At 56.8% G+C, this 562,161-nt stretch overlaps 4 protein-coding genes, 1 long non-coding RNA gene, 1 other non-coding gene and 1 pseudogene across 20 annotated transcripts; 2 read left to right on the top strand and 5 right to left on the bottom strand.

Annotated features, from left to right (window-relative positions):
• Nucleotides 1-8,478: 8,478 nt before the first annotated feature.
• LOC113907862 lies at nt 8,479-8,863 on the bottom strand (annotated as a pseudogene).
• Nucleotides 8,864-17,045: 8,182 nt separating this feature from the next.
• ENPP7 (ectonucleotide pyrophosphatase/phosphodiesterase 7) lies at nt 17,046-24,891 on the bottom strand. 2 transcript variants are annotated; one of them, XM_027567557.1, is made up of 7 exons: nt 24,853-24,891; nt 24,487-24,777; nt 23,049-23,194; nt 21,613-22,239; nt 20,725-20,974; nt 20,077-20,175; nt 17,046-17,782 (listed from the first exon to the last, which is right to left on the bottom strand). In XM_027567557.1, exons 2-6 carry the CDS (start codon nt 24,752-24,754, stop codon nt 20,093-20,095), a joined length of 1,374 nt encoding a protein of 457 aa, XP_027423358.1. In that variant the 5' UTR covers nt 24,755-24,777; nt 24,853-24,891; the 3' UTR covers nt 17,046-17,782; nt 20,077-20,092. The 2 variants fall into 2 exon arrangements, with proteins under 2 accessions (XP_027423358.1, XP_027423359.1); XM_027567558.1 differs by having other exon boundaries at nt 24,487-24,774; nt 24,853-24,890.
• Nucleotides 24,892-42,065: 17,174 nt separating this feature from the next.
• Nucleotides 42,066-42,171, bottom strand: LOC113908344. The gene has a single exon (XR_003515425.1). It is a non-coding gene; the product is annotated as a U6 spliceosomal RNA (small nuclear RNA).
• Nucleotides 42,172-109,172: 67,001 nt separating this feature from the next.
• Nucleotides 109,173-512,899, top strand: RBFOX3 (RNA binding fox-1 homolog 3). Of its 9 annotated transcripts, none has more exons than XM_027567998.2 (15): nt 109,173-109,216; nt 209,202-209,348; nt 333,478-333,593; nt 390,000-390,039; nt 490,447-490,701; nt 496,907-497,044; nt 498,937-498,990; nt 499,823-499,915; nt 501,377-501,437; nt 504,642-504,695; nt 504,952-505,084; nt 505,549-505,729; nt 506,622-506,683; nt 507,826-507,904; nt 509,532-511,188. In XM_027567998.2, the coding sequence occupies exons 5-15, from the start codon at nt 490,480-490,482 to the stop codon at nt 509,574-509,576; spliced, it is 1,122 nt and encodes a 373-aa protein (XP_027423799.1). In that variant the 5' UTR covers nt 109,173-109,216; nt 209,202-209,348; nt 333,478-333,593; nt 390,000-390,039; nt 490,447-490,479; the 3' UTR covers nt 509,577-511,188. The 9 variants fall into 9 exon arrangements, with proteins under 9 accessions (XP_027423799.1, XP_027423796.1, XP_027423800.1 ...); XM_027567995.2 differs by lacking the exon at nt 109,173-109,216 and adding an exon at nt 109,462-109,788; XM_027567996.2 differs by lacking the exon at nt 109,173-109,216 and adding an exon at nt 185,480-185,639.
• A 2,801-nt stretch (nt 512,900-515,700) lies between these two features.
• ENGASE (endo-beta-N-acetylglucosaminidase) lies at nt 515,701-524,790 on the bottom strand. 4 transcript variants are annotated; one of them, XM_027568487.2, is made up of 14 exons: nt 524,585-524,790; nt 523,163-523,227; nt 522,797-522,998; nt 521,735-521,883; nt 521,064-521,221; nt 520,238-520,386; nt 519,796-519,961; nt 518,916-519,019; nt 518,451-518,559; nt 518,088-518,278; nt 517,414-517,562; nt 516,787-516,892; nt 516,318-516,432; nt 515,701-516,155 (listed from the first exon to the last, which is right to left on the bottom strand). In XM_027568487.2, the coding sequence occupies exons 1-14, from the start codon at nt 524,689-524,691 to the stop codon at nt 515,736-515,738; spliced, it is 2,190 nt and encodes a 729-aa protein (XP_027424288.2). In that variant the 5' UTR covers nt 524,692-524,790; the 3' UTR covers nt 515,701-515,735. The 4 variants fall into 4 exon arrangements, with proteins under 4 accessions (XP_027424288.2, XP_027424287.2, XP_027424289.2 ...); XM_027568486.2 differs by having other exon boundaries at nt 516,787-516,895; nt 524,585-524,788; XM_027568488.2 differs by having other exon boundaries at nt 516,787-516,895; nt 522,797-522,994; nt 524,585-524,656.
• Nucleotides 524,791-524,905: 115 nt separating this feature from the next.
• On the top strand, nt 524,906-531,183 carry LOC113907997. Of its 2 annotated transcripts, none has more exons than XR_003515333.2 (3): nt 524,906-525,010; nt 526,206-526,389; nt 527,464-531,183. It is a non-coding gene; the product is annotated as an uncharacterized LOC113907997 (long non-coding RNA). The 2 variants fall into 2 exon arrangements; XR_003515332.2 differs by having other exon boundaries at nt 524,951-525,103.
• A 3,228-nt stretch (nt 531,184-534,411) lies between these two features.
• On the bottom strand, nt 534,412-557,047 carry C1QTNF1 (C1q and TNF related 1). 2 transcript variants are annotated; one of them, XM_027567848.2, is made up of 4 exons: nt 550,740-550,758; nt 542,735-542,897; nt 540,262-540,401; nt 534,412-539,650 (listed from the first exon to the last, which is right to left on the bottom strand). In XM_027567848.2, exons 2-4 carry the CDS (start codon nt 542,881-542,883, stop codon nt 539,100-539,102), a joined length of 840 nt encoding a protein of 279 aa, XP_027423649.1. In that variant the 5' UTR covers nt 542,884-542,897; nt 550,740-550,758; the 3' UTR covers nt 534,412-539,099. The 2 variants fall into 2 exon arrangements, with proteins under 2 accessions (XP_027423649.1, XP_027423648.1); XM_027567847.2 differs by lacking the exon at nt 550,740-550,758 and adding an exon at nt 556,689-557,047 and having other exon boundaries at nt 534,413-539,650.
• Nucleotides 557,048-562,161: the final 5,114 nt, after the last annotated feature.

The raw sequence follows: 562,161 nt of genomic DNA, 5'->3' as shown, positions 1-562,161 counted from the left end.
GGGAGAGGCTGGCGGCCCCCAGGAGCTGAAGAGGCAGGGAAGGGTCTGCCGACACCGTGATTTCAGGTTATGGTGCCCGGAACCACGAGGGACTCATGTCCTGTTGTGCAAGCCACACAGTTCACAGTACTTGGTCACGGCAGCCCCAGGAGACTCACACGGAGGGTTCTGACCTTCTGATGGTAGTGACATTAGGACGGGTGGAGGGAAGGGATAGGCCATAAAAGGTGACAGACTAATTGGTAATCCTTTAGGGAAAAAATAATAATGTTGTACTCCTTACATCGACATAAAAATTAAAAAAAATCTCCTGGTTTTGGCTCAGGTCATGGCCTCAGGGTCGTGAGACCGAGCAGCGGGATATTTCTGAAGCTCCAATTGTTGTCATTCCTTGAGAACCGTGGAAGGCAGGTCTCCCTGGGCTGATTTCTCCACGGGGGCTCCGGAGTGCACCTGCTTTCTCTCTTTCCGACTCCCGTCTGCTATTCTGGACGTAGGGGCCTACCCAGCTCCTGACCTCTGGATGGAGGCCCCCATGGAAGTCGCCACCAGGAAGACTCTGGGCGTCAGCAGGGGTGGGTCTGGGCCCCCAGCAGGCCTTAGATGTCATTATTATGTTACTATGTGCCCGCTCCAAAAATAGCCTGAGTCAAAGAGCAGAGGCCAAGAGCAGGATGTAGTAAAGAAACGTCAGAGCGTAGGGCGGAGCGTAGGGCGGAGCGTAGGGCGGAGCGTAGGACAGAGGAGCGTAGGGCGGAGCGTAGGGCGGAGCGTAGGGCGGAGCGTAGGACAGAGGAGCGTAGGGCGGGGCGTAGGGCGGGGCGTAGGGCGGAGCGTAGGGCGGAGCGCAGGGCGGAGCGTAGGACTAGAAGGCCACAGATGTGGGGACCACAGGGCTTCCATCCCACCCAAGGGGCTACCGGATGCTCGCAGGCAGATAAAGAGGCTTTCTCCTCTCTTCTCCACCCCAGGGAAAGGGGTCTTTTGCCCAGGAACTGGCCACACGGGTCTTGCCCAGCAATGGTGACAAGCTGTCCACTCCCTGAGGTGAGCGCAGGGTTGGATCGGGGAGCCCCACCTCTGCCTCCGCAGAAGGTCTGTCCTGAGTAGTGGAGGTGGCGGGAGGGGACAGGTGACCATCATCCTGGTCTTTCTGGGACCGATTCCATCCTGGTTTTTCTTCTGCTGGAGTGAGTTGACTTGCGTCCTCCATATTTCCAAGTTCTAACCCTTGGGACCTGTGAATTTAATCTTATTTGGATAAAGGGTCTTTGCAGTTGTAATTATGGCAAGGATCTCAAGGTGGGATTACCCCAGATTTAGGACCACCCTAAATGCAATGACACCTGTCCTTACCTGAGAAAGATTTGAGGCAGGCACAGGGAGAATGCCACATATGGAGGCAGAGACTGGCATGTGTCTACAAGTCAAGGGATGCCAAGGATCACAGGAAGCTGAAAGAGGCAAGGAAGGATTCTCTCTCCAGGTCTCTAGAAAGAATCAACCCTGCTGGCATCTCGAGTTCAGACCTCTGGTCCCCAGAACTGGGACAGAATACATCTCTGTTGTGTTAAGCCCTCCAAATTGTGGTAATGAGTTATGGCGGCCTAAGACACATGGCTACCCAGTATAGGGGATTTTCAGTGCCAAAACTGCGAGAATCTTGAGCGAATCGGGATAGCTGGTCAACCTAGCATTTGAAATATCGGCCATACTTTTTGAACTCGAGTCAAAACACATGAGTCAGCTTTGGCTCACATAGCATTTGAAGTTTCTCTGGGTCACGACCGGTAACTTTCTATGTCACAGTTTCTACCCTGTCTGTCCCTCTGGTGTCAGCTTTGTATAGTATTTGGGGCCTTCTGCCTTGGTGGGCGTTGATAGCAGGAGGTAGGAATGGGCAGGGGGTGCCCTTGGCCTACTCAGCAGCCCTGTGTGCCTTTGGGGGAAGGGGGTGCCCTTGGCCTTCTCAGCAGCCCTGTGTGCTGAAGCATCTCAGCTTCTCCTCTTTTGGAAAGAGGAGATGCTCCCAGCCTGGCCCTCAAACAGCTACGTGGATAACCTCTCTTTCAGCGGAAAGATGCAGCTGGACGACAAAATGCCAAGTGGTCCTCACCTTCCCGCTGCTTGCTCCTGAGCCGGGAGACACTGGTGGGTTCACCTAAGAAATTGCCAGCATTTGGGGGGCAGCAGGAGTCTGGAAGCTTCATCCTGGGAAGGGAGTTGGGCTGTCCTGTGGAGGATATCTACTGGTTTCCTTTTCCTTCTGCTTCCCTGTTTCCGGCTGGACCAAACCAGGGGACCCACTGATTCTCTAAGCAGTGAGACGACTGGAAAGAACACAATCCCCATCACCTGCTGGACCCTGTTTTCCTTGTTACGGATATAGGTGCTTGGGGGCCTGCAGTATTGACCCCGGAGCACTGCTGTGGGCACCTCCTACTCCCTGACCCCTTGGGGCTGACTCTGCAGCTGTAAAGGAAAAGTCAGCTTTGTCTTGACACCGTGGGAGCCTTGCCTGGATTCATCCTGAGCTCTCCTGCCTTCCCACAGTGGTCAATCACAGGAAGCCTCCTCTGATGTGCTGAATGCAGCCCAGGAGCCCCCCAGAACCCTTCCCACGGTCTTTGGCAATGCAGAGCCCCGCGGCTCAAGATGGCGCTGCCCGCGGGGCCAAGGCCTGCCCCTGGACGTGACCTCTGGAAACACAGGCCAAGATTCTTTTTTTTTTTTTAAGATTTTATTTATTTATTTCACAGAGAGGTAGAGAGAGAGCACAAGTAGGCAGAGTGGCAGGCAGAGGGAGAGGGAGAAGCAGACTCCCCGCCGAGCAGGGACCCAGATGTGGGGCTCGATTCCAGGACCCCAGGATCATGACCTGAGCTGAAGGCAGCTGCCCAACCGACTGAGCCACCCAGGTGCCCAGGCCAAGATTCTTTTGATCTCACAATTTCTGGAGTGCAAGTATTTAGAAATGTCTTCCATCCCAAAGCTGGGGTGGCCAGGTGCCAGGGAGGGGAGTCAAGACTGAGGAGGGGGATGGGCTGTGGACAGTCCCCAAGAGGGGACCCGTTTGCACGTGGAGGGGCTGGGAGACAAACTTTCTTTTCTTTTTCTTTTTTTTTTTAAGATTCATTTGTCCATTTTATTATTTTTATTTTTAAAGATTTTATTTATTTGTCAGAGAGAGAGAGAGAGAGAACAAGCAAGGGGAGGGTCAGAGGGAGAAGCAGGCTTCTGGCTGAGCAGGGAGCCCGATGTAGGACTCGATCCCAGGACCCAGGGATCATGACCTGAGCCAAAGGCAGATGCTTCACCGATGGAGCCACTCAGGTGCCCCTTATTTATCCATTTTAGAGAGAGAGAGAGAGAGCGCACGCGCGAGAGCGTGGGGGGGCAGAGGGAGAGAGAGACCCTGAGCAGACTCCCCGCAGAGTGCAAAGCTGGACATGGGGCTGGATCCCACCACCCTGAGATCATGACCTGAGCCGAAATCAAGTCGGATGCCCAACCCACTGAACCCCCCAGGTGCCCCGAGACAAACTCAAGAGGCTGGTCTTCTATTTTCCTCACATACTGTGTTGTCCATATAAAATAATACACGTTCCTAGTAAAAAAAAATATATTTATATTTTGTGTTTTCATATATATTTAAGATACTTTAAACATGCTTTTGTATATTGTGTTTTCCATATATATAAAACATACGCTCCCAGGAAAAGCAGCTTATAAAATTGAGCTCTAACTTACATTCAATAAAGGATACAGATCTTAAGGAGAGAGCTCGGCATATTTTCACGTGTGTTGATGTCCGTGTAGCTACCACTCTGAGAGGCACAATGGCGTGGGGAAGGCCTCCTCCAGCCCCCAGAGCTCACCTCTGTTCTCACTTGCAACCCCACAGATTGGTTTGGCTGTTTTAGGAATCTGTATAAATGGAATGGTACAGAACGTGCTCTTTTCTGTCTGGCTCATTTCAGGTAGTATGCCGTTGAGTGTCTACACCGCAAATTGACTCCTTGTTCTGTTGAATGGACTTGGCTAGTGTCACGTGGGAGACACCCCAGGTAGCGCTGCGGTAAGCTCCGCACGGGAAGTGGGAGCGGGACAGCAAATAAGAGACTTTCCAGATGTGAAATCTGTGGGTCAGAGACCAGCCGCTCCTCCCGAATCCCTGACCGACAGGCGGCGGGAGACATTAGGACCCTGTATTTGAAAGGCATGGAAAGGAAATAATTTTATACCTACAGCAAAACAGGCAGATATGTTTCTACTGATGTGAGTTTTGAGACTCAGCGGCTCAATCAGGGCGTTCCTTTGCTTACATACCTTCATGGCACCATGTCAAAAGGAAACGTTTGTTTGGTTTTGGTACGCACTTTAGAATAAAAACCCCAGAACCAGAAGGCGCCATCATTCTCCATCTTGTTTCTCAGGCCAACTGCACCAACTTACCACAGCACCCTTGCCTTCTGAGCCTAGACTGGACCTCAGAATCCTTCCTACCCAAGAGCTCCCTGCAGTCAGTAGTGACTTGAGTTGGTGTGAGTTGAAGCCTCTCCGCCCCCATGATGGCATGCCATCTACTATTGGGTTGAGGAGAGGGTAGAGGTGGGGAGGAGAGTGGGGGAGTGGGTTGGGTTGAAGAGGGGAGTGGGAAGGGGGGAGGGTGGGCCAGGAAGTTTCATATGATAAATATGGAGATCCAGTTATTGGAGCAAGACCTGCATTGACCATGTCTGTTGGTTCCTCTCTGTGCTTGTTGACCCCTCAGGTAGGCTAGTTTGGTGACGAGGTTGGGGCCTCCCCAGAACAAAAGAGAGAGGGGCAGGGGGTGGGGCCGGGGTGACAATGGGGAGCAGCTGCTGTTCCCCTCCCCAAAGTCTCTGATGTCTTGCTCTAGGCTGGGCTGGCTGGGGCTTGGGTGCAAAGAGCAGACTCTTCAAACACCTGGTATTTGAAGCTGAAGATCTTTAACAACTGGACATTTTCCTCTTGTCTTTCCTTTGAAGAGCAGCTTCCCCCTCTGGCTTCGGGTGGCTTTGCATTTGAACTTGGACATGCTGATGCCTCTTCCCACAGTCCTTTGCGCATCCTTCCAAATAGCTCTCTGGCTCTGTGTCCCCCAACATCCTCTCTCTCATCCCTCTGAATAATGAAAGGTTTCTACATAATCCGAGGGAAGGATTTTTTTTTTTAAGATTTTATTTATTTACTTGACAGAGAGAGACACAGCGAGAGAGGGAACCCAAGCAGGGGGAGTGGGAGAGGGAGAAGCAGGCTTCCTGCTGAGCAAGGAGCCCGATGTGGGGCTCGATCCCAGGACCCTGGGATCAGGACCTGAGCCGAAGGCAGACGCTTAACGACTGAGCCACCCAGGCGCCCCTCGAAGGAAGGATTTTAAGGTCCAGATGACCAGAGCTTGCAACCTGAATGTCTGGGTAGCTAAGTGGGTGGCATTAGGTGCCCCGGACACTCCTCACCCTCTCGTCTCCTCCGTGTGTGTGTGTGTGTGTGTGTGTGTGTGTGTGTAGGTTCACACGATTCTCTGTGCACACAATCCCTTTGTACCGTACGTACACCACAGACACGGCCCTGAAAAGCCGAAACATCAAAGCTGTGTTACATCTCAAGCACTGAGAGCCTGCTGGGGGGACAGGTGGTGGCCTGGGCACCAGGGGAACGCCAGCAAATAAGACAGGGTCGCTGCATTCAAGGAACTTTGCCCAACTCCCAAACTGGCAGGCATCCTTTGCCATCCAGATGTGATGTGTGGCCAATGATCAGCCCAAGGTGGGTCTTTTTTTTTTTTTTAATTGTGGTGAGATGTACACAACATAAAACCACTAATTCATCATCCCAAACTGACAGTGTCCCCATGGAAACTAGCCCCTGACAACCTCTCAGCTTTCTGGATTCGACGACTCCGGGTACCCCACATAAGTGGAATCCGAGAGGATCTGTCCTTTTGCAACTGGCTGATTTCACCGAGCACCGTGTCCTTGAGGTTCCTCAATGTGTAGTCGGTGTCAGAATGTCCTTCCTTTTTACGGATGAATCAGATTCCCTTGTCTGCACAGACCCCATATTGCTTGTCCGCTCATCCATCAATGGCAAAAATGGGGTGCTTCTGTCCCTTGACTGTAAGTGATAGTGCTTCTGTGGACATCTGTGGACACGGGATGTACACATACTAACCAGGGCTTTTAAATATATTGAATTGTCAACATTTAATACTTGGGAGATTTCACCCTCCAAGAACATCCTGTGTCCAGCTTCTTGTGAAAAATAGGGTGTCGTGGCCACACTGGGCTGTGGACCTGTGTGTCAGTGACCGGCAGTGAGCAGCATCTCATCCCGGGTCAGTGGCATCCGGACACAGACCAGAGGCTGACTGCCGTATGTTACTGTGCTTACGTTGTTGTTTTCCTTTTAGTCGAGTTAAGAAAAAAGCGAAATATTTCCATTACCTGCGTCTCTATCAAGCGTGGAAAATAGGAAACAGGTAGAAAGGTCTCCATGTTTCGGGGAGAGAAGAGTATTCCTGCGTATGGAGTATGCATGCAGGGTAGGTCTGCGGGCCAAGGGTTCAGCAGATCTGTTCCATCCCCAGCAAAAGGGTCCCTCTCCCGTTTTGGTTTCCCGCAGGCATTTTAGTGGACCTCTGGCTCGGTTCTGAATGAGGCTCAGTTCCTGCTAGTAGGTCACTAAGTCATCTAGGTCATGATATCCTAATCATGGGTTTGATTTCTGATCAGTGAAACCCTAATCGCCCCCACTGCGAACTTGTTAGGCATAGAAAGCAGGTGTGGAAGGTTGAGTGGTGGCCCCCTGGGAAGACATGTGCAAGTCCTGACCCTCCTTACCTCTGAATGTGAGCCTTGATGGAAGAAGGGTGCTTGCGGATATAATTAAGGATCTGGAGATGACATCATCCTGGATTAACTGAGTGGGTCCTAAGTCCAGTGACAAGGGTCCTTCTAAGAGACAGAAGAGTAGAAGGCCCAAGCAGGAGGGGAGGCCATGTGACCACAGAGGCAGAGACTGGAGTGAACAGCCACAAGCCTACAGGTTCAGGCAGCCACTGGGAGCTGGAAGAGGCAGGAAGGATCCTCCCCTACAGCCTTTGAAGGTGTGGCCCAGGCCGACTTCTGAGCTCCAGAGCTGTGAGAGAATGAGTCTGGGTTGTTTTAAGCCCCCCGGTTTGTGCTCATTCTTATTGTGCCCACAGAAAGCCAACATGGCCGGTGGCTAGATTCTCTCTGTGGATAAAAGGGAAGCATGGCATCCTTATGGATAGAGTGACACAGAATACGAATGCTTTGGTTGCATGGTGGCCTCTGTGGTCAGTATAACAGGACAGGAGGCCTTGCTCAGCCTACATACTAGCAAAAGGGCAAAACTACATGAATCCCCATTTTAACCAAGAGGAAAGTGGGCACAGAGAGGATGCGATTTGCCCAGGGTATATAATCCATGGCAAAACTGAACATGGGATCCCCACCCCCCCCAAAAAAAACAAAGAGCAAAGTGTAGGTTGTGATGATGAATGCTTCCCACTCAGGGGGAGAGGAGGCAGGAAGGCCCTCGCTTTGCAGGTTATCTTTCAAAAGAATTTTCAGGTCCACATAGCACCTCTTTGCAGTTGGGAATTGTGGGTCTTTAGGATGAACATCAGTCCCTGTGCTTGCTTATGGGCCATTTGAATTTCTGAGAACTGACTGTAACACGTTTCATATGAGAAGAGCAAACTTCTTTTGAAAATGACATTAAAAAAAAGAAAATGACATAAATAGGAAACACTACTTGTTTAATGAAGTCTTAAAAGTAGTGATATCAAGAATCACATGACCAAAAGCAAACCCGGAGCCAGAGACTTCTCAAGGCCAGTCCTCCCTCGCGGGTGTGGCGCAGGAGAAAGGACTCGTCCCGGACAGACACGCCGTCCTTCCCATTGCCAGGGCCAGACGCGGCGGATTCCGTGCCAGTGGCAGGTGCCGTCACCTGCCTGTTTACCTGAGGCTTTCACACAACACACCGGCCTTCCCGAGGGCTTTTCTCTGTGGTGTGGTTGACTCAGAAAGGCTGGTTCTTGTATTTGTTTTCCAGAATGAGTTTCTCACAAGGAGCTGCTGGTTAAAAGAACCCCTTCCCTAGTTAATTCCAGATGGGGAATACATTCAACCTGCATATTTTATGAGGAGGGTAGGAGGTATCCGTTAAGGTGTTTTCTCTGTTTAAAAAACAAGCGATCTGAGGATTGCTTCAATCTGATGATTGAAAAGGGTTGTTCTGCAAAGTGAGCCAGCAGGAGGCACTTCACCAGGATTTGCCCCCCTGCGGCAGGCCCCCCCCAAAGCCTTTTTTTTTTTTTTTTACTGCTCCAGGCAATGAAAGGGAAACTTTACTGAGGCCCCAGGGCCTTGGGCTTGGGCAGGAGGCCACCCTGCGGGCAAAGGAAGAGCCAGTCGAGGGGCCTTATTTGACCTCTTTGGGGCGCGGGTTGTTGGTGTGGCGCAGTTGACAGCCCGGGGGATGCCAGCGAGCAAAACACTTGCCGCGAATCGTCTGGTCGCAGTTGTATTTCTGGGCCAGTGGGCGGAGGGAAGGCTCGATGATGATGCCAGCCTGCAGATGAAGCACCAAGTGCAGGGTGGACTCTGTCTGGATATTGTAGTCGGACAGTGCCACCATCTTCCAGCTGTTTGCCCACAGAAATTAGATGCAGCTGGGCAGGCAGGATGCCCTCCTTGTCCTGGATGTTGGCTTTGACATTCTCAATGGTGTCAGTGGGCTCCACCTCAAGGGTGATGGTCTTGCCCGTCAGGGTCTTCTCAAAGATCTGCATGCCTGCGTCCGCTCGCGGTAGGGAGAAGAGGACTTAACGCTTCTAAGAGGATTGGCGCACTGTATGGCCCGGAGAAAAGCTATAGCTTCATACCCCTCCTGCATGAACTCGGGTTTGCCCAGGAAGATCATCCACACCCCTAAGTTCTTGTGGGATAGCTTGAGCTGGCCCAGAGGACGGGCCCCTCTCTCAAAGGCCGGTTCGCCCCCCGGGACCAGTTCAGCCTCAGAATCCTGGCCCCACATGCCCAGCTCAGCAGACCCGGCCGCTGTGTGGAACCTGGTCCGTGTGGACAGGCTCTGGGTCACCCCCTCCCATACCTGGACTCTCACAGCCTCCTGCCCAACCAGTGGGCCGAACTCTCAAGACAGCCCCAGCAAAGCCTTAAGAAGAAGGCTGGTGCTCACTGGAGCGTCCCTGCCCACCTTCCCTGAGCCTCTCTGATGGAGGATGGGGGCTTAGCCAGGCTCTGGGGGTGGGGGACACACACCCAAGCTGCTCCTCCTGGCTCCCCTCCCCCAGCCCAGCCTTTGGGTCCCTCCCTGGCGGCATATTTATTAGCCAACCAGAGGACCAGGGCAGCTCTGGGGAAGCCAGCTAAGCCGGCTGAGCCCTGCTATTGAGGCTCCCTGGCCTGAAACACAGCCCCTATTTGTAGCCTCCCTGCTTTTTGTTTTGATTTTTGGTGGGGTCCCAGAATCTGTTTTTTCAAAAATTGTGCTAAAATACACAGAACGTGAAACTTACCATTTTAACTCTCTCAAGTGTATAATTCAGTAGCATTTAGTACCTTAGGATGTTGTACAAGCGTGACTACTCTCTGGTTCCTGGACATTTTCATCTCCCCACAAGGGAGCCTATACTCACTCAGCAGCTGCTGACCACCCCCCCACCCCCCTCCCCCAGCCCCGCCGCCCTCCACCGCTTCCTGCCTCCTAGGATTTGTCTATTCTGGACATGCGGCAAAAAAGGAATCCTATGATTTGTGGCCTTTTGTGTCTTTCTTCCCTTCCGCGAGTTTCCGAGGGCCATCCACGCAGCGGGGGGAGGGGGAGCGGGGGGGGACTTCCCTCCTTTCCAGGGCGTGTCATGTCCCGTGGTGGGGACGCACCACACTTTGCTGATCCCTGCTTCTGTCTCTGCCTGGGCTGTTTCCACCTTTTGGCAATTGTCAAGAATGCTGCTACGGACATTCGTTCTTGGGACACGCACCAGCCGTGGCACCGCTGGGTCACCCGCGCCTGTGAGGAAGCACCAGCCTACTTTCCGCGTGGCTGCCGTGCCACATCTGCAGAGGCACCTGTCACTTTTCTTTCTTTCTCTTCTTTTATTATGATGGTCCTCCTTTGGGTGTAAGGAGGCATCCTGTGGCTTGGACTTGCATTTCCCAGGTGAGTGTCCTCTCTGCGCTCCTTGGTGGCTTGCTTGTCACCGACACCTTCTCCGATTCTTGGGTCCAAAAGGAAATAGAACTAAGTCAGCGGCCTCCAAGCTGCTTTGTCCATGGAGCCCCTGCAAGAATTTGGAAAAATGCCCTTTTGGTACCTTTTGAGGTTGGTATCTACTGTGTTTTGTCATTAAGTTCACAAGGGTGCAAAGGATGGGATTTCTGGTGTATTGTAAACACGAACTTTTATTTTATTTTAAGATTTTATTTATGTATTTGAGAGAGAGAGAGAGATTGCAAGGGCAGGAACACAAGCAGGGGGAGTGGGAGAGGGAGAAGCAGGCTTCCCGCCGAGCAGGGAGCCCGATGCAGGACTCGATCCCAGGACCCCGGGATCATGACCTGAGCCGAAGGCAGAGGCTTAACGACTGAGCCACCCAGGCGCCCCAAACACCAACTTTTAAACAACAGAACAGTTCCTCGCTCGATAGAAGCAAAACCTGACATTCTGTCCTGCTTTCAAGGTCATTGAGCAAGTCCTGTTCTTCAGTCTCAGACAAACCAAACCAGCAAACCGCTTTGCACCCCAGGATAACCCCAAATCTCAGCATCCCCCAATAAGAAACTCCTGTTTATTTCCTGTGAACCTCTGATAATCAGAATTTTAGCCCTGACCTTTGCTCTTCCTGTCATGTGTCCTGACCTTTAGGATTAGCATAATCACGTGAGAAAGTGGCCGCTGGAAACTTGGTTTTCTTGTGACTTTTTTTTGCCTTTTAAATACTTGATGGTGTTTTTTGTTTGGTGAAGTCAGCCTCCCCTGCACTCCTTGCAAGAAAAGGTTCTTTTCTTTTCCTAAATGCAACTGCCTCCCACTTCCCTGGGCCATTCTTTTAAATATATCAAATGAAATGTAAATAATGTAGTGAAGTGACCTCTGAGACCAGAGAGATAGACAAATTCTTCTTGCTTCTTTTCTCTTTCACCTTGCGGGGGCGGGGGGGGGGTCCTGTCTCACTTCTTCCCCTGAATTTTATTTTAATAAAAACATTTTTATGTTTGAAAGTAATTCACTAATCACTCAAGCATAGGTTTCTGCAAGAAAAGCATAATTTAAATTTAACGTGTTATTTCCAGCAACTCTAAGGCTCTATTAAAAAAAATTATTCTGGATTGAATAATGCAATTAATCAATTGACCAAACGAACATAAGTATATTAAATTGTGGTATATATTTATTATATATGTAATATATAATATATAAATACAATATATATAAAAGTCAAAATTTTGAACTGCATCTCTTAATGAGATGTATGGGGCTGCATGTTTTCAAATAATTCATGTGTCTTTGGGTGAATATTATTTATTTCCTAAGACTTGGTTCATTCCTGTTTTTCATTTATTAGTGTAGACTATGAGAAAACTTGTTTATATAAATTCACACATGATAATGGGAGAGTTTTGCTAGGGCTATGTCCCTCCTCTTTCTGAACTTTTTTTTTTTTAAGATTTTATTTATTTATTTGACCGCGAGCAGTGAGTGAGCAGGAGGGGGGAGGGGCAGAGGGAGAAGCAGACTTCCCGCTGAGCAGGGAGCCCAGAGCCAGATGCGGGCTGGATCCCAGGACCCAGAGATCATGACCTGGGCCAAAGGCAGACGCTCAACCTACTGAGCCACCCAAGCGCCGCTTTCTGAACTTCTTTGGAGATTTAAGTCAAAAGCCACGCAGTGATTTATCACCAAAAACAAAATTTAAAAAATTGACTGGATTAGGTTCTCCTCCGCATGAATGAGATACCGGGCTTTCTGGGCACTCTCGGTATGTGAGTGGCCCGAGTCCCTTCCTGGTGCCCAGACTCTCCCACCCTTCTCCTGCCCCTGCTACGCGGGATGGAGGGATGAGGAAACGGAGGTGTCCCCGAGGTCGCGGGTCCCGAGGCTCAGCGCCTCGCCGGTCCTTGCTGAACGAGCGGCCCGGACCTGGTCACCTTCGGACACCGCCTGCTGCGCTTTGGCCGCGCCTGCCCCGGAGTCCCCGCGGATGGCGGCAGGTGTCTGGGCGCTCCCGGTAGGGGTTGGTGGTGGGGGACCCGGGGCAGCCGCGGCGACCTTCCTGTCTGGGAGTGCGTGCCTGGGAGGCCACCCCTCCTCTGAAGTGACCCCACAAGGTGGATCTGCAGAGAGGGTCACAAAGGGGAGGGGTGCACCAGCTTGCTGCGCGTGCGCGGACCGGGCTGCGACCCTCGGCGGGCTGTGCTTGCGAGTGTAGACGCGGGGGGGCCTGTTCCAACAGCGCATCTTCCGGTGTCCGGGTCCCGAGTGGGTTTAGGGTGTGTAAGCGTGTGTTGTACGAGGATCACAGTGTGTGTGGCTGGCATGGGAAGTGATGCGTACAGCGGGGGGTGGATGCGGTGTGTGCAGAGCGAGTGAGGCGGGAGCGCGTGTTACGTGCGCGCGTGTGAGTGGCGTGTGTTCTGTTGTGTGCGGGTGTGTATACGGTGTGTAGGGGTGGGATGTGACAGGGCAGCGTGTGTGTGCGGCGCGCGCGGCGTTCCGTGTCCCGTCCTGCCTGTGCCCCCAGGTCCGGGCTCAGCGACTGCGCACCGCCTGCGGCTCTGGCACCTCCCGCGGCGCGGAGCGGTGCGCGGCGGGTAACCATGGCAACAGAAGCTCCCGCAGCTCCGCGGTCCGGGTGAGGGGCGCTGCGCTTCCCGGGCGGCGGGCGTGGGGGAGGGGAGGCCGCTCGCCCCCAGAAACGCGCAGACGAGCGGGGCTGCCCTCCGACACACCCTTGCGAATCACCTTTCGTTGACACCCCTCCTGATGGGGCGCCCAGGCCCATTCTCGGTCCCTGCTGCTTGCCTGCCGGACCCGGACCCCTCGCTTGGGTCCTCCGCGGGCCTGGGGCTGGGCGCCGAACGAACGAGTCCAGCTGCCTCGCCTCGCAGCCAGTAGATGCGCAAAGCACTTAGTGCTGTCAGGTGCGAAGGCGCAGCAAGGCGGTCCTAAAGGTCCATCCTAAAGATGGCCTGGACCGCAAGCACAGCTGTGGGGTTATATGATTGGCAGGTGCTCCTGTTGGGTCCCAGGCGGATGGGCCAAAGGGAGCCCCCGCGTTTGACACAGGATCCTCTTCAGTGGGGAGGAGAGGATCTGGGCCAAGCAGTTCCCTGGGTTCTGGGAGTATCTCAAGTAAGAATAGACTTACTTGCATCAGCAGAGAGCACCTGAGAGAAAGGGCTGGCCTGGCCCTACTGGGATTGAACCTGGAGATACCTGTGGTCCCCTCCCACTTCCGCTCAGGGTTAGCTGGTGGCTGAGGCTGCCTCAGTTCCAATCCTGTTTAACCTGAGGAGGTTGGGCCAGACCAGTTTCTAGTCATTCATTCATTCATAACCTTTATTTTTATTTTTTTATTTTAAAGATTTTATTTATTTGACAGAGAGAGAGAGAGAGAAATCACAAGCAAGGGGAGCGGCAGGCAGAGGGAGAGGCAGAGGGAGAAGCCGGCTCCCTGCTGAGCAGGGAGCCCAATTCAGGGCTCCATTCCAGGGCCCTGGATCATGACCTGAGCCAAAGGCAGACGCTTAACCGACTGAGCCACCCAGGCGCCCCATTTTATTTTTTTAAAGATAAATTTTATTTATTTATTTGAGAGAGAGCACAAGCAAGGAGGAGAAGCAGAGGCAAATGGAGAAGTAGACTCTCCACTGAGCAGAGAGCCCCACACAGGACTTGATCCCAGGATCCTGGGATCATGATCTGAGCCCAAGGCAGCCGCTTAACTGACTGAGCCACCCAGGTGCCCCCATAACCTTTATTAAGTGTGACGATTCTCAAGTATGATACTGTGGCCAGGAGCATGAGAATCCTCTGGGAACTACTCAGAAATGCAGGTTCTCAGGCCTACTCCAGACCTCCCTATCCAGACGTGTGTGTGTGTGTGTGTGTGTGCGCGTGCGCGCACGCGCGCATGCTCAGGCTCACCTGCACAGCATCTGATCGAATTGAACAAAGAGCTTGGGAGGCACACAGATCCAGAGTGGCCTTTGTGTGTAGCATGGGGCTACATGATCCATTCCCTCAATGGATCTGAAAGCAAACCTGATTTGGAAAGTTCTACTTCTCTTCTCTGAACAACCGGCATTCCATTGGGGCTCCATCTAAAATTTGGGGAAATGAATACTCCTTGACCATGCCCCTAAGGTTGATGTGGTTATTTTGCAGGAGCTGGGGAAGGAGAAACTGGAGGAACAGGAGGTCCTGAATTCCTATTTCTTTTTTTTTTTTTTTAAAGATTTTATTTATTTATTTCAGAGAGAGAATGAGAGCTAGAAAGCACGAGAGGGAAGAGGGTCAGAGGGAGAAGCAGACTCCCTGCTGAGCAGGAAGCCCAATGTGGGACTCGATCCTGGGACTCCAGGATCATGACCTGAGCCGAAAGCAGTTGATTAACCAACTGAGCCACCCAGGCGCCCTGAATTCCTATTTCTGAAGCTGCTTGAGAAAGGCTTCAAGGGGTGTTGAAGAGCCCAAGAGTGCCGCCTCCTGGTGACAGCATGCAGGGCTGGCTCTACAGGGGCGAGGCCTCCTGACAAAGGGGGCTTTCACTGTCCCATTCATACACCCTGTCACTCTTGACCTGGCCAGTCAGTACTTGGATGTCCCACTCATTACTGCCAGCCCCTGGACTGGCTCAATTGAACAAAGGCTTTGAGCTGACAGACAGACAGCAGTATGTGGATGGAGCCATCAGTGTCAAGTGTCAGTCACCTCCATGTGGCTCCAGAATGCAGTGCTCTGCTCTGTTTCAGCTGGAGTTTTCTCCTGACTGTTTTAGTTAGGCTGATAGTAAAATGAACTTTGTACGGTGAATTACAATGTTAGTTTTCAGTAGTGTCCTGAATTCCCCTGGGGGGAGTCTCTGGACACCTGCCCCAGGGAGACCGAGTGCTGCCCTCCAGAAGCTTCCGGGGCTGGCCACCTGGTTGGGAGCGGAGAGGAGGCAGTTGAGAGCAGGGGTGGCCTCCAGTGGGTTTGTCTCTGGCTCCCCTCCCTTACTATTTATACATTCTTTCCTGTCCACCCGCCAACCGCGCTATTATGTAGTCGACATTTTTCCTTTAAATTAACTCATCCTTCCTAAGTTAATTTTCAAAGGAAAAAAATGGGAATTAACAGATATAAATGCAAAAATCAGTAGTTCTCACCGCAAACTAAAGGTGATCATAACAGCCAACACAATGCAGAGAGACCCGTGGGGTAACATTGTACCTTTTGATACATTGCCCACCCCAGCTCCGAGCCTGGGCCCTCTCTGTGCTACAGCAGCGAGGCATTTAAGGCTTGGTGTCACTGACCCCAAACTTTCTGGGAGAGAAGCAAGAGGGCCTGGAGGGGAGCTGAGAAGAGAGCAGCTGGGACTTTCTCCCCAGTCATTCCCCGCCTCTTCATTAAGTCCTAAAGCAGAACATGTGGTCTGAGGCCGGGTCCTGTTCTAAGCGGTTTGCAAGTAACAACTCATTTAATCATTCGGACCAGCCTATGAGACAGATACTGCCATCGTTCCTGATTTTACAGTGAGGAAATGGCCCAGGGGTTAGCAACTCGCCTGGGGCCACACAGCATTGCATTAGTGAGTGTGAGGGTGTGGGGGCTCAGGGTGGTGCCCTGCACTCACCCCACAGCTGCACAAACGGGAAATTTAGCCTCACAGCACCGAGCCCTGATTATTTTTCTCTTTGAAAAAGTCATTGAGCGATTCTTGAGAGTTATCTGTTGGCCCATCCCCTGGAAAGTAAACTAGGCTGAGCAACCTAAGGGGGGGCTCTCAGAGGAAGGCTGGGTGTCTTGCAGACGTGCGGGTCATGGTGGTTACACTGGCACCTGTGTATGCTCACTGCTCTGCAGTTAGGAATGCACGGGGATACCCCCCTGGCCCTCTCCAGCCAGATGGGGCCGACTCCCGAGGGCCAAGACCGGATCCGGGCCTGTCCAGAGTCAGAAGGCGGTGTGAGCAGGCAGGCTGGTCTGGGTATCCCAGGGTAGGCTGCCATGGGGATGGGGCATTTCTTCTAGGAAAATTACTGGATGCAGGGCCGGGGACACAGGGCCTTTAAGGCCAAGGCAGGACTCCAGGTCCGGGTAGCTGGTCGGGCAGCTGCCGAGGGTGAGCTGGGATGGATCCTGGAGATGGAGGTGGAGATCAAGTCATAGACAGAAGAAGCCCAGAGAGGGGAGAGGGGGCTTCGCAGGCAAGGAATAGGCGGGTCCTGCAAACCCATCTGTCAAAGGATGCGTCTCACACTGTTACAGCTGGATTTGTTTTCCAGAGCTGCACTGGACAGGTCAGCACCTCTCACAGCAGTTCTAACCGTGCCCATGGCTACACCGATGGGGCACTTGCCTCCACGCATTATCCTGGGCCGATCTCAGGGAGGCGCGCCTCTCCTTACTGCCCCGTGTTTTCAGATGAGCCGACTGAGGCTGGGGAAGGGTAACCACCCCTCCAGGGTCACAGCATGTGGGTAGGGACAGACTGGAGTACGAGCTGCTCTGCTCCAAAGCCCGTGCTCTTAGAAAGTGGTCCTGAGATGCTCCGGTCTGCACAGTGTTCAGACTAGGGGGTGCACAACATCCTTCTTGCTCCTGGCCTGGCCACCCACTGCCCTCTCTGGAGCCGGTCACTGCTCTCCTGGTGCTGAGAGTTCTCCAGCGGTATTTTGATGTCTAGAGATGCAGGGGTGCACACACCCTCTCCCCCCTCCCCTCCCCACTCCCACCGAAGGTGTCTACTATTTGCAGTGCTTGCACCTTATTTATTTATTTATTTTTTTGGCGGAACAACGTGGCTTAGAGATTCTGGCTCCCTGTGAGTCCACAAAGAACCTTCTCATCCCACCCTTTGTGGCACCTCTCCCTGGCAGGCCCACCAGAGGCTCGCCCAGGGGTTGTTAGGCGGCCTAAGGCATCAGGAAGTCATCACACCCTGGGGCCAACTGGTAAGGCTGTTAGAAAACCCAGCAGGCTTTGGAGCAAAAGGCCCGCAACTTACAGCTGGCCCCTGTGACTGCAGCGACCAGGCTGTCCCTCATCCCCACCGGAGCTGCAGCCGGCCAGCCAGGCGGGGCGGGCACCAGGGCGGAGGCGTGCGGCTCGACGAGGCAAAGCGTCCCCGCCGCCCGCCCTGCGCCCCCGCTGGAGCTGGAGACCAGGGCCGGGTCGGTCTGAGCCGGGGAAGGGCCCGACCTTCCCGCGCGGGGCTCCCGCGCGCCCCCGCGTGGCCGCGGATGGCACGGCTCTTGGGGCGGGGCCTGTGGGAAGACGGGGAGAGGGGAGGCGGGAGGCAGGGGGAGGGCGACCCTGTGTGTTCCCAGGCCTAAACCTGGGCAGCGGCTTTATTGCCAGCACCTAACGACTGAGCATGGGCTGGGGCTGGGGGATCACTGAGGTCTGTGGCCAGGTGGAGAGACGGGCTCATCCGTGTCCAGCAGACTCACGCCGTGAGAGGGTAGCTTCTGGAGGCTTCCTGGAAGAGGCAGGCCTGGAAGAACAAGTGTATGTTGGCTGGGGGGAGGGGCTGGGCAGGGTGAGGACAGGTCTGGGGGGAGGGGAGAGGAAGCAGGGCTGCAGGGAGGTTGGGAGTGGTGGGCGGTGGGCTGGGCAGACAGTGGGGGGGGGGAACACGACACGCACATCAGGTTGTGAAGGAGAAGGGCCCCTGTGGGGACTCCAGACCCTCCGCTGGACCCAGGACGGCATGTGGGGGTGGGGGTGGGGGTGGGAATTGTTGGGGGGTTACACCGTTCCCCCACACTGGGGGCACGTTCCTGGGCCTGGCTGGGGGTCGCACACTGCAGACCCAGAAGGGAGGAGAGCCTGAGGTGCCTTGGTTTCCCCTGACACTCCGCCTGCTCCCGCCTGGGTAGAGAGGATCTTAGGTCACGGTGAAGGGCTGCCCCGTTTCTCAGGGGAGCGACAAGTCCTTCGGGCACTGTGTTTGGAGGCAAGAACCTGGCCAAGACAGCGGCCCTCGTTCGGAACTGGATTCAGCAGCCGTGATGACCAGCCCGACTGGGGAGGTTGTCCCCACGGCTCTGAGCTCCGCGCTGGGCGTGGGCTCCAGCCCGAGGGCCAACTCTTTGGTCTCTTCTTGACCTGGCCTTTGCGACCTGGTTTTGGGAGCTTGAAATTGGCCTCAGTGGGCGCACTTACGCCACAGAGATGGGAAAGGCCACACCTCGGGACTTTTACTGCTTTTGGTCTAGAGAGTGGGTTTGCTGGCAACGCCCCTGCCCCAACCCAGCGCAGTCACAGGGTCTTCGCGGTCAAGCTGCCGTTTCCTCGCCTGTGAAGCCTGAGCCCACCTCTCGGGTGTTGTGGAGAACAGGTGTTTGCCGATGTGTTTTAGAGGCTGGAGGCCTGGGAATCTTATTACATCACTGCCTCACGCAAGGACGGCTCCCCCTGAGCACAGAGAGCCAGTGATGGAGGCAGCTGGAAGGACTCCAGATGAGGACGTAAACCAGGGTTCAGACACAGCTCTGTCACTTCCAGGGCCCCGGGCTAGCCAGCTAACCTCTCAGGCTGCAGCGTCCCGTCTGCGTAAGAGGGGGTCTGCCAGATTGTCTCCCTGGGCCCATCCAGCTCCACCATTTGGTGGCGAGAGCCCCTGCCCCACCACACACCCCTGCAGCCCCTCCCCACCTCGGCTGCCACGTCCCTGTCTCTCCTCGGGTCTCAGTGAGTGGCTCTGTCCCTCCCCGGGCAGCCCAGGCCCCCGCTGCAGATGCAGTCTTCGTATCACATCTGTATCTGCCCCTGCTCACAAACCTTGCAAGGTATCTTGAACCCGTCCATTTTGCACCATCTCCGCTCTGCCCCCAAGATGTTCTGCCCAGACCCCGAGGGACTGTCCTGAGTTGCTGTCCCTCCTCCCGAGCCTGGCGGTCCTGTGTTCCTTTAGTCATTGGTGTCGAATCAGGTGCATCCCCGTGTCACTTGGCTGGGGGTCCCCGCTGCCTGTCAGGGAAGCCTGCTCCCTCTGTCCACGGAGAGCTCATCATGTACTGTCCTCGCTTACCAGCCTCCAAGCACGGGCCTCCCTTCTCGCCCGCAGACACGAGGGCCAGGCCCCCCTCGGGGGCTCTCACGTGCCCTCCCCTGCCTGGGCCCTCATCCCCGGCTGAGCGGGGCTGGCTCATCCCCCTCATTCAGGTCTCCCACTCCCTGCTGTGGCCCAGTCCTCTCTCTGCCAGTGACACCGGACCCGGTCCGTCACTGATTTGTTCTCTTCCTGTTGTCTGCCCTCCGTGGCCCCTAAATTACAGACTCTGGGGTGCAGGGCCCAGGCTGCGCCATTCCCTGCAGATCCCCAGACCCCAGACCAGAGCCTGACACCAAGCAGGCTCCCACTGTGTGGTTTGAGAAGGAATGGATGATTTGCTTCTGCTTTGGCTGGAGGGCCATGGCAGCCCAGGGTAGGAACAAGATGGGGCTGTCACACAGCACGCCGAGTCCTTCGAGCTGGCTCCCCAGATATTCCAGGACCCCTGCAGCTCCCCCCACACACCTGACCCCGATGGCTTCTGGGTTCTCCCTTGCCCCCCGAGTACTGAGGCCTTGCAGGCAAGGCAGCGAGGAGGCTGGGGAGGGTTCAAGTCTCACGGGCTGTCTGTCTGCTTTGGAAAGACCTGCTGCAAGCCTAGAGGAGAGCGGCTGGAAGGGGCCTGTGGGGGTCTCGAGGACTGACTCCCCTCTGCCGCGGTGTGGGGCGCGTGAGGCTGGAGCGGCAGGGAGCCCGGGCCCACCCTCCCCTCCGCCTCCTGGGCTTCTGACCTGGAGCCGTGGGGCATTATGCGACCTTGACCAGAAGAATCACAGCCACCAGCAGTCCCGTCACCAGGGGGTGCTGGCCACTTGGCAGGAGGGCAGAGCCTGAGGGAATTCAGAGCATCCAGTGAATGAGAGGAGCGGGAGCAGGTCACTCAGCCCTGCTCCTCCATGGTGGGCCAGGTGCCCTCCCCCCTGCCGCCCCACAAGCCCCCTCCCCTGATGAGCAGGGCCAGCACACCTCCAGCCAGGCCCCCACTGGGGTGTGCCATCTTGTCAGCTCCCAGGTGACCTCTGGCCCTGGGATGGGCCAGGGTGGGGGTGAGGGCGTGTTGGGGGGCGGCCGATAGAGGAAGACTCCCGGAAGGAGCCTCACATGGCCATGCGGGAGAGCAGGTCACGGGGAACCAGGAGCCTGGAGGTGGACTTCACCAGGGGGCCTGTCCTGTGGGCAAAGCACCTGCTTCTCTGGCCCTCAGTCTCCCCAAGGCTGCTCACTTCCACCTGCTCTCCCCTCATTGCTGCCAGGGGCTTGAGTGTCAGGGGCTTGAGATGTTTCCGGGGTCCAGGACAAGGAAAGAGAAGGCGGCCTCACGTGGCTGATGGCGCTCCTTGGTCTGCAGCGGCCTGCTGGCGGAATGGGCAGCCCCTTACCTGAGGGGGTGCTTGGGGGCCTGCTGTTGGTTTCCTGGAGCATGGGCAGCAGGGTGCTCAGGAGCCCGTCGTTGGCCTCGGGCACGATGCCCAGCAGATGGCACATGAGCTCGTACACGTGGATGCTCTCGAAGGGCTCCACCTCCAGGCCCGTCTTGAAGCTGGGGCCCACGGCCCGGAAGATGGTCTTCATGTCCATGACGTCGTTGTGAAAACCGTGCTCACCCTTGTTGAACTGCACGCTCAGTCTCTGCCGGGGAGGGGAGGTCCTGAGCCTCTGCGGGGACTCCCAGCCCAGCCCCGCTCTCTCCGACAGCAGCACCTCTGTGGGGGCAGAGGACCCCTGGGAGGGGTTCACAGGTGGGGGCAGGAGGGTTTCTCTGAATTCTGAGCCCCCAAAGATCCGTGGCCCGAGGGAGGGCCTCGGGGAAGACCTGGTAACCCAGGGGCAGACCCCAGGCACACGGGGTGGCACCTGTTCTCACCAGCACTTCCTTTCCCGAGCCCCTCTCCCCTGCCTGCATCCTCCTTCCCCTTCGGCACCCCTCGGCTCTCCGCCGACCACGGACGGCAGAGTGGGCTCCTCGCCCTCACTTCTCTTTCATTTCTTATGGCCAGTCTTCCCACACTTTACCCTACACGCATGCACACACATGCACACAAAGCATGTACAAAGCCCATATGCACACAGATCTCACACATTTGCACCCATGTATACTACACGCACACACACTCCGATTGCATAGTGATGGGTGTGTCCCTTTGGTGGCCAGTGCCCCTCCAACTGGGGACTAGTGAGAAATAGGGGGCTTTTTACAGAAATGGAAAGAGACCCAGCCGCCCAGTGAAGGAGTCTGTCCCAAGCCGGGCATTGGGCAGGCAGCTCACCCCATGGATGACGTAGCCAGGGTCACTGTACATGAGCAGCGGGGTGATCCTGGGGTTGTTGGCGTAGTGGAGGGATGTCGGGAACGACTCCTTCTTGTAGACGTGGAGTTTGGGGTGGGCATCCTTGAGGACCTCATACACCTTGTCCAACATCCCTTCCTTGGGGAGCAGCATCCCGTTGGGCCCATAGTCCAGGAGCTCAAACTCGATGTCCTTGAAGGTGAAGTTGGGGAACTTATGGAACTCCACCAGGTCCGGGGCCTGCTTTTTGACGGTGGTCATGCCGTGGTCGGACGTGATGATCAGGTTGAGGCTGCCCTCCAGGCCGCTCCTGCTGATGCTCTCCCGAAGGTAGCCCACCGTCCTGTCCACCTGCATCACCATCTCCTTCCTCTGCTGGGACTCGGGGCCGTACTTGTGGCCCGTGGAGTCTGGCTCCCCAAAGTAGAGCGTGACCAGGTCCAGGCCGTCCTCAGTGAACCACTTCATCACCGTGTCGATGTCGGCCCTCCACTGCGTCTCATTTTTGTAGTTGTGCAGAACGCCTTCCTTCCGGCTCATTGTCACCGCTGTGCCTTGGTAGGTGACGTTCCCGCCAGGGTAGAAGAAGGAGCCAGTCTTTAAGCCCTGCCAGGGAAGGTGGCGTTAAAGCCACAGGCCTCCTTGGGCTAGCCCCCCGCCCGCCCGCCTGCCCGCCTCCCCCCCCCCCCCCCCCCGCCGGCTCACTCAGCCCTGCTCCCGGCGCGGGCACGGGTCTTTGTTTTGGGGGAGGCCTTTTATAACTCTTATGTTGCCACGGCTGATACTGATTTTATGAAGGAGAGAGCGGGTGTCCAGTGGACCCAGCACTAGTGACATAATGGATCTAAGTGTCCCCAGATATTTGGTATCCTCGTTGTCACCATGTGACCTTGTTGAGGAATTGGCACACCTCCAGGGCCAGGAATCCCCCGGAGCACTGCACGATGGAGGGGTTCCTGGCTCAACACTACAGCCCACCCCTTACTTATCTTTCACCCTCTGGAAGTTAGCGGCCCAGCCCGGAGAGGAATTCAGAAGGGGGAAGGCAGAAAGCTGTTTTATTGTTAGGTGCCTTTTGGTTGAGTGACCTTATGTTCCCTGTGTGGGCCCCACTCCCAGAGCCAGGGGCCCAGGGGTGCCGTTTTCCTTCCCGTTGGGAGGATGGAGCCCTCCCTCTGCGTCCCGGGGCTGCAGGGAGGATTGGGCAGGGCCACGGAGCCTGCTGGTGGATGCTCATCAGCATCCAGCACCCACCGCCCTCGGGGCTCCACTTAATACCCCTCCATGTTGGGAGCCCAGGATTCCGGGGCGGGGAGTAGGCCCGCCTGGGTCTCACAAGGTCACGGCTTTTCTGGGCCAGGTCCTCCCTTCCCCTGTCCCCCGACTGCCGTCTGTGGGCTCAGGGCCAGCATTACCTGCCGTTGGGCTGTGATCCAGATGGGTATGCTGCCATTGTCCCACCACCTCTGGATGCCCAGCGTGGCGTGGTAGGGCAGCTTCACCTTGCTGGTGGTATTGTAGTACATGTTGTGAACCACTCCGTGGTTCTCGATGTATTTGCCTGTGTGTGGGGGGGGGGAGGCGGGGAGGAGATGGCAGAGGGGAGGTAGGAGGTGGGAGGATGGAGGGAAGCGGGAAGCCTTTCACACACGCGGCTGGGGGGAGCCCCCGTCCGGGGTCACAGGCACATCCTCTCCAACCCCGAGGTTCTACGACCCGTTCCCGTGGTGTCTCCAGCAGCTAAACGTGCACACAGGGCAAACGCATGTGTGTGCGGACGTCATCTGTAGCCTCGTGGGTTTTAGCGAAGACCGGTAGCAACCCGGATGGTTATCGGGAGGGAATTAATGAGACAGCTATGGCCCAGTCATAAAGCAGAATCCCAGGCAGACATTTCAATGCACCACGTGGAGCTCCATCCGTGAGCTATTTTCTAAAATTCACTTTTTGCATGGGACACGCATGCACTCGTGCTCAGAAGCCACAGGAGGAGGGACGATGAAGAACGTGCTCCCTGCCCCCCCTCATCCCCATGCGTGATCTAGTAAGGAAACAGGTGCCGTGCAGGAGGGGAGAACCAGATGTTTGCAGCAGGGGGCCCTGGTCACAGAATGCTGGCATGCGGATGAGCCGTCTGTACTGAGTAGGGTCTCCCCCCAAGTTCACGTGGGCCCGGAGCCTCAGCACGTGACCTTGCTTGGAAATAGGGTCTTTGCAGATGTGATGAGTTAGGTTAAGATGAGGGCAGTCTGGGTCACGGTGGGCCCTACGTTATGGATGGGCATCCTCACAAGGCAAGGAGAGACACACAGGGGGAAGACAGCTGGGGCTGGAGAGACAGGCCATGGAAGGGCCACGGAAGTGCCATGGAGGCTGGGAGCCGCAGGCAGGGTCCTCTAGAGTCTCCTGAGGGAGTGTGGCCCTCCTGACACCTGCCTTCTAGACTTCCAGCCCAAACAGAGCCATGGAGGGTTTGAGGGCATCTCGGGGCCGCAGTGGGAAGAGCAGGAGCCTCAGGGTCATCTCTCCTGCCTGTCTGGAACCCGGCCACGCTCACTTCCTCCAGGAGCCCTCCTGGGTTGCCACCTTGGTTGGGGGTCACTATTTAAAACGGGACCGCTGGGCATTTTGATGCCTTGTTTAAGTTACCGCCAACAGTGGGGCTTGCTGATGACCCCCTCCCTTGGCCGTGCTGTGTCTCCCAGGGACAGCGTCCCCTCCTTGGTCTCCTTTGTCCCTGTGTGGTCCCTGGGGGGACGGGGCTCTGTGCACACACCGAGCTCCCTCTGTCGGTCCCGCTAGATGCTCAGCCCCCTCCCTGCCCCCAGGCCCCAGCCCGAGGCTGACGCTCACCAGTGACCAGGGTGAAGTGGCAGGGGCTGGTCAATGTGACAAAGGCTGGCGTCATGTAGCGGGCCTTCACTCCGTCGAGCGCCATGGCATCCAGGTTGGGGGTTTGTGTGTCCTGGTCATAGTTCCAGCGGAAACCGTCAAAGGACACCAGCAGCAGCTTATTCTGGGAGCCCTTCTTGCCGAGCGGAGCCCCTGCCCCTGCAGCCAGGAGGGTGGCCAGAGCCAGGGCCAGGAGGACAGACCGCCTCGTGATGGGCTTTCCAGACATGAAGTCGTCCGGGTTGGTTCCTGCTGAGGAGCAAAGTCCCAGGGTCAGCCTGGACGGTCTTGCCCTGTGCCTCTTTCAACACGAGACTGTGCACATACCTGATTCTCACGAGGCAGCCTGGGTTGCCGCGTGCCTGCCACCCTGGCCCAGCCCTCGGACAGGGTCTGCCTTTATTGCCTGCAGAGCCTTCTGGGCGGGCTTCTCCCCACCCCCCACCCCCGCCCGTGCACACGTGTCCTCGCAGGGAGGATGGGGACCAGTCTCGGAGGTCTGGAGAGCAGAAGGGACCACTCCATCCTGCAGGCCTGTGTCCCCACTCCACCTCTCCTAACCACTCTTGGCCCCTGTGCCCTGCTCACCCTGACCCCAGGGCACTGGGAGGGGGCCCTCCAGCTTGTAAGTTAGGGAGAGCTCTGGGGTACATGGGTCCCAGGCCTGCCTGGGTCAGGGCTATGGTGGGCTTCCCAGGACCTGGGAGCCAAGGGCCAGCAGCTCAGCCCAAGGCTGGCTTTGTCCGTGGGAGCCCCAGCTTGGGTGAGCCCCCTTTCCTGCCATGCCCATGAAGGCGTGTCCTGGGATGGGGCAGCCACAGCTCCAGCCTGGTGCCCGGATTAGCGCCCACTGCACCTGCCTCTTTGGGTCCCGTGGAACCTCAGAGAGGCTCACAGATGCAGGTGGTCTCACTTGTGGACTTCATCACACAAGGCAGTCAGAGGGGGTCCCTTGTTAACTGTGCTCATGGGGGTGGGTGTGTGCAGGAAAGGGACCCCTGAGTTTAGTGTGTGCACCCCCCCCGTCTCTGTCTCTGTCATACGAAGCATGTTCTGTGAGCCAGGCAGGCACGGTTCTCAATTCGGAGGACACAGCAGTGAATGAGACAGATGAGTGAACAAGTAAAACGGTAAAATAGTGAAGCTGCGGAGGGGCAGCACCCCAGATGGCGGCCAGGGTCAAGTCAGAGGATGACATGGGTAGGAGCCAGGGGAGTGGGGTCAGGGGCGGGTCCTGGCTCCTGGTGGGCTGTGGTACCTTATGCAGGGCAGGGGGGAGGCAAGGGAATGACAAAAAGTGATCCAATGTTTGGGACTTCTTTTAATTTATTTTTTTTAGAGAGAGTGAGAGGGAGCAGGGAGAGGAGCCGAGGGAGAGGGAGAGAGAATCTCAAATACGTTCCACACCCAGCATAGGAGCCTGATACAGGGCTCCATCCCACAGCTCTGAGATCATGACCTGAGCCAAAATCAAGAGTCAGCTGCTTAACCAACTGAGCCCCTCAGGCGCCCCTCCCCTAACGGTGTTTTAAAGAAACAAGCTGCTGCACTTGCAGGACCCGGTGGCCTGAGGAAGGGGTGGGCTGGGGGCTGCACAGGGGGGCGCCTGCCAGTGTGGGGGCAGGAGGTGGTGGTGGCCCGGAGCAGGGTGGCTGCTGTGGCAGTGACAGATGCCACGGGCATGAGGGGGCTGTGCTGAAGGGCTTTGCTGCCAGACTGCAGGTGGGGGAGCGGCCGGGTCTGCCCCCAGCAGCCGGGTGATGGGGTGTGTGTGCACACCCGCAGATCAGAGCCCAGGTGGAGGGTGAAGGACGGAAACGAGCATTCCCCTTGGGCCACATTCCGCTGGAGGTCCTCCCGGTGGAGGTGTCCCCAGTAGGTGGTGTGAGTCCCGATTTAAATTTTTTTCATCTGTGAACCTGCCAACAGCCGCCCTACCTTACTGCTTTGGCTGCAGCAAGCGGATGTGCTCACCAAGCGATTCCCAGCTCACTCTCGCCACAGGAGCATTCAGAGCCTCCTCTGAGGTGTGGCCCGGGGACCACGGGTGCAGATTCTTGGGCCCTACCCCCGAAACCTGCTGAAACACATCTTGGGGAGGAATCCTCGTACAGCAGCGGGCCCTGAGAACCGGGACAGGCGGACCGCGTGGTCTCCTACAGCCAGCGCGGGAGGGGTGGGGCTGGGGTGGGGCTGTCGAGCGGTGGGCCAGGGCACAGCAGGTGCAGGACTGCGGGGGTGCGGCACCCTCCCTCCCACCGCGCAGGGCCCCAGCTCCAGGGAAGGACCGGGCAGCCGTGTGCGAGTGGGCTCAGGTGCCTTGGGAGAGCGCAGGAGAGCGCGGCAGGGCCGCATTTACACCGGTGTTGGGGGGCAAGGACCAGGAAGGCTGCTCTGAGGGTCTGACATCCCAGGAGTCCTACTGGATGGATCGAGGCAGCAGAGTGAGGTGGAGGAGGGGCGAGGTCGGGCTGGAGGCTATAGGGCAGGTCATGGAGGAGCCTAGATCTTAGGCTAGTTGTCTTCCAGAGTAAAATGGCTGCCAAGCATAAAGACTACATTTCCCAGCATTCCCTTCAGCGAGGTTTGGCCATGTGACTCCGTTCTGACCAATGGGACGAAAGAAAAAAATGTCACGAGACAGCCCCAGGCTCTTCCTTGTGGCGTCTTCTCCGCTGGCGCCTGCCCCAGGCTGGACGGTGAGGGGCTCCCGGGCAGCGCGGGTGTGCGCCGAGGGGGCGGTCCCCGAGGGCGTCCTGGGCTGCGTGGCCGGCCCGGCTGCACCTCGCGGGGAGACGTGCACGCACCGTCTTGCTTCTGTTGCCTCGTTTGGGTTTTCTGTTCGCCTCAGCGGGACCCGGTCGCAGGCTCAGGGCGGCCTTGCTGGGTTTAGGCAGGGAGGTGACCTGAAATGCAGGCTGCTGCGTGGGCGGGGGGGGGGGGGGGGGAGGCGGGAGAGGTCAGACCCGGCCTCGGGCAGAGGTGCACAACGGTTTGGGGCCCGCCCTGGTCCTGGCGGCAGGTGCGTGCAGGGGTGCGGGTGAGCGAGGCCTCGGTGACGTGTTCTCGCCGCGCACTTTCTCCTGCTGGCCCCCGTGGGCCGTGTGTGGATTCAGGTCCTGCTCACCCTCGCCTGCCGGCCTGGGCCTGGCCTGGAGATGGCAGGAAACGTCTGCTCCTCGCCCTCGCCCTCCCCGACGTCTCAGCCCGGCATTTGCCCCTCTGAATCGCCCTCGCGGCTCACCCTCCATCCGTTTCCTTGCCCTTCCGTGGCCTCCGACCGCACTTCAACAGAAGGCGAAAAGGCGGGTGTCCTCGCCGACTGTAACCGGCAGTAACAGGGCATTTCTATAGACCAAGCACTCGCTTTACCCAGGATCTCATTCACGCTTCAAGGTGGTTCTGGAAGGCAGGAGTTAGCAATATGCTCACTTCACGTGTGGGGAAACGGAGGCAGAGAGAGGTTTCAGGTCACTCAGCAGGTGGAGGAGCCAGGGTCCACGACCCTGCTTTGACCCACTTCTTTTTTTTTTTTTTTTAAAGATTTTATTTATTTATTTGACACAGAGACAGCGAGAGAGGGAACACAAGCAGGGGGAGTGGGAGAGGGAGAAGCAGGCTTCCTGCGGAGCAGGGAGCCCGATGCGGGGCTTGATCCCAGGACCCCAGGATCGTGACCTGAGCGGAACACAGACGCCCAACGACTGAGCCACCCAGGCGCCCTGCTTTGACCCACTTCTAAATGCCATCGACCTACCAGCCACTTAGGACCCTCTTGCCCGGCTTTGGGGGGCTGTTGACTTCTTCTTCTTTTTTTTTTTTAGATTTTTATTTATTTGGGAGAGAGAGAGAGCACAAGCACAAGCGAGGGGAGCAGCAGAGGGAGAGGGAGAAGCAGCCTCCCCGCTGAGCATGGAGATGCGGGGCTCCATCCCAGGACCTGAGATCATGACTTGAGCCAAAGGCAGACGCTTAACCGACTGAGCCACCCAGGTGCCCTGTTGACTTCTTTTAATCATGGTGCAGCTGTGACTATGGTGGGGTATCATGGACTTTCCCCTTTTCGTTCTCATTCTTTCCTTGGGGTGCACTACCTAGGACGGGGTCCTTGGACAAGGCCAGAGAGGCTGCCTGGTGCTTTGAGCCCTCTTGCTGTCAGGAATGGCTGAGGCTGTGAGTCGCTGGTCCCACCAGCCATGAGTAGTCCTAACTCCTCTGCCTCACGGTGTCCATTGGGTTTTATTTTTTATTCCTTTTGTGTGCTTAACAGGTGTGTAATGATGTCAGAAAGCGTTACCTGAGAGAGGCTAGAAGATTTTCCATGTCACGCTTTCTTTGCTCTGCTCCCCATGGGCAGATTGTTGATTGTCTCTGACCATGGGTCAGGTGGTCCAAGCGGCCATCGAGTCTTAGGGCTTCATCAGTTCTGTATTTTGTAATATATATGTTTGGGAATCTGTACTCTGCGATCTGTTTTTCATAGGCCTTTGTCATTTCTATCTGTCACTTGTAACTTTCCCCACTCTCTGGCACACTGGTCATTTTTCGGGTAGACGGTAGACCTGAAGCTCTGCAAAGACAGGGCTTGCCATATTGTTCATCGTTGTATCCCCAGAGCCTGGCCTGAGGACCAGCCCAGAGTAGGCATCACCCTGTATTTGTTGGATGAACAGAAACGCTTAGAAGGAAAATTTGTGCAAATATCTATCGTACTTTTGGTTAGGGAAAATATTTTTTAAAAGAAACTCTTTATTGGATGACAATCTCAGGCTTAAGGAAATATTGCAAAGATGGTAGAGTTCCCACGTGCCCCGCGCCTGGTTTCCTCGGTTAGTAACATGTCAACCTTCTGTGGTGTGTTTGCACAGTGCGCCAGCAATATTGGTTTAAGTTATTATTCCGTTCAGTATGGAGAGGCCCACATTCTACTCAGATGTCCTCAGTGCCTGCCCCGCTGCCCTGGCTCTGTTCCAGGATGCTATTAGGTCATCACCATTTCCCCTACATCCCTCTTGGGTGTGATCATTTCTCAGACTTTCCTTGTTTTTGATGACATGGATGGTTTGGAGGAGTGCTGGTCAAGCATTCTGTAGAATGTCCCTCTGTTGAAATTATCTGTTGTTTTTCTCTTGATTACACGGGGGTTATGGGGTTTTGGGAGGAAGGGCACGGAGATAAAGTATCATTCCCGTAACGTCGTATCAAGGGTACATTTTATCAATGTGACTCATCACTGCTGTGTGACCTTGCTCACTTGGCCAAGAGCGCGTCTCCAGGTGTCTCTGCAGGATGGCCATTCTTTCTCGCGCTCTCTGGTCTTTGGAAGGAAGGTCATCATGTGCCACCCACACTTCAGGGGTGAGGGGTCATGCTCCACCTCTGTGGGGGCAGAGTATCTACATCCATTATTTGGAGTTCTGAGCAGGAGATTTGTCACTTCTCCCCATTTATTCATCTCTTCAATAATTTATATCAGTACAGACTCACGGATATTTCTTCCACACTGTGGATTATATCCCACTGCTATCTGGTTGATTTCGTTGCTCTAAATTGCTCTGTCTTTGGCCACTGGGAGCTCTTTCTGTGGGCTCCTGGGTCCCTTGTCATGCCCGTCGCTTTTTTTCCTTGAGCACATCCCTGGTCTCCGGCACCAGAGGATGCTCCAGGCTCCCCTCCTGTGTTTGCTGCCCCAGCCCTGGGATCGGGCATTTCTCAGGGGCCCTGGTTCCTTTTCTTGGCGCTGATATTAGAGACCAAGACCTGGGTGTGGCAAGTGACGGTGCCCTTGTTTCTGGCCGTGAGCGATGCTTTCTGCCCATCTCCTGGTACGGTGCCTGGCACACAGTGGGCCGGAAGGAAAGAAGGTGTGGGTGTCGGGAGCAGGGTTTGGGCTCTGATGGATCTCCTAGCTTCTCCTTCATCTCTATGCAGCGGTTGGAGTGATGTCTCCAAACCAGGAATCACCGTCTCCCTGTCTGGCCACCGTGTAGTCCCGGGCTGGTGTGATCTGCCAGGGAGCCCCCGACGCCCCGGCGGGGGGACTGGGTGCAGGAGCAGGTGATCTGGCCGGGGGTCGTCGCCTCTGTTGGAGGCATGGAAGTCCTGAGCCCACCCTCCCCATGTCCACAGTGACAAGTGGCAAGCTTGGGTCTAATGGGTCTCTCCCCATGCCCAGTCCATGCCCCTTTGGAGCGAAAGCGGTGGTGTTGCCGACACACTGTTTGCTGGAGAGGAGTGTTGCCATCAGGACGGAGATGAACAAAGAATTTGACCTGGGGACGTGGCAGATGACCCTTCCCCAACAGGGTCCCGGATGCCGCCGTTGCCGTGCCAGCCACCTTGGGAAGGGGTCCCTGTGAACCCCTGGCGGGGGCTGGATTGGGTGCTTCATCCTTGCGTCCCTGGGAGGCCTGAGCTGTTGAGCCTGGGACAGGTGTCTGGGGGGCAGTGGGAGGCCACCAGGAGCCACACACAGACCGGCCTGGGCTCAGCAGGTGAACTGCAGGAGGCACCGCGGTTGGTGGTGTTTCTGCGGAGAGACAGTGGCCCGAGGCTGGCGGTTCCCTCCCAAAGGGCCGCGGTGGTCCAGCGGCACTGTGGGGGGAGAAGGAACTGAGAGACCCAGCCTCCCTCCGCTCCCTCTGCTGGAAGGATTAGCAGCCTTCCGCCACGATGAGCACCCTCCCTCCGCTGTCGTGGGAGGCGGTCACCCCTGCCCACTGCCACTGGGACCTGTCTGCTGCTGGTCGCTCCCCATGACAGGGGCCTGACCCGACCTTCGAGACAGCAGGATTTTATGAGTGCGAAGATCTACTTTATCAGTTACCTCTGCTTTTTATTATCACTCAGGAGCTTTATCTCAGCGGCCACCTCGCCTCCAGCTAAATGAGGATTAATATTTTAACAGGATTATGTGCTGGGGGTTAGCAGGACTCTCTGGGGATGCCGGGTGCTCCCCTCCCTTGCAGCCTCTCCTCTGCTCCCCAGGCCTCCCTCCTGGTGTGCGGGGAGGCGGGGTCCTGAGGTCGGGGAGCTGGGGCCACCTGGTTCTGGACTCCGGGCTGGGGGCTGGGGAGAGGGCTCTGGGCCGTGGGGATGGGTTGTCTTGAAGAGCGGGTCTGTCCCAGGGTAGGGATGGCCCTGCAGGGTGAGGTCCCTGAAGAGACCAGACTGTGTGCTGGGGCCAGTGGTCTTGACCACCGTGGGGGAGAAGGGGGGATGATGGACCTGGAGCTGGGGGTGGGGGCAAGATAGGGAGGGAGGGGTGCCCACTTGCCCCGGCACCTCAGCCCCTGAGGGACACCCAGCCTCTGAATTTGCTCTGTCAGGCCTTATTGAACTTTCTCCTGGAAAAATAGTCCAATTCCACCAACATTTTATAAAAGTGAGACCGTTCCCGTCCCTCTCCTGATTCTGTCACGTAAGGGACAAAACCCAGGTTCTCAGGTGGGGCTTCCCGGATCTGTGCGCTCGGCCCCGTGGATCCCTTTTGTCTGGGGGACCCCTGCATCGATCTCCTTTCCCAGAGTCACCATCTCCTTCATAAGCAGGAAGAAGGGCCTGCCCCCAACTTGGGAGCTTTTCCCCACGGCCCCAGGCAGAGCTGGGGACCTTTGTGACTCTTCTGCTGAACTGCTTGTCACGTCTGTAATTATGAGTTGGTCTGCTTTTCCCACCACTGAGGAATGAATGAGGGAGGGAGGTTGGCTCCCTGAAGGAGGGACTGGGGCTGATATTTGCACGCTTGTGTTCATAGTGGTGATTCACAAGAGCTGAAACATGGAAGCAAGCTGGGAGTCCATCCTTGGATGAGGGTCCGTCCACACAGTGGAATATCACGCAGCCTCAGACGGGAAGGACATCCGCACACCTGCTGCGTGGACAGACTTGGAGGACATGGAGCCAGTTGGAGTCAGCCAGTCACAAAAGGACGGGTAGTATAGGATTCCATTTATGTGAGGTTCCTAGAGTCCTCGTAGAGACAGAGCAGAGGATGGAGGCGCCAGGGGCCAGGGGCCAGGGCGGGGAGTTAGTGTCCTAATGGGGACAGAGTTTCACTTTGGGACGATGACAGAGTTCTGCACATCGGTTGCACAACAACATGAATGCGAATCTCATGTTCTGTGTATTTTACTACCAGTAAAAATTTAAAAATAAAAAGACCCTGGAATCCTGGGGCCTTTCTGAGATGCCAAGGATGTTAAGGGGGAGTCAGCCATCACTGGGGAAGTCTAGATCCTGTCTGGTAGGTGGACAACCCCAGCAAGGCCCCGTCAGGGGTTCCCAGATGAGGCTAAGAAGGACGGGGGTCACCGCCCTTGGTGGAGGGCAGACCTGCACACTGAAATCATGGTCGTAAAACCTCTGCCCACCCCCGACCCCCATTTTACAAATAAGTAAAATAGTTTTAGACGTTTAGTGATAACAAAGAAGATAATTTTGGAAGTAATTCATACTCATTTCAGAACATTTGGAAAATACAGAAGAGTGTAGAGAGGAAAATAAGTATAATTTTAAAGCTCACAACCCAGGGGATTGTGGCCGCCAATGATCTTTCTCCTCGAACGTCATGAATGTCCACTTAACGTGTGGGTCGGTGTGACATAAATGTTAGTTTTGATTCGGTCTTTCTCCCTCTCGGTGCTTAGTGAGGGATGAGCTCAACAGAACATCCTCGGTGGCCAGTGTGGGGACGCTGCCTGTGGGGGCGTGCGGTGGGGGCGTGGGGCGAGGCAATTCCAGCCGGCAGGGCCCCTGAGCTGAGCACTGAGGATCGGGACGCCCCCAGGCCCTGCTGAGCCTCACGGGCCTGGGACCCCTGGTTCCCCATCAGTGGTCTTCCTGTGAGATGGTCCGCGGCCACGAGGCCCTGGGTTTAGGCCCCTTTGGGAGTCGGGGGCCTCCAGCCCTCCTCACCCATCATCACCTCCCCGCCACCCAGCTGGGCTTGGGGCTGCGCCCGGGACCCCAGGCCCCAGGCAGGCTCCGTAAGGGCCGGCGATGTCCCCTGGGGGCTGCAGGATGAGACTCTGTGGCTGTTTCTGAGCGGAGCCGGCCATTCTCTGGGGCCGTCGCCCTGCTCGGAGCCTTCTGTCCAGCCCTCCCTCCTCCGCCCCTACCCTCCCCCAGCTTTCCTGCTGGGACAGCTTGGCTCCCATCCTGGCATTCACCTTCTCCCGGCTTCCTCTTGCCCTCCGTTAGCTGTTCCCCACTGTGCTCCTCAGTGAGCGCGGCTCTCCACCGTTTATTCAGGGACACTGGCTGCCCATCATGCGAGAATGGACTCCCAGGTCTGGAGAGTGTGAGGTCTGCTCACCTTGGAGAGCTGGTCGAGGGCTGGGCTGGCTGGACGCCCAGACTCAGCAGGACCCCACCTCTGGATCTCCATTCAGGGGCCCGAGGAGGTGTCCCCGGAGGTTTGTGGGGAGCAGTGGGTCCCCTGGGCGGGGTGTGTGGCTCTGTCCATGCCCTCCCTGTGCTTCTGGCTGGTGCCCCGCGGCACCTGCTTATTTAACAAGCTCGCTTTCTGGATCGGCATGAAGGAGACTACTCCCTTCACTGCTAGACTGGCTTGGAGGACCCCAGAGGGGCTGGGTGGATGCTGACCACGAATGGGGAGCTAGCCTGGCTGGGGAGGGTGGGCAGTGGCTGAATCTGAGCTTTCCTTGGGCTGGCCAGAACCAGCCTGGATTAGCCCCGCTCTTCCTGCTTCCTCTGGCACCTGTGAGGTGAGGGGTGGGTCCCGGGTCCTTAGCCAGCGAGGCGCTGGCCCTGCATTCCCACTGAAGACAGACGAGCGGGTAGGGCTCGGTGGCCTGGGAAAGATGTGGGGGGGGGGGGGGGCGGGTCTCGGGCAGGTGGCACCAGGCCCAGCAGCCAGGCCTGGCCAGACTCTCCCGTTACTGCAGGCTGTGGCCTCTGGTGGCTTTAGGTGCTAGTTGGGATGCAGGTCACCCCTCCAGGCACACTGTCTGGTAATGTCTCTGCCACCGTCGGTTCTTCTGGATCTGTGGATTTATTTGTAAGGGCTGTGTGTGGGAGGAGAGAGGAGACACCCCAGTGCCCAGCCCACGCTTGGGTCATGCTAGGCGGCTAGTTGTGCTGTGAAGAGCTGGGGGACTGGGGACCTGTGGCCCGTTGTGTCCCCCAGCCCTGAGAATCTGCCCTGGGGAGGCCTCCTTGGCCTGTCCTGCCTTCCCTCAGTGCCAGCAGACCCGAGCAGGTCCATCCCAAGGAGGACAATGAGAAATGAGGGCTTCAGCAGGATCTGTCCTGGGCAGCAAAGGCCTGGATGGGCATCTCCCCATCTTCTCAGAGCCCTTGGCCCCCTAGAGGACAAGGCAGGGATGTGTGGGCGGGGGGGGGGGGGGCGGTCAGCAGCACTGTCAGCTGATTGGGGCAGGAAGGCAGAGGGGGACAGAGCAAGGGGACCTGAGGGTACACTCCTGCCTTCCCACCCAGAGCCCTCAGTGACCCTGAGGTGGCTCAGCTCCTAACTGTGTGTGTGTGTTGGCGGGGGGTGCGTCCACGACCCTCCCTTTCCTGGCCCTGGCTGGCCGGGCTGGTCAACCCCTTGGTCCTGTCTGTGGTTGAGCCCTCCCCAACCCCCCTAGAGGGGAGCCCACTGCTGGCTGCCACCCCCTTGCAAGCCCGGTCTCCCCTGCAGCTAATCTGTGAGGGTTTTTCCCTGGAACTTGCTTTGTCATTGTCCCCTGGGTGTTTTAGGCATAAATCTTCCCCTTTGCTTTCTTCTGAGAACTCCGGCAAGTCTGGGCCTCTGACCCCAGCCGTGGTCTCCAGAGCACCCAGGCTTGGAACCTCCCCCAAGTGTGTTTCCGGGGTGTGCTGGCTTTCGAGGCTTCCCCTCTTGCCCCAGTGGCTGAGCTCTGCTGGGCGGGGAGGGGGCCGCAGCCGGGCGAGGGGTGCGCGGAGCTGGGCCAGGGGCTGTGTCTGTCCCTCCACTGGCTCCCGGCTCTCGGCCGACCACCCTGGTGGGTGGGGGCAGGGGGCGGGTGTGGCGGTGCTGACTTTGCCCAAAGGCCAGGTCAGTCGAGGGCCCTCCTGGACGCTGGGCAGCGGGAAGAGAACAGATGGCATCTGGGTCCATCGGGGCCGCTGTCCCGGGACCTTCCCTCAGGGGAGCTCAGAGTACCTGCTATCTTCAGAACCATCTATTTTATAGCTGCTTAGATGCTGTGTATGCGCAGATAATAAAGAAGGGACATGTCAAGGCAGATAAGGGACTACCTTTGGCCGTGCTGGGCGGATAAGGGACGGCTAACATGTCACTGCTGGGGCTGTCCCTCCCAACTCCTTGCCCCCACCTGAGGGAGGATGGTGTCCCTCTCGTGCAGCAAAGGGCCTCGGGCAGAGAATGCCCTTTACGTGGGTGCTGCTGTCATCAGAATCCTTCACCAGCGGGACGCTTGGCGACCAGGGGAGGTGTGTGGGGCCGAGCCCGGGTTGCAGACGGATGAAGTCAAGAACCGCCCCGCCCTGTCGACCACTGTGACCCACCTGGGCCCAGGTCCGAGGGAAGGCGGGGGAGAGAGCGTGGATGTCCTCCTGTGCTCCGGCCGCTGAGACCCTCCAGGGGAAGGTTCAGGAAATCTCGTTTGGAGGCTGGCCTGTGTCCTACGTAATGTGGCCACAGCACGACAACCCGTTAATTTACAAACGTCTCCGTGATCCTCCATCTCAGCCTGCGTTGTCCGGGGGACCGCTCTGTTTGGCCAGCACTTGCAGGGGCACCTGCTGTGTGAAAGGCATTGGGAGAAAGACCACAGTCTTTCTAAAGACTGGTGTAGACGGGCACCCTTTACACTTTGCAGAGAGCCCCAGACACGGCCCCTGGCCCAGCTGCGCCCCCTCCCCCGCCTGCGGCCCCCTCCCCGCCCAGCAGAGCTCAGCCACTGGGGCAAGAGGGGAAGCCTCGAAAGCCAGCACACCCCGGAAACACACTTGGGGGAGGTTCCAAGCCTGCGTGCTCTGGACACCACGGCTGGGGTCAGAGGCCCAGACTTGCCGGAGTTCTCAGAAGATCTGAAACCCAAAACCCTCCCGGACAGGTTGCTTGGGGTCTGAGAGTAGGTGAGGGAAGGAGTAACCACTGAAGGCACCTGCTTGTGGGCACAGCCATAAAGCCCCCAGCATGCGGAGAGCGTGGTGCATCTTTGCTCTCAGGGATGTTGGTGGCACCCCTTGGTGGGCAGAAAGGCAGGGGGGGTTTTGGTGGCTGGAGAAAGTGCTTTGCCAGCTGAGAATTTTTTTTTTTTTTTTTTTTTAACCAACCACATCTAAGCTGGTTTCTGTGAAGGATAAGATGATGCTGAGTCATCAAATCCTTATCACCAGGGACTAACAGCTGGCTCGCTGTTCAGGGACCCAGGGTGCTGGAGCTTGTGGGGACCAGGCAGGGACTCTGCCCAGGTGCCCAGCCGTGCTGCAGGAGCCCTACGCACTCAGAGACACAGGGACTGTAAACACTAGAGATGTTCCCTCCCCAAGACAGGTCCCTGAGGAAGAGAGGAGACAGGTCAGGTATGCAGGATGGGTCAGCATCTGCGATGGTTCATGTCAGATGAAGTTTGCAGGAGACAGGACGTGTCTTCCTTTTAAAAATTTTGTATAGGGGCGCCTGGGTGGCTCAGCTGGTTAAGCAACTGCCTTCGGCTCAGGTCATGATCCTGGAGTCCCGGGATCGAGTCCTACATCGGGCTCCCTGCTCAGCGAGGAGCCTGCTTCTCCCTCTGACCCTCCCCCCTCTCATGTACTCTCCCTCTCATTCTCGCTCTCTCAAATAAATAAATAAATCTTTAAAAAAATTTGTATAATGAAAGTTTTCATAATCCCTGAAAAATAGAATACAGAATACAAGCTCCTGTGTGCATCACCCTGATCTGACAGTTACTGAGAGTCGTCACGTTTATTTATTGTTTCCTTGCTCTTTGCTGTTCCCTTGGGCTGAAGTATCCTCAAACCCATAGCAGACATTTTGCGGTTTTGCTCCCGTAAACGTCCAGGTGCAACTCTCCCAAGTACGGGAAATTTTGTGACACAATTACAGCTCTGATAACACAGTATCAAAATCAGCAGGAATTCCTACGTATGGGCTAATGCCCTGTCCGTAACTGAATTCTCTGATGGTCTCAGGAATACCTTTTTGCAGCTGGTTTGTTTAAATTGGGTTCCCAACAAGGTCCACACATCAAATCAAGTTTGATTGCTGGGCCATTTAAATCTCTCTGGATCTAGATCAGGCATCACCCCCACCCCAATTTCCCTCCTGCCGTGACTTGTAGGAGCCAGATCAGCTGTCCTGCCCAGCGTCTGCACGTTCTCCATCTGATTGATCTGATCACCTCCTGTGGCGTCACTTTGTTCCCATCTCTCCTGGAAACAGAAGTTTAGCTGTGGAAGCTTGATCCCGTGCAGGCTCATCTTTCTGCTGGAACCCTTCATGGGCGGGTGTGTGTCACCCGGAGCTCACCTGTGATGCTGGGGCCACTCAGCAGGTTTGCTGGGCATGCCCCAGCTCCTTGATAACATCTTTCATCGATGGTCTCATCCACCCACGACCGTTTCAAGAAATAATTATGTCACGAGAGCTTGCAAAATGGTGATTTCCGAATGGCATCATCCTTCTGCAGTGAGGAGCTGAAACCCTCCTGTGAATCAAACCAAACCATCCCTATCAACTGGACTTACAGATTACCCTGGAATCCAGCTCAAAAAGAGACATCCTTAATTCATTTCTTTTCACAAACACTTTTCAAAGTAGAGTTGGGAGCCTATTACGTCCAGTGGGTTTCCCTGAAATTTTGTTTTGTTTTCTCTTTTTCTACATATTTATCTATTTTATGTATTCAGTGTGTTTTTACCAATTGCCTTCAATATTCTTTTTAGACTTGATTTGTCCCTCGTTGGCCAGGGATTTCTGATTTCCCCCCACTCAGAGGTGGCAGGCCAGGGTTGCCTGTCACATCAGGAACAGGAGGCAGGGTGACTCCCTCGGGCAGCGGGTGACGGGCACGCCAGCCTTGCAGAGGCCTCATCGGGGAAAATCTCTTTATTTATTTATTTTCCTGTCTCGTTTGAAGTGCCTGGGTTGGGCCCTCTGATCTAGCCATATCTAAGCAGAATCCGATTAGAGGGCAGGGGGTTCTGATAGTCACGGAGCCCTGCTGGGAAGAGGGAAAGAAATCCCTCGCCTGAAAACTCCAGAACCAGAACAAAAAGGTCTCCTGGCTTTGTAGTCTCTGAGAGGGCCACCAGATGGCGCTGTCCAGCCACCGATCTGCTGGCCTCCTGCTCCCCCACTTTGAACCCACTTGGTTCCACTGCCGGCTGCTTCCAGCCAGGCCCTGGGGGCCAAGGGAGGACAGAGTTCCCTGTGCCCCTCAGGGTGCGTGGATGTGGGTTTGCTGGTGCTGTCCCCAACCCCAGCACGCTGGGCTCCACCCTGCTGATAGGGGCTCGGGGGTGGGCTTGTGTCTACCTGCTCCTACGAGGAAAACCCATGTCTGTTGGTTAGCCAGCTGGGGCTGGGGGGCAGGTGGGTGTCGCCGGAGTGAGGTGGCCCGTTGGTGGTTGTGGGTTCCAGCTTCCTGCCCCTGGCGGGAATGGGTGGTCCCGTGTAGGGGAGGGCAGGAAGGGGCTCCCTGCCTCGAGGGTGCCTGGTGAATGGCGGGTCACCAGGAAGGCATCCTCCATCAGGCAAAAGGAAGCTCTTCCTGGGGTCCGGCGCGAGGGTCTTGATGGATGGAAGGTGGGGCAAGGTCCCGAGCGGCCACTTGCCCCTGGGGCGGGAGAGGGGTGCAGTAGCAGCTGGGGGCGCCTGTGTTCCAGCCCCTGACTGCCTTCTCTCCTGGGTGCCGTCCTGGGGGCTGCTCAGGGCAGGATGGGGAGTGGGGGGTCCGTGGGACCAGACAGAGGGACTGACCGCCTGCTGGGCTGCCGTCCACAGCCTGGTAGGCCCCCACGCCCTGCCTCAGCCCCTCACCAAGTAGAGCTCACGCACCCCACATTTCTTCTATGGCCGAGTGATTGTGTCACATTGTGAGGGGATCCAGGGAGGACGTGGGGGCCCTGGGGGCTTTCATGAGCAAAGGGCCCAAGGCAGGGGCAGGGGCTGAGGCCCCATCTCATGACCTCTTGGGTGCCCGCGAAGCCCTGCGCCCGAGGTGGGCTTCCAAAGGCAGACCTGGCCCTCTTAGCACTCGGTTCCTCGGGAGCAAATGGCTGGGAAATTTGGGGTTGCCAGCATGGGGGCCTGGCAGCTGGGCCTCAGAGGCAGAACTGGGACTTCCGATGCCCCTCTGCCCTCACCAGTCTGCCCTTGGGGTCCTGGAGGGAGATTCCTCTTCTTCCTTCTCAGGGAGGGGGAGGCTCTGGCCAGCTCCCAGGGACCCTGGAGGACCTGCCAGCCGGTGGGGGGGGCAAGCAAAGTGGTCAGGGGAGGCCTGGACAAGGGGCCGGTCAAGGCCTTCTCAGCAGGGTGCCAGGCCTTGCGGGGAGGAGGGGGGTGTGGCTGCTACCTCCTCCAGGGGCGAGGCCCGCATCTGCCACCCCCTAGTCATGGGGCCGCCATTGTGGAGGTGGCCCTGCCTGGCTGGGTTCCTGCCGTCCCCTTCCCCTCAGGGGTGCCAGATGGGGTCGGTCTGAGGCAGCCAGGTCCGGGCTCTGGCTCCCGGCCCATCCCCTCCCGAGGGCCCTGGGGGAGCCAGGAGGAGGGCCAAGCAGGCCGGCAGATGGTGGGCCGGGAGGAGGGGCTGCCTGGGCAGATGGGTCGACTGTCAGGACAGATGGTGGGCCGGGCAGGGGTCCGGAGCCCGCCCCATCTGCTCCAAGCTCCTGGTGGGGCTTTTCTCGTCCACCTGGGGCTGAATTGGGAGGAGGCCCAGGCCTGCTCGTCTTCTGCTGGGTCCCTTCTGACCCAGGGCTCAGGGCTGGGTGTCCCTGCCTAGGACTGCTCTGGGGTCTTGTAGCCCCCTTCCCGCAGCCGGCACCGGGCCGGTGGTCACAGAGCTGGAGGGATTCCCGAGAGTCCGGGGGTGCCCGGGTAAAGCGTGTGGTACTAGGTGATGCCAAGGGGCTCCCGGGACAGGCAGATGATAAGTGCTCCCTTGTCATCAGCAGTCAGCCTGCTACAGCAGATGAGGGGCTCATGGACGAGGGTCAGTAGCCGAGGGAGGGTCACCCCGGTGGGGGGCCAGGGCTGCTTCCCATAGGACGGGATGGCTGAGCCCATGCAGGCTTCAGGGCAGGACGAGGGTGGTGGGTAGGCAGAGGGAGGCCAGGGCAGGAGGCCGGGGGGCGGTCAGCTCCACTGCGGTGGGTGCGAAGACTCTGGGCATCCAGGGGAGGCTGTGGGGTCACCTCCCATGACGACGTCAGTCCTCAGACCCCTGTGCGGAGTGCCACGGCTGTGTCCTGGGCCCGAGGGGGTTGGGAGAGTTGATCATATTGTGTTCTTACATTGATAATGATGCTTGAAAAATATCTTTTTCTTTTTTTGACCAATTACAAAGCAAAACCTTTGCTGCGCCGAGTGCGACGCACAGCTGTTTTCACAGAGCTTGGCTTCGGGCTGAGTGTTGGGGTTTTCCTATTGCCGGGAGCAGCTCGGGCGAGGGAGGCCGGTCCCCCTGCTCCAGGAGGGAGGGAAGGGACCGGGCGGGGGCGTGGGGGAGACAGGGTGGAGGAGGGGGCGTGACAGGGTCCAGGTTGCCTTCCAGAAGGTTCCCTGGATGCCGGGCAGAGTGTGGTCCTGGCGTCTGCGCCAGTGAGGGCTCAGGGCTTGGGCAGTACCCCCTGCCCACCCTGCCCGTGGCTGTAGGGAGCGCACCTTGCCCACTTCCTGCCACCCTCCTTCCTGGTTCCTTCCCAAATTCAGCTCTCCCGGAGCCAGACGGCAGGGTCCAATCCCCCTCCATACCTGCCCAGCGTCACTCAGCCTCTCTGGGCTTTGATTCCTTCAGATGTAAAAGGCGGACAGTCACATCTGTACTTGGTGGCGTCGCTGTGACGATGCGCTGACGATGGCTTACCCCCGCCCCCTCCGTCCTGCACACAGTTGGTGCCCGCTCCTATAATCACTACGTCGTGGTCTTCGTTTTCTCTTGTCGGGGTGGAACCCGCTTACGTTAGAGAAACCATGTTCAAGTCAGTGCCGTTTAGTGCCTCGCGGTGTCTGCCACCATCACCGCTGTCTACTTCTAGAACATTGTCAGCAGCCCAGGGGAAGCCCCAGCCTCTTCAGCAGCCACCGCCGGCAGCCCCCAACCTACCGTCTGCCTCTGGAGTTGCCTGGTGCCATCCTCGGGGCACCGTGTGCTCAGGGTCCATCTGTGTTGCAGGAGGGGTCAGAGTCCGTTCCTTTGCGCGGCCGAGGGATATTCCATGGTGTGGCTAGACCACATCCCGCATCTCCTTTCGTGCATCGATGTCTATCTGGACTGCTTCTACCTTTCGGCTCTTGTCAGGAATGGTGCTGTGAACGTGTGTGTACAGATTTTTATTTGAACACCTGTTGCATTTTTCTTTATGTGGAACCCTTCACAGATGTGGGTGTTGTCCTGGCACAGGGGCCACGCTAAGCATCTCCGTATGGTTTCAATTTTAGCATAGGCGCAAGCGTTCTGGTGCATGTCTTAACCTTTATTATCTGGATCCCTCCTTATGGTCCATGGATGATGATGAAGCTCTTGGTTGAAATCCTAGCAGTGCCAGGCGCCTTCTCGTCGTGAGGCTGGCTCCGCGCTGCACGTGGGGGATCCTGAGGCACGCAGAGACTCAGCCCCTCCCTGGGGTCGTCTGTTCGTCCCGTGTGTGGGCTGTCTCTGGGCCATTTCCCCCGGGCTTGCCCCCGCCCACATGTCGTGGGGCTCCTCGTCGGGTATAGTGGCTGTGGGTGTGGGGGACCCTGGCTCTCCTGCCTTCCTCCTCCCCCTCCCCGTCCTGTCTGCTCCTCGTCTGCTCTGCCGGGCTTCCCCTCCCTCCTCCTGCCTGGGATCACCCGGGACCCCCATGGGCATCCCTGGTTCTGCATGTGTCTCCTCGGGCTGCAGATGTGGCTCACTTCTGCTTGAGACCTTTCGCCTCCTGAGCAGACACAGAGCCTGAGCCTTGCTTCCCTGGCCTGGAGGGGCCCCAGTGAGTCTGGGAGCCAGGAGGGAGGAGCTCTTGTTCTCCGGGGAGGAGCTCCCTTGTGCCCAGAGAACTTTGCAGAGCTGTCCACTTAGGGACAGTGTCAAGTGGCCTGCCTGAGGCCACATAGCTGGTACTCGTGTCTGAGAATGGAAGGACTTGTGTCCAGGAATGGAAGCTCGGGGGGCTTCCACCCCTGCCCTGGTGGACATGGCTCCAGATTCCTGGATGGCAGGGGCGGGGGCTGCCTCTCTCCACCAAGGGTGGGACTGGACCATAAGCAGGCCCCCTGCACACCTCTCGCAGGTTCTGAGTCTTAGGCAGAGGGCCACTTGGACAGGAAGGCGGGCTGACTTGTCCTTGCAGTGACCCGGCCCTGCCTTTGTGAGCCAGATTCCTCAGCTCCTCCGCCTGCCCTGGGCCTCCTATGTCCTCTGAGCCATGCCCCCTTGACTTCCACCCCCCCAGTGCTGCAGCAGCGGCCCGGGCCCCTGAGGACACCCGGCCCCCTGGGGACCTCCTTCCTTTGGTGCTGTCTACCCGCACGGCTGCCCCTGTGAGGCCCCACGGTTCTCTTGGGCCACACGGAGCCCAGACTAAGGTGGAGAGAGCAGGGCCCTGGTGGGGGCAGAAGAGCCTCTCTGGCTGCCGCCTGGGGTTGAGACGTCCGTGGCTGGACACTGGTGTCCTCTGCTGGGCCCTTTCCCGCCAGTCCTGCTTAACCTGCTATCGATCGCGGACCAGGCCCTTCCCTTCTATCTCATTTTCGTGGCTAATGGCTTTGGCTGCCATTGATCTGCAGCAAAGGAGCCTCTTGATCAGGCACCTCCTTACTGCACCCTGCGGCCGGGTCTGAGACTTTATCGTACCAGCCCCTCCCCGTGCTGCCCTTGTGCCCTGCCCGCCCCTCCCCCACCCCACGTCCCTCCCCGGGTCCCTGCCCCCCTCTCCCATGCCTTGTCCCCTCCCTTCAGTGCCCTCCAGGAGGAAGACAGAATATCCACCACCCACCCCCTTCTCACCAGGCCCAGGAGAACATCTCTCCTCCACTTGCACCAACTGACTCATCTAGCTGGGTGGAGGAACTTTCTGGTGAGAAGCCTCAGGGGAGGGAAGGACGATGGGGTTCCACACCCCCCCACCCCAAGCTCCCTATTAACCTTGGGCATCAGGCTCCCACCTCTGGGTTGAACTCCTACCGGACCTGGGAAGAAAGCCTCTGTCTGCAAGGAAGGCCCCTCCCTCAGGATGCATCATCACGGAGCCCTGGGGGCTGATGGGGGAGACCCCTGAGATGGTGCCAGTGGGCAGAGGGGCCTGGGGCCAGGTCGGGCCTGTGGAGGCTTCTTGCTGGGGCTGCAGAGTCCCTGCCCCTCCCTGCTCCCCTGCCTAGGAAAGCCCTGAAGGATCAGGCCAAGCAGAATGTCACAGAAGGGACACCGTCCAGTGTAGGTGCCCGGTTGGCAGGCCGAGGGGTCCTCTGCTCTCTCCTTCCCTCCCACTGTAGCTGGGCTCCCGTCTTTCTGCTCAGTCCCCAGATGCCTGGCCCCACCCAAGATTCCAGGCTCCCAGCAGTGGGAAGGGGCAGGGGGCGCTCCCAGATTTGGCGTTGCTGATGCCACCTGGCCCTGTGTGGCCACACACCCTTGGCTCCTTCCCAAATCCTGGCTGCTGGGGAGTGGGGGGTCCCCCAGCTATGAAATAGACTCATAGCAACACAGCCAGACCACAGTGGCTACAGCTGAGACCCCCCACCACCCTCACCTGGGACCCACTGCCACCTTTCCCCCAGCACCCGGCACTGAGCTTGTGTCTGAGTCCCCTGGAGGACTGGGTAAACCCAGTTGCTGGGTCCCGTGCCCAGAGCGTCTGACTCTGTGGCGTCTCGGGCGAGGCCTGAGAATCCACATTTCATCTGGCCAATGCTCTTGGGCCCCACTTTGAGAACCACATTAACCGAGCTCAGGGAAAGTTTCCCTTCTTAGGAATGGCACCAGGACTTCATGTTTTGCTTCTTTCAGCCTCTCCTGGAAACCAAGCCAGTGTCTAAGGGCCATTGAGGGGGCAGAGGGGGTGTCTGGGGTTAGTCCTCTCCGGCAGGCTGAGAATCGGGGGGGCAATATCGTCTCACTGCTGGCAGGGACCCCCTGGGGGCCCTCTGCACATTCCGTGGCACGTGCTGCCCGCCCCTGGGCCAACACCATACATCATTTCGAGCCATCACATTAACAGGTATAAAATATTTACTTAACTCAGCTTTTTGCAAATATTCCTTTGGTTCCTTTCCCTCTGCTGGGAACATAAGCTCTGCAGCCAATGCGAGCTGAAAGGGTTGGGTGTTGAATAATACAAGACAAGCCTGTGAAGGCCGGGCAGCTCCACCTGTGTCCGGATCGCCCGCCTGTGAAGCCCTGTCCCCCGGTCACTGCACCACAGGGGCTGGAAAAACTGCCTCCATCAATGGGGGTGGGAGTGCGGGCAGGCCAGGGTGGCTGCTCAGGAGACAATTAAAATCACATTTCTAAAGCCTACCATCCACTCTTCTAGAAGCCGGTTGTCGAGACCTTCGGGAAAACAAATGAGAAATGTTTAAAAATGTATCACTGCTTTATCTTTTAATACCTTTTATTGAAATGTTTCCTTTTTTATAGGTTTTCTTCTCACTGCCATTTTGCTCCCCGCTCTCTCCTGGAGCTGCAGCTCCAGGTCCCTGAGGCTTAGTGGAAAAGCCCTAAAATAGTAAATGGATTCAGAGTGGCCCAGGGGCCACCCACCGGCTTCTCTGGGTTAGTCATGAATTGCTGCATTCCATCCCATCCTTTGCGTGGTGCTGGTGGGTGAGAGGGAGCCACCAAGCACGTGAGGTGGGGCCTCTGGAGCCCAAGGTGTGACCCGAAGCCAAAGGACTTGTCACTGTCCCAGGGGTCTGTCCCTAGGACCCTGCTGGTGTCTGGAAGGCGTGAAGAAAGCAAGCGTCTTCTCCGAGAGCCTGAGGGCGTGGGTGTCCAGGGGGCCCTGGAGCCTTGGCCTCCTGACCATCCCAGACTCATGCCTCCCAGAACTCCGAAGCCACAAGGATGCTCGGGAGGAGCCTGCTCCCAGAAGGGCAGTCAGCTCAGAGGCAAGGGGGTGGAAAAGTAGGCTTCGTGGGGGGCCGCCAGGACCTGAGAGCCACCCCAGCCATCAGCCAGCAGGAGGACATGAGGGCCTAAGACCACGAGGAAGGGAGTTCTGCCAACAACCAGCAGGAGCTTGGAAGTGGCTCCTTCCCCAGGCGAGCCTCTGATGAAACTGCACACTGGCCACCCTGGGGACGGCAGCCCATGGAACCCCAATGCGGGGAAGCCAGCTGCACCTCGCCCCTTTACCTGCGCGGACGTGGAGGTGGTAAGTGTGTGTTGTTGGAGGAAATGAAGCGACAGCTCTGCTTTCTCAGGAACATGGCTCCGTGCCTTCCTTGTCTTGGAATGAACAGAAAATAAAGTCAGATTCTGCCGGCAAAGAAGCAGCATGGATTCCTAGAATAGTTTAGGTCTTCATCGAAGAGACATGATGGATCAGTTTCTCCCCATTGTCCTTCTGCCCCTGGGCCTGTCACCCTGAGGAGGCGGGAAGCTCCTGGAATGATCAGTACTTTGTCAGGGGCTGCTGGGCCTGGGGAAATTGCCCTCAGCCCCGGGGGGGCTCTGTGTCCCCAGGATGAGACCAAGTACTCAAGCATTAACGGAGCACTGCTTTCCCCTTACACGTTAGGGCCATCCTGGGAGTCCAGAGCACGGAGAGAGGAGACGAGGTGGGGGGGCGGGGCGTTAGGAGCCAGGTGGACAGCCAGAGCCTGGCTCCTCCTTCTTTGCCCGCCTTCTTCTCGAACCCAGGGGGCCGGCAGGACGGGCAGACGGGTGACAGTGTCGTCCCACTGTTGGGGACAGCACGTGGGTGTGGACGACATTCCAGCCGGAACATTGTTCACTGGCCCCTAGTGGAGCCATGATGGCCTTACCAGTGAACTCGCTTCCAAGGGAGAGTCGAGCTTCACCCCCGGCTCCTTTTCAGTGGGCTCATGCCCTGGCTCATGCTGACAGCACGTCCCAAGCTGGGTCCAGGGGGTTGAGGGGCAGATGTGGCCCTTGGACTTGGGGCAGCAGGACTGGCCCTTGTCACCCCCCTCACAGGGCCAGGCAGGCGCGGCCACATCCAAGTCGTATGTACAGGCCCAGAACAAAGGACACTAACTCAGAGGCCATGCAAGCTGATCCACTGCCCCAGTGCTGGCTTGCACTGTCATTGAGATAAAAACAGTGAAAAGGATGAAAATGTGCTCTTTTGGCAAAAGGAAGAGGGCAGTCAGGCAGGCAAGCTAGCCCAGAAAACAGATGGTTAACGGTTACCAAGGGACCTGTTCACCTCCTTGCAGAAGAAGGCTTTGGGGGTTTGGTTTACATGCTGACACGTCATGACGTCATGGGGGGGGAAGCTCAGCAGGCCCCCTCCCGGGCAGGAGCCAGCCAGGGCAGGGCCGAGGGGCTCTGCAGCCCTACACTCCCTCTCCCTTCCCCGCACCCCTGCCCTGTGTCCCCTGGGCCTGGACCGGGGTTACCTGCAGGGGGGAGCCCACACCGGGCCCCCCCTCTCTGCTGTGGATCTCCACGGAGATCGTGAGGTCGGTGAGGGCCGGACTGTGCTCTCTGCAGCCAGCCTCACGCACGGCCTCACAGAGTTGAATGTGGTGAGTGTTTCTTCTGTGCTTGTGACCTCTACCTCCGCGTGCTTTGGTGACAGGCCGTCCCCACGGAGAACACGCTGTCTGTGGCTCCTGGGCTCTCACGCACAACCCAGGAGGAGGGCCCCGCTCCCAGCCCGGTGATGCAGCGGTGGGACTGGAGCCCGGCCCCGGGGTGCTGCCGTGGGCTCTTCGTGATCGTGGGCCCCGTCCCGCGTGAGCAAGGATGTCTCTTTATTTTCTTGGCAGGGCGTCTTTCCTTCGTGGTTGGCTCTCTCGATTTCCTGCTGGCTCCGGGGAAGCCTGTGTGCCCGCCGTCCCGCCGGCTGGGAACCGGCCCCTCAGCCCAGGGACAGCGTGGGGGGGGAGGGGAGGAGGGTGCCCACACTGGGAGCTTCCCTGGGTTTGCAGCCAAAGCCAGGAGGCTGCTCAGCGCTTTCTTCACAATGAAATGCAGATTTCCCATTAAAAGGCAAATCTTTATTTCAAAAGGTTCAATAGGATGTGACTTAAAAAAGATTTCCAGCTGGTTAGATTTAGGGCAAGGCAGCAGGCCCGGTCCTGAGCCCTGAGCTGGAGGCTGCAGCAGAGCCTCGGGAGGGGCTTGGCGGTTTCCACTCGTGGCGCCCCCACCCCCCCCCCCGCCTCCGTGGGGCTTCTTTTCTCTTCCTCTGAGTCAGACAAACATGCAGATGGCCGTGCTGGTCAGGGTTGTGCTTACTTAAAATAAGCGACATCAGTTGCGGGGAGGCCAGCTGGAGATGGCCTCATCCCGGCTGCCTGACACCCTCTGCAGGGTGACACCCTCTCTGCGGGGTGGGCAGGACGTGTCCGGCGCCCGGGGCTCTTTCTCCTCCCAGTGACCCCTGTGCCCTGCATGCAGCTGAGCTCTGGAGCCTGACCCAGCTGTTTCTTACTCCTATTCCTAGGCTCCTGTCCCTATGCCACCCCTTCATCAGGCCTCCTGGGGGGCAGGAGGAGCCCCTGGGAGTGGGAGAGTGGCCCTTAGACCCAGTCCCCTGACAGGCCAGGTGAGCTGGCTGCTTGGACCTGGCTGAGCCGGACTGACCTGTCTCCAACATGCGGGGGGCCCCCACGGTGCGCCAAGCCCAATGCCAGCCCACGAAAGCCGGCAGTGGAAGAAGCCCTATCGGTGGGACGAGGGGCCAGCCAAGTGGTGGGCATGGGGTAGCTGGGTTTGCATGTTGTCGGGTGCGTGTGTGCGCATGGGTGGGGGGCTGTGGGTAGTGTGGGGGGATTTGCATTTGAGGTTTTCACAGCCCAGAGACCTCGGGGCGAAGCTGGTGAGGAAGGGGAAGCTGGCTGGGGTTTTGGGAACCACGGACCCCCTTCAGAGCAGCTCTCAGAGGGAAAGGGTATGGCCTTGGCCCATGGGTGGCTCCTCCCCTCCTCCTCCCCTCCCACCCCTCCCCCCCCTCTCCTCCCCCTCTCCTCCCAGCCCCTCCCCCTCTTCCCTCCCCTCCCACCCCCTCTTCCTTCCCGCCCCTTCCTCCTCACCCTTCTCCCCTTTCGCTCCTTACTGGCCCCGGAGAAGCCGCTCTCCGCTGGTGGCATTAATAACCAGCCTCAGAGACCAGCAGGCCCAGGCCCAAAGGTGCACCAGACTGGGCAGGAGTCTGGGACCCCCACCATCCCAAACGTGCCCGCTGCTGGGCCCCACAGCCTCCCTCTGCTCCTCAGCTTCCCTCCCCCATTCCCGGACGGAAAACTCCAGCCACTGCTCCAGGCCCTCCCGCCCCCACCGCCTGCCCTCGTTCCTCTCTCGTTCCTCTCCTTTCAGTCTCTGCGCGCTGGACATAAAAGCAGACGGATGGGCAGAGCGTGATATTAGTGCCAGAACCTAATTTCACAGCATTTTCATGCAATACTCCATAAAACCGAACAAATATGCTGCAGTGCAAATCCAAATCAAAGGCAGTGGAGGGTCTAGATCCTAGGGTGGGTGCTGAGGAACGGGGCACTGCGGGCTCTGGGGGTGTCCTGGAGGGCTCAGCCCAGGATCACAGGGAAGCAGAGCCTGACAGGCAGGATCTTGATTTCTTGGGGAGGGTGGTAGAGTCCCCCCAGACGGGATGGACAGCCCAGCTCCCAGGACCAGCCTCCAAGGGGCCTCGTAAAGCATCTGTCAAGATGGTCTGTCCAAATGGAGGAAAGAAGAGAGGAGACTGGCTCATGGCGGTCTCCTCCTGGGCTGGAGGTTGGTTGCCTTGTGCTTGCATGCATTTGGATGCCGAGTGGGGTCCTAGGGCGTCCCTCCTGGGGCAGGTGGAGAGGGGCATGGAACAGGGTTTGGCCAAAGGGGATGGGATGACATCACTACATGCCCCTCACCCCCTGAGAGGAAAGCTTTGCAGGGAGAAAAGGCATGGCCCCTGAGGACCTTGGGTTTCTGCTCCCTCCCCACGGCCCCCAAGCGGAGGGGGTGTGGCAGGGAGCCCCACCCCGAGGCTGGCAGGTGGGAATGAGGAAGGGGGGAAGGTAGGGCCAGGCCAGGTCCGCCAGGACACTTACCACTAGCAGCCGGGCCAGCACCCCTGTCCAGCCCAGTTCAGCCCAGGGGAGAGCCCCGTGGTCACACCATGGGAGCCCCAGGCAGGAGAGCAGACGTGCTTTGCCCGTGCCGTGCTCTGGTAGGGTGCTGGGCTCAGAGATGGGCCCCCTCTGTGGGACAGGAGGACAAAGCACTGGGAGACACCCCCATCAGTGGGTGGGGGGTGCCTCCCCGGCACAGAGATCACGTGAGCAGCTCCTCACTGCCCCTGTTCTCCTTCCCTTCACTCCCTGTCCCATCATGTTAGCTTCTTGCCTTGCCTTTCTGTTCCTTGCTTGCTTTATGAAATATGCATAGACATTGAAGTGTAAATAATACATAAGCACAATGTGCCCGTGGACCCACCACTGGCCCCGAGGCACAGGCGGATGTCCTGGCCTCCAGCCCCGCTGCCCCTCCGGTTTTATTCCCTGTCCCCAAAAGGGGAACTCTGTCCTGTGGTTTTGTTTTTTTTTTTTTTAAGATTTGTATTTATTTATTTGACAGAGAGAGACCGTGAGAGAGGGAACACAAGCAGGGGGAGTGGGAGAGGGAGAAGCAGGCTTCCAGCCGAGCAGGGAGCCCAATATGGGGCTCGATCCCAGGACCCTGGGATCATGACCTGAGCCGAAGGCAGGTGCTTAATGACTGAGCCACCCAGGCGCCCCTATCCTGTGTTTTGAATTGTTCATTCGCTTGCTTTTCTTTATGGTTGTAACTACTCTGTGTTTCCTCCAAACAGCGTATTTACTTGTATATTTCTGAACTTTGTTCGAATAGACTCACACTGTATTTTCTTCTGCACCTTTCCCCCTTTTTTAAACTCTATGTTGTTTTTTCTGAGCTTCATGCATGCGAAACGTGGTTCATTTCTTTTTAGTGCCAGGTAGAATTCCAGTGTGGGAGTGCACCACAAACCCCCATCCTCCAGTTGTTGGATACGTGTTTAAGGATGTTCAGGCTGCATTGCTATGAACATTGGGTTCTGGCTGACTGACCTCTGAGGGTGCTGGGCAGAAGCCCCAGATTTGGAGGCAATCCCTAGTTCTCTGCTTTTCTGCTGTTCCAGAAACAAGCCTGCTCCCTCCCAGCACAGCTGCTCTTAGCAGTCAAGGAGCCCATGAGAGCCTGCTTTCCCAGCCTCCAGGGGTGCCCACTGTTTCCCCTCAGGAGCAGCTAGCTGGTGACATCAGCAAGAGTCACCCTGATGGAATGGTCTGTTCCTCCAGGAACTGATCCTTTCTTCCTGCCAGGGAAGTTTGTGTGCAGGTGGGGTGAGTCTCTGGTCTGCCTCCCACTGTTATGGCCCTGATTTCTGCCTCTCTCCCCAAGGCCAGGCACAGGAAAGTTACACTGAAGAACTTGATGGATTTGCTTATTCATGGAAGGCAACCAACTTACCCCGACTTGCCTGGAACTGTCCTGAGTTTTCTGCATCTCAGAAAACCTCTCTGGGGTGCTGGGCCAGCTAGGATGGTTGGTTATGTTCATGTCATCATAGTTCAATAGAGGCAATGTCTCATCCACTTATCCATCCATTTATCCATCCATCCATCCCTCCATCCATCCACTTAACCATCCATCCACTTAACCATCCATCCATCCATCCATCCATCCATCCATCCATCCATCCATCCATCCATCCACTCATCCATCCATCCAACCAACCATCCATCCATCCATCCATCCATCCATCCATCCATCCATCCATCCATCCATCCATCCATCCACCCATCCATCCATCCATCTATCCACTCATCCATCCATCCATCCAACCAACCAACCATCCATCCATCCACTTAACCATCCATCCACTTAACCATCCATCCATCCATCCATCCATCCATCCATCCATCCAACAAATGTTTCTTTGGTGACCACTGTGTGTTAACAAGACCTTCAAGTAGTGCATTGATTTGCTCTAGCACTTGTAGATTGGCTCCCCTTCCCTGGCCCCAGCTCCCAGAGCCCCACCACCCATAGCCAGGATAAGTCTGACACTTCTGTGTCCCACAACAGTGTGGAGCCAGTGACAGGATCGCCCGTACAGGGAGATGTGAAGCCACATTTTCACCAACAGAAGAGCTGCATGTCCATCCCATTCCTGGGTGTTAATTGGGAATTTTAGTTTTGGTGGTTTATCCCTTTTAGAGAGTGTGGGTTGCTGCCACGTTAGAAAAGCTGTGTAGGGATGGTTGGCAATCATACCAGGGCTGGAGGAGTCTGCAGAGAGGGAGCATCTAGTCATGGCCATGTTAGGCTGCTGGAGTAAGAACCTGGTTCCTTGTCCCTGACCTTGGGGGCCTAGGGTGAGGCCAGCATGTCAAAGCCTTTCCAGCAGGCAGGGGATGCTCATTCCCTCATGGAGCCTAGGGCCCACGAACCTGGCCCTTCTGTGCATGACTGGGAGAAAGCCTTATGGATGGGGAGTCACCTTTGATTCAAAGGCACAACGTCACTCATTCATGTATTTGTAAGTCATTTATTGAGCATCTCTTGTGTGCGAGGAACCATGCTAAGGGTTGTGCAGGGCAAATATTTGGGGGTGGCCCAAATGCAGGGTGTTTGCAATCCAGATGGGGCTGTAGGACACACATCACCGCATGCTGACAGAGCCAGGACCAGAGGAGACTGTCGTGAAGCAGGAAGTTCAGAGGTGAGAGAGGAGGGCTGGCCGGTCAGGAGAGCCAGGGAGGCTTTGTGGGAAGGGGGACTTACCCTGGGGGAGGTAGTTTGGGTTGCTGTTTAGCAAATAGTCATAGCCTCTCTCCCACTGTGGGCAGAGAAAGAAAATGATTTTCCTTTCCCCATTGATGCCAAGGTCGATCAAGTGGCCTGTGTTGGTCAATGGGATGACAGTGGACAAGGCATGAGCAGAGTGCACGCTTGGGTTCTGTGCTCTGGTGATAGGCCACGAGCAGGGCCCCACCAGCCCAGGCTTTGGATAAACACACTGGGCCCAACCCATAGCCCGGAGTCAAGCTCAAGTGGTACACAGCCTGAGACAAGGCGGCCCTGCCCAGCCCATCTTTAACTGACAGAAAGGAGATCTGTCTGCAAACATGTCAGAGTGAGGGCAAATTCTTTTGTAAGCCACTGGCTTTGTGGGTAGTTTGTTATGCAGTATTTTGTGGGCAGTAGCCGACTGATGCAGTGACTCTAGTAGAGGGTGGGTTTTTGGGGAGCTGATGTGGGGTGAGGGGTGAGGGTTCGAAGGTGTTGGGGAAGGGAGGGCTATGCAGGGGTGCAGAAGTAAGAAGACAGAACTGAGTGTGTGAGCTTAGCAGGGAGGCTGGAGAGGGTTGGAGGAGTGGGGAGGGGGAGTTGGAAAAGCACTTTGGAAGGAGGCTGTATGCACTGGTAGTGGTCTCAGAGAAGACCCCCTACCCCAGGGCACAGTCCTTCTCCCCCTTATCACGACCTCCGTATCCAAGCTTGCTCCCGAATTGCCATAGGACCTGGGAAAAAGGTATTTTCTCTGGATGACTACAGGTGCTCACCGCTCCCCACCAGAACACGTGGGTGTTTCAGTGAGGGGCTCAATCCCCAGGAGGATATTCCGAGCAGATCCAGGCTCTGGGCCTTTTTTTTTTTTTTTTAAATTTTTAAAAGATTTTATTTATTTATTTGACAGAGAGAGAGAGACACACACACAGTGAGAGAGGGAACACAAGCAGGGGGAGTGGGAGAGGGAGAAGCAGGCTTCCCGCCGAGCAGAGAGCCCGATGCGGGGCTCGATCCCAGGACCCCGGGATCATGACCTGAGCCGAAGGCAGACGCCCAGGGACTGAGCCCCCCAGGCGCCTCCCCAGGCGCTCCCAGGCTTCTGGCTTTAACTTGATTCTGGTGCCTCAGCCCTTAGCTCCCTACAGGGACACCCATCCAAGTGGTCTCTTAGGACCCTCCTTTCCAGATGCCCCAGCCAAAGAGTGGTGAACACAGAGGCAGGTGCCAGGATCAACGAGTTGCCTAGAGGGAAGCAGGATGGGCTTGGAAGTCCGGATGCGTAGCCTGGAACCCATGATGGTCTGGAGAAGAGCCACGGATGCAGCGGGCACGGGGCCCCAGCAAGTGATTGGGCTCAGAGGGCTGGCTGAGGGCGGGGGCCTGGGGAGAAGCAGGGGACAGGGGGCTGGGGAGGAGGAGAGGATCCAACCTGAACACCATGAATCCACCAAAAGCAACAACCAACACAGCAAAAAGTTTCCAAATATAAACAGCGCACATCCCCATCAACATGTTAATTAGGGCTCATTAGCCGTGAACAAGCTCTGCGCAGCCTGAGGAGGCCGCCTTGGGTGGAGGATGTCTCCTGGAACCTTCTGTCTGCCCCCGGCGACTCAAGCCTGCGCCCATCTGCCAGGACCCCCGGGCTGTCTGGCCTTCTGCCACGGCCTGCGCAGATGCCCTGCACGTCCCCTCCTGTCGGGCCTTATTGTTCTGGTGGCTTGGTTTCTGTCGGCGCTGGGGTCTGATGCGTGCGTGACTAAGGCGTGAGGAGCTGCCAACACAACATAAAAATCCATACGAAGGGTCTGCTGGAGCGGTGGTAATGGATTGGAAGAGCTGCAAGCTGCTCATGGCTGCCGGTCCCGGGTCACAGCGGGGCTGGTAACCCAAGCCCCTTGCCAAGCTCTTGTCACCCGATGAGGGCAGCATCTATTTGGAGGGGGAAAGAGGATGTAATTCCTGTCTGCCCTGCCCATTTAAATAGTAGCCATAAGATGAGCTCCACTCAGAGCAAAATAAAACAAGAAATCAATGCAGCCCGGACCCGGTGCCTTTTAATTATTGTTATTATTTGCACCGCTAAACTTGTGAGGATCCAAGGCGCCTTCCCAGAGGTTTTGGGCAGCCTGGAAGGTGCCGATAATTGCCATCACTGGGTGGGTCCCCCAGGAGGTGTGACCAGACAGAGCTGGGTTGTGTTGGGTCTCGGGACAAGGAGAGAATTTTGCCATGCTCTGGTTTTCAAGCCCATCGGGTGGGAGGATGGGGAGGAGGAGGGAGAGAGGCCCCGCCAGAGGGGTCCCTGCTGGAGAGGGTGCTACTGATGCCCCGCCAGATCTGCTGGTTTACAGCCACCCCCTCTGTGGAGCACGACCCCCCGGCCTCGCCCCCGGTGACCAGCAGGCGACAGGAAGTGCAAAGGGCTGGCCCCAGGCTGAGGTCCCCTCCTGCCACTCACCTGCCCCTCCCTCTGCCTTTTCTGGGAGGCCTCATGAGAATTGCCCACCAGGAACCCCCAGGTTGGGCGCTTCTTCTAGGGTACCCGCTGAAGACACTTGTAGGGACCTCAATTAGACATCCTATAATCATGAAAATTTCCAAGCTGCACACAGGTCTCAGCCCCCCACAGGTAATGGGCGGGTCATTTCTAAGGGCAAGGGGTATTGGCCACAGTGGCTGTCCCTGCAGGTTCCAGCTCATGCTGGGGGCTTCGCACTGTCCACCCCCTTTCACCTCTCACCTGCCAGCCACCCTCCCTTTCCTGCCACCTGCCCTGTGGACCTCACGCTCCTCAGAGAGACAACTTACCCAGCTCCCACAGTTGTGGTGGGGAGTCAAATCCCTGTAAAAGGTCCCCTTGCAAGAGTGTGTGTCCATGTGTGTGTGTGCAGTGTATGTATGTATGTGTTGGTGCATGCATATGCATGTACATGTGTCTATGTAAATGTACGTCAACGCACACGAGTGTAGTGTATATATGCACACACACGCGCATACATATTACACATTACATGCATGTGTACATCTATACATGTGTGCACGCACACACATATGCACGTGTATTTCTGTATGTTTGTGTACACACACGTATGTGCATATGCACATCTATGTGTATGTGCACACCCGTGTGCATATGTGTGTATATGTGCACAGATACAACTGTCCATCCATGTGTATATGCATGTCTTTGTTATATAACTGTGTATATGTATTTGTATGTGCAAGTGCACGTGTGTGCAAGCGCATGGGTATATGTGTGTGTGCACCCATGTGGGTGTGTACACCTCTGTGTATATGCATGTGCACGTGTATGTGTGTGCACCCATGTGGGTGTGTACACCTCTGTGTATATGCACGTGCACGTGTGTGTGCGTGCATGTGTATGTGTGCACCCATGTGGGTGCGTACACCTCTGTGTGTATGCATGCGCACGTGTGTGTGGGCACGCACGTGTGTGTGCACCCATGTGGGTGTGTACACCCCTGTGTATATGCACGTGCACGTCTGTGTGTGTGCACGGGTGTGTGTGTGTGCACCCATGTGGGTGTGTACACCCCTGTGTATATGCACGTGCACGTCTGTGTGTGTGCACGGGTGTGTGTGTGCGCACCCATGTGGGTGTGTACACCTCTGTGTATATGCGCGTGTGTGTGCGCACCCACGTGGGTGTGTACACCTCTGTGTATATGCACGTGCGCGCGCGCGTGTGTGTACATCTCTGTGTGTATGCATGCGCACGTGTGTGTGGGCACGCACGTGTGTGTGGGCACGCACGTGTGTGTGGGCACGCACGTGTGTGTGGGCACGCACGTGTGTGCACCCATATGGGTGTGTACACCCCTGTGTATATGCGCGTGTGTGTGCGCACCCACGTGGTGTGTACACCTCTGTGTATATGCACGCGCGCGTGTGTACATCTCTGTGTATATGCACGTGCATGTGTGTGTGGGCACGTGGGTGTGTGTGCACCCATGTGGGTGTGTATATCTCTGTGTATATGCACGTGCACGTGGGTGTGCACACATGTGTGTATGGACGTGCACCTCTGTGTGCATGTGTGTGTGCATCCATGTGGGTGTGCATGACTCTCTGTGTGTGCACACGTGTGTGCAGATGCATAGGCCAGTCTCCTGGGGCTCTGCTGATCCCTGGAGGGGATACGCCCTCCCATCTTCAGGTCTCAGCTGATGCTGACGTGTCTCCACCCTCGGCCTGTCACCTCCTACCACAGCATTCGGTTTTCTCCTCTTAGCTCTCAGAGGCACCTGCGGTGACATTATGACTTTTATTGCTGATGTGCTCCTTGTCTCCGCAAGGGCTGCTGTCATTCCCAGTGGTAAGCCCAGTGACTGAGCAAGGCCTGGCTCCCTTGAAGTTCGAGGCTGCCCATGGGCTTCCTCCTTGACCACAGTGGGAATCTGGACCCCTTCCTTCTCCGACCTGTGTGGCTGTCAGCCTTCTGTGTTCTTTGGGGCTGGGGACCAGGGCCGGGGCTGCGCTCCGGCCCATCAGCATCCTCGGAAACAGCTCTCTGGATGCCACCCAGACAGAAGCAATTTCCAGGCGCCCAGCTGTCTCACCAGGAAATGTTCCCATGGGTGTCCGTTTTATTCCTGGGGGGTGGCGGTGGCTGGGAGGGCACGGCTCCGGGGCTGGCCAGGAGAAGGCAGCCTGCGGGCGTGGGCTGGTCCTTGGGCCCCACGCCACCCCCCTGGGAAGGCCCCACCTGCTCCACCACAGGCTGCCTGCTTCCCCTCCAGGTGGGCTTCGAGGGCAGCAAACAGGCTGGGAGCAGCTGGGTCCTGCAGCAGAGAGCTGGAGAGGAATAGCTTTCGTCCCCACCCTTCCTGCCAGGAGGACCTCTGGGCGCTGACTGCTCTTGGGGTAAATGAACATCCTGAGGGTCTGGTCTCCAAGACGTTGCTCTGATACAGGGGGAGGAACACAGGAGCACCGGTGGAAGAGTCCTTCGCAGAAAAGCACGAAAGCCCTTTACCTCTCCCTGCTGCTAACAGATTTCAGTCGGGGCAGCAAGATAATGGGGTGCATGTGTGCCTGTGTGTGTGCCCGTGTGTCCAGGGCTTCAGGGACTGAAGTGGCACCTGGGGACTGGAGCATGGAGCCGGGGGGCTGAGCAGCTGGGACTGGGCAGCGCTGGATGCCTCCCCGGCCCCCCCCCCCCGGCCCTCTTTCTGTCCACAGGTCTGCCTTCAGGCCTCGTCACCACCGACTGTGTATCAGGAACCTCCCAAGCATTTCAGTTTGCGGAGCTGGCTGGACACGTTATATAGCGAGTGGCCGGCAGCAGTGAGTCCCAACCGTGACCTTCGCCCCGGAAGGAGGTCGCTTTATTTTGAAGGTGGCTGAGACCTGCCTTTTCTCCCCCAGCGAAGAGATTAAAATCCTTAAATGCCTTCTGGCGAAAGGGACAGCTGCCTCTTTATCCTTAAAATGCAAGTTAGCGAGGAGCACACTGGCCAGGGCCTGTGTGGGTTGGAGGAAGGCTGCCTGTCCCTGCGACCTAACCCCATCGATTTCCCCAATCTGATGAGACCTGGGCAGCGATCAATATCCGGGCATTTCTGCGAGTGAATGCAGAGGGAAGCGGGAGGCGGGAAGCTACGGTCCGGGGACACCAGAGCACGGGCCGGCCCTGCCAGCCGTGGGAGAGCCCACCCATCCGGCTGGAGCTGCACCCCAAAGGCAGGATGGTGATGAGCAATGGTCGGCCACACATGGATCACAGGACCCCAGTGGGCTTCGGGTGGATGGGAAAAATAATTCATGCGGCACCGTCTGACCCCAGCTCACCTGGCATCTGGTGTCCCCAGCAGCTGCCCGCTGGAGGGCTTTCTGCATCTGGCTTCACCTTCTGTCCGCTCCTGCCCTGGAGACGCTCAGCCTTGTTACCCACTGGCTCCGTTCAACTTGTAGTCTCAGTGCCTTGAATCCAGACCTGGGCAGCAGATTCATGCTTTGTTGAACGACTGAGTGCATTTCTGGTGGGGCTGTCCTGTCCCCTTTCGCTGTGTCTGGTCACTATTTGCGCTTCTCTGTCCCTCGTCCCTTGGCCCAGGACTTCTGTGTGGGGCATGTGCCCGGATATTTCCACTCTTGGAAATCCTCCTACACAGCCTTCAGAACCCCACTCAAATGTCACCTCCTCCAGGAAGCCTTCTGTTGCCTCCAGCTAGAAGTGGTCCCTCCCTGCCTGAGCTCAGGCTGGGTGCTTACTGGTCTCAGAGGTGTCCCTTCCAATAATGATGGCTGCTTCTTTTTTGTTCTTGCTAAATATTGCCGTCGTGGTAGACTGTCCTTGGACTCATCTGGGTTTCCTTCTGAGAGGAAGCTGGATTTGGAACGTCCCCTCATTTCTGTGCCTCGGCTGGAAATACTACTCCTGCACCAACACTCTGAAGCCAAGTCTTAGATACGACCTCTTTTCTTTTGGGCGTCCGGTGCCGGGCCTTTGCCTGCTGCGAACCCCCTAACCGTGGGGTGCCTTCCATCTTGTCTGGACTCCAAAGGCCAGTAGGACCGTTGGGTACACCTCTTCCCCCTGCCGCTAGCCACGCTCCCTGCTGCTGCTAAGGTGATAGATTTAGGGTGGGAACCTGCTGGGGGCCCTCTCCTGCTCACACCCAGCCCCTGGTGGTCCTGGCTGCCTAGCACAGCCCACGGCTCCCTGTCGCCTGCCATTCGCTGGCCTGCCACGCCGCCTAGTACTGGCCCCTCATGTGCCTCCTCGCGCCTCTGCATCTTTGCTCACCCGTGCCCTCTGCCTGGCGTGCCCGCTCTGTGTGTCTGCACCTGGCCCACCTTTAAGACCGAACTGAGGAATCACCCAGGAATCCCGAGCCGCCGGTGGGCTGCATGTCTGGACCTCACCTCACCCCCTGGGTGGTTAGTCCCTCTTGAACTCATCAGCATCCAAGGCCAAAGGCTGTGTTTTGTCTCTCTCTGGACTGCCAGATCCTGGCCCAGCCTTTGCTGAGCCCACCATGGGAGGCTGAGCGGGACCACCCTCCAGTAGCCCAGCTTGGGGCTAGATCGTGGGCTGGCCTTGTCCACGATGAGCAGGCATGACCGTGGCCCACGCCATGGGGGGGTTCTCTGTCAGGGCCGATGCCTCCCTCTGAAACCGACACCTCATCCTCACCTAGCCAGGCCGGAGGCCGCCCCTGGAGCGTGGCCTTGGCTGTGTGCAGAGATGTATCAGTCAGTCCTGCTGACCACTGGACAGGCAGTCCTCAAACGCCACTGAGCCAACACACGGCATGCTTATTTCGGTTCACAGTGTCTGCTGACCTCTTCCCCGGAGGGACTCAGCTGGCTGGGGAGGCAATGTAGGGACAGTCCATCGGGATGTGGCCACCTCAGTCTGGGAGTGATAGCACGTTCTTCCATTCCTCTCCCTTTGGCCAAAACCAGACATCTGGTCCCCCCGGCATGCTGTGGGGGTGCGGTGGGAAGGGCAGGCCCCACTGGACGCCCGGCTCTGGGGCCAGCTCACTGTCTCTGCCACGGGACTCCGGGCTCAGTGTGGGCACAGTACGTGACAGCTCTGTGCCCCAAATTTCCTGACTTTTTAAGTCAGCACAAGAAAGCTATTGTGGGGATTAATGTCCTACCATCAGGAAAGTGGCTCTCGTGAGGGCTGGCCAAGTACGTATTTGCCCTCAGTGGCCACTCGGCATTCCACGGCAACAGAAGCACCTGGAAGAGGCGTCAGTGACAGCTCAGGGTACTGCCCTCTGCTGCCGGAGCCCCAGCCCTCCTCCCAGAGAGAGCTCCCCTTGACTCCTGCTCCTGGAACCCCGGGTCGAAAGCCAGAAAATCCATGGATGCCACGCCTCGCACGTGGCACGCAGCCCAGGGTCCCACACGTGGCTTCCCTAGAGCCAGAGGGGGTGGCACCCAATTTACGGTTGAGCAAAGAAAGGCCCGGGGACTTGCTTGGATCAGGGCAGAGCGGGGCTCCAACCCCTGTTTCCGGCTTCCAGGCCCTCCCTCTGGGCTCCGCTCCAGGCCCTCTTCCCAGGGAAGAGGCCTCCTGCCCCGGCTCACGGCAAGTGTCGTCAGGATGACAAAGTCTGGGCAGAACATGTCTCATGCGCTCGTGTGGCAGAAGCTATGGGGACACAACGAGAAAACTAGATAAAAGGAGACATGAGAATGCCGATGGTGTCTCGGGGTCGCAACAGGTCTTGGGTATCCTTGTTGATTCAAGAGAGTAAAGCAGAGACTGGAGGGCTTGCAGCGTCCTGTCTCACCTGATCTTCCACCTGAAGACACAGATAACTACATTTGCATGCTAGATGGAGAAGTGCGAATATTCCCCACAGCAGCCAAAAGGTGAAGAAGCCACGTGTCCATCGACGGATGCATAAACATAGTGGGAACCGCCATACAACGGAATATTACTCAGCCTTGACAAGGAAGGGAATTCTGACACCTGCTACAACGTGGATGGGCCTTGAGATTATTATGTGGAGTGAAGTAATCCAATCACTAAAGGACAAATATTGTAAGATTCCACTGATACAAGATCCCCAGAGTCGTCAGATTCATAGAGACAGAAAGTAGGATGGAGGGGGTGCCAGGGGCTGGGGGAGGCGGGAGGGGGTTTATGTTCAATGGACACAGAGTTTTGCTTTGGGATGGCGAGGATGTGGGTGGATGGCGGTGGCGGTCGTTCAACAACGTGAATGTACTTGGTGCCGCTGAGCTGTGCACTCATACACGGGTGAAATGCTAATTTTATGTTATGTGTATTTTACTACAATTAAAAAAAAAGCAGCATGAGTGTTTCTTTCGGTTTCCAAGTCTTTCTTAGGCTTTCTCTGACCCTGGCTGGGGTGTTTCCGGTGGCACCAGGAGCCCCCACAGGCAAATGCTGAGACTCTTCAAGGCTGGTAAGTCTTCCTCGTCAGGACCTGCCTTCTCGGGAGCGGGCGTCTTCCCCCGACCCGAAGCTCTTTCTGGATTTCAGGTTTTTTGCTTCTGTTCTCTCTCGAGCTTTGTGCTCAGCACAGGGGTTTATGGGAGTTTTGTATTGTTGTGCATAAGCCCAAACTTACAAAAGGTACACTGGGGATGATTAACCAATATCATCATACTGTGTCTCCTCCTGCTAAGATTTACCGCGTAGTTAACTTCTTACAGGGTAACTTCAAATGCAGTTCGTGCTGAGCTGTGTCCACGTGCAGCAGCCCAACCTCTCTTTTTGGTGGCGGACTGAGGGTTGGGGAACGAGGGAAGGGTGACCTGGGGCGTCAGGTGCTCGCAGAATCCGCTCTGGGGGAGAAGCCCTGCTACACTCACATCTCAGAAGTCCTTGGCAAGGTCTGCGCCCCCACAAAGGACCTGGGAGGGGGACGGCCTCAGCCCAGGATGAGTTCATTGTGGAGACAGAAACTAATTCCTCTCTAAGTGGGAAAAGGCTCTTTAGCTACATTAAGAGGCTGAAATCTGATGAAAAGGCAAATAGATTCAATCTTCCTTGCACCAGTCGCCTGGGACTTCATAAGACTCAAACCGATTAGAAAAATTCATATTGAAAGCATCGTTTATAATAGACCAAAATCATAGAAAACATTTGGCTTGGAGGGAGGGAGGAAGAGCATTTCCACCTAAGCCATAATCTTTCATTATCTCCCCCTGCCTCCTTTATGGGGTCTGACAGCCCTGTCTCTTCCCCAGGACTAATCATTAGACTAATTAGTGGCTAATCAATGTTTAATTAAAACCTAGCCATTAATTACAGGAAGTGCCATGGCAACTTGAGAATAAACTGGTTGCAAGTGGGATCAGATTTCTGTAAGCATGGCTAGTCACACAGGCAGGAAACTTTCCTTCTGGCCTTTGTCGGTGCTTCTTTGCGCTTTGGTTTGGGTGGACCTGGAAGTCTGGAGAAGGGAGAAGAGGAGTAGGGAGCAGCATGGGTTGATCTGAGCATTTTGGCTTCCGGCCCCTTACCCACCCACTCCACCGGACCTTTCCCCGTGGTTCTGGCATCGCTCTTCCCACATCTCGAATTTAATCTATTTTTCTCTGAAAATCCCTTATTGGGCATCTACCTACTTGCATGTAGACTAACACTCAAACCTATTACCATAAACTGCAAGGTCCTAGATCAGTGGTTCTCAACCCTGGCTGCATGTTAGACTCACCAAGAGAGGTTAAAAAAAAAAAATAGAAATAGAAGGTTAGACAAACAGACCAATGAACAGAGTAGAGAACCCAGAAACAGACCCAGCATATATGGGTAAACAACATATGATATGAAGCAAGGGTGGTGCTTTCAAGAAGGTGGCATGGATGATCTTTGCTATCAGTGGTGCTGGGTCAGTTGGATAGCCACCTAAAAAAAAACCAGGAAGCTTGACCCCTACCTCACACCATACATGGAGGTCAATTCTACCTTCTAGAAGATAATATAGAAGACTATCTGGAATATTTTCATGATAATGAAGAGCACTAACCATAAAGGAAAAATGGACAAATGAGGTTATATTAAAATGAAGGGCTCCTGTTCACTGAAAGTCACCATTGAGAGAGTGGAAAGTTAGGCACAACACGAGATGTTTCTGGAGATATGACTTGTGAAGGGGCTCACAGGAAAACGGGTAGGAGACTTGAACAAGTACTTCACAAAGTGTCCTATTAGCCGTCAGAGAAATGCAAATGGAGATACTCTCTAACCCAGTAGGATGACTAAAATGAGTAGACTGGTGACCCCAAGGGCTGGTAAAGATAGAGGACCACGGAACATTCATACTTTGGAAAACTGTTTAGCAGAATCTCCTGAAGCTGTGCATATGCTGGCCCCGGGGCCCTGCTGCCCCACTCCTAGACATCCTCTGAGGAACGTACACGCACCTGTGCACCAAGGCACATGCTCTAGAGAGTGAGCACAGCACCATCGTTTTAATAGCTCCAAATGGGTTGCAACCCAAAGGTCTTTCAACAGGAGTAGGGCCAAATAAAACTGGTGAATTCACACAGGGGATACACAACAGCACTTCTACACTCAATGAACCTCACAGAAATAATGTAGTGTGAAAGGACCCAGGCACAAAATTGGATGTCAACTGTATTATCCCGTTCATACAGAGTTTAGGAACAGGCAAGATCATGGCGGTAATTATCTTTGGGGAGGAGGAAGGGGAAGTCACTGGGGAAGGAGGGGGCTTTCTGGGGGTCTTTGATATTCTACTTTTTGATCTCAGTGATGTGTGCATGGATGGTCCACTTTGTGACTAATCATTGAGCACACACTTATGATTTGTGCACTTTGGGGCATATGTGTTATTTTCTTAAAGAGAAAAACAAATTGAGGCCTGGCTCCGGGCCAGAATAGTTAGGTCAGAGTCCCTGGGGGAGGGTTCAGGTGACTCTGACATGTACCGGGGCTGCCCACCTGACCTGGCTTACATGGCCAACCTCTTGTCTCCCCCTCTCCCTTGCCTGCTCCTGCCCAGCTCCTTTCTGTCCCTTGAACATGCCTTTTGTTTTCGGGCACCAACTGTTTGCACTTGCCTGTGCGTTCCCTGGGACTGGAAGGCTGTCTCCTGCCTGGCTCCCTCAAGTCACGCCCTACAGTGACCTTCCCTGACTCGTCCATCTAAAATGGGCCGCTTGTCCCAGCCACTTTCTGTTCTATCATTCTGTTTATTTCCTTTGCTCTTCTTGCGGTAGAGACAAGTCATCAAATTCCATTTCATTTGCGTCTTCCTGGATTTCAAAGAAGACTGTGTTTTTCAACCTCCATTGCAGTTAGGTTGGAGCTGGTAGTTTGTGGACAGAGGTGACACACGCCACATCCAGACCTTGCCACAGAACCTCTTGTGGGACCGTCCACACCCCCTATTCCTCTTCCACAGTGACCAAGGCGACCACCTGTGTAAGACGGAAGAGCCCAGGACGTGAGGAGCCTGGAGCCCGGAGTCACCAATAGGAGGAGAGCTGCCAAGTGGGGCTGCTGAGCCACACTGATCGTAGGTGAGAAATGACCTTTCCACAACGCACTGAGCTTTCAGGCTTTGTTTGGGCCTGCGCGAGGGTAGACTATCCTGACTCATGCAGCACTTACTGCAATCTGAGATTACCTTGTTGGATTTCTGTCTCTTTGTCTAGAACGTGAGCTCCTGTTTACAGCTGTATTTCCAGCCCACGGGCACAGGCCCAGCGTGCAGAAACCCAGCAGCATTCCATGCAGGCGATAAATGATTCAGTGTCGAGAGGACTCTGGAGACAGCGATGATGTTCTCAGGGCGGGAGCGGGGAAGTCTGCAGGAGAGAGCGTGGGTCTTGGGTTCCCTTTCTGAGCGGTAGTCTCTCCATCTGTAATAGCACACAGACTTGTTGGAAGGACTGCATGCAATTATCGCTTATGAACACCTAGCATGTTGCAGGGTGGAGAGGCGGCCTGGAATACTCCCTAGGGTTGCAGATGCAGATGGGCAGACAGGGCAATCGAAGGCTCGAGTCAAGAATGGTCGGCCAGCACCTGCATTCGGTGGTGGAGGGGGCCGCGCTTTCAGATTGGGAGTGGGGTAGAGGTAGGCTCATCGCTGGGTGGGCTCGGGGAGGGGTGCTCAAGGCACTCTGCACCTGTCCTGGGTGGTGGGAGGCACCTCCAGGTGCAGAGGGTGACACGATGTTCCCCATTCAGGGAGGCAAGCTGGCCTTGGACGCACCTGGAAATCCCAGCAGGGCAGCCCTTGCACCCTTGGGTCCTCTGCCTGTCTCCTCTTTCACCTTCTGCTGCTTGCGCCCCTGAAGCTCCCCTGTTCTCTGCCTGTCACCTGGCCCAGTCTCACCTGTCTGCAGATTCACCCCGGTTACGCTGCTGAATTTCCTTTCCTGGGACCTCTGCATGTTGAGAGATGACTGCTGGAGATCAGAGAGTCTTCACACGGAATGAAAGACCAAGTGGTGATGAGGGGTGTACTTGGGGTTTTGCCAACGGCTTTTGTACACAGTGCCGGACGGGCCTGGGAGGGGCGGGAGGCTGGGCTCTACCTGTCCAGGTATAAACAGGGTGAAGAGTGGGCCATGGAGAGCCCCAGTCCAGGGGACTCCAACCCTTTTGTACCAAGGAGCCCTATGGCATCTGGGGGAGCCAACGGACCCCTTCTCAGCAAAGTAGTCTTAAATCCATAAAAGAGATTTCCTAGGGTTATAGTATCAAAATATAATTATCAAAATGTTTAAGAAATGAGACATTGTTGTATATGCTTTTTTGTTGAAGAGGAGTTCTTGTAACATAAAATGAACCTTTTAAAGTGTCCAACTCAGTGGCATTTAGTGTCTTCGCCGTACCACGCAGGCACCACCCCTGCCCACTTCCACCGCCTCTGCCCGAACCCATCGATCAGGTCCTCCCCAGTCCCCTCCTGTCCTGGTAACCTCCAGTCTTTCTATTCCGAATATTTTATAAAAATGTGGTCCTTTGTGACAGAGCATAATGTTTTCCAGGTTCATCCACGTGGTGACAGGTGTCAGACCTTCATTCTTATGTCTGAATATATTCCATTGCACGGTTACCATACTTCATCTATTCATCGCCTGATAGGCATTTTGGTTGTTTCTACTTTTTGGCTTTTGAAGGTGCTCCTTTTGAACAAATTACTTAACTCGATGTAGTGGCGGGTCTAAGAAGCACCTAAATCCAGAAATAATGACCAGGGCAGGTGATATTTTGCGATGTATGCACCATCTGGCACGTGCCACGGACATGCCCGTGTATCTGTGGCAGAGACAGCCGGGTGGGGGCTGGGGTCCGTGATTGAGAAATTGTCAGAGAGAGGGGTGTGTGGAAGGAATGAACTGTTTTCCCATTCAGGTTCCCAGGCCCTCTGGATTCTCCCCAGATTTGGGACCCCTGGTCTTGCCAACGCACCCGTTCTTGTGAGAGGCAAACGGAGCCCTGAGTGGTTATGGCTTTGCCCTGCACGGCTGGGACCCGGACCAGGGCCTGGCCTGCAGGTTTGCTGGCTTCTCCGGCTCAGCAAGACCCGGCCGGGGTGACTCGGGTGGCCCTATCTGTTCTTCAGCACGTCCGTGCCTTCCTGGGCCAGTGAAGGTCAGCGTGGCAGGGATGTGCCCCTGCTGCCTCCCAGCCTCCCCACTGCCAGACTTGCCGCCCCCCCCCCCCCCCACGCCAGCCCTCTCCTCCAGGTTCTCTCGCTTCTCCTGCTCCTCTGGGGAAATGAAGCTGTGAGGGCGGTCGTGGGTCACCTGGCACTGTCCTTTCTTGCTTTGCCTCAGTGCTTTTTCCAAAAGCCACCGCTATGGGGTGAGAAAAAGTGAGCCCGTGTTCTTCCCCATGAACGAAGCCCTGATGACATCCTGCTCATGGATGGACCTGGAAACGCGCCCCAAGAAAGAAATCAGACACAACAGGACCCGTGTGGTGCGACGGCACCTGTGTGAGATGTCCAGGACAGGTGCGTGCGGTCAGACCGAAGCGCACCGGTAGGTAGCCGGGGGCCGGGGAAGCGGGGAGGGACTGACTGCGCACTGGGCCAGGGCTCCCTCTGGGGTGCCGAGAATGTTCTGGAGTGAGATAGAGGTGGTGTCTGCACAGCACTGTGAAGCCACCGAGTTGTACACTTTAAAATGGTTCATTTATGTTAAGCGGATTTCACCTAAATTAAAACAAACAAAACAACACCTTAGTCCGGCATTTCCCCCACCCGGGCTGCTGGGAGATGTGACTTGAATACAATCCAGTGACTACTGTTAAAAGCCCACTGACCCCTGGTTGGCTGCCCCGAGGTGACCTCCCTGCTCCCAGCTGGATCTGAGGCCCTGCAGGTGCTGGGGACAGGTCTGTCTACTTCCAGTTTTCATCCCGAGGCCGCGAGCTGGGCTGAGACTGATGCAGGGCGCCCACCCCCACTTTCCTGACCCTCGGCGCCTCTCGAGGTGCTGCCGTGGGTTTCCAGCTCGGCCCCCTGCTCCCCGTCTCCTTATGCCCCTGGCAGGAATCTGTGGGCTGTTGAGTGGCTAAGGTTGCCATGTGCGCAGCCATTCGGGAAGGACCTGAGTGGCCGAGTGGCTGACATAGAGATAGGTGGGGATGGGGGTCCAGGGTGTGTGTATGTGTGTGTGTCTAGGTGTCTGAGCTCCGTACCTGGGCTGCCCTCGAGGGGCACCTGCAACCCGGAGCAGCAATGGTCAAGGGGTGCAAGCAGTGTAGGTGTGGTGGGGCACAGGCTGAGAGAGGGAGATAGAGGGAGGGAGGGAGGGAGAGATGGATGCATGGCGGAAGGAGGGAGGGAGGGAGAAAGCACGTGTGCCGCTGCGCATGCGTAAACCAGGAACTAGCGAACAGAGCGACTCTGAACTCCCTTCTAAGACTTCCTCTGTCTTTCTTTTATGAGAACTGTGAGTCCTTCCTTCTTGTAGTAGTGAATTCTCAGCTTAAGAAAAACCCATGAGCAAAGTAAGTCCCTCCCCTGTGCTGCCTGTGTTGGGGCCACTAAACCTAGGGGTCTTTTCTGTTATTTTTACAGAAGAACAAAATGTTCTTGCCCTTTGTCCCCTCTTCTGACTTGTGAGCTCGTGTGGTCTTGAGGAACTCCATCCAGAAGACGTCACCTGTGTCCTGAGACCGACCAGCCGCCCCACTGAGATTAGCCCCTCGCTGTCCTGCTGATGCGCTGACCCAAGAGCCCTTGAACCTTCTTTGAAACACCCAGGGAAGCAGCCATACAAACTGCTCAGCAGGCTTGGGATGCTCATCATGACCCCTGTGTTCTTCCTTATGGTGCAAGGCTGGTTTTTATGGTGACCTCAGTGTTTTCCACGACGGAATAATGTCGGTGCTCGGTGTCCAGGCCTGTACTTGGCGGGCTTCTAGAATCTAGCCCGGGTTGGTATGTGTGGCTGGAACACTGAGGATGCACCAAGAGTATGTGCGGTGGGGGTGGGAGGTACTTGGAGGTTTAAAGACCCTGCTATGGTCTCCCCGTGAGCGCACAGAACAGGCCACTGAGACTCAGGTCAGAGGAGGTCTCCAGTGCTCTGTGCATGCTCTCGCGCCCCCCTCACTGTCTTCCTCTTCTCCCCACACAGACCATCCCTCCACCTCCCTCAGCACCTGCCGCCAGCAAGGCACCATTCAGGAGCATGTTTCCAGATCTGCTCGCTTGCTCCGTGCCACCACATGCACGAATCTGTGGGAGGGGGGACAGGTTTGTCTGGACAAAGTGGAGCTCTCCAGGATGGAGAAGGACGTGAGGCCATTCAAAATCAAGAAACCCGTTAGCTGTGTCTTCACAGAGGCCAGGAAGCTGAACCTCAGCCCGGGGAGCTGTCCTGCTGCCATGTCCAGTGTCCTGAGCACATCACCGTGTTGTTCCGTGCAGACCATGCTTTTCTTGGAGGCTCATTTTCCAAGCATCCCCGGCCCTTGGACGGAAGGGGTTGTCATCAGATTGGAACTGTGCCTTGATTCTTGTTTTCCGCTGGTGTTCCCACTAATGAAGGGCAGCTGCAGGAGAAAAGCATCCTGGGGGCCTAGACATGGTGGGAGTGGAGCTCCGTGCTGAAGACGCCGGACAAGGTGCCACATCACTTGCTCCTTCCCATCTGAACATGTGGTCACCTGTATTTTCAAACTGCTAGCTCCATGCACCAAGAAGCAGAGGCGTCGGGAGGCCAGCCAGCAGCTGTGAGCCTGTGAATTTCCAGCCGGACCCAACTCCTTAAGAGGAAAAGGAGCGGGGCTTGGGCGCCCCTGGCGACCGTGGTTCCTCATCTTGGTGTCTCTCTCCAGTCCGTCGGCACCAGCCCTGGTGCTGCTTCTGTGGGGCCCCCTCCCACGTCTCCCTTCCTTGCCTTTTCTCTTCCACACCCCTCACCCTGCTTGCCTTACTTCCTGAGCCCTAGTTTCCAGGTACTCCTTGTCTTCTACTTGGACCATTGCCGAGGCCTCTGTTGCCCCCCAGCCCCGAAATTCCAAGCCTGTATATCTCATTGTTGTCACAGAAGTCTTTCAGAAGCAGAGCTACTTCTATGGCATGCCACTGCTCAGGAACATTCGGTGGCTCCCTGTTACCTAACATAAAGAAGTCCAGACTCCTTGGCATGGCCTTGGACCCCCTCTGATTAGGCCCTGAGTTGACTTTATGGATGTGGCCTGCCTCATTTCCCACCCTAACCCCACTCCCCATTCCCACAACTCCTAGCTGGAGTTAAACAGGATGGCCTGCTTACACCTCCCATCTGTGTCCACCCCGCATGGGCTTTGTGCTGGAGAGTTCTGTGTAGGAGACGACCTCCAGTGATCTCCCAGTCCACACTACCTCCCCTCCCCTTCCCCTGAACTCAGAGTGTTTACAGGCTGGGTCACTCTGCATCGAAATTCATTGATTCAACAAACGCTGTCCATTGACACGATGCTTTGGTTCAGCCTCTCCTGAACTTTTCTGGACAAACTCCCGCCACACATTCTCAGTCCTATGGCGTTTTCAGCTCCTTGTTGCTAGGTGTCACAAAGAGGCTACTGTACCACTTTCCAAGTCCCACCCTATAAGCACCTAGGATTTTCTTTCTTTTTTTTTTTTTTTAAAGATTTTATTTATCTGACAGAGAGACACAGCGAGAGAAGGAACACAAGCAGGGGGAGTGGGAGAGGGAGAAGCAGGCTTCCGGCGGAGCAGGGAGCCCGATGCGGGTCTCGATCCCAGGACCCCGGGATCATGGTGACCTGAGCCGAAGGCAGACGCTCAACGACTGAGCCGCCCGGGCGCCCCGCACCTAGGATTTTCTTGTCTTTCCATCCCTTTGTTCTTTAACTCACCACGTGCTTACAGAGTTCCTGTTCTGTGCCGGGCACTGGCGGTATAGTGGGGGTGAGGCGGACCCCGTCCTCCTGTTGCATGACGCGAGGCGGATGGGACCCCCCCCAGCCCCAGCACTGTGTGGTGAGCATGAAAAGGTACGGGTGCTAGGAAGCAGGTGAGGGGGGCTGTGCGGTCTTGGGGTGTCAGGGGCCCCGTCTCTGCAGAGGCGACTTTCAGCTGACATTGGAAGGGTGACTGGGTGTTGGACATGAGTGTGGGAGCAACTGGAGACACACCAGGAAGGTGTGTGAAAGGCAGGAAGCATGTCCCAAGGGACTGGCAAGGTCTGGGTGAGACACCATCAGAGTTGCCCTTTGTGAAGGTGACACTCTGCTGAATCTGGCCCACTGCCTGTTTTTCTCCATAAAGCTTTATTGGCACCCAGCTGCCAATAACGGGGCAGGCTGCGCCCATTAGTTTACGTTTTGCCAATGGCTACTTTCTAGATGTGGAATTGTGGAACCAAAGGCCACGTGGCCCGCAGGGCCAGACATATTTACGTGGACCTCTTACGAAGCACTTGCAGACCGCTCTGTTAAAAAGCCGGGTTGGGGGCGCCTGGGTGGCTCAGTCGGTTAAGCAGCTGCCTTCGGCTCAGGTCATGATCCCAGGGTCCTGGGATCGAGCCCCACGTCAGGCTCCTTCCTCAGTGGGGAGTCTGCTTCTCCCTCTCTCCCTGCCTGCCGCTCCCCCTGCTTGTGCTCTCCCTCTCTCTATCTCTATCAGATAAATAAATAAAATCTTTAAAAAAAAAAAAAAAGCTGGGTTGGTTTGGGATGTCCTGGAAGCAGCGCTGAGACAAGGGGCTTGGCACGGCGATAACGGCGGTGGGTGGAGGACGTGGGCCGGCAGGACTCGGAACTGGACGGGGCCCGGCAGGGGAGAGAGTGGATGTGAGGAGTGCTGATGGAGACCCTGCTCTGAGGGAAGGCCCCCTGTTGAGGTCCGGACAGGCCCTGACCACCTGACTATTCTGGAACCTTCCTTTCATTTCTCCACGAAACTGACTCCTGGTCTCTGCAGCTGCATCATGCTCCACAGATCTTTCCCTCCAGGGTTTGCCGACGAAACTGGAAAGTGTCTTCACCTTGCTCCCAAATGGGATATGGGGTGTGGAGACCCCACAGTTCCCGGAGCATCTGTCTCTGTGCACAAAGCATTTGTCTCCCCAGTCTGGAAGACGGCAGTCTCCCTCATCCCTGCTCACGCCCTTCAAGGGTGCACTATACCGTCCCACCAGGACACGGCACTGTGGGCAGTCGGCTGCCATTTTAATGCTGGCTCTTCTGCATTTCCACAGGCAGAGCACGTCTGAAGGGAAAATTGTACCCGTTTGTCAGGGTCTCTCCCAGAAATCACAAGCCAGAAGCTGAGCCTGGTGTGGTGGAGGGGGGTCGGTGTTTCTCCCCACGGAATGACTCTTGCCAAGTGCAAGGCCTGCAACTTTCCCTCCTCACCCCGGACAGAGCTCAGGACACCCCGATGGTCACCCCAAGCTGCAGGAAACCCAGCAGGAATCCGCCTTATGAATTCCCCATATCCCTTCACTTCTTTTTAAAAACCACTGTTATTGAGATGTGATTCCCATTCGCACAAGTCACCCGTGGAAAGCGTACAATTCAGTATTCACCGGGTGGTGCGAGCACTGACCACAGTGTTCTAGAACATTTCCATCACCTCCAGAATGGAGGACAAAAGGTCCCATCATCCCATTCCCCCAGCCTTTGGCAACCACTAATCTACTTTGTCTATAGATGTCCCTGTTTGGGCATTTCACAGACCTGGCATCATACAACATGGGGTCTCTTGTGCCTGGCTTGACTCAGCACCATGTCCTCGGGGCTCATCCATGTTGTGGCAGGGGTCAGTGCTCTCCTCCTTTGTGTGGCCAAGTAACACGCCACCTTGCTCGCCCCATCCTCCTGATGACTATCACGCATTATTTCCTGGACCAGCGACAGCTGAAAACAGAGGTTGGCAAACATTTTTAGTAAAAGGCCAGAAAATAAATATTTTCAGCTTTGTGGGCCAGATGGCCTCTGTTGCAACTGCTCAGCTCTGCCGTTGCGGCTCAGAAGTAGCTGCAGATGACACGTGTGTGAACGAGTGGGGTCGGTTCCAGTAAGACTTCATTTACAAAAACAGGTAGCCAGATTTGGTCCTCGGGCCAGTTTGGGGACCCCTGGCATAAAGGATCCTCACAAACCTCTTGAGTCTGGATGTCCACAGTGTGCACTTCCGCGTTCTCCAGCCCCGGGTCCCACCTGCCTCCGTGTTGGCCGCCCACTTCCTGGGGGAGTGTGCCCTTCTTTCTGCACGGGTCCTAGTGAGACAACTACCAGAAGTAGAGTGTGTTTGCCGGTGGTAAGAGCCCTGGGCAACCGTGGACAGGGCCAGGGACCCAAGTCTGCTGGGGCGCACGTACGCATGCAGGCTACTTCCCACAGGGGGTTGGGAAAAGGCGGCTGGGCAGATGACAGTGAAGCCCTGCGTGGGCCAAGGGGCTCGCCTGGGGCTGGGGGAGCCCGGGTGGGTATGGTGGGGGCAGGTGAAGTGTAGGATAGACGGGGCAGGCCGGGCAGAGCTGTGCAGGCCACTTGCAAAGGCCGTGGGGAGCACAGAGTCGAGTGAACACATTGGGTTGCCCCAGCTTCCTTGTGTAGCTGTGGACAAGACACTTCACCTCTCTGAGCCTGACTTTTCCTGGGGGGCTCCTCATAGTCCTGGGATTGTTACAAAGTTGAAGTGAGGCCGCAGTGTGCCTGGGGCATGGTCAGTGTGTGTCTCCACACTGATAACGTCACCCGCTGCCCGTCGAGGGTGGGGAGCCCCCACCCCAGGGACAGGGTGCCCACTTCAAGGACCTTTCTAGGAACTAATCTCTCCTTCCTTTGGATAACTACTAACCTCGGACTTATCATTCCTTCCTGGGTTCTAGGAGGTTCTTTGTTCTGGAATGTCCCATAATACAGATCTACATTTCCTTAACTAAAGTCTTGGAACTCCCTAAGAACTAGGTGGGTTTTGGGTTTTGTTTGGATTTTACAAAGACACTACATGAGTCTACTTTACATTTTGTTGAGAGGCTCAGCGGGTCTGGGGCAGCACTTTGCATTCCAGGTGAGCATTTCTGAAAAAAAGCACAGTCCGTCTGCTGGAGGAGGTCATGAGAGGATGTGACCACCGGTTGACCTATAAGCTGGCCCTGGACAATCTGAGGCTCCTCCCCGTCCCCTGAGCTTGGGATGTACGTTCCATCTCCTGTCCCACCGTTCGCCATCTGCAAGGACGTAGCCCTGAGGGAGAAGGGTGTTGCTGAGGCTTTCTAGACAGTGGCTGGGACGGAACTCAGTTACAGCCCCTCCATAAACTCCTAGGATTCTGGCGATGGGTGCGGAGACGTGTTCACCTTGTGGCGCCCAAGACCAGCCTCGTTGTAAGCCCCTTGCTTCTTACGCCGGCACCTACCCGTCCAAGTGGCCTTCCTCTTCTGGCTCCCCCTGTGCTTCTGGCATGGGCCTGCTTCAGATTTCCTCTGGCGGCTCCCAAGGGGCAAACCAACACCGTCCCAACAGTGAAGGGAGTGATGAGCTCCTGTCCACTCTGGTCGGGCTTTGGTGGTCGCAGCTCACATGGAGAACTTTTTATGTGCCAGTCACTGGGATTTCTATGTGTTGCTTCACTGAGTCCACCAATCACTCTAGGGGGTGGGTACACGGTTATTGCCCTGGGCACTTGGTCCCAAGGTCAGCTGGCTCGGGGGGTGGCGAGGAGTAGGGACATGAGCCTGGAGTCTGTCCCCAGGGCCGCAGAGGCCCTTCTATCTGCCTGCCTGCCCTGGGGATGCCAGAACCTCACCCTCTCTGTTCTGGCTGAGGTGCAAGGCTTTGCCACCAGCCCTGGGGCCAGTGCCTGGCACTGAGCTGCCTCAGCAGACCCAACATTTAAGGTGCACGCCGAGCTTCTCCTTTTGCTGCCGGCAGCCTGGCTGGGAAGCTGAGCACTCAGGCCTATGCTGACGCCATGGTCAAAATTGGTTTAGAACTTCTGGTTCAGGATCCCACTTGGATTCTAGAGCTCATTCTTTGTTTTATGGTCCTGCCATGGAGTCAGAGCTCAGTCCTTGGAGGTAGGCCTGCTTTGTGGAAATAGCCAAGAAGCATTTGCATGACGTTGCTTCAGAGAGAGGTAGGGAGGGAGAGGTGCCAATGCAGCCACAAGACCAACGTTCTGTCGTGGTTTTTATTATTTATTTATTTATTTATTTATTTATTTATTTATTTATTATTTTTTTAAAGACTCCATCTATTCGACAGAGAGAGACACAGCGAGAGAGGGAACAGGAACACAGGTGGGGGTGGGGTGGGAGAGGGAGAAGCAGGCTTCCCGCGGAGCAGGGAGCCCGATGCGGGGCTCGATCCCAGGACCCTGGGATCATGACCCGAGCCGAAGGCAGACGCTTAACGACTGAGCCACCCGGGCGCCCCCTGTCGTGGTTTTTAAATTGGCTCAGAAGCCCTCTGGAAAAGAGGTGTCCCCACATGTTTTAAATAGGTAATACTAAATGACAAAAAGTGGGCTCCCAAGGTGACAGAAGTGCTCCGAAGGACAAAATTCTACTCCACGTCTGAGTCCATTGACTTTTATTTGTTATGGCCGGAGCTCATGCGCTAGGACGAACCCACTTCCTCACACGGAGGGACTTGTGCTTAGGCTGGCTGGCCACATCCATGTTTCTGCGAGCTCCAGTCTGAGCCAAAGACTTTGGGTTAGATCCATAAAGTTTTCACCAAGGGGTCAGGCAGGTGGGGCGGAGCCCTTTAGACATGTGGCTTTTCTGCCACCTCTCTCATGGGCTCTGGGCACGTGTGGGACTAATTTTCCCAGTGTCTTTCTTTTCTCTCCCTCCACCCTGCCAGGTCATTCTGGGAACTCTTCTCACTGAGTACAGTCTTTGGAGGGTGGTCCTGAGGAATTCAGGTGCTCTGGCTACATAAAGGCAACAGGTCCTTGAGAGCCAGAGACCTGGTTGTGAGTCCTGGGCTTAGTACGTGTGTCTTGGGGGTGCATGGGGCTCAGTTTACAGATCTGTACAGTAAGTGCCCTGGGTCAGGAACCTGAAAGTTCTTTGCAAGCTCTATAATTCCATGATTCCATCTTTGTTTTATGCCCTTGCTTATCCTCTTGGCAAAACTGTTAGCCTGCTCTGGATTACCTACTGTGTGAAGCTGAAAAGAAAAAGAGCAGTATTTATTTCAAATTCATACTGTGCAGATGTTTTACGTATTTATACAAGCCACACAACTTGTACGAATTGGTGAGACTTTCCTGTACAGGTGCCCCAACATTTATTTTTGAGAAACTAAAATAACTTTAAACAAATCAAGGTGTATGACAAGCAAATCGTTTTAAAAGTCAAATAGTGCCCCAAGGTTGTAACAAACACCCACAGCACCCCTGCCCCCCTCTGCTTGCATCCCTTTCTACGCTTAACTATTTCTTCTGGCATTTACCTCCTGTCTTAGTTCACGCTGCTGTAACAAATTATCATACAGTGGCTTCAACAACAACAGCTGTTTTTCACAGCTCTGGAAGCCGGGAAGTCTGTGACCAAGGCACTGGCAGATCCCGCGTCTGGTGAGGGCCCACTTCCTGGAGTGGAGACGGCTGTCTTCATGCTGTGTCCTCATGTGGCAGAATGCAGACAGCGAGCTCTCTTGTCCCTCTCTGCAAGGGCACTAACCCCATCATGAAGGCTCTAGCCTCATGACCTGAGGACCCACTTCCTAATACCATCACATCAGTGGTTAAGATTTCAACATGTGAATTTTTGGGAACATACATTTTCAGTGCACAACCCCTCTGTATCTCTAAGCATTATGTATACACTGAAATCTCTTGACTTACCAATTTTAGACTTCATCTTTGAGCTTTTCTTTTCTTGATCATCTTCCAGCCTCCCCAAATAATATCCCAATTTTCGTTAAATCTACATACAAGTTTCTTTATTATGACTATCATAACTTCAGATTTTTTTGATACAACTTTTTGTTTATTCTAGAGTTAATAATTGCTTAGGCTTTGGTACATCTTCCAACATGCTTTTCCATGCCAACTTGCACAAGGTCACGCCTGTCGGAGAGTCTATCAGCCCTCTTTTCTCCCTGAAGATGTTGTTCTGGAGCCCTCTGACACCTGCCCCATCATGCAATTACCCTCCAGACTGCTACAAGGTTCCGGTCCAGAACTTTCCTTTACTCACTCCTGTGATGGAGTTCATGCTTCCTGGATCCTGCTGTTTTATCTTTTTATTTCCTACCTAGTCTTAGAGGAGTTCATTCTCTTGTAATATCCTCAGACGCCTCATTCTCTTCTCATGTTCAGTTCATAGTCTGCTTGAGTATAGACTCCTAGTTCTGAAATTATTTTTACCTAGGATTTCGAAGGCATTTTTTCCACTGCATTCCGGTTTCCATGCTGCTATTGAGAAGTCTGATGCCATTCAGATTTTTGATCCTGTTTTATGACCTAATTTTCTTCTCTCTGAAAAGCTTTTATCCTTGGTGTTCCGAAATGTCATAAAAGTATGCCTTTGTTCTTTTATTGTTTGGAAACTTGGTGTGCCCTTCAGTCTTGACGGCTCGTGCTCTTCAGTTCTGGGAAAGTTTCTGGTATTATTTCTTTGATAATTTTATTCTCTTGATATTCTCTGTGTTCTCATTCTGAAACTCCCTATCTGTCAGATGTCGGATCTCCTGGCTTCATTACCTACCTCTAATTAGAAAAAAAACCCTATTGTCCATTTCCTTGACTTTCTGTTCTGTTTTCTGGGAAAATTTCTTAGCTTTATTTTCCAGTGCTTCTACTGACTTAGATTTATGTTATTGTATTTGTAACATCCGGGCATTCCTGCCTCTGATTGTCTCTTGTTTCATCTGTGTCATGCCTTTCCTCATCTTACGGAAATCTTTGGGGTTTTCTCTTTGCAAAGTATGTACTTATACTAGATAATTACAGCCACATAACAAATTACCCCCAAACACAGTTTTGTGACTTAAAACAACAAATGTTTCTTATCTCACAGTTTCTGTGGGCCAGGAATCTGGTAGGACCCAGCTCGGTGGTTCTGGCCCAGGGTCTCTCATGAGTTCACGGTCAATGTGTCAGCCAGGACTGGAGTGACTTAAGGCACGGATGGAGATGAAGGATCAGCTTCCAAGTTCAGCCACATCGTTGATGGCTGGAGGCCTCTATTCCTCACCACATGGGCCTCTCCATGTGGCTGCTTGACATGATAGTTGGCTTTCTACAAAGTGAGTGATCTGGCGGCTGGGGGAGAAAGAGAGAGAGCGAGCAAGCGCTAAGATGGAAGCTGTAGTGTTTTGTATAACCTAATCTCAGAGGTAAGTATCCTCTGTTTTGCCTTATTCTATCAGTTATGCAGACCGACCTTAGTTGGGTTTTGGGGACCACCCAGAGCGTGAGTACCAGGAGGCAGCCAACCTGGAGGACACCGGCTACCGCAGCACTTGCTCTGAATTTCACCCATTTGTTGTTTTGGTTTCTGTTGTTCATCCTGGAGACTTTTCTCAAGTATCTGGTGATCTCTGTCCTATCCTATTTAAGAGTGGAAGGAAACCCCAGTAGGGTAGTGGGTTGTGGAACACAGAAGGGAAAGCCAACTGCTACAGTGTATGTTTGGAACTTGATCCTGCATAGAACTCTGAGAAATGGTGCAAAACACACTCCTCAGAATTACCCCACCTGCATGATGATGGAGCTGGGCTATGCGCTGACATTTCTGAATCATTAAGCACTCTCTGGGAGGGGAGGGGAAATGTCAGGAACTGTCTACCTGCTACAAGAGCGCAGAGCAGTCTTCTGAGGTTTTACGGACCCTCCAGGCATGAGATGAAGGCACCACTGTCGGAGTGTAAAGGAGTACTGTGTGGTAGCTAAGGTCCGAGGGGTTGGGTGAGCACTGACACTGGCCATGGGCTTTACTGCAGGATGAAGGGTGGACAACTTGCTTTTCAGTTTGATTCCCAAATGTCAGTATATTTGTAGGTCTTTTCTCTGGAGGAGCTTTTAGTCTCTCCAGAGAAGGAGCCTCTGATCTCTTGCCTAGGGTGGGGTTTAGGACTGGCTTCTGATGTTCTGGAGCTGGCAGGGGAGGCTGGCTTGGTGGGGCTGTCACCCTAGATGTGGACACTTCTATTCAATCCTCCTCTGCTTAGCACTGGGCCTGACCCCATTTTCTGTGAGCTGACATCCCTGAGTCTGGGTTTCTCTGGCTCACTCCCCCAAGAATGAGCCTCAGGTCACCCTGGGGGGGGGGCACCTCATGGTATAGAGTGTGAGAGGGGTCCACATGTCTCCTTTGGACCTCGCAGCATCTGTGCCTCACTTTGGCCTTCAAAGTATTCAATTCCCCTGATTCTGGGGAAGTTCTTTGGGGCACACCAGAGAGGTGCCACCCCGGCCCCACCCTGTAGGTCACTAGCTTTGTCCCTGTCCCTCGCCAGGTCACCCAGCCCCCCCACCCCCCGCTTCCCGACTTCCTCATGCATGGGGACTCCCCATCTCTCGTTCAGTGTGTTTCTGCTTCTCCACTTTCTTGTTTAGGGGATTGTTGATAGAAGAAGGGATCAGAAAAGTCTCATTCCCCCATTTCAAATCACGGCTGCTAAGGAAAACCCTTTCGGTCTTTGGAAACTTGGAGTGAAGTTTCCTGTATTAAAGTTGTTTTCAATAACACACAAAGAAGCCGCTGGATTAGGCAACACAGAATGAGACCAGGATCTTCTGTGCTAATGAACCCAGGCATCCCACGGCTTATCCCAATCGAGGCTTGTTCCTCACTCATGCCAAGTCTGATGTGGGCTGCGCTGCCCTCCTCCGTCCTGTGGGGACGCCACCTTGGGTGCCATTCCGCGGTGGCCATGGTGGGCCATACCGGGAGGTCTCGGTGGCGCGAAAGGACGGACTGGAACTGCCCAACCCATTGGCCATGTGGCAACGACCCGCCGCGAAGGAGGCTGGGAAACGACGATGCCACACGCGTGTCTGAAGAGCTCACGACTCTGCCCCGCCGCGAGGGTGGCTGGGAAATCACGACGACGCATGCGCGCTTGGAGAACACACGACTCCACCCCACTGCGAGGGAGACTGGGAAACCACGTTGACGCATGCGTGCTTGGAGAATCGGCCCAGAGCACGCCCGTGCCCCGCGGGTTGCGTCGCTACTTCCAGGGTGCCCTCGAGCCCCAGAATGAGGAAATTTCGCGGACCTGGGGAAGGCGGACCCCCGGTGCTGCAGGGCTCGCTGGACTCTTTGCACACACGCCCCTTCCACGGCCTCCGCGGTGTTGCTACACCTGGCGTCGTTTTCCTGCCCCGGGGTTTGCAGAGCTCGGAAAGCAGAACGTGTACCTCTGCTGCCTCATTCTTCGGTGACCTGCCATGGGGAGGACAGGGCACGTTTGGAGTCCTGACGGTCGGCCGGGGCTGCTGGCGAGGTCTCCACCACTGCACGCGACCCTCACACCGGCCCGTCCTGCGGGTCTGTTCCCGGGTCCATCTTGGCTAGGAGAAGAGCCCACCTCCAGTGTCCCCAGCGACGCTCGCGGGTCCGTCCACTTAGTTTCATGATGTCTTGTGATGCCTCAGGTTGCTGACTGTGAGGTCTGCCCTGCCCACCACCTCTGCACCTGGGGCCGGCCTTGCCCCCCACCTCCGCCCCGCACCCCGGCCGGCCCTGCCCACCACCAATGCACCTTTGGCCAATTCTGCTGACCACTGCGCACCCCCTGCAGTTAGCTGGGACCCACTGTGCAGACATGTCAAGGTAGAGACAGGTAAGGCATGAGTGATGCTTGTGTGTTTTAATGATTGAGGGCTTGCGGGATCAGCAGTCACTGAGTGGTGGTGCCAGGACACTTGGGAGGAGGGTGTGTGCATCCTCAGGAAGGCGCCGTGGGCCTGTTGGGGCAGTGTGATTGGCTCACGGTTCTGCACCATGGGAAGGACAGTCCTAGCTAGGATGCTGTGTCCCTCAGGATGGGTGTCTGGCTGGCCTGTGAGCTTGAGGTGGAGACACCTGTCCCCACTGTGGACCTAGGCACTGATGCCTGCCCTAGCCCTCAGAGGATCCTGTGGGTATGGGCAGGCTCAGGGGCGGTGTGGGGTGGGGAGACGTCCTGGCAGGGGGGAAGTGGTGGGAGAGGCATTGGGCATTGTGCCGACTGTGGCTTGTGGAGAATCTGTTTTAGACTGAGTACGGCTCTGGGGCAGGGCTGATAGGAGTTAATGATAATTTGAGCCATGTGCACTCCCCCTTCCTGAGCCTCTCCTTTTGGGTTAAGTGTTGTACTCCTCCCTTTCTGAGTCTTCCAGAAAGCAGTGGCCCCCACAGCTGAGTATGGGCTCCCCGGCCCTTCTGTGGGTTTGGGGAGGGGCCCTTACTGCTCCAAGAGTGGAACAGTGGGCAGGGCGATCAAACCTTCTGCGTTCCTTTTCCAATTTTCACGTGCTCGGGTAGGGTGAAGGGTGGTCCAGACTCGTGGAGTAGAGGAGACCACCACAAGGCCTCCCATCTTTTTGTTCAATGCTTCGTCGAGATGTAATGCACATACCATACAACTCAGCATCTGCAGTGTACAATCGAGTGATTTTCAGAATGCTTGTGGAGCTGTGCCAGGTCCACCGCGGTAGAATTTAGAACAGTAGACTTTCACTGCCACCAGGGAAACCTCCTGCGTTTTAGTTGTGACTCCCCCGTTCCCCCGCCCCGGCAATAGGCCAGTTTACTTTCTGTCTCTGGTTTGGCCTGTTCTGGATGTTTCACATCAGTGGAAGTGGTCCCCAGACTTCTCACCTTAGTTTCCTGAAAGAAATATGGGGGTGATCTTCTCTCCCCTGTGGGCCTTGCTTGTCCTGTGCTGGGAGGCCTCCACCCTGGACGATGGAGCTGGGAGGCCCCCACCCTGGACGATGGAGCTGGGCAGGAGTCAGGGGTGGGGCAGGGTGGCCCAGTTGATGGGCACGTGGGGTGGAGGGTTCCGGTCAGGGTGAATGAGCCCCAGAGACCCCCAGGCCCTGGTCTCTGGCAGCGTCTGGCAGCCCTGTTCAGTTGGGGAGGCAGGGCCTATGGGCTGTGTGGCCTGTGTGGCCTGTGCCCTCGGGGGATGTCTACGTGACCGGGGAGTCCCGAGGCTGGGAGTCAGGCACTGAGTGCAGCTTGCTGGCATCTGATAGTGACAGCGTGGGGAGAGGCAGCTATGTTTAGAAATAATTACTCTGTCTTGTGCAGAGGTATTAAGGCATCCTCCCTGGCAGTTGCAGGAATTAGCTCAAGGCATCACTGACAGAACAGCCATGACTGTTGCCGGCTTGTCCTGCTTTCGTTACAGAGATGGGCTGGGTGGAGGCAGGGAGAGGGGCAGGGAAATCGGAAGCTGTGGGAGAGAGAAAGCTATCCACTTTCAGAGAAATGTATTATCCTGAGAGCCTTTACCATGGATGTGTAGTCACTCTGCAGGCGGACACCCTCAGAGGGATGCTAACCGAAGCCGTTCGTCAAACACATGTTTACTAAAGGCGCCTGAGCTCCGGACGTGGTTCTGGGTGCCGGGGCTACAGCTCAGTCGTGAGCATTCCAGTCGTGCTCTCATTCTAGCCGAGGAGGATGAGCCCCCCTCCCCAGCAGGTGAAAACAAAGTCATTTCATGTCAGGCAGTCCTCTTTGCTAAAGTAGTGCTTGTGAAAAGACTGAGTGAGCCCAGTGAGTGACCTGGGGCAGAGCATTCCAGGAGCTGGATCAACATGTGCCAAGGCCCTGTGGCAGGAGGGTGTTTGGCAGGATGGAGGGGCAGTGAGGGGGCTGGTGGGTGGAGCGGAGCCAGAAGGGAGAGAAGATGCCAGAGGGGAGCAAATGGCCAGATTGGGTTTCACTCTTGGATCATAGAACTATGCATTTTCACTTTTTCTTCTTCTTAGGCTCAGGTATAGTTGACAAGCAGTAAAATGCACTGACTGTAAACCTGTAGTTTGATGAGTTTTGCCCCTTTATCGTCTCTCTGCCTCCCCCTGAGGTTGCCTTGGCTCTGATTTCTAGCACCAGACAGTACGTTACATTCTAGAACCTCAAGCACACGGAACCACACAGTCACTAGCTCTGTCCGCTCGGTGTAGTGTATCTGAGATCCATCCATGTTGCTGTGTGTGGCGCGTGTGTTCCCGTTTTATTACTGAATGGTGTTCCATGGTATGATGGACGGTATGTTGGACGGTTATCCCTCTTCCTGGTGATGTACACGTGGTTGTTCCCAGTTTGGGGCAGTTATGAGTGGAGCTGCTATGCATGCTCCCCCCCCCCCCCATCTTTGGCCTTTTCTCTGGGTGAGGTGGGGGCTGCTGGAGGGTTTTGAGTGGAGGAGGGACCTGATCCGACCTCGGTTTGACTCTGGCTGCTGGGTTGAGAACAGAATGCAGTGGCAGGCGGAAGCGGGGCCAACTGCACAGCACCCCTGCAGGTACCTCATGTCACCTGAAACACGTCAACAAGTGGGCCTTTGGTTTTCCCTCTCAGTTCAGGGATCTGGATGCTCGTGAGTGGTCCAGAAAAAGCCAGGGAGGGGTCCTCCATTTATTCCCGGAGTGTGAATGATCTCCCCGCCCCTCTTCCTCCAAATCACAGCCCTGGGTCCCTGCAGGGCCACCACATTCATCTCAGGGTAGCCCTGGAGTGGGCTGTGGAGCAGGGGGCCCTGTGTGCAGGTCAGTTCTGTTCTACATGTTCTGCACCCCTGCAAGGTGAATGCCATCTACTATGGTCAGAATGTGTGTGTGCCCCCCAAAGTCATACGCCAAAATCCTAACCCCCAATGGGATGGTATTAGGAGGGGGGACCTTTGGGAGGAGCTTAGGTCGTGAGGGTGGAGTCCTTGTGAATGGGGTTAGTCTCCATAGTTAGTTAAATAAGAGACCCCAGAAAGTTCCCTCACCCGTCCTGCCTTGTGATGACACAGCGGGAAGACATTGGCTGTGACCCAGGAAGCGAGCATCCATCACACACTGAATCTGCTGGTACCTTGATCTTGGATTTTGAGCTTCTAGTTCGGAGAGAAGTCGTTCTCTGATGTTTATAGGCCCATCCCGTCTGTGGTGTCCTGTTACAGCACTTGAGCAGCCTGAAACACCGTTGTTAGTAACTAATTGTAGGCCTTACACAAGAGGCGGAGAGAGAAGGGATCTGTGCTGGTCCAGAGGACCAAGGCCCCATGTGCTTGGACAATACAGTCTGCTCTGGATCTGCGGGGCTCCCTGGTGGACCTGCAGGACAGGCTGCGGGTTCTTTGCCTACAGGGGGTTGCATTTCAGGAAGAAACAGCTGGTCTTTGCTCGAGAAGAAAGGTGGGGATGATGAGCACCTACGGCCAGCACCATCATGTGAGGGCCTCATGTTCTCTCTGTGGCATCCACAGCAGACGGAGGGGCTTGGGGCCAAGGACGGGTCCTGCTGCCCGAGCCATGCTGCTCGGGGGTCCATCATTGCTGCTGGTTCCTTGCAGGAGAGCGCCATGCCTGGGGCCCTACAAGACCCAGAGGAGCAGCTGAGATGCTGAGTGTGGCCTTTGTAGGGGAACGGAGGATGGGGTTGGGGTGGGGTGATGGGCACCCTGGAGCTCCCCCCCCCCCCCCCCCCCCCCCCCCCCCCCCCCCCCGCCTGCTGCCACCTTTGTCTGTACCCTGCTTTGTCTCTTTCCTTCTAGTTTCTGCTCAGTTTCGCCCCTAGCAGGTTAGTTGGCCTGGGGTTTCGGGAGGTTTTATAATTTACACGCCCCCCTCTCCCAGGTGAATAACGGGTACTTTTCATCATCGCCTTTCCTGACAACACTTTTCAGTGCGCCATCAGTTTCTGCACAACATCTGGGATATGCAAACTCTGTTTTCAAGTACAGCCTGGGTTCAGTATATGTGACAAAAGATGGAGGGCGAGTTTCCTAAGAAACAAACCAATTGTGCATTTTGGGTATGAAAGAGCCAGGTGGAGGTTTCTTTTCCTAGGCAGGAGGTGGGGGGAGCAGGGAGGAAAGACGCTAAAAGCACCAGGCATGAGAGAGGGGAGGGGAGCGAAGAAACCAAGGGAGGGGGAGAGCAGCTCTGGATGAAAGGGGCAGATGTTGAGGGAACCACGTGTGCTGGAGGAGCGGGGACCAAAGATAGCCATGCCTCTCGCCCCTGCACACCGGCTGCTGCCCACATCTGCACTTGCTTGTCGGGGTCTGGGCTTTGCTGGGGCATCTCGCCACTCCTTCCGTCTTGCCCCATCTGCCCAGCCAGTGGGGACCCCTCCCCAGTTGATGAGGCTTTGTGGCAAGAGGCCAGTTCCAGGGGTTCCTGGGTGGCTCAGTCGTTAAGCATCTGCCTCAGCTCAGGTCATGATCCCGGGGTCCTGGGATCGAGCCCCGCATCGGGCTCCCTGCTCCGCGGGAAGCCTGCTTCTCCGTCTCCCACTCCCCCTGCTTGTGTTCCCTGTCTTGCTGTCTCTCTCTCTGTCAAATAAATAAATAAAATCTTAAAAAAAAAAAAAAAGGCCGATTCCGGTGGATGCTGGCACCGTGCCTCCCTTCACCCCTGCCCAGGTGTCACTGCGTCCTTTGTAAAGGATATCACTGTGGTCCGTGTGAGCTGGAGGATGTCGGGGGCAGGGACAGCAAAATGCCCGTGCCTCAGACCCCAAGAAGAAGAGAAGAGGCAGTACCAGAGAGTCAAGCAGGTGGGGAGCCATAGGCACCCCTCGCTTGCCCCTGGGGTCATCCTCGCTCCCGGTGGGCCTCCCCAGCACCCTTGGCTGGGCTGGGCTGCTGGTGGGCCCTGCAGCAGGAGGGCTGGAAGCTGTGCCTGAGTGAGCGGGCAACCAGGATGGGTGAGACTGAATTGGGCAGGGTCCTGGCAGTTGCCAGGAAGTGTTCAGGGTCTGTGGCTGATAAGTTCTGACCCTTACCTGGAGGCTGTGTCGGGGAGGAGCAGGCTGCGAGGTCCTGGTGGGGATGAGCTGGGCAGGGCCTCCCTTGAATCCGGGTTTTATACCAGTTTTAGAGAATTCCCAGTGCCTTTATCTACCAAGGCATAGATCTTGGTAGATATCTTTAAGCTTTGGACATGCTTGGAGCTTACACTAGCTCATTCTCTGGCCATTTTAGTTCTGTTTTTTCTCCTGCACACGTCTGTGTAAATTTGGGAACATGAAGAGATTCTCTCTTCTCTGATGCACATTCCTTGCAAAGGGATGGTTGGGGCTGCTTCTTGGAAGTAACTTTGTGTCTGTGTGTTGTCTCTCTCTCTCTGTGCTGTGGTGATGGGAGACATTCCCATTTCTTTTTTTACTGACTTGAAACTGAGTCCCCTCCCACCAACAGAAAAGTCCGTCAGGAATGCAGTGTCTCACAGAATCAACCCTCTCTCTCCCCTCCTGGGATGGTGAGCGCCAGGATTTTACTCCTCAGCAGTTTCTTGCCCCAACTAGTATGTGGGCGATAATCCTGTTCAGAACAAGGATCCAAAAAAATTGTTCTGGAGTCTGAATATTTATTTCCACAAAATGCCAGGTGGAGTCAGCCTGGCTCACAAAGTGGAACTCAAGGGATACAGCTGCATAGCAAAATATTTGACCTTGCCCAAAGAGAGGTCTGGGCTTTGCCCCTGGCCCCTGGAAGGTAATCTCTAAGACCTTGGGAAGTCCTGGTCCTGGTTTGCGTGGGGTGGGGGTGGAGGGCTTGGGCCACACCGGCAAAGCTATGTAAGGTGGAGCTTCAGTGTCATGTGACATGGGCAGGGGCTTTTGGTCACGTGGTATCAGCTTGCCCTCCAGAAGGGTTGGAGACTGGGGCCCGCCATGTGGACCCTGAATCGTGTGCTTCCATGGTGGACCCTGGTAAAGACTCTGGACACTGAGGCTTGCTGGTGCTTTGCTGGTTGGCAGTGCTCCGTGTGTGGTCACATGGTGATGCTGCACCAGGGAAGGACAGGGAAACTCTGTTGGAAGCACCCTGTGCACGTCTTCCCTTGGATGGCTTTTTATTTATTTATTTATTTATTTATTTATTTATTTATTAAAAGATTTTATTTATTTATTTGACAGAGAGAGAGAGACAGTGAGAGACGGAACATAAGCGGGGGTGGGGGGTGGGGTGGGAGAGGGAGAAGCAGGCTTCCCGTGGAGCAGGGAGCCCGATGTGGGGCTTCATCCCAGGACCCTGGGATCATGACCTGAGCCAAAGGCAGACGCTTAACGACTGAGCTACCCAGGCGCCCCGCCTTGGTTGGCTTTAACCTGTATCCTCCCTGTAACAAACCATCGTCAATGGTTCTAACAGCTTTTGGGAGCTCTGTGTGTCCTTCTAGCAAATCATCCAACCCAAGGGTGGTCTGGGGGACTCCTGACTTGCACTTGGTGTCAGAAGTGAGGGTGGTCTGGGGGACTCCTGACTTGCACTTGGTGTCAGAAGTGAGGGTGGTCTGGGGGACTCCTGACTTGCACTTGGTGTCAGAAGTGAGGGTGGTCTGGGGGACTGTTCCCTGACTTCATGCAGGCATTACCATTACAGGGGGTTCCCTGCAGTCCCTGCGCCCCTGACTGGTGCTGGATCTGGTGGCTCTCCGCCTGGTCTCTCCATTTCTTCTCACCAGCCCCTCCTCACACTGCAGCCCATGTGAGCTTCTGGAACAGGCAGTCCTTCCTTGTCTGCCAGCTGAAACCCTCCCCTGGTTGCATCTGCGCAGACTCTAAAGGTTTGTTTGTGAGCAAAACCCCTGGCATAATCGGGTGTGTGCTGGAGTTCTCGCCTCAGCTCTCGTCTACCACACTTCAGAGTTGCCCCGGCCCCCTTTGACCTGTGGAGCACACCTGAGCTCTTCCCTGCCCTGGGCCACACTAGTCTTTCGGGCTCCTTTTCCCATTTTGAGTTGCTATCAGCCTCTTTGGGAAGACTCCCACGGGCTCAGAGAGGTGTCCCTGCTCATTTGCCACCTCAGCACCTGTTTGTGGCCTTCCCAGCACCCCCTCAGTGTGGACTTGCACGCTCGCATTGTCCCCTCACCTCTCTGTCATCCGCGCTTTCCATACTGGACATTCCCCAGAGGCAGGAACCTCGGGGTTTTATTTTTTTTAATTTTAAATCTTTATTTTTTTCTTGGGGGTTTTACTTGTAGTTGTAGCTCTTGTCCCTAGACCTCAAGCCTGCACTTGTTGGAACAAGAGACCCTCCACTACTGTACCACACAGCGTACCTTCCCACATCACTAGCAGGTGCCCCAGCTCCCTTGATCAAACTCCCCCAGAGTCTGGTCCCCGGCACGCTCCTGTGGGTCCTGCTCCATCTTCCCACTCCTTGGAGGTCAAGTGGCTTTCCTTCCCCTTTCCTGGCTGGGTTATGCTGTGACTGAAGCTAGTTATAGGCCGAGAGGCCAGGAGGGTGGGTGGAGGCAGATCCTGGGTTCAGCATATGTTGTCTTGGGGGGGAGAGAGCTGTGCATTGTCTTCAAGCAAAGCGGGGTGTGCTTTTTGGTATTTGTGTTCCGTTGGGTTTTTGCTGCTTCTTTGTGGTACTCTGGAATACTCTGTCACATCTATTTTCATCAGTACGTAGTTGTTTTTCCCTTGTTTTTATAGTTTTTGTGGGGAAAATAAGCCCTGAGATGACCTAGCCAAGCAGCTGGCTGACATTACTTGAGACCCTTTTTCCCCAGTGGCCAAACCCATGATCAATCTTGGGGAAGATATTCCTTGTACACTTGAAGAGAATGAGTATCTGTAGTTGTTGGGTGTCATGTTCCGTAAATGTCAATTTGGTCAAGGTGGCTAATGGTGTTGTTTAGGTCTTGTATTTCCTTGTGTTTAGGTCTTTTTGGTTGACTTGTTCTATCAGTTGCTGAGGGAGGGGTGTTAGAATCTCCAACTATAATTGTGGATCTCTCCCTTTAATTCTTTCTGTGTTTGCCCCCTACTGAGGTTCTGTGACTAGGCCTCCGTGCTTGTTTTATACTTTCCTAGCTAGTTAGCTGTCTTCTGTCATTATGGAATGTCACTCTTTATTAATACCCTTTGTCTTCAAGTCTAGTTAATCTGTGATTACTACAAACTCGGTTGAGGGTTCTTATGTTTATTCTTTCCCTAGTGTAGCGTTTTTGACCATATTTTACTTTGAGTCTGTCTCTGAAGCTGATGACCTCTGCCTTTTTGCTGGAGTAAGGTTTAGTCCATTTACATCTAGTGTGACTGTTGATACAGCCAGAATTAAGTCTCTTGTTTTACTGTTTGCTTTCTGTTTGTGTCCACTGGTTCTTGTCCATTTGTACCTCCTTTTCTACCTTCATTGTGGTTACTTTTGTATGCGTTTGTGTTCCATTTTAATTTGTATATTGGCTTTATACCCTTACCTGTTGCACTTTTTTTAGTGGTTGTTCTAGGGATTACACTGATGATTTTTAAAGCCATGGGATCTAATGTGAGAAGTGATGTCCTTCCTATTTAGAGGGGAAGATGTCCCAGAATTGAGCCCTCGGGCACTTCAATGTGTAGAGCTTCGGGAGATGAGAAGCTAGCAAAGGTACCTGAGAAGGCTTCCGAGAGAGAGAGAGTGGTGTCCCAGGGGCCAAGTAAAGAGGGACTTCCAAGGACCAAGTGGGCTAATGACCGTGTCTACTTTGCCAAAGGGACAGGGAGGTGAGGGCTGAGGACTGATCACTGTGGTTAGCCATGTTGGAGGGGGCACTGGTGATCCTGGTGGGTTTTTGTACAGAAGAGTGGCATTAAGCTTGTTTAGAGTTACTTCAGGAGAACACAGGCAGGTGTGAAGTGGGAACAGCACATTCAGACAACTCTTTAAAGGAATTTTCCTGCGAAGGGGAGGAGCGATCGGCACAGGATCTGGAAGATCTGAGTCAAGGGGCAGTTATTACAGCTTCTTCAGATGCTCATGGGAGTGACTCAGGATATGGCGAAAAAGATGTAATCAGAGAACAGGAACCACGTATGTATGTATACACGTACTAACACACATAAACTAAGTTTGGGCAGATAAAACCCTAAATGTTACCAGTGGTTGTGCGTCAGTTGTAGGAATGAATGGTTTTTAGATTTGTCTGTATTTGAAAAATCTGTACTTTATACTTTTTTCCCCTTGCAATAAGCTCATTTAACATTAACAACAAAAAGGTGAAATGGGAGAGATAAATAAGTTTACCAAGAAAACCCTTTCTCATTTCCCTTAAAACCATTTTTCTGTTAGGGCGCCTGGGTGGCTCAGTTGATGAAGCGTCTGCGTTCAGCTCAGGTCATGATCCTAGGGTCCTGGGATCGAGCCCTAGGGCTCTCTGCTCAGTGGGGAGCCTGCTTCTCCCTCTGCCTTCTGCTTCCCCTGTTTGTGCACGCGCTCTCTCTCTTTCTGACAAATAAAATCTATAAAAAAAACCCATTTTTCTGTGAAAAAAAGTATGTTTGCTTGTGGCAAAAGCATTCAAACAGTGTAGAAAAGTTCAGAAGTAGAGAATGGTTCCTGGCTGACCCTCTCTCTTAAGTCCCTCTCTTAAGTTGCGGGTATTGTTCTGGAAGTTGCTTTTTTGGTTCCATTTCTTTTTGTGGCCGTGGTGCTGTATCAGTACATACAGCTCTCCCTTGTTTAGAAAAACGATTGCATAACACGCCACCATATGGGCACCTCATTTATTCCTCAGCAGGTGGACCCCCCAAATACACTGCTCCTGTAACAATGTTGCACGTACATGTTGTGAGCATAAGTCAGTGGGATAGATTCCTGGAAGCGCGATTGTCAGATCGAAGGAGTCTATGTCCAGAAATAAGTAAACCTCACCAAAGAGCCCTTCCAGAAGGTTTTACCAATTTAGTCCCACCTCCTGTGTGTCAGAGTGTCTTTTACTCATTCCTTTTTCAAATACCGGGTACTTTAAATATTTTTGTCAGTCTAACACTTAATGATGGTGTTTTGCTATTCGTTGAATTTCTTTAATTATGAGTGAGTGGAGTGTTTTTTCCTATGTTTAATAACCATTTATATCTTTCCATGAAGTGGTGGTTTCTCTATGGGTTATTTGTCTTTTATTTACTAATCTGCCAGAACTTTTTAATTGTGAAGGGAATCCATGCTTTAGAAGTTGTTCATCTTTTAGTCAAAAGTCTTTTCCTTTTTTTTTTGGTTTCTGTGTTTTCGGCCATCTTTAATCACTTCAAGATAATTTTAAGGGTTTTAAGATGACTCATGATGTTACTATCTTTCGTGAAAGTGACTTTCCCTCAGTTCTCCCCGATTTCATGCTCTACGCCCAGGGCAATGGTTTGGCAGCAGGCAGGGAGGGAATGAGGCCTCATCTGGCCAGGCCCTGGGCCTCCAGGACTCCTTCCCAGCTGCTGTGTCCAGCCTCCAGGAGGACAGAACATTTGGGTGCCACAAGATGCTGTTGAGACGTTGCCCCTGTTCCTGGGCCTGTGTGTGGGGGGCGAGCCTCAGGGCTGCCAGGAAGCCTTCTTGGCGCCCTCCATCTCCTTTGACCGTGACCCCCAGCCCAAGCTCCAGGCTCATCTCATCCGTGCCTCACTGTGTAGACCTGAATTACAGAAGCAGAGGGTTTTAGAGCTGGGAGAAACCCTCGAGATCATATAGGTTAGTATCCATTTTCGAGTCAGGGAAACTGGAAAAGTCAAGGAGGTGTAGACCGCAAACAGCAGGGTGAGAGGTCTAGACGCCACGTCTCTTTGTGGCCAGCGCTGACCCCTCTCACGGCTCATGTCCTCCCTGAGTCAGTCGCACTGATGACTCCCTGAGGATGGTCCGTGCCTCCTGCCTCTTGTTACCTGCACTGATTGGAACACGGTGGGTGCTTTGTGAACCCTTGTGGCTGGGTGGTTGGTTTTGCAGGCTGGGCACCATGTCCACAGCTCAGTGAGCCCAGAGGCCCACGTTGGATGCGGGTTTGAGCCTAACTTGGGGAGCAGTAGAGCAGAAGGCCATTGGGTCCCTTGGAATGGAACACAGGCATAGGGGGTGGGAGTGGGGTTCTCTCTGCTATTGGCCCTTGAGGACCTGCGGGGGTGGGGAGGTACTCCCAGCCTTTCCTGCTTCCAGCAGCTCTGATGGTGCGGTGGGCAAGGGCTGACCCATGGTCAAGTGCAGGGGGATCTGTAGTTCTTCACTGAAAACGGAACATGAAGGCAGCATTCCTGGGAACGTGGGAGAAGCACGGTGGTTCTGGACTCAGGCTCCAGGTGGTCGCTCCTCCCAGCCTCTGACCGCCGCCCAGAGCTGGCGAGCCAGGTACGCTTAGTGCCGAAGAGGCTGAGCTCCCGAAGACGACTGAAGACAGACGGGTGAAGACCAACAGAGAGAAGGGAATTGGTCCCATTTCATGGGGTTCTAGGTGCTTGAATGCGGGCTTCAGACTCACATCATCATCAGTTTGAACAGGGAACCAGGTGGGAGAGATGATGAAACTAAATCCCTCGTTTCAGGGCTCTGTGCGTCCAGCGTTGGCACATCAGGGGACTCCAGCTCCAGGAAGCTCCCGGCGTCGAGGCGAAGGGCTGGAAGATAGAAGAGAGAGGCTCAGTCGAGCCCTGAGAGCCGCTTCTGATGGTTCATGATGGAAAACCCGACTGACCCACCTGGCGTTTGGTTTATTGACTTTTAATTACAGTTATAAAGCGTGCCCAATCTCCAGCCCCTGGAGTGTGAAGCAGACAGAATCACTTACAAAAAAAAAAATCGCCGCTGAAGTCTGAGCGATGCCAAACTGGGCCTGGATTCGACTGGGCACCTCCTCGGTGCTCCTCACCTCTCAGCTGGGGGCCCCTCTGTGCATCCAGGGCCAGGTGCCCCTGGTGGGCGCCGCCGTGGCCTCTGCCTGCTCCCAGTCCCCACGGTCGGCCTCTGTCACTGTGGCTTCTCATGGGCTGGGGGAGGCTGTCTGTGTGCTGGGAGTGGGGGGCACTCGGCTGAGAGGCCCCAGTCACCCACACTCGGTGGCCGTGGCATCTGTCCTCTGCCGCCTGCCCACGTGCACTGGGAGAGGTTAGGTCAGCCGATGGGGAGGGCCAGAGAGGGGGTGGGTGAGAGAGAGTGGGCCAGGGAGAGAGAAGCATTGCTTCCCAGGCCAGTTCTGCCCCATTCGTGAGTTCCGAGGAATTCTCTTTCCAATTAAGCTGGGTGAGGTGCATATCTGTCACTTGCTGTGTGAATATTCCGACTCCACCGGACACCTGAGGGCGGAGCTGGGCCCCCTCATCTCCGCAGCCAGCCACGCTCTCGTCTGGTGTGTCCGCAACCCTCCACCTCACCGACCCATCAGGAGATGATCTTCCCCTCCTCACTGAGGAGAGTTGAACTCAGCTCCCCGTGCCCTGCCTTTCCCCCGCTTCAGGGGGCCTGCACAGCTGGCCTTGGCATTGCTGGTGGTGCACTTGGCGTTCCGTGGTGCTCCCAGAAAGGTGTGACCCTGAGCTTGTCTGCTCGCAGTGCCCAAGGCCTACCACCCTCAGCCTGGGGCCCCGCCAGCAAGCCTCCAAGCAGAGGCCTGGTGGCTGGGTGTCAGCTGCTGCCCAGGGCTCTGGAGGGCACGTCCTGGTGACCCGATGAGTGTGTGGGACGGGGCTCCTGCAGGAACGGTTTCTCAGAGGACCTTGTGGTGGTCTCCAGGCGGCATCCCAAAGCCCCAGACTCGGTATCTCGGGGACTCGGTGAGGATGCCCACTCTCCTCCACGTCCCCCATGGGACTCAGGGGTGTTTAGATCCTGCATTCCAAGGGTTTATTGCCTTCTGGACCCTCACCTGCTGTGTAACTTGGCCAACAATGACACTGGGTTACAGGAAGAGGGGAGCATGTGGGTAGATGCTAGAGACCCACAGGATCATGGGTAGCACTTCCGTCTCGCTGTGGGGGTGGCCACCGGGCCCTTCGGAGAGCTGGAGCAGAGCCGGGCAAGGTTGCAATGAGGACCTTGCCCCCTTGGCCCACTCCCAGCTCCTCCCCATCCCATCTGGCTTCCGGGAGCGTGTCCCCTGTGCAGCTGTCTCCTTCCGCGGGCTTGCCCATGGACCCCACCCAGTGTGGGCCCACGTGGCAGAGAACCCACCCATGATGTATCAAGGCCGTCCATGCTTTCAAATATTAAATCTGTTCAGAATATTAAATAAGTTCCTCTTCAATGATCCCAGTAAATTTAATTAGTGCTCTTCTCCCAATAGAGTTGTCTCCTAGTTTCTGAAATGTTGCTTCACAAGGAAGGGGGCTTAGATTCCTATGGTGTGTGCAGCTGGATTGACACCCTGGTTCTTCAGCGGCCGGGTCCCTGTGCTGGGCCGGGTGGCTGGGTGACACAGAGCTCCGTCCATCCTCTGAGGCCTGTTTGTGAAGCAGGACAGCAAGCACGTGTGGGGGTCTGGGTGGAGTTTGGGTTCCTAGGGCCCTCGGGGGCTGGGAGGGCATAGGAAGCCTGTGGCCTCCATCCCGGGACCTTCCTACTCCCTCAGATGGCTCACTCCAGCGGAAGCCAGCTGCCCAGTCCTGAGCCAGCCCCCAAAGCGTGGATTATTTAGTCTCTTGGAGACTCAGTTTCCTTATCTGTAAACTGGGGACGATAATGTTGACCTCAGCATTCTTTTTTGAAGATTAAATGAGAAAATGCATGTGAGGTGCCTAGCTCATAGTAGGAATTCAGTAAATGTTATTTATTTTGTTCTAGTCCTCTCATGAGTCATGAGCTTTAAAAATATGTATTTCATAATGGTGAAACTTCCAGAACTTCAGTTCAAAATGATCACCCTGGGTGTAGGCCTTCCGAGCAGAGGCTGAGGGAGGACCGGAGTGTGGCCGTGGCAAGGGTCGGAGAGAGCCCCCAGCGGTGTGGCACCAGCAAATCCACGTGAAGCCTGATCTGAAAGGAGCGTCAGGAGGTTGGATCGTGCAGCACATCACTGGACGTTTCCTCCCCGAATAAAGAAGCCGCGTCTTGGTCCCTCCTGTGCAGTGTGTTTTGAGTCTGGCTACCGAGCAACAAATAAAAACAACAGCGGCAAAGACACATCTCCCTGATTAGCCAGTGATTGATTTGCATAATCAGTGTCGTGTCAGGTCAGCTCCCGAGGCGCTGTGTCAGCTTCTTGGTCAAAGCACGAGAACCTTCAAACCCTGCAGGTGGCTCCCCATATTTATCAGGGATGCCTTCGATTCTCCATCCCCCTGCAAGCTGGTGCCCAGGAGGGTAAACCGCCTCTGTAACACTTCTAATCGAATTAAAAAAAAAAAAAAAAAACACTCCTTGTATTTTTCCTGATTACAAATACAGTTCGGGTCCTACGTAGAAAACTTAGGATAGACGAGAAAATTAAAAAGACAAATGAAAAACCTCCGGATGTGCGTCTACAGAGGGAGTTGCGGCCAGCCCTGGAGGGCGCGTCCTTCCAGCCCTTCTGGAGGCTGAGGACATAAAGTTGGCACTTACCGCACATTCTGGTTTTCATAAACCTTTTCATTTGATGGCTCACGAACACTTTGCAGGGCCATTCAATATTCTTTTACAATAGGATTTTTAATGAGTGCACAAATTATTTACCAAGCACCTGCAGCTGGACATTTAACTTATTCTCGGTCTTTTGATACCATAAGCTGCAAATATTCTAGTGCATAAATCTTTGGAGATAAATCTTTGCATTTGTTCCTGAGTTTCTCCTTAGGGTAAATTCCTACAAGTGGAATTGCTGAGTTAAAGGTTAAACACAATTTGAAAGCTTTTGATCCAAGTGCCAATCTGCCCTCCAGGAGGATTACCCAGCTTCGGATCCCACCAGCAAGCGTGCGAGAGGGTCATTTCCCAGCAGAAGCACGGGATGCAATCAGCAGTTTCAAAATCCAGCTGGTGGAGAAAACGGAAGTGTGTTTTTGTTTAGATTTGCATGGTTTTGGTGACTGGTGCGATTAGACACTTTCCCACTTTGGGGTCCTTTTAAAGTCTTCTTTTGTGAGTTGCCAGCTGTGGTCTCGTCCTGCACACGTGTCCCCATCTTAGGGGCGTGGGAGACGAAGGTGGCCCTGCTGGCGCGGGAATACGGTTGGAAATGTCCATGGAGGATGGTGGGGCTGCTCTGTGAGTGGAATATTTCTTCATGTTTTTCTCACCACGTGGCAATGTCATTTAGCTGTTGATCCATCTGCTTCTCCAACTCGGCACCCAGCGCCCAGATGGCAGGATTGTACCCTTTATATGCCTGTGGGTCACTGCCTGATCCAGAGCTGGGCACTGAGAAGGTGCTTGAACAATCTTTGTTGAGTCCACGAATGAAGGAAGACCCCGCATGAGGAATTACTTTCTTTGGGTAGAAGGCAGCTCGGAAGGTCCCCCAAGTGTTGATGGGGTGAGTGGTCAAGCCAAGAGGACAAGGACCATGTGACAGGCCTATTCAAGAAGCACTGGTTCTTTGGAGCAAGAATAACAGGAGCAAGTTGCATTTTATTCACCCAACTTCAAAAAGCATGGGGGTGGGGGGACAGGGAGTGGCCGCCTCAGGGGCACAAGGTCTCCTTTGGGGTGATGGAAATGTTTTGGAACTAGATAGGGTGATGGTTGCACAACCTTTTGAATGTTCTAGATGCTAGTGAATTGTACGCTTTAAAATGGTTAACTCCGTGTTATGTGAATGTTACCTCAATTAAAAAAAAAAAAAAGCACAAGGCTGTCCTCGCTGGCCCTGCTCCTAGCCCCTTCAGCCTGGTAAGTTGTGAGAGCCTGGGGCTCTGTCAGCTTGTGATGGAGCAGGAAACACACCCGCTTAGGGCTTTGCTCTGTTAGCCCTGAGGTCACGGATCAGCATGGGTCTGGCTGTCCAGGGGAGTTTGTAGAGGCAAATGAACTGGGTCTGCAGAAAGTTGAGTAGGGAGCACATCTGGGCCAGGGGTCAGCACGGGGTCCAAAGCGCTTGGCCAGGGTTGATCATCCCTTGGCCTGTCCTTGTCTGGGGGTGGGGCTGCAGAGGACCCTCCTAGTCGGTGGGATGGGGATGGGGACTGTGGCCTGGCCATGGAGGGGTTAACGTGTTCTTTTTGGAGCTGGGCAGGGGGAGGTAGGTCTGCAGGGGGCTTCTAAATGCTCAGGCAGCCCTGTTCTTGGGGACTAGGCATAGCAAGGAATCTCGAGCCGGGGCGGACGCGAGAACAAGGTTCTCTCAGTGGCTCCACCAGCTCTGCGGGGAGAAAGGGTCTCAGGCGGTGGGTGGGGATACAGGGGCGAAGGGGCCTGGTGGAGAGGCTCGTTCGCAGAGGGTGAATCCAGGGAGGCTTCTGGTCCACTGAGCCCTGACTGGGACCCCTCCACATCTCCTTGGCCCCCACATCCTACGCCTGTCACACTCATCTGAACTAAAAGCCATAGAATGCCACGTGTTCCTCCAGGCCACGGTTCCTCCAATTCCACGGCACCCTGCTTCCGTTCACTTCAGTGAACTCTTTCCCACTAACAGTTCATTAGCTTGCTTTTTGCCTAGAACAACCACAACAATGCAAGCAGTTTGTAGCCCCCCCCAGCACCCCTCTGTTCCCCAAGTTGGGTTTTCTTCTGGTGGTAACGGAAGCTCTCTGCTGTACCTGGACGCCACGGCTGCCCCGTCCTTGCACGTTTGGGTGCGTGAGAGCAAGCCCCACGCCTGTCTACCCATCTCATTCATAAATCGAAAGCACGCGTCCACACGAATGTTGATGGCAGCTGTATTGGTGATAGCCCCAAACCGGACATCACTCAGATGTACGTCCATGATGGGGGAGCCGATAGTGGTGTGTCCACGTGCAGGAACGCCACTTAGCAGTGACGAGGAGTGAGGTTTGGGTGCACAGGGCAGCATGCTTGCCTCTCTGGGGAATTACGCTATGTGGAAGGAGCCAGACAAGGAAGAGTCTGCTGAATAATGTTATTTATGCAAAATTCCAGCAAACAGGTCAGTGGGTGGCTGGCGGTGGGGGGCAGTGGGTGCAGGGAGGGGTAGGAGAGAGAGAGATCACAAGGTGCAGGGGGAAGCTTTCTGGCTGGTGGCTGCGTTCACTATGGATTGTGGGCACATCTACACATCAGACTTAGAAACTCCACCCTTTAAACGCGTGCGCTTTGCTGTATGTCAGCGATAGTTCTCTAAGGGGTGAGGGGAGCTCCTGGGGGGGTCTCTTTCTCAGGGGCACTCATCCCGTTCATGAGGCTCATGACCTAATCTCCTCCCACGGGCCCCGCTGCCTGACACCATCCCCTTGGCAGTTAGGATTCAACCTGTATGTTTGGGGGGACACACACATTTCTTCCACTGCAGCGTGTAACCACTCAGGGCCAGCGTCTGTGCCATCTTTCTCCACATGCTGAGATGTCTGAGGCTTCTGGATCTGGGGTGGTGTGCGTGCATCTGTACGCTCTCGCCCTCCATCGTGAATGACGTCGTGGTTCTGCGGGGACTGAGCCACCACGTGTTCTGCTTCGACATCTGCTGTGGGTCATGGAAGTCCAACGGGAGCCTGAGCCACCATCTCGGGCTGCCAGTAGTGTGCGAGCCGCAGGCACGTGGTGATTGGTGGCCCCTCCACCTGCTGGTGTGCGTAGTGATGCCCTGGGGCTGCCGTCACCGCGTTCCGCAGGCCAGGGGGCTTAGCTCCGCAGAAGCTGATCCCGGCGTAGATGTAGAGCTGGGAGTGTGAGATGAGCAGGCTAGGCTCCCTCCAGGAGCTCAGGGAGCGTCTTTCCTTCCCTCCAGTGTCTACTGGGCATTGCCGGCAGTCCTGGTGCTCCTCGGCTCGGGGCGGCCTCCCTCCGGTACCTGCCTCGTGTCGCATGGCCTTCTCTGTGTGATGTCCTCACACAGTCTTCTCCGTGTGTGTCTGGCCCCAGTCTCCCCTTCTCATAACAACGCCAGTCGTATTGGCTTAGGGGCCACCCCACTGACCTCATCTTAACTCGATTATGTCTGCAGAGACCCTATTTCCAGACAAGATCACATTCTGGGCTACAGGGGGATTAGGACTTGGATGGTGTCTTTTGGGGGCACAGTCAGCCCACAGCAGGGTGTATTCCACTATACTGTGAGGACAGGTTACAAGGCTGTGTTGTCCACGAGGCTGGGGTCCCTAGTCCTTCATGACCCTGTCTCCGGCCTCCTGCACGTCCTACTCCTACCCCTGCTGGTGTGAGATCTCAGGAAAGCCCCATGCTGCCAGGTCCTTAGTTGATTCATCTGTGAAAGGGGTGGTCAGAGCACCTGCTCAGGGGGTGTTTGTAGGGAGTTAACGGGGTAAAATACCAGGCCCAAGGGAAGGGCTTGGAAAGTATTGGGAAGTACGTATGAGTGGATCGGGAGATGCCAGTGAGAGTCTGAGGGCTGGACCCAGGAGCATAGGCAGTGTCCTCTTCAGTGACGAGAGGCCTTGAAGGGTTCTGCTGGGAAGAGCAGGGTGTGAGTGGTATTTTACGGGCATCCCTGCTTTTTTTCCTTTATGGGGGGAGATGGGCAGAGGGAGAGGGAGAGAAAGAATCCCAAGGAGAATCCTCACTCCTCGCCCAGCGCAGAGCCTGACATGGGGCTGGATCTCACGACCCCAGGATCACGACCTGAGCCAAAATCAAGAGTCAGATGCTTAACCGACTGAGCCACCCAGGCATCCCTAGGGGCACCCCCGCTTTAGGTGTGCAGGAGTGAAGGGGAGCAAGCTGAGGGCTTAGGGTGTGGAGGAGGGGGCACAGAGCCCAGAGGGGATGGCTGCTGTGGAGGGCGGGGGTGCCATGGAGGAGGGGAGGGGGCAGGGGTGCCGGGAACGCTGAGGCCATCCACGGGTGAAGGGAGTTCACGTGTTGAAGCCCTAACCGTAGCACGTCAGGATGTACCTATATCCGGAGATGGGGCCACGAGAGAGGCCGCCGGGTTAGAGGCAGCCATGTGGGTGGGCCCTAATCCAGTCTGCCGGGTTCCTTAGGAGGAGAGGAGCTCAGGACGCAGACGCATGGAGCGATGCCTCTGTGGATGTGGGGAGGGCGGCCGTCTACGCGGAGAGAGGCCTTAGACCACGCCCTGCTGGCACCTTTATGCCAGACTTCCAGCCTCCAGACAGAAACATGTGCCCGTGGTTCAGGCCGCCAGCCTGGGGTGTTTTGCTGCGGCAGCCCCGGGACACTGACCGACACGCCAGGCAGGAGTCTGTGCGGGCACTCCCCACACGGATGTCTTCTCCAGAGTCTGCTGGGGCCCGAGGGAGGCGGGACCGGGCAGTCTGGCTGGCGAGGGTGACCGGGGGCTGCCACCTTGTCATGGGTGACGTGATCAGGTCGTGTTTGCGCAGGAGCCCAGGAACAATGGGGTGCCTCAGGGGTCTCCGGGAGGAAGTGCATCAATGAAGCAACAATGTAAAAAGTGTCTTCTTTTGGAAGATCTGAAACCAGGGGGAATGAAATTCACAGTAAGGATGAATTCCCCAAGGCAAGAACAGTTCAGTTTTCTCCTCCCTGCCCCCTTGGGTGGCTCCTGAGCCATGTCCCGTTGCAGGATGAGGGTGCGGGAGGCCATGTGGCAGCAGTGAGCGCCCACGGGAGCTCCACGGCATACAGCCATGCATCCGTCAGCCCTCTGTGTGCACGGGAGCATTTGGTGACTGGGAAGGCGTAGGCTGCTCTTGGCCTCGAAGGGGCACCACGTCATGCCCCAGTGAAGCTGACCCTGGCCTGTCTTGGCCTCCTGACGATGCAGCCCCACAGCTGCCACTGAGAGGGTCCTGAAATCACAAGGAAAACAAAGAACGTGTCCCTGTGGGAGGCAACGGGTGTTAGCCTGGCCTGTTGCGGTGACCGCTGTGTACACACATATCGAGTCACTGTTCCATGTACCCACAACTAATACCATGTCCTATGTCAATTATATCTCAGCAAAACTGGAAGAAAAAAAGAAATCCATCGAAATAGCAAAGGTCTGAAATTTCCATTAAGGAATTCGGTATATTACAAACTTGAAGGATAAAAGCCATCCAAAATGATTTAGTGAAGCTTTCTTTCTGTGTTAGTTACTATGATTTAATAGCTGTACACTTAAAAAGTACAGAGCCATGGCCGCCCACCCGCTCTGCTGGGCTCCACACACCATTTCTTGCTGGCCTGGGTCAAGCTCTTCAGTCGTGCTTTCAACCTGGGTATGATACGAACTGAAGGACAGGCTGGTGTGTCAGAGTCAAATAGAAGGTGGGCAGTGGATTAAATTTAACAGGGGTCAGGGAGAAAGCCTCCCCTACCACTCCGTATGTTTGGACGTATATACACAGAAACAGCATGGAAGAAATGGGCTCAAAATGAAGCAGCCTATTACAGCCACTGTTAGGAGTGTCTTAGTGGAAACCCTGTGTCTGAGGGAGGGAGTTCTATCACCTCTTTGCCATTCAACCGCTGTGGGGCTGGAGCCGGGTTCTGGACACGTTCCGGGGCCTCCAGACACTTGTGCAAAATTCCAGGATGGCAGTTAGGTTGGGGAGAAGTTGTTTGAAAAGCAGCTGTGGGACTGCCTGTGTACCTCTGTGTGTGTGCACCTGTGTGCACCTGTGGGCATCTGTGTGCCGTGTGCACCTGTGTGTGTGACTTGTGCACCTGCGTGTGTGCCTGTGCACACCTGTGGGCATCTGTGTGCTGTGTGCACCTGTGTGTGTGCCTTGTGCCCCTGCATGTGTTCCTGTGTGCACCTGTGGGCATCTGTGTGCTGTGTGCACCTGTGTGTGTGCCTTGTGCACCCGTGGGCATCTGTGTGCTGTGTGCACCTGCGTTAGTGCCTGTGTGCACCTGTGGGCATCTGTGTGCTGTGTGCACCTGCGTTAGTGCCTGTGTGCACCTGTGGGCATCTGTGCGCTGTGTGCATCTGTGTGTGTGCCTGTGTGCACCTGTGGGTATCTGTGTGCCGTGTGCACCTGTGTGTGTGCCTGTGCACACCTCTGGGCATCTGTGTGCCGTGTGCACCTGCGCGTGTGCCTGTGTGCACCTGCACACACCTGTGGGCATCTGTGTGCTGTGTGCACTTGTGCGTGTGCCTGTGTGCACCTGTGTGTGTGCCTGTGCACACCAGTGGGCATCTGTGTGCCATGCGCACCTTTGTGCACCTGTGGGCATCTGTGTGCTGCGTGCACCTGTGTGTGTGCTGCATGCACCTACATGTGTGCCTGTGTGTGTGCCTGTGGACATCTGTGTGCCTTGTGCACTTGTGTGTGTGCCTGTGTACACCTGTGGGCATCTGTGTGCTGTGTGCACCTGCCTGTGTGCCTGTGCGCACCTGTGAGCATCCATGTGGTGGGCTCACCGGAAGAAGCCATGGTCACTCTTCCTTATTCCTCATCACTCCAGAAGGCAGATGTGAACTCCCAACTGGTTGAGGAGCACAGCAGGTCTGGGGGCCACATTGGAAGACCATTTTCCAGCAGTGCAGGGCCTCCCCTGGGGGGACGTCTATGAAGGGGTGTGGGGAGTGCCCTGCCAGAGTGGTGCTCAGGCGGAGCTGGGTGGCACCGTGTGGAAGGTTCCCGCAAAGGGACAGGCAGGATCAGATGAAGGCCAGTGAGTGCTGTTGTGAAGCTCGTCTGATTTCATTATTGATCCCCTCATACTACATTGAATAGTATCCCTCAAAATTCCTGTCCACCCAGAATTCCAGGATGGGGCCTTACTTGGAAATAGGGTCTTTGAGGATGTACTTGGTTAAGATGAGGTCCTGCTGGTTTGTGGGGACCTAAATTCAGTGACATGCCCTTCTGAGGAGGGAACGCTCAGAGGTGGCCACGTGGACACAGAGGCAGAGGTAAAGTGATGCTTCTGCAAGCCAAGAAACCCCAGGATTGCAGCACCCCCAGAAGCTGGCAGAGGGGCCCGGGACGGTTCCTGCCCAGAGCCCTCAGAGGTGGTGTGGTCCTGCTGACACCTTGGTTTGGGACTTCTGCCTCCAGATTGTGAGAGAGGATGTCTCTGTTGTGTTAAGCCCCCGATTTGGGGTCCCAGCAGCCCCAGGGAACGGAAGCAGCTGCTGCCTCAGCCCTGGGCACTCCCTGTGCCTCACGAAAGGGAAGACGCTCCGTCCACTTTGCCCTCTGCTGCTCAGAAGACTTTAGAGTCAAATGGGAAAAGCCTTGTCATTTTTCATGATGCCACATTTCCCGCCTTTTTCTTTTAAAAGTATCGTAGGCGCCTCGTGAATGTTCTCACACCTGCGTGCCGTGATGGGGTTTCTGTTTGCTTGGCGTGGAGAAAGCATGTGCTTCCGTCCCAGCGTTGGGAGCGCGGAGCCGGGGGTGCCTGCACCCCAGTGTTTCCCAGCTCCGTCTCCCCTTCTCTAGCAGGTCTCGGGCCACACATCCATCTTCCATCTCTCCTCCTCCTGCCTCCAGCCTTCGGAACTTGCCTGTGCTCACCTCATGCTGGAGGTGATGAGGGACATGGCGGGGAAGATTCAGTTACCATTCAGGTGTTTTGCTCCCACAGTGCCACACACCTGGCTCTTGGGAAACACGGAGAAATCAGGTTGATTTTCCAGTGTGCATCCAGGTGTCTCTCATCCTGTGGACACCCCGGCGTCTTCTCTGTCCTCCGGAGAATCTGTCTGTCCAGGCGGATGCGCTTTCCCTCTGTTCATGTCTGCTCAGATGCGGCTGAGCACATCCACACAAAAGGGACAAGTGTGCTACTTCTGTAGAGCAAGCTTAGCACAGGCCTTCTCCCCACAGGATTGCCTGGGGTTGCCTAGCAATCTGACAGCACTCTGCCTCAGCAGACACACGACTTGGATGGATTTTTCCTATTTTTAATTTGTTTTCTGGGTGGGTATTATTGTGCAATCATAGGCTGAGCTCAAAGATATGGCGTGGGTCCACTCGAAACAAGTAGGTCCAGGGAGATGGGGAAGAACCCACTGGTCCTCGGAGGGGCCTTGGCATCTGTTCTCAGAGGCTCTTGTCTCCAGCCATCGGCCCAGTTATGAAAGTTGGGTGGCACCTGGGGACCCTCTGCCCACACCCCTCACACGTTCCGCAGGCCGTCTTGGTTCTCCAGAAGCAACTGCGTTATCAAGCAGAGTGGAGAGAGAAGTGTGTGCGATGTGGACATGGGCCCCTGAGCTGCCTGGATCTCCCCCTGACATTTCCCGTCCACGTGGGAGGAGACATGGCATGATCTGCAAGGGGTTCACCCTCCTCTCGAGAAGATAAATGTCAGAACTGAAAGCAAGCGGGTACTGATATAGAGCTGCACACTCTTAAATAAAATATCAAGTCTGGAAGTGTGTGTGTGTGACATTGCAGATGCACCTGCCTGCTCCCCTGCATGTGAAGTAGGAGGGTGGTGTGGAGGGGCCAGGGGTGGTCCTGCTTGCAGACTCAGAGGCTGGGGTTAGGGTACGGGACTGCCACTCAGGTGCCCCGAGAACCTGGCAGGGCCCCTGGTGGCTCTGAGCCTCAGTTTCCTCAACCGTAATAGGAGGGGACTGTTCACAGTGACCTCTGAGCTGCTTCCAGTCGGAAATGCCGTGATGTCGTCCGGGACCGGAAGCCAGGGAAGGGGTGAGGCCGTGGAGGGAAATACTGTGAACTGGAGATTGAGTCTCCAGGAAAGCTGGTGTTTAGTTGGAAGTGAGGAAAGCAAACGGGAAGGAGGAGGCAGGATGAGCAGGAGAGCTTGCCATCGTGCAGGATCTGGAGGAAGTTTCCAGAAGGGGAGTGGATTGCAGGGCCACCTGCCTTAAGTGATGGAGTGCCCTGGCGGTGGAATGTGGACTAGTCTGGTGCCTCCCATCCCTGGAGACTCCAGGAGAGCCATTCTCTGGGGTGCCGGGAGCAGGTGGGAACTGTTGTCGATAAAGGGGAGAGGGAGGCGGGGGCCTTGGGGAGAGAGCAGTGTCTAGGGAGACTCCACCTGCTTTCAGGCTGGCAGGCGAGGGCCCTCTGGGCAGGGGGGATGGGAGAGGGGGAGGCGCCAGAGGGCTGGACAGAGAGGGGGATTTGGAAGGAGAGGGGGAGGGTGGGAGGAAGTCTGAGCTTTCCCTTCCTAGTGAAAACCAAGGTGCACTCATCTGCGAGGAGTAAGGGGGAACGTGTGGTGGCTCAGGCGTGCAGCCAGGCAGCCAGTCCAGCTGGCGCGGCCGGTGCTGAGGCCATGCGTGGGAGGAGCCCCAGCTGTGACCAGAGGTGAGGGCTGGGCCAGTGCTGGCCTCCGTGACTTCGCTGGGTAAGTCAGTGGGGTTGGAGCCTCTGATGGCAAGGTTTCATGGTGATCTAGACTTCATGGGGTCTGAGAGACCCTACAGAAATATATGCTTTTTCATGTCTGCTCCGCATGCACAGATGTTAGTGGGTGGTTTCTCCAATACGCTCCCTCAGTCCCTGGGGATCTGTCCCTACGGGGACGTCCTGAACACAGGCAGGCACCTGTCCAGCATGCTACAGTATGCTCAGACTTCGGCCCAAAGGGGAACCCAAAGTAGCCAACGGTGGTGGGCAGTGGTGGGAAATGGATGTGCCTGTGTATTTATATGCAACGTAAATATTGGTGTGGAGAGGGGGAGAGGAAGGGGGAGGGAGAGTCATTCTTAACTGGGAAGTTAGGATTGCATTAAGTGGCCTTAGAATTTACTGTGTTGAATTAAAAGACCAAACAAGGAAGCCCAATAACGGTGTAAAACGTACTTTTCACCAGCACACCAATTGGTCATCTGTGGACCGAACAAGATTGTGGAAGACCGACAAGGAAAAAGAAGTCCCCTTCTATCTTGTCTGCCTCCCACATTTCACTGTGGTGCCATCACCTACTTAAGGGCAAGGTGATTACCGCAGAGACCTAGCCACGGTGTCCTTTCTGCCATGGCTGCTTCGTGCTGCTAGTCTTGGATGGAGGGTCTGGGAGAAAGAAGACAAGGTGAATAGTTTTGGGGTCACAGTCTGGCCGGCCTCAGACTGAGTTTATAAGAGCCCCTTTTAGGGGGTCTGTGAACCCACTGGCTCCAAATGGACCACTGCATCTATTCTAGAAGATTCTTGGCACGAGGGCTTTCTGGGGAATGGGGGGTCCACCCCAGCTGGGATGTCTGGCAGGTTGATGAGGGTGCATAGGCTGATCTGCATTTTCTGTCTCTTAGCTCACCACGGCCACCCTTCCGATTCTAAGAGGACACATCTGAGGGGTGAAAGGACCTGGCCCAAGCAGGCCGGGAAGGTACAGATTAGAACCTGGGCCAGGTTCATCTGGTGTTAAAAGGGCAGCACGATGCTGGAGGCATTTTGGTGATGACAGCCCTCAACAGGTCCGTGTATGGACAGTTGGACATGTCCCCACCCTGCTCTACCCTCCCACGTTTCCCTGCCACGATCTGCCTTCTCTCCCTTCCTGTGGACTCCCCTCCTCTGCCCCTCTCTTACCGGATGCACTGTGTCATATATCCCTTGTCATGTGCTTTCATGATTTACTCCCTCGTTTTGTTGGAGCACATCCTCTAGTAGCTTCCTGAGAAACGGCGGATGGGAAATAAATGGTTTTGAAACCTTGCATATGCAAACGTCTTTATTTTAATCTCACTTTTGATTGTTAATTTGGTTAAGTAAGGGATTCTAGGCCAGGAAAGATTTTCCTTTGGCACTTTGAAGGCACCGCTCCCTTATCTCTTAGCTCCTGCTATTGCTCTAGAGACTGTGAAAGCCCATTCTCATTTGGGCTCTTTTTTTATGGGACCTGGAAACTTGCGGAAAATTTTCTTTGCCCCCAGTGTTTTGTGTATCGGTATACCTTGCTGTGGGTCAGTTTCCATCCGTTGTGCTGAGACACTGGGAAACTCATTTCTAGTTTTTGTTCTGTGAGTGTCTTCCTTCACAGCATCCTGCTCTTGGTGTATGGATGCAGGGTCTTCTCGGCTGTCTCTGTGGATGTGGAAGGTGGCTGTTGCTGATGTCTTCTCCTCTTTGACACTCTCCTCAAAGTTGTCCTCCCTCTGCCCCCGCCCCTGGCCGCTCCGCTCCAGGTTGTTTGGTGGCTCTTCTCAGGTGTCTGGTAATTTCGGGGTGTCTACTCACATTTAGGGGCGGGGCCTGCAGAGCTGACTGGAAACTCTGAGGACCGGGTGGGCTTGTCCACTGGGGCTTTTCCCTAGAGGGAGACTGGTCTGCCGTCTGCGGGGACACAGCAAGGTTATAGCTTACCTGCAGGAGGAGGGAGGGACTCTCCTAGGCCTTCCCTGTCCGATAAGGTCCTCTGGGGGCTGAGTGGGGATCTCAGCCTTTAGGGGGCAGGAAACCTCCCTGCCATCCGTGCATGAGGTCCCTCTGGCCACAGAGCCCCTGCCCCATTCTCCCCAGGGAGCACCCCTCCAGGGCAGCTGGCCATTGGTGGCCTGGAGCAGGCAGGCAGCCGGCAATGATCTGTGGGCTTCTTAAACAGACCTCTGCTGCTCTGGGCTGCCTTCCCTATCTCCACAGGCCCCTGGCCCCACTGGTTTGGAGCCTTGGAGGTTCTGTTTCTCAGCTTCCCTCTAGAGTGGAGTGAGGAGTCAGCATGGCCAGGCCAGGCACCACTGGTCCATTTGCTTTCCACATCATTCCTGTTATCTTTCCTCTTGTTCTCCAGCTCCTTGAGCTTTGTATCTTTACAGAATCTCTTTCAGTACTTTTAGTGGGGTTTTTAAAGGGAGCGAAATTAGCTCCCTTTTAGTTTCCAAGGTAAATCTCCTCTTGTTTTGTACCTGATTATTATTGCAAAGGACCGTTCCCAGCTTCTCCTCCCTGTTCTCACTTAAAAAAAACAAAAAAAAAAGCAACAAAGTTTCCAAGTCAGAGGTTTGTAAAATCTCTGATGATACCCCAAGATGGACAACCTCCTGGGTACTCCTGGTATGAGGACATACAGATTGGTCCTGATGCCCCTTGCTGGCCAGATCCCTTTGACAGTAGCTGCAGCTAGTAGGGCAGATTCCCTGGGGCTCGTCATGAGGTCAGCCTTGCCAGGGCTTGTCCCCAAGGGGGGATCCGAGGGTGCAGGTCCTATGGCTCAACCTGCCATAGCTGCCAACTTCATCCCGCCTGCACGGGAGCTGCATGGGTCTCCGGTGCTGAGTGCTGGCTGGTTCTGGGGGGAGCTTGGGAACAAGATTTGGGGCTGTCTTCAGAGAGCTTTTCTGGAATGACCCAGAAGAATGACCTATAAGGAGCTGTGCTTTTCCTGTGAAGGAAGAGGCCTGCCTGTAGGGAGACAGTTGGGTGATGGGGAGTGCGTGGGCCCAGCCAGGAGTTGGAGGCCACAGAAGCCTGGACCATCTGACAGCAGAGGACAGAGAGAGCCAATTAGGTCTTTTGAGCAGGGATGTGCCATTTTAAATATGGGGGCTGGGGAAAGTTCAATCAACCAAGCAGCTGCCTGGCTGGTAGACAAGGCATTTATCCGGTGTTTAGCTGTAGGCCGAGCAGCTTACTCGAAATTGTAGAGCATGATTCCCCCTGGCCAAGACAGATCAATGATCCAGACAGGCTGGAGGGCCAGAAATTAAAAGCATTAAGCTCGTAAGTGGACAGTAGCCACTTGTCTTGGACACTGTCTATCCTCACTCTGCAGGGAAGGCAGCCGGCGGCTTGGAGCCCCGGGCATGCAGGAACGCGGAGTCCACATCCCTTCCTCTGCTGCCTCTGAGTCTTCCAGGCCCCTAACAAACCCCAGATTCCATGACACGCTTTTTGCCTCACACAGAAAAGCAGGACAGTCAGGTACAAGGAGGAATCCTATGGTTCCAGAAGCATCATCCAGAAGTAAAAAGCAACCTGGGATGGGTTTTTCATTTGTTTTTAGATTGAGAACGTCTTTGAGGTTACAGCTCACCCCCCTCCCCCCGTGGTGTTCTGGGCACAGCATCTGTTTTTTCCTCAGAAACAGAAGCAAGGCCCTGCCCAATCCTGTGGTTCTGTTTGGGACAGCCCAGGGCCTCCTGCCTTTGGTGCTGACCTTCCTGCCCTCCATGGGTCTCATCCTGCCAGCCCATAGGGTCCCCACTCCACTGGCCCTTAGCTTTGGCTTTTTCCTTCTCCCCTCCCAGCCCCTAGACCAGGGCTGCTTCTGCCAGGTTGGGGGAGGCTGGAGTAGGAACAGGGACAACCAGCAAATCCGAAGCGGACCTCCCACACTGACAGCCCCGCATCTCCAGCAGGGCAGGGGTTTGCATAGGTTGGGTTGGCCAGTCTGGACAAACGCCCCAGCAGTGACCCTGTGTGGCCCCTTCACTCCCTGTCCAGAGGAAGGCAAGGCACTGAATTCCAGGCCTTAGTAAGGGAGTGGGGGTCTGTGGGCAAAGTGGAAGAGGAGGCAAGGCAATGCACACCAGTGGCAGAGAAGTGTGGGGGGCATTAACTTCTGCTGCCGGAGTTCCCATTCTGGGGCACCCCAGTGTTGTCCTTTCCCGGCCAGGGCCAGGGAGGTGGAAGGGCAGGGGTCCTCATGGGAGCTGCCTGTCCCCACATCGCCAGGAGGGAGAGAGGGAGGGAGGAGAGGCGGGGCCAGGGCTGGAGGGCGGTGCTCGCGGGGACCCGGGCAGCTCCGGGCTCTGGGGACCCCTGCGCCTCGCCCACTTCTCCCTTGCCGGGGCTCCGCAGGGCTGGCACTGCGGGCCGCCAGGGTGCGTCGCGCCTCCCCGCCCCGCCGCTGTCCCCGGCGGCGCGGCTGCGGGAGCCCCCTCCCTCGCCGCGCGCTGCGCGCTCCGCCCGAGCCGCCGCCGCCGCCGCCGCCGCCGCCGCCGCCGCCGCCGCCGCCGCGTGCTCCCGCTGTCTCCTCGCTCCAGCCGAGCGAGCCAGAGGAACCGGGGAGAGGGAGAGAGCGAAAGGGGGAGGAGAGAGAGGCGAGAGGGAGAGAGGGGAGGGAGGGAGGGGAAGACAGAGAGAGACAGAGACAGAGAGAGGAGGCGGCGGCGAGGGAAGAGCGAGTGTGGAGCGCCGAGCCGCGGGGCTGCTCCGGAGCCGGCGGAGCCTCCTCGGATAGCCGCCCCGGCCCCGGCCCGGGCCCCGGCCCCAGCCGCTCGCGTGGTCGGAGGAGACGCGGCCGCCGCCGCCCGAGCCCGGTCCCGCGCGCCCCTCGCCGCCGGCTCGGCGGTGCCCGCGCGGCTCCGGGACGCCGCTGCCTGCTCGGCGGTCGAGATGCAGCCGGGGCATGGCCGCCGGGCCCCCGTCACCTGCCGCGGGGAGCGCTGAGCCCGTGAGTAGCCCGATCCTTGCCGCCCGCGCATCGCCCTGCGGCGGTCATTACCTTCACGTTGCACGGACTGGGGGCGTGGGGGCGGGGGAAGCGCGACCCGGGGAGGGGCGCTCGAGACCCCACAGAGGGAGGCGGGGCTGCACCGCGCGGCTGGGGACCATCCCGTGGGCGAGGGCGCGCGGGGAGGGGTGGCGCCCTCGGGGTCAGGAGTCTCTGCGCAGGGTCTGGGCTCCCCTGGTCCCTCCCGGGCTGGGGTCGGGGCACGTGGCCCAGCCCGAGGCTGGAGGAACGGTTTTGTGAATGGGAAGGCCCCGGGGTCGGGCTCCATGGAGACGCAGGGGAGTCCCGCGCGCTGTGTGGCGGCGGTGGCGGCGGTGGCGGCGGCGGCGGCGGCGGCGGCACAATGCCCGGCTCGGGGAACTCCCCAGCGCGGGGAGGCCGAGGCGCACGGAGATCCCGGCCCGGCGGGGCGCATCCGGGGAGGTGGCCGGAGCCCGCGCGGGTGGGAGCAGGGGTTAGCGACCCCGCAGGGTGCCGTGGTTCTCTCTCCCAACACTCAGGCCCCGAGAGCCCTGGCCGAGTCCTTGGGGAGGCGGCTTCACGCGAGGAGTTGAGGACCCAAAGGAGTTGTGGGGAAGAAGGGGCTCCCACGGCTCCCTAAAGAGGGGTCCGCAGCACCGCGCGCGAGGGTAGGCAACGTAGGCGGGTGGGGGTGGGTGACGAGCGGCCCGCTGGGCCCTCCAGGGGGCGGGCTGGGGGCGCTCCCGGCGGAGTCTCCGAGCGGCGTCAGGGAGACTCCAGCCCGAACCGAGTCTGCTTCTCCCCAGCTTTGGTCGCCCCCAGGGGCCAGCACAGCCCGGCTGGGGAACCTGGAGCCGGGGCGGCCGGGCACAACCCTGGCCCAAACTTTCTGCTCCGGCGTCCCCTGGGAGGCAGTGGCGCTCGTCCCTTCGGGAGGGCTGTCTCCGTCCGCGGCGGCCCGGGCGCGGCATGAGGCCCGAGGTCACATCCTCCCCTAGGTGCGGAGCCTCCCCGGTGTGTCTCCCCGCAGTACCCACGCTGCTGGGGGCCCTCACCCAGTCCGCGCGAGGATGAGGGAGCGGCGCCTGGTTTGGAGGGACGTTGGGACCCCGTCCGTCCCAGAGCGGCCCGGGATCCAGAGTCTCACGTGGGGTGGGGGGTGTTGTTGGGAGTCTGGAACTCCGGCCCCCCGCCAGCGGGCACGGGGACCTCCGGGGTGGGGAGAAACTGCTCCGTGACAGCTTCCCAGCTTTTTGGAGGGACTAGGTTTATTTTTTAATGGTCACTTTTAAAAAGGACTCCCGCCGCGCCGCTTTTCCTTACGCGGGAGAAACACCTAGCGGTGGAGGCAAAGGATGGGGACTGAGGGATCCATCCCCCAGGTGAGCACCCCCCCTCCCAGCTAGAGGTGAAGTGAAGTAGGGGCTTCGGAGGAGCAGGGCCACTCAGGAACGCCCTGGGCGCGCACCCGGGAGCCCAGGTCACTCAGCACCAAGCAGGTTCCAGGCTAATGGAGTCAGGTCGCTGGTAATGAGGTCTTTTAGTCGGAAGACAGCTTTGGTTTTACTGGCCTGCAAAAAATAAATACATAAATAAAAAATAAATAAAAGTATAAACACCACGGCAGAACCTGCTCATTAAGCGTGCGTAGTGGATTTGGGCGGATGTCTTAATTAGGCTGCGTTGTTAACAGGGATATTACACTAATTAAAACCAGACCCTCCAGGTGAGCAAAAATTGTGGAGGGAGAGGGAGAAAAGTTGCAGCGAAAGTGCTGCTCGAAGAAAGCGAGATGAGTGCAGGTGGGGGGGGCCGTGGGGGCTTCTTGGGGCAGCATCGGGGGTGGGGGGTGCCAGCAAGGTGCACCCCCTCCCTTCCCACCTCCACCAGCCAGCGCTGAGGACTGAGGCTGCCACCCCAGTCCCCTGGGGACTGGAGGCCTCCCTGCGTGGGCACGGGCTCGCCGCACACTCCTAGAAGCAATGCTTAACCCCTCGTTCCCCTGCTGGGAGTTTCAGGGAGGGCGACGGTGTGGGCGGGGTGGGAAACCCTGGGGGTTTCGGGAGCAGAGGCACAGAGTGACACGGGGGCACTCAGGCCAGCCAGTCTGGGCCTGGTGAGGCAGCTGTGTATGAGGGGGATGGTTTGCCAGTGGCGTATAGGCTGTTTGCCTCCGAGCTGCTGGGGTTTTCTGGCATGAAGTGCCCATTTCCAACAGCGATTCCCTCCCCCATAAAAAGAGGACTTAAATGATTTATCTGATCCACCCTCCAGGGGCCTGGGGCTTAGAGAGACCTCCATCCACCTCCTCCGGGGCCTTGGTCGTCTCAGGACGCTGGGAGAAGCTGGGAATTCAGGAAGTACCCCCCAGGCCTGGGCTCTCTGGCTGCGTCGGGCCTTCTTTGTGAATGCCCCTCGCCCAGTGCCCTCCGACAGGAGCAGCAGCTGAGCTGGGTGTGTTCACTGCCCTTCCGCAGGGGCTAGAGGCCGGGCTGGAGGGAAGGCAGAGGCCTGAGCGGCCCCCTGCCATCTAGGGCGCCCTGGTCGTGCAGACTGGCGGCAGCACCAAGGACAGAGCCAGGGGCCCGCGGCCCGCTCTCCCGCCTCTGACATTGGACGGGGGCCGCTGGGGGCGCTGCAGGTGCTCGCCCTCACCCTGCTAGGGGTAAGGGGAGGGCTCCTGAGGTGCGCGCAGAGCTGGGGGAGCCCAGGGCCAGTGAAGAGGCAGATTTAGGAAGGAGGCAGGTGGGAGGACTCCTCAGTGCCATTCCAGAGTGGGCCTTCTGTGGTGTTCCTGCCACTTAACTTTGAGCGTTGCCAATGGCTTGTGGGAGAAACGGAGAGAAATTATGGAGCTTTTTGATATTTGGGTATGTATGAGACATGCATGGCAGCGGCTGGAAAAAATGGTACCCCCAGTCGTGGATCCTTGCCAGCCTGGCATAGCTCAGGCCTGTCTCTCCCTTGCCAACTTCTTCCCGGCCCCCCCTCAACCATGGCCCGGGGCTCCTTCATTCTGCGATATGGACAAGTTGGAGGCACCTTGCTCTTAAAGGCAGGCGCCAGGCTGAGTTATCCCCACCTCCTCCTGTATACGCATGCTATTTGGGGCATGCTTGTGGAATCAGCAATGAAGGAATGTACAAGTGAAGGGAGCTCCTGTCCCACCCAGAAATGTCAGCAGGTTGGGGGGTGGGCATAGAGGAGCTGGGCAGGGGGAGACGGCTCGGTGAGCCCAGCTCCACACAGGGATGGTATTTTCCCGGGGTTGCAGCGTGGGGCTCGCCTTGTCCAGCCTTTCCTCCGGCCCGGCTGCTGGTGCGTCTGCAGTCTGTGGTCAGTTGTCTCTCTCTGCTTATTTAATGCCACATTCCTCCTCGATACTCTGTTACAAAGACAAATGGAACCTGACGCACACCTGACATTTGGGAGGAATTTTTTATTCTTAAACAAGTGAAGGGGAAAAACCATCTTGAAACTTTCCCACCTTGAACAGAGATGCTCCTTCTTGGGCACCTGCCTTTCCCCAAATCCCCTCCCGTGGCAGGCCTTTCCTTCTGCACAACAGACTGGCTTTATGAACACATCCCATTTGCACCTACATCTTTTTGATGAGCTGCAGTGTCTCCCCACGTTCTTTTATAAAAGCAGCACGTTATTTTCACAGGTTCATGAAACATTCAGGCAACCGAAACATCTTATTTTCTGCAGCCCCTCTGAAGTAGGTTTTTCCCTGAACCATCACTGTCTCTTTTATTTATAACAGTCTGGTTCCATCTCCCCCACTTCTCACTGTCTGTCTGTCTGTCTCTCCTGCCCCACCTCCCTTCACATCTTTGTTTTTCCCCCTGTACTTTCTGAGTGGTGTCGGCACTCTGTATGTGACTTTCTCCTTGCATTACCTGTGAGAGTTGAGGACCACTTTCAATTAACAGTTGGATGGTGGTAATAATTGAGTACACAGTGGGGTCTGTTCTTTGTGGGGGGATCTGCAGAAGGATGAGCATCCTCACTTAAATACCTCGTGACAAGGACTGATTTGGCATATAGGATATACATTTTAATGTCAGTGCTCTAAGTAAATTACTTTGCTGTAGCAGGTTCTCCAACACATGAGCTGCCACCAAATCATACCTCAGGAAGGTGGCTTGAGATAACAGAGAGCATACAATCTGTTACTTAGTTTGTGTTTCCCTTAATAAGGGGAGGGGGGAGCTCACAGTATACAAATTACATTTTGGAAAGTGTTGCCAGTCTAGGTGGAACAGAACTGAATGCTCTTCCTCAGGAGCTGGGCGGGCCACCATGAGGGACAGCCAGCCAGTGGGGGCCTCCGGGCCTAGGAAAGACTGTCAGTTTTGTTTTAAATTAGGGGCAGAAAGATGTGCTCAACTGTGTGATAGGGACATCTTCCTCTGAATCTCCTCTCCATTCTTCCTGTGTAGCTCAGGGCTGGTTCCTGCTGACCCCACCGGGGAGGAGGGTTGTAACTTGTTAGCATCAACGTCATGTTGTGGGGTGGGGTCTTTATAGAGTCTGTGGTGTTCTCTGAGGATCAAGAGCAAAGCAGTTCTTGTTGTTAAAAAAAAAATTTTTTTTTTAAGGTTTAATGTTTAAAGCCAGAGCAACGTCTCAGCAGAAAAAAAGGAGGGAGAATATATGTATTTTTAGCAGAAGTTCACCCACTATTGTTATGGTTGGTGGCTGTACTGATATCTTCCTTCCAAGGTTCTAGAAGGACGGGGGCATGGCTGAAGCAACTGCACTGTACCTGGCCATGCCGGGCTGCTTCTGAGATCCACTCCTGGTCATCGGTGCTGTGTGCGCAGGTGTCAGCCAGGTGTCCGCCAGGTGTCTGCTGTATGCTGTGGGGAATGAGCCAACCCTTCTGGTCTGGCATAGCACTGGACAGTGACTGGGAACCAGGAGAAACCAGGAAGAGAGGCAGGTGCTCAGGTATGTCTATATTAGCCCTTTTAGAAAACAGTCCCACTTGCAGGTGAGGGAACTGCTTGGGGACAGACACCTGCTACCAGCCAGACTCTGCAGTTACATCAGCATCAGGTTTCTTGTCGGGGGCGGGGAGGGGCAGACAAGATCATAATTTGTATCTTTTGTACATAAGACAGGAGAATCCATGTGTCTTTATTTCTCTGAGACATCTTGGTTTCACTTCAGAATTCTTCCACCAAAACAAATAAGCAAAAAGTAACACAACCCCCTCCAAAAGATCCCTTCTTGCAGGGCTTCCAATACAGTTGTGTGGGCCGTGTACTGCACAAGCCTGGGGCACAGCTGGAGCCCTACCTGTGAATTGTGGAACACCGGAGCCCTGCTCATCAGTGTCTCCTGGTCTGTGACACCAAATGAGACTGAGGGGTGATGATGATAGGAAAGGTGGCCCTCTGGGGCCGAGGCCCTTCCCCCACCCCCCTGCGGTTTGTGTCTTTGGGCCCCAGGTGACTGGTGATTCCTGGGCCGGGTGTCTTGTCTCAGGATAGTTTTCTTTTAGGCCAGAATAATGAGAGCACAGAGAAGCACACTGTTCTCAGCACTGAAGCCTCTGTGTGTAAAAACGGGAACCCCTGTGAAAGCCAAGGGACATAGCGTTTACTTGTATTGAAAAGGTGGATGGGGACACCTGGGGATTTAGAGAGGAGCAAACACCCGGGTACGTTTGGAAGTAATGTCTTGCTAAACGGATAGTTTAAAATCCTTACTGAATATAAATTAGAGGTTTCCCTACTGGATTAAATAGAAAATGACTCCGAGATCTTCTGGAACTTTTCTTCCATGGATTGGGTGCAGGGTGATGCTCCCGGGGCTGTACATAGGAGCTGCTGGGCACCTTAAAACCCAAGCTCGTGCTGGTGACTTCTCCCCCGCCCCACACTTTTTTTCTTTCCTGTTGGCAGAAGCAGGAGGGGTTCTGCAGCCTATGTTTTCAGCAGGAGACGTAAAGATGGTTTTCCAGTAGCTCCCATGGGACGGTCGCACACTCCCTGTGTCCATGTGTCCCATTCCCTCGGGGCCCAAGGAGAAAAAGGCAAATCAGAAAGCGCTGTGTTCTGGCTCCTGTCAGGCTCCACCAGCGCTTGCTGCTGACTCATCCTCCCAGCCTTGCCTCTCCTGGGGGTCTAGTCTGAATCCCCGACTAGTCTCCTTGTTGACAGGGATTCCCTGAGATTGCGCGGCACTGGTGCTCCTCTCTCCCGCGGGCTGATGGTATAAGAACACCCTTCACCCCCAGGACACACCCGTTTAGATGCACATTTAAATGCTATGCAACTTCTGAACAAAGCTGTCGATTCATTATCTTGCTGGAGACCTCAAGCCCGTTGGGGCAGCAGCGTTGCTGGTCAGTGCAATGCACAGAGGAGGCGAGCGCCTGCCCACGCTGGGGTTGGGGGCGGGAATGAGGACTTCCCCACCCTGGGACTGGGGCGAGCTCGCAAACCCATTTATTCAGCTGGGCAGTAGGGAGGCAGCCGCTTTCAAGAAGCTGGCACTTAGTAGGCACACAGCAGCTGGTGGGGAGCACCGGCCTTCTCTGGGGCCACCCGCCTGCCAGAGGAATGAGCATCTCGTCTGAGTTAAGGACACAGGTGCTGCCCTGTCTCCTGTGGCCATAAGGAGATAGTTTCCAGTGGTTCCAGGTGCCAAGATGGAAAGGAGTCTGAGCATCTCTCTATAGCATTTCTTATTTGGGTGGCCAGGAGGCGCCCCCAGGAGCAGCCTGGCGGCCCATGCTCTCGTGAACAGGCCAGGGAGAGGGACAAGAGTCAAGTCCTGGCTACGGGGCTGTGGACCCAGGGATCACCCCCACCAGGGCTCTGGGAGAGTGGAGGGCTCTTGCCTGCTCATGCTGTGTTGCCTCAATGGGCCGCCTGTCTGTTCTCATGCTCCTACTCGCTGGAGGGAGGGCAATCTCAAGAACCACAGTTGGAGGGTGCTGCAACTAGGCTTTTGTCCGAGTTAAGGACACGGGTCCTAGGTCATTGCCAGCTGGGTTTTCCCTGAGTGGCGGTGAAAGGAAAAAGAATCTTGACCCCACCGCTGCCACCACCCTTCCCAGACTCCTCTGAACCTGTGGATCACCCCCGTAACACTTACTCTCAGACAGAAAGATTCTGTCCCACCTCTGCCTTCAGTATGGAGATGAGTGATAAACCAAAACATGGTCTTGCAAAAACCATTAGCAATAAACAAAGCGTGTGTCTTTCTGGAATATTGACTCTTCCTCATTGAAAGGACCACAGTGGTGCCGTTAGGCACGGCTGGGGCCTCCACTGCAGGGACAGGTGAGGTGGAACCAGGGCCCAAGGGGCTGCTTACACAGGCTTCTTGTAGACTGGGTATGGGGCTGTGGTTCACCAACTTCCCTGCTGCGCTCCCTGAGCTGCTCATAATGGACTTGATAGTGCTCGCTGCCTGCCTTGTAGGGGTGCCATCCATGGGTACATTAGTCAAGTGTTTTGGAATCTTAGCTGAAAAGAGAAGAGCTGGGGAAATCTAAGGTGAGAATTATTATTTTCAGTGGTGTAATATTATAAGCAGCGCTCGTGGACAACCCACGCCACGTCGAGTGTTACGCTGCAGGTCAGCTTGCTGGCTGAAGGGAGGGAGGGAGAGCCTGGATGATGAACTTTGTTTGCTGGGGAGCCCGTCCCCCTTGTCCTCAGCACAAAAGCCCCTGTGCCGGGGTCTGAGACAACTTTCCGGCATGACTACCAGCGAGTACATTTTTCTTTCTTACCGCAGACCTATCCTGGGACAATTAAGAAGAATGCACATAGAATCCTTCTTCTTTTGACTCTTCCAGCATCCCCTGGCCATGCCTGGGATCTCTCTGCAAGTTTGCCCTTGACTTGGAAGATACATGTGTGACTCTTTATGTGCATTGGTGATACTGCAACGATGAGCATTTGCTTTCCTGTTGTGTCCGTGCTAAATGCATAGGTGCTTCCCACAGACTTAGGTTGAAATCTCATCTTAAAAGTGTAAGTGTCTGTACAGAACAGATGGGTAAAACTGAAACCAGGTCATTGGTAATGGTGTCTGTGTTTACATGTTGAAAACATAGCACGTGGTCTCTGCCCCCTCCCACCCCAGGTTATCATGTTATTCTTTCTTGGCTGTGTGTCACCACAGAGACCAAATAAGGAAGAGACCCCCGCCCCCATCACAGACACGTTTTGTTCAGATCCTAAGACGAAAACTCATAAGACCAGACTTGGAAAATTTTGGCCCCCGAGGATAATTTTTCAGAAAGTAATGAGTACTAGAAATGAGGGCTGTAAAGTAAGTCTTTAGGTAATAATCATAACTGTGATGAGCGGTACCTCGAAATGCATTAATATACACCAACATTACAGAAAAATTAAGTCTGCTGGAAGGGAAGGAGGTGTGCTCTGGGGCCTGAGGCCGGGCCTTCTTTCCCTGCACCATGTCCAGGGCTCTGTGCTTGTGGCCTGTCCCCATCTCTTATGGGAGGCCCCCGTCCCCCCCCGGCTGGCCCTCAGGTGCACACATAGTGCAGACGGGATGGAGAAATATTGTTTCCTCCCCAGTGGGTTCCTTTCGGGGCTGTGCTGTTTTCCAGCAAGGCGAGGGAATGCTGAAACTTCCCCAGTGTCTGGCCCCGCGTGATCAGAGTCAGGCTGCTCTAGAGCTAGGGCCGGAGGGCGAGGCCCAGGGCACCCGCATGCACGTTGCACCTCGAGGCTGCAGTGATGAGTCTTCTGCAGTGCCCCACCCCCATTAACAGCCAGAGCACGCGGCCACATGTGCTCTCCTGCCCATCCCTCTCTCCCCCTCCCTGACCCCATAGCCTCTTTCTGTTTCTCCTGCCCTCCCTTCCCGCTTCCCCCCTTCACCTTCAAAGCCAGCAGACTTCTCTAGTGGGATGCAGGCGAGGGGCTGGCAATGGCAGGTCAAGCAGCGCTGAGCTCAGAGCAGCCATGAGGAAAGATTTACGGTTCTTCCCTGCCCTGCTGGACGGACAATTAAAGCCATGCACGGCTGGAGGAGAGCGGTGTCGTTAAGAGTCAGGATGGTCAGAATAAATCAGTCACCTCCACTTAGCTGGCTGAGCTGGGCTGCTTCCCGGGGCCTTTACGGTGGGAGCCCCCTTGGGTGTAGGTTTGAAGGCTTCAGGATGGACTGTTGAAGGATCTGACATACCCTGAGCACCAAAGGAATTGGGGCCTGAAGACCCCAGGGGTCTCCTCGCGTATGGGGGTTGTGCTGTCGGCCTTAGGGGCAAATTCTGGATAACGCATATGCAGGGTGTTTGTCTCCTTAGCACCTGGCACCTGCCGGAGCCACAGACTAGAATGCTTGTGGGTCAGAATAGTGGACCCCAATTTGACAGTAGAGTGTATGTGCACACACATGCGTGACACACGTGTGCGTGTGTATGGAGGGGTGCACATGCGTGGCCCAAGTGTGTATGGATGTGGGTGCGTGTGTGTGCACATGGGTGGCACACATGTGCGTATGGATGCGGGTGCATGTGTGTGCACATGGGTGGCACACGTGCGTATGGATGCGGGTGCATGTGTGTGCACATGGGTAGAACACGTGTGTGTGGATGCGGGTGCATGTGTGTGCACATGGGTGGCACACATGTGCGTATGGATGTGGTGTGTGTGCACATGCGTGCGTTGTATGTGCTCACCTCTTGGGCCCTGGCGGGTCCCACCTGTGTCTTTAAACCCACACGGCCCTGGTCAGGCTGCCGGGACTGGGCGTCTGAGCATCGGCCAAGCCCTGCGGCCGTCCTTCGTTTGTTCTGTTGTCTTATTTCAGCGCCTTCAAGACTCTGGCAGTTTCCTCAAGGAAACTTTGTCTTTGTGGAAATGAGATGCCAAGGGCTGCTCGGCCCTCCTACTGGCTAATTGATGATATGATCCCGTGTGGGAGTCCTGTCATTCCTAGAAACGCTCTTTATTTCCTGCTTTCCCCACCTCCCTGCCCGCCCTCTCCCACCTCCCCACTGGGGTCTGATCTCCATGACGGTGCTGGAGCCGCTCCATGTGAGGTGTGGGCTGAGGCATTAGTGGGTATTCAGCCAGCCAGCACGCCAGGCCTTTCATTAACTTGGATACTACAATTATGTGCACAGAAACGCTCAAAGGGCCATTTAGGATTTTTCTGCCTACAAAAAAATCATTCCTTTCTTCACAGCCGTGGTCCCAGCCCGTTGGCACCACAGCTGGGACGCGGAGCCTCGCAGTGGCCGTCAAGCTCTCCAGCGCGCCTGTCTTCCGTGTGTAATAAACAACACGCAAGCTACAGCCAGCGCTGTGGGCGGGGCTCCGGCATTGTTCCATGCGGAGGTGCTCTGCACACAGTCAAGGCAGCGTGCCTGGTGGGGCGCACTGCCTCCTGCCGTGACTTACCGTGCAGGCACAGGGCTGCGAGCGGGCTGCTGCACCAGGGGAGGTGTGCGTGCGGGTGTGCACGTCCCATCCCTACGTGAGGCCCATCCCTTGGCATCGAGAGCCTGCTTGACTTCTTCGGGGAGGACCGGTGCTCAGGGCAGTGCTCCCACGGAGGCAATGGGGGCCCTTTGAGGGTCCCTGGCATCTCTGAGTGTGGGCAGGGATGGGGTTTTGTGGGGGAATGGAGGTCACGCACAGGCATGCTGGCCCTCTGTGCATGCGTGTGTGCATGTGTGGGTGATTGTGTGCGGGGACTGGGCTCTGGCGGGGGGTCTCCCCACTTTGGAAGATGTGTGAGAGGTGTCCTGAAACCTGACTGGGACCCGAGGGAAATGGATTGCTAGTCTCCAGACTTCTGGGGTGGGGGCAGGTGCCGAGCGGGCCACTGGACCCACATGGGAGGCATGCTGGCTCAAGGTCACCCCGTGGAGAACACCCCGCCCCGAGGACAGAACCCAGACTTGTGACAGTGGTGCTCAGACGTGACACGTGCTTTCCCCCTCACAAGGTAATTAAACGTCTGGAGGCAGCTGCTGCCTTGGACGCTTACCCAAAACACTCAGAAAAGTGTTATTCAGGGACCTTGTTATCTTAAAAAAGAAGGAGAGAACCCAACCCACCCAAGCACCAAATAACAACCAACAGCTCACAAACTTATTTTTTTTTTAACTTCCCCAAAGTTGCCATGGTTACCTGCATGCGTGGTTCCCAGGTCTCTAAGTAGATTGGCTTGGAGCAGGCATTAAACCCTCTGTGCTGGGCCTCGGTGGTGTGTTCACCCATATGAAGAGCCTGTCTGTGCCCCAGTATGGAGGGAAAGGGCTGGGATAGTGTAGAGATTTTCCAAGAGCACAGAATGTGGTCTTCTAATGTAGTGCTTCTGAGCGACTGGAGACAGAATTCGTCTCCCACGCTAAAATAATTATAGCTAGGAGAACAGAGAATACATCATTCTAGGTCCTTAACAGCGAGGACTGTGTGTGTATGTGTTTGTGTGTGTGCGCGCACGCGCGTGCTTCAGCCCCTGCACAGGCTCTGGTTCCTTCGGGGAGCACACACGTGTGCCTGGCCATGTGTGTAAGGGCAGCCAAAACCCCAAGCCTCCCGCACCTGTTGCCTGCCTAGCACCATGCTGACCGACCATGCTGTCGGATGGTGAATTTCTGGAGGGGATTTTTTTGGAGAACCAATAGGGAAGGTGGGAAGAGGGTGGATCAGGGTGGGGGAAAGAAGCCAGGCCCAGATTCCTCTGGCCGGACTCCTGTCTACCCCTGCAAGAATAGGGCCCTCACAATGGGTAGAGGCCCCATCCTGCTATCTGCCGTCTCAGCTTGTGTGTCCAAAACACCAGCAAAAAAGGGAAGGGGCCGGGCTGTGGGTGAACGGTTCGCCCTGACGCCGTGCCCTGTGGGATCTGGATGCTCTTCCCCCATGGGATGGAGAGAATGGCCAGCGACTGTGTGTCGGGGGCCCTGAGGCCTCGGCCACTTGTGGGACATCTGCTCCTGCTGGCGTGTTCTCCCAGGAGGGCGAGGGGCAGCGGGGGTCGTGTGGGGGCACTCAGCAAGCAAGAGTGGATACAGGGGCTGGCATTGGGCAGTAAATTCTGGGTGTTGGGGGCCGTGGTGACAGATGACCGCATGGCTCAGGGTCAGCACCGGGGACCTCAGAGGGCTTGTTTTCAACCAGGTCTCCAGTTTCCTTCCCTTTAGTCCGGCAGAGAGCAGAAAATGCTCTGCAGATGCACGGGAGGGCCATGCCTCTCTCCCCTTGCACGGCGGTCCTTGCTCATGCCACTGGCAGCCTGAGCCCCTTGGGCACGGCTGGGCTGGCGTGGCCCCTCACGGAAGCTGATTCCCCACTTTGTGCTAGGCTCGCTCTTCCACAGATGAGAGGCAGTCTGACTGCCATGAGCCCTGGTTTAAGGGGGCTGAGTGAGTCCAGGAGCCCTGGGGTCTCTTCATGAAGTGCTTATGTACACATGGCTGGCAGTGGGGTGCTGAGGCCAGGGGTGACCCCCATTTCTCCTGGAGAATCCTAAGAGCTGCTTGGCTGGTCAGGTAGATGGTGAAGGCAGATGGGGAGCTTCTGGATTCTTCCATGAGCCGGGGGCAGAGCTACATCTGTGGCTGTGTCCAAGGTGGGTGGGCATGTGGAATGCTCTCATACTTTCACACAGAGGACATGAAGAGCCATCCTCAGAGCCGCTCCTCATGGCTCCCCCTGTCCCTGTCTTCATGGCACTTCTCTGGGAGTTGTAATTGGCACTGATGAAGAAGAAGAATGAGAAATGACAGATCCCAGTAGGTGTTTGCACATCTGTCTCCCACATTAGATCGTAAATGCTTCGAAGGCAGGGACCCTGTTTTCCGCAAAGCGCACAGGATGGTTATCTACTCACGGTAGGTTCTCAATCAGTATTTGTGGGCGTTCTGACAGCTGGGTGGGGTGGGCCGTGTGCCCTGTGAGCCCCGCATCCTGGCTGGGCTGGCTGGCGAGTAGCCTGTGTGGGTTTCCGCGCCCCATTCTTTCTGTTGCTGACAGCCGCGCGGAGTCTCGCTGGTGTGGGAGGGCATGCAGGAGGCCTGGGCCGCCTTCTGGCCGTGCCGTGGGCACACTCTGTGCCCTGGGGCCGGGGGGGAGGTGGGGGCTGCTGCTGAGGGCCCTGCTGATCTGTAGGAAAGCTACTGAGGTTCCTGGCCTGGAGAGGAAATGGACCCTGGTTCTGGCCCTGGGGTTGGCAAGAGTGAGGCGGTGCCCTGCGGGTTTGGTTGGGCTGTGCATCCAGCCATATCAGCTTCCTTCCCTTCAGTGGGGAGCAAACCTTGGACTTTGTGCCCCTTCCTCCCCAGAGCCAGGGTCGGCTGCCAAAGAGAGCAGAGTGACTCTAGAAGGGGGGTGCTCAGATGTGCCTTCGAGCTGCTCCTCTTTGCGGGGCTTGGAGTGAGGAGTGGATGTAGGGGAGGGAAAATTTCTAGGAAGGTGCTGGACTGTTCTAGAAGGTGGCAGGCTATTCTGGAAGGCAACCCGCGACTCCTCTAGGTGCGTGACCCTGGGGCTGGCTGTGTCCTTTGGAGGGCAATGTTGCCATCCACAGGGGCGTCAGCTCGTGATTATTGATGCTAATGGAAAACAGAAGTGACATGGATAATTCAAGATGGCAGACGAATCAATATTATTTATATTTAGCTTGTGAATATGCTGCATATTTCTGTGCTGGCAGATTGGCCTTCACAATTATATTTTGCGGAATCCAAGAATCTGTTGTCCGTGGGCCAAGGGCTGCCACCTTGCTCCCCCTAGGAGGGTAGTTGGAACCCACGAGGACCCTGCGTGACTTGGCGGCTGGCACGGAGGGATGTGCCAGCCCATCCCGCCCAGCGCCACCCTCCCTGCTGCACGGTGGGCACGCCTGCCTCTCCCAGGCCGCCCACTGCTAAGAAGCCCCTGCAGAAGGGGATGGTCTGAGTAGACAGCGTGTTTTGTGCTGATGCTTTAGGCGCGTGGAAGGGTGTATCCACCATCTGCCACGACAGCGATGGCGGACGGTCCGTGTAACATGAGTATATGCATGTGCCCTGCCCTCGTCTTGTCCACGCTCTTGCTGGGTGAGGGGCTGGGACTCCAGGGCAGGAGGCTCAGTTAGGGGAGCAGGCCCCTGTGTGGCTGGAGGGGCTGGTCTGGGAGCCCACGCACCGGTGCCCTGGGCTGTGCAGAACATCCCGCACCATCTGTGGGGCCCAGAAGGCTGCACCTCGGCCTGGGCACCGCTGCTCTTTGGCACCACAGTTTAAAAAAAGACCTTTGTGGGCGCCTGGGTGGCTCAGTTGGTTAAGCGACTGCCCTCGGCCCTGGTCATGATCCTGGAGTCCCGGGATCGAGTCCCACATCGGGCTCCCTGCTCAGCGGGGAGTCTGCTTCTCCCTCTGACCCTCTTCCCTCTCGTGCTCTCTATTTCTCATTCTCTCTCTCTCAAATAAATAAATAAAATCTTAAAAAAAAATAAAAAATAAAAAAAGACCTTTGATTGCGAAGGTGCCTCACATTAGACATTGTATCGATTTAAATTTTATATTTAAACCATTGGCCGTGCTCCTACTGCCCTCCCAGAAGAGCACTGTGAGGTCACATGGGCTCAGGGACAGGAGCAGGGACCGAGAGGCTTCCCACTGCTCGGGGGCCCCACGGCCACAGGCCTGGGATGGTCTCTGTTTGCTGTGCTCGTCTGGGGTCCTGGGGTGCCCCACAGGAATGACTGGCTCCCCAAGTTGACGTGTGGGAAAAAGGCCTTTGAGAGGGACTGGTTGACAATGAGGAAAAGAAGCTTCCAGAGAACCTCTTGGGATCTTGAGAAGAGACAACAGTCTATTTCATTCTCTGTCCTTCGGCGGGCCCTGCGGCCCCCCCCCCCCATGCAGAACCTTCTAGAATGAAGGCCTTGTTCCTGGACACACACCCTCAGTCTCAGAAAGCCCCTCACGGGTTTTAGGAGCATTCTGGCACACCTCAGCCGTGCACTCCTGGATCCCTTCCACTTCCAGCGACAAGCAGTGGGGGGAAAGGGGCACAGCCTCGCCCCTCTCTGGCACATAGTAGGTGCTTAATGAACATTGCTGTCCTTTTGTCCTGAGAGTGCAGCTAGAAATCAGCTCCATGATCCTCAGCTGCATCTCCCCCCGTAGCCCCAAACCTTGAAAACCTGCTTGCTCAGGAAGAAGGAGGGGTGAGGCCCGGAGGAGGGATAGTTTGATGGACGGGTCCCCAGGTGTCCAGACCCGCCCGTGTGCCTCTCTGAGTGGGCTTGGTTTTTGTCCTAGAGCCTGCTGGTGCTGTTCTCCTGTTTCCTCTGCTGGCCCTCAGGACCGGAGCAGCCTGGCGAGAGAACGCATACTGGGCCAGAGCAGATGACCGTCTGTCCAGGGCGGAGGCTGGACGCGTGCCTGGCGGGGCTGGCAGGTGCCCTTGCTGCCCCTTCCTCCTCTTGTCACTTACAAATCAAGACGCAAAACTAAAACGCATGCTGGTAGGAGACACAGTCGTATCATAGAGTTATCTAAAGCGGTCAGGCCACCCTGGTTCCCAGAAATGAGATTATTTCAGAATTCCATCAAATTAAGGGAGGATTCCTCTCCAGTTCTGTCTCCCTGCCCCTTCGTCTTTCTGTCCCTCTCCCACCCCCCCCACCCCTCCCGGCTGATGAAAGATTTTCTGGCGGTGTCAAGGAAATGTGACCTGGTTCTGTAATAAAGAGGAGGCTTATTAGAATTAAGGCCTAACAGCGTTAAAAAGCAATCTTTGCAAGATTGAGGCCACAGGGGAATTGTAAATTCTCAGCAAAGACCTCATTGAAGGATTGGAATAAAAACTTGACATGCATGTGCGGGCGTGCACACATGAAGGGATCCTCAAAAAAACAAAAGAAGTTTAGTTAAAAAAAAAAGAGCAAAGCGGGGGGGAAGGAAGTGGAGGCAGCTGGGGAAGGATGGGGGGGGGACTCTGTCCCTGGTCTGGTGTGGGGATCTCCTGGGTAGATCCCGAGGGGCTGGGCTCCCTCCTCCCTCTGCCAGGCTCTGCAGTTATGCTTTCTCTCTGGTTGTTGGTGCTGCTCAGCACTCTGTGGTTTGGGGGCTGCTTGGGCAGGTTTGCAGGGGACGTGGGAGCAGGGGTGCAGGATGGTGGGGTGTACCTGGCTTCTGGCAGGGAGGTGGGGAGGGGTGGAGAACAGGGCCTTGGGATTAAGCCCAAGGTGATCCTGCTAGTGGAGGAGAAGGTTCTGGGTATGCTGGGGTGCATCTGCCTAGTGTTGTAGTCCTTGGGGTGGCGGTAACAGCACACCACAGACTGGGGGGCTTGTAAACGACGCAGGTTGACTTCTCATGGTTGTGGGGGCTTGGAGTCCAGGATCACGTTGCCGGCAGATCCGGAGTCTGGAGAGGACCTCCTGGTTCATAGACGGGCTGTCTCGGGTGTCCCTTTTATAAGGGCACTAACCCCATTCACCAGGGCTCCGCCTTTATACCTACTCACCTCCCCAAAGCCCCACCTCCTAACACTGTCACATTGAAGGTTGGGTTTCAACATATGAATTTGGTGGTAGGGGGACACACACACTTACCAGTCAGTCCTGCAGTGACCAGTCTCATGGTGGGGTACTTGAAAAGCTGGCCCTCAGGGGACAGGCTGGGGGCCAAGGGTGGGTGGAGGGCACATGTTCTCCCGGAACTAGACAACCACCTCATTTTGGGCCTCCTGGGACTGCCTCGGGAGAGCGTGTGCTCGGAGACCTCTGGGCTCAGCTCTCATTGGCCATGGCTGCTCAGCTCCCCTGCGTGCTGGCGGCTCCTGCTCAACCAGCCGGGCTTCTCTGCCCCCGAGCTCTGTCTGGAGGGAGGGGGGCTCGCTCAGGTGCTCACGGAGCAGCTGAGGTGTGGGGACTTAATGTGCTCAGGCAGCCCTCCACCATGGGGGGCAGGTTGGGGGGAAATGCCACCCCCACCCCAGCCTCTCCACCATCCCAGGGATGGGGCTGATCTACGTGTTTCCCCCGAGGGTCCCTGATGGATGGAGCCCCAGTCGCCCAGAGGGCGAACAGTTCACTAACACTACATAAGTAAGCACACACGCACCATTCTTCCGTCCCCATCTCAGGCTCCTGCTCCTTTGCTCCGGCTTCCCAGGATCGCTCCCAAACCCTGTCCCAGGCTGTATTTCAGGGGCCCCACAGAATACCTGCTACCATTGAGGCCTGAATTCAGGAGCGGGACGGAGTGGGACAGAGCGGGACGTGGGCTTTCATCACTGGGGGCTGCGCCTGGGACACAGTAGGTGCTCAATAAATGTATGTGGACTGATGAGTCTGGACACAGGTGTCCTTGCCTCTCTGATGGGTGGAGCCTGGCTGGGAGCTCTTCCTTTTGGTGCCAGGACTGGTCATGGGGAATGGCATCCCTCCCCTCTACCCCCATCCCTAAGAATTCTAGAAGACAAAGTGTTGTGACCAGCACTTGGAAGAAAAACAAAGCCTCTGGAGCAGGTGGGCTCATTCCAGCAGGGACTCCCAAAGCCGTGGCCCCTGGCTTCCCTGCCCCCATGGTGGACCTACCTCCACGGCTGCCGGCCACTGGGACCCAGGGCAGATGTCTCTCTCGGGCGCACTCCTCGTGGCAGGACCGCATCCCCAGCCCTGGATCCTTGTCCTGGGACAGCGCAGTGGGGAGATGGGGACAACCAGACCTGATGCCACCGCGTACTGAAAATTCACCTGGGGGGAGGGACCCCTCCTTCCAGGAGCCCAGCAGTGCCTTCGGAAGTGATTTATCTTCAGGAGCTGGCCAAGGCCTACTTTGTGCCCCTGGGAGGTAGGACCCCTGAGATTTCTGGCAAGTTGGCCCCAGTCTTGCTCTGCTCGTAAGAGGTTCACTGGAGATTTTTGTGAGGTTTGGGGTGGGGTCTGTGCTAGTCCTCTTCTGTGACAGGGGTCACGGCAAGAACCTCTCTCCCAAGGCTGAGTGGGTGTCCCTGTGTCCGCCATTCCCTTCTGGTGAGCAAGGGGCCATCTGGACGCCAGGGAACGGAGATGGGGCACCAGGTGAAACAGGTGCCAGGGGCTGTTACCTGCTTCGCTGTGAGTGCTGTGTGCCCAAAGTGACCTTCATCAGTGTCCTTGACCTTCACCTTTCTTTCCTGGAGGAGCCGGCTCCATCCTCGTGGCTGGGTGACCTGCCTTCGGCCAACGTTCTAGCCCCAAAGGACCACCAGGGAAGGCAGTTTGTATTTCAGGCCATTACAAAAAATATCCGAGGGGGTTGGGAAGGAAGTAACAGTCCCAAACTTGGCAACAAATTGATGGCAATTTTTGGAAGCTTATCTGTGTGAAGAATGCTCTGCAGGAATATTCATTTGCCTCTTAAACAAAGGGCAATTATGTGCAATCCTGTGCTTTTGTGGGCTTCCCAAGAAGGACTCACTGGAGTCTCCTTTACAGTCTGTGTGGCTGTCCCCACCCGGGCCTGTCACCTGGGGTCCTTGTCCAGCAGGACAGTAAATGAGGGGTGTGTGTGCTCGGGGCAGTGCAGGGGGAGGGGAACTAGATGGGGGGGCAGGTTGGGCAGCTGGAGGGGAAGAGGAAGCAGCCCCAGATGCAGGCGTTTCTCTCTGGGGGCCCCACAGCCCCGGGGCTGCTCCCCCCCCCCCCCCAGCTTTCAGGAAACGCACAGGGAGGGGCTGCCCGGCTAGGGGCCGAAGGCACTGTCCCTGTGACCCTCCTTCTCCTTTCTTGTTTTGTTTTCAATCTGAGGACTTCATTTTCCAAAAGCTGTCATTTTACATAAACCTCTCACCGAGGCACATCCATTCTCACTGCCCAAATCTCGATATCAAACACTGGCCTCCACCATGGAACTGACAGCCCTCCCCACCCAGCGGCACTGGGGCCTTAGGCCTGGAGAAGTAGACACCCACGTGTGTGCGGGGTTATGCAGGGACTGAGCAGGGTGCCCTATTGCCGGCAGCCCGTCCCATCCCCAGTGCTTCCTCGGGCCCCCTGTTGGGATCCCCGGCTCCTTCCCGCCAGCTCTGACAGCTCCCAGGGCAGGGCACAGGAGCCGGGGGGGGGGGGGGGAGGGACGAATCGTGTCCCCTGAAAAAGCTGTGTTCTAACCCTCAGGACCTCAGAATGTGGCCTTCTCTGGAATTAGGATCTTTACAGGGATGAAGTTAAAGTGAGGTCATTAGGGTGAGCCCTTGATCTGGCATGACTGATGTCCTCGTCAAAGGGGACATTTGGACTAGACATGCACATGGGGAAGCTGACGTGAGGGCACGGCGGGGGGGAGGGCTGTGTCCACCCGCCCAGGGATGCACGGGGGTTGCAGCACAGCAGGCCGGGAGAGAGGCTGGGACAGCACGTCCCTCAGAGCCTCAGAGGGCACCACGTGCTGCTGACACGGACCTGCTGCTCCAGAGGGGGAGGCAGGGGACTCCTGGTGTTGTTAGCTCCGTACCGGTGCTACTTTGTCAGGGCCGCCCCAGGACCCTCACACAGCCAGCCTGGGAGCCACCAAGCTCAGGACTGGGTTTCAGGGCAGAGTCCTTGGCGGGCCCTTTACTTCTGGGGAAACGAGCAGCAATGGTGGGGGTGGGGCAGAGCCTGCAGATTCCTTCCTAATTCTAATTCGGGGGGCAGTTGATAAACCCATTACTTATTTTCCTGACTGGGAAGGCCCGGTGCTTGTCACTTAGAGTGGCCTGAGGGTTCTACACTGAGCCTGCCCTTGGGAAAGCTTCAGTCGGGTGGCAGGATGAAGCCCCGGGGGTGTTCTTGTAGTGAGCGTCCCTGGGGAGTGAAAGACCGTAGCTGGAGGAAGAGAACACACACGAGGGAGTGCCTGCTGGGGGCCTGGCCGCGTTAAGGCGCACAGGTGCTTGTTTATACACATTCCTGTGGGCTCGAGAGCCAGATCTGGACACCTTCCCCACAGCCCCGCCACCTGGAAACTCCTGTTTGGGCTTGAAGACCCAGCTCAGATGTCTCCTTCTTCCTGATGCGGTTCTGCCCTGCTTCCTCCAGGGGCTCCTTCCTCTGTTCTCCCGCAGCCTCTCCCCTTCCTCCAAGGGGGGTCCTTTGATCTCCTGGCAACATAGCCTATTCTTCCTCCGGGGGCTCAGAGCCTCTTCTCTACGGCCATGCTTCTCAAGGTGTGGTCCCTGGACGCCCTGCATCTGAAACAATGTGTGTCTTGAAAAATGCAGGTTCCCAGGCCAGACTCCACCCTTGGCCAACAGAGTCTGAGGTCCCAGAAGCCGAGGAGGTCCCGAAGCAGAGCTGAGCCTGGAGGGTGGGGTGGGGGGCTCCCAGGCAGGCTTCTGAGCCGTTACACCTGGCCAGTGCTGCTGGAAGAGACTCTCGGGCCGGCCCTCTGACGGGTGACTTCTGCGGTCCTGGGCTGGGGTAGGGGGGAACCTGGCTGGACGGCCCTGCACGTTGGTGGATGATGCTTGTATGCTCCTGGTCGTGACACTGCAGTGACGACCCCCTCCCCGCCCCCATCAGAAGGATTGGCCCATTAATGCGGCCAGTAGATCAGATGGCCCCACGTTAGGATTAAAAAAGCAGAACCCCTACCATTGCCTCTTGCAAAGAACAGCAGGGTAGAGGTCTTGGGAGCTGGCTGTCACTGCTGTGCCACGTGGTGTCACGCACCTCTGGCCCTGCACCCCTCACAAGGATACTCTGAGGATCACAGATGACCATGTGTGTGGGCAGGGGCGCCGTACAGTGACTCATGATGTTAGCACTGTGCCCTTCTCCTCGTTCTCGGGGCTGGTGGCGGGGAGGTCCTGGGGAATCTGTGTACCGAAGGGTGGGCGTTCTGGGTCTCTGTTGTCTGTCTTTCTGCCTTGCCTGCACCTGCCACAGAATTTTTGGGTCTGCCCAGTTGTTGAGTCGATTTCAAACGGCCTTGCCAGGACCAGCTTCTTCATCTGCAGCAGCAAAAGGAAAAAAAAAATTTTTTAACCTCCAGCATGGAATTTTCCCAGTTATTTTAAATAAGTTTCACTTATTTGTGCTTGGCATTCAGATAAGAATTACCAGCCTCGCACAGATGCAAATTCAGAGTCATAAAAGGAATATTGACAGCAATTGCAACCACATCACCATCTCTCATGCGATCAAATGCCCTGGCTGCCGTCAGAGCAAAATGGAACATTTGAAAAGCTGCAAGAGAATACACTCTCCAACAAACAAAACAAGCCTCTCTGGAGAAACCCAGGACAAGATGCTTCTGAGAACTCTGCAGGGGCCATCCAAGTGGCTCCTTCCATTTCTGATGGAAAATGCGTGAAAAGAAAAATTTAAACCAAAGATCTCACCAAGTAAATCAATTTTAAACCCTACCGGAATGGATTTAGCTGCAGGTCTCTGTTGGGTTTTATCCAGTATGGAGAAGCGGGATGAAGGCATGGGGCATCCTCATGCCTTTAGGGGGAAGTGTGTATTAGTTAGCTACTGTTGCGTGACAAACAAGTCCCCAAACTCAGTAGCATGAAACAGCGGTTGTTTCTTCTTGCTCATGAGTTTGTGGGTCAGCCAAGCACTTGTGCTGATCTTGGTCGGGCTTACTCGTGCATCTCTGGTCAGCTGGTGGGTGGGCAGGGGGTTGGGGGGACTGATGACTGGGTTCTACTTCATGTGGGTTTTCATCTTCCAGAAGGCTAGGCAGAAAATGGAAGCGAGCATAGCCCGGGGAGGCCCAGGCTCGGAGCTGGCACACCACCATTTCCCAGGTGTCTTTCGGCCCAAGTGTCAGGAGGCCAGCCCTGATTCCAGGGGTGAGGAGATAGACGCCGCCTCCTTGTGGGAGGGGCTAAAAGGTCCCATTGCAAAGGGACATGGAGGTGTGAGCAGTCAGGGGCACTTTTGCCATCAGTCTACGTCCGATGGAATACGGGTGCTGGGAATCAGCTCCGTCTTGAAGGCATGGCCTGGCTGATGGGAAGGCTGGTCTGCAGGCTTTTGGATTTGGCCTTGGGGGGTCGGCACTGCCGAGACACACGGACGCTCGGGGTGGAGGATTGTGTCCCGGCTCCCTGCTCAGCCCTCCACCGAACCTGCCCTAACATCAGCTCGCCCTTCTCAGGGCCCACTGTCCTCAGCTGCCCACACTGCACTCACTTCCTGGGCTGTTGTCTCTACTAGCCCTGTACTGTCGGGGGTCACTGGTGCCCTGACCCCCTCCCCCTGCTGTCCCTGCGCTGGGATCGCAAACGTGCCAGATCGTCAGCCACCACACCACGTAGTCCTCTTCTGCATTACATCGGAATGCCTGGGCCTTTTCCTGCACCCTCTTCAGACTTGACAGGTCCAAACAGGTGGGCCTCCCCCCACGTCTGGTCCTCTCCATTTCCAAGGATGGCAGCTTTGTCCCCCCTTCCCCATTAGTGCAGGCCAGTGGCCCGCAACTTACCCAGCATCTCTCTGTCTCTCTGGGTCTGTTTGCTTCTCCCTTTTCCCACAGACACAGCCTTCTCTAGCCTCGACTGTGTCCATCGCCTCCCACCTGCCTGACAGGCTTTGGCTGCAGAGTGGGAAGTGAATTGGGGGTGGGGTGGGCAGAGCATCTTTGAAAAATGCAAATCTGATCATACTGATTCATGGCTTAAATGCTTTAATGGCTTCCCACTGTTCGCGGGATAAAGATGAAAATCCTTAGCAGCTACTCCTTGAGCCTCCCTTCCTCCTGGTCTTGTAGTTCCTCAGAAAGGCTGCACTCTTTGGTGCCTCAGGGCCTTTGCACAGACGGTTCCCTCTGCTTGGAGTGCTCACCTTCCTCTCCCCCTTTACCTTGTCATTAGTCCCAACTCAGTCTGGCAATGTCACTTCGTTAAGGAAGCATTCCTTGACTGCCCCCGCCCAGAGGTCCCAGTTAGGTTTTCCCACACCCCTTATAGATGTCCTTGCAGCTCTGACCACAGCTGCGGTGCAATCACTGTGGTGCGTTATTTGACATGTATCTGCCCTCTGTAACGCCAGGGGTCTTAGTCTTCACTGTGTTTCCAGAACCCAGTGTGGGGCCTGCTCCTGAAAGGCTCGGCCAACTGGTTGAGATCAGTGAAAGAATGCATCAGGGACTTCCACACACGCCAGCTCAGTGGGTCCCAAAAGCAAGCCAGTGAGGTAGACACCATTGGCCCCACTTGACAGAGAGGAAACTGAGGCCCAGGAGGCCAGGGTCACAGGGCGAGGAAGGGGTGTGGGATCCTCAGCTCCTCCGTCTCTAGTGCATTCCCTCTGATGGCGGCTAGAGGCTGGGAGTCTAAAGGCACACAGCCCTTCTACACCCCTCCCTTTTGGCGGGTGTTACAAACCAGGGCGTTTGCAGCCCCTGTGGCCACAGCCATGCCAGCAGCAGTATGGGGTGACGGCGTGGGCCACAGGTGGAGGCCCTGTGCTGGGAGGACGGTGCAATTCGGGAATGACCCACCGGTCGGTCACCAGCTACCTGTGCCTCAGCTTTCCAGAAGAAGCTGTGTATCGGTGTGTGTTATTTTATGATGATGATTATTTTTTAAGCAGGCTCCACACTCCAAGCCCAATGCAGGGCTTGAACTCATGACTCTGAAACCTAGACCTGAGCTGAGATCAAGAATCAGACGCTCAACCGACTGAGCCACCAAGCCGCCCCTCGGATTATTATTTTTAAAGCCATGCCAGGGACTTCCTTTCCCATAGACGTTAGGGATTCAAGAGACATCCCAGCAAACGGTCTCTGTTGAGGGTGGAAAAGGCTTGTCCCTGTGTAGGTTTTGTGGCCCGGAGAGGGCTCCAGGATGGCTGACGGGTCCTAGCCTTCACCTGGTGCATCCAGGGAAGGGGACAGTCGTGTGTGCACACGCCCCAAGTGAGCCGCCTCCCTAACTGTGGCCTCGCAGAGGAGGAAAGGAAGGGACCTGAAGCCCAGGGGGCCTCAGGCTGGGGAAGCAAGTGCTGTGTTCACACAGTTTGCTGTGTACCTGGCCATCTGCCTGCTTGGCATTCCGACTAACCAGGAGTTATCTGAGGATAGGACTGGTGCCTGGCACTCCCCAGAGCTGGGGTGGTTACAGAGCTTCTGATTTCCCTGGACTTTGTGGTTGCTCTGGCATTGCCAAAACCCCCAGTGGGTGCGGGAGATGAGAGGGAAGCACCGAGAGCAGCCCTTTCTGTTGGACAGGTTCCCGCACTGCCTCCCTCCCCACACAAAGCCCTCTCCAACCATTTGCCTCCTGCCCGCTGGCAAGCCGGCCAGTTCCCAGTCCCAGGAAGTGAGGATACTCTGGGGCCAGGTGGAAGGGCAGCAGGATCCCGAGCCGAGCGGATGCTTATTTTTAGGAGCTTGTGGGCACTGCCGCCCATGCTGGGTCCACACAGCGGTCCTTGCAGATCCATCCCCTGTGGCAGTGGTCCAGGGCCACCCTTGTGCCAGGGGACCTACGCTGGCCATCGGTCAGAGCTTTGACGCAAAGCTTCTTCAGCCTGATGCTACTTTGGTCCAGAGAGCACCTACTCCAGTCTCAGTGAGGCTGGTCTCCCCCTGCCTTTCCCCAGCCCCTGCCACCCCTTCTGTGGGTTTCCAGGGAGGAGGCGGGTTGACCAGCTGCTGCAGGAACGGGAGCCAATTCTGAAACAGAAATGATAAGCCACAAGATGTGTGTGCCGGCAAGGGGGATCTTAATTGGCAAACCACGTGCCTATCGCTTTTAACACTGTGCTTTTGGAAACTTCTGCCTCTTATCACGGGACCTTGGCACTAGAAATACAAGAGGTCTTTTCTCCCCCCATATAATAACATTAAAATGGTTTTTAGTTGCGTTCATTTCTTCAAATTTTATGATAAGTTTTTAAGTTATCAGTTCAAAGACAGTCTCGGATGGTGTTCCTTTTCCCTGTAGGATGTTTTCTTGCCTGGTTGAGTCCACTTGGGTAGATAATGAATCCATTACCTTCTTCCATCTTTGGGGCCCTACTGCTTTCCCACTAAGGGAACCCCGTTTGTAGACCCAGGTCTCTTTGGCAACCCTACACACCACTAGGTTCTCAAATGTGTTTCTCACTCCCTGCTTTTCTGTTTTAGCCCGAATTGTTGGGAAATCTAACTTTTGGGGAGTTTAAATCCTGGGAGTGGGAAGACGGACATTTTCTGCACCACCGCCCTCTGTCCTCGTCAAAACAAGGTCATCTCTCAGGTGTTGAGTCAGAAGCTGCAGTGGGGCCTGGGGTGGGACGTTCCCGTCAGAGGGTTCTACCAGTGTGTGGGTCCTGCAGGCTTGGGCTCCCCTCCATCCTCTTCAGGCCTGTGGGACCTGGATTGGAGCTTCCACGAACCCTGTTTTAATGATGGAGAGGTGGCTGCTTGGATGGATCACACTGTGGCCAGGTGAGAGATTAGAAGCACCTGAGGCCAGAGCTGTGGGTATCTGTGCCAGTCAGGGTTCTCCAGAGAAACAGGACCAGTTGGACAACTCTGTATATTCCCACCCCCATCTCCCTCCCACCCCACTTCCATCCCCACCCCCACCCCATCGCTGTCTATATATAATCTATAATTTGTATCATTGTCATTATCCATATCAAGAGATTTAAGGAATTTGCTCACTTGATTTTGGGGGCTGGCAAGTCTGAAATTTCTCAGGAAGCCTTGAGTCATGGGGCTGGGGCTCATCTCTTTCCCAGAAGATGAAAGTGACCCCGCCCCATCTTGGTGTGAAGAGGAGGCACCCCAGTCCTGCAGGTTTTAGTCTCATTTAGACTTGGCTTTTTCAGAGGGCGAGTGATGGAGACATAAACTGCTCTTCTCTTTCTTCTTCTGGTGCAACTCAACCCATTTCTCTAAGCTGAAGTCAGTGATACTTCTAAAAAGTAAATCTGATCTTGTTACTCCTGCGTTCAAAACCCCTCCAGGGGCTCCCACAGCTTTGGGAAGATGGCTGCAGCTCCTCAAGCAGCCCCGCCACCGTCTGGCCCAACCGCCTCCCCTGCACCTCAAGCCTCTTCGCTACGTTTCTGAGACTCCGGCTCCCTGTCTTCCTGGTCCCGCAGCTTGCCCCACAGCCTCAGGGCCTCTGCCGATCCGGTCCCCTCTCCCTGTCCCTGTCCCTGGATGCCATCACCCCAACATCTGCTCATTCAGAATGTGGGACTTAGGACCCCTCCCTGTTGTCCTTAGAGCACTCCGTTCCTGTCCTCTGCACAGCCTGCACATCCGCACTCCAACAGCTAACAGTTTGGTGAGCTATTTAAAGAACCACGTTTCCCGTTACAGCAATGGTTCTTGACCTGGGTGCTTTCAGAATCCCCCTCAAGCGGGCTGCGGCCTCAGCTAACAGGTCAGGAGCTGTATGGGTGGGACCTGGGTTTTCAGAACCCCTCAGGAGCTGCCAGTATGCAGAGTTGGCGACCAGCATGCTGTTCAGGTCACCCCATCTGTCCCTCTGAGAGCTGGCGGAGAGGCAGAATCCAAGCCCCGCCCCGGGCCTGCTGACTCGGAATCTGTCCCTTAACAAGATCCCTGTGTGGTCGGAGAAGGACTCAGCTGACCAGCCCTGCCCTCTTGCTCACCACTGCTTCCCCAGCACCCAAATAGTAGCTGCTCAGGAGATCCTTGTTCAGTGAGCACGTGAGGGATTTTAAACGACCTCCCGATTCCTCCTTCTGGATGGCTCTCTTGCTCACTCCGTTCCCCGGAGCCCTGTACGTAGTCTCTTGGGCAGCGGGTCCCCGGGGGCCGGCACCCTTTCCTCACGAGCTGGAGTGGCTGGGGCTGGTGTTTCTGTTCTCTGCCTGGTTCCCCACTCCCACAGTCTTGTTTGTTCCTAGAGAATGTTGTCCTTGGCCCCGGGGGGAGGAGATGCTGCCTCCCTCCAGCTGGTGCACGTTCCCTGTTCCCCTTCATTCTGCTTTGGCTTCTCCTGCTGGCAGATTCATAAAGAAAACCAGAACCAGGGTGGGAACAGGAGTCAGGTGATGCATGGGGGAGGGGAGAGGGGAGGACTATTTCAGAGGAAGACGGGAAGGTGGAAATAATCACTTGGACTTGAAGTGAGGTTTCTGAACACATCCAGGCTGAATCATTGCTTTGAAAAATCCCAGATGTGGTCCTCTCTCCAGCAGCCATTCACATGGGGTGGCCACAGCTGTGGGACCGCAAGGGCCTGGCCTGTTAAAGGGACAGGTGCCTGTTCTCGCCGGCTGGAGGAGGACTCCTGTCCTCGCCGCTCTGCCTGGAGCACTAAAGGCCTGTCTTCTCTGGCTGGGCTGCATGAGGCCCCAAGAGGCATCCAAGCCGCAGGCCACACCTCAGAGCCCATTGCTGCCAGGCAGGTGCGTTGCCAGGATGCAGCAGGCAAGGCAGCAGGGTCCCACAAGCCAGGCCTCCCCCACTTTTCTTTATTCATGGCCTTTCTCTCTCTCTCTCTCTCTCTCTCTCTCCTTTTCATCTGTCTCAGGCACTAGGAAATACCTGTGGGACCTCTGCTTCCTTAGGACCCTCTTGGAGGGAGGGTGAACTCCAGGGTGGCCTGGCCCGGCTTGCCCTCCAAGATCCTTCAGTGGAGAGAAGTCAGAGAGAAGGGAGTGGCCCAGGTGCAGTAGAGGCAGAGGCCACGTGCCACGGAAGGGAACAGTTCCACAAAAAATCCAGGATGCCCAGGCAAACTTGAATTTTGGATAAACAGTAATTGTTTAGAGTAAGTATATCCCAGGGGCGCCTGAGTGGCTCAGTTGGCTAAGCGTCTGACTCTGGGTTTTGGCTCAGGTTGTGATCTCAGGGTGGTGAGATGGAGCCCCGTGTCAGGCTCCACGGTCAGCATGGAGTCTGCTTGAGATTCTCTTGCCCTCTGGCCCCTCCCCCACCCCCTGTGTGCTTTCTCTGTAAAATAAATAAGTGAATCTTTTTACAAAAGAAAGAATAAGTATATCCTAAATATTGCCAAATGTTGTATGGGATGTACTTCCTCTAAAGATTGTTTTCTTTCTTTTTTTTTGTCTGGAGTGCAAATTTAGCTGGCCACATTGTATTTTCACCGGCTGTGTTGGCCCCTTTACATGGGGGTGGGCACGGGCTGGGGAGGGACGTGGGGGTAGCACCCTTGGTGAGGGAGGCATGCTGTTGCTAAGCTTTCTGTTCTCCTGCATTCCCCTCCTTATTCCAGTCCTTGGAGTTGACGTAGGGAGGGGTGCCAGAAACCCCCATGTCTGAAAACCTCTGCAGGCGATAGAGAAGACAGGCTGACATCCCTCACCCCTTATTAATACTTAAAATGAGCAAACCACGGAGCAGTGGGCACCCACTAGAGACCACCTCCTGAGGGAAGAGTCCCCGGCTGCCAGGTCTTTGAGCTTGACTTAGCCCCGCCCCTGCCAGACCCCATCCCAACCTCACTGACGTGGCTGAGTGCCTTCAGGGACCGAAAGAAGGCGTGGTGGGCATGCCCCAGGTTGGAAGGGCCCGTGTGGGGGGCAATGGGAGTGACATTGGCCTCTGTGCCCGAGGAGGTATTTGACCAGTTGATTAAATTAAGGACCGAAACAAGTAGCGGACATGATCGAATTTGCTTTGTCTGAAAAGCACTCTTTGGAGGGAAGAATGGGCTGGAGGTGTGGAGGTGGATGTGGATGTCCTTGTCAACTCTGGATCTTTTGTTCTAGGTCATAGGAGGTGTTGAGTAAACAGCTATTGGAAGAACAAGCTGTAGGCACTGGGCTGCTTACTGCTCCCCTGGGGGAGGGCGGCCATGCGAGTCTCTGCTCCCCTGGCTGGGGCGCTACCCTCCCAGGGCAGGCCTGGGGGCTCATTCTGTCTGCTGGTAGACAGGGGTGTGGGCTTTCCTCGCCCCCTGGGCCTCTGTGAGTTTCGGCTCCTCTTGGGGGGGATGGGGACAGGCAGCCCGGGGAGCGAGGGAGGTCCTTGGGCTGGACCATGAGGGGCTGGAGGATCCACGTACGTCCATCCTTGGCCATGTTTCCTGAAGCCCAATTAACCAACAGCTCTCCCCTGACAACAGGCAGCAAGAGAAAATGAAGTGCTGGATGGGCCACTCAGAACTGTAGATCACAAATTTAAGACTCCAGGTGTTAATACAACCTGATACAGTTATTCTAAGACATTTCCAGTTCAGTCGGGAGTTTCTGAGATGGAAGAGAGAACAGGGAAGCCCAAGATGGGATTAGAAACACCTTCTATGTGATACGTGTGAAGGTGTCTGGCCAGAGAGGGAGACCACCCCAGGAACCAGCACATGGGGGAGGGTGGCGAGGCTGAGCAGCGGAATTGGATGGAGCCAGTTTCTCAGCGAGGACCACGGTTCACCTTTGGTCCTGAGACACGTGCAGACTGTACTGTTTTTCCTGTTTCGGGGTATGTATTTAGAACCCACAATGCCAACCACTTTAGAGAACTCAGAGATGCCAGGAGACCCCGGGATTCCTGAAGAATCTCGGATACCTCGTGCCACCAGACCATCAGTCCAGAAGGCAAGATTGGAGAAATGAGAAGCATCCTCTCAGCGGGTCCATGACAGCTGGGCCAGGCACGGATGTGGAGCAGCATATAATAACCACCTAGTAGACTGACTTCATCACAGCACTTCTGGCTCTCTTCCCCCCGCCTTTATAGAAAGTTCCTCTCCACCCCAGCCCATACCCCCATTGGGGACCCTCCTGGTCTATCAGCCAGAGTCTCTTATCTGTGATTTATAGATTTCCCCATCCTTCCTAAGACACAGCATTCTATTTATTAAAAGCAACCCACTCTCCTGCAAGCCACACAAAGCAGCTGGGCCCACAGGCCCACTTCTGGGGAACTGGGAGGCGTACGTCAGGGGTGCCTAGCCCTGGCTGATCCCCTGAACCATCAGAGAGCCCCGGACAAGTGCAGACTGCAGGGCACCATCCTCGCCTGTGGGGGCAGGGTCCCGGGTGGGACATGTAAAGTATCACTTGGAAAATGCTGTCCAGGTGGTTCTGAGGGGCAGGACAGCTTGGGAGCCGGTGGCAGTCATTCCTGTTGGTGGAAGCATCATTCACACAGAAACTTTGAGATGCAGGAAGCCCTGACCACTCAGAAATTCTTAAACTGCCCATGCCAGTCAATTAGGGGGAAGAGAGGTCAAGCAGTGGGGTAGCAGTGGTGTCTGTCCATCCATTCATCCATCCATCCATCCATCCCTCCCTCCCTCCATCCACCCTTCCATCCATCCATCCCTCCCTCCCTCCATCCACCCTTCCATCCATCCATCCCTCCCTCCCTCCATCCACCCTTCCATCCATCCATCCCTCCCTCCCTCCATCCACCCTTCCATCCATCCATCCATCCCTCCCTCCCTCCATCCACCCTTCCATCCATCCATCCATCCATCCACTCACCCATCCATCCATCCATCCATCCACCCTTCCATCCATCCATCTATCCCTCCCTCCATCCATCCATCCACTCTTCCATCCATCATTCTACCTTCCACCCTTCCATCCACCCATCCATCTATCCATCCATCCACTCACCCTTCCATCCATCCATCCATCCACTCACCCTTCCATCCATCCATCCATCCACTCACCCTTCCATCCATCCATCCATCCATCCATCCCTCCATCCACCCTTCCATCCATCCATCCCTCCCTCCCTCCATCCACCCTTCCATCCATCCATCTATCCATCCCTCCATCCACCCTTCCATCCATCCATCCATCCATCCATCCCTCCCTCCCTCCATCCACCCTTCCATCCATCCATCCATCCATCCATCCATCCCTCCCTCCATCCATCCATCCACTCTTCCATCCATCATTCTACCTTCCACCCTTCCATCCATCCATCCATCCATCCATCCACCCATCCATCCCTCCCTCCACTCACCCTTCCATCCATCCATCCATCCACTCACCCATCCATCCATCCATCCATCCACCCTTCCATCCATCCATCTATCCCTCCCTCCATCCATCCATCCACTCTTCCATCCATCATTCTACCTTCCACCCTTCCATCCACCCATCCATCTATCCATCCATCCACTCACCCTTCCATCCATCCATCCATCCACTCACCCTTCCATCCATCCATCCATCCATCCACCAAATCCATCTCTCCATCTCTCCATCCCTCCATCCCTCCATCCATCACCCTTCCTTCCATCCATCCATCTATCCATCCATCCATCCACCCATCCATCCCTCCATCCATCCACCCTTCCATCCGTCCCTCCATCCATCCAGCTTCCCGTCCACCCTTCCATCCTTCCATCCATCCCTCCATCCTTTCTTCCATCCATCCTCCCGTTCATCCATTCCTCCCTCCATCCATCCATCCACCCATCCCTCCCTCCATTTACCCTTCCATCCACCCATCCATCCATCCATCCACCCCCCCCTTCATCTAAACACCCTTAGAAGTTCACCTTGGCCACCAGAATTTCTTACATCTGGCACAATATTTGCAGCAGGCACCCCTAGGCAACAGCAAATGGAATAAATGCAGGTTGATGGATTATAGAGAAATCTACTGGCATATCCCTAAAAGAACCGAAAGCAGGGTCTCAAAGAGACATTTGCACACCCATGTCCACAGCAGCATTATTCACAATAGCCCAAGGTGGGAATGACCCAAGTGTCTGCCCATGAATGAATGGGTGAATAAGATGCGGTAGAATTTAGCCAGGGAAAGGAATGAAATTTTGACAATTGTGACAACGTGGATGAACCTCGAAAATGTGGTGAAAGGAGCCAGGTACAAGCAGACAAATACTGGATTCCATTTATGTGAAGTGCCCAGAATAGGCAGATACACAGACACAGAAAGTAGGTCGGCGGGGGCGTGGGGCTGGGGGACGAGCCTGGGGAGTTGTTGCTTGATGGGGACAGGGCTTCTGTTTGGAGGGAGGAAAGGGTTCTACAAATAGGCGATGGTGGTGGTTGGACGACAGTGTGTATGTATCTAATGCCACTGAATCACGTGCTACGGAATTGTGAAAATGGCACGTTTATGTTACATATATTTTACACAATAAACAATATTTCAAGAAAAAGAAGGCATACACTGTGACGCAGTTACGTTTCCTGGCTGTCTTCAGGAGCCAGTGTGTGGCCAGGGAGGCTAAGGAGATGCCCCTGTTGCCCCTGGGCTGGCCCTGCCCCGTGTCTGAGGTTCTGGGAGGCAGGATGGCAGGCTTCAGGTGCTCAGCCGCCTCCTGGGGAGCAGGACTGGGGGTCCTGGCTGGCTTGATTTTGGGGGTGGTTGAAGAGCGGGCTGCAGGGTCCTGGGTTAGGGACCATCTCTTTCAGAAGGAGGCTCCAATGGGGCAGAGGTGGGAAGCTAGGCTGTGGTCCCTGCACAGGGTGGATGGGGCTCCTGCCTCTGTCCAGCCCTGATGAGGAGGAGTGGCCTCACGGGCCTGTGGGCAGGTGGCCATCAGCGTGAGGAGGGACACTGAGGAAGCCAGTCCTTCACCCCGGCTTTCACTGCAGTGGGAGGTGGGAAAGGCCAGGAAAGGTTTAGTTTTGGAGACTATGGTAAAGGAGTAGAGGGTTTGTACTTTGAGTGCACTTGTTCACATCAAGTGTTAGAATTGGGTCCCAGTGCTGTTTCATAGGGGCCAAGTTTCATGTCCTTGTCTCCAGGACAAGGGGTGGCCCTCGTGTTCCTTGTGTGTGTTGCCTGGTGGGGGGAGGCTAGCAGCCGTGGTGGAGAGGTCTGCTGGGGACATGGGCCTCCTCCCTCCTCACTGCGGGCACAGTGCAAGTGTGCACGGTGTGACTGTCACTTGGAGGAGGGCTCACACTGTCCCAGGAGATCCGGACTTTTGCATCATTAATTGGGTCTGCAAACTGCAGAGGGAAGGATCAGGCAAATTCTTACATAGGAATTTCGAATTGACTTTCAAATTCTGAATCTGTCGAATTAGAAGAAAAGCGGGATTTCTCTGTAGACTCAACGTGCCAGCCCTGACTTGGAGTGAGCCCAGAGCCCAGAGCCGGGGTCCCTGGGGGATGCTGCATGACAACACCTTCCTCTGCTGGGACTCGGTAAGTTCATACATTGGACCATGAGGGGGCTCGTGTGGCCTTGTTTTATAACGAACGAAACAGGTGAGGACAAGCCAGGAAATGTAATTAAGATGAAGCTAAGCTTTCATGACAAGGTGGGTGGGAGCTTGAGCCTTTTCTGCCAGGCTTGAGGCACAAGCCCTTCGCTGGTCTACGAGCTGCCATGTGACCCTTCGGTAGCATCTGCTGGTGCCTAGGGACCATGGGTGGATGAACCACGGGTGCAGCTTCTGAGGGGTGGCAAGCAGAGCCCTCTGGGCCCTCAGGCGGCTCAGCATCTTGGTTAGGGAGGCCTGGGAGCCCACAGACCTTACCTTTTGCTGGCAGATTCTGTCCATCACAGGGAGAGACATGCCCCCTCAGCATGGTGGTTTTCAAGTGGCTGGAAGTGGGAAATGGAAGGTCTGGACTTCTCGGGTCTGGCCCTAGGCTCTGCTGTAAACCTCAGCCTCTTCTCTCATCCGGGCATCTAACACGCACGGCCCACGGATGGATGGGGAGCTGGGGCCAACTTTGGTCCTTCCCGGGTTTCCTGCATATGCCCAAGAGTCCCGTTAGATGCAGGGTGACGTCAGCGGAGAGGGGGGCTACTCAGGATGTCTGGCTCTGGCCACCTCTTTTGGTGGACAAGTGGAAGACACAGCGTGGCAAGGCTTAAATATGGAGTATGGCACCTTTTCACATACCTTTGTTCAAAACGTTCATAATTGGTCAAACGACAACTGGGAGCTGTTGACAAGTGAATGAAACATGGAGGGAGGTTTCTAGTGATGTGCCGTAGGGCTCTATCATTGCCCTCTTCCCCTCTCCCTGCTTATCATGGTGGCTGATGATGAGATGGGGACGGGTGGCAGAGTTACTAGATTTGGAGGTAACATGAAGCTGGGAGCAATGGTGAGTGCATTTCATAGACAGACCCGGGATCTACATATATCTCAGCAATTAGAATGATAGGTTGAATCTAGCAAGATACAGCTTAGTAGGAATAAATTGAAAGTACTTTATTTGGGTCCAAATGGTCAAGCTCCCTAAGTCTGCGGTGGATGAGACAGAGCTAAGTGGTGGCAAACACAAGATTTAGAAATCCATAGTGTGAGCCAGCAGTGTGATAGGGCCGCATCAAAAATCGGAGTGGTTTTAGGTTGCATTAGTAGAAGTATTGTTTCCAGAAGAAAGGAGGAGACTCTGCTCTATCCTTTCTCAGACAGAGCACTGCTGGGGTCTTGTCTTCAGATCTTTATGCCCCACTTTGAAAAGGACTTTGAAGAGTCGAGTAAGCTTCCAAAATGAATCCCATAGCCAAAAACATGATGTGCTAACTTCATCCTTTGCTACTTAAAAGATAATCTTTTCTGTGATTATAGTAAATATTTTCTCTTTGTAAAAAAATAGAGAAAACATAAAAAAGTATAATAATGGGAACAAAAACTAGTCATAATCTTCATCTTCCTACCCGGAGATAACCCTTTTAGCATTTTGGCATATTTCCTATTAGTCTTTTTAAAAATACGCATTTTTAAAAAAAGTTAGGATGACGTTTATATATAGTCTGTGTCCTGTTTTCATTTGATATTATGTGGTGAGCACCGCTGTATATTTTTAAGCATCCACCAAAACCACGATCTGCAGTGACTGCTGACTAGTCTGTTGCATGGATGTCCTGCAAATTCATAATTTGTTTCCTCCTTCCCAGAGTGTTGGCTGGTTGGGTTGTTTCCAGTTTTTTCCCTGTTATAAATAATCCTGTGATTAACTTCCTTGTACATAAATCTTGGTCTGTGCCTCTGATTATTTCTGTGGGATCAATTCCTAGAAGTAGAATTTTGGGTTCAAGGAATACAAACATTTTTAGGGCTCCTGAAATGTTTTGTTAAGGGGTCCCTCAGGAAGTTTGTCCCCTCATTAAAGTGTGTCTGTTAGCCTGTGCTGGCAAGCGAGCTGGCGAGCTCGGCTGTTATCTGTAGAAGTGATCTTCCCCAGTTTGGTAGATGGACATGTTATCCTGCCTGGTTTTCATTTGCATTTCCTTGATTGCTGGAAAAGGCTGAGTTACCCTTTGGTGGTCCTCAGCTCCCTGTTTGGTTGATGGCGTGGAGACCGATCCTCTCAGCATGGTATACGCAACGTGGACTTTCCTGATAATGGAGACTGTATCCCTTCATTTGGCCCAGAGTGCAGTGGGAAGCCTGGCTTGAGAAGGAGAGAAGGTCCGATTGAAGCTGCCCACCTCGGAGCCAGAGGGCTTTGGGCTGTGGACAGGTAAGGGCAGGAGCCAGAATCAGCCTCCCTGCTTGAAATGCTGGCTGTCACCTCTTACCTGGGTGACCTTGGGCAAGTTATTGACCTCAAGGAAGTGGGGAGGGGGGCCTCCATCTGCACTGGGGCTGAGGGTCACAGGAGGGCCACAGAGATGAGGCACATGGAGTGTTAGGCAGGGTCGGGCACAGGGTGCTCATTTAACCTCAGGTGTTTTTCTCCCGAGTATCACGTCTTCTTCCTTTGTCCACACGAAGAATGCTTTTGTGATCAGAGAACTCACTTCCTCCGTCCCGTCCTCTGTTTGGCCCACCCGGTATTTATTAAGCGCCTCCTCTGACAGAGAGTGTGCGCTGGACAAGCAGAGAGAGAAAAGACACGCTCTCTGACCTGAATTCCAGGCCAGCAGGGGATTCAGACGGGCGGTTGAAGAATGGATCGGTTTAACTCCAAAGGAAAAAAGTGCCGAAAAAGAGCACACTTTGCAAAAGAAGACACATTCCATTTGTCTTCTGTGCGGAGAGAAAATTAATTGCACACGTAATCAAACCCTTACCAACCTGATCGACGGGAGACCCCATTCCCCGTCTCATTTTAGCAAAGACTAAAAAATGCGAACACGCAGTGCTGGCAGGGGTGTGATGAGACAGACACTTCTGTAAATGACGCTGTGGGATCAGGTGTCCTCTGTGGGTCAGAGAGAGAAATAGCCTGTCTTCCTTCTGAGATGAGCAGAGAGCTGTGGGCTGTGGGGCTGCAGGTAGGAGGGTGCTGGCAGGCCCAGGGCCTTGTATTTCCTGCCTTACCGGCCATGGTTTCTGACGGGGACGGTCTCTGCTCAGCGGATGAGTCAGCCTTTGGCCTGTTCATTTTCTTCCTTCTCACTGAATGTTTCTTGGAGATTTCGATTTTTTCCCAAAGACCCATTGACTACGTTTCCCACATTTTAAACCATCTTTTTGTTGTGGTGGTTTTTGTGGGCTATTGACCCCTTCAGCTTGTTTTCTGAGACCCGTCGCGTCTCCAGTGTTCTTAAAGGGAACTTCAGGACAAGCGAGGGCCTTCTCACTCCCCCCCACCCCCGCCCTGCGCTGCCACATTTGGGCCCCCGCGGAGGCAGTGGGCGTGTGCCGCTTGGCAGAGGGCCCCATCTTCAGGTTCTAATCTGAGCTGTGATTTCCCCAGGCAGGTGGGGAGACTGGCATCCAGCAGAGCCAGGCTCTGCAGAAGGAAAAAAAAGTGCAGCTCTGTTGAGTCTTTGCTTCTGGAACACTGGGGTGGGGTGAGCCCCTCGTCTGGGCTCCTTCCCCCTTGATCTCATCATGGGGGGGGGGGGGGTCCCTGTTCCTATCACCCAGTGGCTGGGAGGAGAGGAGCGCTGAATGGAAGGCTGTAGGGTTGCGGCCCCTTCCCCAGCTCCCCTCTCCCCGGCCGGCTTGTGGCCCACCCTCCTTGGACTTCATCCGGCGCCCCTAGACACCCAGGCGACAGCAACGCTGGGTGGTGCTTGTGCTGGATGTGTATTTTCAGAAGCTGCGGGGGACGCCATGTGTGTATAAAATTAGCATTGCCTTGTTGGCCCCTTTCAGACTAATTCGGAGTGAAATGTTTTAGCAATGGTGGGCTGATTCTATCAGGAGAACAAGAACTAATTAAATTCCCCCTGACCATCAAGCAGTAAATTATTTATGTCCAGACAGATGCCGTCTAATCTCCAGCATCCAGTTCAACCCGACATGCATCCTACTTGATTTTTCAAGGGGAGAAGTAGAAGAAAGAAAGGGCCCAAGTAGGCAAGACAGGAGCTAGGCGTTGGGGAGAGCCACGGAGCCCTGGCCCAGAGGCGTTGCACCTCCAGCGCTGAGCAGGAGACCGAGGCCGGGGGAGAGGGCTCAGGGCACGGCCCCATGCCGTTCCTGGCACATGGGAATGGAAGAAAGGAGTCAACCACCCATTCGGCACGTCTTTGTTTAACCTGGTCTCAGTTGTTTGGGGGAGAGTTAATTTCACTAATGAATCTGCTAATACATGTCACAAAGACTTACTGATCTGCCCCTCAGTGGCCTTTGGTGGCCGCTGAGTAGCTGCCAGCTTGCATTTTGGGATGGAGTGATTAGCTTGGCCCCACGTGGTGGCCGTGCTGCCCTCTGCCCACCTCCTCTGTTGTTCTCCAGTGGCGGAAGGGCACCTAGGGGACAACCTGGAATTCATGGAACCAGGCACGGGAACCCCCCGCCCCTCCTCACTCCCCAGACCAGGGACGGCGCTTTGCTGGACTTGGGTGGGGATGGGAGGCTGGGCCTGCCCTGGCCTGAGTCCCCGGGCCTGAGTGCACTTCCTTTGGGAAGAGGTGAGGGCTACTGCAGGGGCACTGGTTGCTGCTTGGTGACGTAGGCCCGGACGGTGAAGAGGACTCTTTCTGCAGTGCTCGAGTTGCTGAGTATGAGGACATCTGTTTCTTGGCCGGGCAGTCTGTGCTCATCACAGACCCTGCGCTGTGTGGTGCTGGGCGCAGTCACAGAGGTGGGGCACTTTTCAGCTGTAGGGGTGACGCTGGGTGGGTGAAAAGGTGCTGAGTCGGCGGCCTCGTGTGCCGGGGCTGAGCTCAGCACGTGTCTCCTTGTGCCTGAGTTTGTGCCCCTCCCCACCGCCTCTCTGCCCACCTGTGGGGATGTCCGAGGCAGAGGGGGGTTAGGGTTTTGGGAACCCAGGGAAGGGCTCTTCCCTCAGTTGGGGCAAGGCTGGGCTCCTCTCCTGCAGCCCCAGCTCACCCTCTGCCCTGAGCACAGTAGCGGACTTGAGGCGCAGAGAGGTGCAGGCAAGTGATGGTTTTTGGCAGAAAGGCCCTTTGCAAAGCAGTCACCCTAGGGGCTTTAAACTGAAGCCTCTGAGGTACCTCTTTGGTGCGTTGAATTATGGAGATGTCAACCTTTGAGGACAGAGCTAATTTGGGGAGCAGTGCAGAGCTGCCTGGCTCTGTGCAGTGGGCACCTAGTTTCACCTCTCCTTGGGCAGGCTACTTAATCTCCGTGAGCTTCAGTTTTCCCATCTGTGGAATGGGATCAAACATCCTTCCCATCTCAGAGGGCAGTTGGGTGGAGAAAATGAGCGGTGTGTACAGGCCTCGGCACAGGCCTGAGCTCAGCAAAGACCTCGTCACAGCCAGCAAGCTGGCCAGGCTGTTGGGCGCAGGAAGGGGTGTGTTGTGGCCCCGCAGGGTGACATTGCCGTGGGCAGCACCGGCTGGCAGTCCTGGGTTTGCTGATTGGTGCTAAAGCGTGAACTGCCATGTGTTACGGTCACTTGATGTCCCTGGACACAGCAGGTGCTAGGTGGTCAGTAGCCTCTTGTTAGCTGCCCACTGTCCCCTGTAAACACAGTGAGGTACGCACAGTTTCTCAAGTACCTGTTCTGGCCAGGTCCTGGGGCTACAGTGGGAAGAAAGCAAGTGGCTGCCCTCTCAAAGCATCCCACTAGGAGGAGCAGGAGGGTACTGCATCCTTTGTGGGATGGAGGACAAAGCACGAATACCCCACACGTGTTCACTGCTGTGCAATTTACAAAGTACCTCTATGTATAGTGTTTCATTTAAGCCTGGAGAGCTCTGGGTGAGGCTTTCCAGCCTCTTGGGCCACGTTTAGCGCCTCCTATGCTTTGTTCGGGCTCAGAAACCCTCTAGTGACCCTTTCTGTCCCAGTCCTTTCTTCACTGGGTCTCCTGGGGCTGGGATGAGGAATGAAGGTTGGGGGACAGTCCTGGGCCTGATGTTGAAAGAACTGCTAAAGATGCAGCAAGGGGGTGGGGACACTCCATCCATCCATCCATCCATCCATCCATCCATCCATCCATCCTTCCATCCATCCAACTATCCATTCACCATCCATCGTCTATCCTTCATCCATCCATCCATCTATCCGGTTACCATCCTCATTCATCCTTCCTCCGTCCTCCATCCATCCACCCATCCATCTGTCTATCCATCCATCATCCATCCATCCAACCAACCAACCATCCATCCATCATCCATCCATCCATCCATCCTGTCTCCATTCAACATCCATCCACTATTCTCCATCCATCCACTCATTCATACACTCATCCACCCTCCCTCCATCCATCCATCCTTCACCCACCCTACAAATAATTACTAAGTATTTAATTATATGTAGTATTTTAGGCACCAGCAATGAAAAAAAGAGAGACAAAAATGAAAAAAACCAAAACAGACAAACTCCCTGTCCTCAAGGAGGTCACTTGCAGTAAGAACAGGAGTCATTTGCTAGAGAGTAGAGGTCATCCGAGTGCTGCTGCCCATTTGAGACTTGGGGCAAACCGTTGCCTCCCAGGCCTGAGACCAGCCTTGCAGGCCTCCTGGGGGTCACATGCTGAGAGGCTTCCTCCAGCTGCTCTGCTCCCACCCACCTGCTGAGTGGGGGCTGGTTGCATTAGGGTTAATGCCTTTGTTGAACCTGACTCAGCCTCTTGGCCTCAGTGGACCAGCTCCCAGGAAAGCTGCCCCTCGTGCCCTTCCTGCTGCCTGCACACCCGCCCTGGGCTGTGGGCTCCCACTCTCGGTTCACCCTTTGCCAGTGTCCTTCCTGTGTGGCATCTGGGCCCAGACCCCTGTAGCCCCTGTGCTCTGCCCACGCCCTGCAGGCCCCTGCAGGCCCATGCGGCCCCTCACGCCTGGTGGCGGTGGGAACGTGTGCTGAACTGGCTGACTAACCAGGCGCCACAAGGCAGCGCCAAATGGCTGCCACAGTAAATTTCCAACTGTGTCTGGGGCTGACGGCTTCATTTCCTTCCCGAGCAATGAATAGGCTGAGCAGGGAAGCCTCAGCTCTGTTCTTGCGGCCCGAGTTGACCTTCTGCCATGCTTCCCGTTGCCCGGCCTCACCTCCGCCCTGGCCGGCAAAGGGCCTGGTGGGCCTCAGCCTGATGACCCCTCATAGGAAGAGTGTGCCCCTGGCTGCCTGGGCCAGCTGTCTGCCACCGCTCCCTGACCTTCCTGACCCTTCCGTCCCCAGTGGGTTGGCAGAGTGCTGGGTGTTGGAAGGGTTCTTGGGGCCCCTGGACCTGCTGTCCTTTTGTCAATGCTGAGGCCCCTCGGAGTGAGGGAGGCCTCCCCAGGGCGGGGGTGGGGGGCCCAAGCCCACCGGCTCTCCATCTCCTGCGAGGGAGCCTCCTCCCCAGACAGTTGAAACACCCCCCTAGCACCCCAGCTTGTCCAGTGGGGACACCTGCCGTCACCTGCTGTGGCTGCTGTCCGCGCTTCCATCTCCTGGCTTTTCTCAGCTCAGGAAAGATCTGATTCACGCTGGTTTTTTTTGTTTTTCTTTTTTCTCAGACTCGATGCTTTACAGTTCGATTCAAGCAGAACCTCCTCTAACTTGGGAGTCACTTACCCCCCCTCCAGGTCATTTCTGACACCTCCCCTGCCCCAGCACAGGACTGCAGCCCGCCTGCGCCCCGGCCCCCTTGCTGCTCTCCCAGCGGATCTTCCTCATGACCTATTGGTTGTCTTCCAGATTATTAGCTCCGATATTAAACAAAATGGGGGCCTGGTGGTGGCCAGAGCAGCCTCCCTCCAGACGCCCCCTCCTGCGTGATTTGCTGGTGTTTGCCATGAGCCTTTGCTTGTGGTTTTCAAACCTCCCTTCAACCTGTGACAATGTTGAGATCAGAGCCAAGCTAGTTCAATTTGGCAAAGAAAATCTCTCCAGATCCTGCTCCAGCGATGGCTGCGAATTTGCCCGCCCGAGTGACAGTGCGCTGGTGGTCAGTGACCCCGACCTTTCCCTGGGGCCTCCCCGCCCGTCGGGGCTCCCGCAGCCCCCCAGTGCTGTCCCCTAAGGAACGACATGGGGAGGGGGCAAGCCGTGGTCAGACTCTGGTCTTCTCTGCGTCTTCAGGGCAGCGCGTCTGGGTTCCCCTTGGCCCTGGGTGGGGGCGCGCTGACTGTGTAGAGGCCGGGAGTCGGGGTGCCGGGGCCATATGGCCTGGGTCCGAGCTGCAGCGCCAGGGCCCCCTCTCCCGTCTCCGCGGAGGGTCCAGACGGGCATGGAAAACCCCCTGGCTCCAGGCTGGGCATAGAGCGAGCCCCGGGTGCATGGTGGCCCCCACAGGCGCGGAGGCCTCACTTCCGCCGCCTCGCCCGTGCCGCTGACTCCGCGGACACCGAAGGAGATGGATTCGCTGGGCTTGCACCTCCAGGCGCTTATTTGTGTGCTGCATGCTTTTCAAATATTTTCTTATTTTGCTTTTTGTCAGTAAATATTTCACCAGCCCTTTCTTGCTTGCTCCTATTTTTTTCATGCTTGCAAAGATGTTAAATTAGCATGCGTCCTTTAAGCTGCCATTAATTTCATATCTTCCCTGATTTGTACACTGAATTCCCTCCCCCCAGCCCTCAGGATGTGTTTATAACTGCTGCTCAGTGGTCGCTCACTGTTGCTAAAATCTGCGGGGGCTGCCCCTGCGTCCCCCTGCAGGCCTTGCCCTGCCCAACACCCCCTTGGGCCCACTGTGCCCCCCCTTCTGGGCCCTGGGCGGCTCCTCCTGCCCCCCAGCGCCCAACGCAGTTCCCATCTGCTGTGCGTCGTGTCACGATGTCTCTCCTGTGTTCATCGCTGTGGGTTCCATGTCGGGCCCCACACGGGGTGGGTGAGGGCATGGCAGGGAAGAGTGGGCGTAAATGCGGGTGGGAAGAGCCAGCCTAGCTCTGCGGGGTCGCCAGCAAGGGTAGGCCTTGGGCAACCTCTTTCCCGCTCTGGTCCTCGCCCTCCCCATTGGCAAAATACTGTGATTGTGGGATCCTTTCTTGCTCTGAAATTTTATGATTTTTCTAATTCTTCAACTCTGCAGGCATTTATTTGTCTTCCTAATTGGGTGTGTTTTCACTGTTAAGATGTTGGGTTTGGGTGACATTGTGATAATTGGAGTCTGGATGATAGTTATTGTGGTTGTGATCACTACCACCATCCGCACCACTACCGGCAGCTCTGAGTTCTTACCAAAGGCCAGGCATCTTGCTGAGTCTTTTATGCCTATCATCCCATGTGATTTTTACAGCAGTGGGGCGGTGGGGGGGGAGGGGGGTATGGACATCCCGTCCCCATTTTAGAGGCAAAGCAAGTGAGGCACAGGGAAGGTCCATGATCTGCCTTGGGTCCCACAGCCAGCAGTGGTAGATCTGGGTTCAGACTCCAGTCTGTCTAACACCAAAGCCACTGCTTTAGGTACTGTGCCACGTGGGCTCGCTCAGTTCCACACAGGCTGGTCTCCTTTGCCCTTCGTGGTCAATGCTTAGTGAGGGGCGCAGGCTTTGTGTCTGTGAGGCTGAGTTCTGTCAGTCTGCAGTGATGTACCACGGGGACATCCTTGACTTTTCTAAGCCCTGGTTTCTTGCCCTGTGAATGAAGAAGAGCAAAACCCACCTCCCAGAGTTGACAAAGTGGTGTTCATCTGGTGTCTAGCACAGTGCCTGGCATAGATAAATACTCACATGTGGGCTTTATAATTATAATTATTGCATATCGCCATAAAATTATCAGCCACTCCATGCTTCCTGTAAACATTTACTTTTGACTTTGATGCGTCAGATCCTGTCCTGGGTGCTAGACATGCAGGGCTGAGTAAGGCAGACTCCCTGACTCTGAGCAACCCTCTCTACAAACTGTCGACAAATACAACATGGGAGGGTCAGGCTCGCAGGGGGTGGACAGAGCACCCACAAGTAAAGGACCCTGGTTGGGGGTGAGGGCAAGTGTGCAGAGAGAAGACTCAGAGCCTTAGTACATAGTCAGTAAAAGAGAGAGAATTAAGAATACATGAATTAAGTATATGACTCAAACAGTTAGGAAAAGGACAAAAGAATAATAAACCAAAGGAGAAAAGAAAGAAGGCATTAATGAAGTTAATAGATAATGAATGAGTCACAGAAGAGAAAATGGGGCTAATAAATAAAAAGCTGTTTTTTTTTAAAAAGTGAAGACCTAAACCACTAGCTAGGTTAGAAAGGAAGAAAGCACAAGAAACACAAAATAAGAAATGGGAGAAATGTAATTTACAAAAACTGACCAAGCCCACCCCATGACAGAAGGTTTTTAAGCTGCTCCCACACAGGGATGTCTGGGTGGCTTCCCAGGAGAATTTAACCCGCACCCTTAAAGAGTAGGTACTTTCAGGGCGCCTGGGTGGCTCAGTTGGTTAAGCGACTGCCTTCGGCTCAGGTCATGATCCTGGAGTCCCGGGATCGAGTCCCGCATCGGGCTCCCTGCTCAGCGGGGAGTCTGCCTCTCCCTCTGACCCTCCCCCATCTCATGCTCTATCTCATTCTCTCTCTCAAATAAATAAATAAATAAAATCTTTAAAAAAAAAAAAAGAGCAGGTACTTCCAGTGCTAATTAAACTGTCCCACAGCAAATAAAAAAGAAGGGAAACATCTATGTAATTTTCACAAAGTGGGAATTACAATGTTTTTCAATCTGAAGAAGATTGTACAAAAATAAAACTGCAGGCCAGTCTCACTTATGAATACCGATGCAGAATTTTAAATAAAATATTAGCAAACAGAATCCAAGTGTCATGTGAAAATAATAATGTCCAATGTCCTTTTGGAGTCTATTCCAGGAATCCCAGAAGGTTCCATATTAAGAAATCTACATATACAATCCATCATGTTAATCAACATACAGAGAATTATCACATGGCTATCTTTTTTGGGACTGAAAAGCCACTGGACAAAAGTCAACATCCATTCTTGATACACACTCAACAGGAATTGATAGATGCTTCCTTAATATGGCTATATGTGATCATGTTCCAAACCCATTCTTTTTCTTAATGTGGAAACAGTAAAGCAAGAACAGAGCAAGGATGTTACTATCACCACTGCTACAATATTTCATATTATAGCAGAAGCATCAGCCAATGCAATCAGACAAGAGAAAGAAATGAGAAGAGTAAATATTGAGCAATAGGGAGTAAAAGTATCACTCTTTCCTAGGTGGTGTAATTGTGTACTTGGAAAACCCAAGAGGATCAATAAAATATATATATATATATATATATATATATATATATATATATATAATATAATAACAAATAGAGAGGTGGTAGAAAAAGTTTCTATTTATAACAACAAAAATAAACTAAAATATCCAGGAATAAACTTAATAAAAAATGTTCAGAATGCTTATATGGAAAGCATACAAGGCTCTTGAAGGACATGTTGCACCTAAATAAAGCCCAAAATGGAGCAGAGATTTAAAGTCATTCATTCAGCAAATATTTCTTGAAGGCTTTCCACATAATGGGTCCTGTTCGGGTCCTAGGGACACAGCCGTGAGCAAAACAGATAGAAATTCCTGCCTGCACGGAACTTACATTCTAGGTGTAAAAGAAGAAAAAAACAAAATAAATAATAATACTGTATCATATTTTAGATAGTAGCAATTCTTATAGCAAAATATGCAACTGGAGGTGTGTGGGGGTGGGGGTGGGGGTGTTGCAGTGTTAAGTTGGGGGAGTCATGGAAGGCTTTGCTTAGACGTGATGCTTGTAACTTGTAAGCTCCTTGCATTGCCCAGAATATACAGGCTTATAGTAAGAACTCGCTAAGTTAATCTCTTTAAAATTTCAAATCTTGAAGATTTGAATATTTGTTTTAATAAGCCAAGTTCTCTGTTTTGAATTTTGGCCTCCCAGGGTCTTTCTATTCGGCTACCTGCAAACCCTTGTTTTTCCAGAATGGAAGACTTCCTGAACTCGTATTATTTAGAAATGTGGTCTCTGTACCAGCATCATCAGCATCACCTAAGGGCTTGTGGAAAGTACAAATGTTTGAGTCCCACCCTAGACCTACTGAATTTTGGAGTCTGCATTTTCACAAGATGTTTGCGTGCTTCACGTGGACATTAAAGTTGAGAAGCATTTGCCTGCAGTCCCAGGTTTTGCAAGTTTCTGTCTTACTCAGGGAAATCAGGAAATGGAACGGTCTCAGCTTCTCACAAAGTCGGGCTTCCTGACTGCACTTGTGTGGCCCACATTCCCGGCACCCATGGAGGACCAACACGTGCAAAGGTGTATTAGAAAACTCTAGAACTGTTCTGTCCAGTATGGTAGCCACTAGCCACACGTTTAATAAAATTATTTAATTTTATTAAATTTTTAATTTAATTATTAAATTTATTTAAAAAAACTGTTTAAATAAAATTAAATATTCAGTTGCTCAGTCACACTAGCCACACTTCAAGTGCTCAACAGCCACATGTGGTTAGTGGGTTCCATATTGGATGGTGGAATATTCCCTCCATTCCAGAAAGTTCTGTTGGGCAGCATGGATCTAGAATATACAGGGTGCTAGATTTTGAGAGCTTTTGAATTGCAAAGTCATATCCTCAATGCTCCAGATTCTGAGCTCCATTTGTTTCCTTTGGTGTCAGTATCCACCTGTCTGTCCATTGGTCCATCTGTCCATCCACTTAGTCATTTAGTCATTCTGTCAGTGATTGTGGCATGAAGTGCTATTTTAATAAATATTTATGGGATAAATCATGGCACAGAAGATCTACCTGTCCTTAGCCCTGAGCGGAGTACCCGACATATAAGTGCCACGTTTCCTTGCCGTGAGTATGTGGACTTGCGTTTGGAACTTTCTGCCCTGACCTCTGGGAGCCCATTTTCCCGTTCGACTTTCCTGGGATGGAGTCCACTCCTGCCACTCTTCCCCCTGGTTAATAGGCTCACGCCCCAGGAATACGTCTGGCTCCAGGAAGCTGCCCCTCCTCTGAGAGTTGGCCCTACTGCTTAAGCTTTCATGGGGATGCTCCTGGGCATGGGGTGCCCTCTGAGCCTCTTGTCTCCTGGGCCCAGCTGACCTCTTTGCTTCAGACCTGCCTGGCCCATTTTTCTGGCATAGAATTTTCCTAGTGTAGACCCCAGGAGACAGAGGAGGAAGGTATGAATGGATAAGGGGCAAGTGGGGTGCATGAATGCTCTCGTGGGCACCCAGCGCGGACACTCAGGGCCAGTCTGCCCCGGGCTTGGTTTTCCGCAGTGTGTGTGTGCGTGCATGTGCGTGCATGCATGTGGTCTTCTCAGAACACTGGGGCTTTTTAGGCAAACTGCTTCATCCATTATGTCACCGAGCCTGGAAAATTCTTACTTTTTATGATGATTCAGCCCCTCTTATTTTAAAGTTAGCTCTGCTCCGGCAGAGGCTGTGCCCGCAGCTGTGCGGCCTCCTCAGCTCTGGAATGTGCCGACACTCACCTCCTCCCTCTCCTCCCAGTACCCTGGCCCCTCCCAAGGGGAAGTCGGCTTCCTCTTTCCTTTCTCTGTCTCATCCCTTGACTTCTGACCCCCAGCACAAGGAAAGCCCCTGGCCTGCCCTGCCAAGGCCCCCTCATGTCCCTGGGGTGCCCCTGAGCCTCCCTCTGGGTTGGAGGCCAGAGTCACTGCCCCAGCTCAACACGGACAGAGACAGTCACCATGATCTCCTTCCAGATTCTTCTGGTTGATCTAATGCTGGTGTCAGATCACTCCCCAGTCTCCATGGAAACCTGAGCTCCACCTGCATCCCTCTCCCCATCTGCTTAAGGCCAGGGGGCTGCGTGGGGCTCCCCCAGCCCTGGAGGAGCCTCTGTGTTCAGGTTCCCACCTGTAAGCCGAGCCTGTCCACCCTCACGACCTTCCAAGATCTCCCCGAAGACTTCCGAAGTAAGGCAGGCTGTGCCTGCTGGAACCCAGAGGTGCTCGTGAACCCCCAGGGCCTTTGGTTTCTGTCGCTTCCAGACGCCTCTCCTCAGCCCTTGTGGAAGGCAGGTGCAGGGTGGCCTGGCTGTGGTCGGTGGCTCTTCTGGTCTGGGGGTAAGGGACCTCTGGCAGTGCATCCCCCTGTCCTGAGCCTCAGTTTCTCCATCTGCACAATGGTGATAATGACACCACCTCACGGCCTGGAGGGCAGGAAGAAATGAGATAATGCTGAGTGCGCCCACAGTCCACCCGTGTCTGTTACTGCAACGATGATTATTGTCCCCAGTAGGCTAATGATGGCTCTTGCTAGCTCACAGGGCTTTTATGAGGATAAAACGAAATGCCACAAGGAAGCACTCATATATTCATTTCGCAAATATTTGTTGAGCACCTACTGGTGCTGGGTCCTGACGTGGGCACTGGGGCGCCATCAGTCAATGGAAGAGATACCTGAAGGCAAGTGCGGATGTGAGCAGGCTACTCTCAAGCTTACAGGGGCCCGGGGGGTATTGGGGTGCTGTGCTGGAAGGAGCTGGGTGTCTCCTACTTTACAGAGGAAGAACTGCTCCCGCAGGAGTCAGGGGACAAGCTCTGGGGGTGGTGACACTGGGCCGTGCAGGCCCTTGTGAGAGGGAGGGAAGCTGCTGTCACCCCAACGGGATGCCTCCGTGGACTTGTGAGCTGTGGAGGTCACAAACAGAAGCCGGCCTTTCTTCTCTGGGAGAGTGTGGGAGAGGCCGGGGCGCGGAGCAGGAAGGCAAGTGTCAGTGTGTTCCTGGCGGGCGGGTGGGCAGCCTCAGGTCCTGGCGCTCTGGCTGCATCTGTGACCACCTCTGGAACAACATCTGCTGTGAGTCAGGTGGGTCCTCCAGGGCCTGGCGGAACTTGGCACTTTGCTCGCAACAGCCGCCACCAGCCCCGAGCGAGGATCCGCCTGGGAACTTGGTGTTTCTGTAAGATTTGAGGACACACAAAGGAATGTTCTGAGCGGCTCCAGGCGGTTCAGACCAAAGTGAACGAGGAGGGACGCTGGTTTTCCTCCAGGGGCGGGAGAGGCAGCCGACCCCAGCGGGGCCTCCACTGCATGACTCACGGGCGAAGTGGGGGGCATGAGCAGGTCTGGGAGCTTCCTGTGAGCTTCCCGGGAGTGTCAGGGGATGCATGGATGCTCTGGACACCCCAGCACTCGGGCCTGTTCTCAGAGCAGGCCATGGCGGGGGGTGGGGGGCAGCTCCCTGCCCTCTGAGCCTTCCGAACCTCCCTGCACCTCCCCTCTGCCTTCCTCTGTCGGCCTGGTGCATCGTGCAGTTGGCGCTGGTCAGGCAGCTGCTGAGCTGGATAAACAGAATTTCACTCTCCCTTTTTCTCCCAGGACATGTCCTCGGACGATGAAGCACCCACATTCCCTGCCTGGGCTTGGGGCACCTGTTTGTTTTGGCAGGTGGGCCGAGCCCTAATTCCTAGGAGAGAGGACCAGAGAACTTGACCTGGGCCTTGGCTCATGGAGGTCCTGCCCCAGGTCCTCCCCTCATTCCCTCCCCCAACCAGATTTTCAATAGAAAGGAGAGTTGGAGGGATGTTGGCTCATGAAGTACTTTTACCTCTGGACCCCTGGGCAGCTGGGTTGCCCCTTTCCCTGTTCTGTCGTGTCACAGTAGCTGTCGGCCTGCTGGTGTCCCTAGCAGGGACGGCAGTGCCCAGCATCCGCCTTCCCCTCTCAGCCCTGAGCAGGTTGCCTGCCACGTAGAGGGCCCCAGCTACAAGGACAGGAAAGCCAGGCACGCCAGCATGTGGGAGGGATGCCCTGCTCTTGGTGAGCCTGGGGTGCCATGGTGGGGTTGTGGGCAAGCCATCAATCATCCCTCTTTAGAAAGTCTTAGAACTCAGTGTGCAGACAGGACCACATCTGGGCACTGGGACCTCAGTGACAGCATTTCATCTGATAGAGTCTATTTGACCACTTGCATCAACAGGGACGGCCGGCATGTGGCCAAAAAGGGACTCTGAAAGACTCAGTAGATCCTCTATAAGCATGCCCTTTCTTTCTGGGGCTGCTGAACCAGATCCCTCTGTTCGGGCTCTCCCATGGTGTCCTCAGAATTGTCCACCATGGGTTCACGTGGTAGGCTCCACAGTGGCAACAGGTGGGAATGGAGGTCCCGGAGATAAAAACCTCCCAAAATCCAGACCGCAGCCGAGACCTTCCCAAATCTACCTGTAGCCACTCAAAAATGATTTGCTTTGCATTTGTTATTCACATCTGCAAAGCGTGGATTTATCTGTGTTGTAGCACGATAGTTTTGCATGTGGCATAGAAGCATGTGTGCACACACCTACACACGTGCTATCTTTCCAGTGAGCTATATGGGGGTAGTCCAGGGAACCTTCCGTGCCCCACTGAGAGCCTCCAAAGACAGTGCAGCAAGCCGAGGGAGGGTGTGCGAGCGTGCACTGAGAGGCTGAACCAGACTCTTGGCGGTGGCCGGGTGTGGGAGCTGGGACCCGGCTGGTGAGGACACAGGGCAGCTGGGAACACAGAAAGGGAACCCACAGTCTGAGCGGTGAGGCTGAATTGGATAATAGGAATAGACAGCTTCTCTTGGGGAAAGAATTGCAGATTTCCCTCTTGTTTTTGTGGTTGTGTCTGGACGGGAAGGCAGGCATCGGCGACGGGCCGGCTGGAAGGACACGGGGAGCCTCCGGTTGAGCATGCTGGGCTGTCGGGAGTACAGAAAAGCCTACGGGGCTGGTGCTGAGTCTCGGGGCAGCTCGGTGGCTGCGTTCCCCTCATCCCGCTGGGAGAGGCTCCTGTGAGGTGGATCTTGGCCTCGAGACCCCAAACACGGCCCCTTCCTCTTTCCTGTTAGCAGGGCCCCTTTGAAGGTAGGGGAGAGAGGACAGGCAGGGCCCCCGCCCGGAACCCTGGACCCCACTTCCTGGCACTGAATTCCAACACCTGTCCTCACAGGCATGTGGTGGGACCTCCGGGGCCAGGACTCGCCACCGTGGGGATGTCCCTCCTCCTTTTTCAAAAATAAGAAATTGCAAAGATGATCTCAGCAATGGAGGTGAAAAGCCAGGGCAGCCCCCGTCTGCTCCCTCCCTGCGCGCCTGCCCTCAGGATTCGTTACTGTTTTTCTAGAACAAGAAGGAAAGACTTTTATTTGTAGGAGTCTTTTTTTTTTTTTTTTTTTTTTTGCCCTTAATGATGTGGTGGGTGGTAGTGGTAGCATGTTTTTATTTTATGTTATTTTTTATCCTTTGCTGCTCTGGGGGAGGGTGACAGTGTTTGAGTTTGGGGTGCGGCTGTGGGGGAAGGCGTTCTCTTGGAGAGGAATGCTATGAGCAGATGTTACACCCCCACGTCTAGAAGGTGGGGGGAGTCTGAGGCGGTGCTGCTCGGGGTGAGGGAGGACTCGAGTTATGTAAGAATGTCGAGGGGGTGGCTGGGAGCGCAGGCGAAGCCCGAGGATGCAGGCTGATGCCCTCCTCCGGGCTCTCGAGTAAGGTGGCCAGGTGTGGTCTGCTGGGAGCCAGGGGGCTGGGTGGTGGCAGGTGCCGTGTGCAGGCGGTGTCGGCACATCGGGGTCGCAGGGCAGATGGGCGGCATGGAGGGTGGAGGACTCTGTAGGAGGGGCAGACTTCTGGAAACCTCCGGGAAGACTCCACCTTTCCCTCCGTGTCTCCTCTGCATCTCCATTCCTCCACTGCCTGTTTCTCCAGATCACTTGCTGTGCACCAGCAAGGGAGGAGACAGACCTCCAGATTTCCCTGTTTCCTGCACGGCTCCCTCCCCCACCATCAGTCATCATCATGGGACAACAGGGCCGTACTCGGTGAGGGGCGAGACGCAGGCCCGCAGCCTTACAGCACTGTAAGGGCAGACTTGGGCACTGTCCCCTGGTGCAGGAAGGTCTGACCCATGAGGTTGAACAACAGCCTGAGCGGGTGATGTAGAAACAGTGACCGGCCAGCCAGGGCCAAGCTTTGTCATCTGCTCAGGGAGCCCCAGGGAGGATGCAGGCAGAGCATCTGTGGGCCTGACCTTCCCCCTTAGCACGCAGGAAGGAGCCTGTAAACGCGGGCAGGGGTCAGGATGCTGTTTACGCCCCTCTGTCCCATGGGGCCGTGCGCCAGCTTCATCCTCTTGGTGCTCCAGCTACCCCTCCTGGCCGCGTTCTCTGGCTGCTTGGGCTCTTCTGTCTCTGCTGGCTCACCCTGCGGCCCCTTCTTGCCCCACCCTGCAGACTCCGGCCAGGTCTCTCCCGGTCGACCAGTCACTCGAATTTTCACTGGGCAGTAGCCAAGCATCACGCCATGCCATGGGATCCCAGCCCTGTCTGCACTAATGAGCTAATGGGCTTTGTACCAAGTAAGACCACGATGCTGGCACGTGCTCGGCATGCGTAATCTCCGCAGCTCGTTTATCTTCCTCGGTCTGTGTTTGTTTATCTGCCTGTTTACTTCTTCCCCTTGGAGGTCCTGGTGAAGGAGGGTATGAAGGTGGCAGGAGGCTCTTGATTCTGCTCTGTATTGAGTGGCCAAAGTGAGAAGTAGGGGATCGGGCTCCTGCTTGGTTCCAAGCAGGTTCTTGTTGTCAGAAGGGGAATTCTACCCTCCGAGCTTGATAAACGATGTTTCAGTTTCCCAGTCCTTGTTGGCTCACGTGTGACTGTGGGCAGCCCCCCATCCGCACCTCCCAGAGCCGTGGAGAGGATGCACAGCACATCACCCATGTGTGTAAGGAGCTTTGTTCCTGACACACAGGATGCTTGGGGAGCTGTGGCGGTGGTGATTTTTCATTATGGCCTCACAGTGGTTTTCGAGAATCAGTCATCGTGACGGTTGCAGAGAGACATTTCTGAGAGATGGGCATATTTCCCTGCACCGGCTGGCTGCCACATGACGGGTTACGCACGGCCACACCATTGTCTTTCAGGCTTGGGATTGTTTGTAAACGACATGAAGGAATTCTGTGCCTGCCTCGTCCGAAAGCGTGGCCGCCGGCCATGCAGGAGTCCGGAGCACCTGTCATGTGGGGTCTGAGCTGTGAGGTCCTGCGACTGTACCTGTTCACGAAGCATGTAAAATATCCCATGAACAATTTCTTACGTGGATTATGTATGGACAAGATAATATTTTGGATATATTGGGTTACATGAAATATGTTATTAAAATTAATTTCACCGGTTTTTTTTTTTTAGACTTCTAAACTGTGGCTACTAGAAAATTTAAAATAACCCATGCGGCTGGCATATTAATGTTGGGCAGGCTGTTGTGAGCTGGGATGTCCCCGATCTCTCCCAGCCTTGTTTTCCTTCTCCGTGAAGACAGAGGTTCCTCCTGAGGTGCCCCAGACTAACCCTGCAGGAGTTGATGGCCTTTCTCCTGTGCTGTGTTCACAGCGTGAGGGAGCCCCTTTCCAGTGTAGACGGGGCAACTCAGGAAGTCAGAGCAGCTGCCTTTGTGAGAGGTCCCAAGCTGTCTGTCTCCAAGTTCGTCCCAGCTAGACACCATGGGGTTTTCGGGGAAACACCCTCCAGCTTTGTAAATATCCATTAAAAAAAATAAACCCATTATTTTGCCAGCCTTCACAAGGGAGCTCATAAAAAGCCTCTCACAGAGAGGTCTCGAGCATTGTACACTAAAAAAAAAAAAAAAGGGAAAAAGAAAAAAAAAGGCACAGGCACGGAGGGTTTGAAGGCAGCAGAGAACATATTTTTGTTTCTGGAGAAAGAAATGCTAAGGTGCGTGGCGGCTCTGGAGGAGACCCGTGGGCAGGGCCCGCGGGGCCACGACAGGCAGGAGGTGCCACACTCGAGCATCAGGGAGCCTTGACATGGAGGCAAAAGAGAGAACCCAGAGGAACTTTGGAGCAAGCCTGAGTTTCTCCTGCAAAGCTGCACAGTGGAGGAGCTCTAGGAATGGAGGACAGCGGGGGGCCTGCCTGGGGCCCTGGGGGCCGGGTTTCTGCTGACGAGGGTGCAGAGCCGCTGTGGCTTTGCAGCGCATGGGCTCCGGGGTCTAGCAGGAGGACCCGCATCCCCTCTGCTGTTCTTGGTCTTGGGAGGACCTGGAGCACGAAGAACAGAGCGGCTGCCTCAAGAGGCCGGGTAGACTCACCGCGCCCAGGGCCAAGGCCCCAGGCGCCGCCGGCGTTTGGCACACAGTGCAGACTGGGCGTGTTATAAGACCCTCTTATTTTTATTTTCCCATTTTTGACACTGTCCTTCACTTCCTCTTCCACGCTCCCCGTTAAGCTGTTAAATCACTCCATTTATTTAGTGCGAGTGTTTCTGAGAGCTCATTTTTATCTTGGTGAAAACCAGGCTTGCTCATGGGCACATAATGAAATTGCATAAATATACCCTTAGCTTGGAATCTAATTTATTTTTCCTGTTCATTATGGGGTAGAAGGCCATTATGAAATGTATAACTTTTTTTTTTTTTTCCCCAGCGCTGGAATTGAAAGGCTGGGGCTTGGGCTCTTTCTATTCTGATGATTTCGTCCTGATTCAATTTAAAGCTGGTTAGAGCTCAAACACGGCAAGGTAATTGACAAAGATCAGTGTGGGTTGTAATGCTAATGTCTCGTCTGTGGCTCCGGCAGCTCCGCAGGCACACCTCGAGCAGGGGGCCCGGAACTTTCCATGGCCAGTGGTCCCATTCTCCGGCTGCGGGCAAGAGTGGGTGCTCTAGGAGGGCAGGGGACACAACTGACCCCAAACCCAGAAAGGCTTAGGAATCTCTTCAAGAGCACCCACCTGGCCGCTGCTGTGCGGCTAGGGGCACCCAAGCTCTAGGAGCAACCTACAGCTTGGCCAGAGTCGCCCCGGCTCCAGCCTCCTGTCCTTGGCCCTGGTCACCTCACCGTGAGAGCCAAGGAGTAACGGGAAATGAGATCCAAGTATAGGTAGGCTGCCTCCGGAAGCAACGTCTTGGGCCGCTCTGTATGAGGTTTGGTGCACCGTGTTTGGCACCGGGGAAGAGGAAGACAGAAGGAGCTCCTGGCAGCAGGAAAAGGTCGCAAGATGCTGACCTTGGCTAAGAAGTGGGGCGTGACCCTGCATAGCAAACTGTCCAGAAGCTGGGTGCCACACGCCTTGAAGAGGGGGTGCCAGCCTCCCTCCACGGTGCACTGGTGCTCTGCTCATTGATCTCTCTGAGTTTGCTGACTGCCTTCCATGTGCCCTGCAGTGCCAGGCTCAGACAGAGAATCTGAAAGGCCGGATCCCGCTGTAGGCACTCACGTCTCCCCAGCAGGGCGAGTTTGGAGACATCCTGACTCTCAGATAGGAACTGAACTGAACATCAGCATGTGCAAGTCAAAATGAGATCCAAGTCAAAGAGTGTTCTCTTAGAGGGTGGCCAGTGATGATCAGAACGTGTGCGCGTGCACGAGTGCGCGCGCTTGCTCGGAACAAGACATCATCATGGATGTGGCAGGTTTTCATGGCAGCTGGAGGAAAGGGGTTTAAATTTGGCTTGCACAGATTTGGGGTGTTTGTTCTTCCTTTTTCCTTCCCCTGTAATTAGGGTTGCCAGATAAACCTGGGACACCCAGTTAAATTTGAATTTCAGATGAACAACAAGGAATTTTTTGTATGAGTATGTGCCAAATACCGCACAGGACATACTTATATTAAAACAAACCGTTCTGAAATTCATACTTAACTGGGCATCCCGTGTTGGCAGCCCTACCTGCACGGGAGATAGAAAGTCTTTATTTCAAAATCATTTTCTTAGTCATTTAAAAAATTCAGTCACATGAATTATAAAAGCCATGACTTATTCATTGTATTAGTTCTTCCAAGACAGAAGCGTCTAAAGTGAAATGAACAGTCTGCTTGGCTCCTCCCCAAATCCAGCTCCTGGGGGTGACCTCTGACCTCTGCTAACAGGTGGAAGTGCCCCTCCTGACCCTTCCCCTCTGCTCATACCGACACACTCGATGCATGCATGTTGTTCCTGGTACTTTCTGCCGTTTTGGAGAAAATCTCAGGTAGAAGTATCAGGACAAAAGGTATGTATATATTAAATTTTAACAACTACAGCTGGGTTGCTTTAAAGAGTTGACACTATTTACAGATCCCTCCGTCCTATGTGGAAATCCTTCATCTTACACCCATGCCAATATTGCTTGTTATTATTTCTTAAAATGTTCGACGATTTGCATCTTGACTCCTTTGAACTATCTGTTCATCTCCTTTGCCCGTGTTGCTGTGGAGTTCTTTTCTTATTCACCTCCGGGTGCTTTTTACATGTGGGCCACCTTCACGCTTTGACGATCGAGTACAGTCTTGGGTCTGCAAACATGGTCAAGCCTGTGGGTGGGGAGCCTAAGCCGCTTGGCCCAAGCCTTGTCCCATGAGTGTCCCTGTGGGGCCATCTCCGGGGACTTCACACTTCGTCTCTGTTGTCACCATGAAACCAGCAGAAAGCCTCTGCCTCCCAGTACACCCGGCCCGGCTCCCGCCTTGTCATATTTGAAGGACGTGCCTCCTTCTTAGCAGAGCAGATGTGAGTCCTGTGGGATGTTCTTGGGTTCCTGTTCCTCACTCTTCCCACCTCTGTATGTGCCACCTGTGGGTCTCTCCCCTGGGGAACAGCATGACAAAGGCCAGCTGACTACAACATCAATGTCAAAACTATCTCAGACATCTTCCCTGAGGCCTTAGTCTGCCGGGCCAGCACCACAGAAAGTTCCGGAGGCTGGAACTCTTGAGGTCAAGGGGGGAGCTCCTTTCTGGCTTGTGGACCAACGTTGGCTGGCTGGGTCTTCACATGGTGGAGAGAGGCAGCACTCTGGTGTCTCATCTTACAAGGGCACCAGTCCCACCCGGGGTAGGGGGGAGCCCACCCTCACGACCTCATCTAACCTGATCACCTCCCAAAGTGCCGTCTCCAGGTATCCTCACACTGAGAGTTAGAGCTTTACCATGTGAATTTGGGGGTGGGGGGAGCACACATGCTCAGACCATAACACCTGCAGTAGAGGGGAGGTCAGCCCTTCAGAACTTTGACGCTGTTTCCTTCTGAAGACATCACCAGCCCTGGGGAGCTGTCTTTTGAGTGTCATGTCCTGAAGTCAGAGGACATTCTTGGTTTTTTGATATTGCAGAATTTGGATTAAAGAGGAAAAAAAGGGTTTTTTTTAAAATCATATTTTTCTGTAATCGTATAGCTGATTTGTTTACAAAGGATGTTTTCCTATTTAATGCTTAATTGCAGTATTCCATGTTGTAAAATTTCCCTGTCCTCTGCTCAGCCAACTATTCTTTGGCTAATTCAGCTATTAAAAAATGATGTTGTAGAAGGATACTTAGTGATTTGGTAGAAGACACAGTTAAATGGAAAAAAGTTACAAAGTGGAATGTACAGTATGATCCCACTTGCTACCAAAAATATATGTTCTATGCATAGGAAAGTCTGGGAGGGTATATATGCTGAAAATGTTAACAGGAGTTATTTCGGGTTAGTGGGATTATGGGTTATTTTAAATTTTCTTCTTTTTGCATATGTGTAGTTTCTAAATTTTCTGCAGTAAATATGTATTACTTTTATTATAAGGACAAAATTATAACCACAGATCTTGCCAAGGGCTGCTCAGACTCCTTGACCAGAGGGGGAGCGGAGGGCGGGGGGGCCCTCCGGTGAGGTTCAGGTCCCAGGCTCACCCCGGCGTCCCCCAGGACCACACACCCAAAGCTGCCCTTCCCCTGGGACCCCGGGCTGGGCAGAGCTGACGCTGATTTTCTCTAGTGTGGAAGTGACCCCAGACCCCTTCCTGGCAGGTGGGTTTAGGACTATCCTCTCTGACCCTCTATTCCTCCCCCCTGTCCATGCCAGTCAATGGGGGTGCTGGGGGCGTGTCTGGAGGGGCGTGGTCTAGTGATCCAGGCGTGTCTGGGCGTGGCCTGAGCTGCCCAGGGGCGTGCCCGAGGGCGTGGCCTCAGGAGGATGCGGGAAGCCTGGACGCCTGTTCCTTTCTGGTTGCTGGGAGGAGGGCTTGGTTCCGGGAGCCCACTAGTGGGTGGGAAGGATGGAGAGCTCTGTCTGTCCCATCCTGAGGCCGTCCTACAAGGGAAACAAAGGTCAGAGGCTGCGCAGTAGAGTAGAAATAGCATGGCCGGTGGGACCCCAGCTCCCCTACCGACCGGTTCTTAGCCACCCCTCTGAGCCTCAGCTTCCTTCATCTGGAAAACGCGGGTGATGCTGTGAAAATAATGACATAAGGAGGGTCAAGTGTCTCGCGTGGGGCGTGAAACACAGCGGGTGCTGAGCCAATATCCATCCTCTTTCTTTAAGGAGCGTGTAATCTGGTTGGGGACCCCCCGGAACGTACACCAGTGGGGCCTGTGGGTAGAGCTTCTGTGTGTCAGTTGACGTTCAGCTCCGGAGTGCTCAGAGCTATTTCAGTAGGAGTCACTCTTTCCCCAACACACACACACACACACACACACACAATTTTTAATAGTCACTTGCTAAAAGAAAGCCGGAAGCAGGAATGGGTTCCTACAGCCTTGCTTGTGTCCCAGGATTCCAGGTGATTTGACAGTAACCACCTCTGGACAAGGCAGGAAAGCCATGACGGTGTGCCCTGTACCCCCTTTCCAGCATCATCAAGATGGGGAACAGAGGCCAGGGCCTCAGGATTGTTCCTGGCTGGTCTGTCCTATAAGGCAGCTCCAGGAGCAGGAGGAGAATCCCTACTCTCCTGAAAGTGTGGGCCCCCATCACTGACCTAGGCCACCTCCCTCTCTTCTGACGCCCCAGAGGTAGTCTACTGCCCAGTCCACTGGCTTTGGACCTTGGATCTGCCCACTTCTCTCCACATGCTCAGCACCAGCACTGTCACCAGCCTCCCTGCCTGAGCTTTGCTTCTGCTTCTGTCCTGCATCAAGAGGCTGTCCCACACCGAGGTCTGCTCATGCTGGCCCCCGCCTCCCCTCACTCTGGGCTGGCCAAGGGCCATGCACAGTCCAGCCTGGCTTTGCTGCAGGCCACCCCCGCCCTGCCTTTAGGACAATACAGCAAAGAAACTGAGCCTGCCCTCCTTTGCCCTCCCCAACTCCTTTGCTGCTCTCAGATCCCTTACACAGCACAGAGCCACTTGGAGGGGAGCTGGGGGAAGCTGATGAGAGGCAAGGGGGTAGTTCTGGTGATACCTTTCTGAAAGAAATCAGGTGCGGTCTAAGGAAGTGCCCAACCAAGCACTGTAGCATTCACATCGTGTCTGCCTTGCTTCCTGGAAACTCAAGCCCTGACACAGCAAAGTCCGGCCGTGATTGTTCAGATCACACGAGGACCCGCTTGAATGGGTGTTTGCTCAAGCCCATCACTGGTGGAGGGTTGCTGGGCAGACAGGCAGCTGGCCAGCATTTCTGAGATGAAGGTGAATCACTGAGAACATGATAGGATTTACAGAAATTGGTTTGACACAAATTTTCAGGAATCCATCTGGGCTCCATGAGAGGTAGAGCTATTCCCTTTTCTAGATTCCCGGGAAGCTTATGTTCTGGGGAAACTGGGTGTATTTGCTGCCAAAAAGGGGCTTTATTTTTAGCCAAATGTGAGAAAGGGAAGGGGGGGGCACAGGGGTGGGGGCTGAGGTCCCCTTGGTGGGGACGCTGGTGGAAGGAGTGGTGAAGGGGGTGCCCTTAGGGCTGGGATCAGGACTGGCCTCAGGGGCCCGTTACCTTTTTACTTTGGGGAAAGACGTTCCCTTCTGCGAGCTCCTACGTGGGCTGGGATGTGATGGTGCGGCCCCCAGTGGGTCTTCCCTTCTCCTCCCCCATCCCGTGTGCGAAACTGAATACCAAAGCAGCCAGCCATCACGCATTCTAAATTTACAGGGTGCTTGTCCTTCACTGGTTGCTCAAAAGTGAAGCTGCCTGTGATGAGGGGAATGCCAAAGCTGGTGTGGAGCATGGCAGCCGCCAGCCCCGCGGCCCCACCTGCTCGCCTGTGCCTCCTTCCTCCGCCTGCGCCGCAGCCTCCTCGCCTGTCCCACCCGGCCCCCTAGGAGGACGGCGAACTGGCAGCAGAATCCCCTTCCCCTAGATGCAAGCGCAGTCTGGTGGGGACTGAGAAATAGGGTCTGGGGTCTTGGAAATGACAATGGTGCTTGTCTGTGCTGCACCTGCTGGGAGGGAGCATGCTGGTTCTTTCTTCCTCTCCCCAAGAGCCTGCTAAGTCCAGCTCCCCTCCCCACCTCCCTACGTAGACAGCTCCACTACCAAACCTCCTTGCTGCTTGGAGTCTGCCCCTGAGAAATGGACCCTCTCTTGAAATGCAAATGCCTTTGGAGGAGCTGCTCCCCAAGCTCAGAAAGGCCCCAGCCTCTGGGTCTCCCTGCCCTTTGCACACACCTCACTAGGGTGCACTGTGCTGTAATTACCTATCTGGGCATTATACCCCGAGGGTTGTGTCTGACGCCCTGGGGCCCACACAGGCCAACACGGAATGATTATATGAATGGGTGAGCCCCTGGGACAGACCACCATCCACCCTGGCCTCTCTTGCCCTGGGTTGTAGGGCTGACTTGCAGGGCTGGCTTGCCTCCTGGTGCTGAATTTCATGGGTAGGGTTCCATCACAACCTCAAAATAAAATATTGGCAACTCAGGCCCAGGTGAGCAAGTGCTGTCTGCTGGGCTGAGGCATGAAGCTGGGGAAGGCAGGGTTGGTTCCAGCCACAGACATTTCATACGCTGGTGCAGGGCCGGACGTGTCCACGGTGTTGGGAGGGTGAGTGCCAGGGGGCTGTGTTGACGGAGAGCTGAGGGCCGGGGTGACGACAGGGTGAGGGATATGGCGTTGGGAGATGCCACCTCCCCCTCCTTGAAACAGGCACACAGAGCAATGGCTTGTCTCAGCCTCCACGGCAGGACGGGCTGCTGGCCTTCTCCATGCACAAAGCCCAAGGGCAGAGGGCCAGAGCCTGTGACCCCTGCCCCTTGCAGACAGAGGGCTGTGGAGAGAACAACACAGTGGGATTCAGCAAATGGGTCTAGGCCGGCTCTGCGGATGGGACCATTAGGGATGCCCGGGGCAAAAACCCACGGAGGAGGGGTCCCCAGATGGGTGTTGACCAGTCACCCTTGCCAGCCGCTTGGATAATGGGTTGTACACGTCAGTTTCTCCCTAACTTTGATTTTGACTTAAGGGTGTTTTGGTCACTTGGATTTTTTTTTTTTTTAAGATTCTATTTATTTCTCTCAGAGAGAAAGAGCACAAACCAGGGCGGGGGGAGGGGAGGGGCAGAGGCAGAGGCAGAGGGAGAAGCAGACTCCCTGCTGAGCAGGGAGCTCGATGCAGGGCTCCATCCCAGGACCCCAGGATCATGACCGGAGCCAAAGGCAGACGCCTAACCGACTGAGCCACCCAGGCACCCCTGGTCACTTGGATTTTTATCTTTATTCTGGAATTCTCTTCGTTTGACTTCCTGTCCTGAATCACGTTGGGAGCATTCTGCCACTCCATGGCACATTCCCTCCCCCGAAAAACAGGTCTGAATCAGGTCATGGGTGCAGGTGCCTCACCCTAGCTTGGCTTCCTGGGTTTGCCAAGTGCCCTGACTTTGTCGCTGAAGTTTCTCTTGGGGATGGGTAACAGACACTGCTGGCTTGTTCCTCCTCTCCATGGGGTGCTTGCAATGTCTTGGCCTCCCATTAAAAAAATGCTCCTCCCTAGGCTTTGTATAAGTTTAGACTAGCTCCCGTACAGTTAATCTGTTTAGAGCGGGGCTTTGCAAACCTGTCCCGTCAAGGGCCAGGTAGTCAATCTTCTAGGGCCAGAAGGTCTCTGTCACGGCAACTGCACTCAGATGTGGGCATGAAAGCTGCCACAGATCAGACATAAAGAACGAACATGGCTGAGTTCCAGCAACACTATTTGCAGAAACAGGTGGTGATCTGGGTTTAGCACCCCATCTGTAGCTTGCCACCCTGTTCCAGAGTTTCCAGGGATGCCCGTCTCCCCCTTGTTGGGGATGAGCTGTGTTCTGGCTCTCTGTCCCTTTCGCCTTCTTCCCTGCACCGGGAATGCCCCTGGATGTTCACCAGCCTCTCCTGCAGCGGGGTGTCTGAAAGTCTAGTTCACCGTCTCGGATGCGAGGTCCCTCCTCGTGCACAGACTTGGGTCCCCTACCAGGTCTGTGGCCACTGGCCTCCCCTTGACTTTACACTAAGCCCCCACCTCCCGTTCTCAGGCACCGTGGTGCCCACCACCCTGTGCACTTCAGCATCGGCCACCTCCAGCACTGGGCACCTCACTGGTGGCCAGCTGGCCTACCCCCACTCCCACTGGGCATCCCTGAGCCTCTCCTGCGAGCCAGAGAGCTGGTGTCATGGCTTTTGAAAAGGTAGCTTCTAAGTGACAACTCTCTAGCTTCTCTTCACCTCTTACTGGGAGTCAGACTTCACTTCGTGAATCTCAGACTCAGGGCCACCTGGGGGCCAGGTGATGGGACAGGAAGGGGCAGACCCTTGCTGGGCTTTGCAGCACCTTGTCAAAACAAAAAGAAAATGGGCTTTTTTTTTTTTTTTCCTTTAAGGCTTTTTATTTTGAAATAACTATAGACTCGGAGGAAATTGAAAAATCAGTGCCTGAAATCCTGGGCCCACCCTTCACGGGAGTGAAAGTGAGCTTTGTTGGCAAGAGAGCCCTTTGGGTTTACATGAAGTCTTAGTAGAAGTAGGATGGGGCTGGCACTGAGGGGTGTGTTCATGCCCACCTGCCGCCTGCTCGCTGTGCGACCTGAGTTAGCCCACTTGCCTTCATCCTGCCAGGTACCTGTTGAGCACCTGCCCCGAGGCCCCGAGCTCCCGAGTCAGGGCTGAGGGCACAGTGGGCGGCAGAAATAGACAACCTCTGCCTATAAAGGCTCCGGTGGGAAGGAGAGGCGTGGGGGACATCACCCTGTCTGCAGCAAGGGACAGAACCTGCAGTGGGGAGGTGTCAGTAGGACCCCACTCCCTCTGAAATCCCTAGAGAAGCCCTCTCCTCACCCCTCCTGGCTCCTTGTGGCTGCCAGCCGTCCGTGGGGGCTCCGTGGATTGTGGCCACCTCGCTCTGGCCTCCTCCCTGTGGGTCTGTGTGTCCTCTCTTCGTCTTGTAAGAACACCATCAAAGTGGATTGGATGCCCACCCTACTCCAACATGACCTCCTCTGAACTTACATCTTACCTGCAAAAACTCTATTTTTAAATAAGGTTGCATTCCGAGGTACCAGGGTTTAGGACTTCATTGTATCTTTTTTTTTTTTTTTTTTAAGTTGTGGGGAGGACACAAGTCAACCTGAAGCAAACCCTGAGGAGGCAGAAGTGGGACCAGGGTTCCGTGTGCCGCTTGGCCCAGCCCCCATGCACCCCTCCCCTTCTCCGTGGAGCCCCTCCTGGCCTGTTTGAGCTAGGTGCTGCTGGGGGCAAGCTCACTGAGAGGCAGTAACAGGCACACCCCTCTATTATTGTGACTGCCAGCACTCCAGGACCAACTGGGCTTACAAAAATAAAGTTGTATCATCTGCTGCATGTACCGCTTCCCCTAAAACAGGTTATTAAGGGGAAGTGGGGAACATCGGAAGCAGATGGAGGAGTCCTAGATCTGCATAAGGTGCCATTTGCATGGCTCAGAAGGCTCTGCGGCGGCAGCAATGTATAGAAATACACATACGTAAGCCCTGGGTTGGGAAACAGAGGCGCACTGATCCACCACGAAAATAGAAGTGAGAGAGACTGAGCTGGAGGAAGGGGGCAGAAGGGGAGAGGACAAAATGCAGATCTGGCGGCCCAGCAGCACCACCAGGCCCAGGTGTGAGGTGCCCTCCCCGTGGTGTCTGGCCTTGCGCTAGGGCTTCAGGGCTGATGGGTTTTATATGAGACGGCAGGATGGGTGTTCCCACGAGACCTGGCTTTTCTTCTCTCTCCCAGAAGGGCAATTGCGGGGAAAAAAGAGAGACGGAAAAGAAGGTCACGGTTGCCAGCAAGCTGGCTTGACGGTCCTGGCGGGAAGGAGGTGGTGTGAAGCTCTCCAAGTCCCCAGGTGCAGATGGGGGACCAGGAGGAGGGGCAGACTTGCACATAGAACTAGCCGGGAGTGGGGGTGAGAGAAGACGCGATCCTGCAGGGGAGGGGAGGGCGGCCTCAGGATGCCCAAGGTGGAGGGGGGTGCCTGACCTCGGGATGGCCACTGGTGGTGGGGCGGGCGGGCACCCCGTGAATCTGCCAGTGGTGGGTCCTCCTGTGTCCAGTCCCCCTGCAGCCTGAGGCCTTGCCGGCTGCAGAGCCCTGGTGGGAGGGGCTGCGCTGGTGTCACATGGAGGTGAGACCCTATGTGCACAAAGCCCTCTGCAGAGAACCTCATGCTCGGTTCCCCTGGGCCATGACCCTTTGCGTCACACGTGCCGGGGCGGCAGGGCCCTGCAGCGAGGCAGTGTCCACTTGTGAGCAGCCACTGGGCCCTGGTTTAGCCAGGACAGAACCGCCCCCCCCACCTCCCCTCGCTCCCAGCTCTGCTGCCTTGCCATTTGCCTCTCCCGGCGTCCTCTGCCGCGACCAGCCTGCACTCTGGGCAGGTCAGATGCTTCTTTTGCGACCCGGTTCAGTAGTGGTGCTGGGGGCCCCCTCTGGGCTGGGCATCTAGGCTGCTCTCCTGCCATCGTGTCCTTAGTGCCTGTTGATGAGGCGGTGAGGATAGTGCCCACGTAACTCCTGGGGCAAGGGATTGAGTGAGGGGGCGGGGTGCAGCCCCGTGCCTGGCGGTGGCTGAAGGATGTCAGGAGCCACAAGACAGCAGAGCCTCGGCCTGGCGGCAGCTGCGACCTCAACTCCTACATGGAGGCCAGCCTTCAAGCGTGGCCAGCCTTGATAGATGTGAGGTGTGAAGGCTGGTGTTTCAGCAGCTAGACTGTCCTAATGAGTCCAGCCACTCCTTGGGCTTTTCTACCAGCTGCAGGTCAGCGATGTCCATCCTGAGTGGGGGACAGACCCAGTGTTTTGCCAGTTATCTCAAGAGATTGTGTCAAAAACCTAAGTAAAAATGAGTTTTCACCTCTTGATTTGAAATTTATATACTCAGGGTATATACTCAAACAAGAAAAGAGATTCTCATTACAAAAATCCAAGCTTAGAAAATCGATAATGATTGATATGATAATGCACTTCCCATAGAAGCCCAGCCAAGTGCCTCCAGACATGGAGCTGCCAGCAAACACGAGAACTTCAGCTCGACTGACACGTGTGTGATTAAAAGAACGGCAGAGGCTCAGGTGGTTCTGCCCCTTTGGCTGGGAGCACGCGCGGTGCAGCTCCATGGGGCAGGGCATGGTCCCTCCGGGAAGGCTGGGGTCACAGTCCTGGAAATGAGGACAGCGGTCTCCCTTTCTGGGAAACTCATCTGGAACTTGGCGAATCTGAGTCAGCATGGCCAGGGGCTGCGGAGTGTGGTGGTGGTGGTGGTGGGGTCCTTGTTTCCTGGCTCCCGGCATTTGCGGCGGCCCAGCTGCTCCCCCTCCTGACGCACCCGGCACTCAGCTTTATGGCTGCATCATCAACCGGGGGCGATCTAGTCCCCCCCAGGGACATCTGGCAGTGTCTGGAGACATCTTCGATTGTCGTGGCTTGGGGGATGGTGGTGGCGCTCTGGCATCTCGAGGGGCAGAGGTCAGGGATGCTGCACCTTACAGTGCCCAGGACGGGCCCTGCCTTAGGGAATGATGCACCCCCTAATTGTCCGCAGTGCCGAGGTTGAGAAACCCTGACTTACAGGGGCACCCGGTAAGGCTGATTAGGCCCTTTCCATGCTTAGCCACCAGAAGAATATTACTGAGGTGCCATGGCAGATGCTTGCGTGCAGGAATCCTTATTATTCGTGTCTGCGTAGATCCTCAGCACGTGGTGCCTGGGGGCATTCTATGGGGGGCTTCTCTGCTCTGAGGCACCAGGCCGACTGGGACTACCCTCAGAGGCGGTCACCTGCAGGTGGCAGCGGTCTCAGATGGGCGTCCTGTGTGCCGCTGGGGCTGGGAAGTGGCCATCCCCCACTAGAAGTGGACGTCTGGGGAGGGGGCTGTTGCTGCACATTTCTGGGATGTCGCTGCCTGGAAGTCCAGGGCAAGGCTCCTTGCTGGCCTTGAGAGCCGAGGTGTTTTGTTGTTGCCGTCTGGGAGGCTCGGCGCGGGGCTCGGGCAGAGAGGAGGCTCCATTTGATGCACAGGAACGCGCGTTCCCGCCTCATGCTGAGACTGGCTGTAAATCCTGGTTCTAGGGCGACGGCTCCGAACCCACGGTTTGTCTGCCCGAATGTTGCTTTATGCAGTACTTTCTGTCAAATTCACTTTTATCCGAATGGAGAGCAGAACCGTTATATCAGCCCAGAGCTCTCTGGAATCCTGAGTTCCCCTCCCTGGAAAAGGGGTGGAAGGTCCCTGATCACAGAATAGGGGTCTGGGGATCGTTCAATCCAACTCCCTGGTTCTGACGATGGGGAAACTGAGGCCCAGAAGGGCAAAGCATCAAGGGGTCACAAAAACAGGACTCAAGTCCCAGCCTTTCGCCCCCAGGACAACACCTCCTGCACTCGAGGGGGACAGCCCCGGGACTCCTTAGGTGTGCCTGGCTGTGTGTTTGGTGGCCCTGAGGCCAGGAGGGGAGGGGGAAGGTCAGGCTTCGGAGACCGTGGGAGGCGAGCCGTCCAGATGCTGGACTTGCTTTGGTCCTTCCCAGACGAAGGGCACTCAATAAGCACCGCGGTTCAGGCGGCCTGACTTGGATCACTTGTGCGTTTCGTCAGTTGTGTTTGATCCGCGTGCTCTCCAGACTTTCTTGCCCAGCTGGCCGGCAGCTGTCTCCTCCCTAGTTGTGCTCCCGACATTTGGGCCTTGGCCCAGGGCTCAGCGGCTCCGGGTCGAATGGGTGAGTGCATTCCTTGGTCACACCTCTCGTCAGCTCTTGGGGGCACTGGACTCCGGAGAGACAGTCAGTGATGAGAACTTCGGTCTTTTGACCAAAATGTGATGGACTGAGTGGGACCAACCCCCAATACATACACTCAAGTTGTAACCCCAGGGTGACGGTATTGGGAGGTGAGAGGTCACCTCCCAGTGGGGCTAGGGTCCTTATGTAAGGGACCCCAGGGAGCTCCCTCGCCCCTCCGCCCTGTGAGGACGCAGCGAGAACAGGGCCATCAGTGAACTCTGGCTGAGCCGGTGTCTGGATCTCGGACTCCCAGCCCCCGCCACTGTGAGAAATCAGGGTGTGTTGCTTGTAAGCCCCCAGGCCATGGTCTTTCTGTTGTGGTTGCGCTAGGGTGCTAAGACAGGGCGTGGGAGAAGAGCCAAGGGCGCATCAGTGCCAACATCTGGGGACATCTCTGAGAGCACAGAACGGCCTTTCCTAACTCCCAACCCAGTTCCAGCCCTCTGAACGCGTGGGACCCCAGCGGGGTCTGGTGGGGCCTATTGGCACCTCCTGTCATGCTCAACCACATTCAAACTTCTAAAAAATTCTGGTAAAATACACATAACATAAAATTTACTTTCTCCGCCATTTCTACTGTGCAGTTCAGTGACCTCAAGCACATTCACATTGTTGTGTGACCATCACCCCCAAAACGTCATTGTCCCGAACTAAAACTCTGTTCCTCCATTAAACGCCAAATCCCCATCCCCTCCCCCAGCCTCCAGCACCTCCCCCCCCCTTCCTACTAACTGACTCTGTGAATCTGACAACTCTAAGGGCCTCATATAGGTGGAATCCTACAGTATTGGGCCTTTTGTGCCTGGCTGACATCACTCAGCATCATGTCCTCGGGGTCCGTCCGTCTGTAGCAGGTGTCAGAACTCTCTGTTTAGGGCTGAATACTATTCCGTTGTGTAGATGAACCACATTTTGCTCATCCGTTCACCGGTCAATGGACATATCATTGCTTCCTCCTCTAGTCTACTGGGAATAGTGCTGCTGTGAGTGTGGTGTGTAAACGTCTCGATATCTTACTTCACTTATTTTGGATCTGTACCCAACAGTGGGATTGCTGCTGGATAAAACATTTAAACTTCTTACTACAACCTGTTACTTCTGTGTCTGGAAATCGGTTACTGCAGGATGTGGGAGACACAGACAGGACACTGCTCTGCCCCTGATTCCCACAGCCCCAGAGGGACGAAGCTCCTGCCCCTGGGTCTCTCTCCTCTGTCACCTCCAACATCTGTGTCTCTGGGTTCCATCTCTGTCCCCGAGATGCACGCAGCTGGAAGTCTTCCAGTGATGACATCCCAGCTTCCCCGAGTGGAGGGGTTCGAGGAACACAGCCTCACCGTGAATGAGTGAGAGGCTTAGGGTTACTCCCTGCTCTTCACAACCCCCATCACTGGCTCAAACGTTTGCTGAGTGCTTTCTATCAGTCACTTTTCTGGGGGGCGCGGGGACGCAGAAACACGTAAGGGACAGTTCTTGGCCTCAAGCAGCTCAGCGTTTAACGAGAGATAACACCCTTGCCCAGAAAGGAATGCCGGGGGGATACTGGCAGGGGTTGGGATGCACAGAGGTCAGCTGGGGAGCTGCCGTGTCACGTGGCTTCCAGGAGCAGGTGGGATCTGGATGTATGAGCAGGGGTTGCCGGAGGGTCTTCCCAAGACTGAGGGAACTGTCCCTCAAGGAACTGTGTAGCGTGTCTCCTCTTTCGGATAAACACCAACCGATCATTCTCTTCTTTACCATAGATGAGCTCCAACATCCCCGAGGCGAACCCCAGAACCTCTTGGGGAAGGAGGAGGTGTGTGCGTGTGCACATGGGCACGTGTGTGCGTGCGCGCGCGTGCGTGTGTGTCTGGGTGGGAAGACTTTACTTCAAGATGACAGATCCCGTAAGGCACCAAAATGTATCCTGAAAGTAGTTGGAGGGAACAGATGCATAAAAGGTAACCTACAGGGGTGTCTCAGCCAGCGTGGGCTGCTCTAACAAGAATACCATAGACAGGGTGGCTTAAACAACAAACATGGATTTCTCGCGGTGCTGGGAAGTCCAAGGTCGAGGTGCCTGCAGATTTGGTGTCTGGGGACGGCCCTCTGCCTGGCTGGCAGCCTTCTTGCTGTGTCCTCCCCTGGTGGAAAGACACCATCTCTTCCTATACGGGCACTGACCCCATCAGTGGGTGCGCCCTGCCTTCCCCTCAGGACTCAGTCACCTCCCCAAAGGCCCCAGCGGCAAGTACTCGTGACTCTGCGGGGACACACACATTCAGTTCGTAGCAGGTGGCCCCACAGGGCTTCGCGCCCCGATTTCAGCTCATGGAGTCAGGAACTTGTAGCTAGGAGGAGTGGCCTTTGAGGAGGGAGAGTCCTCTACACTCTTGGATGTGGGACCTGGCTGCACGGGGCCTCTGCGGTCAGAAGTTTCCAGAACAGGTGTTGGGAGCGTGGAGAGGAGCGTGACGGCCTCCAAACGCTGTTGCCAGCATCAGAGGCATACACACGTGTTAGGAGCATTTCACGCGTCCACATTCCGTTTCTGGGGCCAGCCTCCCCTGTGTCCTGGGCCGACCTCCCCCGCCTCCCTGTGGCTGAGGTCGGGGCTCCAGCGGCGGTGGGGAGAGAAACAGGAGGGCTTCCTGCCGTGGTCCTGGCACGGTCACTTCCCACGAACGCTCGGATGTCGACTTCACCGTAAAGGGGATTTGTCCGGCTGTACAATTAAAGGTTAAACTATATCAGATTTTTAATGACTGGAAATCATTTACTAATTTATATTAGTGGAAAAGTAAATTGAGGAATCGCAGATATAGAGTCCCAGTAAGACTCTGTAAAAATACTCATTCTTCAAGGTGTTCTTCGTCTAGTGGGTTCTGCGGGTATGTGATAAATTGTAAAATGGAGAGTGCCCGTGTATCCTGTAATTGTGCTTCAGGACATAACGGAGCACAGGAGTTGCTAAAAATGCCCTGTGCAAGGGTGCTCGTGTCTGCAGTGGGGAGTGGAAGTCCAGAGATGGCCGCGTGCCCCCAAGTGGGAGAGGGGTTAAATAGCCGCGTGAACCATGCTGTCGCCGAGAGGACACAGAGGCTGATAATATATTTCCATAGAACCATCTCTTGAAATAATATCACATTACAGCCGTGTCACAGGAGACGGGCTCCCAGCAATGGCGAACGCAGCTCGGTGGCGGGAGAACCAGGGACCCCTCTGCTCTGAGTGAGTCCACACGCCCAGAGCTGAGGTGCCAAGGGCAGTAAGGCAGGTCTGCCAGGAGAGGAAGAGGCAGGGAGCAGGATGCCAGCCGTCTGCCAGCCGTCCGCCAGGAACCCTCGCGCTCACCCTGCCCGGGGGAGAGTGTGGGTGGCGATGCCGGGTCTAGTTGGTGGTTTCCCAGCTGCGGGACCCTGGCCCAGCCTTGTGGCCTCTGGTGGCTTTCCCATTTGCTAATGGAGGGAGCTAGGGGGTCTCCGGGCTCCGGCCAGCTCCAGGGATCTTGGGTTCTGGGCGGGAGGGCTAAGCTGACTTTCCTGTCTACCATTTGGGGAACTGTCCCTTTGAGCTCCACCCAGGATAGCTGCCCTGTGATGCTGTGCTATTCTTTCAGCCAACCCTGGCCCCGGGCTCACTGCTGTCCGCAGGGCAAAGGGGAAGCCCCTGAGCGTGTGTGTGCATGCATGTGTGTGTCTGAATGCGTGTGTGCATATACGTACGTCTGTGTTGTGTTTGTGCATGCATACATGTGTGAGCGTGTGGGCCCGCACCAAAGGGTACAGTAAAGTCTGGGTGAGCAGTGGGTCCCTGGCTGTACCTGGTTTGAGGGGGACAAGCTGTGTGTTTTTTGAGTGCCACCCTCTCTGTGTGTCCGGAGACTTTGCCCAGATGAACACAGAGGTTCTGACCGTGGGGACAGGGCCAGCATCATCCCTGTGCCACATGCAGAGCCCCATGGGGCCCGGTGCTCGGAAGGGCTCGAGCTTGATTTACAGCTCTGCTGTCATCATCTTGAAACTTGAGCAAGGCCTTGCGTTTTCACTTTGTTTTGGGGACCACAGTGTGTGTGGCCGGTCCTGGGGAAGCCGTCCAGTACAGTGGCAGCCCCGTCTGGAAGAGGCCCTGCAGCATCCTGCGACAGCCATGGAGGGGAGCCCACCCCTCATCCCACCCTCACGCTTGGGCAGCCGAGGCCGGGTGCAGGTGCGGGCCCTCTGTGGCATGGCGCCGTCTGCCCCCAGGCCCAGGTGCCGGGCTCAAGGGACAGAGGACATGAATTGCTCACAGGCCTGCGCCCTTGTGCTTGAGGCAGGGCTAGAGGAAGCTGGTGGCTGGCTGGCATCTGGGGCAGCGAGGGCAATGCAGAGAGGGTTTTCATTCATGTTCCTAGCTCCTGCCATGCACACTTGGTGGGGGGGGCAGTTCCGTTTGCTCTGGCTTGAGGCTGCTCCCTATCTCAGCCGAATACGCTCCTCTTCACCCCTACTGCTGTCCTGGAGACAGAAGGCCTTGGCAGCCGCTCTGCTCCCCCCCCGCCCCAGTCTCTGGCTGGTGGGGACCAGCCTCTGTGCCCGTGCATTCTTAGCCTGCCCAGGGCAGAGCCTACTTGTCATGCTTGTTGACACACCATCCAGTGAGCCCCTATACTGGGGGAGGAGGTGAGAACAAAGGCTGGAGAGGGGCAGGCCCTGATCCAGGGCAGGGGCATAGGTCCCAGCTTGCCACTCATGGCTTTGCACAGCCTTGGACAACTCCCTTAATACTGGTCTGATTTTCCTCAATTGCACAGGAGAGTCGTCTTCTTTTTTAAGATTCTGTATATTTACTTGAGAGAGAGAGAGCACGAGCAGGGGTCAGAGGGAGAGGGAGAAGCAGACTCCCCGGTGAGCAGGGAGCCTGACATAGGATTCAATCCCAGGACCCCAGGATCATGACCTGAGCCGAAGGCAGACGCTTAACCGACTGAGCCACCCAGGTGCCCCACAGGAAGGTCTTTAATATGCCCTGTGCACTGCTGCGGTTCAGGGCCCCCCAAGACCACTTGCAGCTCCCTCATTTGCTATAAGGACTCAGAGCTCAGCAAAGCCACACACTCCCATGAGGACAGTCTGTTACAGTGAAGGACACAGATGGAAATCAGCAAAGGAAGGAGGTGCATGGGGCCGGGGCCGGGTCCAGAGAGGCCAGGCGTGAGCTTCTAGGAGTCCTCTCCCAGTGGGGCTGTGTACACAGGGCTCAGCTCTCCCAGAACAATGTGCAAGAATGCGCACAGAGTATTGCCAACCAGGGATGCGCACCTGAGCCTTGGTGCCAGAGTCTTTACTGGGTCTCAATCATCACTGACCACCCACGTGGCTGACCTCAGTGTGCAGCCCTTCCAGAGTCAGGTAGATACCATACAGCCCAAGCCAAGGTCAGTGAAGATGCTCTGTTTAGACAGGACCTCCCATGTGCTCAGAGGACAGGTCCTCCTCAGACAGGACCTCCCAGGAGCCAGGCCAAGGGCCAAACCTTTATTTTTGGACAGGGCTCACAGTTTGCTGCACTCCAGTGTGATTCTGACAGCACACACAGGAGAGGTAAAAGGGAAGCCGATCCAGGGGAGAGAGGGCTGCCCCCCTGCTTAGCACAGGGTGGGGGGGGCACTGTAGAGGGATGGCAGCTGGTGCGGGAGAAGGGGCTGAGCCCCAGGGCATGGGCCCCTCTCCGTCCCTTCCATTCTGTGAGGGGCTCCGTTCCCTGGGCCTGCCTCTGGGCTGGCTGGGCCGTGAAGTCAGGCCTATGATGGAATAATGCTTAGGTTTAGGAGACTGCTGGACGTGCCTTTTCTTGCCCATCACCTGGCTCGCCTCTCCTGCTTTGCTTTTCCCTTCTGGCCGTCTGTCCCCTGGCACCTGCCTGCGAGCCCGGCAGGAGGCCTCCATTCAGCGAGTGAGCCCTGGGGCAGCAGTGGGGTGCGTGGGCTCCCAGGGACAGCCCCATCTGCCCCGAGGGCTCTCTGCCCTTCAGGAGTGGAGTAGAAGTGGCCTTCGTTCCTTCCTTTTTCATGCCAAGTTCAAAGCTCAGCCTTTCCCCGACTCCCAAGCTCCTTGGGTAGGAAGATCTGTTTTCGGGGTCTTGTGCCTTTCGGGGACCTGCCAGCCCTGGGCCTTCTCTGGCTCTTCCCAGCCTGTCCGAGGCCAGCTCCCTCCTCCTGAGTGCATCTGTTCTTGGCCCTGGCAGCCCCGGGCCCCCGTTTGTTCCGTTCGTGCCTTCTTTACCTTGAGACAATGGGAAAAATAATTTTTCAAACTGTTTCTCTTGAAAGCGGGGAACCGGGAGCACGGCTCACCAGGCCTGGCGCCGGCCGTGTGGTTGCTCTGTGCTTCGTGCTTTCTGAACGCTTTCCTGTCCTTTGCTCATTGAGTCCTCGCGGCAGTTCTTGGGAGGCGAGGCAGGGCAGGCCGTGTCACCCACAACTCCCACAAAGGGGTGACTGGTTCATTCTTGCAGGTCATCCTTCCAGGGGCTTGTCCTCTGTTGGGAGAAACGGTGAAAACCAAGCCAGCTCACCCACAGACCGCCAGGCCCAAGCCCTGCTGGCCCCCGGGGACCCTTCTGGTGCGTTGCCCTGCCCGGGTGTGAGCGGCACGGACAGGCCTCTGTCTGGAGGAAGGGGGACCACGGCCCGGCCAGCCTGGGGGCTTCAGGCAGGCGCCCCCTCTTTCCCTGGCCTCTCCTGCCTCACAACAGCCTCACCTCTAAATTCTCCAGCTGCTGTAAGAGATTTTATATAGTCAGTCGGTGCACTTTAACGAGTGATAGATCACTTTCATTGCTTTGCCTCGTGATTAATTTCCCATAATAGTCCCCTCTAACACCAAGGCAAGAAGAGGAGAGAGAGAAAAAACCTACATGATCCACTTTGTGCTCGGAGTATAAATGAATTAGATTTAATTTCTGTTTAATTGTTTCCATAGCTCAACCTCTGCTGACTTCACAGGGTAATTTATTTTGCAGTCTTGGGGAAAAGGAGGCGGGCGGGAGGGGAAACAGGCTGCAGCTGAGAGCACTGCCCGTGGACACTGTTTAATTACACCTGGTAGCCTTATCTCCTTGTAATTATGGGAGGCTCCTTGGGTTTCCCTGCTGCCTCCCGTGCGCACCAGGGATCAGTCTGCTGCCAGACCTCAGACCAGTTGCTTCCAGGACGGCCAGGGATCTGCAGGGAGCATGGTGTCGTGTCAAGAACAGAAGAGCCAGTTCCTGAAGTTGCTGGTGGGAAGGAAGGCAGACTGGACTGTATCTTTATTTCTTAATGTTACCGTTACGTCAAGGACCCCGCAAAGCCCCCTGGCACACGGACGCAGCGGGCTCTTGCCGGTGCTCCCTTCTTGGAGCTGGAGCCACGGGGGCCATAGCGGGCAGGTGGGGCGGCCCTGCCCCTCTCTGGAAGGCGGTTGTTAGGCTGGTGTAGACGCCGGCGCTCCCTATGAGTGGCTGCAGCAGTCCGCGAGGGCTCGCCAGCGACAAGGGCCTCCCGTGCCCACCCTTCCCTGTCCCTCCTGCCATTTATTGCGGCAAAATAGGTGGGACATGAAATCTGTTTCAACGGTCTGCATCAGGGGCATAAAGCACACTCACACTGTTGTGCAGCCGCCACCACCATCTGTTTCCAGAACTCGTCCGTCTTCCCAGACTGAGACTCGGTCCCCGTTAACCAGTGAGCCCCCGTTGTCCCTCCCCCAGCCTCTGGCGCCCCCACTGCACTTCCTGTCCGTGAAGTCGATGACTCTAGGGAACCTTGTGCATGTGGTCAGACAGTGTTTGTCCTTCCTTGACTGGCTTATCCCGCTAAGCGTCACATCCTCCAGGTTCATCCACGCTCTCGCAGGAACCAGCAGTTTGCTCCTGTTTAGGGCTGAATAATACTCTGCTGTCAGTGTGGGTGGTCCCCATTCAGTTTATCTGGCCATGGACGCTGGTGGATGCTGGTTGTTCCAGTGTGTTTTCTGAGAATGCATTTGGAGGGGTCTGGGGTCTGTGGCCCCGTGTAGGGGGTCTAAGCTTCTCATCCAGGTTACCTGACCCTCTCACCCACCCCCCACCCCATCTCAGCAGGGAGCCAGGCCCGAGGGCCCCTGTGGTCCCCCTCTGTGGATGGCCTCTGACTTCAGGGCTCACACAGAGCCATGGTTCTCCCGGGTGCTGTGAGCAAGCCACTCTTCCTGGGCATGAATATTCATGATGCAGCTCTTCCGGAGCCGGTTTCATTCTTTAGTCCTTACTGTGGACCCATAGAGACAGAAAAGTGCCTCCATTTACAGGTGGGGAAACTGAGGTCAAGGGAGACGGGGGATCTGGTCAAAGTCCCTCTGGAAGGGTCAGCACCAAGCCCTGAGCCCACATTTTCTGGATCCAGTGCCGCCTGATCAAGAAACCAACCGTGCCTGGAAACCTCTGCGTAGCCATGAACACTGCTTGGCAACACTCCACTCACCCAGATCCCTGGGCATCCAGCTGGGGCCGCGGTGCCGATGGAGGCATGGTGGGTGCCCAGCCCTGCTCAGGGGCTTACAGTGGTGACTGGGGGCAGCAGCAGGGCCCAGAAAGGGACTGGTCATTCCGATAACAGGTCACTGTGTCTGTGTTTCAACGTCTGTTGTCCTAGACCAAGATACAAGCTAATGAGGAGCAGAAACATGTCTCACTTGTACCCCCAGTGACGGGCACACAGGAAAAGCTGAAGAAATGCCATAGACCAGACACCAGGAGAAGGTGTCGGTCCTGCTGCCTATGACTTGGTGGCTTAAACCTGAATGTGAAGGATGCTGGGCAGGCCCCATGCTTGCAGGGGCATTGGGTGAAGGAGTGTAGAGGGGAGGCCACGGGGGAAAAGGCAGGCTTAGGTGCGCTGAGAAACCTTCCCTCAGTTCCCAACAAGGACGACCACGTCCCCTCCCTCATGAACAATTCCTCTTAAATACCCACTGCAGGGGGACTGTCCTCCGTGCGTGGCTGTTTCCCTCTCTGTGTCATTCCCACTGGGTGTGCACAGGGAGATGGCTCACGGAGAAACCTCTCGGGCTGCACTCGGGGAGGCAGGACAGATGCTACCCTGGGAAGGTGAGGGTGAGAGGCATGCCCCTGTGCCCAAGAGTGGGGCTTTGGGGGTACCAGGGAAGGTGGGGGCTGGGGAAGGGCGAGGACTTGGGGGAGGGGTGGCGTGGCTGGTGGGCCTGCTTCTCCTCAGTCCAATGCCTCTTCCTTCTCACTTTGTCTCTTAAACCCTGTGGGGATGGCAGGATTCCTGGCAATGGAAATAGTTCATTTTTCTTCATTTGTTGTGTTGAATGTCGGTCGTGTCCAGGGAATGCTGGCTGGCCAGAGCTCGCTCACTCTGTTGTCCCAGGAAATGTTCTTGGCTGTGGGCACACAGGACCTTGGGCTCATGGCTGGTCCAGGGTGGGAGACCTCGGCTTTGGTCCTGGAGTGGGCGCCTCTGTGAAACCCGGGTTTCTGGAAGGAGCCCCTGCAGTGTGTGCGGCTGGGTGACGACTTTCCGGTCTGTGAGGCGGGGCAATTCTAGAACCTACCTGGTGGGCCAGTGCGAGGCCGGAGTGCGAGTGGTCATCTGCGTGGTTGCTGAGTGTGCTGCGTGTGGGCTGCTCTGGGGTCTCCCGGGTGCGAGTCTCCATGTCTGCCTCTCATGGCTTGTGCCCTTGTGAAGGCTGGGGTGAGCTGGCCTCCAGGCTCCCGGATGTGGGGCCTCAGGGTGGTGAGTGGATCCCAGCGTGTTGGCCGCGTCCTGACAGCCTCTGAGGGCTTCCTCGGCCTGGTTCGAGTTGGAGGTGGGGTAAGTGTGTCCTCTGTAGGTCTAGAAACTCCAGGGAGTGGAGGGCCCCTCCCCACTGCTCTTCAGGAAGGACCAAAATACCAAAAATACCAGGGGAGGACGCTGATTGGTCTGGCTGAGGTCCCAGGCCCACCACCTGTGGACCAATCACGGTGCCATAAGGATTGGAGGGCCGTTTGGTCAGGACAGAAGAAGCAGGGGTGACCTGGTTACCAGGTGAAGACAGGCAGTCGCAGTAGACCAGCCCCAGGGGACCCCTGGAGCATGCACCAGCAAAGACACAGAAGAAAGCCCCATGGGAAGAACAGCGGTGGACGCTGGCCCCCGGGAAGCTTGCCAAGTGGTGGCTGTGTGTGTCGTGTGCTTTCTACGAGGTGGGAGCGCCTCTCCTTCCGGTGGGCAGCGGAGGGCACTGCAGCTCAGCGAAATCCCATGGCTCGTGTGGCCTGTCTGAGGTCACACAACTGGTGTGCAGTTAGTTGCTCTGGGCTGTGAACCTAAGGCCCCACCCCTTGGCCACCCTGTTTGTGGGGTTTCACTGTGATGATGGGGGTGTGTCCGGTGGTCACACGCATCCAGGTGTGTGCTCCCTGGATGCGGCAGCGGCGCCCACAGCCAGGCACACACTCCGCAGCAGGTAGATCCCCGCTGGGGTCATGTCCTCTCTCGTGCCTTCCCTGCCCCCACCCCCATCCCACGTGGGCAGAGCCGGGGACTCCCGGGGGGCCTCCCTGGGCAGGCCTGGCCCCCAGAGCCCTGGTGCAGTTTCTGTCCCATGACTAGCTTCCTCTGCAAGGCCAGGAGCCTCTCTGGCAGGACGTTGTCCCCAAATTGTCCTTATGTCCCAGCACCTAACACAGGGTAGCTTGATACCTGAATGGGTCACATGTCACACTTTGTGTCAGCCCTCGACACACACACACACACACACACACACACACACACACACACACACGTGCTATTTTATTCGTGTGGGCCTGGGGACATCTCTGTGCCTGCAGACACTCCCTTCCCCTTGCATCCTCAGGAAAGGGTTCATCCCCAGCCCCGGGCTCCTTCGCTCCCTCTGCCACCTGAGCAGGTGTTCTCTGTTCGACCTCGCACTCTCGGGTGGATGGCGACAGTCCTGGTGGGAGCCTTTGCCTATTAGCAGGGGTGCAGGTGTTTCCCAGGGTAGGGGGAGGTGAGAGGCAGCCACGATTGCACGTGGTTGGGGCTCCTCGTACACGCGCCCCATCTAAACTTGGCTTTCGTTTGCCTCTCCCTCTCCTTGAGGTGCCGCTGCCCAGGGGCCGGGGCCGGCCTGGGGGAGGTAGGGGGAGGCCTGCCCCTCCCCTGGGGCTCGCAGGCGCTCTGCCTGAAGTCCTGGCCTCGCTCCCCTCCCCTGCGCCTGGCCAGCCCAGTAACTGCCAAGAGGAAAAAGCTCGGTGACGGATGCCAGGGAAACGTCCCCACTCTTGTCCCCTCCATTAATCACGGGCTCCTGGGGCGCCGGGCCCCTGTTTAAGACGCACTGGTGGTTCGAGGTGAGCACAGGCACACCCCACCTCCGCTGCTGATCTCCGCTGAGCCAGGCTCCCGGCCTGCTAATCACTTGCTGTAATTACAGCCCCAACTTTGCGCGGGGAATGCTAATTGATGCTTTGACGGAGGGGCTGTGCACACACGGTGTCTTTCTCCTGTGGCCCCCAAATGCCAAGGTCGTGGGATTTGGCGGGGCTGATGGCGCACAGGAATGAGCATGGAGGGCGGGGTGGCAGGCCGCCAGCAGTGTCCATGTGCCTTACCCCTGCCATGTGTGTGTGCGTGCATGCCAGACCAGGGTGGGTGGGTGGGCACGAGGTGGGCCACAGTCGAGAGTGAGGGCCGGGGCTTGGCATGCTGGGGCTCTTGGGTTCGGAGCTGAGCCCTCCGGGAGCCGGTGGGGAGGACCTCCTGGCTGTCTATGGGATGGCCGTGGTCATCCTGCCCATGGGACGGGCTCGGTGGCTTTCCCGTGTACCTCTGTCCACACCAGGCAATTCTGCTGCTCCATGCATGGCTGGAGACTTGGCTGGCTGGTGGCAGGGCTGACTTCTGGCTGTCCCGTGCTGTGCGAGGCCACTCTAGCCACCACTTGGGGACAGCAGGTAATTTTATGGATGCTCCTTCTGTGGATTTCTGCCATCAGGTTTGTTTTTCTCCCACTATAAAAGGAGTAGATGCCTGGTAGAACATATCTGGCCACACCTCCTGATTTCAGGCTTTCATGCCGCACGGTAGGATGGGGAGGATTTTGCTGATCATCTGTTGCAGTGCTCATCCTGACAGTGGAGCAATTGAGGCTCAGAGAGGGACGGAGAGGCCAGCCGGGGGGGGGGTGTCCTTGGGTCAGTGGAAGTCCTGGGACCTGGGGTCATGCTTCTGCCTGGGACCCTACCCACACTGCCTGGGCTGCCTCCCCCCTCAGCCCTGACCTTGGATTCTGGCTGAGTGGTCCTGCAGGGCCCGGAGTGATGAACTTGGTGACGGGGCCAGTCCCTGGGCTCCTGCCGGCTGTGTGGCCTCTTGGTGATGAGATGCCCATCCTGCCCGGGGCACCCTGTGCTATAAAGGAAGCTAGAAGGTACTTGGGGCAGGGAGCCAGGGTTGCAGTGAACGGAAACATCCTCATAATCTGCGTGTGGCCCTTCAGGGTCCACAGGGGCCTGGGGCTAGGCAGGGGGGTAGCAGGAAGGGCTAGGAGGGCCCTCCTCATCCCTGTCCCCAGCTCACCTCCGCGGGTGCCGTGTCCTGTGTGGGCTACCTGCACTGAAACCAGAGGGGCCTGGCCCTGTCCTCCCCTACACCACTGTATCGACATTCTCTGTCCTTGTTATGTGTCCGGCTTTTGCAGGACCCTTTGCCCCTCTCCCCAGAGGTGACCTCCGCAGCTTTGTTGTGTGGTGGTCGAGCCTCACTCGAGAATCAGCCAGGTGCTTTTAAAACCACTGCCTGCTTCCCAGGATTCTGGATAGGTTGGTCTGGGGAGGGCCCAGGCAAGGGTGGCTTTCAGAGCAGCCCGGGTGTTCCAGGGACCGCGGGGCTGAGGAGGTGCGCTCAGAGGCTGCTGCTGAAGGTTGAGATCTGGGATGCTCAGGGACAGTTGAGGACTCCAGCCTGTTGCTTTCAGGGCGGGGATTGGTGAAAGACACGGCCACTGCACGTCGCCTCCTGCTGCCATGGCCCTGTCACTGTAGGCCTCCTGGAGGACGGGCCAGGCCGGGGCAGGGGTGCCTGCCTCCACGCCAGCATTGTCATTAAAACCCTGGTCAGCTTCGCCAGAGCCAGAGCAGTGCTGGGAGGCCTGAGGAGGGGGTTTACTGCAGAGAGGAGCAGGGAACAGAGGGAAGGAGGAAGCTGAGGAGAATAACAAAAAGGGACCAGCTGGAGGGCTGGAAGGGCAGAGCCACCCTCCCAACCAGAGACAGAGCCACCCTCCCTCCCAACCAGAGACAGAGCCACCCTCCCTCCCAACCAGAGACAGAGCCACCCTCCCAACCAGAGATGGAGACACCCTCCCAACCAGAGACAGAGCCACCCTCCCAACCAGACAGAGCCACCCTCCCAACCAGAGACGGAGCCACCCTCCCAACCAGAGACAGAGCCACCCTCCCAACCAGAGACAGAGCCACCTTCCCAACCAGAGACAGAGCCACCCTCCCAACCAGACAGAGCCACCCTCCCAACCAGAGACGGAGCCACCCTCCCAACCAGGGACGGAGACACCCTCCCAACCAGACAGAGCCACCCTCCCAACCAGAGACAGAGCCACCCTCCCAACCAGAGACAGAGCCACCCTCCCAACCAGACAGAGCCACCCTCCCAACCAGAGACGGAGACACCCTCCCAACCAGGGACGGAGACACCCTCCCAACCAGACAGAGCCACCCTCCCAACCAGAGACAGAGCCACCCCTCCCTCCCAACCAGAGACAGAGCCACCCCTCCCTCCCAACCAGAGACAGCCACTCTCCCAACCAGAGACGGAGACACTCTCCCAACCAGACAGAGTCACCCTCCCAACCAGAGACAGAGCCACCCCTCCCAACCAAGGGCGGGAACCAGCCCCCTCCCAACCAGAGACAGAGCTACCCTCCCTCCCAACCAGAGACAGCCACTCTCCCAACCAGAGACGGAGACACTCTCCCAACCAGACAGAGTCACCCTCCCAACCAGAGACAGAGCCACCCTCCCAACCAGAGACAGAGCCACCCCTCCCAACCAAGGGCGGGAACCAGCCCCCTCCCAACCAGAGACAGAGCTGCCCCTCCTAACCAGAGACAGAGCCACCCCTCCCAACCAGAGACAGAGTTACCCTCCCAACCAGAGACAGAGCCAGCCCCCTCCCAACCAGAGGCAGAGCCACCCTCCCAACCAGAGACAGAGCCACCCCTCCCAACCAAGGGCGGGAATCAGCCCCTTCCCAACCAGAGACAGAGCTGCCCCTTCTAACCAGAGACGGAGCCACCTCTCCCAATCAGAGACTGAGCCAACCACTCCCATCCCTAAGGACCAAAGGGGAGGCAGGTAGAGGGGGTCTAGGGCCCATGCTGGGCAGCTCAGGATGCCCCTAAGCCCCAAACAGTAGCCCCAAGTTGGAAACTTCCAGCAAGAGAAACTTCCAGTGGTACTGACACAGTGGGGATGTTCCCCGTCTGTCCCAGCCTGGTAATCACCTCACCAAGGGTCCCTTTCACCCTAAATCCATTTTGACTACAGGGATGGAACGTACATCTGAGGCTGGCTAGTAGGACTGTCCCCCCTCCCACTCCCAGTGGAGGCTGAAGATGGGCTGATGGCAACTTTCCCACCATCCTGTGGAGCCTGATGTGCCAGGTTGGGGCTGCCGGGCCAGAGCCCCATCGTGGTGGCCCCAAGGAATGGCCAAAGGTCAAGGTCCACCAGCATCAGAAGTATGGAACCCAAGCCACTCAGGCCTGTGGTGTGGAGAGGGGACCCCGAGATGAGCCTGGGATAGCTGCCACTTTCCATCTGCAACCCCAGGGCATGGCAGGCAGTGTGGGCCAGTGTCAGAGCTCTGACGGGGGGCTGGAAAGGTCCAAAGTCAGTCCCCCCACTCCGGCTTGTGTTCTTTGGGGCGGCACCTTGAGAAAGGGGGCCTGTTTGGAGTAGGAGAGTAATGGGTAGATCTGACGGGGCTAGCTGGTCTGAAATAAGAAATGAGGTTGTGGAAGCAACAACGTCTGGCTCTGAACGAGAAGGGACATAAAGCAGGCTGGACAGAGAGGTCATCTCCAGGGGCCACAGGTTGCTCCCTAGTCACTCACCAGCCCCTCGGTGGGCTTGGCTATTGAAGCCTGGGCTCCACCATGGCCCCCCACTCTTGCCAGCCAGGAGCTCAGGGCCAGGCTCCTCTGCTCCCCCCTGCCCCAGTGCCCAGCAGACAGAAACCACCCAGGGAGGGTAAGGTGGCTTCTTTAATTTCTTAGGCAGCTGCTTGCCAGCCAGTGACAGCCCAGAATGCCAGTCAGGCTCAGCCTTCACTGCAGGTCTCCTGTGAGGATGTGGCCAGTGGAAAAGTCTAGAGGCTTCAGACCCTGACCATCCCAGGCCCTGGGGAAGGGGTCAGCCCCCCCAGCTGGGCAGCATCAGCAATAGTCATCTTGGGGAATGGTCATCGTGCTTCACTACCCTCCCCTTCTGGTCCATCTCTCCGCCATGACCCGATGCTCTCATTCTGCCAAGATTCACCGAGCTGGCAGATGGGACCCCTGTCCCTGCCCCCAGCTGCCCGACCTGTGACAAATAGGACGGGGTGAGGGGCAGGGTCCAGCTCAATGCCTCCATCCTCAGCGTGGCCTTTCTCTTGCTATCCAGGGCTCAGATTCTTAGTTACTGGCTGCAGTGCTCTGTGGGCACTGCTGGGACATGAGGCTGACTGGCCCCCAGCTTGGAAAGTTTGATAACACTTGGAGCCCAAGGATGGGCCAGGATGTGGAGGTCACCCAAGCCAGCTTCCTGCTCAGTGGGCACCTGCTTCCCAGCTCCCCACGACAGATGGCCACGCAGCGGCTCCTAGCATGTTCCCATGATTCATGATTGAGTGGCCACGGGAGCCAAGTGACAACGGAGAGTCCTCTGCCTTCTCCACATCTTGAGAAGGGTCCTACAGTCCAGCCAGGCAGGAAGCTGGCACCGTGGGTCCCTCCCACTGCATGGACCCCGCTCCCGCTGTCCCCTCCGGTTCCTGCTCTGCTCTGGTGAAGCACAGCCTCCATGCGGAGACACTCGGGGTCGCTCCTTCGGCCACACAGCTGCTTCGGTCTGCAGGGACTCTGTCTATTCCCTTGTTCCTCGCCTCAGTTTCTTTCTTCCTCAAACACCTGGTTTCTCCTGGTTATCTCCATGCATAGCCTGGGAATGTTAGACCATCTGCCAGATGCATTTATGAGTGTGGGGAGGATCAGAGTGGGGGATGGGGAGCTCCGGCTCTCAGGAGCCCTGTGACCTGGCGGCCAGGTTTGGGCTGGTGTGCATGGAGACAGTAAGGGCCAGGGGACATGCGGGGTGTGGACAGGGTCTTCTGTAGACCCTCAGCTGCAGTGACGATGACCAGGCTGATGGCTGATGATGACACAGAGCACTTGGGTAGTGCCCGAGTGTCCCCCCTGATTGTCCCTCTGGGACATCTTTGGGATGGCCCTCACCATGTAGAACAGAGCCTCTCTGTCTGGTTTTAGATACCTGGGCTGTGGCTGCTTCACCTTGCTGGGGCTGGGCCTGTTCTGTTGGCACCTCCCAGAAACTCTCTCCTGTGGCACATGGCCTGCCTTGTCATCAGGGACCGAGTGTATCTGATCCAACGCATGGAATCAGATATACCCGGTTCCCACACATATATGCATGCCGACATGTTGTGGGTGTGCATCTGTGGCTGGCTGGGTAGCAGGGCCCCCAGAGATAGCCAGGCCCTAGTTCCTAGAGCCTGCGAGCGTGAGTCTCCATGGCAGGGACACATGGTGCCCATGTGGCTAAGGGAAGGATCTGGAAGTGGGGAGCACATCCTTGCTCCTCAGGCGGGCCTGAGATACAGTCATGAGTGTCCTGAGAGGGGGTACGGGAGGACGTGATGCGGACAGACCAGGGGGCCACGCGGTGGCGGGGGCAGGGCCTGGAGGACTGTGGCTGAGCCCAGGAGCACCGGGGCCGCCAGGAGCAGGAGGAAGCAAGCAGTGGACTCTTCCCTGGAGCCTCTGGTGGGCACGAGCGTGGCCCCACCACACCTTGATTTCAGGCCCCGTGAAGCTGCCTTCGGACTCCCGGCCCCCCTCCCTCTGAGCCACCAGTCTGTGCTCGCGTGTGGTGGCAGCTCGCACGGCGTCCTAGCGGAGTGCGCCACGCCAGCTGCAGGAATCCTCTCTGGTGGTTGCTCACCGACTATAAATGAGTCTGTTACGGATGGTTTCCTCGTTTCCCCCCTGCGTGTTTTGAACGGGGCCATGCCATGCTATAAAAGCTCAAGTGACCTGGCCATTACCTGTGTAGGCAGCCCCTGGTGGGGTGGCCTCAGGTGAGGTCCAGGGCTGGGGAGCCTCCCGCAGGCCCCAGTCCTAGGAGCTCTGTCGGGGGGGCGGCGCGGGGGCACTCGGGAGCTCCAGGCGAGGGGCCTGACCAACCGCACACCTCTCTTCTTTCCTCAGCTGAAACCAGGAAGGTGGGTAGGCAGTGGGAGGTCAGGAGAGCAAAGGGGCCTGCTGGATCCCACCCCTGGAGGGAGGGATTTGTGTCCCCGTCCCTCTCTAAGAGCCCCCTGCTGAGCCCTGTACCCCTGCTGGGTCCCAGAAGGCGAGCACCTTCCTTCCAAGGTTTCCCATTCTGGTGGCTGGCTGTGAAGGAGTTTGTGAGAGCAGGCAGAGGACGTCCTTCCTCCTGGTCGGCTACCACGACCCGGCATCCCTGCTCCCTCTCCCCTGATCTTCCTGGTGGATCCCTGCAAACCCAGTGGGTCCCACACCTTCTCGGTCATGGGGCTGCAGGATGTGGAGGAAACTCCGAGTGGCACCGTCCGACGGGGCCGCCACAGCCAGTCCAGGCTTCTGGTGGAGATGGGGAGAGTTTGGGCTGAGATGCACTGCATGCACATGGGACCCCAAAGACGGAGTGTACGCGACCAAGAATGTAAAATCTCTCATCGATCCCAGTTATACGGGTTACATATTGAAATGATCATATTTGAATAATTGTGTTAAATCTTAGTAAGGATCATAAAAATCACTTCCGCTTGTTCATTTTACATTTTAAAAAAATACGGCAATTAGGAAATGTAAAATTATATGTGAGGCTCATATGCTCTTTCCACTGGACCACACAGCTCAGAGTTTGGCAGGCGTTCCCACTGGCCGGTGCCAGCTCGCAGGCAAAGGGGAACTGGTCTGTATGCTCTTTCTTGGGAGGGACTTTCAAAGGAATCTGTCTGAAATGCCAGGAGAGGTTGGCCAGGGTGGTGACAGCAGTGTCTCCTCTCTCGTAGGCCTGCCTGGACCCAAGTGGACAGGGAGTCGGGGAGACTGGCCTCTCTTCTCAGCCTGTGTTCTGTGCATTGGAGCAGAAGTCCATGCTTTTCAGGCACGAGCCAGTCGTGGTGGAGGCAGGAACAGAATCATATTTTTTTCCAGTTCAGAGGCAAGATTGAGCTCTTCCAGTAGCAGAGACCCCCCCCCCCCACTGCCGCCCCAGTGCCCAAACAGGTGCTGACATGGGCAGTGGAAGCGTGAGATAAAATATGCATAATATATGACTTTCTTAATGGGGTCACAGGTGAATCATTATAACAGCACCTTGCATTTTTATAATAGTCGAACATTATTGTGGTAAGATCCACATAACCTAAAATTTACTTCCTTAACTGTGTTTAAGTGCATGGTTCAGTGGCACCCAGTGTTTCACACGGTTGTGTCACCATCACCATCTACCTCTGGAACATCTTCGTCTTCCCCAAGCAAAGCTCCATCCCCCTGAAACACCAGCTTCCCATCACCCACCGTGCCCCAACGTACCCACCGTCCACCTTTCTGTCTGTGAATAGTTGAGTCCTCTAAGCGCCTCGTGTGTGTGCAATCCTACAGTATCTGTCCTTTGTGTCCGCTGATTTCACTGAGTGTCACGTCCTCAGGATCCATCCTGTGTTGCAGCAGGCGTCAGAATATAGTTTGATGTTTTCAGAGCCCCTTCATGGGGCTAATCTCGCGCTCTTCTAACCACGTCCTCTGGACAGGCTTATTCGCCCCACTTTGCTGATGGAGGGCACTGAGGCTTATCCTCCAAGCTCACTGGGACACAGCTAGGGAATGGGGCCCTGACTGGTTCTTCAACCTTCCCTGGGCTCTGCCCAGTTCACCCTGGCTGGGTGACACCGGCACCATCCACAGCTTTGCCAACACGACCCAACCACTGTTTTGATAATGACAGGTCAGTAGAAAATAAAATCAGTTGTGGGAGAAGATATTCTCATTTTAAGTATCTCCCCCTGTTTCCCTCGCCCCCTCCCTTGAGATGAGGCAGAGCAATTTCTAAGCACGACTGCAAGGGACGACAGGTCAGTTTATAAATACTGTATAACCTGAGATCATGGGACCAATTTGAAGCCTGTTGACAGAGAGGCTTTGAAGGATGGGTTCCAGGCGGGGTGTGTGCGTGCACACGGAATACTAATCAATAATGTATAAGGAGAAGGGCATGTTATGCAAATTCAAGGTATAGGCATTGTGTCTGTCACAGTTAAATGCTGGGAAGCCACCGAGGGAGGGGCTGAGCTGTGGGGGATCTGCAGCCCCTCAGCATCTACCACTCCAGACTCATGGCTGTCCATGATGACCAGAAGCCCGCGGCATGGCAGAGGACTCAGGAACAAGAGTAGCCTTTCCCCAGGGGCTCCGGTTTCCGGGAGCTGTTGGACATCTCTGTTCTTTGGCAGCTGTGAGGGTTCTGCACGCAGGAAGAACCACCCGAATCCTTCAGATGCCTAGTCTCTGTGGCCAGAGGCTTCTAGAGTCAGCACTCGGAAGAGTCCAGGACCTTCCACCGGCTGGGGGGAGGTGTGGCGGTGGCCCGAGCCCGCCCATGTAACTGGTTAATCTGTCTGTGGACCAGCGGATATTGCTTAACCAACCTCATTACTCTTGTGCATTTAGCAGCTCGGAGGAAGATAATACCTTTCAGGTTTGACCCAATTTTAGTTTTTGTTGTCATAACTGTGGCAAATCCACCTTTGAGCCCCTCAGCAGCAGGCCCGAAGGGGAAGTGATTTACGGCAGGCGTGCACGTGGAGTCCTTAATGCATGGGCAGCAGAGAGCCGTGGCGCCCTCTGCCAGTCTTGATCTCCGCTTAGCAACATTTTCCATGACAAATCCTCATCCTTCCCACCATCTGAGAGCCCATGCCCTGGAGATCCTGAAAACTGCATTACGTTGATTTAAAAAGTAGATGGATAGACAGGGACCAACAGAGAGGCAGATCCCTAGCCCTGGCATCTGCACTGCTGGGCCCCGGACAGCCTTGCTGCACTTCCCTTGATGGGAATGATGGTCATCCTCCTCCTGCGCTGTGAGCTGTGATGTCACTTCCTGTTTCCAGTGAGGAAGCAGGGGCTGTGGGCAGGGAATTGAGGCTTCCTGTGGTCTGCCTGCAGAAGTCTCCCCTTTCCTGACTCGTAGGGGAAACATAGCTAGAAGTCACATGATGCCTCTTGGTACAGAGACAGGAGAAGGGAGTTGGGGAAACTGAAGGGGGAAACGGTGTATCAGTCAGCTATTGCTGCATAACAAATCACTCCAAAATCAGTTGCTTGCAACACCAGTCATTTCTTTTTATTTTTCACAAGCCCACAGGTCAGTCAGGGGTCAGCAGATGGACTCAGTGGCTGTGCTCCAGGCTGGGTTGAATGGGGCAGCCTTGCTGCTCCATGTGCCTTTCACCCTGTCCTGGGATCAGGAGCCCAACCATGGCAATGGTAGAGGCATAAGAGAATGAGTAGATAAATCACATGACTGAGCCCACATTGATACAGGGTGAAAAAGAGACTTTGCCTCTTTAGTAGGAAAGCCTGCAGTGACGTACATGGCAAAGGGACTTGAGTCTCATTACTGTATATGCCACAGTTGTTGAGGAGGACTATCTGAATCTGATGATGATGATGGAGATGTTGGCAGTCTTCATATCTTTAGTGCTGACTCTGGACCAGTCACTCAGCTAAGCGTTCTGTGTATGTGATCTTATGTGTTTTTTATAGTAACCTGATAAAAAAGTTGTTGTTACCCACTTCATAGGTGGGCAAATTGAGGTTGGGAAAGGTTAAGTAACTTGCTCAGAGATAGTGACAGGGCAGCCAGGATTTCCATCCAGGTTTATCTGACTTCCAAGCCCAGACTCAAAGACCCCCCACCTCTCAGTCTTTGTAGTGCTGTCCTTCAGCCCCTGCTCCTGTTCTGGGCCTTCTCCTCCCCTCACTGGGTTTACTTTGTGGATGATGGATGGATGGATGGATGGATGGATGGATGGATGAGTGGGTAGGCGGATGGGTGGATGGCTGAATGGTTGAATGAGGTATGGGTAGGTGGATGAATGGATGGTAGATGGATGGATGAGTAGGTAGGTGGATGGGTGGATGGCTGAATGGTTGAATGGGTTATGAGTGGGTGGGTGGGTAGATGGGTGAATGAATGGATGGATGGATGGATCAATGGACAGATGGAGGAACAGACAGATAGATGGCAGATGGACAGGTGGGTGGGTAGATGAATAAAGTCAATGTCTCCAGTGACTGTGGCTGATATGTACTCCTAGTTTCACTATGCCATGCTGCTCCTGGGGAGGTCTCCCTTTCATCATGGAGCTCTACCTGAGCCAAAACTCATCTGCTGGGTAGTAAGAGTGCCAAAGGACCTCAGAAGGAAAATCAGGTCCCAGGAAGGCAGGTCTCATGGCCAGGGTCACTCAGGGAGGTCAGACTGGAGGCCACAGCAGGGTACGAGTCGGCCTTGGCTTGCATAGAAAGGCCTCCTCTTTGCCAGCCTTGGTCTGTGTTCCACTCTCTGAAGACAGGGCAGGAGGTGGGCAGAAGAGCCTCTCGCCAAGGAAGCAGATCAGGAGAGAGGAAGCCGGTGGTGATGGCCCTTGCTTCCCCATCCCGCTCTCTCCCTCTGCTCTCATCTGTTCCTCAGCATCAGCAGCTGTCCCCCGTGGGTCCTCTGAGCCCTCCTGCACACTGGCTTCACCATCTGCTGCTCCCGGGGAGCCCGTCTGAGACCAGGGCCTGCTCGCTGCCGGAGGGGGAGGGCAGGCCTCTGCAGTTCTGGAGCAGCCTCTCTTGACCCGGGGCGGCCTTGGGCAGACTCCGGGTGTTTGCTTGGTGACTGATGTGGTAGCCCATGGTGCCCCACCTGTGCTGTTCAAGACCCCGTGTGCCGCGTGTTCCTTCCCGCCTGACCCTACGCGGGCGAGGCCCGCTGTAGACTCTAGTCCCTGCCCCATGAGTGCAAGGCGGCCAGCACGGGGACACGTTCCTCTATCATCATGCTTCCTCCCTTTCTCTCCTCATTGCAAGAGAGCTGACAAGTGAAGGTCCAGACTGAGGCTTTGGGTGGTGCGCTGATGGTTGCTGCCTTCCTCCCACCGCCGGGGGGAGCCCCTGGGGCAGGTGTCTCAGCCTGCGCGTGGGACACATGCAGTATCATTACCCTGATTATTGCTTCTTCCCAGACGTATTGATCGGGCTTCTGTCGCTGACTCAGGCCAACTGAAAGGCTGTGCAGCCTGTCAGAGCCTTAGGGACTGAGAGAGTGGCTTTGACTCAAGATGTATCGTCAGTCCAGAAGGTGACTTCTTTTTTTAATTGAAAAATGGGGAGTCATTTACATATTGTGAAATGTGTGGGTCTCGGTACAGTCGAAGGAGTTTTGACAGCTGTATACACTGAATAACCATCACCGGAAGGTTCCTTGATCTGGCAGGGGGTGCTAAAGTCCCTGAGCCAGATGACGTGGCGCAGGCAGGTGGACAGAGGCTGAAGCTCCAGCCTTACCGGGACTCTCATGGTGGCCTCGACCAGTGCAGGCCCATGAGAACCCAGCTCTGTTGAGCCAACAGACTGGTCGGGAGGGGGCAGCTGAGGGACAGCCAGCCGGGAGAGGGGTCCAAGGAGAAAGGGCTGGCAAGGTCATCAGCTCACTCCCCTGCCTCCACGCAGGACACACTCAAGTCACCCAGGAGGATGTCCTGTCGTAGGGCACAGGCACCGTCCTCGAGAGTGCCCAGCCCCGAGCGGGGCAGATCGGCCTCGAGCGTTGGTTCACGTGACAGTGCTGTTAAACACCCGAGATCACATGTGGGAAGCTCAGAGGTGGGCATCCCTGGGCTCCAGGTTGCCAAGGAAAGGGACATGTGACATCTTGTCCTGGGCAGGGGTTTAATGCCATGTCCTGCCAAGAAATCCTTCTGTGTTCTGTTTCTGTTGCACTCTTCTTGTTTGCCTCCTATGCTCAGGGCAGGTGGGGACAGCCGAGGACCGGTGCCCGCACTAGCACCAGGGCAGACTTCCCCTGCTGGCTAGAGTTCTCCCGGAGCGGGCCCTCGGGAACTTCTCTGGAAATGACTGTTCCGTGCAGATGCTGTTACGGAAACTGGCAGAAGGTACTGTCAAAGCAAGTTCCTGATGCAGGTTATTCTCCTGCGCTCGGGCTGGAGCCGTGCATGCCGCGCCCAGGGAGGGAGGGGTGGCCCTTCGAAGGGGACCTTTAACAAACCAGCCCGGTGGCCGGGGGTGCCCTGGGCGGCTCAGTCAGTGAAGCACTGGACTCTTGGTTTCGACTCGGGTCATGATCTCAGGGTCGTGGGATCTAACCCCGTGTTGGGCTCACTGCTGGGCATGGAGTCTGCTTAGGACTCTCTCTCCCTCTGCCTCTGCTCCTCCTCCCTGCGCGCTCTCTCTTAAACAAACAAACAAACTTGAAAAAAATAAAACCCTGCCCAGAAACACAGTTGGGCTGTGGGCAATCCCCTAGACCTGAGTATGCAGCCAGATGGAGGCCTGGGGGCCAGTTCTGAGCCCCCAGGTCCGAAAGGGGCATGTTCCTGCAACACAGAGCCCAGGAATGAGTCTCTGCCAGGCCCCTCGGCTGTCCAGACTCAGAGGCGACAAGACCCGGTCTGAAGCCCCAGCACCCCTCCCCGCATCAGCCCCATGGGCCCCCAGGCCCCGTGTTCTCGGGGAGGGCATCCTGGAGTCTCTATCATGCCCTCCCCATTTCTGTCCACTACCTAAAAGTTAGAATCCTATTAAGGTCGCGGTTCCCTACATTTGTGACATAAAGACAGTCTTGGAGAAAACTTAGGCTGTTCAGCATCAAAATCCTATTACCAAACGCCGTGTTTCCGTGCACAGACACCTGGCGGCTAGGAGATAAGTGGGAACGTGCTCCTGATTGCGGCCGCTGCGCTATCTGCCCAGCCCAGGCTGTGCGGGAGCCCAGCCCCTCCCCCCCCCGCGCCCCCCCCTTTGCTACCCTCCACCCCCCAGTGTCTGGGTAGCTTCACAAAGTCTCCCGGTGCCAGTGGAGAAAGCCACCTAGAAAGTCTGTGTCCTCGACCCCCACCGAGACCCTGGGGTGACTTCCTCTCCCTGGCCCTGCCTAGGAGGGTGTCTGTGAACTGGGGTCCCTGGCGGGCAAGGGTACCACAGAGGGCAGAAGAAGGGGGATAGGGTGTGGGGAGGAGGGGCTGAGACACTATCCTGGGCTGGGGGCTGTGCTAAGGCCCAGGGAAGCAAGCATGGGGATTAACTGTGGGGACCGTGCTGCCCCCCAAGCTCTATGGTCAGACAGCCAGGCTGAGAGGTGGGGCTCACAGAGCCAGCCCCGGGCTCCCTCCCTGCATTCTCCTGTCCCCCTGGTGAAGATCACTGACCTCCAGCTCTGTGATCCCTGGTGGGTTCCAGACCCTGCCCTAGGGCTGTCTTTGTGAGCATCCATTGGCCACCCACACTCCCCTGCAGACAGGATGGGGCTGACTCTCCATTTGGCCTTGCGGGGCCTTCAGGCCTGAGCCACCTTCTCTCCTGCCACCTGCCCTCAGCTGGCCAGGCCCTGGGGCTGAGCCCCCTCCTGCAGCCTGCCGCTCTACAGCTACTTCCTTCTGAAAGCTGGTCATAGCCCAGCCCACTCCCAGCCTTCCTATGCCCACAGTACTCTGTGCCGCAGACAACAGAGTGTATTGTAATTATCTGTTTAAATCATGGCAATGCACACCCATGCTCCTGCCCAGGCCTGGGTATGTCGCAGGTGAGAAGCAAAAGGGGGCTTGTCACCAGCTGTATGGGGGAGTGGTCCTGCTCATGGGTGAGCCCATGGCCTCTCAGGTAGGGGCACAAGGTGAGGGGACAGTCAGCCTTCAGCTTAGCCCCATTTATTTGCCCACTTCCCCACTGGACTCTGAACTACGGAAGGCCACGTGGGATGCACTCCCCACCCTTTAGGAGGGTGGGAAGAGGCCGTCTGGGTCCCCCTCAGGGTCTTCTCTCTTTCCTCACCTCCCCCTGTCCCACTGTGCTTTCCTTCACAGCCACGGGGCCCTGACCCCCAGAGAGGTGTGGGGCATGGAGGGGGACGTGGAAAGGGGTAGTTTGTCTACCAGGTCACCTGGGCCGGCAGGTGAGACTCAGGGTTTTGCTCTTTCCATTCATTTATTCATCCATCCAACGAACGTTTGAGAAGCTCGTCTATGTCGGGCGCTGGGTTTACAGTGGTGAACAAAACAGATATTCTCCAGCCCTCAAAGACCATGGATGAGTAAAGAAACAAATTAAAATATAATTATGATTTGCAACAAGCACCACAAAGGAGAACAGGGACCCAAGAGATGAGATGGGACGGGGTCTCACAGGAAGCAGAAAGTGAGATGGTCCCCGTTGGGGGGCAGGGGACCACTGGATCCCGTAGGGATCTGAAGCACCTGACGCCCTCTTGCTGGACGTAATAGAGATTGGGGTTTGTGTGGTGTCTCGCAGCCTTGGCTTCCTTCTCTGTGCGTCTCCCTATTCCCTGCACAGGCTTCTCTCCCACCCCTGCTGCCTCCCAGGGATCCTGGGTGTGCTCCTCATCACCTGTCCCTCATGCCCACTCCATCTTCTCCCCGGGTGTTCCTCTCTGTGCCCTTGGCTAAAGCCACCATTTACATCTCTCCTTGCTGTAATCCCCGTATTAGGTATCTGTTGGTCTCATGGTTACACCAAACCTTAGCAGCTTCAAACAATAGTCACTTCTTAGCCCACGCTTTCTGGGGCTTGGGAGTCTGGGAGTCCAAGCAGCTGAGGTGTCTAGCTCAGGGGCCTTCATGGGGTTGCAGTCAGCATGCTGGCTGTCAGGGGGGGCCCTAGTTCCTCCCATGTGGATCTCTCCCTATGGCCGCTTGAGTGTGTTTCCATGACGTGGTGGCCAGCTCCCGCAAGCGTGAGAGTGGGCGACATCGTTGATGACCTGATCTCAGAACTGAGATGCCCAGCCCTGGCACAAGGCAGGAGGGGACTGCAGCAGGAGACAGGAGGTGAGGGTCCTGGCGGCCATCCTAGAGGCGGGCACCACAGTCCCCAAAGCAGACAAGACCGTCTCCCAAGCCCTAGATCCTGGCAGCCAACCACCTGCCAAATACCCTCTCCCCCATATGTCCCAAGGGCTCTTCAGACACAACGTCCTAAGTCTGAACCCAACCCCACAAGCCTTGGGAAGCCTTATTGTGTAGCAGTTAGCATGTACCAAGGTGTCAGGAATACCATCGGGAGTGCACGTAAGCCTATAACAAATGCCATCACCCACCCGGTGCAAGCCCCCCGAGTCCTGCCCATCATCCCATCCAGTCTCCATCCACCTGGTGGGAGTCTCAGTTTCTCATGTGACAGCCAGCAGCTGCCTCCAGATTGAGATTCCTGCCTTAGTTTTTACCCCCTTCTGGCCTGGCCTCACAGGCACCAGAGCCAACTTCCTAAGACACAAATCTGCATAGTTTCTTGCTGAGAATTCTTCAGGTGGCTGTTGGCGCGGTGTTCAAGGTGCTCCAGGATCTGGTGCCTGACTTACGTGTCCAGTCCCAGGCCTTGAAGTCGCCTCTCTGCCCCTGTAGCGTGGTTCCATACCTGCCGGCCCAGCCGCTCCGCTGCTGGGTTGTTAGGACTCCCTCCACGGTGGGCCTCCCCCTCCGGGAAGTGAGAGCACCCTCTCAGGATGAGCGAGGTGCCTCTCTCTCTGCTACGGGCCCCACACACTGACACTGCGTCTGTGCATTCAGCCACTCACACGTGTCTGCTGAGCCCCTGTCCTGTGCCACGCACTGTTCTAGATGCACCCAGCACAACTGAGGTCTGCCCTGTGGCACTTGACGTCTCATGTGAGGCTTTATCCCTCCTCTGCTGGGTTTCTGGTTTGCTTATCATCCCGTCCTCTGTACTGCAAGCCCCTTGGGGACAGGCCTGTGTGGTGTTCTCATCTGTGTCCCCAGTCTCTAGCGTAGGAGGGACTGGATGGATGCTCAGCGCTGGAATGATGCTTTTGGGAAAGGCCAGCCTGTGGGAACCAGCTGCCCTAAAGTTCCCCGAGGGCCTGAAGCAGGGCTCTCGGTCTGGCTCATTGATTCCTAGACTCAGGAACCCAGGCTGACTCGGTGAGGGAAGCATGGAAGATGCACAGGAGAGGCTGGGAATGCTTTGAATTGTGCCCTGGGCAACTCCTCACCAATAGGTTGTACGCAACACAGCCACAGCTGGGCTGGAGTTCTCTCACATTTGGGGAGCACTTCTGCTTTGGGGCCTGGAGTCCCCCCTGGGGCCCCCACTTCAAGCCTGGCTGTCACTGGGGTCACACAGCCCCCAGCCTTTCCGCCAGAAACTGCTTTCCCCGACCTTGGGGAAAACTGCTTCCCAAATTACACCCCTCCATTTCCTAAGTGTTAAACACAGCGCAGAGGACACATAAACTGCATGAGGGCCTTCTCATTCCCGTTGGATGCGTTGAATAATGTAACATTCCAACAATACCTAAAGGTACACTGTATTATTAAAACTCACTGGTGTTAAAAAAGGAAGAAGAAGCCACAGCTCAGCTACAGTAGAATTGTCACCGACTCCCACTAGATGCCAGGATAATAAAACCCAAATTATTATTATTATTATTATTTTTGTCAGAGACGGGATTCATGAGGCATGAGGGGAGTCAGGAACAAAGCTGGTTTCTGGTTTAAAAAATGGAAGGAGGAGACTCGTGTTCAGGATATTATGTATTCCCTATCATCTTTACTCTCGTGATGGAGCGCCCCGTGTTATTCTTCCCCTGGCTCAAGAGGTGGCCGGTTTTGCCTTTTTAGCGCGTCTTGTGTCACGCCCTGGGTTTGGTCATTGGCTTGTGTTGGGGGGAAGCAGAGACCGCGAGAGGCATCAGGGAGGGGAGGAAGTGGACGGGCCAGCGCCATCACCCCAAACGGTGCCGGAGGTGGGGGGCGGGTGACAGAAGCCGGGGGAAGAGGCACGAGCGGCGGGGAGGGGAGCGCTTCAGAAGGAAATGAAGACAGGAAGCGATGCGAGTGCGGGGTCCCTGGTGGGTGAGGGCTCCGTGTCCCACTGGACCGTGTGGTCGGTAGGACAAGCAACTCCGCTTGGTCTGGATGTGTCGGTGGTTTTTAAAAAACGAATCCCAATCCTTGCCATTACGTTGAATTGGCCAGGTTTCACCACAGTACAAGTGACAGGTAGCTTTGCCTGAGTTTAAGGTGTGCGACATAATGACTCATGGTGGGTACACGCTGTGAAGAGGCCACCACAGTGAGGTGGGGTGACATCTGTCCCCTCACATGTTCACACGCGTTTTCCCAGGATGACGAATTTTGAGATCTACTCCCTTGGCAACTTTCCCATTCACAACACAGCGTCGTTCAGCGCAGTCCCCGGTCGCTCACTCACCTCCTGACAGCTGCACCCCATTCCCTGCCCCTGCCCCGCCTCTGGGAGCCCCTGGCTTGCTTTCTGTTCCTCTGGATTTCCTTGACTTCCTGCCAGGCAGAGCTGGTGGAGGAAAAGGTTCCTCCCGGCAATGAAATGAACCAGCGGAGATGTGGTTTGGGGAGAAAGGCCCCATTCTGAGATGGGCGAGCTGAGCCCCCTGGGGTTTGCAGATGCCACTTCCTGAGTCCCTCTGGGACATCGAATGGGAATGTAGACAGATGAAGGATGGCTCCGAGTTCAAGTCCTGAGCTTACAGGGCTGCACCTGCCCAGACGGGGCCCGTGTGCCTGCCGCAGGCCCAGGGAGGGGGAGCACCATGAGGGGCGCCGGTGGGGTGTCTCTGCTTCTGTGTTGTTGCCTCAGCTCGAATCCTATATGTAAAGCCACTTCCTCAGATGACCCCAGTTAGAAAGGACTATTGCCGTCCCCAGTCTGCCCTTGTGTCCCCAAGTCCAGGGCTGCCTTTCTCTTTGGAGATGTGGAAAACCAGCCAGAATGGATGCCTTGTGCTGGGGCCCTCTCTGCCCGGGAAGTTGTGAGTGTGGATCTCTGGGGGGCTCCGCTGTTCACGTGCGGAATGTGACCTCACCCCCACCTCTGGGCACCGGAGACCCTACCACCCACAGCCCCAAATGAATGGCAGTGACGTCTGCTTGCTGGTTTTCAGGTTGGCGAGGTAACGTTCCTCACCTGTGAGCGGCTCACCTAGACGCGCCTTCTCCTTCCTTTCCTTGTTTATTTAACGGGTGCTGGCGGAGCACCTGCTGAGCACAGTGCTGAGAGAGACCAACCGGGGGCTGCCCTCGGACTAAGGTTCGTCCTATTTTGATGATGATGATGATGATGATGGTGGTGGTGGTGGTGGTGGTGATTTGGCTGGGTTCTCCCCCTCCCTCGGTCCCTTCTACCCTTCTCTCCCCCTCCCAGCCTTGTAGTGGGCCGAGGACAGGGGTCCTCAGAGAGAAATGGAGGGGCCGGCTGCCCCGTCCCTCTCAGGGCTGGAGTTTGAGGGTGGCCAGAGGATCTCCCATCCATGCAGGTCTGTTCTAGCAGGAGCCTCTGCTGGGGCTGGTGCCTATTTGTGTGTTGGCTTATTTTTTGCAGAAGATACTTTTTAGAAGTCCCAGTGTTTATTTTTCTATCTTCTCTCCCTAATGGCAAGAATCGCAACAGGAGGCCTTTTGGGGCCAGGGCACCAAAGCCAGCCCCAGCCGTCTGCCCCCTTGGGAGCAGAGCTGGGAGCTGGGCTGGCTCTGTAGCCACCATGGGCCCCGGAGACTTTAATTGGTGGCTGAGATAGGGGGAGGGGTGGGAATGCCCTGGAGAGACCTTCCCTGAGACCGAACCCTCCCAGCCTGCTCCCTGTCCTTGCCCTTGGTAGGACCACGCCTGGTACCTTCCAGTGCCAGGCCCTTCCCCAGGATCACGTCCTTCTGGGGCCCCCACCTCCTGTGTCCAGCCTTCCTGGGAAACTTCAGCCTCTGTCCACCCCCAAATTATTTTGAGGGCTCCCCCATCTAAAGTGAGGGGGTTGGATTCTGAAGAAGCAGGTCGAGGGGGTAGGGAAGAGTCCTGGCCGCCAGTGAACCCATGTTCCCACTGGCCCCGGGGTTCTGCAGTGTGGGGGGAGGCCCGCCCCCCCACAGCAGGAGGCACAAAGGATATGGACATTGACGGTCAGCAGTTGGAGGTTCCCTGCTTACCTCTGGCCCCGGGCTATGCACCGGCAGAGGCTGGAACCACAGGCACCTGCCACTGTGCTTGGTGCTCGGTGGGACATGGTGAGCGTGGTTCCCAGGAGGGGGACAATGCAGCTCCCTCTCCTGTTGGACCTGAGCTGAAGGCAGACACTTAACCTACGGAGCCACATGGATGCCCCTTTTCTTTTCCCTTTTCCTGGAGCCAGCCTTGGGGCCTGGAGAGACTTCATGGCTCCTTACTTGCTTGGCCTTTTGCCTCTTATCTTTGTCTGTTCTGTGAAGATGGAGGTGGGGCCAGCCCCTTCCACTGGCAGCCAGTGAGTCCTGTGTCCCTGAAAACCCCAGGGCAGAGGCCCCTGGTTCTGCACCATGGGTGGTGGATGGTGTTTCGTCCTGCAGAGTAGGGGAGACAGCGCAGTTTCAGTCAGGGACAGGCTGTGAAATGATCTCTCATTTAAGGACACAAAGGGCAACCGGCCGTTGGTGAGGCTGGCTCTCGCCCTGGGTCCCCGAGGCCTGGCCAGGGCAGGGCTGCTTGCCCCGGCGGGGGTTGGGGGGGGAGCTCAGGGCTGCCGGTCCAGCCCCAGTGACCCCACGGCCCATATTCCCTCATCTAAGTGAGCACTGCCGGCCGTGTACCACCCAGCAAAATGAAATAAGCTCTCCTTTCTAGGCTGCGCGGCTCCCGAGGGGGGTGTGCAGAGTCGGGGCACTGGGCACACAGCTCAGCATGCGAGTGGCGGGGGGCCGGCGGGGGGGACGTGAAGGCATCACGCTGGAGAAGGTGGCCCGGATTTCAGGAAGAGAGAGGAGTTTGGGGGCTCCCTGGATTCTTGTACGGCCCCTCTCCCCTCACTGTCTTTGCTCCCTGTCCCTTGTCATCTGTCCTTCTTGGGTTTAGGTCCCCGTGGCGCTGTCCGCCTGTCCACCCTGCTCCTGTTCCTGTGGGTCTGGCGCAGAATGAGTTCAGCCCTTGCCTTCTGTGCTGGCTGCTGAGGGTCAGGCGCTTGGTTCTAAGAGAAGCCTGCCTACCTGCCTTGTCTGCCCACCAGCTTGGTCACCACCTGGAGCCGCCTCTTCCGGGGCTCCCCTTCCTCCTGCTGGGCCCTTCCCCTAGCCACCTCTCCCACTGCCTAACTTAGCACCAACCCAGGAGAACAGATCACAGACTTGCTTTTCCCATTGATAAGTGGCCTCCTGGAGCTTAGGGCCTTTTTCCATTCTCTCTGATGCCCAGCTCCTGCGCTGTGCGTGGATGGCATTGGATGGTCACTGGAAAGGCGGGCGGGATCCAGGCGTTTCTCCGCAGTTGGCGGCGCTCTGTGGGGTTGGCCCTGCCATGTGGGATGTGGGTGGTTCTCCTTTAAGGAACTGGATTTTAGGAAAAGAAACAAACTGGTAGTCTTTTCTTTCCTTTTTTTAAAGCTCCGTTGTGGGATTTCTGGGGACGTGCTAGCAGGAGCCAGTCCATGGAGGTGGGCTGGGGGAACCAGTCCCCGGCCAGTGTGACTCAGGACCCTGCCCCAGAGCCAGTCTCTGGGGGCTGACCAGAGAGGAGGTCCTGAATGGAGTCTGTGTCCCGTCTGCCTGATGGCACGCGTATGGGGTGGGGGTGAATGAAGCAAAGAAAGGACTTCCAAGGCCCAGGTACCCCCCTACCTCCAAATAGCAACTAACCAGCCCCCTTGTGTTCCCTGGGAACCCTGACTCCGGGGTGTGATAGAGGATGCTCTTCTATAGAAGCCTAATGTGTGCATAGGGAAAGGGGTCGTTCATGCCTTCGTGCCTTTAGTCCTTCACTCGACAAACACCGAGTGAGCTTCAACTGTGTGCCAGGCACGGTCTAGGCCCTGGGGATCAGTATGGAGGAAAAGAGACCCAAGTGCTTGCCCTCAGGGCGCTTGCGTTCCAGGGGCGATGCATCTGTGTGGTAGCAGATGGGAATGGTCCTGGGGGAGGTTCACGGGGCAGAGGAGGCGGGACTGCCGAGGGGGGCGGCCGCCGCGTTTGATAGGGCGTTCTGCTCGGGGTTGGCCAACGGAAAGGTGCCATATATCAGAGTCCCCAGGGAGGGAGGGGCAAGACATGCAGTGATGTAGGGAAGAGGGTCCCGAGCAACGCAGGTACAAAGGCATGGTGCAGGGGGAGGCATGTGTGTGTTGGGGGGGGCAGCCTGGAGGCCCGGGGACTGCAGGTGGTGGGGGGCACTGTCTAGGGTCCCATGGGCAGAGGAAGATTTACCAGGAGGCTATGAACCCCACAGACTGAGCAAGACCCTGCAGCTTATTTTTGCCTTCATCATCCTAGGCAGCCCCCCCAAATCATGTAAGCGTCAGCGTCCCCAAACCTGGTTTCACCTGGCGTGCTGGCCACTGTAGCAACTCTGGGCATTTTCTCCCGGTGACACAGGACAGTGTTGGAGGGATATGTCTGGAGAGTGACATCACCCAAAGAATCTTTTAAAAAGAGCGGGACCAAGGAGTTTCGGCAATGGTAGCAGTGGGGGGTCCTGGACTCTGCACTGGGTGTGGCCGGAAGTGTGTGGGGGGAGGGGGGCGTGACCAGACCGGGTGGGGCCAGCACCGGGGAGGGGGTCAAAGAACAGTTGGGGTGTTCATCATGGTGGGAGGGCTGACTGCACAGCAGGGGACGGCCCACCTGCCGTTGGGGGATAGGGTCCTAATGCTTTGTTTCCCCCACAAGTTCCTCTCCGTCCCCTGGGGTGTGATCCCTGGTGGCCACCCCCCCTCTTCTCTAGGATACTCACCCCTGTGTTTTTTTTATATCAAAAAGAGGGTATTTGCTTCAAAGGCATTTACATTTTTTTCTTTTCTTTTCCTTCAGGTTGAGAATCCGTCTCTGAGAACCTGAAGCTTTTCCTGCTGATTCTCACTATTTTCCCAGCAAACTTCCACCCAAGAAAGTTCCAGAAAGAACACCCGTGGGAGGCCTCCCTGCTACAGCGAAGCAGACCTCACCCACCACTACCAGGTAAGGCTGCCGCCGGACAGAACAGTCCTGGGAGTCTGGGCTTGCGACGGAAGAACATTTTATTGGCACAAGGGAACGGCAAGGTGGGGACGTTCTGCTCGCTCTGGTGTGAGGCTCGCCATGTTTTGGGGGGGCTCGGGGTGGGATGGGGAGCATTGGCAGATCCCTGGGAATGTGCTGGCTTGAATTTGTAAGGAGTACCTGCCGTCCGTGACTTGAATTCCATCAGCCTGGCTGCGGAGTTATTATCCCAGGAAGGAAGGCGGACGGGGTGTGATGAACCCTGTCTGGCGTCAGTGCGAGATGCTGCAGAGGCTGAGGCCGGGTCTGACCTTCCCCTGCCCAGATTTCCCTGCAGCCCCTTGAGCAGCGCTCATGCCTCCACTGGGCTCCAGAGGGGGTCACCTGATGGCTCCATTCCACTTAAGTTGTGGCAGAAACCACCCAAGGTTAGCGGGTTAGTGGCAGACCCCTGCAGGCTTGGGGCCTGTCCCCCATCAGGCCGCCCCACTTCAGATGCCAGCCACTTGTACTTCTGATGTACCAGCTACAAATTCCCATGACCTTCAGTTTTGATAATTTGCTAGAATGACTCTCAGAACTTAAGAGCCATACTGATGGCTATGTTTTTATAATAAAGGACACACGTAGCATGAGGTCTGCCCTCCCTCTGTAGGGTTAGAACAGGTCACCCTTCCAGCATATCCATGTGTTTGCCCGTCACCAAGCTCCCTGAGCTTTGGGTGTCCAGAGTTTTCCTGGAGTCCTATTACGTCATCGGCCACAAGACCGGACCCTGTCTCCTACCCTCTCTGTCCCCTGAGGGAGAAGGGAAATCTCAGCTCGCCAATCGCTGCCTCTCTCGAAGGACCCCAAGCCCGAGCACCCAGTTAGCGGGAAGTCAGGTGTGGGAATAACAGATGACACTCCCATCCCTCGGGAATTCCAGAGGCCAGGGACAAAACCAGACAGGGTCTGGATCACATCACCAGGAAGCTCAGTGCAGCCCCACTCCCTGCCGAGACACTGCCCAAAACTGGAGGGGCAGGCTCATCCGAGGCAGGGCAGGAACGACTCGAACCCCTCACCCTGCCATCCGCCTGTGTGCTAACGCACATGATGCCAACAAGAATTCTGGGCAAGGAGCCGAGCACACAGGCTGGTCTCTCTAGTACCCTTTAAAAGAGTGCACAGAATCAGATTCTGTACCGGGTATTGGGGCATCTGTGGTCATGTGCTGCTCATTTCTGCCTCAGGGTGTTTGGGGCCCTGTCCTTCAGTGGGTTGATGTGCACTGCCTGGTCTGCATGCTGTCATTCAGCCATCCTCGAGCACCTTGACGTGCTGACCCGGTGGTGCAGGCCCGAGACCGGGAGACAAAGCCAAGCCCTTGCTATTTACGTTCCAGTGGGACGAACCCACATGTAGAGTAACGTCAGGGAGTGCTGAGGCTCCCCCAGGACAGTCCCGGGCAGGCCCCGGAGGCCGCTGCTCTGGGCAGAGGCTGATGGGAGCGAGGGTGGGAACCAGCTGACGAGGCCTGGGGAGAGTGGTTCTGGCAGAGGGTCTGGTGAGTGCAAAGGCCCTGAGGCATGTTGGAGAAGTAGCAAAAAGGGCTGGGCTGGCAGGGTCGAGTGGGGGAGCAGGGGAGAAGGTGTAGGGTGTAAGTCAGAAGCTTCTGGGCCAGGAATAAGGATTCGGAATTTTGTCTTAAAGATGGTAGGAGCCATGGAAGGGCTCGGAGCAAGGGGTGGAATCAGCAGATTTGAGTTGTATGCGGATGACACTGCCTTCTGTGTGGGGATGGATGGGGGGGAAGTCGGAGCAGAAGGAGGGCGCCTCGAGGAGGCTGCTGCTTGTCCCAGGGAGGATGGCTGTGCCGTGGACCCAGGATGAGAATGGTGGGCCCAGGGACATGTTTGAGATGAGAATTCTAAACAACCACCCTTCTACGCTGAAATGACTCTGTCACCCCATTGCTAAACCTTTGGGGGCCCCTTAGCCCGCAGAGGAAGATCACACCCCCCGGCTGTACTGGGACAGAGGAGCCCAGTCATGCGCTGGTTCAGAAGGTCTCAATCCCACAGGACCTTCTGACTCCTTCAGCTCTGGGGTCCCCACGGTGTTACCATGAAACCACCTGCAGTGGGCACATGGCCTGGGGCTGACCTCAGCGTGGGCCAAGCCCCTGTGGGGTCATGCACTGTCCCCTAAATCTCAGGATCCTGGTTCTAAGCACGTGCACGCAGTGCCGCCCCCGAGGAAGGGCAGCAGAGCGCCGACATCCTACGGGCAGGTGACCCCTTGGAAGACACTTTTCCCTGAAGGAGATCGCAGGGTCCAGCCTCAGGGAAAAAGGTCAATTCTTGGGGTTGTCAAAGCCAAAAGCACTAGACCAGCCGGTCCCTGATGGCAGTTCTGGGGAATTCGGGGCTCAGGGGGGCCTTCACAAGCTACTGTCGACCTGGAGCTGCTCCCCTCTTTCCAGCCCCTCGTTGATCCAAAGGCAGGCTCTGAACTGATGAAGTGGGCAGTGGCCATTTGCATCTCCTTCCTCCCCGGGGGCCGAGTCGGGGAGAGAAGGCACCAGGGGAAGACTCTGGTGTCCCAGCCATGCCCAACAGTTTGAAGCCTGCAGAGGAAGCCGGGCTGTATTTTGCCTCCACTTCAGCCAGGCGGTGGGTCTGGGAGCAGTGGTCGGGGGAGTGCCGGCTCCTGAGCCCTGCAGACACCCTCCACCTGGCAGCGCGGCCCACCCGGGGTCCCCGCTCTTCTCGAGCGGGCCCACGCAGGGGCTCCAGAGGGAGCCAGGCCCAGCCCCGGGCGCCCCAGTGTGTTGGGTTCTGATGTCTGGAAGGAAAGTCAGGGAGAGGAGCTGACCTGCCATCCCTCCCCTACTGCGGAGGCTCCTCCCCCCACCACGGAGTACACCTTGGCCTCTGCAGAGGTGGCAGGCAGGAGGAGAGCCGGCTGGGGATGGGGGTCTGGGGGAAGCCGGGTGGGAGGGGGAGAGGGGCCATGAGGCGCTCCTGCACACCTTCCATGGTGGTAGCGAGTCACCGGGGAGGTGCCTCCTCAGAGCGCTTTGGGGTCAGTCATGGGCAAGGGCAGGGCAGGCAAGAAGCTGCCAGAGTCTCTGCTGTTCCATCCCCTTGGGCATGGGGGACCATTTAGTGTAGCTCCCCATCACACAGAATCATCCTTACAGGAGGCCTAGGGGGCTCACCTCCTCTACCTTGGAAACGGTCCCATAAATTAGATCCCATTTTAAGGCTTATCCTTTAAATATGGATTCAATTTGGATTTTACTGTAAATTCTGAGTCCCTATTAAAAACATGGATGGAAATTAATCTGCTACAAAATGAGATTTGTCTCTTATGTGCAGTGGTGGAGGTCTGGGACAGATCAGTGCTTTGGGGAGCTGGGGAGGGAACCCGCTTGCCAGCAGCCTGGAAAAACTCATGGCGAGTGTCTTGACTCTTCCGTCCCCGGCCCTCCCCTGACCCTCCGTCCCCCTTGCCATTCTCCCCTGACCATCCGAATCCTCCCAAACTGCTGAACCGCTGTGCTGCGCGTCAGGGTCACTCCGACAAAGCAGAGGGTACCACCGGCTCTTCCTTCTCCAGATGTTTGTGGGGTGGGGGGCCACCTGTGTTCTGGAGCCGAGCGATTAAAAGGTCTTCTGCCCTGACCTCCAGCCCCTCCGAGGGTGCTCCTGAAGCCTGCAGGGGAGGAGAAGGTCCAACCACAGTTCACTCTTCCTGCTCACGGAGACTGGCTTCGGGCTGGGCCAGAGGCACTTGCTCAAGTCCCTTTGAAACATGGCCATGTACGGGGACATGCGTGTGCCCGAAAGCAGGGGCTGCCCAGCTCTGGTGTTGGGGCAGAGGGTGAGCGTGTCATAACTCTGTAGGCGGTGTACGTCGGGCATTGCCCCCTTCAACACGAGAACCCATCTGTCTACCCCAGCCCCCCCGCCCCGCCTTGGGGACAGACCCCTGAGCTGCCGCGTGCGATTTCCCATAAATCATCCCCGAATGAGTGCGCTTCCTGCGCCATCCATCATGCCCCATCTCTTGTCTGCTTGTTTTTAAAAGCTGTTAAACTGGAATCCATCACATGGCATCCTCGGGGGGCCAAGCCGAAGCAAAGCCTGCCTGCTTCAGCAATATTAATGTACACAGAGCTTTTTAGAGCATCGAGGTAAACGTCTCCCCCGTGGTGGGGAGAGGGAGAGCATGGCTTTATCTAGTTGTACCAGACGCTAATGGGATGTTTTTCTGACACTTGCAGTTAATACATCCCTGCCACGCATGAGGGAGTCCCGGTTGCTGCTGGTGGAGCAGGGGATGCCACCTGAAGGGTGCGGCCGGTGCGTCTGCCTTCTCCTAGGGCCATCTCACTTCTTCCTGGACATGATAGTCCCATTTGAAGACTCTAGCTTGAGCCCATCTTTGGAAACATGGATCCTTCTAGGGAGGTCTGTGGTTCCTCTTTTCTTGCTAAATGTTTTTTGGAAAGGAGGATTCGGTTAGGGTGTTGAGATCGGCTTTAATCCTTGCTTCTGAGCACTTGCTGCTGGAACAGTTTCTGGGGATGTGCCCTTGAGGGAGAGGAGGACCTCATGACTGACAAGTACCGCCTCCCTCCGTCCCCTGCCCTTCCTCCAGGGGTGTGAGGAAGGCCTGGAACCTCCCCAGCAAATCCTTAGCACCCACACAGTTGAGTAGCATGGCTTTGCCTCCAGGAGCCCCTCTCTCTGTCCCGGGCAGGTGTCGCCGCCCTTGGAGGCAATGGGATGCGTGATCCCCATCTGCTTCTGGCTTCCCCGCTGTCCTTGTCTTTGCCCCATATTTGTTGGTTTAAGAATAAAACTGCTGTCGGCAGTGGTGAGACATTTGTAAATATAGAATGGGTCCCTGTTTTCCCCTGGTGACTCTGGAGCTGTGTCAGTGAGCAGCCCTGGGGGCTGGGCGGGTCTGGAGGGCATGGTTATAGCAGCCCCTCCGCAGAACTGTCCAATTAGAGCCCATTAGTCACTCAGTGTGTTGAAGCATTTAGAACAATTAAAGGTGAGAAGAGTTTCCAGCTGCAGCCTCGGTGCTGGTGCTGGAAGGCAGGCTCTGCTGGCTGCTCCCCACACGGAAACTGGCTGAGATGAGAGTGCGGGAGTTGGCTGCCATCCTGTGGGCACAGGCCTGGTCCCCGGGCCTCAGTGCTCGGAATTCAGGTGCTCCATGGGAGCGTCCTGGGGCCGCATCCACACAGGAGCACAGCGGAAACGGTTCTCCCAGTCCTGGAGGCGGGATGTCAGAAATGAAGGTGCCAGCCTACTCACAGATCCTGGGGTTTCTGGCAGTCGTTGGCTGGGAAACCCAGCCTCTGTCACCACATGGCCTCCCTGCTCTGTGTCTCTGTCCCTGTGCCTTCCGGGGTGTGTGTGTGTGTGTGTGTGTGTGTGTGTGTGTGTGTGTGTGTGTGTGTGTGTGTGTGTGTGTGTGTGTGTGTGTGTGTGTGTGTGTGTGTGTGTTCCCAATTTCCGGGGTGTGTGTGTGTGTGTGTGTGTGTGTGTGTGTGTGTGTGTGTGTGTTCCCAATTTCCGGGGTGTGTGTGTGTGTGTGTGTGTGTGTGTGTGTGTGTGTGTGTGTGTGTTCCCAATTTCCCTCATCCTGTCAGGACACCAGCCATTGGATTAGGCCCACCGTACTCCAGTAGGATCTCATCTTAATCCTTGATGACATCTGCAAAGACTCCAAGTCCAAATAAGATCACATTCACAGGTTCTGGGGGTCAGGCCATCAACAGATGCCTTTAGGGGACATCATTCTACCCACTGTGTCTTCCAAGATTTCCAAGCCTGTGACCTCTACATGTCCCTCGATGGGCCCCGCCCCCATGGATTTCACACGGACGCTAGGACGCTTGTCGGTCATTTTTAAGACGATGGCGAGAATGTGACTGTAGGCCCATCAGAAAGCGAAGGCCAGAATGACTCTGAGCTGGAAGGCAGGACTTCTTGATCAAACCCTTCCCCGAGGTCACAGGACCTCCATTAACCGAGAGCAGGAGGCAGTGGTACCTGGTGGTCTCAGCTGAGATCCTTTCTCATGTCCTGGATCTGCTCTGCCCACCCTTCCCACCACCCCACTGTTGAGATGAGTCTTGAGAGTGAACTAAGAATTAAAAAGCCAGACTCCAAATCCAGGCCTGAAAATGAACAGTTGGTGGGGCAAGTGTGGAGCACACATTTTTGTTCTGTGGGTGAGGGCGTCCCTGGAGGAAGGAAGGGGGGCTTGGAAGGAGAAGTCGGAGTGGGCGAGGAGGAGGCCTGGGGAGGCCATGGGACCTGGTGTTGGGCTGCGGTTTAGGAAGGAGCCGGCTCTGAAGAGGAAGGAGGCCAGCAGGGTCCAGGAGGAATAAAGTCAAGCCGCCGATGGCAGAAGTGAGAATCTGGAACTTGGGGGTGGGGCGCGAGGAAACTAGAACGAGAAACAAATGGCACTGCCACAAGGAGGAACGCAGGCAGGAAACAGAGCCTGGGGACACGCTGCATGGATATTGACGGATGCAAAAGTCAAATGTGGGCGAGGTGGCCTTCTGGGAAAACTTTGTTCCCGATCTGCCTTCCTGTGTGAGGCTGAGCGTCAGAAGGGCTGTGTCTTGGGGACGACCTGGAAAATGGCTGTCGCCATGCACAGGTGCATGGAGGGGAGGGAGGGACGATCTTCATGCTTCGGGATGTTGGTTGACGCAGGTACACACACGGGACCTGAAGGGTCCCCATCACACAGAGTCGCTGCCTGGAACTTGTGACTTAAAGATGTCCCAGCTGGAGACACAGGTGGGTTCCAGGCGGATCGGCACCCATTCATGAATTCTGTGTTCAAACTGGGTTATGATCCAGGGGCTGTGAGGGGCTGTGGGCCAGCCTCACCCAGAGGGTGACACCGTTCTCTGTGAGCCCACCGCCCGGCGGGCACCCTGCGGTCCCCTGGGATCCTCCCTTCGTTCCTCCGAATCGACACGCAGGCTGGCAGTGAACTTCACTTAAAGGGCAAACGGGCAAGCAAGGATTTTTATGGATTGGGAGAAAATTCTTTTTTTTATCCGATTTACAAGGACACATTAGGTATTCCCAGGCCTGGTGCTTTCAAAGACATCTGTGTTCTGTGGGGCAAAGAACAGAACAGGAGTGTCAGCAAATGTCTGAGGAAGAAAAATTTGGAAGTAGAGGTCGGGACAAGCCCAGCTTTAGTTCTGTGTGTGCGCGTTTGTCAGAGGGAAAACACGGAGGCAGGCCAGAATCATTTTTCTCTGCTTCTTTGGGGTGGGAGAGGAGGTAGAGCTTGGACAGATGGTGTTTTTGAGTGACCTTGTGTCACCAGGTAGAGTGTTGCTGAGTAACGGCTGGAGCTACAGGAAGCTTTGCAGGGTGTGGCCCCCCGCCGCTACCAGTGGGGATTAATTAGGATGTCAACATTACGGAAGAACCTGGAAGCCATCAGAAGATAAACCCAAGAACCCAATTCAACCAAGATCAAATAGCATGCTCCTAGAACACCTTCATGTGGGAGGCATCTGTGGGCCTGGGGTCTCTAATGCAGTATCAAAGGCGTGGAGATGGGTCAGGCAGACGTCCTGGGGTGACATGTACATGTGGGCTGTCTATACAAGGTTCCGATTGCAGGGCTGACTTGGGTCATCCCTGGGAATCCTCACGACAACCCTGTGAGCTGAGTTCCACGAGGAAACTGAGCCACAGATGAAGGATTAGCATGGGGCCATCCAGAGTTGGAACCCACAGCGGCTCTCTGGGGACGGCACTGGTTCAGGTCCCATGTTTCGAATGATCCAAATCAGAGCCAGTCAAAGTGAGGAGTATGGGCAGAGCCTGCCCATGAACTGCTGCCACTGGAGTGAGCACCGAGAGTCATTTGTAAGAGTGATTTTATGTCTCGTGGATCTATTTAAAGAGTCATTGGGCTTTGTATGTTGTCTTTTTTATTCCGTTTTTTCCAATCCCTTTTGAATAGCATATGTATTCTTTATGTACAGCCTATATTTCCAGTGAGTTAGAAGTAAAACGACCCTTCACCATAGGTACTTTGGGTAGTCCTGACAAGAGAGGGTACACAGGTCCCAGCTCAAAACCGGGGAAGCTCGAGTAAGCTGTGTTGAGGGCTGGCATGCCCAGAGTGGGGTGTGGCTTTGAGAATGTGCCACAGTAATGTCAGGTGTGTGTGCTCAGGCTGCCCTAACTGGGAACACAGATTGGGTGTAAACAGATGTACTGTCTCGAAGTTCTGGAGGCTGGACTTCCAAATTCAAGGTGGAGGTGGGGGTGGTCCCTTCTGAGGCCCCTGTCCTGGGCTTGCTGAGGGCCACCTTCTCCCTGTGTCCTCACGGGGTCGTCCCTCTGGGCGTGTCTATGTCCGCATCTCCTCTTCCATGAGAATACCAGCCATGGGTGGATTAGGGACCAGCCCATGATGTCATTTTAATGTAACGACTTCTTTAAAGGCTCCGTTTCCAGATACAGTCACATTCTGAGGTGGGGGTTAGGGCTTTAACATCCAAATTCTGAGGACACACATTCAGCCCATAACAGAAGGGATTTTTCTGTACTGTTTTTGTAATTTCTTGTGAGTCGTAAATGATTTAAAGATAAAATGAACTTTTTTTATTATTTTTTAAAGATTTTATTTATTTATTTGACAGAGAGAGACACAGTGAGAGAGGGAACACAAGCAGGGGGAGCGGGAGAGGGAGAAGCAGGCTTCCCGCTGAGCAGGGAGCCCGATGCGGGGCTCGATCCTAGGACCCCGGGATCGTGGCCTGAGCCAAAGCCAGATGCTTAACAACTGAGCCACCCAGGAGCCCCTAAGATGAATTTTTTTTAAGGATGACACTCCTCTCCCCCAAAACAGCCCAGCCACTGTGGTTCCTCTCGGCAGGGTCCCAGCGGGCATGCTGATCGTCCCGGGTTTGGGGGAATGACTCTCTGGGATGGATGCCAAGTTGGCATGGCCCAGGTCCCACCCTCTCTGTTTCCTGTCCTCTGATGCTGTCCCTCCCAGTCTGCACAGCGTTCTGTGCTATCCACCTGTGGAGGTTCTCTTGGGTCCCTGTCTCACCCCCTCCAGCAGGCCTTCTTCCTCTCAGCTTTCTTAAGGACACTGGCTTCTGCTGCTGCTTTGTTTCTCCCAGAGCTCTGCGCACGGTAGGTTTCCATGAAGGGCTTTCCGTAGGATGTCTTCGATACAACGTTCTACACAGTGCTTTTATTCTCTCTCTCGAAATGCTCTCCATTGACTCTGACAACAGTTGAATCATGGGTCACATATGGCCCTGTAGGTTTGATGGAGGGATCGTCAGATGGGGCTGTGATAGCAGGTCTGTGTCTGCATGCCTTTCCTCCGTGGCAGACCCTGTCCAAGAGGATGGGTGAGCATTCCTCACTGAACAGCGTTTACAGAGTACTTATCCATCCGTCTGTTCATCCATCTATCCATCTATGGATTCTTCATCCATATATGTATGTGTGTATGTGTATGTCCACCCACCCACCCACCCACCCATCCACACACCTGTCCATCCAACCACCTGTCCGTCCACACATCCGTCCGTCCATCTGTCCGTCCGTCCATCTGTCCGTCTGTCCATCTGTCTGTCCATCCATCCATCCATCCACCCACCTGTCCATCCATCCACACACCTGTCCATCCAACCACCTGTCCGTCCACACATCCGTCCGTCCATCTGTCCGTCCGTCCATCTGTCCGTCTGTCCATCTGTCTGTCCATCCATCCATCCATCCACCCACCTGTCCATCCATCCACACACCTGTCCATCCAACCACCTGTCCGTCCACACATCCGTCCGTCCATCTGTCCGTCCGTCCATCTGTCCGTCTGCCCATCTGTCTGTCCACCCATCCACCTGTCCGTCCATCCATCCACACACCTGTCATCCAACCACCTGTCCGTCCACACATCCGTCCGTCCATCTGTCCGTCTGCCCATCTGTCTGTCCACCCATCCACCTGTCCATCCATCCATCCATCCATTCACCCACTCATCCATCTATCCATCCACCCACCCACCCATCCACCCACCTGTCCATCCATCCATACACCTGTCCATCCATCTGTCCGTCCATCCCTCCGCCCATCCACCCGTCCATCCATCTGTCCGTCCATCCATGCATCCACCCACCCACCCACCCCTCCATCCATCCTCTCTTTCTCTCTGGAAGTCATTGTTTATTTTCATTGCATGTTATTTTTATTGCAAAGTTTGTTTTGAAAGCTTTATCCTCTTTTAATCTTATTGGGATGGTAAGGACAAATGATCATGGTTGTGTTTCCTTGCTTAACTGAGGCCTATGGCAGCTCCCAGGACTCAGCAAAGCCAAAAGGCAGGAAAGCTATGAAAAGAGGAAAGAGGGAAGCCAGGCAGAAGGTGTAGGGGATGTGGAAATATGCCAGAGGAGGTTTTGGAGTGACGGTCAGGACTGATGTGTGACCTGTGACATCTGACTCTGGCGTTCAAGGTCTGGCGCCCTTGAACTTGTCCTGCCCCCTTCCTGTGTTCTGGCTGTCCCGCCCACATTGCTGCCTCTCTGGTGGTTCTTGTCCCCCGGCCCCCAGCTGGGGAACGTCCAGCCCCGCCTTCCAGGCCAAGTGCGACGGCCTTGCCTCCACGAGGGCTTTCTAGGCCCTCCCCTAACCTCCCAGGCAGGATGGATCACCTTCCACCGTGTCCCCGACACTTGGCCATTCCGTGAGTGAGCACTGACCACCTGGATTGTGATTGCCATCCGTGAGGCTTCCCGGTCAGAGCCCTGGGTCTCACCGGGGGGCGACTGTGCCCTCCGGGGGACACTGGCCTTGTCTGGAACCCCTTCCTACAGCCCCCCACCAGCAGGGAATGACCTGGCCCAAATGTCTGTAGTGCTGTGTGGGGGTCAAGAATTCCAGGGTTACATGATCCTCCTGAGGGCAGGATCTGGCCCTTGGGTTTGGGGTGTGGATAGGGTCCTTGGGTCTCCAGGCTCCCACAGGTGCCCATTCAAGGGGATGTTCTGTGTCTCCAGTGGGAAGGGAAGCTGGCTGTCAGGGGTGCTGTGGGGGAAGCTTCCGTCTTCGGCTCGGGAGGGAGGCCACGTGATGCCCAGTCCCTGTGTTGGAGAAGGATCTCTCTAGGTCCCTGAGCCCATGGCTCCTCCGAGGGGAGAAGTCGGAGCCTGGGCTGCAGGAGAAATTGGAGGCTCAGAGAGCACCATGGGAGGGGCCCGGCGAGGGAGGACAGCTTCAGGAGACCTTGTTCAAGGTCTCCACCCAGGAGCACTCACAAAACTTAGTGGAGAGAAACAGTGAATTCTGAGGAAAGACAATAATGAGCTCAGTTAAAGTAGAACACGGGGTACAGATGTACCAGCTCATAGAGCCTGGCACGGAATGGGTCCACATGAAGTCCCATGGGGTCCTGACGATTGCTGGCCATGGAGCCTGGGGTGAGACTGATGCAGGGCCCAGGGATGGCTGCCCACCTTCGCCATTGGGGAATGGTCAGCAACAGAAGCTGCAGGTTTTGAAGCCTTTCTTTCCCAGGCAGGCAGGGCAGGGAGCAGGGATGGTAGTGCTGGCCTCGGCCTCCAGCTGGGACATGCTTCACGGACATCACATGGCTGTGTCCCCAGCATCGCACCTGCCTTTTCCAGGCACCGAGCACAGGAGCCTTCTCCTCCCTTCCTGTGCCCGGCTCCTTCCCATCTGCTCATCACCTGACAAAGACACCTTGCTTTGGGGAACTGGAGTAGATGGGGAGAGGGGTGACCCGCGGCCTCTCTTAACACATCCCAGACCCGCCACACATCCTGGAGACATGTCTCACGTGGAGGGAAGGCAGCCCTGAGCTGGGGCTCACAGACCCTGTTTCTACCCCATCAGGACGTGGCCCACATGGGTTCTGACACCACCTGCCAGCTCAGATCCCTTCCCACCTGGTGGCGTTGTTCCCCAGGTGAGGGGAGCCTGGGCCTCACTCATTGGCCGTGAGACACCTGTCTCCATCCAGACAAGCTGACCCCTCAAACTAGTCCCTGGGCCCCATAGCCGCAACGGTGCCTGTGCCCGGGAGAGAAATGAGCAAATTCGCTTGCTTTCTTTGGGGGATGTGTGTGTGGGTGTGTGGAAGAACTTTCAGGAAAATCCTTGTTTCTCGTTATAAAACAGGCTGATATTTCAGGCCCACCTTCTGGAAGCACCAAGGGCCCTCAGATTGCTGGCAGAGGGTCACCTGTGCTGTGTTGTCAGTATCCTGAGTCACTGCACACCATCCTCTGCATTACCCCCAGTCTCCAAGGACTGCTCCAGATCACCCAGGTCTGGGGAAGTGCGTGATGTGTTGGCCAAATGGTGGTCAGAGGCTCTAGTGAAGCCCGGGGACCTGGAGCTAGTGGACAGAAAACGACCACCAGGTTGCGGTCCCTCCTGACCCCTTCCAAGAGTCCCTTCCCTGCACCAGCCCTGAGCTGCAGAGCATTTCCATATAAGCACTCAAGGCAGGGAGACTTATAGACCACCCTTCAGATTTGGAAATGGAGCAGACCTCTGGGCTGAAGGGTTTGGCCGGGGTTGTTTCTGAGAGATATGCAGACAACCAGAACCTTTGCTCAGAGAGAGGTCACTGCCCCCTCCCAATGTAGGGAGCTGAAAGCAACGTCGGGTCTCTGCAGGCATTCTGTTCGGGTGACATGGCCCTCGCTGTGCAGAGCCAGTGACCCTGTGTCCACCCTTGGGGCAGGCAGATGAGAGGCCATGGGGGGCTGGAGCCTGGCCCCCACTGCGGGATTTCCCCCATGTCTTCCGTTGCTATGGGCCCAGGGGCAGGTCCTGGAGGGCCTGGGGTGGTCTGGGTTGGAGCCTTCCAGATGAGGGCTGGCCCCCGGCTGCTCCTTGCATGGCGAAGGCACAGACCCGCCTAGTTAAGATGCAGGGAGTGTTGTGCTTGCAGAAATTTAGATGTATTTTTTTTTTTTTTTGCGTGTGTGCTTTTGCATGTAAATGTGAGTAGGTGCTGTCCTGATTGATGGCAATTAGCATTTTCTAACGGGAACAGATGTTCGGATTGCCAGGAGGCTGGTACCTAACGCCCACGCCGCCATCTGCTCGCCGGGCAGGGCTGGAGGAAGCGCCCCGGCCCGCGGCCCTGCAGCCTTTGGCGGTGTGAGATTGTTTTGGGGCGGGGGGAGAAAAATAATAATAAAGATGTTTTAGGGTTATAAATAGTTCATGCTGTGTAGGACGGGATGGAGCTTTCCCTCCGCCTCGCAGTCCGTGTTCTGTGTGAACAGTGGGAGTGGGGAAGGGGCACACAGGGTCAGCCCTGCGGCCTGTCGGTGAGGGGCGGCCTGGGGGGGCCGTGGTGGAGGGTCGCCGTGCCTTGACTCAGTTTGCGGCTTGGAAGACCAGAGGAAGGATGGAGGGAACCGAGTTGGCAGAGAAGGGACCGAGGGAGAGGTGTGGGGTGGGGGGGGCTCCACTCCAGGCTTGCTCAAGAACGCCAGACGGACGGCAGCATGGACTGGGGGGGCACACCCTGTTGTCCCACTTGCTGGCCAGGGGCCTCACGAGCTGGCTGAGGCTCAAGCCCTTCCCCTGGGAAACTGGGGAAGCATCCCTGGGCTTCTGGGAGGAGTCGGGGTGAGTCACACACAGCGTGGCCTTGGGCCTAGCGCATTGCCGGGGCCGGCTGGCACGGGCCGGCCCGGTGCCCAGCTGTCCAAGGGACCCTGGAAGGCAGGCCCTGGCCTCAGCGTGCCTGGCTCCTAGCCTTCTCCCCTTGGCCAACCCAGATGGCCCTGCTGCTCTTCCAGTAGCTAGCAGAGACATATTCTCTTTCTTTCGTTTTTTTTTCCTTTTTTTTCCTTTTTGGCTTCTTAAAGCAAAACAGTTTGTTTGTTTGCTTGCTATAAAAAGAGCCCCCTCCCGCCCTCCTCCCTTCCCTCTCTCCCTCCCTCCCCTGGGTGGCAGTCAGCAGCTTGCAGTGGTCTCCCCCAGCCCGAGTCTGTAGCCAGCACGCTTCTCCTGAGGCAGATGTCTGCGGGGGAATCTGTTGCCTGTCCCCAGGCTGCCCCGACAGATGTACCAGCCTTTAATTGGGGGCCCAAGCGGCCCAGCAGCCTCCTCTGTGGGCTGAGGTCCGCTGCTCGGCTGGGCTCATTTCCTGCTCTTGGACCGGTTCTCAGCGTTGGGGGGTGTCTTCCCCCAGCCGTGGACCCTGCGGGGTGCATGGGGCAGGCGTGGAGGCCCGTCCACCGCAGACAGTCCCTTCTTCTCCGGGCCGTCGCTAATGTTTCCCTGGCAAAGTGCCTGCCGCGTTGGAAGTGCTCCGGGAGGAGAGGAAATATCCCCGTCCCCTTGATGGGAACGTGGGATCAGGGGTTTGCCCTCCACATCTGGATCTCCTGGTCCAGGTCCAGCAGAGCAGCCGCAAGCTTCCCGGACCTGGAGGCTGCCAGGGCCTCTGCGCTAGAGGCAGGAGGAGTTTGTATCTAAAGGGGTGACCCCGGGAGCCGATGGTGCCACTGGGGGCGGGGTGGTGGTGCGAAGGGGGCATGGGTGGGGTGCCTCCAGGGGAGGTACAGGTCGGACCACCCCTACACCCAGGCTGCAGAAACTCGGGGGGTTTACAGATGGCAGCCACTGAGTCAGGTCCTGGCCTCGCCTTAGAAATGCGGCCCCCCCACGTTTATCTCGTGGTGTCTGTGCTCCCACCCTGGGTCCGTGTCCTTCTGGCTCCGCTCCGTGGGCCTGACGTCTGGGTGTCTCAGCCTGGCACTGTGGACACTGAGGGCGGGATGAATTCTTTGTCCTGGGGGCTGAGCAGCCTCCCCGGCCTCCGCCCCTCTGCCCACCAGTGTGATAAGTCCCCTGACACGGCCCCCAGGGAGGCATAATCGCTTCCGTCAGGACCCACTGTTAATTTATTTTAGAGTGACTCCATTTCTGACATCTAACATTTGAGGGCTTACTGTGTACCAGGCACGTTGTAAGCCTTTACCAGCATTTACGCCCCGTAACAGTGCCACGAGGGAGTGGCTATGACTTGCAGCCCACAGAAGAGGAACCCGGGGTTCAGAGAGGTCTGGGGACTTGCCCGAAGTCACATGACTAGTAAATGATGGGGCTGGGACTCAGAGCCCAGCGGACTGACCCAGAGCCTGCGTGTTATCAGTCATTCATCTGTTGTTACTGATCTGTCGCTACGTGGTGGGCGCTGCTCTAGGAGCCTGGGACCCATCGGTGGAATGTACATTCTAGAGACGGGAGGTGGGTGATGAACGTGGTAAATTATCTGGAATGTTAGCGGGTATAGTAGTTTCCTGGGGCTACCCTAACAAATGACTGCAATCTGGGGGCCTGAGCACAACTGAAATTTATGGCTTCATGGTTGTGGAGGCCGGAAGTCCAAGATCAAGGTGTGGCAGGGTCAGCTCCTCCTGGAGGCTCCTTCTGGAGATCTGTTCCGGGCCTCTGTCCCAGCGCCTGGGGGCCACCGGTGGTCCTGGGGGTGCAGCTCCGTCACTCCCATCTCTGCCTCCGTGTCTTTACGTGGCCTTCTCCCTGTGTCTCTGCATCCACATCTCCCCTCCACTCTCTTATATAGGCACTGGCCACTGCATTTAGGGCCTGCCCAAAGCTGGGATGCTTGCATCTTAAGATCCATAGCTAATTACATCAGCACAGACCCTGTTTCCAAATCCGGCCACATTCTGAGGTTCTGGGTGGATGTAAGTTTTGGGGAGGGGGTGCCATTCAAGCCACTAGAGTAAGTGGTGCTGGGCACGGGAGTGCGCAAGCTGTGTGCTGGTGATGTGGAGTTGATGGCATGCACACGTGGTCTGTGATTCTTCGGCGGTGAAGCTCCCCCTAGAAATGCTGCCAGGGTTCATAGAAGGAGAAAGTGTTTGGAGAGGTGGCCTGTCCTCTGCACTCTCCCCTTCCTGGCGCGGCTCTCTCGGGAGGCGGGGGGCCTGCGCATCGTGATGCCAGACAGCACCCATCCCACCCATGCCCTGTCTCCACACCAGTGTGTTCTCTGCACTTATGGGTCTGTTTCTGATTCCTTTGTTTGTTTACTTTGTTTTTTAGAGTCCACGTATGAGTGGGATCATACGGGGTTTGTCTTTCTCCCTCTGACTTATCTCACTTAGCGTAATGCTCTTGAGATCCATCCACGTTGTCACAAATGGCAAGATTTCATCCTTTTTGATGACTGTAATATTCCATTGTGTGTATAGACCCCACGTTGTTCTTATCCATTCATCTGTCGGTAGACATTTGGCTGCTTCCACAGCTTGGCTGATACCGCTGTTAATGTAAGGTGCATGTATCTCTTTGAATTAGCATTTTAGGTTTCTTTGGGTAAATAGCCAGTGTTGGAGTTACTGGATCCTCTAATATTTCTATTTTTAAATTTTTGAGAAGCCTCCGTACTGATTTCCTCCTTCATTCATTCTTCACCAAATCCTGCGCCTCCTGCGGTATTTGTGGAATGAAAGGTTGCATGAGTCGTCATGCTAGGTCCTGGAGACCCCAGATGAACAGGATGTGTTTCTGCCCCCGAGGAGCTTGTTGTCTCACGGAGGAGACAGACATGCTGCAGGTTATCTGTCCTTTGCACTGAGGGCAGAGCTATGTAGAGGCAGAACAGATGCTTTGGGGGGCCAGTGGAAGGGCTTTTGAACTGGGTCTTGAAGGATGCATAGGAGTTTTCTGGGGAGAAAGAGGTGGACAGAGAACTGCATACAGAGAGAAGGCATGGAGATAAGGAAGGGCACAGCTTTTTAAGAGGGTGAGAGAGGTTGGCGGGAGTGTGGGAAGTAAGGTTGGGAGACTGGGGCCCTAGAACAGTGGTCCTGGGTGCCCAATGAGGGGAGGGGCAGCTAGACCCGATGGGGGTGCTTCCTGGGGAGCTGATCATGGTGGTCACGTGGTGAAGGATGGACCAGTGTCCTTTTGGGAATTTGCTGCCAGAGTTGGGACAGAGAGGATGAAGCTCTGGACTCGAGTGGGAGCAGGAGAGACAGAGGTGTTGACATTTCCAGATTGAGGTAGAATTTCAAAGTTTACAATTCAGTGGCATTTAGTGCATTCACAGTGTTCACAGTGCAAGCCTCACCTCCACCTGGTTCCAGAAGGCTTTTGTCATCCCACAGTGAGACACGACCATCAGCAGCCACTCCTCATCCCCATCCCTGAGCTGGCAAACGTTAGTCCATTCTCTGTCTCCGCGGATTTACCTATTCTGGACATTTCATGTCAACAGACCACCTCTGCCTTTTGGAGAATGATGTAGCGCATGTCTGCACCTCTTTTCTTGGTGTAGCTGAGCAGTTCAGGTGGCTGTGATGGTCTGACGTAAGGAGTTTCGACTTTACGATGGTGTGAAAGCAGTACACATTCAGTAGCAAACTTCCTTGCGATTTTGAACATGGATCTTTTCCTGGGCTGGTGTTGATACGTGGTCCGATCCTCTCTCGTGATGCTGGGCAGTAAGCGTAGGCCCCGTGAGCCAGCGATCAGCAGGGTCAACAGCCAGTACGGTGACAGCCATCCTGTCCTTACACGGCCACTGCTTGTCACTGTCTGTACAGTGTTCACTGAATGACACCAGATGGTCAACACTGTATGGTGAGATAGGCTTTGTGCAAGACGCTCTTGCCCAACTGTAGGCTGACGCGAGTGTTCTGAGCACTTGGAAGCTGGGCTCGGCTGAGCTGTGACCGTAGGTTCAGTGCATTAAATGCACTTTTGACTTAGGATATCTTCAATTTGGGATGGATTTAGTGGGGCGTAACCCCATTGTCAGTTGAGGGAGTTCCTTATTCCACTTTATGAATTGACCACATTCTGTGTATCCGTTTGTATGTTGAGGGACTATTGGCTGTTGTGAGGCACCACATTTTTTAGGGTAAATTCCAGCACTCAGCATGTTTGTTGAATGAGGAAATAAAACTATGCCCCTGAATCCCTTACTCCTCACCCCAACACCAGAATCTCGACATCCCACCTGCAAGGAACAGGTGTCCCAGTACCTGCTGTGTGTTGAGGGGTCTTATTGTCAGACTTTAGGAATGTGGCCATCATCAGGGGTGGCCCAGAAATCTCAGAGTCTGTGGGATGCACAGACCCACCCCTCACCTAGCGTTCCTGTGCCCAGAGCCTTACCTGCTCCTGGCACCCTTCCTCTCAGGCGGGGCACCGCTGTGCCATCACCCCCTCTGAGCTCTGACTGCCCTGGCATCCCCAGGACTCCCGGTTCCTGGAGAGACACTGAGTCTGGCATTAAAGGTGGGTGGAGGGCAGAATCCTAACCACTCAGCGCATTCTCCTTCCGCTGCCCGTGTCCCACTTGCCCCAGACAAGATGGGGAAGAATACCAGCCCATCTCCACTTCACAGCCAGCCTCAGAACCCTGGGACCCTGCACCACTGTCCCCGTGAACCTCATGAGCAAGTCAGGCCGGTGGGAGGCGATGGGAGAGGCGCTGAGGCCCCGAAACCCGGGTGAAGGCTGTGGAGGCACAAGGGGAGGGGTTTAGCCAGGTGTGGGGGCGGCAGAGACCATGCAAGTGGGAGATGGGGGAGGGGCAGGGGTCCTCTCGGCGGGGGGGAGGGCAGAGCAGGACCCTGGAGAGGGTGGTGTCCCAGGGAATCCATGATCCTCACCTCCCGATGAATCCTCTCTGCATTCGGGGATCAGCCCAAGTGGTCACACCTCCTCACCTCCAGACCCTCCTGATGCCGTCACATTGGGCATCAAGCCGCCCCCATCAGAAATCATGATTTGTTCACTAGTGCGTTGGTGGTCTCTACCCTCTGGATTCAGCCACCTGAGGACAGGGTCCCGCCCCCCCCATGCACAGCGACTTTGTTCAACACACCTTGTTTGGGAGCAGAGCCCTGCTGAGCTCCCTGCCGCCCGGTGCTGCTGCTGTCCTGGGGTGACAGGATGTTCTGACTCTCCCCAAATACGGGGAGGGTGTCTGCAGCGGGGGTGCCAGGGACCCGTGGGTGCTGCCTCCCCGGGATGAGTGGGTGGAAGCATTGAGACAGCCAGAGAGGCACCTTGAAGGAGTTGGCAGCCATGTGCCCAGCTGGGTGATTCCATGCATCTCTGGAAGTTGGCGAGTTTAGAAGGGCCGTTCCCTTGCTCATGAGCTGTATGAAGACCCCCCCGGCCCCCTGGACACCCCTACAGGAGAGGGTGTCGGAATGCTGAAATGACATGTGTCACTGAGCAGCCAAGCTGTCAGGTCCCGCCATGGACAGTCGCATCCACTCTGAAGTCATAACGAGGGCCCAACAGACCTGGTGGTGGGTTAGGAGAACGATGCGCCCAGGCTTGGGGTGAGTCAGTGTCACCTTCTGGGGGTGGGCTGGCCCTCCAAGAGCAAGGGTTAGAGGGTCGGAGGGTGCACGGGGGCTTAGGGGTGTGAGGTTGATGCTGGGGCACGCCTGGCAGCTGAGAAATGCCCTCCTGGATGGCCAGCATTGACAGGGCATTTCCTGCACTGGATGTCTTACCCCAGGACCAGGGTATCCGCTACCCAGGGCACATGGCCTGCTGTCCACCCTGGGCCTCCACGATGGTGGACCCAAGCCCCTGGGGGCTGAGTTGGGTCCCCGGTCGCCATCAGCCATAGTTTGATACCCTCACTGCACCCCTCCCCTTTTTACGAAGCTGCTGTGTGTTTCAGGAGCTGGGGGAGCAGGTGGAGTGGTGTTGTAACGGAGGGTAGATCTTGGTCCCCCTGGCACTGGGCACTGGGCAGCCCAAGGCCCCAGAGGGACAGTGTCTGTGGCTGTGATAGCTTTTCCCAAGACCCAGTATAGAGGGGTGCAGCCTCGAGGAAGGGGGGTCTCCGGAGCTTTGCTCTTGCAGGGACACGCACACGTCTGCACATAGTAGCACACTTAGGCACACGTCCGTACGTACTGAGCACACGTCTGTACACATCCACACACAGCACATATGCACACGTCCATACGCATCAGTGCACATATGCACACACCTGCACATGTCCACACGCACCAGCACACGTATGTACATGTTAGCACACTCATGCACACGTCCACAATACTGACCAACTGCACACTTCTGTACACATCCACACACAGCAAACACATATGCACACGTCTGCACGTGTCCACACGCATCAGCACACATATGCACACATCCACATGCATCAGTGCACATGTCTGCACATGTCCACACGCATCAGCACACATATGCACACGCCCACACGCATCAGCACACATATGCACACGTCTGCACACGTCCACACGCATCAGTGCACATATGCACACGTCTGCACGCATCAGCGCACATATGCACACGTCTGCACACGTCCACACACATCAGCGCACATATGCACACGTCCACACGCATCAGCGCACATATGCACACGTCTGCACACGTCCACACACATCAGCACACATATGCACACATCCACAGGCATCAGCACACATATGCACACGTCTGCACATGTTAGCACACTTATGCACACGGCCACACATACTGACCAACTGCACACTTCTGTACACATCCACGTCTTCACAACATTCTCCCACACCCCACACATGTCCTCACACTTCTGCACCGCCCACACACTCTCTCACAGTGCCCCAGGATCCCACCTCATGTCCGTGGTGACCTCAGCACAGGGGCAGGCTCCCCAGTATCACGGGGCGTAGTGGGAAGCCCTCGGACTCTCCTGGTCCTCATGCTCTTTTCAGGTCCCCTGCCCCGGGCCAGCTGCCCTCAGGCTATCCCCAGAGGGGCGAGGAGGCGCACCCTCTCCCTGCTGTGCCCACCTGAGCCACCAGCTGGCCCCAGACGCCCCAGGATGAGGGGAGTGGTCCTGCTGAGATGCAAGCCCAGCTCCTTCCCACTGGTCACACAGCTCCCTGTCCCAGAGGAGGCAGAGCGTGCCGCCCGAGGATGCTCCAGAAGGGGCTTGTTCTCTGTGCGTTGCTCTGACCCGGGGTGTGGCCACCAGGGCCCAGGGCCGGGCCACAGCCAGTCCTCCTTCCTGGGCTGGAGCCCACACGGCCATAGCTCTTCACGCTAACTGTGAAGCTCTGGTGTGACACCCTGCTCTGACCACATGCTGGGAACGTTGCAGAAACTCACTCGGGTCCTCACACAGCCCCATGAGGCGGGCCCCATTATGACTCCCATGTTATAGACCCAGAAAGTAAAGCAACATGGCTCAGAGCCTCACACCTCCTGGGGGGCTGGGATGCCCGGCCCAGAGAGGGGCAGGGGCGCATCTCCCCCAAGCACACAGAGCCCGCTCCAACCCACATCAGGTCCCGGTGGCCATCTGTCCTTCAGGGCCCCCGCCTGGCACACTGGCCTCCCCTGCAGGGGCCCCAGCGCAGACTGTGCTCCCTTCCACCCTGACCACGAAGGCTGTGGCAGAGTGTGGCCTGTCCCACACTGCTCGTGGCCTATCGTGCTCAGTTGTGGTCCCTAAAATATTCAGTCCCCGCCCTCTGGGATGTGCTTCCTCAGATCCCTCCACACGCTGGCGTCCTGTTGCCTCCCGAGAGCCCGGCATTTGCCTGGCCCCATCTCTGTGCTTCTGCTCACCCTTCTTTCACCTCCTCCTCCTCTGGGACTTCAACCATGCGGCTTCTGCCCACCCCCTGGCCCAGCTCAGGGCTCCCCGCCCCAGGAGCCACCCCCATATACACAGGGGATGTGACAGAAATCCCTCCTAGCTCTGTGGGACGGAGGGTGGGGCCACAGGTGATCTGTGACGTGGGCCTTACTGGATGGGGGGCATCTGGGCACAGAGGAAGGTGGCCGCTCCCAGTAGCTCCATTTATGAGGCACTTGCTACGTGTCAGGTGCTGAGCTAGGCTTCCATATTGTCATGCCCGTGACAATCAGATGGTGCAGGTGCCGTACTCAACACCGGTTTTCAGACAGCGGAAGGGAAGGTCTGGAGGATCAGACGGCTTGTGCAGGCTCTCGCGGCCGGTGAGGGGTGGAGGAGGGATGTGAACTCAGGTGCCCCGTGGAGGCCTCCTGAGTCGAGTGTAACTGCCTGTGGTGGCCCCCAGGGTCCTTGTTAGAGGATGGTTTCCCTCCGGTTGTTTTTGATCCAAGGGCACGCCTCACCCTGTGATTCGGGTTGGACTCGTGAGTTGTGGTCAAGGTGAGAAGTTCGCCTCCTGGGAGGATTTGAGCACACCCTGCACCGACTTCCTCCCCGTCCCCAGGATGACGCTTCCCCCGTTGCTGGTGTGCTGGTCTCCTGGCCTCCGAGCACCACCGAGCACAGCGAAGGTGACAGCTTTTTCCCAGCCTGTCTCTGCCTGCAATTGTTACCCACACTGACAGTCCCCTGGCTTCAGGTTGACTCTAATGGCTGAGCAGAATAAATTAGCATAAAACAGTTAAAACCCAATTTCCTAATACCTTTTTTTCTCATTTACTACCCAGGTGTTTAGATTCAATTTCTTGCAAATGACACCTGAACATCATTACGGCCTCTAATAATTGTGCATTTCGATAGCAAACAGACCTAATGATGCCGGGCAGGCAGCAGGAAGGGTCTAGCCTATCTGTGGGTGGAAACTTCTGGGGGGAAAATATGGCTTCAGTTTCAGTCAGGGCCCCCCGTGCTGGGGGGAGTTGGGGGCGTCTGCCCTTGGAGGAGGATGCTGTCCCAGCTTCTGGCTGAAAGCCGCCAGCCCTCATTTAGCAAAGCCTGCTTGGTGCTTTTCTAAAAGTAGGTTTTGCTTCTCAAATGTGTTTCTTTAGCAAGCGTTTTGCTTTTTCTCCCCTCTTAGGATCTATCTTTTTGGACACGGGCCTTGAGACTCGTCTTGGTCACACACAAAAACAGCACCTTGTCTGCAGCAGTTTCCTTGGTGGGTCTCCCGGAACTCTGTGGCCTTCTGTTGGGACACAGGTCCTGTTCTTTACCAGTGTAGCGCCTGGATTGTGGCCATAGGTTTGGATGGACTGCAATTCCTCTTGGAGTTTTGGGGTGATCCATTTTCCTGGACTCACCATCCTGGGACCCACATCCTGGGTGTGCTCCAAGGGGCACATCCACCTTGGCAGCTTGGGACTGCCTCTCCCTGTTTGTAGGGAGCTGTTCCTACAGTCCCTCTTCGTCCTCCTGTTCTAGGCCCAGACCTCTGGTCCTGGCCTGAGAAGCGACCCGATCAGAATTGAAATGGGACCAGCCTCTTTCCCAGTCCTGCCCTCAGGAGAACAGTGGGGTGCACAGCATCTGCACACCCTGGTGAGCTTTCGATCCCCTTGTGTCTGTGCTCATGGTCGGAGCATTCTCGTACACACGCCCTCTGCGTTACTGTGAGGCGCACACAGCTTTTAGAAACTTCCAGCATTGGTTTCTCTCCTTCCACCTTCCTGCAGACCTATTACTTGCATTTGGGGTTGGCGTGTTCCACTGCGCAAATATCTTCCCCCCTAGTGGGAAACAAGATAGCTGTGATTAGCCTAATGAGTGATTAATTAACAGGCAGGCTGGCTGGATCACAGGGAGGTGCTGACCCTGCCAGAGAGTGGCAGGGGTGGAGTGGCCCGTTGTGGCCCCATGGGCTGAGCCCACCCCTGCCCAGCCACACTGGACTGCCGCCGTGCACACGTGCGGGGCTGGGCACAGGCTGTCAGGGGGCTGGGGCCGCTGCCCACCCAGCGTCCAGAAGGCATGTCCACCAAGACCATAGGGTCTCTGCTGGCCACATCCAAAGAGTGTGTGTGTTTCTGTGTGCACATTTCCAATAAATACATAGGAATATTCGCCCATAATTACATGATGAAAATGATCTTAATTGACAATTTTGCAAAATTTCTAAATATCTCTGGGTGGAAGAGGTCGGAAGCTTCAGAATGGTTTTGTTTCATAAATCGGGCTGGAGTGACTTGGGGGGAGTTCCGGAGGGCTTGGGAAATTCTTGAAGCAATTGAGCTTCACTGGGAGAGGCTGCGGCTGGCCAGGGAGGAGGGCCCGGGACTGGCAGGCTCTGGGGAGGAGCATCGTGGGCGGGAGGAGGGAGATGGTAGGTGAGTGACAGGTCCTCGCTGCCTTCTCCAGGAGGTGCTCTGTTCTGCTCCTACTGTAATTAAATGTTAATTTTCTCCTTGGAAGCCAAAGGAAGCACCGTGCCAGAAGCAGATCCGGGGCCCCCTCCCCGGCCTCCCAGTGTGGGACCAGCGTGTGGAGGTCTTGTTTGCTCTCCCCCCTCGCTGGGAAGGCTGGGAGAGGGGCCCAGGCTTCTGAGTAACACCCCCCACCCCACTGTCTGGCAGAGCAGCCTCAACCCAGTGGCTGGCGGACACGCGAGTGACCGCAGTGGGAGCATGGCTGCCAGCACCTAGTGTGTCCCCTGGAGCCAGCCCACCGCTAGAGTCCCATCATGCTGGGGACTATCTCAGAACCCCCATGAGGGGCGTCTTGGCGGTTGCTCTCCCTTAGGCAAGGGCTGCCGACCAGCCGGGGAGGGTGGGCTTGGCAAGACCAGGTTCATGCACTGACTGTGCCCTGGGGACAGCTTTAAGTGGAAGCACTTCACCCCAGTCCTCGAATAGGTCTGTGCAAGTGTCCTGGGGCTGCATGGAGTCTCTCACAGCTCTGGAGGCCGGCAGTCTGAGATTCAAGGTGCCTGAAGGGCTGCGGGAGGATCCTTCCTGTCTCCCAGCTTCTGGAGGCCCAGGCATCCCTTGGCTTGTGGCTGTGTCCCTCCATCTCTGCCTCCATAGTCATGTGGCCTTCTCTGTGTGTCTTTCTCTTCTGTTTCTTATGTCATTGGATTTCAGGCCACTCTAGACCCTTATTTCAAAATAAGGCTATGGTCTAAGAGTCCAGGGGTAGCCCTTGGACATATCCTTCGGGGGGGGGGTTGGTATAATTCAACCCATTGCAGTGTCCGAAGGCTCAAGTTTAGGTTCCTCTGTCCCATTGTGCCCTCGTTCCCGGCACTCCTGCCCTTCTTCCACTGAACCTGACCCATGATAGGGTCATCCCGGCTGTGCCAAGCGATGCTCACATGGGCAGCACAGCACAGACAGAAGCCCTCCAACTGCTTTCCCGCTGCCTGCAAGAAAATCCTTGCACGTCACAGGTGGGGGAGTCAGGGTGGTGGCTAAGCCAGGCTTGGGACACCCAGTCCGGAGTTGAACCCCTCTCCCTTCCCTCACTCGGGAAACTTCCCCGCACCCCCATGGGTCCCTCTGTACAGTGGAGATCTGCATCAGCACCTGCCCTGCCCAGTGGACAGGAGGACGGGCCATGCCTGCATGACCCCTACACTCGGGGGTTAGTCTGTGGGATGTTTGTGCAGCGCAGTGGCGGGATGAGGCTGGATGTTTAATTTCCCTGCGGCTTGGAGCTCCAGCCCGGAAATTTGCCTGAGGGTCTCTCCGATGTTGACCGAGGCCAGAGCTGCACCCACTTGCAGAGGCTCTGATAGACTACAGCACCCTGAAGGCAGGTTCCAGAATCGAGCTGGGTTTCAAGTGCTGACTGCTAACAAGTTCACATTCTTGCCTCACACTCAGGAGGCAGTGACAGCACATCCAAGCGGTTTTGGGATAATGTGGAGGTGGCAGGGAGGTGTCTGAAGGGGAGGCCACCGTGGCCCCGCCCTCCCAAGGGGAGCTTTGGTCTTGGATCCTGGGGGTGTGGTGAGATGTGTGGAACAGCGCCACTCCTCTCCTCCCAGCCCCCATGGCTCCCAGCCAGGGATCTGCCATTTCTACTGCCTAGAGAGGAAACAGGGAGACCTGTCCTGGGCTTGAAGCTGGGAGAGAAGCCTCTGGAACTTCCTGGCAACATGGGATTCTGTGTCCTGGGAGTGTTGGGATAGGTGAGGCCGTGGTGACCCGGACCTGCAGGCTCCTGATGGGGTGAGAGTGCTCTCTCCTCGGCTGGCCAGGTGGTTGAAGCATTCAGGGACTCCTAGGGGCTGTCACCTCTGGGACTTCCCTCCAAGAGCAGGGCTTCTCAACCTAAGCCCTGTTGGTGGCTGGAGCAGAGAGTTCTTGGTGTGGGTGCTGTCCTGTTATGGGAGGATGTTCAGCAGCATCCCTGGCCTGTGCCCACTGGATGCAGGTGCTGTCCCCCGTCACGACCACCTGAAATATCTCCGGGCATCACCAGGCATCCCCCGGGGCAGGACTGCTCTGGAATGCACTGTGCGTGGCCAGCATCCAGGCTTGCCTTCCAGGACTTCGTGGAGACCCAGACTGTGCATCCATGAAGGCAGGACAGGCTGTACTGGGGGAATGTTCTGTGTGGGCCCCGAGCTGGTGCACATGGGGAGGGAAATCGTGAGGTGGGAGGGTGTGGGGAAGGGTGGTCCAGGGGCGGGCTGTCAGATGATGTGGAGCTCTAGGGACCACTCTGTGTGGGCCGTGTGCTGGGGAAGTGGAGGCAGCCCTCCCAGGTCTGCGTGGGGGGTGAGCAGAGAAATGAGTCTGTGAGCTCCATGGCACCTCTCTGTGGCCAAGCCCGTCCATTCTTTGCTGAGGCTGCTTCCATTCAGAAAACACACTTTGGATCCTTTGCTCAGCTTCTTTGGCTTTCCCTCTGGACACTGGGACCTCTTTACAAGAAAATATACTCCCTAATAGACCCGAGACCAGTGGAAATGCATCCACACAAAACAACCCGTGAACGAGTGTTCACAGCAGCACCATTCACAGTCATGAAAAGGTGGAAATGGCCCAGTGTCCATCCATGGATGAACAGAGAAACAAAACGTGGCCTGTCCGTCCAACAGGATAGTATTCAGCCTTCAAAAAGTTCTGACACAGGCTACGACACAGATGACCCTTGAACATTATGCTCAGTGAAAGAAGCCAGGTGCACAAGGCCATGTGTTGTAGGATTCCATTGATACGAAATGTCCACAAAGGTGCATCCGGAGACAGAGCGGATGGTGGCTGCCGGTGGCTGGTAGGGATGGGGGTTGGGGGGGACTAGGAACGAGTGCAGGATTTCTTTCGGGGTGATGAAAACATCCTTTATATATTTTAGATATTCTACAGAATCTGTAGATACCGTTTGGTTTGGGAGCAGATATAAACTCATCAAATACAAACCCAGACACAGGGCTTGTGAAGAGCAGACTGGGCAGTGCTTTAAGGGAGGAAGGCAGGTCACATCAGGGCACAGCGGGGAGTCCCAGGTAGCCTTGGGCACCTGTGGGGAGGTAGGAAGGAGGCTGGGCACAGAGGGCTTTGGTTGTGCTGCTCAGGGGGACAGCACACATGGGGCCAGTGCTGACCAGGACATCACGGCCGGAGAGAGGGTGTGCTCAGCCCATCAGCTCCGTGGGTGTAGATTCTTGTCACAAAGGAAGTGAGTTTGGAGCTGGTGACACATGCCCAGCCATCCTCTGGCCTTGCTCAGAAAGACCCTGTGAAGAGGTCTGAACTAGACAGGGATGGCTCAGCGTTAGTGTGATGACTCACAGGCCATGGGGGAGGTGACGGGGTGGGCGAGTCCTGGCTGGGCCCAACCCTGGTCCCTCCACGAGGTCACAGAAATCCATCAGCCCCCGGGGTTCAGCCTGAATTCCGCCAGGCGAGCCTGAGACAGGTCTGCTGTGCGGCGTGTTCCTCCTCCTCTTCCCCGTGTTTCCTCTGTCTCTGACAACGGTGATGTGCCCACCGGCTCCAGGCATGAGACCGCACTGCAGGTGGCAGAATGGAGACCACCCCCCGGCCCAGACCCCGCCACCTTGCCCCGGGCTCTTCCTCTGAGGCAGGGGAGAGTAAAAGTCCATCGTGTCTCAGAGAGGCCGTGAAGGCTCGCGGTTAGTGCCAGTGAGGCTCTCACACTAGTCCCAGCTGGCAGTGGGCAAGCACTCTGTGCTTCTGTTCTTCTGCTGTCATTCTGGGGGTCCTGCCACCTGTGGAGGGTGGGCCTGCCCTGGTGGCCATCGCCCCGGCAGGTCACCCGAGGGCCCCGGCCTTGTGCTGCCCACAGGCCTCCTCGGCAGTGCTCCGTTCCCTGGCCTTGAACTCAGTGCAGCCGGAGGTGACAGCGCTGGAGACATGCACCTAGCGGGGTCCGCAGGCAATGGGGAAGAGGCGTACAGAGCGAGCGCATGCACCTACATGTGACGCTGACCTTGAAAAAGAAAACCAGTCATTTTACCAGCAGAGATGGGTTTATTCTGGAAGGGCAGAGAATTGCATTACAAGACACAAAAGCCACTGCAGAACCACAGTCAGGTGCACAGAACAAAGCAGAGGAGGCTCTTTTATGGAGCAAAGGGGCCGCTGGGAGGGCTGTTGTAAACAGAAAGTCCATTGGAGTAAACTGGGAAATGGAAGTCTGGGGGCGCCTCATTGGCTGAGCTGTGGCAGTCTGTCATTGGCTGGGCTGTGACTCTCTCATTGGCTGAACCATGACAGTCTCTCATTGGCTGGGCTGTTGCTGGGGCAGGAGGAAACCGGCCTCCCTCCTGCTGGGTTATCCACGCGCAAGGTGCTCTATCTCCTCTTGGGTCCGCTTGTGACTCCACATGATAGGGAGTGAGCTTCTCCTGCCACCTGACTCCATTCTAGCTGAAGTGTCCCCTTATCAATTTTCACAGTGTGAGTGTGTGAGCATGAGCGAGTGTGGAGGAGCGTGTTTGGCAAACACACACACCTGCACACACATCCAGCCTTGGCCTCGCTGCTGAGCCCCAATGCAAGGGTCCAGCCCAGGGGCTTGTTGGGTCAGCAGAGGCCACAGGAGGACAGGGATCCGGTGAGGTGAGGTGTTCTCTGTCCCCTAGGCTGTGGTTCTCTCCGGAGGGTGTGTGCCCAGGCCTGCGGTCTCCGAGGAGCAGATCCAGACCCCCTCGTGCCAGGCTGCCTGTCCTGTCCCTGCTTTGCGGGGACCAAGGGGCTGCTGAGACGAGAGCTCTTCGGGGCCACGTCAGTGAGATTTTCCCTTGTGGTTGTTTGGCCCTTCGGCCGCAAGCCAGCAAGTGGGGCCCTGCGAGTCCTGCTTCTTATGTGGAAAGGAGACCCTTCAGGTCCTGGCCTCCCGGGACCAGGTTTGATGGGAGTCAAATCTCCCTTCCCCCCTCTTTCCCACGTGGCTGCCCTCCCTCCACCCACTGTCATGTGTCTGGTTCCCAGTCTCCCTCTCGTCAGCCGGCTTGCTGTTCTGTGGCTCTGTGCCCACCTCCCGCTGGGGTCCAAATGCCCCACCTTTGGTACTTTAAATCTGCATTTTGCTATAAAATATGAAAAACAGCAGCCAGTGCCATTTGGAGTACTTGCCAGATGCTTCTCACTGTTGAACACTATCTCTTGCGTCTGCCCTCCTCTCCCCTCCCCCCGCCCTCCCCCTCCTCCCCTGTCCTTGCTCTGGGCCCAGAGCAGGAGGAAGGGGGGTTTCCTGCAGCTGCTGCTGAAGGCTGGGTGAAGGTCTTCCCCACCAGCCCCTCCCAACCTCAGGTCTTAGTGGTGACAGCTGATGGGGGAGTGGGTGGGCGTGGCTCTCAAAGGCACAGGTTCTACCCCATGTCCCTTGGAGAACAGTGTCTTGTCTTCACTTGAAAGCTTCCTCAGGGGGCTCCTGGGTGGCTCAGTCGTTAAGCGTCTGCCTCCGGCTCAGGTCATGGTCCCAGGGTCCTGGGATCGAGCCCCGCATCGGGCTCCCTGCTCTGCGGGAAGCCTGCTTCTCCCTCTCCCACTCCCCCTGCTTGGGTTCCCTCTCTCACCGTGTCTCTGTCTGTCAAATAAATAAATAAAATCTTAAAAAAAAAAAAAAAGCTTCCCCAAGAAGTCTGTGGCTAGAGCCCCAAGTGAGTGGTTCCCACTGATGGGCTGAGGGGCAGATGGGGGTGGAGGGTGGGCCTGCCCTGGCCGCGGCCCAGGATTTCAGTGGCCAGTGGCCAAGGTGGGCCCTGGGCTCTTGACCTCTTGGTCTTTGCTGTGCCATCGCCATCTGCTGTGTGTCGGTGTGAGTCTCCGCGTACACCGCATCACCGAGCGGCTTCCGTGAGCTGGGCGCCCAGCGGGAGGCGGAATGGCTCAGTGCCTGGCCCTGGGCGGGCTGCACCAGGGCTGCCGTGCGTCTGTATGCGCCCCTAGGGCCCGTGCTGCTCCCGCCCTCGGTTCTCAGATAAGGACGCTGTTGGTTGCTGGGGCTGCCATAGGTAAGAAATCACAAACGACGGAAGCGTATGCTCTCCCGGTTCCGGAGGCCCCATGTCCACATTTTGAGGTGTGCGTTGTCGGCTTGGCTCTTTCTGGAGGCTCCAAGGGAGAGTGTGCCTCTGTGCCAGGCCTCTGTCCCCACTTCTGATGGTTGCTGGTGGTCCGTGGTGTGTAGACACGTCACTCCCATCTCTGCGTCAGACGCTTCACGCAGTCCTCTCCCGTATGTATCTTAGAAGGCACTGCCGTTCATTGGATTTCTGCCCCCCCCCACCCCGCAAATCTAGGAGATTTCATCTCCATTCTTATTTTAATTACATATGCAAAGAATGTTTTTCCAAATAAAGTCACTTTCTGAGTTTCCAGTGGACATGAACTTTGGGGGGATGCTATCTGACCCACTACAGACCAGAAGGCCTGAGAGGCAGGCGACACCCAAGACCCCTGGGCTCGCGCCTGAGGCAGGCACCCTGTCTGAAGCCCTGCTCAGCACTCCCCATGCCCTGCTCCCATGGGTGCCACTCTGCCTCCCACCCCTGCAGCTTTTGCCAGACCGTGTCTCTCCCCTCACAGTCTTTCCTCCGGTGTCCTTCCCTGGCATCCTGGTCGCATCTGCCCCTCTGTGTCCCTGGGGTGTGTGACCTGCCAAGCAGCCGCCCCCTGGCTACAGGGAAGTAGGGTCTACCCAGGCCCACGTGCCCTGAGCAAGTCCCCACCTCTCGGGTCCCTCGTTTATGAGATGGAGACCGTGTGGCTCCTGCCTTTCCAGAGTTGCCGGGGACAGGAAATGGGACACAGAAGGAGGCACCACTTACGGAAACCCTCGGGGAACATTGGCAATGCCCGACAGTGCGAGGCTTACCCTCAGGTCGATTCCTACAGATGGGTGCCGTTAGCTCATGATTACAGGTCAACAGCACGCATTGCTCCAGCCATAAATTAGGCGGAGCTTCAGCTTCCTTCCGTGATTCTGGCGAGCCTGACGGAGACCCCCAGGAGGCCTGGCTATGGCTGGCGGGTGGTATTGCCCGGTACTCGGGAGAACCTCAATCTGGGATGTGCGAGGCTCGGGCTCCTCACGGTGTAATGGGGACGCACTCTGCTGCTCCCCTGAGCCCTTCCCTTTGTCCTCCTTTGCTGCAGCCGCTCCGGCTTTCCTATCCCCACGTACATGGCTTTGCCCACTCCTGGACCCTCCACCTTATTCAGGTCAGACTCAAGGTCAACAGAGACTAAAGCGCTGGGTTGGAAGGAGAGCTCGGGCTCAGTCCGTCCCTCCTCGCTGGACAGGCAGGCACACACAGGTGCATGTGTGTATGCATGTACGTACCTACACATGCATGCTCACACACGTGTGTGTGTGCATGTAGTATGCTGAGAGCAATGTGGGTGTGTGCCTGTTCACTCGTGTGCACTGCGTGTTTGCAAGTACGCACCTGTGGACAGAGGGAAGAGAGCGCAGACCTCCCGGACGGCTCGCAGAACCGAGGCCTGCCCCTGCCAGGAACCAGTTGTTGCCACTGCCCGTTGGATGGAGCCCTTGGGGGAAGTTACTGGACATCTGGGCAAAGCAGAGCAGAAATGAAATAACTGCCAGATTTGCAGCATGTTACCTGTTTTTATTAAAAATCAATGACACAATAGAGCGATTCCACTCTATCTTACTTAAACAATATCTGCTGCATGGGAGCCAGGAGGGGGAGGGGGCCCTGGGGCCAGAGGGGGGCCTGCTTCCGGGGGGGAGGCCGCTGCTCTGTGAGCTGCTCTGCTTCCAGCAGCGCTCCCCCTCCATAAAATAACCAGCTCATCTCGGCCCCATCAGAGCCGGGATTTACTGCCGGGCCTGCGATTGCCTGCCACACGCCTCTCTCGGTTTTATTCCTGCTATTTATCATGCCGGGCCCTGCCTCAGCGCCAGAGGGACAGTTAATCAAGGCAGACTTTCTACCTTGTCATCCGGGATTCTGCTGGCAGAAAATGTGAACCATAAAATTAAAATCACGGGAAGTCTGGAATTTGCAAGGAAGCCGGTGGTTTGGGGAGGAGGAGAAGAAAGAGATTTCCCCAGCTCCCTGCCCCGCATCCGGACGCACCAAAACACTGAGCTGTGGGGGACTCACGGCCCCGCATTCATTTCCTCCTGCAGGCGAGCTCCCAGGCAGTGCCTCGCAGTCCTCACCCCGCCCCTTGCCTTCCAACCCTGGGCTGCCACTCTGCTCCTGCCCCCGGATACCCCTCTCCTCTGGAGGAAATACAGGTGAGCATCCTGGCTGTACCAGAGTCAGGAGGTGAGCACCCTGGGGATTAGTGACGGTGATGGTGCAGGTCCCACCGGAAGAGCAGCCTCCCCCCGCCCCCTGCCACTTGGATGGCCCTCCAGGCCAGCCTGTCCCCCTGCCCGCCCCTTGTGGTCCTGGGCCAGGCCAGGGGACATGGAAGGCCCCAGAGAGCAGAGGAGCCCACCTCTGTGGAGCCTGGCTGTGCTGTGGCATGGGGCGAATTTTCTAGCTGTTTCCAGAGGTCCCAGAGAACCAGATTAGCATTTTGAGCTGGAGAAAGCAGAGCACCTCTACTCCAGGAGGCCAGAGCCATACACAAGGGGCCTTGGCTCATCGTTTAATCTCGGAGAGCGGGGAAAATGGATTGCTTCCAGATCCTTCCAGACCTTTCTGTGAAAAATGGGGCAGATTTTATTCCCTGTTTAATTTTATTATGTGGAGGAGCTGGCTGGGGAAAGGGGACGAGGGAGAGAAAACCGGTAAAACCTGGTGCGCTCGGGCTGGCTGGCCCTGTGGGTTTAGACCTGTCTCGCAATCAGGCCAGATGCCTTCTGAGGAAGCCCTGTGGCGGGAGACAAGGGGTTTCAGAGGGCGCAGCCCAGGGCCTGCCTCTAGTGGGCATGTTTGGGGAGCCTTGTGTTTGGGAATGGGGTCTCCTGATTCTGGGCTGCCTTCGTGCCCCCAGAGCAGGTGTCAGGGCCGGGTGATCGAGGGGGTCAGGGGTTGGCGGCTTCAGTTCAGAGGTGCCCTGGGCTTTCCCGCTCTGGCGCTGCCTTCCTGCACTCGTTATTTATTTAACCATCTCTTTATGATTCTGGAGGAGCCAAGGGAGAAAAGGGGCTGGGGGGGCGGGGTTGGGCAGAGCGACCCTGTCGTCACCCTCACCCCTGATGGAGCCTCGAATGAACAGTACTCGAGTGGGCAGCTGTCAGTCAAGGCCATCTGTCCCTGAGGGCGTAGGAACCAGCCAAGGTCACAGCAGGCCTCTCAGGAGGTCTGCCGGAGTCGGGCGGGGTGGGGGGCAGCCGGGCGGTGCAGGGAATCCAGGGGGCGGCTGGGGTGGGGGGCTGCAGGGGTTTAGCCACAGATACCACAGGCACCGAAACGAAAACCCAGCTTCAGTTTAGACTGGGCTGTCTGGAACCCTCCAGTTCTAACCGAGCTGGTCCCCAGGGCAGAAGAGGCCGTATCCAGCAAGGATCCCCTTGTCATGCACCCTGCACCTGCCTCCCCCCCCAGGATGCAAAAACACCACCAGGGCCCTGGGTGGGAGTGGGGGTGCAGCAGAAGGAGTTGGCGAGCTTCAGCGTCATGGGGGGACCGCCAGCTCTTAGCCTGGATGAGGCTGGCTGAGGAGTCCAGACCTCTGACCAAGCCCTCCCCTCCATGTGCCCTGTCTGAGCTGTGCTCTCTTCCTCTGCATCCTCCGCCCTGCATGACCCGAAACCCCTGTCACGTGTCCCCTGCTCTGGCCACATGGAGATGGCCTTCGAGGGTGCCCTCTGCCAGCAGGCCTCAGTCTCTGCCCGGCCCCTCCCTGACCCCGCTCTTCTTCAGGCACGCCCAAGGCCGTTCCCGTCTGCACAGCTGCATGCACACACATACTCACGCACACATGCACTTTTGTGCTTCGGAGCTCCCGAGACCCCGAGACGTCCTCCAGTGATGTTGCCTTGGATTTGGAAAGCATTATGTGATTTAGCTGTTGTTATAGATTTACCTTCCTAATTATGTTTGGCTTAGAACAATGTTAAAATTGTTTTGCATTCCCTGGGTACACAGAGCCCGGGCGTGGGAGGAGGTGGCTGGGGATGCACGAGATGGCAGGGAGAAGCTACTCGGGATGGTAAAGGCTGTCAGGGAGAAGCCACGTGTCGGGGTGAAGATTGGTCTGTGCAGAGAGAACCTGCAGACAAACAGACACGAGCTCCTGTGGTTGCTGGCACCCAGCAGAGTGGGCAGGGGCTCCTGGGAGCAGGTTTGGAGGACCCAGGACCTAAGCCCAGATGGCCAACGGTCATTCATTCCTACTCTGCACTGGGCACTGCTTGGAGAACTTCCTCTGAATTGACTCGTTTAACGCCACAACCAGCGCAACGAGGTGTGTGCCGTCGGCGTTCTCCTTTTACGGGGGGGTACAATGAGGCCCAGAGAGGGGAAGCCCCTGGTCCAAGGGCCCGAAGCTGACATGTGGCCACGCCAGGCTTGAACCGTCTGTGTTAGGCCATGTCTGCTGAGACGGAGGCTCTGAACAAAGAGTTTCCACAGGCGACCAGCGAGGACCAGCGAGGTCAGAGTCACAGGCACATCTTACTCCCGGGAGGGGCTCCTCCTCCTTCCTTCCCTCCCGGGCCTGGGAAGTAGGGAATGTCCCCTTGCCGAAGTCAGTTATTTCAGGGGTAGCCCTTGCTGGTATGTGTGGAGCAAGGGGCACAGCTTTGGGGACGAAACCCGGGGAGACGTTTGGGACCGTGAAGTGCATGCCCTTGTTTTTCTAGAAGAACCTTAGTTTCACAGAGGTGTCCCCTCCCTTGGTACTTTTGTTCACAGATAGATGTGTGCACCTTTTGATTTAGAACTTGGATTTCTCACTTGCTTGGATGAGAGTCTGCTGCAGAAGCAGGGTAGTGCGCTCAGTCCTTCCCTGACCCCCTCGGCTCCAAAGCCCATCTCTGAAGGAATGGTTCTCTCCCCGTCAGTGCTCCTGAGCAAGACGGAGATCTCCCTAAAGATCAGATTAATATGGATTTGAAGCAACATGACTTTAATCCTCTCTTTCCTAAGTAAGATACGGAACGTATCTGGGCCCCTTTGCCCTCCTGGCTAATCCCTTATCCAAAGTCCGATGGCCAGAACCCCGGGTGCCAAGGACGGCCGAGCCCCCACACTAATTCCTGGCTTCGTGTGATCTGGATATTCCCAAGAGTGTCAGACAGGAGCAGAGCTCCTAAGGATGGAGATGAGCTGTTAATCTTTTGTGGGCTTCTCTGCGAAGCCGAGCCTTCACTGCCCTTTTACTCCCAGCTCTGGCCAGGTATGTTGTTTCCAGATGTGGATGGGGCTGCTTACTGCCCACATTACCCAGAAATTAGCACGCTCTCACTGGCAGCCCAGTCTTTGTGGTGAGAAGCCTTTTCTCTCTGCACTTGAGGTCTTTGCGTTTTGCAGGCAGATCTGGTCCTGCGCTCAGGAGCTTGGTCCAGCTCCTTTTAAGAGGACCTGGCAGGGATGCGGGCTTTCTCCCGCTCCCCACCCCTCAAATCCCAAGCCCGCTCACAGCACCCCAGCTGATGGATAGGAGAGCAGCTGCCGAGATTCTCCCCTCTAGTAGTCGAGGCAGCACGGACGATTCTGAAGCCCCTTGAGGACAGGAGCAGCCTCTCTGCGTTCTCTGCCTGTACTCCATCTACCTGGAGGCCTCAGCAGATGTCGCTCAGCTGGAGCACGTAGGGGCTGGGAAGAGGAATAGTGGACTTTTATGTCCTGCTGCGATGGAAACGTTGGGATTTTTACCCTGTTGTAAAGTCGGGAGACTCTGATTTGTCTCGTGGGTTCAGCCTGCCGTAGTGCTTTCAACAGTTCCAGATTTTTCCATCTTGGGAGATGAGGGTCCTCATCATGTGTAACAGTCAGTTCTTGCTGCGTAACCAACTACCCCATAAGTCACAGTGTTAAAACAGTAATAATTTGTAGTAGTCAAGCCTCATTTGTGGATCCTGTATTTGCGAGTTTGCCATCTTGCTGACATTTATCGGTAACCCCCAAGTCAGTACTAATGGCACTTGGGTGGTCATTCTCGGACACGTGTGGAGCAGGGCTTGGTCTGGTGCAGGTGCTCCGAGCCGGGGTCGGACAAGGGAACACTCCAACCACTTGTTTCACCTCTCGTGCTGGAGACAGGTGGTCTACTTACAGCCACGGTTTTTGCATTTTTGTTGGTGGTGACTCTGCTATTCAGAATGGCCCCAAGTGTAGTCCTGAAGTGCTGTCTGGTCTTCTGAAGCTCGGAAGGCTGCGATATGCTCTGTGGGGAAACACAAGCATCAGATAAGCTTCGCGCAGGCATGCATTATAGCACTGTTGGCGACGAGCTCGATGTTCATGAATCGGCAACATACGCTAAAGAGAGCATCTGTAAACAGAAGCACACATACAGTAGGCTTGTGTACTGATAGGCCGATGAAACGGTTGTGACCAGAGCCCCGTATTTCCACTAGGGGCCATGAATCGGTATTTAGTCATTCAGGGTTAGCGACTTTCTGAACCATATCTCCAGGAATCTAGAGAACCGACGGCGTTCTTGCTTGTCTGTCGGCAGGTTGGCCGGGTATCGGCTCATCTGGGCAGGGCTCGGCTTCAAGCTGTGGGTTGGCCAAGCATGTCCCCTTGCTCTGAGGGTGCTCATCCTGGTCCCCCAGCAGCTCCCAGGGGGCATTCTGCTGCCCACAGCAGAGGCACAGACAGAAGGACACACAAATGCCTTGAATCACATCTGCCGACCTCCCACTTGTCAAAGCCAGGCACATGGCCAAGCCCATGCCCAAGCGTGGGGAACTATGCGTCAGTTCTACAAAGTCACGTGATAGAGTGGGTACGCCCGCGTGTGAACAGTTGGGGCCATCCCTAAACACTTTGCCTAGGGAGGGTCCCCATGTCAACTGATCCAAAACCTGGGTAGCTGGGTGGGGGTGGGGATGTGGCAAAGACATCCTGGCCCAGAGGCAGGGGAGAGGAGGGTGTGCTGGGGCACCTGCTCCTCATTTGCCTGGTTGCACCCGGGTGTCGTACCGTCTGTCCGTGGAAACACCGCTCCAACAGACAGGCTTGCTGACCTTGCCGATGCCCACAGGTCGGAGGTGCCCGTGTGGGTGACCCGGCACATGCACTTGCAAGGACGGAGGACGAGGCCGGCTAATTAATGCAGGGGGGTGGAGTGGGGACAGCAGGAGAGGGATCCCGAAAGCTCCAGTGGTGTTCTGAACGTTTTATTTAACAGCATCCTTTATACACTTACCAGGTTAAGCCTAAAGTGCAGATCTGTAGGGAGCCAGCCTTGCCAGTGGTGGGGCCTGTCCTACAGACTTACTTGTCTCACGGAGGAGAGAAACTGGGCGGAATTTCTAGGATCATTCTGATCAAGTCTCCTTTGGAGAGCTTGTACCATGTTTGCTTTTTCATTTTTTTCCTTCCCCTGCCTTAGGGCATCTCCCTGGTTCCTCATCAGTAAATGAATCTGTTCCCTTCACATCTGGGACGCAGGGCCTTTGATACCAACGTGCGTGGGAAGGAAGGAAGAATAATTAACAGATTAATTAATTATCCTTTGTTTCCACTTCAAACAAATAAGGTGGGTTTTTTTTGTTGTTGTTGTTGTTTTTTTAGCCAAAAAGGTTACACGTGAATAAAGGGCGATTAGTGACCATTTTAATGAACATGTGCTGGGGATGAATGCAGACAGAGTCCCTGCCGTCCTAGAAGATCAGCACATGTGGGAACAACCCCGCTGTGGGCCGAGCTGGCTTCAGTGGCCCAAGAAGTGAAGCTCCACGTAGGTGTTTCTGTGAAAACAAAACAAAACAAAACACCCAATGCACCACATTCCACTTTTGCAAAAGAATTGAAAGCAGGGTCTTGAGGAGATGTGTGTATGCCCATGTTCATGGCGGGACTACTCACGGTCGCCAAAAGGTGGGAGCAGCCCAAGTGTCCATCGGTGGTGGATGGATGGATGAACTAAATGTGGTCCATCCACATGGTGGGATATTATTCAGCCAGAAGGAAGGACATCCTGACACCTGCCACACAGGTGGACCTTGAGGACATGATGCTGAGTGGCCAGCCAGTCACAAAAGGACAAATACCGGAGGATTCCACTTCTGTGAGGTCCCTAGAGTCATCGAGTTCATAGAGACAGATAATAGAGCGGTGGGGCCCGGGGTGACGGCTGGACAAGAATGTGAATGTACTTGATGCTGCCGAGCTGGACCTTTAGACGTGGTTAAGATGGTCATGTACTGATGAAGGGACAAAACTCTGACCAGAGGCCTGTAGGACCCTAACCCTGTGTTTGCCCAGGACAGTGGTTCAGTGTTTGCTAATTCAGTGTTTGGGGTGACTTTGTAGAGCGTAAGTTCCATGAATAATGAAACTCGCCCGTGTGTTCGAACCTGTCCTATTTCATGCTCTTTGTCATCAGGGCCCTGAATTCGTCCCTCGTGTTCGTGGGCTAACACTTGTGATCATGGGCTCGGGCCTGATTCGGAGTCTTTATACATGGCTGTGGAGGGCGATTCTCTGATTTGATGAAATTTCAAGCTGTCCTTCTGGCTGCAGATCTCAAGTAATTTCTGATCTTTGACACATGCCTGCCATGTTTCCGGCAGAAGCGAGTCCATAGGCTGATGCCCACAGGCAGCAGTCTGAGCTAGTGTTTTGTGTGTGGGTCGGCTTGCCGGCACTGACCTTGTGCCCCATGTTCTTATGAGGGAGTCTGTTGGCAGATGAAAAGTAGTATTTGTTGAGAGTAGAATAGGGTAAATCATATTTATACTTTAGGAACAAAAGTACTTTCAAAAGCGTATTTGATTTTGAAATCACCTTTCTGATTAACAGTCCCTTAAAAAGGACAGTTAAATAAACCATGGGTTGGAAAGGCTCCTTCGTGTAGACATGGTTTTCCATCTGTTGGTGTGGTGAATGGTTTCAGGCACGATACGTTTAAGCCGCTGTCATCCACTTTTTTCTTGTTTTTTTTTTTTTTTTTTCTCTCAGAAGATGTTTCAGACAGGTTCATGCTCCTGATTCTTTCTTGCCTTTGCAAAAAAAACGGCTTTCCCAGCAACTGGGCTGAAACCAAACACCTTCTTCAAAGCCGGAGGCTCCTCTGCCATGCCGGTACAGGCTGGGGAGACCCGGTTGGTGCTCGCACCTCCAGGGAGCAGGCGAAATACCAGGATGCCATCCCCGGCTGCCTCCTGGACCACCCCCGGTGGGGTGTGGAGCAGTGAAGGCCCATCTTTGTGCTCCCCTCCCTTCTGGATTCACAGAGCCCAGCTCCTGGGTCAAGGCTAAGCATTCGTGCACAGGGCCAGGGTTGATCACAAGCGTGGGTACCTAGACCGAAGGCCATGTTGAATTTTTAAACTATCCCTTTCCCCCTGAAAGAAAAGGAAAGAAGATATCACGAGGCCTGGAGCCTGGACAGAGCTGGAGTCAAACCCTGACTCCCACTCACAAAGCGTGTGACCCCAACAAGACCCAGACTGTCCTGGCCTCGGTTTGTCCTCTGTGAAATGGAGCTCCTGGTCCCCGTGTGGCAGGGCTGTTGGAGTGAGAGCCAGTGCCCACCTGAATCAAGTAGGTGCCCGAGAGGAGGCTGACCTGGGGTGGGGCCCCAGGAGGCCATCTCTATCCACTGGTGCAGGCCGGGCACCTCAGGCCCTGCTCGTGGGGACCCAGCCTCACGGCCACTGGCAACCCCCAACCCCCACACAATGTGGCGGAGCTTGGTGTGGATGCAGAGTGGTCGCTGGCCACCGTCCCTGGAGCATGCATGTGCGTCTGGGAATGTGTGCGTGTATGCACGCAAGCATGCGTGTGTGTATGTTGCACAGGCATGAGGGGTGTTGGCCTCCGCAGCAGAAGGGGACTGTCCCTGGGGGCAGGGTCTCAGGGGAGAGCTGCCGGCATGCAGAGGTGGAAGGTGGGAGGGACTTGGCGGGAACTCGGGACATTTGAGCATTTCCTGATTCCGGGGAAGCATCATCTACCCCCACGAGTCTGGCACGTCATGCGTCACGTGAAGGGTTCTGTGGATGACAGTGTCACCTGGTCCCTGACCATGAAGCCCCTCAGAGAGGCTTTGTGTGAGCGGGTCTTGCTAAAAGAAGGGGAGATTTGGGTGAACAGGAGCCCAGCCCGGCCTCTGGGTATGGTGTGTGGGGGATGGAGCCCTGCAGGGGGACAAGGGAGCAGTTGAGGCCAGCTTGGGATGGCCCCAGATGCTGGCCATGAGAGGTGGGCTGTGGGTGGCCACAGGCCTGGAGGGTGGCTCTTGGGGTGACAGGGGGTGAGCTCTGCAGGAGAGTTGCAACTAGCCCCTGCAGCTCCCCCATGGTGCATGCTCCTCCCATGCCTCACACAGTGACAGGTGTCCCCAGGTGTCCCCTCCAGCTCAGCGGGGGCTCCAGCATAAACCATGGCTCCCAGATATGACTGTGGAGACAGGGTAGTTCGTGCGGGTGTCCCCGTGGGGGAGCAGCACCTATGGGGACAGAGAGGGAGGGGAGGAGGGCAGGTGTATATGTCCTGGTGGCCTGGATGCCTACCGTCAGGGGCCTGCAGCCGCCTGTGTTCAGGCCAAGTGGGACAGGTGACCTGGACGCCCACCGTCGGGGAGCAGGGGTGGGATGCCGCTGCCTGGGGCCCGCGGGACACAGTGGTCCTAGAGCGGCCATATCCGGTGACGTGTGTCAGCCACAGCCAGCAGGCTCGGCACTGTGTCCTGGGCCGAGTGCCCCAGCCAACAGCCACCTTTGTGAAACAGTGGGACAAGCAGCCTCAAGGAAATGTGTGCCTGTGTGTAGTGTGTGTGCGTGGGTGTGCAAGAGTGAGTGTGAGGGACTGTGTGCACGAGGCAGCCGCCTGTCCGCACGTGCATGCAGGGGGGCGGGCAGTGCATTCTAGGATCTCCTCGTACAAGGACACTAATCCTCCTGGGCCGGGGCTCCATCCTTGTGACCTCAGTTAACCTTAATTACCTTCCCAAAGGCCCATCTACAAGTACTGACACTGCCAGCAACAGCACAGGAATTTTGTGGGGACCCAGTTCAGTCCACGGCAGGTGGTGACGGAGGGAGAGGAGCTGGGGGAGCGCGGGCTCCCGGCTCGGGTGCCCAGACGGACCAGGGAGCAGCCACACTAAAAGTGTGCAGTTGTGAAACCAGCAAAGGCTCCAGCCATGACGGGCCTAACCGTTGGTGGAATGGGCTCCAGACGGCTCTCTGCCTACACCAAGCCCCCCTTGGGGGCGGGGAGCCTCACAAGGTGGGAGGGGCCCGCAGGAGAGCCCCATGCCTGAGGCCCCGGGGAAGCAGGCCCTAATGAAACAAGATTACATGGCTCTACTTTGACACATCATTTTGAAAAATGGAGGGCTTTCTTTCTGCTTCCTTTAATTTTTCATTATTCCAGCCCTGCACACGGTGGGGGGTTGGAGTGCACTTGTGATTCTGTGGGGAGCAGGCTAAATGGTGTCAGAGGAGAGGGTGCAGAGGGGGGTGTTGTTGAGGGTGGGTGGTGGCCACAGGGATGAGGGGGTGAGGCTCTAGGGAGAAACAGAGATCTGAGCCCGGGTCCTTGCAGCCCGCACAGCCTCATGGGCCTCCCTCTCTGCGGGGGAGACTTTATCTCCTGGGTCGTCTTCTTGCTTCTTTCTCTCTCCCCTCCTTTGGCCTCAGAGGAGGCCCCCCGCCCCACCTAGGGAGGAGGAGAAAGCACTGCTGGTGGCTGCCTGGGGCCACGTTCTGGGGCCACACTGTCTTGCTGCGTCTGTGTGGCATGCACAGGGTTTGGAAGTCTTTGGATCCCCCTTGCTGGGGCGATGAGCTCGCATTCGCTGTGTCCTCGACATCGGTGGCCTCCCTGCCTGGTTTCCAGTGCCAGCCGTGTGTGGTTGGCACCTGCAGCTTCATGTCCGAACAGGGCCTTGTGTGTCACTTCCCATCTTAGACTGCTTACATTGTGCTTTCTTCAGAGCAAAGGGTCGGGATGGTGATGTCACTCGACGGGGGTGGCAGGCAGGCCTGGAGAGGTCCCGGGGGCTTGGCCAGCAGGGCGGGGACCTGGCTCTGCAGGAGCTGAGAAGCAACTGTCCACACAAGACCACCCTCACTTCTGACATCAGCTTCAAGTTTGAGGAGTTCCAAAATCACTCTCAGGGTCAATAATTCACTGGAAGGGCTCACAGAACTCAGAGAAGTTGTACTCATGGTTAGGGTTTATGGCAACTGAAAAATACAGATTAAAGTCAGTCAGTAGAAGAGGCACGTGGGGCACGGTCCAGGAAAGTTTGATGGGGGGGGGGGGGCACGCTGCTTTCCTGGCCCTGCCCGAGAATTGCTCTGCCCTTGAAGACCCCCTGGAGACCTCCCCGAGGCTGTGGGACCGTCCTCCCGAGAGTCAGGAGAGGGCCTGGAAGGGCTGGGGGTGAGACATCCAAGGGGGCGCTCCGCGCCCACCAGGGGCCCCTGCCCGTGCTAGCACACATGCACGCCCACGCTCACATACAGGCGTCCATCATTAATAGCCAGCAAACACCTGTTGCTTGCTGTGCTGTTCTGAAGGTCCAGTTTGACCTACGTGAAACCTGCAAACGCACAGGTCTTGGCATTGGTGGAGCTCTGGTGTGTCCTTAGCTTTCTGGAAATCCCTCTGCGGCCATTTGCGGGAGGAAGATTGGCACAGTGCAGATGGGGGTTGGTGGCAGTATTCTGCGCTCTTGGGGTGCATGCTGCATCTGCGTTCAGTGTGGATGGCTCACGGTGTAGACAGGACTGTGTCCTGTCACCAGGGGAGGCCTTCTGGGGAGGGGACGTCATCCCAGTGAGCAGCCCAAGTAACAGCATCATACGGCTGAGACACAGGATTGCACATACACGTGGCAACACAGCCCACAGACGCAGCGAGGTGGTGTGAGGAAGAGGGAAACGGCGGTTTAATGGCTCAGCTGCCATGGGGATGCTGCTGTGGATTCAAGGCATCCGGAGGACTTGGGATGCTGCTCTTCTCTCAGGCTTGGCCCACCCAATCCTTCAGCACAGCAGCTGTATCACCCAGAGTGAACGGAGGGCTTGTAAAATCTATTTGTCCAGCAGACTGTGGGTATAATTGCTGCACATTAAAGCCAGTTGCATCTGTAACCAGGCTGTGACCCGAGCTGAGTCAGCACAGAGAAATGTTGCATCACCTTTAACCGCATCCTTGCATCCCTGGTGAGCCAGATTTTCGCCCCTGCCCCCTGCACCCTTCGTCAGACCCTGTGCTCACGTTGTGGGTGGGGACCTCTCTCCCACGTCTCTTTCTGAGCAGGGTGCAATGCCACCCAGACTTCGGGGACGCTGTGGGCACTCGGCACAGCCCCTCCCATCTCTCTCTGTCTTGGTTCTGGTCTGTCCCCTTGGAGGCTCTCCGTGGATCTTTGCCGAGACGCCGCCCAGAGCTGGGATGCTGGTGGGGGACTGAGCCACACACCTGGCCGCCTGTGTCCCTTGATTGTACCAGGTGAGCAGCGCTGAGCAGCTCTCCCACCCGGAAGCCTCTGGCTGCCAGATCAGCCAGGCACAGCTTGGATCCTTCTCTCTGATGGAGAAAAAATTGGGGGCAGGTACCTTTCTTTTGCTGTAGAAAGAACTTGGCTGACTTTTAGTGTGGAAGACACGAGTGTGTGCGTGTAGGGAGGGAGAGTTGGCAGCTGACACCCAGCTGGATGCAGTGTGTGGGGCATCCTGTAGACTTTCCTGCTTTTTAAAAAATTGTGGTAAAATATACGTAACATATAAATGACCACTTTAACCAGTTTTAAGTGTGCAGCTCAGTGGCGTTAAATACAGTCACATTGTGGGGCAACCATCCCCACCATCCACCTCCAGAACTTTCTTCACCTTTCCAAACTGAAACTCTGTCCCCAGGAAACACTAGCTCCCTGTGCCCCTTGCCCCGGCCCCTGGCCTCCCCCCACCTAACCCACCACATCCGACTGTTCTGTCTCTGCGTCTCCACTTGGGAGGTGGGAGGTGCTGGCTCCCGGGGGTGGGGAGCCCCTCCTGGGATCTGCAGCATGCTCAGCTGCTCCTGGGGTCTGCAGCGTGGCCCCCTCCTGCCCCCAGCACATGCAGACTGCCCTACGAGGAGACCCCTCTGTCACCCACGTCTGTCTGTGTCTCCTGCCTCTTCACAGGTGGAATTCTGTGAGTCAGGGGTTTGCCTCCTTTTTTTTTTTTAAGATTTTATTTATTTATTCCTAAGACATAGAGAGAGAGAGAAAGAGAGAGGCAGAGGGAGAAGCAGGCTCCCCGCTGAGCAGGGAGCCCGATGCGGGACTCGAACCCAGGACTCTGGGATCATGACCTGAGCCGAAGGCGGACGCCTAACCATCTGAGCCACCCAGGCGCCCAGGGGTTTGCCTCTTTGGAGCCCACCTGGGCTTTCAGACAGTGCAGAGGTTCTGTCCTGCTGTGCAGGGCTTCAGCCCAGGCACCGAGGCTTGGCAGTCCTCACAGGTGTGGCCTGAGCTTCAAAGTGGTCTCAGAAGTCACTTGAGTGCCCCAGACCCAGATCGCTGCTGGTGACATTGCAGCCCGGCAGATATGGTTGTAGTGTGGGTTGATTCACTCGCCAGAGGCGGTGGACCGCAGGGGCTGCCTGCGCGTGTTGGCAGTGAGGGGAGTCAGCAGCTTGGGGAGCCCACCGGGGCCGGGCGGTGGGACAGTGCCAGCCTCTGCTGCGGCCCTGGCTCCGTCCCAGCCCCGCGGCCAGCCCAGCCGGTCATCCCGCTGCCCCTCCTAGGAGATGCCTGGCCAAGCAGACAGATGCCAGCCCATCGCTGCCCACAGGGGCTGAGACCAGAGCCCACTGGTCTCCAGCAGGAGAACCAGTGGTGTGTGGCTCTTCCTGGGACCCACCTCTTCTCTCGCGCCCTCTCCAGTGCACCGCTTCCCCTCAGCCCAGCCAGACCAGACCCTCCTGTCTGCATTCTTGGGATCCACTGCATGACCTCGGAGCAGACAGGCTGACGGACAGATGGGGAGACCCGCTGGAACAGACAGGGTTAACGGGGTCGTAAGCTCGCATCCCACGCACGGCCCACCTTCAACAGCACACAGAAATGTGTCCTAAAGTGGGGCTCTGTTTGGGAAGTTTTGTGCGCTGATCCATCTTCCTATGGAAAGGAGGAGATTATTCATCATTAAAAAGTAATAATAATGTGGTGTGAAGGCACTCAGCTGTACGTTACCCGGGAAGAAGAGGGTAGGGTGGGCAAGCTATTTTTAATGGTCTCCATGGTAACAGAGATTTTGTTTACGGTGATTTTTTTGGTCTTTCATTCCTCAGCAAGGCCATTGCTGATTTGCGTTTTCTTAGAAAATGCTGCCGGCAAGGCCCTCGTGTGGACAGGAGTGGGACCCCAGGGGGCTTGGGAAGGGTGCTTGGGCGTTTGTGGGGCGCAGCAGGCGCTGGGCAGAACCACTCAGCGAGGTCGCTCAAACCCAGCCTGCGTTACCTCTCTGCCCCATCCCGTGCATGCCCCTGCAGAGGGGACACCGTCTTGCCCACCCCGTCGCATAGCTTCCGAGTGCCCCTCTGTGCCCACCACACCTGCTCCCCAGAGCCCCTGGCCACCTGCTCAGGGCAGCTGGGCAGGTCCCAGCGTCTCTACCGCCGGCCCATGCAGGGCTGGTGGGGCCGCTTGCCGAGGGCACGAGGCCCAGGGCCGCTGCGGGGCTGCAGATGGCGTGGCAGCTGTGCACCCTGTGGAAGCCAGTGCTAGTGGCTGCTGGCCAGGCCCCAGGAGGGTGACGCGGGCTGGGCGTGCGGGTGTGAGCCCTCCCCAGGCTGGGGCCCAAGTGGGCTCACTGCGGGCTGCCCGCGCCCTCTGCTTCCCGCCCACCACCCAGGTGCGGGCCTGCAAAAGGGAAAGAAAGAAGCCGATCTTGGGTCTCCATGGTTGTGGCTCTGCCAGTGCCAAGGGTGTTCCTCCCCCGGCCTTGGACTTGCCTTACTGCAGGTAGACACTTGCTTCCCAGGTCCATTGGCCACAGGGAGAGAAGGAGGCTTGCTGTCCTTACTTCCAGGCGGGAGCTTTTAGTGCCTTCCTACAGGTTCATGGGCTGTGCTGTCTGAGGACCCCCGTGGGTGGGTATCCTTTTGTGCTGCAGTTTCTCCCCACACCCCACCACACACCCCGACTTTTGGGTGACATGGGGTTCAGAATGCCTCGTGGCTACAGCAGGTTTTGAAGGAGAACCAGACCCTCTCACCTTGGCCTCTCACCCAGAGACCAAGCACCTTCCTTTAGGGTAACTTGGGCTCGAGGTTGGGACATTGAGAGCACATAGCCTTGGCAGCCCCCAGCTGCTTTTCGCTGGAGGAGGAGACAGCTTGCACGAAATTCGGACCAGGAGGGGCAACGAGCGGGCAGCCCGCCCCAACGAGCATGATCTGGGTGGGTCTGGGTTTTTTGTTTTGGTCTCTCTCACCTTCTAAAAAATTTCATCTGCAAGAGAGATTTTCAGGCAATTCTCCCTTCCCTGTCCTCTTAAAAATCAACAGAGCCTCTGGGAAAATGCCCAATTTCCTTTTCTCTGGGAGTGGCTGAAAGACAAGGCAGAGGTGGCTTCCTTTCTCTGCCTGCGGCTGAGTGCCACGGTGAAAACCTGCTGGGGATGGGAGGCCGGGGGGTCCCCTGCACTGTTGGCAGAGATCACACCACACACACACACAGTGTATACACACACACAATATACGCACATCGTGTATGCCTACCCATCATACACACACATTCGTGTGTACATGCACGTTTAAATACACACCACACACACTCACATATACACTTATATCCACACATTCACCAATACACACACGTGCACCACACACCTCGCACTCACACGTATGGACACACACATACACAACACATATGAAAATACACACTGTGCACACTCTTGAGTGCATGTATACATACACATCCTCAGCAGTCCACACATGTACACATCACACTCACATGTATGTGCGCACACACACTCACACGTGTATGCATCCACACACACACGTCCACATTTCTCATGTAATCAGCCCCACTGTGAGCATTTACTCCTTTGTCTGCTCAACAAACATACCCTGAGTACTCAGCCACTCTCCATGAGGCTGGGGCTTGGCTCATCCATGGGCCTGGCACACAGTAGGTGCTCAATAACTATTTGTTCGTGAATAAATAAACGAGTGAATGAATGCTGTATGTCAAAGCACCATGGGAGACTGGAAATACACACAAGAATCTGACTCTGGTCCTGCCCTCATGGATTTGCAGCCTCACCAGGTGGGTAAGGATGTGGGGGCCACCCTCTTGCAGACAAGCAGGCAGGTAGTTGCAGGACAGAGGAAGAGGGGCCAGGAGAGGGGAGCCCCGCGGAGGGACACCTGATCTGGCCTGGAGGGAGGTCAGAGAGCCCTCAGAGCTCGTGTCTGTAGGCTGGGTTGTCTCCATGAGAAGAATGTTCCATGCTGAGGAAGCAGCACATGCAAAGGTCCTGGGCCCCAGAGAGCCCCGGGTTAACTATAGTCAATTCAAGAACGGGGTGGGGTGGGTTTGGGCATCTGCGTTTAACCAGTGCTGTGCTATAAGGTGCCCCACTCCCCCCACCTGGATGCCTTCGGACCCTTCCGTGGGTTCAGAAGCTAGAACACACACGTAGGAAACAATTAGGGAGCAGGACAATAATACACAAGCATTGTAAGATGCTGCCAGGCAGTGCCAGGTGCCCATGGCATGGGAAGATGCGCCCTGGCGGCAGTTTTACTCCTGCTCATAACTCGGAGGAGGGGCCTGCCTGCTGCCAGGGGCGCGGTAGCCAATAGTGATAGTCCTGCCCTGGGGGGCTCAGAGCAACCCACAGGCCAACCGAGGCACGAGGGATTGTGTGCGGGAGTCGGGAACGGCTCCAGGCAGGAGGCGCCGCTTCATCTGGGCTTGCGTGTTAGTGCTGTGTTGCCACGTGACAAGTGGCGCCAGTCCCACAAGCCCCAGGTCGACACCATGAGATGGGTCTCCAGGGCCCGGCCCGCCCCGTCTGGGGAGGGCGCTTGAACCCCCGGCTGCCAGCTCCAGGTCGAGAGCCCACCTGCTCTGGGGTTTTAGACACAACACTTCCCGGCTCCCTGCCCGTTTGCACTTCATTCCTTGCTTAGAATGTTCCATATGGGCAAGAGGCATCATGCCAGCTACCCCTGCATATCACTTACGGTTTTCGGAAGGTCAAGTATGTAGAGTTTGTTGGCAGCCACTTCATGCGCCACTAGAATAAAACAAACAGGTAGTAATGAGTGTTGGGGACGAGGTGGAGAAATTAGAACATTCCACATGCGGCTCCATGCGTTGCTGGTGGGGACGTAACGTAGTGCAGCCACTCAGAAAACAGAGACGATTTCTCCAAAAGCTGAAAACACAGAAATACCGTATGATCCAGCAATTCCACTCCGAGATGTGTACCTTCTCAAAACCGAGAACAGATGCTCCCATAGAGAGGCAGGTTGCTAGCAGCCCTGCCCACAGTGTCCAGGACGTGGGCAACCCACGTGTCCATCAGCGATGAGGAGAAACCGTGGTCTCTCCATGTGGAGGAGGTGTTCGGCCATCAAGAGGGATGATGTTCCTCCTACATGCTACAATGCAGAAGAACCCTGAAAACATCTACGCAGAAAAGCCAGACACAAAAGTCCACGTGGTGGATGATCCCATTTATATGAGGAATCCAGAGTAGCTAAGGCCATGGAGCCAGGAGGTGGTGGTTGCCAGGGACGGGGGGCTGGGCAGAGGCTGGGGAACCATGGGGAAAAACGGCCTGAAAGGTAAGGGACCTTCCTGTGGAGCGATGGAAATGTAGCCAGACGGGGTGGTGTCGCACAACATCATAAATGTACCAAATGCCACGGAACTGTCTGCTTTAAAACGGTTAATTTTGTGTCATGTGTAATTTCACCTCAATAAATTAAAAGAAAAAAAGAATTGCTTGACAGGAGAGACCATTAACTCAAGAAAAATGATGGTGATTATTTTATCAGCTCAGGTTAACCTGTTGTTATCATTCTGGTTGTTATCCAGATGAGTTAGGCATTCACTCGGCCATGTTGGCGTGCGTCCGGGTGCCACAGGTCCGGGAGCCCGAGTGGGGGACCAGCTTGCTTCCGGACATCCTGCGGCACCTCCCGGGTCAGGGTGTGGGTCTGCACTGTGTGACTTCTCCCTGTGGTTGTACTGGTAGACTAGCCTCTGTCCTTCTGAGCTGTCCTCTGTGGGGGCACATCTCTCCACCATGACTGGGAATCACCGGTGCCCCTGGGTGCTCCCTGGGGCCATCGCTCTGCCCACATATGGCTGGCATGGCCAGTGACCCCCACCGACCTCCCATCACTCAACATCTCAGTTAGGGCAGCAGAGACCTTGGGGACAAACATGCCTCGCGAGGTCTGGGAGCTGTGGGTTGGGGCTGGTGGGAACACGCTGGCTGCCAGAGCCCGTGCTGTTGACGAGCTGGTATATGCATCTCCTCCCAGCCCAGTGCCTGGCACACAGTAGGTGTTCATACGATGTCAGCGAAGAGAGGAATGATTCCCGTTGCTTGTTTTCTTACCAAATAAAGGCCTGCGTGCAAGGCTCCTTGGGCGAGCCCTCTTGGAGGGGCCCCTGCTCCCCTGCCTCTCCTGGCACCCACGCCAGTTTCTGCCACCACACCTCCTTCTCCCCTGCGGTTCTGCAGAAGTACCCTCCTCCATGTCCCCCATTCCCAAAGGGACCCCTGTTCTCCAGACAACTCTCGCCTTCTGATTCGAATCCAAGCCAATGCGGGCCTGACGGATGTCCTGCACTGTGAGTAGTTGTGTGTGTTTCTGTCTGTCTCTCCAGCGGAGCTGTGTACTTCCTTGAGGGCAGGCAGGACAAGCAGGCTGAACGTTTCCACACTAGGGAGCACATTGGAGGAAACGCGGAAGCTCCCATCCCTCCCCGACCCGCCTCGGGGGTGACCTCTTCACAACAGGGCGGGCCCTCCAAGACCTTTCTTTTATGGTTCAGTAATTTGTTCATTGACGAGGTCTGCGTTGTTGCTTTTACTAAACGCGTGTAGGTACGTGTGCACACAGGTAAGCGTCAGTGGGCCTGTGACCCCCTTCGTCACTCGACAGGGGCTCCCACGCGCTCTCCTGTGAAGGTTCGCGCACATCTGCCTTGTTAGCTGATAGGCTCTGGGGGGGGGTCTGTATCTTCTGTTCCTTTGCACCCTCCACGAACCCTAGAATAGTGCCTCTCACATGGGGGTACTCAGTAAATGTTCGGGGCTGCTGGGGGCCCTCAGCTCAGGCCGCGTCAGCGAAACACCACCGACCAGGGGCCCAAACAGCAGACAGGTGCTCTCACGGCTCTGAGGGCTGGGAGGTCCAAGATCATGGTGCCGGCTGACTTGGTTTCTGCTGAGAGCCGGCTTCCTGGCTTGTAACAGCTGCCTTCTTGCTGCGTGCTCGCATGGCAGAGAGGGTGCTGGGGCCCTCCTGAGGAGGACACCGGTGCCCTCACACGGACCCCACCCTCAGGACCTCATCGAACCATAATCACTGCCCAAGGCCCCACCTCCAGATACCATCACACATGAGTTTGGGGGGACACACACGTTCAAACGTTCAGCCCGGTGCACCAGCGTCAACCTTCCGTGGAGCGGGCAGTCCACTTAAGCAAATGTATCGTGTCCCCAGGAAACTCTGGATCAAATCTTGTCACCTGGCAGAGCTCGTCTCCGCGGTTTGGTAGTGACCTTCAGGAGGTAGAAGCAGGGGGATAACTGTAGTGATCCCATGACATTTGTAGGTGTGATAGGAAGTGAGGGCATTGGTTAATTGTCCACATTCTTCTGTAGGTCCTGGGGCATGTCTCCCTTTCCACAGTTCCCCACAACTGGAGGGAAAGTGATTTCCTGGAGGGAGGAACAAGGCAGCCGAGGGGCATGGTCCTCACTGGTCCCGGGAAGTGGGTGGCTGTCCTCCCCGGACACAGAAAGCTGGGGTGTTGCAGGAGCGTAGTTGGAACCGGCCAGCCCTAACAAGTGGAGAGTAATGCAGAGCAGAGTGAGGGGCCCCCCCAGCAGAGCCATGGAGTGGGGGCCTGGAGCTGATCCCATTCCTGGAGCCGCTGGGAGAGGAAGTGAGGAGGAGTTCGCCTTTCTCCACCTGTTTATAGCCAATGAAGAAGCACAGATTGCAAAGAAGGAAGGAGAAAATAATTTCTGAGAAAAAAGAAAGAAAGAAACCAAGCATGTTCCTAACAGTTCTGTGCAGACATGGAAACAACCCAAGTGTCCATCAGCAGGGGCATCAATAAATAAACTGTGGGACATTCACTCAGGGAATATTATGCACAGTGAAAAAGGAGCACATACCTCTGAAGACCTCGAAGAATGGAGATGAGCCTCCAAACCAGTTTGTAGAATGAAAGAAACCAGACACAGAAGAGCATGATTCTGTTTACAAGAAGTTCTAGAATGGGCAAAACTAATCAGCAGTGGAAAAAAGTTAAAACAGGGTTTTCCCCTGGGAAGGGGTGAGGAGACTTCCTGGTGGGGGGGGGTCAAGGTTAGCATCTTGACAGGTGAGGGCTGACAGGTGTGTGCATTTGCCAGACTCATCCAGTGGGACACTTGAGATTTGGGCATTTCATTGTATGTAGATCTTTATCTCAAAAGAATAGACAGAAACTGTAAACAAAAACTGAGCTGGAGTCAGTGAGGAACATGCTGGAGCATCTCGTGGGGGGAGTGTATGGGTGTCTGCGGCTTATGCTCCAAGCATCAAAAGTACTGAAATAGCAGATGGGGGCTGAGGGGTGGGGATGGGCAGGTTTGTAAGAGAGCAAGTGTGGTGAAATGTCAGCGGCGAAATCGAGGTGGCAGGCAGACAGGTGTCCCTCCAAACTCCTTCAGCTTTTCTGCGTGTTCGAAAATGTTTGTGATACAAGGTTGGAGGAAAGCCAGTTGTGGAACAAGTGCATCAAGGGCTGTTTTTGGGGAAATCAGCAGCACTTCCCTGCCCTCTGGCAGCACCTGCCTGCGCCCGTGCGTTCGAGGTCCCGGCGCGACCCGGTGCCATGGGCTGGGTGGTCCTTGCAGACCCTCGGGCCTGAGGGCTAGAGCAGGTGTCGGGTCCCACGGGGGTCGGTGGTCTGAGAGCATCTACTTCTTTGGACACCCTCTGTCTTGTCTTCTGGGATTTAACACACAAGGTGGGAGGTCAAAATACCCACACAAGAAAGAGGTCATTGCCAAAAATTTGGTGTTCGGTAGAAATGCCGCTGGGCTCTGGGGATGGAAAAGTGAATGGGGGCTGGACTAGCCAGCTGGGTCTTTGGAAGCCGTGGGATGGATGTGGGGGGGTCCCAGGGCCCCCAAGAACTGGGAGAGTGCAGAGGGCACGGGGACACCAAGGGCCAGGCTGGATCAAATAGAGGTGAGAACAGGGGTCCCTTCTTGGCGTCTCCCAGGCTGACGCTTCGTGTCTGTCCACGTTTCTATGATCCTCAGGCCAGCTGGGTTACCGGGGCGCGGGGGGGAGGGTGATGTCGGGCTCCAGGAAGACACTGTCAGCTCATGCATCCTCATGAATGCCTTAAGGACCCAGGGCGAGTCACAAGGGCTCCTTGGCATTTCTGTGGCCCCCAGCTCCTTGCATCCCCCTCCCCAGGCAGAGCTGGCTCAGGCCAGCAGGGCTGGGGGGACTCCCCTCTTTGTCCCCAGCCAGCTCTGAGCTGCCAGCTGCCCTAAGGGTCCCCAGCCCCAGCTCTGAGCTTCCTTCTCTCCCCCACCCCTTCCTCAGTCTCCTGGGGGGGGGGGGGGGCTTCGTCTGGTGGGCGGGGCCTCGCCTGCTGGTCGGAATGTTAGAAGGAGGAGAGGATTCTGGAAACAGAAGCATTCGGAATGTGTGCCCAGGGGGAGGTGCTGGAGAGGAAGGGAAGTGGGCAGTGATGCCGGAGGACAGGAGACAGGGAGGGGCGGGGGCCACTGCAGGAGGCTGGACACTGGGGGGTGGCGGGGGTCATTTGTTACAGCAGCTGCAGGAGACTCCTACCGTCTCCGTCCCGCCGCTCCTTCCGTTACCTGGGCAGTGGCCACTGGGAGTCTGGTGCCTGGGAAAGAGCAGAAGGGGCCCCGACGAGAGCCCGGCGCCCTCAGAGGCTGCTGTGCGGGCAGTGTGCTCAGGGAGAAACGGGGTCTCCAGAGGGGGCGAGGGGAGGGGGGCACAAGGGGAGCCGGTCCACTTGGCAGCGGCTCAAATTTGGTTCGCGCCTCCTTTGCCAGTGCAGGAAAACAAACGACCTGCAAACTGGATGAATAATGGTGACTCATTACCCCTGATGTGTGATGATGGCTTAATTATTTTCCTAACTGGGGAGAGCCGCTTTCTGACAGCAGGTGCAAATGAATTCTCCACTGTTTTAAGGAGTGAGCCCAGGACGGGCAGAAAACTGGAAAACCTAATTAAACCGGGAGCCTGTGAAATAAATGGAGTGGGGCGTTTGTTTGCTTGCCGCTGACGGGTGTTAACTGTTCCCGAGAGGCTGAGGGCTCCTGCCGGCGTGGGCGTGGGGGCTGGGGGGGGGGCGGGGAGGAGCCGCAGGGGGACAGGGACCCTGCGTGAGCGGCACAGGGAAAAGGGGCCTGGGGACCTGGCCGCTGGGCTCCAGGCCCATTTCGGCTGTGACCGTGGTCGGCTTTGGCCCTCAGTTTCCTTGTCTGTAAAAGGGACCGGCTAAGGGCTGAGGGGTGGGACAGAACCAGGGAAGCTCTTGCTTCGGGGTCAGACAGCTGTGGGTCGGATCCGGGAAACCTGCCCGCTCTGATGTGGGTCCAGTTTATTCAGCCCCTCGGAGGGAGCCTCCATGTCCTCTTCTCTAACGCGGGACGCAGCGGGGCTGCCGGCAGCCAGCGCCTGCAAATCTCTCTGCCGAGGCTGCCGCATCGGCCGTGCTCCGCCAAGGGACCGGTGGCTGGCCAGGACCGGCAATCCCTGAGTGTAAAGGCCACCCATCCACTCTGTTGTTTAGAGGGCTGACGTCCCACCAGGAGGCACACCCTGCTTGTCCCGGGAGGGAGGTGGCAGCCTGGCTGACCGAGGAGAGAAAAAGCTGGACCTTCTGCCTCCCCTGGAGATCTCTGGTCGTTGCCCCTGTCTGGTGGAAAACAGGGCCCAGGCCCACCCATCCTCTAGGCTCACTGGGCCCGAGGACCTAGAGGCTGCTCCTGTGGGACCACACGGTTCTAGAGGCCCCCGGCTGGCAAGGCTGACGCTACTGCCCCGCACCTGTCGGCTCGCTGTGCAGCCAGGTCCCTGCAGAGCCACCCCGCGATCAGTCCCCGTGCACGTTAGAGCAGGGCAGCCCCTCTAGGGGCTTTGGGTGCCCCCTCAGGGTCCCTTGCCCAACCTGCCCACCGACCTCCGACCGCTGACCCGCCCCCCCAGCGATCCTTGGCGATCCTTGCCTTTGTAGATGCATCTGTCCACCTCTGCCCCTGTGGCCACACGGCTTTCTCTGCCTGTCGCATCTCCCTCTCCTTTCTCTGTCCCTGTTACTGGATTTAAGGTCCACCCTAATCCATGATGATTTCATCAGCAGCTCCTTACCTTAATTATATCTATAAAGACTCTACTTCCAAATAAGATCCCAGGGGCCACAGGTCCTGGGGGTTAGGACATGACATATCTTTTTGATGCTGGGTGGAGGGGACACAACTCAACCCGCAACGGGGGCTAAAACCTTTATCCTTCAGGCTGTTGTGTTCCCACACCTGCATACCTCCATACTCTTCAACTGTAACACCCAGAGCCTGGACCCTCTCTCATGACCACCCCATTTTGGGATAGGCAGGCCAGCAGTTTGGGGGCCTGGGACTGGCATGTCAAGTCACCGCACCTGGGGCTGGCTTTCAGCCCCACAGCAAAGTCTTAGTGGACCCTGCCCACTGCCCACGGGGCCAGACGCCATGGGGCTCACAGATGGAGCATCCCGTCTGGAAGCTGGCTGATCCGTCATGGAGCAGGCTCAGCAGTACCCAGATGCAGGGCACTGGGATTGGAAGGCGGGATTAAGATGGGCTGGGGAGAGGTGTGTGTGTGGGGGGTCATACCAGGTGTCTGCTCCCTTTAAAAGGGACAGAAGAGGAATTTAGGTCCCTCTTCTCCTATTTTCTCTCCTTCCCTCTGCCCCCAAAACACAGGGTCTCTGAGGGGAACACACATAGCATGCTTCGGGGCACCTGTGGGTTCCTCTGCAGATGCGAGATCGTGGCTGGTGGCCCTGAGCCTCACTCCCCAAGGAGGGCAGCCCCACAGGGGATCTGGGACGATTCTGTGAGGAAGGAGGGGTCTGCAAACACGCCCCTGCAGACACAGAGGCCCCGAATCACACCATTTTAAGAAACACGAAGAAATGTTTTGTGGACTCTCTTAAGGTGGTGTCCTCGAGTGAGTGAGGGGTTGAATGATCCATTGTATGGCTGCGTGTGCCCACGGTTCACAGAAGAGTCTCCTCTTGGGGACTGACCGCTTGTCTTGCTCTTTCTTGCCTTTCTCTTCACTCTGGTCGAGCTGAACCACCTGCGGGGGCAGTAGTGCCCTCGTTCCGACACCTGGTGGCGCAGGCTAGTCACCTGCTCAGAAAGGAGGGGCTCCCGCGGCCGTGAGTCCTGGCCATTCTAGAACGGCCCCTGGGGGGAGCCCGATCTGGCTGTCTACTGCGAAAGCAGCATTTCAAGAGGCTTCGCGGCTGCAGATGGAAAAATTACTACACCCAGCTTTCTGTTTTGGACGTGCAGTGTTTAAAATGTGTCTTTCTGTTTTGTTTTCTTGGCACCAGGGAGACTGCGCCCCCCCTCCACGGGGCAGCATGCCGGCGGCTTCGGAGGGTCTGGCCCAACTCAGGAGAGTGCAGGTCTTTGGTTTTGGCATCACAGGCCGGCTGGCGACCCTCCAAGATCAGGGCGGTGGTGGGGCCGGCAGGGGTCCTGGGAGGGGCCCTGCCCCCAGCCCACAGGTGTAACCACTCAGGAGGGGTCTGGGAACATCGGTGGCCCCGCTTCCCACGCACCTGCCTCGCCCCCCTGGGCCTCTCTCCTTCCCGCAGTCAGTCCCCTTCTGATGTGTTGGTCACGATGAGGGGCGGTGAATCTGGAGGTCTCCGGACTCAGCGCCAGTGAGCCATTTCTGTGTTCCGGAAGCTGGAGCTGGGTGGTCCTGCGTTAGCGGCAGAACGGTGACGCCGCTGTCCAGGGCCGAGCCACCACGCCATGTACCCCAGAGCGGGAAGCAGGAATTCCATGGTTTCTCATAGTGGACGTCGCTTGGCCCTTTGGCGGCATTTCCCCAACATTAAGAGTCGACTTGTTCTTTTCTCCTCTCTGTCTCCTGGGGGTGCCTGGCCGGCTGAGCCCGGGCACGGCCTCTGTGGGGGACTTTGCCCAATGTAGCGGCCCTGGCGGGCCTGGGCTCCCCCTGAACCATGGCATCGAAGAGACATAGGCCGACACGACCCCCCACAAAACCCCAGGAAAGCCAAATGCAAACCCCCGTGTTCTGGTCAGAAGGGTAAGCACCCAGGAAGGCTGAAGGGGTGTGTGCTGAGCTGAGTGAGCTTTGGCAAGTACCCTGAAAGTCTCTGTGCCTCTGTTTCCCCCTTTGTGACACGGGGGCAGCGTTACCCACTGTGTTCGTGTCCTGGGGCTGCCCTACAAAGTGCCACGTGTGGAGACACTGGAAACAGTAGGAACTTACTCTCTCACAGTCTGGAGGCAGAAAGCCTGAGAGCAGGGTGTCCCAGGACCACCGTCCCTCTGAGACTTCCCTCCCTGCTGCTGGTGATCCTTGGTGTTCTTTGGCTTGGGGACACATCACTCCAGTCTCCACATGGCCTTCTCCCCATGTCTGTGTCTTCACATGGCGTTCCCCCCCTTCTTATAAGGTCATCTGTCACATTGGATTTAGGGCCACCCTATTGATCTCATCTTAACCAGCTTACATGTGCAAAAGACCCTATTTCCAAATAAAGAGACATTTGCAGGTACCAGGGGCTGGGACTTCAACATGTCTTTTGGGGGACACAGTTCACCCTGCAGCATCCACCTCACGAGTTGTGGGCCGAGTGACCCGTTCGTATGTGGACAGTGGCTGGAACCGCCCCTGCCCTTGGCAAACACCACGTAAGTGTCGGCTGTACCATTACTGTTCTTTCAGTGTTGGCATCTCTCTGGCTGGCTCCGCACCATGGCATCTGGGGCCAGGTCCTCCTCAGCAGTGGGGTGTCATGCAGCATCCCAGGCCTCCACTTACCAAATGCCCCGGGCTGACAAGCAAGACATGCCCCCAGATGTTGCCAGATGTCTCCTGGGCGGTGTCACGGCCTCGGGGCCATAGCCTGTGGGGCGTGCGAACCGTGAACTTTAATAAATAGTCACGCTGCCTCTTACGGGCCTTACCAAGTCAGTCCAAAGTAGGTCTCCACACTCTGACACCTCCAGCTTCTCCCACCATCCCAACATTGCCGTGCAGACTGACGAAATGAGGACCTCAGTGCTGGACGCTCCAGGCCTTGCTTGGGGCTCAGGAATGTTCTGGAAGCCCTCCTTCCTGGTGGGGACTGAGATCCCCAGGGCCCTGGGCTCGAACCAGCACCAGCCCTGCTCTGCCCACTGCATGGAACGGGGGACCCCCCGCAAACACAGAGGCCCCCGGGGGGTGATGCAGCTTCCCGCAGGAGACGTCCGTTATGAAGCTGGTTTTCCTCAGCGGCTGGACCAGTTCTGCAGGCGAAGGCACACTGAACGGGTCATGGTCCTTCCCTAACTCAGACCTTGTGACCGGCGGACCCAGCCTGAAGCTTAGCTTCACCCTAGAGACGGTTTGATGAGAAAATTAATCATGGAAAGGCGGTTTCGGTGGGCTTACGGAAACATTGCCAGGGATAAACTTCCTTTTGAAGGAACAGCAGTGATTTATCCAAATGTGGACAGCGCGGCCTGGAAAGGCAGCTCCGTCCTGTCCCTGAGCCGGCTGTGACACATCTCCTGGGGACATTTATGCCCTGAAAGTAAGAACTCTTCCCGAACTCACCCCTTCGGATGGGTCTTCCTTGTGGCGGGGAACGTTTCCACGAGTCGGGCTCTGTCGTGTCCGCCTGGGCACATCCCTGCTATGAAGGGGGCTCGTCCTCCCCTGGACCTCCCCCGTCGAGGTGATAGGTCGCACCTAGAGCCAGCTTCACGGACATGTGACCTGTGCAGACACCCCGGGGCCTGTGCCCAGGAGGGACCTGACTTGGGTTTAATGCTCTGCCATCCATTTTGAAAGTCTAGATAATCATGTAACCAGGGTGCTGCCTTTTCCGTCAGCACTGGGTCCCTCCAGTTACCTGGCCAGTCTCCTGCCCCCAACCCAGACCCTCGGTGCCCGGTGCCGGCTGACCTGCCACCGCCCTGCATCTGTGAGGAAGCAATGGGGGGCTGGAGAGCCCACTCCGAGTCAGGACAAGCTGCACGTTGGAAGCTGTGGTCAGTCTTCCTGTCTCTGAAATAAACCCTCCGTTGGACTGGGACCACCGTGAGGGAGAAGATGGAGGTGCGTGGGCTGGAGCCCCCTTTCCAGAGGACGAGGCACTTCTGAGAGCACCACCAGGAGAGTCGTGGAGGCTGGAGCCAGAGGGACCGCGTAGCAGGCTGAAGTGCAGACGGACGTTGTTTCCAGAAGGAGCATTCTCTGTCTTTCCCCTGGAGGCCGGCAGCTCTAGCCAGACGGTGGGAGGCGGGCTTGGGAGGGAGCGCCCCCGCCCCCGACCCCGCGGAGATGCTGCTCTGCTCCCTGCCCGTTTCCCCTGAGGTGCTCACGGTCCCGAGCTCGGCTCACAGTCCTCCTCTTGCTGACGCCGGACCCGGTGCTGGAGCAGGAAGCCAGCAGCCGGCAAAGCTCTGGGCACCTCTTTAGTGCACCGTACCCCGAGTCTGATGGTGCCCACGTCCCCACCAGTGAGCCCCAGCCCCGGGCAGGCACGGGTGGGGTCTGGACGGTCACCGTGGTTCGTGCAGCAGCCACACCCACAGCCAGCCCAGATGGGGCCTGGAGCACAGCTCCCGCGGCCTCATCCCAGCTCAGCCATGTATGTGTGGCCCTTCGGCAAAGCGCTTCCAGCCTGGGCCTCCGTGGCTCCTCCGGGAAATGGGAGGGCAGCCGTCCCACCCCTCAGGCTGAGGAGTTGACCCATGGCAGCACTTGGAGTCAGCTCCCATTGTCAGTTGTGAAGGGCCCTCTCTCCACTGTGAACTGCAACGCCAAGGCTGGCTCCAGGGAGGAAGCCCGCCTGTAAAGTGGGGATGCTGTATGGCTCACAGACGTGACACGGTGCACGTGGAGGTTCCTAGGACGTGGGTGTCCTGAAGCGGTAGGTTGGCCCTGTCTCAGTCCCTCCAGCCATGGAATGACCTGCCCTTAGACATAAGGGGCCTTTTGGGGCAGGGAGCCCTGGGGTTTGCCCCAGACAGAGTCACCGCACGCTCGCCCCTTGGCCGGACGCTACTGGGATTGCACAGGCTCTGGTGACCCAGCCAGCTCTGGGCCAGCCCTCGTGGTGTCTGGTGTCAGCCACGATGGTTGGGAGCACAAAAAATAAACAGAAACCCTAGTCTTTCCACCCCGGTGGTTTGCATAGCCTGGGTCCCCTGTGCAGGGTTGATGCAAGGTCAGATGAAGCTCCGCATTGAAAGCCTGGCCCCCGGGCCCCGTGAATGGAGAGCCCGGTGGTGCTGCTGGGATGGCTTGTCCATCCCCAAGGACATGCTGGGATGTTGTACTTGGCCCGGGATTCGCTTCATTGCGTTACGGCACGGCCTGAAATCTCACCTCCTCTTCGGGATGTTTGCACTGGGCCCTTCCACGCACACCTCCACCCCCCACCCCCACCACTGGTCACTCACTTGGTGACCGGGACTGCTTGGGAGGGGGGCTTCAGGGAGGACGGCTGGTACTCTGCAGGGTGGACAGCTGTGGGGGACGCTGCAGACCCCAGAGCACGCTGCAGTCCCCTGCATGGACTGCCCATTGTTTGGAATGACCATGTGTCCAGCGTGGCTCAGAGAACGAGGACCCCGGTGTGACCTGAGGCTTTCAGGCGAAGCCATCTGTTGACACAGGACATGTTTCCAGTTTGTCCTCTGGCCAGGAGGCCCGTGTCCGCACCCTGCCCGACCGTCTCCGAGTGGATGGCAGCGGATGGGCCTAGCACCGCGGTGAGAGCCTGGGCAGTGACCAGACGACCCCACTTGCGCTCTGAGGGCCTGGAGCTCAATGGGCCCCACCATGGGGATGGGCTCAGCTGGGCTTCAGTCTAGGGGTCCCCTCTGCGTTGCAGGGCGTCCAAGTGACTCGTCACTGGCAGAGTCGGCTTGTGATCTTCTCCCCGGATCCAGGCGTGGCCCTTCCCCCCCAGACGCCTGAGGTCCCCTGGGCCCGTGGGCTGAGGAGTCAGATTCATGTGGTGATCAGTGTGGACCATGCTCTGGCACTGGCAGGAAGGGATGATGCACTGCCGGCCAGTGCCACTAGGTGGCACCAGGGACCACGGCAAAAGCAGAGTTCGTCCTCCAGGGATGCGGGATGCGGGATGCGGGATGCGGGATGCGGGATGCGGGATGCGGGGATGCTCGCCCGGTTTGCTCCCCAGCGTCTCCCTCCTGGTATGTGGTAACCAGCCAGCATTTTGTCTTGTAGTAAACAAGTTGGGGGCATCGTTGGTGGAAGAGTACCCCCCCCCCAGACCTTGCCTCTTTGCTGTTGGCAGGTGGTCTCATAGGTGGGTACTGAGACTGAATTGGGAAACCCAAAATCAGTCTCGGAAACGGTTTTGGGGCTTTTGAGAAAAAATGCTTTGGGGCTATTTGGCTTCTTCCCTGGCTCGTGCTACAATTCGTGACGTGCTGTGAACTGCACGTTTTACTGGCCCTGCTGCTGGGCGTTCTAAGTTTGGGGAACGGGCATGTGTGTGCTCGTTATTTCATATTTAGTAAGCGTGTGTTGAGGTAAATGAGGAGGAATCGTCTGTTCTCAGAGGCTCTGGAGAAATAATAATGTATCGGTCAACACAGGACGGGTCACGCTCAGCAGCACACAGCCCAAATCAAAGTTCCACGACAGGTGTATTTCTGCCTCACGCTGCCTGGCGGGTCAGCATGTCTGTCCCCGGGACCCAGGCTCATGGCCCAGCCGCCCTCCGGTTGCCAGACAGAGGGACAAGCAAGTGGCGCAGTGCACATGGGCTCGGAAAACTTCCATGGGAGATGACTCGCCTCCGCTGCCTGAGTCACGTGGCTGTGTGGGGAGGGCAGTCCTACCCTGGGCCCGGCGGGAGCGGGGCCCAAAGACCCTGGATGTGCTGTTAGTAAGGGGGAGTGAGGCCCCCCAGAGGCCAGTGTTGGACCCTTGACGCTGGCCAGCAAGGGGGCCCCCCTGCTAGAAGCCTGATGGTCAGCAGGCGCTGGTGGGGAGCAGTGCCATGCAAGTCTCTTCCACAAGGTGGCAGCACGTGTCCTCTGGCAAAACACCTGCCACCTGCAGAGTGAGCTCAGGACCATGATGCGGAGGTTTCCAGGGGGCTTCCATCCCCGGCCCCTTCTCTTACAGATGGAGAAACTGAGGTCCAGGTAGGAGGTGTGCCGTCCCCAAACACATGCACTCTGCTTGTCACGCAGGGCCCAGCGGTCCCAGTTGCTGCACATAACCCCCAGCCCAACAGACAGAAACGCGCATGCACCCACGCACACTCATACGTGCACGCCTCGCCGCTCGGGCCTCATTTCCGAGTCTCCCCCGAGGTTAGCACAGAGCCTGAGTGAAAGAGGTGGCGTGCACTCGCTGGGCAGACAAGCCACGCTCTTGACACGTAGATAACAAGGCAAGGGAGGAATTAGAACAACATTTAAGATACTGAGTAATACTTTAGTAAATCGTAACTACTCAGCTGAGGGAATGAGGCTCGGAGGGCTGGTAAAGTGCCCCCAGTCGTGAGGGGCGTGTGCTAGATTTGAAACCCTCCTCCAGTCCCTCCCTCGGGTACCACATGTGATCAGGGCTCCGGTGAGTGGTCCTGGGACGCCGGTGTTGGCGAGGTTATGGGGAGCAGGTTGCGGAGAGATGGACACGGCGTTGGAGGGACTTCCAGGCCCTCTTCAGCCTTGTCAGTCAGCACAGGATCCTGCAGGCTGCGGGAGCTCAAGACTCTCTGGATTTGCCCTTCTCCCCACTGCTGGACCTCCCCTGCAGTAACCAGCTTCTGTGGGTCCTCTCGGGAGACGGGGAGCTTGGTGCTTTGCCACAGCTTATGGGCAGACGGCGGCTCTAACTGTTCCAAGTCGTCTTCTTCCTAAGCTAACATCTGCTCTGCGTTAGAAACGCACAGAGAACGTGTGTTTCCAGCCCTTCTGTATTTGAAAATGGCTTCCCATCCCCCTGTGTCTCCTCTCCTTCAGAGCTGTCTTCTTCTGTGCCTCAGAGTAAAGGAATCCACGCCGATGAATTGGAGCAGCCGTTCCCAAAGCGTGGTCCCCAGACCAGCAGCATCAGCCCCACCCAGGAACTCACTAGAAATGCAAGTTGGCTGCCCCCATGCCGGGCCCACGGCGTGGGGCCCGCTGGGAGTGGGGCCGGCTGTGCTCATCTGAGGGGGTCTCGGGGGGATTCACGGTTGAATCCAGTGATGCTGCTCTGTGCTCATCTCTGTCCTGGTAGCCTCTGGGGATGCTGGGGGCGCTTCACACTGAGACCCACCGAGCTAGAGGCAGGTGTGTGATAGTACATGTTCAGCCATAGGCTTTTCCAAAGAGAAAAAAAGAACGAGCGGATTTGTCGCATTTGCCAATTCCCATGGTGTAAATACTCGCACCACAGCTGGTGGATTTGGGGCTACCCACGTGTTGTCAGTTGGCACAAAAAAATCCATGAGAGTACGAACTGTCTGCAGCACACCAGGACAGAGGGGACTCAAAAGTAACCCCAAAGACAATCAGGAGGAGAATTCGGGCCCCGGAGCAGGCTGGGGACGGGATTCAGAGGCCTGTGTCCTGGAGGATACCTGGCCACTGCTTGTTTGGGCCCTCATCTGGGGGTCCTCAAACCTTTGTGTTTCTGCTCCAGATTTCCCTGTTTGTCACCCACCCACTGACCTCTTTGGACCCCTGAGTCAAGCAACACAAGGGCCTGTCTCCTGGGGGAGTAGTGGGAAGGTGAGGCAGGGAGCCCCAGCCTCAACCGTGAATCCCCCCGAGACCCCCTCCATAACCCACCCTTGGCACCCACCCTGCCTTTTCCATCTGCCGCTGGGTTCTGGGAGTGTCAAGGTGATCGTGGAGCATGGACGTGCAGAGACAGGAAGCTGGGGGGCTGGAGCCACCCGCTCTGTGCTCTGCTGGGGTGGGGTCAGAATCTGGGAGGCTCCCACCTCCCTCACCTGGGCGGCCTCCTCCCCGCTGTGGAGTGGGCTTTAGGGGGGAATGGTGGCCATTTGATGCCTATGAGGGTAGGAGGGTCTGCCCATCTGGAGGACAAAGGCTGAGTGAGGGGCAGGCACAGAGGTCAGGGGCAGGAGGGAGCAGCCCTGCATGGGTGCGTGCGACAGATCCAAGGAGGCCGTGATGGGTCTCCATGATGCCTGTCTATCCTGTCACCCCTCGGGGGGCTCCAGGCTTCCCTGCCCCTCATGGGGGCACATCTCTGCCCTCGCTCCCAGCCGCCGCGGGACTCTTGTCACACAGGAGGTGTGGAGAGAGAAAGGGGGAGAAGAGCCCTGTGGAGGGGGAGACAGTGTGAGGGAGGGGGGCAGGGGCCAGCCTGGAGTCCAGCTCCAGGAGGGGCAGAGAAGGGCCTCCGCCTGGCTCACCAGCCAGGAGGTGTGGATGGTCAAGACCAGTATTTCCCAGGCAGGGAAAGGGGGCTGTCCCCTCCCACCCGCGGGATGCTACTCCCCATGCACGTGTGTGAACACTCACACAGGGCATCCTGACCTCACCCTTGGAGAAAGTGCAGACACACGTGCCCGTCAGGGTGACCAGTCCACGCCTCCTCCTGCCTCTGCACACATGTGTGCCCCTCTGAAATGCTCATGGCCAAAGGCAAAGAGGCTCTGGCGCTAAAAGGGTTGGTTAGAGAACCAGCAGCAGGAGGAGTGGAAGGGGATCAAGGCAGGGCGGGTGATGCCAGTTTGCAGACAGGCAGGGTGACGGGGATCGTGTGGAGCGAGGCTGGGGGGCAGGGGAGATGGAACCACCTTGAACCCTGGCCCAACTTTCAGACCTTCTCTTTAAAAAATGCCTGGTTTGGTGACGAAGGTTGAGCCTGCAGGTGGCGGGGGAGGGGGGGCGCCTGAACGTAGCTGCATGCAGATAGCGGGGGGGCGGTGCCCAAACACAGCTGCGTGCAAGTGGGGGGGTGCTTGAACACAGCTGCATGCAGGTTGGGGGGGCACCCGAACACAGCTGCGTGCAGATAGCGGAGGGGGGGTGGTGCCCAAACACAGCTGCGCGCAGGTTGGGGGGGCACCCGAACACAGCTGCGTGCAGATAGCGGAGGGGGGGTGGTGCCCAAACACAGCTGCGCGCAGGTGGGGGGGGGCACCCGAACACAGCTGCGTGCAGATAGCGGAGGGGGGGTGGTGCCCAAACACAGCTGCGCGCAGGTGGGGGGGGGCACCCGAACACAGCTGCGTGCAGATAGCGGAGGGGGGGTGGTGCCCAAACACAGCTGCGCGCAGGTGGGGGGGGTGCTTGAACACAGCTGCATGCAGGTGGGGGGCTGCCTAAACACTGCTGGAACCTTCTTTACTATGTTTTTGAAGAAACAAGGAAGGGGCTGTGTGAGTTAGGGGAGGTTCTTGAAGTTCTAGTTCTAGCATCTTCCCTCCGTGGAGTGCTTTTGGGACCCCAGGAAGACCCCATTCCTGGGTCCTCAAACCATTCTGGCCCCGGGGCACAGCTCTCCCCCAGCCCAGCCTGAGTGAGAATTGGGATGGGGCCCAGGGTCCAGGAACCCCCAGGCTGTGCACTCATGGTACTAGCCAACACACATACATGCATAACTGCACCACATGTGTGCACACGCATGGACACACCCACCGCGTGCACTCATAAATGCACACTGCGTGTACCCCCACACGCTCGTATACACACACCACATGTGTGTACACACCCACACACTGGTATATGCACACACGACACGTGTGCATGCGTGTGCGTAGGTACGCTCAGCACACACATAACGTGCACACCAGCCAGTGTGGCCCTGCCCCCAGGATACAGGTTGGGAAGGACCAGGCTCATGCTTGCACCCAGGTGCCTGGACCCCTGGGTGTGGTTAGGAGTTTGCAGGAGCAGAGCTCAGAAGAGCGCTCTGGGCTGAGTTTGTACCAGCTTGGCTGAGAAGCCCATCCTCTGCGTTGGACCTCGAGGGCTGCACAGGACAGCAGTCCAAGTGGGGCCTCTGGGGCCCGGGCAGCACGCACCCCACCAGGCCCTTTGGAAGCTGATGCTGCTTTCTGTTTGCTAGGCTCCTGTGAAGCTGTTCCCAGAACATGTTTGCCTTCGTGTGCTTACACTTACGTCTGTGAATTGCTAGTACGATATCATTGATTTTCTTTAAGAATGCTGGGGCTTCTGCGGTGAAAAGCACACACAGATACACAAACCCTTTTATAGGTTGTATAAAACCCTAAAATAAGCTGTTCCTACGTGCGAGCAAATGCTCACGACTGAATGCTGCTCAGGGACAAGGGTGCATGGCAGCCTGGGTGTGACCAATCTGGTTCAGACAGGTGGACCCACTAAAGAAATTTCTGGAACCCAGGACCCACTGCCCCCCAGGGAGGTTTTGAGGCCCCGACTCCTAGAGGCACTGGCCTGGGGTGGAGGAAGTAGTTTAAAAAATCATGAAAAAGAAGTAAAAGCAGCATTTCTGCCTCCAGGGATTGACCTTCCCCTCCTGATTCCTGATTTCCCTGCTCTTTTCCCCGAGTGGATACTTGCCTTCTGGAGTAGAGTGTCGTGACAGACCATGGGGTCCCGGCACATCCGTAGGTGGTGAGCAGGTGCTGTGAGATCGTCTTCACCCCTCCCCCACCAGGCAGGGTTGGCAGAGACAAGGACGGGCCTCCACAGTGGGGCAGTGGGGCCGGGTGGGCTCTGCAGCCCCTGCCCTGCCTAGGCCTGCTCACCTTCCTCACCTGCATCTTGGGGACGCAGCGAGGGCTCTGGTGTTGGATGGACCCCCGCGGGGATCCCAGCGCCACCGCTCACTAGCCATAACTTTCTGCCGCTTACACTGCATCTCGCATCTGTCCCTGGAGGGGGTAGGGCCCCCCCAGAGCATGTTGGGTGGATGGAGGGGCAGTGCACGTGGGGGGAGCATCCAGACGAAGGTGGTGGGGGCGGGGGCGGGGGCGGGCCCAGCCCACAGTGCTGGCCCCCAGCCAGGAGCAGGCAGGGTCCCCCTCCTGTGTCCTTGCTGGCTAAAGACCCCTGCCTGTCTTCACTGGGGCTTGCTGTCTGCCTCTGTCCTGCATCCTCCCCGAGATGGCTCCAGGCTCCTTCATTAACTTCTTGGCAGAGACAGCGATCCTCTTCCTCACTTGACCTTTGCCAGCCATGCCTGGCTGCCGACTGGCTGGCAGTGGACCCTGCATCCCACACGGCCCGGCCACCCCGCCCCCCACCCCTGCGCTGGGTGCTCGTGTTGGATCCGCCTGCCCCGTGTGCCCCTGGGAGAGCTCCCCCCATGGGCCATGTCCTTGTCTAGCTACCCCCCCACCTGTGTTTTGCTTTTTGGAACGAGCTGCTGATGTATGAGGCAGGTGGGTTGGAAAGTCCTGGGTGTTCCCAGGACCCCCGGAGTTTGTGAGGGCCTGGCAGGGGCTGGGGAGGTGTGGCCCCTGCACAGGGCTCCGTGGCTGCTGCAACTGGACCCTGGAGGGTGATCCGAGGGGGAAGGGGCTCCTCAGGCCACTCTGCAGCCTTAGACAGCCCCCGTTGGGAATTCGGGGAGAGCGACCAGCACAAGGGTTCCCCTGTCCCCAGGAAAAGCTTTTTGCCACTGGACTGTGGCCAATGACAGCTGGCCAGTGTCCGATGTGCTGCGCTCAGGGGCCTGGCATGGGCAGGGTCTCAGCAGCTGGGCTCCGTGGCTCAGCATGCCTGCACAGCAGGGGGGCCTGGCTGGGTGTCCTGTCTGCTGAGCAGCTGTTGGGTGCATAAGACTGTGGCCCTCTGGCCCCGGGCCCCTGGCCATCTGTGACCCTCCTGTGGCACCTGGGTATGTAATGTTCTTGGTCCCCAGGTGGACAGGCCACACTGGGCCTGAGTAGGGGGCTGGCGGGGCCCCTGGCCTTGAGTTCCTGCTCCAGCTTTCTCGCACAGGCTTCAAAGCTGACCTTGCACACGCCACCGAGGGGGACGTTCTGAGGTGAAAAGGGGCCCGTCAGTTATGCTGGAGACCAACCGGCTCATGTCCCCCGAGCAGTCTCCCTGTATGCTGGCAAGGCCGAGCCTCTCCTTTCAAGAAACGAGGCTGTTTGGGTCAGACGGTGGTGTGGACAAATGTCCAGTGAGTGGACTGGTCCTGTCCCTAAGAACTTCCTGCTAAACAGACCCACAGTTAGCAGCTGGCAATACCACCTCCTATATGAGTTAGCGTCCTTCCTCCCTCACCTTCCCTGGGATCCCTGTGAGCAAGGGAGCGTGGAGGCTCAGGAACCCCCAGCCCAGCCCCCAGTGTCCCCAAAAGGGCTGACCCCCCCCAATTGGCTGGGTTTGGCCACTGCCCTCTGGCCACGACTGCTCTGCAAAGGGGGCCCTCTCTTCTGAATCTCTGCTTTGCTCCCTTTCTGACCTTTGAAGACTGGCTTCCAACCCCTGTGTCCTTTTGGACAAGGCCTGAGTCTTGCTCCCCATCGAGGGTGGTGGTTTCTCGTCTTGCATTCACCATGATTATTCCTAGTCTCCCAATGCTATGCACCTTACATGGGGGTCCCGGGTGGAGCGGGGGCACTGCACGTCTGACATGAGAGACCGGGAACGTCAAGATCCAGGGTTGGCTGGCGAGGCCTCCCAGGCCTTCCAGCAGCTTCTGCAGGCTGGCATGCACCGCTTGGAGGACGGGGGGCAGGTGCTGCTGAGCCCCTGGGCCCTGCAGCCCAACCACAGCTCTTGGCACCTATGAACCATGTGTTCCTGTCCTATCCTGGGGGCACCCAGAGAGTCCCCAGGAGCCCCCCCCCCAGGCCATCCTATGCTCTGATTCCGCAAGGAGCACTTTGTACAAGTTGGGGCAGGAACCAGCCATCTGGGTGGGATTCCTCCAGGGAAGTGTGCTCCTTCAGCAGTGAAATTTCATCAGCGACAATTAATTCTCTGTCAAGAAAGCCCACGGTTTTATGCTGGAAGGGGAGAAAAAGAGGCTGAATCTTTGATCAAACAAGTCTGTGCCGAAGGCTGGATACAGTTAACTACTTTTTACTGGTGTATGGCTGTCAGCCAAGGCGAGAGGGGAGGGCACCCTTGCTCCTTCCCCTGCCGCTTGGGGAGGGTGGTGGCGTGGCCAGGGACGGGAGCCTCCCAGGCCACCGCTGTCCTGGGGGGGAAGCTGACCACCCTCCAGCGCTGGGCTTTAGGGAGGGGACGGGTGTAGGAGGGGAGCTGTAGGCCCCGGGAGGTTCTGTGACTCCACGCATTCGGCTCTTTCCCCTCCTATTCTAGGTTGTGGTCTCAGGACGAATAGTAATCAGATCCAGGAGCCCGGCTTTGGTGAAGACTGCTGTATTGATTCTGTACTCTTGGGGCGTGCGTGCGTGCATGTGTGTGTGTGTGTGTGTGTGTGTGTTGGAGAGGGAGAGATGGCCTGATTTAGAAATGTGCCCACACAGCCCCAAAATGTGGTCCCAACCGTTAAAGCAAAAATCATTACGATAACTTAAACTAGCTACTCAGATTAGCCTTCCTGGCCTCTCAAACTTTGACCCTCAGTGTGAGCTCAGAAGGACTCTGAGGACACCCTGCCTGGGTTCCCCTGCTCCCTCTGACCTGGCGTCCAGCAGCAAACTGGGGAACCTGCGGCCATCCGTGTGCCCTATGCAAGGAGCCTGGGAGGAGATGCCCATGGCAGGGGCTGCTGGGAAATGCCTCCCACAAAGGGCTTTGGAAATTGTTTGCAAGGATACCAGCTCTGAAGCCTCAGGGTTGTATGTGGGACTGGTTCAGGCCGATTTGGAAAGGTCTTTGCTGAGGAGAAAGGGCTGCTCGTGGCTGCCCAGGGTTCAGTTCCCCAGCAAGCCCGTCTGGGACAAGCAAACCCACCAAGTCTGTGTGCCCTTGGGAAAGTACAATTTTTTCCCCACTATCACATTAAGATTCAGGCAGTTCTGTAAGTTGGTTGGGGAGACACAGGAACGTCTGAGCCTCCAGGCCCGTGTGGCCCAAAGCCCCCTGTCTCCAGAGTGTACGGACAGGCCAGAGAGAAGCAAGGTCATCATCTGGACAGCTGGTTCCATCAGCAGCAAATATCTGAATGCCTCTCGCACAAAGTTGGGCTCCGTCGATGTGACCGACCGGCATTCCCATTGCTGGCAGCACCAAATCTGGTGGCAAGCTGTGTCCAGACCAACCCCAGCAAGCTCTCATGCTTTGTTGGGTCCCCGTGTGTATATGGTGATCTTTCTGGGTCCCTCCTGATTGCCGCTTGACAACTTCGCTACCGGTGAGCAGGAAGTGGGCGGCCATGCGGGGAGCCAGTCGGCGACTGGTGGCAATGCTGAAGTCAGCTTTGGGTTCATTCTCTTGGTGCTCTGTGGGCCCGTCTTTGGGGTCTTGTTCTTTCTCATTTGTGTATCCAGATAACCTCCTGGTAGCACTGTGGAGTCCGGGAGGGAGAAGCTGGTTTGGAGGTGGGAAAGGAAGGCAGTGAGCCCTGCAATGGGGACTTCCAGTGGTAGAGGGGCCCCCAGAGTTTGGAAAATGGGCAAGGAGGGGAATAGGTCCCTTAGAAGGAGAGTCCTGCCCCCGCCACCCTAACCCTACTTCCCATAATGAGCCAGAGCTGTTTGTGCAGCGAGACTGAAGAGAGTGCTGCTGGGTGCCAAGCCAGCACCCCTGATGAGGGCACTGAACCCCGAGAGCCCACCCTCTAGGAGCTCACGGTCCAGCATGGCAGCCACGCGGCTGGGCTACCAGGCACCCCGACTGCAGCTGGTGGGGCCGAGGGCTGCTGGGAGTGCAAACCACACACGGAATTGTAAAGACTCAACAGGAAGGAAAGAATGTAAACCTCATCAGTAGAGTTCCTCTTGGCTCCATGTCGAAACGATAATATTCAGGACATATTGAGCCAAATGAAGTAAATCATTAGGGTCAACTCCGCCTGTTCCTTTTGACCTCTTTAACGTGACATCTAGAAAGTTTAAAGTTATACGTACGGCTCGCGTTACGTCTCCGCCGATGGTGCCGGCCCAGGTGATCACCGTCGGTTCTGGAGGAACAACCCAGAAGACACAGGTGCCGTGGGCGGCATACAGGTGTGGTGGGTGTGGGGTGTCTGGAGGGCGCCCGTGTAGAGCTGGGGGGTCCCAGCTCTGCTGAAAGCTTGCTGGAGAGCTGTGGCCTGTCGCTGGGTTAACACGCCTAAAATTCCCAACTCCGTGCCTTCCCGCCTCCTTCCCTGGGTGCCTGCCCCAGCGGGTTCTCCCCTGGGTGCCTGCCCCAGCGGGTTCTCTCCTGTTTCCAAAGGATGGATTTCTGTCTGCGCCCTCCCTCGCCGCCCCTGCTCAGAGTGGCCCCGGGCATCGCCTCTCAGGCCAGCAGTCCAGGTGAGGGCCCTCATTGTGAATGCATGGCTTGTCAGGGCCATCGCGGGAGCCTTGGATAAAGTGTGCCCGTGAAGAAGATAATTGAAAATCAAAAAAGACTTTGTTAATTTGATTAGCAGAGCCGTAGTTGAATTGTTCTTCATCAAAAGAGATTTAATTTTGACATGCAATTAAATCCTCCTGCTGTAAGATCTGCCCGGGTGCTGGAGATGGGCCTGGTGGCTGGGGGAGGGGCCAGCTGGGGGGGCCACCAACACGGAGGATTTGGGGCAGAGACAGCAGTGGGGGTGATGGGGTCGTGCAGAAGAGCGGGAGGGGTGCTGCGGGGTGGGGGCAGTGAGGTGGCAGAGCTGGGGGCACGTGGGGCACGGGGAGGGGCTTTGCCACGAGGAAGAACAGGGGTGGCCCTTGCAAGGTGGCTCCAGGATGTTGCAGAGACCCGTGTTTGTGGGAAACACTACTCTGTCATTCTTCGCTGGGCGAGTAAGGGGGTTTGGCCACATGTGGGAGCCCAGATGGCTCCTTGGTGGCCGGAAATCAGGAAATATCCGGGAGCTGGACCCGGATCTGGAATTCTATCTCCAAGGGCAGCAAACAGGTCCATCTGGGATTTGAGGGGGGCCAAACTGAACGGTCCCCAGCCCCCAGGGACAGCAGGGAGCCAACATCTGGCTCCTACCCCCCCACCCCAGCCTGGGCTACCTCCTGCATGCCTGTTCACATGCCTACATGTTTATTCATCCCTGGGGGTGGTATTCTCCCCAATTACAATGACAGTGGTGTCTGTCTGCTTAAAAATGTCACCCACGCTCCTTGTAGAAAATCTGGAAAATCGGAAGTGTAAAGGTAGGGAAGCGGGGAAGCGTGAAGCCCCCTTAGGTGAGTGGTGAGGGTTTCAAGACAAACACAGAGAGGTAGAATTAGACGTTTCTCAGCCTCACGAAGTCTTACCTTGTCAGCTTGGGGGTGCCCCAGGTCGGGCCACCTGCCCCCGCTGCACTGCCAGGGGGTACATCGCCGAGTGGAAGGACAGCCCCCACCCACCGGAACCCAAGGCCACAGGCCAATTCCACAAATAGGCATCGTGGTCTCTTGGGGGAGAGTCGTGGGGATGCTGGTTGGGGGCGGCTAGGGTGGTAGGAAGGGTGGGGGTACCTGCCAGATGCTTCCCGGCATCCAGAAGAAGGCCAGGTCTGCAGCACTGACTGAGGCAGGCCCTTTGGCCTGGGGGCAGCAGGGAACAGAGACCAGGGGCCCATGAGGGTGACGGGTGTCGGGGCTCTCCCTGTGGAGATAGAGCTGCTGTGGGGGAAGGTCCAGCCTCCTCCCCTCTCACACAGGGTTACCTCCAGCAAGAATCAGTATGTTGTCATTAGCATATGTTATCTATTAGGCCCCGGCTCAGAGAAACTTGGGGTAATTGTGGAAACGCTGTATCAGCACAACCACACGGCCTGGAGACAGAGGTGCTGGTGGAGGGGAGGGGGCGCAGGAGGGACCCTTCTCTTCCTGGGGTCCTTGCCTCCCCACTGGCCGGCAGCACAGGGCCCTGGGAAGCCGGCTCCGGGGTGTCAGCCCAAAGCAGGAAAACACCAGTCCAAGTCTGCACAGTCCCAAAGGCGTGGCCATGGGCCGTGTCCCCGTGCGTCCAACACCTTGGCAAATGCAGTGTTATTTTAATGTTATTGTCATATTATTTTAATATCTTCTCTACCTGCTCTTTGGAGCAAAATGATAGTCTGGGGCAGGCCTGTGTCCGACTCATGGATTACCAAAGTGAAATCTCGTTGTTGGATCTTGCACCTGCCTCTCTTGTTCGAGCAGTGGTTTGGGAAAGGAACCAGCCTCTCTGCCACCCTCCCCAGCCCTGCCCCCCTGTCACCCTGGGCCCTCCCCAGCCCTGGCCCCCCTGTCGTCTTGGGCCCTCCCCAGCCCTGGCCCCCCCATCACCCTGGGCCACCAGAATAGAGTTCAGTCTTTGCGCTCTGGGTGGTGATGGAGCTGAGCCCCTATGGGGTTGGGGGGCATGATGCTTTCTAAGGCTCTAGGCTTGGGGAGGCCTGAGGAGGCCTCTGGCCAACTACCTCTCACTCCCTGTGCCCACGAGGCCCCATTAAACCTCAGGGGCCCTGGACACTCCTGCCTTCAGAGGCTCCTTCCTCCATAAAAAATTACTAAAAGTTATATTTTATGACTACATTAGTATAAAACGAATATATTAATATTATATATTAGAACATTATCCTCAACCTAAAAGTTCATTTATTTCTTCTGGTTTTAAAACAAATTAAAACCCTTCCATGGGTCCTGGCAGCACCCCCCTCCCCCCGCCGGCCTGATGGTAAAGTGCCCTGCCCGCCCCCCTGTCCAGGGGCTTGGGAGATTAGCACAGCCCTGGGCCCTGGAATTTGCCAGCAGCCTCTGTCCAGCAGGGCGGCGACCACGAGCTCTGCAAAGCCGGGCGGGCGCTGTTCGGGGTGGAAGGGAACTCCTCTGGTGCCTTGCTCAGGCAAGACGCGCACTGGGAAAAACTCTGGCTTCTCCTGCAGACTTCCTGCAGGGATTGGGAGCATATGGACAAACAGAGGAGCCTCGCGGGGCTCTGAGACCCCATGTGTGTCAGTGCAGACACAGAGGAGTTGGGTGCCCCGGGTGCCCCCCGCGCTCCCCGGCTACCATCCAGCGTGAAGCTTCCCACTCAGGCTGGTGCAGTGAAAAGGCCTGAATCTGAAAGGGACAGGCCCACCTTCCAAGTCCAGCTCTGCCCCTCACGTCCGGGATCCCCGAGCCTCTGCTTCCTTACCTGTAATGTGGGTGCGTGGGAGCCGTCGTGAGCGCGTCCCGTGACTCGGAGACACCATAGCCGAGCTCAGTGCGTGTGTGCAGGTGGCACGGGGACGCAGTGCATGGCAGCCTCAGTGATCACAGCTTGGGTCCTCATGGCTGCGGGAACAGGCAGGGCTCTCCCTCTTTGGCGTTTTCTGGTATTCTCTCTGTAGGGGCTGCACTCTCAGCGACAGGATCTCTCATTACAACTGAACATCTAGACAAAGGTGTGTGTGTGTCTGCTGCGTGTCTCTGCATGTCTCCGTGCACCTTACCCCTGTTGTCCCCAACACGCACAAGCAAAACCAGCCAGGCGGTAGAGGTCTGAGCAATGCACAGAAATAGCCTCACTGGGGAAAGGTGTTTTTGGAAGGAGGTGAATATCTTGTGCTTGGTCAGTTATTTCCTCCCCTGTAGTTTCCTTAAAGCTATTAGGAAAATAACACAGAATGCCCCAGACCTGACCTACAGCCTGCTGGAAGGCACAATGGCCACTGCCACAGAAGCCTGGGGGGCTCAGGTTTGGGGGTGGGGCTGGGCCTGAGAGCGGAGGGTGTCGGGGCGGGGTCAGGACTCTGAGGCCATGAGGAAGCTCCCCCACTGTGGCAGGTGGGCAGAGGTGCAGGCAGCCTCATCTCCCGCGTGCTCGGGCTGTCCCCACGGTGGAGGGAGAGGAAGGCAATGGGGACAGGGGGACAGAGGACAAAGATGCCCACGGCCCTGCTCTGAGCCGCCCCTCCCACCTGCTGAAGATGATGTCCTCACCTTCATCCCTCCCCTTCTTCCCGCGCTGCCTGGCTGGCTTGTCTCCTCGGTGACACTGAGCGAGCACGCAGTGGGCAGGACCCCAAGGCCCCTGGGCCTGTTTGTTCACGGTGGAATATGACTCGTCTTACAACATTTTGAAAAGGAGTTCAGCTCCACACTTGGCTTTATGTGTGTGCTGGGGGCAGGGCTCCTGCCGTCTCCCCAGACTGAGCTGGGAGGGTCCTGCTGGTCCTGGCGCTGGTCTGGGCCACCTCCCACCCCCTGCCCGTGTCCCCTCCAGACCTCCTCACTGGCTTGCTGCTGCCGCGGTGGCTCAGAAGCAGCCTCAGCAATGGAAACTCCATCTTTCTCTCCTTCCAAAATAAAACGTTGGGACCTTGTTCCAACCAGCAGATTCCTGTGGGAGTCCCCAGGACCAGTGGGTGGAGACCAGCTAGGGAAGGGGGCTCCTGGCCTCAGGGCTGTTAGAGGGACCCCACCTCGGGGCCGGGCTGAGCTCCACATCCAGGGATCACCGGGGTGACGATCGTGGTGAACATGCATTGAGCGCTCAGTGTGTGACGGATGTGGTTCCAAGCGTTTACACAAGAGTGACTCACTGAATCCTCATGCACACTGTGGAGCAAGCACAACCATTACCCCCTTTTATGGTCAAGGAGACAGAGGCCCAGAGAGGTTCAGTAACTTGCCCGAGGTCACACGGCTGGCACAAGGATCGACCACAAGGATGGTCAGGATCGAAACTGGGACATCAGGCTGCAGAGACTCAGCTGGTAACCACTGCAAAGCCCTCGGGATCGTCATTTTGTCACAGGACCGGATGTTTTGCCTGGAGCATCTTAAGGGATTCTGTGATCCTTCATTGAGCAGAAGTATGATCCCCAGTTGAATTGGAGGCCAGACTGTGCCCCGAGCCCCCACCCACCCCACCCATCTGCCCAGATAGTGGGAGGCCTTCCACACACCTGCCTGCTTCACCCAGGCCAAGACAGCGATGTGTGTGAGCATGTGTGTGAGCACGAGTGTGTGTGAGCATGTGTGTAAGAGTATGTGAGCATATATATGAATGTGGGATTGTATGTGCGAGCATGTGTGTGAGCATGTATGAGTGTGTATTGTATGAATGTGTGATGTGCGAGCGTGTGTTATGTACAAGTGTGTATGAATGTGTGTGTATGAGTGTGTGAGGGTATGAATAAATGTCTGATGTGTGTGTGACGTATAAGTGTATAAGTGTGCGACATGGGATTGTGTATGTGTATGTGAGCGTGTGTGTGATGTGGGGGTGTGTGATGTATGCGTGTTAGTGTGGTGTGTGTGTTCTGCCTCCTCACCGGGGCCCAGCCCCTCCAGCCCCCAGCCCCTCTCCCCGCACCCCCAGCAGTCTAGCGGGTGGACGATCCATAACCGATGCTTGTTGACCAGCTGCCTGGGAACGATTTTCCTCCAGCAGAGTCCCCAGGATCTCCTCTGGGAAAACTCGTCTTGATCAGGTGGCTGGTGGGGGGCTGTGTCTCTGGCCCCCCGGGCTGTCACATGACCGCGGGAGCACAGGTGTCTCTCCAGGGCATGGAGCTGGTGAGCGAGGAGCCTGGGGGCCTGAAGGGAGGAGGGGCGGCAGTTGGAGAGAAGTGGGGTGGGGGGTACGCCGGGAAGGAGCCCCGGCTTGGAACCCTGGCAGGAAGGAGGCCTCTGGGCTGGAAGGGTGGTGGCCCTCCAGGAGGGACGTAGGACTGGTATGGAATGGCACCTGTAAATAGAGTTCCTCTCACTCTGATCACATTTTAGTGATCCTCCTTGCGCTGGGGGAGGCTCGGCCTGGAAAGAAACCTTGCGGGAAGTCTTTTCCAAAAAACAACCCTTTTGCTTGATGCAAAGCATCGTTCTTTAATTCGCTTGTTTTCATAGGCAATGTTCCTAAATCAGGACACACCTAAACAGGAAAAGCAAAACACAAACCCAAGCCCAAAGCCTGCAGACGCCTGAAGAAGGCTGTGCGCGTGTGTACACGTGCATGCAAACTCTTGCTCGCGCGCACCTGTGTGCACTCAGCACAGGCACTTTCTCACGGCTCAGTTCCATTTAAATTGAAGCAAATGTCCAGAAGCCCTTCCTTCCAGTTTGTATTTGCTGGCCTTCGCCTTCTGAAGCAGCTAATTAGCATCATGAGTGTTCTTGGTGCTTGTCTGTTAGAAAACCGTGTTTCTGCCTGGGAAGTCAGTCCTTTCCACCTGGACGCAGAGCCCCCTGTCCCCTCCCTGCCAGCCACTCCCTGCCTGAAGCCCCTCACCCTCTGTCTCTCCAGAGCCCCTTCCCTCCCGGGGACCCAGCTCGAGTTAGGAACTGTCACAGCCCCGCAGGGAGGCAGGGCTCACCTGGAGGAAGGAGGGGGGCCTTCTCTTCCTCCGATGTGCCCCGCCAGGTGGCCCATGGGCTTTGTCCTGGACGGGATGCCAGCTTTGTTGAACTCACACTGGTACCTGCAGAGCCCCCTTTCGGGCTGTGAAATGGTCAGACTACGCTCGGGCCAGGGCTGCCTCATCATCCTGAGCTGAGAATTTGTTCAAACCAGAGCCCTTCCAGCCACTCTGACCCATTTGCAAAGGCGGCAGGAACTGTTTTGAGGCTGCTCAGAGCAGAGCGGGGCAGGGCAGCAGGGCGCTGCTGCTTATCATTCAGTGGCTTTGGGCAAGCGCTTTCCTCCGCGGGTAGTCCTGGTAGGGCAAGGGGTCTCTTCGGAGCCTCTTCTGTGCGGGCCCTCACTCCATTCCTGAGGGCTCCCTGCTGAGGACTAAGCCCCTCCCAAAGGCCCCCCAATACCATCCCATTGCAGGTTAGGGTTTCAACATGTGGATTCGGGGAGTGGGGCATGAACACTCAGCGCAGCACCTGTGGTCTGTCCCGTTCATCCCTAGTCTGGCCCCCACTATGCGCCCGCCTGTGGGTGGACAAATGCCCTTGCCTGGCACTCCCCTTTTTCAAGAGCGTGGGAAGGACCTGAACCGGCGTGTCTGGACCTCCTCGTTCCTTCCCTGTGAGCGGAAGCAAGTGCCCAAGAGAATGTAGGTGGGCCTGGTGTCCTGGGGTCCTCCTGCGGGAGCCAGACCACTTCATCCTGACTGAGGGCATGGGGTGCTGGAGGAACCCCAGGAATGGTGGCCTGAGCCAGGCCTGGCCCTTGGGACACCCACTGCACAGAGGCAAAGGCATCGGACTGGGGGGCATCCATAGGATTTGGGGGGTGAGGAAGTAGCACTGTATGGAGGGGCAGCTTGGGGTGAATCAGCCTTTTACGACCCAGAGGGGCCCCATCAGCACCATCACTGATGTCTGTGCCAGACCCTGAGCAAAGCGTCTCCGCGAGCCTCGTCTGTGGGTTTCAGTCGATCACGTATCTCCTCGGCCACCGAAGAGCTCCAATTGTGATATCATTGCTGATGTGTTAATTAAGGAGATGCTTTCCTCTGGGGCAGCGAAACCCCTAAATCCTGGTGTGGTGTGAGGCAACAGAAGTTTATTTCTCAGGTGAAATAAACCCAGAAGGGTGCTCTGACAAGGGCAGGGGGCTCTGCTCCCGAGAATGATTTCGAGTCCTGTCTTTCCATTCCGTGGGGTCTAGCACATCTGACACATGGTTTTTCCACATTTTCCAGAAGACGAGGGAGTGTGGGGTTCTAGCTACCCAGTCCTGGCTGTGTAGCCAGTGAGAACCCAGGTATGAAATTCTCTTGCTGGATCAGGTGATTCTCTTGGCTGAGACCCCAGATGCCACCCAAATGAAGGGGTGGCTCCGTCAGTCCTGGAGGGCCCCATCGATGTCCACACCCAAGACTACAGACCACTTGCACTGACATAGTAGCTTCCTCTGGGAGTGGAAGGGGCTCGGGAGGGATGAGGCCAGGACGCGATGGCTCAGATGCTGTTACTGCAGGCACGTGGCATGCGCCTGGTACGTGGAGCCCCTCTGAACCCTTCCCCGTGGGGTACCGGGCTGGAGAGTGGGCCGAACAGCTCCAAAGTTCGCCGGCTCCCTGGTCTCCACGCCAGATGCTGCCGGGTGGTGGGGGCCCCTCTGGCTTCGGTGCTCCCTGTGCTTTATGTAAGGCTCAACCCTTCAGAGATGGGGATGGGGCAGAGTGTGGGAAGGAGGAGAGGGGTCCTGAAACAGGCCCCACGTATGTGGGGCCCTTGGAGAGAGAGTCAGTACATAACACAGAAGAGCATCAGCAAGAACTTCCGTCACTACACCTCTTAATCTCGTTAGTAGGGAATGAATGCAAATCACATTGCCACTAATCTTCCCGTGTGCTGAGAGGATCCTGTAAGAATTTCAGGAGTTTGCGTACCTTCATCATTGTTTGTCTTAGGCTGAATTTAATTCCCCTCCCCTGAACGCACACAAAGCCGAGCTCAGGGTGTCAGTGACAGTGGGAGGCAGGAGAAATCCATTCTCGGTGAGCGCTTGTCTGGGATCGTCTGTGCCTGCTCCCAGCACCGGTGGTGAAAGGGTTTGTGTGCTTCTGGCGCGTCCCAGCAGCCATCCGGGGCAGCTCATCTGTGGCACAGCCCCCTCAGAGGAGCTGCCTGCCCTGCCTGACAGTGGGGCCCGCTGGCTGCGCCTGCCCTCTGCCTGTCTTCCCTGCAGGGTGCACAGTGGCCCCAGCCTCTCCTCCCCGGGATCCCGCGGTAGGTAGTGGAGGGACATGTTCGCTCGGAGTGACTCTTACCTACGCAGCCTGGTCCCCAAGGCCAGGGAGGGGCTTTCTCCTGTTTACTGTCTTCTCTCTCTCTCTCATTGCCTATCTAGCACCTGCAGCCACGGCTCCCATTTGGTGATCAGTAAATGCTGGTTGACAAACGCATGCATCTGGCCAACACGATTAGTGTTTTGAACAGGAATCAAGCAGTGGGCCAAAGTCAGGGCCCCTGAGGAGGAAGAGGAGGGAGCGGGGGTGGAGGTACCCACTAGGAGGGACCAGGGTGGACGGCCCGGGCTCTGGCCCAGTGCGGGCTGGTGCGCGTGGACAGAAGCTTCCAGCTCCGCATCCATATTCTGCATGGTTCTGGCGCGTTCCCGCATTTGTCCTTCTCTAATTGAGCAGATGCTGCGCTGGTGGTGCAGCCGGCCGGCATCGACGCGTGTGACGGGAGCATCAATAAGGCCTCGCATGTCAGGAGGCCGGCTCGCACCCTGGCAGACGGCTGGAGCTGGAAGGTGGCACTCTATTCATGATGCTTTGATTTCTCGGGCTCTGGGGACACTGACTTTGATAGATTGAGATGTGGTGCTGGCACCATATACCATAAAATAACCTCTCACTTCTAGAGCAGGCGCTCGTCGTCGGAGCCCACCTGTTCTTTAAAACTAGATAAATACTTTAAAAATAAATAAATAAAGCTTGGGGAGGATCGAGCCGCCGCCGTGCACGTTAACAGCTGGGGAAGCCAGTGGCGGATGGTACCGTCGGTCACACGGGACGTGTCCGCTTTACCGAGGACGGTGGCGGCCCGCCTGCCAGGGAGACGAGCATGGGGCCTGGCTGTGGCTTGGACGGCAGGCTGGTTACCGGGTGCCTCTACCCACGAGCCCAGAGCAAGCCTGCAGACAGCTCTGCCGAGCGCCGAGCACCGCCGTGGCCTGCCCGTCCCCATCAGAGCCGCGCCGTGGGAGAACTTCTGCGTCTCTGCGGAGCTGGGATGGGCCCGGTCTCCATGGTTACAGGGCGCCTGCAGGTGCGGCTTGCTCCTGGCTCAGCGGAGCCGTGCCCTCCCCGCGCCCCGCCCCCCCCCCCCCCCCGCCTCCTCTCCCCACCTGTGCATCAGATCGCAGCTTACGGGAGGGATATGAGGCAAAATGGTCTCATCTCCACTGTCCGTGTGGGGAAGATAGATCCCTTCAGTTTTATTTCTTCAGAAAGTGTTATCAAATGTGCTGGTGATTCATGTGTAGGAAATATATTCTGTTACATTTTTCACCTGCCGGGAGCCGGCTCCAGTGGGCGCTTATTGTCTCCCTGCTCGCCGTAATCCATTCATCTGGCGTGCGAACGGGCGCGCGGGGGCCGCTGCTGGAGCACTGCTGGAATTAAGTATGAATTAAATGTACCATTAAAATAAAGTGTTATCACAGACACCTAATGAGTTTTATTCCTTAACAGTTGCGTTTCCCGGCGTGTGACGCATCCAGGCCACTCCCCTCTCCCCTTCCTTCCTCCATGGGTTTTTTCACTTTGGAGCTGGTTGTGTTGCCCACCCCCATCAGACGGGGTGCTGGTTTTCCCCAGAGTTATAGCTGCCCCTTTGGGTCTGCCGGGGTGAGGGTTTGTTCAGGATGAAACTGGGAAGAGCCAAAGTGGTTTTGAAAGGGGGTTAAAAAGAGCAAGGAGCTAAGATTTTTTCCTCAGAGATACCGCGTGTGTGTGCACATCCAGAGCAGAAATCTAAAGCATTTGGGGTAGATGGGCTTCACCTCAGCTCAGGGAAAGCCCAGAGACATGCCTTCCCCACCGTTAAATCTACTTAATGTGGCCAGGACCCCAGAGTTGCCGGGTGCCACCAAGACTGGCAGAATCTCATTTCTGGCTTTTTTCTGTTCATAGTCTTGCTTTCCACTCCCTGTGCCTCCACGCATCCCTGGCCCTTATTCTAGGCCCCGAGAGGCCCTGTGTCTAGGGCCCAGCGTGCCCGCCCTCCACACTGGCCTGTCTGAGCTGGGGACCATCAGCTGCCCGCACAGGAGCCCTGAATGTGGACTGACTCATCCCACCGCCGGTGGGCACCGTGGCTGGTTTTATGCCGCTCCGGGTGAGGAGGGATGGAGCAGGGAGGACAGACCGAGCCCGCTCTCACAGAACCCACACTCCAGACATGGGGTCACTGAAACAAGTGAATGATCCCAGGGGGTGTGTGCTGTCCCGGAGTCTGTGAGGATGGTGGCTGGAGGGTGGTGGGCAGAAGAGCCTGGAGGTCAGTGCCGGGGCTGGTCAGGGCTGGGAACAGCCCTTCAGAGCCACAGGCGCTGGGAGAGCCTGCCCGAGACAGCCCAGTCCCTCCACTTCCCCAGAGGACAGACCACGTCTTCCTGGCCATCACAGAAGCCCTTCCATGTCCCCGACATTCCCGAAGGAGTCTCAGGCGTCCATCAGCCCTTCTGCTCATCTGACCGAGAAGCCCTTGCCCCTTTCCCTGCACCGTGGGCGCTCGGCCCCTCTCAGAGGACCAGAAGCGGCCTCGGGGGGCTGGAGTCGTTGACACATGACTTTGCTAGTCCCTCCGAGCTCACCCTGCGGCCTGGATGAGTCCACTCCTCTGCATTTTTGATTACACATGGTTCTCGATTTCCTGAGTAGAGGCCACGTCCTACCTTGCGAGTCACCCGGCGCCCACCCTGCTGCAGTGAGTCCCGCCCTGCTGTGCGGCCTGAGTGATACAGCCATCTGCATCCACAGCGGGAGCAGGGGTCCTCTGATGCTTCTCTCTTAGCCAGGGGCACCTCCTCGGAGCTCATCAGACAGGAGAGGGCTTTATGGGCACTTTCCCAGATGCTGGGGCAGTAAACACCAGCTTGGCGGCAGGATCCTCAGAGGGTCCTGTTGTCTACACAGAGCTGGTTGTGGAGGCAGGGCACTCAGGACCAACAGGGTCGTGGGAGCAGCCCTGCAGCAGCCCGGCTCTCACTTTCCAGGAGCATCAGGTATTTCAGGCCTCAGAAGGAGGACTCCGGGCACCTCCGCCTGCAGGACATAAAAGGCTCCCATTCCCCCCAGTGTCCGCACGGCTCCAGCTGGCGAGCTCCGGTGTTCGGCGCAGCCTGGCAGCGGCCCTGCAGCCCAGCTCTGGGCCCAGCGCAGGTGGCTGCCTGCACCCGCCCCTCCCGTCCCCTGGCGGTCATTCTCTCCCTGTGCCTTGAGCTCGGACCGTTTGGCTCTCAGAGACGCTGCCTTCCCCACTGTCCTCATCAAACTCGGGGCTGGGGATCTCCGCCAAGGCCTGGAGTGCCTCGTTGAAATTGGTGATGAGCTGACAATTCTGGCTTGGAGAAACGCAGAGGGAGATGCGCCTTTTCCCGAGGGTGACAGACTATCTGGGAGCCAAAGAAGGTTCTCCAGGGTGCCCTGCCCCGGCTGAAAGACCCCAACCTGTGGCAGGATTCGAACCCTGTCGGCTCTGCAGTTAGCCATCACCGGACTGTCCATGGAGAGACCACGGGGTGAGGCGGCGGGTCCCCTCCAAGGGAGTGATGGGTTTGCAGCCGCACTGGCACTTTGATGATTGAGTAAATACGCAGGAGGCAGGGAACATCGTCCAAGGCCGCTGTATTATTTACAGAGAGGCTCGGGGAACCTCGGAGGAGAGCCGACACTGCTTGCATATTAAAATGGAAACGGCAATTAACTACCAAAATAAGACATTTTTATAACGTTTTTATTGAGGTTTTAATGAACAAATAAAGAAACAGAAATCTGCATATGCCTTGCGAGCCATATAAAAATGACTAAATCAAGATGAAATGGCGAGAACCAGCAACTGCTCAACGTCCTCTGCTCCTCCAAATAAATGAGTAAGCTCATGCAGTTATGCCCGCCAGTGCACACGTGGCCTCAGCCTCAGCATCGGGAAGCGAGTGAGGAAGTGAGGGGCCAGAGCGAGGAAGGGGGTGACGGAGCAGGTGAGGAGGAGAAGCTCACGGGCAGGGCAGGTGCGTCCCTCACAGGTGGGCATGGTTGGTAGACCGCCGAGTGCCTCTGAGCGGAAGCACAGAGGCCACAGGGCTCTGGGAGCAGGACAGGGTTCTGGGTGGCACTGGGCATCCTCCTGACTCCGTTAAGTGAGGGGCCTTCTGAGGGGGCGTCTTCTAATTAACTACCTGGGAGATTTGGATCAGGAAGGAGGTGAGAATGTCTGTCCACGGAAGGCAGAGGGGAAAGTCACCCCGTGGGAGCTGAATGGAGCTGTTTGTCGGCCAAAGCCCCGATTAGCGTCATGGGTAACCCTGCTTGGGGGTGGTCGGCGCACAGACCCAGAGAGCCGTCGGCCAGAGGAGAAGGAAAGCCCCGGAAGGCAGAGGTGCCGTCCATGGGTAGTGTCTGGATGGACAGTTCCCTGTCACCCTCTTTCAAACCTTAGGGGCCGAATGAGGGTCTTAAAGATTTTATTTATTTATTTGAGAGAGAGAGAATGAGAGAGGGAGAGCATGAGGGGTGGGCAGGGTCAGAGGGAGAAGCAGACTCCTTGCTAAGCAGGGAGCCCAGTGGGGGACTCGATCCCAGGACCCTGGGATCACGACCTGAGCCGAAAGCAGACACCTGAGCCACCCAGGCGCCCAAGGGTCTTTTCTGACACGTGGGGACATTCGTCCCTTTTACTCATTTCCCTTCCTTTGCTGAGAAATGAACCTCTTTTGCCAAAAGCTGACATTCTCCTGTGTTGGGTGAAACAATGTAGACGGGCCGCCCGCTCCGGATAATTAGCCACAATACACAATACACAAATCGGTTTACAATCACACCTCAATTTTATCACAACTAATTTAAAACTCATATTGGCCCTCTCCTCCCCCCCCCCACACACATAATTTAATCTGTTTTTTTTTTTTTTAAATCAAGGAATTTGATCCAGAGCAATTTTTCTCAATTAAAATTTGTGATTACATTTCTGAGGTTCCACAACAGAGTTCTGAGTGGGGCTGTGATATAATTTAACTTCTCCTAAATTGCTGACACCAATAACCCTATAAATTAACAGATGGTGGAGGGAAATCTCCTGGCTTCTTCCTTGCTATTTTGTAATGGTTTGATTTTGTAATAGGGGTTTTGAGCCCAAGCCAGGAATCCCTCAACTGGCAGTGGTGAGAGCTTATCCCATTTCATCGTCTCTGAAGCCGGCTGCCTGCATTTTCGTTCAACAAGGATGCAGAACCAAGAGAATTCTCTTGGACAGTGGATGTCCCTGCCCAGCACGGGCACGCTTGCAGAACCTGACCCACGGCAGCTCCCGGGCTTGGCTCTGCACAGGGCTGGACGGGAGGTTCCAGCCGTGTCTGATTCAGTGGCCTGGTTACAGTCTGACCAAAGTATCCCGCTGTACTGAAGTGACAGTCTGACCGAAGCACCCAGCTGTACTGAAGTTACAGTCTGACCAAAGCACCCGCGGGTCCCCCACAGGACAGGGCTGTCTCCTGGCTGTTTTCTCAGCTTGCAAGCTCACTGCTGTCCCCCCGATTTGCCTTTGTTGGGTTGTTTTAATCTCTGCGTAGTTGCTAGGGCTTTGTTTTTGTGTCTATGTAAGCACGCCCCTTTGAAATGATCAATACCCTTACATACTGTGCATCTTTAGCTCGGTGTATTGGGATGTGTTATGAGTTAAGGTGCATTGAGATCAGAAAGGAGGAGAAAAGGTGAGATGCCTTGTCACCAGGACACTGCTGGAGCCCAGGCTTGAGGGGCCTGCCTGGGTCTGGGTAGAGAGGTTGGCTTTCCCTCGGTCAAGAAGTACGGTTGTGTGTCAGCCCCATCCTGAGTGGGCTAACTCCTCACCTCCAGCAAAATATGCTGTTTGGAATTTGGGGGAGGGGAGGGGGAAGGTAGGTCACCAGATAAAATATAGGATGCCCAGTTGAATTTGAGTCTCAGATAAATAGTGAATAATTTTTAGTATAAGTATATCCCATGCAACACTTGGGATATACTTGTGCTAAAGTTATTTGTTGTAGATCTGAAATTCACATTCAACTGGAGGGCCTGCATTTTTGTTGGCCAAATATGGCAGCCCTGGAGGGGAGGAAGTGGCAGTCATCCAAGTGACCCCTCCTCTCGCCCTGAGACTCTTGGGATCATCCTAAAGAGGTAAATTCAGGGTGAGTTTAAGTTCAGCTAACCCACCTGGACCTTGATTTCCTCACTCTCAAAGTCAAGTTGCATAGAGGAAGGAGGCCCTGATGGGTTGGGGAGTGCGCCCAGCCTGGGGCCGGCCAGAGAGAGGCAGACCCATTTCCGGGAGCACCCTGCGCTCTGAAACTCACCGGGCAAGGTGTGCGGTGTTCTGGGCAGGGGTGGGGGTGGAGGGCAGCAGGGGTCTGCTCTGTGCCAGCCGGCTTCAGGCTGCGGCCGGCTGCTTCCCGTGTCTGCTCCGTGCAGGCCCTCTGGCAAAAACAGTACGCGGGCTTAGCACTCAGGGAAGGGCGCCAACAGTGTAGGCTTAGAGAGATCAAAGGCAAGTTCCGTTCTGAGGGACGCTCCTCCAAACAGTGGACCATCTCAGTGGAGTCCCGGGAGGACATTGAGCTCAGAACTTCCTCTCTTGTCTGTTCTTAAGTCCTGGATAAAAAAAATATATATATACAGCTTGTTTGGAATCTAGCAAGTGGGAATTACTAAAATATAGAAGGAAAAGTCCTCAATTTAGCGACTCTTAAAATGAAATCAATTGATAAACAGTTTTATCGAATCGGAAAACAGCGAGTTAAAATAAAGCTATCAAGTTAAAATAATTCTCTTTTAAAGAATTCACCAAAGTGCTTCATTTCCCCCCTCCCCCACTCTTTTAATTCTTTTTAGATTGAACACAGGGAAGAAAATAATCTCTTGTGGGTTTTTTGGGGTTTTTTTTAAGATTTTATTTATTTATTTGTCAGAGAAAGAGAGAGAGAGTGAGCACAAGCAGGGGGAGTGGTAGAGGCAGAGGGAGAAGCAGCCTTCCTGCTAAGCAAGGAGTCTGATGCAGGACTCGATCCTAGGACCCTGGGATCATGACCTGACCTGAAGGCAGATGCTTTCCCTACTGAGCCACCCACGTGTCCCTCTTGTGGTTTTTTTAAACATTTGAATCAAGCTTTCCTTTTGCACCCTAGCTGGCGTTTTGTTTCATTTGGGCAGGTGACCCTATTTTTGTCCAAAGGTGCCCATGCACGTGCACGTGCACGCACACACGTGCACACCGCCCCACTGCGTGTACTTATAGCCTGCTTAGGAAATGTGCACATCTGTTTTCTCGGGCAGCAGCACCTGGGTGGGCGGGGACGTGTCCGGGGCCTGGGGCTGGTCCTGAGCCGGGCTGTCGTGGGGCGCACCTGCTACCAACATGCAGTTGCCAAGTCTGCAAAATAGCTTGTCAAGCCCGAGGCAAGTGGCCAAGGGGTCCCATCTCAGGGCAGTGGGGAACACGTAAGCCTCGGTGGCCCAGCTCAGATGGACTGGGCCTCCCCGTTTAGCTGGGAAAAAAGAACTGACTTTTCACCATGATTCCCACCAAATCTTGCCTCCAGTCTATTCCATAATCTTCCATCTCTTTGATCACCTGTCAGGAAATGAATTGATATTTCCCAAACAGTGGTTCAAGCCTACCACTTTACCTTGTCTTTTTATGGCAAAAACTTGCTTGTTTAGAGTAAAAAGCAGGTGTCCTACTAGAGAGGTGCCCTGGGCCGCCCTCATCCCTGCTGGCATTCCTGTTCCTGGGAAAACATGAGCCACTCCCCCCCACCACCAATTTTATGCACAGGAATGACCGGACAGTAGAGGGGCAGTTGTCTTGCATACTTGCCTGCAGAGAGAAAAGAACTGAGGATGCTGGAGTTTAGACCTCAGTTGGGGTGAGCGCCCCAGATCTATACCTCCAGGTTTCCACTCCAATTGGAAGGGAGGGAGGGAGGAGTTCCTAAAGACTCAGTAATACTTGGAGCTGGAAATGGGCCAGGATGTCAGACTACGGGAAGTCACCTAAATCACACATTACAGAACTATGTTCCGACTCCTGTCAAACATTGAGCAGAATTGGAATTTTCCTTGCGCTTATAAAAAAATGCAATTAAAAAAAAAAACAAGAAACAGTTCATCAAGGGACCTGGGGAATAGTCAAGCTTTTTAGTTTCCACTGCGCAATGAAATCAGTGATCCAGGGACCTGCGGCCTCCTAGCTAGCAGCGTCTGCTGAGCTGCAGGAGGATCCCACCACCACCCCTGCAGTCACCGGGGCCTCCTGGCTTCTGTTACAGCCTAGGGAAAGTGGGGTGTGCACCCCTGGCAGAGAAGAAATGCTTGCCTGGTGGAGTTGATAGGACTCATACTCACGGGCCTGCAAATAGAGCTCCACCTGCTTTGCAAACAGCACGTCTCCTGACACGCCGGATGCATTTAGAAGAACTGCACACCCTTGTTCCGAGTCAAACTTCTGTCCTTCCTTGTAAGTGTGCGTTAGCTTTCCCTGCCACGCCCTGCCATTTCTGACCCCTCACCCTGCACACGCCCACCTGGGAGATAGGCTACGTCCCTCCCAGGGTCCTGTTTCAGACCGCTTGGAAGCATGTGAAGAAACACAGTGAACCCGAGTGGGGATGTGAAGAGGTGAGGCCAGCCTGGAAGAGCCCTCATCACAGGGGTGGGCTGTTCACAGTAACACCCATTAATAACCCTGCTGCGGAGGAGGGGGAGCGAGCCATTAGGGTGACAGCGAACCAAGTGCGATCCTCTATTAAACGAGCTAATTATATCCTTTGATTTTACTTTCGAAGGATCAGGGATACCTTGCAAAAACGCAGAGCGTGTCAAGCTACTTGCAGTCTTATGGAACTAAAAATAATTACAACAATGATTAATGGCCCAATGTGAAATTGACCCTGGTTTGAGGGGTAGGGGCACACCTCCTCTGCCTGAGCGTCTGTGCATCTGGGAGAAAACCACCAAGGATGGACAACTCCTCTCCTGACAGCCCGAGCAGAAGCGACGGGGTGTCCCTCCTGCTGGTTTGGCCCCTTCACACCGGCCTCTCTGTCCTTCCGCCCCGCTGTGTGAGGCTGCCAAGAACTCGTCCATGAGATCCCTTCCGAGGAAAACTTCCAAAACAGCATGAGTGAGAAAGCAGAAGTACGGAGACAGGAGGACTGGTGGCTGCCGGGGGCCAGGGGCACGTGGTAGGGACAGACAGGAAGCACAGAGGGTGTTGCAGGCAGTGAAACCCGAAGTGTGACACAGAATCCACGTCCTCATTTGTCCAAGCCCAGAGAATGTCCAGCAGCACCATGGCCCTGATGTAAGCTGTGGGCTCTGGATGGTGGAGGCTCACCAGCTGTAACAGATGTGCCTTCTGATGGGGACTCTGAGAGTGGGGAAGCCTGTGCACGAGTTGGGGCGGGGCAGGGGTGCGGGCAGGGTATGGGAAATCTCTGTACCTTCCGCTCAGTTTTGCGGCAAACTTAAAAAAGCTCTAAACAACGAAGTCTCTTTAAAGACACACACAGACTGAGACACCACGTCATACCCACTAGGATGACCACCATCCTTTGTACGTCACTGGTGGGAATGCAAAATGGCGCAGCCGCGTGGAAAACAGTTTGGTGCTTCCTCGAAAAGCGAAACGTGGAATTACCCTTTTACCCAGCTATTCCACTTGTAGGCAGACACCCAAAAAACACGGAAACAGGGACTCGGATGACACCTGTACATCAGCATTGCAGGCAGTGGTACCTACACTAGCTGGAGGCTGCAATCTACCCACGCGTCCATCCACAGCCAAATGGATAGCTGAGATGTGGTGTGTCCACACTTACGTATTTTAGCTATAAAACAGGTGAAGTTCTGATACGTCTGTCCTGCAACACAGGTGAATCTTGAAAACATGATATTAAGTGAAAGCAGCTAAACAGAAAAGGCCACGTATTATATAATTCCACTTACATGAAATATTAGAACAGGCAAACCAATAGAGACAATATGGAAACCAGCTTGGAGGGCCCCAGGGTGGGAGCAGGGAGGGGGAGAGGAGTTAAGAAAAGGGGGAAACAGAGGGGCACTGTCCCTCGGGGTAGCCCGCCCTGACCCCCAGGCTGGCGGCCTTGTCAGCGGCTTGTCACCTTGTCAGCGGCTCCCCTGGGATGGAGCTCCCTGCCTGCAGGGCACCCAGGCAGTGAGCACACACACGTCCTTTAGGGCCAGCATGGTGGGACCAGCCCTGCAGGTGTAGCCAGGACTGAGGGGTTCCTAGGAGGGGACTTCCAGTGCAAGAATCAGGGGAGTCCTGGGCAAACCAGGACAGATGATCACCCTGTCAATAGCTACCTGCTAAATGAAGGAGCCCTTCAATCTAAGAACCACTAGTCCTGTCACAGGAGGCGCCAGTCAGGGTCCACCCAGCTAAAGGGAGGCCAGTCGAGGCATCTCAGAGACCGTGTTTCATACTGAGAACCAGTGACGCAGGTGGGGGAAGAGTCAGACAGCCAAGCAAGACAAGCCAGAGGTGAGAGTCAGCAGGACCGTGGACACCTGGGACTGGGGAGGCAGCTGGGGGAGTCGGGGTACCAGAGCCAGTAACCCATCAGTACTGCCTACCAAGGGGGGGCTGCCCGGTGGGGGTGGGGCAGGGAGGACGCAGCTGTCCATGCCATGCCACAGAGAGACGGCGACACCATCTTTCCTTCCCCCAAGCCTCTGCCTCGTCGGCCCATCCGAAAGCTGGAGGCCAAGGCTCCTCTATCCCGAGTGGAGCCAAGCATGGATCAGAGGCTGGACCATCCAGGACAGGAAATGATTGCAGTTGAGCCTGGAGCAGAGAACCCCAGGCAGTAAACGTGGGTCCGAGGGGGAGCCCCTCCATCCCGGGGTGTCTCCACTTCCCCGAGGCCCCGATGGAGATGGGTAGTGCTGCTCCTCTGGTTTGCGTGCTGATATATGCAGCACACCCTGCACCAGGGCTGTGCTGGGCACTGAGGAGAGAGCAGGAAAGACGCTGGTCAGAGGCCGTCTTGGGCGGTGCCTGGTCTGGTGGGACGGACAGACATCAGACAGACTGTCACACAGATAAATAGAAACACCAAAGAGAGGTAAATGCGGTCAAGGAGAGGCACAGGGCACTCAGGGCTGTCATGCGGTGTGCCTACATTGGGGGGGGGGGGCCTCGCTGAGAAAGAGAAATTTCGGCAGAGACCCAAGAGTGGGTAGGAGTTGGGGGAAGTCGGGGGGGAGGGTGACGGGGACAGGAAGTAGTAACTTTCGTGGCCCCAAGGCGGTTGGAGGCACTAAGACCCCAGAAGTCCAGGTGGCCAGCAGACTGGGAGGAGAGAGACGTGTGGGGCGGGCAGCACCCCACCTGGCCCTGCAGCTGACAGTGCAGCGGGGGGTGGGTGTGCAGGGCTTAGCAGGGAACAGCAGGGCTCGGACTGCATGTTGAAAGATCAGCCTGGCTGCTCCCACTCTTCTGGTACCTGCTGAAGAGATGAGGGGCGGGCAGGGATTCAGGTCAGGAAATTTGCCGTGGTCAGGGCAGGAGAAGACCAAGTCTCCGGTGCTGGGGTGACTGTGAAACCAAGTGGTGGGTACATTTTGGAGATGGAAAGTACTGGCCTCACTGGTGAATTGGATATAAGGGGAGAGGGAGGGGCAGCAGCAAGGCTAGGCTTCCATTCCGACGTGACCAACCAGGTGCCTGGGGAGGCCTGTTACCTGGATGAAGGATGCCCAGGGAAAAGCAGATGTTCTCAAAGTTGGGAGGTCATGCGTTCTGCTTTGAGCACATAACAGTTGAAGTGTTGGGTTGGTTTGATGCTAAACTAGCAACACCCCGGCCCCTTGTACCTAAATTATCCCCAGGGAACAATAGAAAGACACCGATGAGATGAGTGGAAGGAGAGGCGGGCTCACATGGGCGTGCATGGGGCTGTGCCTGGCATGGGGCAGGAGGTGGCCAAGCACAACCACAGGAGAACACGGCGTGAAGGGGACTGTCTGTTCTAACTTATCTTAGCTCCTGCCACCATTGCCACGATTGTGTGCCCCACCCTGACAAACTGGTCACACCCACACCAGTGGCCGTGCCCCCACCCGTGACCCTGCAGAAGTGTTCTGACATCAAAACAGCAGAGAGCCCTGTGCTCATGGGGAGCCAAGCAAAGCAGGTGTGGACCACCTGAAATCAGCAGTTGCCCCCCATCTCTCTTCCTGCAGACTACTAGGCCACGCTGGTGCAAGACGAGGACCCTCTTAATGCTGCTTCTCTCTGGTGGTGGACGGTGAAGCTGTGACCCGGGGTGGGGGCAGTTTGGTGGAGTGCGGGGTTGTTGAACATAAGATTCTGGAGCCTTTCCACCGAGGGCACGTCCACCCACCACCCCTGAACTCACGTGGGCTCCATGGGCTGGCCTTCCTCCAGGTGCGCTGCAGGGCAGAGCAGTAGATTTCTACCAGAGGGAAATGAGCTCACAGGCAAACAGCAAGACATTTGAGATGCACAAGCATTTAAAAAAAAAAAAAAAGGCAACAAATTGGGTTACAGATTATTCCAGATTCCATCAGAGGCAGGGATATTGGAACAGAGAGATCAATTTTGAAAATCAGCGTAATAAACATAACTCAACAAGAGAGGGTGTTGTGAGCAATGTGAGACGAGAACAAGAAAAGACAGAAAAGGATCAAGCAGAATTATTAGGTATTAGAATGTATTTGTTGAAATAAAGAACACAATACAAGGGATAAGTACTAGAATAAATACAGCTGAGGAATGAATTTGTGAATTGGAGGGCCAGTTGGATGTATCTGCCCAGGAAAAAGAAGGAAAGCACAGAGGAAATAGAAGAGAAAGGCAGTAGCACAAGGAGGAAAGAAGTTAAGGTACTGACGTCTGAGTAATAGAAGTCCTACAAAGAGAGAAAATAAAGAAGAGGACACATTTGAGGAAAGTATTGGAGGTAAAATCTCTGGGATTTAAAAAAAAAAAAAAAGGATGAATCGCCCTGGATTGAGAAGGTCTTGGAGAGCCGAAGAGAAGAGATAAGGGGTTAAAAACTCAAAGCTACACACTTACAGTGAAATTTAAGAATAGCAAAGAGAAAATTTGAAAAGTCTCCAGAGAGGAAGAGAAGATTGCATTAAAAGAACAAGAATCATGTGGACTTTGGGACTTTCAACAGCAACACCAGATACAAGAAGATAATGGAGTGGTATTTTCAAAGTATACAAGAAAAAGAAGTTAGAACATAGAGTTTTATATGCAGCCAAACTGCCATTCAAATGGGAAGCCTAGTAAGATTTCCCATTTTACATCGTCCTAGACAGTGCAGTAAAGGAAAGAAAAGAAACTAGATGTTAGGATTGGAAAGGAAAGAAAATGTGTTACTTTTAGATGATGTCTTCATTTACACACACACACACAACAAAGAATCTCAGAAAGCCTTTTAGAAACTGGAGTTCAGGGGTGTACGGGTGGCTCAGTCAGTTAAGTGTCTGCCTTCGGCTCCAGTCATGATCTCAAGGTCCTAGGATTGCTTGCTCAGCAGGGAGCCTGCTTCTCCCTCTGCCCCTAACCTCTCTCATGCTCTCTCTCTCTCTCTCTCAAATAAATCAATAAAATCTTTTTTTAAAAAAAGAAAATAGAATTTAGAAAGCTGGCTGATACGTTAATACACAAAAATAAGTTATATTCTGTATAATAGCAGCAAAAAGCTAGAAAACATAATTAACAAGAAGATACCATTTATAGAATCAGAAAATGTCAAATACTTAGGAATAGTATTCTCTAAAGTTTAAGACTTATACAGGCAAAATTATAAACATTTATTAAGTGCAAGTAAAGGAGCTCTAATAAATAAATAGAAAGACTTTATATCATTAACAGGCCATTTTCCTTATATTGATCTATATAGATTATAAGCAATGCAGTTCTGGTCAATATCCAAACAGAGCTTGCCATGGACCTTGGCAAGGTGATTATACAGAAGAGTGAGGGACCAAGAATAACCAGGACACTTCTAAAGAGAAGAGCACAGAGCAGGTATTTCCTATTGCATTTCCAGGCTCGTTATGAAACTACAACAATTAAGACCATGTGGGGTTGTCACAAGGATCGACCAATTGACCAGTTTCCAGAATTCCCGGATATAGACCCATGTACTTATGGAAATTTGGTTTATAATAGAAGTAGCATCTCAAATCACTGATGAAAGGAGGCACTAATTACTAAAGTGAGCTGGGAAAAAAATAGTGTTGTTACCCATATAAAAAGTATGACATTGGATCCCTACCTCACACCGTATCTTGAAAATCAACACACTATATTTTGGATGAAGGAGTTAAATGTCAGCAGTCTCTTAGAGGAAAATATAGGTGGATCTTGGGTTAGGGAGAAAGTTCTTAAGACACAAAAAGTGAGTATAAAAAGAGACTGACAGATTCGAGTATGTTAAAAATCAGGAGGGGCGCCTGGGTGGCTCAGTCGGTGGTGAAGCGTCTGCCTTCGGCTCAGGTCATGATCCCAGAGTCCTGGGATTGAGTTCCGTGTCGGGCTCCCTGCTCAGCAGGACATCTGCTTCTCCTTCCGCCTGCCACTCCCCCTGCTTGTGTGTGCTCTCTCTCTCTCTCTCTCTCTCTCTCTCTCTCACAAATAAATAAATAAAATCTTAAAAAAAAATAAGGAAAAGTTAAGAGCTTTTAAAAAATCAATATATTGAACATTTTTAAAAAACCATTTAAAATCAGAAGAAAATATTAGCAATAGACACAACTGACAAAAGATTAGTATCAAGAACATTGAAAGAAATCCTACAAATCAAGAAGAAAAGTACAAAACACCCCAACAGAGAAAAAGGTTGAAGGCAGGCAAGAATTTCATACTAAAAGAAATGTATGACTAAAAAGCCCAAAAAGAGATGTTCATCCCCAGTGATAAGCTGGAACATGCAAATCAAGGCCACAGTGGGTAGCATTTAACCTCCATTTGAGTGGCAAAAATTAAAAAGCCTGACAAATGCCAAGTGCCAGATAGGACGAAGGTCATCAGGCTTCATTTTCATTGCAGGAGAGCATAAGTTGGTTCAGGTCCTTTGGAAGAAAGTTTGACATTACCTCCTGAACTTGAGCATTCACATCCCATCTGACCCAGCAGTTGTACCTCCCCCCGCCATCTGTAGTCAAGAGAAACACTTCTATGCGTCTAACAGTAAGAGACAAGTGCAAGAATGTTTATAGTATTACTGTTCATAATGGCAAAAACCTGGAAACAACCAAAAAGCCCGTCAGTGAGAGAGTAAGTGATTATATGGGTTTTTTTTCAATGAAATATTGTACAGAAATCAAGACGGCTGAACTACAGCAGCATGCAACAATATGGATGAATCTAGGTTTTAAAAACAAAACAGTAAGTCCCAAACATTACTTTCGGCATCATATTATTTTTATAAAGTTAAAAACAAAGGGAATTTTTAAAGGACAGTTTGGCAAAGTGGATTTTAAAAAAATGGCTCAACTATATGCAGTCTGCAAAAAACTCACTTCAAATAAATGATATAAGTAGGTTGAAAGTAAACAGATGGAAAAGGAGGCAAGTTGCATAATGACAGAAAGGCAAACACGACACAGACATGGCAATCCCCAATGTATGTGCACCGAGCAACAAAGCTTCAAAACACACAAAACAAAACATGTTGGAAGCGGAAGGAGAAATGGGCAAGCCTACAGTCATAGTGCAGGGCTTCAGCGCCCCTCTTTCAGCAACTGATAAAATGACGTAGACAGAAAACAAGCCAGGATAGAAGAACCAAACAACACCGTCAACCAACAAAATCTAACAGACATTTGTAGAGCACTCAACCCCAGTAACAACAGAATACACATGCAGATGGGAACATTCACCGGGATAGACCCTATCCTGGGTCATAAAATAAAGCTCGACAAATGGAATCGAAATCACAGAGTGTGTGTTTTGATCATAATGGAATCAAACTAGGAATCAGGAAGAGGAAGAGCACAGGAAAATCTCCAAACGTTTGGAAAATTTTTATGTTTTAAATTAAATTTAATTTAAATTCAGTTGATTAACACGGAGTGTAGTATTGGTTTCAGAGGTAGAGGTCAGGGATACATTAGTTGTATGTAACACCCAGTGCTCATTCCATCCCGTGCCCTCCTTAGTGCCCATTTGGAAAACTTTAAAAGGCACTTCTGAATTCACGGGTCAAAGAGAAAGTCTGAAAGGAAAACAAGAGGATACTTAAAACTGAACAAAAGTGGAAATACAAATATAAAGATGTGTGGGTTGCAGTTAAGCCAGAGCTGAGAGGGAAATGAGAAAACATTTCTCGAGTTAATAGTCCAAGCTCCTGCCTCCAGGACCTAGAAGGAGAAGAGCAAAGTGAACCCAAAGGAAGCGGAAGGAAGGAAATAATAAAGATAAAAGTGGAAATCAATGAAATAAGAAACATAAAAAAAGAGAAAAATCAACGAAACAAAAAGCCAATTCTTTGAACAGAGTGATAAAATTGGTAGACCTCTAGCAAGACTGACAAAGAAAAGAAAAGGCAGAAATGATCCACGATCAGGAGAGGAACAGGGGCTGTTGCAGGAGACCCTGCAACCATTGAGAGGGTAATACGGGATTGCTACAAGCACCTTTATGAATGTGAACTCCCCAGCTGGGATGAAATGGATCGGTTTCTCAGAGAACCCAGGCTGGAGAGGGGCAGGGCAGGGCGGGTGGCCAGGGTCCAGCTCTGAGGGACTCCAGCGTCTGCACTGAGGTGCTAAAAGCAAAGCAGAAGCAGCCTAGAGGTAGGATGGAGTCAGCAATGTCATCCCATAAAACCCCAAAGAAGACATTTTTTTCTAGGAGGGTTGGGGTGGTCGAGTAGGGTCTGAGGACTGGCAAGTGACTGTGACTTCTGCATTTTGCAATCGGGAGGTTAGGATGACGTTGGCAAGAGAATTTTGATGGAGGGAGTGGTGAGGACAGAAGCAAACTGGGGTGGGTTGCAGAGCGAATGCAAGGTGACAAAGTGGATGCCTCCAGTGTAGACATCTATGGAGACACTGGTCTGGGAAGGAGAACAGAGCAGGGCAGCAGCTCCTGCACAGGAGGGGCGGGAAGGTGAGAGATGTTTGGTCATCCTTGTGTTTGTTGGTGCTTCGGGACAGGAAGCACTGGGAGCGTGTTCCAAAGACTGGGTCCCTGGCCCTCGGGGATCTTTTCATCCATCCAGACTCAAACTAGCCAGCCAAAAACACCTGAGACTCGAGGGATGTTTGATGATGTCTGCGTTAGACCCCTGACCCCTGGAAGTCAGGAGGAGGGGCTGTTAGCCTCAGGACCCCGAGACAGAACCCTGGTGTGTGTGGGTGTCCTGATGTTCTGCCCACGCCTCTGCAGTGGCCCGAGTAGCTCTCGAAACCACATTTTTAAAAAAAAACCTCTTGGCGACTTGCTCTTTCTATAAGTGTTTTCTTCTTCCATGGAAACTAAACAGTCAGGGGCACCTCACGTCACCACCCAAGTGGGCTGGCTCTGGGAGGAGAGGGTCTAATTCCTTGGCTCCGCCCGGGGCAACAACACTGGGACAGGACATCAACAGTAGCCAGGAGTGCAGGCTCTGTGTCTGAATCTCTCCCCTCTCTCCTCTGTGTGGTTTTAGGCTGAGCCTCAGCTTCCTCATCTGTAAGATGGGTAGCGAGTACCTGTCTCGTGGGGTTGTGGGGGGTAGTTAATGAGATATTTTGTTTACTATCTGGCAGACAGTACCCCCCCCAACCAACGGCAGCCTTTATTATTGGGGGTCATTATGGAGCAAACCCAAGTGACACTGGGACCCATGGAGAACCCAGGGAGGGAGGCAGGTGTCCTCGGTCTAGGGGCGGATTTTGCCTGAGAAGCTGAGTCACGTTTTCTTAACCCAGTTTTGAAAGAGACACCGAACGCCTTGCTATCTCCGAGGATGACCACAGTCTGGGTCCCACTTAATTAAGAGATGGCCGGGCCAGGCCTCTGCTGAGGGACAAGCCATAGTGAATCACCAGCAACTGCCTGGCTGGGTTTTTATTGACGAAGTTCTTCTGAGCTCCTTCTTGATTTCTGGAAAGAAAGCGGCGGGGGGGGGGGGGGGGGGGGGGAACCACCTCAGCATTCTTCAATGTGAAATACAGCATCGCCGGGCCTTTCTTTTATTTATTTGTTTCTTTTCTCTCTCTCTCTCTGTCTTCCTCCCTCCCTCCCACCTTTCCTTCCTATTTTTTCTTTACTAAAACTTGAAACATCATATAAAGTAATCTACATTTTAAATGCACGTAGAAGGGGCACCTGGGTGGCTCAGTCGTTAAGCGTCTGTCTTCGGCTTAGGACATGATCCCAGGGTCCTGGGATCGAGCCCCACATCGGGCTCCCTGCTCCGCGGGAAGCCTGCCTCTCCCTCTCCCACTCCCCCTGCTTGTGTTCCCTCTCTTGCTGTGTCTCTCTCTGTCAAAATAAATAAATAAATAATCTTCAAAAAAGTAAAAATAAAAAAAATAAATGCACGCAGAAGCATTTTCCTGGAGAAGTGTGATGCCAATCCTGTTCTAAAGAGAATTGTTTTTTCCTAAGTTTCCTTGATTGTAAGTGTGGATATTCTTAGCTGGAGTTTGCTTTAAGCCATATTTAGCTTTTATTTATTTTAAATGTATTGGGATTGTCTTCTCTGTGACTCTCATTGGGATTTTAGACTGCACTCCCCCCCCGCAGTGGCTTTACACGCGGCCAGGTCGGCGTGCCCTCCTGGTGGGGGGGTGGTTCCTCCTGGTCGGCCTCTGACCCTTTCTGCACAGACTGAGGTCCCTTGTTCATTGGCCCATAAGTGCCAGGGTTAGCCTCCTGCACACTGCCCACTGCTGAGGGCAGGGATGGGGGATTAGGGGAGGGAACGGACCTTTCCACACAAGTGAAGCCTCCAGCACTTAATCAGTAGAGAAAAAGAGTCCAACTCTGACCAACATCCACCAGCTGAAAGGAGAAGAAAAAAACAACAACAAATGCCCAACAAAATACAAATAAATTTCTCTAAAAGTGCGGTCGTCGGGGAAAAAAGAAAAGGCGGTTCGTCAGGTTGACATCAGAGGAATGGCAGTCACCCTGACAAGCCGCAAAGGCTAATGTTTTATTCACCAGGCCTGAAAAATAACTTCCCAACGAGGGCCCCATAAATAAACCAGTGTGATGAATATTACAAGAAATAAAAACTGATAAAGCAAGAGCCCCACAGACGAGCTGCACATCAGGTTAGGGAAGCACAGGGCTCTCTGCCTCTAACACCTGGTGACAGGTTTGCAAAGCCACCCCCTCACCGGGCTGCCGGGGTGGTGGCCGAGCGCTGAGGATACCCTCTCCCCAGATCTAGGGACCACGGGCGAAATTTTCCAAATGAATTCCATTTCTTTCACATCTTTTCATATTAAGATGTCACCTGCATGCACTGATACAGATATTTCCATACATTAGGAGCCACGGGCTGCAAATCGTTTTTCCCGTAGCCTGGGCTGGGGGCTTTCAGGGGAGCATCGCTTATGAGAGCAGACAGGCCCTCCACTCCTCTTCCTATTAAGACCATTATGCAAAGAGCCCGGAACCCAAAGAGGAATCAAGGAAGCGGCTGCTTCCATCCTGAGCTGCGGCCCCCACGCCCCGAGGTGCAGCGACCGCTTCTCCTGCAGAGATAGGGGATCCTTAATGCTCCGTCTGCACGGCTCAGGCAGCCCACAGGATGGCCGGGGGGTGGGCCAGGGCAGAGAGAGGTGCACTGTCCACACCCAGCCCCTGCTCCTCACCCTGCCACTTGGCCATAATCACTGGACCACAGGAGCAGCTCCTCCTAAGGGGCATTAGATACACAGGAGGAGGGTAGAACTTACAGACAGACTTATTAATAATGAGAAACCGTGGAGGGGGCTCGGTGCCGAATGGTATAAAGAGGCTAAAAAAAACAAGCTGCAAAAGAAAAGTAGGTTGCAAATAGGTGAATTTTTCTTTGGACGTTTCTGTGCATGCACACACATTAGAGGAGCACACACCTGAATCCCCATGTGTGTAGCTGGGCACATACCTGCGTTCCCGTGTGCGTGACTGTGTGATGCACATGGTTGTGTGTTAGCCGTGCTGGCTTGGAAGCACATCCACAGAAACAGAGATACCTTTAATCCTTTCTTTAAATGACTCCTGTGGGGGAGCCACCTGCCAAAACCAAGAGGCTGGCGTTCTGCTCGTTGGCGTCCAGCGCCTGCCTGCCGGTGTGCGCCTGTTTCTCTGCAGTGTAGACACAGAACTGAAGCCAGTGCTTTGCCATTTGGAAAGGTTTCCGAGCAGGAAGTTGCGGTGTTTGGGGCACTTTTTTGCATTTAAATATTGCAGTTGTTTATAAATACACCTTCCCCCGCCCTCCCTGGCACACTGACTCTGAGGAATCTGCTCATAGGGCTATCAGCAGAATCCAGATGTTCATTACAGATGCTTTCATCTTTTTCTTTCCCTTGTTTGCTTTTCCCCATTCGTCAGAGTCAGGCCATCACGGAAAGCCATGAGCACCGGCGTCTTCCCGGTTTCTGAGTGCTAGGCCTGCGTCCTGACGCACCACTAATCACATCCTCATCAAACACGTGTGTCCCTTCCCAGATGCAGTCACATGTCCCATCCAGCTGGTGGTGGGGGGTGGGGGGGGTGGGGAGTGGGAAAGGGAGACCATGTCATCTTCACACCAACTGAACGGTCAGGGTGTGGAGGGCAGATCAGACTCCACCCCAGTGAGACCTGCCCCGGGCAGAAAGATGCAAAGATAAGATTTCATTTCTGGGAGAGTGGGATTGTGCGTGTACCGCTGCTTGCTGCTTGGCTCCTAACGTGGATCCTGGTGGGTTCAAAAGCTTAGCATCTGCAGGGACAGGGGGTATGAAGCCGGTGGAAGGACGGGGGATGGTAAAACGGGTTCTACTTCACCTCTCGCTGTGGGGCCCGGCACTCACAACTGCTCCGTTTCAGTGATGCCTAGAATTGTAGGCCGTCGGTGATGGAGAGGACCCTCACACTCTCCCAATTCAGTCCGCTCATTTCATGCGTGAAAAATCGTTCACTGGAGGGTAAGATACTTGAGTGACTTGTCTGAGGTGGAACAGAGTACGGGCCAAAACCAGGACCCAGGCCCCAGCTTTCAGGCCAACACTTGCGCTCTGTCCGCCTGGGACTGTGCTTCTTATGGCCTGGTGCCCAGACTGGCAGCCTCAGAACCATCTGGAAACTCTCAGACCCCACCGCAGACCTACGGAATTAGAAACTCTGCAGGGGCGGGGGGGGGGGGGTGCCCAGCAGTCTGAGGTTTAACCAGCCTCCCAGGGGATGCTGGTGCCACTCAAGTCTGAGCAGCACTGGGGAGGACCTGTGATCCTAGCAAGTTCCCAGGTGATGCTGGTGCTGTTGGTCCAGGGACCTCGCTCTGAGAGTTGCTGCCCTAGACCCATGGGTTTTCTAAATGTTCTAGAAGCCATATAACTAAAACCTTGTAATAACCTATGGGCTAAGCAGAGGGAAAGTAGGAGAGGTACATAGTGAGTTTTAGCTTGCTTTTTATTTGTATCCAGGACTCACGGGAAAAGTTACAGTCATGCAGAAAGGTGTCCTCCAAAACGTAAAAGCTAAACACACCTCAGTCTCCTTTGTGCTTGATGGTACTGAAATGCTTAGGGACGTGTGTAGCAATTTTAATTCCAGAAAGGAAGCTGAGTAGTATACTCATGAGTTCCACTCCTAAGTGGTGCATTCAGACCTCTCCAGTGAGGACAGCTGAAAACCAGTGCAGATGGAGAGCACCTCTTAAGTAAACGAGTCTGTAGGGACGTCACAGTGGGGGTGGGGCTCTAGGGGGTGAGTTACGATGGACCCAGACCAGACTCTGGAAAAGCTGTTTCACGGGGGCTTTTCTCCCTCTCACCACAATCTCCCTGAAATTCTGCGGAAGGAGAGAAATTTCACAAACTACAGTAATGGAAGTGTCATAATACTCTTCCTGTCTAATAAATAGTCTCTTTGCTCGCTGCAGCACCCTGGACAGCTCCCAGGCTGCCATCTTATTCTTTGCCCCTAGCATTGTAAGAACCCCACTTCCTTCCACTCCATCCCAGACTGTCTGGAGGGCCGCTGTGCCAGCAAACACGTGAAAGAGATGTGAAAATTTAGCCAGGTGGCGTACGTATTGCCAGTTTCTTTTCTTTTAGAGGTGGGCTATGAGTAAGTGTGTGCACGTGTGTGTGTGTGTGTGTGTGTGTGTGCAAGAGGAAATACATAAGTCCAGTAAGATCAAGTGCATGTTCTTCATCTAATTTATGAATGACTTTTCTTGAAAATGCATGTGTGCACAGGAACACGTGAAGGCATATACTGCAATTCAAATGCACCAGGGTGTAGATGCCCAGCTGTGGATGGGCTGTCCAGGATTCTGCACCGCGAGCCTTGGAGCAGTGGAGGGGGTGGGTTCCTGATATAACCAGGGATGCTGAAGGGAAGCTCCTTAGGACCTGTGGCTCTGTCCCAGCTGTTACTCATTTTTTGCCAAGTAAGCAGTCTTCCCTATAAAAGTTCTAGCCCTGAGCCTGATCTCGGGAGGCACTGGGATGATGCAGTTCTTCCCTGTGGTGTGAGAGCCAAGACTGTTGAAATACGAGCTCTTCAGTTTTTTATTGCACCTTTTTAATTGCCTCCTGAAGGCCATCAGCCGCCAATAAAAGCCCCAAAGCCCCAGAGAATTCTCCGTTATTATTCATTACATGTGTCTCCTCGTTCAGAGCCACATCCCTGTCGAGGTCCTGCTGCATGAGCTGCCTCTTGGGGGAGCCGGGTTGGGGCACGGCTGGGCTGGGGGAAGAGGTGTGGGATTCAGACTGTTCTGTGTGCAACGGCCAAGGGCCAACTTGGAGGAGAGAGGATAGGGCTGGGGGTCTCCCCTTCAGAGGAGAGATTCTGCCCTTGGGAGCCCAGAGACCCGAGTGTGAGGCCCCTGTGCTGTTGTGTCTCCACGGGTGGCTGGACAGGGGACTTCAGTGTTTGGAACCTCAATTGCCCTGTCTGAAAACTGGGATTTAAAAAAACAGAAGGAGATGTTGTGGAACAAAATGGAGGAATGGATGTGACACTGTCTGAACTCACAAATAAGAGTGATGGGGAGGAAGGTGTCACCATGATGTGGTGCAGGGAGATCAGCAGGTGTGAGAAATCAAGAGTCTCATCTTTTCTCTAAGAACCAGTTGAATAGTGTAAGTGAGAACCTGGACAGGATTTCTGGAAAACCCCAATACTGGACAGAAACATCTAAGTTCCAGGTATGTGCTGCAGGCCGTGTGGGGTTCAGGAACGGTGAGATTGCTGAGTCTGTGGCAATCAGGGGAGTTTCGGGGGCTCTGAGACTTGGACAAAGAGAGGGCAGGAGCACATGCCAGAAAGAGGGGATTGCAAGTGAGGATGGGGTCCTGTGAGCGTGAGCACAGGTGCGCAGAGTCGGGGGAAAGCAGGCGCAGTGCCTGACCTCACTGGAGGTAACTCGGGAGCAGGAGGCAAGAGCCGGAGCTGGGAGGATCGGGGCTCTGTGCCCTGGACGGTGAGTGGACAGGAGCCTGTGCATGCGGACATTCCATTGGCGGGGCGGCTGGTACTGGAGACGAGGCACTGGTTGGTGTCCTGAGTTACATCTGACCGGGGTGTCACCTCTCGAGCCTCGGTCTGCACTGTAAGGCGAGGGTGATGCTACTAGCGTCTGCTGTGGGTTGGTGGGGGGGCCAGTGACATGATACAAACTCAGTGCTTGGCCCAGGGCCTGGCATATATTGAGGTGAAACCATGCATGTGAACACACACACACACACACACACACACACACACACACACACACACACACACACACACACACACACACACACTAGCTTACATCTAGGCCCCCATCAGGGTGAGAGGGAAATCACATGCAGTGCCCCCCACGCCGGAGTCTATCCTCAGCACCTCCCCTTGGTCACAAATAGGAGTCTCCATCTATTTTGTTCATAAATGAAGCATACATGTATTGCATACCTACTATGTGCTGGGCCCTATGACCCAGGAAGAAGAGAACCTAGACCCAGCCTGCCCCAGCCTCCAGGACCCCGGTCTACTCGAGGAGGGGCTGCCCCATCCATCCCTCCGTTATAGCAGCTGGACACAGAGCAGATACGGCATGGCACCGGGAACCCTGGGAGCCCTGAGGGGGGACCAGCCATCAGCCTCCGCTGGAGCCCAGGAAGCCCCCAGAGAGGAGGTAACACCTGAGCCAGTTTGCAGGACAAGTGAGAGCTCACCAGCAGAGAATATTCTATATGGATGGAAATGTCCAAGGCTCGGTGGGTCAAAGGAGCCCAGCCTGTTGGAGGAAGTCTGGTGTGTCTGTAGGGTGGGCTGGGAGGGCTGGTAAGAGACAGCATGCGTGCTGCTACGTGGGGCACAGTTCTGTGCGTGGTTTACGTGCATGCGTCTTTAAGCTCGCAGACACCCTCTGAGGTGAGTCCGCTGTTGCTCCCCTTTCACAGATGAGGAAATCAAGGCTGGAAAGATGTGTTGGGGTCAGATTGTGATGGTCTTGAAGCTTGTCTGGAGAGCTCTTAGTCCTTAACAGATGGGTTCCCATTGGTTTCATAAGCCTCCTGAAATGATTGCAAAAACTTAGTGTCTGCATATGGATGTGCCTTTGTCTAGGTAGAGGTCTCTTCAGGGTACCCCAGAAGTTAAGAGGCCCATCTGTATGTAATGGGGAGGCACTGGAGATTTTCAAGCAGTGGGTATGGAATCTGACCACTGAAGATGCTCTTCCAAGATGCCAGGCACCATGCCAGAGCAGCGAGGATGCCTAGACAGAGAACAAAGAGGCGGTGGCACCAGCAGTCCCAGAAACCCCTGAGCGTGAGGAGAGGGGAGAAGGTAGACGTTAGAGCGACACAAGCTTGTAGTCCAGATGCCATGAGGGCGGTGATGCTGTTGCCCGGACAGGGATGCTGGGGGGGGGTGGGGAGAATCAAGTGTGGATGAGGTCACCTTGGGCGTGTCTCTTGGGAAACTGACAACATGGATCTTGGGAGAGAGGAAAGAGGTCCTGGGGGAAAGTTGTGATTCAGGACGTGGTTGAAGGTATGGGAAAGGATGGGCCCCTGGGGAAGGGGTGATGGGCAGAAACAGGATGATGGTGGGAAGACCAATCAAGGGCTGCACGGTCGACTGGTCAAGGTGCCAGAGAAGAGAGACGGGGCAGGCCTGACGGTTGGCCACTGGGCTTGCCGGTGAGGAGATCACCGGTGACCTAGCTGCAGGATGTTTCACGAGGGTTCAGTTCACAGCAGGGAATGGCATGAAGGTCAGAGGTGCAGGACGGACAGAAGACTGAAGAGGCAGCGAGGGAGGGAAGGTCCCAGGAGGGAGGTCACCCGAGGATGTGGAAGCTGAGGGTGCTTGCAGGATGAGGGGATGGAGCCCGGGACCAGGGACGGTGAGGGGGCAGGTTGAGCAGCCAGAGTCGGAGAAGGGTTAGAGGGAGGCTTGGTGTGGTCTTGGGGGAGAAGTTGTTTGCTATCAGACTAAACCTTCGGGACTCGCGGCATGCTCTTGCCACAAGGATCTTTCTTCTTCTTCTTCTGCTCCCCCCCCCCCCCCCCCCCGCCGCCCGGCCTCTCTGTCCCAGAGCCAGGAGGGGGCAGAGCCAGCGGGCGACGCTCAGGGTGGATTGTCCCGAGCAGGACTCCTGCTCACAGCCTCCTAAGCAATGATTCTTCTCCCCCTCCCTCTGCTGTAGCCTGTGCTCGGGCTCCGTGTGGTTTTTTCTGGTGTCAACATGATGGCTTTGGATGACATGACACCAGGTATTGATTTAAGGACGAGAATTAAACAGTTCTGTGTCTCTGGAAGAAAAAGAAAGTGAAGCCATTGCAGGTCACGATACCCAGGGAGGCCCGTGTGGGCTTGGGGTTGAGAAGAGCCAGGGTGACAACTTCCTAAAAAATGAAAATACTTTAGGAAAAGAGAAAACACGCTTCTGAACTCCTTGATGGACACTGGCCTGTTGAGGGTGTTAGGCGATCAGCCGCCTCTTCATGGGGTTTCTGGAGTCATTTTCCTCCCTGGGAGGGCTTGCTATCTCTCTGTGTGTCTCTCCCCATCTCTGGCTGTCTCTCTCTGCTTTGTCTCTCTTTGTCTCTCTCTGTCTCTGTCGCCATCGCTCTCTCTTTCTCTTTCTTTCTGTTTTCTTCTGGCTCTCTTTCTTCTGGCTGTCTCTCTTTGTCCCAGTCTCTCTGTCTCTGTCCCTTTCCTCATTCCTTCTCCCCTCCCCCCTCCCCGTTTTAGCTTATTGACTCAGGTGCTCAGAGTAGACCCCGTAACTGGACTCTTTCCCCAGTCCCCAGCACCCTGGGGCTCCGTACTTACTCCCTTTTCTCTCCCCACCCGGGAAGCGTATTGATTTATTGCAAAGCACCTCCCTGACAGCTGTGCTCAGCCTGATCCCTGCTTTGCTCAGCAGCACAAAAAAAAATAAAAGAGCTACAAATGGCTCCTTCCCCTCCTAGGGCTCAAATTCCAGTCCTGAATGGCTGGACTGATTTCCAGTTTGGAGACAGAACTCAAACCCAGACAGTAGCCAATGAGAATGAGGAGGTGGTCTTGGGGACAGAGGGATGGCAGGGCCAGGCCACCGGGAGGGTGCTGGTTCTGCTCCGGGCCTCCGGTGACTGTTGTCCCCTTGACCGCTGCAGGCTGGGGGCCAGAAGCGCCCGGAGCTGCCGGCCAGTGGCAGGCATCTCATCAAACCACAGCCCCATCTGGGCATGTGATTGCTCAGACCGGAGGTGGAACTGAAAACAGCAATCCAAGATGGCGGGGAGGGACTGTCAGTCGGGGGCCGGATGTCCTTGCCGAGGGGACCAGGCCAGGCTGCGAGGGGCTGGCCCCGGAACCCTGCAGGAGCTCTTCCCCCCAGTGTGCCCGGACCCTCCTGGCTTCCACAGCCATTAGGAGGAATGGTCAAAGTGGAATGGGATCCTGTGATCTTCCCTGCAAAGCCCACAAGGGACCTTGGCTGAGATGTGTGTGGTCTCACCCCCAGCACGCCAACAAGGCAGAATCACATGAACAATGGGACAGGCAGCAGCACGAGGTCCATCCGAAAAGAATGTGGCACCAGGCCTGTCTTCCGGGAGCTTCTGCTCTCCTTGGGGATCAGACTGTGCAGTTTGTGAAAAGCCTGCCCCTTTCCTGGGACCCTGGAGGCCCCCTGTGTTGGGCCTGTGGGGCCGGTGTAGGGCGCACCTCGCAGCACCCCCCCCCCCGAGAGTGATACCTCTGCCTGGACCTCTGCCTGTGGGGCAGCAAGGACTTGAGCGTGCTGGGTGAGGTGGACTGGCAGCACCTACCACGTGACCACGACCAAAAGCCCGCATGTCCGCCGTGGGCCGGGCTCCCCGGTCTGAGAACAAGAACTGGCCGGAGTCGGGGGCAGGGAGACAGAAGTGGGTCAACTCCCAGGCACCTTCTTCCGCCCTGAAATTCTACCTCCGCGAGATGCAGAAGTGCTTCCAAACCCGAGCACCCCCATCTAGTTAAAGCATCTATGGAAACGATTCAAGGTCCACAGCATCCCTGCCTGGGACAGTTGGGATCTGTACGGGGGAAACTAGGCACAGCCGAGGGGCCTTCCTGGTGGTTCTAGGACAATTCCAGAACCACCCAGGGCAGGGGGTGAAACCCCTGCCCAGCCGCAAAACCGGTGTGATACCCTGAACTCTACTTTCACCTGCTGGCCCCTCTGTTGGGCACCAGGGAGATGGGAGAAGAAGGCGCCCATCCCAGGGTGGGGTTGACCTCAGGTGGGGAGCAGTGAACACGTGCATGTGTGCACACACATGCACACACATGAACATACATGCACACAGTTGTGCAGACACATGCACACACATCATTCTGGCCTTCATCTGATGGCCCATTTTTCAGGGCAACTTTGCTCAGTAGCTACAGAAGCAGAGGACAGTCATGGCTTCCTTCCCCTGGGGTGGGCACAGGTGGGTGGGGTGGTCCTCAGGCTCTGACTTAGAGATGTGAATGGAGACACTGTTGGCATGAGCAATTTCCTCCACTCTGGAAGTAAGGAGGAGAGGTCAGGGCGGACAGGTCTGAAGGCCTGAGAAGGAGCCAGACTCCCCCATAACCACACAGCACACTTGCCACTTCTTCAAAGGAGGGAACCAAGTGGAGAGGAACAGGCGGGAGACGGTAGCCGGAGCCTCGCAGCAAGGGGCCGAATCTAGCACAGCAGTGGGAGGGTTCTGATGCCCTGTTTCCTAAAGACACACCTGGGGGACGGCCATCGGGCCAGGGTGGCCTCAGGCTTCCCGGGCTTTGTGAGAGAGAGGCACAGACCAGACGATGTTCTTTAGAGCCCCCATGGGGCCTGCGAACCTTCTTGCAAGGGGAAGGAGGAGAGGACACCAGGTTTGGAGTAACTGCTGGATTATATAGTGAAGTGGTAATGAAGGAAGTTCTCAGAGGTGATTTGAGTTTATGGCATGACCATATAATATTGTCGGCAGTAATTTTTACAGCGCGAGAGGAGGCACGGAGGATGAGGCCCTCTCCTCCCCCCACCTCTCCACAGGAGGACAGGACTGCCTGCAGGAGTTCGGCCAGGGTGGAGGACAGGTTTGGGGAAACGGCCCTTCACAGGAGCCCCTGGCATGGCCATAATGGACACGACATTATATCAAGCATTAATGAAGATAATAGTAATAATGAAGCGGGAGGGGAATTGGTTTCCATGGAGAGCAGAGCTGGGCTGCAAATAATGGGGGTCCATAAATTCTCCTGTGTCTGCGGTGGGGAGAGCTCTGTGGGAAGGTCAGAGCTGGTGTGAATGGGCCCTGGAGAGACCCTTTCCATGCAGTGATGGTGCCTGGGGGGCCAGGGTCTGGGGTATGATAGGTGGGCGTGGGTCAGATCTCTGTCCTGCCAAGCACCCCCACTCCCTCTCTGCTGTGTGGCTCCTTTCCTGCTCCCCTCCAGCGAGTGCCTGGGGCACCTACTGATTCAGCTCTATGCCCACCTTGCCCTCCCCTCCCCATCGGGGCCAGAACCTGAGCCCTCTTCTGCCTAGACTCCTGCTGGTGCCCTGTCTCTCTCCCTGGCCAGCCCCTGTCTCTGTCCCTGGCCAGCCATGGTTATCCCTGTGCTGCTCAGTCCAAGCCAAGAATTTAATTTCTCAAAGTGCAGGCACTGGCCATTCATCAAGTCAATGCTGTTTTTACAGGGAAGCCAAATGTCTCAGGCTGCAGAAAAATGTACCCCCTTCCGTGGCTTTGGTACCAGCAGCCTGCTCAGGTTTCAAAGCTTTGGAACTTGAGGGTCTTGTCAACACCTGCCCTCGGCCAGTGCCTAATGGGGTTAGGCAGTGTGAGACCCTGAGGCTGTTCTGGGCAGCTCTCCATCCAGAAGTGGGCTATTGAAAACCGTGGCCCTTTAAACTTCAGTGAATTAAAATGAAATGCTATTAAAAATTCAACTCTTTGGGCGCACTGGCCACCTTTCAAGTGCTCACAAACCCCACGTGCCATAGAAGCTATACCACTGGACAGCTTAGCATAGACCGTCTCCTTGGTCACACCATCTATTGGACACCCTGGCCCAGGGGCAGACCCTCCGTCAGACTTGCTGTGAGGGACAGTGTGGCCCGCATGGGGCTGACCCTTTGCCCTCAGTGCTCCGCAGCGTGGCTGACTCTGCAGGGCGAGAGGACTCGGGGAGGGCTGTGTAAGAAAGGGCCGCTCACCGGCAGGTTCCCTGCTCACCAGTCTGACCTCATCCCCTGCCGAGCCCCCCTTCCCTTCCCCACTCCAAACATGGACAGCATGCCACGGTCCCCCTCCGCCTCTCCCCCTCCCCCGTGTTTGGTCCCCAAGGCAGAGCCCTCCCACCCTCCTTCCTCACTGACTACCTTCCATGCCCTTTATGAGTCAGCTCAGCTCAGGTCTGACCTCCTGCAAAATGCCTCTCCTGGCTGCCCAGTGTGAGGTAGGGTCCTGTCCTCAGTCTGCATGGATGAACGGGGGACAGAGCAAATGAGTGACTAGCAGAGGGTGCAGTGGCAAGGACAGAAGGCTCTTCCAGGTGGAGGAGCCACAGGTGAGCTCCCGGGGTGAGGCAAGTAGAAGTGTAGTTAAAAAAAAAAAAAAAAAAAAGATTAATCAAAATAAATAAAAGCAACAAAAGAGCAATCGCTGAACTTTTGCTGTTCTCAGCTGCAACCTGATCTTGTCCCAGTTAAGGCCTGACTCCAGAACACTCGGCAGCTGGGTCACTAATGCTGAGCTGGGCGTCTTGGGGGATGGCAGGGTCCTGGCAGGAGGCAGTCTCTCACTGCCGGAGTTCCACCATCTGGTTAGAGTCCTAGAGCTTGTCCACGGGGCTGAGTTCTCAAGGACTCTGCCGGTGAGCTGGGTGACAACCTTCCCAGGGGGGTGGTGGGCCCAGGAAGGGATGGAATCGGGGAGAGGAGATCGGGAATTACAGAGCGAGAGTCGGAAAGAGGCCAGGTCCCCAGGGAAGGAAATTCTCCAGGGTGGCCGTGCTCAGAGCAGCCTCCTGGGAAGGCAAGCAAGCAGGTGCTGAACACAGAGCCAGGAGACGTGGACTGCTGGTTAGCTGTGTGGTCTCAAGAAAGCCACTTAACCTCTCTGGGCCTTAGTTGCCTCATCTTTAAAACGGGAATTTATTTTTTTTTTAAGATTTTTTATTTATTTATTTGAGAGAGAGAATGAGAGACAGAGAGCATGAGAGGGAGGAGGGTCAGAGGGAGAAGCAGACCCGCTGCTGAGCTGGGATCCCGATGCGGGACTCGATCCCAGGACTCCAGGATCGTGACCTGAGCCGAAGGCAGTTGCCCAACCAACTGAGCCACCCAGGTGCCCTAAAATGGGAATTTAAATCCCTGGTTTTACCTGTTACAGAGGGTTGTGGTCAGATTAGGGGATGCCAGGAGGGCCCTTCCTGTGAGAGAGGCACTGGGAAAGCAGGGGCAGGTTCTGCATCATCCTCTGGGTGCAGGCAACAGGCTGGTAAGGGTTGGATGGACCTGGGCTGAAAACCTGGCTCTGTCCTGCGCCTCCGTGGGCCTTAGTTCTCTCGCCTATAAAATAGGAATAAGATTACTGTGAATCACTGTACAGACGGTATCCAGCTCAGCGCCTGCCCCGGGGCTGGTGTTCCACTGAGGTTCTCTCCTTTCCTCTCCTCTCCGCACATAAATATCAAACTGCGTAGCCTACTGGGAAAATCCAGATATTTTTTGCTGCATCCCTCTGCATGATTCCTGGTTGTCAGTAAATCTCAACTAGATCCGTGCAGGGGCTGAGTTGGGGCGGGGGCATTCTGGCACCTCCTGTCTTCTCGACACCGGTTGCAAGAAGTCAGGAGCGGTGGTGTGACCGGGGCACCAGGAAATGCTGACGGGAACGTGCTTTTCCAGGCACAGCGTCCCTCCACCAGCCGCCCCACCCCTGGCCCCCTGATACCCCTACCCCAGCACCTTTGATAGCCATGCTTGGGGTGGGGGGCAGCAACCCATGCCCCAGAAATAGTAATTGATTTCCCCCCCTTGCCAGTTCTCAACCTGGGCTTTTCAGTAGGAGCAAAGGACGCCTGATTAGAATATCTCTGAAGAGGGCCGTGAGTTATACTAATGGACGCTCTTCTAGCTGTCTCTCCCGCTCATAAATTCATCCCCCTCTGAAAGTGCAGATGGTCCATAATCGTCCATCATGCCGAAGTTCAGCCCTGGACAGCTCCCGGGTGGGTTTTTCCTACGAGGCTCCTTTTTCTGCAAGCTAAACAGAACGGTGGCTCCACACAGCCTCTGCCTGTGATGGAGTGTGAGCAGTCCAGCCGCCGGGAATGATTTAGGAGGGAATGAACAATAAGTATCCAAGAGGCTGGAGCTCGAGGCAGGGAGGCAGAGAAGTCGGGGGTGGGGGGCAAAGGCACTGCTATAGCTGTACGTACATTTTTGTTGTTCTATTTATTTATTTTTATTTTAATCTTGAGGGACAGCAGGTGGTAGCATCCCAGGGAGGGCTGGGTCCCGGTGACCTTTGTAAGGAGCCCCGTCTCTGCCCCCATCCCAAGGATGAGGGGAGTGTTGAAGTCAAGGGGACGTTTGGTTGGCTGGGTAGTTGACATTTAGGGGTAAGTAGATTCCCCACAGTCTTACTGGGATCACTAGACAGGTCCCTCTGAGGCTAATTAAAGCTGTATCTTCTGAAGAGGTGGCCCAAGCTGTCCCCTGAATTCCTGCCACAGTTCGGTCTGGGAAAGCCCAACCCAGCAGGCTTCCCGGACTCACCTGTGGAATCCCTGCTGACAAGCGCATCACTCTTTCTCCTTGAGAGAGACAGCTCACCTGTGGCCATTTCTCGTTCAACTCAGTTTCTTCCGATGGCTCCTCCCCTGTGCCGGGTTCACACACAGCAGGAAGGGGGCAGGGGTGCTGTTGCTGGAAGTGGAGGGCGGTGGCTCAGGCCTCAGCATTACTGAAAGGCTTTGACAGTGGGTACAAAGAGCCGTTGTGATGGATGTATCTCATCTCTGCATCTGCTACAGATCTTCTTTGATACACGGGGAGCCTTCCCCTCTCCGGCCCATCCTCTCTCTCTGCATAAAACACAGAGAGAGGGCAGTCCCTGGGAACTGTTACCCCACCTTGGCCTGTGTGGGCAGCACTTCATGGCCGCCTGGCCTTCCCCTCTCTTCTCTCCCTGTCCGGAGGCAGAGGAGGTGAGGCTGGGCTTAGACGGTGCTGAATGAGAGGCTGCCTCCTACAGGTGCAGGCCTCGCTCCACCGGGTGGCGTGTTATCGCTGCGCTGTGGTAGGAAGGTTGCCTGCTCCCCCGCTTCACACCCCCACTCCCGGGGCCTCCCGCCCTCCTCCCAGAAACGGGCTCCTCTGAACTGCAGATGGGGGAGGTGTTCAGAGCAGCAGAGCCAGGGGTCACAGGCAAACACCTGCAGGTTCATCCACAGAAGTGCTCCCCGGACGGGCTGCCTTCAAGAAGACAGGAGGCAAAGCACACGCTCTTCCCCCAAGAAATGGGAGCTGCCAAGGAGAAAGCCTGGTGCCGGCTGTGCCTTCTCACTAACCCTTGGAAATGGAGTTCACCTCGGAGGCTTCTTCAAGCCCCCGGGGTCCCCCTGGAGCAAAGCGTGCGTGCCCTGGAAGCTAAAGCCGTGCCCTCCACTCATTTACCAGATGTCAGCCAGCTCCAGGGCCGCCACTGGCCCATGGCGGATCACTCTGGAAGCAGAGGAAGTCTGCTGCTGCCTCCTGGGTGTCACGGCCGCAGGGGCCCCCAAAGCCAGCTTCTTCCAAGTCCCTGTAGGGTGGTCCTGAGAGGGACCCAGGAATGCTGCCCACCACCCGTCAGTCCTGGGCCTGACCCTCCTACCAACGCCTGGTAGGTGGGAGGTGTAGGGGATGAGGGTGAGCTGTGTGACAAGCAAGCCATGTCCCACCCACCCCCCCATGAGGGGTCCAGTGAAAGCTGGGCTCCCCCTGCAACCTCCCTCGAACGCACTTGAGCGATTCAAGCCCTCCTCAAAATGGGCACCTGAAGATTTGCATATAGCCTGGATGCAAACCGGCCGTCTAAACCATTAGTCTCCCTTCTCAGCCTGCGTCTGTGTGCTGACGGAGGCTCGCTTGGGCTCGCGTGGGTGCAGCGCTCCGTGCACTGCCAGCCACGGGCACAGCACGCCTCTCTCGCCAGCTCTCCGCAAACCACCATCTCTGGTGGGTGCAGGAAAGCACTGAGCCGGGGGACGGCCTCTGCCATCTGGCAGCCTGGAGCGCAGGAGGACAGTGAGGAGTGAACTGCCCGCGGCGGGGAGGCTTGGCAGGGGCGTCCAGGTGGGCTGGCAGGTGCGGTGGCCACACGCCCTTCTCCTAGCTGCAGAGTGTGCTGCCCTCCCCGGCCCCCAGCGAACTAGATTAGGGAAGTGGAGCTTCGGAACCCAGTTCACCACCTGGTTGACGCCTGCCAAGCAGCCCTCGTGTCTCCGTCCCAGGGGAAACTGCCCTGGGGCCCGCGGTGAGCATGGGAGAGCATCCATCTGCAGTAGCAGTGACTGAACACAAACACCAAGACACGCTGGTTCCTAGAAATTGACCCTCCGCACCCATGGAGCCGCTTCAGGACATCCCGGCCCGCTCTCTCTCTCACCGAGACCTGCCTATCACAGAAAACAACAGCAGACCTTCTTTTTTTTTTTTTTTTTTTTAAGATTTTATTTATTTATTTGACAGAGAGAGAGAGAGAGAGAGAGAGACAGCGAGAGAGGGAACACAAGCAGGGGGAGTGGGAGAGGGAGAAGCGGGCTTCCCGCCGAGCAGGGAGCCCGATGCGGGGGTCGATCCCAGGACCCCGGGATCATGACCTGAGCCGAAGGCAGATGCTCAACGACTGAGCCACCCAGGCGCCCCCACAGCAGACCTTTTTACGTACCTGTGCTGTGTGCCTTCCACACACGTTATTTCTAATCCCAGTGACAAGGGGATCGGGGCATAACTGAGGGTGAGGGACCTGAGCCCCCATCTAGGAAAGGGATTGCGGGAAACCGAACTCAGGTTGCCCTCCCTCCCTCCCTCCCTCTAGCCACCCTCAGGGGTTCTTACCTGCAGACAGACACCTGTGACAGTGAGTGTGGGGCTGGCTATCCACACCCAGTGCCTCTGTGGGGGCTTCGCAGCTGAGCTGCGTATACAGTTGGCGCTAGAGGTGGGGAGGGTCTTCCAGGAGAGGGACCCCCTAGACAACTCTGAATGCTCTGTCTCCAGGAGACACGTGTGTGTGCACGCAGGTGCAGTTGGGGGCTTCACCCACCTTGGGCCCTGTGTAGGATGCCCTGTCTCGGCGGCTGGGTACCGGCGTGCATCTCCTCTCCACCCCAACCCTGGGGCGTCACGCTCAGCGGCCAGCACCTTCACATGCTGTATGACACACGCTTCATCCTTCCCAGGAAACCAAGTTCCTCTTAGAAGCCAGGCCCTCGTCTCTTCTACCCACGGCCCCCCATCGGGTGCACTCCACGTGGGCAAGAGAGAGGAGGCGAACTAACTTTTATTAAGGGCTCTGTGCTGGGAGCCTTGCCTGGGCACGCTGCCTATGCCATCTCATTTAATGGCTTGGCACGTTCTTCCCAGCCCTTCAGCATTACGGTCTCGGGGAGACCATAACCTCCTTGCCTCCGCTCTACCACCAGGCTGCTCGCAGATGCTCTCCCTCCCTTCTGTGGTGGGCGTGCTCCCCTTGTTCTGCCCCTGCCCCCATCGCTGTTTCCAGAGCGCGGCTCGGATCCCGCCCTTGCCAGCCTACCCCTGTAATCTCTCCCTCTGAACCCAGTCCTCTCCTTACCCCAACAGTTTTTTGTGCCACCTTTTGCACTTTTCAAAATAATCAGAGACATGCATGTAAAGTTGAGAACAAGTCGCAGAAGGTAAGTTTTTAGCTCCTGAGTTAGAATATAGATTCCTTCGGGTCAGGCTCACGATTCTGCCTTTGTGCCATATGCCCGTGTCCCCCCCTGCGCTTGGTAAGCGCTCAGTAGCTCTGTTCTTCCTTCTCGGCTCCTTCTTGCCCTCCCCTACCTCTGGCTTTCCTTCTCTGAGGACGAGGGCTACAGTTGAGCCCACACACAGCCTGGCGCCTCGAAGCACCGGTGTGTCCCGCTCAGCCGACTGGGTGCGGCAGGACGGGGTCTGGAGGAGGCAGGGGTCTGTGGTGTGGCCCACCCTAAAACCTGCTGCAGTAGCAAGAGAGCGTCCTGGCTTTTTGTTTGCTTTCTGTCCCTGACATTGAGGAGTTGGCATTTCACACCAGGAGGACAGAGCGTGGGGCCTCCAAGGTCACTGGACCTTTGCAGAGGGGAATCTGGGGTCCATCTCTGCCCTGGGCCCAGTGGCTCCTTCGAGTGCAGTACGATTTCAAACCCCACCTGGGTTTTCAGCCCATTTGAATCTGGAAAACAAAGGTCATCATTCAAATCAGTGAGCAGAGTTTCATGACATGTGGCTATTGGCCGTGGGCACTGCTGGCCGGTGGGGGTTCCCTGCCCTGGGACCCTAGGGCATCTGGACATGGCCTCCCCCAGCTGCACCACTGGGTACATTTCGGAGCCACTGTGCTGGAAGGGGAGAATGCACCCGATGCTCTGAAGGCGTGGAGAAGTGGCTTCCCAGGAGCCTGAAGAGTACGTTTTCCGCTTAGCTGTTCGTGACGGCTGGAGCTGGACTGTGGTCCAGAGAATGGGCGGGTCCTCAGAGCCTCTTCTGCTGCATGCAGTAGCAATCCCGCCCCAAGGTTTTAGAGGGAGAGACGCACACCCACAGAATGGGCGGCTGGAGGTCGCAGCTGCGAGGCACGATATTTTTTATGTCGAAGGCTCTGTTGGCAGCTCCATGCAGGGCGACAAGCAGCCGTCTTCCAAACCCACTGACGGCAGGATGTGGGGAATGAACTCCTGGCTCGTCGCAAAGGATTTAGGATAGATCAGAGGAAGGACTCTTCCTGGCAGCGAGGGTGCTTAAATATGTGAAAGGTTTGCCAAGAGAGGCAGGGCGTGGACAGCTCCTTGCTGGGAAGTGTTTAAAAATAGCAGGAGTTCTCGTAACCGAGGACAAAGAGGGTCCCGCCTGAAGGCAGGAGAAGGGACTGGACAAGCATCAGAAGTCTGTTCTTCAAGCAGGAAGATCTGGGTGCTGCTGGGCAACCGAGGCACACAGGGCCCTGCCTGGGGCCGGGGTGCTGGCCCCGGTGATGGGCTGGGCTTCCAGCAGTGCCCTCCTTGTCCTGCCAGGTCCCAGACGAGGGGCTGGAGTCAGCACCGGGAGGGACGGGTGCGGGAGGGAATCCCAGGCACGCCTTCCAGCAGCCACACTTGCAGTGGTCAGGAAGGAGGCCCACCACAGCCTTCAGGAAGCTGACTGCGTCTCAGGAGTCACTGGCCACCCGGATGGCCCAGCACCACAGGACACCCCCCGCCAGCCCAGGCTGCTCTCGGAGGGGACTCTCTCAGTCCCTCAGTGAGCAAATCTTCAGCATTGTGCCCAGAAACTGGGCAGAGGGGTCCAGGGCAATCGCTGCTCAGCCGGGCTGGCCTGGGTTTGGCGGGGGCGGGGGGTGGACCGGTCCATCTCTGCCCCCAGGGAGAGCCTCTCCTGCGCTTCTTCCTCACCCCCACTGGTTCTCCCCTTCCCTTCTGCTGCTGGGCCCCGGGGCTCCCTCCTCTTTTGGGTGACACGGTGTGACTTCTCTCCCTTCCTGGCTCCAATATGTCAAAACTTCGTGGCAGAAAAGAAACACAAGGAAAAGCAATCTGGGAAGGAGGTCACCTAAAAACAACAATCTGACTGTAATTGAATCCGCCCCTTACAGTGGGCTGTCTCCAGAAGAGCCAACATCCAGCAGCAGCTCCCCTCCCCCGGCCCCCCCATGCCCTCCCCCCGCCACACCTTCCCTCCTCACACGGGAAGTTTCAAAGTGCAACTCTTGGCACAGATTTCTCCAATAAAACCCCGTCAGGCAGATAATGAAAACATCACGACGCTCACGCTCAGACTGCATCACCAAGAGCACGGGGAGGTGGAGGTGAGGTTATGGGGATAGCGGGCGTTCACTGTCGTTTGCTTAGCAGACCTCCCCGTCTCATTTATGGTCCGCACTTTTGCTTCTGGATTCTGACAGTGGACAGGTGCTGCCCTCTGTCAGAGTTTTGGGTGACCCCCACGAGCCTCCTCCCCTCCCTTTGGCTTCCTCAATCCAGGCAGTGTCTATGTGGCCGTTGGGTCAGCAGCTGACAGCTGGGTCACCCCGATCCCCACTGGCCGTCCAGGCAGGGGCTCCGGCTGACCGCACTCGGGAGGTCCTGTCTACTCACAAACGTTGCCAACAGCCAGCAAGGGGGCCACAGGATGAAGACTGACCGACGAATGATGTGCGGGAGGTTGTCCCTTCCGTGAGACTGGGGAAGAGGAGGGAAAAATGACATTTCTAGAAATGACACAGCAGTAAGTGTAACTACCATCCATGGAACGATCATGAAACCACTAAAGACACGGAGGTTAGTGTCTGGCGTGACGACAGTCCTACCACGTAAAGGGCAGATCCAGTCTCCTTTCCCGCCAAGAGGGTGGCCCACGTAGGTGAGACGTGTCACCCTGGGACTTGCCTTGGCCTCCTCAAAGATTGTGATTTTTTTTCCCTTAAGATTGCAATTCTAATGTAGCAAGTGTCTAAACTGCCTACTGTCTGAGTAGCAACTAGTCAGTGAGGGGTTATCAAAGGCCAGGGACACCTGGCCAGTTTACAGACAATCTCGGGTCTACCTTTTTGGCCCAAAAAGGCACAAATACTGTCCCCTTCTAGATGTCCAGGAGAGAAAAGGCATGTTTTCAAGAATACCCTGCCACACACACCACCTTGCTTTCCATGCTTGCTCAGGACATGATCATCAGCAGAGCTCTGCGGGGTGGACCTGAACTGCCAGCCCTGTGAATGGAAGCCCAGCGCGCTCACGCACACTCCCAGCTGAGCCCCGACCAGAGGCCTTCGTCCCCTGACTCCACAGCCTCTTGTTCCGAAGTTGGCGTGGACCTGGGCCCGGGCCTCAAACACTGTCCACTGTCTTGACTACAGAATCAAGATGAACTTCCTTATGGCCATTTCGTTGGGAAATAAACATCTAAGATGTGATGCATTGGGTCTGGTTTGGTGGAAAGAGTGCAGACTTTGGAACAGGAAAGACCCGGGTCTACCTTTCAGCCAGGCTGTGTGCTGACCATGCGGCCTTTGACAGGCGACAACCAGGAGCCCCAGTCTCTCTGTCTGCGTGATGGGGGCCACAGTGGGAGAGATGGGGGGCCGGAGGGTCTCAAGGAGGGAGTGAGGGGAAGCGCCAGGCCTCCAGTCAGGCTTCCCGAAGCGTCAGCTCCTTTCTTTTCTTTGAAGGATGTGTGTGTGTGTGTGTGTGTGTGTGTGTGTGTGTGTGTGTGTGTGTGTGTGTGTGTGTGTGTGTGTGTGTCTGTGTGTGTTCGTGTGTTTATGCTGAGCAATCGGACCGAAGATGTGTGTGTGTGTGTGTGTGTGGCTGTGTGTGTGTGTCTGTGTGTGTGGCTATGTGTGTTCGTGTGTTTATGCTGAGCAATCGGACCCCTAGGGTTGCCAAGTAAAAATACAGGGTGCCTGGTTAAATTCTAATTCTAGATAAACCATGAATAATCGGCAGTGGAAGTCCATCCAGGGATGGATGATATTGCATGATACATACTTACACTAAAAAACATAAAACATCTTTTGTTGTTTATCTGAAATTTCTAATTCAACTAAGCATCCGGTGGTTCTCTTTGCTGAATCTGGCAAGCCTAGCTGGGAGAGGGTTTACTATTTTGGTTGTAAAGTTCGACTGATGGAAGCAGGTGCGCAGGGATGGGGGCCATGGTGGCCTTGGAGGTGGGGGCTGTGTGAGGAAGAGCCCCCAGGCTGGGAAGTCCAGGCCTCCAAGCCCTGCCTCGCTGCATTCCCTCTGGCCCCGTGCCTTCTTTTCCTTTCCCTTGCTTGGGGCAGAACTGTGAGTGGGGGTGGGGGGGCGGGGGGGGCCGTCCTGGCTGGGAGCAAAGGAAGCAGCTACAGCCTTGGTCCAGTGGAGCTGCCCACTGCTGGGGCTGAGTCTACACAGAGCTACACAGCCCTGGCAAGAGCCTGCTCACGGGGCTCCAGCTAAGCACCGACCTGGGCGCTGGGCCGTGTTCTCTCAAAACCTCATCCATTTGTTTCACGGGTGACATTCGATCTTCCCGAAACAGGACCCAGCAGACAACTGTGAACTCCGCACACAGCCATGTCCTCGGGGAGCCCTGTGCACCTTCTCAGCCCCAGCACCCCTGCTTCTGTCCCGGCCCCCCGATCCTCCAGCACTGCGAACCCCACCCCCGTCCTCTTAGCACCACCCCCAGCCCGCTCCAGCGTGTCTTTGGCGAACTCCACCCCAGTCCTCCCAGCCCGCTCAGTGGGTGTTGTGGGCCCTAGCAGCGGCAGGGGGCACACACGCCTGCAAAGGGAAATAGGAAATGAAATCACTGTCCTCCCGCAACGACCTCCCAGCTCTACCAGCAGACCCATCCCTTGCAGAGTGCATTGTTTTCAATCCAATCTCATTTTTATTGAAGTTTCCTCCAGGGTTAGCTCAGGAGACGTCTCCCCCTAGCCTCTTCTGAGTGGCCTTATTTACCAGAATCCCCTCGTCATGGCATTTAACGTCCCCATTAACATTTCGTGCATCTTGCTCATTGCGCGCATGGGCCCTCAGAGACCTCCGGGGTGGCGGGCACACGGCAGCCCGCAGAAACGGCAGGCTTATTTTAATTGGTTTGAAACTGTCGCTGTCGACCACAGAGGGGTCCCTTTCCTTGACTAATGACCTGGAATTTGATCATGCGGCTTTTATTAGCTTGTAACACGGAACGTGTAACCGTGTGAGATCAAAACCAAAGCCAGGCACACATCTGTCCTCCGCGGCACTCTGACTGGGCACACATCTGCCCTCGGTGGCACGCTTGAGCTGGGTGCACATCTGCCCTCCACGGCATGCTCGAGAAGGTGAGCCAGCCACGCAGGACCTGCGTATAGGAGAAAGTGCCACCCTGTAGATGGCGGAGGGTGGCTCTGGGGGGAAATTGCCTTGAACGAGTTTCTGGCCATGCAGGGTCCTGTCTCTAGCATCTCCAGAGACCCCCCGCGAGGCACCTAAGAGTCAGCTGCCTGTGGCAGAACCACAGTCCCATCAGCTGGGGGAAACGAGTGGTGGGCTGATGCCTTGTCTGCTTGAAGATGTCTGCTGGCCAGGGGCAGGGAAAGCCGTTTCCACTCCCAGAACTTCCTGGCATCTGACTCAGTGTGGGGAAGCTTTGCTCAGAAGATCACTGCCTGGGGCCCCAGGGCACTGTGCCTTTCCCTTGCATTTCATCCAGGGGAGCGCCGGTGGTCTAGCGTCTAGAATGTTCCAGTGCATGGTTCCCACCCCATGCCCCGGTCCTCGACTGGAACGCAAACCAGACTTCCCGTCTGCTCAGGCTGGTTGTTTGTAAGGAAAACCTCCGTGGGCAGTTGAAGAAACGATTCTAGACTAGTTCGTGGCCCTTTCAATGGAGGGAGGGTGTCAGGGGATGGTCTGGTTCCTTCCAGAATGGTGCTGCTACCCGTGCACCTGTCCTCCCTCTGGGCTGCCGGCAACTCTGTGAGAGCGGAGTGTGTAAGGACTGGGCTGCAGGCTGCATGCCACTTCTGTGTCATCAGGGTCTCCTGCTCCCTCGAGGGGCTCACAGTCCAGCCACAGTCACCTCAAAGAAAATTTGGAGAATTTTGGTCATTAAGGCAAAATATAATAAATTATCTCTGTTCCTACACCTGTAATTAAATGGTTAACATGTAGCTATACTGCATTATCTTTTTCAAAAAGAAAGGAAGTGGGGCAGACAGGTCAGGGCCCCTCTGACCGCTCCCAGCCTCACCCCTGCCCTCCGACACACACACATGGATCCGACGTCTGCTACTTTGGTCCCTTGAAAAAAGCATTTATACACACATGACTGTGAATAGTAACTGGATCGTTTTAAAGTACACATATGTGACATCTTTCTGGAAACTGCTTTATTCATCCAGCGTTGAGTGTCCGTGGCTCCTTCCCACTAACGTATGTTTGCGATCCGTTCTCTTTCTCTGCTGCATGGAAACCTGCCTTAGGACTCGGCCACTTTGTCTTCATCCGCCCTTTCCTTGGTGGATCCTTGGTTGTTGGCAAAGCGTCAATAATGCAGAGAATGCCGCCGAGCGGGTCTTGGAGCCTGTCTCCTCGTACCTGGGAGACATGTGTACACCTGGCCCTGAGTGGCTGGGTCTCAGAAGGTTCCAGATCCTGGCCCTGGCTCTCTGACGTGTCTGGGACCTACCTGTGCCACTGCTGTCCTCACTGGCCCAGAGATGGCCGCTTTGTCCATGTGTGTCCACACGTGTCCACGTGGGCACAGAAGGATGGCAGCCGGCCACATCTGATTCCCCGGCTCCTGTGTGTCTTTCGTCCGTGTGCAGGCTGGACTCTCCTGCTTGGGAAAGTAGTCTGTACCTCGGGAAGATTTAGGGCAAGAAGGGAAACCCGTGTACTTGTGAGAAAGAGAGAAGGGGGGAGGGGGAGGGGAAGAAAACCATTCACCAGTGTTTGGACTTTCTTGTTGGGCCCCCATTGCATGGACCCCACTTCACGAGCGATCCTGACCCACAGGCTCCGTGGTGGAAGGCTGAGCAGTCGTGTTTGGGGCATGATCCCTTGCTGCCCTCCGAGGCTCCATGGCTGTCTGAGCCCTCAGCCTGTCCTGGCAGGACTAGGGGTCCGGAAGCAATGTGGGAACCCCTCACCTCTGGCAACTAGCAGCGAGGCTGGAGGTACTCACATTTGGCCACGGGGTAGCTCCTGGATGTGGGAGAACGGGCAGGGGCGCCCCCTGGTCTGGGGGCATCTGCTGGGCTCAAGACCTAGGCTCGGGTCCCCTCTCTGGCACTTTGCTGAACCAGCCCCTGGGGCGAGAACACCCACCTTACCCCCTCGAGGATCCTGCCACAGTGGGCTCCGGAGGGGTTTCCTGGGGCTGTGCAAGAGGGCTGTAGCCATGAAAGAGCTCACGTTGCAGATGGGGAAACCAAGTCACCCAGCGGCTCACCACACAAGGGCAAGGACAGGGTGGCAGTCACAAGCCACCCCCTGCCGGGTTCCCTGGGCTCAGGTCCAGCGTGTGCCAGCGCATAGTTGTTTGCATCCAGGGTCACTGGAAGAACGTTCTGGGAGCTTTTATTGTCCTAAGCCCCCAGCCTGTCCCTCCTGCTGCCCGGTCCTCCCCAAGCGAGTCTGGAGCAGGAGCAGAGCACACCCACCCTCGCCTGTGCTCCTACTTGGGCTCGAGGAGAACCGGCAGCGGCAACGACTCTGTTTATTAAGCCAATAAAATCTCAAGTTCATGAGCTGGAGGGTTTCCTGGCCTGAGCCTGGCGAGCTGCTTGGGACGGGCGGCATGTCCCCATCCCGGGAAGAGTCCTGTCACCCGAGAGCCAGCTGCCATTGCCCCTGCCCTCCGGGGGGTGGTCCACCCCCTGCCCGCCGAGCCCTGTCCCTGGCAGAGGTGCTCGGGCTGAGCCTTTTGGTGTCTTCGTCACCCAGCCTGGACTCAGGATGCTGCTCAATCCGCCTTGTTCTCTGTATCACTGAGCATCTCCAGTCCCCCTTCTTAAAGATCTGCTCGGTTCTCTCCTGCACTCCTTCTTTGTCTCTGGGACTTTTCCCGGGGTGCCTAATTCCTGGGGTCTGCCTTGGCTTCAGGGACACGGCCCCACCTCACTGCACACACAGAACCCTGCGAGTCGATTCTGAAAACGGTCAGTCACAGTACGGTAGCAGTGCTAACTGTGGCATTTGCTTTGCGGTTATTGGTACATCATCGGGACTGAGAAGCCAGTTGGGGGTGGGGGTGGGGCGGGGCATAGAGGACAGGGCGTGGAGACAACTGTCCCGCAAATGTCGGGGAGTGCCGCTCTGGCTGCAGGGGTGGATCTGAGGCTCGAGAGGAAGCTGGTGCTGGGCTGGGACTTGGGGCCAATGCGTCCCGGGGCTCATGACCCCGTAGTCCTTGCTCCCCAGAGATGGCCAGCCCCTCACTGCCTCCTCTGTGCCTTCTGTGCCATCGAAGGGCCCAGCTCCTCCAGAAGTGCAATCCAGAGAGGCCCCAGTGGTGCTGAATCAGCCATGGTTCTCCAGAGAAACAGAACCAGTAGGAGCTAGCTGGCTATCTACTGATCTACCTATCTATACCTATAGAGAGATACAGAGAGAGAGATAGGTGATGGATGGATGGATGGATGAATGATAGGTGGATGCATGGGTAGGTAAAGAGAAGAGATTTGTTTTAAGGAATTGGCTGGCTCAGGTTTTGATGAACGAGGTTAAACATAGATAAACTCTGCAAGGTCTGTGGGGACTGCAGGTCCTGGTCAGCCCCACACCCCCGGACTCTGGCTCAGTACTGGGGAACCCAGACGGGTAATGGGGGTGATGCTGGTGACCTGTTCCCAGCAAGGCTCTGTTGACTACAGAGGAGCGCTGGGGCCGGTGCTGGGGACAGGTGACACGGGCCATCCTGCCGTCCCTGTGCTTGTTTTCAGCCAGACCCCACGGGCCACGCCCCCCCCCCCCCCAGGTCCTGGGGCCCGGTCTGATACTGTGCGTCTCACTGCAGGACAGCAGCGAGTGGCTGGGAGCCTCGAGGTGCGAGCAGGGATGCTTCGTTACAACTTCTCCCAGCCCGAAGCTTCCTCGGCTGCAGCGTTCAAAAGATGCTGTTCCCATGACGCTCTGTCCTGTGATATTTTTAATCAAGAGCGCGGGAGAGCGTGCGTCTGATGCACTCCAGATGTTCAGAGATTGAAAATGGTTTTGTTCTCGTGTTTTCTTTCTCAATGCAGTATTAAGTCAGAACGGCCAAAGGAAGATCCTGCCAGACTTTCCCTTGAGCTGGTCTGCAGGCCCCTGCAGCCAGGAACCTGTCCCAGGAGCCGTCCGTCCGTCCATTGGCAAACAGGTGCGTGCCCCTTCACATTGCACTTTCTGCTCCCCTGGAGCTGGTTCGTGGGCTGGGGCTTCTCGGGGTGGGGGGGCACTCGGGGGCCAGGGTGTGGGCCGGGGGCCGGGGCAGCTCCCAGCTCTGGGTGGCAGTATCCGCAATGTGGTGTCGCGGCGTCAGCTGGGGGAGCTGTGGTAGGTAGAGAGAAGGTTCCCCCCTGCCCCCCACTACTTGGTTCCTGAACCCGTCCGTGTTTTTCACCTGCTCTTACTCAGTCTCATCACTAAAATGCAAATCAGTGAGTGTATAATAGATAATTAATAGACTGATCAGCTGGCAAGGGAGGTAAGTAGATAAATAATTTTAATCATCCTTGGGTTGCCCATAAATTCCCTCACTGCCTTTTTATTAAACTCTGTTTACAGGAGTCATTCATATTGCATGCCATTTTGCAAATCCCTTCCTTGGCGTCTCCCACCAGGTCTGACCTGGAGTGGAGGCTTCACATGACAGCCAGGTCTCTTCCCAGCACGGCCCAGCTCTGGTACAGGTTGCCAGAAGCTCTGCCCAAGGAGTAGAGATGGGGGGCAACAGGGCAGATGGTGCTCAGCTCCCCGAGGCCCACCCTCTGCTCCCCAACATGGCCGAAGCCTATATTTAGACTGGCTCAGAAACCTTTATTATGCTTTGGCACCTGTGCTGCACGTATGAGCTCATTCTCCTCCCCAGGGATGGCCTCCGCCTATTAATAGCCTTGGCTGAGGCTTCCTCGTGGCTCCGAATGCCAAGAGAGAAAGTGGGTTAATAAATATAAAAGAAAACTCCCGTAAGAGGGCCTGGGGCCAGACTCTCTCCCAGACTCTCCAAGAGTCTGGCTGATGGGGCCCAGAGGGGCGCAAGGTTCCCTCCACCCCATCCTGTCCTCCTCTGTTGAGAGGTGCAGTGCCTGGCCGACAGGCCTGAGGACCAGTGTCAGAGAAGTCTCCAGCCTTCCCAGGAGCTGGACAGTGGAGGCACAAGTGGGAAAAGCTGCCATCCGGGGGGGGGGTGCAGAAGGGGGGTTCAGGTGTGGCCTCGGAGCATCCAGTGGCTGAAGGAGACAGGGAGGCATCCTTGGCTCTCCTGCCCCCCTTCCCCCCTGCACCGTCTCTCCATTGGTTTTCGCTGGCGACCTTGGGCACCTGTAGGATGGAAAAGAAGTGGGGGACGTGGCCCTTGGGGTGGTCGCTAAACAGGATGCCTCTCTTCTCACCTTTTGCCCCACTCCCAGAGTCTGCAGTAAGGATAGCTTCCCTGAGTTAGAATTCCCTGTACAAAGAGAGTAGCATCCCAGGGAACAGAGCAGGGAGGGGACAGGGAAGCTCCCTGAAGACAGGTGAGCCCAGGGTGTCCACTGCACGAGGCAGCACCTGGCCTTGTCCATAGCCGTGCCGGCTGTACCTGGGCTGGTGGGTTTGCAGCTGACCCGACAGAGAGCCCTCGGGCCAGGGAACGGTTCTGTTCCTGTCTTGTTTATTCAGCCTGGTGCTGTGCAGGCTCACTCCCAGAATTTGTGCTCCTTCGGGTGGGGGTGGCGCAGGAAGGCCCCTGCCACCCCGCTCCTGGTGGCCAAGCTGAGGCTCCCTCCTGGGGACGTGGCCGCCGCACAAAGTTCTCTGCAGAACGTCCAGCCCCCATTGGGTAGAATCTCTCCGCGTGAAATGAAGCCAGACCGCGGGTGTTGCTGGGTTTACGCAGTGCGCCTGTCCCTCGCTGCTCTGACGGGACAGTTGACGAGGGCAGAGTCTGGGCAGCCTCCTGCTGCTTCCTGGGCTGGACGCAGGTGTCCATAGCAGGCGACCTGGATGGTCCGCTGGGCTCACGCCCCCTGGTCGTGTGTCCTCGGAGGGCGGCTGTTTGCCCGGGGCAGAGAGGGAAATCAGGCTGAACAAGTGGAAAGTCCTTTTTAAGTTCCACTCGGTGGAATTCAAGTCTGAATGATGGCCCAGTGGAGGCTCCCTGCCCTTCCAGGAGTTTATTTAGCGACGAGCTGCATGCCAGCCCTGCTGCTTCCCAGCCCCACTGGCCGAGTGGGAGGAAGCCCGGCCAGGGAAGAGGCAGAAAGAGCCGATGGGGCAGCTTTTCCAAATGCTGCGTCCCTCTGCTCAGATCAGGGCAGGCTGGAGGGGTGGCCAGCAAGCCCACTTTAATTACAGTCTGTCCCGGGCGGGCAGACAAGCGGACAGCACGGAGAGTACAAGGAACCTGAGAGCAAGCCTCGTCGGGACAGCTTCGCGTCTCACTTTTCTGGTCATTCGGTGGACATTTTTAGGGCTTCTTACCTGTTTCTGTGGGGGAATTGGGGTCAGGTGCAAAGAAAAAATAATGAATGAAAGGCAGGAGCAAACTGATGGCCACCCTGTGACAGACACCACAGCAGGGCCCCTGGTGCTCTGGGGCCGCTGGTCCGCGAGAGGAGCCTGGTGGGGAGGGGGTGTTCCCCTCTCTCTCAAGAGGCCTGTAGCTCCTTGGGGTGTTCACACCCACCGCTGAGCTTGAGCCTAACCTCCCCCCCGCCGCCCGCCCATGAGGCTCCGGGGCCAGGAAAGGAGGGGCCGCCACCGGCATGCACACCTTCTGGGGCTTCTGACCCTTGCTCAGTGTGCACAGCACAGAAGTGCTCCCGAGGGCGTAGCAGGCCTGGCTGTGGGGTGTCGTGCCTGACGGGCCTCCACGGACCAGGGGTTGTGCAGCACAGAGAGTGGGGCCTCCAGGCGGGGTCCCCCGGGCCTGAGAAGCTGAGTGAGGGCGTCATCACTGGGGCCTGCCTGTGTCCTTGGCTTGGAGTCCACTCTAGAGGCATTTGTGCGTGTGCCCGCACATGCGTGAGATGGGGAGGGCTGGCGAGGACTTTCTGTCTTAAAAATCCCTTCCTAACCCGAAATATGAGGAAAGCAGGAGGAAGGTGCCACTGTGGCCCAGCTGCCGTCACAGTAGGAACTCACTGTGTCATGTGATGTCACACCCGTGGGCCGCCATGGGATGTCCAGGCTGGGAGGGGGGGGTTGGGGGCCATCTTGACCGGCTCCTTCCTTTTTTGGCTGAGAAGGGGACTGGGCTTGTCCCAGGGCTCACAGCCAGTGGTGGAGGCCGCTGCATGCCACTCAGGACCTTTGCGGGCCGGCCCCACCGGTTCTGCTGTCACTGGGCTGAAAGTGACACTTCCAAGGATCGGTGGTCTCATGTGCCTGGTCCACCTGCTGGGCCGGACAGGTGTGCTCCTGCTGTGTCTGCCTCGCCTTCCTGAACTGAGCGCCCCAGGCGCCATCGGGTGGGGGAGTGAGTGATGATTAATTACAAACACCAGAGCGCTGCCTCCTGCTGGCCTCGCCCTGGCCCCGACCCCTGACCCCCTGGGGGCCCTGCCCAATCGGCGCTGGCTGAGAGCAAGGGCCACATCGTGGTCAGGCTGGCCCCTGGCTCCCTAAGCCCGGAGTGTCCGCACAGTGAGGGCGTAACCTGTCAAGAGAAAGGGCGTGAGGGAGGAGCCAAGTGCAAGAACTTAGTTCTCCTACAGACACGCAGACACGGGTGGGTGGGGCACAGCCCTGCCGGAGAACAGGACTTGGGACCTCAGGGCGAGCGCAGTGCTGCAGCCGCGAGCCGCCCACGCCTCCAGGGAATCTCAGAGCTGGAAACAAGGAGGGCCCTTTGGTTTGTCTTCCTCCCCTGGGGCGGGAAGGGCCTAGAGGCCTTCCCTAGGATTATTGCTTTTCTTTTTAAATTAAAACCAACTTTTCCTTAGTACACAAACAATAGATTTGTAGACAGTCTAGACAAGAAAACGAAGGGATAGTCCCAGTGTCAGAAACAACCACTGTGTGCACATTGCAGACATGGGATCGCACTGTACGCACTGTTCTCTAGCCTGGTGCTGTCCTTCTTGCTACACGGTACCTTCAGGAGCACACGTTCAGCGGGATTTTCACCTCGTGTTTAACGACCGAGCATTCCTTCATTGCGTAGAGGTATCATAATTCACTGCCCCTCAGGTGTGCTTCCAAGGACCAGGACAGGCATTAGCCTCTGACCCTGTTTCCAAAACTCTCTGCCACACTTCAGGAAACCAGAAGATTGATTTTCCAAATAGGAATTAGGAGAAGATTATTCACACTACAAAGGAATCTGCAAACATACCCTCCAAAGAGCTTCTTTGATAAATGGGCTCCTCCGGGGCATTCAGACATGCTCATATGTATGAGATCCCAATTTATATCCAAATGCGTGGATTTGGTTGCTTCCTGCTGCCTTGCCTTCCTTCCTTCCCAGGTGCCCACACCAGCACATGCACACCCACACCCAGGCACGCTCACACACACAGGCGTGTGCACGGCACACATTTGGAAGCTTTTCCCCATGGTCGGCTGAAAGGCGATGATAATTTCCTTCATCATGAATCACATCTATTTATTAGGTGGCCTGCTCCCAGCAGCCGTTACTGGGGAATAAACCATCGTTTCTCTCTAAAGGATAAAGGGAAGTTGCCATTGGCGAGGTGAGGGAGGTCAGTGACCCTGGGCCATGCAACTTACAATTTAATGAGACGGATAAATCTCAGAAGAGACTTAGGGGACTTTTAATAAAACCAGATCCGAAAATCCCAAATCCCAGCCTGCAAATTAGCATCCACGGGCTCGGCACTAGGGCGGGGGTGCATGGTGGTGTCACCGTCCATGACGCAGGGCTGTAAGCTCCCCTCAGAGCATCTTTGCCCTGACGAGTCGTCTCCACCCAGGGCCCAGCCACGGGGACGGTGCCCACAGGCAAGGCCTTTGTGTGCGTTCATACAACCTGATACCCAACAATCCGCAAATGTTTCCAGTGTATTTGTATTCAGTTTCAGACCACTTGGATGGTATTTGCAGTTTTGGTCAATCATATACATACAAATATATATGTAGTGTGTATATTTTTAGAATAATTTATTGAGTTAAAATTCATATAACATAAAATTAACCCTTTAAAGCAAACAATTCAGTGGCATTTGGCACCCTTGCTAGGTGGTACGACCACCTCCTGTCTAGTTCCCGAACATTTCCATCGCCCCTGAGTAACACCCTTCACTCAGACGTGTGTTTATTAATATTCAGTTACTTTGCTTTAAAAGGTGCCCTGCCTACCACCAGCCCAGCTCCTCCGTCCCCTCAAAACAAGCACTTGAGGGACCGGAGCAAGTTCGACAGTGTATGGGGTCTGGGATCCGACATCATTCTCTCCTTCTCCCAGCGCCTATTCATGGGGTTCCTAATGGAACCGGGAGCACCCAGTGTGCACCCTGGCTCTGTCTTTTATTGGTCAGTGATCTCAGGCAGTGACTTAACCTCTACGCCTCATGTCTGTAAACTGGGATAAGAACATTCTTCTTGACAGGCCGTCAGCAGGAGGGAGGAAGTATCCATCGTATGTGAAGGGGTTGGGATGGTGCCCAGTGCAGGATGAGAGCTCGGTGGATGTTTGCATCTTTTATTTGATTTTATTTTTAAGCCAGTCCAATTTAGCAGTGGAGGGTTGTATACCAACTTTAGTGACGCTAATGTTAATAAGTTCTGATAACCCACTACCATCGGACCAGCCATTAAAATATTATTTTTAGTTGTGGTAAAATACACAGAACTAAATTTTGCGCCGTAACTGTGTGTAAGTGCGCAGCTCGGGGCACCAGGCGCATTCACGCTGGCATGCAGTCTCCGCCACTGTCCGCCTCCAGAGCTCCTTCTGTCTTGTAAAACCAAAACTCCGTCCCCATTAGTCACGAACCCTGCCTTCTGCTCCCCCGGCCCCTGGGCCCACCGTCTGCTGTCTGTCTCTGGACGGAGACCCCAGGGACCTCACCTGCGTGGAACACTTCCGTGTCTGGCTGACATCCTCCAGGTTCTCCACGCTGTGTGGGTGTCAGGATTTCCCTCCTTTTTAAGGCCGAGCGATGCTCTGCCGTGCAGATGGGCCCTGCTGCGTTTGCCCTCCATCCGTCAGAGCACATCGGGGGGCTCCCGCGAGCCCTGCGGCTCCACGCAGGTGTGCGTTTCTGTTCATCTGTCTTGACACAATGGAAACAAAACGGATTTGGAAACTTGCTTCCCCACTTTGCATACGCACCCTCACACAAGCAAGACACAGGCCTTAAGACGGCAGGGCTGCAGGTGATGACGGTCTGTTTGGGGCGGTCTTTTCAGGCACATCCTCGAGGCTCTCTGTCTGGGAAAATAAACACGTCCATGGGAGGCAGTTTTCCTCCTGACTTTGGCTGGGGCTCATGGGGCCGTGTCGCCCTTTGAGATTTTGTGTTCTATTAGCTGGGAGATTTTGTGTTCTGTTAGCTGCTCACCCAGCTAGGTTCCACGTCCTGATGGACGACACGGGGAAGCAGAGGTCCAGAATGACCCCATGGGAACTGAGTGGGCAGGGACCCCAGAGTGCCTGTCAGGGCTCCCGCAGGCTCCCCTCTGAAGGAGGTGGCTTCTGGCCAGAACCACCTGTTCGCTGGGGCTGAGTGTCCGGTGGGCGGGATGAGGAAGAGACGGTCCGGAGGCCCTCAGGGTGCCAAGAGTCCGCAGCAGGGAACAGAGGTTCGTTCTCTAGGAGTAAGTGCAGGACTTGGGGGCCATGTTTCATCCTAACAGCCCCGAGTCCTCCGTGTGGGATTCTGTCTGTAAATGCTGTGTGGCTACAAAGGTGGGACTTTCTGGGAAGGAATCGCTGAAATGTCAGGCCATGCTCTCCTGAGACCCATTCGTCTCTTCTGGAAACAAAAAGCAAAATCAGTCCCCGCTTCAACCACCAAGCTCTCTGGTGCTGAGTCAGAGGGTGCTTTCTGGTGTTGCCTCCCGAGCCCGGAATGCCGGCCTGGAGACTAAGACGCCTAGAGAAGTCATTCACAGGAGGCAAGCCATGACCGCGGCACCACGACGTCACCCGCCTCCAAAGTGCTTCCCCCATCAGCTCCAGCGGAGCGCAAGCCTCACCGATGCCACAGACGCCCCTGCCCTGGGGGATCCTTCCGTCCTTCGTGTTTTAGGCTCATTTCACCCACATGTGGATTCCCTGCTCCCCCACGATTTCCCCCCAAGGTATGAAAGTTTTTATTGCACGTTTACGAAGCGAAAGATACTTTTGTTCGAAATCAGAGGTGCGGTTTGGCAGAATCGGGTCTCCTGTTCTAGACTGATGTCACCCGGTTTTCTTTTCAGTATGCCCCATCTCTCCTGGATTCCTGGTTCTCCTGAAGCAGGGCTGAGCTCAGGCTGCCATAACCGAGCCCCTGCCTGGGAAGTAGATCTCCTCCCAGTCCTAGAGGCTGGACCACCAAGGTCAAGTTGGTCGCCGGGCTGGTTCCCTCTGAGGTCTCTCTTGTGGGCAGGCAGACGGCCGTCCGCTCTCTGTCTTCACGTGGTCGTCCCTCTGTGCGTGTGTGTGTCCTGATCTCTTCTTATAAGCACACCAGTCACATTGGATTTGGGTCCCCCCCCCCACAATCACCTCATTTTAACTTAAATCACCTCTTTAAAGACCCGCCCCCAAATCCAGGCACACGCCACAGTGCTGGGGGGTCAGGGCTTGCCCGTGTGCGTTTGGGGGACACGATTCAGCCCGAGACAGGGCCCGCTGCTGTCCAGCATGGTGCCCGGGCAGGCTGGGACCTGTCCCCCTGGGCTTGCATTGGGAATGGTGCCGCCCCATGTCTGATCGTCTCCTCGGTCCCGGGCGTGGCCTTTTATGCATTAGCTCATTTCCCATGCCCGCCCTGTCTCCCCGCATCCAGCTACATCCACTGCTGGGGAGTGTTTCAACAATGCTGAATCCAGACAAGCCTCTCCAGTTACAGACATTTGCCCTCCTGCCTCTGAGCCTCGCAGTCAGCAGGACACTGCTGCTCACATGCAGCCACCCCTCCCCTCATCGATCCTCCAGGACAGTCTGTTCACTTCTGTCTCTCCCACCATCAAGGTCAACACTGTGTGGCCTCAGGTCGGGAGGTGTTGCAGCCCCCGTGGAAGACCTCCACCCTCTTCCACTTCAACCCCCCGCCCATCCCCCACACGCCCCACCCAGGGTGCCTGAGGGGCAGAGACATGAAGAGGTGACTCTCTACACCTCCTAAGCTGCCCAGCATGGGCCAGGTTCCATGAAGGACTCACCTGGTGACAGCAGGACCTCTCCAGGCTGCAGTCAGGTGAAACACTGGCTTGTCCTCTGTGCCTTTGCCCACACTGTTCCCTTGTCTCCCTAAACAGCCCTTTGTCTTCCGATATTCAACCAGGACACCACCTCTGTGAAGCCATCCTGCCCCCCCCCGACCCCCGCTGTGCAGGCATCATTTTGGCCCTGGGCTCAGCAGCCGCAGAGTGGTACCATGGGTCCTGGCCTGTCTTCCCCAGCAGAGCAGGAGCAACTACTCACCTCTGTCCCCCAGCCGCACCCCTCCAGTGCCTGGCTCAGTTTGGGCACCCCGGAAAGCACTCGTGGAATGCAGACGTGGCTTCCTTGCTGTGTGGTGCTGCTCAGTGGCCTCCGTCAGAATAGCTCATCCCCGGGATCTTTTCCTCCTCCCAGAGGACGCTTTCCGTGCTCCCGGCGGCCCGCATCTTCCTCCCAGTGCTGGTTTGCTATAACACTCCTGAGTCAAGTGACCTAACCCAGACACATTCTAGATCTGCCTGGTGCTGAGCTCTCCACTGGGAGAAGCTTCAGGGATGGGGCACTAATACCCATTACATCTTCCCAGACACGTGCTTTGTTTTGTGATTCGTATGCTTATTGTTTTGTTTTGTTTTTCTCATGTCCGGAGAACAAATGGGCTTATCTAGTCAACTGTCCAGAACAATTTCTAAAGAGCATTTGGGGTAGGTGAGGAAGTGTGCTGGGCCACGGAGGTACCCTGTCAACTTCTGTTGTCCCTGACTCCCAATCTATGCACCGGTCAGTGTGGCTGGTCATGTCTGTTGTGAATAAGCCCCCCATGTTCCTGAAGAGGACATCCCACCGTGTCCTGCGGACCCTGCTCTGCGGCTGGCACAGAGTCGGATGACAGCTCTTCTGCTTCTCCATGTGTTTGGCCTACGTCTCTGCCTTTCTCTTGGAGGCCAGAGCCCAGCCTGCTTCCGAGGACCCCCAGAGTTGCTGGATGTGATTGGGAAAGGTCTCACTGATACTATGGGGATGGCCCCAGGAAGTCACATGGCCCTGGAGGGTGGATTCCACCTGCTGGTGCAAGAGAGGACCCCGCCCCCGGCACTGAGGTTCTCCTTCACCTCCAAGCGGTCAGCTTCCAGGCAGGGAGAGGGCACCTGGACCACAGATGAGCTGGCAGTGAGAGGCAGGATCCCACAGGCGCCATGGAAAGTGCAACCACTAAATCTCCGAGAGGCGGTCCAGGGTGTCAGAGGTCTGCTGGCAGCCATCGTCACTCATCTCTGGTGTGATCCCAGTCCTCCAGCCCAAGAGGCCTTGGATCCAAGCATGGCTGCTCCGGAAGGAAGAGGGAACTGTGCAGAGCCCCAGACGAGGAAGGCAGCGGGCCTTAGAGGGCACTTTAAGAAAATGAACAAATAGCAAGGGAGACAATAACCAAGATCAGGAAAGAACCACAGCCATTGGGGGAAGAGGGGAAGGGGGAGGAGCAGGGAGAGAAGGGAGAGGGAAGGAATGAAGGAGGGGGAGGGGAGGGAGACGGGGGGAGTAGGGAGAGAAGGGAGAGGGAAGGAGGACAGGGGGGAGTAGGGAGAGAGGAAGAAGAGGAGGGAGACCAGAGGAGGGAAGGGGGAGAAGAAAGGGGAGGAGGAGAGAGGGAGGGGGGGGAGGAGGGCCATAGTCGGTGGCTGTGGAAGAACACCGCTCAGTCCAGGCATGGAGTCTTCTGCCAGGTGCTTTCCTGGGAGCCGAGGGCCCTAGGGAGGAGACAGAGGAACAACCACTGTCCTCCAGGTCAGGGGCTGTGCCCTTCCTTCAGTGTGTTTCTTTTCCTGACATTCTCATTATACTAATCATTTTTGCATGTGTATCTAATATAATGTCTGCCCATAAAGTAATGAAACACGGCCCGACTCTGGCAAATGATGTGATTATTACATAATGAGATTAAGTGCCCTAAACCAATAAGAAAATCAAAATCAGATTGTGCTGTGTGTGTGTGTGTGTGTGTGTGTGTGTGTGTGTGTGTGTGTGTGTGACGGTGGCTTTTTTGGGGGGGTGTAAAATTTAAACTTTTTTTTTGCTGATGGCAGGTCATTTTTTAAAAGTTCTTTTGTATTTTCTATTTGAGTCTGTGCATCTGCGCACTGGGGAGCCCCATAAATTCTGGGCTGTGGAATCTGGCTGTGTCAGCAGTCGTGAAATGAACTGATACTAAGTGCAACAAAAGTCTCTCTAATTCGCCTCGTGTCTGCCTCTGCCCTCCTCCAGCCCCTTCTCGACTCCCCACACTCAACCCCCCACAAGCTGTAATTGAGAAGTGGAAGAATGGAGCTGGCCATCCACGCTGGGAATGACGCTGGTGCGTCCAGTATGTAAAACCTCACTATTATTTAGGGATAGCTGCCCTGTCCTGCTGCCCTGCCACAGACAGACAGACCCTCCCAGAGATGCCCCTGCACCCCATGCACCCCAGCACTCCCAGAAGGCACTGTCACCTGGTCCCACACAGACATGCCAGCCATCCTCACACACTCCCCATCCCTCTCGGCTGGGGCACAGGGATGCCACACTACTCCCTGAGCCGGGCCCGAGGTAGCTGCTGGGCCCACGGGTCCCCAGTGGGTGCGAGGAGTCTGGGAGGAGGAGACGAGGCAGGAAACTGAGGGCAAACTGGCAAGAATGAATGGCCGAAACTCAGGGGAAAACAAATAACACAAAACATAAACCAACAACTTCTGCTCCTTCCATCAGCACCTTACCTCACTCACTCTCAGACCCCACAGTTTGGAGTTTGGAGTCAGGCTGCCCATGGGAAGCACCTCCCTCTTTCCTGAGCTGGAAGCCACTTGCTGGAAAGAAATTGGCTCCCACCCAAAGCATACAGAGAGGCCAAGGCGGCAGGCATCTCTCCCTCCCTCCCTCCCTCACCTTGCTAGGTTGTGCATTAATTTTTTTCCTCCTGCCCTCCCCACGAAACGAATCTTGATTTAAGAAATCAGACCTGGCAGCTGTATCTCGTCCTTAACATGCTCCAATTGCCAGGATCTGGAAAATCTGCTGTGGGCAGGCAGGATTGCCTCCAAATGCATTTCTAGCATGGTGGATTTAGTGAGCACACACACGGCAGAATTTATCTACATACGACACGCCTCATGGGCCCTAGCCACTGCTGCCTCTGAGAGGCTCCCCAAATCTGAGCACACCCCAAGGTGGCCATCTTCTCTCACGGAGCCTCCGGCATGAACCAAGCACCGTCGGAAAGATGAACTGGGCTCTTTGCAAACCTTCTGCACGTCATTATCTTGGTAGGAGATCAGGCTGTTTGAATTGGGCAGTGGTCTCTTCCTACCCACCTCCTCCAGGGAAGAATCTCTTTCTCCTGATGAAGAAAACAGGATGTTATTCAAATGGAGGGTTGGTGGGGGAAATGAATTAAAACCAGCGACAGACAATCATGTTTCGAATTTGATGAAGGCAGACCAGCGGTGGCATGAGCCTGCATGAGCACTGGATGCTGTCTCCAGGTAATAAGTGAGTGCCATGTGTTTCTAGGCATGGCGCAGAGATAAACTGAGACCCTGTTACCTGCCGCCAGCCCGGGGCTCAAGGCACTTGCCAGCTACTGTCCATGGTGCTGAACCCCAGCCCTCCCACAGCCCCTGTCTACCCTGTTCTCTCTAAGTGAAAGCATTGGCTGGAGCCGGGCACAGCTACTTGACCCCGGGCTTTGATGATCACTGTGCCCAATATAATCTGATAAACTGCCCTCCGGTCCAAGATTCTGCCAAGGCGTTTCAAGGGTGGAGAATCTGTTAAGAAAAAGCAGTCATGTAGTGAAGGGGAGTAGAAAGCTGGCTCGGTTGGTCCTGCATTCCCAGCCACAGGAGGTGGCCATGCGGCCATGGTTGGAGAGCTTAGTAGTCTTCAGTGGAGATATTTACCTGTTCTGGTAGCCGGACGGGTGACCACGTGTGAGACTGTCACTGCTTCCCAAGGTCCAGCCAAGCCCACGCCAGCTGAGCACTCTCTCTCCGCCCTGCTTCATTCTGCAACTCTGTAACATCCACTGGTGCTGAACTCCTAATCAGGGAGAATCCCTGACAGCCCTCTCTGTGTGTCTCATCTCCTTCCTCGGGCTCAACTGGGGACCACGTTGTTGCTGCAGGGCAGCCCTCCACTTGTTTGTCACAGCCCCACCCCCGAAGCAGCAGATTAACAAGAGACAGACAGCAGACAAGGACCTGGGACAATCCTGTGGCTCCCACGCCACCTTGGACAAGTCACTGCCTCCCCATGTTCTCAGTGTTCTCACTTGTAAAATGGAGATGATGAGACCCACCCCTCCAACCTTAGGACTGTTGGGAGGGATCAAATGAGACAATACCTTTAAGTGGCTTTGAAAAACTGTGCACCTACCATATAAACATATGGCTTTAAGAATAACAGCCTTGTAAAAGAGAAGAGGCTTCTGAGACCTCCGTGTCTGATATTCCAGCCAAGCACGTGCTTCAGGGGCCTTCTTTCAGGAGGGGTGTATGGGGGGGATTAGATATAAACCCCCATAAAGCCATAGCAAGGCCTCAGGGAGGAATGGTCTTTTCTACCAACTCCCAAAAGAAAGGCCAGATTCCAAAATGAAGTCTGTTTGCTTCTTACTTTGCTAATATAAAGAGAGCGGGTGATTTCCACCTCCCCCGCCCCCCAGCCATGCAGCTTCACGTTGGTGGAATCAGAATACAATAGTCAGAGGTCTCTGGTGGCAGAATTCAGCAGAGGGAAGAAAGCAAAAGGATCTGTTCTAAGCATTTGGCATACCGCTGTTCTCTCATTATCCAGCAAAAGCAGCCCAGCGCTACCCTCTGCAGCATTGGACACTTCCAGGGGCAGAGCGTGTTGAGTCTGTGTGTGAGTGCGTGTGTGTCTACAGTGCCAAGCGTCAGTGTCAGCATAAATATGTTACCATAGACTAACATTTTAATTCCTTCCTTCAACTGCTCTTTTTTAGCACCTTCTATGTGCTGGGGCCATGCCAGGGGCTGGTGACAGCCTCTGCATCCTCTGGTGGCTTTCAATGCAGTGGGGTGCAGATGATCAAGATAGAGCATAATGGGCGCTGTCTGGCAGCGCTCTCGGGCTCTGTGAAGGGTGCTGCACACTGATCTCCCTCCCCTCTGCTTCTCTCCTAGTCGTACCTATAGATGCTCATTAGGTCCTGTCCTCTGGTGTGTCCTGGTGTCCTTGGAGCTCATGGCTCCCTCTGGCTTTAGACAAACCCCCTCTCTTCTTACCTTGGCATGATTATTGGAAGATTCATAACAAAACAGAGCAATTCCAAAAAACTGGAATTGACACAAGCCTCAGAATGAGGGATTGGAGATCGGTGGTGGGGCTCCAGTGTCTGGCTTTGGGGGTTCTAAGTTGTAGCATCTCACTAGGTGGTGGGAGCTAGTTATGGTCCAATCTGTGTCTCCAGCCCGGGAGTGAGGCCAAGCATTGTGAAGTTCAAGGTTTTGCTGCACGGTAACGTTTCTACATCAGACTTCCTAAGTCACACACTGTCCCAGTTTCCCTCAGCTAGCCTGCAAAGACCATCTACTTTCTTCCTGCTGAACATAGAAGAACCACATGGGGCCATCCAGAAAGGCTCTGGGAGTGGCCGGGGGAAAGGGCCGGGTTTCCACTGTGATCCGTGAGTGCAGGGACTTTCCCACACTGCTGCTGGTCCCTGAGAACAGCGATCAAAGGAGCCTTCAGAGAAAGCTTGGTGTTTGGTCCTGCCTGCCCAGGCCGTGAGCCATTGTGGTTCTGCAGGTTTCATTACTGATGCCACATGGGGCTATTAGTTTCAAGGGGCTGCACTAACCATACAGGGCTCTGGGCTGTGCCCTCGGCCCCATTCCTCCTGCCCGGAGGAGGAGGAGCATCCCTTGACCAAGAGCTTTTGCAAGGCACTTCAGTAAATTCCCACACCTCGATCAGAGTGCTATGGACACCTCCAATATTTAATTACAAATTCACGTGGGCCAGCTAACTGAATATGCAACCCCACAGCAACTTTCTCCTCTCCCACACTCCAACTCAACCAATGAAGTTATCCCAGAATCCAAAATGTTTCACTGCAGAGAACACCGTGGCTCTTGCCATATGCCCAGGGCACACACAAAACAGAAAATAACCTCACAAAGGGAACTCCAGTGACCATATGCTTTACTACCCCGGCCATCAGAGCTGACATTTATGCTACTAATTTTAAAACACATTGTTTCTTCTCTATTAACTTAGACTTGTTTGGGGCCAGCTAAAGAGCCCCTTTCCTTACCTGCAGGCTGGCTTCATATGGCGGTCCTTCACTCCCCCGGTCCTCAACACCTCCCCAACACTTCGCTTCTCCTGCAGCCTGGGGAGGGCGGGGAGGGGCATGAGGAAAGCTTGGGCACACACATCCTTCCAGAAACACAGGAAGCTGCAAGCTGAGCTGACCCGCCACGAGAGAGCCGGCCCCACCCCAGCATAGTTTCCTGTCCAAACACACTGGCCATTTCTGGGAGAAGATGACTAGCATTGTCAAGGGCAGAGTGGCCAGAGCTGAGGGCATGGGAGAATTGACTTTGCATATATGGCAGAGCCTTTCCGTCCACCCATCACCAAACCCAGAAAAGGAGCCTCCGGAGGTCAAATGAGATGCACATAATCTATGCTGCTCCGTCCGCCTTGTCAAAAACTATAGCTTCCCTAATTTGGGCAAACCTTAATCCTAAACATCCTTTATTTCCCCTGGGCCTGACCCCAGAAGACCCTCAGCGAGGGTCGTTTGTGTCCATCTCAGATTCTGTTTGCTGGCTACTTGTGCCTGGGACCCCTCCTTTGACAGTGTCAGGGATAAGCATCGCCACGAGAAGCACGTGAGGAACGGGTCCTGTGCGTCAGACCTGAGGCTGAGACCGGCACGTGGGCTGTGTCGTTGGCAGCCCCACAGGAAACCTGTGGTATGGGGACAACACGAGGAATCATGCACCTGCTTTCCAGATGAGGAGAGCGAGACTCACTGCGTTGGATCCCCAGGGCACCCCCAGGGCCTTAGAAGGTCCTGGCGGCCCTCGGCATCCACTGGGCATGTGCTTCTTCTCCTGCTTCAGGCTGAGCTCCTCCGGGAACGCACCTGTTGGGGGGGTGGGGTGCGTACTTAGAGGCAGGAGCCTGCTTTGCTTGCATCCCTTTTAGAAGCGGGGTTGGAGCAGTCCCTGGCCACCCCCAGCCCAGGGTTATTAGTTATTTTTAGCAATCAATGTTATTGATGCCGCGTTCACTGGAGAAAGCCACCGGAGAGCTGTTCTTCCAACTCATTACATTTAGAGTTGAACTATCCCCTTTTTATATAAATCCTGACACATAAAGATAAAATACACCACTTTCTGGGGGAAGCTCTAAACCAGAGGCTAAGAGCTGGGAGGCAGTTTTAAAGATGACTCCAAAGGAGGAGCCCCGGGAGACCCATCCCCTGAGCCAGGGAGCTGGGCCAGGGGTTACAGTCGCTTGTGGGGAAGAATGGCCCCAGGGAGGGAAGAAGGCAGGGAACACAAAAGACAGGGGTGCTCTTGGGGGCCCTCAAGCCTGGGTGGCCGGGAGCAAAGGCAGGGGCTTGTCGCTGGCAGGGCCACCGCATCTCAGTGCCCAGTGGTCAGCAACACTGGTCCTCGCCTCCCCATCCCTCTCCAGGGGAGACACAGGGCCTGGTTCTCGAGAACACTCCACACACCTCACCATGCCTTGCCTTCAGCGTCTCAGCCTTGAAGGGACAGAGCCTCGGACCAGCAAGGGCTCCAGGATGGCTTGAGCTGATGGCTTGGGCCTGAGACCACAGGTGGGGGACACGCTGTGCCAGACCTGTCAGAGAAGTCCCTCTCTCTGCCTCCAGTGGGATTTCTTTGGGGACGTGATGGGCAGCAGAAGGCTGGAGAGTACACGTCCTGGTGGTGTAATTTCCCAGATGTGAAAGCAATAGGAGATGGCCAGGATGGATGTCACCTGTTTCCCATGTGGGCCACACCCCTGCCCCCGACACCCCCGCCCCCCGTACCTCCTCCCCCGGTGTTCGTCTGGCCTCATTCTGCTGCTGGCATTCCGTCCACACCAAACAGCTCGGTTTCTTGCACAAGCCACTTCTCTCTCAGGATCCGTAAAGCGTTCCTTGTGTCTAGAACACACTCCTCTCTGATGAACTCGCATCAGGGAGGGTGTAGGTCAGATCTGTCGATTTGGGGGTCATTATCAACTAAGGGGAGCTGAAACATCAGATGAATGAAATATACTGGTGGAGTGTAGCCATGGCCTGAGAAGGCCAGCAAAGCAAAGACCAGGGCCAGGGAAGCAGAAAGAGCGCGTGGACCGGAGGGCGGAGCCCCCAGAGGCAGACCCAGAGCCTCGGGAATGAGGGAGTGATCGGCCATGGGGGGACACTGTAAGTAAGGATGGAAACACATCTGTCAGGTTTGGGAGCTGGGGAGTCTCGGGACAGCTGCTTGACCAGAATGGAGGGGCCGGAAGCCAGGCTGCGGGGGGCTGGAGGTGAGGGGTGGTGAGAGGTGGCTCTGGAGCCACACCTCCGGGAAGCTGGGTCTGGAAAGGGGAAGACAGGTTGGGAGGACTTTCTTTGGCTGGCAGACAGGAGTGTGTCTCTGCACCTGTCGCCCCTCTCTGCTTTGCAGGCATTCATTTCCCCATCAGACCTCCCCGGGAGGCCTGGGGGCGCATTTTCCTTTCCATCATGAGCGTTCCTGGCTCCCAGCACCTGTCAGTCCCCATTCTGGGTGCTAGGGGTCCAGGAACTCCCATGGCACAGACAGGGGACAGGCTGTGGGCCAGAAGCTTATAGTCATATGCCAGGTGGGGGGAAGGCAGGGGCAGAGGAAGGCAGAGGAAGTAAGGAGGTGAGCAGATCTCACCACGAAGGGGACATTTGAGCAAAGACCGAAGGTAGAACAGTGAGGACACTAGCACGCTAGGGCAGAATGAGGGAGGAGGGTGGAGCAGATCAGTCAGGGCCCTCAGAGCGCTTGGCCTTTGCGCTGAGTCCCGCTGGAGGGGTTCTAGCAAGGCCACGGTGCCATCCCGTACGTTACGCGGGGGGGTCATGGGCCAGACCGGAAGCAGCCTGACCAGGTGGGGAGGCTTCGCTTGGCCTGTGGTGGTCCCATGGAGGTGACAGAGAGTGGAATTCCAGATCTGTTTCAAAAGTGGACCCCTGAGTATTTGCTGATGGACTGAGAGTGGGGTGTGAGAGAAAGACCCGGGTCTCAGACGTCCCCAGTGGCTGTGGCCACACGAGGAGACAGTAAAGCAGCAGGGCGGGTGGTTGGCTCTCAGGGATGTGGTTCTAGACGTGTTGAGTGTGGGGTACTTGCAGGTAGAAGGATGAGCAGATAGGTGGACATAGCAGTCTGGGGTCCGGGCCAAGACATTCCCCCTGGTGCCTCGTCGGAGCTTGGCAGGGAGGACCTGGAGCCTGCTTTGGAATGAATGCACCTGCAGCGATTGAGTGTCTGAACGTTCCCACTACTGGCCTATCCCATCTCTGTTCCCCACCCCGCCTCCTGCAGCCTTCAGCAGCGTAGCCCAGCAGACGGCCCAGGGCAGCACAGAGCATAGTAGAGACCAGTCTGCGTCTCAAAATCCCGGGAAACACAACTGATCCAGCAACACAGGATCCAAGGGCGCCACGTTCAGGCCTGGTTCCAAGCGGAGCATTCTGAGCGAGTTTGATAGGACTCTGACATCACGATATTTTACAGCTCATCCCTGTCCCCACCTTACTGCACCTGCACACACCCCCCTCTATCCCCATCATCGCCCACAGCCCAAAGCGCAGGCAGGGATCTGGTGCGAGGCAGGATGCGGCACCCACAGGCGCGGGGTCTTTACCTTCATTACGCTCGCCTTGAAATCGTCTTGCTGTGGCCTCTCAGCACACTGTGGTGGAGAACGCCTCCCCGCTCCCGCCCAAGAAAACTCAAATGTTTGCAGATGGGTCCAGAGACTCCTGATTTCTTAGGACCAAGGATATCACTGAGTGTTATCCACAAGCGGGTGCAAACCCCAAATGCTGAAGTCCTGTGAGCAAGGGAGGGTGAGGAGAGGCCATCAGAGGCCAAAGAAAACACCAGTGATCCTGTCTCTGTGCCCCCCCCGCCCTTGGCCAGGTACAAATATGAATGAGGATGTTGAGGAGCTGGAAACATGCAAGCAGCTGACCCAGCCCCCTCACTTTGTACCCCAGGATAGTCCCCTAATTGCTACAGAGTGTTCCTCATTTCAATTTGATTTTTGAAGAGTTTATTGTAGTGAGATTCACATAACATAAAATCATTCGTTTCAAAGTGAACAATTCAATGGCATTTAGCACATCCACAATCTAGTTCCAACATTTGTTGGTGGTAGGAAACCCCAATCCCCACAGGCAGGAAACCCCCAATTTTCCCGCTCCCCTAGCCCCTGCCAACCACCAATCTGGATTTGTCGCTATGGATTTAAGGATTCTGGAACATTCCACAAAGATGGAATCATCATGCATCTGCTGCTGTGAGCAATGCGTGGAGTGTTCCCCTTCAAGACACACTCGACACCAGTGTGTGTTGTGGGAAAGTGGGCATGGAGGCTTCCCCGTCCCCAAAGCAAGCCGAAGGAGAATTCTGGGGCCCCTGCCTCCCACAGCTGTGTACTGCAACCACAGAGGTAGGCCGTAAATTTGCAGTTCCAAGGAGGTACCCATGGTCAGCACCGTGCTGCACACCAGGGCACTTCCGAGAGGCAGTCTGCTCTTCCCCGGACACTGTGGGGTCTGACCATCAGCTGCCAGCACAAAGCACAGAGCCCGCCTGAGAACCTGATTCTCGGGGTGGGCGGGACCCCAGTTGACCGGCCAGGCCCAGGTCCCTGCTGTGGACCCGGTCTCTCGTCTGTGGGCCTGGCCCTGCCTAGGGCCCCGGTGAGGCTCCCACATTGTGGATTTTGCCAAGCACATCTGGGCCCCCGGGGAGCAGAGAGGGAGAACGCTGAGCTGAAGCACAGAGGGTGTCCCGGGCACCCCGCTGATCCGGCCCCTCCGGCTCTCCCTCCCCTCCCCCACTCAATGCAAACCTAATCTAGAGGAAAAATGAATCAATTGAAACCCAATTTCCTTCTCTCTTTGCACAAACACTCCACACTCAGGGTCTCCTGTGGGTTGGGGAAATGCAGTTCAGCTGGAGGTGGGGGGAGCTCAGTTATTTCTAGGGAGAGGTGTCTCCTGGTCGGTTCTCTGTCCTGTGAGCTGAAAGGCAGGGACCCCCTTGGCCTTAGTGCGGGGTCCCCGGGCACACTGGTGCCCAGGGTACAGAGGCCCATTGTCCACTTGATGGAAAGCTGCCCTCACTGTACAGAGGGCACCCTCAGAGGTCTCCCAGCAGCCAGTGGTGCTCATTTGTGGACATCTGTTGTCCCCGTGCGGGGCCTACGCATGTCCAGGCCGTGATGGGGAGGGAGGCTTCTTCCCAGGCCCTCACCTCACACGCTCTTTGTCCAAGGGCAAGGACGGATGTGTACCTGCAGGATCAGTGGCGAACACTGTCTCCACAAGGCGTCCCACTTGACCAGGCTTCCCCCAGTGCCTCTGCGGGGGTGGGGGGAGGAGCAAGGGGTGTGCTCTGGGGGCCCCCTTTGCGGCTCACGTCCACCTCTAGGAGAGTGGCTCAGCTGGGTGGGCATCCCGCTCCAGCTCGCCTTTCCCCCACAGCCTGGATTCCTCCTCTTCCCGTCCCCACCGGCTCCTTTCCTCAGAGCCAGGGGAGAGGACCAAAAAGCTGAGGAACTGCCCCGGCAGGGGGCTCACTCAAGGCTGCGAGGATGTGTCGCCCTCGGGCTGGCTCGTGAGGCAGGAAGCGGCAGCATATTGAGCTCTGTCACATATCAGGAGGAAACCAGCCTAGGGATGTGCAAACTCACCATGCAGCTAATAAGTATCAGGAGCAGGGCGTTAAGCACCTCCCTTGCAGCTTATTCTGCTCCCCGGGCTTTGCCGGCCTTTGGGAACAAGCTGCCGGAGAGGCAAGCTGGCTACTGACATTGGGGCGGCAGGAGGGTGGCCATCTCCTTTCTGGGCAGGATTGCAGCTGGCATTGGGGAACACAGGGAACGTGGCTCCAAGAGGGGGTCAAGGCCCCACTCAACTGAGTCTAAGCCCTGCAGCTGAGGAGCCAAGGACTGCTAGACTCCCAAGAGGTGGGACGTTCTAGAAAGTTCCAAGTGACCACTATGGGACAGGAGCCAACTGGCCTCTACAGTGACAATCAGTGTATCCCCAAGTGATGTCGGAGGGTCCCTGCCAGCAGAGAGGTGAGACAGGGCCGTTTATCAGCAGTGGCTGCTAACTTCTGCATCAGCGCCCGGCTTCCAGGAGGACACCGTGCTGCCAGCCCATCGACGTTCTGTGTGGGACAGGCGTGCCCACCTGATCAGAGCCCCATGCACAGAAGTGCAGATAGAGGAGCGGAACGGCTTTTAGGGGCACCGTCGATGGTCTTCGAGAAACCACAAGGACTCAGCGCGGTTCCTGTAGAATCCGGCTTCTCCGGTGCATTTAAATATTTGTTTGCACATCATTGCCTACTTGACGGAGTGGCTCTGGGGCAGAGACAATTTTATGCTAGAGGATGTGGAGCCACTGCTAATTGAAGAGGGTCTGAATGAAGATAAACATCTCCTGGATCTTCACGTGACCCCGTGGGAGCACGTGACTCTGAACTAGGCCATGTCCATCCACGCGGGCCAGGAAAGCGCCCCGGGACCTCTGTGGGCATGTGGCCGAGTCCTGGGTATATCCAGTTGGCTGGGGCAGGAAGGGGGGCACCGGCTTTCCGACACAGAGCTGGGAGGAAGTCGAGGACCCAGGGGAGGGTGTGGCCTCTGTGCCCAGGCCCTGCCTAGAGGCTGATGGTCTGCGAGCACCACCTCCTTGACCCTCTGACACCCCTGTGGGGCAGCTGGTGCCTCTCCTGTTTAGTGATGGGAACACTGAGGCTCAGTGAGTGAGACTGTGTCCCTGGTGTCACACAGACAGAAATACCCGGGCAGGGTTTCAAATCCAAGAGCGTCTACAAAGCTTGGGCTCCTCTCCTTCTGAGTACCCAGGCCTGGAAGAGGATTAAGGGCCCCAAGCCTGCTGTCTCTCTAGTCCCTCCATGGCCCCATGTCTACCTGCAAGCCCATTCCCAGCCGTCTCCTTCTGCTCTGGCAGGGATCCCCGACTTGATCACCATTTGACCCCCCCCCCCACTTTTGTGACTCTCTTGTGATTATTGCTATTGTTTTCTGAACAAGACATTCGGATTACGGATTTAGGGAAAATACACAAAACATTCAAGAAAGTTATAAAACTGCATCACCCAGACTTGACCCAAATATGTTCCAGGCCCCAAACCGCTCACAGACTGTATGTTCAGCTCTCCAGAACAACGCTGTTTGGGAGACCGGACCATCCACATTAGGCACGTGCCCGCAGAAATGCACGAAGTCAGCTGGCTTTTGGGACGCACCACCTCCTCAAAGCCTGAAGCCAATAAAGGGCACAATAGGACTTCTGGAACAGAGGGGAATACTTTTGTTTTAAAAACATTCAGTTCTAGGAGCTGGATCCACCCCTCAAGGCACCACCTGATGCGGGGGCCAGCGCCCAGGGGACCTTGGCTCTGATGCTCAGAGGGGCTCCCGGCGACCGTGGGGCAGAAGCCCACCCCCGCACGGGGTCTCTGCAAACCTCTCACCAGTTCCAGCACCTACAGCCAATCCCCTGGGTCCGGTGCCTTTCCCAGCCCAGAGCACATTCACGTGTAGAAAGTAGGAATGTTGTCTTAGCATGGGGAAACACATCTATTCCACCTCTTCTAGAAGCTCTGACAACGAAACAGGAGAGAAAGCAAGCACCGCTGACAGGGCTGCTCCCCGTGCAGACGGCAGAGCCTTGGTGACTCTGGCAGAGTCTTCCTCCCCAACCACCTCGGTGGCTTTCCTGAGAATGGAAACTTTCCGTGGCCACTCCGAAGGCAGAGTCACTGGGATCACGTGGGGTGGGAGCTAAAACTCCTCTTTCTGTCGGCGCACTGCACCTACAAGCCAAAAGAGAGGAGAGCCATGGGCTGGGTGGCTTTGACCTCGGAGACGTGGGTGCTGATGAGCACCAGGGGCTGCTGCGGGGCAGTTAGGCTCCCTCTTCCTCCAGTCCCTGCAGGCCCAGGAACCGGGTCAGGCCATCCCCCACACTCGGACCTGCTCTTGCAACTTGCTCGGGGAATCCATGGATCGCCAGGCTTGGAGCAGGCTTGGGGGGGGGCGACAGTTCTGACCAAGGTCCCCAGGGAAGGTCCGGGGAGAGTGGGGAAGCCTGCCACGTGGGGCACATCCCGAGGGGTCCAGGCAGCCCCGGGGGGAGGTGTGCGGCATGCACTGCCCTCCCCCAGCAGAGAGGACCTTGCTCCTCAAGCCATGACCCTCCCCGCTCCCCCCGCCCCACGCACCCCTTTCCTCATCTCCAGCTCGGCAACTGCTCCCCAACCCGCTTCCAGCTAAGCAAACAGGAAGTGCTGTGAGCCAGCCGTTCGGTCCCGCTCCAAGCCGCTGGTCCAATCCACTCTTGTCATTTTTCATTTGAATGAAATTAAGCTCCGGAGAGCAGAAAAGAACCGTTTTCTAAAAAGGAAATGCATCAGCGAATCCCTTAGGGGGAAAACGTTTTGACGTGGAAGTTTTCCTGTACTTTATTCAGCCAGCACAGCGAGGCTCCCTCTCACAACACCGCCCCCCCAGGCCCCCTCTTCTCTCACGCCTGTGTTTTCAGTCAACCTTCCCTTTGATTTGTATTTGCAGGAAGTTCCCCCCCCATCGCCACCCCACTGTGCCCCAGACCCTGGGGCCTCTGTCTCCCCAGCCCTCTCCAGAACTGCCAGGGTCAGTCATAAGCTGTAGGGCATTTGGTCAGCACTCTCAAGAAGCAAATAAAACTGCAACCCAGCACAGCAGCCTCTGAATTACTGTCATTCTCCTGCCGTCCCCACCCACCCCACCCCCCCGCCAGCAGTTTGCTTTCCAGATATATGTGTCTCAGCAAAGTCTGTGGACCAGCTCGACAACCATCACATTAATGGGTTGTGTCTGTGTTGACGCGTCTGTTCTCAGCCTAACGGCTGCTCCTATCCCTGACAGCTGCCCCTCCATTAGGGTCTCTGAGCGCCCGAAGCCAGAGCCAAGGGAAAGACGGTGCACATATTCACTTAAAGAAACGCAGTATCCCCAAGGCCACTCAACAATTTTAGGACCTCTTGATGCGTTAAAAGCCCTTGAGGACAGCAGTTAAATCCATGCACCATTGGGTGTGAACCCCAGCAAGATCCCCCAACTCAGTCACTGGGTAGGACATGCTGGCCGTGCAGGGCCCTGAATGCCAACACAGCACCCAAAGGGTGGTAGGGCCATCCCCGCATGACCGCACGCCAGCACCCAGCCCTTCCATGCCCCAGACATCGGAAGAATTCTCATCATGGTCCACGTCCCTCCCCAGCGTGGTGAGGCCCTTCTCATTTCATGGGGAGGGAAACTGGAACCTGAGGATGAGAGGCAGTCCCAAGGCCACACGGCCACTCTGTGCCGGGGCCTGGAGGCTCTGAGCTGCCAACGGAGGGGGCGGCACATGGTTGGCAGGTGACCGTGGGCATCTTTCCGGCAGTCCCTTCCCTCACTCACATGATTGGTTCACTGCCTCTTCTCTTCCACTCCTGATTTATGGAAGGTTTTGCCTGGAATGTTCTAGGCAATGCATGATGGACGGCAGAGCCATGGCCCATGTGCCCATAGCTTCTCTGAAACAGAAATGTGGGGGAACCCCATGCACAATTGGTCTGCCCTGGCTTCACACTCTGTCCCCAGCCTCACGAGGACATGTGGACATGCGTTCCTGGGGGGGTACCAAGGAAACATGACGTTTGCCGTGTTTGCCCTGCTCCCACACAGGGGCATGCATACAACGTGGCATCTGATCCCACCTTCCAGAGACCCACTGGCCCATGGGTTCCTTCCACCCATTTATGCAACTACGACCTTAATTTCAACTCACTGTAGAACACATACCCACCTGAATGAGTGTGTTCGCCTCCAAAGGTGTCACCTGGAGAGGCTGAGCACGTCCAAAGGTGCTCTCAGTTGCGTGGGACAGGTGTGAAGCTCCCCTGGGAAGGGCCTGCAGAGCTGGTTTGGAAGGTTCCAGAGGGAAGCACATCAGGCCCGGTACTCCCTGACTCTGTGTGCATGTGTGTGTGCGTGGGCGTGCGTGTCCAGTGCCCAGCTAACCCGCGGGTTCCAGAGCACCCGCATCTCCCTTCCCCGGGTCAGCGCCAGGCTGGTTCACACGTGCACTCAATGGGACTTACGTGTTTCCTTTTTGATGCATTGGTGGTTTTCTTACACAGTCGTGTGTACACATGTGCACGTGTGCATGAGACGCAGCTTCTGTCTCCACCAGCAGCTGGTGCTGAGGTCTTCCTGTAGGAGCAGGTGACATTCTTACGGGTGATGCAGGGTCTTTCCTCTGGACCATGCACTGCTGCTCTAGGAAGGCCCTACCACATGCGTGTGCGTGCGTGCACACGCATACACACACACACACACACACAGCTGCTCTTAACACCCAAGCCCTTGCCATGAGCCCCGAGGGAGCTAGGGGTGGGGAGAGGAGCTGAGGAGCACAGGGTCCCTTCATCCGCCCACCCAGTTTCATGGCAGAGGTGCATCCCGTAGATGCCTGGCATGCTTGCCCATCCAGCCCTGGGCAAGCCGGGCAGTCGGCACCCCGTTCACCATCAGGCCTTTGAGTGTCAGTCTAAGCCCTGCAGCTTCATAACACAGGCCGAGCACGAGTCTCACAATTGGACAACAAAACCATCTGCCCTACTTGCAGCGGCATTTGTGAGTGGAGGTATCTACATTACCAGCACTCCCTGTGTGCCAAGCCCAGCCCTCCCATCCTGGGGGGCTGCCTCTGCATCCGCCCGCTGGGGCTGTCGCCACCTGGCTGCACAGCCCAGGCCTGGAGCAGCAGACTTCCCTCTCTCGGCTCTGGAGGCCGGACGCCCAGGATCGAGGCACTGGCAGTGTTGGTTTCTGGCAAGGCCTCTTTTCCTGGCATGCATGTGGCTGCCTTCTTGCTGTGTCCTCTCCTCCCTGCGTTCTTGGGGACAGGGAGAGGGGTCTTCTGGGTCTCTTCCTCTTCTTAACAGACCTGGGCCCCACTCTCTGACCTCACTGTACCTGAATCACCTCCCTAAAGGCTCCATCTCCAAACACGGTCACCTTGGCAGTTAGGACTTCAACACCTGAATTGGGGGGGACACGGTTCAGTCCCCAGCAGTCCCTTTTCTGGATCGCTCCACCACCACCATCCTCTCCTCTTCTCACTACCACCCCCCGCCCCCAAACCAGGCTCTCCTGGACAGGTGTCTCTCCCGAGCTGGGGCTGCTGAGGCCTCCGGTCACTCGTCCCCAGACATTGCTGGACGCACACTAGTCTGTGTCCCTCTCCTGCTGGGGCGGGCAGGCAGAGCCCAGAGCTCCCCTGTGGTGGGTTGATACCCCCACAGTGGACCAGCCTGGCTAGTTGTGGGGCTGGGTTTCCGTTCCCTGAGCAAGTGTTTTCTGGACAGGAAAGGGTGGTGGGACACGGCCGCCCAGAAGCAATGCTCCTGAGTCCTTCGGAATGCGTGGTGTGGGCTCCCCAAGCGCCCGCCGCATGCCCAGCCCCATGCCCCCACTGCAGGGGGGACCCTCGCTTTACCTAAGAGCTGTGGCATAATTGGAGGTTCCAGAGCACAGACTTAAGAGGAGGACCCTCAGCATTGGAGAAGGCACAGATAGAGTGCTGTTCAGCTGTGTCCGTGAACGCCACACACCTACTATGTGCCAGGTCTCGCGTCCCCACAGTGCCCAGCCTGGGGAAGTAGGGACACACGTCCTGCCAGTCTGATCCCAAGAATCAGGGACACAGTTCCCAAGCCTGTGTCACCCCACCACCAGCACCTTGCTGCCCTCCCCATCCCCGTCCTGATCACAGGCAGGACCACATCCTGCAGACCAGGATTTCGTCCCCATTCCACTGCTTGATGGCTGGTGTCACTTCCCCTGGGAGGTGACAGTGTCCCGAGCAGGCCCAGCAGCTGGCCGTGCACTTATGGCCCTGTCCTCTCCATCCTTCCATGTCCTCTCTGCTCACCGGAGGGGCGGGCTGGGTGACTGCTCTGTGTCTTCCCTGCATCCTGCACCCTGGTACTTCAGCCAGGCCGACCCAGCTCACTCGCCCCCGGGGTGTGGCCACAACCCTCATCCAGAGCAGGGACAGGAGGCTTAATTCGGCAGTGCCTTTGGCAGGAGGGCTGTGGCTGCAGGCTGGGCCAGTGCAGGGGGAAGTGCCAACAGTGCACAGGCCGGAGGTCCCAGCTCACTCCCTGGTTCCCGCCCCACTGGGTGTGCCGCTTCCTGGTGGGATCCTGCCGGGCCGGGGGCTCCCGCCAGCCTGAAGCAGCCACGGGGTGGGGTCAGGAAGGGTTTGATTTCAGATCCCACCTCCTGGAAACAGGGGTTCTGTGGCCAGCACCTGAGCCACCCCCCTAGACTGGGAAGATACCAGCAGCAAGCACTGGGGGCCTTGCCCCTCAACCTAGGCACCAGGAGCTGGGCCCTCAGCTCTTTCCTCCGACACTGTTTCTACAGGCAGCCTGGCGCTGTGGGACCAGGGACAGCTGTCAGGGGCTTGGGGGCAGGGGTATGGAGGCCCACCTCCCAGCACTGGGAAGGGAAGCCTGAGGATTAGCAGAGGGGATGAAGCCCCCTGGCCTACAGCCAGCCCTCGTCTTAGGTTGTCTGGGATGATCCCAGTTGCAGACATAGCTACATCTTAATAAGGCCATACACACCTGCGGTCGGGATTGTGTGTCTATTTGCAGCTTAAGCTGTCCTGGGGTTTAGAAACCTGCTCCCACACCAGGGTAGCTCTTGGGGTTCTGCTTGGGCAGAAACCCTGGAGCCTTCATGGGCTGCCATACCCGGAGTCCCGCAGAGAAAACTGCTCCCCTCCCGGAGCCGTCGGGCCCAGGGCGAGCAGGGTCCGCGGGCCGCCGAGTGGACAGTGCCAAGGTATTGGCTGGCCTATGGCATCCCCTGAGCCCACGGCTTTTCCAGAAGGCCTACCCACCCTCCTCTGCTTTCCTCTGCAAGCAAGCCCATACTGTCGGCCACCCACCCCCGCCCCAGCTGGCCCCCTCCCAACATGCCACCCTCAACAGCTTGCTCTGGCCCTTGACCAGTGGGGTTTCTGAGTTCCCAGGCTGGGCAGCCTGCCAGTCCCCTGCCAGTGAGGCAGCGAGCTTGGGCAGGTGGGCAAAGGCCCACAGCAGCATGCCCTCTCCTCGGCACAGCCCATTGGTTCCGACTGCAGTGGTGGGGCTGTGGGCTAATTTATGGTGTTTCAGGGAGCTGAATATGGGAATGTCTTCTGGTCTTTAAATTAGTCATGAGGTCGGATCCCGCCAGCACAATTAGAACTCTCTGCTAATGATTATTTATGGAGTTTGGAATGTGTATTAACCCGATTGTATTAAATATTAAACTAAATTGTAATACTTATATCTGTATTTACAGTACAAGGTACAGGATGAGCTGCAGGCCCCCACCCCCCCACCCCCACTGTGGAGTCCTTGGTGGTGCAGAGCATTGAAGGGATTCCAGCAGAGCCAGGCCGTGCAGTGGGGCGGCAGTGGGGGGTACCCAATCCTGAGCCCCAGGGCCGTCTAACATGGGGGCAGCCCAGGGAGCAAGGCAGGCTGCTCCTGGAACCGCAGGGCCACCTGGCTCCGCACTCCGGCCCTGTGTGGTCCCTGGAGGAATGTGAGGCTCAGGCTGCCCAGTACCCGCCCGCTGCTCACTCTGTCCTGCAGACAAGACCTGCCCTGGCATCGCTGTCTGCTTTCAGCCACATGCAATAGATAGTTCCGGAGCCCAGAGCCTCATCCCAGACTCGCCCGTGCTGGCCCCTGATGTGGGGGCAGGGGTAGGGAGCTGTAGGTGCTAGAGCTGTGTAGACCTGCATGCAAATCCTGCACCTGCCCTCGCTAGCCCCCCAGACCCCAAGTGTGGGCAAGTACATGCTTCCATCTCAGCTTCCTCACCTGTCCGAGGGCCGTAGGCCTTCATCCTGAAGCGGGTGTGGCCGAGAGGGGTAGTCTGTGCACATAGATGCTTCAGACAAGCGTGGCAGCTAGGACAGTCAAGAAACACTCCTTTTTTTTTTTCTTTTTTTCCAATAATAGCTTTTTTTGGAGATAACAATTCATACCCCGTGCAATCCACCCACGTCAGGTGCACAACACCAGGGTTTTCAGTGTGGGCACAGAGTTGGACAACCATCACCACCCTCAATTTGAACATTTTCATCACCCCAGGAAGAGACCCTGTACCCATCAGCAGTAACCACCCCGTTTCCCTGTACCCGCCAGCCTCAGGCAACCACTAACCTTCTGGTCTCTGTGGATTTGCCTATTCCGGACATTTCTCGCCAGTGGACTCCTATGCTATGTGGTCTTTTGTGTCTGCTTCTTATGTGTAGGACAGGGACCCTAGGTCCATCAGTGATGCAGCAGGTGTCAGAAGCTCATTCCTTCTGTGGCTGAGTAGACAACCTTCCACTGCGTGGATGGGCCACGTTTCATCCCTTCCCCAGTTGATCACATCAGGTTGCTTCCACTGTTTGGCCACCGTGAATAGCCCTGCGGTAAACATGCATGTGCTTGTTTGAACATATGTTTTCTTTTCTCTTGGGTCATGTGGTAACTGTATGTTTAAAGGAGACATCAGCTCTCCTTGTTCTAGGGCTGAGTGAACCGAGGGCCACCTCTTTCCTGGCCACTCCCTGGCCGTCTTGGCATTTTCTGAATGCGCTTTTCACCTCTCACCCAAACTCACGATGTGACCTCGGTTACGCAGGTCAATAGGTGTGCAGGACAGGGTCCCAGCCTCCTGCCAGGAGCGGAAGCCATTTGGTGATGGCTGATGGGCACCTGCTCGTCCTGCCCACTGAGATGGCTGGCCTCCGTGGAGAGAGCCTGCCGGCCGCCCACAAAACAGCCACCCATCGGTCCACCCCTGCCCCCACTTCGGTGGGCACGAGCTCTGCAGTCAGCACTGCGCAGGGGCTGGGAGGCCGCAGAGTGATGGGGGAGACAAGCGGGGTCCCCAAGCTCATGGAGCAAATAGTCTGGGGGGGTACACAGTGAGCCCACAAATAAACGAACCGTATGGGACACTTGGCTGTGCCGCACAGCTGTGGAAGGCCTGGGCCACACTTCAGGTCTGGTGGGCGGGGGCCTCTCTGAGACCTAGCTGCCCGGTGAATTCGGGGGACAGAGTGTGCTGGGCACGGGGCGGTAGTGTGAGGGCCGAGGGGTGGAAGGAGCTGGCTGGGACATGGGACGTGAACAACCAACCCCAAGTGGGGCGAAAGACCAGAGATCTGTCTTGGAGGAAGGGGTTGAACTTGACCTCTGTGGTCCAGAGGGCAGGACTCAGACCACGGGGAAATCACTGGGAGCAAACCTCAGTCATTCCCAGGGAAGAACTTTGTAACAAGGGGAGTCTCTGGGACTGCAGTGGGAGGGGAGGTCCAGCGGGCTGGGGTCGCACCAAAGGCGATGTGGGGTCGGCCAGGGCCAGGCTGGAGGGCCCGTAACACCCCGCTGACCCTGAGCGTCCACACGCCAGCCTGGGTGGGAGGGGAGAGGAGAGAAAAGGGACATGGGTGAGACAGAGGGCTCCGGTGACGTGTGCAGGTGAAGCCTGCAGTTGGGGGTGACTGCGGATGGGATGTGGGGAAGCCCAGCAGAAACTGAAGCTGGAACCGCGTGTTCTGTCCTGCGCTGGGCATTTTGGCTTCTCCTCCTTGCCTGCACTCAGGACGCCCTGGCCTCCGTCCCCGGCCCTTTCCCGGGCTTCCCCCTGGCTCAGGGGCCGCTCTCCCGGAGGAATGATGGCAGCCAGGTTCTGCACGGCCAGGCAGGGGGGCCCCTGGTGGCTTCCCGCAAGAGTGACAGGAGAACAGGTGGTCACAGTGTTTCAGAACCAGACACACCTTGGGGGTCTTGGATTGGATCCCAACCCTGTCAGCTTGAAGATGAGACAGGAAGGCCCACAGTGTTAAGCTACTTGCCTAAGACTGTGCCACCCTGGACTCAGAGCTGAGACTGGGACCCAGACCCAGGGATATATGGCTCGGATGCGGTGCCCGCGTTCACCCAGTGGGTGGGCTTCAGCTCTAGCACCGATTCCCGGGGTTAGCCACAGACCCCACAGGCCAGGGGCCTGTCCCCCACAGACGCCAGCCAGAAGTCTCAGAGACCACTGGAACTTCTGACCGACCAACTATAAATTCAGGGGTTCCCATGACCCATCGGTTCTATGATTCGCTAGAATGTCTCATAGACTCAAGAGAGCCCTGTACTTACAATTAGTTTTATTATAAAGGATGTACCCAGGACAAGATCCGGAGGGAGCTGGGAGCTTCCGTGCCCACCCCCCATGGAATCAGGCGTGTCCCTGTCCCCGCACATCCGTGGGCTCACCAACCAGGACACTGCCCCAGCCTCAGTGCCCAGAGCTTGTATGAGGGTTTCATTACATAGGCGTGATTGATTAAATCATTGGCCACTTGACGGAACTCAGTCTCGCACCCCATCCAGGAGCCTGGGCTGGTCCAAGCTTCCAGCCGTCCAATCACTAGGTCGGTGACCTGCCCCCATCCTGAAGCTACCTGGGGGACCACCCTGAGTATAGCAGAGACCCTCCTGTCACTCAGGACATCCCAGGGTCGTGAGGCTCTTTGCCAGGACCCCAGCCCAGCAGCACCCCCTTCGGGTCAGGCTGGCAGTCCCAGGTACACGAACGTAGCCAGACGGTCCCATTCCTGACAATGGCCAGGAATTCCCTTTGAGGGAATCTGGGAGGATTGCACTCCCAGAATGATGCCACCAGCACAGACGTCACGGACTCCACTCCCAGAATGATGCCACCAGCACAGACGTCACGGACTCCACTCCCAGAATGATGCCACCAGCACAGACGTCACGGATTCCACTCCCAGAATGATGCCACCAGCACAGACGTCACGGACTCCACTCCCAGAATGATACCACCAGCACAGACGTCACCTGGACGAGACCCCTGAGCAGGCTGATAGGAACCAGGCGTAACAGGAGAAGGTGCCGGCCAGGCCAAGACAGTGAGGACACTTCCTTCAAGGGAAGAGGGGCAGCCAGCTGTCCGGGTCCCTGCAGCAGCGGGGGGACATGGGCCGGGACGGCGGTGCCCAGGGACCTCCTTAGCTTACCTCGGGCGATGGACCACTCTGCGCATGGAGATGGAAGGCATCACTTGCAGGGTTGGGGGCAGGACATCCCAACAGAAGCTGGCATGGACAGCATCGCCTCCCCGGTCCCAGGGAAGCAGCCCTGTCAGAAAAGCCACTCGGTGAGAGTCTGTTACAGCGCCTGCGATTGGGGTGGTCTTCGCCCAGCGAGCGAATCTCAGTTCCTGCTGTCTGAGCAAGCTGGACACAGAGCCGTGGGCCTTGTGGACTTGAACTGCGTGGGGCCCCACTCCAAGCCAGTTCCGGGCCACCTGTGCACAATCACCTGCAGCCTCCGGTGCACTTGGCCTGCCCAGGGTTGGCCGGCTTTCCCGGCCTGGGGCTCTCGGGAAGCAGTTTATAAGCTTACCTGCGGAATCCCAGCCCAGTAAATCTCCGGAATGGGAGTGGATTCACCTAATGGAATTAAAAAGTATAAAATAGCGGTGATCTTGAAAGGGATTCAGAAACTAAGCCCCTTCTGGAAATTGGAAAGTTGCTCACATCAGCCGGGGAGACCCTGAAATTACAGACCTGTGTGCCCGGAGGTAATGAGGTCAAACCGCTCCATGGATCTGAAGGGAAATCGGGCTCTCCAACTCACCAGAGCCCTCTAAAAAGTTAATCAAATGGCAGGCATCCCGGCAGTCTAGTGGACATAATTTACCTGGGTTTTCAAAAAGCTTTGATGAGTCCTGCCTGAGAGCCCATCAGGCCAGGGGACCAGGGAAAGGACGGTCCACTGCAAGGGAGCCCCTCATTAGTGAGAGGGGTCCTGGGGCCAGCTGTTCCCAGAACTGCCTAAGGACAATTCATCGTGGACTGCGCCCCCCTCCCGGGCTGGCTTTGGGGAGGAGGCCACCATTAAATTTAAGAACTTAAGGGCGACCTCATGAAGTCTAGTTTCCTTGGGAGCATTTCCACAGGCAAAGAAGCAGTGAGGAGTTTTGTTCTTCAGAACTGTTTGCCTTCTGCCTTTGAGTCTTTGAAATGCCGGCCGGGATGGCGTCCGCCCCCAACTCTCCCCTGAACTGCTCCAGCACCGTCCCTGCTGAGCAGGTGGTCCGCAGTCAGCTCTGGGCACCTGCGGCACGGGCTGCTTCCTGGCCGGGCTTGGTGCTATTTTTGTGTATTGCCACAAACCTGCCTTCTTCTGGGCTGACGGTCCCCCAGGGCAGCAGGGACGACCCGATGGCTAAATGCTAACCTTCTCCAGACCCCCTTCTGGGCTGGTTCCTCCAAAGGGACCACGTCCAGGAAGAGACGACAAGGAGGTAGCAGCTCCCACCTGTCCTCTGAGATGCCCATAACCCGTGCCCATATTTACTGAGGCCCAGGAGTAAGACAGAAGGATCCAGGTAGGGTGACCTCAGGAAGGTACACAGGAAAGGTGCCCTGCCAGGCTTAAGCTGCAGACCAGAGCATGTGTGCAAGGGTCCTGTGGCTGCAGTAACAAATGACCACAAACGGGGCCTAAAACAACAGAAATGCCCTCTCTCACCGTCTGGAGGCCCGAAGCCTGAAATTGCAGGGCTAGTGGGGCTGCAGTCCCTCCAAGGCCTACAGGGCGGGGTCCTTCCTGCCTGTCCCAGCTGCTGCTGCTGGCTTGAGGTGTCAGTGTCCCAAATCTCCCTCACTTATAAGGACACCCATCATTGGACGTCAGGCCCACCCTCAATTCAGGATGATATCATCTCTGGATGTGTAACTTAATCCATCTGCAAAGACGCTTTCTCCAAATACAGGTTCTGGGGGTTAGGACTTGGACATAGCTTTGTGGGAGACACAATTCACTGCTCTACAGGGCGTGAGCATGCATTCATCCAGCAGATACTTACCAGACTCTACTGTGTGCCAGGCACTGTTCTAGGCACCGGGGATCTGGGCAGCCATCGGCAATGTCCTAGATCTCACAGAGCTGTGGTTCCAGGCAGGGGGGTGTGGGGGCGTTTAGCGTCCTCTGTCTGCCATCCAGGTGACTCTTACCTGGCTGGCCTAGAAAGAAGGAAAGGGTAGCTCACATAGTGTCAGAACAGCCTTCTGCCTGGCAGCCACTCACAGAGCTGCCACGGCTCAGGGCAGGGGTCTGCAGCCGGGCCTCCGTGACGGGTGAACACCTGACCGGGAAAGGAAGGCGCCCTGTCAGTGGAAAGTCTGTTGCCTTTCCAGCGTTCCCAACAAATCACATCAATTCAAAGTGCTATAGAATTTACAGAGTGCCTATAAAGTACCAACCTTCGCTTGGATTGCTCCTTAAAAGTACTGGCCCCCTTCCAAGATGCTGTTGTGCTGGGGGAAAGGAATGGGGAAGAAATCATGAGAGCGTTCGCCTCTGTTGCAGTTCTCACTCCGGCCCGAACGTGCCCGGGACCCTAAGCCTCCCACAGCCCCGGGGACGGGCCCAGCGCCCATCTGGGTCCGAGAGGGAGGGATCTCGCTGAGCGTCTCAGAGCCCTGGGGATTCTGGAATGCCTCACTGACCCTGGGTGTGTTACCCTACCTGAGCTGAAGGCCCCGAGCCCGCTCAGCCAAGTGGCGGCTATCCGGACCAAGCAAGGGCAAGTTCTTGGGGGTGGTGGCGACGCTTACCACAACCGGTCTTACCTGCTGAACTCATCCGCCCAGCCCATCGAGTGGGAAGGAGAAGGGTGATTCTATTAAAGCAGTCACGACCTGGCCTCTCTTGTGCCCCAGGCGGGGATACGTTCCAGGGCTGGGCCGCAAGACTGGGCCTGGACAGACACCCGCCACTCTGATGCCGCCCGGGGGGGGTCTGCTCTCCGGAGCCCATGGAGGCTGCCCACAGCTCTTTACACTCCGCCTGCGGTCCACCTCGCAAGAATGAAACCATGATTAAGGGGTCCTACCCTCTGAGCAGACAGCAGCACTGACCTAATTTAGGACCCTAATCAATTTGCCCCCGTGTGATTAATTGAGATCTTCCCATTGATTTTCTTTCAGAGAACAGCCGAGGTAGAATTCAGAGAACAAGGGACAAGGGCTCGCATGCCCCTGCAGCAGGGAACTGAGAGCAGGGGCTGTGTCCCCCCTCATCTGCACGTGGGGCCAGCCACGGATGCCCTTCCTCTCCAGGGTGCCACCTGCAGCCACTGTGGGGGCTCAGCAGACTCAGATCATGGGGAGCCTCTGGGGCAGGACTGAGGCTCAGAGTTCCCGCATCCTGGGCCTGACCTGGCCGTGGCTTCACCATGTAATTCGCAATTCTTACAAAGCCATGACCCAGGAGGAGCCCTTCCAAAGTGGTTATTTTGGTTAAGAATGCAGCCCAGGCAGAAAAAGAATTTCAGAGTCACTCAAAGTGTGAGTACTGTGAATGGCCCTGAATCCCCAGAGGTACTGTGTAAACACGACAGGTGTTCTTATACCTTCAGCCCCCCCCCCCCCGGCCCCCGACTTTCCAGACTCCATCAGAAACCGAGAGAAGCACTGCCTCGGGGAGACTAGGAGGGGAAGCCACTCTGGGGACCTCTGCCTGAGCAAGGAAGCCTGGGGGACTGCAGGCTTTGAGCCCAGCTTGATCCCTTGACTGGGTTGCTGTGGAGAGCAGATAAAATAAAACAGTTTAGAACAGAACAGAATTCTGCTCTCCGCCCAAGTGGTGTCTGAGCCAGACTCAAAGTGTGGCCCCGTCTCCAGCCGTGTCTGCATCACCCGGGCCCTGGGCCTCACTGGGGACCTTGTGAGAAATGCAGCCCCTCGGCTTCCCTGCCCCCACCCCAGACCTGCTGAGTCGAATCTCCGTTTTAGGAAATTCCTAGGAGACTCGTGCTCACACAAGAGCTTGACAAGCACAGTCCTGGAGGACTCTGGAATCTGGTAGGCATCTCTCCACCAATGACTTCTGGCTTCAGGGCCCCTCCTCACTTTGCATTCTTCTCTTTCTAACATCACTCTGCTGTGGGGCAGGGGCTTGGGAGTGGTGGGGAGCTGGGGGAATTCTGTGCGTATTATTTCATGGGTGCTCATGCTTCCTCCTTCATTTACTCAAACGTATTTATGGAGTGTTGGCTTTGAACCAGGCCCTGTCTTGGACTCTAGAGACACATAAGTGTCCACATCAGTGGCCAAAACTGATAAAAGTCTCTCATGGAGTTTACATTGCGCTGGGGTGGGGGGGGGATGGACAGTCAACAGAATATGCAAATAAGCAAGCTGCATTGTGCCTGTAGGAGCTAAGAGCCATGGAGTGGGGATGGGAGGTGTGTGTTGGAGGGGGTGGGGGATGGGGGTGAATTGTGATTTTAATCCAGGTGAGAAAATGTATTGCAAAGAACTCAGGGAAGTGGGGCTTGGCTGGGACAGGGGCAAAGCTGGAGCAGGTGCAAAGGCCCTGGGGTAGAGTGTGCCTGGAGAGCTCCACAGTCAGTAAGAAGGCCAGTGCTGCAGAGCAGGAGCGTGATGAGGTCTGGGGGTGAAGAGACCAGAGCAAGTGGGGCTTCAGAGCTGGGGAGGGACTTTAAGGTTTATTCTGAGCATGAATCTATGATGCAGACTGAAAATCTCACATCCTGGTTTTCAATGGCCACCCCGCTGGCCATTTCTCCTCTTCCCGGTGGTCAGGGCATTGGACATCCCTCAGGCCCAGATGACAGCAAGCTGGCTCCAGCTCGGCTGCATCTTCCACCACAGGCCCGATGTGACCAAGCCTCTCTGGGCAGAGGACTGGTCCTTGGGGTGCTAGCTTTGGTCTTGGCAGGCAGCAGTCCCTTCAGAGTCAGGGTCTTAGGTCTGGCCACCAGCTGACCTCTCACTCTTAGAAGCAGCCTGTGGGCACCTCTGACTCTGCTTAGCACCCACCGTGGGCCCACATTCTTCCCTCCCAGGGGTCCTAGCTCTGAGGGGCTGAGGGAAGAGCAGGGCCCCGTGTGGGGGTTCCACAAGGGATACAGGGCATGTGGGAGCTGAGGTCTGCGCTAGACCTACTGTGGGGAGTGTGGGACACTGGGCACTTTGGGCCCACTTTGTGGGCAGGGCCCCCCATAAGAAGCTGAGCTTCAGCAGAGCAGCGGGACTCCCCAGGACCGACTCTGGGCAGTGGGTGGGGAGGAGTGAGAGGGCATGCAGGCTGGATAAAGGGGGTTCACGCCCTGACTCACCCCTGCATGTCCTTATCTGGTGACTACACAAGGTGGCAGGTGGATTGGGCAAGGCCTTGGTGGGGGAGGTGGGGGCTCTGCACACATCAGCGAGACACGGCAAGGAGGGGTTCCCATGGAGTTCTGCCCCCGCAGAGGGCTCCACGTCTCCCGGAGGGTGACAGCAGGAAGGGGCTCAGAGTCCAGGCACCCATCCGCCACCTCATACTCAGTTTCCTCATCTGTAAAACGGGGGTGATGCTCACACGCACCTCTTAGGGGCTCCCGGAGGGTGACTCAAGAACCGACTCGGCAAAGCGCTTGGATCGGCACTGAGTTCAGGGGGCGCTCTGGGCCCCGACGTGCGGGAAGCCAACTGGTGCAGGGAGGCCAGGGGGTTTGCTTGGGGCCTTGCAACCCGATGTGGCAGGGCCTTGATTGAAGCCCCTCTTGTCCGGTTCTTACTCTGGAGCCCCATCCAGAGCGCAGACCCAGCGGGTACCCTGCTCTCAGGCCCAGGGTTGGCTTTCGGAAGGCACCCCCGCCCCCAGGGCACCGGCAGGGGCAGGATGGGCGATGGGCCTGCTGCACCTGCTTGCTCATTTCCCAACCTCTGGGACACTTACCATTCAGCCAGCAGGTTGAGGTCGGGGCAACCCCACTGGCCCCCTCACCGCTCCAGCAGCTACGCGTGCAGCTGGTGGCCTTCCTCCCGCTAATGAGCCCCTTGGAGCTGGCAGCTATCAGCCAAAGCCCCTGCGAGTTGGCCCCAGGCCCCAGGGCCCTTTGGAAAGTTTGCCCTCCCCTCCCAGAGCCTGTGGCCCCTCAGGCCACCTGCCCTGTTGACCTTTGGCTCCAGCTCGGGGCTACTGCACCTGCAGAGTTGGCAGGCTGCCAGAAGGGCCCTGGAAGGCCCAGACTGATGTGTGTGGAGCCGGCAGAGCTGGGTTCTTAATAAATGCCCTGTCGCCAGAGTGCACAGATTGTCTGGGCTTGGGATCACGTGTCCAGGGGGCCACTCCAGACCTGTGTGGTCAGAGCAGCCCAGGCTCACTGCTGCACCCGGGCCCTGGCCTCTCCTGGGCTCCTGGGGAGCACAGGATTGCCAGTCCATCACAGGGAAACGTCTAGCATGTCCCTGCTCTGCCCGCTTTCAGCCCCCCACCCCTGCGGCAGCTGAGCGTTCCCCTCCAGTTTGCAAAGCGGCCTCTCTCTCCCACCAGTCCCTAAAAGTTCTGCTCTTCCTCTTGCTCCATGAATCGTCTCCCAGATGAGACTGAATTTGCAACATGTCTGCCTCTCAGAACAATAGGAGAGGCTCTTTCTAGGTGACGGCCCCTCCCCTGCTGATACCTTTCCCATATGCCTCCGTGTTTTCGGGCAGGTGCCCTCGACCCAGGGGACTGGGGACCCAGAACACCCTCCCTCCACACCGTAGCAGGTGCTGCCCGGCCGACTCCACTCAGGAAGGGCGCTGTGCCCACCCCGTCCTGCACTGTCCTCAACCCAAAGAGAGCACAGCCCCTGGGGTAGAGTCTGAAGATGCCAGGCCGTGTCTTTAGCTCACTCTGGGTATCAGGTCGGTGTCTCAGAGGAGAGGGAAGTGCAACCACAGAAAAACGGCATTTGGCACACACGGCCGCCCTGCTCTCTCCACTCCCGTACACGCTTCAGGAAAGAGAATTTTGACATTTCTGCTTCTGAGCTAGTCTTGGAGGTAGAACTGCAAAGCCAGCTGTGGCCGCAGAAAGAGCTGCCCTCCCTCGAGCGCAGAGCCGGGAACGTGGGTCTTTGGGGCCACTTCTGCTGGGACGGCTGCTCCTCCCAGGGAGGCTGAAAATGGTCTGATCAAGTTCAAGTTCAAGGACTCCCAGGCGGGAGTCCGTGGGAGCCACGGTATCCTCTCCCACAGCCCCGGGGCGCCACCCCTCGAAGGGTCTGCCCGGCTCTTGCTCCGTACACCTGAGAAGCACCTGGAGCCCCGCCCTCCCCCGCCCCAGAGCCCGTGAGCCAGGGCTGGCCTCGCACACTCGTAAGGGCAGCACTGACGGTGGTCTGTGGCTACCCACCCGGCTTTTTTGCGTGAGCCAGAGTCTCCCCGCTGCTCTCGCCTCAGTACAGGGGGGATGAGTGGGCTGTGAGGCTCAGGGTCCAGTTCCGGGGTCTCCCTCATGGAGGGAGTGCCACTGCAGGCCGCTCCCCGGGCTTCGCCTTCGCCTGCAGGTGCAGAGCTCCCTGCACCAGGTCGGCTCTGAGAGCCAGACCAGCCCGGCGCCAAGCCACCAAGCAAACAGAGGTTCTTCTGCATAATCTCCAAATGATATGGGTTCTCCCTGAAAACGTCAAGAAGCCATCTTGGACTTAAGTTAAGGAACTGGAATCTATTTTCGGTAAGACGAGAAAACAGAAAAAAGCTGATTCAGAACTCTTCAACGTAAGAAGCTGAGAAGTGTGCCCTCTTCGCTTTTCTTTGCCCAAGACAATGGCCAGGGACAGTGAGGAGAACTCAGGTCTCTTTCCCTGACCCCAGGGGTTCTCTGGCTCTTCAGCCAGCCCCCCAGCTGATGACAAACCAGCGGGCTCTGCTGGGGGTGCATGCAGCTCAGCCCAGGCTGCACTGCCTGATTCCACTGCCCCAGCTAGCTGGAGCGCCTTTCTGGGCCCCGGTTTGCAGGCTGGGGTGGCCACACTGGGGATCTTCAGGATTTCACGTGCCACGGGTGAGCTGAACATGACACCCTGCATGGGTTTCTCTGGAACTAGGTGCTCCTCCTGAGGCTCGGGGCTCCAGGGAGAAGCTGTGTGCAGCCCCCAAGGGCTGAGGGCTCACAGTGGACCATCAGCATCTCCGGAGGCCCCAGGACAGTCACTTCCCAGCGTCATGGGGTGTTGCTGTGTTTTGGTTTCCTGATGACCCCCTCTCACAGTGGAAGGAGGCAAATCACCCCTTGGGCTGGAGGTGTGGCACTGGGCAGGTGGAGGGACGGAGCCATTGGTTCCCACATTTCTCCCCACCCCCCACCCCAGAACTTCTTTCTCTTTCTTAGGAGGAAGGGGGAGGTGACATGGTGTCTTCCACCTAAAGACTCTCTCCTTCCCACAGCGATGGTTCTGCGATTTACATTAAGGGCTATAACGGGTCGGAGTAAATGGAGCAGGTTTGCAATTAGTTTTCAAAGTACTTATCTCATTAAAGTAAATGAATTATTGATTTAGTGACACTCATGCTTTTAGTGAGTGGCGGGGTGCCATTCTCACTCTGGGCCTTGGCTCTGGGAGCTGGTGGCCGGCACAAGCAAACTTGCTTTGTGTAGGGATTTTTTTTTTTTTAATTTTAATATTTCCTTCTCATTATTTAGCTTTGTAATTAAAGTGGATTCACATGAGAAATGAAGGGTCGGTTTATGGGAATAGAAGCCCCAGAGACAAGAGTGCCCGCCTCCCTGCAGGGAAGGGCAGAGTTGGTACGTCTCGGACCTCGACAGCTCATGAAGGTGGAGGAAGGCGGGGGGCACTCCTTGGAGGGGTGGGGTGGGTTAAAATGGACCCCCATTGCTGGTCCGTCAGCAAACCCCCTTCCTCTGGACCATGGAAGTTCATGCAGTGGAAGGTACCTCCCTAAGAGACTGTGACCAAGAGTTTTCAGGGTGGCAGGGCCCCAGCCCCCCTAGGTTGGAAGAGCCCAAGGCAACGGCTGGAGGGCAGCTGAGCTCATCCTTGGCTCCAGCAGCAGAAGGTGCAGGAGCCCTGGCCCCAAACGGGATGAACGTGTCGAGCTCGGTTGGACCCCGGTGCCATCTCCAGCACACCCGTGTTCAGGATGCACAGGGGGCCTTCCTATCCCGGGCTCTCTGGGAAGGACAGGGAGAAATGCAGGGACACTGTGGTGCCCCCAGGATGCAAACTCCCAGACCCAGAGGCCACGCCAAGTGCTGGCTGCTGAGCTGCTGTGGCCCCCATCCGTCCGTCCTGGTGCTGACTCGGCGTCTTCCCGAGTCCTCCCCAGGAGATGCGAACGCCAGGGGAAGACAGAGCACCCCATTAAAGCTGCTGGCTTATGCCGGCCTCGGCTCCTGGCTGCCTGTTGTTTTCATCCTCGGTTCCAATTAACATGGCCTTGCCCCTGAGTACAGCTGCTGGGGACAGCGCTCTGGAGTGCAGCGTGGGGGGACAGGGACTGTGCCCCTGAGAGCTCACGTCCTCAAACAGCTGTAGCAGGACGGATGCTGGCGTGCCCGAGTGTCATTCGCCAGTGTCATCTGTGTCCCGCCCCTGGCTGGGCGGGGCCTCCTCTGGGTGGGGACTGCTCTGGCAGAGCGCCCCGGGATCGAGTGACGCTCCTCACCTGCCACCGCCAACGGGCAGGGCTGTGAACCACGGGGGTCAGTCCTGGGTAGCCGCTGGCCTCCTCCAGACCTCAGGGGCCCTGCTCTCTGACATCAGGACACCTGAGCCCCTTCTGGAATGTCACACCCTCCTGAACTTCAGCCTCACCCAATGACTTCTAGGAGCCTCCTGGCCTGGGTGCTAGGGACGCGCAGCCTCCTGGCCTGGGTGCTAGGGACCCGCAACCTCCTGGCCTGGATGCTAGGGACCCTCAGCCTCCTGGCCTGGGTGCTAGGGACCCGCAGCCTCCTGGCCTGGGTACTAGGGACCCACAGCCTCCTGGCCTGGGTGTGAGGGACCCGCAGCCTCCTGGCCTGGGTACTAGGGACCCTCAGCCTCCTGGCCTGGGTGTGAGGGACGCGCAGCCTCCTGGCCTGGGTGCTAGGGACCCGCAGCCTCCTGGCCTGGATGCTAGGGACCCTCAGCCTCCTGGCCTGGGTGCTATGGACCCGCAGCCTCCTGGCCTGGGTGTGAGGGACCCGCAGCCTCCTGGCCTGGGTGCTAGGGACCCGCGCAGCCTCCTGGCCTGGGTGTGAGGGACCCGCAGCCTCCTGGCCTGGATGCTAGGAACCAAACAGTAAACTGGTCTTCCTTGCACAGCTGCATGCCCTAGCCCAACTATCTGGACCACTTCCTTTAGCCATTGATGACTCAGAGGTCCTGATACCTGTTGGGCAGAAGGCTCCTTCCTGAGCCTGGGCTCAGCGGGCTGTGGGGAGAAAGGAAAGAGCTTGGGTTTGGAAATTCAAGTTGATGCACAAGTGGGCTTCTCATGCAGGGTGTTCAACCTCTCTGAGCTTGGCTGACGATAAGCCCGTGCCTCCCTCTCCCTGGCCCCCCCATCTGCGATAGCTGGGAGAATTAAAGATGCACGCATTTGTAAACCTTCCGGGACAGTGCCTGGTACACAGTAGGTGCTCAACAAACAACCGGGAGCCTCCTGTGCTGGCCACGCTGCTGGGCTCCAGCGGCTGCCTCACCAGCTGGACACAAACTGCCCAACCTATGGTCTGAAATCCCAGAGCAGCGAACCAGGGCCGTTGCTAACTGGTTCAAATGTGGCTTTTCAAATACGTATCTTCCTTGTGATAAAAAAAAAAAAAAATTTTTTTCAGTTAATTAAAAATGTTGACATTGTGCCTGGACAACCCGCCAGAGAAAGTGGCTATAAATTAAACATTAAATCTTAAATGGCCCATAAAGAAATATTCGTTTCTGGTTCTGTATATTCTGGATATAAATAAAGAGAGGGCTTTTTTCATCTGGGAGGCAGACTTCTTTTTTTAACCTCAGCTGGATAATCTTTTAAGTGAATGTAATTAAAAGTTGAATTAATCTGTGTCTTCCCCCTGGCTTTGTCTGGGGCGGGGGAGGGGGAGGAGGGGGCCCCCACTGACTGTAGCCCTTCTTTGGGAGAGGCTGGGAGGAGGTCAGGAGGAGACCAGATGTCCTCCCCTCCTCCGAGGTGCTACTAGGGCTGGCCCAGGCTCCTGGTGTCAGGCTTCCTTGCGCCCCTCCCAAGTGGCACCCCCACAGTGGGGTCAGCAGCCTGGGGCTCCATCCAGAGAAACAGGATGGGGAGAAACTTTGCTCTCCATCAACTTCGCAGAGCTCTGGGCTCTGAGACTGTGCCACAGACGTGGGAGAAGGCTCAGGGCGGTGCCCCAGGAAGGGGAATTAGGAAACCCTCCTCCTCTGTGTGAGGGAGGAGTCCTGAGGAGGGGGCTGGGGGGCCGTGAGGTTTTGAGACCTTCAGTTCCCCGTGGTGCTTCTGTTCCTCTGGTGCCAGGTTGCTCATCCGGGGAGGTCGGATGCATGTCCCGTTCTCTGTAAGCGGTAAAGCTTGTAAAGGCCAGAAGGGAGAGGGAAGACAGACAGACCAACAGAGAGATTGGCTGGAAATGGTAAACAGAGCCGGGATCTGCTGTGCTTCTGGGGCCTTTCCCCTAAGAAGAGCATATTAGTTTCCGGTTCCTGCCGTAACAAATGTGGTGACTTAAAGCAACACAAGTGTGTTGCCTCATGATTCCAGAGGTCAGAAGTCTGAGCGGGTCTCAGCGGGGCTCAAGTCCAGGTGTCGCAGGGCTCCTTCTGGAGGCTCTGGGGAGAGTCTGCCTGCTGGCCTTCTCCAGCTCCGGAGGCACCGCATCCCTCCTCCGGCAAAGCCTGCGCGGCCGGGTCTTTCTCACACTGAACCTCCTTGCTCTGAACCTGCCTCCCTCTTCCACATTTGAGGACCCCGTGATTACACTGGGCCCACTGGATAATCCAAGATAACCCTCCTATTCTAAGGTCAGCTGATTAGCAAACTTAACTCCATCTGCTACCATAATCCTCCTTTGTAGCCTGACATGGATATAGGTCCCAGGGGCTAGGACGTGGACATCGGGGAGGGCGGGGGAGCATTGTTCTCTGACCACAGGGCTCCCCCTACCCCTATTGCAAACACAGCCTCTCCCAAAACGCATGTGAACCTGGGGCATCTCTTCAGTTCACGGGGCCTGAGGATCTGGTGATAGCTTCATGCAGCTGTGTTCTCATGCCTAAGATCAGACAATGCCCTGGGATTAAGGAGTGGGGTGAAGATACCCTGACTAGGGAGAAGGGGAGGCGAGGGTCAAAGGGCTGGGGTCCATGATGCTTTGAAAGTAGAAGCCATCCTGCATGGTCCCATGGGGTGTTAGCCTGAGGTGGGAAGATGGACCGCTGCCTGGAGGGGGACAGTGCTACAGGCAGAAGGAAGGGCAGGAGCAAAGTCCCTATGGCTGGAGCCCACATGGAAAGGCAGACAGGAGCAGCTGCAGGGCTGGAGCACACGGGACCTTGTATGCCAGGCCGAGCCTTTCCAAGAAGCAATGGACATGTGTTAATGGGAAGGAGGGAGCATGATCCGATTTGCATCATGAAAATATTTCCCTGGCTGTTAAGTGGCGAGCAGACTGGTGGGAGCCTGAGTGGGTGCAGGAGACCACTTGTCCACCTCTCACTCAGTGCAGGTGGGAAGTGTGTGCCCGAGCTGGGGAGATGGGAGGTGGCACGAGGTGGAGAGAAGTAGGTGAACTGCAGATGCGCTCTAGAGGTCAAGCTGACAGAATCAGTGATGGGCTGGATGATGGGCATGACAACTTGCCCACTTGAATGGGTGAGAGCTCCATGTACCGAAATGGGAAACACTGACAGCGGCCCAGCTTTCTGGGAGGGCCCGGAGCCTTGGGCGTGTCGGGCTGGAGAAGTCTGGGAGACACTCCAGCACAGGTGCACTTTGAGCTGGCCTGACCCTGGGGGACTGTGGCTGGAGGTGCCCCATCAGGCCTCCCTAGCGCACAGGTGGGGGCACGGCCAGAGCATGGACGGTGTGGCATGGGGCCATGGCACAGGGTAAGAACAGAAGAGCCAGGACTGAGCCCATGGGAGCCAGGATATTCCGTCACCCACTGGAGGAGGCTGGAGCTGCAAAGGGGATGGGTTAGGAAGGGCTGGAGTGGCAGGAGGGGGACCGGGTGTGGGTGTCCCGTGCAAGACAGGGGCTGCTCAGGGAGGAGGGAGGGTCCAGTCAACAGGCCCACGTCCTGCTGAGAAAGACAAGGCTGACCAAGGCCACCTGATAATTCTGTTGAATGAGTTTGTTGGTGGAGAGAAAGGGGTAGGTCTTTTCCAGCAGGGAAAGGAAAGATTCAGAAGCATGAATGAGTTTATCAGGGAACCACAAGAAGCTCTACTTGGCCCAAGGGCAAAGCCGTGACAGGGAAGCTGGGGCATATGGGGCTACAAGGCAGGTTGGCACCCGGCGTGAGCTGCCACCAGTTAAGGGTCTGGACCATCCCAACCTTCCTGACTGAGCCTGCGGGCGGCTGCCAAGGTGTCCAATGTGGTCGGGTTTGTGATGCAGCATTGAGGCCGGGCTCACAGATCAGTGCAGAGGTGCACAGAGGGAGGGTGGGTAGAAGCTAGGGGGGCAATTCGGGGAGGACACCAGGGAGGAGCAGAGAGAGCAAGTCTCTGAGCCTGGGGTGCTGGATCCGCATCAGTTGGGCTGGAGACTTCCATGCAGGAGTCCGCAGAGGGTGGAGCCAGGGCGTGGAAAACATGAGGGGCATGTGTTGCTTGGAAAGGAAGGGGCAAAGGGCAGGCAGCCCAGAGGCGCTGCTCACTCACTCGAGAGGCTGAGCCAGCGGCTGGGGGGCACGGAGAGCCAGGGAAGGGGGCAGCTGTCCAACGAGCCTTGCCAGGCATCCTCCCTGTGAACCTCAGCTGCACTCTAGTGTGTTTGTAAATCAGATGTCCTCCAGGTCAGGCAGGGCTGTGAACCTCACCCCAGCATGTCTGTCTGTCTGTCTGTCAAAGCGAATATTCGTCCAGCATGGACCAACCACGGAAGCCGGTCTGCCCACACCTTGTCCTCTTCAGGGGCCCCTCCCCTAAAAAAAAGTCATTTTTGTAATTACTATTGAAAGTCCTGACTGTGAGCCTCAGGGCCTCGGGAATGTCAGCATAAACACGTTCACAATTTATCATGTTTCCTGTCTCCGCAAAGACTCTGGGCGTGAGCGGAGGACAGCCACTATCTATTATTAAATAAACAGAACTGTCGATACAGGGCACAATCTGCAAATTAGCCGCTTGTCAATGTGGGTCAGTCACAGGCAGATGCTCGCCAAGATGTGGGTAATAGGAGGCCACATTCATTCTCCACTTCTGAGACCACTTCCACCAGAAGACTCCAGAATTGGTAAGGTGAGTGGAGATGTGTTCATCCCAAAAGGGAGTCACTGAACAGGACTTTTTGAGGTGGCAGCGGCCGTCGGGGGAGGCAGTCTCCAAGCCGGGCTGTGCCCTAACTCTCTCCTCGCCCCCTGGGGAAGCACTCAGCTTCACCCCTGCAAGAGCTGAGATCCCGAGGGGGAAGCCAGCAGGTGCTTTAAAGGGACCCAGGATTTGTCTAATCAGGCACGGTAAGACACACAGACACAGGAGTGATGGTCAGGACAGAATTTTTCTATGCTCACTGTTCCCCAGGAGCAGGAGGTGCCCCTCCTGGGGAAGCACCAGGGTCGGTCAGGAGGCAGAGGGAGCAGGAAAGTGTGGGCAAGAGCCTTCCCTGTGGTTTCCATGGGAAGGACCGGGGTGGGGGGCAGGCAGGCAGGCAGACAGGCATAGGACTGTCTAGTTGAGTAATTGCAGCAGGCTCTGGAACAGGAGGACTGTCTCGTCTGGGCTGGCCCTGGGGCGATGAGGGCAGGGGGAAAGCATCCTCCAGTGCATAGAGGCTCTGGGTGTTGGTTTGTGTATTCAAGGCATACTCCTTGGCTAGTGGTCTGCTGTCTTTAGGAATTAGCCAGACCCCTCCAGGGTCAGGTAGACCCCGAAGTCAAAGCATCAAGACACAGAAGATAAAAAGCCTGGTTATGCAGTAGGGGTGAAGCCGAACAGCCCAGGATGAGCTGGACAGAGGGGGTCAGTTAAGAGGGGGCTCTGCCTTCTTCCCAGCACCTCCCTGTATAAACTCGCAGCCCCAGCACAAATGGGGGCGTCGGACACCCAAGCGCACCTTGGCTGCTGGTGCACAAGCAGGTGGCTGTGGCTGCTGGGTGTCCAGGCTCCGTGGCGGCTCCAGAAGTGGGTCTGCAGGGCTCAGGGGTCTCGGGAGTCCTTGGTCAGCTGCAGGAAGAGGGCAGAGGCAGGTGATGTTGCTCTTCCAGGGGAGGGGGCCTTGCCCTGGCCCTGCAGGGGCAGGTCTCAGCTCACAGTCAACACCCACCAGCCTTTTCTAGCCTCATCCCCCAGAGAAAGTGACAGTGACACCCCTGCCACCCGAGGCCACCAGCCACTGCCAGTGTGGCCACCCAGCAAAGGCTCCGCTTCCCCCATGCGCTCAGGGACAAAGACACCCGTCTGGCAGCCCTGGGGAGGGTTTGAGATGATTTGCGCCGAGTGCTTCCTAAACCACAGGAACATAGCACAGACTCGATAAATGAAAACCGCTCGTCTTTGCTTTATACTTGTCACCTCCTGGGTAAACCCGCTAGTTTGGGGAACACAGTTTAGCTCACGCAGGTGGTGCCACGCTCGTTTGGGTTTGAGTCTCCTTCCTGACAGAGGGGCACCTTGGAGCAAATGAAGCCCACCCAAGTCTCCAAACCCCCACCCTCCCAGGGTGTGGGGAGCTGCCGGCCTCTTCATCCGTCTGGGGCCAGGAGGTTCTGGAGCATCCATGGAGTTTGTTGCAAACTTCCCTCCCTCCCCTGTGCCCCCGGGCTGGGGGCATGGGACAGCTGCACCCTTTCCTTCCTGTTTGGGGGAAACCCAGCCCAGGTGGGCTGCAGGTTCAGGGAGCAGGTCCTGCCATTCTTGTCTGGGGATGGCCGGCCACCTCCTCCCCAGCAACAGGCCAGGCACCTGCTCTCCCTTAATCCTCACAAGGGTACTAAGGAGCCGGTAGTATCTTCACCCCCACCTTACAGGAGAGTAAACTGAGGCATTTGGAGGCTGAGTACTCTGAAGGTCTAACAAGCATGCCAGGCCTGACCCTCTGCTGTGAGCACCCAGCACAGCCAGGGTCTTCCCTTCCCTGGGGGTTGCTGGAAAAAGCTGCGGGTCCCCCATCCCACGATTTTTCCCAAAATGGAAATCTCTGCATCGCTTTCCTCTATTTCTACAAGTGATTCCCTAGTTGTTGTGTTAAACTGGAATGGTACAGCCCTGTCCTCTGCATCTCCCTGCGTTACAGAAGCCAGGAGGGGAGATGCAGGAGGCAGACAGAGCTTCCCGACGTGGTCCCGCACGGGTCCCGGGCCCTCGGGCGCCCGCGGACTCTGCAGACAGCTTTCCTAACACCCAGCTCCCAGCGCTCTCAGCCCATTATCTCCTTTTGTTTTCTAAGTAGGTTGATCGAGACCGATTTCTGAAAATCTTAGAGGAATGAACAGGTTGGTTTCTTAGGGGATTTGCTCAGGAAATGAGATTTTGCCCATCTCCCAAAGGAGAAAGGGCATGTCTAAATTATTGATAGAAAACATGCTTCCTCTAAGAAGCCAGCATAGGGTCGTCTGCAAGCTGCACGGTGCATTGTCTCAGTTCCCTGGCCTGTCTCCACCACCCTTCCCATCCCCCACTGGTGCCGCCCGCAGACCCAACGGGGCAGCGCCAACCCCACGCGTCCCCCCCAGCGCTTTTGCCAAGGGGCCACGTTCTCCGTGCGGACCTGCCTCTCTCTGCGGAGAGGTCGCGCATCTTCAGGTTTCTAAAGGTCACCTGCGGGGGATGTTGGATGGGTCTTGAGAACTGACTAGCATAGGAGACACCTCCCATCTATGGCTTTGAACCTAGCCCAGGCTGACTAGGTACTCAAGAGCCAGCTTTTAAAGAAACAGAAGGGACAGGAGCCAAGACAGAGCAGCCAAGTAGAGACTGGACGGCCGCCCAGACATGGCCATCGCTGAACCCCATTTCAGCTGAGTGTTGAAGAGAACATGGCGTGCATGCCCAGCTCCGTGTGGAGCTGCGCAGACCGGGCCTCTGCTGCCCCTTTGGTTTGCATTAGAAAGAACAGCCTCCTCAGCATAATCAGACACCAGCATGCCAACGCGGCCAGGAAACCAGGCAACCGAAGATGTGCAAGACCCACGGTCCGCGCACTCTCCAGGGGCGAGCACGGCATCCGTCTCACGCATCGCCGTGCCCCTCCCGCCTGGACTCGATAGATATCGTTGAATGGGTAAACAGACTTGGAGACCGGGCAGCTGTGAGGTTGGGTCCGCTCTTCAGGAGGAGCACGGCCCAGTGTGACATCAAGAACGACCGTGAGAACATGAGGTCTCAGTCGCTCGCCGCTTCCATCCCCATTGTGTGCTACGGACGGTTTTGTATCCATTTTCATAATGACATGAAATAAAATGGAAATGTGTCAGTAGATAAAAGTCAAGACCAGAGACCAGGAAAGATAGAACAGAAACAGACGGCTGTGGGGCTTTGAAATTCAACCAGTGAGGTTGGGCCACAGTTTTTGCTGTGGTTTTCTGAACTTGCAGGCGGCCAAATGGGAAACATAGGCAAATGTATGATTCTCGTCCTCCAACGTGGCTTAAAACCCAAATGTTCATCGACAGAGGAATGGATGAACAAACTGTGGTCCATCCACACACAGTGGAACATTACCCAGCCATAAAAAGGAAGGGCATCCTGACACCTGCCACAACATGGACAGGCCTCGAAAACCTTACAGTACGTGGAATCAGCCAGTCTCCAAAAGATAAAGACCCTGTGACTCCATTTACAGAGGTCCCGGGGGTTGTCAGATTCACAGAGACCAAGGGTAGAATAGAGGTTTCCGGGGGCTGAGAACAGGGAGTTTGTGTTTAATGGGGACAGAGTTTCAGCTTGGGATGATGATAATGTTCTGGAGGCAGATGGATGCACAACCAATGAGAATGTACTTAATGAACTGAACTGTGCACTTAAATGGTTAAAATTATAAATTTTATTATGTATATTTTACCAGAGTAAAAAAAAAAAAAAAAAAATTCAAACAAACAAAAACCAAGTGGATTCAAAATACCTGCCACGGGACTGTCTGTTCTCCTGAGGGCCTCCACACTGAAAGGTTTTTCTCAGGGTCCTGTCGTGCGACACCAGCGTGGGCGCCCAGATCACGGAGAAGAGCACTGGAAAGACCCCTGTGGGAGAGGTGAGCGTCCCAGGGGTCGGCATGTCAGGAGTCAGATCACAGAGGGTCACACAGGGGGAGGGACGTGCTAGGCCACGGGACAAGTGCCGTGGCCACTGTAAGGCATGCGGAGAAGGCCCCAAGAGGAACGACCCGGGCAGCTGTGACAAGATCCCACACACGGACCGGGGGCTTAAAACCAGGAAACGTGATTCCCTCACAGGCCTGGGGGTCAGCGGCCTCCCCCTGGAGGCCCTATGGGAGAATCCTTCCTTCCTCTTCCAGCTCCTGGTGGCCCAGGCGTTGCTGGGCTTGCGGCCGCGTCCCTGCTTCCCACGCCTGTCCTCTGCCTGGTTCTTAGAGGCACACTCACTGCACTTAGGGCCCCCCTTAATCCAGGGCGACCTCGTTGTGACCTTTAAACAGCTACATCTGCAAAGACCCTGTTTCCAGATAAGTGCATACATTCCTACCAGGACACCTGGTATCTCATCTGTGTGCTTTCGGCCCCATGGGTTTCTGCAGACGTGTTGAAACAACCCGATGCTGGACGGGTCAACAGGGGTCCCCACCAAAGGCCCACCCCCCTGCTTCCCTTCCATGACTGGGGGACACTGGGAATGTCCACGTCCACAGCAGGGCCTCTGGATGGTGTCGGCCTTAGGGACCTTGGGGCCTCAGTTTCTACACCAGGCCGATCCAGGAGCAGGAGGGTGATACGCAGCGATGCCCGTGGACACCTTGGATGCTGTCAGTGCCCCTTGGCTGCGGACGGTCACCTGTCCTGTAGCCAGTGGGCTCACTTCCCTTCCCAGGTCTGTGCTGAGTTCAGCTAACGCACGGAAGCTTCTTCCCCACGCCCCCCCACCGAGGGCACAGTGCCCGTAGACCCACCCCCCCAAGACAGAGCCTCTTCTATGGCATGAGCTCCGGGCTGAGGCCGCACAGGGGCCACCAGGCTGGGCCTGGCATTCATCAGGATGTTACAAAGCCCAGTGCAGCCAGGAGAGCCAGCTGGTCACAGAAGGTCAGAGAAAGCAGGGCCTGGGGAACAAAGAGATGGGAGGGTTCGCACAGATGCTGAGGCCAGAGGCTCGCGAATCCGCCAGGTGGGCTTTACCTGCCTTTGCCCATGTGCACAGGGCGTCAGCATAGCTGTGATGACAGGGCCCGGGGTTTGTCCCTGCGGGCAGAGGCGAGTAAAGCTTGGGGTGCGCCCTGCCCCCACTGGAGGGGCCTGGGGGGACCTAGGTGGGGCACTCTGGCAGGTGGGCCCTGAGCCCCGCCAGGCTTCCTGGGCCTCTCCAAGCACAGAGCAAATGCAGTCCTGCCCTGCCCCCTGTGGAGGCCCATAGTGGGGGGTGGGGGACCCTTCCCTCAGGCCTGAGTGGGCTGTGTGCCCAGAGCCCAAGGTCGCTCCTACAGCCAGGCTGATAGCCAGAACCTACTAGAACTTCCCAGCCTCTCCTGCAGCAGCTTGAGGCCCTGAGACATGAGCTAGCTGGCCTCCCCTCCCCTCCTTCCCTTCCCTCCTCTCCCCCCTCTCTCCTCTCCAAAGGTGAATTTCTTTTCAGAAGGGGGAAAAAAAAAAAAAACCTTTAAATTGAAGTGGCCGTGCCATCATGATCTTCATCATCAAAAGTCATGTTTAAGCCACCCACAGTTAATTTTTTATTTATAAAATTGCGCCCTTCACCTCCAATTCCCCTAAGAGCACGAAACAGGCCATTTAACAAAATCCCAGGTGAGACGGCAGGAGCACCAGCGGGCGGGCAGACCTCGTACAGCCACCCCGAGCCCCCCAACATGGCCCTGCCCCTCCCCCAGGGGGCAGGGCCACCACCTAGGTGGGCAGGGGGCCCCCAAGGCCCTTCCTGGCACTGCCAAAGAAAATCTGCCTTGACTGTCCCCAAGAGCCGGCACTCACACTCGGGGAAACGCAGACGGAGCAAAGCCCAGCATGTGCGCTGGCCCTCTGGGTGCCCCGGACTGACTGAGCGTGTCGCCCAGATGCCCAGGCCGACATCCTAACCCCCACTGTGATGGTGTTGGGGGGCCTTAGCTGAGGTGGTGAGGGCGGCGTCTGTGATGGGATTAAGGTCCTTGGAGGAGGAGACACGAGAGCTCACTCTGTGCCTGCCCTATGAGGTCAGTGGGAAGACAGGAAGCAGGCTCTTCCCGGGACGCCCGTCTGCCGGCACCCTGACCTTGGGCCTCCTGCCTGTGGCCCCGTTCAAGCCACCCAGGCTAGGGCACTTTGTTACGGCAGCCCAGCAGATGAGGACCCTGTGTCTTCGCAGGAAGACTCCCTCTCCCTGCTCCAGACACCCGAGCCTCCTCCTGCAAAAATGGGTCTGTGGTCTCCGGCCATGTGCCTAACCCCTTCAGCGTCTGCCAGCATTGCCCTCCTGGACCTCACTGCAAGGAGAGGCCGCTTCCCCTTCGCCCTAGAGCCACGCACTGTAGCTGACTCGTTTATTCTTGCGGGAGGCTCAGAGCAGGATGCACGTGTGACGACGGCCTCTTCTCTCCCCCGGACATCAGGGTCAATAACGCCTGCCTCGTGGGACTGCCGTGGGGTTTGCCACGCACCCTCAGTGTCTGGCACATCAGAGTTGCTCAGTAAATCAGAGGCAAGACGGTGACGAGAGAGGCCCCTCAGCAAACACGAGTCACAACCCGCCACGAATACTTGTTCTGCTTTGTCCAGCTCTCTCCATTCCTGCCCACGGCGGGGTGAGTCTGTGTCCACCTGGGGTGCCACGGCGGCAGCTAGCAGGGAGCCGTCACGAGGGAAGGGTCTGTGCTACAAACTTAGGAGAGGTTTTCTGGCCAATTGTTTGGCATTATCCACACTAAAAACTGGTCTTACTCGTGGACATGTGTTCTTGGCATGATGAAGGCCAGACAGGTGGGCAGCAGTTTAATCTCTGGAGGACAGAACGTTTTATGGACAGAAGGAAGCAGGGTCACCGGGGTCCCCTGGGTCATCTGGATGGAGCTGAGTCGAGAGAGGAGCAAGTGCTCTTGAGGAGGAGATTTGCAAAGGAGAGCCCACCGCGGGGTCAGCACGCAGGGGCCTAGACTGAGGCCACGGGTTCGGCTGCGTGCTGGGAGCTGGTGGGCGCAGGTGTAAAGCAGAAGCAAGCAGGCAGAGAGATGGGGAGATGGTCTCCATGGCGGGGGGCGCGGGGGTGAGTCACATCTACAACAGGGATCCCCAGGAGCAAAGAGCACTTTAGAAGGACCCGATCCCTTCTTCGACAGTAGTGCAGTTCAGGTCCCTGGAGGCAAACGCTCACTGTCTGGTTCCTTCATTCATTCAGCCAACATGCACTGCCTCCTCTGTGGGGCAGCCGCGTGCCGGGCTCTGCACGTAGGGTGTGAGGTCAAGTGTGGGAGGCGGCCGAGCTGGACCAAGGGAGTTCCCACCCCTGCAGGTGGAGAGCAGCCCCACTCTGCATGAGTCCACGCCCACCAGGGCCCCCCAAGCCGAGTCACCGCCCCCTCTCGTGGCTCCACAGACTTTGCATGGAGGCTGTTGCGATGGGGGTGGGCTGGGTGAAGACCCTCTGAGCTCAGTCGTTGCGCCTTGCTCTGTTTGGACTTCGCCGAAGGCTCTTTCCGCAAGCGCACTTGGGGAAGTCAGCACCCCTGGCCTAATGAGCTGTGTCCCTCTAGAAACCTGATCAGCCAGGCAAAAATCACCATAATTGATTATCCTGCTGAGCAGCGGAGAGCAGTGTTTGCTAACAGTGAGGCTGAGAACCGGCTCCATATTTCCCAACCCACGAGCTTGTCCTGGGGTGTCATCAGCAGGGCCCCAGGCGCCTCGCTCCCTCTCCCTCCCTCGCCCCGAGCGCGGGTGGTGGGGCGGGGTCAGCGACATGACGGAGCAGAAGACAGTAGGACGCCAATGTTCATACCAGAAATGCAAGGCAGGCCCCACCTGGGGCAGCCTGTCCTTGTCTGGCTCACACCTGGAGGGTGGCCGGGCCACAGCAGGAGTGGGTCCAAACGGGAGCTGCTTCTCTTCCACAAAATGAGGTGTGGGGGAGAGCCCCATTACCCCGGGGATTCCGTACCCCGACAGAGGACAAGGAGGGGCCAGGGGAACTCCTGGCCTGAAGTGCTGGGAAAACAGGCTGGACCCTCGTGGGCCACGAATGGTGGAGGCATTAGGCTCAGCAGGCCTTCCAGATGTCCCTCTGGCTCTGGATTTTTGGAAACACAGAGGCTCTTTGGAGATGGACACGGGTCCCAGCCTCTGAGTCTCCGGACAGGGACCAAGCAGGTGTAACACTGGTATTCATACCAGATATTTTCGCTCTGACCAAATGAGGTCGCTGGTGACAACGGGGGACATTTTGGGGAACTCCAAGGCTGTTAGGGGTGGCTGGAGATCAGGACAGGCGGGTAGGGATGGGGATGCCCTACCAGCTCTGACCTGCGCTGATGTTGCCTGGCTGGGAATTCCAGAGCGTCCCCGGCACTTGCAGGAGATTTGCAGCTTGGGCACAGAGCCTGGAGAACAGAGGACGCGGAGGAGGACGTGGGAGCGGGAGGGAGGGGCGCAGGGCAGGGCCGGAGCAGCGCTCTACCCCAAACCCCCAGGCTAGCCCTGATAGAGCCTCCCGCAGGGCCGAGGAGCGGACTCGTCTCACCCAGCTCCCGAGCTGTGCACTCTGGGCTGTTTGCTCACCAGGGCTGGATGGATTGAATTAAATGGAACTAAATTGAATTGAATTGGGAGGAAAACTGACTTTAAGAAACCAAGAAAAAAGTCAACAATAAGAAAACCCCCAAATCAACTGAAAGCGGCGGTTGATGCGAGTTGATTGATTCAATCCATCTCATTGTGTGAGGGCGCCTTCCTCATCTGGCGGGGCCTTCCCCTCCCATCTGCCCCTCCTCACAGTCGCTCTGTGAGCCGCCCGTGGAAACGTGCCAGAAGTTGTTCTTGCCTTTTTGCTGGAGAGGGAAGCTGCCGATCAACAAACAGGCTGCGGCAGGCCACCTCAATGAGGGCCTCCCCACCGCGTCATAAAAGATCGCCCCGCGCCGTGGCCCACAGCCCGCTCTGCTGCAGCCCAGGGGGTGAGGGGGGTGCAGGGCGGGCCGGGGAGGGGAGATTGGGAAATGCAGCCACTGTGATTCGCACAAACTCCAACAGCATGCAGGGCAGGCTCTACGGAGTTAAATGCTCCTTTCCTGCGGAGAAGGGTGCTGTCCACCAGGGGGTGACGGGGGGGGGGGGGGGCGGGGACCTGCCAGGGAGCCAGGTGTCCCCACAACTGGGGGCACCACTGCTTAGCCAAATCTGTGCGTATTCTCATCTGAAAAAGGGGGACAGAAGTTGGCGCACGCTCCTTAGGGTTACAAGGGCCGAATGAGGCAATAGTTGTCAAGGGCCTGGTGCATAGAACGTGCAAAGCACATGACAGGGGCAACCTGCTCTTTGTGGCGATGTTGATGGCGGTAATGACCGTGCTGTTTCTCCATCTCAAGAAAGAGGCCCACTCTGATTGCCTTTGGATTCCAGAGGCTTTTCGCTTGCTTTTATCCTGTTTATGATAAGTTTAAAACACATGCACACAGTGGGGAGAGGGGAAGAGGGAGGGGCTGCTTAATGAGTGTGCAGTTTTCTTTTGGGGTGATGGAAAGTTCTAGAACCAGACGGTGGTTGCACAGCAATGTGACTGGACTTAATGCCACTGAATTGTACACTTGACAATGGTTCAAATGGTAAATTTTGCCACAATTAAAAAAGATGTGCACAATATGTGCACATAAAATTATGAAACATTAGGGGCGCCCGGCTGGCTCAGTCGGTGGAGCATGTTACTGACTCTTGATCTCGGGGTTGTGAGTTCAAGCCCCACGTTTGGTGTAGAGATTACTTAAAAATAAAAATCTTAAAAAAAAATTCTGAAACGTTATTAACATAAATAAGGAACATTTAAGTCCAGAAAAAAGCACATGACGCACACGTGCCCACACGCACACACCCCTTGTTTCTAGTCTCTGAAGGGCCCTCGGAGGAAGGGGCAGGAAATCATGTGTTTGTCGGATTAGGATTCTCTTACTTCTCTTTAAGCAAGAGTAGCCCGTCTGCTTTTCTTCATGTTAAGCTTTGACTAATATTAAAATCGATCTACATGCCATGACCCCATACAGAGTGACCCTTGGGAGGCGGGGATAAATCCGTGCCGACTGACGGGGCAGGGCCCAGGTTGGGATTAAATGCCGCCATTCGTAGTCTGCAAAGTCTCCATGTGTGGGTAACCTCAGAACCAGGTGGGGTGGGGAAGAAGAAGAAGAAAGGGGTCACTCTGAGTTTGGGGCCAACGGAAGAGAGAGAGAAAACAGAATATCCCAGTGACAGAGACGATGCATTGGGAAAATCTGGACCGCAGGCCCACGGTGTCCTGTTTTCCTTTGTCTTTGTTAAACGGAACGTGGGCTCCCAGCCACGCTCCAGGTGCAGACGGGGACGGGCTTCTCCGGGCCAGTCTCCTTGGCTCCGGGGGAGGCAACGCTCCCTCCTCCTCCAGACTTGACTAGTCAGTGAGCAAATAGCAGCCAGCAACCAGATGCGCGGTGGCAACATTGATTGTAATTCTCTCTCCTCTCTCTTCTTCTTTTCTTAGAGAGCCCACAGTGCCTCGGGAAAAATTGGCTGAATAAAAGGTATAAAGACTTTCTCTTTTTTTTTCCTGAATAGTTTTTGACAGATGTGAGCATGTTGAACATATTGGGAGCTGCTGACGATGAATGCCGGGGGTTTCTGGGGCTTCCTGCTTGCTGTGGGGGTGGGGGGCGGCTTGGGGGCAGAGGATGGAGGGTTTGGCTTGTTTAGCACCTCGTTGTCGATGACATCTCTCTTGTCCCCCAAAGCACCAGCCCCAGCTGTGCGGGGAAGGCAGGACTGGGGGCCAGAGGAGCCAGGAGGGAAAGGAGAGCACAGGAATGCGTTCATGAGCAACGTTGCTTAACAACTCCCACCAGCCAGAGAAGCAGTCCCTCCCCACCCCCACCCCCGCGCCCCCCACTCGGCCCGCAGCTGCATGTCTCTCGGACTGTGAGGCCTTCAGAACCCGGTGTCCGTGTCCCCGCCTGGCCTGGTCTCCTCGGGGATAGGCTGTGGAATGGGCTCAGTTTCCCAGTGGTCACCCTCATGGGGGCGCACTGGACCCTCCTGACCCCAGCCTTCGATCCACGTGCTCCTCGCAGCCAAGCCTTCATCACCCGCCTGCCGCCGATCCCCTCTGCAAATTCACTTGCAAATTTTACTTTGGGGGAAAATTTTATCATAGAAGTAATGTATGTTTGTTGTGAACAAATGAGAAAATGCAGGTTTGCCATGTACTTTTAACCCTGGGCCCCCAGCCGGCTTCCCCTCCCGGGCTCCTGGCTCTCAGGCCTTGTGCACAAGGACAGCCAAGAGTTGTCCACAGATCAGAAGCGCAATGTGAAGCTGTCAGGCGGCAGAGTCTGATGTCCTCCTGAGCCAAACACTGGAGATTTCTTTTGGTGACCTCTTTTGTATTGTTTTTGCCCCAGGCACACCCGTGCCTCAAAAGTGGGCATTGCCCAAATGGCTAGGGAGCTCTGTCCAGGAAGTCGGTCACCGCGGGGCCACATGGGTTCGGGGAGGGGGCAGCTCAAGCTCCACTCACTGGTGGGATGGGGACAGCGAAGCAGAGCTCAGGTCTCCTCTTCCTGTGCATGACAGGGTGCCCTGGGAGTGGCTGTCCTGTCTGTCATTGTTCAATTCAGTTCTAAGTGGGCGGAGATGAAGAGAGGGTACCGCATCGGCCTCACGTTCATCAAAACGGTCTGCCCTTGCAAGGCAGCCTCCTTGATATGTGCCATTTTGTAAACAGAGTCTAATTTTCCGGGGAAGCGACCAAAGGAGGCCTCGGGTGAATCTGTTTGTAGGTTAAGGCCTCCACCCTCTTAGGGATGATGTGATTTGTCTGGCTTGCAAGCTCAGATTCTTGCACATTTGTTTTTTTAAACGGCTTTACCGAGGTATGCACATACAATCAACTATGCGTATTATAGAGTGTGCAATTTGGTAAGTTTTGACACGTTTATGGCCATGACGTCATTGTTACAGTCCAGATGCTGGACGTATCCATCACCCCCAGAAGTTTCCTTGGGCCCTTCGTCTCTTCCTCCGTGCTCTCCAGGCCCCCTTCCAGGCAAATGCTGATTTGCATCCTGTCGCTCTAGAATGGTTTGTATTCCCTGGAGTTCTAGACATTTAACATCACACCAGATGTACTCTTCTTTGTCGGTGGGCTTCTCTCACTAAGCATGTGTATTCTGAGACTCACGCAGGTCACGGTGTGCGTTCATGCCTTTTTATTGCTGAGTGGTATTCCGTGCTCCGAAGGCACCACAGGGTATTCCTCCATTCATCCCTGGAAATATGCCAGGTCGTTTCCAGGTTTTGGTCATTACACATAAGGCTGCTGAGAGCATTGCTGCACAAATCTTTGTAGAGACACATGCCTTCTCTCTTGGGTAGAAATGGCTGGATTTTCTGGTGAGCATAAAGTAAATGTCAAACTGTTTTCCAAAGTGGTTCCACCACGTCATACGCCTACCAGCCACGTGTGGGGATTGCTGTTATACATCCTCTCCAATCCTCGGCGTTGTTGACTGTGGGGATTTTCGCCATTATGACAGGCGTGGGGTGGTATCTCATTGTGGTCTAGTTTGCATTTCCCTGATGATGAGTGATGCTGAGCATCTTTTCATGGGGTTGTTTGACGTCCATCATCTTTGGTGAAGTGTCTGTTCAAACCATTGCCTGTTTTTTACTGGGTATCTGTCTTATTGTAGCGTTTGGGGAGTGCTTTATATATACTGAGTACAATTCCCTATAGGTACATGCTCTGCAGACATTTCCTCCTAATTCATCTGTCTTTCCACTGTTGTAACAGTGTCTTTTAAAGAACTAATGTTTTAAATTTTGATAAATTCTAGTTTATCCATTTGTTCTTTATAGATCATACTTCTGATGTTGTATCCAAGAAATCTTAGCCTGATCCAAGGTCACAAAGATTTTCTTCTCCTGTACTTTTTTTAGACATTTTATGGGTGTTAGATTTTGTATTTCAGTCTCTGGTTTATCTTGAGTTCCTTCTTGTGTATGGTACAAGGTATGGATTGAAGTTTATTTTTCTGCACTGAATCTGTGTGTTGATTTCAGTTTTATTTATTCAAAAGACTGTCCTTTCTCCTTTGAATTGCCTTTGCAAAAATCAGTTGTCATATATGTGTGGGTCCACTTTCGGTTCCATTGATCTATATATAGTCTGTCTTGAGGTCCTACCCCACTCTCATGATTATCGTAACTTTATAACAAGTTTTGAAATCAGGTAATGTTAACCCTCCAACTTTGTTCTTGTTTTTCAAAATTGTATTGACTATTCTAGGCCCCTCAAATTTCCTTTTTTTTTTTTTTTTTTTGGATTTTATTTATCTTTTGACAGAGAGACGGAGCAGAGTGGGAGAGAGAGCATGAGCGGGGGGAGAGGGGCAGAGGGAGGAGAAGCAGGCTGCCCGCTGAGCAGGGAGCCCGATGTGGGGTTCAGTCCCAGGACCCTGGGATCATGACCTGAGCCGAAGCCAGATGCTTAACTGACTGAGCCACCCAGGCGCCCAGGCCCCTTAAATTTCCATATGAATTTTGGGATCAGCATGTGAATTGTAGGGGGAAAAAAAGCCTACCGGGATTTTGATCAGGACCGCACTGAATCTGTAGATCAACGGAGGCATCATTTATATTTTAATAATACTGAGTCTTCTGCCTCATAAACAAGTTATGCATCTTCATTTATTTAAGACTTCTTTAATTTCTCTCATCAACGATGTGTACTTTTCAGGATATGGGTCTTGCACGTCTTTTGTCAAACTTACCCTAAGTATTTTTATTTTTATGCCACTTTGAATGGTATTTTTCCTTCAATTTCTGATTGTTGCTAGTGTATAGAAATTTTTTAAATTTTTTGCATATTGATCTTGTACCCTGCATCTTTACCAAACTTACCTACTAGTTCTAGTAGATTTTTTTGTAGATTTCATCATATTTTCTGCAGAGGATCATGTTATTTGTGAACAAAGACTGTTTTCCTTTTTCCTCTCCAATCTGGATGTCTTTTATTCCTTTTTGTTGCCTTGTTCCACTGGCTGGAGCCTCCAGTACACTGTTAAATAGAAGTGTTACGAGAGTAGATGTCCTTGTTTTGTTCCTGACAGTAAAGAGAAAGTCATTCCTTGACCATTAATTACGATGTTAGCTGTAGGTTTTTCATAGATTCCTTTTCCTCCCTAATCCATCGCCAGTGTGCTGAGGGTTTTTATTGGTTTTTATTAGGAATGGATGTTGAATTTTGTTAAATTCTTTTCCTGTGTCTATTGAAATGATTGGATGCTTTTTGTTTTTTAGCTTGTTAATTTGATGAATTAGATTGGTTGATTTTCGAACTTAACGCAAGTCTATCACTCACTGCTTTTGTTGTTGTTGTTGTTTTCCTATTTTTCTTTATATCCTTTTTCCCTTTTTTTTTGTTTTCTTTTGAATTGAGTTTTTAAAATTATTGTATTCCGTATTATATTCCATTCTTGACTTGTTAGTTATAGCTCTTTGTTTTTTTATGTTGATGGTTGCTTTGGAGCTCATGGGGTTTTTAAGCTGGTTGCAGTCTACCTTCAAATGATGTTAATCCACTTCACATGCAGTATAATCATACTTCAATTTCTCCCTCCCGGCCTTATATACATATGTTATAAACCTTACAACACAATGTTATTTTTATTTGTTTGCTTAGATAGTTGTATTTTAAAGAGATTTAAGTAATAAGAAAAAAATCTCCTGTGTTTATCCATATAGCTCCCATTTCTGGTGGTCTCTATTCCTTTTTGTGGATCCATATTTCCATCTGGTGTCATTTCCCTTCTATCCAAAGGACTCCCTTCAGTATTTCTTACAGCACCAATCTACTGGGGATACAGTTTTGCAGTTTTTGTATGTCTGAAAAAGTCATTATTTCAACTTTGTTTTGGAAGACATTTTTGCAGGTTGTAGAGGTCTGAGTTGACAGGTGCTTTTGCTCTCAATGCTACAAAGGTTCAGGGCCTTCCTGGCTCCCCTGGTTTCCAAGCTTGCTGTCATTCCCTTCTTTGTTCCTCTGTACAAAGTGGGTCCTGTTTTCTGGTTCCTTCTAATATTTTCTTCTGCAGTGTTTAATCTGCCATTAATTTCATCCAACGTATTTTTTTTTTTTTTACTTCAGACGTTGTAGTTTATATTTCTACAAGTTTAATTTGCACATTTTTTTATATCTTACATGTCTCTACTTAATTTCTGGAACACGTAGAATATAGTTATAATTGTGTTAATGTCCTTGTCTGCTAATTCTAACGTGTGTCAGTTCTGGGTCAGTTTCAAAGGATTGATTTTTCTCCTCATTTCTTGCATGCCTAGTAATCTTTGATTGGATGCTGGACATTGAAATTCTACCTCGTGGGGTGCTGGCTACTTTTATTCCTATAAACATTCTTGAGTTTTGTTCTGGGACATGGTTCAATTACTTGGATACAGTTTGATCCCCTTCTCTCATATCTTACTTCTAAGATTTGCTAGATGGGCCTGAGCCATGGTTAGTCTAGGTCAGATAATCCCACTACCAAGGCAAGGCCCTCTGAACACTCTACCTTTTGCTCCATGAACCGTGAAGGGTTCCAGTCAGTCAGGTGGGGACACGCACTTTTCCTGGCCCCATGTGCATGAGCACCATTTCCCATAATCCTTTCATGTGGTCCTTTCCTGAGCGTCAGGGCTTTTCCTCCAATGCATGGTGATCAGGACTCAGCTGAACACTCCTGGGACCCTCTGTGGTTTTCCAGGGTCTCCCTCCGTCCAGCTCTCTAGCTCTCTCTTGTCCAGTTCTCTGTTGTACAAGTCCAGCCATCTTGGTGTCCCCGGACTCTCATCCCTGACTCCTCAGCTCAGGGAGCTCACTGGACTTGACTTGGGGTCCCTGCATCTTGGCCTGGAAGCTCTGCACACCGTGAGCCATGGGGGCTCCCCTCCATGGTTTCCCACCTCTCAGTGCTTCCTTTTCTGCTGTCCTGTGTCTTGAAACCATTCCTGAGTTGTTTGCTCTTGTGCCAGGTGGGAGAATAAGTCAGTCCCTATTTCTCCATCTTGACTGGAAATGGAACCTTCTTCCTGTTTAAACACAGATCCTGTCATGTACAGTGACCAGGAGGCCTGTCTGGAGACGTGCGTGCACGCACGCGTGCACACGCGCGCACACACACACACACACACACACACAGCCCCGAGGATGCACAAGTGCATTCCTGGCCCTTGTCCCCATTCCCCTTTGTAGCTCTGATTTGAGGCTTGTAGGCCTGGGAACACATGGTCTGAGTACAGAGACAAATGCCATTGTTTTGTTTGTCTTGAGATTGGCCTCCTTCTCCTCAATGAGGAGGAATCTGCGGTAGCAGGAGCTTAGCTCTTGAAAGATGGTTACAAAGTGCAGAACCCCTTCTCAGAATCTCTTCTCAGAACCTCTTCTCAGGAATATTTTGATGAATATGGAGCGGAATAGTACCTCAGTGGGAGGGGAGGTCAGAAAACTGGAGCCCCCACCAGCCCCAGCTCCCCACCGCCTCGCTGTGTAAGCACATCACAGCGTACCGTGGACAGTGTCCTCCTCACCCCAAGAGGCTTGGGGCCTTGGAGAAACCAAGCAGGGAGGAGGGCCTATCGAGGCCAAGGCCATTTGCTCTTCCAAATCCCCATTCCTACACCCTCCTCTCCCAATCTAGGCATGGACAGAGACACACTCTTACCTTTATTTGTCCGAAGACCTCAGACAGCCACCAGCACATCCAACACGTTGACCCTCACAGAAGGACCCATCTTATAGATGGGAAAACTGAGGCTTAGGATGGGCAAATGATCTGCCCAGGCTCCCGCTGCAAGTGGCTGTGGCAAGACCATAGCCCTGGCTATCCAGGGTTTCTTTTCACGCTGAGAATTTCCCTTGAGCAAAGTTGATGCTCCTGGTAAGAGAGCATGGATTTCTTGAGCTTCAGTGTCTGAGCCTTTCTCATAGATGCCTCACCTGCCACACCAAAGAAGCCAACTGACCAGCATGGGACACAGAGGACTCTACCCCCTTCTGGCCCATGAAGGTTCTGCTCTCCTTCGAGAAAGGATTTCCATTGTCAAGGTCATTGGCTGTCTAGTTTCATGGGACTACAAAGTTCCTAACTAATTGCAGAGCCTTTTTAGGAATATCTGATGTTTGGAGCGCTCTGATCTGTATGCACACATCTGTTTGGACTAGTGCATTAGTTAGGCTGCCATGATGGAAAGAAAAGTGTAGGGGGAGATGCCCAAAAAAGTTGACCACAAAGAGTTCACCCAAGCCCATGGCCCTTTCTGACTCTGCTAAGGCCAAAGCTATATTGCATCAGCCACACGAGCACCACGGCCCAGAAAGTCAGCTCCCAACTTCCCACGTTCTGTGTCACAGGAACTGGAAAGGGTCCCTGATGCCTCCCTTGGATTTCGGGATATATCCAGTTGGGTGGTTTTGTGCTACCCACAAAAGAAGCGGGACATTAAATATTTGAGAGGGGTTTGGAGGGTAACTGAAAGCAGAGTCTGTGTACTCGCGCGTGTTTGTGCGAAAGTATAAAAACCCCGAGTCTGTGTTTTCCCCAGGGTATTAATTACAGTTGGAAAGGAGGCTTGTCCGGGCATGTTCTGCTTGGGCAGAGTAATTTATCATCCGGTTTCTGGAAGCGGGAGGCAGGTCACGGTGCAGAGAGCAAGACACACACATCTCTCTCTCAGACTTCACAGTCGCCCCCGCTACTCCAGGGTGGACAGGTCTGCCCAAGGCACGTGCCCAGCAGAGCACGGGGAGAGCTCTCCAGGGGAGGGAAGGGAGATGGCGAGGCCCTGACATGATCCTCACAGGACAGAAGCCATGATGGGAGAGGCCCGTGCAGGTCCAGGCACTTGCATACCCGTCCTCGATGGGGGAAGGCCAGCCTGGCTGCCCAAACCTGATGCCTTGTGATCTTGTTGGCCCTCGAGGAGGCTGACAGAAGGGCAGGTGGTCTCTGGGGGGGGAGGTCCCAGAAGAGGGCGGATTCTATTCCTGCTGATGGCTAAGATCAGCGCCTGTGTATGCTCACCACGCAGCAAAGCAGAGGTCCCTGGCAACGTGGTGGTTATACTTCAGGGCCCTGCTGGCCTTGGCAAGATGGCTGGAGAGGAAGAATCAGCACAGAGGTCCCGGCCACTCGTCCCTCTGCCTCTCGGTCCCTCCACCCTCCCCCGAGCACCAGGGCCACCCCCTGGACCCCTCCAGCCGGTCAGGGTCTTGCTGGCACTTTGCTTCTCTCCTAAGCCGTCACACCCCACCCAGCTCCTGCCTCCCACTGCTGCAGGCAGACACCGGACACTAGAGCCTGGAGAGACTGTACACTCGCTTTAAGCAACTTAAAAATTGTTTTTCTGAAAAGTTTTACATTATGTAATAAATATTTGTCATTAAGCCAACTCCTTAAGTGGACTTCTCCACGCCACCCTCCCCCTCCACCCCAGTGGGCAGACTACAGGCAGGGCCCCGCCCCTGCCCCACATCCTCCTGTGAAGGGACAGGCCTGATGCAGCACAGGGACCCGTCAGCACACGTGCCGTGAGCACCTACTGTGCGCCAGGTGCTGTGCTCAGTGCTTGGGATACGCTGAACCAACCAGACCAATACTCCAGCAAATAATCATTCCCCCCGGGGCGGCGGTGGGGGGGGGGGGGCGGTCCTTGGTTTCTGCCATCACTGGGGCCACCTCCAGCAAGTCTGTGGGAACAAAGGGAAAACCACTCAAAAGTGGAGGGCCAGCTCACCTCTGCAGATAGTCCCTTGCCCTGCAGCTCCATCTCGCAGGACTTACTCTGCTGTTCCTCTGCTGGGACTCGGCTCACAGCATGGGTGATCTCTGCCAAAACCAGCAGGAAATCGCCACGGCTCCCTTGCTGGGAGTCCAGCCTGCCAGCTCACTGACCCTTGCCGATGAGCTGGCGGGGGAGGGAAGCAGGGGGACCCAGGAATGAGGGCAGGAGCGGAGTCTCTGCTGCAGAATTCTGCAGCTGCCCCGCCCAGGCCAGGCAAGAGGCCACTGCAGAATGCTGAGGGGGGTCCCCGAGGCTGGCCGGGCCCCAGCGCCTCCCCGGCAGCTTGGCAGAGTCTGGGTTTTTCTTTCTCCTGCTTCACAGTGCATATGCTCCCTTGCCTCCCCTTCCTTGATTTCCCCTGATTGGGTCTATAATGCTGATCGTTTCTCAAACACCCCTGTGCACCAGGCCTGTCACCTCAGTGACTCTGAAGCCCTGTCACCATCCTGAAAGGTAAAGTTGTTATCCTCACTTTGCCAAAAAGGAAACTGAGGCTCAGAGAGGTTGAATGACTTGCTCAAAGCCACACAGTGAGTCAGCAGAGCTGGAATTGGAGCCCAGGTCTGAGTGATGCCAGATCCAGGGTCCCCCCGTCCCAGCATCATCAAAGCCACACCACATGTCTCTTGATAAAGGTCGGAAGGGTAGGAGAGGACTGCTAATCAGGCCAAGAAGTCATCCCCACTTCTCCGTGGGCACTGGCTCTGAAGAAATCTTCAGGGTGAGTGGAGGTGATCTTGAGGTGTTCCTCCTTAGACACCTGGCCCTCCCCATCTTTTTAAGGAATGTGCTACTGGAGGTGGTGATGATGCTTTTAAAGTCTAAATTGGACTGTGCCCCTCCTCTGCTCAAATCCTCCTATGGCTCCCCATTCTCTTGGAGAAAGGCAAAGTCCTCACAATACCCTCCCATGTAAGACCTCATGTGATCTGGCCCCATCACTCCTCTGACCACCTCTCCTACAGCTCCCCCTCATTCTCATGACTCCAGCTCCTGGGCCACCTTGCCCATTCTCTGAATAGCCAGGCACATCCCATGAAAGGGCCTCTGCCTTGGGCTCCCTCTCCCAGGAGAGACTTTCACTCCTCCAGATTGGCCTACAGATCACCTCCTTAATTAGGCCCAGCCTGACCATCCTCTCTTCTAATCAAGGACTGGATAGCGTTATGGTTGGGTGCTTTCAGAATTGTCTGAATGACTACCTCCAAAGAATGCTGGCTCCCAAGATGTCCTCAGGGGTATGCCACAAGGCTCTGCTCTCAACCCTATCCTAGTGATGATGTTTATCGGCGATTTACGTGAGCATATCATAGGCATAGTGATCAGATTCTAGTCAGTCTGGAGCTGAGAGGATTAAGCAATAGATTACCTGGTCTACTGGCTAGAAGCATAGTTGAGATTTAACTACACTTAATGAGAATTAATGTAAAATCTTGCTCTTGGGTCCAGAAATACTAAATGGATGGGTGTAAGAGGAGGAAGACTTAGAGGTTTTAACTGATGGTGAGTTTCGTGTGATTAGGAGACTGTCTTAGTCCTCGGACTGGGGAGCCTGAAACAACAGATACGTGGTCCTTGCAGCTCCAGAGGCTGGAGTCCAAGACCAGGGGACCGGCACAGTCAGGTTCCGGTGAGGGCTGTCTCCTGGACCGTGGACGGTAGTTTTCACATCGCGCCCTCACGTGGCGGGAAGCCGAGGCAGGAAGCAAGCTCTCTTGTGACTCTGATTAGGGCGCTTATCCCATCACAGGGGCCCCACCCCCCATGGCCTCATCCAACTGTAATCACCTCCCAAAGCCCCCCTCCAAACACCGGTGCACAGAGGAGTGGGGCTTCAATGTATGACTTTGCTGGGGGGACACGTTGAGTGCATCATGGTAACCAAGTAACTTATCATCTGAGCTGGGGGCCCTTCTCTTAATCATGGCGTAAACCAGGGGTGTCCCAGGCATGCTGGAGGGTGTGGTCACCTTAGGTGTAGTGGCAGCCCTCAAAAGCCAATTTTATGTGGATTGCATGAGTAAAGGCACATTCCCAGATGATGGGAGGTAGAAGTTGGTCGGATGGAGCCTCCCTGGAACATTGGGTTCACTTTGGAGGTGGCTGCCATGAGCCAGGGGGACATTTCAGGGGTCATCCCCAGGGAAATGGCTTTAGGGATGAGGGCTGTTCACCCAGAGGAGGAAGCTTCGGGCAGCCTGATGGTGTGTCTCGGATATTTGAGGGCTGGCCTGCAGAAGACAAGGGAGGGCCTCAGGTCCACTAAGATTGATATGATGAGTCCTGGGGGGCAGATCTCAGGGGCTGCCCAAAGAAGAGCTTTCTAGGGAAGACAGCTGGCCCGCGACAGGTGGGCTGCCTGAATTCCCTCCCCATGCTCAGAGTCTACAGAGGCAGTTCCTGTGTTGGGAGGGGAGGGCCAGAGGACTCCTCAGGCTCTTCGTGGGAGGCAGGGCTCAGCGGCCACCATATGTCACTGCTCAGGAAGAAGAATCTGTAAGCACTGCTTTCAGTCAGGACACAGAGAGGGGCCGGCAGGTGTGAGGGAGGCTGAAAGCCAGCCTGCCTCCCCTGGCCCTCCCTGCTTCCTTCCGCTCTCCCCGCCCCCTTGCTCTGGCTCCTCTGGCCCCCTCTCCCGATGCCAGGGTGGGTTTTTCCTTCCTAAATCCTCTCTCCTGCTGCTGAATTATTGGAAGTGTTGTTTGCTTTATTGCTGCGCTGGAGGGGCGCTGCCGCAGAGCAGCTGAGCTTGGAATGGGTCCACGGTCCGGAGAGTCACAGTGGCCCTTAGAATCCCCTCCCCGGTCCCCTCGGTGGGGGGTGCTGCTCCCAGCCCCTTTCCTCTTGCTCCCCTCATCATTTATTTATAAACACTGGCGTTCTGACCGGAGGATGCTGCATCCATGCCGCCAGCCTGGAGGGCTGTGGACAGAATTTGTGGCCGATGTCATGGCCTGGCCCAGGTGTGGGGCCCCATCTCCACGTGCTGCGCTGGGACATCCCCTGGCAGCTGACCAACTGAACAGCTCCAGGGCATGTGTGGGAGTGGCCTGCCAACGGGGGGTCACTCCAATGTGTGTGCCACACTGGTGTGTTTATGGGGGCAGGGTTGGCGCGTAGGTGTGGGTGCTGTGCACATGGGTGCGCGTGCGTGTGTGCGAGAGGGCCCTGTGCATCGGTGTGCGTGTGCATGCACATCTGCATGCAGCTCTGTGTGCATGTGGTGTCTGCATGCCCACGTGTGCACACAGGTGAGGGTTTGTACAGCAGGCCTCCTAGAGCTTAACTCGGCACAGGCCCTATTCGCGAGATGTGGCCGTCTTAGCCCATCTTTCCAGGAAGGGAGATGGTGTGGCTACCCCACAGTTTAGAGGCTGCCAGGAGACATGTGGCTTGTTTGGGGAAGCTTCTGGCAACATCGTCAGGTTTCTGGGGACAGAGCAGCATGCAAGAAAGGGTGAGCAGTCAAAAGGGGGGACAGAGGAGAAGAGGCTTCCCCACTCACTCCCCAGAGGTGTGGTGCAAGGTCCCCCAAGCCCTCAGCCTGGAGCCCAGTGGATGCTAGGCTGGGAGACCCAGACCGCAGAGGTCACTGCTTTGTTCTCCGCACGAGGAGGGGCCCCCCACCCCCACTAAAGGCAGCCTAGCCAGGCTGAGTAGCCTTTAGGTTCTCTAATCTGCCCCGTTTTACCAGCACCTGCCTTGTGCCCAGCCCCAGGCTGGCTGCCCTAGCTAGACGGGGGCGTGGCAGAGCCCTTGATCTCCAGGAGCCGCCCATCTGCCCAGGACAGAGCAGCATGTCCGAGCACAATGACGAGGCCACGTGAGCAGGCTGGGTGCCACAGAAAGTAAGGACGGGCGCTCAAGACCATCTGTGGTGGGTCCACTGTAAGCTTTCTGAGCCCACAGCCCAGCTCCAAAGGGCTCTCTGGACAAACCCAGAGGAAATGTGAGCAGGTGCCAGCCCTGAGCTGCGTCCACAGGGTGTGGCTGCTCATCCAGCTCGGCCCGGACCCAGAGAAGGACGCCCAGGGACGGGGGATGGGCGTGGGGCACTGCTCCCTCACCATCCCTGGAGTTCTGGCCTTTTGAAAAGCACAGGTCACCAGACTCTTCCTCAAGCCACAGGGAGGCAGGAGACCCATTCAGCCCCGATATCTTGTTCCTGGGTCCCTCACTCTCCCGGCGTGCAAGGGTGCTTTTCTGCGTGTCATTTGGCTAATCCCGTCTGGTATTTGAAGACGCCTGGGAGCACAGCTGGTGCTACTGCCCCAGTTTAGAAATAAGGAAACTGAGGCTTAGGGCAGGGCTGTGAGTAGCAGAGCTGGGTTCGGTGGCCCTCAGGCCTCCAGACCCTCTGGCCAGGCTCACTGCTTGGCACAGGTTGGCTCCTAAGTGCTTGCGCCCCCAGGGGGCTGAGGAGATCGTTAGACCTGCTGTAAGTCAGGGAGCGGGTCCCCGGGGAGGGAAGCCTTCTCTGAGCTTTTCCTTTCCCATCCTCCACTGTTTGTAGCTTGGGAAAGGTTTTGGGAAACAGTTCTATAGAGTGCAGTGTGAGCCCCTTCCCCATGCCCACCAGCATCCTGCCAACCCCAGAAGCTCAAATTTCCCTCCATCCTGACACCTCCCTTAAGCTCACCCAGCCGGGGAGCCACAGGCCAGGTCTTGGAGGGGAGCCAGGGTGCTGAGCCCGAGGCCCCCCACCACCAAACCCCCCCTCTCCCTTCCCCGTCCAGCCTTCCTCCGGCTCAGCCAGGTCCCTTTCGGGTGGGGGTGATGGGGCATGGCTGGGGTGGTCCCCACGGAGCCCACTCATGAACCTCCCTGTGCTCCCCACCTTTCCATGGCTGGCCTCAGCGGGGTGGGAGGCGCTTCTTGCCCAGGCCACAAGCCACCGTGCGGTCCAGAGAAGTGCTGAGCTGCCATTCCCAGCCTGAAGACACCAGCCCATGCCCGAGTGACGGGAGGCCTGCCACCTGCTCTCACTCTCCAGTGTGGAGGACCCCCACCCCCACGTGCAGCCTCTGGGCCTCGGTTTCCCTCACTGGAAGAGACCGTAAGAAGGGCTTCCTTTTTTCTCCTCCTTGTCATCCCTTGTTAGAGGGGGCGACAGCCTGGGTGGAGCGGCCTGGGTCCTGAGGTGGCCTGTGGCCCGCAGACAGCGCTGGCTGTAAGTGACGGGCGGCTGAACAGCAATCCCGGAAGGCTGGATTCCCAGGCCGCACCCCCAGCAGCACAAGGGCCGGGGGGGGGGGGGGGCACCGTGGAACCTGAGGCAGGACAGATGCGGGCAGCCCCACCCCCAGCACCCCTACCCTATGACCCCCGCACCCCAACGCACCTCTGCACTTGTGGGCTGGCCTCCTCTCTGCTCGGCCCTGCCAGGCACTCCTGCTCTGCTCCTCCTCTTCCCTCCCTGCCGCCCAGCAGCCTTGGGGCTGGGGGCTGGGGCTGGTGGCACCCTCTGCCTCTGCTAACCCCCACCTTCCCACCCTCTGAAGCCAGGAGGGACCTTCCGAGTTCCCCGACAGCGGCACTTTCCCGTCTCCCAGCCGTGAGACTTTTCTCCAACCTCAGACCCGGTCGCCCTTCGGCACCCAGTGCCCCGCAGACCCATCAGGCTGGGGGAGTCACTGCCCCACCCCTGAGGGAGCCTCCCCCTGCATGGGACGCTCGACTCTGACCCCAGGGCAGGCACAGAGCTGAACACCCTGAGAAATAAACCCAGAGAGGAGGGAGGGGAGAGGACTGGCGAGCGGGAGCGACAGGGCAGCATAGAGGAGAGCCACACTTCTTAACCCAGCAGCAAGTGCCCAGGGAACAGAGCACAGGAGCGCAGGCCGCTGCCGCTGCCGCCGCCGCCGCCAGGTGGGCCTCCTCCCCGCCGCCTCCTCGAGCCTGCCTGTCCTGGAGTCAAGGGTCCGAGATGATGTATTTTTGGGTATGTACCAAGCGGGGACCGCTGAGTCGTGTTCTTGGCTCTGGCAGACCTGGGGCTGAGATGTTGAGAAAGCGCAGAGTGCCTGCCCACTCCCGCGCCGGCAAGTGCACCCTCCGCGCCTCTCCGCGGGACCCAGCCAGCAGGGTGTGGGGCTCAGGGGTGTCCCCACGGGCCAAGTGCTGCCTGTGGGGGGCAGGGGGTCCGAATAGATGGGCTGGGTGGAGATCCCGAATGCCCTGCGTGGAGCGCACTGTCTGTCCCCCTCTCCCTGCTCCCCAGCCTGGCCCTTCCTCGAATTCCCAGGGCAAACTTGGGGTGGCTCCCAAGATCCAGCACACCCAGCCCCCCATCTTATCTGCTCCCTTCCTCCCTCCCTTCCTCCCTGAGCTACAAAATCAGGGAGGAAAACTGGATCTTGGAAAAAATAATGGGGAACATAAATGTGAGCCCCCAGCCAACAGCCCCAGTGCTCTGAGCAAGGGAGTGGGAGGACCCGGGAAGCTAAGGGACCCCCCTGGTGAGAGGAAGCCTCTGAGCCAGCACACCCTCTCCTTCCCCCACCCTTGGCAAAGGAAATGACAGTAGCACAGGCCAGGGCGGGGGTCTCAGCCAGCCCTGGGCAAGGGGCAGTGGGGAGGCAAGGCAGGAAGGGCCCCCACTGCAGGGTGAGGAGAAACACATCCTTCCAGTTAAGCTGGGCTGAACTGGAAGGAGAGGACTGGTGTGTGCGTGTGTGTGTGTGTGTGTGTGTGTGTGTGTGTGCGCGCGCGCGCGCGCGCACGGGCACATTTTTCCCACGATCATTGGCCTCCAGACTCCCATGGACGTGGTTTGGAAATCTATGTGAATTTTGTGCTTTCCTTTGAGAGAGAACTTTTCCCCTGGGCCCAGCCCAGTGGCCCCAGCCTGAGCACTTCCCAGGCTATGGGCTTCCCCACATCTCAGTGCTTCTCCCTGGCCCTCAGCCTGTCTTGCGGCTTCCTCATCCAGGACCACAGCCTGTCCCGGGCTCCAGGGGAAGCACTCAAGGGCCCAGGGGACCCCACTGGGAGAAACTGACCTGGGAACAGGTGTTGTGGGGTCCACCCTGGGCGGCTGGACCAGGGTTGGGCCGGGAGTCAGCAGGAGAGACCAGATGGCCACAGAGAAGGGAGCAGTGGCCCCTGGGAGCCAGGATGACTGTGATCAGCTTCCTGGTGGTAGTCACAGGAAGTTCCAGCAGACCCCACTTCCAGTCCAGGCAGAATTGGGGCCAGGGTGTGCCCAGAGGCTCCAGGTCTCCATCCTTTGCCAAGGCCATTAGCTCTGCTGTAAATGCCCCAGCTGTCCCCCGCACCCCAGTAGCCAAGCTCCTGTCTGTTCTGCAGATTCCTCCTCCTTCAAGGCCAGCCTCGGGGCACTGCCCAGGGGACACATCCCTGCACACGCAGGCAGAACAGCATCCTCTCTGCATCTCGACTCTTAGCAGTGGCACCAGTCTGGCATTTGTGAGCTGGCTCCTGGTCCCCTCTGTGGCCTGAGAGTCCCTTCGGAGCCTGGCAAGGGCGGGAGATCCTCCCGGGGGGCTGGGTGGGGGCAGAGGGGTCACTCTGCTTCTCATGGGGCTGCCGGCTCCTCTGGGGTCTTGCCTCCCAGAACCTCCTCCCTCCACCAGTGCTGTCTGTCCTTGCCCACACTCCCTGGCAGGCCCTGGGGACACATGGTCCCTCGCTGAATCTTTGAGGCTGTTTTAGGACGGGTGAAGCCTGCCCGGGAGAGCCTCCCCATCTCATCTTCCGGAGCCAGGCTCCACGTCCAGGCAGGGGGCCGATGCCCTAGAAAGAACGGTGGGTACAGGTGGCATGCACGGGATCTCCTCCCCTGGATCCGCCTCCCCAAGCCATGCCCCCCCACCCCAGTTTGTGACAGGGCACCCAAACTGCCAGCTCCCGAGTCAGCACCCCCCAGCCCCAGACCCACACATTTCCTGGTGTCTATGAGCTCCTCAGACTCAGCCGACTGAAGCTGCTCAGTTCTCTTCTGACCAGTTTTTTCTTCTTTGCCCTACGGATCGCAGGAGGGACCCTGCACCAGCCAGCCCCATGGGCTCTGTCGTTTTCCTCCACCCCCTTCCTCCCTGCCCCAGCACCAGCAGCCAGGGTCATGCCCTCACGCCCTCCTGTCCCAGCGGGTCACGTCTAACTTTCTTAGCCTGGAGCACAAAGTTGTTTCCGATGGGGCCTGCTTAGTCCCAGCCTCAGCGCCTGCAGCTCCTTTACCTTCCCATGACCCCTGTGGTGCAGCCGGGCTGAGCTGCCCCCCTCCCCAGGCATGTTCCTCCTAAAACACCCTACCCATCAGCGCCTGCCCCCCGCCCCCACTCATTCCCCTCCATTAGCTGGCTCCTCCCTTCCCTTCAGGATAAGCCTGCTGGGGGGGAGACAGGAGGGGCTGTGGCATGGCAAGGGCCAAGGCAGCTTAGATGTCACTCCCTCCAGGAAGCCTTCCTTGACCACCCCACAGCGAGGTGCTTTTCCTTCCTCTTTTCCTACACTTATGCACTGGTGGGAGGGTGCTATCATTACCCATATACTCTGCCATCTTTCCTCCTCCAGCAGCCCCCTCCAGGGCCCTGACTGGGTCTTGCTCAGCCTTTTCTGATGCCCACACTGTGACTGCCGCTTTCCGGGGGCTCCAGAAACCTTGTGCGCTAGAATGAATGAACGAGTACATTCCAAGGGGCAAGATGGGGCCTCTGAAGGCCTTTCCAGCCTTCCCTCCCAGGCATCCCCAGCTGGCCTCGAGCTGAGAGTCACCCAGCTGACCACACGTCTTCCCATGCCCTGCACACCGTGTTTCAAGGGGACATTGGAGGTATTGTTGCTCCCACTTTAAAGTTGACAAAGTTGCAGCCCACAGTTCGTGGTGAAGGGAGACAGTGATGAGCTGGGGCCAGGGCCCGGCCGTGGTAAAGCTGGGGTTGGATGCAGAAGGGACCAGCCGTCCCTGGCCTGTCCAGCCCAGCCATGGGGGGGTGCTTCGTGGTGAATTCGCCACTGCTCCGTGAGAGAGGCCTGCCACCTGCTTTGGGGGCATCTCTGTCTTTGGACCGTCTGACCTGGGGACTCAGCTGAAGGAGGCCTGCCACTGAGGAAGGGATACAGAGGGGCCTGAGGTGGAAAGGGCCTGGCTTGGGTTCCAGCTCTGCTGCTCAGAGCTGTGTGACTTCAGGGAGTCACCAGACCTCTCTGAGCTCCAGGTACCTCGTCCGCAGAATAGCTCCCGATGCCACTGTGCAGACGGACGAGAATCAGACACAGGTCACGATTCCGTGCCCATCACAGCAGGAGAAGGGACAGGGTGCCCTGGGCTGGCGTGACCTTCTGTTGTTCTCACCCACTTGGGCTCTGCTCAAGGACACATCTCCTCACCCAAAAGCTTCCTCTGGCATCACTGCTATGGGACAGAGTCTACACCTGTTGTTGGGCCCGTGCTATTGGTGGCCTGGGTCCACCTTCCTCCCCGACACCCTACAGGATGTGCAAGGAGGAAATGCAGGCTGACAGGGTGTCCAGCGTCCCTTAGCTGCCCCAGGCAGAGCCGGGACTGGAACCAGTTCTCCCACCAAAGGCTTTCCTGCCCCCGCTGGCCTCGGGGTGTGCACTCCTGCGGGGTCTCCCCTCCCACCTCTTCCCAGTCCACAGCTGACGTCAACCCTCTGCACCCAATGGGGCCCCCCTGAGGTCTTCCCTAAGCCCTGACCGTCGATCCTCTCTTAACGGTTGGCACGAGACAGGGCACCGTGTGTGGGCAGGCGATGTGTCTGCACCGCTGTTCTAGCCATGCCTGGCCCAGGGAGGAGCTCGGCAAACAGTTGTGGAAGGGAGGGAGGGAGGGAGGGATGGAGGAAGGAAGGAAGGAGGGGTGGAAGGGGGCAGGTTGGTGGTGGCACGTCCGTGAGTAGCGGCATACCCGCCGTAGCTGAGCATGAGCAGGAATACTTTCCAGAGCCGCCTCCTGCATAAATCCCAGGCGTGGGGCCAGAGTGTGGTGTGACTTAGTGGTTGATGGGGCTGTGGTCCAGAGCAGACAGGGGGCCCACGGCCGGCCTCCCACCATGGCTGGGCTCAGCTCAGAGGTGCACAAGATTAGGGCGTGGGAACCGACAGACCTCAGACAGACGGATGGTCAGACAGATGGCCTGGGGAGAAAGACAGGGGCCCAGGGTGTGTGAGCACCTGGAGGGGCGGCTGGCATTTGCCCCTGTGCAGGAAGAGGAGGAATAGGGAACTGGGAGCGGGGCTCAGTCCTGCAGCCTCGGGTTGGCTGGCAGGAGAGGCTGGGGGTGGGGGCGCCGGTGGGTGGCTTCGTAATTGACTGGCAACAGGCAGAGATGCCAAAGCAAAACTCTCCAAATTAGCAGTAATTGCAGAAGAAATAAAGAGCAAACAGGGCGAGCTGAATGAGGTTTTCTATAAATATTATGTTTTTTAAAGTTTGCCCTGGAGTAATAGAAGCTGTTTAAACGCTAATATCCTGTCTGTGCATTTAAAAAGCCTTATAATGAGGATTTAGTGCCTTCTTTTCCTGAGGCCTGGGATCTGGGGGCCCCTGGGTCTCCAGCCTCCTCTCTCCTGGGCAGCTCAGGATGGGCACCCCCAGGAGTCTGCAAACCCACCCTGGGCCGGACTGGATGCAGCCTCAGCACCCCCTGGCAGGTGCAGGTGCCCCACGGTGCCCGGGGCCTCCAGGAGCCCTGCACCCCCTGCCCTGCCTGGCTTGCTTTCCTTGCTCCTTTCCCCTCCTTTCCTCCTCCTTCCAGCCAGCGAGGCCAGGCCGCAGCAGGATTCTCTGGGTCTGAATCCCTTTGCTCAAGACTTAGCCGCCCCTGGCTCATTTTGTCAAGGCCGAGAGCCGCAGGGTCACCTAGACCTGCCGGCTGCCTTTCCCCTCGGCCAGCGAGGGGGTAGCTTGTCTAAATAATGAGGAGATGGGCACTCCTGGATGAGGCACCTACAGGATGATGTCTGGTTTGATTAAAATTGTGAAGCCAAGTGTTCGTTCATGCCAGCAACAAGTGCACAGGCATTTTCAAGTGGTGAGGGAGAATAGGGTAGGAGACAGCCCCCTGCATCGCCGGAGAGGCCGCTCGGGCAGGGCCCAGACCCGGTTTGGAAAGCTCTGGCTAGGAGCCCCCAAGGGAGCTCCGTCTTAGGCCATTGGAGAAGAAATGCAGCCCCCCAGATTCCGTTTCTTCGTGTGCCTCTAGTGTGCTGGGGCTGCGTGTGACACAGGCTGACCCTGGCCTTGTTCATGGAGGGGCTTCACAACACTGGTCCATCCAACAGCCCGTGGCCATGCCTTCAAGTGCAGAAATGGGTCTGGATGCCATGGCATTTCGTGGGCTGGTGCGGGCGGCCCCCATGTGGAAGCTTCCCCCTTGTCCACAATTCCCAATCCAGGCAGGTGCAGACGGGCAGGAGGAGATGCCTGGGCCGGGGTGGCCACACAGTCCAATTGTGACCCCAGCAGCCCATCTGCCCCTGGGGCACGAAGGTGCCAGGTGCTGTGTCTGTGTGGGGGGGGGGTGGGAGGCAGGAGGAGCGATCTCACTCACAGCCCATCAACACCTGTTGGCAGCGCCGGGTCCGCCGTGGATACAGTGTCCTGGGTGTGAGGTGGCTCTAGTGGTCAGCAGTCCCGGGGAAGGCTCAGTGTCCCTGCATCCGTGGAAGGACTCAGAAAGCTTGCAAAACAGCAGGCTCAGGAATAAACCAGGGAGGGCAGGAAGCCATGCTCTGAGCCGTGCTGACCCCAGTCACAGGCATGCCTACTGGCCACAGGCTCCTGGGGAGGGACTGCGAGGCGAGGGCTGCTCGCCTTCTGCCGTCATTTTGTCCAGCCCAGTTCGACGATCTCTACACACAGGGCTCTGGAAGGAGGCGCAGGTAAATCATGTGGGACTCTGCCCGAACGGATGGGCGAAGACAAAGATGCTCGGGGTGGTTGAGTCCCAAGGCCTCTAGACCAGGAACCTGCTCCCTTCCCCACATCCTTCACTGTCCCCGGGAGACACAGGCAGGGAGATGCATCCCACCTGCCCCCCACCCCCACCCCCGCCAGCCCTAATCTGGTCACAGGAGAAATGGGGGACTCTATCCCATTTCCATTATTAAAGTGTTCCTGTCTGGACCGAGGCTGAGGTGACATCCACATCCGGACCCCAAGGCAGTGGTGGGGAGCCGGGGACAGAGGGACCTTTGTGGTTCCCACAGAGCCGAGAAGTAAGGACCGTGATGGCAGCCACACACACTCCGCAGGGCTGGGCAGGTGGTGTCTGGGTTTTCTACCGAGAGAAGCAGGTTGCTCTGAAATCTAATCTCTGCAGCTAATGAAGAACGAGGCACGAGTGGGCAAGTGTGGGGGGCAGGGAGTGGGGGTCCTGGGGGCAGGAGGCAAGGCAGGGGTCCTCCAGGAAGGAGAAATTGGGAACAGAAGCCAGGCTGCCGGGGAGAAGGAAGGAGCAGCTGGGGGGGGGGGGGTGCGGGGCACATCGGGAAAGAGTGGGGAGTGGGCTTCCTCGCGCGTGGACCCCTCCACTGGGCTGAATGGCTACGAGGAGAGAGGGTGGAGACAAACCTCAGTCAGGGGCGAGAGGACACCCACTCTAGCCTTGAGGAGGCGGGGGTGGCCAGGGAGTCTAGAGCCTTGGATGTCTTCTCTGAGGATGGAGGACGGAGGACCCTGCCCCCGCTCCCCACCCCGGCCCTGGTGTGGTTGAGGATCTTCAGGTGAAGCCACGGGCTTTGGTGTTTGTCAATTCCCAAAATGCAGCAGAACCCAAGCAGGGAGGGCTGCTGGCTGGTTGTCTTTGAAGACACAGGGGGCCGGAGCCTCGGGGGGTTTGGCGTGTCCAGGGCCTCCTGAGCCAGGCCAGGGAGCTCCCTGTCCTACGTCCCTATGCCCAGTCGTGAGCCTGGTACACCGTAGGCGTCCTACACAGGTGCTGAGCAAGGGAACGAGCGGATGTCGGGGTTTCACAGAGCACCAGGCAAGCGCCGTGGAGCATTTTCAAGGCGAGCCTGGCCATTAGAGCTGCCCCTGGTTCTGGTGAAGGCATTTGAGATGCCCGGAGAGTGGGAAGTAAATCCTGGCAAGAGGGAGTCAGAAGTGGGGAGCAACCGGGACATGGCCCTGCCGGAGGCTGAGAACTCTCACTTCAGGGCATCTGTGTCCGAAGGCCCCCAGGGATCAGACCCCAGGAACGGGACGCCTCCTGGCTGGGCAGGGCGTAGGGGTCCTCCAGAGCTGCTGGTAGGGCAGGCACGCCCCCTCACCCCGTCCCCGGGGCCCCACGCCAGCGTTCACCTGGAGCCAATCCATCTGCTCAGCCAAAACCACGGTTCTGTTCACTGTGATTTCAAAACCTAATTATGGAAAGAAGTTGGGATTAAGGACCCCTCCGTTTATCTCCCTCCAGCCGTCGCTTGTCGGCAGCCGGGATGTGGAGCATCCCGTGCACCGTGCTGGAGGGGAGTAGGGAGATGCGGCCTGGGCCGGCTTTTGCAGGGGCAGAGTCTTGGTTCGGTCCTCTCGCTCCCACATGCCCAAAGCCACAGCCCCCCCAGGACACAGACAGTACGGCCCCATTGCTCATTTCACTCCACCTGTGGGGAAGCCTCCTTCCTGTGACGCCTCCCATCCAGCCCTGCGCGCCCCGCCCCTGCTTCACCACACGAGGCGTGTGGGCTGGTTTAAGACCACGGGGCCCAGGTAACCTCCGAAAGTCGGTGTCCAGAAGCCGAGGCTGAGGGCTGCTGCCTTTCTCCACCCCTGCACAGCCAGCGGGGCACGAGATGCTCGGTGACAGGGCAGGTGGACGTTCGCGCATCACCTACCTCGGCCCCATCTTCCTGAAAGGCAACCTGGCAGATTAAAACAAGAGCAACCCGACCCTTTGACTCCATAATCCCACTCCGGGGACCGGATCCTCAGGAAATAACTCAGAGGAAGAAAAAAGTTCGAAGCACCGAGATATTTATAGCTGCAGAAGCAGCCCCACCGGCTAGATCCTATCTGTCCGGCAGCCAGGTGATAGTTACGTGAACTGTACAGTAGCCACTCGACGGGATAGTATGCAGCATTAAACCTGACGCGCAAGAAGACTGGACACGGGGAAGGTGTCTTTGAAATATCATTGAGTGAAAAAGTGGGACACCTGATTACAACTAGGTAAAAACTATAATTACACAGAGATAAAGCTCAGATGAGGCCACAGAGAGATAGAGATGGTGGGCTTAAGATGAAGAGGTTGGGGGGTCTAACTCTGAAAAAGAAATAGAGGAAATAAGTAAAAGTTAACAAAACAGTCTCCCTCCAAGTCCCCGGCCCCGTGTGCTGTGGGGGTTATCTCAGCCGGGGAGGAGCCAGGTCTGTCTGTCCCATTGGCCGCAGGGTTCTCTAAAGCACCTTCCTTGCATCGTGGAAATGCTGTCCTTATATGGGCGACGTGAGGCCCGTACACACCACCTCTGGCTGAGTGTCCCCAGGCCGTGCCTTTATGGAGCAGAGGCAGCGATGACCCTTGTGTGGGTCACTGGGAACACGAATGAGGCCAGTCTCCGTGCTCACAGGTGCAAGGAGCCAACACAGAGGGAAGAGGCCCACAGCTGGGTGGCCTGGGCAGAAGAAGGGAAAGACTGTGTGCAGACCGAGAGCAGCCCGAGCCAGGATGCATGGTGATATCTCACCTGGTGGCAGGGTGGGAGCGGGGCCAGAGAGAGCACAAGCAACCCCAAGCATGGGGACGTGGCCAGGGACAGTTCTCCCTCAGGCTCCAGCAAGGGGCATCCCTCATCCGGGGCTACTCAGTTCTGTTTGCCTGGGACCAACATTCCGTGAGAAGGCCAAGAGGTGACTGTTTTTTTCAGACAAAGACGACACAGAGGAACCAGCCAGAAGCTGGAAATTGTCCAGAGAGAGGGGAAGTCAGCCGGTGGTTGGAGACCACAACAGAAGGGAAGCCAGTGCCTCGATGCCCCCTGCCGCAGCCCAGTCCCTGAGTGCTGCTGAGCCTGAGGCTCCCCTCTGTTGGGAGGGGACCTCTGGCTGTTGGCTAGGCTGCCTTTGACGGGTGAGGCTGTGGTGGAGACGTTCGGGCAGGCAGAAAGGACCAGAGCCGTGGTGCTGGGCCCAAGTCCCACCTCGAGAGCTGCAGAGCAGGGCCCGCAGATGGGGAACCGTGCCTGCCAGGGAGCACCTCGGCTCCGCTGCGCCCACGGGTCATGGCTGCACTGGCACAAGTTAGAGCAGCTTTTCTGCAGTGGCCGTAACAAGGCTTTCCCTGGAGCTGCTGGACAGAGGCCGGAGCGAGGCGGTGGGATGAGAACAGAGCGGGGACACAGAGCCCAGCCAGACCGGCCGCGCCACCTCCCTCGGGCGGTTGTAGCCCACATTGTTTACAGAGAGAGGCAAGACGTTGATTAATCGCACAACTAAATAAATCATCATTTCCTTGATGCAGGGGCAAGACTGGCTAGATTGGAAGGAGCTAAAATTGGAAAAGGAGAAGGACCAGGGAGAGAGAGCATGCACACAAGGGTGCCTGGGGCCCCGGTGTGTGCTGGGAGGAAGTTCCATGAGGGCAGATGCTCCCCCGAGGGCAGCCCTGACACTGGACAGATGTCCCCCTACAAAGGGGGTGCCTGGCTCAGGACCCCGGGGCTGCAAAGGAGAGGCGCCCAGGCAGGCCTGTGTGAAGAGCCCTTCTTCCAGAGCATCCTGCTCCTGGGGGGCATCCCGAGAAAACCCAGGTCCCTTTGCCCCAGGGGCTGACCTCACAGTCCACCGGCCCAGGGTCCCAGCAACGGCCCGGTCCCTGGGAATGGCCTGGGAAGCCTTCCGGCTGTGTTTGCAAGGCACACCGACCGGCTCCATTTGCTATGGGTGAGTGTCTGGGAGGCACAGCACCCAGAGCCTCTGGCGTTAGCCCACGAGCGGGGGATGAACCGAGGGCCTCCTCAGGTCCAGCAGTAATCTTAAATACACGTGGAGAAAGGTTTTCACTCTGCGCCTGTCACTGTGGGGTGGGAAGGAGCCATGTAATCATCAGCCCCGAAGTGCAAGAAGATCACTAGTCACTGGTAATAATCATATTCATATTTTTTTCTTTAATTTAAAAAAAAACCTAATTATAATAGTAAGAAGTGCTTTTAACCCAACAAATGTTTTTAAATAATTAATACCATTAGGGAGACTGAAGAAGAAAAAAGTCGTTGTGGCTCTTTTTTCTTGAAGTGAAAAACTCTGGATTTCAAATCTTGGCTGCCTTAGTCTAGATCTTTCCCCCCAGAAACAGAGCTTGAGGTAAGGTGTTGTGTGCGGGAGGCTTATTTTGGGAAGTGATCCAAATGAAAGGGGGCTGGGAAAAGGGAAACGGGGGGAGGGAGGCTGATCCAGGGTAGATGATTGATTTGAATGCAGGGGCAACAGGGCAGGGGGCTCAACCCCCATAGGACTTGGGGATGCACCCCCAAAATGTCCACAGGAGGGGTGGAGGAAGGGAGTTGTAACTGCCGACCCCCATAGCCCATTGGGAGGGTTGTACCACAGGGTGTGCACTCGAACGTACCAACAGGTCTGCTCCTGCATCACTTCCTGCAGACATCCCGCATGGTTGGGGCCCGGGGCGGGGGGCGGGGGGCGGACAGAGATGCGTCAGGCAAGGGGCCATCAGGGTACACCCTGGGAGCCCTGATTGCTGGAGTAAAAGCTGGGGCAGAAAGGGAAGCTGGAGGGAAGTGGGCTGGAGCGCAAGAAGTACATGAGTCTGTCCACCTCTTGCACCCCCATGTCATATCCAGTCCATCACAGACCCTTCAAGGTGGCAGCCAGCCTCAGCCCCCCTTGGGAGTCAGCGCTCATCTCTCCTTTTGAGATGAGCCAGAGAAGCCTCACCACATCCTTATTCGCCGCAGTAGATACACCTCTAGCACCACTGGAATGTATGGGCTGTGTCTTGGACCCGCTGCAGAGCCTCTCTGGCTCTAGGACCTCCTCAAAACTGATAGCCTTTGGAGACCCTAATATACGCTGCCTCTGGGTCCAAAGAGGCCGCTAAGTGCCTCCTTCTTGGTGGGAGGAGACTAGGACGCGGCAGCCTGCCTTTGCATAACCGTCAAGGCGATGTTCCAGAAGGCCCCGGACTCTAGGTGCTTCATCGACGTGGCAGGCTGTGGATCTTCCTAGAGTTCATTTCTCACCCCCAGACACACGTATGTCCTCCTGGGGTGTTCAGGGTACTTACCTCTTCCTGCCCATCTGATCCAAGCAGCATGGTGGATGAGCATGGTGTTCTATAGAATGTCAAAATGACCGGAGAGCGTGATAACAAGCAACAGAATCCTAGCAGCCCTGTGGCAAGACAGCACATGTGTGTTGCTGTGCTTTTTGTATAAAAGCAAAGAGCTTTTACCCCTCAAGTGACCATGTCCCAAGTGATGCAGGCAGTGTTGGTCAGCTCCGGGGAAGAAGCATGCAGTCTACGTGTTTGGAGGCGTGGGTACCTGCATGCTAGCCCACCATCCTCCACCCATGATTCATCTGCTCCCTGTGGGGGAATGTGACAGGGATATGCTAGGGACCTCCACCCTTGCTTCCTTCAAGTCTAATCTTGATCGCGGGTCTAATCTCCACAGTTTTCCCATGCTGGGTGGGGTGTCCCCAGCAGTTGTCACAAGCCTGTTTGGCATCAGCAATGGGCTCCTCAGCAGTGTCTGATTTTGACCACCCAGCTCTAGAATCCCTTCCTGAAGGACTTCCTTAGCTCGGTTCCCCCCAGAAACCAGGCTCCGGGAGAAGTGCTGACTGGCAGGGAGTGTACTGTGGGAAATGCACAGGAGTGAGGGGCACTGGGGATAATAAATAAGGAAAGAGGGAGAACCAATGCAAGGGCACGTCATTGAGCTGATCACCCCTGTGGGCAACCGGAGCAGTCCCAAGAGGGAGCTTAGGAAGAGCCAGGAGTGAATCGACCTGAGGGGTGGAAGAGCGAGCATTATCCTCTGGTCAAGTATTGCTCCACACAGCCTTCGCCCCCCACCCCCCCGCACTCCCAGGTTTGCCTGTGCATCAGAACGGCTCCTGGTGGTGTCCCAAACGGAAGAGCCCACGGGCAGAGAGTGGGCAATGGGCAATGTGCTGGGGGGTGGCGTTGTCAGAAAAGATGGGTGGGAGGTAGTGCGTGGGAACTGTCTGATGCGTGGGCTCAAGTCGGGAGACCTTGGGCAGGTCCCCTGCCTGGGCCTCACTCTTCCCGTGTGTAGCACTGGATTATTAATAACCATCTTCCAGGGGGTGTGAGAATCACTGGAGATGGGTGCTGGTGAAAGCTTTGTGAACTATACAGCTCTGCCCTGGCAAAAGGGATTTGCTGTCATTGTGCAAGAAGGTTGCACCCTGGAGGCAGCCCCCACGGTTTCCTGGGGCTGCCTCTCCTGTAGTGCTCTGATCCCCAGGCTTCCCCACTTTCGATGGGACAAGAGGTCCCTGTAGATTAGACAGCAGGAGGCAGCACATCACACCTCAGATGTACCCTGAGGTTTGGGCTTCTCCCTCTGCAGTCCTCCCCCAGCTGGCCTCTGCCCCACTCCACCCCCGGTGCCGGGAGGGAAGCCTTGTCAGTCCCTCCGAGAGCACCCAGGGGACCGAGGGCATTCTCCCAGTAATGACTGCTGATGTTTCAGAGATGTGTGTCATCACCCCAGGCTTGTGACAGCTCAGTGAAGCAGGCAGGGAGGAAGACGAGACAGCCGCTGTTGAGAGGTGGTGGCGTTGGTTTGAAGCAGAGCATTTGGGTTGTCTGCTACAAGGGAGAAGGTACAGAGGTCTGAAAGTTGAAGAAAAGTTTTCAGCAGGTTTGCCCGAGTCTGCCCCAAGCTCTCCGTCAGTCTCCCCCAGCCTCCAGTGGAGTCAGAAAGTTGGGGGGGGCGGCGGGGCGGGGAAGGAAACATGTGGGAAGGGGTGAGGAGGCAGGGCTGCGAGCACAGCACTGGGGGAGCGTGGAGGGACAGGGGTTCCACCTCCAACATCTCCGGAGGCCGGGAGGAGTTTATGGTTTCAAAAATGTGATCGTCTTGCAGAAGCGTTGTACATGCTCTAAAATGATGGGAAATCTCTGGAGAGGGTGGACGGAACTCACCAGTGCACCCAGAGCCGGAAGAGCCTGCACGCCCACAGGCAGGTTCAGGACCAGGGACAGCGGCCTGGGCGTCTTGAGCAGCCTGTGTTTGTTTGGCTATGCCCTGAAAATCCCACCTGTGCTCACAGCGGGAAGCGTGGTTTCCTGTAGCCAGCAGAGCTAGCTAGCCATCTCCGGTGCTGCAGGAAGCAAGATATCCCCCAATTCCCCTCTTCCCACCTCTCCCACTCCATACACCTCCCCACATTCCCCTTAAAAGTATCCAGAATTCCCTCTCTCGGCCCCTTGACTTTGGAGCCAAAAAGGGCAGATCTCTTCCAACTTGGCAAACAGGAGACAGTAACCCTGGGTGGAAGGAAGGGCTCCTTGTTTGGGCAACACTGTTTAGGGTCACCTCTGTTGCCCCACTTACAGCTGAATTGGGTCAAGATGGTTTTACGTGGCCCTTTTTGTTTTTCTTTTGTGGGAAGCGAGGTGATGTTTATAAGAAACTAGGAGAGGTTGGGAGACAGAAGTGGGGTCTTAGGAAGAACAGAGGTGTGGGGATGGATGAAGAAGGAGCTGAAGGCGGTGGAGAGCTGGAGGCTGGGATGGGCTCATCCTGAGGGACTCGGGACGTGGCTGGCCCAGCTGCCCACTTCCAGAGATGCCCAAGGCTACGTGGGTTTCTTTTGCTTTGGCCACCCCACATGGCCTCTGCACCTTGTCTCTGCATAAGGCAGGGGCTCGGGGAATCAGACCCATTCTTGAGGTCAGTTTCTTGGGTTTTGTCCCCTTTCCCTCACAAAAAATGTGCTCTCTGTGCAAAGTTCCCTTTTGGTTTTTTTATTGTTGAGTTGATGTGTGGGGCTTTGCCAGCCCAGTGAAGCTTTCCTGGCTTCAGCGACTCCCTGTGGACACGCCCCGTGAAACCTCCTGGTCCAGCTCACTGCCCCTTCTCCGGTACAGCAAGAGCTAGATGGTGTAGAGCCACAGGGCTCTGCTCGCTCACTACTAGCCTCCTGGGGGCCCCTCTGCCCCTCTTGGCTTTCTGCTGAGGCAACCCCTAATGCTTATGCCCCACACCGTTGTGTCTCCATCTGTGGCGCTTGCTTCTTCTTTTTCTTATATTCACTCCTGGATTAGGGGGCAGCGTTAGTGACATGGCCAACCACCATACCTGCTGATTGATAAGGGGACTTCGGGTTTCCCCCTGGGACCCCATCTTTTGACCCATTGGGGTTGGCCATGGCCAAGAGCACATGTCCTGTGGGCTTGGCACTCTCCAGGGGCCCTCTGGTGCTCCTGTCCATTTCAAACACACTGACAGCTTGAGCCCAAACCATGAGGGTGCTCTGTTTAGGGCACATGTGCTTTAGCCATTTGCCACCTCACTGAGCCTTGGGCAATAGTTAGGGTACTTTTCTCCCCATTTTACAGATAAGGAAACAGACTTGGAAAGGTTTAGAACAGGATTATCTGGTAGACCTTTCTAGAACCGTGGAAATGTTTGATATCTGCATTCGGTACGGTAGCCACTAGCCACATGTGATCACTGACCCCTTGAAATGTGCTGGTGCAATGGAAGAACTAGAGCTTCACTTGGACTTCGTTTTAATTGAGGCTTTAGAGACTTGCTTAGGAGCGTCTACTTACTTTCAGAACTGGGACTCAACCAGGCTGTTCTGAGTCACCTGTTCCCATGCAGAGATCACTGGCACCTCAAAGTCCGCTGTTGGGTTCAGACACTCCAGATGCCTGGCCTTCACCTCTCCCTTGACTCTCACCTGGGCTAGTTTCCCTCTCCGGAGAGGAAAGATCTGTAGCTCAGCATGGTGGGGCCCCCAGGCGCACTCCTGCCCTGATTCTGATGCCCACCCTTGCTGGGGGGAGGGCAGAATAAGGGAGAGCTATAGGAGGGACCCGTCCTCGTGAGACAGCAGGTGTGAAGCCCTCTCAGGGGCCTGGCCTGCTTCACACCAGCTTGCGGGAGAGGGGGTGCCCCTCCCCAGAGTGGCTGGTGCTCAACTGCAGCAGTGATCAATAGCTTCCTTCTCTGACAGCCACTGGCCACCCTGCCTCTCCCTTCAGAGAAGACAGGCTGAGCCCCTCAGACCCTACGGCACATCTTCCCATCCTGTTACCTCGGTTGCACCCTCTCTGTGGGGTCTCACTCCACGGGGCCCAGGGTCTTCCAGATCTGCTCCTCCTCTCCCTGGGCACTAGCTCTCCTTCACAGTCTCCCAGCTGAGCTGCAGATGATTCTCAGCTTTGTGTGCTCAGCATCTTTCTGGGAGTGGATTTGTATCTCAGTCCTGGACAGTGTAGAGAATGAGGCTTCAGATAGCTCAGAGGCATGGAAGGGGCTGCTGGCTTCCCTGAAAATCATACCAGAGTGGCCAGAAGGCCGGACAACAGGCTGCAGGTGGGAGGGGGGTGCCTTAGCTTCTCTGAGCCTCAGTTTCCCCTGCTGTAACTGTCCATCTCACAGGGTTGCTTGGGGCGCGTTGAGGGGACATATGTGAATGAGCTTCATGGGCTGGAGTGCAGGACACAAATGTCACTGTGGCCTTGGCACTGGAGCCCCTGAGAGCCGGGAGGACATCCGAGTCAACCTCCCCCCCCCCCCCCCGCCCAGGTACGGCTGCATGGATGGAGAGGAGCCAGGGCGTGGACAGGGCAGAAGCTCCCAGGAAGCAGCAGCCACTTAGGGAACTTGCCTTCTGGTCTGGTCCAGCGCAGAGAATGACCAAGTGTGCCATTGCAGGACAGCTCACCCCACACTCTCCTGACGCAGAGCAAGGCCCCCAGGTGGAGAAGTCACTCAGCATGCTGGGAAAATTGGAAGCACATACCAGAGTCACGGGTGCATACTGTCTTGGTTGCCTTGTGTAGGGTCAAGACACGTCGGGCCCCCCCCATACCTGGATATCTCTGTGTTGGGGGGCAAGGATGGGGAAGAGAGGGGACAGAAAGATAGATTCATTGTGTCTTCTCCTTCCCGCCCTGCTTGCAAAGGGACATGGAGTGGCCATAAAGAGGGTTATCCAGTTAGATACAACCACCTTGGCCACCAAAACACACAGTTCTAGAGAGAAGACAGGTCTCCCTGCCCCGGCGCACGGAAGATGTGTCTACTGAAAGAGATATCTGTTTCCTGGGTTGCCCTGGGGAGAAGAGAGCTCGAAATAGCACCAGTGGAAGAAGGCGTGGGGAGTGAAGGAGAGACACACACAAAGACAGAAAGACAGAGGGAGAGACACAGAGAGATAAGCCCAGGGAGAGACAGAGAACAAAATGTGGACACCCCTCCAGGGAGGGCTGCACGCAGGTGCATACCTCATGTCTGCTTCTGCCTCTGCGGGAGAGAAAACTCAGCTCATGGAATCCAGTGTGGCCCCCATTGCCCGCCTATGCCCACCACCCACGTAGGCAGAAGCCTTGAAGCAGAAACTAAGGTGTCTTCCATCCTCCTCCTGGGCTGAGCAGACATCAGGAGGAAGCCCTAGCATCCACTGCTTCTTTCTCAGCACATGTCGGTGCTCCCCAGGGGGTGGTCTGCGGCCCCGCCCGCGTATTCCTAGGGCACGCCCCTCACCACCAACCAGGGTGAGTTCTGAGAATGCAAACAAGTTTGAGCATAAGCCAGAACAAACAGTAATTAGGAAGGTAAATCCGATGCAAAAATAAGCATAATGCATTTCAAATTCAAATAAGAATATTTGTGGACTCTCTGCTCTTTCTGAATTATCAGTGGAACGTTCCACTCCATTTGCATAGATAATTGAGAGTTAACTGTACTTTCCGTACCAAGGCCTGGGAGATGATCAGAGCAAATTCGGTCCATCTAGGTAGAGAGAAAGGAAACTCATCTGGCCACTGAAGAGAGAAGGGGCCTAGAACAAAGCCCGGCTTTTGGAGGCACTCAATAGATATTTGTTGAATTAATTAGCATGATTTATTGAGCATCTACTGTGTGCCACCTCCTTTGTATACAGGATGTCTTTGAAGCCCCACAACCTTTGAGGGAGATATCGCTGTCCCATTTTTATAGATGCAGAAAGTAAAGCTCAAGATGTTGAGCCACTTGCTCTGAGTCACATGGCTGGTCAGAGCGGAAGTGGGCTTGCCTCCAGGTCAGGGTGGGTCCCAAGACTGAGTGTGCACCACCTCCTGCTGGTGGAGGGTTCCAGAAAGGCTGAAGCTGTGTGTGTGGTGGAAGGCAGGAGATAGGGGATTGCAGTTTTCCTACAAGCTCAGCTCTGCTTCTGTACCTCCAGGAGAAGGGGGCAATGACTCAGACCCCACGGCTCTAGGGTCCCACTTTCCACCAGGACACTGTCTACTCTCTGTCTCAAGAGAAGGGCTCTGTTTCTTTTCCATCTGATGAAATGGAGAGAATGAGATGCACCCTCCTACCTCTTCCTCCCTGCCCTCTGGGGGCGCTGGGGTGTAGAATGAGGCTGAGGGTATTCTGGGTGCCTGGGAACCTATCTGTCCAAAACACTGGGATGATGACGATAATTATTGCCATGCCCTGTATCACTGGAATGAAATTTCCAAGTCCTCTCATTCTACACTGGAGAGGAAAATCAATGTGCTCACCCAGGAGCCGAATGCAAACAAGGTGAGCCACGTGGGAGCTGGCTGCTGGGCTGCTTTCTCCCAGTGCAGGTTGGGAGGCAGAAGTGCCAGCCATGAGCTAAGCGCCAAAGCTGAGCAGTGCATAGTGTGCTCATTCCCTTGTCCCATCCTGGGCAGGAAGGAGACCAGGAAGGAAAGCTACCGTTGGCTTCTGGGCTGGTGGGGCCACCGTGGTGGGACATAACAATGACCCCGGTCCCAGGCATCAGGACAGAGCAAGTGGAGGGTTTAAATGGAGCAGACCACATGGCTGGACATCTGTGTTTGGGGCAGGGGAATCAGTGTGTGTGTCCTGCCAACACAGACTTGGGTTTTCTGGGTCCCACCCCAAGAGGAGGCCCAGCTCGCTATTCCTTCTGCATCCTGCCGTGGGCAGCCATTGTCACAGGCAGTGTGACAATAAGGAGAGGATGGAGCCAGGCTGAGTGTGAAGACCCCGTGCGCCAGAGCTCCAGACCAGTGCTGCGAGCTGCAAATACAGCACAAACCACAGGTGTCCCTGTGTCCCCTGCCAGTAGCCATGTTCAAAAGGTGAAAAGAAACCAGTGAGATTCATTTTAACAATATACTTTATTTAACCTGCCATAGCCAAAATATTGCTGTTTCAGCGAGTAGTCAGATACACAAATTATTTTTCATTCTTTTTCGTTGTTCCAAGTCTTTGAAATCCCACTTGTGTTTTGCACTCGCGGGAGCTCAAGGCGCCTGTGTTGGACAACACCAGGTCCAGAGAAAACTCTTGAAGAACCCGGAGGCGATCTGCACCCAAATTCCTGGCAGAAGTCCCTTACTCAAGACTAGAGTTTCCTTATAAGAAGCCCCCTTGGGCCATCTGGTGCCTGGGATCCTAAAGAGAAGCGAAGAGGAGAAAGTAGCTCACATCCCTTTCTGCCACAGCAGGTGTTGGAATGAAGGCTGAGCCATGTGGAATATGGACAAAGTTGGCATCTTGAGAAAGTGATCTATCTGATTTTTCTCTTACCATTTTTTTTTTTTGCAAGGAGAATTGATCCACCAGATGGAAAGAACACCAGATTTTTTCCAGCGCTGCCTTCTGTCTCCATCTCAGTGATCCCTTTTGCTCTGCTGGTGATAACAGTTTCTCCTTCATAGTCTCTCCTGCCTTCTCCAGACCAGGCTGGGAGGCATCAGGGATGCCCACCCCAGCCCAGAACACCCACTTACCCCATTAGTGTCTGGCCACCTTCACCTGTGCCAGCTAAGTGATTCTCCTAAATTGCCTCCAGAGAGGTGGTGAACCAGCTACTCCGTCCTCCAGAGAAGAACCTGGCCAGCTGAAGCCTCCATTGACCCTCTCCACGGCATTTACTCTCAAAAATACAATTCCAATACGGTAAAGATTCTAGTCTCCCGGCGTGGATTTCCAATTACCCACACTTGGCCAAGTGGCAGCCACTTCATTATAATTCTGTAATTGCCATATAGAATTCCTATAAATTTGCTGTTAATTTTTAACCACCTCATCCTTCTCTTAGAAAGTGTAACAATAATTTGAAAATCTATAGACGATATTTTTAAGTGGATAGAGGCAGAGTGGGGGCAATAAATCCAGCAGGGGCTAGGTCTAGAGGAAACCCTAATGGAACAGCAGTGGTGGTGAGCATGAGAAGGCGAGTCTGGGGCTTCTTTCAACTTCCATGCAAACGTTTCTTCCTAATATACGGCATGTTGGTGGCAGCAAGGATTGATCAGAGTCTGATCCGGGAAGATCCTGCTCTTAAATGAGAATGGCTTTGCACACGGGGTTCTCCACTCACAGGCGCATTCCCTGCCCCCACTGGGAGGTGATTTACAAGCCCGGCTTCCGAGTGTAATCTTCCCGCATTGTACTGCTCCACGGTGCCTCCCCGAATTTCAACAAGGACCAGGTCTATAAAAGATGCTTTGGAGGAACGAAGGAAATGGCAGTCACACAGGCATCCCCCCCAGCTCCTCCGCCGACCCCCCCCCCCACCACCAAGCAAGTGAAGACCCAGGTGCTAAGCAGAGAAATTAGCCTGCCTTTCAGGAGATGCTAATGAGGCAAGTTGTAAAGGGAATGAGGTTGAGCCAGAAAGGAAATTGTGGGGGCCCTGCAGAAGCCATGGGCACCAGGGACCAGCAGGGAGACTGGCCAGGTAGTCCTACCTAAGAGCAGCCGGCTTCTCCTTGGGGTGGCGGGGGGTGGGGGGTGTCTCAGGTGGTCAAAGAATGAGAAAGCCTAAAGACAGACTGCACACGTGAGAATGTGCAGGGTTTCAAGGGGGTCTCATCTGCCAGGGAGGATGTTTCCATGAAAGGTGCCATCAGCAGGGCTAGCCACCAGCCACATCCAGCAAAACAGTGAGGTCATTTATACCCATTGGTGCCTTGGAACAGGAAGGCAAGTAGGCAGTGCTGGACACCCTGGTCTGGCTGGAGCTGTCCCTGGTGCTGCAGGTCCAAGTGCCGAGTCCTTCCAGCTCTCCTTCCCGCCTGCCAAGTCCGGTCCCTGTCCCCGCTCCTAGAAAAGGGGGATATTGGCTCCAGGCTGGGAGGGTTATCAGGCAGCAGCAGCGGTGAGAAATTGGGCCATGGAGCGATTTGAAGGTCCCAGTGTTTGATCTATTGCGGGGCTGGCTCCTTGCAGCTTTGCTGCCCCTGAGTTTGGTGACCTGAGAGAATTAAAGCTGCCTTAAATACAGTCCCTGTTGGCTGTATATTAATCAAGTAGGAATCAAAAGTCACAGCATCCTAGGGAAGTAAGAAAAGGCACAGACGGCCCCCCCTGTCCTAATGCAGCAACTCTCAGCAGGAGGAAAGCCTGGGAGCTGCTAAGACAGCACAGGCCCTCAGCCGGCTGCCAGCCTTCCCTAAACCTCCTTGCCAGTGAATTCTCAGAAACCTTGTGTTTTGGCACTGGAGGGTTGTGTTGATGCCAAACAGTGCTGGACCCCACTGCCAGAGTAGATCAGGAACGAGGAGGGCTTCCCCCCCTCAGGTGTGACAGGGAGCAGAAGGATGGAGGGCCAGCAGGGGTGGGCGCCTCAGAATAAGCTCCCGCCCAAGGCCCCCATACCTCCACCAGAGATGTCCCGCTTCCCCTGCTCCTGGCACCTTTTAGAGAGTCTGATGAAACAAGCAGCATCCACTGCCCCTTTCTCTGCTGCATTGTACTCACAGTGGGCAGCAATTCATACAACTTCTCCAAGCTGCCAGGCACGGCTTACGCTAGCCAGGGTCCTGCCTACCCTTCCCTCCTCCCTGCCCTGGCTCCCTCCTCTCAAAGCCTGAGATTGGGCTCCTCTCAGGCTGGGGGTGTGGGGAAGAGGGTCTGCATGTAAATATCCATTCTTTTGCTTCCTGACAGACAGGCCTGTCCTCGCCCCTATGAGTCCTGGGACAAGCTCAGCTCCCATGAGGCTTCCATGTGAGAAACCTCCCAGCCGCCACCCCCTGCCCCACCTCCCACCACCCCATCACTCAGCTCCTGTCTGCAGCTTGGCACTGGCCGCCTGACACAGTGCACCCGCCTCCCCTGGGCCGTGCGCTTTGCCAGGACAGCACTGCCTCTCTGGGCCTTTGCTGCCTTGGGCTCCTAATGAGCTTTTAATGAGCTGATGCTTTGGCTCTAAGGGGCACAAAGGGGCAGAGGAAGAGTGGAATGCCAGCCCCCTCACATTCTGCTTCCTGAGGCTTGAGGCTGTTTTTTTCTTAACTAGCTGAGTGCTAAGGCTGGGGCTAGAAGCAGATGCTCGATTCAGTCTTTCAGACTCGCTCAGAGTTTGGAGGACCTGACTTTCACCGTCCTTGGGCCCAGGTGACTCCCTCTCTACAGGGCTGCCCTGCATCTATCCTTTAGCGGCCTTTCCTCACCCAATGCTGAGGGAAGGAGCAATGGTTTCTCTGCTAAGTAAGATTTATTTTAACTGATGGCAAAGTGAAGAGGCCAACTATTTCAATTGCTGGCTTTAGAAAGAGGCAGGAAACCCAAGGATGGGCTCTTGCTGCCTCCCCCCTGGGCAGCTCAGCCCCATCTGTGGCGGATGAAAGAACAAACCTTGACCCCCTTCCCGTGGATGTCTGCTTAGGAGCCCTGCATGCCACGTTTCCTCAGTTCAATCCTAACTGAACTTGACACAAATTCATGCCAGTCGCAGCCATGGGAGGTCCCCAAGCGGCCGCCCATGTCATGGGCATGGTCCTCCCTTTCCCACACCTGAAGCACACAGTGCTGCCATTGGGCCCCAAAAGCACACAGCCTTGTTCTACAGGCTCTGCTGGGTGACCTGCCGCCCCTCCTGGGAGTTAAGAGGACGGGACGATGGCTTCGGCTGCTGGTCCAAGCTCCCCCTTGGCCCTCCTTCAAGGCTTTTCCCCTTTGAAAAAAATTAAAGTGGAAAGGTTTGTTTGAGACACAAGGCAGAATCTCTTGACAGTCAGGGTGATAAAAATCTGAATGGGCTCCCCGGAGAGATGTCAGGGTCTCCCTCGGTGGAGTGCCTCAAGAAAAAAAATTAAAAAGACAGCGCCTGTCCCTGAAAGCTAGAAGGCAGAGGACTGGACAGTATGATCCCGAATTCCCTTCCAGCTCCACTGCCCGCACCTGGAAGCCCTGTGTTTTTCCCTTCCCGGAAGGGAGGGAGACGTGAGAGCAAGGGGTTGGCGCTGTCCCTGGTGCTGAAGGTCAGCAAGGCGGGTGGTGGGAGAGGCCAAGGGTAATTTTAGTGCGGAGCCTGGGTGGGCTGCAGGGAGCGGTGAGTTATGTAGGCTTTCCTCAGCCCCGCAACCTCTGCCAGTGATAAACGTAACATGAGCCCTGCCCTCACTCGCTTCGGTCCTTTCTGCCCTGGGGACCCAGCCATCCAAGGGCATTCCATGGTGGGCAATCAGAGCTAGAATCTTCATCTTCACGCAAATACAGAGCCTTCCTGCGCCTCTTGGGACTATTTCTTTTCTGTGGCCATTTGAGGTGTTGGCACAGGGTACCAAGTAGACACGCACAGATTTAGGTTGGACGGGAAGGCTCCCGGTGGTGGGCCAGGCTCAGAGTGTGGGATGAGGATATGTAGGAAATCAAGCGTCTCGTGGTGGCACAGCTAGAAACCCCATGGAAGGCCTTCCTCTGTCCAACAGCAACTTCTCTCCTTGGCTTGATCATAGGGTTCAGCAACCCTACTGAGTTCTCACGACCTCCTGCCTAATGAGAAAGAGGAAATTTGAGATAATTGCTGTGCAGACCGAGCGGTGGTGTGATTAGTAAATGCCCAAGCTATTGCAAATGGCGATTACGTTAACAGATTTGGTTTGGGGTTGATCCTGTTAGGAGAGAGAGCCAAGGGCTAATGATGGGGATGCTCACAGAATGGCACGAGCCAAGCACAGTTGTGGGAAGGAGGCAAGAGGCTTGTGTGAATCCTCAAGCCAGAAGGCTCGATTTCCAGCCTAAACCTTGCCTCTGACTAGTTGTGTGACCTTGGGCCACCTCTGTGATCCTAGAAGTGCCATCACATACCATGTGGGCCTCATCCTACCTTCCCTCGCCACCTTGTGAGGATCCAGGAAAATGAGACACGTTAAGGTGTGTTGGGAAAGTCGGGAAAGCACTGAGCAAATAAAAGGTATTGTTATGGTTGGCAATCAATAATGATAATAAATCACCATCTTTTTTTCCCCGTGGACACTCTCATTCCTGGGATGTTTAAGCAAACATTTCAGGTTCTTGAGGCTTCACATCAGAGATAGAAATACGAAATCTAACTCCCCTTCCTCCTCCGGCTTCTGTGGCATTCTGGGGCCAGTACCGTGAATGGTGGCTTGGCCATAGCTGGCACCATAGAGCACAGATCTGTTTCTCCAGAGTTCTCTCGCCCGTTCCGCCTCCTTGCCAGGAGCTCATGGTCCAGATGCAGCAGGAGCCTGCAAAGAGCTTTCCAGGGCTGCAGCTGCCGAGGCCTCTTACCCACCAAGCCCCAAGCTAGAGCAGCACAGCCCTGGCTGGTTTCAGATGTTCTTGTTGCTCTGTGATGAGCTCTCTCCCCCTCTCCAGAAGAGGAGAAGGGAGAAGTCCTGGGGGCTCATTTAAAATAAATAAAGCTTGGCATCGGTACTGAGTGGAAAGAGCAGAGTCGCACCGCACCCACAGCCCCTTCTCTTAGAGCCTTCCTCTGGCTCCCAGGCCCTGAGGGGAGGGGAACTTGCCAAAGAAAGATGTGCTTATAACTGCAACCCTGTGCAACTTCTGGCTTTGCCCATATATCTCGAGTGTGCCCTTTGCTTTCAGTCTCCCTATATTTATTATGTTTAATTTTGCCGGGACATGGTTGTAAGTGAGGTGATGGACCCGAATGTGGCTGGAAAGCGCCTCTTAATTAAACAGATAAATAAACTTCCTTTGCACGCGGATTTCTACTTCTGCTGTGGTCTGCTGAGACCAGGGGAACAGCACTGGTGGGTGTGGAGGGGGTGCCGCAGGGCTGGAAGGTAGGTGCTGGCCCCGGCAGCCGGGACAGGGCCTGGCTTCCCCTCTGCACCACCAAGTGCCCTGTGGCTCAGGGGTGCAGAGGAGCCCACGGGTGGGGAGCACCCCCAGCGCCCCCGCCTCACAGGCCTGGCCACAGAGGGGAGGCTCTGGCCGGTGTGAGTGGGCCCTCTGCTGGACATGGCCAGTGTGGCCTCAACAGCCGGGGCGGCTCACTCCCACCCTGGCCTCTAGGAATCCTCTTCCTCAGAGGGGCTCCCGCTCCCCCACCAACTCTTCTGCCCTTCTGGGTGAATTGGACACACGAGGATGAAGCAGAAATGGCCTCCCACTCCTAAAATAGGGAAGCTCTCACCTTTGGGAATCTAAGGGGCTCCCATATTTTATAGGGAGACAAGGACCTCCCTGTCCTCAACCTGACATTTCCCCAACGAGGTCTGTTGGAGGCGTCCCCAGCACCTCGGGGCTTGCCCCTGACTGCGCTCCTGTTCCCATAGCTGTGGAATTGGGGTGTGAACCCCCTGGAAGAGAACTTCCAGGGGGAATTGCGTGGGTGTCTGATTGGTTCACCTGAAGGAGGTTTCTCGGGTCACCCCAGCCTCCCTTGTACCCACCCTGAGCCATGCCCATCCTAGCCCACCCTGCCATGGAGATGCCATGCACAATTCTGGCACTCCTGCCTCCGTGGTGCCGCCAGTGCTCATGCCCAAGCCTGTGCCCAACCCCCTGAAGTTGGGGCAGGGAGCTCTGGCTCTGCTAGAAGCACAGGGCACGCTGTCTCTGTAGATCATGGCCCAGCTGCAACTGGAGACTGTGAGCTCACCCCTTGTCCTAGCACGCCTTTGCCAAGTTCCAGGCTGTCCTCCGCGCATAGCTGAAGGCTGAGGACGCCGGCCTGGGCACTGAGAATGGAGGAGAGGGGCAAGCCCCTGAGTAACTCAGCCCCCCACCCAACCTCCTCTAAAGGGACTAGGGAGCTTTTTGTTTCCTGTGGGAATATACCCACGTGTGGCCTTGGGAATTTCCAAAGGATGGGGGGAGTGTCATAGGCAACAGCACATCAGATCATTTGACCACAGAACTGCCCACCTTTTGTTAAAAACACAGGCCATCTTGAATACTTTTTTGGCATACACTTTCCCAAAGAGACTCCATGTCCCCATTTCACAGAGGGACACACCAAAGAGACTAAGGATGTTTGCAAGGCTACTCAGGCCTGGGTCTCCCAGAGAGGGTGGGAAAGGCAGGCCCTGCCCTGCAGGGGGGAAGGGGGGCAGCCCCTGCACCCAGGAGGGCTTCCTCGGAAAGGTGACACGTGGTGGTGTTGGGGGGGCAAGAAGGAGCCAGGAGATCTCCAAAGCCTTGGAACCGTCCAGACCTTTTGAGGTGCCTCCTTGCCTGATATTTATAGTGGTGCCCAGGAGCGCAGAAATAATTACAGCTCAGTTCCTGCCTTCCTAACAAGGCCTTTCTCAGATTCAGGGCGAATGGGATATTTTTTTCCTTGGCTTTTTTTAAGTAGTGAATATTAGCACTGGATTGACAGCCTTCCCAGTGCGCAGCCTCCCTTCACCCCAGAAGCGGGGGCAGCAGAGCCCCAGGCCCCCGGGCTTCCCCCACCCGCTACTCGGGAGGCACCAGGGGCTCTGGAGGGCTGTGAGGGGCCCCGGGGACCTGAAGAATGTTGTACCCCACTGTGTAGGCACTGGAGGTCCGAGGTGAAGAGGACAAGCATGGCACAGACTCAGAAACAATTACAGCAGATGTGTTCTGTGCTGTTGTGGCGCTCCCGGGAGCACCACTGGAGGAGCACAAGCCCCTCCTCTCCTTCCTCCCCCAGTCCGTGGAGTAGAGATGGTCCTGACACCCCAAGCAGTCAGGACCCCAACCCGAGGGGCTTTTTGCAGCAGCTTTGCCCAGCCTTCTCAGGACCCAGGCTGCTAAGCCCCACTGGCTACTGTGGCCGCCTCAGCATCCGGATCGGCCTTGGGGTGGGGGTGGGTGTGGGGGCAGGGACACCCGCACTCATCCCTGCCAGGTGCCCTTCCAGGCACTGGGGTGATGCTGTGCATCCCAGCCAGCAGGTTTCCTGCCCTCCTGACCCTCAACTCTTGAGAGGAAGACCCGATGGGCTACAGTGTTTGGCTATTCAGTGGCCTAACCCCCCAAAGACACCCCCCCCCCCGTGGACAGAGGCCTCTCTCAATTTGTCAGTTAGTAATTGGCTCGAAGTGGAAGTCACAAGCCCATGACACAGCACAAGAGGTGGTGGGCACACAGCCCCTGTCCTGAGAAATAAGCCAGACACACACGTTGTTCAAATCTTTCTTCTGGAGGTTTTTTTTTTTAAATTCTGTTTTGCTGTTCTCAGTCTCTCTGGAGCCCGGGTGTGATTAACTGACTGATGGAGGCAGGTGTCTAGACATGCTCCCAGGCCCTGACACTCTCTGGAGGTGAGGCTTGAAGCCAGGTGGCTGGGCTGAAAGGTCCCACAGATGACCAGGGGCAAGGATGCTGGAAGCCATACCAACACCAAGCCTGGCATTGTTGGGGCCAATGACTGAGCTCAGGGGTCCCTCTAGGAAAGCTTCCCCAACCCCACCCCCTGTCTAAGCTCACCCCAGATCTGGGCTCCCACTATCCTGGGCCATCATAGGTCTCAACACAGGAAGCTGCAGTCTTGGTGTGTTGGCTTGCTTTCCCCACCAGACGGTGCACTCACTCCAAAGCAGAGCACTTGGTTTCTATAGCTCCAGCACCTGGTGCGGTATCTGTCTGCACGTAGTGGGTTCTCGGTAAGGAAAAGCAGGAGAGTCAACTCAAAGGGTGTCTTCTGTGGGTTGGACAATGTTTAGGACACCCTCAAATCCTCTTATAAGAGGGATAAAGCCTCCATCTCAGCAGATACTTGGTAACAACGGCAAATTAACGAGTGAATGATTCACACGAAGCATGGACTTAGAGCCCAGGGCTAGGGGTGAATGCTACACAGCTGCCCCAGATTCCCGAATGTCCTCTGGGGAAGAAGCAGCCAGGGCGGGGACAGCAGAAGGGAGGGAAGGCTTCTAAAACAGCAGGACTGGGGAGGCAGGGGGCCCCCAGGGCCGCCCCTGTTCTTGGAGCCAGGACCACTCTGTGGCGCCACCCTCCACAGGACGGCCCGCTCCCCTCTCAAATGCTACCCCCAGCCATGTGTTCCAACCCCCAGGTGTCCCAGACCTCAGCGCAGGACCACCCCACCACTGTCGCAGGCCATCGGGGTGCCTCTTCTGGGAGATGAGTTAATAACTGTTCACAGCCCAAAGGCAGGGGACTTCCTCTGCAAGTCCATAGCCGAGCGTGCCACCCCTGAGGGGATCACAGAGAGGGGCTCCCGAAAAGGGTCAGCAAGTGTAGCGACCTGCCGCAGGACCAGCTCTCCCCACTGTAGTCTCTCCCTTGACCCTTGTCCCTTCTGCCATCTGCCTCCTTCCAGACATTGCACCCCCTTTCCTTCTAAGGAAGATGAACTGCAGGCTGCTTTGAGAGACATGAGGTGCCTGACAGAGGGGCGTCCAAGGGACACACACCTGCCTGCCTTGTTCAAACTGAGCTTGTCCCCACACAGCGCTTGGAGGAAGCCCATCCTCTGCCCATCGCTCTGATCCTCCTTGCTGCTTCCTCCTAAATGGCCCTCACGGACGTGTACCGCAGGGAGCACAATAAGACATCTCAGGCATCATCCGCCCAACCTCTCAGGGCAGGGGTGGAAACAGACGCCCAGAGAGGACAAGCCACTTTCCTAAAATCACACAGCAAGTGAAGGGGCCTCCATGTGATGCTCAGGTTGGTGGTCTTCCCATTACAAGGTGGTCTCAGCCTTCCCTCCCTCCAGAGTGGGGCTCACTCTCAGAAGTGAAAGAAAGAGAATCACAGGTGCCTCAGGGAGCATAGGTGAGTCCAGAATTGGTACTGGATATTCGTGAGATTCTCCCCTCTCCCGGAGAAGCGTGCGTAAGTGGGGCAAAAGGTTGGGTATGTCCCCCAGCTGTCTCTACCTCTAAGGGTGGCAGGTAGCAGACTGTCCCTCAGAGCCTCACAGGTTCACCTGTGGCTTGTCCTGGTTAACTGAGCCTGGTCAGGGGCATCTGTCGAGTGTGAATGCGCAGCAGGCCGGTGGGGGTGTGTGTGGCTGGCGAAGCTGCAGATACACACACATGCACACACACACCTGTGTCAGTCAGGACCCGTGCCAAGCCGTGACCGGGTCCAGGGGTCGGTACATGCGCACTCCTGCTGCACTGTGTGTACACACCAAGTCCAGCGTGTTCGGGTATGGCGACGGGAGGATGCATCGTGGCCAGGGCCCCTTGTTCCCGCCCCCTCCCCCTATTAAATATCCACAAGACCATGTGCCTGTGGCAGGCCTAAGGTGTAAATGGGGTCTGGGGGCCAAGGGGTGGGCAGAAGAAGCCTCCGGCGGCTCCAGCTGGGTTTCCAAGCTCTGGGCAGCGGAGAAGCGTCCCCGGCTAGGAAGCCTCTGCGTAGATGCCCTCATTACATCACCGACATCCCCGCCACTGAGCCGGCCTCCCTTCTGAGAGGCGCCTCTCTGAACGCCAAACAGGACGAAGCGCCTTCCGGTCGGGCCGCAGAGCCGGCAGAGCCTCTCTTCTCCGCAGCGGCCGGCGGACTGAGCGGGGCCGGAGGGAGATTCCAGACCCCACGCCCGGGGCAGCCGCTGGATGCGGGGAGGACGAGGGCCGCCGAGGGGCCCGGGGAAGGGCGCCGGCGGGCGAGGGGTTAAGTGTGTGATCAGCTGTCGCGCCGTCGTTCCGGATTCTCGTCCCTCGGTGCGGGGCTCTGTTTGATGTTGGAGTACGCCAGGGACTCCCCCTCCCACCGCTACACACGCGCGCACACGCGCGCACTCACACGCACACGCACCACTCTTTGCAGACCGGGCTCCGGTGGCTCCAAAGTGACGGGTGCCCGCTCCCCCGCTGCCCTCATCCCTTCTCTCGCGCACACAGCCTGCCGGGCCGTGTTATCGCGCGCGCTCTCCCCAGCATCCCCGCCCGGGCAGGGGAGCACCGGGCAGAGGCGCGCCGCTCGCCGTCCATGCCTCCCTCCTGAGAAGCGGCGCGAGGGGGAGGGGAGGGCCGAGGAGGAAGAGGAGGAGGAGGAGACCGAGAGGGCGCCCGGGAGGCAGGGCGCGCGCACACACCGAGGGACGCGCGGAGGGTGCGAGCCGCGCAGCGAGCGCAGAGCTGCCTCCGGCCGCCGGGCGCCCCCCTGCCGCCCCATGCTGTGCTCCATGGCGAACTCGGGCTGCCTCCTGCTGTCCAACTCCGGCAGCATGCTCCCGCACTCCGTGCCCTGCCCGCCTGCCTTCCTCTACCTCCAACAGGTAAGCTGCCCCCGGCCCGGCGCGGCCCCCCGCCCGGCGCACGTGCGCCCCGCGCCGCCGCCCACCCCGCGCTCGGCAGCCTCCGCGCCGCCGCCGGGGCCCCGCTGCGCTCCCCGCGTCATGGCGCCGGAGCCCGGCGGGGGGGAGCGGCGGCCGAGCGCGGGGTCGCCCGGGGCGCGCGCGGCGCGGGGCGGGGGGCCGGAGTTTGGGGCGTCGCTTGCAACTTTTCCGAAGGCGCGGGAGGGGGCGGCGGGCGGAGTCTCGAGGGAAGCCGGAGGGGAGGGGGCGGGGGTTCTCGGTGCCGCGGTCACTTTGGGGAACTTCGCTCCGGGCCGCGGGGGACGCGGAGGCGGGGAGCGGGGCCCCTCCCCGGCCGCGTCGGGAAAGCCGGGGGGCCGCGCGGAGGCGGCGGCGGCGGGGGAGCCGAGCTCTGCTGCAGCGGGGACCGCGCGCGGGCCTCGGGGGAGACGGGCCACCTGCCTGGTGGGGCTGGCGAGGGAGACCCCGGAGCTCCGGCCCCGAAGAGGGGGCTGGGGCCAGACTTTTGCAATCTGCTGGGCTGCGCAGGAAGCTTGGGCTGGCGGGGGGGGGGGGCGGGCAGAAAGCCAAGCTACTCTGAGCCCCCAAATCCCCAGGAGCTCCACGGGGGGTGCGCGCAGAGCATCAGCTGCTGCCTGCCCGCCTGCCGTGGTGTGCGGGGCGGGGGTCCTGCAATCCCACCCAATGCGGAATCAGTGCGGTCCCAGGCCTGCATTGGGGATGGAGGGGGGGACTTCCTCGCCTCCCCCAGGCCCCTTGGCCTCTCTGGGCTGCTGTTCCCAGTGCCAGCCCAGCCAGAGCCGGCTGGGGGCTGCAGTACCCTGCCTCACCCACCCTGGCCGCCCACACCTCAGGGCTTGTCCTCCGTCCTGGCACTCTGGGGCTGCCTTCTTTATCTTTAGCACCCCGAACCTCTGCCTGGGCCTGCAGGGGTGGGGGCGGCTGCTTGCTGCGAGAGACCTGGGGCTTGAAGGGGGAAGACAGGCCTGGAGATCTTCAGGCTGACTGTCCTGGGCCCTGCACACCCCAGCGGGAGGACTCCCTTAGGACTGGGTCTGCACCTGGGTCTGGGTGTGGAGCTGGGAGGCAGAAGGTAGAGGGGATCAAGTCAAAGCTGATGGTCCGGGTCAGGCCAGGCCTGATAATCTAAGTGGACATGTACTTCTACCACCTCTCCCATGCATGCAATTGAAGGTGTGTTTCTTGAAGACGGTGACAGGCTCCAGGTGGGGCTGGGCCTTTGGATGGTGGGTTCTTGTCTCTTTGTTCCCCTTGGGCTCTCCCGGGAGCCAAGAAAGAAGGGGCCATTGCAGGTGGCTCAGGAGGAGCTGTGGACAGCGCAGGGAAAGATGAGGCCTTCAGAGCTGAGCCAGGTCAGCCAGTCCCTGGGCTGCTGGGCGCTCAGGTCAGCCCCTTACAAGGATCTGTGCAGCGGGCATTGCTGAACGTGTCAGCAGCTGCAAAGGAAGGGATAGGGGACTGCCGGGTGGTGAGGAGCAGAGGGCCGCCAAAGTGGCCTGTGGCCCACAGACCTTGGCCCTTGCTCCCACCCTCCCTAGGACCACCTGTGACATCTGGGCAGTCCTGAGCACAGCTCAGTGGCAACAAGAGCTGCTGAGGGGGCCCCCGTGCCCCCAGGCAGGCAGGTATCCAAGCCCAAGCCGTGGCTGACTCCCCGAATTCCCCATCGTCATTTGAGTTGCAGATGGTCAGGGTGGACCTGGGAGGTCGGCCTTCCAGGGCATCCCAAATTCCCATGAGTGCAACAATCACTCGGGGACCTCTGGGGTGGGGCCCAGGAATCTGCATTTCTAACAAGCTCACAGGTGAAGTCACTGAGCAGACCGCTCAAGTAGGGAGCATCTGCCCCAGCCCCCACAGCCACACACAGGAATGCCCCGGGGCTGCCGGACCCCAGGAGACCCCGGCTCCCAAGGCAGACAGTGGAATTAGAGATTAATCCACCATTTACTGGCTGCATTAGGCAAGTCAGTTCACCTCTCTGAACCTCAGGATCTTCCTCTGAGGAGGACAACGAAAGCATCCCGTCCTCTTGGGCTGAACGGGAGGGTTAAGACGAAGTAGCATCAAGCCTCTGAAAAATGCCGGATGTTGGCATTGTCTTGATGGTGTCAGACCTGTGCTGGTAGTTGAACGTACCCACGCGCCCTGTAAGGAAGGCACACCAGTCCCTCCAGGGCTGGGTGAATGCATCCCCAACTGGGGGTATTTGGAGCTCTCTGTAGGGGCAGTGGTAAGGCAAAAAGATGCCAGTGAGTTATAGCCATCCTGGGTGGGTGTCAGCCATGAGCAGAACTGTCTCTGGGAAAGCCAGAGCGTGCCCACTGGGTCAGGCTCTGAAGTACCCTGTTTCCTCCAGAGCAGTCCGCAGCGGGTGGCCGTGGCTCTCCGAGGGCTGGGGAAGATCTTGAACGCGGCCATTGCCTGGCGGTCTATAGGGACACATGCTTCTAGGAGCACACACAGCTCTGGTGGTCCAGGGTCAATATGAAACAAATCACGATGGGTCGTTGGAGACCCTGCTTGTCCCCAACCACCTCTGGAGTGAGACAGAGCCTCCCGAGTCCCCTGGAAGTGGAGGCCACGTGAGGAGGGGGCCCAGGGCGGCCCCGGGGCAGGTATCCAGTCTCAGAGCTCACTTTATCTGCAGCCCCACTGAGGAGTCGCAGGTCTGCATGAGTGAGCCCCGGTGCTGTATGTAGGCTGTGTGTTCAGTCTCAGCAGCACGCCTGAGAGCAGGAGCAACTACGGGAAATCAAGCAAGACAAGAGATGTGGTTTGCGGCACATTGAGATGCAGCCGTTAAACAGGCAAGCGTTGGAAACATACAGTCTTTCAAACTTGAAATTAGAAGGTAAAACCTCAACCAACAGAATTCCATTCTCTGTTAACGTGACAACAGAGAACGGAGCCTTCTCCTGCTGCATGGGCTGGACCCCACGTGTGCGGAGCCTGGGTCCTGTCCCCGCCGAGACACGACTCTGGAATTCATTAGAGACGCTCATTGTCAGGCGTCCCTCCTCCCAGCGGGGCTGATATTTGTCAGAGTCCTAACTGTCCGCTGGAGAACTTCAGGTCACCCGACACCAGGAGACTTCCAGCTGCAGTTTGGGCTCTGGTATTTGTTAAGAGCTTACCCGAGGGGCCCCGGGCAAGCTCGGTTTCCCCACCTGCCCAGCCAGCCACTGGAGCCCACTTAGGGCTCCCTGTGAGCCCTTCGGTTCCCCACAGGGCAGCCCAGAGCCCAGGTCCCCCTACATCTGGCCCCTAAGGATCCTGGGGTGGAACACAGGAAGATTGTCGTCCATGGTGCATTACGGCCAGCCCAGCAAGGGGTGAGATACAGGGCCTTAAGTTTCGTAAGAAGGAGTGTTGGTGATGGAGGGGAGGGGCCTGGCTGGTCAGAGGGAGAGTGGGCCCTGGAGACTGTGAGCACCCGGACCTTCCTAAGGGCTGTGTTCTGAGCGCTGTTGATCTCATCTTCCTTCTGCTCTTAATCGAGATGAAATCACAGATAGCCTTGCTTGCCCTCGAAAACACTGGCAGCCACCAGAAGTTTCCATGGAAGATGTGGTCTTTCCACCCAGCCACCAGCATGAGGCCAGTTGCTTCTTGGAGTTGCTGACAGCAAGGAGCGCTCGCTCGGACTCTGGAACCCAAAGGCTTCTGGGGGCAGTCAGGGAATTCTAGGGTCTACTTGAGATTCATTAGGAAGCTCTTCTCTTATTAATAATCGTTTTTTGGGGGTAGCAACGCCGCTAATCGCGGGAACTTTTAGTAGGATTAATTACCGTCGCAAAGTCACCTCGGCTTCTCACGCCATCTAAGAGTGCCTGGGCTGTTGTCTGTTCCCTGGGCAGTTGGCCTGTCACCTTGGTGTGACTCCACCCCCGTCTGAGACATGCTTGCTCCTGGTGACATCACATGCCTGTGAGTACACCCCAGCCAGTGGGAGGGCCAGGCACACAACAGAAGCTTGTTCGAGTCTTCAGAAAGACGTGCTATTGAGGTCTGGGCCGTTGGTGTCGTCTGGTTGCTGAAGTACCTCAGTTATTTCTGTGGGTTCCTACCCGGTTTGCGCTCTTGACAGCTCACGTTTGTGGCAAAATCTGCCGAGCATGCATGCACATCTCACAGTTAAGGAAACTGAAGCACAGAGAGGTTAGGAGTCATGCCGACTCATAAAGCCACTGACGAGCAGAGCTTGGCTTCCACCCCAGAATCAAGGTTCAGGTGTGTCTGGGGCTGACGGGTATCGAGGACCCAGGAGATTCTGCCCTCTGACCGCCTCCCAGCCACACGCAAAGCAGAAGTGTCTCGACTGGAGCCTTCATGCGGCACAAGCTCTCGTCTTGCCTGCAGATTTTCAGCCAACGGCATTTCGGAGATTCCTTTGGGGTTGGGGAGAGTGGAAGTGGCCTGCCTTGTTGACTCTTGTCCTGCGGGGTGAGTGGGCTTCCCTGGAGAGCGTGAGCAGGGAGCTTGGTATGCCAGCCGGGTGAGCACGGGAGATGGGCAGGGCAAGGAGCGATGGCCCGGAGGGAGATCCAGCCTGGGGCACAGGTCGAGGGCCGCTCTGTGGAGGGTGGCAGGATGTTCCATGTTCAGACCCAGCCGAGCATGAAGTCTGTGCAGAGCAGAGTGGCCTGGAACCCCCGGCTACCCCCTGGGGCATCTCTGCCCAAAAGTGGGGGGGCGCGGGGCATCTTCTGAACCCGAGCCAGTGCGTCATAATGGGGACAGACGTGCGTGTCTTGGGGCCTGGAGGGGCTGGAGTGGCCAGGTCAGTCACTGGTCCTCGAAGCAGGTGGGGAGTGGCTAACTCTTCTCCGGACAGCGTTTCTAGGGTTTTCCAGTTCCGTTTAGGAGGCCTGCATCTGTTTTCCATAGTTACAGTTTGTGACTGAGGTTTGAATGACACGCCCCGTTTCCCGGAATCACAAGTGAAGGATTGGCTTGGCCATCATCTTTCCCGCCTCCTGACCCCCAGTGAGTCTGAGAAGGGGGTTCACCTATACCGAGGCCCCAGGTGCTTACTGAGTACAGAGAAACCGCCTCCCGACGGCCCCACATGAGGACCCGTTTGCGGCCAGCAGGACCAGACACGGTGGTCCGTGGGGCTCGGCCAACAGCGGTTGGCACGCTGGGAGGTCAGCAGAGGGCAGGGAAGGACACTGCAGCAGGGCAGACTCTGCCCGTGGCCTGGCCCTTCCCCCGGCACAGCCCGGAGCCTGTGCCCACCGCACCGGGCCGACCAGTGCTGAGCCACCGAGCTCAGGGATCACAAGTGGCTGCCATCCTTGGAGGAGGTGAGGCTGAGGTCCCAGCACAAGTCTTCTCTGCCTCCTGACTTTGGTCCTGGGGACAGCTGCCTGACGGTGGCTCGGAGCAGAATGTGGGGCCCCAGGGAGAGCAGGGGCCAGCAGCGCCTCACACAGCTCTGGGATGGTGCCCATGACCCCTGGTGCCTAACTCGGGCCCAGAGCCAAAGGCGGTGGTCCTGTGGGCCAGGCCCAAAGCTCCTGGTGGCATGGGACCAAGGGACCCTTGGGGGTCTCTGTGGCCAAGGGTGGATTCTAACCCAGACCCCAAGATGCAGCAACTGCAGAAGGGGCTCCCCTCCTCCCCGAGGGCAGGGCTTGGCCAGCCACCCAGACCTCTGGGGTCCTGGTGATGCTGTCCATGGCTGTCCCCACCTGCCCTTGGCCTCTTTCCTCCTAGAGTCTCTCTCTGTGCTTCCTGACTGGCCTCCAGCCTTTGTCTTCTGCCTTCATGTCTGTTCTCGAATCCAGAATTTTCCATGCTTCTAAGCCTTTCCCCGCTCTTCCCTCCCGGCCTACTTTCTCTCCTTTCCCGAATTCGTTTTCCCTCTGCTTCTCCCCTTCACCCCGTCTTCCTCCCAGGGGATTCCAGCCCCTCTTTCTCCCCTGAACTCTGGCCCACCCGTGCAACCCCCTGCAGCCCCCTCCACGGCCTGCCAGCCCATGGGCAGATGGTTATGCGGTTCCATCAGGGGCTGCGCAGCCTGGAGCAGGACTACGTGCCCAGACTTGGGTGCCGCCCGCGCAGCGGCGGTGTCTGGGCTCCCGGAGAGAGGGAGCCCAGTTCTGGAAGGAGACCCGCTGGGGCTGGGGTGGGGGCTGGAGGCCCCTGGCTGGTCAGCTCGGTGGGCCACAGGCCCCGCTCACGGGAGCCCTGGGGAGGGGCCCCGCCCACCTGTGGCAGCCCCGAGAGGCCGTGGAAGCAAGCCCCAGCCTCCCCCAGGCCGGGAGCTCCAAGGGGCTGCCTAGGTCTTTGTACCTCTCGGGTCCCTGAGCAGCTCAGAGGGTCAGCAGAGGAGGGGGAGGTCAGTGTCCCCTGAGCGTCCACAAATTATTCATGGAGCGGCTGTTTGTACCGGGCACTGTAGTAGGCCCCGGGTTGCCCGGGTCCTATGCCTCCTGGGGCCACAGGCTCAACTCAGTCACGACCAGTTAGTTCCAGGAGTGGTGAGCGCATCTCTTCCCACCGTGGCCGTGAGGGTGTGCACAGAGCCCACCGTGTGATCAGAGAGTGTCTTCCCTTCCAGGCCCAGGCTTCTGTGTCTCTAAGATGGGACTTTATGTCTTCTTTCCTTCCCCTCCAGAGGGCTTTGGGGGCTGCAGAGGCTCCTGTGTGCTCCCCCCAGCCCATGCCTGTCCCGTCAACACCAACTCAGATGTGGCGTCCAAGTCTCGGGCACCCCGAGTAGGCAACTTCGGTGTGTCGGGCAGGGGAGTGTCAGTGGGGCTGCAAGTGCTGTGTGTGTGTGTGTTTGTATGTAGTTGTACACGTGTGTGTACACGTGACTGTGTACTTGTGCGTGCACGCGTGTGTGTGTCTGTAGTTGTACATGTGTGTGCACGTAACTGTGTGTACTTGGGCATGCGTACGTGTGTGTGAGTGTGTGTGTGGTTGTGTGTGTGTGCACATGACTGTGTACTTGTGCGTGCGTGTGTGTGTGAGTGTGTATGTAGTTGTACGTGTGTGTGCACGTGACTGTGTACTTGTGCGTGTGTGTCTATAGTAGTACGTGTGTGTGTGCACGTGACTGTGTACTTGTGCATGCGTACGTGTGTGAGTGTGTGTCTGTATGTGGTTGTACGTGTGTGTGTGCACACACCTGTGTTGAGAAGGCAGAAGGAAGCCACCGTGAAAACACGGCCCCAGCCCCAGGGAAACCTAGCACCCAGCATTTGGGGATGTTCCAGAGGGAGGGTCCCCTTGTGCCTCCACTCGGGGCCTCCTGGCCCAGAAAGGGGCCCTGTTCACCCATTCCAGATGGTGATTCTGGGGTTGGGGGGGTCACTGAGACATCACTGATACGCCGTCCTCCCTCTGGTTCAGCTGCTGCTGGTGATGTGTGCAGGGCTCAGTATGAGTACGGGGAGGGGAGGCCCCACGATGATGCACACGCAGAAACCGCCCAGGAGCAGGGGAGCGCAGCAGGAGCTCACTACCATCTCCAGCGGCGTGGGGAGGCACAGGGGTGAGGCTTGGGTTAAAGATCAGGAAGGGTCGTGTTCCGATCGCAGCTGTGCCCGACCTGCCGTCCTCCTCCTGGGCCTCAGTTCCTCACAGTAAACCAGCGCAGGGACCCATTGGGGCTGCCCAGACCTGGGAAGTGGGGTTGGAAATGGAGAGCCTGTGTGCGGGGATTTGTTCCGTTATCAGCAGGGAAGGCACGTTTATGGGCGGCTGATCAGGAGGATCAGCTGAAGGCATCCCAGGCTCAGCCAGGATCTGGAGAGTCTGACCACCTTCGAAGGCCAGCAGGTGGGCACGTCAGGGAGAACAGGTCCTCTGCGCCTGGATAGGACCAGAGAGTGGGAAGGGGTGGTGGCTTTAAAGGAAAATCTCGAAAGACAATTCTAACTATAATCTCCCAACTTTAGCATGGGTTGTTATTGGAGGTGGTAAGTTCCCCGTCACCAGAGGAATTCAACAGAGGCTGACTGGCTCACTGTCTCAGTGGCTCCAGAGGGATGCTCTCCAGTACAGATGTGGTACCAGCCAATAGGAAAGTTTACCCTTTCTAGTAGCCACTCAAAAGAAGCGAAAAGAAGCAGAAGAGATGAACTTCGGTATTACATTTTACTTAACCCAGTATATCCCAAATATACCCCCGACATGTGATTGGTATAAGTTCTTAGCGAGGTGGTTTACATTTTTGTTTTTGTGCTAAGTCTTTGAAGTCTGGTACACGTACGGCACATAACCTGTTTGGACCAGCCACACGTCTAAGGCTCTGTGCCCATGCGGGGTCGTGGCTACCCTGCTCAGCAGAGCTAGAACATTTCCATCATTGCAGAAAGTTCCGTTGGATAACGTAGAACTCAGTAGGTCTCGTGACTCCCAGTCTGGTCTTTGGACCAGCAGCCCAGGGAGCCAGCTAGAAATGCAGACCCTCCTCCATCAGAATCGGCATGGATTGGCAGGTCTGGGGGAGTCGCACTGCTCTGGAACTCGGTGTCCTTCAGGGGGGTGTGGACGGGGTGGCCCTGTGATCCCTCCTGTGACCGCAGGTCTGAGAGCCCCATCACGTCCTCCAGATTGTGCCAGCACCAACCTGCACACGGTCTGCGTCCCTGACAAAGCCTCCACCTGCCCATGGCAGAGTCAGAAAGCTGAGACTCTGAATGGAGCAATGTTTTCCGTAAGCATAAATCTGTTTTTGTGCATAAAATGCCCGTTTGAGTTAAGTTACGATGATACCTGTTCTTTTTCTTTTTTCGGGGGGGGATGTCCTTATTTGGCAAAATAAAAGGTTGGCCATTGGAATTGATCTCCCCCATTCCCCATTTCTAAAAAATACGTTTTACTAAGTAGTCCTCTTCAAAAGTCTGGAAACCAGCGATCTACAGCAGAGACCGCTGGGCCCGATCCATCCCACCGTCTGTTTTTATAAAAAAGTTTTGTTGGAACATGGCCACGCGCCTTTGTTCATGCACTGTCTGCGGAAGTTTCCACGAGCAGCGGTGTTCACCAGTGGTGGTGCAGACCATATGGCCCGCAAAGCTCAAAATATTTGCTGGAAAAGGTTGCAACTTTGCAGGAAAATTTTGCCAACCTCTGACCCGGAACAGCGACGTCCATGGAGGTATAATGGCGGCCACACGGGGTGGGGGCTGAGTTTTCTAGAAGCTCCCTTTACCAAAGTGCCAAGAGACAGATGAAATTCATTTTAATGATATCTTTTATTTCACCCAGCCCAGAATATGTTCATTGCAACATCTCATCAATCTAAACCTGACCAAGATATCCAGCATTCTTTTTTCATGCTAAATCTTTGAAATCCACTCCGTATTTTTCACTTGTGGCCCGTTGCACATCAGACCAGCCACCTTTCAGATGCTCAGTAGCCACATGTGGCCAGGTCTGGAAGGTTCCAGCAGGGCATCTGCAGAGGTGGCTCAGAGCAGCTGGGCTCTGCCTTGGGGGTCCGTGGTGAACCTGAACCATCCCAAAGGGATATAGCAGTTTATATGGAGAGATACAGAGGCAGGTGGGCTCAGGGCAGCTTCCTGGACGGCCTGGCGCCTGGACAGTAAGGGAGAGGGTGACAGTAGGAGTGTTTTGGGGTCGTGGCCGAGAAGTTTGGACTTTTCTCCGTAGGCGGTAGGGAAGTACGGAAAGCCTTGAGCAGGGCAGTGACGTGATCAGGTCTGTGAGTAAGGAAGGTTAGTCTGGGATGGGAAAGGAGACTGCAGGCCAGAGTGAGAGACGGTGGGGTCTGGCCCAGGGCGGGGTGGCGGGCAGAGGGATACGGTGGGCTGAATAAGGAAGATAGTGCACATCCCCCGTGCACATGGGCCATGCAGAAGAGAGTCCCTGTGGAATCGGTGGTTTCTGGCTTGAGGTTGGTGCTGATGCATGGTGGGTGGGCCATTCTGGTGGCCATGGCCCTGACCCTGGCCTTGTGCACTCGGCCTTCATACGCCCTGGGCCCTGGCTCCGTGGTGGAGAAAGGCCTTCCTCTGCGGGCCCCCAGGAGTCCTTCTGCTGGTGCCAGGCTGGGCCACACGTCCCAGCGGAGCACCCCCGGGTCCTGCTCCCTCTCCTGGCCTCCTTTCCGGCATGTTCAGCTGGACCAGAGAGAGTGCCCCCGACGGACGTGAACGTCTGCTATGCCCTTTTGGAAGCTTAACGCCTCACCTTTTGTTCTTCCTCAACATCTGGTCTGAGCCCGGCTGCAGCCTGGGTGGCCCTCCTGAATCCTGGCCTCAGATGTGCTCAGAGCTTCTCTGCCAGGTAGCTGGGGCCGCCAACAGCCTCGTTCCAGAGAAGCGGCAGCCCCACGCCTGCGCCCCAGTGTCCCCCGCCACCGCCAGACACCTGGCCAGGGAAGTGCACAGCAGGGGCTCAGGGCCAGGTGACAGCCTGTGAGACCCTCCAGGGTGGAAGGTGACTGGAGCCCACACAGCTGAGGGAGGGGCGAGAAGGCCACAGGTCGAGCTCACCTGCGCACCAGCTGGGAAGGCCTCACAGACGAGGGGGTGGGGGCGATGCCGGGCATGGGGCCTTGGGGGTGGAAACAGGCTGACATACAAGGGCCCGTGGAGCCGGGCTGAGGGTGTGTCTTCCTACCTGGTCCTCACCAGGCAGCTCCAGCCTCCTGGCCTTTGTCCTTTTGCCGTGCCTTCCCCCAGGAGTGCCAGTTCCTAGACACCTGCCAGACCTGCTTTCTCATTTCCTCCAAAACTTTGCTCTCTCTCATGAGACCCTTCTTGACTGTTACTGAGCCGCCCCCCACGTCTCCGCCTCACTCTCTCTCTCTTCGCCTTCCCCTGCTATATTTTTGTTCATAGCATTTATGAATATCTGACACGTTATGTGTTTTACTGGTTTATTTGCTTGCCTCTACAAGGGGAAGGACTTCTTGTCTCTTGTTCCCTGCTGGTTCCCCGGCACCTAGAACAGTGCCTGGCACGAGGCAGGTGCTCAGTAAACCTGCTGATGGAGAACCCGCCCCCCTCACTGGCCGCCTCGGGGGGTAAGTGGTCTGCCCTGTCCAACAAGCCAGGCACCGGCTCTGTGCCCGGCCACGTGCACAGCCAGCAGGGAAGTCCCAGAGATGTGAACGGGTCTTCCCTCACAGCCCTTGCGGGATTCTGAGGCTCGAAGAGCAGGAATGTTCTAGGCTTGAGCAAGCTCGGTTCATCTCCTCTGCCGTCCACTGTTTCTTCTGTCTATATGGTTCCTGTCTGTGGTCCTTTTCTAGTACACTCACAAAGTTTTGCGACTGTCAGTGGTGTCCAGTTCCGGAACATTCTCGTCCCATAGGCATTAAGCAGCCGCTCCTCCACCCCTCCCCTCAGCCCCTGGCCAACCACCATTCGCTCTCTGTCTCTGTGGATTTAGCTATTCTGGAAATTGCATGTTAACAGAATCTCAATACGGGGTCCTTCGTGTCTGGGCTCTGCAGTGTGGGGCGGCTGCTGCAGGAAGCGGCGGGCTCTGCCCTCGAGGGCTCACAGACCGGGGAGGCAGCAGGTTTCCGGGTGCCGGGCCGGTGTGACCTACGGAGCCAGCCTGAGCTGGCCTCTAGAGGGGCCTCGCAGGAGAGGCTCACCCTGCATAGGGTAGGTGGCTGTGTGAGCTTGGGATGAAGAGAAGGAGCCCCTGCACAGCCGGGGGATGGGGGGGCCCTAAACTTTCCCAGTTTGGTCTCCTTATTGCTACTCTAGCATCTCAGTCTGAGCCTTGGCCCTGCCTAGTGTGCGTGGGAAGAAATTGGTTTCTTCTGATGAAGCCCAGACGACGGATGCCCAAGGAGTGGGTGCCTGGGCCCGAGCAGACATGCGTGCGCCGCCCCTGAGCTAAAAGGGCCTGACGGCCACCGCTCCTCCAGCCCTCATGCAGAGCCCAGCTTCTCCGGCCCACGCCCCTGGTGGACTCCTGAGCTCCAGCACTGTGCGGCAGGCCCTTTGTTGCAGTGGGGCAGGGGCCCAGGTGGCCGTTTTGGAGGGAGCCTGCCGAGAGCATGTGCATGTTTGATGCGGTGTTTTCGGGGGTGGCCCATGCGTACATATGACTACAGGTCTGAATCGGCCGCAGCATGGCTAAGGATTGGGGACTGAGGAGAGTGCAGAGTGAGCGGCTCAAGACCCTGGCATGTCGGCCTGGATGTGTGCGCCGCGGCCCAGATGGGCGCCAGGACAGGGCCAGGGAGGATGAGCCAGCTAGTGGCCCTCATTCCTACACAGGCTGACAGAGGAGGCCATGAATTGTCCCTTGCCCGGCCACCCTCTCTGTCCCAGTCCCCAGAGCCTCCTGCAGGGCCCTCAGTTGTCCCGAAGCCAGGCCTTCCCGAGCACGCCTGGCTTCCATCCTCCCAGCCAGTCCAGTGCAGGCTCGTGGTGGGCAAGTGAAGCAGGGTGCAGAGGGGCAAGCAGCCTGGGCCTGCCGGTCACTGGCTCCGTGACCCTGGCACCTCACCATTCTGGTCTGTTTCCTCCCGGGCACATGGGATAGCTGTGCCTCCTTCCGTTGCATCCGGTGGGGGGACCATGGCACGGCACAGCCAAAGTGGCCAGTCCCAGGCTGGGGATGGGGTCAGCCCTGATGGACGCTGGCCTCTTTAGAGCTGCAGATATGTTAAATCCAGAAATAGGAATTGCTAAAATAAGGTCACAAAGTGTGTAGTTTATCTTAAATATTTCCATTTAGCAAATTAACAATTTAGACCCATGCTTGAGCAAATGCAGTGTAATTGTGCTATTCACAGTTGATGATGGGATTTATTTTAATTCAGAATTGAAAGTGTACATGGGAGGCCTGACCAAATGTTCCTCACCCTGTGCAGCTTCCCAGGGGGCCCAGTGGGTGCTAGGATACCCCAGGAGTTGGGGGGCAGAGTGGTGAGGGCCCCTTGGGGAGGATGTTGCAGTGAGCTTGTGAGTCCAGAGCCCCCGGGGCACCTGAGTCTTTCATGCAGCTCTGCTGTTTTCCAGCTCCTATAAATACGGTGCCGACCACCACCCCTAGCTCTCTATCCCCCACCCAGCCCTCTGGCTTGCATCCAAGCTGGGACCCCCACCCTCTTCAGTCGGAGAGCTGATATCTGTGCATCTTCTCCCTCCCTCCTCTTTGGAAATTGCTAGAATTTTGCAGGCTCCATGCTGCCCCTGGGCAGGGGACTAGAAGAGACCCTAAGAGGATCCAAAGCTTCCTGAGGCCCCTCTGGCACCTCTAGCTACCCTGTGGCTACAGGTGGGCCAGGACCCTGGGCGGGGCTAACTGCGAATCTAGAGCCAGAGATCCAGGAAGGAGATAGCACAAAGGCACGAGGGAGACCGAGGCACCCACCAAGGGACTCTCCCTCTGGGGTTGCAGGCAGACCTGCCCCAGGCCATTTGCAGGCTTGGGGTGAGGAGTGAGGATGCCAGCACAGGGTGGGGTGGGAGGTCAGAAGACTCCGGCTTAGGGGCCTGGTGCCCTTGTCTGTGAAGTGGGGCTCAGGGGCCGTGCATCCCTGCCAGACCTGTGTGTGCAGTGCGGTGCTAGGACACGCACACCCCTCCAGAGCAGCACCGCCTTGGAGGGCGCCTGATGGAGGCTCCAGAGAGTGGTGGCAGGAGGATTTACCCAGCCTCGTGCCTGGCTCGGCACTGCCCGGGGCAGAGGTTATCAGCCCATTTTACAGAAAAGAAAAACTGAGGCACAGAGAGACTAAGAAGATTGGGGCAGCTCTGGCCCTGGGGCACTACCGGCAGAGCACCCAGGCTCCGCGCCCTGCTCCCCCAGGTTCGGGTCGAGGCCTGCCAGGGTGGGTGGGCCTCCCTCCACTCCACTGCCCCCGATCAGGCACACACTCGTGGGGCTGCGTGTCCGGTGTCCCTGTCCCTGAAGCTGTGTCCTCGCCTAGGATCCTCCTGAAGCCCCCCCACCCCCTCCACAGATCAGTTCCCCCTGGGGGGCTCAAGGACCCCCTTCATCTGTGGCTCAGAGCTAAGCCGACTTAATTCTTTTGATCTTGGTTCAGAAATCATGCCCTCTAGCCGTTCCGCTGCTGCTTGGCTGGGTCTGCAGCCCTGGGCTGTCGGCCCCTCATAGCAGGCTCCCCTGACACCTGCCCTAGCCTCTGTCCTGAGCACCGCCCCCTCCGTGGGCCTGCCGGGCCTGCCGGGCACCCTCCTCCCCGGGGCTGTGCTAGGGTGGGAGCCCTCGGGAGTGCAGGAAGGTGGGCCCATCCTTGGGGGCTGTGTGGGGCTGGGTCTCCTGTGTCTTTTCTGGGGTCAGGGCTTGGTTGGCCCTGGCCCTGTGAGGAGTGAGATTAGGGGAGGGGGACGGGGGCCAGAGAGGCAAAGCCAGATCTGTAACCCCTCCCACTTGGGTCCCCATCACAGCTCTGGGGGAGCTGGGGACAGAGCCCTGCAGTGTTCATCCACCTCCCTGGGACTCCGTACACCCAGGGCCTGAGGGTCATTGTTCCTTCCCAGCCAGGGAGGCAGGTGCCAGGCCCCCAAACCAGGACTCAGCCCCTAACGACTGTCTGACCTCACCTGAGGTATGGGAGCCTGCAGAACTGGGGAGAGGGGTGCAAAGCGTTAAGTCAAACCAGAGGGCAGGAACAGTGTCCCTGTCCCGGCTGCTGCCCCAAGGAGCCGGCAGATAGGACACGAACGGGAACAGGGTCTAAGGCCCTCCCGTCACACCCGGGCCAGGCCCTCTGTGGGAGAATCCGTGCCCACGGGCTCTGCCTCGGTGCACCCCCCACCATCTGCCCCCCCCCCCCGAGAGGGAGGGGACCTCACTGTGGCCTTCCCCTTCCAGGCTTCCCTGACTCAGTCTGAAATGAGAACCAAAGGAAATGAGGAGCCGGCAGTTCATTTGCGAGCTGCATTGTGTTGGGGGCTCTTAATTAGACCTAATTAGACTAATTAACTTTCAAATGAGAAACTTGGATTTTTTTCTCCTCTCTCCATCGCTTTCTCTTTGTTCCCCTTTTGGAAAATGAAACAAGGATAAATATTTGAATGGCTCGCTGCAGCCTGGGAGGGGGGAGCCGGCCGGGAGGGCTGGGGTGGAGGGGGGTGGAGGGTGGGGGCTGCCGCCCCTGCCACCCTCTCCCGCGTGCTCAGGCTGTCTGCTCCAGAGCCTGTGTCAGCCGCGCTTCGCTCTTCCCCGGGAAGACCAGGGTGTAGCCGGGTCTCTCCTTAGCAGATGATGCTCGTGTTGCTCCTGGCGCCAGGAGTGGGAGATGAATAAGACGCTGCGTCCCGTGGGGGACGCTGGTGCAGCAGAGGAGGGACAGGGTAACTCAGGGCGGACCCGGCCCCCCGCCCCCAGCCCAGAGGCTCCAGACCCCCACCCAGGTGAGGCTCGGAGAAGGGCCACCCAGGCCCACCCTTGTCCACAGCCTGGAGGGCCCGCTGTGTCCCCTGCCCTGCAGGCCACCAGTGGTGGCACTTTCATTGGCAAAGGTGGCATTCCCAGAGGCACCCGACCTCGTCCGCCTTCCCCTGAGAGCGGCCCCACAGCCTCCTGCTTCTCTCTATACACAGGCAGCTGCGTCTGGGGGAGTTTGAGTATTAGATGGAATAACCCTGGAATGTGTTCAGCCTGGGGCTGCACCCGGGGAGACCTGATGATGTCCTGAGCTGTCCTGTCTCCCCACAGCTCCCTACGTGTGGCTTCAGCATCCTGCCCCAGGGTCTCCCCACCTGCAGGCCCTGCCCAGGGGGGACCTGCCAGGCCCACGGGTAACCTGAGCATTGCAGCGAAGCCCCACCCCTCCAGAGGGCCTGGGACCTGCCGTCTTCCTGACGTTTCCCTCCCCAGAACCAGACAGGGAAGAATTCTGACACCGGCACCTCTAGGCTTCCTTATTGATTCCCCTCTGTCTCAGCCCCAGTCGCCGGGGTGGGTTGTGGCCCCAAGGTGGGTGCTGCCAGCAGAGGAAGGAGGAAGCTGCTTCTGCTGCTGACACTCTGGAACCTGCTCAGGGCAGGGGGCAGCTCCCACCCACCCTCCGAGCCCGCCGCCTCCCTGCGGCCCAGCCTGTTTGCAGGGCTCAGCATTAGGGACAGACTTGGGTGAAGGCTCCAAGCAGGCCTGGGCAGGGTGGGCTGCAGCAGACTTGTCTGGATGCCATCTGGCCAGGAGCTGCCCAGAGCACCTGGGCACAGAGAAGCTGAATGTGGGGAGACTGGTGCCACATCTGCTGGCCCCTGGTGGGGGCTCGGACAAAGGGGGGCACCCCATCTGCACGGCCTTTGCATCAGCCGGGCGGGAAGCAGGCCGGCACAGGCTGCCCATCGGGGGCCTTCCTCCGGGGCTTCCCGCCCCGGCAGCTTCGAACCCACAGTATGTGGTTGCAGGCGGAACTTGGGCCCCGCAGCGGGGCTGGGCGGGCCACCTTCATCTCTTTCAAGTCCTGCCCTCCGGCTCTCAAGCTCTGGGGACTTGTTATCCTGGCTGGGTCTTCCCAGCAGGATATTCTCCTGGATGACAGCTCCCTGAAAACAGAGGGTCTGGCTCAGAGTCAGAAAGAGGGTGTGCGGGATGCCTCCAGGCCTCCCCTCGCCCCTCCCAGAGGCAGGCCCCAGCCCACAGGGCGGACTTGAACCCTTGTTTCTGATCCACGGCCTCCCCAGCGTTGGTGCCGACGGACACTGAGGGTCCCAGAGCGCTGAGCCAGGCGGCCCCTTTCCCCTAGAGAGATCTCAGGCCTGCTGCGTCGGGCAGGAGTTCTGTGCCAGGCTGTGCAAGTCCGAGTTTTGCAAAGCCAGCTCCCGGACGCCCCGTCCCTGCAGTGCACTGGCTCTGAGCCGGGGGCTGGCCAGGCCACCGGCAGGGGCGCTGCCGGGCGGGGTAGAAGCTGCGCCGAAGGGAAGGTTGCTTTTCTCTCCCCGAGCTGGAGCCTCTCCGCTTTGGGGTGGGAGGTGGCATGGGGACGCCGAAATTTCAGTCCCCAGCTGTCACTCTCTCTCCCCCGGACAGCCCCCGCCCTGCTGCTCTTGTTCCAAATGTCCTTGCAAGCTCTCTCGCACCAACCTGGGTCCCCTTGGCAACTTCCTCCCGCTCTAGGTGGCCCCGGGGGGTGCTGGAAACACTGGCGTCTGAGAACCGCCAGATGCAGAAAGCGTGCTGTGGGGTTTTTCCATTGCTGCCACCTGCATTCTCCCTGTTCTCTGCTCCCTGCCTTCCCCCAGCGCTGCTCACAGGCCTTCTCCCTGACCAGAGGTTCTCCGCCTGTCTGTCTGTCTGTCTGTCCCCATCACCCGCTGCAGACCCCGGGCCTCTGCCCGCAACACCCCAGGGCTTTGTTAGCACAACTGAGTTCAAATGTCTGATTAGTCCTTAGGAGATCGAGGGGTCAATTTTCCACAGCTTCTTCCTCTCCATTTAACTAATTTAACTGCACGATTGTTACAAATTTCATTTTATTATAGCCCTGCTTCTCAGTCCAATTGAATTACTAAAATCTCATTTTCTCAGAAGTGCTGAATATGTAATCAGAGAAAAAATTATGCTCCCGTCTGCCTATTAGGACGGTTCATGCATGTGTGAGCCATGTGACATGTGATGGCCACACGGACGGACGGCCCAAGTGCGGTGGGGCTGGCCTCCCGGGGTGGGCGCCCCCGAGGGGCGGAGCCTGCCCCCCCACCCCGGCGTGCGTGTGGCTGGGACCATGTGTGTGCAGGCAGCCCCGTGCTCGCAAGAGGGGAAACCACATCAACTCCCCGATTACAGATTAAGCAGTATCTGTGGGCCATTGTAATTAAAGGGAAATTCAATTCCCTTCTAATGCCCCATTATGCTGGGCTCCGTGAGGTGAGGCTGCGATCGCGCCGCTGGTCTGATGGGACCCGAGGTTCCAGGGAGCGTGAGTGGCGGCCAAGGCCTGTCCTCCTTCTCACTCCAGCTTCTCAGCAGGGGCAGCAGGGGAGGAGGGCTGGGAGCTATTTTCTGATCTGCCTGGTCCCCGAACGTCTTCCCACCTCGGCCCCCAAAGGGCCCGTTGTGGCAGCGGTGGCCTGGGCGGCCTCGGGAGTTGTGGGTTTTGATGCTGTGGCTGCTGCCCACCCTGCAGGAGTGTGCAGGGGGGTGGGGGGGAGCACACGGGAAGAGCAAGGGGGTGGATTCTGACGGAAGCCGAAGCCGTGGGAGCAAAGCCCAGCTTTGGGGAGAAAGCCCTTGGACCCCCACATGCCCTAGAGGCGTGTTGTGGTGCAGAAGGACTCAGGTCCCGCAGGGGTGAGGTCACGCCGGGCGCTGGAGCAGGCTGGTCTGCAAAGATGAGACGGAATTGGGGTCTGTGCCAGAGCCACACCGTGTTCCCCGGCCTCTTTCCAGGTCTGTGGGGTTTGTTGGCAGCAAAGGAGCTTCCTGGGGCTCCACAGTGTCCCTCCCCCAACCTGACCCCACACCCAGGGCCCGGGAGTACCAACATCTGTCTCTATCTTGTCTCTGTGACTTGACTTCTGCTTGCACCCCCCCATCTTGACCCTTCCTCTGCTCGCTCCTACACATCCTTCAAGGCCCCAGCAGAGCCCCCTCCTCCAGGGAGCCCCCCCGAATGCCCCAGGCCCGGTGACCCTCTGATAGCTGGTGTATCCTCTGTCCTGCTTCAGCCTCAGATTGTCTTCAGAAGGGCCTAAGCTCTAAATTGCTGGACGGCGAGGCCAGGTGGATGTTCAGGGCCTGGCCCGAGAGATGTTCTTTAGAAAAAGATGAATGGGAGGGAGTGAGCCCCAACTCCTGCTCTCCTGACTGGTCTGTGGGTCTCCCATTGTCCTCTGAGAGTTCTCTGGCTTAGAGGACTGGCAGGTGGGACATGGGGCCTGGCTCTAGGGTGAGGGTACAAGCCTGAAGGAGAGCAGTCTCTGGCTGTTGCCCTTCAACCCAGCGATTGCCCAGACGTCACAGCTGGGGCCTCGGCCTTCCAGGACAGCAGGGACCCCACCCAGAACACCCTGAGGGCCTGTCCTGCTCAGATCCCTGCAGCCTGAGGCCTGGGCACCTACTCTGCGCTCATGTGTTCAGGCCTCTGCACAGATTCGGGTGTCCATGCAGCCCCGGGTCTTCCCCTCCGGTATGTTGGGGAAGCTGGGGTCCATGGGACCACCCGCCCCGCCTGGTGGCTGGGAGAGCATCCTGTGTGGCTCTTTCCTCCCAGCCTGGAGCTGTGCCGCATTCCCTAATCCTCAGCTTTATCTACTCGCCTCGGATCAGGGCAGAATTCCCCAGGGCCAGAGCTAGACACTCACTTATCACTCAGAGCACCTGGAAAGTCAGCCTGTGGGCCATCCACCTGCCCTCCCCAGGCCAAGGGAGCCCCAGGACCGGGCGGGTTCTCCAGCTCCTCAGCAGCTCTGGGAGGTCCTAGAGGCCATGCTGCAGTGGCGACCCTCACGTGGTCATGGAACGGTTGCGGTCAGTTCTCCTTAGGGGGGGGTGGCAGTAGTGACCCCTCATGCACCCTCTTCACCAGCATGGGGGGGTGTGGACATGCACACGTGCGTGCTGCGGTGTGCCTGGGTGGGTGTGGGGGCCTGTCACCCGTCACTGCCCGGTGTAAGGGAGCTGCCCCCGCTCCATGCACCAAGGCTCCAGGTGCTGGAGGGCAGGCTGTGTCTCGTCCTGTCAGCTGGCTGGTCCCCTGTTTTTGGTTCCACAGAGGACTCCAGGCAAGAAGCCCGCCACGGGGCAGTGTCGGGGGCCACGTGGAGGTATTAGGTCCACCCAGGGGCACAGCGAGCAGAGCCCTTTGCCTTGCTGTCAGTGACAGGGTGGTCAGGGCTGGTCGCCCTCAGTCCGCCCCCGAGGCCCACCGGTCTTGGCCACAGCTGGCTGAAGCTCTGTCCCAGGGCACTGCCCAGGGCTCTGCAGTGAATGGAAGGGGCAGGGCCCTCTGTGCCAAGGTGACTCCGGGGCAGCTGGTCACCCGCCTCACTGTCCTTTGCTGGCCCTCCCGCCCTCCTCCCACCGCCTGCCCTCCCTGTCCTCGCCGCCCCTCCCTGAAGCCAGCTAGCACCCGGCACTGTCCCCAGCCCGTCCTCCCTCTTGTCACACCCAACCCACACCCCATGCACACGTTCCCAGAGTCTTGGGCTCCCTGCTGACCCCATTGTGAGCATGTGCTGAGGGTCACAGGATGTCCAGGATGGCAGAGAGTGTGGACACTGGAGGACATGTCCATGGCCACGTTAGAAGACGTGTTGCTCTTGGCCTGGCAGGGCCCAAGGGCCTGGGGCCGGCAGGGCGGGTCCCAGGGACCATGTCCTGCCCCTTCCCTCCTGGGACCCTCTCTGATTGGGACACACAGCTCCCACCACCACACCGGGGTCCGGCACACACTGACTGCCCAGCTTCTCTGACCTAGACCTGGCCAATTTCCCGGGTTCAGCTGAAACAAGGTTGATACTGTCCTGAAGGAATTTTGCTTCAAGACTAAAGGGAAAGCCAGGGAAAGGGCCCTGGGAGCTTCGGCTAGCCGGTTTCCAGGGCCCAGCTTTTCTCTGGGAGGCAGATCGTCCAGGGATGATGGGGGCTGGCCTGGGAGGGGTGTCAGGTGGGGGGAGCTGGGGTTGGGGGGGTCATCGCCATCACACCTGCAGAGCCGGTGAGGAGGGAATGCTCTGGCACGCCCAGGTCGGCTGGCCCGGTCCCTGCAGCGCTGGGCTTCGATCCACGTGCCGCTCCGGCCGCCCAGCATAGCTGTCCCAAGTTCTACACCCGGGACTCCCACTGCCCACCTGCCACACAGACACCCCCTCTTGCTCCTGCATGGCCTCACGGAGGGGTCCCTTGTCATTCCCTGGCACCCAGCCGTGAGAACGTTTAGTACCCAGCTGGTGCTCAAGCAGTGTCTCCAGGACTTAGCCCTGCACTCCCCTTGCTGTCCCTTCCTTTGCCCCCGGGGGTCCCTTCTGCCCATGGATTCAACATGCGTTTAGTTCAGCATGTCGTTAGCCGCAGCAGCTGGGGGCCAGGCTGACCCCCCAGCGCTGACAAGGAGAGACCCCCACCTGTCCCGCAGGCCTGTCCAGAGGGACGCACAGGGCTGGGTGCCGTGGGGGTCCTTCTCCATGGGGCTGCCCTCTGCTCCCTGGGCGTTGTCTTGCCTTTGACAGCGGGTGCTGAGCTTGAGCAGCGGGAGAGCTGTCAGCCAGACACGGGACCAAGGGGGGACCTGGGGCCTGATGCGCATCTCTCTTCACAGTCTGCCCTCTGGGCAAGGTTGGCTCCTTCCCCGTCAACGTTTGGGAAGAGGCTCTACCAGCCCCTCGCCGGGATCCCAGCCTGTGCACACTCTCAGCTGCCCCAGCCGCTGCCCCCTCCGCATACCTGCCCACGTTTCCCCTCTTCCCGGGTGTCCCCCTGGGGACAGGCAGTCTCACCAGGCCCACAGCCACTGTCCATGGGTGAAGAAGCCTTCCACCATCACAGTGGCCTGTTACCGACAGACACGTGGGGGCCCGTCCCCGGGAGCCGGCGCAGGACCCAGGGGCCCTAGGTCAAGAATGCTCCAGGAGAAGGCTCCTGCATGGCGGGGCCAGGCCCCTGGCCACCAAAACTAAGTAACCGCGTGGTGCAGTGCAGTGCCTGTGGCCCGGCCTTTACTGAAAGCGCACCATCCCCCGCAAACGTAGCCCCCAGGAGCTTTTATTCATTTACATTTTAATCGCTCCAGGGAGAAAACAGTGGGCCCCAAGCCTCGGCCCACTGCTCGAGAGCAGGTGCCCTGCTCCCCTTCTCCTTTCGGCGGTAGAGTGTGGGGCTGTTTGGGCCAGCCAGCGTGAGAGCGCCAGGCAAGGTGCTGGGGTCTTCTGGCCCAGAAAGGGGGTGCAGGGCAGTGATCATAACGGCAAACATGGACACAGAGCATCGTGTAACTCACTCCCCCTACCATAGCCCTGCTGTGACGGGCACGTTGTTACCCGTCCTACCTACTGGAGAGACTTAGTGCCGAGTGCAGAGCACGCTGCAGGGGCTGGTCTGGTGGTGGCCGCAGACCACTGCGTAAACAGCCCACGTTTATTGTCTCGCAGCTCTGGAGGCTGGAAGGCCGAGATCCACGCACGGGAAGTGCTGGTTCTTCCAAGGCCTCTCTCCTGGGCTCGGAGACGGCTCTCTTCTCCTGGGGCCTCACCTGCTCACCCTCTGTGCCTGTCTCCTCTTCTTATAAGGACACCAGCCATGTGGGATCAGGCCCCTCAAACCTTTTCATTTCACCTAACTACGTCTTTAAAGACCCTCTCTCCAAATACAGCCCCTAGCTGAGGCGGTAGGGGCTGGGACTTGGATGCAAGCATTAATGCGGGGGGGGGGGGGGGGGGTGAGACATGATTCAGCCCAACCCCTTCTGAGCTCAGTCACCCCCTTGTGCCACCACTCCATCGTGGGATTATCGTCAGCATCAATAATCGTGATAGCCAGCTGGGACTGGGTGGCCGGGGAGTGGGGTGCCCTTGTTCATCAAGGCCACAGTGGGCCAAGCTGGATGGAACACGGCTGCCCTCGGCCTCCAGGGGTGGTGGGGGTGGACAGTCTGGGCTGGTGACGACCACCTGGGAGGGACTGCCTGGCCCCCACCTCTGCCCCCCCCCACCCAGAGAGACAGCTTTCCCAGGGCCGGGAGCGGGTGCGCTGGGAGCCCCGTGCGTTGAGCTCTTCGGGACTCGGGGAGACCTGGCCCTGGCATGGCTGGGTCCTCAGACGTCATCCCCCCAGCCCCTCGGGAACATCATTAAATGGCACCAGCTGTTCCATTGGCTCTGTCGGCCCATGTGGAGCCAGCCATCTGCATTTTTAGTGGGTCCTGAGGCAGGAGCTCCTCTGGCTTCACGGGAGAAATGCTGTGGTCCGTGTTTGTGGAACCAGTGAGTGGACAGCAAGAGGCATTTGGTGGCCTCTCAGAGCCAGGAAAGGAGAAGGGGAAGGCTTGGTGGCCGAGGGGAGGGACGGCTGTCGGTCAAGGGCCAGCAGAGAGGCTCTTGGCCAGGAATAGGCGACTCTCAAGCCCCAAGGGCCAGCAGCAGACTGGCCAGTGCCCGGTGCCCGGGCCAGAACCAGAGAGAGCGTGAGGTCGGACAGACTGGGGGTGCGGGGTGGGGCCTGAGAGCGTGAGAGCACATCGAGGGGAGATAAGCCAGAGGGAAGGGAAGCTGTCCACGAGCAGAGCGGGGTGACCCTCCAGCCCCGCCCCCGCCTCCCTTGCTGGGGAGGCTGCAGACCAGACTGTGTGCTCTGTGGTTTGCCAGGGATGAAATTCATTCTCACCCAGTGACCAGAGGGGAGGAAGACGCTGCCAGCCAAGGGCACAGAGTCCCTGCTCCTGCCGTGCGCCCTGTGCTCTCAGACTCCTGCTGAGGGGCCAGTCCCCGTCCACAGAAGCCAGAGGACTCCTGCAGGCCCAGAGCTCCCCCGTCCTCCTGTCTAGCTCGGGGGCCACAAAACCCAGGCCCTGCCTAGGTTAGGCTTTGCAAGCCACACGGCCCCTGCGGCAGCTCCACGGCTCTGCCACGAACCATGCAGCTGCCACGGACAGTGTGCAAGTGAGTGGGTGGGGCCGGGTTCCAGTAAAGGTTTATTTGCACAAACAAGCCGTGGGCCAGACTTGCCCCACAGGCCATAGTTCGTGTACCCCGGTCCAGCTGACTGTGGTACGCTAGGCCTTCCCAGCTATAGCAGCAGGGAAGTGTCTGGAGACAGGGCCATGGAGACACAGTCACCAAGCCAGTCAGCTCTGAGGAGGGCCTCCCTCCCCTGCGGAGGCAGGACGTGGGGCTGCCAGATCTCTGGGGTCCCTAGCCTTTGGAGTGGGGAGCGTCCCAGGCAGGAGCTCTTCCTCGGTGTGGGGCCCAGGGAGACCAGAGTCGGTGGTCTGCGTGGAACCCGGGGCAGTCACGGTGGGTCCCCAAACCTGCGCCCTGGCTCAGGAGACAGACACCTGGGCATCAGAGGCCAGAGACGCATTCTCCTTTAACCGGGTGATCTCTGCAGCCCAGAGCTCATCTCAGATCTCAGAGCCAGAAGGCCAGCCAGGCATCCCCTCCTTCCTGGGCCATCACCCACAGCCTCAAGCGGGCCCGTCCTCAGAGCAGCGGCCAGATCAGCCCCGTGGCCAGAGGAGAGCAGGACCTGGCTCTGGCCTCCCACCCCGCTGGGGGGCAAAGCCAGAGGGGCTGGGAGGGGCTTCACGGGGGCCTCTTTGGCAGACGCAGCTCAGAATCCCCCAGAGGTGCCAGCTGCTGCGTGCCCGGGGGCAGCCAGTGCTGAATCGGCACCAGGGCCTTGGCCTGAAACCCGAACTCTGAGCGGGGAGGGGCAGGGGTGGGGAGCCACCAAGACAGGAGGGTGCCTGGGGAGCCTCCGCCCAAGGGGCGGAGGGTGGACCGTCTCCTTTCAGGTTCCAGAGTCCTCAGGGGCTCCCCTGGCGCCCCGACCATCCCTCACCATCCCCCGTCTGGGAGACAGTTTCTTCGTCCCCGTGCTCTGGAGTGCCAGGGGTCTGGGGGTGTCCTGCCCCCCCACCCCCCGTGCTCCGTCCTTGCCCCGATCTCCCTGCCCCCACGCTCTGGTCCTCGTGGTCTCGCTGCCTCTGTTGTACAACATTATCATTTCATAATACTCTGAAATATACATGAAGTTGGCTGAATGCAGACAAAATTGCACCATTTACTGCATGAATATTTCATGCTGGCTTCGCTCCGAGGTGTCCGTCTGATGGAGCTGGGAGCCTGCTGCCTGGACCTCCCTGCCCATTCGCCTCCTGCCCAAGAGCGGGCAGTGCCGGCCCCTCTGCCAAGTTGGGGTTGCTGGAGACGGAGAGAGGAGACAGTGCTGAGGGGTCCCATGGTTGCTGGGGGGACTGTTGGGGTTTGGGGGCATGCGGCGGGTCCTGAGCTACTTTGTAGCAGCCACACCCCCACGTTGTGGGTTGGGTATTCAGAATAAAATCCTAGCAAGGCAGAGAGTCCTGGGGCGAGGGCAGGAGCCACAGGGCACCCATGTGCTGCTCTTCCGTGATGCCCCAGCCCCGGATGCTGTCCCCACGGTGCCCTGGCTCCATTCACATCACGGCACGGCCACGGCAGCCTCCCCTTCTGCTAACTCCCGAGTCCAGGCTGCTGCGCCAGAGGCCACGGAGGGCTGAGGAACCCTGTGGTCCTGGGAGGCAGGAGATGGGCCCTGTGCGTGAGTATGTGTGTGCACCTGTGCAAGGTGATGGGTTTACAGGCCATTCAGGTGCTCGCTCCCAGGGGGGTGCTGGGGAGGCCCTGCCTCTTGCCAGCTGAGCAGTGTGAAGCCCCTACTGCTCTCTGCCCGCGGTCTCCCCTCATCAGAGCAAGGACAGGTTGATGGGACAGGTGCCAACAACTTCGGCCTGGCCTCACCCCCATCTCCTGGCCACGTGGCAACTCTGAGGAGGCAGCAGGCCCCTGCTCTTGACACTGTGGTGCCCTTTCCCATCACCTCTGCCCTGGACCGCCCCCTCACTCAGGTTCCAGTCCTTTCCTACAGGCACCGCGTTTCCTCTGCCCACGGTCCCCTCCACCCATCTGATCACTGATTCATTTTTGAGCACCTGCTGTGTGCCCAGCAACGTGACAACACTGGGGATGTGGCAGAGAACAAGATTCGCATGGTCCCTGCCCTCATGGGCTTGCGGTCCCCTGGCGCACAGGGACACCAGGCAGAGAAACTAAGAAACTGTTTGCAGAGTGGCCTCCGCGCTATGAAAACAGGGTCCTAAGGTGGAGGCCTACAGTGGCACCACTGACTTTAGGCAGGGTGGACGTGGAGGACATCTCAGGGGTGGTGTTTAAGCTGAAGGACTGGCAGAAGCTGGGCATGGAGAGACTGAGGGGAACAGCATTATAGGCACAGGAAATGCCATGTACGGAGGCCCTGAGGCAGAGGGAGTCTGGTGTGTCCAAACAATGGCTGCAGCCAGGTGTGCAGGGCAGGGTTGGAGAGGGAGGCAGGGGTGCGACCAGCAGGGCCTTGTGGGCCTGTTTGTGAATTGTTCTCAGAGAGGGAAAGGAGAAGTGAAATCATGAAGAGGTTTTAGGTAATGGAGAGACACTGTCCAACATATGCTTCGTTTTAACTCCGTCTCCCTGGCGGCTGTGGGAGCCGGAGGCAGGGGGGGACTCGCCCCAGCGCTGGGTTAGTCGGGCTCTCGGCAGCTGTTGTTGGAGGGTGAAGCTGCTCGTTCCAGGGCGGGCAGCCCAAGATTAGGCCCAGCCTGCAGGTCCTCGCCAAGGGGCAGGGGTGCAGGGTGAGAGGGCAGGGCTGCAACAGCAGGTGCAGAGTGGCAGCCTCCGCAGTCCCAAGTGGGCAGAAGCATTCGTGCCCACGGCCCACGGCGGGAAACCAGGTGCTGGGGGTGAGGTTCTGGGACTGCAGTCACTCTGTCCTGCTTTCTTCTCCATGTTTGTGCAACAAGATCGTGAGGGAGCACGTGGGAAATGTGCTGTGTGTCATTGGGCAAGTCCCTCTGCCTCTCTGGGCTCCAGTAAATGTGAAGCATGGGCCCACGGTGATGCGCGCTTTCACCACTTCTGTCATCTTGAAGCCCCCAGCCCCGTTCAGCAAGCATTCCTAGCACGCAGCCCCAGCTGAGCTCGCACCCACCACCACCCCCAGCAGCGCCAAAGTGGGCTTCTCACGGAGAAACAATTTCCCAGCCAGGGGAATTTGGAAATTCTTTCAATCAGGCATGAGGGTCCTTCAACACCTTCTCGAACTCCCCATGTCCTTAGCCTCCCTGACCATGCCGTCGGCCCATCTGGGCTGGAATTAAGTGCCGGGAAACAGGGTGACGGTTGGTGGATCCTGCTTCTGGTCCTTGTCTAGCCTGCTGTGCCCGACGCAGCACCCCCAGGCTGCTCCAGGACCTAGGGGGTCCACGTTCTGCACATGGGAGGGGCTGCAGGGCAGAGGGCGGTGCACAGCTGGGACCAGGGTGAGGCGGGGGCAGGACTGGGGGCAGGGAGGAGAAGAGACCCTCTCAGAGGGCAGATGCCTCTCCCTACACCGTTGGGAGTGAGTAGGGGCGTAGTGTGCCTCACAGCAGCCCCCCAGCCAACCCTGGGCCCCCACGTCTCCACCCCCCAACCTCTCCAGAGAAGGGCCAGGAATGTCCCTAGGCGTGCTCTGGGCTGCAGAGGGACGGGCAGTGAATACGCCGAACAAGGAATGGGCAAAGGCGCCCAGGTCCGGGAAACCAGGATCCGTTCTCCTGCACAGAATTGGCGGGGATGAGCCCCCAGGGTCGCCTGGCACCCTGCTCTGCCTACGGGCTCTGCCCCTCTCCCTTCATCTCTCACACGCTGCTCTCACACTTCTGCAGCCCTCCCTGCCTCACCTCTGCCTGGCGCTCTCGCTGGGCCTTCTCCGGCCTTCCTCGCTCCATGTCCCTCTGGGGCATCCCCCTGTGCCTCGACCTCCCCAGGGCTTGTCTGGGAGTAGCCCCCTCTCACAGCATTCTCCACCCCCATGGCTTGTGTGCAGCCTGCAGATGTGAAACTCAGAAGGAGCGCCCTCGTCCCCAGGTGGGGGTGGTCCCGGGCCTGGCCGGAAGGTGCCCTCCCTGTCCCGGCCTCTCCATCGCCGTGGGGGCCGGCCCCCTGGCCCTGCAGCTGTTGCCCCGGCTCCTTCGCACGGGCCAGCAGCTGGGGCCGCGCTTTGCTTTATCTGGAGGCAGTGTCTGTGTTTGCTGAACCATATCCACCGCCTCCCGGCTCCAGTGTGGTTGAGCTGGGGGTGCCTGGGAGGGGTCTCTGCAGCCCACTGGGGCCTCGACACGGCTGGGAGCCTGCAGGGACAGGGCCCTCTGGGTCTGGGCTCCCATGGTCCCTTCCACCCCTAACCTTGTGGGCAGCCCCAGATTCCCAGCCCAGACCAGCTGTAGCCCACCAGCTGTTTGGGGGACACTGCCTGGATTTGGGGGCTGGTGGGTAGGAACAGAGTCCTCTGGCTTCCCTGCCCCTCCTGCCGCCCTGGTTCTGTGTGTTGGCCCCTCTGGAGCTGGGAGCAGCCGGTGGGTGGGCTCTGTGAAAGCTCCTCTCTTCCTTCTTCCCCTCCCCCTCCCAGGGCCTGTGCTCTCTGCCAGGAAGACCCTTCCCCAGCTCCCAGGACTCCAAGTCCCACCCCTGCCCTCCAGCCTTTCTTGACGGCCTGCCCCACAGGAGTGCATGTCTTGTCCATCTCTGTGTCCGCCGAGCCCGCCCGGGGCAGGTGTCATCCCTGCTGCTCGTGGCTGCTGTACCCCAGATTCCTTGTGCGTGTTGGGGGGTAACACTGGTAACGTGCGTCGTGATTGATGCCCAGGCCCCATCAAGACTTTATTGTTCTGAGTGTCCGGGTGCCCAGCCGAGCAGAGGGACAAGCGTGGCCTTGAGGTGGCCCTGCGTGGGAGAGCAGGGGAGCAGCGGGGTGGCCGGGGTTCCCAGCTGGTGCTCTGTGTGGCAGGCAGAGACCAGGCACTTTGCAAAGACAGGTCTCCCCAGGCAGGGGATGGCATGAGGAGTGAGCCAGCCTTCATTCTCCCCACTGTGCAGATGGGGACACTGAGGCTCAGAGAGGGCAGATACATGCCCGAGGTCACACAGCTGTGTCCAGACAGGAGCATCCGCCCGGCTGGCTGGGATTCCATTCATCCCTGATGCCCCCAGTGCCCCTTTCCACCTTCACCTGTGCTCTGGAAGGTGGGGGCTGTCTGAGGATGCCGCCAGGTGGGGTACTGATGGGGACGTGAGGACAGAGGAGGTCAGCCTCCGCTACCTCAGGCCTGGCCCTGCCCCACAAGGTGGCCGTCTGTCTGAAATTCAGTGGTGGCCCTGGGCCTCAGAGAAGGGGGGAGCCATCACGGCCATGGGGTAGTTGTGAGGCTTGTCGGGAGGACCCCCTGCCTCCCATTCTGAACAGCAGGGACATGGTACAGGAGTGTCAGAGTCACCCCGGGGGCTGCCATTTGGGCTGGGGAAACTTGGGAGTATGGGAATGAAAATAGAACAAATTGGGGGTGGGCGCCATGTGGCCCCACCGCTCCTGCCTGCCCCCCTCCCCCGCCTTCTCTCTCTGGAGCCCTCCTCCTGGGCTTCTCCCTCCCTGCACATCCCCCCACCTCTGCCCCTACCTGCCTGTGTCCTTGATGGCGGGATGCACAGGCCCCGCAGCAGCCCCACTCTGTCCCTTGATCAGATCGAGTGCCCTACCCTCGCACGGCCGCCCTGGACACTCCAGCAGGAACCTGCGCAGACCCCAATCTCGGTCTCCCCGAGGTGTGGCCGTTGCCCCAGCTGTGGCCGGCTGGCCCGCCGCCACCCACTGCTTCCCACCACGCCTCAGACTTTCTTATGCTGACCTGAAGGGCTGGTCCTGGCCAGGGGACATCAGGTTCCTGGGCGCCCCTCTTTGTCTGCTCCCAAGTCAATGCTCCCTGTACCCCTCCTTATCCCTGGCACTTAACAGGAGTCCCTCATACGGGCAGGAACAGTCTGCTTGTAATACCTGCCCTTCCAGAGAGGAAGGAGCCGGCTGCCCGTCTCTGTCAGCTTGGCCGTGGCCTGCAGAGATGCCTGGGGCCGGATGGCGGCCACGCCACCCCGTTCACCCTGCACGACTGGTCTCTCTCGGGGAGCCGCAGGTCCCTTTGTCAGCAGCCCCACCCCGCTGGCTGTCCAGCGGGGTGGACGAAGGCTCCAGCAAGCACACGGGCCACCCACCGCAGAGTGCACGGGGCGCTGTGCCGGCTGGCGGGGGAGGAGGCCTGTGTGTGGTCCTGCAGGAGGACTTTTCCACGGATGCCCCCAAGTCACACTTCGCAGGGCCTCACATGCCTCGCTGCCTCCTTGCTGCCAGCCTAAGTCCCTGCTCCCGCAGCCCAAACCCTGTCCCGGCCAGCCCCCTTCCTCCCCGCCGGACAGCACCACTGTCTGCACACGGAGCAAGTGAGGGGAGGTGCAGGGAGAGTGTGGTTGTCGCTGCCCGGAGGGTGGGGGGAGCTGGGGAGCCCAGCCCCACCCCCGCCCCACCCCCGCTCCCTCCTCCCCCCAGCAGGCCGGCTCCCTGCGGCTGGACCATACCAGGGAGGGGCCGTGGAGCTGCCTCCCATGCTCTACTAACCCCCAGATGGATGTTTCCACCTCCTTCCTTGCATTTGCTAATTTGGAAGCACCACCCCCAATGTAACCCTGGCAATAATAATGAAGCTGTTGCCTTCCCTGGCAACCGGCTGGGGTCTCTCTCCGGAGCCACGGGACCCTCAGGCCCTGGAAGGTCTTAGAGGTGCCCTGGCATCGGTTGGTGGCTGTCAGCTGAGTGGGCCTCACATTCCCTCAAAGCCCAGGGCAGCACAGGGGTTTTATTAGTGTTTTTTCCACGAATTGTTTTCCAGGCCCTTAAACTCCTGGAGAAAGCCCCAGACTGTCCCCTCTCCACCCGCCATGGTCTTACGCACAGACAGGAGCCAATTCAATGCCTAGGGGGTGGTCTCAGCCTTTCCTGCCCTCCGGAGAGAGTTCAGTGGGGGCCGGCCGTCCATGTGGGCCTGCGGAGGGGGCTGGAGGCGCCCGTGGGGACGGTCCGAGATCCTGAGCCTGAGCTCCCGCGACAGAGGCTTCCAGCTGGCCGACTCGCGGCTCACGTCGGTGCTGTGATTCGACTTCACTCTCAGCCACCCGTCTGGTAGTGGGCCTAGGCTCCAGTTGTTAGCCTTGTCTGGGGCCTGGGCAGCAATGGCCCAGGGAGGCTGCATAGCCTGTGGTGGGTGTCCCGTGGCCAGCCAAGCGGCAGAGGCAGGATTGGGACCACAGCCCGACTGTGGGGCACATGCTTCCTCCCCCTCCCGGGGCCCCACCCTTGTCTCCCCCTCCCGGGGCCCCGCCCTTGTCTCCCCCTCCCGGGGCCCCACCCTTGTCTCCCCCTCCCGGGGCCCCACCCTTGTCTCAGCGTCGGGGTAAGCAGGTTCAGCTGTGGGGCCTGCCCATCTGCGGCGTTAGTGCTGCCCCCATCCCCCGGGCCACAGCAACAGAGCGCAGGGCGGCATCAGCTTCTAGAAACATCTAGACCCAGACCCAGACCCAGTCATCCATCCAGCCGGAGACCTGGAAAGAACTTCTGAGTGAGGCAGTTGCGGGGCTCCGGAGAGACCCTGGCAGGAAACTGGACTCCAGATCTGGGGCTGGGAAGTTCGGGAGATGCGAGCTGGAAACTCCGGGCACACGGGGCGAGGAGCGTGGGCGGCCACCACTCCCCAGGCTGAGAACAAGGACGTTGCCCTGGCATCCGCCTTTGTCCCCCATCCCTTCCCGTGCCTCCGATGTGCCCTGGCGTCCCAGGTGAGGGTCCCAGGCGGGCGAGGATGTGAGTCACAGCCTGGAGGCACGAGCGCCGGGACCCTCCCTGCCACCCCCGGGCCGCAGGCTCACGCCCGCCAGGCACCCAGCGGCCGTGTCCACCCCAGGCCCCAGCCGAGCTCCTGGGCCCTGCCGCAGCGGCGGCTGCTTTGTATGGACGGCGCGGCATTTTGGGTAATGAAATATTCACAGGTCAGTGATTCCTTGAGAAATGATGGGGATCAGTCGATTCCTTTTTCAGGAAGTAATTTTCTTCCCCTTCGCAGCCTCTGCTTTGTGTTGACGATCATTAGCATGAGAAGAGGGGCTGGATCAGAAGGCACTTGTCAGAGCTTGGGACCAGCCCCGGCCTTATCGCCTGGGCCTGGCCGAGGGGCCCCGGCCTCCACGCACACACGTGGGGTGGCAGGTGGGGGACCCCGCCGGCTCATAGCCAGGGCTGGAGGGGGCTGGCTACTGGCCCTTCAGGCGTCTTGCCAGCCGCCCTCCCCCGGGACACCCCAGGTTGGGGGCCAGGGTCGCATAGCCGCTTCCCACACTGAGTTCAAATCGCAGCTAAGGTTCACAAGTTAGTGTCTGTACCTCGGCCTCCCCTTCCGTAAAATGGGCTACACAGGCCAATGTGGGTCTGGATGGGGTCTCGAATTCACGAAAGGCATCTGCAGCAGTCGGTATTGAACCGATTTCCTTCTTTCTCTGGCAGGTCACACACGGCCCAGCCCCTTGTGGCCCCAGATCCCAGTGGCACCCCACTGTTCCCACCAAACCCACAGCCACCACCACGGCCACCCCCTGTCTGTGACCACGGCTCCTGCTGACGTGGGCCGTGCCATCTCTGACGGTGGACATGTGCAGGTTCTTTGTTCCGGTTGGATGGGCGCCGGCACCAATGTCCACAGTCGGACGGTGGGTGGGAGCCCACTGCTGGGAGGTGGGCCTGGGGTGACCTGGGTGGGGGAGAGGCCTCCTGCTTATGCGCTGCTTTTCGGTTTTGGCTTGTTTTCTCTGTAAGATCAGAAGCCGAGGATCTGGCCACAGGGTGCATCTAGGAGCCAGGCAGGGGCCCATGTTGATGGTACTTTACTAAAAACTGGAGCACGGAAGGGGGTGGGGGGGTCAGCTGGGTGGCGCAGTTGGTGAAACATCCAACTCTTGATTTTGGCTCAGGTCACGATCTCCGGGTCATGAGCTCGAGCCCCGTGTCTGGCTCCACGCGCAGTGCAGACTCCGCTTGGGATTCTCTCTCTCTCCGCCTCTGCCCCTCCCCCCCCCCGCTGGTGCACACTTAGGCTCCCCCCCCAATTAAATAAATAAATAAATCTTGAAAAAAGAAAGACTAGAGGGGACAACAGTGTTGCTGCCGGACGGCCTGCCCAATGGCTGGCAGCAGGGGGCTGCCCACTCTGCTGGGGTCACTTGCCCACCTGCCCCCTTCCACGTGGTGAGATTGACCAGAAGAGCAGGAGCCCACCCTACTCCCCAACACAGCCGCCGCAGGGGGGCTTTCAACAGGCTGTCCCATGGGACCAGCCAGCGGCAAGACCCTTCGAACGAGCTCTCCCAGGCTCAGGTGGGGACCAGGACTGGCCTTGGGAACCAAGCGGGCTGCAGACCTTCACCAGGACTGACTAGGACTTGGGGACCTAGTCTGTCCAGGTGCTGCACTCGGCCCTCCCACAAGCTGAGGGGCCCCTCGTGTCACACATGAGCCAGCCCCGGCTGGGGTGAGAAGGGTCACCCTGTGTGCAGCCCAGCCCGCGCTGTGGGCCGCGGCCCCTCAGAGCCAGGGAGTGGGCCTGGGGATGGCAGTTACATGCCGGTGGGCTAGGGGCCAGGAGACTCCTCTGCTGCCCCCCAGGTGGGCACGAGGCATGCCAGTCTGCCCTGCAAATACCTGGGCACCGAAGGGCCCTGCCTAGAGACAGGCAGCTGCTTACGGTGTCTTCCAGGGCCCAAGTTTGAGCCAGAACATCTCAGGGAACGGAAGAGTGGAGGCTAAGCCTGAACCTCAAGCTGATTGGGGACCAGGCCCTGGATCGTGAGTTCAAGGCCAGACAGTGAATCGACAGACTAGGTTTAATGCTCTCCATTAGCATGGGGTCCCCATGGCAGTGGGAAACTAAGGGAAAACAACAGTTCGCAGCCTGCCAACTGGGCCCCCAGGGGACCTGTGTCGATGCCTTGAGAGCTGAGATTGCACAATTCAGGGGTGCTAGTGGCATCTAGGGGGTGCTGTGAGCCTGCTACCATGCACAGGACACCTCCCACATGGAGAAGGACCCAGCCCCACAGGTCAGTGGTGGCCTGAGCTAACGTGGTAGGAGGTGGGCAGGCCTCAGCTACGGGGGCCTAGACAGGCTTCCCCAGACCAGACCTGGCCCAACAAAAACGGGAATATGCGGGCAGAGCATCCTCAGCTCCCACCCCATGAAAGGCCGGTGGTGACGGGCCTCTGCAGGCCCCGAGGAGGCATGGCTCTGCCCAACGGGGGTGGCTGGGCCTCACTGGCAGGAGGCAGGGCAGCCCCCGAGGAGTCCGTGCCCACGAGGCCACCTCCAGCCATGGCTCGAGCCAGTGCTTAGACCCTCCAGGGATGGGATGCTGGCAGTGGTAGTTTTTAAAATTTCCAAGGTGATTTCAGTGTGCAGCCACGTTTGAGAACCCCCAGTCCACAGGTGGGCAGCTGGGAGCTGGTTTGAAACGCAGAAGTTCAGGCCAGCCCCCTGCTGCCGAGTCAGGGTCTTGGCAGGACCCCCGGGGAGGCGGATGAAGCTTCAGGGGTGAGACATACAGTGTCTGTGCTGAGGCCCCAGCCCACACTCAGAAACTGGCAGACAGGATCTGTGCCCCCGACTTGTGCTCTGGGTTTCTGAGCTGTTTTCCTCAGCTCTCTCTGTGTTCCCCACCCCACCCCCCACCCCCCCGCATTTTACTGGGACAGGCAGCACCTAAACGCTCTGGGCTGTGTTCAGCAATGTTCTGCTGAGAACCCCAACGGGTTATTCCAGATTCACCTGATCCCATGCAGGAGCCAGCTGAGCAGGCACGTGGGCCCATCGGCTTCTGCCTTGGAGCCTGGTAACAGTGCGGAGGTTGGGGGGACAGCAGTGCTCCTGCCCATTTGATGGACCAGGCGCGGGGGGTGGGCCCGGTGGAGACACAGAGGAAGGGCGGGCCTGCAGCCTCCTGTGTACTCAGCACATGTCCTCCCCCACAGGGCCGTTCCTGTCCAGGAAGCAGGGCCCAGCTCCTCCTGTCCAACGCCAGGCCTGGTCACTCAGTCATCCTCCTCTGCAGGGGGTGTCTTGGCAGAATGAGCCACAGGTGTGGGCCAGCCAGGCCTCCAGTCTCAGGGGGTACCTCGGGGGCCAGCCTCCCCTCATGGGCTGTCCTTCAGTGGAAGGATGGGGGCAGCGAGCAGGCGGGAACGGACGGGCCCTGAGGAGCACCCAGTGCTGGCCTGCCCCTCGGGGGGCACGGAAGCCCTGGGTCAAGGTCCTTATAGACTAAGAACGGGGGGAGGGGTCTCTACAACTTCGTGCTTCCTGCCAGAAGGGCTCCGAGGGCCACTGCCTTTCAAAGTTGGCTGTGGCTTCCAGGCTAGAGGGTGACTGTGCCCCCATTCCCATCCCTGAGGAGCCCCTGGGCCAGTTTCGAGTCGGCTGACAGGCTAAGCGGGTGCCCTGGGGGCTGGAACAGAGGTGTCCCTGGCACAAGGGAACCGTGGCTCTGGCAGCTGAGCCCCCCCCCCCCATCTGTGGCTGGGAACCGCTCTGCGAGGTCGAGAAGGTAACATGCCTGGGGGAGACCCCCATGCGGTGGCTGGGGCCCAACCAGGAGTGGAGGAAAAGGGAGGAAAAGAGGCAAAGAGAGTCGGAGGGAGGGCAAAAGTGACCGCGGAGACCCGATTTGCAGGAGCCCCCAGGACAGCACGGTTCAAGGCCAGAGGCCCGGGCGACCCTGATGCTGCACCTGCGGGCCGGGGTGACCCCTGGGCTGTCTGTGCAGGATGGAGGCCAGTGTGCGCAGAGAACAGGTGGAGCTCCAGGTGAGCAGAGCCAGTGCAGGGTGAGCACCAGTCCCTCCTCCTCTCAGACGTGGGGCTGTCCACGATGCAGGCCGCGGCCCATGCTGCCGGGGGCCCGTGTCCACCACAGACCCGGCCAGCTCCCCGGAAAGAGCAAGATACAAGAATCACGTCCTCTTCCAGTGGCCAGCTCTCGGAGGCACCCTGACAGCAGGGCGGGCAGAAGTACTGGGACATAGACCCCTTTGCTCCAGGTCTCACCCCATACCCCCTCCACCCCACTGCCCTGCCCTACCCGGGGTCTGTCACCTTCGTCTACTTGTCCCCCAGACTGGACTCTGTGGGACGCCAGGAGGGGCCTGGTGCAGGGCTGCAGGGGAGGGGGCAGCACTCTTGCCCCCCATCTTGCCCCTTGGTAAGGCTCCGGGAGGCCCCATGGGAGCCCTGCCCCTCCCCCCAGCGAGTCCAGACCCCCTCCCCCACTTAGTGAGAGCCCCAGGCGTCGCACACCCCACCACGGACCGGTCTGCATGGAGGAGGCAGCCTCTCCGCCGCCCCCTCCCTCCCCACCCACACGTGGCCACGTCTCCCTCAGAAGCCCACTGTAGTTAGGCTGCTGCCCCAGTGGGGGGGGGGGGGGTGCGATCCCCTGGCCTGGTCCGTCCTGCTGTGGTCAGCAGGGTGGGGAGGGGGCATCCACAGAGAAGGGGCATCTTGGAATGGAAATTCCATTAGTGTTCAGCCATGGGCAACAGGGCCTGTTCAGAGAATACATTCAATTAAAAATTGATTTTTCAGTGTAATCTCTGTCATAATGAACCACATTCAGGCCCCTTCCCACCATCCCGGACAGTGTGGCCCTCACCCGCCCGGCCCAGCCCTGCCGCCTCCTGGCCTCCACCCCTTCGTGGGGAGGATTATCGACCGAGGGGGCTGGGGGCCAGGGAGGGGCCCATTGTCACCGAATTGGGGAATAATTACAAGTGAGGTGCACGGAGGCTTTTGTCAGTGAAAGTGTCACGGTGGTAAGTCTTTTTATTTACCACGAGGTTGTGTTTTCTGTGTGGCTCCGGTTAAAAGTTGCAATATTTAATTTTCCTGGATCCAGACGGCATCTGAAAAGCATCATACAGTGAAAAGAGCTCCAACGTTTTTCCTCCCTCTCTTCTCACAAACTCAAAGGCACCAGGCAAGTGCCCGGCCCCGCGAACTCTGCTCCCAGGCACCCCTATTTCTTGGGTGTTCCTTCTCTTCCGGCTGTTTCCCCGCGTTTCTCTGCCTTCCTCTGAGGTCAGGTAAGGGAGGCTGAGCTGGTTCTCCAAAGCTCCCTGGGGTGTCTGGGCCCTGGAATTACGATGAACACGCTCCTTTCCGGCAGCATGCCTTGCATTGTGGGGCCCGGAGGCGACATGGCACTGTGCTATCCACTTACCTGCATTAACCACCTGCCTGGGCGGGCTCTGTTCGGATACCTGTCTTCCCACAAGGAAACAGAAGCCCAGAGCAGTGAGGGACTCTCCGCTACTCAGGACTGGAGCTCATGCCTGCAGGACCTCGGTGCATGGCTATGGTTCCGCTATATTTGGAATTGGAATGCCCAGCCCCATTCTACCTCCCTCCTAACCCTCACCTGCTGATTTGCTGTGTGACCTCAGGCCCTAGGCTCACCCTCTCTGAGTCTCTGTAAAAAAAAGAAACCTAAGCCTGGCTACTTGTGATGTAATTGCAAATTGAGAATTAGTTCCCCGGGAGACACCCTTCCAGCCCCCCAGACAGGTCCTCTGCCTTCTGCCCCGGCCTGTGGCCTCCTTGGCTGTGCTCCCCAGGTGACTCCTGGAAGCAGACAGGACTCCCAGCTGGCCACAGCCTTTCGCACTGAAGCATTCACTGGCCCCAACTCCAGCTTCCTGTTTGTTCAGGTTTTTTGGATTGTGGTTTTTGGTTTGTTGTTGTTGTTTGTTGTTGTTTGTTGTTATGACTGATTCCAGCTACACTAGGAGCAGACCAATCCATTCTTCTTGCTTGTTACTAAAGGACAGGGTCTTTGTCCCCTCCCAAGCCCACCCGGCCTGCTGTGGTCACTACTCTGGGGACTCACAGTCTCATCCTTTCTTGCCAGGCTCCCTGTTTTCGTCTGTATTCACGGCTGATTTGAGCCACCTTGCTGAGCCCTGGGGTCCTCCATGCCCCAAGTACAGAACTGCATCCCCAGGCAGTGTCCAGGACCTGACCCACTCCAAAGCCCTTCCTTCACTGCCTCGGCCCCTCCCCCTGTCCTCCTGGCCCTCAGCAAGGTGCAGCTCCCAACCCCACTACCGGGGTCCAGGGGTCCTTATGCCCTCACCCCCAGTCCCACCCCACATGGTATCAGTCTGTGGTTCCTGAAGACCCCTGCTTCTGGTAGGCCTGGGGCAAAGAGTTCTGGGTCGCAGGAGTGTGGGAGACGGCAGGTTCTAGGCAGTTAAACACATCTCTTTCCTACAGAACATCTTGGGGCCTTCCCTAGAACATTCCAGGAGCCTGGAGTTCCACAGCACATGACTTGGGCAGTGCTGGTCCAGGGAAGATGGCCTGGGCTGTGGGTGGGCTGGCGTCTCTCACACCGTGCCTCTGTGAGCTGTGGGATCTTAGCCCCGCCTCTGAGAGCCTCAGTTTTCCCATCTGCAAAAATGAGGCTGGTGACGTGGCCTCCCGGGGCCACTGTGAGCTTTCCAGCTGACGTAGACGGACGTGCCAGCACGCCGCTGCTGCTGGCCCACGCGGGCATCTGGAAGCACACATGTGCGACTGGCGGCCGGCTGGTCCGGGGCTTCCTGCAGATGCCCCGGGAGGGGCTTGGCACAGCCTTGCTGCCAGAGCCTGGGGCTCAGAGTGGTGGGACGGAAGTGGCCCTGGGTACAGACACTGGAAACTGCCCTATGTGAGCTGCATGACGCCAAGCCTCTTTCCTCCTCTGGGAGATGAGACATGCCTCTCAGGTGTGGTGAGGAGGGTGCTAAGAGAACAGGCAGGAAGGTTCTGGTAAAGGGATAATGCGTGTGGCCATTGGGGCAGGGTGGGCAGAGCCCCCCCAGGGCTGCCAGGACCCTCTGGGGAGGCCCCCAGCTGGAGAAGCCCGGCAGCGACATGGGACTTGGCGTGCGTGCTGGGGCTCCTGGTGGGGCTGTGCTCAGAGCCGGCCCTGTCACCTGCCAGCCGGTGGACCATGGGACCCCTACTCGGCTTCCTTATCAGGATCGTGGGGACAGTGACGCCCACCTTGTCCAAGTGGGATGATGAGTCAGTGGGACATCCTGGCCAGTCACAGGCGGTGTGACTGTCCCTCTGTGTCATTCCTGCCGAGTGCCCTGTCCTGCCCTGGCCAAAGCCTCTCTGGGCTGGCACCTAGTCCCAGGCGGTGCCATTTCTGCCTGTGGGAAGGTTTGCTTCTTTCCAAGTCCTGGCCCTAAAGGATCATCCTGTGCTGTCCCACCCAGAGAGGAATCAGAAGGATGGCTTGTCCCCCCTCCCTGGCTGTGGAGCGGTGGCCTCTGACTGCCCAGCCTTGTGGGTGTGGAGTCCAGCATCCTCGTCAGCAGGAGAAGATAAATGTTTTTAATTCAGGGAGCTTTTCATGAGCCAATGAAAGGAAGTAAATCATCCTTCTAGGCCCTGGAGCCCAGAGCTGGTGCCTGGTCACAGTGGGGTAGGAAGCCAAGCAGGGTCACTTGGACGGACCACAGGTGGGCCTGGGGACATGGTCACCCGGGGTGCCGGGCACCCCCAGCCAGCTCTTCTGTGGGAGGGCAGGAGGCATCGGCCTGACATCTGCTTCCAGTGGTGTGGGTTCGGGCGCATGTGTGCTGCATGCGGGAGACAGGAGTGTGGACGTGGGTGTGAGCGCGCACTGGAGCGGGACCGTGAGAGCTGGGCTGTGTGTGTGTGCGAGTGTCGGTGAGGTGTGCGTGAGGCGCTTAGAACCTGGACGTGGTGTGACGGGGTGTGTGGGTGTGCGTGAGCCCGGGAGTGAGTGTGCCCGCTGTGAGAGTCGGTGCTACGCGCGTGTGCCACGTGGGTGTGTGACGTGCACACACGGGTATGCTCACGTGCGTGCGTGTGCAGGCGTGTGTGCGCCCATGTGCCGCACCTCGGCGTGTGCCCTGCACGCCCTGGGCGACGTGAAGCTCTGGGTGCCCCTTTGAGTGTGCCCCCCTCTGTGTTGTGCAAGCATGCATGTGCCCATGGCTTCTGGAGAAGAAATGCTTAAAGATGGAGTTGTCAGCCCCGTGTTGACAGGCGCAATCAGCAAAGTGCAGCGTCGGCAGGAACGGCCCCGGCTCCCTCAATTACCCGGGAGGAAATGGCCCCGCTTTGTGCTGAGGAGGCAGAGTGTGGCTGGAATAAAGCAAGTGGAGCAGACCCAAAAACTTCATTAATTAAAGAAACTCATTAATGAGGGACATTTAATCAGCTGCAGATTAGATCCATGCTCGCCTCTTCCATGAGCCAGGCGCCAAACGGGAAGGGAAGCCGGCCTGCCTCCTCCGCCTGCCCGCGCCCTCCCCCGCGCGCCCCCGGGGCCATGCTCCCTCTGCAGGAAGCCCGGGTGCCCAGGCCGCAAGGCGGGGCCACTTCTCAGGACGGCGGGGGGGACCAGGGGCCAGGTGTGTGGGCGGGTGGGCGCTGTGCGCAGTCACACGGAGGCGTGTTCCCGCGAGGGGGCGGCGGAGCGGGCGTCAGGGCCAGAGAGGCACTGAGGCTGGGTTGGCCCCTACCTGGGGACTTGTGGCAGTGTCAGGAGACACTGGGTGGCGGCTTGCGGGCAGAGCGCAGGGACGCCGCTAGACGCCCTCCAGCGCACAGGACGGCCCGCCACAGAGGGTGAGGCCCAGAGGCCTTGCCCCGCCCTGGTGGGAAACGCACCTGGGGAAGCGGGGCAAGCGCAGGGCAGGTGTGAATACCCGCAGCTGCAGGTATCCGTGTGGTGCGTGCAGTGCGTGCACGAGGGAGCATGTGGCCCAACCGCTGACATTCGGAACAGAACACGTGGTACCTTGGGGGCTGCGAGGGGAGGCTGGGCCCCTGTTGGACTGGGAGAAGGTTGGAAGGGTGGACTTCAGAGGCCCGTGGCTGGGTGTGCGGGACCCAGCCCACCCAAGGCCATCCTGGGTCCCCAGGGAAAGTCCCCGCTGTGAAGCGTTTAGAGACTTGTGGGCTGGGGGTTCAGGGCTGTGAGGAGAACGACCCCTGACCTGGGGCAGCTGTCTCCTGGGAAGTGCCTGGTGCACATGGGCTGCCTCGCCGCCCCTCCCAGGCCCAGGCCACGGCTGGCACGGCTTGGACCCCAGCTCCCAAGGACCTCTGCCCGCCCCCGACAAGCTGCTTGAGGACACACCTGTCAGGCCACATACACGCACCCGCCCTGTGCCTTAGACCTGACTGCACCTGCAGGGGCCCGGCTGTGAGCACCATCCGCAGGGGATGGCGCTGTGGGTGCCGCCTTCCATGGGCGCCCTGGCCGGGCCCGTGTCTCCCTGCCTCGGCGGAGTGAGGCCTGGCTGCCCTGGTGGACAGAGCCTGGCTAGGAGAGGCAGAGACCAGACACCTGGGAAGGGCAGTAGCCGGCCACACAGGTTGGACCCGGCTCCCCGGAGCAGGCTCCCCACCGCAAGAAGTCTGGCAGCCTGGGAGCTTCTTCTCAGCATGGGGGCCGCTCCCCTCCTGGGCCAGGCCCTGCCCTCTTTCCTCCCTGCGCCCCAGACAGAGTGGTGGTTGTGTCCAGTTCCTGAATGCTCCTCCTTCCTCCTGGCTCCAGCCACCTCCCAGCTCAAGGGTGTGCCCCAGTGACGCCCCCTCCCCCGCTGCACCACGATGGCCCTCCGACTGGGGGAGGTGGAGGGGCGGGGAGGCCGGCCTTCCCCAGCGCGTGAACGGAGCAGGTGGGCGATGGCAGGACTGTGGGCCGCAGGGCAGGGACTGTCAGGTGTGAGCGGAGGTCACGCCCCGCCTTCTTCCTCGGGATCCCTACCACCCAGCTGGCCTCCCAGGGAGCCCCAGCCCCTCGCCTGTCCCTCCTTGTGGGTCCCTTGCTGTTTGGACTGCAGGTGAGCTGCACTGGGCAGCCCTGTCCTGGGGCCATGGGCGGAACAGGTGCTCAGAGGTGCAAACAGGTGAAGGAATGAGGCGCCGCCCCCTGTGGGCACATCCATGTAATTCTCAGCGGAGGCCCCTCAGAGTCCCTCCTGAGTCACGCAGAATCCCTGCTGCTTCCTAAGTTCTAACCCCCGGTGCTGGGGTCGGGGGGCTGTCTGGGACTCAGGAGCAAGCCCCCCACCCTGTGTTCTTCCCCTGGGGACCTATTCCAGACTCACTCTATTCTGGCACCACGGGTGCTCACCCAATGCCAGGGTCCACCCACAGTCACTGTCCCCTGATGCTGCTAAGCAGTTGTCTGCCCAGGCCCAGAGGGTGGGAGTGCCCCTTCCCCACCTCCTGGTCACTTCTCTAGAGATGCAGGCCCAGGCCTCACATCTCTAGAGAAAACAGTGCCTTCAGCCGGGCATAGGACTTGTCCAGGGTCCAGGCGAGACCACCCCTCCACATCACTTGACCCTGGCATGGAGGCTCCTCCCCACTCTGCAAGCCTCAGCTCAGGCCAGCAGACCCCAGCTGGGGTCCCAGGCCCAGCAGGCTGGGCTCAAGCTCAGTCGGCACCAACAGAGGTTGAGGGTCCCTTCGTGAGACGTCTGGGGTTTGTGATCTGTAGTGGCAATTCTCTCCTGAGTCACAGATCCTGAGTCAGGAGGTCAGGAGGGCTGAGAATCTGCATTTCTAACTGCTCCCAGGCCATGCCATGCTGCTGGCCTGCCGACCCCACCTCCGGGACCTTACTGTGTCCAGCTGTAAAGAGCCACATAATCTGCCGTGCATGGCCACGAGCACCCAAGGGTTCTGTCCCCACCAAGTCCCCCCTCCCAGGGACACTGCACCAACCCCCAGCTCCCAAATGTCCCCAGGGAAGAAAGACCGCCAGGGGAGTTACCCCAACCGACGGATAAACCCACAGTTCTCAAACCAGATCCATGGCGGGTGTTTGACTGTGGAGCACATTATGTAATCTTCGTTGCCAGGAAATTTACCTTCCTAATTACATTTTGTGAATTTTCATTTGAGTGTGCCTTCGCAGAGCTCTCAGTAACTAGGAGAAGGGCACGTGGGAGGGAGAGGCGGACGTGTAGGACCCAAGGCCACCAGGCTCAGACCCCAGGCTACACCCAAGGATGGGTCCTGCCCACCACCCCCTCCCACCCCACCCCCACCCACCATCCCCACCCCCGCCTGCCCACCTCGTGTCTGGGGCAGTGTGCTTAATATCCTGTTTGACTTGCTACTTGAAGACCACGGGCCATTAATAATGCTAATATTCCTTAATGAATATGCAGGAAACAGACGCAGGGATGCCGCTGTGGATGCAGAGGGCTCTTCCTAGAGATGCAGAGCCAGCTGCCCCAGACGGTTGAGGGGAGTGGCCGGGGGGCTGCTTGCTGACACTTGGGGTCAGCATGAGTGGGTTCCCGGTGGTACTCCTGCTGGGGGTCATCTTGACAGCTGTCCTGGAGCTCTGTCCCCACGAGGCCCTGGGAGGGAGCTTTGGCCCAGACAGTTTTCTCTCCACCCCACTGAGGAGGAGCCTGGTGTCCACACGTGCTCACGGCACGTGTTATAAACTCACGGCAGCATCTCAGAGGGCCTCGGGGCAGGATGGAGGAGGAGCCGAGCAGTGGAAATCACAGGGGTGAGGGATTGCTTGGAAGGCTTCCTGGAGGAGGTGTTTGAACGCTTCCAGGACAGGGTAGGGTCCTCCTCCACTAGGCTCCCCTGTGAAATGGGGAGAAGCCAGTGAATGGATCATCCCTGGGACACAGCACTTCCTTGGGGCCTGCGCCCCACCTTCCAGCAATTGAAGAGGGTCCCTGTGCCCAGAAGGGTCTGCTTTCCCAGTGCCTGTCAGAGCTGGGGGTGCCCTTCTCCCAATCTCAAGAGTTGCTCATCTCCTGTACCCCTTCCTCCTGTTCTCAGAGGGGGTCCGTGAGCAGCAGCTGAGAGCCACATGGGGGCCCTTCCCACTGCCTGGGGGGAGCTGGGCAGCACCTGCTTACCTCAGTGCTCCTGCGGGGGCAGAAGGGGGAAGCTCTGCAAAGGGGCCCACCCAGGTGACCGATGGTATCCCTCAGTTCTGCCTCTGGCTGCTCTGGCATTCCTAGTGGTCTGGTTTCATGAAGCGCTGTTTCTTGTTGACTGTGGCCCCGTCTGTCCCCATAGGGGAGCGCCCGGTGCCTGCTGCTGGTTCTTCATGGCACGTGCATACACATCCCCAGAGCTGTAGGTTCAGAGCATGGCAGAGCCCCGGGGCATTTGTAAATAGGGCAAGGACCACTGCTCACTGGGGGCAGTCTCTCTTCTCCCTTGCTACCCCCCAGGGCAGTGCTCATCCCGCCACTGCCCGACCTCCTGCAGAGACCCCACCTGGGCTTGGTGCCTGAGGCATGCCCCAGCTGGTGATGGAGGGGAGGGGGTGGTCCCAGGCCAGCCCAGCAGCCTGGAGCTCTACATGGACCCAGGAGCTGGGACTGGTTGGTGGTGTTTCATTCCGGCTTGATTGACAGTCCAGGGTGAACCTGCTTCCCAACCCTGCCCCCCCCCCCCCCACTTTCCAAGCCCCATCAGCTAGACGGCTCCTCGCTAATTTCCCCAGGCAGGAGGGGAGCCTGGTGGAGGTGCGGCTGATGGGAGAAGGGGATTTATGGAGTCACATTATTTATGATTTGTATGCAGTGGGTTTGGAGGGAATTACGGCTTAATCGTGCGAAAATCCATCCCCTTGCCTGGGGCTTTTCAGTGGAGCATGTTGGGGCTGAGTCTGGACGAAGGGGCAGTGGGCTCTGGCTGCGTGGCTGGCTCCATTCTAGGGGGTGGGTGGGTGACATCTCTTGGCCCCTGGGGTCCATCAGGGCCAGAGGTTCTTACTGTTTCTTGTTCCTTGAGCCCCCTTAGCATCCAGTGAGGCACTAGGACCCCCTTCTCAGAAAATGATCCTAAGTGCCTACAATACATAGCCTTCTGAGGGAAACGATTTTTATTAAAATACACTTATCAAAAGCGAGAAAACTGTAAAATTCTCTTTGTGGCATCTTTCCTACTGCGTGAAGTAACCAGGCCCAGGGCCGCTGTGCTCACCACTCTAGTTTGGAGTTGGGGTGAGCACAGGGCTCACACGCTGGTGTGTCTGCCACACCCTTGAAGGACCCATGGTTTCCGTTGGCGGCGGCCAAGTCTCGGGGAATGCTCAGGCCCTGGGCTTGCAGCCGCACTGGTTGACAGGGGCAGTGCCAACAGTTCAGCTGCAAGATGGTAAGATGGTAGGGTATCGTTCCGTCCCAAGTTCTCGCCCCCAGACAGCACGCTGCCAGAGCACGTGGCGCTTGCACGGAGCACACACAGCAGGTGCAGGGCATGCACAGGGCACGCACGGAGCTCATAAGAAGCACGCACAAGAGGGAGCATGGAGTGCGCACGGAGCATGGAGCACGCTGCTTTGCAGGCACTAGCTGGCGCCGTGCACCTTGCTCTGGCACCGGGGCAGCTCTGGGCCAGCACCGCTAGCTTTCATGGTGCGGACACAGAAGCCTGACCTCGGCGGGGAGACCGGAACAAGTGTCTCCAGGCTCCCCAGCCCCGTGCCATGTCCATAGAGAGGCAGGGTGCCCAGGACGTCCCAGGGGGTTGGGCCCTCGTGCTGGGGGCTCAGGGGGAACCCAGGCTGGGCCCCCACGGAAGCCTCGTGTGTTCTGGGGTGCGGGGGTGTGCACAGAGCTCCAGGCTCAGACCTTGCAGGTTGCTAGGGTGACCTGGCCCCATCGCCCACCCGCAGTCTCCAAAGTGGCAATGAGGAAGAGGCTTGAGGCCTTACTGGGAAATGAGCAGCTGGGGACAGTGGTAAAAGAGACACAAAGCAGGGACGGGGCGTCGGGGCCGCCTGGGCCCCAGACCCTTCCCAGAGAGGGAATGAGGAAATGAGGAGGGACCTCTGAGAGCCAGTGGCTGCAGAACCCTCCGCCAAACGGTCCCTGAATGCAGTAATATGGAGTGTGACGTGGCGTCTGACAGGCCTAATTAATAAAGGATAGTAAAGTGGCTGCCAGGGGACAGAATGGATCGGGTGGGGCAGGGGCGGGGGGTGTGGGAGCAGTCTCTCAGGTGGGTTCAGCCTCCGTCCCTCCCAGCAAGCAGCACTGCCCTGCTCCCTCCTTCCTTCCGCCCCCCCCCCCAACCCTGACCCTAACCTCTGCTCTCCCACTCACCCCCGCCGCAGCCCCTGCCCCGGCCCTGCACAGAGCCCCCATCACGCCTAGTGCCATCCCCCACACCCCGACTTCTGCTCCCCCCCCACCCGCTGCAGCCCCTGCCCCAGCCCTTCGCAGAGCCCTCGTCACGCCTAGCGCCATGTCGCTGGCCTTCCCCAGACCTCCTCTTGCGTGGATGAGGAAGGTCAACCAGGCCCCAGGCCCCTCCCCAGGGTCTCTGGAGGCGTTCATACGAGGCTTTTGCGTTCAGAGACTTCATGCTGGTAGCTTCACACCATGGGAACTGTAGACGCCACAAAGCAGGGCTCTCCGCATCACCACACACATACCCCCAGAGCCAGTTGTTAACCACTCACCAGCACACCACTGTCTCCCCACAAGGTGGGGAGAAGCAAGCCCCCAGGAGGGAAGCGTCAAGCTCAGAAGCTGGGGAAACCCTGGCTGGTGACCTGGTTAGACTGACTTCTGTGAAGCAGGGACAGAGCTCTGGAGTCCTGGGGCAGGAGGTGAGCACGAGGAGCTTGGGGACCCTCTTACAGGCCGTGGGTGGAGGGCACACCCCTTCTGCTCCCGTTCGGACAGCAGTCCATACGGGGCGGGCAGTGTCCCGTGGTCCCGGAGCCGGCCGGGCCGGGGCTCAGATCCCGGCTCTGCCGCAGGCTGGTTGTGTGCACGGGGGTGAGTAATTTCCCACCGGGTTTCTTCCCTTGGTGGAGAATGCCCGTTCACAGATCATTTGACCATTCCATGAGATAACGCATTTTTACTGCTTAACACACTGCGGGGCTCTCAAAAACCCTCAACCAATGGCTGTCACTCCCCAAATCGTCAGCATTACTCAGCAGTACCTGCTGTATGCCTGAACTGTGTCAGGGGGCCGGGGACTCATGAAGAGCCCTTGCCCTCACGGGTCTCATGGTCTGGAGCTCCACCTCCCCACACACCACCCCACCCCTACCACTGAGGTTCTGGAATGTTCCAGTGGGCTCAGGTGCTAAAGCATCACCCTGCCCACCTCAGTTGCCTGTACTGTGATAGCAGCCCAGCTCTGCCCTGAGGCACACCAGCACCTCTTGTACCATCCCAAAGTCTCTGGCCTTAAGGTGCTGGACAGCAGGGACACCCCCCCCCCACCCCCCACACATCGAACACCTCTGGGGTAACATCTTGAAGAACTTGGGGAGGGAGGCATGAGAGTGTCCAGGAGAGAAGTCTCTGATGTGCATCTGCAGGACGGGGAGCAAGGGGTCTGGGAGGGGTCTCGGATGGGGATGGGGACTGAGCCTGCCCCCCAGGGCTCCCAGCATCACCTTCCCGCTGCTCGGACCTGGCTTTCCCCTAGCGTTCCTGGCCTAGTGGGGGCACCTCTCTTCCTGTCTGGCAGGGACGCTCTCCTGCTGCTGCCTGAGCCCTAAAACTTGGGGTCAGGAGCCCATGAGTCATAACAGCAGCCTGTTTCTGGGCTGAGAAAGCAACTGAGTCAGAAGGCAAGAACCTGGTTGAGGGAGAAAACCGTGTGCCGTGGCTGTCCGCCCCCTGCCTCCCACGTCAGTGACCTCAGCTGAATCCCAGAGCAGCCCTTTCTTCCTTTCTGGGATGGTGGCAGGACCTCGAAAACTGTTGGGACTGTTTATTTCTGTATCGGTGCCCCCCCCACTCCCATGCGTGGGGAGCCCCTCTGTGAGTCATGAGCCACCTCCAGGCCCAGCCTCTGCTCTCAGTTGGCCGCCAGAAAATTCGAATGTTAACGTGAGCTGAACGCAATGGAGAGGCTAATTGTCTGCTCCTGAAAATCACATCATGCATTTCAAATTGAGTTAATGCCCAGGGGGCCTCCACGAGGGTGTCTGCTCCCGGAGGCCGGGCTCCACCCTCCCTGGTGTGCCCCAGGCCCCTAGAACCTGGCACCAAGTGGGCTGTCTGTGCGTATTCGACAATCAAGTTCACGCACGCCGTTGCTCGCACCCCCACTGGCAGAGATGCGTGAACGCCAGCCCCGCCCGCACCCCCAGCCAGGGTCCCTTTCTGGAATCCCGGTTGTCACAGGCCCCCCTGAGAGTAGGGCCAGGCTCCACCATCCTTGGAGACATCCAGAAAACCCATGATACCCCTCCTGCCCAGTGTGCCTGGAATCACAGCAGGACGTCTTCCCCAGAACCAAGGCCATGTAGCAGGAACACAAGCAGAGCCCTGGCGCGTGGGCTCGCCGGGGACGGGTGTCGGTGGGCATCCAGCCAGGGACGGGCGTCGCTGGGCATCCAGCCTGTTCCCTTGACATCATCGTGGGCCCGGCTTCATCTCTGTGCCTCTCTGTAATTTCATCTTCTTTTTCCCCAAAAACTTCACTTTACGATGGTTGGCACATTAAAAAATGAAAATAAGACCATCCCCTCCAATAAAATTCTCCTGTCTCTCCCACTCTTCCCCCCCTTTCCTGCCGGTCACCCTGAGCATCCGGATGCTCTCCCATGGCTCTGTGCCTGCATTCTCTCGAGTGGTCCCCTTGCTCCGGGAGACTCTCTCCCGTGGCCCCCGAGCCAGCCGCCCTGGGCAGGCCCGGCCAGAGAGAGCCTCCTTCTCAACAGGTGGGTGTCCGCCAGGTCCCCCACACCTGAGAAGGGGAAGGCACTATAGCCAGGGTGACCATTCGGAACGGTCGGATTGGATTCACACCCACACAGAGCCGTTCACCTGCGTTTCCTCACCTGTAAGAAGGGAACGACCATAGCGCGTTCCCGGACCGGCGCTGGGGAAGAGCCGTGACAGGTGCGGCATGTTGGATTCTTCGCCCCTGGAGGGTCGGCCATGGGAGAGCGAGTCCGTGGACTGCAGTTGTACAGGCCCCGAGGCTGAGCCGGGTGCTGGGTGGAAGTTTCCAGAAGGCAGATTTCAGCTCGGTACGTGGAAGAACTTTCTGGCAGAGCTCTTCCAAGACCGAAGGAGGCTGTGCGTTGGTCGAGAGCAGAACCCAGTGGGGGTGCCTGTCAGGGAGCCAGAGAAATGTGAGTCCCAGTTTGCCTGGCGGGCCAGGTTGAGTGTCACCTACGGTCAGAGATGTGGGCCACTGGCTCACGTGTATGTGCCTGGGATGGGGGGCAGTGGGGAACCTCCCTCCAGATGGGGGGTCAGAGCCATGAGGTCCCTGGCTCAGCTGTCACTGGAGGCCCCAGGGACTTGAACCACACCTCCTGCCTGCTGGAGGTCAGCCCCAGCTCCACCCGCCTCCCCTGCCAACACTGATTCTGCACGGAACCGGGGGAGAGCTGGGGGCCGGGCCAGGAATGCTCACAAAGGGCTCTCTGGACTGGTGTCTTCTGGAAACCAGCCCTCCCATTCTCGTGGCCCCGTGAATTGTCACATGCCGTGTGCCTGTGGACAAGCAGGCTGTGGCCCAGGCTTGGGATCTTGACATCTGTCCACCCCATCATGGTTCCGGCCACAGGGAGCATGAGCAGCGGCATCTGTCCCGGGCCCCTCTCCCCACTGCCCTCTCCCCACGTCCATGTAACGATCACTCCATGCTGCAAGTGTCTCAGACCTCCTGCTCCCTCGCCACGTGGCCTGTGGCTTCAGGGTCCCCTCTGTGAGATGCAGCTTGTGACCCCCAACTCTTAGGTCACCAGGAGGTCACCAAGTTTGCAGGGCACTGAGGGCAGGCACTGCTCACCGCTGGTATTGGGCAGACCCCAGCCTGTGCACCTCGGTGTGCCCTGGTGCCTGGTGGCGGGGCTCAGCAGGTGCTGGAGACAGAGATGTGCGGGCCGTGGCTGTGAGGGGGAGGGTCCGACACCTCGGGGCGGAGTGGGGCGGGCCGACCACACCCTCACAGTTTGGTCTGCGCGCGGGTCATTCTGCTTGCCCGCCTCCTCCGCACTGTCTGGAAGCTGGCTTCGCCCAGAGGTGGAGAGATGGCTCATTGCCCAGCCTCTGCCGCCAGCCTCCCCCTGCAGCCTGGCCTTCGGGCCTGGGGCATGCGGCGCCCTCCTTCCTGGGGGTGAGGAGTCCAAGAGGCAATTAGCCTGATTGTCCTGGAGGGACCGTGGGCAGCAGGAGCCAGAGGGACTGTGTTGGACAGAAGGGTCCGGGCGGGGCTCCATCAGCTACCGCTCCCCCTCCCCCTCCCCCTGCTCCCCTGGCATTCCGCCAGCCCATCACTGCACCTTTACCCTGGGACCCACATCCCGGCAGGACGGGAACACACTGGCCGGGGGACTTGGGAATTCAGGCTGGGGCAGACAATGCTTTGGGCCGGGGGATGTGGGCAGACATTGTGGGGGAAGGGAGGTTCTTAGCTTGAGCTCTTGAAGATGAGGGTCTTCCCACCCAGACCCTCCCCTCCTGTCCCCCTTCCACAGACCAAGAGGCAAGGTTGAGCCCAGTGCTGCTCAGCAGTTGAGGGTCCTGGTACCAAAGGCAGGGCTGCAGAATGCAGGGGCCAAGACAAGGCAGGGGCGAAGCGGGAGGACGGGGGGCATCCCTGAGAGGCCGGCCGGGCCCGCCCTGCAGAGATGCCTGCCTGGTCTGTTCTTGCATCCTGCACCACATCATCAGGATCCGAAAGGGTATCAGTGGCTCTCTCACTCCCTGGGGTAATTCCAGGTGACTTTATTTACAGGGAGACTGTTTTCAGAAGTGTCTGGACGGTGGGTGGAGGGGGCCTGCCAGGGACCGTGCAGGACCCCACAGCTGGTGGTGACAGAGCCGCCACCGCCTCCCAAAGGGGTGAGGAGGAAGCAGCGAGTGGAACCGGGAAGGGAGGGTCCTGGAGCAGGCCGCCTGCAGAGGAGGTCCAGTCCGCCTTGGTCCAGGGCAGAGCCAGCCCGAGACAGCCTCCCGGGGACTCGCTCTCCTCCCTCCGAACACTGGAGGGCAAGGGGTGCAGTCCACGCCAGTCACCTCTCAGACAAGGGGAGAGCCGGGCTGGCTGGACAGGTGGCGGACACGAGGTGAAGCCGCTCAGAGAGCCCCTGTGCCCCCCACCGAGGCTAGCCACGCGCGACACCTGCCCTCCTCGGTTACCCTCTGCCAGATGCATGAACATGGATCTTTCTGGAACTTACCACCTTCCAGCATCCATTACTGCCTTCTGGGAGCGGCTGGCTTCTGCCGGGCCAGAAACTCCTCGCGGACCCAGACTGCACCTGACTCATCTTTAAATGCGGGCTGGGAGGAGGGGCTGCATACATGTTGCCTGGGCTGCACCTAGTTCTCGCTTTACGGAGTGTCATGTTTGGCATTGCTTCTGTGCCCCGCCGTCGGCCCCCAGGGCAGCCCTGACAGTCACCCCGCGGAGTGATGAGGGGGTCAGGTGGCGGTGTGCTGGCGTCCAACAGCTGCCTGTCCTGGGACAGACCCAGCCCTGACCGGTAGCACGCGCCAGTTCTCGGGGTGTAAATACTCCCACTCTGGCCGATTTCAAGCTGCCAAGGTGAGGTCACCACACTTGGAGCTGAAAAGAGATGCTCCCAGTCTGCACTCGTGAGCCCAGAGAAGCTGGAAGGGGCCAGTTCCCGCACAGCACGGGCCGCCCTCCGCCCTCCACTTCCAGACTCGCCTTGTGCCGTCCTGCCCTGCTTCTGCAGTTGGCCCGTGTGCAGTGGAGGGTGTGGGATGGAACGCGTCTGTGTGCTCCCCTGCCCTGGGGCCCCAGGCAGGCGTTATCGGTCTCTGCCTCTGTGCCTCCATTTCCCCTCTGTAAAAACTGCCATCGAAATACCTGCCCCGCGGAACGGTGAACGAACGGGAGATAAAGGGGCACGGAGTGGGCTGTCTGCGGTTTCCCGTGGGGAGTCCTGCCTCTGGGCTTGTGGGGACTCCCTGCAGTGGCACTCGGGGCACACATAGCACTGTTGGTGACCGCTGTCACGACATGCTCACTCATCCGCCAGGTGCGTGTCTGTCGCGGTCCTCCTGCGTGTCACCACGCTCTGGGGGCTGGAGATTCAGCACCAGGCAGACTCTGCCTAGAGATGATGTTCTGGGGCAGGAGGCAGACAAGACGTGGTGGCCATGTCGGGACTCTGAGATGGAGGAGGGCAGAGCCGGGCCAGGGGATGGGGAGTGCAGAGTGGGGGCACCCCAATTTTAACGGGGCCTCCCTGAGAAGGTGACGCTGAAGGAAGTGAGACTGCTGTGGGGTATGCAGTGAACAGTGTTCCTGCAGAAAGAACAGCCAGCGCAGAGTCCTTGAGGCCAGAACTGGACATTCAAGGGGCAGCAGGGACACTCATGCCTGGCATAGAACAGTCAAGGGGAATGAAGCAGGACATGAGGGCCCAGGAGGAGAGGGTCCAGGTCATGCAGGGCCAGGGCGCCATGCTGGCACTCTGTATTTTACTCAGAGAGGACTGGTTGTAGGGGCAGGGGCAGAAGCAGAATCTGGGGGAAGTCATGGGGGTCAGACCTAGGTGGGAGCAGCAAGCTGGCCGAGATGGTTGGGTTCTGGGTACATGTTAAAGGTGGAGCGGATGGGACTTCCTGCCTGACTGTTTGGAATGGACAACAACAGAGGGGTCACCCCAGGTGCAGGGCTGAGCACTGGCCTGTGGGCGGGGGCACCTCAAGGGAGGCAGATTTGATGGCGACAACGAGGAGGGAAGCAGGAGTCCCCTCGGGTAGGTCAAGCTCGAATTATGTATTAGGTGCGCAGACGGCTGGCTGTAGTTGGAATTCTGGGGAGAAGTCCAGAATGGAGACACAACTTGGGGATGGTCAACATGCCGTTGGTATTTTTAAATTGAAACTAAGAACCTTAGTTTTAGCCACATCAGAGAGGGTCCAAAGACTGGGTTTTGGGGGCCCCCAACATCTACAGGTTGGGGAAATGTGAGGAAACGGTAACAGTAACACAGATGTAGAAGGAACGTCCGGTAAAGCAGAAGAACCAACAGAGAGTGGTGTGACCAAGCCGAGAGAGGAAAGCGTTTCTAGAAAGAGGGGTCAGTGCTGCTGAGGGACCAGGTCCGGTGGGGTTTTCAACATGGCAGACGTGGGAACTTTGACAAAGGTAGTTTCAGGGAATGGTGCCAGGGAAAGCCAGTTGGAGTGGGGCTAAGAAAGAGCGGGAGTAAAGGAATTGGGGGTTGCAGATCAAGGCAGCTCATTCCAGAGACTTTGTTCTGTAGGGAAGCAGCGAACTGGGTGTGTAGGCTGAAGGGGCCATTGGGTCCAGGGGGTTCTCCTGTAGATGTTGGAGGCCCCCATCTGTCTATTCATCCCTCCATCCACCATCCATCCATGCACACATCCACTCATCTGATGTGCATTGAGACTCTTCTCTGAGTTCAACAAAGTGCTGTGCTGAGTTTAGGGATATGGGAGCAGAGAGTGAGTGAGTGGCCCTCGTGCTCTGGGAATTTCCAGTCCCCTGGGGAGCCAGATATGTTCACAAGCTGCTCTGAAACAAGGCCAGCTGAGACAAGGCCCCAGCCTAGCAGGAGGAGTCTGCTTGGCTCATGCCGCAGAGCCCAAGCCTCTCTTCCACTCTGGCCGCCGCAGACCGAGGAAGGAGGATGAAGCACTTCACGCCCTCAGGTGCACCTGATACCCTCTGCTTTTCCGTCCAAGGCTGGTCCAGGGGCCCTCAGCCCGAGCTGCACGGCAGAACCTCATGGGGAAGTTTGATCGTAAATCCACTCAATTGCCCTGGGGAGGGGTCCAGGCGTGGGATGTGCAGCCAGGGTGCGGGCCACTCACCTGAGCACAGCCACCTCCAGCGTGGATGTGGAGGAGACACACAGGGGTGATGAGAATCTCCCCCAGGACCCACCAGATCACACTAGCTAGGTTTTATTCTGCATTTCTCTGTCCGGGCACGGTGATGACCTCTTGCAGATGAGGGAATTTGTTCAAAGACAATGAATGGTCACCCAGGGCCACCCGGTGGCTAAGGGGAGCCCTCCCTGTGTATCCCAGGCTCTATCTAACTCTGCCCCTGAGCTGTGAAACCTCACACTCCCCAGGCCCCCCATGAAGGGCCACAGTCATGCGTTCAGGAGCAGAGGTGAAGATCTGAGAGCCAGGCAATCTGTGCTGCTATCCCCGCTCCTCCTGTATCTGCCTGACAAGTCACTCGGTCCCTGTGCCTCAGTTTGACCAGCTGTGAAATGGGCGCTATTGATCGCTTGGTGGGTTGGAGGGGGATTCAGTGAGTTAGTGTGCAAGGCAGAGAGCTCTCTATGCTCAGATGTGCTGATTTATTATCACGTCCCAAATGGCCCCGGATGCCCCATCTCCCAGCTGCCTCCTGCCCAACCCAGACCCCTTCAGACACGGGCACTCGAGCCCCAAACCCACCACCCTGCCATCCCACCGTTGTGTTGTAGGTTCCCTTGCGGTCTGGGCTCTGCGCTCCAGCCCGGGGAGCCGCCGCGGTGGGAGTGGCGGCTGTCACTAGTCCCGAGGGGACCCAGGGAAGAGGGCGCTGGGGAGGGGTAGGTGGTGGGGTGGGAACGAGCAGATAGAAGAGCCCCTCCTTCCTGAGCCTTGGAAGAGGGGGGAAGTGGGGGCCCTGGGAAGATGTGAGTTGGTGTAGGTTCTAATCAAATATTTATCAGTTAATTGATCTCTCGAGGCTGCTGACAGCTCCCTCTCCCTTACCCTCCTCCTCTGCCTCATCCCTCCGGCTTCCCTCACCCCTTGCCCTGGCCTCTGTCCCTCCCACCCCGGGGCCTCCTCCGCCTCCACCAGCTCTCACCTCCCCCAACCCACCCCTTCCTCACCCTGCACCCTCCCCTTCTCCTGCCCAGTAGGTAATGGGACTTTGTGGGCTACTTTGGAGCGGGGCGGGGGGGGGCAGTCCAGCAAAGGGTGTGCACTCATGAGCGTGTGTGATACACACACGTGTTTCCCTCCCACTGCCTGGAGCTCAGATGCTGCCCCAGCTTCGGGCTCTGCAGACAGAGGGTGGCACAGAATTTTCTGCTCGTGAGGCCACCGCTCAGCAGGGTCAGGGGTCACCCCAGGATTTAGGGGCAGTGAGAGCAGGGGCTAGCTCTGGGGATTTAAAAGGGCTGGGGCCCCTGGCAGAGTTGGCCTCAGGCCTCCTGCCACCGGGGAGCTGGGCAGGCAGACAGGTCGGTCCGTGGGGGACAGGGCCCTGGGCTGCAGGCAGAACACCCAGCCCAGGTCTTGTGCACATTCACCAGCACCCTCAGGAGGCCAGGCCTCTCAGGTCACCTCATGCTCTGGGTAATTGTCTGCATTCACTCCTGCCCTGGACGGCAGAGCCCACAGAGGCTGGGGGCTGCCCATCCCGCTCCACTCTCCGCCAGAGCCACGGGCCTGGCACTGCCCCCCCCAGACACGTGATAAACAGTTGTGGGGTGAATAAGTAGTAAGCAATGAAGAACAGAGCAAGACCGGGCATGTTCTCTGGAAGGAGCCCCCATCTCACTGGGGCATGGGCAAGGAAACAGACCTCAAAACATGCCAAGGCCAGGGTGACGGGGGCAGCGCAGGAGTGCGTGGGGTTCCTCCTTGGTGAGACTGTCCACGTCTGTGCAAGAGTCCTTCCACACTGGGGAGATACTCAAGTGAGGGATGGCACCTGTCCTTCCAGATGGTGGGGACACTGTCTCCCAAGGACACCCTCGGAAGGTCAGAGAGTGCCTCACCTGCTCAGAGGGGCTGCTGCTAACCTGCCCTCCCTCCCGGCATGTATCCTCAATGGGGAACAACAAGTGGAGAAGCCAGAACCCCACCCCTATTCCACCCCCCCGACAGCATGAGGACCCTTGTCCCTTCTCTGGGGCTGAGGGGCTTTCTCCCAGGGCTACAGCGGGGGTTCCCACAGGTGCCCAGATTGCTGCAGGAGGTCTGGGGTGCGCATTGCCGACAAGCTCCCAGGTGAGGCTTCTGGGTCCAAGCGCCCCATGGGAAGAGCCTCTGCCCTGCCACGTGGCTGGGACCCTACCCCAGGGCCCTGGCTTCTAAAAGCCCCTGGGGCAGCAGGCCTTCAGGGACGGGGTGGGGTCTTCTGGAGATCTGCTTGGGGGTCTCAAGACAGAGCTGGAACCTTCCATGCCCCACAGACAGCACCTCAGCTTCGGGGCCATGATGGGGGCCCTGTGGTGCCAGGCTCCCAGTTCTGTGGGACCAACTCTGATCATCTTCCCTGCAGGCTGTGATGATGTTCTCCTTCTCCTGCTTTACCAATGGGAAAAACCGGGGCTTGAAGCCTTCATAAGGGAGGAAGGCATGGCTCTAAGGGACCCCCATGCTGCTGGCACGTTCTGTATCTTTTTTTTTTTTTAAAGATTTTATTTATTTATTTGAGAGAGAGAATGAGAGATAGAAAGCACGAGAAGGAAGAGGGTCAGAGGGAGAAGCAGACTCCCTGCTGAGCAGGGAGCCCGATGCGGGACTCGATCCCGGGACTCCAGGATCATGACCTGAGCCGAAGGCAGTCGCTTAACCAACTGAGCCACCCAGGCGCCCGGCACGTTCTGTATCTTGACGGGATCAACTGGGTAGAGGGTCCACGGGATCACATGGTGTTACTTCTTAAAATTGCGCGAGCTTAATGTGGGTCTGAAAGTATGCATCGGTGGTCTCAAGCCTGGGCTCCCCAGGCACCTCCAACGGCTCAGATCTGGTGCCCCATGTCGGGGAGTCCCCCACCCCCACCCAGAGGGTCTGGGCCATGCTTCTGGAAACCCCCGCTCCAGCCTGCAAGCTCTTGGAAGGGGGCAGGGTCCAGGTCCGCCAGCCGTCTAACCAGCCTGCTCTCTTTCCCTCGGCAGGGCAATCAGGACGCCACGGCTCCGCCTGAAGCGATGGCCCAGCCCTACCCCCCTGCCCAGTACCCCCCTCCGCCACAGAACGGCATCCCTGCCGAGTACGCACCACCCCCTCCACATCCTACGCAGGACTACTCGGGCCAGACCCCGGTCCCCCCGGAGCACGGCCTGACCCTGTACACACCAGCACAGACCCACCCCGAGCAGCCGGGCACCGAGGCCAGCACACAGCCCATCGCCGGTGCCCAGACAGTGCCGGTAAGGGGCCCCACGAGCCCAGAGTTTCAGGGAGCAGTGCCCGCCCAGAGGGGAGGCTTGGTGGGGCAGTGAGGGCCCGCACGGGGGCCTCCGAGATGGACAGGCAGGTCCTTGCCGCCTTGGAGCTCTTCATCTAACACCAGGCACAGGGTGGCCGGTGACCCCGATGGCTGCCCGACCCCCTGAGTGGAGCCTCCCAGCTGGGCCGCCAGCAACCCGTCCCTGGGAGGTGGGGGGAACAGTGTGGCCTGGGTCAGGGTGTCTGCACAGGCGGGGGCAGGGCGACGGGAGAGGAGGCTCAGGGCCCCTCCCGTGTCTCGGGTGGCAGGCACGGCGATCATTTCTAATCACTCGTAATCTACCTGCTTGGCTGCTCTCCAATCAGAGAGCCTCACTTATGTGGTTGTAATGTGGCTCCAAGGAGAAAGTGCTGAGCCACACGCTTCCCAGAGGCTCCCGGACAGCAGAGGAGCGTGGCGAGGGGCGGCCGGCTGGAGTGGGCGTCCCACGACGCAGCCCCTCCTGGGACCCACCAGCTGGCCCCACCCCTTCCCCGGCCCTCCTCCCCACCGTCTGCGTGCGCCCACCCCTGCCTCGGCCTCTGGCCTTCGGCTGTCCCCCGCTGGCTCCCTCCCAGTGCAGGCTGGCTGGGGCTGGGCAGGAGGCCAGCAGCCTCCCGATGGGCGCCCCCCTCTGTGCTCCCTCAGCCGCCCTTCCGGCCTGGCTCCCGGGGTGCCGTGGGGACCCAGATACTACCCACCCTCCCTGTGTGGATAGCAGCCCCCCAAGCTCTCTGGGGAGAGAGCCCACCCAAGCTGCCCACTGGGCTGGACCGGCCCCTCATGTGGGGGCCAGCCGGTGCCCTTCCACCCTGCGTGGAGCGCCGCCAGCGAAGTCAGACCTTTCCACTCCCCACGTCCCAGTGTGGGGAGTCTCCCGTAGACCCGTAGACCACCCCCACCCGGGGTTCCTGCAGCTGCAAGAAGCAAGGCCCGCGGGCCATCGAACTGGGAGCCGAACTGTACTTCTGGGGCCGCTCTGCCTCCGCTTTGGCTTCCTCAAACCCACGGCGTGGGTGTGCTCAGAGCAGAGCCGGAAGCGCTCGGCGGGACCGCATCACGGCCGGTGGACGGCGTCCTTCGGAAGGGCTCCGGCGGACAGGGTGTATCTGTCCAGACCTCCCATGACAAGGCCTCCTCACGAACAAAGGGTGAGGCTGGGAATTTGCCCTGGATCGAGTGCGGGAGACAAGGCGGTCACACTGGCAGGTGCCATGGGGGAGAAGCAACAGCGAATGCCTACGCCATAGAACGAGCCGGGAGACCTCCTGGACACCGGAGTGCCAGGTGCAGCCAAACCGCGAAGAGCATGAAGCCTTCCTCCCCTCGACCGACGGTCGGGGGGACCCTACCGTGCACCATGCACTGAACCAGCACTGGGGGGGCGCGGGCGGGTACAGGGAAGAGATGACCAGCCCTGCCCTGTGGTGTGGCCACCAGTTCCCACCCGGCAGGGACCTAAAAGTCAACAGGGGCCAGTCGCGGCCTCCATGCCTGTGACAGAATATGGGCCCAGGAGGGGACTCAGGAGTCCCAGAAAGGATTCGTCCCAACTGAGAGGTGGGAGTCTCACTTCTCCGGCCAAGTGCCTCCTGAGGAAAGCGCCTGGACCCAACTGCGCCCCAAGCCTGGTCAACGGGGCCGCCTTGCCCTTCCTTTGACCAGCCCGGGTCTCTTCAAGTCCCGCAAGCTCGTCGGGGTCTGTGGGTCTTCCATCCGGGGATACAGAGGAGAGACCATTCCTGGCCATGCCTGGGGCCAGATGAGCCCCTGCAGGCTCATCTGGAGACGCAGAGGCCGCGAAGACACCCAGGCAAAGACGTTGGCCACCACTGGATGGCATGGGCGCTCAGAGCCTGGGTATCGCTGCAAGCACGGGTGTCCCCCCTCGGGAGGAGCCGGAGAGGGCAAGGGCACCCCATCCTGCTCTAAGATTCCAGTAGCCACCTTCTTCCCAGAGGAGCTGCCCGGTGCTCCCAGCTAAAGCTGAACACCTCCGCACCGGGTCAGCTGTCCCCTGTCCCATCCTTGCATGAAGGCTCCTCAGCTCACCGAGGCGTCCTCTCGGCCCTCCCCACCCAGGCAGCCTGGGGTCCAGGTGGGACGGTACAGGGCAGCAGGTGGTGAGGGTTACGGCTTCTGTCCAGACCTGCTGTCTCCTGCGCGTGGATTCTGCTCGTCATCTCTGGCAGAAGCGGCGGGGGGTGCCGTGTGGGACAGCAGCTGCTGATGGATCGGGGCCTTCCTCACTACTGTGCAGGGACCCACGGGTACAGACTGGGGACCACCTCCCCAGAGTGCTCATTCGCTCAAGGTCGCGCAGGTCCCCTGCAGGTGCTCTCCCCACCCACCTGTCCTCCCCGAATCCTGGGACAGCCAGAGGGGCTTCTACGCTCAGAAGCTACTCCCACTCTCCCCCTCTTCCTCTGCGCCCTGAACCTCCCAGGGCCTGTCCCCTGGGCCTCTCCCCTCCCCAGCAAGCAGGTGCCAGCGCACAGGGGACCAAAGGCCACACAGTGCAAGAGATGGAAAGACACCCCCCAGCCCCCACACCCACTCCCCCGCCACCGGGGGTGAGACCCGGCTGTGCACCGCCGCCATGCTGGCCGGCCAGGGGCAAGCGGGCGACACCCTCGGTCAGCATCAGTGCAACAGGTGCGTGGCCGGCAGAGAGCTCTTAGAATATTCTGTCGCTCAGAGTCCGAAGTGGGAGCACACAGCTCTGCCCAAGGAAAGGCTGCCCGTTATGACAAAGACATCGTCATAAACAGACGGCTCGAGGCCACACGTGGAGATGGCCTCCCCCAGGCGCACTGGCCACCCAGCAGAGCTGAGCCACGTCTGGCGAGCGGGGGATGGTCATTACATGCGTGTCCAGGAGCCTCTGGGGGAGCAGGCGTGAGGGGCTGCAGAGAAACATTTCCAGGATCTCTTCCTCTTGTCATATCAGCAAGCCTTGGATCTATCCAGCCACGAGGCCATCCTGCTGCCCGAGCCCCCACCGGACCCCCCAGCCATGAGCCCCTGCCCAGGGCTCTCTGGGCCTCTCCCTGTGCCGAGTAAGCTCGGGGAGGCCCAGGCACGGGGGGCTGTAGGCTCCTCTGACGGTGGGGGATGCGCTGGACACATCTGGACCTTGCCCCTGGTCCACCAGGGGTCGGATCCTGGCCTTGAACGGGGGTGGGGGGAGGGGGCATGATGGCTCAGGTGACAGGGACAAGGAAGCAAAGCCCCTGTGGCCAGCTGGGGGAGGGGAGGGGTGACTGAGGCCGGTGGGGGGTAGGGTAGGTCACTGTTGTCTTCTTTTTCCCTGCCTTTGAGCACTGGGGGCAGAGGTTACTTTAAAAGAGAAAGAGGAAAGACAAGGGGAGTCCCAGGGAAAGGCCCCACAGGCCGGCCCCCTCCCCATCCCTGCCCCTCCTCGCCCGTCTGTTCACACTGGGGGTTTCTCCACACATCTTACGATTTTACAGTCACAGAACCCGTTCATCTGCCTCTGTCCGTAGCTGTGCTGGGGGGTGAGGGGGCTCCTTCCGAGTGCTTGTGCTCTGGCCCCACTTACAATTCATTCCACAGGGCCCCCCCAACACCCCATTCCCCCTCCTTGCCCTCAGCTGGCTCCCCTCCAAGGCTTCCATGGAGGGGTCTGCAGCACGGGGGGGGGGGTGCTGGGACCCCCCCCCGGACGTGGAGACTCACAGTGGGCCCAAAGCAGAAGGGAAACCCAGGAGGCCCGGACGTTTGCCTGGGCAGCGGCCCCCCACGGCCCCCAATGCCCGGGGCTCCGTGGGTGCTCCGGGTGCGCTGGCCGAGCTGACCGCTGCCCTCTGCTGGTCCGCCGTCAGCATTACATGCCCCTCTCGGACTGAATTCCCAAATTCAGGGTGACTCCTTTAGTCACCTGCACCCAGGAGCTGCGGCGGGATTGGGTGTATGAGATGCACTGGGTGGGGGCATGGTGACAGAGGGCACCCTGACCACTGCACGGGAAGAGCCACACTTTGTCGTAACCAGAGGGTGGGAGAGTCAGCAGGTGCACGGTGGGTTCTGCTTGGATTCAGGGGCGCGGACGAGCTTCTGGAGGTCTAGCGCAAGCTTGCTCTCTGCACGGAAGAGCGGGACCAAGGGAGAAGGAAAACGGGGGCGCAGGCGGGGCTGTTGGGCATTCGCAGGTCCCCGGCTTCACAGGAGGAGCTCCCGGGTGTCCCTGAGGCACCCAAAGGCGGCTGCCCGGTGTTGCCTCCGTGGACCTGCCACCCACCCCCACCCACCAGCGGTTCCTCCATGGATGCTCCAGTAATCTGGCTCCTGGGGCTGGTTGGTGACCTCCGGGCCCAGGTGCTGCATCACCTCCAGCCCCAGCCTGGGACGGGCATCACTTGGCAGCCCAATAGGAGGACTCCGAGAACACACACTCGTCAGAACCAGGGCCACCCCTCAAAGGACGGCCACCCCACCCGAAGAAGTCATACACGCCCCAGGTGAACAAGAGGACCGTGGCTTCCAGCCATGCCGGGGACCGCACACCGTTGCTGCTTCCTGACGTAGGAGTGCAAACCTGAGTGTTAGGGACCTTTGAGCAGGTGCTCAGCCTCTCTCACCAGCCCAGGAGCTGATGACGTCCACTCCCCTCACCTCTGGCATCTGCTGCCTGGGAGCCTGGTCAGAGGCCTCCTGGCTGAGCGCCGGAATAGGGGAACAGGCCCCTCCTTCCAGAGAGGATGAACGGATGGCCATTGAGGGCAGCCACTCAGGAGTCCGCAGACAGACCTCCTGCCACTAGCCACCCTTTGGGCTCCATTTCCTCGGCCTGGAGGAGGCCTCGGGCACAGTGGCCTGGCCCTGCTCACCTGCCCTAATTCCAGGAGGCCTGCTGTGCCCATCAGCACTCCTTTGCTGGACCGCAAGGAAACCCACCAGAGAGTGGCTTAAGCAACGCGACGGTTCTCCGAGACCCAAGGGAAGCGGACTCTGGGCGTCTCCCCTCTGCCGGCCTGTCACTGCCGGTCAGCTGCCTGTGCTCTCAGGCCACGTGGGGGGCCACGGCCACCAGCACTTGCCCTCGTACAAATTCCAGCGTGGGCCTCAGGGGAGCCTCCCGCCCCTGCTCTCCAGGCGTGTCGGAGACACTCGGGACTGCTGTGCTGGAGCCGGGGTACGCCTCGTGCTCCCGGCCAAGGTCCCACCGTCCCAGAAGCAGACCCTGGACAAGGCTCCAAGTCCAAGCAGAGGGCCAGGGACGTGATCCCAAGAAAACGCTGACAGAAGAGTGGGGAACTGGGGCAGGCGAGCAAGGAGCAGGGAAAGGCACGTTCTCAGCCTGTCTGCCCCCCAGGGACACGGGGACAGAGTGGAGCCCCGGAGGAGCCCCAGGCGTGGGTGCCGGGCCGCCTGTGCACCTGCCGTGTCTGTCAACGGCTAAGGGCCACTCCCGGACACTCGCACTTCGACAGGCCGCGCCAGCGAGCTGAGCCAGCACGAGCCTCGGGGCTGGAGGTGGGCGGTGCTGGTGTGTCCCCGTGAGCACCCGGCGTCCGGGTCACGGTGACTGAGTGGCCACCTCGGCCCATCGTTGACCGAGCGCCCGCTGCATGCCTGTGGCACGGCGGCTCAGCAGCGACAGAACCGGGCTGACGGCCAGCCGGGTGGTGATGGCGGCCTGTCCCTGCAGAAGTCCACCCAGGGGAGCCTCACAGGCTTGTGGCCTCGGCACCCGTCCTGGCCTCGTCCTCACGGGGGCTGTGGGCTCAGAGGTCCTTGCCTCGCGGGTCCCCCGTGCTCCCAGCACTTAGACCGTGTCCGGCCAAGGGCACACCCAGGACTTTGATGATCGTAGTAGTCGGTGGAGCTGAGGGACCGTTAAGGTCAGACCTGTGGACAGGGCCAAGCCGGGGGAGTGGAGACACCCCCAGCCCCGGAGACCTTGCCTCGTGGTGGCGGCCGGCGCAGCCCGTGCAGAGGCCTGCCGGTGGGACCTCCGAGGTTGCGAGGCGGTACCTAGTGAGAATCATCCGCCCAGAACCCCCCCCCCGATCCCAGCCCCAGGACGGGGTGGTCCAGGGAGTTGGGGGACCTGGCCTCTAGAGCCTCCCCTCCCGCGGGGTGGGAGCTGAGGGGCACCTCACAGCCCGGTGCTCTGCCTACAGCAGACAGACGAAGCGGCACAGACGGACAGCCAGCCACTGCACCCCTCCGACCCCACAGAGAAGCAGCAGCCCAAGCGGCTACACGTCTCCAACATCCCCTTCCGGTTCAGGGACCCCGACCTGCGGCAAATGTTCGGGGTGAGTGTGTGCGGCCCCCCCCGGCTCCCACCCGCCCCTGCTCTGCGCCCCCAGGATCCCACAGCCTCCTGGGACCAGCCCTGCCCTGCCCTGAGGCCACGGGATGGGCAGCCAGAAATCTGCCCCCCACACCGCCCCACCTGTGCTCGGGGCTTCTTAGGGTCCCCGCGGGGCTGAGGCCTGTGCCAGACCCCATGTGCCCTCAGAGGCCACCTGGAGGGGCAGCTCAGTCCTCTGCCGCTCCTGCGTTCTGAGGGGCTGAACACTGCACCTCTCTGCGCCTGTGTCCATGGGGCTCCGGGCAAATGCTTCAGCCGTGGGAAGCCAGCCCAGGCTGATTGGCTCCCTGGATTCTCCCAGTCGGTTCCTAGATTTTGTGCTTTAGGATTTGGGCCAGCTGCTGTGTGGCCATGAGAACCTGCAGGGCAGGCCTTACATCCTGTGGCTACTTTCTTGCCGCTTGACCTGAGCGGCACGCCGGGGCCGAGGCCCACTACGTGCTGGGCTGCCCCACGGGCGGGGGGGGGGGGGGGAGCGGGCGGCGGTCAGGCTGTGCGTCCGAGAACAGAGCGGTCACAGAAGCCTCGTGCGCCTGGCCCACGGTTTTTCCCGCACCCCGTACCCTCTTCCCCACGGCCGGCACGGTGCCCACCCTCACCCCTGCCACAAGCTAGGCAGGCTCTGGCCCCTGAACCCAACCCTGCCTTCACGCCACCCACTGCCCAGATGGGATCCATCAAAGGGGAGGTGCCCTGAGGGTGGCCTCGGATGGCCCTGGCACCCACACCTCACCCCAAATAGCCACCCCCCTTCTTGGAGGCCAGGCCCCATTGCACGTGGGGCTTAGACACAGTGAGGGGCTGATGGGATTTGGAATCATCAGGATTCAGCTCCTCTTGCCTGGGCCAGGCTGCTGCCAGCCTCCTCAAGCCTGGAGCCCCACTGAAAGCAGCCTTACAGAGCTCACCCTGACCGGGAACCTTGTCCCCATACAACGGGTACCAACTGGCGTCAGCTCATCTCGTCCCCACACCGGGGCGTCAGCTCACCTGTCCCCGCACCAGGGCATCAGCTCACCTGTCTGCATACTGGGATGTCAGCTTACCTGTCCCCATACCAGGGCACCGTCCTCCCTGTTTCAGCCTTCATCAGAGTTGGGATTGCAGTGCTGTCTTGCTCCGTGTCATGTCACTGCCCCCTTTGACACCCGTCAGTTACACACACTGGAGGCCTCAGGACAGGCCGCTGGGGACCCGATTGCAGGGATTTGGTTTCACAGGTCCACGGTCTCCTGTGACAGTGAGAGAGCCAGGGCTGCCCTTGGGGGTCCTGGGCCAGTGATGGGGGAAGGGGCCAGGCCCAGCATCGGGGCCTGCTGGCCAACACATCCCAGACAGGTAGAGGGGTTTGGGGTCAGTGCTGTTCCACACCCCACACAGCCCAGCCCCGGATAACACAGGCTGCTGGCTGTATGCGGTCCCTCCACGGCACTTCATCTCTCCCAGGGGCTCCTGCCCCCCTCCCAGTACCTTACCGTTTGGGAAGAACCTATCCATAGTCCTTTACCCTTTAGGGTGAATTAGAGGTGATCCTCCGTAACTTGGGGCAGAGTCCAGGCAGGGACTCGGGGGGAGGCTGCCCCCTTCCCCGGTTCTCAGCCCCCACTTGGCCCTTAGACAGGCAAGGAAAGCTCTCTTCATGAGAACGTGGGGAGGGGTCTCCTGTCCCCAGACCCTGCCACACCAAGAGCCGCTCCTCTTCCCTGCGGAGGGCTGGGTGGGACCGGGCAGCAGGTGAGGGTCTCCTGGGAAGCAGGCATGCCGGGAGGGGGGGGGGCGGCACTCCTAACCCACCCTCCCCTGTCTCCCCACCTCCCCTCTCTGTCTCTGCAGCAATTCGGAAAAATTTTAGACGTGGAGATCATTTTTAACGAGCGGGGCTCCAAGGTGGGTGCCGCCCAGAGGCCGCCACCATTACAGCGCCGGCTGTAGGTCCCGCCAGGCTAACGTGTGAAATGTGCGTTTCCTTCCTGGAGAGCTTCGCGCCCGAGGACCCCTGAGCTACACGGGTGCTTGTACTCCCCGCTCCTCCGCCCCTCCCGCCCCCGCCCCCGCCGCCTGTGTTGGTGCCGCAGCTGCTGCGCTCCTTTCTCTCCAAGCTGCCGGGACCTCTCTGCCTGCGCCCGGGCCCGGGCCCCGCCCGCCGAGCCGCTCCTCCGGGGGGCGCCCCCTGCTGGCCTGCCCGAGAGCTGGCCCCGAGGCTCGAGGCTCGGGGGCGCGGCTGCAGGGTGGGCCGCGGGAGGGGGCCCGGCAAACACCAGCCCTGCTCCCTGCTCAGGCAAGGGAAGACCCCCATGCAGGCTCCTGAGGGGAAGGGGGGTGGGGCTGTCCCCAGGAGGTCCTGACCCCCCCCCGCCCCCCTTGCCCCCCCAGGGGGCATCAGGGTGACAGTCCTGGCCCCTTGGCCGGGTTAACATCTCTCTTGGCGCTTTGGCCTGTCCTCTGGGAGGTGCCAGGCGGTCAGCTCAGGCCGGGCTCGGGCCAGGCCAGCAGCTGCCCCCGCCTGGGGCCCCACCCTTCCTGGGCATCCTGCTGGTGGCACCAGGGCAGGCCTCTGGGCTGCCGACCTCTCCTTCAACTCACCTGACTCAGTCCCTCTCTCTTTCTCTCTCTCTCCCCCTACCCTCTCCCCCACCCCACTGTCCCGCCCCCCCCCACTCCTCCTATGTTTTCCTTCCTCTCATCCTCTCTCTCCGTGTCTGTCCTTCTCCGCTCACAGGGTTTTGGGTTTGTAACTTTTGAAACTAGCTCAGATGCTGACCGAGCCCGGGAGAAGCTGAATGGGACGATCGTAGAGGGACGGAAAATTGAGGTGCTCAGATAAGTGCGCTGCGCAGGGCGTGCCCTTGAGAACCGCCACTGTCGCCCAGGTCCCCCTCCCCCGCCCCTCGGCCACCCTGCGGAGAGCCGGGCCAGGGTCCCCGGAGCAGGGCGGCAGGGCGGGGAGGGCAGGGCCCCGCCAAGGCCAGAGCCCAGACCATCTCCTGCCAGCCCTCCTGGGCACCCAAGGGCCCCCCCCTCTGCTTTCTGGAGGAGGCTCCCCAAATCTGGGAATCAGCCAGACCCTGGGAGGAGCCCCGAAAATCATGTGTTTGAGGCTTGGCAGCTCCAAGGACCACAGCCAGCTCAGTCTGTCCCCCAGCTGGGAGGTGCTGTTAGTCCGCCAGGGAGCAGCAGCCGCCCCCTGTCCTCCCCTCCCCAGCTGCCAGGAAGGGACCTAGCCCCGCGGAGCAGCAGACAGAGGAGGTCAGGGGCCCCCTCTCAACCCCCCTTGCCCCTTTTCTGGTAGGCTCCCCACCCCCCCCCCCGTCCCAGTGCGGCAGCTCTGGGTATCTGGGAGCTGGGCTCCTGGACAAGCAGGGCAGTGAGGGGTGGCCAGAGAGGGGAGGGGGTCCGCAGCAAGTGCAGAAGAGAAGTGGAAAGGCCTGGGGGCGGGGAGGGCTTCCAGAAGCAGAAGGGGTCCTGGAGGCCCTGACCTCGGCCAGTGGTTCATGCCCAGTGGGCACCTGAGGATGCAACCTGAGGTCCAGGGGTTCACACTGCACGTGGGAGAGGCAGAATGAGCCCGACTCCTTTGCCGGGTTCCACCACCTGCCCTGTTCTCTACTTCCTTCCACACAGGCCTTCCCCCACTGCCTTTCTACACCCCAGCCTGGCCCTCCAGGGGGAGGGTCTTAGATATCTGAGATGGGACCCACCCCCTTGGCGCCCGCCCGCCCCCTCTCCCATCGGCCTTGCTCCCGAGGGGTCCCATCAGGAACTCTCTGCTGGCCTCGGGAATGGCGTGCCACCCCCATGAGAGGGGTGCCCACAACTGGGAAGGCCTCAGCAGCCAACGAGGGCACAGAATGTCTTGGGGGCCGGTCTGTCAGTTGGGCTGAGAGCACTTTGTGGAGAGTCCACCAGCTAGCTTCTCCAGTGGCCTGGGGTTGCCAGAGAGAGACTGGGGCTTGGTTTGTGGGAGCAGCACATGAAGGGCAAGAACCAGCGGGCCGGACATGGTACCTGAGCCGGGGGCTGGGGGAGCAGTGGTGGCCAAGGCTCCCTGGAGTGGGGGGGCAGCACAGTGGAGAGGGGCGGCCTGGGAGGAGGGCAGGCCAGGGTGGGGGGCCAGGCGGGCAGCAGAGACTGTCCTGGGCCTTCCTCCCAGCCCCCAGCCCCCCTCCATGTGGCCATGCACAAACAGTGCAGAGCAGGACCAGGGTGGTCAGACGCCTGCAGGGAGGCCAACACTCCCCTCACGCTCACCTTCCCCCTCCTTCTCTCCGGGTAGGTCAATAATGCCACAGCCCGTGTCATGACCAACAAGAAGACTGCGAACCCCTACACTAACGGTAAGGCGCCCAGGACCTCGGGGAGGCCACAGGGGCGGTCAGCACGGACACGGGCCCTGGAGGAGCCTCGGCCGCTAGAGGCCCACCGCCCTGGATGCCAAGTGCCCCCTCATGTCCCAGCTCCGCTGGGGCCGCCCACCCCACCCACACAGTTGGCAAGACGCCTGGGCCTTCCCAAGCACACAGGGCACCCAGAAACCACGTGGACAGGCTTCGGGCACAGTGGGTGTGGCCACTTCCTGGATTATTACTTAGTTTCTAAGCAGTGAGGGAGCGCCTGGGCTAGAGGTACTCAATCTTCGGTGAAAGTGAGGGTGATTAGGAGAGTTCCCCACCCCCACCGTGGAGACACTGGAAGGTTGAGGCCCCCACGGGAGCCTTGCCGTCCATAATGCGCTTCAACTGAGTGGTCTCACATGCGCCGGACCCAAGCAGAAGCCGGTCCTCCTTGAAGACAGAACCCCGGAGGCTGAGTGGAGGGGTGGCCCTCAGCTGCGTGTCTTGACTCCACCCGGCAACGCGGAGGGGTTTGCGTGCAGCCGGCAATGCCCTGGGGCCCCTTTGAGTTGGTCCCCATCCCAGGGAATGGCAGCCCTGCTCACAGTCAGGATCAGTCTCCCTGCGGGGCGGGGGCTTGGCTTCTCACCCCCCAGCCTTCCTGTCCCTGTGCGATCGGCCACACAGGGACTCAGGTGACAGGCCGGCAAGGGGCAGGACATTGGGGGTGATCTGCCGCGGGACCCACCAGTAGGGCCTCCCTCTGTGCCCTCCTGGAGCAGGACAGGGGTCTGGTTGAGCCACATTTAGGCTGGATTATTATGCCTCCCATCCTGCTTTCCTGAGGACTATGAAAGCTCAAAGTTTTCCTAAAAATCTGGGGGTGCCTGACTTTGCCAGTGTCCTGAACTCCCGTTGAGTGCTTGGCACCGGAAGGCAAAGTGGTAGACAGACATGTTTGGAGGGTCAGGACGATCATCAGGAGCCAGATGCCCTCTTCACCCAAGAGCCACACCCCCTGCTGTCTGACCAGGCCTGAGAACGTCAGGAAGCATGGAATTCAGAACGGAGTCCACGTCTGAACCACTGCGTTCCTGGCCCAGGACGGGCACAGAACCAGCACTGCTCGCACAAGGATCAGCTGAGGGCTCACAGCAACAGTCTCACCGAAGCGTCCTCACTGGCCTGAGGAAGAAGGACAAGGGCCGCAGTGGGCTGGCCCCAGGTTCTCTGTGGGCTGACAGTGAAGTGCAGCATGCGGGCTCTGGTGGCCTGGGAGTGTGGCTTGAAGACTCTAGAACACTCCAGAGCCCTCAGAAATTCATTGGTTGTGGGGGGAGAGGGGCAGAAGTGTCCACCGTCAAGCTCACCAGGTTTGACCGGGTGTTAAGACTATTTACAGAAGAAGCAAAGGAGACACCCAGGAGGGTCTCCAAGCTGCCTGTCATCTGGGGTCCCACACAGTGAAATGGGACTGGAAGCAATGGGTAGAGGCACCAGGAAGCCAGAGTGACAGATAAAGACGCCCAGGATTCCAGAATCGGCAGGTGGATGTGCCAGGACCATCTCAAGAGAAGTCCCAGCTCGAAGAATGGACTCAGAAAAGCCACTGGGTTGGGGCCCAGGGGAGGTGGGCTCGGGTCATTGCTCTAGGACACTGCTCCGTCATGGGTTTTTACTAAGAAGACTACGTTCTTGGGACTGGAGTTCTTTTTAAGCGATGAAACATTTCTTCCCTCCTGATCTGGGATTCAGAGAAGGTTCCAGAGTCTCAGCATGAATGTTCAGACACAGCCACACTGGTCAGGTGATGTTGGAAGGGGAGGGAAGGTGGCCACAGTCTCATGGGAAGTGGAGCATGGGCCCCCAGGAAGAACACGGTTGCCGACACTCTGTCCTGAATGCCTTCCGGCCACCCACCCAGCAGTGGGGATGTTAGAATCTGGGTATGAGGCCCACAGGTAGAGTCTTGACGCTCACGGCCTGGTCTGGCCCTTTGCCATGCTCTCCAGAGGTGTCTTGCTAGCCGGCCAGTGGGCTCAGTTCGTTTTGTCCCTCTTCACAAAGTCAAGAGAGAGATGGAGCTGGGCCTTCAGGGCATCCTGCAAACATAAGACCAGGTACACTGAGGGGGACAGGGGGCTGGGCTTGGTCCAATATACCGCTCCCAGCCCATTCCATCTGAGCTAGCGCCTGGGGTCCGAGCCCCCTCAAAGCCAGCTGGTGTCCATCCCCAGGGGCCTCAGATGGAAGCAGGCTTCACTCCTGCACCTGGGTCCCTGGTGGGAGAGGAAGACTGGCCCAGAAGCGGAGGGCCCTGAGCCAGCGGCCTGAGCCGGCCCACCTGCAAAGGGGGAGAGGCGGCGGCTGCCAACAGCTAGGGGCCAGGGAATGGCCAGGAATGTGCGTTTGGTTTGGATCTGGCTCTGCCACTTGCCGTCTCTGGGCTGTGAGGCTGCTGCGCCTCCCTCAGCCTCCACTTGCTCATCTGGAAAACGGGAGGGTGTGACACCCACCTCATTGGCTGGGTTTAGAACAGCGTGGCACATGGTGAGATGCTCAGGAAATGTCATTATTACCTCGAATCCCAAGGCCCTTTCCTCCCCAGGAAGCCGTTCCGTTGGCTGCTCTGGGGATGGCCAGGGCTGGACTGGGCAGTGGGGAAGGAGCTCCAGCCCGGGACCGAAGCTGTGGGGCAGGAGGTGGGAGGGGTCTGCGGCAGAAGCCCCGCCCCGCACGGCAGCCTCCCACCCTGCTGGAAGGCAGCCAGGCCCCCACCGGGGACAGCTTTCCGATGCCTGGGCTCTGTCATGTGCTGAAGCGGGGGCGCCGCCAGACCCCTCATCCCGGCTGTGGGCCTGCAGATGTCCCTTCCTAATTCCGGCGGAGACTGCAGACTCCAAGCTGCCGGGCTGAGGCCCCGGGCAGGCTGGGGAGGGCCGCCGTTTGAAATAAGTCACAAAGACAGCCAGGCAGACGGGTCAGGAGTGACTTGGTCCCCGGCATTTAGGGAGCAGAAGGTCAGACCCGGTGAGGCGGCAGCATCCCGAGTGGGGCCGGGGTCTCCTCTGCTCACCCTGCCTGCAAAGGGAGGCGGTCCGGCCAGCCGTCTACAGAGGCCCCGCCTTACGTGGGAGGCCCCAGGATAGTGTGAGGTGGGGAGAGAATGGGGAAGACGGTAATTGGGGTTCTTTGCTTCTCTTCTAGGCTGGAAGCTAAATCCCGTGGTAGGCGCAGTCTACGGGCCTGAATTCTATGCAGGTACAGGCGGGAGCCTTCCTTCTGAGTGTGAAGGGCCGGGCGGGGCGGGGGGGGGGAAGCGGTGTGGCCAGAGGGCGTGGTCAGGGGAGGCGTGGTCTGCGCGTAGGCAGGTGGGTGTGGCCGGGCGGGGCGTGGTCATGCGGGTGTGGTTGGGCGGGGCCAGGTGTGTCTGCGCCCAGGCCGGGCCCTTGGGCCTACGCTCGCCCTCTCTGGGCCTTCCCTCTCACCGCCTCTTCTCCGGCCCCCTTTCCTGCAGTGACGGGGTTCCCCTACCCCACCACGGGCACAGCCGTTGCCTACAGGGGCGCGCACCTACGGGGTCGGGGCCGGGCCGTGTATAACACGTTTCGGGCTGCGCCGCCCCCGCCCCCCATCCCAACTTACGGAGCGTGAGTACCTGGGGAGGCACGGGGAGGGAGGCATGGAGAAAGGCCCAGGGGGTGTGGGGAGGGAGGCCTCGGGCAGCCAGAAGGGCTAGGCAGCTTTTCCAGAACGGCCGGGGGGGGGCTGTGGGAACCCCCAGACCTTCGCACTGCAGTTGCCCCCATATCGTACCCCAGCCCCACCCTGCCATGGGCACCAAGGGTCACTGGCATTTGGGGGACATTTAGAGCCCCAGCACTTTGCTGGATGGTTTAATGGGATTGTGGTTGGCCCTTAAGCTGGGTGAGGGCCTGCTCTAAGCCCTCCCTGGTCCGTTACCCTGGGCCCAGTGCCCTCCGCCCCTATGGGGGGGACAGCTGCCTGGGCTGGGGTGGGGGGAGGGTAAGCACCAGGGGCCGAGGGGCCCCTGGCTTTGTGGGAGAGAGGAGCTGACCAGCAAGGGTGTTACTCTATTGTTATACCAAAACAGGGCGCTGGAGCAAACGCTTGTTAAAATGCCAGTCCCGTGGGCAGGGCCGGCACCCTGCCCCCTCCCTCCTCAGCAGACGCCGGAGCCGGCCTACCCCACCTCTCCAGCCTTCCCACCACTCTCTTGTCCGTTTGCTTCCAGGGTCGTGTATCAGGATGGCTTTTATGGTGCTGAGATTTATGTAAGTGCAGCCCCCTGGGGGGGGGGGGGTCCAGGACTTCAGCTGATTTCCAGGGTTCTCCCCTCCCGGCCCCCCTTCCTCTCCCATCCCTCCCTATCCCTGGGACCTGGGAGGGTGAGCGTGCCTAGGACCCTGGGTCCTTGGGGACCTTGGCATAGCTGAGCCTGGGCTGTCTGTGCCCACGTGTGCTCCGGTCCACAGGACGCTGGGTGATGGGGGCAGGAGAGACGACTCTCCTGTGTCCCTAATCACATTGAGTGAGCCCCCTTGGGCACCCATATCTAGTACAGAGGCCCGGAGAGAGACCAGGAGGCAGGGGCTCCAGGGTGGACCCCGTGGTGAGGTCCTGTGGCATCTCTCTCCCTTCACGGGGCTGCCCCTACTGCTTTCTCTAGCCCCGAGCCCCAGCTGCCGACCCCACCTCACACACATACCCAGCCCATCATGAGACCTTGCTTCCGTCCTGGGCAGTTGCCCATAGTTCGACAGTCCCTTTGTGCCAGGGCCAAGACATGATCTGAGTTTGCCCTTGAGCCTTCTCAGTGTCCAGGGTGGCCCCCAGAGTCACCCATGGGTTCTTGGCACCCACTGGCATCAAAGTCAGGGGCTCACTGGGCTGCTGGCAGGTCTGTGGGCACTGATCATGTGCCAAAGCCATGAGCACAGCCAGACGCTATCATCGGTGCCCACGGATGGGACTTGAATGTGTGCTCCCTGCCTCCCCTCGAACCATGCCACTGACCATCTGCGGTCCTTAGGCCTCTGCTAGACCAGAAGCTATGTGCCCCCAGGCCTGCGCCAGCCAGTGCTCACCTGGCCACGGTAAAGGTTGAAAGGCTGCGTCAGCCCCACTAAGCCCCTGTGCTGTCTCTCCCTCCCCCTTTCTCTGCAGGGGGGCTACGCAGCCTACAGATACGCTCAGCCTGCGGCAGCCGCGGCAGCCTACAGCGACAGGTATGGCTGGGACAGTAGTCGGGGTGAAGAGAGACAGTAGGACAACAGGCCCCTGGAGGGGTGGGCTCAGATAGACGGGAAGACTTACCCACGGCTCGGGCCTGGGGGAGCCTCCCCCTGGTGGCGCAGGGTCTGGACAGAGGGCGCTGAGCCAGCGAGCCCCCGATTTCTTTAATCACTTCCTGCTGGCATGGCTGGGGGAGGCCCTGCCACCCCCCACCGTTCAGTTCTCCTCTGATTCCCAGCCCAGGAGGCCTGAGCCCCTCCCCGAGCGCTGGAGGCCCCGGGTGAGCAGGGGAGTTCGGAGGCTCTGCTTCTGCCCCCAGGTGCCCCTCGGACCCCGCTTAGGGCTGCCAGGTCTGAGACTCCTTCACACTGAGGAGAGGCTGTGAGCGCACCCTCCTGGTGGGGGGGTCTGAGGACACCAGCTGGGCAGTGTGGCCGTTGGAGAGCAGCCAACCTCCTGCCCAGCTTCAAGCACATGCAGAGGATGGCGGGTGGCTCTGGGTCGTGAGGGCAGGCCCCCAGGGCTCCCCCCAGGGGGGGCCTGGCCTGGCACATGGGCACAGAGCCCCTGCTTAGGGACGTGTGGGAGTCCCTGTGCCTGGCGCGTGGGCTCTGGCTCCCTCCCGCCCAGCGGCACCCTCAGACCCCCGCCGTCGCACGTGTTGGGGGGGAGTGGGGGTTTGTGGGGTGCACAGCAGGCCCAGCCCTGTCCTACAAGAAGCTGGCATTCCACACACACACTAAGTGGAGTAGGGGACACAGGGCCACTTCCTTCGTGGTGACCTCCCGTCCTGCTCTGAGCCTTTCTGCCGCGCTCGGCCCTTGTTCCTCGGGGCGTCCAGGTTTTCTGCCCTCCAGAGCAGCTCTGTGGGCACGCCTTCTTTCTTCCATGTGGCCCCTTGTCAGGGTCAGCGGACACTGGGAGAATTGAGAGGGTGCCCGGCTGTGTTCCAGACCCTTCCTTCTAAACAGGCAGAAAAGATGGGGAGGAAGGGGGTGGGGGTGGGGCTGGCAGGCGGGACCACCCTGGAGGACGCTCACCAACTGTCTGGGAGGAGGCGAGAGACCTGTTGTGGCCCCTCACCTGCCCCCATCGCCCCCCCACGCCCCCCTCCCTCCCTGTGCTGTCTCCCCAGTTACGGCAGAGTCTATGCAGCAGCTGACCCCTACCACCACACCATCGGCCCCGCAGCGACCTACAGCATCGGAACCATGGTAAGGGGGCAGGGCGGCCTGGCCCTGGGCACCAGCTGTGACAAGGAGGGCCTGGCGCCACAGCCAGGATGGGGTGGGAGGGAGGAGAGTGCCCCAGGCCTCTGACCAGTGCCCGGAGGGACCAAGGCCTAGATGGAAGTTTGGGGAAGGACTTGCCCCCTTGGTGCCCTCGGGGACTTTGAGGGAGGCAGGTCCGCCCAGATGGGCAGCTGCCCAGTAAGGACGTCTGGCCCTCTGGGGAGCACCCTGGGACGCCCGCTTTGCCCAGTTTTCTGAGGCTCCAGAGGCCAGCAGGGCCTCCGCGCCACTCGTGGGGCTGTGTCCGCCGCGGTCCCTCTGTGTCCTGTCGCCCCTTTTCCTCACGTCAGGGAGCGGGACGAGGCCCCTCTGCGGCACTGTGGCCCGCTCTCCCCAGGCCGCGTGCACTCCTGGTGGGCCCGTGGCAGCCAGAGGTGTGCGGGCCGGTGTGTCTGTGTGTATGTGTGTGGATGGTCAGCTGTGGACACATGCAGCCCAGCTTACTCTCTACCCCGAGACCTGCTTCCAGGGGATACCTGTCTCCTGTGCCCACCCACCCCGAGCCCCAGGGGCTGTTCGTGTCAGTTTTTAGCTAGCTTGGCGTCCAGCATCAAAGATGAACACATTTTGCCCCGGCGGGGGCGGGGGGGGGGGGGTGAGGGGCAAGGAGGGAGGAGGCCCAGAGCCAATAGGGACTCATTGTTCCTTCTCCCTTGGTTTTGATTACTTCCAATTTTTGTTTTGACTTTTTTGATTTTTAACAAGTTTCCGGCATCCCCAGCAGCCTGCAGTCACCCAGATGGGGGCCCCAAAAGTGCAGTTTGTGGACCCCTTGGCTCCAGGGTCAGCTCGGCCCTCTGTGCGGCTGCTGGCCAGAAGCTTTCATTCATTCACAGAGGGGCCCCTCTTACGTTCTCATTTTTATTTGTAGGATTTTCTTTTTTCTTTTTTTCCAAGTTTTTTCCGTGGCACTTGCCATCTTTTCTTCCTTTTTCTGTTGAAATTGGTTGATGGGGAGGAGGTTCCTCCGGAGACCTCCCTGATCCAGGGCAGCCCAGGGACACGGGAGCAAGAGTGTGCCAAAGACCTTTCCTCCTCAGCAGGACGGAGGGCCCAGGCGAGGACCTGGGCAAAGAGCAGGGGCCCTAGGGGGCCCCCTAAAGCTCCGAGGGGCTGGTGTAACCCTGGCAAGAGGTCCCTCCACCTTCCTGAGTCCTGCCTCCCCTCCCCCCGGGCAGGCAGCCCCGCTGGGGCACTGAGACCTCCCCTGCCCCCATTAAGGGGAAAGGGGCCGGGGAAGGGCCAGGCCTGAGCCAAGAGAGTTGCCAAGAGACATCTCCAACCTTATTGTCCAGGAGCGCTGTGGCCCATGACCCCAGCAGCCCCCCGGCCCCCATCGTCCCCCCACCACGGAAGGACTAGGCCCAGGGCCCCCTGCTGCCATGAGAACCGGCACCCGCTCTCCCCAAGGCAAACCTTAATGAGGGGGGCAAAAAACGGGATTTAGCGATTTCTTTTTGTTTTTCCTTTTTTTTTTTTTTTCTTTTTGCTTTTGCCCCCCTACCGAAAGGCGGTACTGATTGGCTGTTTGTCATCTTTGATGTTGCAGGCTAGCCTGTGCCGAGGAGGGTACAGCCGCTTCACCCCCTACTAGCAAGAGGGCCCAGCCCCTAGCAGCATTCACACTGACTGCCCAGTACACACCAAACCCAGCAGTCCAAAACCAGGCACAGCCACCAGGAGGACAGTGCGCCCCCCCCAGTCAGCGGCACGCGACGCCACAGCCCATAGGGTTTACCTCCAGCCAGCTGGTCTCCCTGCCCCTCACGATGGCGTGTGTGTCTTTGACCCTGGTTACCCCTGTATGTCTGAAACCTTGCTTCCTATTTTGACTTTGTTGACGTTGTGCCCCCAAGCCATTTCAGGTACGGTATGCACACAGCGGGAGGGGCTAGCCTGGGCACAAGACCTCTCCCCGAGAACTAGCAATAGAGCCCGCCAGGGCGACCCCCACTTCCCATCCCCTGGGGCTACGGAGCCACAGAAGACACCCCACAGCCACTGTCCGTCCCCTGGGGCTCAGGGAGTGAGGAGGAGCTCCGGCCCACAGGACGCGGGGTTTCCGGCCGAGACGATGCCCCCTTTCCGCCTTCCCCCAGCTGATGGCCGGTGTAGCCGCATCTGCCCTCCTCACCCGCAAACAGCTGAAACTAACATTTCTGGTTCACGTTTCTTGAGGACGCTTCCCGCCGAAGCAGTCACAAGCATACGGTGCAGGCGGAAACGGCCACGGCCATACGGGCCTCAGGGCTCCTTCCGTAGCCTCTGTTGTAAGCAATGAAAGTGTAGGAAGAAATGCCCCCGCGCACCCCCACCAAAGCCGAGGGCCCCCAGCCCGCCGTGCTCCTTCCAGCAGCGGGCTCTCCCCTCCAGCCAGGCTCCGAGGACGGCACCTCAGCACCGCCCGAGATGGGGTCCCGGCCAGCCCGGCACCCTTCCCCTTCCCCAGGCTTGGAAACATCCTTTTATCAGGGTACATTTCAGAAGGGGTGAGCAGGTGAGGCACAAGGGGGAGGCCCATCGCCGGCCTTCTTGGCGAAACAGCACTCAATGCCAGCCTCCCGTCCGGAGAGGCTTGGTGCTTAGGTCTGCGGCCGAGCAGCCGCATGGTGCCCGGAGCTGCGCTGGGCCCTGGGGGGTGGGGGACATGCTGGCCGGGGTCCTGTAGCGAATGCCGAGACGGCCCAGGTAGCCTCATAGGGTAGGCTGCCCGCTAAGGACGACACCCTGCCTCCTCCGTTGCAGGAGGTGTCTCGGGCCGGGGAAGCCCAGGTCCCCTGGCATGCCAGAGCTGGGCTTTGGGTGCCAGCTAGAGGGTGTGGGTCCCCCACCAGCCAGGGCACACCGGCTCTCAGCTGCCGGACCGGGCGGATCACGGCCTGGGTGCTGGCCCCTCACTTCCCACCACCGGGAGCACCGCCTACTCGCTGTCTCGCCGCAGGCCCCTCGTGGCTTGTGCCGTGCCGTCCATCCACCATGCCCCGTCTTCGTCCGCCCAGAGCCAGCCGGGCCCCTGCCCCGCTCAGCTCTAGCAGAGCCTACAGGCTGCGCCAGCCAGCCCACTTCCCTGTGGTTTCTGCTCCTGCTGCCCCTTCTTCCCCCCGACACCGGTCCCCACGTTCTGCCCCAGAGGAGGAGGCCGGCTTTCAGTTCAGCTCACGCAGGACCACCGGTTCCCGGAAGCTGGGCCTGGGGGACAGGCCAGGGGGCGGGGGGAGAAGTGGGGGTTGGGGGGCTAGGACTTCAGGGCAGCCCGGGGCCCCGGCACCCTCCCTCCCCACCCGGCACCCCATCCGTCCTCACAACACGCCTGCCGTTGCTTCGGTGAAACTGCAAGTCCTGCCTTTCTGTTTCTGTTGTAGTGAAAGCTTCCACCGTTTCCTTCTTGGACCATGAAGGGCAAAAACAAAAAACAAAAAAACAAAAAAAAAATCACAAAACAAAAAACAAAACAAAAAAAAGATGTTAAGATCCAAGCAACAAAAAAAAAAAAAAAAAAAAAAAAAAACCACCAAACCAAGAAGCATCCAGCACGTCCAGGTCGCGCGCGGTGCCGCACTCCACTGCGAGGGAGCACGTCCGCAGGGCGCCGAGCCCAGGAGAGCCCCGGGCCCTCGCCCCTCCCCGGCCACCGTGCTGGCCGAAGTGCCCCTCCCGAGGCCGGCGGGGAGCGCAGGAGGGGAAGGGGCCTCTTCTCTACCAAGTCTTCCTTTCCGGCCCCCCACTCCCGGGGCGCGCGGGGCCCAGCGGAGGAACAGGCCACAGGCCTGAGTGGGGAGAACAGCCAGCAGGACTTGACCTTTGCTGCCAACTGTGCCAGTGGAGGGGACAGCTGGGCTGGGGTGGGCGTGGGGGGGGGGGCAGCTGTTCATTCCCGGGGTCTCTGGCTTCGGCCCGTGCCCGTCACCGTCGTGTCCGGCTGTCTGGGCCCCAGCTCCCCCTCGTGCCATGCCGCCAACACCGTGTTCTGCAAGCCTGGGGAGGCAGTCTGTAGGCCTCCAGAGTCCGTCCGACCAGCAGCCCTGGGGTCTGACCCCAACACTAAGGGCTGACGCGGTTCCAGAACTGTGGGGCGCCCAGGCCCCCCCTCGCTCCACGTGAGGGGGCTCCCGGGAAGCCTGGCCAGGATCACACCGTGAACCTAAGAGCTAGCATTGGGAGGGTGGAGGCCTTGGGGCTGAGGACGCGCTCTGGCCCTGACCAGCCTGTTTCCTGTTCCCTTGCTGGAGGCAGGCCTGGGCCTGGTCAGTGGGAGGGAAGGCCGACCTCCGGCCACCTGCAGGGCCGGGCCCTCCCCATCCCTGTCCTGCAGAGGGCCGGGCGGGCCAGCGCCTGGCTGCACGGTGAGGTCAGGAGTCACGGTGCCACGGGGCTGGGTGGCCAGGCCCAAGCAGGGAGAGCGAGCGGGGGGAAAGGCCTGGAGTGGCGCCCGGGACCTGAGTCAGGCCCCACCGGGGTGGTGGGAGAGCAGAGGTAGGCATCAGGGAGGAGCCCCCCGCCACGCAGGGATCGCTGGAGTACGACAAGCAGCAAAAAATACAAAACATAGGCTCCCAACACGGCTCCACTGTCTCATGAAATTTAAAAAGTAAAAAAAAAAAAAAACAAAAAAAAACCACACCTCACTTTATATATTCAGCATCAGCTCCTGAAGCTCCTGAAACGAGCCCCTTTTCTATTCCTGTTGTACAGCGCCCCGCCCGCCCGGCCCCTCCCGTCCAGAGCCCCCTGCTGCTCCGGACCCTTTTCTTGCGGCAGCTCCGCCCCCGGCCCCGCCCTCCCAGCCCCCCCCCCCTCCCCACCAGGACTGCAGCCAGGCCCCAGGCTTCCTTTCTTACCATTCTGTATGCTTCCAAGGTGTGACCATTCAAATCAACAGTATTAAGATTATTAATAAAGATTTCTTTCTTCAAACCAGGACAACTCTTTTTGATTTGGCAGCCCCCGGGGCCCTGAGGGTGGAGGGCGGGGTGCAGCACCGGGCACCTGCCAGGGTGGGCCCAGGACCCACAGCCTGTCCCAGGATCCAGCCGGCCTTCCGCGGGGTGCCCATTGGGGAGTCTGAAGACCCTTCTGGGCAAGAGATGCCAGCCCCAATCCTCCAGACTCCTTTCCCCACCCCGACCGAAAACAAGCCAAACAAGCCACCTCTCGCCCTGCCCCGCGCGGCACTGAGGCTTGTGAAGTTCACAGCGGCTTCCAGGGTGGACAACCGCCCTGGCCCCTTCCCAGCTGAGCAGCGGCTACTGCACACAGATGCCCGCCAGGCCTCACGTCGTTGTGCTGCCCAGCAGCTATGGCCTGCCGGGTGCAGGCAGGAGAGGGGACAGGGCTGGGGACGTCCCAGAGAGGGCCCTCAGATCCCAGCCACACCCGGGCACTGCCCCTGTGATGTGGGTCGGGCGGAGCCCTGGTTCCTTGCGGGAGTGGGGGGGCTGCTTCAAGGTAAGCCCACGGGCGCGGGTCCCCATCCCTGCAAGGCTGCGGTGGCGGGCAGCCGCCCCCCCCCCCCACCAGCCCCTCGGAGGAGGGAGCGGAACTGGGAAGGAAAGCCAAAGTCAAGCCAAGAGATTCAAAGCCCTGGGCTTGGAGGGGCTGGGCCGGGACCACGTTCACAGCCCGTCCACAACGCCGCTCACCAACTCAAGCTCTTCATGTTTCACGTCACCTCATTTATTTCAGAGCGATTACACCCACCAGAGGGGCGCAGGCTTAAATGCCAACATACTCATCTTCCTGCCCACGAGCCTCTACTCTCCGTGGGACGGGGACGGTGCTCTCGGGGAGCTGGGGGTGGGGCCCCGCCGCATGCCATGCTCTGCTAAGCCCCTCACCTCTCATCGCCTGTTCACCAGACTGTAAGAAAGTAATTGCCACTTACAAATGTTTCCCTCCTTCTCTACATAAACTGGGGGCACAGACACTTAAAGCCAACAGGCTTCGAGAATGGAGAGCAGCCCACTTCAGGGCACCCTGCCCCGCCCGACTCCCGCCTCTGGGGGCACAGGGAGCAAGGCCAGATCCCCGGGTACAAAACAGGAGGCTCAAAGCAAACCAACGGTCCAAACCGAGAACACGATGATGGAACAGCTCCAAGCGGCAGCGACTCAGGTGCCCCCCCCCCCACCCCAGCCTACTGAGCCGTCCGGGTTCACGGGGACAGTCGGGGGTGCCGGGTGCTGCGCTTCCCGGCTAGGCAGCAGAGGCGTCCTCCTCTCCTGCTTAAGCTACCCCCCTCTGCTGGGCAGAAGCATCCCCCACTGGGGAGCCAGCTGGCTAGGCCACGTGCCGGACACGGAGAGTAAAATGTCCCTCTGTCCCCCTGGGAAAGAGCCACTCGGGCCAGGGGGATGGAGATGGAGGCCGCCCTGGAGGGACACGCCCCTTGCTGTCCTGCGGGCCGGCTTTTCCCAGGCCACCTGACTGCACTCTGATTCCCGAATTCTGGACAGCCAGCCAGAGGTGGTGTGGCTGCACTGCCACCTGGTGGCCTCTCCCCTCCCTACAGCGTACAACCAAGTCCGTGGCCGGGGCTTGCACCGAGGCCATAGGTGGGACCCCCAGCTGGGAGTGTCTTGGCCCTTGGCACCACTCCACATCACCTAGCACAGGTGGAGGGCAGAGAAATGGGCAAGCGGCCCCCATCGATGGCCCTACGAGACCCGGGGGTAAGAGACCCCCCAGAACGAGGGACACGGCTCAGGCCCAGGAAAGGAGCTGGGCAACACGGCAGACACCCAAGGCTGCGGGGTGCAGAGAGCCCACCCCCAGGAGGCCAGCACGGTGGCCCAGGGGTCAACAGGGGAGCTGTGTGGCGGGAGGAGCCGTCTCCGGTTCACTCACCCCCTCCCCTCCTCCCTGCGCAGAGCCTCCGGCCAGCCTCAGCACAGGCAGAGGGAAGGAAGGTGCTAGACAACAGAGAGGGAGGCAAGAGAGGAAGGGGGCCCAATGGAGAGGGTCCTCAGAGCACCTCTGCTGGCACTCAGCGGCCTCAGCCCCCGGCCCGGGCGAGGCTGAGGCGGGAGGACGTGAAGGAACGCCGGCCAGGGCTCCCGCGGCAGGGCTGGGCCAGGCTGCAGCCGGGGGCCTCCCGGGGCCCTGGCCGGCTTCCTGCTCCGCAAGCCTGGGTAGCCCCGCTCAGCAGGCAGAGGCAGAGGCTCACAGTCTGGCTCCATGCAAGCTTCTCCAGTACCGACAGCCCAGAAGAGACCCAGCAGGGCACGGGGCCGACGGGAAGGCTCCACAAACGGGCCCTGCTTGCGGGACAGAAGACTGGAACAGAGCCACGAACGGGAAGGGCTGTACTAGGGCGGCCCACCTGGCCTGGGGGGAGGTGCACCCTGGCTCCCAGCCCCCTGCAGCGCCCCACCACCCTCTGCCCTCAGCCTGGGAATCGCCCCCAGGGCCTGCTCGGAGGCTTCCTGTCCCCTTTAAGCCTGTTGAGCATCAGCTTCTCTCGGCCTATTAGGAAACACCCTTCGTGGAGTTTATGGGACTAGCTTTCCCAAATCCTGTCACTCGTACCTGAGAATCTATACTCCGCACAGGGATTAGGCAGAACAGAGTTCATTAACCTCAGGAAATTATCAACCCAGCAAAGGGACTTCTTGGTTTTCCTGTTACCGGCCTCCGCCACACAACGGCCCCAGCCCGTGGGCTCCTGGCGCCCGTGGGCTTCCGCACACCGCGTGGGGCCCCAGCGCAGAAGCAGCCTGAGCCTCGAGGCGGGGAGATGCCATGCTTTAATGCTGGCTCAGGTGCGGGGCATGGAGTAGACCAGGGCCGCCCTGCCCCACTCGGCCTGCGGCACCAGAAACCCCTCCTTGGGGACGGGCTCCACCAGGAACTCCACATGCCCGTCCCCGCTGGGCCCCATGGCCGCCACCTGCAGCTCCGCTATCCGATACTGGTTGACAAAGGCCAGGCCCAGGAGCGTGGGCTTCTCTGGCCCCGGCGGCCCCCCGCCAGGAGAGCCACCACCAGTCCCCATGCGGCAGCGGATCCGGAAGCATCGGACGGGAGAGAGGAGGTGGGACCAGTGCAGAGTGCAGCTGAGCCGCAGCGGGGCAGGGGGGCCCTCCTCCTCGGACGTGGCCCGCTGCCAGTGCACGCGGGACACAGTGACGGCCTGCACCCGGGGCAGAGGGGCGAGCAGGCTATTGGCGTCCACCACCTGGCAGAAGAAAGAAGGCTCGCCACGGTCCCAGAGCCCACAGGAGGCCTGGGGTGCCTGCCCCCGCACAGTCCCGCTCCCCAGCACCCCCACCCCACTGGCCCTCTGAGCAGAGGGAACACTCTGCCCGCCCCCCCCCCGCCCCGTGCCCAGATGCCTCACCTGGATCTCCCCGAGACGGCAGACAAAGCTCGCCTCCTCTGGGCTGCCAGGAGGCCGCGCGAAGCTAACGAAGAGGTCTTGCAGGAGGCAGCCCCGCAGGCTCACCTCGTAGCAGCTACAGGGGAGGCAACGAGGGCCGGTCACAAGGAGCCCACCTCCGCTCGGCACCTTCGAGGCTGGCTGCTCAGAGGCCCCGAGCCGTGACTGGAAAGGAGGTCCACCCCAAAGTGGACCCTGTGGCTGGTGGGAAACCCCGGACCTAAGACATGGCCATGACCGCTGCCAGCAGCCTCCTGGGTTTGTGCCCCCCGCCCCCTGGGGCTGCCTGAATCCTAGGGGGGTCAGCCAGGGCCCCTCCAATCCCTCCAGTTCTGGGGCTTCTCACCCAAGACCCCTCACTCAAGCCCCCGCCCCTCCACGTGGCCATCCCCTGCTGGAGACCCCCCCCCCCAGGAGAAAAGGCACTCACCGCTGGACCCACCCCCCCGGGAGCTGCTGGCCACAGCGGTCCACCCATCTGGCCAGCTTGGTGGGGGGCACCCGGAGGGGTCGAGGACTGTGCCTGGAGCTTGTTCCTGCTGGGGGAGGAGACCCGGGACTTGAGAATGCAGACAGTCCACAGGAAACCACACAGGGAGGTGTCCACTGAACGGGGTGTGGGGGGGAGGTGGGGGGGAGCCCCAAAGGCCATTAGACTCCCTGCTGCGCCAGGCACTCATGGCCTGGCCACATAGGCTGAGGCCTTGCGGGGGGCGGGGGGGCAGGGAGAACAGGCAGAGAGCCCCCCAGGCCCCCACAGATGTCCCCCTCTCAATGCCATGGCTGGCAGGCGGCATTTCCCCAAGTCTCTGCGGCACGGGGACCCGGTCCCCACAGCACACCGTGCTGCCCGGTGGGGGCTGAGGGCCAGAGGCTTCAGCTGGCGGGTGGGTCTCGCTGTCCGGGCCTGGCCCACAGCAGCACGGAGGATAGCACCTGTCCTCTGCACGCCCCCCCCAGCTCCCCCCGAGCCCAGTGCACTTTCTAGACTCCTCTTCCCTAGGGCGTCCCCAGCAACAGAGGGCACCTGCAGGAGGCCAGAGCCCTACCCCCTCACCAGTCAGTGTCCGGATGCCACCAACGTGGCAGCTGCCCAGGTCCTCTGTGGTAAGCTCCAACGCCACCTCGACACCCGAAGGCCCTTCTAGCTTATATACCAAGGACAGGAAAATTTTGGGAGGCACAGGGACCTGCAGAGAGAATAACCTGCCGGAGGAGGGCCTGGGATGAGCGGCCACACAGGAGCTGCTGAGAAGCCCCGCGGGCTCCGGGTCATACCCGCCAAGCTCGCCCACCAGGAACAGGGCGTCCGGCAGCACGGGGCTGGGGGGGGGGTGCACTCTGGTCCCGCCTGCGACCCTCCCATGACTGAAAAGTCTCGGTCGGGAAATTCCACAGGACTCCACTTATAAGAGGTATCAGAAGTCGTCGGACCCACCGAAACAGCGGAGTGTGGTGGCTGGGGGGGGGGGGGGGGGATGGGAGCTGTTCTGTGGGACAGGGGAGGACATTCTGGAAACCGGTGGCACAATGACGGGCAGAGAGTTAACGCTACTGTACCACACGCTCAAAAATGCTGAAGACGGTAAACTGTAGGTTATGTGCTTTTCACCAGAACCCCCTTGGCTCTGTCCTCCGTCCTCCCGGCCGCTGCTGCCCGCCTGTGAGGGATGGACGGGGCAAGGGGGGAGCGGACGGTCCCACAGATAGCTCCCCGACTCATTCCCCTACCTCACGGCCACGTGTCCGACGTCGGGCGGAATCAGCCCGCGGACAAGCAGGGAGCTGCCCCCGTTCCAGGCGTCCACCAGGCAGCAGTGCGTCTTCACCCAGCCCCGCCCGGCCCCTTCCAAACTGTGCTCTGCAAACAGGGGCTGGATTTCCTGGGCGCTTGGGTGGTACCAGGGACCCACCACCTCCTCCTGGAGGACAAGGCCACACGAGGGAGGGCTGGGGAGCGCCAGGGGTCAGGGGAGCAGTGCAGCCTCCATCCCTCCCACACCCCAACCCCCCGCCTCTCCCAGGTGAGACCAAAGACCGAGAGGGAGCGCAGCCCGTGTGCCGTGATGCGGCCCCACCGGGAAGCCCACGCACCTGGCCGTAGCACACTCTCCGCGTCCCCATGCCCAGGCAGAAAGAAGTGACAAAGGGCAAAGAACAGATGCTGTGTGTGGGCAGGAAGTGTTCCAGCAAAGCCCAGAACCTGCAGGGAAATGGGCAGGGGGATCCCGAACTCACACTTTGCAACTCGAGGCCCCTGCACCCCTCCCAGAGTGAGCGCAGCTACCCCACTGAATGTGTGGGAGATGCAGGTCTGCGGGGGTGGTCCCCCGGGGTCCCCAACCTCTGCCCTTCCCGTTTAACGGGTCGCTGGGGCCCTCCCACCTGGAGGCAGCCAAGATGGCTGGCTTCTCTCAAGCTGAGTCCCTCATCCCCGCCCCACGTGCCCTGGAAAGGTCCGCGGAGAGCAAGGCCTGAACTACCTTGGGAAACCAGAGAAATTGCCAGAGCCCCCATCCGGCCAACACCAAGCCCCTGCCTGGAACGGGCAGGACTCACTTGTCCTGGTTCTGGAAGAAATCCTTCTTCTCCAAACACTCGTACACCCAGCCAGGGGCAAAGAGGGCGGCCGAGAATCCGTGCTTCCGGATCAACTCCAGCGACTGGGGAGACAGCAGTCAGGGGGGAACGCAGAGCCTGGCTGCCGAGGCCTCCCTCCCAGCTCCGAGGGCGGCTTCAACCCCAGTAGCCCCTCAGCACGTAGCCGTGGGAAGCAAGGCTGTGAGCGGGCCGGGGGCTTGGGGGGGCGGGGCTCACAGCCTGCACGGGCCTCTCCCTCGCTGTACCTCTCATCACGTTATCAGACTCACAGCGGGTGGAGAGAATCTTCAGTTATTGGATTAATTTATTCACTTAGAGCTTAATTAATGAGCAAGAGCATCCCCGTGGCACAGGGGAAGGGGCAGGGCTGACGGCCCAGGAGACGAGCGGACTCCCTACTTATCCTGCACCAGATGCATCAGCGCCGGCAAGCCCCTGTCTCTCCTCACGGCCGACGTGACTTGCCTTGCCTTGCCAGAAAAAATCTCACTCACTATTAAACCAGCAATTCCCCAAACTGGCTGTTTTACCAGGTCCTTAGCCCTGAGCGGCCTGGGAATAGATGCACTGCCAGAGCTCCCCAAGCCCACCCGATGCTTTAAACCGCCCACTCGGCACCCTTCAGCACCTGATTGCAGCAATGGGCTGGAAGTTAGGGTTTCAGGGCACAGCCCGGCCTTGGGGCATCACCCATGTGTCTCGGGCCTCAACTTCCCCACTCTGAGAAGAATGTTGCCTCTCTTTCCCTTGAGTGCAGATGGGAATGGAAGGTCCATGAGAAAACCAAGCCACGGAAGGCACGCAGGCCACCGCCCCCAGCTCCCGGCCTGCCGCCCACCTTGTACGTGTCGAACTGGCCTCCCACGACGTTGCCCCGGGCGAACACGTCCACTCCCACGTACACGTCGGCTCGGCGCTCCCCGGCCTGCCCCAGCATCCGCTCCAGGTGCTCCTCCCGCCAGTTATAGTTGGTGAAGAAGCCGTCACAGGAGTCGAAGAAGATCCTGCGAGGCAGCAAGGCCAGGCCATGAGGCCCGGACGCAGGGGCCCGGGGGGCCGCCCACCCTGGACGTCGTCCTCCTTCCCCTTGCGCCGCTCGCCTCCATCCTAACCCCGAGACGGGCTGCCTTCAGGACCAGACCGCGGCCTGCTCCGCACGGCAGGGGCCCAGCCGGGAGCGCACGGCCTGCAGCCCTCGGCACAGCGCGCCGGTCCTCCCCGCCGGTGGCCCGTGTCTCCGACCCTGCCCCCGCCCGCTCTGCCCAGAGGGCCACCCTCACCGGTTGTGCTGGTTGAGTTCGTCCTGCCACGTGAGCTGCCCGCTCCTCACCACACTGTCGTACCACAGCACCAAGCCCCCCGGCACCCGCTGATGGAGCTGCGCCGTCAGGTGGCGGAGGAAGTGGGGCATGTTCCCCACTGCAGCCAGCTGGAGAGGGACAGAGCAGACCCTCGGTGAGGCCCAGCGACGTCTGCTGTCAGAAGAGCCCAGGGCAGGACAGACAGGAGGAAGCTTAACCTCCGAAGCAAACACAGACAACAAAAAAGCCACGGTCGCTGGAGTCCCCCAACCCCCCAGCCACCGAGGGGAGGGTCCAGCCAGATGTCTCCCACCATCCTTCCTTTCTTTTTTTCTTTAAAGATTTTATTTACTTTTGAGAAGAGAATCCCAAGCAGTCTCCCTGCTGAGCACAGAGCCCGACACAGGGCTCAATCCCATGACCCTGAGACCATGACCTGAGCCGAAATCAAGAGTCGGATGCATAACCGACTGAGCCTCCCAGAGGCCCCAACTGTCCTTCGTTTCTGAAGCAGGAAGGACACGGGTGCAACAATGAAGAAAAGATGAAACGCCATGAAAGGGGAGGGTGGTGCCAGGGGAAGGCGCACGAGCAGCCCAAGCAAAGCGGACGGAGGAAAGGGGCGCCCTGAAGCAGCAGCAAGGCAAAGCTCAGCCAACCAAGGTTTCTGGACACGGTGCCGGAGAAGGTTCTGTCTCTCGGCGAAGTGACACAGGTGTCTGGGCTGGCTCTAACCGGCCACGGTGAGCCGAGGACAGTGCGTGGTGACTGGGCCGGGCAAGCACCAGGAGAAGGCTATGCTCACACTCAGAGAGTTCTCGATGTTGATCAGCCAGCCATCGAAACGGAAGAACTGGGCAATGAGGACCAGCTGATCAGCCACGGCTCGGTACGAGCGCTCGTCCCCGGCCAGAAAGGCTTCACACAGCTGCCCACCTTCTTTCCACTCGGTGATGAAAGTCCCTGCCAGGACGGAGAGAAACGAGGTCAGGTGAACTCAGCAGTTAGCAAAGTGTGGTTCCTGCCACAGCACAGTAGCCTGGCCTGCAAGCTTGTTACACGTTCACATGCTCGGCCGTCCCGGGTCTCTGGGAAGTCAAACGCCCCGTGGGCCGAGCCCAGCAGTCAATGCTAAACAGGCCGATAAATGATTCAGGTGCGGGGAAAGAAAGCTTGAGAAGCAACCACCGCACCCATGGACTGGCCACCTGGGGCCCGTGGGCCACGTCCACCCACCACCTATTTCATAAACACAGCCCGGCTGTTCGCCTATTGTTTATGGCTGCATTGTCTTGGTTATGACAGTGACCAAGTGGCCTGGTCCCTTCCAGAAGTTGGCCTTTCCTATCCTAACCTATCAAGGCAGCCCCAGGTGAGGAGCCCTACTCCCTCAGAAGCAGACAAAGGCCTTTTTGTTACCGGGTCATCTGGCAGGTGTGCTCACGAGCGGGAGGGAGGCAAGCCCCGGGGTCTCACCCAGCACGCAGACCCCATGCCGATGTGCAGCATTGGTCCAGCCCACGGGAGGGATAGTCACGGTGTGGTGGCTGAAGTACACAAAGATGTCGATGGACTGCCAGTGGTAGAAACAGTAGGGGTTGTGCGCCGTGGAGCCCTGAATAAACCTGCGCGAGACACAGAGCAGTCGGGACCCAGGACACGGGGACCCTGGTGAAGCTTCTCTTCAGTCCTGGCCGGCGACACAAACAGAAGCTCGCTACGCACTCGGCGCGGTATAGACACCGGGTGGAGCTAGAAGCAGGACTGCACCTTGGCCCTGAGATCAGGAGGTCTTAAGGGAAACATCTTCACCAAGACGGGCAGGCGGTCACCACTGGACCCGATGGCTGAGCGGCTGAGCGTTGTCAGCCTCAACAGACAAAGGAGAAAAGAGAAGGGGCAGGGCTCATGCAAAAACTCCAGGTGCCTGGTGTCCCCGCACCGTCCCCTGAGCAGTTTCTCCAGGACCGTCTCCGTGCATGTAAGGCTGGGCTGATAGCCACGAGCTGCACCCGACATGTCGCCACCTGCCTCTGCCTGTCCCTTGGTGACCGACTCCAACTAAACCTTCCCTTCTATCATCCCATCCAAGACTGTTTTATGGGCTTTTAATACGTCTGAGCGGACCACGCAACCACTCTGGAGGAAGTGTCCCCTGGCTGGGACACGGGAGAGTCACAGCTGGGCATCCGGAGCCGATGGGCCGAGGATGGAGTCAGAGCTGAAGGGGTCGGGTGAGGACCACAGCTCTGGGCCCAGGACTGGGAAGGGGGTGCCTGCTGCTGTACCCGCCCCGCCTACCAGATTTCACGGGCACGCCGTCCCCGGAAGCAAATGGTGTCAGGGCTGCCCGAGGCCCCAGCTTTCACCTGACCCATGTCCTCTTACAGGGCAGTCCGGTCCAGAGGCTTGTCTCCACCTCAGGGCTCTCTGCCACACGGCTCTCACTCTCCCTGCCTTCTTCCCCGCCATCCCCGTCCCAGGCAAGGAAAACAGGCAGTAGAATTAACATCGGGCCATGTCCTCACGAAGCCTCACTTGTCATCCAGATACCCGCCCATCATGTCATGGCACAGGAGGGTGCGGGGCCTCTGGCTGCTCAGCGGGGGCTGCCGACACTCAGAGGGCTCCAAGGCCACATTGAAGCTGTCCTCCATGTCGGGTGTCCATGCCAAGAGTTCCTCCAGCGAAGAGAAGTAAAAACTGATGGGTTTGGTGGTGTCCTTGTCATAATATCTAGCTGGTCAGAGGAGGGAACAATGAGGAACCGATGGAAAGTATGGGGTCCCCAGAGATGCTCTGACAATAACTGAGAGAGAAAAACGAGACCAGGAACGGGCGGGCCTGCCCCGAAGCCCCAGGAGTGAACCCGGAGACAGTGTTCAGAGCCTCAGTCCGTCTCACCTGGCAAAGGATCCGGGGTAAAACTGACCACTTCACGAAAGACGGCTTCTTCTTGCTCCTGAATTCTAAGCAATGAGGAAGTTAAAAGAAAAAAATTTTTTTTCAAGTAAAAGCATGAAGAAAAAGAACACTGACAAGCAGATGGACTAGGCCCCATCTAGACATGTGGAGGAGGGGTTGCTATTCTCGGACTTACATTTTGAAAGCAAACTATGGAAATACCCATCAAACCAGAGGGACTAGTGGGCGCCGATCTTCCTGTAGCAGCCTGTGTTAGGACCCTCCGCCTGGACACACCACGGCTTCTCCTCTCTTCTAAATACACCTAGCCCCCTGTACCAGCCCCCCAGATGTCACCCTGCAGAGACCAAAGTCAGACTTCACATTGTCCACAGGTTCTGCTATGGCCAAGGGGCCAGAAAACTCACAGAACTAGAGTTTCAGGGCCTAAGAGAGCAGGGCCAGGCTTTCTCCCCGGTCCACGTTTCCGTGGATGTGTTCTGTGGAACCCAGGCTAACTCCCCAGCTGTCGTGGAGGATTCTAACCTTTGGCACACAGAGTTGGAAAACCCTGGATAAATCCAAATTAGCTTTCTTTTCAAAGCAATTATTATCATTAGAACGTGAGAAGACACTGCAGCTGCCGTTTATTGGCCACGGGCTTCAAAGTGGAAATTCTCTAAGTCTCCCCACATCCACGGCCACTTCCTCATAACTTTCCTAGGGGACCTTGAAACTACCTGGGTGGGTGGAGGGGATGAGACATTCAAGTCTCATGAAAGCGCAAGCACTATGGAAAATGCTTCCTTTAGAATTCCGTTCTGCACCCTGCTCTTCCCCTTTCCTTCATGATTTCTCTATCCTTCAGCTCCCCTGCTCCAGCACCTATCAGAACACCGTCAGTAGGTACCAGATAACCTTTGCCACCTGTTATTCCTCCCTCAGGAGGGAGCGAGCCATCTCAACATTCTCCTCCAAAAGCAAACGTCTTCCCCACCAGCCGGCAGCCACTCCTTTGCCATCCCTGTCCAGTCTCAAACACCCCTGGTCTCACTCTTTAGGGTTTAAAACAAAGCTAGGGATGCTGCTTCCAAGAAGGCCATAGGGGTGCTGCTAACTTCCCCGCAGGTGCGCAAATGCCCCAACAAGGAACCAAGCATGGGCTCAGAAGGACGCGTCCACCCCTTTCGTGCCTCTGAGCTTTTGCCCACTCCGTTCCTCCGACTGGAACACCCTTCCTCCCGTTCGCCACATGCTCCCTAAAGACCCAGTTCAGATGTTGCCGCTCCAGGCACGACCCCCTTCCGGTCCTGCAAGGGCACCAATGCCACCAGCCGGCCCCCTCCGCGAGGACCCGCGGCCGGCGGCGGAGGGCATCACCACCCCGTCTCACGGGAGAGGACGCTGAGGCTCCCGGCCCACCTCCTCCGCGGTCGCCGCCGCGCCGGCCGCCGCTCCCGCTGCTCCTCCGGGATCTTGGATGCCCTCTTACGCGCCGCCGACCGGGTCACCGGCCCAGCCGCCTCCATCACGGTGCCGCTCCCTCCGCCGCCGCCGGCCAATCGCAGGCCTGAACCTGTCCCCGCCTCCGGCCACCGGCCAATCACAAGCTCGGGCCCGCCCCCCACCCAATGGAGGGACTGCGCGGTACGGCTGTCCCGCCCCGTCCGGCCCCGCGGACTACCAGTCCGCACTCTGGGCTCCGCTGGGGTGGCGGGGACTTTGTAGTCGGACGAAGGCCTGGGGGCGGGGCCGCGGCTGCGCTGGCGCCCTGGGTTCCGACGCTGTGTGTCCGTCTCCGCCGGCCCCCTTTTGGAGAAGAGAAATGTCGCGAAGGTTACAAAGTCGGTAAGCTGTAGCAGTTAGATCTGAGCTCGGTTCGTCTAACCCTACTCAAAGATAATTTTCAGGAGGAGGTGAAATCCTAATTCTCAGTCGGAGGTAAATACGGACAAGAGATAAAGACTTACTCTACTCCTTAATCAGCGAAGCTGTCAGACGGATGTTAGAACCGGTTCAAAGAAAATAGAAAAGGAGACCTGTTTATAGATGAGGGGCATTGAAATGAATATCTAAGTTGAGGCAGAACTAGGTTTTCTGCAGGGTGGGGGTGGGGAGATCACTGAACCCCTAGAGAGACCATCTGCACGCGGTAAAAGAGACGGAGCCTGGAGTCACATAACAGCAGAAAGGACGTATGGTAGACGATGCATCGTGTTCCACTGAGGCACGGATTTTTTTTTCTACCCCCAAATCTGCGCTGTGCAATAACTGCAGGGTCCCCAGGCTCACAGGGCCTGAAAGCATCTCACAGATGTCCCAGTTCCCAGCTGGGTACAGTTCACAGTAAATGTGGAGGAAGGGGGCCTGAGCAGGGAAGAGAAGTATAGCTGGGGCCCAATGGTTTACGAGCACCTGGCTCCCGGGGTCCCAGACAGACCAGGCTCGGCCTCTCACCGTTGGCAAAATCCAAAGGCAGAGACACGAGTGGTGGGGAAACGAGAAAGGAATTTATTTCAGTGAGGCCAGCAGCGGGAAGACAGCGTCTCAAAGACTGTCTCCAAAGTGCTGAAAACACTTCTAGGTTTATATAAGGACAGTGTGGGACAAAGGTGGGTGGGTGCGTGCTGGTGGGCAGCGAACGTCAGGTTGATCATTGTCTTGGGGTCAATCACGCGGGGTCTTGCGGGCTCAGGGCAGTGTTTGTGGCTTAAGGGGGTAGTTTAGGTTCCCACCTCGGAATAGGGATACTTTGCCAAAGTTAAGGGTCTTTTGCCAGAGTTAAGAGATAAGCTGCAAGGAAGAATTTAATCAATTAGAAAGTACAGAATGAGGTCAGAATAGAGGTGGTTGACATCCCCTTTCAGAAGCAGGAAGTCCAAGGAGGCCAGATGCAGGGCTGGGGCCCACAGGGCCAAGCTTGGGCCAGCCTGAGGCTCTCCTCCCCCCGCCACCGAAACCCTTTGTGTAGCTGGGAGTGTCCAGCGCTGGGCTGCAGCTGCTGCCCAAGCCAAGTTGAGTGGCCTCTTTACTATGGTTGCAGACTTTGAACTTTGTGAGGCCCCAAGCTTCCATAAACCCCAAGCGTGGGGTGATGACTAAGGCTCTGGAATATGAGCTAGAGCAGGAGACAGCGGTCCACGGGGAGGACAGAGAGTGCAAAGCCCTGGGAGGTTGGCCAGGAGAAGGGGGAGCAGGGCCACGAAGCTCACTCCAGCTGTGATCAGGTGAGCCCACAAGATGTAAAGTCTTGATTTGTCCTGTACTTAACCAGCTCTTCGCAAGTGCTTACCTGCAGCTTCCTGATTACATAAATAAACTTTTCATCCTAACAATCAAAACATAGTTCATAGAGATATACTAAACAGCCCTTAGGTAATGCTCAGTCTCTGGGGGGAAAAATATGCCCGGGTCTCTCTTTTCTGTTCGTCTGCACAGCATTGGCCTCTGGTCTAGGGGGACCGGGAAGAGTGGGTCTTGTGGCCTGTGTGTTGGCTCCTGCTTGCTGCCTTCCTGGCAGACCCTTGTGGCTCCTGGTCTCCGTGGGGATCAGGATGAGCCTGGAGGCCCGCACGTCTGCCTTGAGGTCACATTGGTCCCTGCTGGGGCTCCAGTCCCCTCTGAGATCTGGCTGGGCCCTCTAAACCCTTAACCTTGTAAGATTTCCAGATAAAATCCAGGACGTGCTCCCCTGCACACGGCCTGCCTGTGTGGCTCCAGCCGTGGACTCGCGCTCACTGTGTGACAATAAAGTGGCATACGTGGGGCGCCTGCCCTCGCCCAGTCCCTACACGCACATTACCTGCATTTTCTCCTTCTGGAAATGTAGAGTGCTGCAGATAAAGCTAATGTTCCTTTTAACCCGCCGCCCTGCTGGTTTCCCTGCCTTCTGTCCCTCAGAAATGCCCCTGTGTTTCACCGTTTTCATCAGTCGGGCCTGTATCCTTCCAGATGTTGTAAATCCTTTCACACACATGTATGCACCTGGAACATGGTGTGTGGCTTATAAAAATAGTATCATGCTGTACAGATTACTCCGTATCTTGCTTCCCCCATCCCACCATATTTTTTAAATCGAGCCATGCTGATTTATGTGGCTTTAACACGTTCATTTTTGCTGTTGTTAAATACGTTGCCTCTTCAACGCACCAGCATGCGCTTACCCCGCTACCCATCAGTGGACATTTCCATGGCAAGCTTGTGTTTGCTTTCGTTTTTTAAATGTTAAAATGAATGTCTTCGCATAAACCTTCTTGGGCACCCAGAGGGTTTTTGGTTTTTGTGCTTTTTTTCTTTTTCAGATACAAACACAGGAGTTGCTAACAGTAATCCCGCGCGCATTTCCAGACTCAACAGTCAGCCCCTAAGGAGCTGGTCCAAAGGGGCTCTCACATTGACGCTCTTCCCCGCACGGGGGACGTCTGCGTCACCGCACGCCGCTCTCGGCACTGGTATTGGCTAACTTCCGGATCTTTGGCTCACCTGATGGGCGCACGTAATTGGCTGTTTTAATGTGAGGCTGCACAGCTTTTCTAATGCTGGCCAGCCATTTGGAAATGAATCCTTCTGCCTGAGACTATCTTGTTGGAGTCATTGCCCATTTCTGCTGGGATTTTTTCCTTACTGATGTGGGGGGAGTGTATCACATGTCCCACATACTTACACTTTGCTTTGTATACATGTAAACGGAGCAAATACGTGTGCTGCATGCCTTTAAAAAAAAAAGATTTTATTAATTTATTTGAGAGAGAGAGCACAAGCAGGGAGAGAGGAGCAGAGGAGAAGGAGAAGCAGGGTCCCCCCCCTGAGCAGGGAGCCTGATGTGGGGCCCCATCCCAGGACCCTGGGATCATGACCTGAGCCCAGGGCAGATGCTTAACCAACTGAGTGACCCGGGTGCCCTATGTGCTGTGCTTCTTTTGAACTCTTTCAAGGTATCTCGTAGGATTGGCATTTCAGATCCGAGATGGTCAAATTATTAACATTGTTTTATGACTTGGCTGATTTCTCCTATTGAGGAGGGCTGTCCCAGCTTTAAGGTCAGGAAGATGTTCTCCTACATTTTTAGCTAATAATTGTCACATTTAGTGGTGGGGTGTGTGTATTTTGCAGATATATGACTTCCAGATGCCTTTGGAGGTAGGTCTTTAACATATCATCTCCCTTTTTTGTTTTTTGGCCTGTTCAGATTTTTCTTTCTTCCTGGGCCAGTTTTGCTAATAAATGTTTTCCTAGAAAAGTGTCTGTTTCATTAAGGTTTTCAGATGTGGGGTATTAAGTCCTTCCTGATCATAGTTTTTAATCTCTTGGTTATGCCCTCTCTTTAATTCCAGTGTTGTTTATTTGTGTCTTTTTTTTTTCCTTGCCGCTTTTTGCGAAAGGACTGTCTATTTTATTAGTCTTTTCAAAACACCGGCACTTAGGTTTGTCCTATTTTTTGGTTTGTTTTCTGTTTCCCTAACCTCCAGCTTTTATTTTCTTTCCTTTTATTGTCTTTGGATTTATTCTGTTGTTCTTTTTCCGTTTCAAAAGTGGACAGTTTGGTTCACTTATTTGTAAATCCTTCTTGTTTTCATATAAATGCAGCAGGGGAACACATGTCTCCCCGAGAATGCCTTACACCGCGTCCCACAGGTTTCCATAGGCAGCACCGACATTTCCATCAAGTTCTAAATACTTCACAAATCCTGTTAGCTTCTCTCTGCGCCATCCAGAACGGCCCTTGATTTTGCTGCAGCAGAACTCATCAGTCTTGTCTGTTATGATTAGTACTTTTGTGTCTTTTTCAAAATGTATTTCCCTACCCCAAAGGCATGACCATATGGAATGCTCCGTCCGGTTATTTTCTAGAAGTGCTACTGTTTTGCCTTTGACCTTCAGATCTGCAGCTGGATTCACTTTTGTTTATGACGTGAGGGAGGAGGGCTCAATTTATTTTTTATCATATAGATCTCCAGTCAGTCTGTGGTTTTTGGAAAGACTGCCCTTCATCCAGTGCTCTGCAGGGCTCCTTTTTGGAAAATCAGTGTCCATACATGCTTGAATCTGTTTGGGTTCTCTGTGATGTTGTGATTTCATAATAAGAAATGTGTATTTGGGGGACACCTGGGTGGCTCAGTTGGTGAAGTGTCTGCCTTCAGCTCAGGTCATGATCTTGGGGTCCTGGGATCAAGCCCCTGTTGGCCTCCCTGCTCAGTGGGGAACCTGCTTCTCCCTCTGCCCCTCCCCCTCCCCACTCGCTCTCTCTCTTCTCTCAAATAAATAAATAAAATCTTTAAAAAGAAACGTATATTTGGCCTTCATTTCTGGCACAGTGCTCCTAAACCCTTGGAATTTCCTAAGTGATAAGAGCCAAAAAGGTGTCTTTTGTTAATCATAATAAGCCCCTTTCAGCCACACCAGAGTTCATGTCAGGGAGCCGGGCTTCCCAGACTTTTGGAAAGCCCCTAAGCCTGGGGGCTGGTTTGACCTGGAACCAACCTCAATGAGAGGGTTGGAACTTTTGGGACCACCCCCACCACCTCCTGGGAGGGGAAGGGGACTGACACTGAATTCATCACCACGGGCCAATGATTTAATCAACCATGCCTATTCACTGAAGCCTCTGTACAAATTCTGAGCTCCCGGGTTGGGAGAGCTTCAGGGTTGGTGAGCCCATGGAGGTGCTGGGAGGGGGCACACCTCCCCCCAGCCCCCCCACCCCACCCCCTCTCCGGAGAGCGCATGGAACCTTCCCACATCCTCTGCCCTATGCATCTCTTCCATCTGGCTTTTCCTGACTATAGACTTTTATAATTATAAATCTCATGCCCATCCAGTCCTGCCTTGGTGTTTGCTTCTTGGAGGGCAAGAACCAACACACCGTCCACAGATTTAGATTTTATATCATCTGAATGATATTCTGTAGTGCTCCATACAAACATCCTACACGCCTGCTGTTAGATTTGCCCCAGTAGGTAAAGGACACGGGTAAGTGGCATCTCTGATGGGTTAGATATGGCTGCAAATTCTCTTCCCCTCCTCCCGACAAAGGATGGAGTCTATTATCCACTTCTCTGGGCTGACTGGTGGAATATGGCCAAAGTAGCTGGGGTGGGACTTGTGAGTCTAGGTCTCGGGAGGTCGTGCAGCTTCTGCCCCTGCCCCTGTGGCCCCCTCTGCTGAGAGCACCGTGCTGTAAAGAAGGGATGGAGGACAACGTGGAGAGAGAACCCCACGGGCACCAACCGTGCACGTGAGCCCGACGTCGTCCAGCTGCCCCAACCCCACAGCAGACCCGGAGAGGGAGCCCAGCAAGGCCAGCAGAAAGAAGCACCCAGCCACCCTCCAGAGTGAGAGGGTTTCATGAGAAACAATGAGTTGTGGGTCTGTTTAAGATATTGAGTGTTTTAAGTGGTTTATTATGGGACAAATGATAACAACTCCAGTGTTTGTTTTCAAATTTCATTTTCTGTTTGTTGCTGCTACAGCGGTTTTGTATATCGACCCTACATCTATCAACTGCTAATTAACCTGCACATTCTTTTGGATTTTCTGTGTAACTCATCAACTGCGAATAATGGCAATTTTATTTCCTCCTTTTCTAAATCCTCACATCCTGCATTGACTTTCCCTTCCTTACCCCACCGGCCGAGACTTCCAAAGCAATGCCAGATAAGTGTCCTCGCGGAGTCCCGGCCTTGCCCCAGGTCTCCGGAGAGAACTTTCCACGCTTCACCTGGAGTTACGTGTTTGTCGGTTTTTCCGAAGGTGGGCTTTATTAAGCAAGGGAACTCCTTGCCAATAGCAGGTTTACCAAGACTCTTCTATCCTGAATGGACATTGGGTCTCATCAAACACGTTCACTGTAAGTCCCTGTTAATGTGATAAAACACATTGACCTTACGATGTCATCCAAGCCTGTCTTCCCACAATAAACCCACTTTGCTCGTGACAAGTCGTCTTCCCTCCTACTGCGGGCTTCGGGGGCTGACGCAGATTCTCCCTCCTCTGTTTGAGCGAGGGACCTGCCCGCACTGCCCCCTCCCACAGCGCTCTCCCGGCTGCTGCCATCAACATTATGATCATCTCCCGAAACAAGGTGGGGAATGTGCCCTTTTCTCCCTTCTGGGAGATTAAGCTTGCTTGTCCACAAACATTTGGTAAAAGTTTATTCATAAAACAATCTGAGCCCACACGTTGATTCTTTTAAAAGCTTTTTAATTACAGAGTCTATTCGATTCTTTTAAGACTTCAGATCTTCCCTTTCCTCCTGCATCACTATCGGGTGATGGGTTTTTTGGAAACAGGAGAGTGCTCATTTCATCTCATTTTCCAGATGCGTTACCATAATGTCGTCCCTCAAATTCACGTCCTGTTTTCCGTGTCTGCAGCGTCTGGAGTGATGTTTCTTTTGTTTCTCTTCCTATTTCATTGCTTTTTCCTTTTATCTTTGTTGTTTTCTTCCTCTTACTTTCTTGGGGTTAATTTGATGCTCTTACCCTAAGTTCTTTAAGTGAACGCCCGTTTCATTGATTTTCAGCCTTTCTTCATCTCTGATGCTTGAGTGAAGGCAGCACATTAAACATGGCTTTAGTATAGCCCACAGGTTTTGCTACATCGTGGGTTTTTTTTTTTATTTTAATTAATTTCAAAATATCTTCTAACTGTCTTGTGATTTGTTTTTTAATCCATGGGTTATTTCAAAGTATATTTCCTAACTCCCAAACATAGGGGGGTGCCCTAATTTGCTTTTTGTCATTGATTTTTAGCATCACTGAATTATATATTTGAGTATATAACTGAATATATGCAGAGAAAATACTCTGTATGATTCAGTCCTTCGAAAGTAGAACTTGCTTTATGGCTAAAACCGGGTCAATTTTTAAAAAAATAGGCCATGTGCACCTGAAAACATGTATTTTGCAGTTGGTGTTCTAAAAATGACCATTAAGTTAGATTTTCTTATCATATTTCTCAAATCCTCTATTTACTGATTTTTTTAAAGAATACGATTATTCTAAGGGCACCTGGGTGGCTCAGTCATTTGAGCGTCCGACTCCTGATTGGGGCTCAGGTCATGATCCCAGGGTCATGGGATCGAGCCCCAGTCCAGCTCTGCACTAAGCACAGAGTTTGCTTGAGATCCTCTCCCTCTCCCTCTGCCCATTCCCGTGCTTGCACACACACTCTCTCTCTCTCTCTCTCTCTCTCTCTCTCTCTCTCTCTCTCTAGAATAAATAACTAAATCTTAGGGAAAAAAAAGAATGTGATTATTCTATCAGTTACTGAGAGGGGTGTATTAATATTTCCCACTATGATTCTGCATTTGTTCTTTCCTGTTCATTTGCCTTTACATATTTAGAGGCTGTGTTACTAGGTACGTGTAGATTTTAAATTTACCTTCTCTCTTCCTGGTGAATTGACTGAGCAATCATCGTGAAATGACCACCTTTGTTTCTAGTAATGCTTCATGCATTATTGTCTACTTTGTCTGATGTGATAGTTTTGTGGGTTTGTTTGGTTGGTTTTTTCTTTTAGAGAGAGAGCAAGACAGAAGGCGCGCACACATGCATGAGCAGGGTGGGGAAGGGCAGAGGGAGAGGGAAAATCTTAAGCAGGCTTCACGCTCAGCGATCAAGCAGGGGCTTGATCCCAGGACCCTGAGATCATGACCTGAGCCAAAGGCAGACACTTAACTGACTGAGCCACCCAGGTGCCCCCAAGACATATTTTGTATATATACAGGCACTGTTTGTTTAGAATTACCACCCAATTTACCATTTTGTCATTCAAGTCTGTGTTTCTGACCTTCCCTCTGGGATCACATTCATTTTGTGCAGCTTTGCCATTGTCGATGGCTCCCAAGTTTTTTTGCTTGAAACTGTCTTGATTTTTTATACTGTCATTGGGAATGGAACTTTAGATCAACAACTATGACTTTTCAGTCCTTCCAATGTGCCCTTCCCCTCTCACTTGGCTTGCACTCCTTCTGTCCAGAGGCCAGCTGTCAGCCTCATTAGTGCTCCTGGGAAAGAAAACATTCCCCTGTGGTTGAGCTTTCCTCTTTGTCTTTGGTTTGTAACAGTTTCCCCACTGTGTCTGTGCTGGGCGCGCCCTTGCTGTCATTCATGCCGCTGGGGATTCACCAAGTTTCTCGAGTCTGTGTCTTCGTGATTTTCATCCATCAGGTGAAATTCTCAGCCGCTTTCTTCTCAAATCTGGCACTCCAGCCACCCTCACGTTGGGCTTTCTCACCGTCCCCCCCATGCAGATATGTTCTCCATTCTGTATTTACCCTCCCTTCATCTCTCCATGCTCCTTTCTGAATATCTTCTTCTGATTTAATCTTCCAAGTCACTGATTTTTCCCTTCAACTCTGTACAACATGCTGGCATGCTCCGCCACAGAGCCCTTCGTGTCTCTTCTTCTGTTTCTCACTTCTGGATGTTCCTTTTGATTTATTAGTATTAATTAGTATTAGTTTCAAGTTCTCTGCCACAATTCTGTCTTACCTTTATCTCCTCAAATGTAGCAAGCGTAGCTGTTGTAATGCTTGATTGTGATAATGCTGCTGTGAGTTTCCCACCCAACCCCCCCCAACCCCCGCACGGCAAGCCTGCAATACACACTGGTTGGATATTTTTAGTAAGGAGGATCTCAGACCGAATGGACGGCTCACTTGGTGCCTATCTCAGTTAAACCTTTGGAACGTTTTCTTATCTTTCGGCAGGGAGGTTTCCGAGTTATCTAGAGTATACAGACTTCTACTCTTATTTGTGAAAATCTCTAAATTGGAAATTTCTTGTCCTCGCCTGACCATCTGCATAAAGAGAAATGGGCTCTGCTCCATTCTGCCCTAGGAGGAGCTGGTTACCAGGGCCAGCTGATGTAGGGCATCTGAGGTCGCTACGCCTCTCCAAGCCCTACTCCAGCTGTGTGGGGACATCAGAGAGAACGTGGTCCTCAATTAGCTGTTCCTTGTGGACTGCTTCCCTTGGCACCTGAGTCAGCCTCCTGCGTTTGTGTGATCTCATCCAACAGTTGGTTCCAAAATGCTTGTTAAGTAATGCTCTTGGAAGAACTAAGCCTGACAATCCCATCCCACCTCACTGAACCCTGGACCCTGACCCCCTCCTGATCCATGCCCAGAATAATGAGCCTGGCTCTGAAGGTCGCCTGTCTGGAGCTCCAGGACTCCCCAGGCCTCAACAGAGAAGGGCAAGGCGTTCTAGTGTGTGTGTGTGTGTGTGTGTGTGTGTGTGTGTGCGCGCGCACGTGTGTGTTTGTAACTACTGAGATATAATTTACAAAACATACAATTTGCCCATTTCGTGTGTGCAGTCCATGGTTTTAGTATATTCACCCAGTCACATGACCACCCCTACCATCAATTTTAGAACATTTTCATCACTCCAAAAAGGAAACCTTGTCCCTGTTAGCACTCACTCCCTTCCCCCAAACCTCAGCCCCTGGAAACCTTTAATCTACTTTCTGTCTTTATGGATTTGCTGGTCAGAACATTTCACATAAGTGGAACCATATAATAAGTGGTCTTTTGTGACTGACTGCTTTCATTTGGCTTCATGTGTTTGAGGTTCATCCGGGCTATAGCAGGTGTCGCTACTTTCTTTAGAGCTGAGTACTGTTCTATCGTACAGACAGACCACATTTTATTCATTTATTCATCACCTGATGGACATTTGGATTGTTTCCGCTTTTTTTATTATGAATAATGCTGCCAAGGACATTCATCCACAATGTTTTCTTTTCTTTTGGGGATACACCTAGAATTGGAATCGCTGGGTCACCTGTAGCTCTATGCTTAATATTCTGCAGAAGCACAAGACTGTTTTCCGAAGTGGCTGCACCATTTTACATTCCTGCCAGCCGTGTCTGAGGGTGACAGCCTCTCTCCATCCTTGCCAACATTTGTCGTTTTGATGACAGCCGTCCTGTTGGTTGTGAAGTTGTATCTCACTGCGGTTTTGACTTGCATTTCCCTGGTGGCTAATGATACTGAGCATCTTTTCAGGGGCTTATGGGTCATTTGTCAGTCTTCTTTGAGAAATGTTTATTGAGACCCTTTGCCTATTTTTTAATTTGTTTTTTTTTTTTTAAATCATTGAGTTGCAAGAGTTCTTAATGTACTCTGGATATAAGTCCCTTATCAGATCTATGATTTACAAATATTTTCTCCCATTCTGTGCTGTCCCTTCACTTTCTCAGTCATGTCCTTTGAAGTCCAGAATTTTAAATTTTGGCAGTGTCTGATTTATCTATTTTCCCTTGTGTTACTTGGGGTTTGGTGTCACACCTAGGAAACAGCCGCCTGATACAAGGTCATGACGATTTACAGCCATACTTTTTTCTCAGAATTTTGTACTGTTAGCCCTTATATTGAGAACTTTGATCCGCTTTGAGATAATTTTTGTATATGGTGTAAGGTAGGGATCCAGCTCCACTCTTTTGCATCCGAAGGCATCTTGTTTTATTTATTATTTTCTGTTACCTTTTTGTTGTTGTTGTTGTTGTTGTTTTCATGATCTGGGAGAAGGTCTCATTTTATTCCCATTACTACGGCCTCAAAAACCCAGTTTGCCATCATGCCATTGCATTCTCGCACATGTGCGCACACACACATGATAACCCCATAGGATGGGGAGTGCACGCCTCACCGCTCCCACCCCTGATTACAGAGCCTTCTAAAAGTTGTAGCGTAAACAGTTCTCTCCTTTGGCTGAGTCATCAGCTGTCTCTACCCCCTTTTGCTAAAACACTAGTATTTGTTTTGCAACTGAGTTTATCAGGTCTTTTCCAGGAATGGCTAGACAATGCCTTACTAGCCAAGGTCAGGGCACAGGGGAAGGGGCCTATGCAAAGTAAACAGTTTTGTAGGGGGGAGTCAGAAGGAGCCGATAACTAAGTGCCACGTATGCAATTCTTCTGAGAAGGCTACATCCATGTCGGACTGTAGTTAACATCCCCGAAAAGTCCTCCGGAAGGCAAGTACCCCATCTTATGTGTCATGATGCCCCCAGCACCTAGCACCACAAAGCAGATGCAGGGTAAATATTTGGAGAGTGAGAAATGCAATCAGGAAGGGAGTGGAAAGACAGCGGCAGGAAGGGCTGGGTGTGGGGGAGCTCAAAGCGCGAGAGAGGGCATTGTGTGGGCTTGGGAGCAGGTGCCGCCTCGTCTCCCACGTTGGCTTGGCGGGCGATAGAACAGGTGTTAACAATGTCCGTGTGACTGTACCCCAAGGCAGTAGGCACCTGGGTGAGGCTGACCCATTCCTCCCATACATCTTTGGGGAATACCCTCAGCCCCTCCTCCCAGCTGCATAGAAGGCACTTCCTTCTATGGATGGCCGGGGCTCTGTGGAGGCGGTGTCTGCTCTTTGTCTTACAGGGAGCAGAATTTCAGGATCTGCTGGTTCCCACCTGGCCCCAGCCCAGGGCTGAGCACAGGCTGATCCTAGAACCAGGCAAAAGAAGGACACTGCACTCCCTGCTGGCCATCAGGCAAGGGCCCTGGCCGCTAACCCAGTTGACAAGCTGTAGAGAGAAGAGAAAGGAACATCTCTTCACGGCTCGAGCACGAAGGAAGCTGTTGGTGGGGGTATGCAAGCCCGCAGGTCACTGTAGTGGGTTGAATTGTATTCCCCCAAAAAGTACATCCGAGTCCTCCTCACCCCTGAGACCCATGACCGTGACCTTACTTGGAAATAAGGTCTTTGCCGATGTCATGAAGTTAAGGATCTTGAGAGGAGATCATCCTGGATTCAGGATGGGCCCTAAGTCCAATGTCAGGTGTCTAAGGGAAAGGTCTAACACGCACAAGAAAGAAGGCCACGTGCAGAGGGAGATAGGCAGAGACCGGAGTGACTCGGCCACCAGCCACGGAATACCGGGGCCACCGGAAGCTAAAAGAAGCAAGGAAGAACGCTTCCCTACAGACCTGGGAGGAAACATGGCCCTGTCCACACCTCAGTGTAGGAGTCCTGGACTCTAAGCCTGCGAGAGAATAAATGTGTATTGTTTCAAGCCATCGGGCTTGTGGCGGTTTGTTACGGCAGCCCTGGGACCCAGACCACCCTTGCCTAAGCCCTGCCTCCTGCCCGCCGCTCGCAGGCTCCGCTAAGCACAGGGTGCCCAATGCGACCATGTCCAGCTGAGCCTATACAGTGTGTTCCCCTGAGGAACAAGGCCCTTCAGGGCCCAGGCTGTGCCCGCTGGCTACCTATGTTCCCGGGTGCCAAGCTGGGGACCCCCAGGCTTCCAACAGGCAGTAGGTGGGGTGCAGGGGTGGGGAGAGGAAGGAGGAGGGTTTGGTTCAAGGAGCAAACTGAGGAGGCCATGATGCTGAGACACATGGTCCAAGTTTAATGTTTTCTGAAAGAGCATTGGGACAGCACAAAGCAGGAGGCGGGCACTCTGCTCACCAGCACGCCCGGAGAAACTCCATTTTTCAAGTCTGACCAGCAGAAGTCCTTCAGAGGGAAGGATGTGCAGACCCCCGACCCGGTGGCAAGGCCCAGGGAGAGCAGAGGGATGGGTCAAGACCAAGGGTCACCAGGCGGTGGGAAGGAAGGTTCCTGGAGGGGCTCAGGGGCCCGAGCAGGTAGAGGCAGGACTCTGGCCCTGGGCATTAATGGAGAGAGGCAGGGAAGGGCCACCCGGCCAAAGCCACCCACAGGCCAGAGCACCAATTCCAGGCAGCAGCCCCTTTGGGCACATCTACACCCCACCTCAGAGAGAGGGTTCTGACTCCAGTGGTTGAGACATGCCTTCTCTCCTGGGCAGAGGGATGGTACCCCATGGGGGCTCCGAGACAGGTAGAGGGGGAGCCTTCCAGCCCCTTCCAGCTTTTCCCTGCTCTGGGGCCCAGAGGAAGTTCCTCCCATGTTGTCTCGGGCTGCTGACCAAAGAGGCCTGGGGGAGAGCCCTGGGGCTGCCGAGTGTTGAACCCTCTGGGCAATAGGACTCAGAGATGGTGTGCAAGGAGGTTTTGTAGAAAATATTATCTAAGCATGATCCTGCTACAAAACGAAGGCCCCAGTGCCTTCCGTGGCTGACCCGTCTAGAAGGAGGAATGCCGGGGTGACAGGAGTGAAGGCCCTGCGCAGGGCTTCTGGGCCGTAGGGGGGCGTGGAGCAGAGCCGTGCCGGGAAGGATGGCTGTGCTGTGAATGTATTGAGCTTTGCTCCTCATGGAAACATCTGCAGACCCAAGGGCTCCTGAGGTCCCCAGCTGCACTCAGGAGTCTGTGGCTTCTGGCAAGCAGGCTGCTTCTCTCAGCCCAGAGACCAGGGCCAAGGGCTGAAAGCTAACATTCACTACCCGAACCTGAACCCCCTCACTATTGTGGCTCAGAAATACCAGCTGAACCCGCGGGCAAGGCCAGGATGTCCCCCAGACGTGGATGTCAGTCCAGCTGTTGCCCAAGAAGGCTCATACATGGCCTAAGAGGGTCCCCACGCCCTCCACCCCTTCCCCCGTGGCCCACCGCGTCTACTTCCGGTCTTCTGGAACATGCAAGCTCAGGGGAGAGCAGCCTCCCCGGGGAGTCAGTGCAGCTGGAGCAGAGGCAAAATTATACCTCCCTTTTCCCACATGGCTTACCTTTGCTCCTTTCACAAACTTTAGAATTTCCCTCATTATTTCCAGCCCCGGGAGCAAGGAGGACTCTGGGACACCCTGCCATGTGGCGGCCTGCCCGCGGGGTCGCGTATGGATATGCGCACGGAGGGGACCTGGGAGCCCCCCCCCACTCCTCGCAGGTGCCTGCCTGCTAAGCCCACCCAGGAGCCCGCGTGGCCGGCAAGCACAGCTGCTCTTGCTTCCCCTTCCTTGAGGGGCGTCATGTAGAAGGCCGCGAAGCTGGGGCGCTGGGGCAGGGAAGCCAGGCCTGGGGAGGGGCTGCAGCGAGCACAGTGCAGGGCTGAAGGGCCTCCGGGCTAGGGCTCCAAGGCGTGCTTGACCAGGTAGCCGCTGAAGGTGATGTAGGTGTCAAACTCGTCACTGAAGATGGCGTTCTCCCGCTCGCCCTTGAAGAGGCGCACCCAGACCTCATCCTGGTCCCGCAGCTCGAGCATCAGACTCTGGCTCTGCATGATGCTGCGGTCGCTCACCTGGGCGTACAGGATCACCACCTCCTCCCCGTTCTTCATGATGTGCAGGTACGTCTCCTTCTGGTTCCAGGTGTGCACGTTGAGGCTGAAGAAGTAGATGCCTGGCACGTAGCAGTAGAACTTGCCCGTGAACATGTTGAAGTGGCCGTAGAGATTCACGAACTCCGTGTCAAAGATCACGGTCTGGTAGTAGTCGTTGCTGTGCAGAGGCTTCTTGCGGCCCACCGAGAAGGCGGCGTAGTGGTTCTTGCAGCGGTCCCCGGGGGCCCCCATGGACCCCTTCTGCCCTTTGGGGCCCATGTGGCCCCTGGCGCCCACGGAGCCCGTCTTGCCGTATTTCCCTTGCAAGCCGCGGTCTCCCCGGTCACCCTTCTCACCTAAAAGGACAGGAAAACACGCAGTGTCAGGCAAGCTGACCCAACTATAAGGAGTGTTCTATTTTCATCCAGAAACAATCATTTCCCCCCCCTCTGGAAAGTCCTGGCAAAGAAAAGGGAACGTGGGGGTTTGTCCAAATGCAACAGGCACTGCGGCCAGGCCCATGGCAGACTCAGAACAAATGAACTGCAGATGTCAGGCTCGCCCCAGAGCTCCTCAGTCAGACCTCGCAGGGCTGTGCTAGGTTATCTGGACCGCGGCGGCCCGGGGCATTTCAGAAAGTGGGCTGGGGGCGGAGGGGGCGGGGCCCACCGAGCCTCTAAACAGCGGTTACAGAGGCTCCGGTGCAGCCTGGGGGGAGACCCTCCCCCTGTCCTGGTTCTGCAGGCCTCTTTCCAATCTCTCCTCCTGGCGAGGGGGCAGAGCCTCAGATGGGAGTTTCTCCTCCTTCACCCCTAGAGGATAGCCTGCCCCTGCGCCGGGCCCTGCGGGAGCCATTCTGCACCTGCCTCATCCACCCTAACCACTGCATCTTCTCCCTGCTCAGCACAGAGCACCCCCCCCTCCCGCCCAGGGGTAGCTCCCCTTGGTGGCTTTGCAGCCCTCTGACCTTTCAAGATGGTGATGTTGATCTGCGGCATGGGGATGGCCTGGTACACGGGGCTGCCAGGGTCACAGCAGCGAAAGCACCGGGAAGCAGGGGCCTCCTCACCCTGCCTGGGGCTGTACTTTTCATGGTTTTCTTCATCCCTAAGGGAATAAAGGCATTACAGGGAAGGCCACGAGCTCTGGGAGCTGGGACCCCCCTCTCTCTTCTGCTGCCGGAGGGTCTGGTCTACCTGCACGCCTTCCCTCTGGCCTGGATGTGCCAGACTGTGTGCTCTTTCCCTGACACAGACAGCAGTGGCTCTGGGCGAACTCTGGGACCCTACATGAAGTTTCTGGAAGAGCTCCTCTGCCTTCTGGTCATGGCAATACTCGTGATGGAAACAGTGACTACAAAAACAGTGCTAATTTGAGGGCCCCGCGAGACAGAGGCTGCTCGGAGAGATCTGCCCCTCTGGGAGGGGTTTCAGATGATGTGTGACCAAGCCGTGGGTCCCCTTCATGCCACTGTGATTCCAGAAGATGCGACATTAAGCTGACTCATTTGTAAATGATCTTGGGATTCGTTTGAGCTGCAGCCCCTGGAGAGCCACTCTACTGTTTACTAGGGACACTGGGCAGGTGGCCGCTGAGGGCTCCACGCTGCCACCTTGCGGCACCCACTGCTCATTCTGGCCTCCGCTCTTTGCTCCAGGCTCTGGAGCTGTGACATCTCCGAGACGGTCCCTCCATCTCAATGGCTGCTTCCTTCTCTACCTCTGCTCCTGCTTTTAAACCCCAGACAATCCGGGAAATGGGTCTGTACCCCCTAAATTCACGCCGCACAAGCACCGGACTCCCAGGTGGACCCCCACCTCTCGCCAGAAGTCCCCATCTACGGTCAGCAAGCCCCACAAAGGTGATGTGTCCAAAAGTGTCGGCCCATCGCTCTGCCCCTGGAAACTTCTCTTTCTAAACCCTCTTCACGACACCATCACCGGTCACCCAGAATGGAATCTGAGGCTCATTCAAGAGGCTTCTCCAGCCTCGCCACCCAATTCTGAGGCTCATGAGGTCCTGAGCAGTCACGCCACCCCCAGCACCAAGGTACCTGCAGAAGCTGGGCCTTCAGGCCTCCCCAACTCTGGGGGACCGTTACCATTCTGACTGCTCTCCTGGAATCTGCCTCTCTCCACACCTCCCAGTCATCCTGCCTTCTCCAGCATTCTTTCTGGAATGTCATGACATTGAAACCTCTCCGTGATGTTCCCCACCCGCTTCATGATGATCCCTCATGACTCCCTGTAGGATTAAGTTCAGGAGAGACCCCTCCCCACCAGGCTACCTCCCCTCCCCTTCCCACCCTCCAACATCAACCCCACTACCCCAAACCCACCTAGCACGGCCACACGCTCCTCCTGCACTTGGGATGCTCCCCAGGCACAGGTATCCTTCAAGATGCGGTCACTCCTTTGCTCAGTCTCTCCCCCCACCCCCACCCCCACCCCCAGCATTGTGGGCACACCTGTACTACAGAGCCTACCTCACTGCTCTGGGTCATGTGTGTCTGCTTCCCCATGGCCTCAGAGCTCCTGGAGGCTAGAACTGTCATTTGTGCATGTCCCCCAGTGCCTGGCAGATGGCCAGATCAATAGTAGGCACTCAGCGTTCACTGAATGAAAAGCACTCAGTGTTCACTGAACGAAAAGTGAGGAGGGGGAGAAGTGGGGGAGGGGCTGAGGGGGAGGAGATGATGGATGTCGGCGTGTCCCACACCATCCTCTGAAGACAGCCTGAAGCCGTGGGTATCGAGTCAACCCAAAACTCAGAATAACGAAGAAATCCAAAGCATCAGCCTGTCTCCCAGGTGTCTAGGACCTCACATTTGATGAATGACAGTTTCATGAGCAATCCTAAGCATTTTGTGCATCCCTACTAAATATTCCAAATAGCCCAAAGTCTCTATATTATCGAAGGTCACATCCATGAAGAGGATGACATTCAGGAGAAATTCATGATTTTCCTAGAAAAGCACAACTTCTCTGCCGGCCCTGAGCAATCCTCTGCCACTGGCAGCCTGATCAGATGGTTAGGGTCCCCGGACCAGCTCACGGCAGCATCCCTGCCTCCTACTTGCAAGTAGCACTCAGAGCCCTGGAAGATATTCTCGAAGCTAGAATAGAAGGACAAATGGAGGGCTGGGGTTGGGGTTTGGGGGAAGTCTTTACCTAAGGATGTGTCTGCAAAACCTTACAGAAACCCAATCCCTTTGGGGTTAGAGCAAGGTGGGTCACTGTCCTCACTTTCAGATAAGGCCCTGGGGTCACTCAAAGGAGAAATGGCTGGGCTGTCCTCCAGCACCAGTGTCGGCAAGGACACTTCCTTCAGCTTTGGCTATTCACGTCCAGCCCCAAACAAGCCCCCCCCTGGGGTGCCCTGGACCCCAGGCTCAACCCACCAAACCCAAGCTCCTGCATCCACACCTCCCCATCTCTCACCTCTCAGCGTGGTCCAGCGGCGGCTCCTTGGTCCCCTCCTGCTCCTGCACCTCCTGTGGACCCTGTGGCACACGGCCCAGCGCCGGGCCACAGGCGAAGGCCAGCAGCAGGCAGCACGCCAGCACGAGTCTCAGTCCCCAGGAGCCCATCTTCCTGCCGGTCCCTGCCAGGAAACACACGCGGGGAAGGACGCGGGCTGGAGCGGGCCCTGCAGAGAAGCCAGCCCGAGCCGTGGCCAGACTCACGAAACCCGGAATGCTTCAGCCACGGCACCTTCAGGGAGGGTGACCACACACATGTACACTCACACTCACACACTCCCGCACGTTCTCCACACACTCATCCGCGTACACTCATGTGCTCTCGAACTTACAACACGTGTGCCTGTATACCCAGTTCTCATGCGCGGTAGGTGCACACGTGCACTCACACACTCTCACATGTGACAACGCTAGCACATACATGAACCTACTCCTGCACCTACACGTTTGCACCATCCTAACACATTCACTCATACACACTCATACACCTCAGGGCATCGTCACACACCTCGTGTGCATATTCTCACCCACTCGACACACTCCCACACGCATTCAGCACACTCAGTACCTGTATGTGCACACACTCACATATTCACATACTCACATGTCTGCACACTCTCAACACACGTGTACCCACGTGCACGCTCGCACACCCACATGCTCTCACACGGCCGCACGCACGTGCACAGACACATTTGGCCCATGGAGCCTCAGCTGGCTGGGCTGGTGCCAAACCTCTCAGGCGAAAGCTCTGGACAGCTCCTCGGCCAGTATTGAGAATAGCCCTTCTAGAAAGACGTGTCCACTGTGGGTCCCCAGTGAGCCCATTAGGGGGCAGTGCTTGGGCTTAAAATAGGCAAAACATCCCATCCCTTTCCACCGTTGGAGGCGTCTACCCCAGCTAACTCGGGGAGCATTTTCCACAGTCTGGAGTCAGAAGTCCCGTGTGCCTGGCTGTTTGTGGCGGGCGGGGAAACCTCCCCGCGGCAGGAGTGCGTAACTGGGCGATCCAAACCCATCTTGGTTCTCACCAAAACATACAATGCAGCACCTCACAGGCCCAGTGAGGACAAGAGAGTTCAACCCTTTCAGCTGCCCCGTGAGAAACGGAGGTCTGGGGGAAGTAAGAACCACCCACCCCTCGAAAGCCAAGTTACAAGTGGGATCCAGGTCGCTACTGAGAGGCAGATCTCGAAAGGTCCCATGTCTGATTTTTCTTTAATTCCTATTTTATGTTTAAGGACAATTAAATCCCAAGACAGTGTTCTTTTTTTGTCAGGAATCATCTACACAGATGAAGGCTCCTTTCGTCGGCTGGGGGAGGCCATGGGCTTCCCCTCAAACACCCCCATTGCTCGGAGAACTTCTAGCTGGTGGGCTTTGTTCTTTACTCTGCATGTCGGTGGTTTTGCCGTTACAGCGCTGAAGAGAGGCTGCCCTGGGAGCCCTCCCTGCTGAAGCCCCCATGCCAAATCAAGAGAACATGGGGGAGACAGAGATTTGGGAACCAGAGCCTGGGACAGAAACAGCAGGAGCCAGAGGCTCTCCGGGTGGATCCTCAGAGATATGATGAGCCTCTGAGCTAGGGAGGCTGCCTCCCCAGAAATCCCTTCCTCCCTTATCACCCACACCTCTGCTGGGTCTTCAATCCCTGCATGACTCCCCACCCCATCCACTGCAGTGGATCAGCGGGGCCTCCTCACCTTTGAGTTCTCTGCCAACCAACCATTCCTCCCAAGCGTCAGGGCCCAGAGACCTGCCCAGTGGTCAAGAGACTACTTGGACCAGCCCCCCACTCAGAATCTCTACTGTACATGTTTATGTGAATTTATAAAATACATATTAAAATTATCTACCTATCCATCCATCCATCCATTTGTCCATCCATCCGTCCATCCATTTGTCCATTTGTCCATCCATCCATCCACCCATCCATCCGTCCATCCATTTGTCCATTTGTCCATCCATCCATCCATCATTTCTCCTTGGCAGAGCATGCATGACACCCCAGTCTGTCCCCACTTTTCAGCCACATTGTACGGCATCCCTCATCCTGTGCTCAAGCTTCCTGCTTTGCAGACTTTCATGTACACACATACCACCTGGGAAATCTGGTTAAAATGCAGATTCTGATTCAGCAGGTCTGGGACAGGGCTTGAGGGTCTGCATTTACCAAAAGCCCCAGGTGCTGTCAGTGCTCCTCGGCCTCAGACCATGCTTTTGAATCCCAGCTTCCAGCCGCTCCCCTAAACTCCTGGCATCTGTCCAACCGCACACAACCTGCTCCCCTGGCCAGGAGTTCCCATTCTCCTCCTCTCTTCTATTAAAAACCAGCCTCATAGGACCTACAGCTGCCCCAGGCGCTAGCTGAGTGTCCAGGCATCATCTCAATTGATTCTTCTGATCTTACAAGTCAGGGTTAGGTCTGAGAACACTTCCTCATTAGTAATTCTTATCCCACCAGCGGCCTCGGAGGAGTCTGCGGTGAATCCTTCAAGGAGACAATATTCATCCATTATTCTACCAAACTTACAAACGAGGAAACAGAGATGTAGAGAAGTTGATTAGCCTCAGACCACCCAACCTGTAAGTGGGGGCTGGAGGGGGGCAGCGGATTTGACCTCAACAGGCTGCCCTCAGATCCTATCCTTACCCTACCCGGTCCTCAAGACCCAACTCAAGCACCTCCTCTTCTTCCCGAGGCCTTCCCAGACCCTCAGCTGGCAAAACCTCTCTGTCCTCTTTTCAGATTTTGTTTTTCCTGTTGTCTCGTTCTGCAGAGTTTTGCTTGGCCTGTAAGATTCTGCACCGCAGACCCTGTCCTCCTGGTCTTGTTCATCTTGGACCGGCCGAGCATCCTGCAGCACCCTGAACTTGATCGCTGCCCAACAAATGTTTGTGAAATGGACTTTTCTAAAGTTGTCTATTTCCCTTTTTCTGTATTTCCTCTGTTTTACCTTGGCACCTCAATAATTACTCTTTTTTTTTCCTCCTTTAAATGCCAAGCTTGCATCACTTGAAAGGAAAAGAGGTTTTCCTTTCTTCAAACATTTTTTTTTTCTGAAATCAAAGTAACATATATTAATCTTGGAAAAGTCGGGAGATAAAAACAAACACACATAAAAAGCTACCTCGGATTCTTTGGTCCCCAGGGTTTCTCAGCCTCGGCACTATTGACATTTGGGGCTGACTCACTCTTTGTTGTGGGAGGTTGTCCTGTGCACTGCAAGATATTTATCAGCATCCCTGGACTCCATGCACTGGATTCTACTGATACCCACCCCCCACTCCCTGTTGTGACAGCCAAAAACGTCTCCAGACTTTGCTGGAAGTCTGTACCCTGGGAAGGCAGAATTCCCCCTAGCTGAAGGTCAGTGCTCTAGCCCCAGGGGGAGCACCATTTGGCACATTGGTATGTCTCTTCCTAGTGGGGACCTGGATGCAGCCGCCTTCAGGGTGATGATATCAGTGGGGAGCGAGCCGGCAAGGAGTCAGAAGCACCAGGCTGACAAAGTGAAGGGCAGAAGAGGCTGGTGGTTCTCCTCAAGAACCTCCTCTTTGGGGCCAAAGCAAACCCTGAGTGAAATCTTTCCTTCTTCAAAAATATCTGAAAAGCCATTTTACCAAGTCCCACAGAAAAGTCAGCATTATGACATTATGATCATTTTAGTCACTTTTGGGCAAAAACAGTATTGCCCAACATCCAAACAAACTTGGCTCCAAATCACTTTTAGCTATTTCCAGTGAAATGAAGTCACCAACAGAGGGTGAGGCTTTGCCCCCAGGAAGTTTCGCTCAGAAGACCACGTTGCACCCAGCGGAGGCAGGGCCGGGCCCCCGGGACTTCTCGGCCAGTGGTGTGTAACCCTCAGCATCTGGCCCACGCGGTCCAGTCTCCAGGCTGCCTTGCGGTCAAGGCATCTGAGGCCAACTGCAACGTGACTCAAGTTCCTGACTTGCCGTTCTCAAACCTTGTGAAGAAATTCGTTTGCCAAATCCCATGGCAACTCCACAAACACCTTTTTCCTCCTACTCCCTGCCCCAGAAGGCCCGTGGCTCCTCGGCTGCTCTGCCCTCAGCCCTCCCATCTAGCTCCAGCTTAACCTCCCCCCAAGAGATAGAACCTCCTTTGCAGGACTGGGGGTGCAAAAGTGGGAGCTGGGCCATTTACGGGGTCTGAGAACACTTCCTCGTTAATAATTTTCATCCCTTCTCATGGGATGGACGCGGGGTGAATCCTTTAAAGAGACAGTCTTCGGACCTACGCTGCAGTTTCCCGGTGTCTGTTTAAGATCCGTCCCACCGCCCTCTGTGTTGCCCTGCCTGGGATCTGCCGGGAAACTCCCAGAGCCCAGGCGCCACATGTTTGCGTTTGGCCATGATGCCACACCCAGCCCAGTGCCATCTGACAAAAGCATTTATAAACATGGTTTTCCCTCTTCCTTAATCCTCAGCGGGTGACCAGTTTTTCCTGGAGGCAAGAAGCCTAGGATCTCCCTGGATAAGAAGTTTAGAAGACAAGACATTTCCTCCCTCTCAGCAGAACGTCTTGCATGGGCCTGGACTCACCGAAGGCCCACGATGTGCCCAGCCTCGTGTCGGAGCTCAGGAGAGAGCGATCCTACCATATGTGAAATTCCCTCCCTGACCTTGAAAAGATTACAGTCCAGTGAAGAGACAGACGTGCACTCAATCGCGGCTCAAGACAGAATGGCGAACGTGGGATCAAAGTGGTAAAGTGCGTAACGAAGCTTCAAGGCTTGCGCCATCCAGGGCGATGGCCGCTGTGCCGTGTGTGGCTATTTCATTTTAAACTAATTAAATACAATTAAATAAAATTCGAAGTTCAGGTCCTCGGCCACACTAGCCGCATCCCGAGCCGTCGGTAGCTGCATATGTTTGGTAGCTCCCACGCTGGACGACACAGAACAGAGCGTTCCGATCATGGCAGGAAGCGCTATCGGACCAGACGGTGTGGGGGGGCGGGGAGGAAGCAGGGCTCAGAACAAGCAGCCGGCCAGAAATCTGGGAGTCATTTGGGCTTCTTCCTCTCATGCATCCGCCACATCAAATCAGTCACCCACCCCCTTTAATATCTCCTGAAGGTCTCTCCTCCTTTCTGCCATTTGCCTCCAGGTGATGCTTTCCAGGAGCTCTGGCTGGGGCCCAGACTTCAATACACCCAAGACAAATATCTTTGTCTGGCTTTTGTAGTGCCTGGACATTACCCCAAAATCTTACACACGGCTCCAGAGGAAGCTTGGCATAAAACGGGGCTTTCTCCCACACCTCATGGCTTCTAGGCCAAGAATGCAAGTTAGCGTGGCATGCGATCACTCCTTGTTTCAGCGTGGCGTCAACAGTGCTTGCGCCGCCGCGGCCCCCTCCGCACATCTGCTCCTGCCACCTCCCGCTCCCCGGCATCCTCCCAACCAGAAAGGAAGCTCCGAGGCTGCCCCTCTCCGCTTTGACATCTGCTGGAACTCTCCCACTGAAGAGCTCAGAGCTCTCCAGCAGCTGCAGGAAGCCTGCTCGGTTTAGATCCTGGGGTGCCCAGGAAGGAGAGAGCGCCATGTTGGGGTGTCCCTCTGGCCCTGATGACCATCACGTGACCCCTGCTTTCCTTCCCCAGAAGCCATTCGTCACGCTAACTTTCCTCTCACCAAACTCCTCTGGTGACGGGAAGGAGGGAGGCAGAGTGACTTCCAGTTGATAAGCGGCGCTTGTTCACCAATTTCAGAAACCCATTTAATATCTAATTTCCCCTCTGTAGCCAGGCAGCCTAGCTGGCCCCAGACCCTCCCTGCTCCGCGCCCCGCCGCCCGCCCGCCCTGTAAAGGAGGCAGTGGTGGGGGCATGAGGACCCTTTATTAAGGGAACATCGGTCAGTTCCTGCCTGGAACCTGTGCCACTCACTGAATCTTTCTTTTCCCTTCTCCAAGGAGCTGCTCTCCGGCTTAGAGAAGTAGGGTTTACTTTTTAAGGTTTTGGGGTTTATTTGGTGACCTCCAAAGCACACGGCCAGGGATGGAGATGGGGTCTTTTGGAGCTACTTACTGGTTAATAAGCAAGGGCTAGGGCGCCTGGGTGGCTCAGTTGGTTAAGCGACTGCCTTCGGCTCAGGTCATGATCCTGGAGTCCTGGGATCGAGTCCCACATCGGGCTCCCTGCTTCTCCCTCTGACCCTCTTCCCTCTCGTGCTTTCTATCTCTCATTCTCTCTCTCTCTCAAATAAATAAATAAAATCTTTAAAAAAAAAATAAGCAAGGGCTAACTCTTCCCTGCCTAGCAGAGAGGCTGGCTCGGGACAAAACAGTAAAGAAAAGAGAAGGCAAGCGGTCCCCCCAACCTGAAACTTCTCCATCTCTCCTGGGCCAACAGTGCCTCGGCAAGGAAAGGCTCACCTGGCGCCGAGAGCGGGCACGGGCTTCTGCCCAGGCCCCGCAAACAGCGAGACCACGTGGGCTGCAGGCGTCGGGCCTCCGGGGGCACCTGGCCAGCCCAGCCTCCCCAGCTCCGAGTCCATCCCAGTGCAAACAAAGACCTCCTTGACTAGAGCACTGTCCTTAGATCACCTCCCAGCTGTCAGGCCTTGGGCTGCAGGCTCGCCCTTGCTCTGAGAACTGCATGAGAGAGAAGAGCCCCCCACAGCTCGTGCCCTGCCGTGAGCCTGCTCTGCAGGTGGCCTGGCCCAGGGCCCGCTTACCCACAGCCGGGACGCCCTCAGGGTCTGTACAAGCAGTGCCAATGTCTTCGGTTCTTCTGGGACCTAGACATCACCCCAACATCCCACAGACACCTCCCAAGGAAGCGTGGCAGAAGAGAGAAATTTGTCCCACACCCAGTGGCTTCTAGGTCACGAATATAATTTAGCTCAGCATGCACACAGTGCTGGGCTGGCCACCTCCTCTTCCGTCCCTGCTCCAGCTCAGCCTGTCTGCCAGCATCTGTCCTTCACCGTCTCGCCCTCAGGGACAGGTGTCTCCCAGACGATGGCCTCGGCCATCAGCTCCTCCCCCTCAAAACACACTTTTCTGTCACTTTCTCCAGTGACACCTCCCCAGCCCTTGTCCCCACCCTGGCCTGGCCAAGGAGCTCTCGGCCTGCGCCCCCCAGAACAGTGGCCCCTAGCCCCTGCTAAGTATAAATTCACTAAAATTAAGCAAAAATGAAGAATTCGGTTCTCAGCCGCACCAGGACGTTTTAGGCGGCCGCCCTCTCGAACAGCTGGGAGAACATTTCCATGGTGGCAGAAAGTTCCACGGGACAGCTCGGTTTATCTGTCTTCTGACCTCCTGCTCTCTGCTCTGCCCCCTGCTCTCCACCTCGAGCCCCTAGCTAACTCTGCTCCCGTCCCCACGATACCTGCTTCTGAAGCTACAGCCGCCGCTCACACGGGGCGCCCAGGCCAGAAATCTGGGGGCCGTGCACCCTCACCTCTGAGCCGTCAGCCGGCCTCCCGAGGGCCTCCAGTCCCCTCCTCCCCAGCCCCACCTTTTCTTTTCTCAACCGCCCACTGCTCTGTCTCTCCGTCTCCCCACCTGCTCACCAGACGCACCTTGCAGAACTGCCAACACGAATTCCACCCTGGGCGTAAAAGGCTTCCCGTGAAAATAAGGAAAATGTTTAAACCTGGCGCTTCACCACCTGGCTCCTGGCTTGCCTCTGGCTGCGTCGCCGCCTGGCTCCAGCCATCTGGAGCTGCTCGGGGCTCTGCTCGCAGACCCAACACCAGCCGCCGGCTCTCCTCTGTCTTGTCCCTTCCCCCACCACCTTCTTCATCCACCATGTGTTCTTCAGAGCCCAGCCCGAGGGCACTCCTCCAGGAAGGCACTCCGAGCCCAGCGTCCGGTAGGGTCTACCCCCGGATCCAGGAGCCCCTCCCAGGGAGCTGTGTCTCCTCTCCACTTACGTCCCCAGTGCCTGCCGTCTGATGGTCCACCCTGATGGAACTCCACACTCACCTTTCAGCAGAGCCAATGTGCAAACAGGACCTAGGATCCCACACTTTCTGCTGGGGCCTCAGGGCGTTCAGACCTCTCTCTAGCTCCAGGGAGGGGGCTATTTGGGGAGAGAGGAGGGAAGGGAGGAGAGTGACCCAGGGTGGGCTCTGGAGTGCTGTTGCAAGGCTGAGTCCTGGTCTGGCCATCCAGCCACCTTTTCCTCAGATGCTCCTGTTATCTGCACTCCGAAAATCTCTTGCTTCATAAGGGCTACAAGCCCTTGCCTCCATTACCAAGGTTACAAGCCACCTAACCTGGAGATATGTGCTTCACAGAAAGGCAAATAAATAAAAAAAGAAATAAATAAACAAGTGGGGGAGGGGCAGCTTCAGCCAGCCGCGCCAATTAGCGACCTCTGTAAACAGAAGACTGCCGCCGTGGAGAGATGTTCCTGATGAGTGAAGGTTGGGTTGGAAACACACGCACATCAGTGCACGTCCATGCACTCAGCCACTGGGATCTGAAGGCCACCCACCTGGCTGCTAGCAGCAATTATCTCTGGGCAATGAAAACAGGGATGTTTGCCATTTTCTTATTTTGGCTTCTCTGATTTTTTTCCTCTCTAACAGGCACATATTTTTTTGCATTAAGTACACGTTATTTTCCACTTAGAACAATGACAAATAAACCCCGCCCTGGGGACTCAGAGAGCATTTAGTGTATTCCAGGGGATTTGACTCTAAGCAAAGAGAAGGACCACGAAGGAGGGGCCTGGGGACAAGCAGGGCCGCGTGGAGTATAAACTGACCTAGCGCGCTCAAGTCCGGAGTTCTGGCACCAGGTGGATGCCCCGGACAAAGGGCGATAAGAAGGAAATACAGCCTCTCCCCGCCCCCCTCCCCCCCCCCCCCGCCCCGGGGAGCAGAACCCCTGGAGTTACCATGGATACAGCTTAGGCCAGGGAGGGCCACCTAACTTGGCCAGAGTCAAGCCCGGTAGAGAGATCACGTTTTCTAGGAGGGGGGATAGTTCTGTCCTCGACATGCCCCTCGCTGGTGGTATATGCTACTGAGTCCATGGAACCGAAGGAAGCCAAATCCTTGAGCCCATTCTTAGGAACCCTGTGCAATGGCCAAGCGAGTTAATGGGCCCAGGAGCAGCTCCGTCATTTGTCAGAGGTTCCCTCTAACAAAGCCCTACTACCGTTGACTAAGCAAGCACCCACTGTGTGCCAGGCTCCAGGCACAGTGCTTTCCGGATGCCGTTGAGCTTGACCCCTACAACGCACCTCGATGTCTCAGATGAGCAAACGGGCTCAGAGTGAAGGAGCCACTCAGCCCAGGCCCCACGGTAGAGAGGTGTGTCTGACAGCAAAGTGCCTTCCATCCCACTTCAAGGGGCCTCCAGAAAGATGCCAGGTAGGCAGGCTCATCCTGCCAAACCACAGTCCAGCGGGCGCTCCCGCCTTTCTGGGTATCCACCTGCGGGGCTCACTTGGCTAAGGCTGGAACGGGAGCAGTGGCGTTTGACCCTGAGGAATTTATCCACCAGCCAAGGCCTTCCATTCATTCATTCATTCACTCAGCAGATTATCGAGCAGCACCTGTGTCAGGCATGGTAGGGGGCACGGAGATCCACGACAACCATTGTCACGGAAGCCATGTGCTAAGATCTCCCTGTTGCCACCTTAAAACCCACCACTGAGTTGAATTCCTTTGGATTTAGGCACAGAATCACCAGGGACCACCCCACCACCACCACCCCATACCTCAAAATGTCAGAGGTGTGGGAAGTGTGGCCCATTGAATGTGCATTTTTAGAGCCTTGCTTTTGCAAGGTAGAGAGAAACAGCCCATTGCTCTGAAAAGGAGGAGGGGGAAGCCCATGTCGTGCAGGGATAGCGAATGGTCTCACCTGGCCCCCAGTGCTCTCCGATGGAGAGAAGCCGACTGGAGCACTGGGTTGCAAAGGGACCTGCGGCCAAGTGCAGTTAGCAGGAACCGAAGGGGTAAAGAATTGACGTTGCAGTGGGGAGCAGCATGGGTGCCCTGTGTCTGTGCATCCCTGGGGGTGCTGCCTGGGCATCACCGTGGGTGGAGCCCCTAGCAGAGGCTCCTGCAGAGAGGGAGCCGACGCAGGAGAATGTAGGAGCAGAGAAGGGAACAAAAAGGGGAAGGTGGGCATCGGGCTCCAGTTCACCTCCCCAGCAGGTCTAGCTCTGCTTGCTCTGTAGGTGTTATTCTCAAGGGCTCCTCGAGCCGAGCTCTATGGCCACTTTACAGAACCATGGGTCTTGCTCTCATAGCTGTAACTTCGTGGAGAAGGAGGGTGTCCTGAATGCCAAAAGACCTGAGAGCCCCAGGGCCACCCCCAAACCACCCAGACCCACCCATCTCTCACCAGAAGCCACTTTTAGACTCCTCACAAGAAGGAAGGGCGCCAGTGTTTCCGAGCACACCCCATTCTCCAACTCTGCAGACCAGCCGCACAAACCTGCAAGGCACAGTTGCCGAGCCCAGCCCAACTTCTGGCCTGCACACACCTGCAAATCCACCAGGGCTGGCAGCTCTCTCAGACAAGGTCCTTTTCCTTCCCTGGTCCCCAGGGGAGAGGGCGGCTGGTAACCAGATGGCCCCACTTGGGATGGGGGTACAACCCCAAGCAAAGGATTTGGTGAATTCCCCAAGTATGGCTCTACCTGTGGCCAGCAACAGCCCTTGACCAGGCCCTGGGCACCAAGAACTTGACTTCTCCACTCCCCCAAATCCCTCCACTGCCTGCCCCCGCCTGTCTGCCTCTTTTTCCAGCCTCCCTTCCCATCAACCCTCCCTGCCCGCAGTCTCCAGCCCTGCTCCGTCTTGTTTCAAGGAAAATTCCTACAGGAGCCAGGGAGATGGTCAGACACTGAGGCCCAGCCTGGCCCATAGCCATCTTGACAGCCATCCTGGACAGGGTGGGATGCCCCAGGAGGACTGTGCCAGTCCGGTCCACAGCTGGAGAAGCGGCTGACTCCAGGGGCCTGCAGGGGTGGGCATTAGGGGACCTCCGTGCCTCTGCCCACACCCAACCCACTTTGAGCCCGGTCCTGGAAAGAAGCGTGGGCAAGGATGAGTGGCTGAAAAGGATGCCGGGAGCTCTTGTCTCTTGCTCACGGGACCTCTCCGTGGCAACTTTGACGAAAAACCAGAGATAAACGTGCCCCCCCACCAGGGCTCAAGAGCTCCTGCTCCTGCCCACACCCCTGAGTCCCTCCCCAGGAGGCAGGAGGATGAGGGTCAGAGGACACCGGCTGCCACAGCAGAAACCCAGCACAGGGCTTGCAGAGCAGGAAGAGAACCGGCGGGCCTGCTTCCGCATGTCCGTGCTGGAGAGCAGGACTGACCCTGCCAGGCTGAGGAACCAGGCACAGATCCCCTGGCAGGGCCCTGACAATCCCGAATCCTAGGCTCACTGGGCTGCCCCAAGAGAGAGGGTGGAAGCGCCTTGTGCAGGCTTTGATGATTCTCTTCCAAATTGTTCTCCGAGTGGGCAGACCGAGTGCGGAGTCAGGGATATACCCACAGTCATGTCCAGGGGACTGCCTTGTCTCACTTGACTTTAAGAAAGAGAAGGCAGATTTCAGCAGGTAAAAACAGGAAAAAAAATTAATAACCCTAGGCCCACGCAGTAGTTACACCACCAAGATGAAGCGCCTGGGGGAGGGGTGGGGAGCATCACCTCCACCTAAATATCTACGGGCTCTCAGGGCAGGGAGGCGAGGCTGCTTCTGAAACACCCATTTTCCTCTCCAGTGGCTCAGCAGAGTTGCCTTAGGCACGAGGACCTTTCTATTCTTCCTTTCCTTTGTGAACTGTCACCCCCACCCTAGGGCCCTTGGAGTCCCAGCCCCCCCCCCAGTTCCAGAACAGGGTCCCCCACACGGGGCCAGCCCGGGCAGACAAAGCCCCAGTGGCAAGCTTATGTCCGGTGAGGACGCCCAGCAGCGCAACTGTATCTACAAAATTCTTTTCATCTTTGTTTTGATGGGTGAAGTTCAGTGCCAGAATATTTGGTTTATGAGTCATGCTAATTACAGCTTGGGGGGAGGAGGACCAGAGGCACCAGGAAGAACAACAGAAAGAAGCATGTTCTGAAAAAATTATGCTGAGCTGGGTTTGCCCTGTGAAGAGGGAGCTGGCTGTGCACCTTTCTGGGACCACATCAGCTTCTCAGCACCCGCCTGTGAGTGTGACCCTTGCTGGCTGGCTGCACCTGTCCCGGACAGGCAGCGATATCCTCAGGCCGGGGGAAGCCCCACCCAAGACCTCCTGCCCCCGCATTTCTCTGTCTCCCTGACCTCTTGCTCACTGGGAGCACTTCCCTTGGCATTACAAGAGGCTCAAGGGAGGAGGGAGAGACTGGGAAGAGAGGGTGGGGTCCCTGGGAAATAGAACCTGGCTATACTTCCTGCCCCTGGGCACTTTCTCCATGGACAGCTGGGAGGCGGACACTTGCAAACTTAAGCAGCTCAGGTCCCAGCCTCGGCTTGGAAAGCTGTGCACCTTTGAGCAAGTTACACCCCTTCTCTGGGCACAGAGATGCAGGTCCTCCAAGCGTCCTCCATCTACTGCATGTGGGCAAGTCATGAGCCTCTCTGAGCTCTTCAGCGGTGAGAGTGCCATTGATAGACTCGACGAGAATTGAATCCACATCTGCTCAGCGCCTGCCATGCGGGACACGCATGGCTGCCATTTACCCTAAGCTCCTCTCGGCTCTCAGGTCAAGAGGGAGAGTGGGGAAGGGAGACGGGACGAGATAACCCAAACCTCAGCCCCATTTCCCCTTCCCGTGTGTTTCTTCCCTCCTCTAGTTAGTGGGGCATTGGGGCAGGCCTCTCCCAGCAGCAAATGCAGCAGTCAAGTGCATGTGTTTGCAACCTTGCTTGTGGGGCTGACTGCGTGCTTTCCTGCACTATAAAAAGCAAAGGCCTAGCAGCCTTGGAGGACCTCACATCCTCCCCCCGGGGACCCAGGATGTAGCTAGTGGTTGAGAAAACTCAGTTTCTCAGGACACGCCTCATTTTCAAAGCTTGGAAAGAAGCAGCTCCAGTGTGCCCAACTGCCTCCATACTCCTGGAAACTCGGTGAGATGGAAGAGACAGACGAGTCGCGGAGGGAGGCCGCTTCCCCCGTCCCTTCCAAGTGGACCGGGAGGGCCCGTGCGTGCCCACAGAGGACACGGGGCTGCGCAGGAGTCAGCACGCTAGCAACCAGGCTAACACGATGTGGGTGCCCAGGGCAGATCGGGATCACACCTGTCCCCGTGGAAAGCCTAGAAAAACATGGTTGTACGTGGGGTCTCAACACAGAGAGGCTTTGGAGGTCTAGAGGCTTAACGGCAGCTGGGTGACTCGGCCCTAAGCCAGGGAAGGTGCTGAGTGGTGCAGGCAGCTCAGGAGGGTCCCCCAGGAGAAAGGGACATGACTTTCCCCTGTCCACACTGAATCCCCTCCAGGAGCACCAAGGCCATTAGGTGCGGGAGCCAATGTCAGCATTTCCTGTTCTGTGTGGGGTCCAAATCAGCCACCGGCAGGGCTGGGCAAATCTGTCTCTCAGGTGATCTAGGCAGTATCGGGGTGGGGGCCCCCCGCTTGGTACAGAGGGGACTTGGGTACCATTCCTTTTTCTCTCACGCCTAGAGAAGTGTGAAGCAAGATAAACAGCCTGCAAAGAAGAGGCAGGCACAATCATTCCTGACAGCATCCGGCTGCCACAGAGCCCCTGCTCCCTCGTCCCAGCGGGAGACGGAGCCCCCGCTCTCCACTGCACCTCCGGGCGCCGGACCAGCCCCGCGACTCCCGGTCCTTCTGCCCCTTGCCACTGCTGCCACCCCGGCCCCTCCTACTCCGCTCTGGCAATCACGGCGCTGAAGCCTTGGAGCAGGAGTGGAGCAGCCCTGCGTCCTCTCCCGCCCGCCAGGGCCCCTACCTACCTCCAGCCGGCATCCTGCGGTGGCCTCTCGGGGCTTAGAGCATCTCCCAGCAGCGGGGCCTCCTCCCAGCCAGGTCGGGGGTGGGAGGGGAGAACAGACTTGTCAGAGGAGAGAGCCAGGAGGACGGAAAAAGTCCTCCGGGAAGAAGGTGCAGAAAGGGCGGCGGGTGCAGGCAACAGCGGGTCCCTGCCTTCCCGGCACCTTGACCTCCTCCGTTCTGAGGTCTCTCCGGCCAGAAGCGGAAGCGCGGTTTCTCGAAAGTCAAGGAAGAGACGAAGAAAGCGGGACAGACTCGTAAAGAGTAAACCCCAGCCAGATGTGAGCGGGGCCGCGGAGCCTCCAACGCTCCCAGCGCATATTATCCAAACAGCGGCCGCCGAGGATTAACTGTGTGTGTGCCCGCGGGCAGGGGAGAGCCAGCACTGCCCTCATCCCAGCCAGCCCGGGGAGCTGGCCCAGGCTGGGGGGTGCAGGTGACCACTCCCAGCCTCTGGAGGTCCCTCCAGGTGTGGGGGCGGCTGGGGGCCCAGGACAGAGAAGGTGGGGGACCCCGAGTTGCTGGGTGGTGGGAGATCGGTTCTAAGGAGTCCAGGGGGTACTTGTTGCCAACCCTGTGGGATCAAGTCCCCAAACGGTGGCAGACCTGAGACACGCTTTCAGCCGGAGGCTCCCCGCTGGGGTCCAGGGACCACAGACAGGTTTTGGAGAACATGTGACCCCCCCCCAAAAAAAAACAAAGCAAAGCTGTGTGTGCCTGCACGTGTTCATTGTGGAACAGGGAGGGTCTTTTGCTTGATCAGATTCTTAGAGAGCTCTGTGATTCAAAGTTTAGGAACCCCTGGCTGGGGGTGCAGATTTTCCAGAGAACAGTGTGGTCCGGGTAGGGCCAGGAGGGACGTCAGCTTTGCTCGGTCTCTATCAGCCTCTGGTTCCTTGATAGGAAACCCAGGCCTTTCCCTCATCTCAGATGCAAGCTCTAACTGGGCTCCTCCAGCCCCACCTCGCACCCTGATAGCGCTCTAGGCTTCTGCGGAGCTGCCCCGGTCAGGCTGGTCTCCATCTCCAGACTGAGTCAGGCGGATAGTTCTGGCATCTTTTTTCTCTCTCTTTTTTTTTTAAGATTTTATTTATTTATTTGACGCAGAGAGAGACAGCGAGAGAGGGAACACAAGCAGGGGGAGTGGGAGAGGGAGAAGCAGGCTTCCCCCTGAGCAGGGAGTCCGATGCGGGACTCGATCCCAGGACCCTCGGATCACGACCTGAGCCAAAGGCAGACGCTTAAAGACTGAGCTACCCAGGCGCCCCTATAGTTCTGGCTTCTTATATGGCAAGAAGAGGAAGGACCTAGCCAGAGTAATGACATTCTGCTGTGGTGACAACAGCTTTCTTGTTGCTTCTTTCTGGACCGTGTTCCCACGTTCTCCCTGATCAGCTTGGATGTCACACCTGCAGCTTGTTGTTTGTCATCATCGCTCCTCCCAAGGGCCTCTGTCTCTGGCTACCTGTGGACGGGAGATGCAGAAACAGGGGTGCTGGTTTGGGATGTTCCGGGCAAAGCGCAGAGACGGCACCCTACTCTCTCTTGCCTTGGAAATTCCTTCCTGCTGCTGCTCACCACGTGTCTGCCCGAAGGGCTGAGAAATCAAGAGGAAAGGGGGGCGTGCAAGCCTCACGCCCAGCAGGCACACCTTCATGCCAGCCGAGCATAGAACGTGGAGATGGAAGAAGAGCACCTGTTCCAGGCGGCGAAGCCGGGAGGACCCAGCGGCCACACCACAGAGACCCGGGCAGCCCACCGGCTCCTGTGGGAATGAAGGGAGGGATGCCCTGATCCTCAAGTGGCCCTGGAGAACTTCAAGGACACTACGGCAGGATCGTGTCTCCCTGGGAGATGGGGTTTCGGCTGGCGTTACAACAGTCGGGAATCGTTCATGGTCTCTGGCATGTGCCTGAGGCTTGGCAAAACTCACATCCCTGCTTGCTTATCGACACAGGAAACCCAGAGATAAGCTCGTCTTCGTTCCTGCACGCTTTCCTGGCCAACAAGACCCAGGCCTAGCACACTGGCTGACCTTCCCCTAGTGGCTCTGTCCTCAGCTGGCCTTCGCTGCAGGGATGCACGGGGGAGACACACAAGAAAAGCAGGAGAGACAAGTAGGCCACCTCTCTGTGCAGCCCCTGCCAGGCCTTCTTCTGGGACCTTAGACAAGCTGGGTCTCTCAGAACTCCTCTGAACCAGGAAACATCCTGAATGCAATGGGAAAGCTCCCCGTTGCCCTACCCCGGAGGCCCAGACCTTGGGAGTCCTGGTTCCACCCCAGGACTCCACACACACGAAGCTGGGCATGTGGCTTGGAAGAGAAACAGAGGCAGATCTGTCCCTTCTTTATTCCATCCGAGATGGCTTTAGTGTTGAAGAACTGAAAGACAGTTATCTTTTTTTTTTTTTTGAAGATTTTTTATTTATTTATTTGACAGAGAGCGCACAAGCAGGAGGAGAGGCAGAGGGAGAGGGAGAAGCAGGCTCCCCGCTGAGCAGGGAGCCCGATGCGGGGCTCGATCCCAGGACCCTGGTACCATGACCTGAGCCCAAGGCAGATGCTTAGCCGACTGAGCCACCCAGGTGTCCCTGAAAGACAGTTACCTTAAAGATAATTCCAAGACGGGAATCCAGAGGCCCAATAGAGAGCAGAACTCTAGAAATACAGCCAGATAATGACCCTGTCTTCCAGCGGCAGCTGCTCGTTCTAGCCGGGGGCCTTAAGTCCTGAGCCTGGGATGCTCCCCAACCTCCGAGGGCCTTAGTTTCCTTGTCTATAAAGCAGAGATAGGTCCAGGGTCTCTAATCCATAGTCAGATGTGTTCACAGTAAGATGCAGACGTCTTTCAGCGCATCTCACCCCGCCGGGCTCCGGGGCAGGGCCCCCCCCCCCACCCGACGCTTGCATACCCTCACAACACTGCGGGTCACACTCTTCTGCTAAAGTCCTTCACGCCAAACTCGGCAGGGGAACCACGTTTTCAGAGCTTTTCGTATTTTGGGGACTTGGGGTAAAGGATTGTGACTCTGTAATTGTCACACGACTGATGAAAGGCCTGACAGAGCGGATACAAAGCACGAGAATGTTCGTGATAACTGTCATTATGGTAAGTATAATCTTCCTCCTTCCCTCCTCTTGGGTCGAGCCCCCACATCTCCCAGGAGGTTCGGAAGGGGATTACTCATATCTCTTGAGGCAGGAACCAGGAGGGTGAGGGGCACTGATATGAAATGTGGCAACAAGGATCTGGAGTTTCCCAAGATAGTCGCATCAGACAGAAGGCTCAGGGGCGTGGAAACTTCCAGAAAAAAAGAAACTACAGTCAGAGCACATCTCAGGCATCACAGCCCACAGCTCAAGCCAACAGGCAAATGGGCAAAGATTCACCAGGCCAGTTCAACCCTCAGTGAAAGAAACAAAATCTGTCACCCAAACACAGAGCTGGCCAGGTCCCTAAATGCTCTGTCACCCACTTCATCACCGCCTTAAAACTGGAAGTAGGAAAGCGACACTGGGCAATCCAGGGATGGTCTTGCAGACTACCCGATTGTTGGTCCTCTCTTAGGGCCATAGTGCCCTCAGGCAACCAGGGAGGAATGCTCCCAATTCAGCAAATATCTTCCCGTTGGAAAGTCCTGGCCAGAATTAAGGACAAGAGTCATGGCAAAAAAAAAAAAAAAATAACAAATCAGAACCCAAAGCCAGCAGCAGTGCCTGAGGGCGATTTCATCAGCCCGGTGATGGGTCAGAGGCCAGGGCCAACCAGAATGATGAGCCCCTCCCCCTCCCCCAGGTCTCTCTCTTCAGTTCCCAAGTGAGTTAGAGGTCATACCCATCTTGGAATTCCCTAGGATCCCACACCTCCCACACAAGGACGTCTGGGCCAAACACTTAACGGCTTCCTGAACCTTCCCAAGTGGCCCTACATCCTCAGACAAGGGCAGCTCATGGGATGTAAAGCTCAGAGACTCACGGGGGGCAGAGAACATTCCCAGGAGGCAGCCTATTCCATGTCCTGCCCTGTCTGGCAATCCCTCCTCTCTCCCTGGGCATATCACTGCTGCTCACTCCATCTGTTTTCTCATCCCTGGAAAAAAACTATGTGACCTCGGTTAACGTCTGTAAGACGCTGGGTTCCAGATAAGCACAGCCTGTCATTAGCAGCACTGTGATTTTTTTTTTTTCCCACTGTGGCCCCAACATTCTGCCTGTCCCAGCTATTTTGGGCCGGGCTGCCCAGCCATCCCACGAGGGCATAGAGCGGCACCAAAAACTTCTGCATTCTGTTCGGAAAGGGGGCCACAGGCAGGCTCAGACGGTGGCGTCCCACTGCCAAAGGGTGGGGGTGAGGGAGTCTCTGTGGAGATTTGGAAGAGATGGAAACTTGGCGGCCAGACTCAGCCGCCCTGGCTGCTGGCCCACACTCCTTGCTCCTGGATGGCAGTGCCTGCCTTCTGGAAGGCTGGGGGCAGGTGGGGATCAAGACTGGCAGCTGCAAGGACAGAACAGGCTCATCTGCTGCTTCACCGGCCCTCATGCTTGTAGAAGACTTCTGTCTAAGGAGGACAAGCCTTTCTCTGGAAGCCCCCCAAGCCCCCCACGGACTGGACGCAAAGACGAACCGTCAGGGACAAGAAAGCACCATTTGCAGTCTGCCTTTTGCCATCTATGTGCTTTCTGACTCCAAACAGGCATTCACTGTCCCATGCCTCAGTTTCTCCATCTCTCGGTGTTTTACATCCCTGTGGTGGGAGTTCCTGTTTTGGCACTTTGAGAGATAACACGTAGCCGGCACCATCAGGCAGCATTTTACTTGAAAAATAAAATGGGAGGGCCCCCTGGTGGACTGCTCCATTCTAAGCCTTAACTATGAAATGAGCGAGCGAGGACATAGGTAAACACACGATGGATGATTAAAATGAAGGTTTTTTAGTCTTTTGCGGAGAGCCACAGAAACAAAAGGGGGAGAAAAGTCCTCGACGAAGGCCAAGGTGACGTCTCCAAGGATGCAAAGGAAGCAAGGAGAATTTAAATCACAGCAACACCTAGGTGCACAGGAAGAGCACTTTCTGGGCAGGGCCTCTCCGGAAGGCAGGAAGGCGAGTGTCTTATTCACTAGGGGATGAGAACACCATTTGACCTAGTAATCTTCCTTCCAGCAATTTATCCTACAAATATACTCACAGTTGTGCTCCAACACGTGAGTTCAAGGATTTGCCCTGAAGCATTGTTGTAATGTAAGAAGATCACACATATCCTTAGGGGCCTGGTAAAAGAAATAACAGGACATCCACACAGTGGACTACTACGCAGCTCTGTAGAGAAGGAAACACATCTCTACATAACCACACAGAACAAGCTGTGCTGTGAAGTGAAAAATTACAAACCTTTTTGAAAAACATTAACGGAGACCTAAGTAAATGGAAAGGCAA

This window comes from Zalophus californianus, chromosome 16, assembly GCF_009762305.2.
Source record: "Zalophus californianus isolate mZalCal1 chromosome 16, mZalCal1.pri.v2, whole genome shotgun sequence".
Classification (NCBI taxonomy): Eukaryota; Metazoa; Chordata; class Mammalia; order Carnivora; family Otariidae; genus Zalophus; species Zalophus californianus.
Note: the sequence above shows the minus strand (reverse complement) of the source record. Positions and strands in the feature narration are given on the sequence as shown.

Bases quoted from the DNA above. Each gene is read 5' to 3' on its own strand.
- RBFOX3 (XM_027567993.2), top strand. From the start codon at position 433,833: ATGCTGTGCTCCATGGCGAACTCGGGCTGCCTCCTGCTGTCCAACTCC. The intron at 490,702-496,906 runs GTAAGGGGCCCC...CTCTGCCTACAG, and splicing joins CCGGTGCCCAGACAGTGCCG to CAGACAGACGAAGCGGCACA. The intron at 506,684-507,825 runs GTATGGCTGGGA...CTGTCTCCCCAG, and splicing joins GCGGCAGCCTACAGCGACAG to TTACGGCAGAGTCTATGCAG.
- ENGASE (XM_027568486.2), bottom strand. From the start codon at position 524,691: ATGGAGGCGGCTGGGCCGGTGACCCGGTCGGCGGCGCGTAAGAGGGCA. The intron at 521,222-521,734 runs GTGAGACCCCGG...CCGTCCTGGCAG, and splicing joins GCATGGGGTCTGCGTGCTGG to GGACTTTCATCACCGAGTGG. The intron at 519,962-520,237 runs GTGAGGGTGGCC...GCTGCCTCGCAG, and splicing joins GAACTCAACCAGCACAACCG to GATCTTCTTCGACTCCTGTG.
- ENPP7 (XM_027567557.1), bottom strand. From the start codon at position 24,754: ATGTCTGGAAAGCCCATCACGAGGCGGTCTGTCCTCCTGGCCCTGGCT. The intron at 20,975-21,612 runs GTGAGCTGCCTG...CCTCCCCGGCAG, and splicing joins CTGGCTACGTCATCCATGGG to AGACTGAGCGTGCAGTTCAA. The intron at 20,176-20,724 runs GTAAGGGGCTGC...GAATTCCCTCAG, and splicing joins GCCCCCAAGCACCCCCTCAG to GCTCTGCCCTCCTGCCAAGT.
- C1QTNF1 (XM_027567847.2), bottom strand. The intron at 540,402-542,734 runs GTGAGAGATGGG...TTATTCCCTTAG, and splicing joins CCGCTGGACCACGCTGAGAG to GGATGAAGAAAACCATGAAA. The intron at 539,651-540,261 runs GTCAGAGGGCTG...CTGTCCTTTTAG, and splicing joins CAACATCACCATCTTGAAAG to GTGAGAAGGGTGACCGGGGA.